The sequence below is a fragment of the Macaca nemestrina genome, chromosome 18 (genome assembly GCF_043159975.1).
Source record: "Macaca nemestrina isolate mMacNem1 chromosome 18, mMacNem.hap1, whole genome shotgun sequence".
NCBI classification, from domain to species: domain Eukaryota; kingdom Metazoa; phylum Chordata; class Mammalia; order Primates; family Cercopithecidae; genus Macaca; species Macaca nemestrina.
Genome location: NC_092142.1, coordinates 80,023,191 through 80,599,906, shown reverse-complemented (window position 1 = coordinate 80,599,906; position 576,716 = coordinate 80,023,191). Strand labels below are relative to the sequence as shown.

The 576,716-nt window shown below is 48.5% G+C and overlaps 5 protein-coding genes, 3 long non-coding RNA genes and 1 other non-coding gene across 25 annotated transcripts in view; 6 read left to right on the top strand and 3 right to left on the bottom strand.

Moving 5' to 3' along the window:
• The window catches only part of CMI (c-Maf inducing protein), a 267,857-nt gene extending 35,904 nt beyond the window's left edge, over window positions 1-231,953 (bottom strand). Inside the window, exons 1-9 of one of the 3 annotated variants that reach the window (XM_011757393.3) lie at window positions 231,379-231,953; window positions 70,427-70,552; window positions 55,712-55,762; window positions 23,852-24,013; window positions 18,408-18,449; window positions 15,229-15,291; window positions 11,788-11,868; window positions 5,966-6,069; window positions 4,159-4,263 (exon numbers count right to left, since the gene is read on the bottom strand). In XM_011757393.3, coding sequence (XP_011755695.1) covers window positions 4,159-4,263; window positions 5,966-6,069; window positions 11,788-11,868; window positions 15,229-15,291; window positions 18,408-18,449; window positions 23,852-24,013; window positions 55,712-55,762; window positions 70,427-70,552; window positions 231,379-231,678 — 1,034 coding nt within the window. In that variant the 5' untranslated portion in view covers window positions 231,679-231,953. Of the gene's footprint in view, window positions 1-4,158; window positions 4,264-5,965; window positions 6,070-11,787; window positions 11,869-15,228; window positions 15,292-18,407; window positions 18,450-23,851; window positions 24,014-24,832; window positions 24,957-55,711; window positions 55,763-67,296; window positions 67,320-70,426; window positions 70,553-231,378 lie in introns of those variants that run through there. The other 2 variants (XM_011757395.2, XM_011757396.2) reach the window with 2 other exon arrangements.
• On the top strand, window positions 13,938-15,479 carry LOC139359927 (uncharacterized). Of its 3 annotated transcripts, none has more exons than XR_011616617.1 (3): window positions 13,938-13,960; window positions 14,823-15,014; window positions 15,277-15,479. It is a non-coding gene; the product is annotated as an uncharacterized lncRNA (long non-coding RNA). The 3 variants fall into 3 exon arrangements; XR_011616615.1 differs by lacking the exon at window positions 13,938-13,960 and adding an exon at window positions 14,352-14,490; XR_011616616.1 differs by lacking the exon at window positions 13,938-13,960 and adding an exon at window positions 14,356-14,494.
• LOC112428283 (uncharacterized) lies at window positions 169,186-173,233 on the top strand. The gene is made up of 4 exons (XR_003020286.2): window positions 169,186-169,314; window positions 169,568-169,647; window positions 171,688-171,861; window positions 173,104-173,233. It is a non-coding gene; the product is annotated as an uncharacterized lncRNA (long non-coding RNA).
• Window positions 231,954-286,393: 54,440 nt separating the features above from the next.
• LOC105491209 (gigaxonin) lies at window positions 286,394-359,946 on the bottom strand. Of its 4 annotated transcripts, XR_011616610.1 has the most exons (13): window positions 359,780-359,946; window positions 322,243-322,357; window positions 319,453-319,803; window positions 317,196-317,413; window positions 316,857-316,978; window positions 312,154-312,266; window positions 310,510-310,659; window positions 310,099-310,235; window positions 309,745-309,873; window positions 297,152-297,261; window positions 293,022-297,065; window positions 290,645-291,520; window positions 286,394-290,373 (listed from the first exon to the last, which is right to left on the bottom strand). XR_011616610.1 is itself a non-coding variant. In XM_011757401.2 (11 exons), the coding sequence occupies exons 1-11, from the start codon at window positions 359,944-359,946 to the stop codon at window positions 296,884-296,886; spliced, it is 1,794 nt and encodes a 597-aa protein (XP_011755703.1). In that variant the 3' UTR covers window positions 292,706-296,883. The 4 variants fall into 4 exon arrangements, 1 of the variants encoding a protein (XP_011755703.1); XR_011616609.1 differs by having other exon boundaries at window positions 286,394-291,520; XR_011616611.1 differs by lacking the exon at window positions 290,645-291,520.
• Window positions 359,947-360,150: 204 nt separating this feature from the next.
• On the top strand, window positions 360,151-416,888 carry LOC139359926 (uncharacterized). 3 transcript variants are annotated; one of them, XR_011616613.1, is made up of 4 exons: window positions 360,151-360,278; window positions 409,843-413,373; window positions 415,047-415,381; window positions 415,645-416,888. It is a non-coding gene; the product is annotated as an uncharacterized lncRNA (long non-coding RNA). The 3 variants fall into 3 exon arrangements; XR_011616612.1 differs by having other exon boundaries at window positions 409,843-415,381; XR_011616614.1 differs by lacking the exon at window positions 360,151-360,278 and adding an exon at window positions 384,109-384,319 and having other exon boundaries at window positions 409,843-415,381.
• Window positions 384,896-436,367, bottom strand: LOC105491208 (beta-carotene oxygenase 1). 3 transcript variants are annotated; one of them, XM_011757399.3, is made up of 11 exons: window positions 436,253-436,367; window positions 429,170-429,298; window positions 414,723-414,852; window positions 412,531-412,678; window positions 410,021-410,168; window positions 406,581-406,804; window positions 404,298-404,555; window positions 394,768-394,873; window positions 390,247-390,341; window positions 388,523-388,634; window positions 384,896-385,682 (listed from the first exon to the last, which is right to left on the bottom strand). In XM_011757399.3, exons 1-11 carry the CDS (start codon window positions 436,314-436,316, stop codon window positions 385,453-385,455), a joined length of 1,644 nt encoding a protein of 547 aa, XP_011755701.2. In that variant the 5' UTR covers window positions 436,317-436,367; the 3' UTR covers window positions 384,896-385,452. The 3 variants fall into 3 exon arrangements, with proteins under 3 accessions (XP_011755701.2, XP_011755702.2, XP_070941104.1); XM_011757400.3 differs by lacking the exon at window positions 414,723-414,852 and having other exon boundaries at window positions 384,962-385,682; XM_071085003.1 differs by lacking the exons at window positions 414,723-414,852; window positions 436,253-436,367 and having other exon boundaries at window positions 384,962-385,682; window positions 429,170-429,400.
• A 121-nt stretch (window positions 436,368-436,488) lies between these two features.
• On the top strand, window positions 436,489-564,354 carry LOC105491535 (polycystin-1-like protein 2). Of its 6 annotated transcripts, none has more exons than XM_071085000.1 (44): window positions 436,489-436,593; window positions 436,695-436,893; window positions 460,216-460,377; window positions 461,376-461,561; window positions 469,372-469,482; window positions 470,351-470,498; window positions 475,256-475,485; window positions 478,960-479,364; window positions 482,662-482,739; window positions 486,724-486,773; window positions 488,798-488,915; window positions 489,842-490,049; window positions 494,014-494,134; window positions 495,513-495,654; window positions 497,322-497,498; window positions 499,548-499,693; window positions 500,369-500,563; window positions 503,271-503,402; window positions 506,528-506,710; window positions 508,319-508,443; window positions 509,518-509,644; window positions 510,563-510,694; window positions 513,441-513,663; window positions 514,537-514,730; window positions 517,271-517,501; window positions 520,357-520,458; window positions 520,556-520,734; window positions 522,792-522,938; window positions 524,847-525,046; window positions 526,977-527,194; window positions 527,807-528,023; window positions 531,806-532,034; window positions 533,651-533,855; window positions 535,817-535,913; window positions 539,162-539,299; window positions 542,272-542,457; window positions 545,377-545,704; window positions 547,699-547,832; window positions 550,439-550,566; window positions 552,223-552,383; window positions 553,456-553,666; window positions 556,629-556,730; window positions 557,230-557,361; window positions 563,945-564,354. In XM_071085000.1, the coding sequence occupies exons 2-44, from the start codon at window positions 436,848-436,850 to the stop codon at window positions 564,104-564,106; spliced, it is 7,146 nt and encodes a 2,381-aa protein (XP_070941101.1). In that variant the 5' UTR covers window positions 436,489-436,593; window positions 436,695-436,847; the 3' UTR covers window positions 564,107-564,354. The 6 variants fall into 6 exon arrangements, 5 of the variants coding, with proteins under 5 accessions (XP_070941101.1, XP_070941099.1, XP_070941100.1 ...); XR_011616608.1 differs by lacking the exons at window positions 436,489-436,593; window positions 436,695-436,893 and adding exons at window positions 454,872-456,547; window positions 557,605-557,996 and having other exon boundaries at window positions 563,945-564,021; XM_071084998.1 differs by lacking the exons at window positions 436,489-436,593; window positions 436,695-436,893 and adding an exon at window positions 454,872-456,547.
• LOC112428312 (U6 spliceosomal RNA) lies at window positions 559,706-559,811 on the top strand. The gene has a single exon (XR_011616725.1). It is a non-coding gene; the product is annotated as a U6 spliceosomal RNA (small nuclear RNA).
• A 5,134-nt stretch (window positions 564,355-569,488) lies between the features above and the next one.
• LOC105491210 (glycine cleavage system protein H) overlaps window positions 569,489-576,716 on the top strand; it is a 12,839-nt gene continuing 5,611 nt past the window's right edge. Inside the window, exons 1-2 of the mRNA XM_071084995.1 lie at window positions 569,489-569,715; window positions 573,977-574,056. Coding sequence (XP_070941096.1) covers window positions 569,568-569,715; window positions 573,977-574,056 — 228 coding nt within the window. The 5' untranslated portion in view covers window positions 569,489-569,567. The remainder of the gene's footprint in view (window positions 569,716-573,976; window positions 574,057-576,716) is intronic.

The following is a 576,716-nucleotide window of genomic DNA, read 5'->3' as shown; positions in this document are numbered from 1 at the left end:
TCAGCTGGAACCCAAGCTAACGTGGGCTCCGACGGGGCTCAGCATGGCTGAGCCAGGGTGGGCGGGAGGCAGCAGGCACTGTCTCACCCTCGCCAGCCTCCAACCTGGCATCTCCTTGCCACAGCCACCGAACAGTTCCCCAGGGTCACATCTGCTCCCTACTCCATCCTCCTCACAGCAGCAGCCAGAGGGGAATGGAACTGAAATCCCATCACGTCCCTTCTCCACTTACAACCCACTATGGACTCTCCAACGCTCCCAGGATAAAAGTTCTGCCACTGAAACCCAGGACAGCCCCGCTACTTACAGTGTGATCCCCAGCCCACAGCTTCGCCTGAGAGCTTGTGACACAAGCAGAGTCTCAGGTCCTGCCCCAGACCTGCTGAATCCGAATCTTCATTTTAATGCCAAGCCCTAGAGAGTCCCAGGCACTAGGAGGTGTGAGAAGCTGCCTACTCATGGCCCAGCGCTGCTTCTCTCTCCAACTCCATCTTTTGCTTCCCTTTCCTTCTCTCTGCTCCAGTCACACTGGATTTCCTTTGGCTCCTCCCCCGCAGGGACCTCCACATTCAGCGTGCAGCAGAATGACTTGTGCAGTTTGTTTAGAATGCAGACTCCTGGGCCATACCCCAGAAATACTGCAGCCAGGAATCTATTTTAAAGCAGTCCAGGTGATTCTGAGGTAGTGGTTCAAGGACCCATAGATACAAAAACATTGTAGATGGGCACGGTGGCTCACCCCTGTAATCCCAGCACTTTTGGAGGCTGAGGGGGGAATTTTACTTGAGGCCAGGAGTTTGACACTAGTCTGGCCAACATGGCAAAATCCCATCTCTACTAAAAATACAAATAAATAAATAAATAAAATAAAATAAAATAAAATAAAAATTAGCCAGGTGTGGTGGTGCACACCTGTAATCCCAGCTATTTGGGTGGCTGAGGCATGAAAATTGCTTCAACACAGGATGCAGAGGTTGCAGTGAGCAGAGATTGCGCCACTGCACTCCAGCTTGGGTGACAGAGTGAAACTGTTTCCAAAAAAATCCAAAAAACAAAAACAAAATCATTGTGACCAATGGCACCTTCACCCATCACTGCCAGGCCTTTGCCCGTGTGGTTCTCTCCCTGGGTCACCTTCTTCCTGCTTCTTACCTGGAGAACAGCCAGGAGGTATCAACGTAAATATCACCTCCCTGAGGCTCCTTCCAAAAACAGACGCCAGGGCCATCCTAATTAAATCAGAATGGCACTGGGAGGGTCCTGGGCACCCTTTTGTTTCTTTGTTTTTTTAAAAAAAACCTGAGATATAACCCAAGGTACGCTGGTAAATGTCTAACAACCAACTCTCCAAAGAAAGAAGCCCTGATTGGCCGGGGGCAGTGGCTCACGCCTGTAATTCCAGCACTTTGGGAAGCCGAGGCGGGCAGATCACTTGAGGTCAGGAGTTCGAGACCAGCCTAGCCAACAAAGTAAAACCCCATCTCTACCAAAAATACAAAGATTAGCCAGGTGTGGTGGCCCACACCTGTAATCCCAGCTACTCAGGAAGCTGAGGCAGGAGAATCGCTTGAACCCAGGAGGTGGAGGCTGCAGCGAGCCAAGATTGTGCCACTGCACTCCAGCCTGGGCGACAAGAGCGAAGCTCTGTCTCAAAAAAAGGAAGAAGCCCTGATCTGCAGTGCTTACCAATTTCTTTTGTGTAAATACTCCCACCACAGCTACTTCAAGCTACCGACATGATATCATTACAGAACTTGGAAGGGACGTGTTCCCAAAAGAAATGGGTGAGCTGGCTCCTGCACACTCTGGGCATAACTTAACTACTGTAGGCCAGGCGCAGTGGCTCACGCCTGTAATCCCAGCACTTTGGGAGGCCAAGGTGGGCAGATCACGAGGTCAGGAGATTGAGACCATCCTGGCTAACATGGTGAAACCCCGTCTCTACTAAAAATGTAAAAAGTGCAGGCCTGGCACTACCCTCTGGCTTCCGTTTTCTCCTCTTTTTGCCTCACCATGTTGTCAGCTCCAGAACAAGCCCTTGGGAATGAGCAGCCTCCCATCTCCACATTCTGGCCCCTGGAGTCCCTGCCCTTCTTTCTCATCAGGGAAGTGATTCAAGGTGGGACATGGTCCCCTTTGAACGTCGGGACCTGAGGCTGAAGGCATTAAAACAGCGACCCTCTCTCATGGCCTGCTGCAAGGAAGCAGCCCCCGATTTATCAAATGCCTTTTCCTACCCCTTCCCAAGATCTCAGCAGTATGGCATTTGTTTGCGAAGTGGCCCCTGCCAGGTTTTCAGCGACTCCGAATGCTCTACCGCCTTCGTTTTGAGAAAAGACTGAAATACCCTCCTGCCGTATCCCTAGCTCTGGCAGGGTCTGGACTCATGTTGGTCTCCTTAGAGTTGTGCAGTGTACCACCTGAACAACTGGGTGGCTGCAGCAGAGACCACTGCGTTCTGCATGTCACATCCCCTCCAATGACACCAGAGGTCACTGCAGAAAGTTCCCCATAAAGTAATGGCATCTGCATCAGTCTGCATCCTGGGAGCAGTTCTCAGCCAGCGAGGGATGGGAGCTGGTGAGTGACTCCCCCAGCACAGCCAGCCTCGGCTGAGCAATCTCAGCACAGCAATTCTCAGTGTGCTCCGCATGGCCTCCTGGGGCACAGTGGGAGTGCCTGCCAGCTGCCCGAAGTGGTCACCTGATTGCTTGCTTGCTTATTTATTTATTTATTTTTGAGAAGAAGTCTCACTCTGTTGCCCAGGCTGGAGTGCAGTGGTATGATCTTGGCTCACTGCAACCTCTGCCTCCCAGGTTCAAGCTATTCTCCTGCCTCAGCCTCCTGAGTAGCTGAGTACAGTCATGTGCCACCACGCCCGGCTAATTTTTGTATTTTTTTAGTAGAGACGGGGTTTCACCATGTTGGCCAGGCTGGACTCGAACTCCTGACCTCAAGTGATGTGCCTGCCTTGGCCTCCCAAAGTGCTGGGATTATAGGTGTGAGCCACCGCACCCAGCCACATCTGCTTATTAATTCATACTTTACTGCTGTCCTTCCTTCCCTGTCCCCCAGTGTTTCCTGGGACCATCTTCCTAGGAAGCCACTTCCACCCAAACGCTGGTCTTGGAGTTTCCTTTTGGAGGCTCCAAAGCCAGGCGGAGACCCTGCCTCACCTCTTCCGGTCACTTGCTACCCCACCACTTGGTTTTATTGCTCGCATGGTTTTTCTTACCCTCTGACATGATCTTGCACATTTACTTGTACATGATCTCTTCCTGGTAGAATGGAAGCCCCAAAAGAGCAGGGAATTTGTGATCTTGCTCGCTCTCTAGCACTGAAATTGTGTCAAGCACACGGCAGGCGCTCAAGAAAAACAGGTGCAGTGGCTCACGCCTGTAACCTCAGCATTCTGGGAGGTCCAAGTGGGAAGACTGCTTAAGCCCAGGAGTTTGAGGCCAGTCTGGGTAACAGAGCAAGATCCTGTCTTTACAAAAAAAATTTTAAATATTAGCCATGAGTGGTGGCATGTGCCTGTGATCCTAGCTACTTGGGAGGCTGAGGTGGGAGGACTGCTTGAGTCCAGGAGTTTGAGGCTGCAGTGAGCTATGACTGCACCGCTGTATTCCAGCACAGCCTAAGTGACAGAGTGAGACCCTGTATCGAAAAAATAAAACCATGCAAATCATGGGCAAAAGCCTGTGTTCTCAAAGGCAAGACCAGACAGGCTAAACCTTACTGTCAACCCTTGTCCCCAACAACGGGCACATATTCACACCTCCATGTGCACACACGTACACACAGTCACATGTATGTGTACAGTTCACACATGCATTTGTATACCCACGTGCACACATTCACACACACACCAGTGTGTCATACCTCTCTGGTGGCGAGAGATCTTCAGCATAAAACATCTGTCCCTAAAGCCAAGCAGCTCTAACAGCCTTGCAGTTGCGGTGCTGACTCAGTGCTTGCTTCTTCAGCAGCATCCCTGGGTTCTGGGCCCAGGGGAACTGGCAAATACACCATGAAGTCTGCCCAGTAAACAGCTACTCCACCTCTCCGGCCTGGTCAGTTCTTGGTGACTCTGCCCATGATGGGGATGACAGTTTGCCCCTCCCAAGCCCTCTGGGTGGCAGTGGTTCAGCAACTGACCTGTTGATGAACTCTTCATAGCAGGAGTAGATGGCAGCCAGGCACACGGCCACCAGGTTGGGCAGGACCCGGGGGTGGGGGCAATGCCCTGTGGGGCCGTGCATGCTGGAAAAAAGCAGAGGGCCGGGGTGAGAAGCCTGCAGGAGTGAGGCCCACAGACAGGGGAAAGGGGACAAGGGAGGGCCAGGTACAGGACTGCCCGCTCTGCCAGCACCGCTTGGGGGGCTCTGAGAGCCTTTGCTGTGCAATTGGTGGCACCAGGATTTGGGTCCCGTCTGTGCCACGTGCAGGCAGCAGAAGGCAAAGCTCCCGGCTGTGCACTCCAGATCCAGGGTTCCTGGGTTCAAACCCGAGTGGCCTTGGAAACCTCCTAAACTCTCCACCCTGTTTCTGCAGCTGTAAAATGAGGACAGCGGCCACCTCCTCGGGGGGTACAGTTAGGACCAGCTTTTCTAATTCACGGACAGACCTAGCAAATGGTGGCCATATGTCCTGGGACAGTCATGCTTACACCTGGTGGTTCAGGAATAATTATTCCTAACACCTCATTCTACTTTCAAACATGTCCTGCTTTGGAAGAAAAATGATGAGGGTCATTTCGGCTTAGCATACAGTCAGCGGCATAGTCAATAAGTCCTCAATAAGTGCCGCTAATTATTACTTGTCATGGCTATTTTTGTGGTCCTAAGGATAATAGCTGTACCATTTCTGGGAAGTTGCCATCAAGGCTGCTGTCACTAAGAATGGCCTAACCTGACAAGATGTTGCAAACCACAGCTGGGTGGTGTCACCAGGGCTCTGGCCTGAGGGCATGTCACAAAGCCACCCTCAAACGGCTTCGTGAGTTCCAGGTGAGCATATTTAGGAAATACGTAGTTTCAGAACTTTTTTAAATGGGTTATTGTGATTTTCTTAAAAGATGAGAAGAGTCTGGGGGCAGTGGCTCACGCCTGTAATCCCAGCACTTTGGGAGGCCGAAGTAGGTGGATCTCCTGAGGTCAGGAGTTCGAGACCAGCCTGGCCAACACGGTGAAACCCTGTCTCTACTAAAAATACAAAAATTAGCCAGGCATGCTAACATGTGCCTGCAATCCCAGCTACTTGGGAGGCTGAGGCAGGAGAATTGCTTGAACCCGGGAGCCGAAGGTTGCAGTGAGCCGAGATCGAGCCACTGCACTCCAGCCTGGGTGACAGAGCGAGACTCCATCTCAAAACAAACAAACAAGATGAGAAGAACAAGAATGATGGCAGCTTGGCCTGACACGAGACTTCTGCAGCGTTCTCTGTGTGTTGTGTCTACTAATCACTGGAGCATCGCACTAACTGGGTGATGGGTACTATGGTTCTTGTGTTACAGATGAGGAAACTGGAGCACGGAGAGAAAATTTAAAATTAAAAAAAAAGCAAAAACAAGCCTCCTCCAAAAAAAAAAAACCAAAACCAAAACACCAACCCCAAGTACCAAAAGTGAGTGAGGAGCAAGAATATTTGGCTTCCTGTGGGTTATGTTTTAGGGGTGATTGTTCAAGCGCCCGTCGATGCTCTGGGACCACCAGGGGTGGGCGTGAGTCCTAAACACATGGCGCCCACAGCCCGAGGGGTCGTGGGACCTGAGGAAACAGTAGTGTTGCTGAGGTCCACCGCCGTTTTCTGAGCTCCTATCGGGCACCGTGCAGTGGGCTAGGGGCTTCCTCATAGAGGGAGTCTTCATTTAATTACACAACAGCCCCCAGGGATATCTGAGGAAACAGGATCAGAGAAGAAAGTGGCTCCGAGGCTAAAGAGGGGCGTCGCGCTGAAGACCCACCTCTGAATGAACTTCTTCACCACTTCCATCCCCGCGTTGAGCTCGTTCAAGGCAAGGATATACTCCTGAGTAAACAGCCTCAGTCGCGGGCACTTCCCAAAGTCCTGCAGAGAGAGCAGAGGACAGGAGTCAGGGGATGGTGCCAGGCAGGGCAGAAGCCCGGGGCAGCCATGACACCGGAAGGAAGGGCAGGACCCGGCTCTGCCTGGAGCTGTCGATGGGGAAGGCAATGGGGAAACGCCAACCCTCTCGAAAGGACAGGTGGCGTCTACTTCAAAGAACGGCACCGTGACACCTGCACTTCCGCTCTGAAGGACCATCTGATGAGCAGGTGCTTTTGGCTGTAGAGAAAGCCACCCTCAAAACGCACGTGCGGGACAAATGAGATGAGAAAGACAAAAGAGAGCCAGAAAGGCTGGGGAGACAAGAGAGGGTGCTTCTGATGGGGATATGGAGTGTGGAAGGAGGTGTGTGAGACATGGGTGTGAAAGGAGGTGAGTGTGAGGTGGGTGTGGAAGGAGGTGAGTGTGAGGTGGGTGTGGAAGGAGGAGAGCATGAGGTGGGTGTGGAAGGAGGAGAGAGGTGGGTGTGGAAGGTGAGTGTGAGGTGGGTGTGGAAGGAGGAGAGAGGTGGGTGTGGAAGGTGAGTGTGAGGTGGGTGTGGAAGGTGAGTGTGAGGTGGGTGTGGAAGGAGGAGAGCATGAGGTGGGTGTGGAAGGAGGAGAGAGGTGGGTGTGGAAGGTGAGTGTGAGGTGGGTGTGGAAGGAGGTGAGAGAGGTGGGGGTGGAAGGAGGTGAGAGAGGTGGGGGTGGAAGGAGGTGAGTGTGAGGTGGATGTGGAAGGAGGTGAGTGTGATATGTGGGTGTGGAGGTGTGATAGGTGGGTATGGAGGTGTGAGGTGGATGTGGAAGGAGGTGAGAGAGGTGTGTGTGGAGGTGTGAGGTGGATGTGGAAGGAGGTGAGTGTGAGAGGTGGGTGTGGAAGGTGAGAGGTGGCTGTGGAAGGAGGTGAGAGAGGTGGGTGTACAAGGAGGAGAGTGTGAGAGCTGGGTGTGGAGGTGTGAGGTGGATGTGGAAGGAGGTGAGTGTGAGAGGTGGGTGTGGAAGGTGAGAGGCGAGTGTGGAAGGAGGTGAGAGAGGTGGGTGTAGAAGGAGGAGAGTGTGAGAGCTGGGTGTGGAAGTGTGAGGTGGGTGTGGAAGTGTGAGGTGGGTGTGGAAGGTGTGTGTGAGGTGGGTGTGGAAGGAGGAGAGTGTGAGGTGGGTGTGGAAGGAGGCGAGTGTGAGAGGTGGGTGTGGAAGGTGAGAGGTGGGTGTGGAAGGTGAGAGGTGGGTGTGGAAGGTGAGAGGTGAGTGTGGAAGGAGGTGAGAGAGGTGGGTGTAGAAGGAGGAGAGTGTGAAAGGTGGGTGTGGAAGTGTGAGGTGGGTGTGGAAGGTGAGAGGTGGGTGTGGAAGGAGGAGAGTGTGAGGTGGGTGTGGAAGTGTGAGGTGGGTGTGGAAGGCAGTGAGTGAGAGAGGTGGGTGTGAATGGATGTGTGTTTGTGAGAGGCTGGTGTAGACAGAGGCATGCATGTGCAATGAGGAGCCTAGGCGCGTGTGCATGCACCAGGCATTAGTGGCAGGAGAGGCACTGGCATGTGTCACTATCATAAGGGGACAGGGCGACGGCCCTGGTGGGAGGCCCCATCTGTGCCACACTAGGGAAAGCAGTGCCTGCGCGTCTCCATCCACCAGCCCCCCGGAACTAAAGGGTCCACTGTGGCGCTCTGTCGAGGGGCCAGGTCAAGGACACAGGGACCCTGCCTGTGCCGGCCGAGGGCCATAACTGGTGGCTGCTGTGCTCGGCCTCTTCCAGGTGTCAGGAAGACAGGGGCCACGCCACAGCGAGCTCTGCCAGGAGGCAGGAAGGCGGCACCCAGCCCAGTGGCGGGCTTGGGGCTTGCCAGGAGCAGAGGAGAGAGGCATGGGCTGGACAGGGGCCTGTGAATCTGGCTGCCACATTCATTTCCAGAGTTGTGGCTAGGGCTGGGGAGGTGCTGGGACTGCCAGCCCCTCGGGCTGTGTCCGGCCAGTCAGGAGCGGCACGGCCCTGCCCAGACCCTCCATAAAAGTGATGTGGCTGACCAGCAAGACACGGAGGGGAGCCTAGAGTCTCCAGACCTGTCCCTCTGTACCCATCTTAGTGGAACCTGTTTTTTAAAGAGAGCAGCCTGAATCAGGACTCTAAGCTGTAGAAAAGAAGTAGAGACCCCTTCAGGTCTAACTGACCCCGAAGCTGGCATGAAAGCTCTGAGTGGAACCCGTTCCTACCATGCCCTCCCGCGAGCTCCCAGGAGAGTTTCTAGAGCCACTGGAGGCTTCTTCACGTGGAGTCAAAGGGGCTGAACTGGGTCCTTAAGAGACAGTGGCGAGAGAGCTTTCACTCACCTGTCCCGCTACATAAAGAGGGAAGCAGAGACCCGGAGCCAGTTCATCTGCCTCACAAGTATTTCATCTGGCTTTGGGCTGCCACGCCCGTCTCTGGGCCTCACGGTCCCCACTATGGAATGAGGGTCCACAGAAGCGATCTCTAGCCCCTTCCACCATTAGGGTTTTATGATTCTATGAACTGCTTCAACAGAGACTTAGGTAACTGTCATCTTAGCTACTGGAGTTTTGAATAATCAAGGTCATTTCCATGGAAATAAACATTTACAGAGGGATCCAGCAGCCTCTGAAAAATATAATCCCCTTGGAAAACTGGAGGTCAGATTACCTGGTGGTCCACTGGGGACCACAGCCATGTCTTCTTGCCTCCTTTGCCACAAGAACACCCCGAGGGGCATGGGGGCACAGAGACACATGGCCGTTCTTCACAACGCAGTTTGGCGCTTTATTTGGATTGAATCTCCAGAGGAACACACTAAAGAACTGCTTCCTTTTGTTTCTACTTTTTATCTCGGTCTAGCAAGGAACGTTCTTTGAGACTCTCAAAGCTTCAGTTTGCTCATCCATGAAATGGGGCACATAACATATTTGCAAGAGATACACTCGGAACGGGGGAGCCCCCAAATCCCACAACAGCACTGTGGCTATGTTCCCCCGTTTCCTAAATATCTGAGAGCCTCCTTAAGGAAAAACATTGTATTTGGGGTGAAGAGAAGTCACTGTTCATGCTACCCCAACAGGCTCATGGCTTATGCTCCTTAGCCAGAGACTTGACCCCCACACCAGCTGAGAGCGCCAGCTCCAGAACGGTGCTGCTGACCCATGGCCACTCATTAAGCATCAGGGAGCATTCAATGAGTGAATGTCAAAGCTCTATCTCGCCCACCGCCTGTGTTGTCAGGATTCCACGAGATCAGGTCTTCCCGTGCCTGGCATGGCCATAATCACTGTTTAATACAGTCTGTTCTTCTACATGAGGGGCGGATCCTCCTCGGTTCTCCCTGCAGTTCTCCTCTGACGCCACCGCTCGTGGTGTGTAATTAGTAGGCGCCAAGAACAAGGTGGGATCTGGGTGTGTTAAAGCATCCCCAGACACCTGGGATCACTTAGGGGGTACTCGTTACAAATGAGGTGAGGACTCATGGCTGAGGGTCCCTACTCTCTGCCAGACCGCCACAGATACTATAAATTCTGGGTCTGCCGAGAGTTGTTCTGATTTTTATAGAGAAAAGTATTACATGGTCAACACTCCAGGCCCATAAAACTAACCAAATACAAGAGAGGCGTTGTATGGTGAAGCCCTGAGAGGCTGTCTGAATGCTGAATTTTTTCCCTTTGAAGTCAGATGTCCCCAAAGAACCCTTATGAAATGGTTTATTGACTAACATGGAATATGCAAAAATGTTTATGTGCCTCAAGAGGCATTCCCCTGCCAAGTATGTCCTGGGGGTATGGCTCTGCCATTGACAAGTTAAGGTCCTTTGCAAGAAAACCTGAAGAACCTTTGCTCTGAACTCCAACATGGCACGGCCCTCCCCATACACTACACCCGCAGTGATTTTAAAGTTAACGAGTAGGGCCCCTTTCCTCCCAGGTGGCCAAAGCCAGAAAGATCTCCCCCTTGAAACTATGAGCACCCAAATTAAGGCAGAAACCCCTTCCTATCCCCCAGTGGGGAAGTCTCCTTGTCCTGGAGAAAGAACTGCACAGGGTGTCCCTCTCCCCTGTGTTCTGAAAACAAGAAATGAATTTACCCCAAATCTAGGAGGGGCTCAGAAATCAGCAACAATTCAATTATGGTTTGCAATCGCTGAGGGTAGAGAATGGTACATAGTGTTCATTACGGTACTAACACGATTCAGTTGGTAGTGGTGGCCTGGAAAGCAGGAGGGGAAACAGTCTGATGCTATCTCTGGCTCTACAGGAAGAGTGCTGTAATTGATTAATGATGTCTGCCATGAGTATGGAAGGGGTAGAGGAGCACATGTATCATGCACTTCCACTCCTGACTGGGGAAGGGGCTGTAGGTGATACAGTATTCTTCAGGGCTATGATGTGGAGACAGGCAAGCTACATCACAAGCGAAATGATTTGTGGTTACCCTTTTTCAGTTGTTTTCACACGCTCCAGGAGGCTCTAAAGTCTAAGGTGGTGGCTGGCTCAGTACAACATGTGACTAGGAACCCTGGCCTCAGGCTGTCTGCTCCTTAGCTCCCCCCAGGAGCACCCACAGCTGCTCATCAGACCCTGCCTTTCCTGTCCTGCCTTTCTGGGTCCCAGATTCCTCCTGTGCACAGATGTCATGGGAAGGGCACGAGGGTTAATGACACAATACACTCAAAGAGCGTCACACTCTTGACTCTAAGAAAGTGTTCAATAAACATCTGCAAAAAGATGTTATTCTTATTCCTACCTGTGGCCCCTGTGGCCACTTAGTGGACCTAGCTAAGCCTCAGTTTCCTTGTGTCGTACAGGGCAAATAATGGCATTTGCTGCTGTCCCTGGAATGATGAGGGAACACCAAGGGGCCACACAGATTACAAGCACCCCACCCACTGTAAGTGTGCAAGTAAACCCTGCCTTTGTATTAAAAAAAAAAAAAAAATTAAAGGCCATGCTTTATTCAGATTTCCTCAGTTTTGCCTTCATGTCCCTCTTCGATTCTGGGACTCCATGGAGGGCCCCAAATGACATTTAGTCGTCATGCCCCGTAGACTCCTCTGAGCTGTGACAGTTTCCTAGAATCTCCTTGTTTTTGATGACCTTGACCGTGGGGAGGATTGGCCAGGTACTTTGTAGATTGTCCCGTTCTTGGGATTTGTCTGATGTTTTTCTCATGATTGCAATGGGGTGATGGGTTACTGGGAGGAAGACCATAGAGGTCAAATGTAGTTTTCATACATCATATCAAGGAGAAATTATGTCAAATTGGCTTATTGTTGTTGATGTTGACCTTGATCATCTGACTGAGTCTGGGTGTGTCTGTTTTCTCCACTGCAAGGCGACTCTTGCCCCCTTCCATATAGTGCTCTCTGGAAGGACCTCGCTGTGCACAGCCCACACTAAAGGAGTGAGAAGTTATGCTCTGGGTCCTTGAGGGCGAGGCATCTACAGACATTATTTGGGCCTATTCTCCCTGGGAGGCTTTCCTCTTCTCCTCCAGCCACGGTCTTTTTGTCATTCTTATGTACTGCAAAAAGATTCTTCCTGTTGCCATAATGGAGGACAAGCTGTACAAAACCCCCAAAACTCCTTAACCAGAATCTCAACCCCAGTTCCTGGCTGTCAGGCTGGGCCAATCCTATCCCCCAAATCTGTGCCAACACAAAAGGCCAGGTAGGTGCACGGGGCCTCATGCACTGGGCGCTGGGGTCTGGGTGTTGGGGCAGGGGGAACTCACCATGTTATGCTTGAGGATTCGCTGCACCACAGGGGTGAACACCTCGATGACTACCATGGACCGGGGCCGCTCTCTGCAGTGCTGGGGAGAGAGCAGGGTACAGTTACCGTGGGCCTAAGAATGTTCCGACCACAGCCCAGGGCTGCTAGCAGGGCTAGAGACAGTGAGCCCAGCTGTGGGTGCCTGGGTTCCCTTGATGAACACCGTTGCACCGTTTTCTAAAAATGAGATTATTTTGGAGGGGGGGCCAGCTCTAGGTTCAGAGCGGAATGGAGAGGAAGGTAGAGAGCTTTCCCAGACACCCCCTCCTCCGGCATGCACGGCCTCCCCAACTATCACTGCACATGTTCCTATTAAGGATGGGGTGGGGGTGTTCCAGGCCCAGAAACGTACCCTGGGCACTCAGGCCAGCGGGCATGTGGGGCACTGGAAAAAGAATCCTGGTGGAGAGACAGGGCCCAAGAGGACAACACAATCCTGTTTCCCTTTCCTGTCCCCTGATGCACACACAGAGGACTCCCTGGGCAGGGGGTAAAGTGCACCACGGTCCCCTTTCCTCCCAGGTGCCTGCGTTTCCACCTCACAAGCTGGTCTCATCGGTGGACATAGCCCACGCCTCCCCAAAGGACCGTGCAGTGTAACAAATGTAGCACGTACACCCTGTGGGGTATTTGTTACAATGGATAACCCCACACTGACACATCATTGTTACCCAGAGTCCACAGGTGACTTTAGGGTTCACTCTTGGTGCTGTGCGTTCTGGGTGTTTAGACAAATGTCTGATGTCCTGGAGCCACCATTGTAATATCATAGGAAGTCGTTTCACTCCCTAAAAATCCTCTGTCCTCAGCCAATTCATCCTTCCCTCTCCCCAACCCCTGGCAACCGCCAATCTTTTTACTGTCTGTATAATTTTGCTTTTCCCAGAATGTCCTGCAGTTGGAATCATGCAGTGTGCAGCCTCTTCAGATGGGCTCCTCTCACTTACTCACATGCATTTAAAATTCCCCCTTTCTCTTCGTGGTCTACTAGCTTGTTTCTTTTTAGCTGAGTAACACTCCATTGTCTGGGCATTCCACAGTTTATTTACCCATTCACCCACTGGAAGGCATCTTGGGTGCTTCCAGGTTCTCGCAGTCATGAATACAGCTGCTGTAACATCTACATGTAGATGTTTGTGTGGACAGGTGTGTTGAACTCATTTGAGGAAATACCTAGGAGTGCCATAGCCTTAAAAGTTTTTTCTTTTTTTGGAGTTAAAAAGGTAGATGAGATGAGAGCTTTTGTTTGCTTTTTGTTTGATTTTGACCTTAAAGCTTGAGACTGTTTCAGATGGTACACATAGGCGTCCTGACATGGTCCTTATTTAACATATAATGAGACTTTTGTAAAGCTAAGATTCTGCATGTGTGGTCTGAAAGACCTTGGAAATTGGGTATGATAATACCAGGGCTTTGGCATCTGAACACCAGGGTGTTGAAAATTCTGTGACTCCTCAGTTGGTGGCTTTAGCACTCGGGTGGCAGTCTGCAGGCCCAATTCATCACCAGCGTGGCGTTTTGTTTTTCAGATTGGAAAGGAAGCCCTTCACAGGCTGTGCAGACAAGGCCCGGCCCCTCCCTCGTGTCCTGCACACATTTATCACCCACCCGGCCCCTGGATGAGGATGCTGGACCTGGGGTAAGAGAAATCAGGGCTCCCCTGAGAAAGCAAGATGAATAAACTTTCCTCAGATCTCGGAATTTGGCAGGAGGTTGGCGGAGCAGACGCAGCGCGGGAGGCTTTGGTCCCCTCAAGCTCTCCTCTCTGGGCTCCAACTCCCAGAGGGAAAACAGCCAAAGCAGCATCCCACGTGGCTGGGACCCCCCCTCCAAAAGGCAGACGGCCCTCTTTGAAACACCCACACGGGATTATAGCAAAGAATGCCAAAAAGGATAACTTTATCTACCTCACCCTTTTCCAAACTGTGCTACCAGGAACGCTGAGGTAAGAAACACAGTGAGACAAGTGAAGCCTCAGGTAGGAAACACAGTGAGGCAAGTGTATCTTGTTCTACAACAAATATCCAGTGTTCTAGAACCAGAGTTTAGAATCATGAGATCTGGGAGAATTCCTAAGCTTGAGAGGCAAGCATGGGGCAGGTTTGGGTTAAACTGGACAGGAGATGGAGGAGGTGACCTTCGGTGACAGGCAGAGGAGCAGCTAGCTGTTCTCTCAGGATACTGGGTTATTTAACTCCACTCTGCTGGGGCATGATACCCATGAGGCCCAGGGGCAGAGAAGGCCCTTGTGTGCCCCGAGGAGCCCGGGGCCTGTGTGTATCCACACCTGTACACACACACACACGCTCGTGGGCATTCACTCCTTGAGCCCGAGGGCACACATTGCACATGCCGACATTAAGGATAGGGGTAGAGGTTGTTCCAGGCCCTGACAAGTACCCTGGGCACTCAGACCAGCAGGTGTGTGGGTCGCTAGAAAAGGAATCCTGATAGGGAGGCAGACTCCAGGAGGACAACAGAATCTTGTCTCCCTTTCAAAGCTCCTATCCCCTGACACACACACCCGGGGGCGGGCAAGGGAAATCAAGAGCACCACAGTCCCATTTCCTCCCAGGGGCCTGCTGTTCCACCCCACAGGCGGGTCCCACTGCTGTACACAGCCCACACCTCTCCAAAGGACAGCGGGTGACCTTGGCAGGAGGCAGGTAATGGGAGCGTGGAGGGATGAGGACCAGCTGAGCAGGGCAGCAGGGGTATGACAGGGGAGCGCTGAGAACATGTCTTTCCAACGACATACAATTATTACACTAAAAAAAACCACACACAGCAAAGAACAAAACAGGTTTGTGTGCTGGTTCGGCCTGAGCCGAGAAGATGTGCTCTGGGAATGAGAAATGTCTGCTCCCTGATGTGCCCTGGGCATGTCCTATGTGAAGCCCACTGCAAGGCTGGTGCCGGGTGCCTGACAGTGGATGCCCTGCTCCACGGCTCCTCTAAGCTAACCTGGAGCACCATGCTGCCTCCCATGTTCAGGGAAAGCCCCACAGCCGCACCCCACCGTGGGCCAGCCACTGCGCAGAGGAACCTTGGCTAATAATAACCCAGCTCTGACGTCAGGAGCCCAGGAAATCTGCAGCAACCTGTCTCCCAGGACAGCTGGGAAGTGATTCCAAGAAAAAGCAAGATGTTCCCCCTCTGACTGTTTGTCACCTGTCTGGCAGAGAGGTGGGTGTATCCCTAAGGATGGGTACCTGGCGCAGAGAGGTGGGTGTAACCCTAAGGATGGGTGCCTGGCATGCCCTCCGCCTGTGTCTGGGACCATGGCCCAAGACTGTGGGGCCCAGGTTTTCGGCCTTTCTGTGCAAACCCGATCCCCAGTGTGCACACACCGAGGGAGGTAGCCCCCTGTAGCCAGAGCCCCAGCTCAGCAATCCCGTACCTTGCAAAAGAATTCACAGAGATCTGGTGGTGGGTGGTTGTTTTCCAGCAAAGGAGCGATTGCCTGAAACACAACAAACAAGGATCAGGAACTGTGGGGTAGACAGCCACGAAAAGACTTCGAACAATCTCCAGGCCATATTGTGAAGAGAGAAAAATAAATCCAGGGCGACACACCGTGCATCACATCATTCATATTAAAAGCAAAAATAAAAATAAAAATAAACAACCCAAAACCCAAAAAATCCACAACCATATCTGTCTGTGTGGGTTTGTCACCACCTGAAAACAAGATGTTACTGAAGAGGGCACTGGGATGGGATGACATCCTCTTTTCCTGATGAAAACATACTCATACTCATGAAATACTTGCAAAATTGGCCAGGCACAGTGGCTCACGCCAGTAATCCCAGTACTTTGGGAGGCCATCATCCTCCCAGTACCCTTTGGGTAGATCTACTTTGGGTAGATCACTTGAGGTCAGGAATTTAAGACCACCCTGACCAACATGGTGAAACTCCATCTCTACCAAAAATACAAAAATTAGCCAGGCATGGTGGCGCACCCCTGTAATCCCAGCTACTCAGGAGGTTGAGGCAGGAGAATCACTTGAACTCAGGAGGTGGCGTTGCAGTGAGCCGAGATCGCATCACTGCACTCTAGCCTGGCGACAGAGAGACTCTGTCTCAAAAAAAAAAAAAAAAAAAAAAAAAAGAAAGAAAGAAAGAAAGAAAAGAAAAAAAGAAATACTTGCAAAATGATATTTTAAATAAAATTAAAAGTTCTATCACAGCTAGTATGGCTGGGGTCGGGGTCTGAACTTGATTCTAAACTTGAACCTAGATTCAGCTTTAAGCCCACGTTCTTCACCACCATGGTGAGAGCCTTCCATAGTGAGCCGGATCACAGCTGGGGTTTGGACTCCTGGTCCAAGACCAACAACAGTTACTATTGCCTGGCCAATGGAATGAATAAAACCAACTCAAGCTATGGTAGAAAAATTAGTGCATAAAAAAACTACCAAGCACATGGGAGAAGACTAATTGCCAGTAGGGCAAATAAGAGGATGTAACTGTTGGAATGAAAGGAGGCTCCAGAAGTCGTCACAATAATGACAACAGCAATAGTAATAAAAGAATGCTGGAAGGGGAGGCTGTAAAACGCAGGGGTGAGGGTCAGACCCTCAGATCAAATTCTTTCCTGTTCTCAGGCATTCCTGCTGAGCCGGGAAGCTCAACCCCACCCAACTAAGGGTTCAGTTCAGCCATATTAGCTGGATAAATGCAGCCTGGATTTCTCGGATCAAAATTTCTTTCCCAGGATTGTCCTGAATGCAAGCCCTTGTCCTCCATCCAGGGCTTCCAGGCACCCAGTGGGACCCACAGGTGTTGCTGGCAGGGAGAGGAAGCAGTACCTCCTTCCGGTTCTGCAGCAGTCCATCTTACCACTTTGCCTTTGCACATGGAAGTCCCCCTGCCTGGAACGCCTTCCCCAGCTTGCTCCGTTTACCTGACATTTTCCTATCTCTCCTTTAAGATTCAGCTTGGTCACCTCCTCCTGGAAGTCCTCCATCATCATCCTCCCAGTACCCTCCCTGACACAGGTTAAGTACCTATCCTCTGCACCCCCACTAACACCCAGAACAAACCTCAGCCCTTGGCTATGTTATTTTTGTATTATCTGTTGACTCGCCAGGTTCTCTCAGCACACATTCAATCCTCAATGCCGGCCTCATGTCTCGTCCAGCTCTCTATCTGTGGGACAGAGTTAGTGTCTGGCACATAGTTAAACTCACATGCTCAGCAAAGTACGTTAAATGAATGGATGAATTGATACTATGCTGGAAAAAGGTGGTGGTGAGTGACTGGGGGTGCCCAGGTTGACGTGTTCTCCTGTTCTGGCAAGAGAAGGCAAGGGATAGTCAGGGTGAGAGCATGGAGAAAACCTGTATACTGTTAGCAAACACCCACTGGGGGCCGACTATGTGCCAGACACTGGAGGTGACAGCAAAGGCAGAAGCTGCTGCCTTGACTCTCTACAATCAAAGGCCTGAGGTCCACCTCATTTTGTGCATACCATAACCAGCCTGGCTTGCCAGGGCCGACTGAGTGGGTCCCTTAAGGCCTCGATTCGGCTAAAGAAGTCTGAGGGGCCTAGTGACTGATGCTGCTCTTCTTCTGTACCTTGCACCCAGGAGACATCCCAGGCCGCTTAGTTCCAAGGTCCCCTCCTGGGCACAAAAGGCTCTGCCTCTTGCTTCTATTTCATCTCCCATCCGCCTGCTTCTCATTTCCTTATGCTTTATGCTCCAGAAATGCTGAAGCTTCCAGAACGCACCACGTTGCTTTAAATCTTTGTGCCCTTGCACATTGTTTATTCTCTCTGGGATGTTTTTATCCTGTTTTGCCACCTGGAAAACTCCTATTGATCCTTCAAAACCCAGCTCAGATATCACTACCTCCAGGAAGCTCTCTGGCTCCTTTCCCAGGGGAGTTTATCACTCTACTTACTCTCTGCACTCAATGTCTCTGTGTTTTGCGGTGATCACTTTTGTCTTCTTACAATAGATGACGAACTCCTTGGGGACTAGGTTATCTGAATTCAAATACACAGCACGGTGCTGACCATCTAGCAGGTGCGATTTCATTGCTTTCTTCTCTCAAGTGAGAGTTAGGTTTCGTAGCTAAAAGTCATCCAGGAAGATATTTTACCTCAAAAATGCTTACGTCCTGGTAGAGTCCCAGAAAATAGCATCTCACTTTATGTATCACAGGGAATTAAATCCAAGTTCTATTTGTGGATTAATTGGCAGACATGTCCTGGGGCAAGAAAGAGGACGTTTACCTTTCAGCTAATGGGGTGATGCCTCTGAATAAATTATACGGTCTCTGCCATCTCCTGCCTTCAACTCCCTAGGCAGACTCAGGAAGGAGGAGGCGATTATGATACATTTGCTACAAACCTCAAAGACAGATAATTACACTCCCTCTCCCATCAACTGGGGCTCTGAAATGTGCAAAGGCAGAGGGAGATGCGACCAGCTTGCTAGAAAAGACAAAACGGAGCAAGGCCAGATGCTGGTGGATTACGCAGGCGCCAGAATTACCCCAAACCAGGAAAAGGGTTGTAGGCTCCAGGAGGCGGAGGTGGGTGGAGGGTGCGTGTTCGAGAGGAACTTACCACAATGATGTTTTCATGCTCCTGGGTGGTCAAGTTTGTGTTCTAAAGGATTGAAGGGAGACAGCAGGAGGAAAAGAAAACAAAAGAAAATTGAGAAAACGAGCATTTGGATTTCAAGATCCACAGTTTTAAAACATCTTCAGCGTCACAGACCAACTGTCACCATCATTTTTTCTTAATTAAACAGATCTGAACACCCTCAGAGACAAGGTCGGGAAAGGGGAAAAAGTATGGTTTCGGGGCAGGGAGAACTGAGTTCTTGTCCCTGTTTCAGGGCTTGAGTTATGTGACCTTGAGTGAGTCGAGTCTGGGGGAGACTCAGTTTCTGCTTTGGTAAACGGGGTTTCCAGTAACCTCATTAGGCTGTTGGGAGAGGATCTGGTCCTTGTCAAAGTGAAACTGCTTAGAAGCCAGAGGGCAGGTTCATAATAAGTATGTAAAGAAACAGACCTTTTAAGAGTCCTAATGCTGTGGCAGGCAGCCTTTTAGGAGTAACACGTATATGATTTCAGTGTTTCTCAAACTCAGTTCCCAAGGAACACAAAGTTCTGTGAGTGGGCCTGAGATGTTTTAGCTGAATTCAAATTCTAGCAACTGACTTGCAAAAACGTAATTAGGTTGAATGGATTACATCTGCTGAAATTTTAGGGGTCCTGTTTCCTTCCCAATCTGGACTTTTCTTAAATAATTGGTAACCGTTACAGGTTGAACATCCCTTACTGAAATGCTTGGGAACATGTGTTTTGGATTTCCATTTTTAAAAAAATTTTGGAATATCTGCATTATACTTAACCAGTTGAGCATCCTAGTCTGAGAATCCAAAACCTGAAACTCTCCAACGAGCATTTCCTTTGAGTGTCATGTTGGTGCTCAGAAAGTTTTGGACTTTGGGCCAGGAATGGTGGTTCACAACTGTAATCCCAGCACTTTGGGAGGCCAAGGAGGGTGGATTGCTCGAGGCCAGCCAGGGGTTCAAGATCAGCTGGCCAACATGGCAAAACCCCGTCTCTACAAAAAATACAAAAATTATCTGGGCATGGTGGTGGGCACTTGTAATCCCTGCTACTCGGGAGGCCGAGGCAGAAGAAACATTTGAACCCAGAAGGCGGAGGCTGCAGTGAGCCGAGATTGTGCCACCACACTCCAGCCTGGGTGACAGAGCGAGACTGTCTCTAAAAAAGAAAGTTTTGGACTTTGGAGCTTTTCAGGTTTCGGGACTAGAGATGCTCGACCTGTGCCGTCATCTGTGAGTACGTGAACAAGGAAAGAGACGGATGTGCCATAAACAAGGAATCACGGGAAAACCCCAAGTGCTCGCCCTTCTTTCTTGCTAGTTTCATGGTGTGTTCGCTTTGCTTGTCTGTTTTGGTGGACACACAGTGGTGCCGATTCGTATTTCCTAACAGAGCCACATTGGCTGCTTGTAAAGAGACCCCTCATTTGAACAGTGTTGGCAAGATCGATTGTTCTGGTTCTAGACAGAGTCCCATGGCTCCCACCACTTAGACAGGCTTAAGGCATATGGGGGTGTCTAATGTGTTGACAGCAGCCAAGGCAAAAGAAAAGCTCGCGAGCTATGAATTGGCTTTTGCCCAATTAACTGGCTTCCCGAGGGCTGCGGGAGACCGTGAAGCCGGGTCAGCGTCTGAACAACACGAGTCTCTACAGGTCCCTATGAGACGTCCTGACCTAGGTGAGGCCAGACCCAAGACACCTAGACTCCAGGCATGTGAAAGGATGTTTTTTGGATTTGAACACCCTTTTTTCTCTAGTGGATATGAGTGGAGTTTGAGCAGCCTGTTTATGGAAGATTATTAGCTATCAGTCATTTTTCAGCCTGGGGGAGAAGCCTGGCCTTGGTCTCTCGTTATGACTGCTGATGAGCTCTCTATGCCTCAGGCACTGTGTAAGAGCTTTGTTTTGCTCATGCCACCAATTTCTTTTGATTATGACAGGTTCTCTACTATCCCATTGACTGATCAGCTGCCTGAGACTGACGGGATGCAGTGACTAGCAGGTGCAGGGTAATATGGGGTGGAGTGAGGATATGAACCCGTCTGTCCTGACTCCAAAGTCTATATTTCCTGCCACTGAGCTATAGTGCTCCACCACCCATTCAAGAGGCACTTCCTTATTTTGGGCTGCCAAGGGCAGCTCGACACATCCATCCCTCGCCCCCACCCACACACCTTTTCAGGAAGGCTTTGGTGACCATGGACACTACTTCCTTTGTCCCAGTCACAGGGCAGCCCATGCATTCTACAGGGAGCCTTCTCTCCACCAGGGCCATTTTACACCCCCGGTAGAGCATGTCCACTAATAGCCGCTGCATTAGAGGGAACACCTGACTCTCAAGCTAAGTGGCCACTCTACATATAACTCAACAGAGGCCTGGGAGGGTGGGGACAGCCAGCTTTGCTTTGCTGGTGGACAGACAGTTCTTTCTCAGAACTGTTTTGCATCCTTAACAGTTCCCTCCACGATGCCCCTCTGCCTGCTCCCTCTTGATCCTTCCACTTTCTAGTCGGTGTGGTGATGCCTGGAACCTCTCCAGAGGAGGCCTTGCAAACAACTTCAGTAAACAGAACAGAGAAAGAACCCAGCCCCAAAACAGGGCACGGAGGTCGAAGGCAGGTGTTTGTTTTTCCAGCTACTAGCTCCAGACACCTGGCTGAGGGCGCTTACGGGGTTCAGACCACAGCCATCCTTTATGACAGTGAAAAGGTGGCCCTGTATCAAAGGCCCTTGCACGTTAGGCACAGTGCCAAGCCCTTCATGTGGATGAGAGCATCTCATCCTCCGTCCTATGAAATGGGTACTCATCTCAGATCCAATTTACAGAAAACAACTGGGCACAGAGAGGCCTAGCAACTTGTCCAAGGTCACTCAGCTACTGAGCGCAGGACAAGGTCCTTCCGACCCCACAACACGCACTCTTAATCTACACAGTCACATACTTGCCAAAAAGTCTCTACCAACCCAGGTTTAGGACACATTTACGTGCAGGGGCATAAGCTTCACCATTGGGCAGACCCGGGTGAGGGTCCTGGCCTAACACTTATCTGAATGGCCCCGTGTAAGCTACTTAACCTCTCGGCACCCCTGGTTACTCCTCTATAGTATTTTAATACTTACCTTGCAGGGTCCTTGCGAGAAACTGGGGAGGTTTAAGGGTCATCAAACTAACCACTGCAGAGTATGCATGAGTGGATGCTGGGTCAGGCAGCCTGGGCTGGAGTCCCAGCTCTGTCCCTCATGAAATGTCAGCTCTCTTCAGTAACGTAGGGTGAGTAATGCTGACTCCTTGCCTGACACAGTAGCTTCAAAGCACATGGAAACTTCTTCCATTTTCCTACTTTAAATATCTTTATTCCTCCATCCTAGCACTTAGGGGTCAGCTGCCTTTGAGATTTTTACTTTGAAGCACCCTCAGCCAGGTGTCTGGAGCTAGGTGTGGTGGCTCAAGCCTATAATCCCAGCACTTTGGGAGGCCAAGGTGAGAGGATCGCTTGAGCCCAGGAGTATGAGACCAACCTGGGCAACACAGTGAGACCCCATTGGTAATTAAAAAAAAAAAAAAAAAAAGCCCAAGGAGGGATGTGAAGGCCAACAGGCATGCGGTCACCTGAAGCACATCTGAGAGGGGAAAAAAATCTTGCCCAAGGCAGGCAACATGGCACGTCTGCTGCCCTCATCACTGCCCTGATTTAAAAAGGGTGTGGTGGTGGTCGAGCCTGGTGGGGCTGAAGTGGTGGCCAAGTTGGTCTCAAAAGCACTTGGCAACTCTAAGGTGGAGCTTCTAGCTCCATTACAAACTTGCCATGTGAGTTGAGTAGGTCACTCAGTATCACTGGGCCTCAGTTTCCTCATCTGCAAAGTGAAGACAGAAAGGACCACCTTTCAGAGAGAATGAGTTTTAAAAGAGAAGCTGTCTCACTTTGGGAGGCCAAGGCAGATGGATCATTTGAGGTCAGGAGTTCAAGACCAGCCTGGTCAACATGGTGAAACCTTGTCGCTACTAAAAATACAAAAAATTAGCTGGGTATGGTGGCACACGCCTGTAATCTCAGCTACTTGGGAGGCTGTGGCAGAAGAACTGCTTGAACCCAGGAGGCGGAGGGTGCAGTGAGCTGTCACACCACCGCACTCTAGCTTGGGTGGCACCCAGCACCTGCCCGGCTTACTACAGGTGAGCAGGGACTCCTTCTCCAGATGAGAAGTCTGCAGTTAGGGCTGGACATCTGGCACCCGGCCTCAGAATTCCAGCCACTCTGTGATTCATTTCCCAGCCTGGGTTTTCACTCCTCTTGGAACGATGCTGGTCTCCCAAGTGAGGATACCACCTCTGACCTCTGTCTCTCTGCCTGAGACTGTCACTGCCACCTACTTTCTACCTCCCACGCTGCCTCCTCCCAGAATGAGGGGCCTTCTCTACTCCGCAGACACAGAGGGCTGGTGACAGGCTCCTGTCCCAGGGCAGTGGCCAGAGAGGGGAGGGCTCCAGGAAGCCGGGCACTTGCATGGGAGCTTGATGGGGGTGACTCAGGAACCGGGGGTGCCACTGTCAGGGGAGGGGGACAGAAGCATCACTCTGGTGGCCGTGCACAGTTTAAATCAGGAGTCATCAACTCCAGTGTTCCCAGAGGGCCAGGCGAGCAAATAAACGAGAGCAGTATTAATATTTGTAAAGCACCTAGAATAGCATCTGAAACAGAGACAACAGAAAGAAGCACATTTCCGAAGCGCCTTCTGCCTAACCAGCAGCGGGACAGACTCGCTGATGAGTTTTATTGTTCACTGCCTGTCTCCCCTGCCGGGACACAAGCTCCAGGGGGGTAGGGGCTTGTCTTTGCTTGAATTCCCAGATGGTGCCTGGCACAAAGTACACATTCAACATGCGGGGAGGCCAGCAAAGCAGATGGCACAGGAAGCCCAGCCGACAGGTAGCACCAGGTAGCGCCAGCTGCAAACCGCGGCTGGATTTTCTGATTGTTTTTAAAGAGAACCTGGAAATTCTCAGTGTATTGTGAAATATCCTAATTTTTAAAATGGTGTTTAAATTAAACAAAGCACATCTACAGGCTTTGCGGGGTGACGAGGGCAGAAAGCTAAGTCCCCCTGGACCCGTGAAGCTCATGTGGGCCACTGCTGGGGGAAGAGAGAGATGGAGCTGGGACTACCGGCCCCCACTGTACGGGGCAACACCTCCTCTTCCGTGCTACAATCCCCAGACAGCACAGCTGGAAGCAGCTGGGGCAAGCCTCCCTCACCAACTCCCACACATGGCTGGGTGGGCAACTGCTCACCTCCCTCGGCAGCAGCGTGACAACACAGCCCACATGGAGCTCTGCCTGCGCGTGCTGCTTGGCGGGGAGCCGGTGATCGGCGGTGATCGGCGGAGGGAAAGGCAAACAACGTAAAGGGGTCTGGAGGGAGGGGTTTACCTCTGAGAGCAGTTTCGAGACGATTTCCAGTGGGGCCTGGTTGATGGAGTCGTCCTGCAGGGGGGATGTCAGGGCCATGTCCACCAGGGTCCGGATCTCTTTCAACACAACTTCCCAGCGGCTTGGGTTACTCAGCACTTTCTTATATTTGTAAATCTTTTTCTGGTTGAAAGAGATAAAGAGACAGCAACATGTTACTCATGTCAGGAGGGCAGAAGATGGAAGACAATCAAAGAATCAGATGGGTTAGGGTGAAAAGGCCCTGAGAAACTGCCAACCTGGCCCGGTCCCCGTTTATAAGGAAACTGACACCCCGAGAGAGGAAGGGTCTCGTTCAAAGCCACAGGGTGCGTTTGCAGCCAGGCCTCCTGACACCAGAGACCCATTTCCCACACAGGCTCACTTCAGCCCGATGATAATCCTTGATAGATGACCTTTTTCTCTTTTCCTGTTTTTTGTTTTTGTTTTTGCCAAAAAGATGAGGAAACCGAGGTACACAAGAGGTTAGAAAATCTGCCCAAGACTCTAGAGTTAGCAGAGCTGAGACAGAAACATGTGTCCTGACTCTCAAGCCAGTACCCTCACCACCATACTATACTGTCTCCACACAGTTTCCAGTGACTTCAAGAACAAAATGGGGAGATTTCTCTTTTAGATCATATCTTTTGCCAAACTCATTCCCCAAGGATTCAAGTGCAGTAACAGTGGGAATGGTCAGTCCACAAAGGGGCTTTCTCTGAGTTGAAGGCACTGTTTCCGCCTACGCCATTCCCAAGAGGTTGCCTGAAGACAGGTAGTCAGCTAGGAAACATGACAGACAGGATTAAGGCTGGGAATTAAACTCCAGCCAGGTAGGGACTAAACCCAGAATGCTCCCCTGGAAACCCGGCGCTGCCCTCCGCATCCACCTGGCGAGGAAGACCTGGAAACCCGGCGCTGCCCTCGGCATCCACCTGGTGAGGAAGAGAAGAGTGCTCTCACCTTCGCTTGGGCTCTGTGTCGAAGCCAGAGAGTGGTTGGGGCAGGGGCTGCCGCCTCCCTGGATTTGAGGCAGGGTTAGTTCCGCCTCTCTGACATCATGGAAACGGAGGCCCTCGGAAGGCGGAGGTCTGGGCCAAGCGCTCCCTCCACCCCCGCCCTGGCTCCTGCCTTTGCAGCTGCCTGCCCCACTGCACCCGGCCTGCCTGAGAGACTTTCTAACTGGATGAACTCCTTCGTTAAGTGCTCTGCTCCTTAGAGAGAGCCTAATTTTAGTATCACCGTGCCAGCAGCCAGCTGGGGTGACATGTCACAATCTCTGAGCCAAAGTCAGAAAGAGGAGGGGGGAGAGGAGGGTCCCTTGCTGACCGCTAAGGCTCAAACAGAAACCTACAAGCTGCCAGAGCCTCCCTGACCGCTTAGTTTCTGAGCTAGGAATTATCAAGTGGTCTTGGGATGCACTGCTATCGAGGAAATATTTGGGGGACACATTCCATGCCAAGTTGAACAGTTACTTCTGTCGGTGAGGCACAGTGGTGGGACGGGAGGTGGACCTGAGTTGGAAAGATCTGGTTCTTCCTAGAAAACTTTCACCTTCTGAGCGTCAGGGTCCTGTTCTGTAAGTCAGGCTCGAAAATACCTGTATCTCTTTCAATCTGTAACCCTTACCCATCCTAGACCCATGTGGTCCACTCTATGGAGTCACATTCAAAAGTAAAGTCCAGCCAAAACAGCCAAGAGTAACAAAAAGGAACGCTGAGACTGCATCTGTCTCTTGAAAAACTGAAGGAGATGAAGTGTAAAACCTAGGCCAATACGGCATCCCATCTTCCTCCTCTCCATTATTTTCCCACACCCCATGATTTTCTGGGGCCTCTGATACACTCATTGCCACTAGTGTTGCCCCCATGAACTCACACCAAGGGCGGTTTTCAGTACCCCCCCATCACCCCAAGTCTTTCCTGTCATCTCTCCCTTCTCCTCTCTCTGCTCCTTTCTCCTTCTCTCTAGTTCTTTCATCTACCCACCTGCCTACCTTTTTCTCCTCCTTCCAGCACCCTGGTCTTACTGTTCTTTGCCCATTCACCCATTCCACATCAAGAATCAGAAAGAGATCAGCTCTTCTCATAGGCCCAGGAGGGCAAAGGAGGCCAAGGCAGCCCAGCATTCCCCAGGCAGCAGGAGGGGAAAGACCAGAAACATTCCCTTGCCAGCCACTGGAGACCCTAAAAGTACGGGAAGAAACATGACAAGCTGTCGGGGGTGAGCGTACAGTGAAGAGTAAACATGCTGTTGATATTGATGATGGCTGAACTTCATTAATGACAAGACGTACCCAGTCCACTGAGGTGTCTCTGGAACCATAACCAGCCTCCTTCCTAGTTACTGTCAACTGAAGGCGCCCTGTCCTAGTGCTGTGAGCAGGACGTGCTGCCTGAGCAGCACAACGAAATCTGTGCAAAACACAACATGTCTGAAGCAAGAACCCTGCCCGTTCCAGAGGATGAATGCTCCTTTGAGCCTTAGAGTCTGTGGTTTCAGTGTGTACCCAGAGAATTGTTTAATTTTTAAAAGACCATGAAATGATCACACAAAATCCACCATATATCAAGCCCCAAAGCAAACCACAGTGATCCACACCCGTGTCTTCCCACAGCAGACTGCAGATTTGCATGGAGTCTGGGCTCTAAGTGGACTCTTCTGATCAGCTGCACATTATTTACTTTTGAAAGATGAATGACTTCATTCTTTTGGTAAAGATGCATGCTCATTGCAAAAACTCTAAACCATACTGAAAAGCACAAAGAAGAGGATAAGTTTTAAAAGACCTCAAAAATCCCACAACCCAGAAATAGCCACCATTAATATTTGGTGAACATCATTCCAGCGAAGTCTCATTTAAACTTTGCAAAATACAACCAGCCCTGAGGTGGGTGGCTGTGAGTACAACCTCCTGTTCTCCACACACAGACGCCACTCAAGATGCAGAGGCGACCAGTCTGAGGCATAGCAGGGCCCAGTGGGCAATGCTGGCACCAACGCAGCTTCAGAGACGAGCCCTCGGGGTCGGTGCACCCAGCCTCAGCTCATCCACAGCTCCCCTTCTTCGAGCGGGGAGGACAACAGCTTTCCCGGGAGGGCCCAAGCCCTTGTTTCACAGGCATCCATGGGAGAGTCTGCAGAGGCTGTATTCAGAGCCAGAAGGTCCCAGGGCTTGTACCAAGGGCTAACATTTCATGAGGACATACCATGTGCCAGGCACAGTGCTAGCTCTTATGAGCTTTATCTCACTCAATCCTCACAGTATCCCATGAGCTGGGGCTTGTCATAGGGAAGACCCTGAGACAAGGGACTGAGTGCAAATGGCTTACTGATTTGAGAAGGAATGGCAGGAAATACTGGTGGGGTGAGTGGGGAAGTGAGACGGGTAAGAGAAGATGGTCAATAAACGGGGCACTGTCAAACACATGATATGGGCAAGGAGGGCTCACTCCTGCTAGGGGCTCTAGGGGACAGTGCAGATCACACTCAGAGCTGACGGCCCTAAAGAGTGAGGGAGCCGGCCATTTGTCCATCAGTTCCCTAAACTCTTCAGGGACATATATATATATATATATATATATATTTTTTTTTTTTTTTTTTTCTGAGACAGTCTTGCTCTGTCACTCAGGCTGGAGTGTAGTGGTGAGATCTCGGCTCACTGAAATCTCCACCTCCCGGGTTCAAGTGATTCTCCTGCCTCAGCCTCCCAAGTAACTGGGATTACAGGTGTGCACCACCATGACCAGCTAATTTTTGTATTTTTAGTAGAGATGGGGTTCACCATGTTGGCCAGGCTGGTCTTGAACTCCTGATCTCGTGACCCGCCCACCTCGGCCTCCCAAAGTGGTGGGATTACAGGCGAGAGCCACCACACCAGGCCAACTCTTCAGGCCTTCTGACTGCCCTGTGCCCAGGCCAGAGTGATCCCAGAGCCAGCAAAAAGCATGCGCTCGCGCAGGGTCCCAGGTGTTCATGGTGAGCAGCCTGCAGCCCTCACGTGATGCTGAGGGGGTGGCCAGCTGCAGCTTTTGCCAGAGGACTGTTGGTTTCTCTGTGCACAGAAGCCTATCATGGCCCCGAGAGGTCAAGCAACTTGCCCAGAGTCAAGCAGCTAGAAAGGGACAATCCAGGAGTGAAAACTGGCTCTGGCCACTGCAAAGCTCTTTCCATCACATCAGTGAGGGCCAGCGGGGTTAGGCGGAGAGGATATCAGACTTGCCAAGAGATCCTGAAGGAGGTGTCAAGAATGCTTGGTGGCATAGGGACAAGATCCAGAAACAAGCCCAAGAGGCTCTGAGAGTGGAGGCCAGGTAACCAGAAGGTGGTGGAAGTGGCAGGGAGAGGGTGGGCTACAGCGTTGTGGGTGCGGGCTGCAGGCAGGCCCCTGTTCCTAGAAGAGGCTCTGAGCCCCAGGTCAGGGTGGTCACAGGGATGAGGGAGACTTGTCCAGGATCCCTAGGTGACAAATTAGCACGCCTCATCCCAGGAACTCTGATGAGCTCATCAGGTGATGAATCATGGTGGAGCTGGGACAGGGACGCCTCCGGAATCCCCGCTCCAGGCTCCCTGGAGGCTGGCCCTCGGCTTTGCAATATGGTCTTCCTGCTGAGTGCACTTTGCCAGGTGGGGTGGGTGGCCTGGTGGTTTGTCTAGCATGGACCCCACAGGCCACTGGATTCCTCTGAAGTGGGAAGTACACAGGGGCCTTGGAACTGTTCTGTGGCTGGGCACGTGACCTGGTGTTTTCACTGAAAGGGGCTGACTTTAGAGCAGGGTTGGTGAACTACAGTATGTGGGTGAAACCCAGCCCCCTGCCTGTTTTTGTTCGATGAAACCAAGAATGCTCTCATAAACTGTAGGAGTTATGACGGAAAATAAACACAGAATATGCAACAGAAATCGAATGTGGCCCACAAAGCTCCAAATATTTGCTATCTGGCCCTTTACAGAAAAAAGTTTGCCAAGCTCTGGCTTTAAAAGTCAAACTCCAGCCTAGGAGTAAGCATGCAAAAAAAGACTCAACGTCATTAGGCCTCAGGAAAACGCAAGCTAAAACCATGAAGAGATACCACTTCGCCTTACGAGGACGGCTATAATAGAAAAAGACAGACAATGCCAAGTGTTGGCAAAGGTGTGGAGAAACTGGGAATCTTGTGTGTTGCTGGTGGGAAGGTAAACTGGTACAGCCACCGTGGAAAATCATTTGAAAGTGTCTTAAAACATTATACATAAATTTATCATATGACCCAGCACTTTTGTTCCTAGAAACCTACCCAAGAGAAAGAGAAACAAACTCCAAAGACATGCCCAAGAATGTCCATAGCAGCATTCTTAACAGAAACAACTTAAATTCATCAACTGATGAATGGATAAACAAAATGGGGTTTAGCCATTCAACCAAACAGTATTTGGCAATAAAAAGAATTGAATTACCCATATGCTACAAGATGGATGCACCTCATAACCACTACGCTAAGGGAAAGAAACCAGACACAAAAGACATATTGTATGATTTCTCTTATGTGAAATGTCTAGAAAAGGTAATTTTATAGAGACAGAAAGTGGAACATTCATTGCCTGGGGCACGGAACGGGAATGAGACTGCAAACAAGCATGAGGGCATCTTTTAAGATGGTGGAAATGTTCTAAAACTTAATTGTGGTGACAGTTGTACAACTTTAATAAATTTACTAAAATCACTGAAGTGTATACTCACAGTGGGTGAATTTTATGGTATGTAGATTCTATTTCAATAGAGCCTTTTAAAAAAAAATGCTATCCTAGGGAGGCAGTCATCAGATAAAACCAATGGTAGTATGGCTCAGTGGCAAAGAGTATAAGCTTCATGAGCAGTCTCCATATCAAATCTAAGCTCTACTTCATCCACCCACCCATCCATCATCCACCCACCCACCTACCGTTCACCCACACATCCATCCATCTGCCCAACCACCCATCCATCCATTCAGCCATCTATCTACCCACCCATCCATCCACTCACCATTCATCCATCCATCCATCTATCCATCCATCCATCCATCCAACCACCCACCCACCCACCCATGCACCCACCCACTAATCCATCCACTCATTCATTCATCCATCTACTTATCCATGCAACCATTCACCTACCCACCCAACGATCCACCCACCCAACTATCCACCCGCCCACCCATCCATCCTTCACCCACCTCACCATCCATTCATCACCCACCTCACCATCCATTCATCACCCATCTACCATCCATACTTCCATCACTCACTCATCCATCTATTCACCATTCCATCCAATCATCCATGAAGATCTACTATGATGTGCCAAGAACTATGTTAAGTACTAAGGATAACCGTGGTGAAGAAAGCAGACAAGCCCCAGTGCTCATGAAACTTAGAGTCTATTACTTGCATCAGTTTCCTTGTCTGCAAATCAGCGTAAGAATAACTACTGTCAAAGGCTTGCTGTGACTATTCCATGAGATAATATATAAAACACTTAGCTCAGTTCCTGGCTAAACAGCAGCTCTGATTGTTATCACCTACCAAGTTCTGTAAAGGAGTAGTCCGGGGAGGCAGAACTCAGGAGGACTCCCCACATCCGAGCCCAAGCCCCACCAGCCAGCAACAAGCAGAGACAGCAGGCAGAGCCTCCTGCTTTCCGTCTGGCAGAGTCAGCCACTCCAGCGCTGTCCTCACCCTCTCTGCTTGTCAAGGAAGGGACGTTACCTGGGCAACACTTGCCATCACTGTGGCAACTGTTCTCCCGGCAGAGGCAAGCACATACGCCAGGGCTCTCAGGCCAGGGAAAGCAGAGCCTGTTGCTCCTCCACGGGAGACAAGTCGTCAGCAGGAATGTGCCCCTTGCCAGGAGAGGAGTGACTAAGAATGCACTGGAAGCACGTCGCGCCAGCCAGGGGCTGCTGCTCTGCTGCTCTGCTGCTTGCCGCAGCCTCTGGGGCTCGCACGCATACACACACAAGCACGCATGCTCCCCACCACCTGTCGTGAAGGGAGGACGCTGCATGGGCGCACCCATGGAACTGCAGAGTGGAGGAGGACCCCACAGGGAAATATGAACCAGGGAGGAGCCAGCCCGGTTTTGAAAACTTTTTCCAGTGCAGGTCCTAGAGCTGAGCTGCCTAGTTCAGAAGCTGCAAGCCCCAGGTGGCTGCTCACACTGAACTTCATTAAAATGAAATACAACCACAAATCCAGCACCTCAATCGCATCGTAACATTACTCGATAATACTCATAACTGGACTCGGTAGCCAGCTGTGTCTAGTGGTGACTGTAATGGCGCAGATAGAGAACATTTTCATTGTTGCAGAATGCTCTGTTGGGCGGTGCTATCCTAAAGCCTTGGTGTCCCTGTCACCACGCCCCCCGGGGGGGCCCAGGAGCATGCGTGTTTGCCTCTTCCCATCATTGCTGAGGTCTAGTATGTGTGTGGCACTGCATTCGGCCAGAGGAAAGGGCCCCTGCCTACCTCCTCCCATGGGAGACACCCCTCTCCAAGCCCCCATCTCACTGGGACCCCACCTTGGAATTTTCTCAAAAGGTCTACCAATGTGCAATGTCCCCAATTGTGCCTTGCACACCCAGGGAGAATGACTGGCTGGTTATCTTCTCTGGCTTCCCTGATTCAAGACTCGCTATGGCTGCAGATGCTAAGCGTGTAGGAAATAATTTGCTATCTCCAGCAAGCCATGGCTTCCGGGAGGACTGGACACTTGCGAGGTAGCATTTTTGGCCTTCTCGAGTCCTCCAGAATAGCTTCCCTTCAATCCTGTGAGCATCAGAGACTGTCAGGTTACCTTCAGATATAATGCAGGCCTCATAAGTGTTACCCCCAAACTGCCCTTCTGGCCGCCAAGTCTTCACCATCACCTAAAACCAGCTCATAACCTCTCAGCTCCCTGCTGGTGCACCCCCCACAGAGACACCCTGGGTCAAACACAGCGCCCTGGCCTTACTCCCCATGCCTGCTAGCCCACACAATCCATGTCGCTAAATCAGCCTCGGCGCTTTGGCCACAATTTCCCAGGGAAGGAGGCAGCACTGTCCCAATTACCTGTGCACATTTCCAGTGAAACACATGGGCGCCAGGACCATGATGACTGGAGGGCATCTGTGATCTAATTGTGGAGTATAAAATGACAAGAAGATATTCCACTTCACTAGAAAGTGACACCCCCAAAATCTCATTCTTAAAGAAATACTGTAAATGCGTGTTTTGTTTGTTTTTGTTATAGGTCAGAGCTTTAGGGTCAACGGTGCTTCTGGGATTAGATTGAATACTATTTTTTTCCTCTCCGATTGGGATTCTTTTCTTGCCCCAGGCTTGGTAGGGACAACCCCAGTGCCCCTGGGAATCACACAGGGGCTTCACCAGTCACAGCCCATCACTCTGGCCTGAGAAACCAGGCTCTTTGAGGGACCAGGGGACTGCCATCACTATACACACATACATATAGATTTACTTCACTGAGGAAAAATTCACACACCATAAAATTAACCATTTACTTTATTTATTTTTTATTTATTTACTTTTTGAGATGGAATCTTGCTCTGTCACCCAGGCAGTGGCACGATCTCGGCTCACTGCCACCTCTGCCTCCTGGGTTCAAGTGATTCTCCTGCCTCAGCCTCCGGAGTAGCTGGGACTACAGGCGCCTGCCACCACACCCGGCTAATTTTTGTATTTTTAGTAGACGTGGGGTTTCACACCATGTTGGCCAGGCTGGTCTTGAACTCCTGACCTCAGATGATCCGCCACCTTGGCCTCCTAAAGTGCTGGGATCACAGGCATGAGCCACTGCACCCGGCCACCATTAACCCTTTTACAGTGAACAGTTGAGTGGCATTTAGCACAGTGTTGTGTAACCACCACCACTATTTCCAAACCTTTTCCATCACTTCCAAGGAAACCTTTTTAAGCTGTTACTTCCTATTATACTCTCCCCCATCCCCTGGGCAACCACCAATCCGCTTTCTGTCCCTGGATTCCCCTATTCCGAACATTGCATATATATGGAATCATACACTATGTGTCCTTTTGTGACCACGATGAGGCCTGGGAATCTGCATTAAGCAGCTTCCAGGTGAGACAGATGTCCCTGAGCCCTCTAAGCAGCAAGGTTCTCACCCATATGCCCCACTTCCTCTCCTCTACAAGGTGGACGTGTTACAGAGGAGAGGAGGGGTTCACACCTTGCGCACGTCACACAGCTGGTGGTGTGGGTGGAACCATGTCTGCCAAAACTGTTGTGGGTTAAAATGTGTCTTCCACTGCATATAAATCATACACGATGTGGCCTTTTGTCCACTTAGCATAACATCCTCAAGGTTCATCCGGCTGTGGCAGCTGTCAGGGCTTCACCCCTTTCCATGACTAACGGTCCACTGCATGGAGATGCTACAATTTATTTCTCTTCCTTCTTCTCTCTGTCTCTCTCTGTCTCTCTGTCTCTCTCTCTCTCTCTCTCTTTCTTTCTTTGTTTCTTGAGATGGAGTCTCGCTCTGTCACCCAGGCTGGAGTGCAGTGGCGCAATCTCAACTCACTGCAAACTGTGCCTCCCAGGCTCAAGCAATTCTCCTGCCTCAGCCTCCCGAGTAGCTGGGACTACAGGCACCTGCCACCACTCCTGGCTAATTTTTACATTTTTAGTAAAGACGGGGTTTCGCCACATTGGCCAGGCTGGTCTCGAACTCCTGACCTCAGGTGAGCCACCGTGCCCGGCGGATATACTGCAATTTCTTTGTCTGTTAATCCGCTGATGAACTCTTGGGTTGTCTCCACCGTAGGCTATCACGAAGAGTGCTGCTATGCACATATATTGTTGCTTTTTGCCCTGCCCCTGTGCCTCAACTGCACTGAATCAGTTTAAGTTTTGCCACAGGACAGCACAGCGTGTAAGGGGTCTTTTAGGGGACCCCGATTTACCCCACACAATTACTGAACTCTGTTACCTGCTGGTCCAACTAATTTACAGATGAATTAATCAATGCTTACCTTTCAGGACTCATGTTTTCAAGGTGGGTGGAGGGACGCCTACTCTGAGTGGGGCACTGTCTCTATGGAGGGGCGGGGAGTGGGGGAAATGATACAGAGATAAGACAAACCAGCCCCTGCACACTCCCCGTCTGGCTGAAGGGTGAGGCAGGGCACAGAACATTCTAACAAAACTACTCATTACAGTCATAATGGCTACTATGTATCCAGTGCTGACATTTTCCAAGAACCACCACCATACATACTGGGTTGTGATGAACGACAAGTGACGAGACAGCGGAAAAGCCATCGCTTCTGGAGGGCACTCCATAGGCCAGGTCCTGTGCTAAGCACTTTGTATAAATACATTTTAAATCATCCCAGCCACTCAATGAGGTGAGTGGTATAATGTAAGTCCCATTTTACAGATGAGAACATCGAGGCTGAGAGAGGTAAGTCATGCATTTACTAAGAGCCAGGCAGAATTGGGATCCAGGTCTAGCTCTGGATCCTGAGCACCTGACCATCATGCTACTCTGAGAGGCAAATCTGAGCACTTTCTAGGCCTTGATCAATGCTTCTGCTGCCTTTAAATCGGAGAGTTGAGCCTCACCTCCTCGGCTTCCCAGCGGCAGTTGCAGGCTGGTGCAGCTGGGTGCCAAGTGGACACCTGCCTGAAAAGCTGGCTCCTGGGGAGATGGGCAATTTGTTTGCAAGAGGGGAAAACGCCTGGGCACTCAGCCCCAAGTGCCCACCGGTGGTGGCCTCCGGTGGTCGATGCTGCTTCCAAGGAAACAAACAGTGGGAACTCAGGCAGGCGTCCTGCTCCACCGTCTCTGCGGCATCGGCTGGTTGCCTAGGTAACCACGTGCCTGGCTGTTGAGGAGATGAGCTGGCCTTGGTGCCAGGCTCCCAGCTGAGTACCACATCCTACCTGGCTCTTCAGGCCAGCTGCGCCGTGGGCAAAATCCAATCATCATGTGGATGTGTTTGAGCACATTAAAAAAAAAACTGTACGTAGCTGTTTTCCTCGCTGAGCTAGGAGCTCCTTAGGGGCAGGGATGACGTGTCACCTGTTCCTTCGATATGTTAGATGGTGACTGCAGCCACCCAGGGAAGGTGCTCTCGGTGTTTGTTGCAGGTAGAACGGGCAGTGGGGAGAATGAAAATTGGCACTGATGGCTAACATGCGTCAGGTGCTGCTTTAGGCCAGGCCCTGCACCAAATCCTTTCACCTACCCTGCAACTCTCAAACATTCATGTGGACAGGAATTGCCTACGGGTCTGGTTACCATGCAGATTCCAGCTCAGCAGAGCTGGGCAAGGCCTGGGAATCTGCATTCAAGCAGCTTCCAGGTGAGACAGATGTTTCTGAGCCCTCTAAGAAGCAAGGTTCTCACCTACATGCCTCATTTCACGGTGGACATGCTGCGGAGGAGAGGAGGGGCTCACACCTTGCCCAGGTCACACAGCTGGTGTTGTGGGTTGGACTGTGTCTGCCCAAAACATATGCCCAAGTCCTAAGCCCAGTATCTGTGACTATGACCTTCTTTGGAAATGGGGTCTTCGCAGATATAATCAAGTTAAGATGAGGTCACACTGGATTAGAGTTGGCCCTAAATCCAATGGCTGGCGTCGTTATAAAAAGGCCATGTGGACACACACAAACACACGCTCCAGAGAGACCTCCATGTATGGAGGCAGAGCCTGGATGCCAAGGCGCATCAAGGATTGCTGGACACCATCAGAAGCTGGGCGAGGCCAGGAAAAGACCCTCCCCTAGAGTCTCAGAAGCAACGTGGCCCTGCTGACACCTTGATTTTGGACATCTGGCCCCAGAATTGTATGAGAACAAATTTTTGTGGCTTTAAGCAACACAATTTATGAAAATTTGTCATAGCAGCTGTTGGAAGCCCAGACAGCTATAAGGAGCAAGCAAGGACTGACCCCAGGACGCCCGGTCCCAGTCACTCTGCCATCTTACTGCAGTGATTCGAGCTGAGCCATCCGGCACCTCATTTCACAGAGGGCAGCAGAGCCCTCTGCAACTGTGGTTGGGAAGGTGTGAGCTGTGTTTGGAATTGGTTGGGTTTTCTTTCCCTGGGGCATTGTGGGGGGCCTGACGTCTTCTGTTCTTGCTGTATCAGGGGACAGAAATGCTGACTTTTGCCCTAAGGCCTGCCCCCAGCCCATTACCCGATTGCATAAGCCCTGGCCCTGCCCTGTGTCAGAAACAGCACATCTGGGCACCTGCATCATCAGTGAGGTCAGAGGGAGCCACCTGGAGACCCAGGAGGCTACGGGAGGAACTTCCAAGAGAATTCAGGCAGGGACGTCAGCATGGGGCTCGCACAGGGTCCCTGGCAAGGAGGAGCTGTCGGGGAGGATTCCGGCCCCGAGCTGTCCTCTCACACAAAGTCACACATCAGCCGACACCAGCAGCCACCATCAGGCCAGCCAACAGCCCAGGGCTTCCTATATACTGGGCCCCGTGCTGATGTGTGCCCCAGATGACTCTGTCAGGCAGGGTTCTTGACCCTGGCTACACATTAAAACCACCCGAGGGGCTTAGAATTCCAAGAACGGAGTCCAACCCCAGGCCAGTCCCATCAGACTGGTGTTGGGTGTGGGTGGAACCTACGCATCAGGACTTTTTTGAGCGCCGGTATATTTAAAAGTACATTTGCACACCCATGTTCACAGCAGCGTCATTCACAACAGCCAAAAGGCAGAGGCAACCCAGGTCCACCAATAGATAAAGAGAGACATAAGGTGTGGTCTACCCATTCACTGCAGCATTATTCTGCCTTAAAAAGGAAGGAAATCCTGACGCACGCCACAGTCTGAATGAACCCTGGGACATGAGGCATTGAGATAAGGCAGCCACCAAAGGCCAAATCTTGTGTGATTCCATGCATATGGGGTCCCTAGAGTAGACAAATTCTTACGAGACAGAAAGCAGAATGGTGGATGCCAGGGGCTGGGGGAGGGGGTAATGGGGACAGAGTTTCCATCTGGGAAGAGGAGAAAGTTCTGGAGTCGGATGGTGGTGATGGCAGCACAGCAATGTGAATGAACCACTGAACTGCCACCTAATCATAGTTCAAATGATGCCTCATGCATATTTCACCGCACTAAACAAGAGAATATTTAAGATCTCCAGGTGATCTGAATGTGGCACAGCTAGGGGTCAACAGGTGGGACCCCCATGCTACAGACTCGAGGACCACAACACACAGAGGAAAAGGTAACCCACTCCAGGTCACAGCCGGCCCTGTAGGAACCAGGACTCTGGCTCAGGGTCACCCCCTGGTCCTGAGCTCTGGTCCTTGAAGGGACTGAGCCGCACACACAGGAACAATCCCGGACTTGCCCTTGGCATTCTGGAAAGGCTCTCTGGTCTGCACGTGGCCCTCACCCCAGCGGGGGCTGTTCCTCCAGGAAACCTGAGCGCAGTGGAAAAACAGCCTGCAAGGGTGGGCCAGTGTGGGGTGGGCCTGGCGAAGTGCATTTCCTCATGGACTAGAACAGACGCCCCTCTTTCAGAATTCTAAAACTCAGCACAGCCAGACCGCCCCTCCCGTCCTCCTGGGTTCCCTGCTCTGAGGCTGACCCGAGGCTGTGCAGGCAGGAGGCACCTCCCTCATTCCCACAGGAGGTTAAACCGGGGCAGGAGCCTCCCTCATTCCCACAGGAGGCTGAACCGGGGCAGGAGCTTCCCTCATTCCCACAGGAGGCTGAACCGGGGCAGGAGCACCCAGTTCAGCAGGTTTAAAGTTAAGATTCTGAACGGGCTATAGAAAGAGGGAAAGAGGGGAAAACATTCTCCGGTGCAGGCAGAAGCCACGGGTGTCCTCTCCAAGGAGGAGGGAGACGGGGGAGAGGAGGACAAGGGGAGGGATGAGAGGTGACAGAAGGGACAATAAGGAGAGTCACCTCGGGTGTGTTATGCTCTGGCTGTGATGAGGACAGGCCAGTTTCTCAGGGTTCCTTAATCAAATCCCAGGCACAGTCCCCTCGGAGAGTCCCGTGCCGGCGGGGGTGGGCCGAGAGCTGTGGGATTTTTTCCTGCCCGTGCATGTGTCAAGATGCTCTGGGGGGAGGGCTGTGCCCGGAGACACGTTCCCTAAGAGAGGGAAACTCCTGCCTGGGTCATGAGGTGACAGGTGGCCCCAAAGAAGTTATGTCCACAACAAACCCCTGCCATCTGTGAATGCCACATCCCAAGTTTGGGATCTTGAGATGGGCAGATCACGTTGGATTATCTGGTGGGTCCTGAATTCAGTGACAAGTGTCCCCAGAAAGGATACAAAGGACAGACAGAGGAGGCACAGGCCATGCGACCACACAGGCAGACACTGGAGTGAGGCGGCCACAAGCCAAGTCAAGTGCTCGGGTCTGAATGTTTGTATCTTCAAAAAATTCATTGTTGAAACCTAATCCCCACTGTGGGGGTGTTAGGACACGGGGCCTCAGGGAGGTGATTAGGTCATGAGGGTGCAGCCCTCACGAATGGGATCAGTGCCCTTAGAAAACAGGCCTGAGGGAGCTCCCTCGCCCCTCCCATGTGAGACACAGCGAGAAGGCACCCTCTGTGACGCAGGAAGCGAGCCCTCACCAATCTACCTTGATGGTGGACTTCCCGTCTTCCAGATCCGTGAGAAACGAATTTCTGTTGCTTGTAAGCCACCCAGTTTAGAGGGTATTTTGTTATAGCAGCCTGAACAGGCCTAGACACCAAGGAATCCCTGGAGCCACCAAAAGCTACAAGAGGTAAGACTTGGAAGGAACCCCCAGAGGGTGCATGGCCTTGTAGAACTGGAGAGAGAAGTGTGTGCTGTTTCATGGGAGCCCTGGGACACTGACCCCACCGGGAACACCATGGCAGGGAAATTCCAGGCTTCCTTGTCCACTCTGGCCTTTACCTCCACAATGGCCCAGCCCCAGCTGCTACCAAATGCCACCACCAGTGCCCCGGGGAGGGGCTGCACAGTCTCCCGCTCTGATCGCAGCTCTGCAGGGACACTGGCAGGTCCCAGCCCCATGCTCAGCATGCCAGCACTTACTCCCTCACCAGTCTCTGCTCACTCTACGACCTATAGGCCAGCTGCCTCCCCCACCAGCCTGCACACTCCTGGGAGCTCAGAGGCTCAAGCAAGGCGTGTTTTTGCTCGCAGACGTGTGCATCATCACAAATGGAGAGTCAGGCAGATCTACATTTAAATTTCTTTCCTGCTCCTTATGAGCTGTGCGGCCTTAGGCAAACTACATCACCTCTCTGAACCTTAGTTTCCTCATCTGTAAAATGGGGATAATAGTAGCATTTGCGTCCTGGAGCTGTTGGACGAATTAAATGTCACATTTCAGGCTTGATAAACGACACCTATTGAGTTCAGTAGGATAATGACTAAAGACAGTTAATGTCTTTAAAAAAATAAAGGTGACTAGCTGGGTGCAGTGGCTCACAACTGTAATCCCAGCACTTTGGGTGGCCGAGGCAGGCAGATCACCTGAGGTCAGCAGTTTGAGACCAGCCTGGCCAACATGATGAAACCCTGTCTCTACTAAAAATGCAAAAAAAATTAGCTGGGCATGGTGGCACGCACCTGTAATTGCAGCTACTTGGGAGGCTGAGGCAGAAGAATTGCTTGAACCCAGGAGGCAGAGGTTGCAGTGGGCCAAGATTGCGCCATTGCACTCCAGCCTGGGCAACAAGAGAGAAACTCCGTCTCAAAAAAAAAAAAAAAAAAAAAAAAAAAGGGTGACCAGAAACCCCCTCAATGTCCATCAAAAGAGAAGTGCTTACACTGTGGTCCCCACACTGCAACAACACACAGCAGTTAAAAAGAAGGAAGAAGGGTTACAAGATCTGCCATGGATTCCATTTGCACGACACGCTGTTAAGAACAGAAGCAAATACATACATAAATCTATGCTGACATGCACATATAGATGATCTAATTCACGGGGCTTCAGGGGGATAGGGGGTGGGGACCAAGTCCGGCTGGTGACAGCTGTCTTCTTTGGAGAAGGAAGTGGCTTGGGGAGGACCAACGGGTAGGGCTCAGCTTTATCTGCAATGTTTCAAATTATTGCAGGAAGCCATTCATGTGTTGTACATTCAATTAAAGAGAAATAAAGGAAAAAACTCTCCAAAGATTTCAGAAATTGGGATCATGGTAGTGGAATTATATGCTTCCCCAGAATTCTTAAATTGGTCAGAATCCCATATTCTTTTTTTTTTTTTGAGACAAAGTTTCACTCTGTCACCCAGGCTGGAATGCAGTGGCGCAATCTTGCCTCACTGCAACCTCCGCCCCCTGGGTTCAAGTGATTCTCATGCCTCAGCCTCCCTAGTAGCTGGGATTATAGGCGCCTGCCACCACGCCCAACTAATTTGTATTATTAGTAGAGATGGGGCTTCACCACATTGACCAGGCTGGTCTTGAACTCCTGACCTCAGGTGAGCCGCCTGCCTCAGCCTCCCAAAGTGCTGGGATTACAAGCATGAGCCACCACGCCCGGCCAGAATCCGATATTCTTAAAGAGAACTGGAAGGGATCTGAGATCTTACTACTTTTGACTTTTCAGTGGTCTAGTAGATGGATAATCTGATTTTTGAAATGCATGTTCTTTGAAAAATTCAGAATCATACAGAGGACAAGAACTAAAGCACGGAGAGCTCACGGCCCGCACACTTGTATCATGGTGCATGCGTGTGCACGCACAGACACCCACAACCCAGTTAAACACACACACACACACACACACACACACACACACACACACACACACACCCCCAGCCCAATGTAAAACTGCACGTAAGTTTCAGCTGCATCAGACATGCTGGCTTTCTTATTTTTAACCTCACCTCTGCCCTCCCTCCCGCCACCGCCTGAATCCATGCTAACTCCATGCTCACCATGTGAGCTCCAAAAATGTGAGACCATGTTATATATTGGGGTCCAGAAACCATTTTCCTAAGAGCCAGATAATAATAGTCTAGGCTCTGTGGGTCATGCCATCTCTGTTGCCGCCAGCGTAAAGCCACAGCAGGAATGGGCAGAGCTGTGTCCCCCTCCCCCAAAATGGGCAGAGCTGTCCCCGCCACCCCGAAAACCTCTTATTTATAAAAACAGGCGCTGGGCCAGACCATTTGTAGACCCTTGACGTCTATCATTTCATCTCTTTCTCCATGGTCACGTTTAATCAAATACAAATATATATTATCTATTTGTCTGGCAACAGACTTTCAATGGCAAAAACTGCAATGACTTTTGCACCAACCCAATACAGACAGGTTTTGTGGGGTCCTCATTTCATTTTACACAAATGGCATTGCACAATACTTATGTCTGCATCTGGCTTTTCCCTCCTCACACCTGGTGGGTGTTACTCCAGATCAATTTGTATCAATTTTCCCAGTCTGTGTGCTTTTCCCCACTTCAAGGGTCACTAAGCAGAGGTAGGATATACCTTTCAAAAAGTAAAATGAAGCCAACCAAATCCTTCCCCCTGACTCTGCTCTGTGTGCCGATCCTTCTCAGGGTCTTTCTGACACAGCCACCAGCTTGGCCTCCTGAACCTCAGTAACTGGCCCTCCCCTCTTGACCAAGGCCACCCAGAGGGAAAGAGGAATTTGCACCCAACATTAAAGACTACAGGGTGGGGGTGGGGAACACCTCTTATGAATCATTAATATAAGGTGGCATTTTCAGGGCATTGCAGAAAACAACCCTGATTAATTGCAACCCACAAAATAAATAAAAATTGCAAATACTGTACCAGAGCCTGCTCTTCCTCTGTGGTGTGAGGCGGGCAGCCCCAGGCGAGTCTCCTAACCCTTTTGAAATACAGTGAGGGGCGCGGTGGCTCAAGCCTGTAATCCCAGCACTTTGGGAGGCCGAGGCGGGCGGATCACAAGGTCAGGAGATCGAGACCACGGTGAAACCCCGTCTCTACTAAAAATACAAAAAAAAAAAAATTAGCCGGGCGCGGTTGTGGGCGCCTGTAGTCCCAGCTACTCGGGAGGCTGAGGCAGGAGAATGGCGTGAACCCGAGAGGCGGAGCTTGCAGTGAGCCGAGATCGCGCCACTGCACTCCAGCCTGGGCGACAGAGTGAGACTCCGTCTCAAAAAAAAAAAAAAAAAAAAAAAAAAAAAAAGAAATACAGTGAGGGACACCACAGGCTCTGTTTCCTTTGGGCCTGATAAAGGGAACTCTCTCTATCCCAAATAAGGATTTCCCTTGCCAGGCCTCAAGACGGTAGCATCTCCACAGGGGCCTCTGTTGTTTATTTTACTAAGAACTTTATCTAGTGCTTGCAGCACTTCAAAGGACATCTGATCTGTTCATGGCTTTGTTTGGAAGCCTCCATCCTTCCCGGCTGCCTCCTCTGGGTGGGAGTCACCGGCGCCTACTACAAAGGGCCTTAATTTATGAGAATCCTGGAGAAGGATCCTGTTCTTTAATAAATTAATGTTCAGTAAGTCTCTAATGTGAGTTTCAAGCCAGGTAATGCTGTCATGCTTGAATACAGGAGAAGGCGCACTTGTGCCTTCCCTGGGGAGGCGGCTCCTCAGACACTCATGCAGAGGACTCTACTCACCCACAGAAGCCCAACGTCCTAGGAGTGTGAGTTCGATGGTGTTCACCACAGTGAATTCTAAGTGTCCTGCACAAACGGAGGGGATTCTGGCAGAGTAACCCAAAAGCTATGGACACATTTAGTCATCCATGCTTGATCTCAGGCTGTGAGAAACCCAGTAAGAAGGTGAAATGGTTACAGAAGGAGGCTTCAGACTCTGGGTCTGAATTCCGGCTTGGATGCACGAGAAGGTTAATCTGAGAGTCAGACTCGTGTTCATACAATGGAGATATAAAACCCAGGGACACTGTGCAGCCTAAAGAAAATAATGAAGATAAAGCAGATGGAAAACAGTAGGCACTCAATAGAGATTTATTGTTCTTTCCCCTCTCTTCACACGACTGCAGTGGTTCTCAAACGCTGGAGTGCCTCACAGTCCCGCGGAGGATGTGCTAAAATAGTTTGCTGCTCTCATCCTGCCACCTCAGAGTTTGTGAAACTGAAGACTGGCATTTCTAGAGAGTTCCCAGGTGATGCAGATACTGCCGGTCTTGGGACTTCACTCTGAAAACCACTGAGCTACTGGTTCAAAATCCCCAGGTCTGCAGTGGCCAGGACACCTGGGATGATAAGGACCCTCTGGGATGGAAGACTGGTTGCAGACTTAAAGTCTCAAAAGTCAACAGACATGATGAATGGTCTGCCTGAGTCTGTTTCTGCACCCAGCCGGTGTCAGGCTGGCCCCTGATGTCTGGGGTGTGCTTTCTAAGGTCCCTGTACTCCTGGACAGAGGTCAGGTTCAGCCCAGTCTTCCAAATGGAATGGGCCAAGCCTGTGCCAGCTCCCGCTGGACACAAACCTCCTGGCCTTCTGCTGCCACGTGCCAGCAGGCTCCATTAGGAGTGACCTCAGTTTCTCCGAAAGGGGGTCTCTGTGCCTCTCAAGGGTTTCTGCAAAACAATCTGTTGGTTCTGAGAGTGCAGCAGGGTACTCCGGGGAGCAGAATGTGGGCAACAGCCCCCAGGGCCCTAGTTGTTCTGGCATCATCTCGCGGTCAATTAGCCTCTCTCCCAAACACCTTCCCTTCCAGACTTAGCCGGCTGTCCCACTGGGTATTTTCTGATCATCCCTCAGTGAAGCAAGGGCCTAATTCCTCTGTGGGGACAAGCTCTTTTTTGAGTCTCTGTTTGGCCTCATCTCTGAGCCAACAGGCCAGCAGGTGGGAGCCCTGGAGGCCAACAAAAGGACGGCAGGCCACCTCCCTCTTCCAGGGTGGACACCGTGTCCCACAAGTGCAGATTAGCAACCCAGCCCAGGGGCCTCCACTGCCCACCACTGGCGGCGAAAGAGACCCACTGCAGACGCCCGTGGAACAAAAGATCTTGCTCATCAAGACGCTACCTCCCATTTACGTTTTAAAAACTTGTCTTTAAAGGGCAAGAAAAAGAAAAACATAAAATTCTGCCTTAAAGGGCAAAAAACAAGTTCACCCACAAACCGTTTACATGAAAAACTTCCTTGTATGGCTCGATGACTCATCAGCCTCATCAAAGCCTGCGCTGCATGACACACGAACGCTCGGGTCCCCCCTTCCTTGCCCAGAAGAAACGATGACAACCCACAAACGCCACTTCTTCCTTGGCAGTTTGGGAAGCTGCTGTAGTGCGTCATTTCTGAGGCTCAGGAAAGACCTTTACACAGAAGGTGGGGGCGGGGGGGGTCTTGAATGTCCCAAAGCCCAAGGCTGGCCCTTATGTAGAGCGGAGGAAGCCCTGGCCAGGGACAGGAGAGTGCAAGGCAAGGCTGGGTGACCCAGGCACATGGTGCAAACCCCACACCTCCACTTCCCAGCTCTGCAGCCGGGGGCAGCTCACTCCACCCTGGTCCCTGGGGTGTGCTTCCGGGCTTCCGGGCTTCCGAGTTGGGGGGCAGTGAAGCCTGGGCAGCAAACCACCTTGTACTGCCTCTGGCCTGTGGATAGTAGATGCTCAATAAACCTCTCCTTCCCGTCAGAAACTCAGTCTCCCTTTGTGGATGACAGCATTTTCCTAAAGGATCTAAAGTTCCATCCACCTTAAACTCTGCCTGAAGGGAAGACTATGAAACTGGAAAAGAAAATGGCATGGATTTGTGTGCTACTGCAGGACACTGCTGCAACATATATTAAGGAGTATGGAATGGAACAGCGTGGATGATAAAATCTGTGTGGTGTTTACAAAGGAATATTCATAAGCACTTTCTGAGAAGCCCTGTGCAGCCGCTAACAGTGACTGCCTAGGGGAAAATGGACTTGAACGAGTGGAGGCCAACTTTTCATTTTATACCTTTCTATACTTTTCAGGAGTACCACCTATGCACGTGCATTTTATTTTTCTTAAATGTTCGCAGAGGATGTCTGGCAGGACAAGGAGCTGGCTGGAAAGGGGCGCGAGGAGATTTTCTGGGTGATAGAGATACAGGTGGTGGTTACTCAGGTGAATACAACAGTAGAACTACCTCACACTCAACAGTCAGGGCATTACATTTTGTTACATGTAGACAACAGCTTGATTTTTTAAAATGTAAAAGAGGTTAAGAGAGATTTATGGATAGTGGGAATTTTCTCAGTTCTCTTTGTCCTTTTTGGTATTCTAAAAAACTTAATAAATGCCAGTTTTTAAATGCCCTATGTCTTAGGGCTCTTGCACACTGCTGGTGCAAGTATACACTAGTGCAACCACTTTGCAAAACTGCAGGGCAGCGTCAATGAATGACAATTCAGTCCCCAAGCATATACTCAACAGGACCATGGACACACGCTCACCAAAAGATGTGCACTACAGCGTTTACAATGGCCTATTGGTAACAGCCCCAAGCTGGAAAGACCTACCCATAGAATGAACAAGTTAACAGAGTCTAAGCATACAACAGAACACCACCCAGCAAAGTGAATAGACAAATTGTTGCTACACACAACACAGATAAATCACAAGAAGCCAGTCTCAAAAGAGTTCAGAGTGTCTGAGTCCATTTAGATAAAGCTCAAGTATACGCAAAGCTCATCTACGCTGCTAGAAGTCAGGATAGCCGTGGCTGCCCATGGTGGGGAGGAGGGGCCGAGGTGAATGGCAACTCTTTTTGATTTGTACACTTTTCTAGATGTATTTTATCCTTCAATGAGAAGTTTATTTCAAAAACGACCTGTGTCTTTCAAAAACGACCTGTGTCTCTTCCAAAGACAACAGCTCCAGCTGGGCAAAGTGGCAGCTCTGTGGGCTCCAACGGAAGAGGACAAAAGACCCATCCTCCTGTCCCCTGGGTTCAATTCCCAGCCCTGCCTGTCTCTAGCTGTGTGATCCTGGACAGGCCTCTCTGCTTACTCAGCTCGTCCTTCAAGACAGGCTTAACCAAATTTTGAGAAGATTTCACAAGATAATACAAAGAAAAGCCCCCAGCAGAGCTCCTGACCCTAGTAGGTGCCTAATAATTGTTTTTCTCTCCCTCTACTGTAATGAAAGCCCTCAAGAGCATGGGCTCTCCTTCCCAAGGCTCTTGGCCCTCTGCCACTTGTTAGTTTCAATCCCTGAAGCAGCCCTGGTTACTAGTTATGGGGTCCCTGATGACCCACTGTGGGGCTTGGGCTGTGGCTGGGAGACGCTGGTGACTGTGGCCCTCGCAGGCTGCAGGGGACCGGCAGCCTGGCCCCAAAAGGTTTCCCCATTTGGATTGAACATGTGCATAAAGAGGCTGCTGGGCTGGACTCGCTTCCCCTCTGTAGGGGCCTTGAAGGCCTTTGCTTGCTCACCAGCTGTACCTCCCGCTGAGGGCCCCTCCTGCAGTCTTGGAGTGGGCTGGGCCCCCTGCCTCTGGGGAATGCCCCTCCTTTCACAGTTCCCCACTGAATCCCTTTGATCCCCTCTTAAGAGGTCACAAAGCCCTCTTTGACTGAGTGCCAGAAATTAATCTGGATAGAATTCCTGCCTTTTCAACCTGGACAAAGCAGGTAGGTGGTTGGGCCTGTAAGAGGACTGAGGCCGACTCCCGCCCATCCTTGCCCCCTCCCCGGTTCTGCTTCCTTCTCGGAGGGTAGGGCCCTCCAAGAACGGACCCACGGTGCCTGCCTGGAAGCTCCACAGAAGCTTCCATGAGAAAGTCCCACGGAGGCACAGTCAGAGCCAGTGGCACTGACCCGGCCTCCAGCAGCACTCGCCCCACAGGCCTGGGCGGTCACTCACATAGGATGAAGGACACTTTCACTGCCTCTGTCAGCTGGGTGGCCTGGCAGGGACTATGCTGAGAAGAGCTCTGCCTCAGGGCAAAGCATGTGGTAGCTGATGGGTGATGCCCGCCCTGGGCTCACGAGTTGGTGGCCTGTGTGCCACACATGTGCCTCCGTCTTCTGCAGCCCTGTCTCCTAGCACCCTCCGGCACCAAGAGCCTGTTTCCCTCTGGGTCCTTGTTCATTAGAGAAGAAGAATGAATGTTCTGAGTGGGTACCACATGGCGGTGCTATTCTAAATACTGAACAGCTATGAACCCATTTACTCCCCATAAGAACCCAGTGAGCTTGGTTTCATTTGACTCAAGAGGCCCAGAGATGAAAGTAACTAGTCCAGCGTCACACAGCCAGTAGGAGGTGGATCAGGGTTGGAACCTGGGCAGTCTGGCCCTGAAGCACTGTAGAAAGTATTATTTTGGGAGCAAAGAGGTAATAGGTGGTGAAAGCCACCCAAAAATACCCTTCTCTCTGGCCCAGTAGCCACTTCTAGAAATCTGCCCTAAACAAGTAATTCAAATAAAGTGAAAGCTGAGATACGCGACGGTCATGGCTGCATTATCTATAATTGAGGAAAGCTGGGAACGACCCAAATGGCGACCACAGAGGAGCCCTTTGGTAAACGGCACCAGCCTCTTCGTGGACGATTATGCAGCCATTAGGAAGCCTCCCCTGGGAGCTGTGGCACGGCACTGGGATGTCTGAGCTGCCATGACTTGGCGAGGCTCACAGGACTGTCTGTGTGCCTGGCCACAGCTGCCAAAATGGCCGCGTGAAGATGGATGCAGCCTCGGAGGAGAACTGCAAGGTCAGAACTGGCAGGAGCTGGGGGCACTGACCTTGATGTGATTGTAAAAACGGTAGAAAAGGACACAGAGAGGGAGGAAGGTGACCAAGACGGGGTTAGATGGGCAATACGGAGGTGGGGTGGGGTTCAAGGGCAACGTCTTCCCTCAAGACCAAGGGATGAGCTGGGCTAGAGGGGAGAGGCCCAGCCAGGAGCCACCTACGTGAGGGATGGTGTGGAGCAAGGGAGTCAGGTGCAAGGTCAGATGTGGGCTTCCAAATCTCAAGTTTAAAGTCAGGGGACACAGCGGCCAGTGTGTTTGGGGAAGATGTGGAAGCGGGTCAGTCCTGAGTTTGACACCAGGCCTGGGAGACATGGTCTGACAGTGGCTGCGCTGGGGTCACGCAAGACAGGATGAGGCAATCAGCTCTTCTCCACGAGAAACAGGGGTTTGCCCAGTCAGAGATCAATTCACATTATTCTTTTTTTTTTTTTTTTTTGAGCACAGTTTCATTCTGTCACCCAGGCTGGAGTGTAGTGGCACCATCTCGGCTCACTGCAACCTCTGCCTCCCAGGTCCAAGTGATTCTCATGCTTCAGCCTCCTGAGTAGCTGGGACTACAGGCCTGAGCCACCACGCCCGGCTAATTTTTGTATTTTTAGTAGAGACGGGGTTTCACCATGTTGGCCAGGCTTGTCTTGAACTCCTGACCTCAAGTATCTGCCTGCCTCATCCTCTCAAAGTGCTGGGATTATAGGTGTGAGCCACTGCACCTGGCCAATTCACATAATCCTAATGGTGATGGGAGAAGTAGGGAAAAATGGAAAGCTCTCATGCAAGCCTCAGGCACCAGAAACACCCAGGCTCTACCCAGATGTGCCACGAGAACAGGTGGGAGCTAGGGTGCTGCTCCCAAGTGCACATCAGGTGTGAGAAGTGTCTGGTGAGCGTGTGTCTGTGTACATGCGTGCAGGTGCAGTTGGGAGCCACACTCCCAGTGGCTAAAGTCCCAGGTTCTGGACTCACTCAGACGTCTGTTCAAATCCCAGGTAAGCCACTGAATAGCTGTGTGACCTTGAGTGAGTGATTTAACCTCAGCCTCAGTTTCCACATCTGTACAATGGGAGAACAGGAGAAACAGGCACCTCCTCAGGGCTGTGAGGATTTGCCAAGCTGAGTAAGTGAGGCACTGGCACACGCCCGGCACAGGAGTAAGTGTCCATCATGACTCGGGGACCAGCTGCAGCCTTGTGCTGAGGCCTTGGGGTGCAACTGGGGGCTTGGCTTGGGCTGGATGAAGACTTGGGGGATGTGAGCTTGGGAAGGGATTTGCAGCCTGGTGGAGAGAGCGCCTGGGGCCACATCTCTAGGACACTAGGAGTGGCTCTTCTCCAGGGAGGCTCCCATGACCAGGAGGTGACTCAGGGGAGGTGGGATCCGGGAGGAAGGTCAGAGCTGGGCGTGACAGCCCCCACTGGTGGCCTGGTCCGGAGCCTCAGGCTTTCCGCTTTCCTAGGGATCCCCCCATCTAGCATGGCCCTCGGTGAGGGGCCAGGGGAGGCATCAGCTCAACGGTCCTGTGTCATTCTGACCTGGTCCCCTGGGGCTTTCCCCTGCACGGGGATGTGGGTGACGGATCCCGCCCCGCTGAGGGCGCAGCAGGTGGGGAGGAGACGACCCAGGCCCTGCCCTCAGCTTCCGGCCAGGTGGGCTTTACCTCTCTGAGCCCCAGGCACTTTGCCTTGGTGCTGGGGACTTTGAGGGTGGTGGTTCCCCAGTGCCAGCTCCCAACACAGAACACGGAACAGACTCATTCCCAAGGCGCCGCAGCCACTCACGAGGTGGAAGCGAGATCGTGACCCTTGCTGGGAGGCATCTGGCTTTGGCACCGTCCTTTATCCCCTTGGACTCTCGGTCCCCTCTGCTATGAGATGGGGGAGGGATGTGGACCCCGCAGAACTGTTTCTGGGCTCAAAGGAGCACAGGGGCACATAGTGCTGGACACAGGGGATGCTCCATGGCCAGGCCCAGGCAGAGATGGTCCTGAGGGCGGGCTTCCCACCCACCCCAGCCCTCACAGGCCATGAGTCAGCCAGGACCACGAGCAGGGGCTGGAAGGGGCTGCCGGGGAGAGGGGCTGAGCCAGCTGCTCCCACCATGTCGGACCCACTCGGAGACACACTGATGATGGCGCATGAGAGGCTCCCACGCGTGGGCTCCTACCAGGATCCCTTCTGCCAGCTGCACAAACAACAGAGCCTTCGATCCTCACACGGCCCAGTAACGAGACGCCAGGATCATCCCCATTCCACAGAGGAGAAAACTGAGGCCCAAATAAACACACTCCAAACCAGCACACTCATAGTCTCCCCACAGGCCACACACACACTCACACACACATAAAACAGTCACCCCACATGCCACGTACACACACTCATAAAATAGTCACCTCATATGCCACACACACACATTTATAAAATAGTTACCCCATATGCCACACACACCACACACACACTCACAGTCACCCGCACACACCACACGCACACATACACAAACACACACACACATAAAATAGTCACCCCACAGGCCACACACACACACACACACACACACTCATAAAATAGTCACCCCATATGCCACACACAGTCACTCCCACACACCACACACACAAAAAATAGTCACCCCATAGGCCACAGTCACCCCCACACGCCACACACACACACACAAGCACATAGTCACCCCACATGCCACACATACACACACACTCATAGTCACCCCACACCCCACACACACTCATAAAATAGTCACCTCACACGTCACACACACACACTCATAACACAGTCACCCCACATGCCACACACATGCAGTCACCCACACGTGACACGCACTCATAGTGACCACACATGCCACATACACACACTCGTAGTCACCTCACACGCTACACACACACAACAGTCACCTCACCACACACACTCATAAAATAGTCACCCCACACAACACACAATCAGTCACTCTTGCTCTCACACACACTCTCACACATTCACTCTTACATTCACACACACACATTCTCACCCGCACACACACCCACTCTCACACTCACACACCCCACATTCTTTTCCACCCTTCTCCACAGAGGAGGGACAGAGGCCTGGGCTTGGATGGGGTGACTGAGGGGCTGTGGCCCCCCTGGGGGGCTGGGAAATCTGCCCAGCAAGAAGAAGACAGCGAGGCCAGGGCAGGCGGCCAGAAAGGATCCAAACCTGGGCTGGGATTTTCCCAGAGCCAAGGGCACTCCTCTGGCCCTGGCAGCCCTGGGACAGGAACATAGGCCAGCTTCTTATGACACACAGTCTGCTCCTTGAACCCCAGCTCTGGGGCTTGGCCCCTGGGGCTGTTCTGAGTGACCTCGCTTCCCCCAGGGAAAAACCATTTTGGTTTCCAGGACTTGTGTGCCTCGGCCTGAGGAACCCGTCTCAGGAAGCGAGAAGGTGGAGAGGTACCAGGAGCCCAGCTCCCACAGCAGGTGCATCCTGGCCTCTCAGGGCTCCTCTAGGAGCCTGCTGTGTGTCTCCTCACAGCCCGGTAGCCTGGACCTGTCACCTGGGCCTGTTCACATGGACAGACTTGTCCCTCACAGCTGTGCATACCTGGGTCTCTCACCTCGAAACCGTGGACACAGAAACAGGCCAATCTTCTCATTGCTTTGTAAACACACACGGTCTCCTCACAGCCTGAACACGCTCTTGGCCTTGCCCCACAAACTGGGCCTTCACGGCCTCGCATACACAGGCCTGTTCCCTCATAGCCTCGTGTGCAGACAGGCCTGTTGCCACAGGGCTTGGCCTCCGAGGGCCAGGGCGGGAGCCAGGAGGTGCATCTGAGTCAGAAATGAAGCCTCATTAACCCAGAATAACTGTTTAATGCTTCCACACCCCTGGGAATTAGCCTCAAGGGCTGAACCACCCAAACCAAACAGGACTGGCCTCCCCAGGGGCCCTCAGGACTGCAGGCTCTAGCGAATGCTGGGAGGCAGAGCAGCCCTGGGCCGGGAGATCCTGGCCCTCCTCCCGCAGGCTCCAGGCCTCCTCAGATCTCCCAGACCAACACGGCAGAGGCCAGGCCGGGAAGGCTGGGAGGAAGAGCAGAGCTGCTCGGACAAAGAGGCAAGGATGTTCAGGGTCTAATCCCGCTTGCCTTCTTGGTGGCCTTGGAACCTTGTGCGAATGACTTATACTCTCTACACTCAGATTTCCCCATCTGCAAATGTCGATAGGAACAGAACCTATTCAGTGAGAGGAAGTAATTCACAAAACGCAGCATCCAATGCTGAGTAAACTCCTCCAACACGGGGGCTACGACTGCGTGTGAACAGCTCAAAGTTCTGAGCGGAGGCCACAAAAACAGCACTGTTACCCAGATGGAAGAGCGTGAACAAGATGCTGGATATTTTACCCCCGCTCTGCCTTCTTCCACAAAACAATTTGAGGTCGATTCTATAGCAGCAGTTGTCAACCCTGTTTTCATGACTGTCCGCATAAAGAGCTCTAGTGTCTCCCCTATCTGTCCTCCCTTTGAAAGAAATACTCAAGAATACGATTTCGTTGAATAGGGTGGAGCTTTGGAGGGCCACAGACTATTGTAATCATTAAGATTTGTTTAAATCTCAAAGAACCAATTTTGGTCCCGTTAGGGGTGATGTGGCCCCTGTTGGGAATGCCGGTAGAGATGCAAGTCCAACTTGATAAAAACTAAGCAATGGGAACACAGTATTTAGGAGGTTGCATTCTTTTTTTTTTTTTTTTTTTAATTGAGACAGAGTCTTGCACTTTCCCCCAGGCTAGAGGTGGCATTCTTTACGTACAGAAGAATGTGTTCTGACTGTGTGTGCACTGCAGCCACAGGAAACAAATGTATACTGGTATAGGAGAGAAAACGACAAAAACATTTAGAAAGTTAAAAAATTCAAGCTGAGGTGGTGGAATTTCTAAAGGTCCTCAATTTTGATGTTCCACTGATTTTTTTTTTTCCAGTTAAAGACAGAGAAAAGAAGAGAAAAGAAACAAGGAAGGAAAAGAAAAGAAAAACCTCAAATAGGTGGTTGTAAATAAAGAGGGGAGAGAGTGGCCATATCAGCAGAAGCAGAGGGGTCAAGTCCTGGGAGGGCTGCGGAGTCCCAGTCTCAGAGAAAGGCACTGTTTGATTAAGGAGGAGGTAGGACAGCCGCCCAGATCTGGACTGAAATCTGCTGGGTAACTACGGGTAAATCACTTGCTCTCTCTGAGCCTTGGTTCTTTTACTTGCTTAACGACAACGAACCAGAAACGACCTGGCCAGTCCTGGCGTCTCATAGGTACTCACTAACGGTATCTGAATTAGGTGAACACGTTCTGGAATCTGTCCACAGAACCAGGGTTCAAATTCAGGTTTCCCAGCTCATTTTGCTAGCTGGCGGTACCTCCAAAACACCTGACGTTTCTTTGCCATTTTAAAAGGAAGGAGAGCATGCCTTCTCAAATATCACCAAAACTGGGTACAAAGAGCCACAGGAATTGAAATCAAGTTAAATATCACTGCCACCTGGTGGCAGCATACCTAAATTGTTGGGGGGCAATAGTCCAAGGGGAAAAACTGTCAGCATCTTAAGCATGCTGTAGACACAGCCAAAGCTTACACCCTGAGAATGAAGACCCCTTGATCGCCTGGCTAGTGGGCCGGCACGCAGCCAGGCATCTGCCAGTTCCTTGACATCCTGATTTAGGTTTTCTGAAATTTTTAAAAACTGGTTGATTAAATTTAGCAACCATAAATAAACCGGATGCCACCATAATTGAATGTAAACATCCAGGTCTTCATGAGAGCTGCTAGAAACAGTGATCCCAGTTCTAGACTTGCTCAATCAACTGTGTGAATCCCACATGCAATCCTTAACGTTTTGGGGGTGGGGCATGGCAGTCTCACTCTATCACTCAGGTTGGAGTGCAGTGGAGCGATCTCAGCTCACTACAACCTCCATCTCCCAGGCTCAAGTGATCCTCCCACCTCAGCCTCCCAAGTAGCTGGGACCACAAGGGCGCACCACTACGCCCGGCTAATTGTTTGTATTTTTGGTAGAGATGGGGTTTCGCCATGTTGCCCAGGCTGGTCTTGAACTCCTGAGTTTGGCTATCCGCCCGCCTTGGCCTCCCAAAGTGTTAGGATTACAGGCGTGAGCCACCACACCTGGCCAATCCTTGACATTTGAATGTTTCAAGCCCGAGCTTTTAAATCATCTTTCTAGTCAAAGCCTCCTGAAGTCCATTTCTGTGCCCATCATCTTGGTTGCCCCTTGCAGCTATGCAATACTCACAGATTTCACAAATGCTGCCTTCCAGGTGCACGTGGAAGTACTGTTGAAAATGCAGACCAGAGAAAGGCAGAAAACAGAGCCTTGTGCAATACTGCACCTGACAGCCTTCATTGATACTCATCTTGGCCTCCTTTTAAACAAGGCATTTTTCTCCCAACCTGTCAGGTAGGCAGTATGTCTCCAAGTACATTCTGCCCTGTCCTGAGCTAAGAGAAAATGCAAGGCTGTCACTTACTGAGGCCCCACAAGCAAAACACCACGGGGAAGGGAAGAGGTGGTACCCCCGTCACCACCACCGCTCAGTCCTCCCTCTCAACTGCTCTGGCATCTGACTCCCAGATGGTCCCCAGTAGGTACTGACGAACGCCCTGCCTGTCCTAAGACACACTCGTACCTGGGCACGTAGAGAGAATCAGGTATCAGAGATGTTCTCCCAGTGGAAACGGAGCTCTCAGCAGCATCTGCTGATCACACGAGCCAGTGAGCACCACCTTACCTGCTTGGCTGACATCTGTGTCTTCCCGCTCCACTACATTCAGAAATCTCCAGCACATACAGGTACTGGAAAGGTCGAGCTGAGCCATGCCTCAGCCCCTTCCTAACGACGGGAGCTTGGACTACAGTCTGAGCCTCACCTTTCCCATATGGAAATGGCAACAATGATAATCATCAACCTTATGCGGTTGTGGTGACGGTGAAATGGACATGATGAGTCTAGCAGAGCTCCTGGCACACAGCAGGAGCTCAAAACACGCTAGTCCTGGCACACAGTAGGAGCTCAGTAAACACTAGTTCTCCTTCCTTTTGCAGCCCCAACTTGGAGACTCAGCTCAGTTTCTGAGACTTGGCCCCACAGCACAAAGCAAGAGGACCAGCCGCTGACACGGGAAAGGAGGGGAGGGGCCCTCTCTGGGACCAGGAAAGTCATTTTCTGGGGTTGTCTTTCTGCCCCCAACCCTGGCAGTTGGGGGAGCCGCTCTGGAGCCATGAGAGGAATCCTGAGTGTTCCCTGGGTCCTCCCAACACGTGATACGGCACCCGGCTCTGCTCGGGGCCAGCTGTTCATCCCCTGCAGCTCCCCAGCTTACTGTGAGGATGACAACTTACGACACACTGGTCATTCCAGCCACACCCTGCTGGTGCTGTGGGGCCCGGGGCCTGTCAAAGCTTGTTCTAAACCAGAAGATCAGAAGACAAGGAAAGACAGGGAGGCAGGGCAGGAATGAGAAGCTGACTGTACGTGCTTCACGCCCTGGTCCTGACGTCAGGGTTTCTATCGCCTGAGCCATGGGGCAGAACTCGGGCTCCCCCTCGGGTGGCTGGGGGACCCTTCTTAGGAGATCCGCCCCTGGGTCTCCAAGATGAATTTCCCTTTACATGCCAGAAAGCTCTGAACCATCCTATGCAGAGCTAGAATCAGAAAATTAGGCCAGAGAATCTGACAACTGAAAAGCAGTGAAGACTACAGAAATAGGGCTCGGGAGTTTGAATCTCTGTTAAGTTTACACTTGGCACGGCCTTTAGAAGTTACTTTCAACTAAGCATCTTGAACCCTGAAGTCCAGCCTCCCCGGCTGGACTCCCCTCAGGGTCACCCTCACTCTGAGAGCAAGAAGTTCTATGATCCTTTTGAAGCAGGAAAACAGCTATAGGGCTTGAGAACACCAGGGCGAGAAGGCCATTTCAGCACTGCAGGGGATGGGAACAGCAGAGGACGAAGAGCCAGGGGCTCTTAGACAGGGGAGCAAAGTTCCTCAGCTGAGCCATCTGGAAGGCATGAGTTCTCCACTTTCATGCCTCTGGGTGACAGATTGCCTTTAAGCCATCACACCGCTGCCTGAGTCGCTTTAAACAAGCAACTGAGTCAGGACTTACCTTCCACTGCAGAGAATGGAACCACTGGTCTCGCAGGTAGCTGTTGGCAGCCTGTAACGACAAGAACAGGACAGCAATGTCCGGTCATCAGCTTGCGGCATCTCAGGGCATTTCAAGGCCAGCCATGTGAGCCCCCCAGGCTGCTCTGTGGACAGTGTCTGCCCTGTGACCCTAACGAGTCCGCTGAAAGATACGCTAAGCTGAGCCGTTGTGTGCAAAACCAAAACAGAAGGACCGGCCAGGGAGGATTTCCTCAAAACAAGACATCACTAGCACCATGTGCTTCCTTTGCTGGATATGAGTGACTTCAGACACTGCTGACTCGAGAGCTTTAACTGCGCACACAGCCGGACTTAGGGACACGGGAGGGGCTGGGATGAACTGGTTAGAGGCCCGAAGTGAGGATGGTGGGGGCTGGCTGGAGGCCTGTGCATGAGGACTGTTCTAGGAACTTGGCTTTTGTTATCCACATAGTCTATCCTTGGTCCTCACAGCAACCCTATGAGGTGGCACCTACCATTATGCCCATGTCACAGAGGGAAAAATCGAGACCCCAAGATCTCACAATGAAGTGCATTCAAACCCAGGGCAGCCTGGCTTCCAAGTCTGTGCATTTAACCATGACCTTCTCCTGCCAATGGCAGAAGGTCATAGTAGACGGCGTCCAGCAGACCTAGGCTAAACATGACAGTGGGGGAAAGAAAATCTTCTCTGATCTACCCTACAGTAGTTCTGAGTCTTTGGATATCTCAGCCTCAATTTTCCCATCTGTAAAATGGGGACAGTAACCCTGATTTTGCAGGGATGTTGTAAGGACCAGAAATTATTCTTGTAGAACATCTAGAACCATGCTTGGCATATGGCAGGTGGTCAAAAATGCACCCATTGTTATTATTATTGTTATCATTATCATTGCCATCATCAAGTCCTTTCCAACAAAATGCAGCCCAAGGCATCCCTCCCAGCCCTCATGAGTATCACTGCGGCTCTCACCTCCTTTCTCGATCTGCTAATAGAACAGTAAAACTATGGTGTTTCATGGACACCAGACACAGCTCTGAGTCCTAGGTGTGGACTGGCTCATTCAGTCCTTACAAGACAGCCCTGTGAAGTCGGTACTGTCAACAACTCATGGTACAAATGAGGAAACTGAGACTTCGGAAGTTAAAAACTTTCCTGAGGGTTCACAGACATGTGGTGCGGGGCCAGGAACTGAACCGAGGTGGTCTGACTCCTGCTGTAAACCACAACACCGGGCCATTCTGAGTTCCCCATTGGCTACCCCTCCACTCCACGCAGGGCCAAAATGCAGTGTGCGTTCCCCACCAGAATCCACAGCCCTCTCTCCAAAGTGGCCCTGCCTCTGACGGTTCAGGGGTCTGATGAAGGCTGGAGCCTCTCTTCAAGCACGAAAGTCCACCTTCTGCCTCGATGCACACAGACACACCACACAAACTCAAGCGTGTAGCCCCTTTGTTTCACCCTCGTTTGAGAAGATCCAGGTCACGCTACAGGTGACCACCTCTCGCTCCCCAAGTCATCTACGAAACATCAGCTGCTCTCCCAGGTCAGGGTCTGGAGCAATCTCTGGCCTTGGATAAATGATCCATTCCAGCAGCAAGTGTGGTGAGGAATCAGGCTCTCGTGGGTGAGTTCAGAGACTCAGGGTTTTGAATCCTGGACTAGACGAATCCACACCAGCCACCCCAAGGCTGGTGGAGCTTGAGTCTGCCCAAGTGCCAAGCAGACAGAAGGCAAGCCCTCCATGTGACACAGGAACTCCTACAAGGGCTGAGCCTCTTACAGGTGCAGGTTCAAGTCCCGGCTCTGCCATGTGTAGTGATGTGACCTGGAGCAAGTTGACTGATGACCCAAGCCTGTGCCCCCTGCCTGAAGCTGCGGAGGCCGAAGAGGAAAAACAGCCCCCTGGAGAGACTGTTGCTGAGCTCCTTCCCATCAGCACTGCCCAAGCTCTACTGGTCTTGTGACAATTCCTATTCATTAGGATGACAAAATACACCCCTGCTCGGGGAGAGCCGTGTGAAGATCCCAAACAATGAACTAATCCATGAAAAGTGCTTCCTCAGCATGGTGCCTGGCACGTGCAAACACTCCACAAACAGGGGCCAGCAGTGTCAGCAGCCATGGCCAGGGCCGTGCTGATAAATGCTTAACATCAGGCTCTCTGGAACAAAAAGCCCTGATCCCAGCGTGTGCGGATTTCCGTGTTGTGAACAATCCCATCTTGGCCAATTCCACACCTTCAAGAGGATGCCCCTGGGCCACAGCTGGGGAGAGACATGCACGATTGGCTCTGGTGGGCAGGTGCAAGCCGGAATGAGCTGGCTCCAGGGCATGCCTGGTCCATATCCATTCCTGTGCTTCTTCACACACCATGGGTGCCAGAGAGAGAAGGAGGTGGTAAGGAAAATAAGCCCCCCTAAACATGTTCCATCCTAAATCCCTGTGATTAAGTTATCCTATGTGGCAAAGGGACTCTGGACGTGAACAAGTTCAAGGTCTTGAGATGGGGAGATTATCCTGGATGATCTAGGTGGCCAATGAAATCACAAGGGTCCCCACAGGAAGGTCAGAGTCAGACTAAAGCAGACGTCAGAGTGATGTGGTCATGAGCCAAGGAAAGCGGGCAGCCTTTAGAAGCTGGAAACGAATTCTCCCTGAGACCCTCCAGAAGGAACATGGTCCTGACACTTTGTTTTTAGCCCCATGGGACCTGTGTTGGACTTCAGACCTCCAGAACCATAAGAGACTAAATCTGTGTTCTTTTAACCACAAAGTTAGGGGTAACCAGTCATAGCAGCAATAGTAAATAAAACCAGGAGGTACAACCAGGTTGGTATAACGCTGATGTGAGTTGTTCCACTGGCTCTGAGGGTCCACAGTGGACCCAGGCAGTGCCTGTAAGCTGCCACTGGCTGAACGGAATAGCCAAGCAAAGACAAAAAGAAGGAGGTGGAGGACATCCACACCCCTCCCTCTTCCGTGTCCACTGGCCCCGCCACAGTGCCCTGCATATATGTCTGACCCTAAGAGGGCAGGGGCCACGGATGCTCTACCCACCGCTGTATCCCAGGGCCTGGAGCACCAGGAGACCAACAGGTGTTTTCTGAAGGAACAAAGGAATGAATGGACTAGGAGTTCCTTGACGGCAGGGTCTTATTTCTGAATGCACAGCCAGATGAGCAGTGCCTAGCTGGGCCAGGGTTGGTTACAATGGAATGAATCAACACAGAGACAAAGGAAGAAACAGGAAAGCAACCCAGCTGTCACAGGTGGTAGAGCGACCAGAGGAGACTCCCTTCCCCAGCCTCTGTGGCGAAACCCAACATAGACCGTCCTCCACGATGGCTAGACCAGCCCTTCCCATCTGGGGCCTCCCCAGCTGGTAAGTCTTAGGGGGCCTTCCAGCCCTCCTCAGCAGTGTGTGAGTCGGTCCTCTGGCTGGCCAGGCAGAGGTTCTTGCCCAGGACTCTGGATCTTGGGCAAGTGCTATAGAGATGGGGCAGGGACAATTCACCTGGGAGGAGCTGGGTCCTGCCCTGCATCTTCCTGCACCGGTGGTGATGGGACTACCACCTGCATGCCCCTGACCCCACCTCCGGGCCATTCTCCAGGCTGCCATCATCCTTCTAGTACATTCCTTTCCTGCTTGGAATGGCCAGATCCCATTTCGGCTGCTGGCACATGAGAGCCCTGAGGGACCCGCAGGGCCTACTGGCTCTTGGCATCTTCTTCCTTCTCAAAGTGGACGTTCTGATGTGTTTGCCCCATAGGCGTTTTTTTTTGAGACAGAGTCTCGCTCTGTCACCCAGGCTGGAGTGCAGTGGCCAGATCTTGGCTCACTGTAAGCTCCGCCTCCCGGGTTCACGCCATTCTCCTGCCTCAGCCTCCCGAGTAGCTGGGACTACAGGCGCCACCATCACGCCCGGCTAGTTTTTTTTTTTTTTGTATTTTTAGTAGAGACGGGGTTTCACCGTGTTAGCCAGGATGGTCTCGATCTCCTGACCTCATGATCCGCCTGCCTCGGCCTCCCAAAGTGCTGGGATTACAGGCGTGAGCCACCGCGCCCGGCGCCCCATAGGCGTTTTTACAGAAGGAACCAGCATTTCTACAACTGTGGCTTCTCCTGGTCACACCGTCGGGGCTCCTGGCATCTCCTCTGCCCTGAGCTCACATCCAGGTGGTTCTGGCCCTGCCAGACTGGGTCCAGCCCACTGCTTAGCCGTTGGCAGGGATGGCTGCCAGATCTCCTCTCCTGGTCCCTGGCTGCCAGGCCTGGCCACACCCTCCGTGAGCTGAGCTGCATGAGCCTCCAGTCTTGGCTGGGTCCTCGGTAGCCTGCCTCTCACAGCAGCACTCGATGTCTAAAGGCGTGGGAGGGATTTCTTCAGAGCCACTGACCACAGACGCTGCTACACATCAGTCTCTTCTCAGCCCCATCCTTCCAGGCAGAGCCATCTGGGTTTCCAAGCCTTTCCTCCCATGGGAGGGTGTGACCCCCTTCCCCAGCCACACTTGGCTTTCTGGCCACTTCCGTTCCCTCTGGGATCCTCTCAACTCTTGGAGGTCGGTGTGGCATTCCAGGAAGAAGGCAGGTTTCAGTTCATCAGCAGTTTGCAGACCCCATCTAAACAGGTATGTGACACAGGCTGGCGAACTATGTGCGATGACGCATGTCACTACCAACCACAGACCACGTGTGCTTACTCGGTACCAGACACCACGAGAAATGCTCACACACACCTCCTCTCCTCCTCAATACACCCATCTTACAAAAGAGGAAGCCGAGGCTCGGAGCAGGCAGTGGGGTGCCTCTGCACACTCCGGCGACTGTCCCTGCCCTCCCCACACCTCGGCCAGGACCCCATCCCTCCTCCGCATTCCTGAAGCTTCTGGCGGCCGCTTCTTCAAACCCTCGGCCCACACCCTGAGGCCGGCTGGGTATTTATGTCCCACCCACAGGACTGGGAGAGGAGGCAGGATCCACGTAGGATTAACTGCGACTGCTCCAGTGAGCCTGGTGTTAAAAAAAAAAAAAAAAACAGCTGAATGAATTAATGACATGTAAGGCAAGGCATGGAGATGCCGGGCTGAGGACAGTCTCAATGCGGAACTCTCCTGCGCCTCCTTCCAGGGAGGCAGAGACGGCCAAGATCTCCCACCCACCATGCCCGGCTCCTTCTGCCCCAGTGCGACGAGAAGGAAAGCTGGCCACGGTCCCCTCCCCACCCCCGTTCGGGCTGGCTGCACTTTAGAAGAAGGCAGAGGCTTCAGCCATGTTTGTCCACTGTAACAATGAGCATCTCTCCATCAGAAGTCAAAGGGAGTTTAAAGACCAACTCGTCCAGGGGTTCTCAGTCTTTGGGGGTTTATAGATCCCTTTAAGAACCTAAAACAAGCTACGGACTCACACCCATGTAATGTCAACATGTATGCAGACATACTACACACACACACACAGACACACACACCACACAGACACAAACACCATACACACACACCAGTTACACATGCACACACGACACACACAGACACATACACCACACGCACCACACACAAAGACACATACACCACATACAGACACACACACACCATACACACACACCACAGTTACACATGCATACACACCACACACACACATACACCACACACAGACACACACCACAGTTACACATGCACACACACCACACACACAAAGACATATACACCACACACAGACACACACACACCACACAAAGACACATACACACCAGTTACACATGCACACACCACACACAAAAAGACACATACATCACACACACAGAGACCCAGACACACACCACACACACAAAGACACATACACCACACACAGACACCACATAAAGACACACCACACACACACCACACACAAAAAGACACATACACCACACACACAGACACACACACCACACACATACACACCATAGTTACACATGCACACACCACACACAAAAAGACACATACACCACACACACACACCATACACACAAAGACACATACACCACACACACAGACACACACATACCACATAAAGACACATATACCATACACACACACAACCAACCACATAAAGACACATATACCATACACACACACACACCACATAAAGACACATATACCATACACACACACAACCAACCACATAAAGACACATATACCATACACACACACACACCACATAAAGACACATATACCATACACACACACAACCAACCACATAAAGACACATACACCATACACACACACCACATAGGCACATAACACCCCACACACACACCACATAAAGACACATAACACCCCCCTACACACAACCAACCACATAAAGACACATACACCCTACACACAGACACACACACACACCACATAAAGACACATACACCACACACACACACAACCAACCACATAAAGACACACCCCACACATAGACACACACACCACATAAAGACACATACACCACACACACACACAACCAACCACATAAAGACACAACCCACACATAGACACACACACCACATAAAGACACATACACCACACACACACCATACACACACACACACCATACAGTTACACATGCACACACACCACAGAGCCACATACCACGTAGACACATACACCACACAGATCACACAGACACATACACCACACACACCACATACACAGACACACCACACACACACCATACACACACAAATACAGTTACACATGCACACACACCACACAGCCACATACCACGTAGACACATACACCACACAGATCACACAGACACATACACCACACACACACCACATACACACCACATACACAGACACACCACACACACAGACACACACCATACACAGACACACCAGTTACACATGCACACACACCACCCATACACATACCACAGACACATACACCACATACACACACATCACACAGACACACACACACACCACAGACACACAGCATACACACCTCATACACACACACACCTCAGACACACAGATACACATGCATGTACACCATATACACACAGAGACACACATCACATACATACACCACACACACCAGTCACATATCACACAGACACACCACACACACATGCACACACCACACACAGAGATACACACTATACACACCGCACACAGACACAGGACACACATGCACACACCACACACACATATGCACACACAGATACATGTGCATACACACCATATACACAGAGAGACACATACCACATATAGACACACACGCCAGGCACACACATGCACACACACCACACACACCAGACATATCCACCATAGACACACACACAGATAAACACTCAGAGACAGATGTGTACACGCACACATGCAGACATACTACACACACAGACACACATACCCCACAAAGACACACACATAAACCATACGGACACACATACACACACACCACACAGTCCCACCCGTAGGACTGTGCAGACAGTTTTGGAATCTACCATGGACCACACGTTAAGGACCCAGATCTAACCCAGCCTTTCCTCCGCTGCCACTTTTCCACTGGGGAAAGCAACGCAGACACCACACACACACCCAGACTTGCTGGGGTCGTCATTTGTGTCATTTCCAGCTCTCTTCCCTCCAGGCTCCTGGCAAGCACACAGGCCAACGCCAATGAGCTGATGTCATGCCGAAGTGACCGGTGGCCCGTGCATGGAAGCCCCTGAGAACCCATGCAGCGCCGGGCACACTCCCTTCCCCCACTGGCCCACGGTGGACACACAGCACAAGTGAGAAACAACGCCTTGCCGTTTCTAGCGACCTAGAATGCGTGGCCACTTGTGACTGTGGCAGCCTGCCCCGCTCTCAGACTGGCTTCCATGCAGCGTGCACTCCCACCAGGAACATTCTGCTGTCAACCCCTTCTCTCCGCTGCCCGCTGCACTCCTACTTACCCTTCAGGTCCCTGCTGAAATGCCACTTCTCCACAATGACTGTCTTGACGGTGTCTTCCTCTTCCCCTCCCCCACCAAACCAGGCCAGAATGCCTTGCCTAACGCATCACACTGTCCTGGAATCGCCTGTCTAGTTGTGCTGCTTCTGCAGGCTATGGGCTCTGGGAGGTCAGGAACCATGTCTGACTTATGCAGCACTGCGTCCATGAAACCCGGAGAAACATTTGTTGAATGAAAGACTGGCTGAAGTGTTGAATGAATGAATGAATGAATGAATGAATGAATGAATGAATGAATTGGATGGATGGAAAAACAGATAAGACAGATAGACAGTCTGATGGATAAACGGATGGGTGAGCAGATAGATGGATAGATGAATGGGGTATTCATATACTCATTCTGCTCAGTGAAGAAAGTTCACACGCAACAGACCTTCAAAAGAACCCTTCAGCTCTGATTCCCTCTCTTCCCTAAACCGCACTTGCCTAAGACTCTAAAAATGATCATGGCAGTGTTTTCTTAAACACCTACTATATACCAGGCACAGTGCTAATTACATGTAATATCTATGAGGCCTCACAATATCCAAGGAGATAAATATTAGGGTATGGTTCACAGATAAAGAAAATGAGGCCCAGAGAGGTTCTTCCTGTTGTCTAGGGTTCCACAGCTAGAATGTGGTAAAACTTAGGGTTCCAGGGCTGGTTAGAGCCTAGGGTTCGACAGCCAGTTAGAGTCTAAGGTTCTAGAAGTAGTGGCCAGGAGAGCTGGGCAGGAACTCAGTTCTGTCTGACGCTAAAGTCTTCCCTCCTTACGATCCAGCCCTGGAACATGAAGCAATGCATCTGAGTTCCTCTGGATTCTCAGGACTTGGGTTGGGACATCCGTGAGCATTATTTCTCCATGGTAGCTGCCCTACTGATGGAACAGGAGGAGGAAGGATGTGGCACGCAGGAGACCTCACCTTGAAACTAAGGGAAGGACCGGAACTTGCCTCTAGGAGAGCAGGCGGAGGCTGATGGAGCCACAGAGGCTGGGACAAGGCTGGACTGTAAACTGCTCGTTCCTTCGGCTTGTCTACTTTTGAGGAAGGATACAGGCTGCTAGGCAATGTCTTGAATCCCAGCACAGGCATCTCTAACGGGCTTCCAAGCAAAGGGAAAGTTGACCAGGCTGCTTTCCAGCCGGGGGAGGACGCACGCTTCTGTTCAGAGTCCCCACACTGTCCTGCTGGTGGCTGAGCCGAGAGAACCCAGCCCAGGGGGAACATAAGGCACGGCTGGAACCCCAAGGGTCACTCTGAGGAGAATCCATTCAGACCCGGGAGAGGTCCCCAAGCCCGACCCTGAGGGTCACTCAGAGGAGAATCCATTCAGATATGGGAGAGGTCCCCAGCCAGACCCCAAGTTCCCTGGAAGCCGGTGCAGCTGGTTCCAACTTCTGGTGTTAAATCTTTGGAATGCTGAAAAGGCCTGGTTCCAGGCAAACGCTGCCCAGTTTCCTCTCCCAAACCTGCCAAGTTCTTTCTCATTGTTGTATTGTCTCAAGAGGTGAGAAAAACAGCCCAGGGTGCGCTGTGAGCGACCTTTTCCAAGCTCCCTTCCCCGGCCCAGTTTCTTAGGGAAAAGCAGCTTCCTTTCTTACTGGAAGGTAGAGAGTGAGACCTTTCTGGTGCTTTCCAGACCGGAAAAGTCCTGCTCGCTACCTTCCAGTAAGAAAGGAACCCACCCTGTCCCTGCCCTGCTGCCAATGTTTGGGGTAAACAGTTGCCCTGCCTCCTGCAGGACTTTCCAGAACATTGGTGGAGAAGAGCGGAATCCCGGAACCCATCCCAGAAAGAGGCAGACACTCTCGGGAGGAGGGTCTCCCCGCTCTTACCTTGCCTGAAGCCTTGTTTGTGGAGCAGTGGCTCTGTCTGATTTTTGCTGATGGGCAGAAACTCAATTTTTAGGCAGAATCCCCCAAAAGACGATCTGCACCGTGTTGCTCTTTAATGCCCACTACCCCATCCCAGGGGCCAGTGAGGAGCACCCCAGGACGGTTTCATGACACTGTCTACGTACTTACGTACTTACATGGTTGGCCTCCCCACAATGAAATGCTAGCAGAAAGGGCATTAATGGAGGAAACAGGATAAATAGGTCCTTTCTGCAAGCAGGGATTCTAGTAACATGGCATTAAGGGAGCTCATGCTGAAAAACACGCATCCAAAACACACCAATGGGACCCATGCTGGAAGGCTGGGCGCCCCTGTCTGGCAACTCAACTTGCTGGTAGATTGCTCAGTCTCTGAGCTGGGGATGAGGGCCTGAATGCCCTCTCTGCCTTCCTTGAAGGATCAGGTCAGCTCCCTGAGGTCTGCAAGAGGCACTGATTCAAATTCTAACAAAGCAAGAGTTTTCCAAGGAGCCCCTCAGAAGACAGAGAGAGAGGAGGAGGAGGAAAAGAGAGAAGAGGGGAGAGACACACAGAGAGGACTGGGAGACAGGCTCGGAGGTAGTGAGAGTCCTGGAGGAAGGACCTGCAAGAGAAGCCCAGAGTGAACCACGGCAAGAACTAAAGAGAGAGAAAGAGGAGAGGCAGGAGGGGATGGAAGGGGAAGGAGGGGAGAGAGATGGAGAAAAGGCATCAGAGAGACAGAGGAAAACAGACACGCACAGATGCAAAGAACCTGAAAGAGACAGAGACGGAGAGAGATCAGGCACGCTGGGGTAGGGAAGGGGCACTGGTCCTCTTCGGGCCCTGCCATTCCCCTAGTCTGTAGAGAATGGCTGTGCTGTAATGCAGCAGGGTGCAGACTGTGTGACAGCACAGCCAGACTGCAGGACCGAAGAGCCCCCTGTGATCCGAGGCGATCTTCCCCAGGTGCCTGCAGCATGAGGTCAAAATGAAAAGGCCTTGAGGCCAGCACTGCTCCACAGAACTTCGTGTATCAATGGAAATGTTCTCTATCTGCGCTGTCCAACACAGCAGCTTTAGCCATGTGTGGCCCCCGGGCCCTGGAGGTGTAGCTAGGGGGCTGAGGAACTGTGTTATTAATTTGATTGAGTAAATTAAACCCATATGCGAGCTGCCATGCATGGCTGGTGGCGGCTGTGTCGGGTGGCACCGTTTAAGGCATTTCCACTTCTCTGCTGACTAGGAGCACTCAGGTGATGCTGTTCGGATGGGCCGTGGCCCAAGAGGGCACCTGGCTGTTTCTTGGTCCCCTCTCCCACGCTGGAGCAGGGAAGATCTGTCCCCAGGGCCAAAGGGGTTGTTCTCTGTGGCACCACGGCTCTGGGTTCTAATACAGTGTGTTGTATGTGAATCAAGACAAAGTAAAGGCTCTCAAAGCAGAGGGTCCTGCCACCTGTCACAAAAGGCACGGGAATACAACCAGGACTGAAGAAAGCCCTGGGCACCACACCGGGGGCCAAGTGCACTCTGCCCCAGCCTCCCTAGAACCACACAGACTCACTAGTCCTGTTTATAGAATGAGCCAGCTATATACCACCCATGCATCACGGTGGGCAGAGTGTGGGGGTGAGGACGAGAGGGAAGCAAGGGAGAAGCCGATCCAGGCCTACCTCTCCTGATGGAAATGGCAGCCAGTGAGAGAACCACAACCGCCAGGGGCAGGGGCTGCACCCACCTGGGTTCCCCTTGGGGGAAGGGTTGGGAGGCCGAGTCTGCTGCTCCCGCCCTAGCTCGGAATCCAGCTCTGTATCTGAGGAGCTGCAAGCCGCCGCCTCCTCCTCCTTTTCCTCTGCTTCCTCCTCTCCTGCTCCTGCCTCCGACTGCGCTGTCCACGGGAGCCGCGGGCAGTGAGTAAGTGGGATGCTGGAGCAGCCAGAGGCTCCCGCCCGCTCGGCTCCTCAGCGCCACAGGGCCAGCTCTGTCCTGAAGCCCTGCCGGACGCGGGGCCAGGCGAGTCATCACAGCTGGGCCCGCCGCCACGGCCAGGTTAAAGGGACATTCCAGGCACTGCCTCTCTGCTTTTCAGCCTCACTGCCCCTCCATCCATGGGACGAGTGATGCTCTGGCCTCCCTTGGGGGCCAGGGCTGCCCCTCCAGCCCCAGAAGGAATGAGGCCCCTTTGCTGGTGGAGGAGGAAGGCGAAGGCTCAGGGCCTCCTCTCCTCCGACTGGACTGTTTCAAGGGGCTCCCTCCTGCCTCTCTGTCACATACACATCTAGGCCCCTCTGCCCTGCCACCATACTGATTCCTCTAGTGTCCCTCTACTCCTTCAGAGCTTTCAGTGGCTCCCTACTGCCTTTGGAAAAGAGTCTGAGGCTTCTTCACTCAGCTGGCAAGGCCTGGGTGATCCGGCCATCGCCCAACAGATCTAGACACATCCGCAGCCCAAACTCCATCTCCCCATCTCCTCCAGCTACAGCAAGTACCCAGGTTGCCCACATTCATGCTTTGCACACACATCCCCTCTGCCTGGAGTGTGGGCCCCCCACCCCACCATCCTGGCACACTCCTACTCATCCCTCTACACCCAGTTCTAATGTTGCCGGTCTGGGGAGCCTGCTTTGGCCCGCCAGGCCAAATGAGTTTCTCCTTCCTCTGGGCTCCCAGTCCTCTGGGGTTGCCTCTGTCTTAGCCATTATATCAGTAATCATTTGTTTATGGTCCTGTCTCCCCAGTGGCTGAGGGGCTCTTCACACATGGGGCCTACTCCAGCAAAGGAGAGAGGCTGCCTCAAAGCTCTGTGATGGCAGGAAAGTCACTAGGGTGGGATATTCTCCGGCATCCCTACCTCTCTGTTGGCCACGGAACCCTGTGACTGCCCGCCCCATCTCCCACCCCGGAACCCTGTGACTGCCCGCCCCATCTCCCACCCCGGAACCCTGTGACTGCCCGCCCCATCTCCCACCCCGGAACCCTGTGACTGCCCGCCCCATCTCCCACCCCGGAACCCTGTGACTGCCCGCCCCATCTCCCACCCCGGAACCCTGTGACTGCCCGCCCCATCTCCCACCCCGGAACCCTGTGACTGCCCGCCCCATCTCCCACCCCGGAACCCTGTGACTGCCCGCCCCATCTCCCACCCCGGAACCCTGTGACTGCCTGCCCCATCTCCCACCCCGAGGGGGTTGGCACTGACCACCCCCTTCATGGACTCTGTGATGTAGCCATCGGATGGGCAAGAAGGAGTGAGTGAAGAGGCAAAGGAACTGGCAGGAGAAGTGTCTGGCAGGAGGATGACACTGACCTCTATCATAAAGACAAGAGGAGAGAAAGAAAGGAGAGGAAGGCTTTGCTGGCTGCGGTGGGAAGGCAGGGGAGGGACAGTGTGGGGGTGTGGGGACAGGGTTAAAAGAAAAGCGTAGAGGGCAGAGTGTGAGAGATTCACTAAGAAGAAAGCAGACTGGGGCAGACGTGGTTTCCGGAGTCCTCTGAGAGATGACAGTAAGAAACAGGACTTTTCTAACAATGCTAAGTTGTGATGGTCCGCCACTAAGCTCAGCATTCCTTGGAGCCCAAACTGGGTGACTCTTAGCCCAATCCTGTTACACAATCCAGTGGCCGCTAGATCGAAAATTGGTTTTTAGAGAGCATCTCTTTGGGCTAAGAGAAGATTTCCCTGGAGAAACAGGGTAGGAATAAAAAGATCCCAAAAGAAAAATGGAGGCAGATCTTCTTCCCACTGATAAGAGGGTAAATTTTCTCTACATGAGGGGTTTCGGACTCGGGGTTCCTCCTGGAAATTGGGCTGGCTCCCCGACGTGACGTAACCTGTCTTATGGATGTGTGATCGTGGTCGTGGTTTTTTGTCGGTCACTTCTCCACTCTTGGTGGACCCACCTCACCGCCTCTGTGTGGACCTGGTGGGGCTACCAATCCAAGACCTGGGCCTTGCCTGAGGTCAAGAGTGGGTGGGTAATCCGGGGAAGTGCCTTCCTGGGGGCTGAGTGGGAACACAGCAGAGTCGATCGGATCTTCCACGAGATTTTGTAAAAGGTACTGGAAACACAAAGGGCGCTCACTCATAAGGACTCTAACCTCCAAGGATGTGGCTTTGGGCTGCAGGTAGGTCCTCTTTCCTACCACATGGTGAGATTCTGCCAGTGAAGCCAATACACAGAAGCACAGCCAGGAGACGGAGAGAGAGACGCCCACTATTAATGATGTCATCTGACCCCTGGATCCAGCAATGCCTGAATTCCTCTCTAAGACTTCCCAGTTATTTTAATAGTTAACAGCTATTTTAATAGTTAACAGCATTAAACTCTCTTTTTGTCTCACTAGTTGGAATAATGTTCGTGTCATTTCCAACCAAACATCCTGACCAGTACATACAGAATGCACTTTTTTCCTGAAAAGACAAGTTATAATTCTATCAGTCTCAAAAGACTTAGATCAACCAGATGTCAGAAACCCCCTCACTCAAAGTAAAGCAAAAAGTTAGTATCTACTGCTCATCTGCTTTTCACAGCCTTCTTGGGCCTAATAACGCACCTGTGTGCCTCAGTTTCCTCATCTGTAAAATGGAGATAAAACTTATTTATCAGGTTTATTAAGGGAACTAAATGAGTAACCTGAAAAGTTCCTAGACTGCAGCAGGTGTGCAGGAGGAGCTCAGACCATGCACAGTCCTCTTCCTTTACTCCAGTCAGACCTGGTTTATAGCTTTCTTATACTTGGGGAATAACACCACCCAAAGTTAAACCTTTCCTCTTGATAGTTGGCTGGCTCCCTCCAAGGGAAATGAGGGGGGCGAGTGCATGAAGATGAGGGAGAAGAAACTGCTTGTTCATGTTTATTTCTCCTACCTGCAGTAAGACAGTTCCCCCAGGAATCGTGAGCTGTAAACAGTACTTCGGGGCATTCTCCCAGGACAGCAGCTGAACGTCTTCAATCGCGCTGTAGGAGACTGAGTTTTCCATGTACCCAGTTGGCTGCAGCAAAAAAAAAAAAAGGAAAAGAAGAGACATGCATTGGTTACAGGAGCAGGCATGACGTCCGCATCTCGGATGGTTCCTGGAAACATTGCCCCTGTAGCGACAGGCAAATGGAGCTGGCGCAGGAGCTCGGCACCTCTGGCGACCAAAGGAAGCCTCCCTGTCTCGGCTGGCCATATCCAGCTGCAAGGGGGTTCACTGTAAAACTCCACCCACACGTTTGGAGGTGCAGAGTTAGGAACAGAGTGGGAACAGCTGGAGGGCAAGGACTGAGGGACTGCTGCTCTTGGTATCCATGGGGCCAGCACAGGGCGTGGCCGGAAGCCCACCATCCCTCACCAGCAACGAGCCACCACCTTCTCCTGCCCAGAAAGCACCCATCTCCCTTCCTCCTCTCCCCAAGGATATGTATCCTCCACTCGGCCTCCAGAGCCACATTCCAAGACGGCAAACTCCATATCCCCACCCCGCTGCTCAACATTCTTCAGTGGCTCCCAATGGCCCAGCCACAAAATCCACACTCCCATCCACAATCGACAGACCCAGTGGGGTCTGCTCTCCCTGTGCCCCCAGCCCCGCCCCTAGGCGGCATCTCTATTCTGTGTCATTATTTGTTGGATGTCTGCCTCCTGGCCAGGCTGCGAGCTCCATGAAATCGGGGCCTAGGTCTGTCTTGGTTCCCACTCTTTCCCCAGTGCCTGGCCCATGGCAAGGGCTCAATAGCACGTGTTGAAAAGAATGAGAAAGGCTATTATTATCGGTCATCGTTGGGAGTAGGGGAAGGGCAAGAGAAATCCACAGTCACCCACCACTCTCTGAGTGAGTCTTGCTGTCCTGAGAAGGCACCAGGTGACCGAGGGATATAATGGCCACCAGGAGCCAGAGCAGGTGTCCTTGTCACTTTGGCTCCAGGAAGTCAGACTTCAGGAGAATCAGGTGAGTGCAGCACAGCTGAGAAGAGTAACAGCGAACACCTCCCTAGCTCTTGCACGCACCCTGGGCACGTTGCAATCATTGAATCCTCACACAGGTCTTGTGGAACAGGTATCAAGGTCATCCCATCATACAGACAAGGAAGCTGAGGCTCAGGAGGTCACGTGATTTGCCCAAGGTCATCCAGGTAGGAGTGGCATGGAAAGGACTGAACTCGGCCATCTGACTCCGGAATCAAGAGACCTGACCTCTATCCTGTGTTCCAAGAAACAGGCCAAGGCAATTCAAAGTCTAAGGCCAACAGGTTAATTCTACCATAAAGATGGGGGACCTCCGTTAGGTTTGTTAATTTCAGTATCTGTCTGCCAAAGGAGAGTCACGGTGATGGGGGTGGAGGTAGAGAGGGTTGATGGCTGAAGCTGCCTCAATTTCCCTGATGTGATCAATTGCTAGGCTCAAAAAGTACAAGGGATTGATCAATTCATTTTTCATTCATTCCTTCATTCATCCGATAGACATTTACTGAGCTTCTATTAGGTTCCAGGCGCCATGCTAGGTGCTGGAGATTTAGCAGTAAGAAAGACAGGAGCCCAGTGGGCAAACGGGCAACAAACAAAATATCTAAATAAATAAACTATTGGAGAGTGGCAAGTGCTGCACAAAGAATCACAATGGGGCGTGATGACAGGTGGCTGACAGCAGGAGTAAAGAGTGTCCCAGAGCCCAGGGCCAGTGCAAAGGCTCTGAGGTGGGAACAGCTGGGAGTGTTCGAGGAGGAGCAGAAGGACAGAGGGCTGGGCAAGCGATGCCTTGGAGAGAAGGGCAGGCCACTCCTGGGGAGGTTGGTAGGTCCACCTAGGGGCTCGGGGATTCCTCCCGGGGGTTGCAGGAGCTTTAGCCAAGGTTCACAGGGATTGCTGCTCAGAAAACAGACTTGAAAGGAGACAGTGGTGATGGGGACAGTCTGCAGGCTGCTGCAAAGGTCGAGATGAGCGACAAGGCTGCTTGGACCCCGTAACCTAGGGGAGGAGGCAGCCGCATTCATCCCGTCCTTTCCACCACTGCATCGCTCACCCCTCAGAGGACCCCCTGGCCACCAAACCCGGCGGCTGCCATGTGCCACCCAAGAGGGTTCTCTTTATACCACCATGCCTCAAAGTCACACTCCTGGGTCTGCCCTTCACCGTTCTGGCCTATTCCAGCAGCCCGTGCACTGTTCTGTTCTCACTATTCTGCAGTAAATGACTCAGCCCTAACAGCATGTCTTGTCCTGAGCACTGCCGGAGAAGCCAGGGCTTGGCGGTTGGTTCTACGCTTATTTTCCTCATTCACGTTCAAATACTTATTGTGTTGCTCACTGACTGTCTGTGTCCCCTGCTACTATTTAGGTACCATGGGAGCAGGAGGGTTCACCTGTTCTGTTTCATGTGCCTAAATGACGTCTGACATTTAAGAGGTGATTACTAATTTCCTAACAAATGAATGAACACCTTACGGAAAAAAAGGCAATGTCCATCCGTGTTTTAACTATAAGCATCACCCACAACACACTGGAGAGAGGCTTTGTGGGTCTACCTTTCACTTGCGCTGCCTTAGTTGTCTTAACGTGGCTTTGATCTGAAGTTGCAACCAAGGCTTTTTTGGGAAAGGTTGTGTATAAATAAATACATACTGTTTTGCGTTTTGTTTTGTTTTGTTTTAGACGGAGTCTTGCTCTGTTGCCCAGTTGCAGTGGCACGGTCTCAGCTCACTGCAACCTCTGCCTCCTGGGCAGAGCAATTCTCTAACTCGGCCTCCCAAAAAGCTGAGATTACAGGTGCCCGCCGCCACGCCTGGCTAATTTTTTTGTATTTTTAGTAGAGATGGGGTTTCACCATCTTAGCCAGGCTGGTCTTGAACTCCTGACCTTGTGATCCACCTGCCTCAGCCTCCCAAAGTGCTGAGATTACAGGCATAAACCACGGCACCCGGTCCTTTTCTTTTCTTTTTTTTTTTTTTGAGATGGAGTTTCACTCTTGTCACCCAGGCTGGAGTGCAATGGTGCGTTCTTGGCTCACTGCAACCTCCACCACTTGGGTTCAAGCGATTCTTCTGCCTCAGCCTCCCGAGTAGCTGGGATTACAGGCGCCCACCACCACGCCCAGCTAATTTTTCAGTATTTTTAGTAGAGATGGGGTTTCACCATGTTGGCCAGGCTGGTCTCGAACTCCTGACCTCAGGTGATCCTCCTCCCTCGGCCTCCCAAAGTGCTGGGATTACAGGCATAAGCCACCACACCCAGCCCATTCTATTTTTAAAAAGCAGACAAGCTGCTTGCCTCCTGTCTGAAGCAGGATTTGGCCAAAAGCAGACTTTTTAGGACCAAGGAGACCTGCGTTTGGGCCACTTACTGTGTGTCCTTAGGCAAGTTACTCCCCCTCTCTGAGCTCACCTTCTCTACTGGTTAAGATGAGAATTTATTTAATAGGCAGAATTCCTGGTAGCACTAAAGGAGATCCAGTTTATCAAGGACTCAGCACAGTACCTGGAACAAACTAAAGAATGCAATCAAATGAACTACTTTGAGAAAGAGGAATCTTTGCCTCTGGGGTCTTCCTTCCCAAACCCATAACCCAAGTCTAACCATCAGAAAAATATCAGACAAACCCTAACTGAGGGACCTTCCTCAAAACTCCTGACCAGTGCTCATTAAACACGAGGAAAGCCTGAGCAACTATCCCAGCCAAGGGAAGTTTCGGGAGACGTGACTACAGGTACTGTGGGGATCCTGGATGGGATCCTGGGACAGAAAAAGGACATCACGGAAAACCTAAGGAAATCTAATAAAATATGGACTTTGACAATCATGTATCAATACTGGTTCAAGAGAGCTGTGACAAACGCAGCACACAGACTAAGATGCTAGCAGCTGGAGAAGCAGACTGCAGATGTGTGAGAACTCGGAATATCCTCGTCGCTTTCCTATACATCTCAAACTGTCCTAAAAGAATATGTTTATTTAAAAACAAAAACAAAACTGCTGCTGCTGCTATAGTGCCATCACTGAGCAGGAACGCAGGAGGCCTGCAGGGCACACGGGCTGGATTGGGATGGAAAGCCTCTGAACACTGCTGCTCCTTGGGCTCAGATTTGAGCTAACTTAACTGCCCCGGCACCTCTGCCGTGCTGGGTACTTTCCTATTGCTGGGATGACTTTACAGATAACTGATAATTCCCTGGTAAGCTGAACATGATGACCAGAGCTCCAGGGGAGGAGATTCCCGTCTGGGGTAGGAGGCTGAATTGGGTAAGAGAAAACATTAAAATTCTCCTCCATTGAGGGATGGTAGGGAATCCTGCTCTAAGATGTACAGCTAAGAGAACAATAAGCAGATGAAAATTCTTTTTCCTAAACGTTAAGAGCAGTGCAAGGCATACTGTATGATTCCATTTATATGACATCCTGAAATAAAACTACAGGGGCTGAAATCACACCCGTGGCTGCCAGCCGCTGGGGCGGGCGAGGGGCAGGGGGACTCTTGGGGGGGACTCTGTATTGACTGTGGGGGCGATGTTACTTGGCTGTATACATTTGTCAGAACTCACAGATCTGCATGCTAAAAGCATGACTCTTACTGTATGTAAATTACAACGCAAACCTGACTAAAAAAGGCAATGTGTGAATACTGAAGGTAATTTGGAAGGTGATGAATAAAATCTTTCCCATAAAAATCCAATCAAGACCACTCATTAGCACTCTGGTGTATGACTTTCCTGATTATTTTAATACATAATTTTTTATAAAGCCCAAATCATACGGTACACAGAATTTTGTAACGTCTTTTTTTTTTCACATCATCGCACATATATTTCCCTGCTCTGAATGGCAAGCTCTAGAACTCTCACTGCAGCAGCTATAAAATATTCTGCCACCATCAGTTTCATCCCTGCTCTCACCCCCTCCCTCAGGGACAGTGCCACTGTCTCATTTTATGCTGCCGTGCGCAACTCCGCAGTGAACATCCTTGTGAAACATGTTTTTCTACCCTATATTTAGGATTATTTCCTTAGGCCAGATTCCCAGAAATGGAATTACTGGGACAAAGGGCAAGAGCATGTTTTACATTGTTGCCAAATTGCTCTCATTAAATGGATATTAAAGGGAACCGGGGAGCCCTGGCCAAGGCTGAGGGGCTTTTGTCCTGGGCCACTAGCTTGACAGGGCCATGTGAGAAGCAACGAGCGAACCCAGGTAGGTTCAGCGGGCCCGCTGGCTAATTGAATGCCTGCAAGGTGACAGCGCCCAGAGGGTACTGGAGATGCGGCAGCCCACAAGCTGGGGTTCGGGCCCCTGGGGACGCTGCCTTCCGTGGAAGCTGGAGAATGGGTCAGTGAACTCTGCCTTTGTCTTTTTGCTCTTAGAGACAGATATGGGGCTAGTTTTGAGGGGTCCTGAATTTGCCAGACCAGGAAGAGATACTTCGCCTCCGCCTGTTTCCAGGTAAGCCCCCTGTCCAGTGGCACGCAATGCTGGATCTGGGCTGGAAAAAGGAGGGCCTAAAGGGACCTCATGAGGGTCCCATGTGAACCCCCAGAGATCTTCAGAACTGCCATTCCAAACCAGATACCGCCTCAGACCTGCTCCCAGAGTGGGTGGGGAATGGGGTCAGCTGACCCCCCAAGAAAGAGCCCCCGTCACGCCCGCCCCGATGCTGGCAGAAGGCCCCTAGCCTTCGCCTTCTCTTGCCTTTCTGGGGAGCCAGCTCCCTCCTGCCCAAACCTGCCTGCTGGTTTCCATGGGGATTCCTCTCAAAGAGAATATGAATCATGACGTCCAGGCTGACTCAAAACATGTCCCAGGGAGGGGAGGGGAGGAGCTCCCGGACCCCAAAAGAAGAAGCCAGTCTGGAAAATCCTCCCATGAGCTTGTTCCCGAGGCCAGAGAAACCCTGCCCAGTCGGGGATGGGGCTGAAAACGGCAGGCTGTGTGTCACGGGGCATGTGTGGCCCTAACATCTGGCTGGAAGTGCTGGACTGGAGACAAGTCCCCTCTCTTCCTACATGGAAGTGGCTTCAGTCATCACACAGGGGACACCTATGCTGCACAGTCGGGTTCCACGTGGCATCACCCCACCGTAAGGAAGGATCTGCTGGCCCCGCACACACACCCTGGGGCGCCAAAGGACAAACAAGAAGTTGGATGGCAGCCCTGCTTAGACAGTCAACAGCAACAACAACAACAACAACAGTATCAGTGATGAGGCTGCCATCACAGTGGCAAACACAGTGCTGCTAAAAGTGCCTTGTGCTGGCAGAACGGGCTTCAGCCCCCACCTCCACTGGCTGCATTTCTAAAATTCAAAATAAAATTCACACAACGTAAAACTAACCATTAATCACTTAAGATGTACAATTCAGTGGCATTGAGTCCATTCCTGATGCTGTGTCACCATCATCTCTATCTAGTTCTGAGATGTTTTTACTCCCAAAGAAAGCCCCATACCATTAAGTTGTCACTCCCTGCTACCCCATCCCCAGGCGCCAGGCAGTCACTAGCCTGCTATCTATCTGTGGGACTTGCCTGTTCTGGACATGTCACATAAATGACATCACATACTTTGTGGCTCTTTGTGTCTGGCTCCTTTCACTTACTGTTTTTGAGGTTTATCTGTGCTATGGCATGAATCGGAATCGCATTCCTTTTTATGGCTGACTGACATTCCATTGTATGGGCAGGTCATATGTTTAGCCATTTGTCTGTTGATGGACACATGGATTGTCTCTAACTTTTGACTACAGTGAAGAGTCAGCTGTATATATCTTTTCTTTTCTTTTTTCTTTTTTTTTTTTGAGACGAAGTCTCGCTCTGTTGCCAGACTGCAATGCAGTGGTGCAATCTCGGCTCACTGCAACCTCCGCCTCCTGTCAAGTGATTCTCCTGCCTCAGCCTCCTAAGTAGCTGGGATTACAGTCACCCACCACCACTCTGGCTAATTTTTGTAATTTTAGTAGAGATAGGGTTTTACCATGTTGGTCAGGATGGTCTTGAACTCCTGACCTCATGATCCACCCACCTCTGCCACCCAAAGTGCTGGGATTATAGGCGTAAGCCACCACGCCCGGCATATATCTTTTTTTAATGACAGAAGGAAGGACACCTGCTATGCAGATGCTAGCCTCACTACAATACGGACATGCACACGTGCCCCTGGTTAACATTCATCAAGCAGTTACCATGTGGCCAGCACATGCTAACAGCTTTATATATATTCCCTCATTTAACCTGACAACAATGCTAAGGCGGGGAGGCTGTTTTTATTCCTGTTATCCACATGCTACAGAGGAAGAAACTGAGGCACGGAGTGGGGGAAGTCTCACAAAGGCCTCCTGCTCTTGTAAGACAGGCCCAGGATTCAATTTCATAACCCCCCAAGACAGCAACTTCCATCCCTCTGTTATGCCAAATTCCTCTGGCCAGAGGCAAACTCCAATTTGTGTACCTCTGTGCTCACACACCTCAAGTACATATTATGCAGAAAGGAGCTGGGACCAGAGCTGAAGCTATGGCTGGAACCAGCATGGCAGGGGTCTCAGGACCGGCCTTCTGTTACTGTCCCGCGCAGCAGGTCCCCAGACACCTGTAGTTCAACTTGGCATCACTCTCATGACACACCAGGAATGAACACTCCGAGCAGGTGCTCAACTTGACCAACCACACACAGTTGTGTGTGAGAGCTGGGAGGAAAACTAACATGTTTGGACTTCGTGCCCTGGCCTTTGTCTACAGGCAACTAGTAAATTAAAGACCAGACTGAGGTGGGCGGATCACAAGGTCAGATCGAGACCATCCTGGTTAACATGGTGAAAACCCATCTCTACTAAAAACACAAAAAATTAGCCGGGCGTGGTGGTGGGCGCCTGTAGTCCCAGCTACTAGGCAGGCTGAGGCAGGAGAATGGCGTGAACCGGGAGGCGGAGCTTGCAGTGAGCAGAGATAATGCCACTGCACTCCAGCCTCGGGGACAGAGCGAGACTCCATCTCAAAAAAAAAAAAAAAAAAAAGACCCGAGGGGTTACTAGAGTATGAGACCATCATACCAGCAGAATGGCTCAAATGGAAAAGATGAACAATGATAAGTGTTGGCATAGATACAGTGCAAACAGAATCCTAAATTGCTGGAGGGAGTTAGATTGTGAATCCACCTTGTGACAGCTCTGCTGAAGCTGAACATGAGTCCCCTAGAACCCAGCAATCCTCCTCCTCCACAGAAATGCCCACATTAGTGCTCCCAAAGATGTTTGCACAAGTGTTCCCTGAGCATTAGGTAGCCCAAAATGGAAACTACCCAAATGACCACCAAGAGAAGAATGAATAAAGAAATCCTGGTATATCTATTCAGGAGAAGCCTACATGATGAGAATGAATGATCTACAACCATGCACAGCACACAGACCTACACTAATTGAGCATGAAGCAAAAGCAGCTGGACAGAAGTACGTCATCAACGTACATCACCATGTGCTTCCATTCATACAAACTTCAGAAAGAGGTGCATCTGAGTCTGTGCCGTGAGAAGTCAAGGTACTGGCTATTGGGCGATCAACCGTCTGGTTTGCCTAGGACTAAAGGGTTTCTTGGAATGCTGAATGGTCATTACTCTATCAGGGGAAAATCCTGGGAAAACCAGGACATGTTGTTGATCCTACTGGTTACCCCATGGAGGGATGGTGCTGGAAGAAAGCAAGTGGGAGCTTCTGGGGAGGGCTAGCAGCATTCTAGGTCTGGATTTTGGCTGTTGGTGACACAGTGTGTTCACTTTGTTAAAGTTCATCAAGCAGTATACAATGTGTGTACTCTTCTGTGTGTATGCTGTGTCCCAATAGAAAAAAAAAAAAAAATTTTTTTTTTTTTTTTCCTGAGACAGGGCCTTGCTCTGTTGCCCAGGCTGGAGTGCAATAGCACGATCCTGGCTCACTGCACTCTCTGCCTCCTTGGGTTCAAGTAATTCTCCTCCCTCAGCCTCCCGAGTAGCTGGGACTACAGGCGTGCTCCACCATGCCCAGCTAATTTCTGTACTTTTAGTAGAGATGGGGTTTCATCATGTTGGCCAGGCTGGTCTTGAACTCCTGACCTCAAGTCATCTGCCCACCTTGGCTTCCCAAAGTGCTGGGATTACAGGCGTGAGCCACCGTGCCTGGCCGAAAGATTAAAATAAATAAATAAATAAATAAATAAATAAATAAATAAATAAATAAGATATTCTAGAGCTGAATCCAAACTCCGCAACTTGGCCTTAGGCAAGTCACTTGGTACGTCTGAGCCTCCACTTTCTCCCTGGTAAAAGTGAGATCAGACTCATACCCACTAGGATGGATAGAGAAAAACCAAATAAATAAAAGAACACAGACAAAAAAAAAAAAGTGTTGAAGAAGAGGTGGAGAAAGTGAAACCTGCTTACACTACTAGTGTGAATGTAAAATGGTGCAGGCAGCTTTCTGTGAAATAGTTTGGTAGTTCTTCAAAAAGTTAAGTATAACCTGGTAATTCCACTCCTAGATATACATCTAAGAGTTGTGAAAACACAGGTTCACACAAAAACATGCATACAAGTGTTCAAAGCAGCATTACTCATAAGAACCAAAACATGGAAACAGTATCCATCAACAGATGATGGATAAACAAATGTAGTCTATCCATCCAATGGAGTATTATGCAGCCATAAAAAAGACTGAGAGTCTAATTCACACTACTACACGGATGAACCTTGAAAGCAGTATGCAGGTTTGGGCATGGTGGCTCAAGCCTGTAATCTTGGCACTTTGGGAGGCCAAGGTGGGTGGATCACTTGAGGTCAGGAGTTTGAGACCAGCCTGGCCAACATGGTGAAACCGTGTCTCTACTAAAAACACAAAAATTAGCCAGTTGTGGTGGCATGCACCTGTAGTCTCAGCTACTCAAGAGGCTGAGGTGGAAGAACTGCAGTGAGCTGAGATTGTGCCACTGCACTCCAGCCTGGGTGACAGAGCAAGACTCTGTCTCAAAAAAAAAAAAAAAAGAAAAGAAAAACAAACAAACAACAAAAAAAGGGAAGTATTATGCAAAGCGAAAGAAGCCAGACACAAAAGACCACACACTGTATGATCCCAATTATATAAGACGTCCAGAATAGGCAAATCCATAGAGACAGACAGTGGGTTCATGGTTTCCAGCGCAGGGATGGGGAAATGAGGCATGATGCTAATGGGTATGGGGTTTCAATTTGGGGGGTGAAAATGTTCTAGAATTAGTGACTGCTGTACAACCTGGTGAATACAGCAGTCCTCCCTAATCTGAGATTTCACTTTCAGATGTTTCAGTTACCAGTGGTCAACTATGGTCTGAAAATATTAAGGTGTCTTGAGAAAGAGAGAAAGGAAAGACCACATCATATTACCTTTATTGTAGTATATCGTTCTAACTGTTCTATTTTTTAAATTGCTGCTGTTAATCTCTTACGTTTTCTAATTCATAAATTAAACTTTATCATAGATACATATGTTTAGGAAAACACATAGTGTATATAGGATTTAGTACTATTCTAGGTCTCAGGCATCCACTGGGGGCCTTGGAACATATCCCCCAGTGGAAAAGCGGGGACTGCTATACAGTGAAATCAACCCAACTGTACACTTTGCATTAGATGACAACTAAGAAAAAGGTAATGCTGGCCATGCACGGTGGCTCACACCTGTAATCCCAGCACTTTGGGAGGCCGAGGTAGGTGGATGGCTAAGACCAGCCTGGGCAACGTGGTGAAACTCCATCTCTACAAAAAATACAAAACTTAGCTAGGCATGATGGTACATGCCTGTAGTCCCAGCTACTTGGGAGGCTGAGGTGGGAGGATCACTTGAACCTGGGAGTTGGAGGTTGCAGTGAGCTGATACTGCATCAATGTGCTCCAGCCCACGCAACAGAGCCAGACCTTGTCTCAAAAAAGGGAGGAGGAGGAGGAAGAGGAGGAGAAGTGGGGGAGGAAGAGAGGGAGAGGAGGAGGGGAAGGGGGAGGGGGAGGAGGGGGACGAAGAGAAGGAGGGGGAAGGAGGAGGAAAGGTATGGTGGGGGAAGGTAAGGGTAGAGGGAAGAGGGAAGGGAAGGAATGCTGTACCTGCCTTAAGGGTGTTTGCAGAGAGCACCTGAATGGGCCAGGGTGTGTGGCGTGCTCAGTACAGGTGAGCATCTGATACAGGTAACTATGATTATGCTGCCCCCTCCCCCAGACTCCTCCAGAGGGTACTCGGGAGGGAGCGTAGCTGTGAGAAAGCGGCCAGGAGGGGATTCAGGCAGGCACCAGGTGAGGTGAGGATCCATTTGTGCCAGGGGCCAATGAGCTCAATGCCCAGACGCGCCAGGTGGTCGGCGGGCACTCACTGCACGAAAGCAATTACTTTCAAGCCTCAACAAGAAAAAGGAGCTTTGCTGAAATGCTTGCCAAGCTCCTCCATCATCCACGGATTATCTCAAAAAGAGCGGAGAGGAGAGCTCCGGCCTGGAGTCGGCCTGGTGCATGGGGTGACCGACCAGCTCCGCATGACGGATGGCAAGCAGGTTGCACCAGCTCTCGATGGCCTGGGGTCAGAGCCCCCGATGGCACCTGCGCATCGCAGGGCCGCACAGCAGACACTCCCCCCACCCTCCAACCCCCCAGGCTAGGCACAACACCTCCTCTCGCCAATCTCAACCAAGCCCACAAGACCCAACTCTCCTTGGGGACCCAGGAGGGGTCATGGGTTCATCAAGACGACAGAAAGACCCTCCAGGCACCCTTCTCTGCTGCCCAGACCTCAGCAGCACAGCCTGCAGCTGGGCCGGGAGGGCAGAGCTGGTGCCTGGGGCTCCGTGGAGACCATCAAGAGGCAGGATATAGGCTCATTAATCATGAAACCAGCTATGGCAGCCACCCCCTTTTATGGCCACAAGGCTCAAGGTTTAATAATAGAGCAAAGGACTGATATTTCCACATTCAAACCCCTCCAGCCACAGTCATCTTCGTGGGCATGAGAAGACGGATGAAAATCTGGGTCCCCAGGGTGCAGCCCTTGGCATCTGTGCCATTGGGCACCTTTGTCATTGGAACAGGTGATGGAAACAAAGATGCCCCAAACTCAGCGTCATTTCCAACCACCAAGTCACATGCATTTGGAAGGACCACAGCAGGCAGCCTGGAGCGGGCACATGCCACATGCCAGGTCCTCACCAAAGCAGCCTCCAAAGACCATCTTCATCTCATGGATATTTCCCAAGGATCCTGGGAAAGGGGTGCCGCTAAGACTCCCCAGTTCTATGGAGGAAGAAAAGGAGGTTCGGGTCCATTAGGCAGTGGGCCTCGGTCACAGCCGCTCAGTGGAAAGGCCACATGGAAGCCAGGACTGATATTTTGAGTACTGCCTTGCTTCTACCAGACAATGGCCTGGGAGCCCCAGCATAAGCAGGGTGAGCGGAGAGTGCAAAGTAATGGGGAGTGCAAAGTAACAACACCACAGTGCCAAAGGCACTGCAGGAGGAAGGAGGAAGGTCTGGTACAAAGGGCAAGGACAGGAGGGAGGGGCACCCTGGAACACTGGGGAGGGCTGCCCAGAGGCAGCCTTTGAGTCAGGTGTCAAGGTAAGCAGGGGAGTGCCAGGCATTCTTGGCCAAGGAAACAGAAAGCGCAAGGAGCCAGAGTTTGTGTGACTGTGGTCTGGGAATGAGAAGTTGTCAGAGGAGGCTGGGGTTCAACGATGTCTCAGGCAGGGGCCTGAGACAGGACACAGACCAGGAGATAGCCCTCGACTGCCCAAGCTTCTCCCATTTCTGAATCCGCTCTCTTATTCGTTTTCTCTTTCCATTCCTTTCTTTTATGAAAAATTAAGATGTAAACAGTAAAGTACATAAAAAATTAAAATAGAAACAGTGAACTGCAGCCAGGTGCAGTGGCTCATGCCTGTAATCCCAGCACTTTGGGAGGCCAAGGCAGGAGGATCACTTGAGCCCAGGAGTTTGAGACCAGCCTGGGCAACATGGCAAAACCCGGTCTCTACTAAAAACACAAAAACTAGCCATGCGTGGTGGCAGGTGCCTGTAATCCCAGCTACTCGGGAGGCTGAGGCAGAAGGATACTTGAGCCTGGGAGGTGGAGGTTGCAGTGAGCCAAGATCGTGTCACTGCACTCTAGCCTAGGCAACAGCATGAGACCCTGTCTCAAAAAAAAAAAAAAAAAGAAGAAGAAGAAGAAGAAAGAAAACCAATAAAATGCATAACGAGCAGAAGGACAGAAATCTTCAGTGGGTTCATTTTGACAATGCACACCCCTGTGCACCTGCCAACCAGGCCAAGATGGGGAGCATCTCCATGCCCTGGGGGCTCCCTTGCTCCCCTTCCCAGCCCAGAAGGTCCAGAGTGTTGACATCCATCTCTATGGATTAGCTCTGCTTGTTCCTCAACATGTATAAATGCAATCACACAGCAGATACGCGTTTGTGTCTGGCTTCTTTTGGCCAGTATGATGTCTGAGAGCTTCATCCATGTGGCCGTGTGCACCTGCAGCTCATTCGTCTTTGAATCGCTAAGTAGTGCTCCTCCCCAGGTGCCAGTATGGAAAGAAGGGCACTCTGCCTCTGGGTTCTCACAAGCCTGGGACACACCTCAACCCCAGTGCCTTCTATGCACTGTCTCCAGCTGTTTGTGTTGTGAGATCCTAAAAATAGGCACCCTACATCTCTACCTGGCACCTTAGCTGGTGACCAGAGTAATGTAACTTGATTAAAGACCTCATGTGTGCCGGATACTGGGTCAACTGCTCAAAGGCACCTCCCCACGAATGACCCAGGCCATGGGTACCATTATAATCCCATTTTATGGATGAGAAAACTGAGGCCCAGAGAATATTTTTTCCAAAGCCATACTGCTAGTTATTAATGAAGCCAGGATTTGAACCTGCTATAACTCTAAATCAGAGGTTAGCAAACATTTACTGTAAAGGGCCAGAGAGAAAATTATTTAGGCTTTGTGGGCCATATGCCCTGTGGCACAACTGTCAACAGTGCTGTTGTGGTGCGAAAGCAGACACAGACACTACACAAATGACCATGGTTGTGTTCCAATAAAACTTTATTTACAAAGACAAGTAGGGGTCCAACCCTGATCTAAACCATTCAAGAAGAAATAGCAATGTGATGGATGGATGGATGGATGGATGAGAGAAAGCGAGAATGTTTTCTCTCCTTGCTTTCTTTGCAGAGAACCAAAAGATGTTTCAGTTGGTATGAAGGTGAGTGGTTTAGTTTGTTATTTGTTGTGTACACCAGGACTGGGTCCTACTGAGACGTCCTAAGGCCCTCATCTCTGCAATGTCCCTCCTAGGAACTGGCCTTAACCCAATCCCTAAGTTCTATGGAAGCATCAGACAAGTTCTGCAGAAATTTCCCAGAGGACCAATTTGCCAAAAAATTCCTTGGGCCCATCCCTAAAAGAAAGCAGATGGCCCAGAAGCCGGGAGACACGGGTTTTCTCTCCCAGGGACACCCACGTCCACTTGAGGAAGTGAGGCTGCTGGACATGATCCAGAAGTGAGCTGCCAGGACCCCGGACAAGGTGACCCACATCTCTCCCTTGTTCCTGAAATCATGGGAATAAGCCAGCGTGAGTGAAGCCTCCTTTGGACACCCTCTGACAGTGTCAAGAAAGCTGGGGACAGTGCTTTCCAGCAACACAGCCTTCTAGAAAATACCAGGGAAAGAGGTCGAGAGGAAGGAATGGGAGGGAGGAAAAGAATGGGAGGGATGTTTTTGCCCAACGTGAAGAGGGAAACTGAGGCTCAGAGGGGCATGGTCATTCTCAGGGTCCCCAGCCAAGTGTCCAGGCTGGCAAACAGGGCCGCCTCTCTTCCACCTTTCAGGGGTCCTGCTGGTCTTTCCTGAGGCCCGGTGAGCTTCAGAAGCTCTGTGCCCTGAGGGCAGCCCCGGCAGTCAATCCCTGGGCCTCCAGCCTCTGGACACCCGCTGTCACCCCCTGCCCCATCAACCCATCCCGCAGAGGACTCTGAATGTCTTCTCTGAGATCTCCGAATGTCTTCTCTGAGATCTCGAGGGACCCAGGGCTGACGCTGGCCTGTCATTGCACACACCATTGCGGCACGCTTTGTCATTTTACTTATATTTTTCACTAAACGGATTCACTCAGCACCTTAAGTTTACCTGCTATGTCCATGACATGTTGAGAGAGGGAGGGAGGGATGGAGGGAAGGCTACTTTTTATGAAGCCTGAATATGTGTGCTTCTCTGTATGCATTTTATCTGGTTCAACAAAAAGTGTTCTTTGAAAATACTACATTGCGCTACATCGATGGTTATGTCTCTACGGACACAGACCATGGCAGGGGCTCAGGGGATTGCTTTGGGATTTTTCTTGCCACGCATGCCTGCGTCGTCCCACAGAGAGACCAGTGTGCCTGGCATGAGCCAGGCTGGGTGCCATGGGGTGTGAGACCTGGCCTTGCCCATAAGCACTTGCCATAGGGTGAAAAACAACAACAACAAAAAAAACCCCACACACGTCTGCATATACGTGTCTGCTGTGCTTCTAATATAGGTAGATACTATTGTCATGAATATAAATTTGTTGAAAAGCAAGACAAGGCCAGGTGTGATGGCTCATGCCTGTAATCCCAGCATTTTGGGAGGCCGAAAAGGGTGAATCACTTGACCCTAGGAGTTCGAGACCAGCCTGGATAACATGGAGAAACCCTGTCTCTACTAAAAACAGAAAAATTACCCAGGTGTGGTGGTGCACGCCTGTAGTCCTAGCTACTTGGGAAGCTGAGGCAGGAGAATCACTTGAATCAAGGAGACAGTGGTTGCAGTAAGCCGAGATCACGCCACTGCACTGCAGCAAGGAAGGAAGGAAAGAAGGGAGGGAGGAAGGGAGGGAGGGAGGGAGGGAGGAAGGAAGGAAGGAAGGAAGGAAGGAAGGAAGGAAGGAAGGAAGGAAGGAAGGAAGGAAGGAAGGAAGGAAGAAAAAAAAAAAGCAATACAATATTCTGAGCACCAGAATATGTTTATGGCCTTTCATACATTTTTCTCAAGTTGTAATGGTAAAGAACACAGCTTTGGGGACAGAAAACCTGACTTTATATCTCAGCTCTGCCTCTTGCAGGCTGTGGGACTCCCAGCTAGAGAGCCAGTTGGGCTTTAGGAACCTCAGTCTCCTCATCTGTGAAATGGGAGGGATAGAGCCCAGGAGACGCCCGGGCCACAGGAAGACGACAGGAGGTCCACTTCTGGCTCACAGTAAGGGCTCAACGAACATCAGCATGTGCAGCACAGAGGGCCCACTGTACCCCAGGACAAAACAGCACGCTGGCTTTCACAGGGTCTCCTGCATGGTGGTGGAGACAGACAGAAAAGACGAATAAGCGAAATACACAGGATGCTAAGTGATGACAAGCATAGGTGAAAAGCAAACCAAGCAGATAACAGAGAAAGAGGATGTTGGGTTTTGGCAATGACTGAAGGCATGGCCACGTCATCTCGGAAGAAGTAGGTAATGACTGAATCATCACACTGACAATGGTGGAGAAGCACTGGGGCTACTGCTCAGTGCCTCCCAAGGTAGAGCACCCCGCCTGGAAACGAGGTCACTGGACAGTGACACACCGGGACCACACCTGACAAGCAAGGCTCTGAATTTCAAGAGAAAACTTCTGCCGTCATAGAATCAACTGGAAGGGACAAGTCTCCCCGTATCTCTTAAAAAGGTTTAATCTTGGACTGGGGAAAAAGAAAGAGAGAGAGAAGAAAGGCATCTACTTTGAAAGACAGACATGGGTAATTTTTCTGGCCAAAAAACAAAAACTATGCAAGCTGTGTTTCCCTTTCTGCTACCTCAACAGAAAGCTCCGAGACGGCCAAACAAAGCTCAGGGCGGTGATCGGCCCAGCCCTGGGATCCGGAGAGTCTCGTTCTGTTTGATCCTAATTGCCTCCTTCCACAGTGTCTCATCTCTGAAAAGCCTCAGTCCTCTTGGAGGCAGGCAGGGTATAATCTTAACACAAATGCAGTAGTTCCTGGGGAAGCAAGAGCCGGCAGCCTTAGAGATGGCGTGTTTCAAGTGGGAAATCCCTGGCCGCTCCTGTCTCAGCTCTGGCCTGGGGGCTGCAGGCTTCCCTGGAGGGTTTCCAGGATATGTGACAAGGGAGCTCGACTCATGCATCCACATGCTGGCTGCCCACACACAGACTCAGCCACCTTTCTCCAGGAGGCTGGACAGTCAGGCCCAAAACCTCTGAGGCTCTCACTCACCCTCGGGAGGGGATCAACGTGTGCTCTTCTAAAATCCCCGTGAGAAATCTGCTCCCTGAAGACAGGGAAGGAGGGAGAGACAGATTTGGTCACTTCAGGAAGTCAGGAGCAGTGGAGGAAAGTTCTGGAATATGGAGGAGAGATGGCTGAGATCGCCACTCCAGTGCTATAGCTCACCCCTTGAGTGGCCTCTGGCGGCCACTTCACCTCCAGCAGCTTTGGTTTTGTCACGGGTAAAATGGGAATGAGAAGAACATCCACCTCAAAGCTTTACCACGATGGGGATGACGATCTGTGCGATCTGTGCAGCAGCTGGGGAAGCAAGGTCTTTGTGGAGGCTCTGGCTGAACAGAGGTGAAAACGGACCCCCACCGGGTCACAGGCCCCCAAGTACATATGGCACAGACACAGACTGACCACCTCATCGATTCTGCCCACAGCACTCCACCCTTCAAAATTCTGCCTACCAAACACACTCATCATATAATGAGCAGAGGTGATATTTAAAATGTTTAATAGCTGGTACAGCCCAGGAACGGGCGGCCCCATCAGAGTGGACCCCAGCTGTAAAGCTGGCTCCAGTGTCCAGTGCGTTCCCCTGGACCTTGCCCTGTGGTAGTGAGTCATGCTGGTTCCGTTTCTCCTGTATAAACGCCTCTAACTCCCTGCCCTGCTGCACTTCTGTTTCAAATCAACACCAGGTAACTGGTATTAGAGAATCAAACTAGATACACTGCATCAAAAAACAAAACCCAACCAACCACACAGATTTCATGGCATGTAGCCTGTTCTTTACTATTCGAAATTGGGAAAACAGCTCATGAGTCCCAACAGACTTAGGTGAATACCTAGAATTCCGGAACACCCCAGATTTGAATCCAGCAATCTCTCCTCTTTGAGTTCTCTACTTTCTTCTCTCCTTTACCTAACTTTAAGCACCCATGCAAATGCCTCCTTGGTTCACTTGTCCAGCATCCACAGTTGTGTGGGGAGTCGGATATCTATAGATTAGTAGAATTCCATGTGTATGTGTGCAGGTGTGGAGGCGGAGGAGCCCTAGGGAAAGTGGGACGAACACTTCGGAGAGTATGTGATGTTTGAGTCGGGCTCTGAAGGATGAATAGGAGTATTGGGCAGAGAGAGAGAAGTTGAAGGAGCTGAGTCATAAAAACTGGTTAAATCTCGATTACAGAGAGTCTTGTAATCTGGCAGGCTGCAGTGCTTGGAGTTTCACCAGATCACTGAGGAACGTGAGGGCTCACCCGGGATTTAATTCTCCTAGTGCGGGAGACACTACATAAATGTATGTGAACAGGCGTTGGGAAGAGGGACTCTTGGACCCCCAAGGATCACTGTTGCTACTGTCTCTGCAAACACAGGTAGGCAGTGAACAACCATCTCTTTCTACTATCACTGTTTCTACGATAACAGTAACCACAAGTTACCACCTCCAATGCAAGAAGAGACGCACCACGCCTCTAGTGGGTCCCTCTTTCGGAGACACAGGCCAAGGACTGATTTTTGCGACAACCATAAAAAGCATTTCTAAATGCAGTATTATCAAATAGTTAGCTGTGTTATCTGTGTTACTGTGAACACTGTAAGCTGTGTTATCAAAATAGTAGTAAAGTTGCTTTGTCCATTTCAGTATCCCATCAATAGGGTCCAAAATCCCATCTCCGAAAGAGCCTGGTAAGTAGGGTCTGAAGACAGAAGGTAGGTGTGGGGCGGGGCCATCTCTACAAGTAGCTGTTTAGACCCACCCCCACCCCAAATCCTTTCTGGAAAAAAAAAGACAGGAGCACAAACAGATGACAACATGACCAATCCCTGAAGCTAGAGGGAGCCATGGAGTCCCGGTGTGAGAATGCTGTGTGTTTGTTCACTGGACCACACGCTCACTCAACAGGCCTTTGCCAGGAGCGCTCTGGGCACCATGCTCCAGGAGCTCATGGAGAACGGGGGAGGTGATGAATGCTGGTGAGACAGGTGCTACGAGGGGGGCAGCGACTCTTACACAGCAGTAAAGGGGAAGACAGCCACTAACTCTGCTCACAGCTGAATCTTGAGAAGCGAGGAGGATTCTGCTGGGCCAGGGACATGGAAGGGCATTTGGAGCTGCAGGGTCAGGCCAGGTAGGGTTCTTCTCCAGCCCAATCCTCGAGCAGATGCAAAGGAATTTCTAAGGTCCAGGGAAATGGACTGGCCAAAAGGTCCTGTGTCATGTGGTGTCTGCCTCCAAATTTGTACTGACACACGCTACAACATGGACAAACCTTGAAAATGTGATCCTAAATCACAGAAGCCGGACACAAAGGGCTTCAGAATGGAATTAATCCACGTGTATGAAATGTCCAGAAGAGGCAAATCCATAGGACAGAAATCAGACGGGTGGCTGTCAAGGCCTGGCAGGAGGGGAGCCAGGCAGGGGGGGAGCCAGGCTGACTGCTGATGGGCATGGGTTTCCTTTTGAGGTGGTGAGAATATTCTGGAACTAGACAGAAATGGTAGTGATTGCACAACATTATAAATGTGCTAAATGCCACCAAACTGTACATTTATTTATTATTATTATTTTTTGGGACACAGTCTCGCTCTTTTGCCCAGGCTGGAGTACAATGGCGCGATCTCAGCTCACCGCAACCTCCACCTCCTGAGTTCAAACAATTCTCCTGCTTCAGCCTCCTGAGTAGCTGGGACTACAGGTGCCCGCCACCACACCCAGCTAATTTTTGTATTTTTAGTAGAGACAGAGTTTTGCCACATCAGCCAGGCTGGTCTCGAACACCTGACCTCAAGTGATCTGCCCACCACAGCCTCCCAAAGTGCTGGGATTATAGGCGTGAGCCACCATGCCTGGCTGAATTGTACATTTAAAAGTGGTTTTTACATTATGTGAATTTCACCTCAATGAAAAAGAAGTTCCAAACGAATGCAATGAATTCTAAGAATTTTCCAAACTTACGGGTGATATTAAAGTGGCCATTTCAAAGCCTCTGCTCTCCCTTCACAGGGGCCTGAAAAGTCGGAGTTGACTCATGGAGGCGTCCAGGCCCAGCAGGCTTCACCCATGGTCACCTGAACCCCTTCCTTGCAGAAGTGTTCCTTTACTGGAAGAGAGAGAATGAAGTACTAGGGTCTCAGGGGAGTCCTCCAGAGGCCAATTCAAGAACAGAAAGTCATTTCCTGGCATCTCACGATGTGTTGATAATTCGGATGATGGATGGCGCCGGGCCAGTTTGATGTTTATTTCCAAGAGCTTCAGTCTTCCTAGTAGGATGAACCAAGGCTCCTGTCATTGTGCGGGACTGCGGCTGATCTACGCTGGCACACTCTTAACAGACCCATTGGCCTTGGCCATTCTCACAGACAACTCTGACCACTCGAGGTAAAAACAGGGTCATTCTGACAAAAAGAAGGATGACTTTACACACATAAAACATATACACAAGCATGGCCTTACACTCAGCTTGAAACAAACAACCTAAAAACTGGATTAAGAGTCTCTTTCCAGCGCTTCAGACTCACAGTTTACTCGTTCATCAAATATTTACGGAGTGCGTGCTGGGGGACATCGAAGTACTTCCAGCATGTTCTAGGTGTTATGGACACATCGTTCAGCAGAACAGAAAAAGCTCCTTGCCTCCAAGGAGTTTTCCTTCTAGTAGGGGGCTTACACTCCAGTGATGGGAATGCGAGCTGAACCCACCACCTGGTTCTGGTGGGAGCTCGGGGCTGTCTTCCCAGGCCTGGCCTATGGCAACCATGTCTACTGCTCGGCCACACTCCAACTCCACTTCTCCCTTGGATTCAGCGCTCCCAGCCCTTGAATCTAGTGAGTCACCAGGGTCAGAGCCAGCTGCTTCTTGCCCTTCAATTCCTCCACACCTTCCTCTGCCCTCTATCCTAGCTCTGCCTCTTATTTTTTTTCTGGAATATTCCAAAGGCTTCCAATCTTTATTTCCTGCTTCCAATGGTTCCCTCTCTACCCAAAACATTGTCACCAGAGTTTTCTTCCCAAAACACAACTCAACCGTGTTGTTCCTCTGCTCAGTGACTTTGACTATTTCTGATTTGCCTACAGAGAAAAATCCAGCCCCCTTGGCCTTGTATTCGGTAGCCTCCATAAGGTTTTCAGATGCTCTCATCTTTCCCAGAACCCACTTGGGAAGGGGGTATCCGGAAGTGCCTCTGCAGAGACAGACAGAGGACTTTAGGTCCAAAGGAGAAACAAAGAACCCCCAATAAGCCTTGGCTGGGGCCCACAGCGAGAGGAAACACAGTGAGTGAGACAGTGGGTCTTCTCTTGGGACTTGGTCACTCCCTCCACGTCTGTGACCCGGCCGTGAGAAACTCTATTGACAAGCTTCATTGAGCGCTGGTCCCGCTCTCTGCCCAGGGTCAAGTATTCCCAATGACTTATTTTTAAAAAGCAAAATCGGACACTAACTGTGAAAGAATTCAGATTTAGCCTAGGACAGTTGCTCAACAAGTAACAAGAATAGATCAGTGGCCGATCCCACTGAGGGTTAAAGAACAGAGCCTCCTTTTCTACCATCGGGGCCACAGCTGTATGAGAGGCCCAGAACCCCGACCCTGGGGGGGTGAGTGCCAGTGACTGGGTGGGGACATGCACACAGACATGAGGCCCAGGACTTGCCCAACGCTGTCGCCGTCAATGGGGAGACAAAGGGGCCAGGCAGGCCAGATGTTGGCAGCAACTCCCTTGCAACCCCAGGAACAATTCCCTCTTTCACTGCCTGATCAGACGGCCAAGGTCAGAGGCAATGCCAGCCAGAGCTTACCCTCTGAGTGCCAAGGCCCTTTAGAGAAATTTAAATAATTTTAGATAGAAACACTCCTTCTTCCCTTGCTTTAAGCAGATGGTGGGGAGTAGCCTTTGCCCTTTCTTGCTGACGCAATTGTCCCTTGGAGCATCTGCTACCGCACACTGCCACCGTCAGGAGCTCCTGAAGCAGTGGAGAGCTGCTGGCCCCTGAACGGTGTCCCCAGCTACTGTGCACTCTTTATCTTCATTTTCTTTCTGTCATTTTCATTCCCCCGCCGACCTTGTGCTGTTGGGCATTCTGCTCGCAGTTCATGGAAGTGTTCTCCCTCCTGCTTCATCCCAATTTGCTGCTTCTAGTTTCATGGTCTTGGAAACGCAAGCAATATACTTGTCAGGACTGTGCCCTGCATGGGAGTGAGGCCCTGCTGGGAATGCAACCAAAGGGTCAGAGTGTGGCAGCCACCGTGACTTTGGTACACTTCTCTACCTGGATTCTGGGCTGGGTTCGCAGTGTTTGCTGGAAAGTGGTCTCTGAATAAGCAGGGCGTTCCTCTGTTTACTGTCAACAAGGTGCACAGATGACTCAAAGCTCAGAGGTGCTTGCAACGGAAAACCCACCCCACTGGACTCCAGGGAGCAATGAACAGCCACTCGCAGTCCTTTAGGGCAGACCTTTGCGGACCCTTCCCAGTCCCCACACATTCCTTCTCAAGCTCAGTCTGATAAGTGGCTTTTAGAAGCACCGCCTCAGCCCTTTCAGGCTCAAGGAGACTGGGGACACCCTGGCAAGTTGGCAAAACAAATATTCCAAGGAGGGGTTCCCAGAGGCACTGGGCTGAACATGTGGGGAAGAGACTTGATATGGTTTGGGTCTGTGTCCCCACCCCAATCTCACGTTCAATTGTAATCCCCAATGTTGGAGGCGGGGCCTGTAGGAGGTGATTGCATCATGGGGCAGTTTCCCAGGATTTCATACCATGCCTCTTGGTACTGCTGGCATGATAGTGAGTTCTCATGAGATCTGGTGGTTTAAAGTGTGTGGCACCTCTCCCCGCCAGCTCTCTTCCTCCTGCTCAAGCCATGTGATGTCCTGGCTCCCCCTTTGCCTTCCGCCATGACTGGAAGCTGCCTGAGGCCTCCCCAGAAGCTGATGCTGCCATGCTTTCTGCATAGCCTGCAGAACCGTGAGCCCATTAAACCTCTCTTCTCAAAATTACCCAGTCTTAGGTATTCTTTAGAGCAAGGCAAGAACTGATTAATATAAGGCCCCTTTGCAGAGAAGGAAAAGAGCAGGAACTAAAGGGTTCTGAGGACCAGACTCCCTGGGTCCCAACCCCAGCTCTGCCACCCCAGAGCTGTCCGTGTAAGGAAGTGGTTCCCTCGGCCTGTGCCTTGGTTTTCCCTCTGTAGCGACCTCAGGGTGTTATCGTGAGGATTAAGGATAGCACTGTTCCTAAAAGGCCAAGCTCGGCGATTCCCCTTCTAGGTGAATACCCCAAAGAACTGAAAATAGGGACTCAAACAAATACAACCAAGCACTGCACAACAACGTCTGGTCATGATGGACCGCATATATGACTGCGGTTCCATAAGATTATGATTCCATATTTTTACTGTGCCTTTTCTATGTTTAGATATGTTTATAGACACACAAATACTTACCAGTATGTTACAACTGCCCCCAGTACTCAGTAGAGTAACCTGCTGTACAGGTTTGTGGCCTAGGAACAATAAGCTGCACCGCACAGCCCAGGTGTGATGTAGGCTACGCCACTGAGGTTTCCGTGAGCACACTCCAGGACGTTCGTGCAGTGACTACATCACCTAACAACGCGCTTCTCAGAACGTATCCCCATCATGAAGCAATGCATGACTACACTTGTACAAGAATGCTCATGGTGGCTTATTCACGACAGCCAGAAAGGTGAAAACAACCCAAACGTCCATCAATAGATGGATGGATAAGAAAGAAAAATGATACATACAGGCAATGGAGTATCATTCTGCCATCAAGAGGAAGGCAGCGCTGACACAAGCTACAACATGGAAGAACCCTGACAACATGACGCTGAGGGAATAGAAGCCAGCTGAAAAAGACCATGTATTGTGTGATTCTATTTTCTATGCTGCCTTCTGTTTTAAGGGACTCTTAAAACTCTTTTCTATGAAAAGTTTTCTATGAGACTCTTTTCTATGAAAAGTCCAGAACAGGAAGGCCCAAAAAGACATAAATTGGTGGCTGTCAGGGGCTGGAAGAGGGGGAGAGAAGGGAATGGGGAAGGACTGCTAATGGTCATGAGATTTCGTGCTCGGGTGGAGAAGAGGCTTTGGAACTAGACAGAAGTGGCAGTTACACAACATCGCGAATTTGCTAAAGACTGCTGAACTATGCTCTTTTTTGTTTGTTTGTTTTTGAGACAGAGTCTCGCTCTGTTGCCCAGGCTGGAGTGCAGTGGCACGATCTCGGCTCACTGCAACCAGGAGCAGTGGCTCACGCCTGTAATCCCAGCACTTTGGGAGGCCGAGGCGGGCAGATCACTTGAGATCAGGAGTTTGAGACCAGCCTGGCCAACATGACAAAACCCTGTCTCTACTAAAAACACAAAAATTAGCTGGGTGTGGTGGCGGGCACCTGTAGTCCCAGCTACTCGGGAGTTTGAGGCACAAGAATTGCTTGAACCCAGGAGGCAGAGGCTGCAGTGAGCCGAGATCACACCACTGCACTCCAGCTTGGGTGACAGAGTGAGACTCCATCTCAAAAAAAAAAAAAAAAAAAAAAAGAAAGAAAGAAAAAAGAAGAGAAGAGAAGACAAACCCAAAATAAATTAAGTGGATAATTTCATATGACGTGAATTTATCTCCATTAAAAAAACAAAACTACCTTAGCTTAGTGCCCAGCGTGTAGCTCACCATGTCACAAACAGGCTCCAGAGCCGGGAGACAGTGGGCAACTTGCTTCTGACTCCCGTCTGTCCACTACAGGGTCTGATCATGGCCCTGCCCTCAAGGCCCTACATCACGGCTGCTGTAAAGCTGGAGATTAGGAATGGGAGCTGAGGGAGGGTCTCAAGGCAGCTAAGCAGGTTAGGAAATCCCTGCCACCATCCTAAGGGGAGAATGAACTCTTGGGAGCCCCAAGACATCAGTTCCATTTTACTGGAAATATCCGTTCTTCAGAAAGACAAGTTGAGCCACAGTTATCCTAGCTTCAAACTTTTTAAACCTGTCATATTATTTTTTTTTCTTTTTTTTGAGACGGAGTCTCACTCGGTTGCCCAGGCTGGCTGGAGTACAGTGGCTCAGTCTTGGCTCCCTGCCAGCTCCGCCTCCCGGGTTCACATCATTCTCCAGCCTCAGACTCCTGAGTAGCTGGGACTACAGGCGCCTGCCACCACGCCCAGCTAATTTTTTTGTATTTTTAGTAGAGACGGGGTTTCACCGGGTTAGCCAGGATGGTCTTGATCTCCTGACCTCGTGATCCATTTTTACACTAAGTGGCAGAACTCTTTTTTCAAATGAAATATTTGCCCAGAGTCCCTTAAAACAGAAGGCAGGTGACACTCAGGGGAAGGTGGTGCTTTCAGGGGAAGCAAGGCTGGGCCGCACCCCCTCTACCTCTTCCATACCTGCTGTGGTTCAGGGACAATCTCTCCAAGTCCATGTTTTCCCTCTTCCCAGTGAGACAACCAGGAAGAGGCCTGGCAGGGTTCTGCTGGTTTCCTTTAAGGAGGAGGCTCAAGGTGAACATGACACTAAGGGGCAGGATTGCTGTCCAGTTAGAAACTGGCTTCTGAGGTCTGGAGGACTGTTGTGGTGCATACAGGAAGGGGTTGGATTTGTGGTGGCTCGAGAGAGCAGAGCTGGGGCCAAAGAGTACCAGTCAGAGGGACAGAGGTGAATGCCTTCCACACCTGAGAGCTGCCCTGTGGAGGCCCCAGGAGGACCAGCTGCTGGCCTCTGTCTTGCGAGGACCCCCACCGCCCTTCACCTTCATCTTCCTCCTCATTAAAAAGTGACCCTTCATCATCCCTGCAATAGCCCTAGGAGGCAAGGGGTGCCATCCCCATGTCCCTGCATGGGAAACTGAGGCACAGAGAGGTGAGGGTGCTTGCCCTAGGTCAATTGGAATTCTTAGCTGAATCTGAGATTCTATGGAAGAAAAACAGACTCAGGAGAGGCAAATTGCTTTCTGGAGCTGAAGAAGCTGAGCTAGATCCGGAACTGTGTCTCCTGACTCTTAGTCCAGTGTTCCTTCTACTCTTTCCCACTGGCCAGCACAGAAAGGAGAAGGTGTGTCTGGGGTCACATGGCACCACCTTGGACCTCGCAGGCCAGGTCTCTGGGCAGTGAGCGGCTTCGGTGTGGAGGATTTCCTGCAATCGCACGGGCTTATCTGCCATGGAAGTTCTCTGATACCAGTGCAGGAATGGAGCAGGTGTCAGCTGCTTCCAGGCCATGGTTCCCAGAGAGGGACACAGAAGATGTATGCACAGCCTTTTGTGACATCTCCCAAGTGCAAAACAACAAAATGTCTTTGTCCAACTGGCTGAGAAGAACATCCTACACACCAGCCCATGCATGGAGATTTCATACTTTATGGACTGAAGGGACCAGAGGAAGGGGTGGGGAAATTCACAAGGACAGCTCTCTCAGATGTAAGTTCCGAGACTGGAGAAGGAAGGAGAGAGGTAGAGACAATACATCGCGTGAACTCTCTCTGTGTTCTTCCCCTCGCTCAGGTATACAATTCACAGTAACAAGACCCAGCACTCACATAGCTCAGGGCTGGGACTGCCATTGACCAGGGAGAGATTAAGGGACTCTGTACTTTTTTTTTTCCTTTGAGACGGAGTCTCGCTCTGTCGCCCAGGCTACAGTGCAGTGGCGCGATCTCAGCTCACTGCAAGCTCCGTCTCCCAGGTTCATACCATTCTGCCTCAGCCTCCCGAGTAGCTGGGACTACAGGCGCCCGCCACCATGCCCGGCTAATTTTTTGTATTTTTAATAGAGACAGGGTTTCACTGTGTGTGCCAGGATGGTCTCGATCTCTTGACCTCGTGATCCACCCATGTCGGCCTCCCAAAGTGCTGGGATTACAGGCATGAGCCACCACGCCCAGTCGGGACTCTGCACTCTTTATGACAAAGACCCCAGGAAGGGCAGGAAAGAGACCTTATGTGCAGTCTTTCACTTTTAGTTAAGTGATGATGATGGTGACAGTGGTGATGCTGTGACAGTGGTGACGAGGATGATGGTGGTGATGAAGGTGGTGGTTACGATGGTGGCGATGGTGATGATGATAATGATAATAATGTAGTGGTAACGGGGATGATGGTGGTGATGAAGATGGTGGTTACGATGGTGGTGATGGTGATGATGGTGATGGTGATGGTGATAATGATAATAATGTAGTGGTAATGGGGATGATGCTGGTGGTGATAAGAGTGGTGGTGGTGATGATAGTGACGATGCTGCTGCTGCTGATTGCGGTGGTGCTGACGATGTGATCAGAGCAGCCTCCACTATGGCCAAGTACTTCTCAAGCTTCACCAAATTTAATACCTGCTATGATGCGTCCATTTTACAGATGAGAACACCAAGGCTTAGAGAGGTACTGGGACATCTCAAAGCCACACAGCTAGTAAGTCATGGGAGTGGCACTCACACCTGGATCTGCCTAACTCTAGACCCTGTGCTCTTTAGCACTGTTCTGCACTAGGCTTAGGAGACATCATTCTGCAGCAAGCACACTGCAGTGGGTGATACACCACGCTCTAGTAACAGGGTGCTGACATTCAAGTCCTGGCTCTGCCTCTCACTGGCTATGTGTTGTTCCTGGGCAACCTACTGGACCTCTCTGTGCCTTGATTTCCTCATTGTAAAATGGACATGATACTGCGTTTCATTAATTGAGAGACGTACAACTGAACCTCCCTTAAAACTGATGTGATAGTAAGTCTCTGGGCATATTCTTTTCTTTTCTGTTATTTTTTTCCCCGTTTTCTGAGACAGCGTCTTGCTCTGTGACCCAGACTGGAGTTCAGTGTTGTGATCTCAGCTCACTGCAACCCCTGCCTCCCGGGTTCAAGCGATTCTCCTGTGTCAGCTTCCCGAGTAACCAGGATTACAGGTGTGCACCATCACACTTGGATAATTTTTGTATTTTTAGCAGAGACGAGGTTTCACCATGTTGGCCAGGGTAGTCTTGAACTCCTGACCTCAGGTGATCCGCCCACCTCAAGTGATCCGCCCGCCTCAGCCTCCCAAAATGCTGGGATTACAGGCGTGAGCCACCACGCCTAGCCACATTCTTTTCTTTCTTAGAGGTATGCAAGAAAATGGGGTATCTTACATGATATCTCAGATTTGATGATAAATGGTAGTATCTACCCTAGAGGGTTATTACAGAAAGTAGATGAGATAATACCTAGCGAGTGCTTAGCGCACCCAGGCACTAAGTAAGCAATTATAAGAACTACTCTTATTTTGAAAAGTCTTACAGTTTAGCCAGTCTACAAAATGTATCCAAGTGTTTGTTAAGGAATTAAAATGGCCACACTTTGAGCCAGAACCTGTGTCAGAAAAAGTTCTCTGCCCTTACAGACCTTCACTGACCCCTACTCACACACACATCATCAGACTCACGTGGCCAGGAAGGGCCACAGGCAGGACCTGAACTCGGAGCTCTTCACGGCCCAGCACACACCGCCCAAACATGCAAGGTTTACATGCTGGCGACTCGGGCTACGACGTCACTGCTGTCACATTGGCAGTAATTAGAGCATCCCCAGAGGAACCAAGGCGGTAACAATACAAGAGGGAGCAGGGAGTTGTCCTGGGGGTGTTGGCTGCAGCCTCCAGGGCCCTTGTGTTTACTGTGAGCTAATGGATGAAATCAGCCTATGTGTGGGACCTCCCTTACTGGGGCCTGGATCACTGCTCTAGATGATCTACAGACTCCACTCAGGACAATGTTTTCTGCTCCCTGTAGCCATGTGCCGCCCCTGCTCCGAGCCTGCTAGAAAAGGAGAGCCAGTGACAGCTTCGGAGGTGTCTCCACTGGCGGTGTGGGGAGAGAGGGGAAGGGGCCACCAGAAGGCCAATTCAGTCCACGTCCGCTTCTAGGAATGTTCTGAGCCTGGTAAAGCTCAGAGGAGGCCCGAGGCACCCCCATTCCATCACTGCGTGACTTGGGCCCAAGTGCATAACTTCTCTGTGCCTCAGTTTCCTCCTCCATAAAATGGGGATAATAATAGGTCTTTTGTACATTTGTTGTGAAGGTTGAATGAGATAATCTGGGTAACCCATTTAGCATATGGTTGGAATGAAGTAAGTACTCAGTTAGTTATTATATTACGAGGCAACTGTCTTTGAGTACGTTCAGGAAGCAGCAGGGCACACCTGTGTCCTTCAACGGGAGCAGTGAGTATCCATCCCCTCTCAGAGGATGAAATGAGGTAGGAATGAGCAAGAGCTCAGAACAAGAGAATGCCCTATGCAAATGTTCTTCCAGCAATCATTTCATGAGCAGCTACTGTGGCGGGTCCTAGGATACGCAGCGGACAATCCTGTCCTTGCCCACGTGATCTTGCAGTGTGGTCTGCTCTGACACTCAGCTGAAGTGTGAGCTGCATCTTCATGTGCCTGTTTCCCCTACTGGCCTGTGAGCCCCCCGGGAGCAGCGATGGTGACCGGTCCACAGAGGCCACCGCTGCATCCCCAGCACCAGCCCAGCATCTGGGACATCAAACCTACAAGCAAGTGGAAGAAAAAACTGAGCAAGGGTGAGGAACTGTATTTCAGGCCATACTCAAAGGCTCTGTCTTACAGAATCACCTACAACCTTTCTGTCCCTCTGTTTTTAGTGACTGAATTTTCCCATTTGTCCATTAGTAAAGCCTCCAACAGCTTTCCAGCTTTTGCCAAATCTCCACCTTTCCCTAATGGATTATGCCCTGAACCTGGGGCAGGGCTGTACCCAGCTGAGAACTCAGGCTTCGCCCGGTCCTGCTGAGAAAACAATGCCAGTTGCCAAGCCTGGCACCCCTGCCATGTCCTCCTGCCAGCCAACAGGACTCCTGGGGCTGTGAAGGTTGTTGGTGCCAGGCTACAGGCAGCCCCAGACGAGCTGAGAGGTGGCAGGGTAGCCAAGCAGTTGGAGGAGGGGGCCGTGCGGTTATCAAATTCACAGCCAGCAGGTGGAGGCTCCCTGGGCCCTCCGCTGGGCATCCCTCCAGACTAGCGTTGCCCAACAGAACGTACTACAATGCTGGAAATGTTCTGTATCTGCACTGGCCACAGGTGGCTACTGAGCGCTCAGAATGCGGCTAGTGTGACCGAGGATCTGAATTCTTAAGTTTAATTTAGCATAGAACAGGCACATGTGGCTAGTGACTACTAGATTGCAGTCCAGGTACAGGCTCAGGGGTCAAGCCTAGGATTTGGCGTTAAACGGTGCCCCCAGAAGTTGGCAGAGAATGGAGGGTAGGTGAAACGAAGCATGGCTGATTTCTGAGACACATTCACTGCTCAAGAGGGATCAGAACACTGACAGCTCACATTCCTGAACAACTGCCCCTGGGCCACGCATGAGTGAAGCACATTAACTCACTTAACTGGCACAAATACACATCGTACATTACACTGCCACCCGGGGAGGCAGGAATGACAACAAGGCCCATTTTACAGATGAGGAGACTGAGGTTTGGAAAACCCTTCTCTCAGCAACAGCCTGATGCTATGGGTGACGTCCCGCTGGCTAGACCTCCCCGTCTCCCTCCTCCCACCCTAGGGCCCCCAACCTACAAAGCTACTTTTAATAAGTAACAGATATATTGTACTTATTTTTTTTTTTGAGACGGAGTCTCACTCTGTCGCCCAGGCTGGAGTGCAGTGGCCGGATCTCAGCTCACTGCAAGCTCCGCCTCCCGGGTTTACGCCATTCTCCTGGAGAGTAGCTGGGACTACAGGCACCCGCCACCTCGCCCGGCTAGTTTTTTTGTATTTTTCAGTAGAGACGGGGTTTCACCGTGTTAGCCAGGATGGTCTCGATCTCCTGACCTCGTGATCCGCCTGTCTCGGCCTCCCAAAGTGCTGGGATTACAGGCTTGAGCCACCGGGCCCGGCCCCTGTACTTATTTTTAAAACAACACAAACACCCACTTTTCACTCATGAAATACAAGCCTCGATGTCCTCAGTCTCCCGCATCCCAGGTCAAAGGTGGAGTTCCTCTCCACTTCTTTCCAAAACCTTAAAAGAGGAATAGCAGGGTATACCTTTCCTTATTAAAAGGATTCCCACACTACTACTTCACTTCACATTCTGGCAGCTCCTCTTCGTGAGACGGAGTCTAGCTCTGTTGTCCAGGTTGGAGTGCAGTGACACCAAGTCTAGCTCTGTTGTCCAGGTTGGAGTGCAGTGACACCAAGTCTAGCTCTGTTGTCCAGGCTGGAGTGCAGTGACACCATCTCGGCTCACTGCAACCTCTACCTCCCCAGTTCAAGCGATTCTCTTGCCTCCACCTCCCGAGTAGCTGGGATTACAGGCACCCGCCACCACACCTGGCTAATGTTGGTATTTTTAGTAGTGATGGGGTTTCACCATGTTGGCCAGGCTGGTCTCGAACTCCTAACCTCAAGTGATCCGCCCGTCTCAGCCTCTCAAAGTAGTGGGATTACAGGAGTGAGCCACTGCGCCCGGTCTAAAGATGCATTTTTGTGATCTCACTATTATGGCTTTGATAATAGGGGCCAAAGGTCATTTCATTTTATTATTGGTTATCTATATTTCTCTCTCAGTCTGAAACTTGCTGATATTTGAAGAAACTGGGATGTGAGGCAGGGACCAATCATGGGGGTGTGTCCGGGACGCAGGGGGTTTCTGGGAGGCAGGACTGACACTGGTGCTAACGCTGTGGAAGTCCCAGGCAGGCTAGCAGGGTGGTCACCAGGCTCGATGTGAACCGCCATTACTCTGCACTCAAACTGATTTCACAACCAGCCTGAGGGACCTTGGCGCCACTGACTCTGGGACTGTGGGCCACCAGGCAAGCAGGGCCAGCGATCAAGGAGCCTGGACTTGAAGTAAGGCTAAATGGGATTTGAGACCCCAGCTCGACCATGTGCAGGCCGGGCACCCTGGGGAAGTCGCTTCTTGGAGCCCCAGTCTCCTCGTCTATAACATAAGGATGGCAAGGCCTACTCCCCGTCGGGGAAGGAAACAAAGAACTAACAGAGCAAGCACACAGTAGGTGCTCCAAGAACACTAGCCCTGTCCACTCGCTATTAAGGGTCAGATGCAGAGACGTACTGCTTAGGAATGATTGCAGGAAAGAACCCCAGGTCTCATTTAATCCAACCTCGCATGTCCCCACCCTACCCCAGCAAATCTGCAAGGTGGTGGGGGCTCTTTCCAAGAGTGACCCTGTTCACAGAAACACGGCAGGGACCGATCACTGCTCAGAGAATGTCTGGGCAAACCCGACAGCCCAACTCCAGGCTAGTTTTGTAGACAGAGACGAGAAACGGAGCCCGAGGCAGTTGCCAGAAATCACCACTCTTGAGATCCAAGAGAGAGATGGCCGCTTCAGACGTGGCGCTGAAGGTCTCTGAAGCCTTGGGAAGAACATGTAAAAGAGCCCCTGGGAGAGAGGAGGGAAATGGGCCCAAGGACACGCCAGAACACGACATCAAAGTCACCCTGGGTTGGTGCCAGGATCGGGGCCAAGGCTGTCCTGGTGAGTGAGTCCACCAAGGGTCTCATGATGCAACTCTTTCGAGACAACCTTCCTCCAGTGAGGCTGAAGGCTGAGGGCAGCTGGGCGGGGGAAGGGGGAAGGGCTGGAAGAGAGTTGGAGTGAACCAGGTACGAGGTAATTTAAGCATAGATCAGCGTTGTTAGTGCAAGAGGCTATTTTCCGTGGGCATCTAGAGAGAGGCTTCCAGCCTGGGAGGCAGGGCTCCCGGGCACAGTTGAGGCAGGGTATGAGCAGCCACGGTGCTGAATGGGACACACGCAAGGTGCACAATGTGCTCACTAAGCCATGTCCTACGCACTCCGAGGATGGGACCGCTTGCTCGTCTGTACCAGGACCCCTGTAAGCCGGCAACTCTTTGGATGGCTTCTTTTCCCTTTTCTTTTCTCTCTTTTTTAATTATTTTTTTTAATAGAGATCAGATCTCACTATGTTGCCCAAACTGGTCTCAAACTCCTGGCTCCCACCTGGGCCTCCCAAAGTGCTGGGATTACAGGTGTGAGCCACTGCGCCAGGCTTTTTCGTAAATGAGACAGGATCTCACTCTATTACCCAGGCTGGAATGTGGTGGCGTGATGGCAGCTCGCTGCACCCTCAAACTCCTGGGCTCAAGAGATCCTCTCACCTCAGCCTCCTGAGTAACTGGAACTATAGACACACATCACTGCATCTAGCTAATTTTTCAGGTTTGCTAGAGACAGGGTCTCACTATGTTGCCCATGCTGGTCTGGTCTCAAACTCCTGGCCTCAAGCAATCCTCCCACCTGAGTCTCACAAATGCTGGGATTGCAGGCATGAACCACTGCACCCGGCTGTCTTTTTTTCTTTAAGAGATTTTATTTTTGATAATAGCTTCAGATTTACAGAAAAACTGCAGAGTTAGTACCCAGAGTTCCCATAAACATACTCCACACCTCATTTCCCGACTATTTACATCTGACATTAGTGTGGTAAATTTGTTACAACTAATGAAATAATATTAAAACATTTTATTGCTAAAGTCCACACTTGATTCAGAGTACCTCAGTTTTTTCCCTAATGTCCCTTTTCTGTTTCACGATCCCATAGGACATTTCGTCATCACACGTCCGCAGGCTCCTCTGGGCTGTGATCATTTCTCAGCCTTGTCCCGGTCACGCACCTGGGACACAGGAGGGCTCCGGAAACGGAGGTCCTGATCACTGGTGGCCTTGGTGGAAGACTAACAACCCAAAGGCTTGGATTGGGAACGGAATGGGGACCTGGAACCAGGGATCGCTAGAGACAGAGCACCGGCGTCTCCTTTCAGCACATGTTAACAGAGAACCCAGTTCAAACAGGACAGCGTTTTTGCCAGGGAGAGCCTTTCCTCGGGCCGTCCCTCCCAGGGACCTGCTGGGACCTCCAGGAAGAAGGGGGCTTCTCTTGAGACGCTCAGTGTCCCACAGGGGTAGGGTGGGGCCCCCTGGCGTTTCCCCCTTGGCTCTTCAAAACTAGCCGTTCCAACACCTGCCAGGAGGCCAGTATTAGCACATTTTACAGATAAAAAAACTGAGGCTCAGAATGGAGCAGTGGTTTGCCCAAGGCAGTCCACTGAGAAGCAGCCAAGCCAGGTTCAACACCAGTGCCCTTCCCCTGCACAGCAGTGGCCCCATGACAGCCATCCCAGAAGTCTACTGCCAGTTCCCAGGCCACTGCCTCTGAACTGACAACACAGGGCGCTAGGATTGGCTTTTGGAAGGTACACGACCCCCAGAGGATGGGCCTTCTCCACCCCGTCCGTGGCTACACCAAGGGAGGTGGTCAAACAAGTGGAAATTTCTAAACAAGACAAAAAAACTATGGCTGCCCTTGGCTCAAATCACAGCAAACAACGATCGGGACAAGTCCTTCTGCAGAAGGGGTGAAGCCATCCCCCTTCCCTCGTTGATTCCCCAAGGGGAAGAGGGAAAAGGAAGATTCTAGCACAGGCCTGCTAGACAGTCAGCTTTGATGGACAGATGCTGGAGGGCTGAAGAAATCAGTGAAAACTGAATGAATGAATGAACGAATGAAAGTTAAGTGCACTTAATAATGAACGCTTAGCACCTACCACGATGCAGGCACTAGACACATTCACTCATTTAATCCTCACAACCAACCACCCTATGCAGCAAATACTGCTTCCATTTTACAGATGAGAAAACCGAGTCTCAAAGAGATTGACACCAGGTCAAAGTCACCCACCCGGGCAGTGGTGAAGCTATGGCTAAGCCAGCTCTTACCAGCTCCCAGAAGCCAACTGTGCCCATCTTTTCCAAACTCTGCATTTAAGCATCTCACTTTGGCCACAGTGGAAGTATTTACACAATAGGAACGGGCAAGCATTGCAAATCGGGACTTCCCCGGCACCCGGCAGAAAGATGCCGCCGCCTCTCTCTAGCCCGCTTGCCTCCTTGGCAGGACTGTCCTGTGGAATCAGTTCCTGCAGGTCTCGGCTGCTGGAAGGTAACACTGAATTCAAGAGAAACCAGGATCCCCTGAGGCCCAGCCAGTGCCATATCCCTCTGGGAGAGCCAGGGGCCAAACAGTGGTGGAAAAGAAGCAAAAAGAAAGAGAGCATGGGCCTGAGGCTGGCTACCCCTAAGTTCAGATGCTAGCTCCATTACCTACTGGGGGACCTCGCCCAAGTCATTTCATCATTCTGGGTCTCAGTTTTTGCCTCTGCAGAGTGGAGCAACGGAACCCCCAGAATGAGAAAGTATGTATAGAACGCATGCTACACAAGAGGTGCTCAGGAGCGGTCACTACTGATATTCTCAGGGGATACAGGATGATGGGGAGAGAGAACCAGGTGAGGTCACCCCAAGAGCATCCAGTTTAGAGGAGGGCAATGATGCACCCAGAAGGGAAAGCGTTCATAAGGGTGCTCCAGATGCCTTCCTAGTAAAACGCACGATCTTATTTAAACCTCTGAGTTCTCCAGGTGAGAAACTGCACCCCCTGTTCTAATTTACATCTCTTTCATTTTTGAGAGGCTGACAGTTTTTCACTGTATTTCTCTTTTGTTCTTTGCACCTTTTCCCCTCGAGGCAGTCACAGTTTCTCACTGATTCGCAGCTACTTTGGCTGATTAAGGTCATTTAACCCTTCATTTGTCAACCGGGGCCACAAGTGCGTTTTCCCAGGTCACCGCTCGCCTTTCGGACTGGTTTATGGCGAGGCTGGTTGCTGGTCTGCTTTTCTGGGCTCAAGGGTCACTTTGTTATGGAGCCAAATCCAGCTCTCCTTGCCTTTGTGGTTTCTGTCCCCTTCTCAAAGAGAATGAGCCAAGGTTTGAGGCTCCTGCTGATCTGTTAGGTTGATTCCTACACATCGGGCTGAAAGCAAGAAACAAATGTAAAAGTTTCCGCTCTCCTCCCCCAGCAAGCCAACGGCTGTCATGCCGGGTCCTCCTCCCCATCAGGCCTTCACTCTAGGGTCACCCCCAGTCCCTGGAGCTCCTGCCTGGCACAGAGAGAGAGTGACTCACTACCGAGGCACGGTGCCCTTGCCCTGGGCCCCAGCCGCACGGAGATGGGAGACACACGGCCCATGGACTATGGGGCTTCTGCTGAGCTGTCCCTCACATGGGGGTTGGGGGCACAGCTCCCTTCTGATGGCCCCACTTTCAGTGGGCAGAGGGCAGGCATGTAGGCAGTGGGGAGAAAGAGGTGAAAGTTAGAGGGAAAGGCAGACTCTACTGACCACACTGAGGTCAGAGCCCAGGGTGAGGCCAGAGGGTCCCTCTCCCACTGGAGTTGCAAGGAAAAGGCAGAAAGACAAGCCAAAGGACCTCAACATCAAGTCTGGGGATTCTCCCATCAAAGGTGCCCTATAAGGCAAGGCTCTGGTCCCTCTGGACCTTGGTCTCCTTATCTGCAAAATGGGCCTCTTTTCTGTATAGTTTCTTCCAGCTTCAAAAAAAACAAAAAACAAAAACATCACACACCGAACAGCTCACAGTCATCTAGCGTACAGCTCCCGGCATCCCTGGAAGAGGATACTGAGGCTTTCTGGCTTCAACTTCACTCAAAAGAAAGCCTGGAGAATGAAACATTAGGGGAAGCTTCTACCAGCTGCTAACAAGTCAAGGCCAAGTCAAGTCAACAACTGTTTATCAAGCACCTACTACGTGCCCAGGGCTGGAGATACACAGCAGTGAACAAAATAAACAGAACCTCTGCGCTTCGGGGAGCTGATAAGAAGCGGTGACGAAATAAGGTGAATGCCCTTTAGAAGGTGATCGGTTCTGTGGAAACGACACAGCAGGGGAGGGGCGGCGCGTGGAGAAGCAGAGCAGGAGGGCAGCATGGCACACAGCGAGAGGAAAAGGGAATTTCAGCCTAGCTCCTAGCAGAGCAAGGGGCTGACACTTCCCATGTGGTCTCTTGGGCGATCCTCACACCACCCCTGAAGGTGTGAAGTGGAAACTGAGGCCCAGAGACGTGGCATCCCTTGCCCAAAGTTGTGCAGCGAGGGGATTTCCAAAGTGAGTCTGCCTCCCTCCGTGCCACACTGCTTTCCTGAGGCCCAAATACTGCCTGACTCAGAGCTCCTGGGACTGGGGAAGGTAAGGATATGGCCAGGCCACCCCCTACACCTGCCACGGATGCCACATCCAAGAATGGAGAGAAGTGGATTCTGCCCTGTAGCAGTCGTGTCTCACTGCATGACATGCCTCTAGGACAAGCAAGTCCCTGCAAGGAAGTCTGCGGCTGCCCTGAGTGCAGCACAAGCTCCTGTGGTGCGGGGTTTCCGCTAGGCGGCAAAGCCTTGGACTTCGACAGGGGGATTCCTCCCAGCCTGGCACATGGCTCTGAAGACCCAGTGAGCATCCACAGAACCTGAATGGCTGAAGGATGCTTGTCTCTGGGTGCAGGAGGTACGAGAAGTCGCTCATACATACTGATGGCAAGCATATAGCCTGATAAATGCACATACTCATGTGACCACCACCCAGCACCCTAGAAGGCTCCCCACCACCCAGCACCCTAGAAGGCTCCCTCATGTCCCTTCTTGGCAATGCCCTCAAGAAGTAACTAACCATCATTCCAACCTCTATCACTACCGGGTAGTTTTGCCTGACCTTGAACTTCAGATAACTGGAATAATACACTATGTACTCCTTTTCTTTTCTTTTGCTCAACATAATGTCTGTGAGATTCTCCATGGTGTTTATTTTTCATTGCTGTGTATTACTCCATTGTATAACTAGGCCACAATTTGTTTATCTGTTCCACCGTTGATGGATACTTGGGTTGTTTCTACTTGGAGGCTACTATGACTAAGGCTGCTCTGAACATTCCTGTTTATGTCTGTTGGTAGACAGAAGCACTCAATTCTATTGGGAACAGAACTGGGATTAGAATCACTGGGTCTAGGAGAAGCAGGAATGAATGCATTAGACCCCTGCCAAGACCTGGTAGGCAGGCAATCTAGGAAGGCCTCCTTGCATAAGAAAAAACCGAGAGATCTAGTAATGTACCCAGAGTCACACAGCAAAGCTATGGTACCAAAACCCGTTGTACGTGGCTCCAGCTCCATGACCTCCTCACCCAGTCTGGCACGGGTGGGTACCATGAGCAGGACCTGCCTGAGAAAGAGCAGACAGGAAGAGTGTGAGGGAGGAATGCTCCTTCACTGTCTGAAAGAACAGCAAGGAACCCGATGTGTCCCCAGGAGGCTGGGAGACCAGGTACGGGGCCTGGTAGGCTGAGCAAACACAGAAGCATGAATAAGGCCTAAGTCCACCTAAACCCCAAGCACATAATTTTATCTGGAAGCCAACTCATCCAGCCACACCGGCGCGCCCTCCTTCTTGAGGAGAGGGCAGCCTCCAATCTGAAGCACCTTTGTCTCTCCTGGACTGTCCGAGACAGAGTGGCAGAAGCCTCGCTTGTCCAAACACACGATAGTCAACGTCTCCCAGGTCCGCCGCTGCCCAATTTCAGCCTCAAAGAACCAACTATTTGCCCCGGCCTCCCAAGTCTCTCGCCTGGAGTCTCTGGGCTAGTTATGAGTGTTTGGAAGACTCTCTGGCTCTGGTCCTGAAAGCTGAAGGAGGGCACAGGGGCATGTCCCCCCGTGACATTTGTGCCCGCTCCCCAAGTGCCAGTCTGACACAGGGCTGGGAAAAGCTGGGTGAGAGTTGGCACGTCCCAAAGGAGGCGGCGCTGTGCCCCAGAAGGAAGCAGATAGGAAAGCCAATCGGTGTGTGTTGAACGACAGCACGAATGAGTCAAACCTCTCCTGGGTGGGGGGCAGGTGGCAGACAGCCGCTGTCTTTGTGTCACTCCCTGCCCCTCTGAATCTCCCCTGCCCCGCTGCCATAAAGATGCCACAGTCACCACAGGAGGCTGCCATGTGTGTACCATGAGCCCACCTGGCAGCCACAGTTGACATGTCCGGAAGTCAGCATCTGCCTGAGCCCACCGACGTGGGGTTCCTTCTGAGGGATGGAGTGAGAAGGGCAGATGGTCTCCGTGGCAATGCTGAGCTGCAAAGTCTGCGCCAGGGGAAGCTGGCGGCCCTATGTTAGCAGGAGGGGAGGAGAGGAGCAGGAGAAGGACGCAGGAGTGCAGAGAGGAGCAGGGATGAAGGTGTCGCTGGCTCTGGCCCCTGCCCACCTGCTTGCCTACAATCCCTGGAGTTGGGCCGCTGGGATCTGCACCTGGAACAGGGAGAAAGGCTCCGCTTCTTGGAGAAAGCCCACTGCCACCCAGTGGGGCAAATCTTCCTTTGGAAGGTGGGCCATGGTACATGCCTCCTATCCATCTGGGCCCAGATCTTGGGCTGAAGCTCACGTACTGCCCTGTCCTTGGGGTTGGGGCATCCCTTGGCCGAAGGAGGGCTTTCTGTAATGCCATGGTCACCATGCCATTCCCCCAGTCCCTAAACTGATCCTGCCATCAGCTAAAATGTCTTAAGCCCCCTCTTGAAGGGTCTTAGTCCTTCACCAGGCACCCCCGAGCACTAACTCTTCATGAAACCCCCTCTGGAGACCCCTGCTCCATCCCATCCTGCCCTGCAATGCCCACCCCCCCGAAGGTTCATGCCTCCCACCTGCATACAATCGCCTGGGCACACACGCACTCATTTCGAGGATGCCTTCTTCCCCGCATGTTCTCCTTTGCGAATTCATTCGCTGTATGCTCGTCCATTAGCCTGCGCATGTTTTATTCAATCCCACATACATGCCTCCACTCATCAAATATTCATCAAACACCTATTCTGTGCCCGACTTGCATCTCCCCCTAGTCCCCAATTTCTAAACGTGCAGTCTGCAGGGTCATCAGCATCAGAATCACCCAGGTTTGCTTGTTTAAAATTTAGAGCAGCCTGACCCACTGCCCCACTGTCTCAAGAGCACACTCCTGGAACAGGCTCCCTGGCACTGAGGCGCAGCCTCGAGCTTGAGAACTCCTGGCTCCTGGCTGCTGGCACAGGCCAGCTTTGCTTCTTCTCATTCTCATATTCTCCCTCTTCCCCCCACATCAACCCTAGGGGATTCCAGGGAGGAGCTCAGAGGCACATTACATGGAAGACTAGATTCCTCTCTAATAGCTTTGTGGTTTTATTTCTGCTCTGAGAGCATTAAATGTGTAACACACACTCGTAAAGACACATATGTACTTTTAAATCAAGTCTCTGGAGGTCATCGTGAGCACATCTTAGACATCAGAGACTTCCCCAAGAAAGGCACCTTAAGTGGGGTTGGAAGTAGGGGTGATATGGAAGAAGGCCCCAGTGCAAAAATGTCTATTCTCAGCACCCCACCCCCGGGTGCCCAGCTTCCTTGCCTGGGTGAGAGGGCTGCGCACTTTTCTCCCCTGGCAGGTGTATCTGACCAACTAAAATCTGGGCTCCACTGTGATGTCACCATCTGCTTCTCTCCTACCCGCCCCAGTGGCTTTTCCAGACCATATATATCGATCTGTCCTAAAACTGCTAGGTAGAAGGAGAGGACGAAATGGGCGAATGGCTGGCCTACTGGCCCTGGGCTCAGGCTGTGCAGCTCTTTCCACCCCAGGAAGACGGGCCCTGAAGGCCAGACCCAGGCACCAGCTGTTGGAGACAGCTAGGCTGCAGCATGGGGTTGGCTCTTCAGCCTGTGGTCTGCGAGGGAAGGCTGGCTCTTCCAAGGCGCCATTAATGGCCCTGATAGTGCTGACCCTCCCTCAGCACAATCAGGGCTAAAAGGCAGAAGCCTTTCTAGATATCGATCTGTTTTCCAGGGCACCTCTGCACCATGAAGCCCCATAATAAAAGCTAAGAGTCTAGGAGAGACGGCCCAAGATTGCACAGCTCATGATAATAAGAGAACATGCCAACCAAGAAGTGTACCGATTGCCATGCAAGAGCATCATGCTCAATATGGAACCCGAACCACCTTGCTCAGTCCACACCAGTGCCTCAGCTTAATGTGCACATATATTGCCTGGGGGTTTTGTGAACATGCAGACTATAATGCGGTACGTGTCGGTGTGGCCCAAGATGCTGCATCTCTAACAAGCTCCCAGGTGAGGCCGACGCTGCTGGTCCGTAGACTACACCTTGGATGGAAAGAAGTGTTGCTATTATCATCACTCCCATTTTACCAAGAAGGAAACCGCAGCAGCTGGCAGAGTTTGTGACTTGCCTGGAGTCCACAAAGCAGAAAGAGGCAGAGCTGGGATTTGAACTCAGGACTTCTGGCTCCAAGGTATGAGCGCCAAGCCCTAAGCCAAGATGACCCTCTCAAGGCAAGCTTGAGGCTTTGCTGTATTCTCGTTGTTCCTCTGTGTCTGCCACCAGGTGCCAGCCAGGTTGTAGTTCGCCTGTAGACACCTTTTCAGGAACTGGAAGACAACGCCCCCTCTTGGCAGATGATGGGAGCCATGGCCAGCTAGCTAGGGGAGGCTCTGTGCAAAACAAGACGGTTTTTCCTTTGGGCAGGTCAGCGCCCTGCCAGGGCACATGAGACTCCAGCCCACCAGACCCCACACCATGATGAGGTCTAAAATCAAAACTGCGTAACCCTCGGCAGAAAGCTCTGCTCACCAGTTCTGCATCCTACTCAGCTCCAGGAGACGGCAGATACCAGCAGACGAGGGCAAGGGCTTTGGATTCCAACAGCCCTGAGTTCAAATCCTGCCTCTCCTACTTGGCTGCTGTGTGACTTTGAGCAAGTGACTGTACCCTTCTGAGCTTCAGTTTCCACATTTGAAAAAAGAAGGAAAATATTCACATCCCTCACTGGATGGGTATTTGGTAAGAACCTGGAGCCCTTCGATGCTGGCACAGAGTCAGCACTAGACAGATGAATGAACCACCCAGCATGGCGTAGAGAAGGTCCCCAGAAGAAATGTGCAATGCACCCATCTGGGGCCATCTGCCGGGCATGGGGGCAGACATGGCTAGGAAGGAAGGGAAAGGACACCCTGGCAGCCATGCTTTGCCACATGTCCTACTCTCATAGGCTCCAGCCCTGGGATCATCACCCTGGTCCAAGAGGCCTGCAGCTGGGTGCCTGCCAACACTGTCAGCACTACAAGTTAGCCTCAAATGGATTTGCTTGAGGGCAGAAGGATACAGCACCTTGCCAGTGGTTTCTGGGATGAGAGAATGCTGATGAGGCATTCCTTGTGAACAGGGCCCCCTTGTCAGGACTAAGAAGACCCAGATTTGAATCCTGGCTGCTTAGACCGTGAGTGGGGTAAGCCCGGGCAGGGGTGGCCCTCTGTGGAGGCTCAGTGTGCTCTGCTGCACAATGGGGGCCAAGGGTCCCAGGAGATCCAAGTTTGGCTCGGTACTTGGCACAGACCACAGCTCACTCAATGTAACTTAGAACTGTCGGCTGCATCCTCATCTCATAAATGACCTTTCTGGCCTTCCAATGGCTCTGTCCAACAACCACGGAACCCTCAGCTTCCCTCCCTCACACATTTACGTCTAACCCACGAATGTGTCCTGCCTTCTTTACCAGCAGATAGGTCCTGAGTCTGACCACTGTCACGTCCTCTGCCCAAGGTATTTATCAGCCTCCTCTCTCACCTGGATTACTACAACAGCCCCCAGCAGGCACCCCAGCTCCCACACTTGCCTGGATTTAGACCGCACCATCTAGGAAGAAGACTGGGATGGTGGAAATGTTCTGTATCCGGGCTGGGTACTGAGTACCCGAAATGTACCTACTGAAACTGAGGAACTGAATTTTCAACTTTATTGCTTCAATTAATTTAAATTCCAATGGCTACACACGCCCAGTGGCTACTAGACTGGAGGTTTAGAATACTGTCCACACAGCGGCTGAGGGATGCTTTTTAAAGCCAGAGTCAGATTTTATCCTCTGTCTGCTCCAAACCCTCCAAAGCTCTCCTCAATCCGAAGAAAACTCAAGGCCGGGGCAATTGTCTGCGAGGCCCTCTGTAATTGCTGGCTCTACCTCTCATGCCCCAGCTCCTGCCACCCTCTTTCCCTCACTCTGTAGTAGCCCCCACTGGCTTCCTTGAAGTTTCTAAACCCGACCAGCCCCACTCCTACTTCAGGCCCTCTGCACATACTCTGCCTACTCCCACTCCACCCTTCCCTCCACCACACATCTGCTAAATGTCTGCAGAGCTGGGTCCCTTAACTCACAGCTCTGTTCAATGTTGTCCCTGAACCCAGGAAAGGACACCCTAAGTCCTGTGCACCTGAGGTCCCCCTGCCTTATTTCTCTAAAGCACCGACGATCACCTAAAATATTAAGTGATCTATAGTCACGGCCAGGCACAGTGACTCACGCCTGCAATCCCAGCACTTTGGGAGCCAAGGCGGGTGAATCATTTGAGGTCAGGAGTTCGAGATCAGCCTGGTCAACACGGTGAAACCCTGTCTCTACAAAAATTAGCCAGGCGTGGTGGCATGTGCCTGTAATCCCAGCTACTTAGGAGGCTAAGGCATGAGAATTGCTTGAACCCAGAGGGCGAAGATTGCAGTGAAGCGAGATTGCGCCACTGCACTCTAGCCTGGGTGACGGAGTGAGACTGTCTCCAAAGAGAAAAAATAGTCATGCATTACTTAACAATGGGGATAGGTTCTGAGAAATGCGTTTTCAGAGATTATGCCATTGTGTAAACATCATAGAGTGTATTTACACAAACCTACATGGTATATAGCCTACTACACACCTATGGCTGGGCTACAAACCTGTACAGAATGTTACTGTCCTGAATACTGCAGGCAGCTGTAGCACAGTGGTATTTGTGTATCTAAACATATTTAAACACAGAAAAGGTACAGTGAAAATACGGCATAAATGATAAAAATGGTTTACTCGTATAGAGCATTTACCATGAACGGAGCCTATGGGACTGGAAGCTGTTCTGGGTGGCTGGGTGAGTGAGTGGTGAGTGAATGTGATGGCCTGAGACATTACCTTACACTACTGCAGACTTCGTAAACACTGTACACTTAGGCTACGCTACATTTGTAAATAACTATTTTTCTTTTTTTAAGACAGAGTCTCGCTCTGTCGCCCAGGCTGGAGTGCAGTGGCGTGGTCGTGGCCACTGCAACCTCTGCCTCCCTGGTTTAAGTAATTCTCCTGCCTCAGGCTCCCGAGTAGCTGGGATTACAGGTGCACACCACTATGCTCAGCTAATTTTTGTATTTTTGGTAGAGACGGTGTTTCACCATGTCGGCCGGGCTGGTCTCAAACTCCTGACCTCAGATGATCTACCTACCTCAGCCTCCCAAAGTGCTGGGATTACAGGCATGAGCCACCACGCCCGGCCCCACAATGCCTTTCTCTGTATACCACCTGAAAGACTTGCCTGAGGCTCTTTTTTAATACGTGGAAGGAGTACACCACAAAATAACAATAAAATGTACAGTACAGCGAATGCACAAGCCAGTAACTTAGTTGTTTGCTATCAAGTCTTATGCACTGTGCTACTGTAGGTGCTGTGCTTTTGCACAACTGGCAGTGCGAGAGGTTTACACCAGCACCACCACCAACACCCGAGCAATGCGTTGCACCATGACATCTCTACGGCTATGGCATCAGTAGGTGACAGGAATTTCTCAGCTCCATTATGATCTTACGGGACCACTATCACACACTGACCACGTCACTATGCAGTGCATGGCTGTTGTTTCCATGTTTCTCTTCTCTCCCCTTACCTGAACTTAGGAATATGAAAACAGATTTAACTACTGTGTTCGTTGCTCTATCTCCTGCACCTAGAACAGCTTGAGAAACACAACAGGCTTTCAATGAAGAGCAACAAAAGAACCACCAGGCTGGCCCAGCGTGAAATAAGTGACCACTGTTGCTGCTGTAATAATACATTTTCACCATCACTCCTACCCCAAGCCCACCTAGGCCATGTTCGGGGTCTGATGTCAAACTGTCTGGTTTGCTCAGCCAGGCTTGGTGTTCCCTTTTAAATAAAAACAAAAGAGCACCACCCTCTTCCTCTGCCCAGCACGCCCTGCCTGTGGAGGGCAAGAAGCTGGAAGCTGCACACAGAAGAAGGAAGTCCTGGTGGCTTCGGGCGGCAGGAGGGGCGCCCAGGCCTGGTTGCCAGGTAACCCCCGATCATTCACAAACACGGGGTAATGCGGATCCCACAAGGAGAGGGCTGTGTGTTTACTCAGACATCTTATCTGCTGGGCTCGCCTGCCAGTGGTTGCGCCTCGCTTTCAAAGGACAAAGTACCTGATGGCGGGGTGGGGGAGGTGACGCTGAAGGGAACAGAGTCAGGATGCCTGCAGGCGGGAGGAACAGCGGACCTACTGTGCGCAGCCACTCTCAACACACTTTCTGCCAAGCTCCTGGCATTGGGGGCTGAAATGAGACAATCCAAGAAAGGCTTCCTGGGGTGCCAAGCAGCAAATACTCACAGGTGCCTCGGCTGTGCTCATTCCAAGATGTGCTCAGGACAATTTTCCCAGCTGCCTGCCTGGCTGCCCTGCCTCCTCCCCACGCCTCCTGTCTTTCCTTCTGCCCCTCGCTCACTCCAACCCAGGCTGTCTCCACCTCGGCACTGTTGACAAATGGGGCTGGGTCATCTTTGCAGTGGGGGCTGTCCTGTGTGTGTGCAGGGCATTGAGCAGCATCCCTGGTCCCTAACTGCTGTTAGTGGAAATGTAAAATGTGGCAGCCACTATGGAAAATACTCTGGCAGGTCCTCAAAAACTTAACAAGAGAAGAGCTGTATCATCCAGCCATTCCATCCAAACCAGGTACAGACCCAAAAGATTTGGAAGCATGGTCTGGGTGTGGTATCTGTAAACCTACGTTCACTGCAGCACTATCTCTAACGGCCGAGAGGTGGAAGAAACCTCGTGTCCGCTGATGGACGGACAGATGGAGAAGCACAGTGCAGCATACACAGACAATGGAATATCAGCCATAAAAGAGAAAGAAATTCTGACACATGCTACAATATGAAAGAATCTTAAGGACATCATGTCTAGCGAAATAAGCCAACCACAAAGGATAAATATTGTGTGACTGCATTTGCATGAAGTACTTAGAGCAGTCAAATTCATACAGACAGAGAGTAGAATGGTAGGTGTCAGGGATTCGGGAAGAGGGAATGGGGAGTCAGTGTTGAACGGGGACAGAGTCTCTGTTTGGTAAGATGAAAAGAGTTCTGGAGATGGAGGGTAGTGATGGTTGCACAATGGGAATCTACTTAATGCCACAGAACTGTATGTTAAAAACACTTCCGATTTGGTGAATTTGATGTTATGTGTATTTCACCACGATTTTCTTGTTTTTTGAGACAGGTTCTTGGTCTGTCATTCAGGCTGGAGTGCAGTAGCACCATCATAGCTCACTGTAGCCTTGAACCAGGCGATCCTCCCGCCTTGGCCTCCTGAGTAGCTGGGACCACAGATGGGCACTAACATGCCTGGCTAATTAAAAATTGTTTTGCAGAAACGAGGTCTCACTGTGTTGCCTAATCCTCCCATTTTTATTTATTTTTATTTTATTTTTGGATTTGTTAGCGTGATTTAATCAATTATTCCACATTATAAACATATATTAAAACATCACATTGTACTCTATAAATATGTAATACTTACAACTATTATTTGTCAATTAGAAAAAAAGAACGAAAATGCTGCCAACAAGATGGTAAGTACACAGTAAGGAGTGAATTCAACCCATGTGAGTGAATTCAACATCAGTGAATTCAACCAACATGCATTTGGCATTGACGTGGCCTTGGCCTTCATGGAGCTTCATGATCTCGTGGGGGAGGTGGCTTCTCATTTTTAAATTAAACTTCTCATTTGAAAGTACTTTTGGATTTACCAAAAAGCTGAAAAGGCCGTAGAGAGGATTCTGGTAGCCCTCTCACCCAGCTTCCTTTGGTGTTGACACCTTTCAGACCATGGAACATTTTCGTCACAACCAAGAAACCAACATTGGTCTCTGATGCTGAACTAACCTGGACCCTTGATGTGAACTTCACCAGTTTTTCCCAAGCGTCCTTTTCCCATCCCTGGATCCCATCCAGGGCACCACATGACATTGAGTCATCGCGTCTCCTTGGCCTCCCTGGTCTGGGACAGTTTACGCTTTCCTCAGCCTTGAGGACCTGCACAGTTTTCAGGAGCGCCGCTCAGGCACTGTACAGAACGTCCCTTAAACTGGGCGTCTCCTATGTGGCACCTGCTTTTGTGTGTGTACACATGATGTACAATTGTGTGTATAAGTGATGTCCAATTTAGCCATTGTAACCATTTGTAAGAGTACAGTTCAGCGGCATTTGGTCCATCCACACTGCTGTGCAGCCATCGCCACTGTCCGCCTCCGAAGTTTTCTCATCTTCCCAAACTCAAACTCTGTCCCCGTCGAACACCAACTCCCGGCTCCCCTTCCTTCTACCTGTGTTACCATGATTCTATTTTCTGTCTCTAGAGATACTGCCTCACGCCCATTAGGATGGCCACTAACAAAACAATGGACAATAGTAAGTGCTGGCACAACGTGGAGAAATCAGAACCTTCATGCATTGTTGGCGCGAATATAAAAAGGTGCAGCCGAGTTACTGCATGATCCATCAGTTTTACTCCTAGCTATATATGCAGAAGAATTAAAAACAGGGACTTTTAAAACGGACACCAGCGCACCCGTGTTCAGAGAAGCATTACTCTAAGTAGCCAAAAGGTGGAGGCAACTCAGGCGCCCGCCCCCACCTCCTTCTGCAGCAGAAGGCATTCCCCCATAATAACCAGTTCAACATCTGCCTTCCAACCCACCAGGGCTAGAACAGGTTCCGTAACAGCAAAATGAGGTGACCTGCAGCCAGGTAAGTGGACTGTTCTACTCCTGAGATCTCTGGCCTCTGTTCCCAGGACTCAGAAACTCTGAGAGAACAAACAGCTCATCGCTGGGTCTGCATTCTTCAGGGAAAAAATGGCTTCAGACAGAGAAGACGGTGATTCTGTTTGGCTAGGACTGGACTCATATTCTAAGAAAAGTGAGTAACAGTCACAAAGGAGTTCCTATTAACTGGGCACTTCCTGTATACCAAGGTATACCACTTCCTGTATACCTCCTAGCTGTCACCCTCACAGCTCTCCCAGGGGTGGGTATTATTACTGATCCATTTTAGAGATGAGGACACCGACGTTCAGGGAGAAGAATCACTTGGCAGGAATCAGTCTCCCCCAATCAGGGCAGACCAGACACGCTCCAGTGGTAATAACCGGCCTGGAGAGGCTTCACCTACACTGGAGATCCCCCCAGGCTCAGGTGGGGATGTTTCTCCTTTCTGATTTAGCTTTGGGGAGCAGAGTATACCCTGCTGGGGACCCATGAAGATGGTGGCTTCAGAGACTTGGTCACATCACTGCCAGGCCGCCTAGGGAAATGGGGTCCTCTCTGATCTGTCTGGCCCCAAGTGCCCAAATGGCAAGGCCCTCTTGGACGGGGAGCGGACAGAGTGTGTGCTGAGCTGGGAATGACGCCTTGGGCCCTTTTGTGGCGCATACTGGGTCTGTGTGCATCCTGTAGGGGTGTTACCTGGGCAGGTGTACTTTCATTGTCCCCATCCCCCGGTGACAGCATGAATTCTTTTGTCTGTTTTGCCCATGGGTCCTGATTCCTCTCCTGCTTTCTGCTGCACCTGATGTCACTTGGGGACTCCCACAGTCTGGGGGGTTCTTGATTTCCCCAGATCTATGGTGACCCACTCAGGGGAAAAGGAACTGGAGGTATCTATCTCAGCACCACACCATCACGTTTCTCCTCCCGCGATGAGGCCTGCTGCTTATTATAACAATGACAACATCGGAAATGCTGCTTGTGGATTTCCACAAGAGAGGAGATGACAGGCTTTATTTGCCCTCCTGCTTTTTGTTGGATTCTGCAGACCTGAGATGAGGCCGTGCGTGTGTGGGGCAGTTCCCTGTGGCTGGGAAGACTAAAGGCACAGGTGAGGCACCACAGTGACAGGGGGTGCCCCTCCCACTGTAGGGGTGAGTTGAGGCAGGATCACCAGGGGAAAACCCCTGCTTCTGGGAGGCATCCCTGGGAGCTTCCAGCCCAATGACACCTGCTGCCAGGGCTTCAATTTGCTAAAGATTTAAGTGAAAACAAATATATTTTAAAGTTGCCATCACCTCTTCAGGGCCTGTTAGTTTCTAGCTGACACTATGCTGAGCACTCTATGCTTTCACTGGGCCCCACAGTCTTACCAGATATAACGATTATCTCCATTCTACAAAGAACCGAGGCCCAGAGAAGAATAAAGTTGCCTGCCCAGGGTCACACAGCCAGAGAAGTGGCTGCAGGAAGAAAGGCACCTGCTGACGGTGAATGAAGAAAATGAGAGAGTGAAATGACAGCTCTGAGCCAGAAAGTAGAAATCTGGAGGTAAACATGAATTCAATTATACACCCATATTTGCCAGTCTGGGATTCTGCAAACTTCTCAAGCACCTGGTAGTGGCCTCCTGGAGGTGTGTTGTGAACGGTTCTGCAGCTGCCTCTGGGCTCAACATGAAAGAGTGGTGATTGATTACTGATGTCTGCCAGGGCATAGTTCTGAGAAGTGGTAGAACGGATGCTACAGGAGTCTCCTGCCCAGCTCTCTGAAGCAGGATGTTTCTCTCAATCTTTCTGCTCCTTCACTTCTCCTTGCATTAAACGAGCTCAGATAGAGAATAATAGGTAAAAATGCCTTTTGAAGAGGAGAGTATTTGCTCTGAGTGCTAACTGCACATCCGGCATTTGTTATTTCAGAGATAAAACTCAGTTCTCACGGAAAGGTAGACTCCCCTCAACATACATTTATTAGGCACTGATTGTGTTACTGGGTCTCCGCCCTCGATGAGTTTGGCAAGGAAGACAATTAACTTAATGATTATTTAATAATTATTGTTGTGCTAAATGCCTTAAATGGAAAACAGAGGGCCACATCCCGCCCACCACAGGGCAGCCTCGCCTTCCTGTTGAGGATTTGATTCTGATGTGGAAAATTACTTTTCTGTTAACAGCCCACTGGAAATGCTTGCATGGTGGCTCCAGCGCCTAGGAGGGTGCTAGACCACCAAAGAATGTGGGCACGTGATATAAAAGGGCCGGGGGAGGGGGGGCCATGTGTCTGCACACAAAGCTGAGGGTGGTCCCTCTGCCAGCAATTTGTCTATCGTTGCTAATTAGAAGCTCATGCCTCCTTCTTTGATTTTTTCCCACCCCATAGAGGAATCTTGGACATGCTGCCTATAGCTTTTGGCAAGGGGCGAGGGCACGGGAAAGAGAAAACACAAATGGCATCTGGCCAAGGGAGGTGTGTGTGAAGCTGGCGGAGCGCGCCCAGCCTTCCTCTCCAGGCTGTGTTAGAGGTCTCTCTCTCTCCCCTTGGCCTGAGCACTCTCCCCACTGCTGGGTGAAGGGAGCCACAGGGTGCCACAGTTGCCTCCCCTGTTTGAAGCTGGCACCGGGACAGGCAGTGGGGTCTGTTTGGAATATATGCTCTTCATCAGACAACTCTGAAACAATCACCCTTTCTGGCCTGAGAGGAGGAAGGCACCTCTGAGGCCAGCGCTTCCCCCAGTGCAAACAGCGACCCAGCCTGCCCAGTCCGGCTTTCAACTTTGTTGCTTTTGCAAATACGGTCCTGCGTGCTATTTCCCACATCCCTGCAGCCAGGTCCAGCCTGCCTCCTGGGGGCACGGCCCGCTCCAGTGCCCAGGCCAGAATGGAGGAAGCCAGCCCCTCTATCTTCCAGAAAAGTAGTGAGTAGGAATGGAGATGAGCGATCAGGGAAACGGAGCAGGCCACAGTCAGGGTGGAAGAAAACGAGGGAAGACTGAGAAACAGTGGGGCTGAAACAAGTGGAGACTCAGGCCCTGGGTGCTGGGACCCACGCGGCCGAGCAACTGGTCTTCACATTTATCCCCACCTCACCTCCCTAACTCCTCCTCATTCCCCAGGCAGCAGCTGACAAGTCACATCTTTAGAGGAGACTTTCCTGTCCCCCAGGGAGGGGACTCCCAACTCCCCTGTGCTGGAAGTCTCTGCTGAAGGTCAGTCTTCCCCTTGGAAAGGACTGGCAGCTCCGTGAGGACAGGGCCCTCGTTCCTCTTGTGCACTCTGTCCCCAGCTACAGCAATGAAGGAACAAAACCAGAGAAAGAGAGAGAGGGAGGGAGGCAGGTAGCCTGGCTTCTCCCACTAAGGATGGACCCTGGTGGTGGGAACAAGAGCAGCTCCAAAGACGTCTGTCTTTGCCCTGAGCCCCGGAAACTGTGAATGTGCCACCTGACATGGCAGAAGAGACTTTGCCGATGTGGTTCCATTAAGGACCTTGAGATGGAAGATTCTCCCAGATTGTCGAGGTGGTCCCAGTGAAAGAGGAAGGCAGAGGGTCAGAGAAAGACTGGGAGATGGTACACAGGTGGCGCTGAAGATGGAGGAAGGGGCCAAGGAGCCAAGGAATGCAGGTGGCTTCTAGCAGCTGAAAAAGGCAAGGAAAGAGATTCTGTCCCCTAGAACCTCAGGACAAAACAGCCTAACATAGCCCATGGGGCTCAGTTTTGGATTTCTGACCTCCAGGACTGTAAGATGATTGATCTGTGCGGTTTTCAGCCACTGGGTTTGAGGGAACACATCACAGAGGCCACAGGAAACGAACATCCCCACTACACACACAACACCCTCAGGAACCACCAGCCAGCCCTTATCAGCCCGAGTGAGCCAATGTCAGAGACAGGCAGACAACAACCAATGAACACGGTGCTCTGGCTTCCTTCCACAGCCAGGTATGCGGAGGATTCCAACTGCTTGCCCCCTTGCAGCCAGGCCACCACTACACAACTGGGCCTGGCCAGGAAAATGTCAGAGGATGTCACACAAGTTCCTCCCAAAGCCAAAGGATGCAGCTGACAGCGCTGGGCTCCCCAGTCCTCCCTTCCCCTGTCGTGGAGGCCACAGAGCCACCAAGTGGAAGGACCCCACCAGCCAGGGCCCCCCTGCACACTGCCGGTGGGGAACAGGGTCCATGGTAACTGAGCAAGAAGAAAGTTGTTTCAAGTCCCTGGATTGGGGAGTCTTTGTCACAGCAGCAGAGCCTCACCCATCTGAGGATGCATGGGGAACCGTCTATGGGAGCAGGAGCTGTCACCCACATGCATCCGGGGGAACCGTCCACAACAGGGGCCTCAGCCACCTCTGGAAGCAGAGGCCACCTTGCACACAGATCCCTATGATGTCCCCAGGGCCCTGCGACAATTTCCACCTCGGATGGGGGAAGTTTGCCTTAGTCACCAACTGACTGAGATGAAATCACTTCTTCCAGACAGTGTGGAGGGAAAATGGAAGACAGAGCAGGTTCCCACAGCTCCCACATACTGCACATGGCCCCAGTGTGTCTTTGAGGCACACACCGCAGCTACCTACAGCCACAAGCTGACACGGCCGGCCCGACGTGGTCCTCTGTGCTTCCCTCCTCAGGACCCCAAATGTCTTTTTGTTTCTCTGCTACTCAGCCAGGTCCCATCTGTCATGTCTGTGGCTGGGATTCCAGGAAGCCGATGGATATTTCCAGAGCTTTATTGTCCCATTTGTCACTTGCTAATTAGCTAGAAGTGACTAATCAGAAAACAGTTGGGAGGCAGAGGAAATCCCCCCATTTTCCTGGCTTTTGGTTGCCCGTGGTTACTCAGAACCCTCTGGGTGTGTGTGATGGACTAAGGTGTGTGTGATGGAACTGGGGTGTATGTGATGGAACTGGGGTGTGTGTGATGGAACTGGGGTGTGTGTGATGAACTGGGGTGTGTGTGATGGAACTGGGGTGTGTGTGATGGAACTGAGGTGTGTATGATGAACTGGGGTGTATGGATGGAACTGGGGTGTGTGTGGTGGAACTGGGGTGTGTGTGATGGAACTGGGGTGTGAAGCAACTAAAGCCCTGCGACTCCCCTGCACCTCCATGGACAGGGCCCAGACCTTCCCGAAGCTGGGAGGGCATGCCATTCACCGACTGCCACCTAAGGCAGGCCCCAACCACACACACACCTATGACCCATGACCTTCACTGCAACTCCACACCAGTGCTGTTCCTTATTCTCCCATTTCACGGATGAGAAGACTGAGGCTCAGAGAACTTGCATGACCAGCCTCAGATCATGCAATGAGTAACTGGCAAAGCTGGGTATTAAATTCAGATCTCTCTCTATCCACCGTGGAACAGTAAGGAGAGAGGGAATGCTAACGGGGGCATGGGCAGGGTGCCCTACAGCCACAGGGGTGGGGTGAAATCACATCACATAGGCACACACACAGTAATTCTGACACCTAGGTAGATGTGCACACATTTGCCCATGCACATGGGTGAGTACATTTAAATATGCACACGGGCACTTGGACGGCACAGGCTTGTGTGCACATACACACACATGCAAATGCACATGCATGTACACACAGCACACTGTGCACACGCGCATTCAAACACACGTGTACAAACATACACACTCGCATATGCACGCGCACACACACACACATCTGCACGGTTTCACCACATGGGAAGAGAATGTGCAGTTGCCTTTAGAGGAAGCAGTCAGCACTCTGTGCCCTGCGGGGCACCCTGCCCTGCTCTGGGCTCGGTCTTCTCAGCTTGCCAGGTCTAGCAAAGGCCAGTCCTTGCTGCCTCTGTCCTTTAGAGGCGATTTCACCACAAATGGTGCAATTTCCAAAGAGGAACAAATAAAGAGGAGGTCTCAGCCCTACCTCTCAGGACCACTGGCATTTCACTCAGGCCGCTTCTTCAATATGCCCCGTCCCCTGCCCCCGCCACACACAGAGCCCAGCCATGAAAATCCCCTACGTGGGACAGTTTCCTGGGGCATGTACAGCACACCAAGGCTAGCAAGGAAAAGTGGCAGCTATCCGCCCAAGGAGAATTTCCCAGCGGTCCTCGGCTGCTGGCTCCTGACCTCATGGGTGACAAAGTCCAATGAAGAAACAGCAGATGTGAAACCAACGGCCCCCCATTTGCAAGCCCGGCATTTTCCAGGGCAAGGTTCTATCGAATGATTTACCAGCTCAGTCAGGTTAATCATTGCCTAAGAAATACAAATGGCTCCATCAGCCCTCAGGCTGGTCACCCAGGCTCCTGCAGGTTGAGCAGCTCCCTCCTCACCCTGCAACCTGTACTTAGGGTCTGGTTTGTTGACTGAATAAGCCAGTGACAAATCATCAGAAAAGCCCCTTTTCCTGACTATCTACTACACATCTGGCTTTGGGCCACACCCTTTCCATCTAAGCCTGCAGTGAAATAGATCCAGCAGCTGAGTACAGGGCCATGCAGACAGACCTGGGTTCAAATCTCAGCACCAATGGTTCAGCTGTGGTGCCAAGTCAATCCTTGTGTGTGAAATGGGTTGCTATGAGAATGAAGGAGTCAACGTGTAAAGCAGTGGGTCTCAACAGGGGGCACTTGGCAATGTCTAGACACAGCTTGCTTTATTTTTTGTTTTTTTTCAGAGCCAGAATCTTACTCTGTCACCCAGGCTGGAGTGCAGCAGCATGATCATAGCTCACTGTAGCCTTGAGCTCACGGCTTCAAGCAATCCTCCTGTCTCAGCCTCCCAAGTAGCTAGGACTACAGGCGCATGCCACCATACCTGGCTTTTTTTTTTTTTCCTGTAGAGGCAGGGTCTCCCTATGTTACTGAGGCTGGCCTCAAACTCCTAGCTTCGAGTGATCCTCCCATCTCAGCCTCCCAAGGAATTGGAATTACAGGTGCATGCCACCACACATGGCCTGGAGACATTTTTGGTTGTCACAGCTGGAGTGGAAGGGTGCTGTGGGCATCCAGTGAATGGAGGCCAGGGATGGTGCCAAACGCCCTACCATGCCCAGGACAGTGCCCGCAATAAAGACTGATCCAGCTGGCTGGTGCCTCACACTGTAATCCCAGCACTTTGGGAGGCAGGCGAGACAAGAGGACCGCGTCAGTCCAGGAGTTCGAGAACAGCCTGGACAACAAAACAAGACCTCATCTCTACAAAAACTTAAAAAATTAGCCAGGAGTGGTGGCATGTGCCTGTAGTCCTAGCTACTTAGGAGGCTGAGGGAGGAGAATCACTTGAGCCCAGGAAGTCGAGGCTGCAGTGCGCCATGATTGTGCCATTGCACTCTAGCCTGAGGGACAGAGGGAGACCCTGTCTCAAAAAAAAAGAAAAAAAAAAAAGTGATCCATCCTTAGATGTCAGCAGTGCTGAGGCTGAAAAATCATGATGTATATACTGCAATGCCTGGGTCAAGGTAAGCCCTAGATAAACGTCAGTGCTGTAATGATCTGGAAATTGTTCCAACAGCTTTACAGCATGACATGATTGCCATCGTGCTGCAGAGGAGGCTGGGATCAGAGGTTGCGAGTTGCTCGGGTGACAGGAAGAGCAAGTTGAAGAGGCCTGCCTGGCTCCCTAGGCATTCCTTTTTTGCCACAGCACCTGGCCCTGGGGCACAAGCTGGTCCCAGGCCCAGGATCCCAGTGTCCAATTTGGGTGTCTGCCAAATTCCCCCTTACTGCCCCACAGCCACGAGCCAGTCTCTCCAAGTCTTCTTCATCTTGCACTTCCTCAAAGGGAAAAGGAAGTGCAATTCAGCCTTAAGTGTTTTCTTGGGTACACTGAACTGACGGACACTCAGTCTGGACCCTGCAGGCCTCTGAGCAGATTCCTTCCTTCCTTCCTTCTTCTCCTCCTTCTTCTCCTCCTCCTCCTCCTCCTCCGACCCCGCAGGCCTCTGAGCAGATTCCTTCCTTCCTTCCTTCTTCTCCTCCTTCTTCTCCTCCTCCTCCTCCTCCTCTGACCCCGCAGGCCTCTGAGCAGATTCCTTCCCTTCCTTCCTTTCTTCTCCTCCTCCTCCTCCCCCTCCCCCCTCCTCCCCCCTTCCCACCCTCCACCTGCAAACCCTCACTTTTGTGGGAAACGGTAAGTTTGTCTCCAAGGCCCAGCTACCTCTCTGAGCAAGGTGTCCAGCCCTGGTCCTGCAAACCAGGCCCTCCTCTGACTTGGTTGTCACTGGCTTTGGGACCCTCTGCTCAGCGTGCCCACAGCCAGAGATGGTCTGCAAAGACCCTCTGACTGGAAGGGCCAGCAGGGAGCCTGGAGTGGGGGTCTTTCTGCAGAGGTGGCAGAGCCTGCTGTAGGAGCCTGGTCTGTGTCCCCCTCCAGAGTTGCCCTTGCTGCACACACCCCATGCCCTCGGCCACATAAACATGACATGGTCTATGACCCAGCCACACTGAACCCCTTCCGTCTCTCTTTCTAGAGGCCAGGACTGGACACATGTGCTTCCCTGTACCGGAGATGCTGTCCCTCTCCTCCTCTGCCCCAGATCCTCCTCACTTGATTAAAACGTCATTGAAACCTCTCTGCCTCCAGGAGCCCAGGCATGGCTCAGACATCCCACATCTGTGTGCCCACATCCCAGCCCAGACTGCCCTGTACTGCCACAGAATATGTGCCGGTCTTTAATACCGCAAGGCTGTGCACTCCCGGGGGAGGGTCCTCCACAGCCCAGCACCATCCAGCGGGCTCTCGCGATACTGGGAATGTTCTACATCGGCACTCTCCAGTACAAGAGCTACTCGCCATGCGTGGCTACAGAGCACTGGAAGTGTGGCCATGCGCCCGACGAGCTGAATTTTTGGTTTGGTCTAATTTTAATTGAATGTAAATAGCCACATCTGGCAGCAGCTACTCTTCCAGCCAGCACAGGTCTAGAGCGATGTCTAGCTCCATCCGGTGCTCCACGCCCCCGAGCGAGAGAATGACTGAATGATGAGGGAACTGCACTTGGTTCTCACCCTCCTTTCTCGCCCCGCACGATAATCATCTGATTTCAATCTTCTCCACGAGGCTGCAGCTCCCTGCGGGCAGGAGACACACAACTGTGCTTGCTCATTGCTGTAACCTGTGCTTTCTTCGGTTCCTGGGACAGAGACCCTTACTAAATGTAAGTTAGATGAATTAATAGGTGAATGAATGAACAGCCTGCAACTCAGACCCTCTTCCCCTTCCCCACCAAGCCTCAGGAAAACCGTCATGAAAAGGAAAACAGTCCCTCTGGGTGGACTCCTGAGTGCACCTCCCGCCCAGTTCATCCTCTTGCTAAAGGGACCGCCACCCTGCACGCTGGCTGTCCTGCCTGACATTGAGAGGGAGCTTCTGCCGCCAGCGAACGGGGTATCCTTCTCCGTGCCTTCTTCCCGCTCCCCCAGGACGCCATGGGAGAAGTAGGGCAAGGCTGTCTTCTCTTGACTGAGAGAAAAGGATCAGGATTCCTCATTTCCCTGGGCTGCCATTCCTGCCTCCTGGCCCCGGCAGCAGGATGCCCCCAGGAGGTTTCAGGAAACACGATAACTCATAAGAACCAGGGTGAATTTGAGAGTCTATTATAAATCAAATGCCTTTCATCCTCGACTGCTGGCTGTGATGTTCTCCAACACTGCTATTCACGGTGAGCGCCATTTGCGTTTCCCCCACCCACCGCCCCGTCCCACTTCCTTCTGATGTAGGTCACAGTGCATTCTCCCTGCGTTCACTAGATCTACCTGCAGTGAGGGGGTGATGCCGCTTGAAGCAAATTTAGCAATTCTCTTACAGGCACGTGGGAATCCTGTGCTCACTCATTCAGTCAAGAGTCAGACTTGTACTGTGTGTGGAAATCCTGTGCAAAGACCCTGGGGCCCATGGGAGGGCTGGCAGGAAGGCTTCTAAGCCCAGGTAAGCTGGGCATTTGGAGCTTGAATGCCACCATCAATTGGAAACGATGCCGAGGAGGGTTCGGATTCTAGAACAGAAGCAGATCAGTCAGGTAGTAACTTGCCCTAGTTTCACCGTGAGCACCGTAGGTCCGCCCCGTGGTGTGAGGTCTGGACCAAGTCACTTCTCTCCAGCCTCATGCTTCCATCTGTAGATGGGGGAGGATGCTGGAGCTCGCCACACAGAGCTGTGTGGATTAAATGTCATTCATAGAGTCCTGAGCACAGAGCCTCCGCACATAGGAGGCGCTCAATAAACAATGTTATTACTGATGTTGTCACTGTTGTTTGCACGGTCCCTTTTAGCTACACAATACAAGCATCATCTTAGTACAGAATCTAAGCTTCCGCTCCTTCACTGTGAGGCGCATCGAGCACCCACCCTCTTCCAGGTACCATGCGAGGCACTGGTGATACAAGGACGGGTTCGTCCGCAGGACTTCTCTAGTAGCGCAGCAAATCCTGGGGTAATGAACGCATTAAATCAAACACCACAGTACCTGTGGTCAGCCTGTCTCAAAGGATGGAAGAAGCTAAGGCACCCTGAGGGGAGGAGGGCAGGCCTGGGAGAGTTTCGCACCGTGTGAGCTGAGCAGGGAAAGCGAAAAAGGGGAACCCTGGCTGTGGGCCTGGCATCTTCTAGGAGTCTAGGAGTTCACAAGATCATGGGCTCTTTTGGGCAACAGCAAAAGGTCGTTTGTGGCTGGAGCACTGGAGCACAGAGTGTCTGGTAAGGAACTGGCAGGAGATGAAAATGAAAAGATTGAGTCTGGCCCCAATTCAGCCTTCTCTGCCAGAAAAATGAGGGGTTGAACTTTGTCCTGTGGACGACAGAAGGGTTTTAAGTACCACTCATAAAGTTACTCAACCCCAGAGACTGGAAGCACAGCCCTCCATGCACGCACACACATGGCATACACACATCACACACATACACCCTCTCCACACATACACATGCACACACACAACACTCCACACATACACAAATACACACACATGCACATATGCACACATTCCACAAACACATACACACATCTAAATACCCACACACCACACATATTCAAACATACACACACACAGGCACAGGCACACACGCACCCCTGTGGTAGTCCTGGCACCCTGCACCGCACCCAGAGCAGAAATGGGAGTCCTTAGGCTCCAAGATACAGCAATCAGGAGGTGGCCTGAGAGCCACACACAGAGGCTGGGAAGGTCAGCGGCAGGCTGTTTGGAGAAGGAAATATTTAAAAACAAGAGGTTTCCTGCACACACACATGCACATACACACACTTACCCCCTGACGATGAGGAGAGTCCCATGGGTAATTCTTTCAAAATAATGCCCTCACGTGTTCACGCCACACACAGAGCACCAAAGAGACTTCGTAATAAAAAAACTGAGTATCTTCCTCTTGTACGACTCTCCAGCCTCGGTCTCATTTGAGAGCTAAAGCCAGCCCCCTGCCCAGCACCCACACTGAACTTTTCAGTGGACGCATGCACATGACTTAAGAGTCTGTCTGCGTGAGTTGACACCCACTGTGCATGAGGTGCATGTGGAACCCCACAAATGATGAATAACTGGGGCGGGGGGACCCCTCCATGTCCAGCATTTGCCCTTCCTTCTCTCTCTCCTTTCCCCTCTTCTGGGCTGATGAACTATTTTCTAAGGGGAGTGGGTACCCCAAGGAGGCTCACAATGGAGATTTCTCATGCCAGGTGGATGCAATAAAAATGTGCTAAAGCTCCTTAAAATAACTGTGTTCTCCTAAGTAAGATAAACTTTTTCCCAACAATACGATTCAGACGTGCAATTAGCGCAGCAAACTCTCTTATTTAGACAGAAAGTAGAAGATGGAATGGAAGGGACTTCGGGGGTCATAGCCGGACTAGTGGAAGTTGATTTTTTAAACAATGACTCAAACTTAGTTATTTCCTTGGAAGGAAAGACTGCCTGAGCCAAATAAAAATTTCTCTTTGTTTCAGAAAATGAAATCCCCATCCTTTGTGCCTGATACGGAAGCCAGGCAGTGTTCTAAGATAGCAGCCTGTTTTATCCTCACCTTAACTCTAGGTGGGGAAACTGAGGAACGGGGGGGCGTGACTTGCCCAAGGTCATAGACAAAAGCCAGGAACTGAACCCAGGCTGTCTGGCTCCAAGGGTCAGACTCTTACCCCCACGACCCTGACCCCCTTCCTTTCAGCGCCCTCAGTCCTACTGCTGTGCTGGAAAAGGGAGGTCACAGGCTGGCCCAGGACGCGGCAGGGAGCCCTGGGTGGCCCTGAACTTCAACGCGGGGACACCGGCCAACGCAATGCCTTGGCAATAGCAGCACGAGAGGGGTGGGTACGATTGTTTCTGAATGTCCTCACGGGACCAGCGAAGAGCGCTCTCCAGCTGCCGTGTAGCACTGGACGTGATTGCGGAAGGCAGCAGAGGGTGTCGTTCTGCTTCCAGCCGGGAAGCTGGGCCACAGGTGTCACTTTGCCATCTCAGAACCACACAGTCTTGAGATTCCCAAAGCCAGACCCAGCCCACCTCTCAGATGCGCTCACCTGGAGCGAAGCAACTTCAAGGCCACACAGCAAGTCATCAGCAGAAAAGGAGTGACACACAGTGCCACCAGCCAGGCCTGGGTCCTTGCCACCTCATGGGCTCCAGCAGGCAGGGCTCAAATCAGTACCCTGTAGAACGGACTGGTTCTGAACTGGCCTCTCGCTAGGCCTGGCACAGAATTCACAAGCCCCCAGAGAGGGAAGCCGCAAGTCAAGCTACATACTGCCCCACTGTAAACCGTTCCTTCTCTCTGCTTTCCTGTGCTAGGGACGGTGCTATGGATCGAATGTTTGTGTCCCCCGGAAATTCCTATGTTGAAACCCTGAGCCCACAATGAGGAGGTGGGGCCTTTGGGAGGTGATTAGGGTTTGAGGAGGTCATGAAGTGGGGCCCCCATGACAGGATAAATGTCCTTAAAAGAAGAGAGGCCAGAGTGCTCTCTTTCTCTACCATGTGAGGACACAGTGAGAAGGCGGCTGTCTGCAAGCCAGAAGCGGGCCCTCACCCGAACCCAGCCAGGCCAGCACCTTGATCTGGAATGCCCAGCCTCTGAAACAATGAATATCTGTGGTTTAAGCCACCCAGTCTATGGTATGTTGTTATGGCAGCCCAATCTAACACAGACGAAGAATACGACCCTCAGACGAAGGTCTAGAAAAATACAGTCCTGCAACCGCATTGCCAGACACAGGTCAGTTTCACCTGCCTCTCAAGATCACGTACGCCATGCTCCGAATATCCCACCCTCGGTGCCTCACACAGCATACAGCTGGGACTCAAGAAATGCCTGCGCGACAAATACATCTAAGCACTGGTGGAGTATCTGAGCATTTAATAGCTGGCCCCATTTTAATTATCATTCACAGGTAAAAGACTTAGCCCCATTTTCACAGAGCTCCCTGCCTGGGAGTCTTCAACTTCAAAATCAACCAACTCCTGCTGCTTTTAAAATTTGGAATGCCACACCCAGCAAGTCTACCTCTCAGCATCTCCTTAGAGTCTCAGGTAAGACAGCTTGTTCCTGGGCTGTGTTTAACGTTTAAGAGTGAAAAATAAGAAAGGGCCTTCACATCCATCGACCCAGGGTGGGGCACTACCATTTTATGGAATTTGATGTAGCAGCTGAACAGAATGAGGTCAGTCTATGGTTATCAGAACCAGTGACTGAGTAGTGAACCCAAAGAAGTCCATTAAAGGAGAAAAACATTAAAACATGAAACAGACATTTCGTTTTTGCTGAAAGCATGTAAAGGTATATCTGCTCTCTGTCTTTTGTAGTAGAGATGAGGCCTTACCTTTGCAGAAGGCCTCTCTGTCGTTCTCACATAAACGCATGCCTGATGCCTGATTGACAAGGTGCAGCTTCTGTTTCTCTGAGGACCCCCTCAAGGCTGTCTGATTATCACGGCCTTTTCCCGTTCTTTTACAGTTCTCTCACCCACAACATCAGTTGTTGTGCAGGGACGCTCCACGCCACTGAGACTTTCTTAAGCATTCCATATTCAGCTTTCATAAAGACAGCCATTCTCTCTTCACGCTTGTATTTCATAAGTTTGCGGAACCTTCAAGCAAACTGTGTAAATCCAGTAACACCTCTCACCCGCATAACCAGGTTTGGTGAACAAACAGCTCAACTCACGGAAGAAGTGTGTGAGGGTCCCAAGAGCATCCTCCCAGCCTCGGGCATCGATCAGGGGCTGCAGTGCCTACACTGGCTGGGTCTACGAAATCACCGCCCTGTGCCACTGAAAGTTAGAGCACAGGTTACATGGCTCCACTGTGCACATCTCCAAAAAGTCTCACTGAGCGAAGAAGTAAACTGCAGAAAGATCTATACGATAGGATTCCTTTTATGTTTAAATAAAGAAACTCATATAAAATTATACCATACACTTTCTATAGGACCATCTGTTTGAATGAAAATATAAAGGAAAAAACCCTACAAGGATGGGATATAGGGTAGGAACAGGGTCGGTGGCGGAGGAAGGGGAACTTCAGACTTTTCTGTTAAGGCACTGCTTTTCACAAGAAGAACATACTTATATATATAGTATATAACTGAGTTGTGTTTATTTAGTCATCAAGACCTAACAGACGGGTTTAGCACCCAAAACAAATAAGCCCACAGCCTGATAAGTACGCAACTTAAAAACAAAAAAAAGACCGGGCACGGTGGCTCACGCCTGTAATCCCAGCACTTTGGGAGGCAGAGGGGGTGGATCATGAGGTCAGGAGATCAAGACCATCCTGCTAACACAGTGAAACCCCGTCTCTACTAAAAATGCAAAAAATTAGCTGGGCGTGGTGGCACATGTCTGAAGTCCTGGCTTCTCAGGAGGCTGAGGCAGGAGCATCGCTTGAACCCAGGAGGCAGAGGTTGCAGCAAGCCGAGATCACGCCACTGCACTTCAGCTTGCGTGACAGAGTGAGACTCTGTCTCAAAAAAAAAAAACAAACAAAAAAAACACTCAAAATAAGACAGAAGTAACTGGCTTCAAAGAAGAGGCCAGGCCAGGTGCAGTGGCTCACGCCTGTAATCCCAGTACTTTGGGAGGCCGAGGCAGGAGAGGATTACTTGAGCCCAGGAGTTCAAGCCCTTAGGCAAAAACCCATCTTTACAAAAAATAGAAAAATTAGCTGGGCGAGGTGGTTTGCGCCTGTAGCCTCAGCTACTCGGGAGGCTGAGGCAGGAGAATCACTTGAACCAGGGAGGTCAAGGCTGCAGTGAGCTGTGATTATGCCAGTGCACTCCAGCCTGGGCAACAGAGCGAGACCGAGCCAGGCTGAGCAAGCCCATCTCATGGCTCACAGGATGGAGCTCTCCAACAGGCAAGACCAAGGAAAGCCGGGGACTCATCACATCAGTGTGCTCTGACCAGACACAAAGGCCAGCGATGCTGGTCACTAAGCTGCCCTGGTGACCAAGTACTTCCGGCCCTTGCTCTGTTTTTCCGTTTGGATGGATGTGCTCCACGTCTTACAAATTCACAATGAAGTGACACTAAAAGCAACCTTTCAAGGTGGCTGAGATTACTGTGCAAATTAGAGAACTACTTTCGGCTTCGTTCACTGCCAGCGTTTGTTTCTGTCATTCATTCAGCAACAACATGGTGGTCCCTGCTACATCCAGGCCCAGTGCTCAGGGCTGGAGGCAGAGTTGTACACATGGAGCATACGAAGAGACACAAAGCAACAAATGGGCAGTTGGTTATTATTTCATGTAAATTGTGCTGTGAATCACAGGCCTTCATAAAGAGAATGACTGTCCTGTGGTGGGGGAACGGTCATGGAAGGTCCAGTGGAGGTGGCACTGAAGATGAGGAGGGAATTAGGAATGTGTGAGTGAAGGCAGGAGGGAAGCTTAGTCTTGCTCTAAGAAGGAACTGCAGGCCTCAAGTGGTAGGGAGGCGGCCCCAGCAGAGAAAAGGAAACAGGACTCTCAGGTAAGGAGCTCAAAGGTGCAGTAAGAGTGGGAGAGGCAGGGCCAGACAGAAACATACCTAGCCCTGTAGCCCTGATCAGAACGAGTGCTTCCTAAAAGCAACAGTGAAGCGGGAAGGATTCTTGAGCACAGACGCGGAATGCCCTTTTTTCATTCCCAGCAGAAAACAATGATTGAGCAGATCTGGGCTTCAAACGGCCCTGGTGTGCATCCATCCCCGCAGGGCCTGCAAACATTGCTTTCAAGCCCCCCTGAGCAGCCAGACATTGTGCAGCTGCCCTGGCCCATCATCCTCCACCCCCAAGGACGCCTGGTTAGAACCTTCTCACCATTCCACTCAAACCTTCAGACTGATGGGCTGATGGAAACATTCCCAAAATGTTTTTCTGTGCAATTGAGATGCCTGCCTGGAAAATCCCTGCTGCAAGCATTTCTTTCTCGCAGGAGGCTACACCCAACTGTTTTGCTGCAAGGTTCTGCGTCACAAAAGGGATATCCCCAGCTAATACGACATTCAAACGAATGGAGAATCTGAGCTGCTTGAATTCAGGGTAATCAGCCCATCGGTGTGTGCTCCTCCTCGGCACTATCTAATCGAATTTTCTGTGTGCATGAATATAAATACTGTTGTTTGACCCACAGTGAACTTGTAAATAGGCTGATTGTATCAACCTGAACAGATCAGGTTTCCACAAACAGATGGACACCGTTCATTTTATTTTAATTTAAAATGAACACAATTTCCACTGGATACAGATAAAATTAACGACCTTAGACGGAATCAACTTGCCTGTGAAAAAAAAACCTGATAATCATATTATTGCCCGAGGAGATCATAACACAGTCTTGGTTTGAGATATCACGTGCTATTTTGACCTTAATGCCTTTTTCTATTTCCCTGGAATGAGAATATCCGAACACATTCTTTGGGGTGGACTCAACATCAGTGTCACTTGGCTTAAATGGCAGGGGATAGATCACCACCCCAAAATTACTGAAACCAAGAGATCCACAGGATCAAGACCAGACCAAGAAAATCTTATAAAATGGTAATCAAATCAACTTCCTACCAAAACCAGGCTCTTCTTAAATTGCAGATATCAACTTACTCAGCTTATGAAGTAAGAACATGGAGACACAGGCTGGCCCCAAACAAATCCACTGAGAAAATAAAACAGCTAACCCACAGCACATTCACTAATGATGATGAAGCCGTTTTGGACCACATTTCAACTTTGTTCCAACAACCCCTTAGAGTGAAATTCGGCAGCCTTCTCTCAGTGTTTACGCGATTGGGCCACTGCAGGCAGGAGCCACCGCCGGGGGCTGCCTATGTCTTAAGTGTCTCTACTTTATGAGTTTCCAAGGGCAGGCTGCCCATGCTTATGGGTGTCGCTCTGAGAATGAGGCTGACCCAGGCCTTAGCCCCTCTTAACTCCCTACCACATACCTAATCTGGAGCAAGTCATTTCACCTGCCTGAGCCTCAGTTCCCCCATCTAAGAACGGGTACAATGATAGTAGCTACCTCACAGGGTTACGGGGGATGCAATGAGACTATGGTGTGTGTGTAATGGATCAGGCACAATGTCTTCTGCAGGGCAAGCCCCCGGCAAGTGGAAACTATGATTGTTACTGTTCTGTCCAGAACGCTGGGTCTCTTCCCAACAGCCTTGGCCTTACGGCCAAGACTCTGCAACCAGGGCTCTCTCCACCCTCTGTGAGTTCCCCAGCACCTTCACAGCTGACCCTTGCCCTGCACCCCACCCATGCAGCCCCCACCACCCCAATCTCTTGCTGCCACTTCATACCACAGGGTAGTTCCCTGCTCAAAGCGGGAGGCTCCTGAAATCCTCATGGCTAATCCTCCACTGAACTTTCACCAAACTCCCATTTGGGGCATTTCTTTTCTTTTTTTTTTTCCAACAGAGATTGGGGGGGGGGGGTCTCACTATATGGACCAGGCTGTTCTCGAACTCCTGGCCTTAAGCGATCCTCCCATCTCACCTTCTCAGAGTGCTGGGGTTACAGGCAAGAGCCACCGTGCCCAGCCTCTATTTGGGTTTTTTGGTTTGTTTTTGTTTTTGTTTTGGAGACTGAGTCTCTCTCTGTCACCCAAGCTGGAGTACGGTGGTGCAATCTTGGCTCACTGCAACCTCTGCCTTCCAGGTTCAAGCAATTCTCCTGCCTCGGCCTCCCGAGTGACTGCAACTACAAGTGCATGCCACCATGCCTGGCTAATTTTTGTATTTTTAGTAGAGACGGGATTTCACCATGTTGGCCAGCCTGGTCTCGAACTCCTGGCCTCAAGTGATCCGCCCACCTCGGCCTCCCAAAATGCTGGGATTACAGGTGTGAGCCACCGTGCCCAGCCTATTTGGGGTATTTCTATCCTACTTTATTTCTCAGTTTGCCCCGACACTCCAGACCAATGCAGGCTCACACGTGAACATTGTGACGGCCAGGATGGTGAGCAGGGGGGACCCTGCTCTGAGTCTGTAGCCCAGTTCTGCCATGACTGGTTCTGACGTTTCCAGAAACTTACTCTTAAAGTTACACAAGTATGTCATGGGAAAAACGCCAGTCAAAATCATACAGGCCAAACAACTGCAGAGATTCGGAGTTCAGAAGCGGGCAAAACCATTAGACACTGACAGAAGCCAGGAAAGCACTTACCCCTGGGGAGAGCAACGGTTGGCCCGAGGTGCAGGGCAGGGGGCAGGGGGGTGCTCAGTATGTCATCTCTTGATTTGGGTGCTGGTTACACGTGTGTGCTGAGTTGGCAAAAATTCACTGAGCTGTATGTGTGCATGTTTCTGGATGTATGTGATGCACGTATGTTTCTATAACAACATTTTACTGGAAAAAAAAAAGATAAGCAGTGCCTCAGTTTCCTCATCTGAAAAATGGGCAGTATTAACACCTACCACAAAGGCTGGTGCTGTTGTCCCTTGGCCTCCTGCTCTAAGTAAGTTCTACCCACTTCATCTAAAGGTCATGAACTAGGTGTCCATCCTGGAGTAGCCGACCCTAATTCTGCATTTATAGAAAGAAAGTTCTGGAGATGGGTTGTGCAACAATGTGAATATACTTAACACTACTGAACTGTACACTTAAAAATGGTTAAGACAGGATATTATGCTCTGTGTATCTTACCACAATTTTTTTAAAAAGATGAACTGTAAGAGAATATTCGTATCCTGATGATCAATTTATAATGCCCCCGAGGTAATGACAGGTGAGAGAAACACCAAATAGCAAGCACACAGGCCAACCTGGGTCCATCCAGGGCACAACCTCCCTGCGCGGTGCAAGGTAAGATGGAGACTTCCCATTTCCGCAGCAAGGCAAGGAGCACTCCCAAGTACCTTTGGTCATCCTCACAGCAAGTGCCAGGTCACCCTCAGCAAGCTGGAAGCCTTCACACCAACCAAGCCTCTCCTCGTGAAATTTTAGTAATTAACACTTATCTGATTTCAAAGGTTTTACAGGGAAATTCATCTTCACACTGGCTAGTTATGGCTGCTCTGCAAAGCCAGGGGTCGGGGGATGCTTCGGGTCCCTACTTATGAGTTTACACTGCAAATAGGGATCACATCAACCCGTAGCACACAGCAGATAAGAGGTCCCTTGTCACCAAGGTTCCCTGGGCCCTCAGGTGACATGACTCTCTCTGGGAGGAGATCCAAGATGCTCCGCCTTGAAGTCAGCATGGACGATTTTCTCAAAAGCCTGGAACATGTAAACTGACCTGGAGTCCCAGGAGCTTGCGGGAATGCTCAAGCGCAAAACTCTCCACCACTGTCATAGCTTGTCAGCCCGTTCAGAGTCTGGGGTGTCCTCGGTAATTTACGGTGGGAGGGGAAGGTGGGTAACAGGGTCCAACATCTGTAAATGAGGGTCTGAACACTCAGGGGCATCTGATTACCAAACTGACTGATGCTATTAAGTGAGGATGCACCTTACAAAAAGTCAACATCAATGGAAATAATAATAATAATTGTATTATTACTAATAGATTAAGGGCTTTTTCTATGCCAGGCACAGTACTACAAAATTCACGTGTCTGATCTTTCTTGCAAGTAACTTCATGCAGCTTTTTCTGACTAGCTCCTCTTAGAGAAAGAACTTACAACAGCTGTTTAAAAAAAAAAAAATAGCATTCCAGTCCTATACCACAAGCAGAAGTGACAGGAAAGAAGCACAGGGAAGCATCATGAGACATAGCCCATGAGAAGGTCAAATACACTGGATTTTTAGGGATGTGGGATTACCAGACAGCATTTGGCTGTGTGACCTTGGGCAGGTTGCTTGACCTCTCTGGTGCCTCAGTTCCTTCATCTTTAAAAGGAGAGGGCTCAATTTTAAAACACTATGGGCCGCACAGTGGCTCATGCCTATAATTCCAGCACTATGGGAGGCTGAGGCGGGCAGATCACGAGGTCAGGAGATCGAGACCATCCTGGCTAACACGGTGAAACCCTGTCTCTACTAAAAATACAAAAATTAGCCGGACGCGGTGGCGGTGCCTATAGTCTCAGCTACTCGGGAGGCTGAGGCAGGAGAATGGCGTGAACCCAGGAGGCAGAGCTTGCAGTAAGCTGAGATTGCGCCACTGCACTCCAGCCTGGGCGACAGTGCAAGATTCAGTCTCAAAAAACAAACAAACCAAAAAACCTATGAATCTGGAATAAAACAGCACAGTGGTAGAGCAAGGACAGTATATCAGTGGTAACTAACAGAAAGCCTAAAAGGAACCTTAGCCCACATTTGAAAACTTTAGTATCTGATAATAGCAATATTTTAAAGCAACGGGAAAAGGGCACATTATTGAGTGAATGATAATAGACAATTCGTTAACTATTTGGAGGGAAGGAATAGCATTATTCCCTGCCTCACACCTTATACCAAAAATTTATCCTGGGTGTAGATTCTTAGTTCTAGGTTAATTTTACAGTTCTAGAGTTTTTTAAAATGGGGAATGATTGCTCAATCTAAAAATTTGGAAGAACTCTCTAAGCCATGAAGACACTAATTAAGAGGTCACTAATTAAGACACTCAACTCTGACCACAGAAAAATATATAATTTCTACATATCAGTAAACACCTCAAACAAAATTAAGAGGCTAGAAAAACAAAAAAAGTTGGAGGGTAATAACTGCTACACAAATGATTTGAAAAAGGATGAATAGCTTTCTATATTTCAAAAGAAACCCTTACAATCTTGTTTTTAATGGCACGTGCCATAATTGAAAATAAAACACACAAAGAATATAAACGACTTGCAAAGCAAATGCAAACAGTCAACAAACCGATAAAATGAGGGGAGTGGATGAGGTTTAATGGAACAAATCCTGACTGAGGGTCACTGGGCAACATTCACACTTTTAAAGAGCTCAGAGTCCACTGCAATTGGGTACGTGTGGCCTTGCTGTGTGGTCAGAAGGGTGCATTCCTGAAAGTCCTGGCTTTGAGATGCAGTCTGGCCACAGGCTGCCCGGGACATGCCTGGGTGCAGGAACCAGTGTGGCCCAGCTCCAGCCTGGAGATGCTCCGACCCACTGGCAGCCGTAGTAGCTGTGAGCAGTGGCTCCCACAGGGCCCTCTCCTGCCCTGCTTGGAACCAGATGGTGGGGAGAAGAAAATGCTCATCTCTGGGCCCTTCCTTCCCATCTGCGGCCAACTCAGCTGCCCAGAAGATGCTCAAGGTGATGGAGATGGAAGGAAGGGGCAGGAGCAGTTCACTGCCTCCTTCTGACTAGTGCTCCCTGTGGCCCTGCATGGACTACACTCCGGTCATGCTCTGGGATCTGCCAGTGCAGCCCTTTGATTGTAAAAATAAAGCACAGAGGCCGGGCGCGGTGGCTTATGCCTGTAATCCCAGCACTTAGGGAGGCAGAGGCAGGTGGATTGCCTGAGCTCAGGAGTTCGCAACCAGCCTGGGCAACACAGTGAAACTCTGTCTTTACTAAAATACAAAAAATTAGCCGAGTGTGGTGGTGTGTGCATATAGTCCCAGCTACTCAGGAGGCTGAGGTAGGAGAACTGCTTGAACCCGGGAGGCAGAGGTTGCAGTGAGCCAAGATCACATCACTGCACGGCAGCCTGGGTGACAATGCGAGACTCCGTCTCAAAAAATAAAAATTTAAATTTAAATTAAAAAAATAAAGCACATAGTGATAATAACATAAAAAATCATGCACATAACCTTAGCTACCATGTACTGAGTGGCTACTAAGTACTTAACAGGCAGACTTTATTCCAATGGACAAAGTGAGGTGTTGCAAAGTTTGACTGACTGATGATTCATTCATTTGTTCTCTCAGTCAAAACTATGTACTGAGCACCTACCAGGTGCCAGGCCAGGTTCTACATGCTGGGGATACAGTCGTGGGGAAAAAACAAGCAAACCCCTGCCTTTCTAGCAGGATGAAATAATAAACGAAATAAGTAAGAAACATGTGGTTTGTCAGATGATAACATATGCTAAGGCAAAAAAAAAGTAAGTCAGGGAACGAGAAATAAAAAATTGTGGGAGTGGGTGCCAACTTTTTGGATGGATGGAATGATCAAGGGCAGCCCGAGAAAGTGACTTCTAAACGGAGACAGGAGGGAAGCGAGGGAGCATGTGGTGTTGGCGTTTAGGCAATGGGTATCCCAAGCAGAGGAAGCAGTCAGGCCAGAGTCCTCGAGGCACAGTGGGCTTGGTGTATCCAAGGAGGTGGCCCAGATCACACCATCAGTAAAGGAGGGAGGCTTCCACTTGCCACGCCTTCTGGGCAGACAGGCGCGGGAGGCAACATGGTGTGTCCAAGGTCACGTGATTAATCATTGCGAGACCAGTCAAGCATGGCACGCCGGGGACAGGGCACAGAGCTGCATCCCGGGGAGTCACACCCATCCACATCCCAGCACTCTGATGCCACACCTCCACCCTCCTTGGAGGCTCCTGGAGGAAAGACCCAGGTGACAGCTCTTCCCTGGCACCAGGTGGGTCCCCTGGCTTCGCCTCCCGCTTCCTCAGGCCCTGGGAAAGGTTCTCCTGACTCAGCTGCTAGGTGAGCTGAGGGCTCCTGTGGTGGCGAGATGGAGCGAGGGCAACAGCACTAGTCCCTGGGGAGGCTCAGGGCGACCCCAGGGATTCTAAAGGTACTTAAAGAGACTGCAAATAAGTTCAGGGATTTATCTGTTGGGCTCAATGTATTGGCTTGGCATGAGAGGTCATTCAGGAAATTTTTCAAAATTAGGGATAGTCAATCTGCTAAAAGACAATTATATCTGTGCGTATGCCTCCTGCACCAGCGTGTGGAACATACACACACATGCAGGTGCACACACTTCTACCAAACACACGTCTGAATGTGAACACTACTTGTTCAACTTCAACATCTAATGATGAGGTGATCTGTGGCCAGCATGAAAATACGCAGAAAGCATGGACTCCTGAGCCCCAGGACTGCAGTCTGAAAGCAGAAGAAACACTTCAGACCTGTGCACCTTGAGCATCTCGCTTCTTTAGCTGTCCTTGGCCTTGACTGCCTTATCTGTAGAGCGGAGCTCATTAGATTACTATAAGTACAGAATAAAGCGCTCAACTTAGTGCCCGACATCCAGAAGAAGTGCCATGAAATGGAAGCTATCAAATCGCAAGATGGTTTTGGAAGTATGTGCAGTGCAATCATTTCATTTAGGAGACAAACCAAACCCACGTAAGCAAAGTTATGAGCCATTTCTAAATACAAACGGCAATGGAGGTGAGATAATCAACAACCAGCCCCAACTAGTAATTTGCAACAGAAATGAATGTTTCTTAGTCAATCATCTTCTTTTTCCCCCTTCCTGGTGGTGACATGGTTTGAATCAGCCAGTCTGGGAAAAGCCATGACACATGGGTTGACCTCTTGAAAGCAGTTAACTTGGAAGGAAAAGGAATGATTCTTAAACCCAGTGAACCCAGTTCTCCAAGCAAAGGTCGGACGGCAGGCCCAGGCTTGCTCCTCAAGGTGTGGCCCCAGCCTCCTCAAGCCATGTGAGTACGTCACAGAGATGCCTCGAGTGTCCCAACTTCCTACTTAGTCAGCACTAACTATGTGGGTAGAGACGGCCCGGTGTGAAAAATGAAACACGGGTAGGGTCGTAGAATCGAGACTGGATTGGTGCATTAGTGTCCTAGGGCCTCCTGAACAAAAGACTGTAAACCAGGTGGTCTGCACATCAGCAATGTGTTTTCTTACAGGTCTGGCGGCTGGAGTCCTAAGTCAAGATGTCAACAGGGTTGGTTTCTTCCGGAGGCTCTGAGGAAGGTTCTGCTCCATGCCTCTCTCAGCCTCTGGGGCTGCCGAAACCCTTGGCGTTCCTTGGCTAGCAGCTGCATCTTTCTCTGCTGTCACATGGTGCTCATCCCTGTGTGTCTCTCTGTGTCCAAATTTCCCTCATTTTTTACAGATACAGTCACTGAATTTGGGCCCACCCTCCTCCAGCGTGACCTCCAGCATGATCTTAACTTGACGGCTTCTGCAAAGATCCTATTTCCAAAGAAGGTCACACTCACAGGTACAGAGGCTATAGCGTGAACATGCCTTCTGAAGGCTACAGTTCAACCCATAACAATGACCATCCCAGAAGACGTCAGAACAAGCTCAGGCTAGCTGGTGGTTACAGCCGAGAGTTCAGCAGGAGAAGGGCGGGTGGGCTGAGTACTCAGGCTTCCCTTTTCCAATTATTCACCCTGGATGGTAGAGAATTTTTTTTTATGCAGAAGGAGGTGAACTGATCGAAGATAACCTATGTAAAAGAGGGTACGTGCCTAGCACACAAATGCCACTTAGTGATGCCACCATGGATGGATCTGGAGGAGGCTCGAAGCTCTGACACTCGGTGACATTTCCACTACCCAGTGACACAGAAGCCTCAGAGGTAGCAGCCACGTGGGCCCCCGGCTAAGGGAGAGACGTGGGAGGGGGGCGGGAGAGGCTCTGCTCTGCCTTGGGAAACAGGGAGGAAAGCTGAATAAAGGCACAGGCTTTTGTGAGCAGAGGCAAGAGACTCGAGTGAACTGTCAGGAAAGTCAGCTGCCGGGGGTGCCGGGTGCGTCACTGACTCAGACGGGCTACACCGATCCCACAAAAGACACATCCTCCCACCAAGAGAAATCTGTTTGACTTTAGAAAAGTACAGGTTACAGTGATACTCACTACACACCCCACCTTCCTGCGCAACAGAGGGGAGACAGGAGGAACGGGAACTGCACCCAGGTCCCAGAGGGATCCACCTTTACTGGGATTTTATTTTCCCCAAAAGCAGGACTGTACTCAAATCACATTCGCCTGGGGTGGTACAGTATCAGAATCCTCTAGTAAGAAGGCTCCAGCCTCATAATATGTGGGACCCCCGTAGGAATGGATCAGATTCTGTGACCTTCCTTGATCCTGAATGAGCTTGATTTTCCCCCGGGCTTAACTGTAACAATTTATCTATAGAGATAAATTTATAACGGCCTGACTGAAAGATAGACTCTTTGAGAAGGTTTTCACGCAATGGTGATGGTCTTACTGTCCCAGCCAAAAGCCCTATCCTCTCACCCTTAATGCGGACCCTTGTACAAAGGTTTTCAGATGTCCCTGCACCTGCCCATGTATCAGGTTCCTAGATGCTAGAATGGTCACACACACAACGGCTTCTTCTCTTACAGTTCTTGAAGTCAGAGCCTAACACGGGCCTCACGAGGCTAAAATCAAGGTGTGGGCAGGGCTGGCTCCTTCTGGAGCCTCCAGAGGAGAAGGGGTTTCCTTGCCTGTTCTCCAAGGCTGCCTGCATTCCTGGGCTGGTGGCTCCTTCCTCCATCTTAAAGCCAGAAATCGCACGGCTGCTTTCTGCCTCCGCGCATCTCCTCCTCTGACTCAGCCTCTCCCACCTCCCTCTGTCCCTGGTGGGGACCCCTGTGATGACACTGGCGCCCCTGGATAATCCAGGGTAACCTCCCCATCCCAAGTTCCTTAACCCATTCTCCTCTGTGGAATCCCCTTCACCCTGCAGCCAGAGTATTCCATTTCTGGGGAGTAGGACGTGGGCATCTGTCCGCCACACAGATCTCAGTGCCCCACAGTTTCACAGCCCATCTCCTCGAAGACCAACAAGCCCCAACCAAACTGCTGACTGATCCAGAGTCATCTCTGCCACCCGGCCCCTCACACTGTGCCCACCCACACTTGCTGACTCCGGGCTCACTGAGTGTCCCAAGTATGGCTACTCTCTGTGTCATGTACCATCTGAGAAACCATGCACCAATCTCTCTCTTTACCCTCCCTCACGGGCCCATCCCAAGATATCCTCAAGATGCAGCAATAGCATCGTGACCTCCAGAAAGCTTTTCTTCATCCTCCCAATCCACCCTAGAGACCTCTCTCTTCTTCCCCCCTTATATCCGTGTCATGCTGCATTAGGAATAACTATTTAATCATTTGTCACAGTATGGGGGAATACTTCAAAGGCAAGGACCACAGCTCATTCATCTGTATCTAGCCAAGACCTGATTTATAATGGGTAAGTCCATCAGTAAGTGATGGATAAAGGGATGAAGGGACGGACGGAGGGATGGGTGCATAGATGGAGGGATGCCGGGGTGGATGGATGCGTGGGTTGTGTGGACTGGTAGGCAAACAAACTGAAGGAAAGCACAAAGGAAGGGAGGGAGCATGGGCGAGTGCCTAACAGAAAAATATCATGCTCACTAAATATTTGTTGAGTGAAAGTAAGTAGATAGCTGATGATGGCGGTAAAGGAGGGCGAGCAGGCATGAATTAGGACCACGCTCTATGACCCTAATTCTATGTTTCTTTCATTTACATTGAAAGAACTCAGCTGAGCAGTTAACAACATGAGGAAGAAACTCAAGACTTGGGCATCATTTGTGCTAAGTCAGAGAGGGAAGCCCCAGCAAGCAGGTAGCTGTGACCTCAAACCAATGACCGGGAGGATTCCAGGAATAGTTACACTGTCAACCAGAATTAGCAAAAACTCAATGAACTATTTTAATTTTCCAGGATGACTCAAAAATACATCTCTCTGGGACCAGCAAAAAGTGTACGAACTTCTACCAGGCCAGGAACCAGCTCCGAGCTCCACCTCTGGTCATGTCAACTCGATGCATGAGCACAGCTTCAAGGTACTCCCAACCTCACTCCAGGCCCCTGTCTCTGGCTACATTCAGCTTTTAAAAATGTATCCAGCAAGCCGGTGGACTGGGGAGCCACAAGGTCACAGGAGGTAGGCCCAGCCTCGGCGCTGTTTAGAATGAAAAAAAAAATCTTTACTGTAAGGCCAGACAAGTGCCAATTTCAACCACTTCCTTCCAAATCCTATATTTCTATGAAGTTGTCATGGATGTGAAGGATATTCTTCTCCAACATTTTATTATGAAAAATTTCAGACTTAAAGAAAAGTTGAATACTGTTATATACCCACCAAAATGGCTAAAATTAAAAAGACTCACGATAACAAGTGGGCATAGATGTGAAGCAACCAGAAATCTCCCATACTGCTCCTGGGAATGTAAACTGGTACAACCACTTTGGAAAACAGGTTGGTTTTCTCTACAAAAGCTGAATCTATGCAAAACCAGCGAATGGCAACTCATGCTTAACTATAAGCCAAGAGAATTTCATGCATATATTCCCAAAAAGGCATATGCAAGAGACTTCCTAGCAGTATTATTCATAAACGCCAAAGAAGGGAACAACGTGAATGCCCACCGTCAGTAGAATGGGATATTTTTAGGATAAAATGTGATCCAGCAATAAAAATAAATAACCTTCAGCTCTAAACAGAATGTAGATGAAGTTCACAAACACATGTGGAGCCAAAGAGGCCAGACATAAAAGAACACGCATAGATTTGCTTTCCGTAAAGTTGAAACTTATAAAAAACTAAACAAACACAGACACTGCGGTCAGGAGAGTTATCGCAGGGGAGGAGGATGAAGGGTGGTCTCTGGAAAGTGTTTGACGGTGCTTCCGGGGTAGAAACAAAATCCAACTGATAGCCTGGTGGCAGGTCCACGAGATGGGATAATTCATGGAGCTGTTCATTTGGTTGTGTACTTTTGGAAGAAAGTAATACTTCAAAAAAAAGAAAGAAGAAAAGAATGGATGAACCACCATACACCCACCACCTAGATTCTACAATGAACACGTCCCTGTTGGTGTTTTTTCTGGTATCTATTTATTCCTTTATCCATTCATCAGGCATTATCATTATTACTGATGATAAATGATATTTTTGGCACGCAGGCTGTGAAGCCAAAGGCTCTCACACACTCAGCCAGCCTCCCCCACCGTGGGCTCTCGGCCAAGCCAGGGTGGGTCTGCAAACCTCACTCTCCACCATCGCCTTGTTCCCCGGCACCCCCTTTCCTGACACACTTTGAGCCAACGAACTGGAAAGCTGAGAAATTCTGGAGCAGACAAAAACCAAGAAAACACATTCCTTTCAGGTCCAGGCCCGCCTGGCCCGCGCATGTTGTCTGAACTGCACCATCACCCTATTTGCAGCTTCTTCAGAAACCAGGCCCCAAACTGCCGAGCTCACGCCCTGTGTGCTCACTCCTGGGAATCCAAACAAACTCAAAACATGTCCAAAGCCATCCCAGGAACTGAGAGAAGACTCTTGCCAATTATAAAGCAAAATTTCTCTTCTTATATTAGAGTTGGTGGAGAGAGGCTCAGGGCCTTTCCAAAGGAAGTTGGGTCGCTTCCCACAGAGCTGCCCGGAAGCCAAACTGCAAACCTGCTCCTCTGGCGGGCTGGGGCCTGCGCTGTGACCCCTCCCAGGTGCTCCTCTACAAGGCAAGAGCGGGCCTCCTAAGCTTTTTTGTGCCTTGGACCCCCTTGGTAGTCTGGTGAAGCCTCTGGGCCCCTTCTTAGAGCAATCTTCTTAAAAGCATAAAATACATTCATAGGAAACTGCAAAGGAAAGGAAGCTGATCAAAATAGCCCTTAAAATTTCCAGTGTAGTAACAGATGCCCTCTTTATTAATCCATCGTATACCAAGACCTAGCTGTGGGCCTGATAACTACTGGAACATTGGGGTACTGATGAATGTAATGATATTCCAAGATATCCACAACATCAGGAATGAAATATGCAAACACCCGCGATTTCTATTGGTGACCAAGTCACAGGCACTGCTAACACCACTGTGGTTGGTACTGCCTACAGCCGTCATGGAAACAAATGCTAAATTTCAGTTACAGGTTGGTGACCATAAAGATGTCTTTTTTAAAATGTCACATCCAGGTTCACGGATCACTTGAATTCTATCCAAGGACCCAAGGTTGAGAATTCCTGGAAGTCAGGAGCTTTCTTTTGTACCCTTTGTTTTATTGCCCATGAGAAAATGCTCTCTGCACCTAGGTATAGATCCAAACAAACTGTAAGCAGGGATGCAAACAGATACTTGTATTCACAGCAGCACTATTCTCACAGCCAAAACGGAGATGCAACCGAAACACCAACTGATAAATGAATGGACGAATGCGTGCTCCCTCACACACACACACACACACACACACACACACACACACACACACACACTAGCCAGCCTTTTAAAAAAAGAAAGGATTGATACATGTTGCAGCATGGATGAACCTTGAGGGCATTACGCTAAGTAAAATAAGCCAGTCACAAAAAGACAAATCTCGTATGATTCCACTCATACGAGGTTCCTAGAGGAGTCAAATGCATACACGTAGAAAGCAGAAAAGTGATTGCCAGGGGTGGGGGGTAGGCGGAATGTGGAACTATCATTTAATGAGGACAGAGTTTCAGTTTGAGAAGATGAGAATGTTCTGGAGATGGACGATGGTGGATGGCTGCATGACAATGTGAATGTACTCAATGAACTTTAACATTTAAAAATGATTGGCTGGGCCAGTGGCACACATCTGTAGTCCCAGCTACTTGAGAGGCTGATGTAGGAGAACCATTTGAGCCCAGGAGTTCCTGGGCAACATAGCCATACTCTGTCTCTTAAAAAAATTTTTTTTAACATTTAAAATGGTAAATCTTATGTTACATATATTTGACCATATTTAAAAAAAATTTAAAGACATAAAAATAGGGGGCAGGCGTGGTGGCTCACACCTGTAATCCCAGTACTTTGGGAGGTCGACACGGGCAGATATCTGAGGTCGGGAGTTTAAGACCAGCCTGGTCAACATGGTGAAATCCTGTCTCTACTAAAATACAAAAATTAGCCGGGCATAATGGTGGGTGCCTGTAATCCCAGCTACTTGGGAGGCTGAGACGTGAACATTGCTTGGACCCAGGAGATGGTGGTTGCGGTGAGCCAAGATCGCGCCACTGCACTCCATCCTGGGCAGCTGAGCAAGACTCCATCTCAAGAAAAATCAATAAATAAAATAAAAATTAAAAACAAACAAATAATTTAAAGAAATAAAAATAGGGGCCAGGCGCAGTGGCCCAAACCTGTAATCCTAGCATTTTGGGAGGCCAAGGTGGGTGGATCACTGAAGGAGTTTGAGAACAGCCTGTCCAATATGGTGAAACCCCATCTCTACCAAAAATACAATAATTAGCCAGGCGTGATGTCACATGCCTGCAGTCCTAGCTACTCAGGAGGCTGAGGCAGGAGGATCGCTTGAACCTGGGAGGTGGAGGTTGCAGTGAGCCAAGATAGCGACACTGCACTCCAGCCTGGGCAAAGGAATGAGACTCCATCGAAAGAAAATAAAAGAAAAGGACCGGACAGGACAGGACAGGACAGGACAGGAAAGGAAAGGGAGAGAGAAAAGAAAAGAAAAGAAAAATGCTCCCTGCAGAACACGGGAAGGTGCAGTTACCATCAAGAATAGGAAGAGCCTCACTTGTGGCTGACGGCTGAGTCACCAGGTGGCCCTGAGCAGGGCCTGTGCCACCAAACCCACCAACGAGATGTGCCACCCTGGGCAAGTTACTTCACCTCTCTGACCTCAATTTCCGCATCTGCAAAATGAGGGCCATGATCGCTACAGCTGCCGTACCTTGGGCAATGATGGCATGCCTGGCTTGGAGATAAGCATTTTGCAGACACTGTCCCACAAACTTCCAGATAACCCTATGAGCTTAGTAGGTTGTGTCTAGCACGTTACAGATGACTTAGTTAACTTACCCAAAGTCACCTGTCTAGGACATAGCAGAGCCAGGCTGGCTGAAGAACTCAGACTTGTAATTCTCTCTGTATCTCTCTGTCACCTGTAGACGGTCTCTGTCCCTCTAAGCTCCGGTGGGACAGACATCGTCTCTGTTGCATGTGCCATGTTACCCCCAGAGCCCACCACAGAGGAGGTGCTCGATAAACACTTGCTGAGCAATTGAGAGAATCCAGCTCTGTCTGACCCCAATACTGGTTTCCTTTATAAGCGAGGGACCGTGGCATTACAGGATCCTGTCTTTCAGGTCTCCTAACAGACGCTGTGACAAGCCTAGCACATCACAGGTCAGAGGGTTCTGTAAGGAACCCCTGAAAGGGGCAGAGGCCAAGGGAACCAGTTTAAGAGACAGAAAAATAAGCCTACTCCAAGGAGTACAGAAACACTGCCCACACATGGGCACACGTACACACGTACATGCACGCCTGGCAGAAATACCTACAACTCAGGAGCCAGGAGCTGCAAATTTCTGCCAGTGTGCGGGAGCTGGTCTTTAGTTCAAGAGGCCTTGACGTTTGGAGGGAGCCGAGGGATGAGCTGGGTGTCACATCCAGGCTCCTGGCTAAAGGAAGCTGCGTCTGAGCGAGGTTGAGGGTTACCTGGTGGTGATCCAGCTCACCTTCCTCCCGGGGGAAGATGGAGGCTCCACCAGGGACTACGAGGTGGTTGGGGAACAGGAATAGTGTCTCCAGACAAAAGATGATGTCCTCTTGGTTCTTTTCCAGACTTCGTTCTAGGCCACCATGCCTTTTCGCGGGGAGGGGGCTTGGCTGGGATCTAAATGAGGCAACCACGGTTGGGCTGGGTGACTCGAGAACTTGAATTTGTCAGACTGGATGAGTCAGTTGCTTGGCCGGGGCCCAGGTGAGCTTGAGGTGTTGTGAGGGAAGCCCTGCTTCTGGAGTCCAACCAAAACGGGCTGGGAGGGTACCAGACCCACCTCGCGGCCATGTGACCGTGGGCCCCACATCCCTCTGTGTGACAGGGGGTGAGTCTGTCCCCCATTCAGGCCTGGCGCTCAGATGGAACAAGATGGCAAACAGGGAGTGACTCCACAGTAACCAAAAGAAATGAACTCGATGTTCAGGAATCAACAGAGAGATCTCCAACACATGAGCATCCTCGGATAGGGTAGAAAAAGGCAAGCTGCAAGAGAACTTTAAAAACATACACAAAGCAGGCCGGGCGCGGTGGCTCAAGCCTGTAATCCCAGCACTTTGGGAGGCTGAGACGGGCGGATCACAAGGTCAGGAGATCAAGACCATCCTGGCTAACACGGTGAAACCCCGTCTCTACTAAAAAATACAAAAATCTAGCCGGGTGAGGTGGCGGGCGACTGTAGTCCCAGCTACTCGGGAGGCTGAGGCACGAGAATGGCATAAACCCGGGAGGCGGAGCTTGCAGTGAGCTGAGATCCGGCCACTGCACTCCAGCCTGGGCGACAGAGGGAGACTCCGCCTCAAAAAAAAAAAACAAAAAAACAAAAAAACAAAAAAAAAAACAAAAAAACATACACAAAGCAAAGAGCAGTAGCTCACGCCTGTAATCCCAGCACTTTGGGAGGCCAAGGCGGGAGAATCACTTGAGCCCAGGAGTTCGAGGCCAGTCTGGGCAACATGGTGAAGTCCTGTCTCTACCAAAAAATTAGCCAGGCGTAGTGGTGCGTGCCTGTAGTCCCAGCTACTCAAGGGGCTGAGGTGGGAGGATCACTTGAGCCTTGGAGGTCAAGCCTGCAGTGAGCTGTGATCACACCGCTGTACTCCGGCCTGGGTGACAGAATGAGACACTGCCTCAAAAAAAGAAAAAATATATATACACACACACACAAAGAAATATTATATATTGTTTTAAGATTATGTGTGTGTCTGTAAAAATATTTTAAGTGTGAAGATGCACAAGAGACTTATAATAAGGGGGCACCTGGAAGTTGGTAGTAAATTAGAGGTGAATGTCAAGTAATTATACTTGACATTTCCAGTAATGTTTTATTTCTTTCACCTAAAAAAAAGGCAAAGCAAAGAGGACAAAATAGTAACAATGCTCTAGTCGGGGCGGTGGAAATGCGATTTTATGATACTAATCTTTGTGGTTTTTGCTTCCTGTTTGCTTGTTTATTTGTTAGTCAACCTGGAAGGCATCCTGACATTAGTAGGTGGTGAAGCCACATGTCCCACTGATTGGGTACGCGAAATTGTGTGTTTGTTCTTTTTAATTTTCCAAACTCAAAAATAAAGAAAAGTCTATCGCAGCATGGGGTGCTCACTAAATGGCACCCTTCTAACAAAAATCCTGGCCCAGGCACCCCTTGGCTCTGCTAAGACACCCCTCTGACCTCTGGCTACTTCAAGTGAGAAAGAGAACTCCACTGGGCGCTGCACAGGCCCTCGGGGAGCTCTGGGCGTCCTTCAGTGGACGGAGCAGCACTGAAGCTCTGCGTCCCTCCTGTGTCAATCCAGGTGTGGCCACCTGGCTTAGGGCTCTGATGACAGGGTCCAACCCACCAATCACACTCCAGGAAACCCAGTGACATCATCGATCGCCAATGGGAGCTCCTGATCATCATGGGCCAATCGGTGTTGCCACACTGGGTTGACAGGATTCCAGCTAGAAGCAAAGATGTCTGACATTCCCCTTGTCTTAGGCAGTGGCAGCCCTTATCAAGTGCAAATGGACACGCAGAAACCTCGTCCATCTGCACTTGGCTCCTAAATTTCAGATTTACTCTTAACTTGTAACGGCACCTCCGAAATCCTGCTTAGACGCTTTCCTTCTCACCTTCCTGGATAAAAAGAAAACAATATTCTGTACCCTACATTTCATTGTTTCAGACACTGGCCTTTCTTGGAGAAATTCTATCTGTAAGATTTGGGATGCCAAAAAGATAAGGAAACATTCAGGATACCTTTCTCCTTTCCCTAATCTCGGCCAAGCCCCAATTGAAGAAAAGTATCTTATGTTTGAAAACCCAACCGACCCCCTAAACTGGCCATTTTGAAATCTACAACATATCATAGGAGCTTTAAAAGCCACTTGGTTTCTCCTGTTAGTTCATCATCCCACATCTGCCTACAAATACGCAAGACTTAGGAGGAAAAGAAAATCCACTCCAGGGAGGGGCTTTTTGGAGAAGCTCCGCACAGACTCAGCCCGCTGGGTTCAGGGTTTGAATATAAGCACCCTCCCCTTAGCTGAAGTACCTTCGAGACACTCAGCCCCCTCCTCTTCTGGAAGCAGAAATGCTATTGTTGCAACCCAGTCCTTCCAAGAACCCGCAGTGGCATTTCAGGGAGGCGGCCGACCTTGGCGGTCACCGTTCCACAGAGCAGAACGACAGCGGGGGCAGCTCGTGTTTGCTATTTGGGGGGGTGGCAAATGCGAAGCCACCAGATAACTAAAACCTCTGCTGTCTTCCTGCCACTGCCGACCATCACCATAGGAACCACATCCTGCTGCTACCATGGCAACCGTGCAGTACCATCCGCTCAGCAAGCAATGATGCAGAGGCCACTCAGGAAGGCTTGCCGAAAGGCCTCGGGGCTGAAAGGGTCCTGTGGTCCACAATCACGGCGACCGGGCAGTGACAGAGAAAAGCATTCCAGAACAATACATTCTTTGGTTTAAAAGCCCTCCTCCTGTTCCTCAAGAATTTATCTCAAAATTAAATCCTGTATAAAGCACATTGCTATTCCTGGGCTGCAAAAAGCTCCAGGGCAAAATGCAACAGTGAAGAGCTCGGGGGTGGGGGGTCCTTTTTCTGATGCATGGCCACAGCTAAGTTAAAGAGGATGCGAAACCCAGGGAGTTCCCCACAATTCAGCCATACACTCACGACAGCAGCAGCTCCTACGGTAGACCCAGGCACCAGGGCTGGCCCTCTCAGGAGCAGCCTCTGATTTCCTCCTCCTAACCCTACTTGCAAACCTAATTCCTCACTTCCTACACACATTTCACAGAGGAATGAGGCTCAGAGAAGCGATTTGCCCAAGGTCACACAGCACAACGGGCAGACTGTCTGACTCTCCAGTCATGAGAAATTCTGATCAACTTAATTATATCCAATGCCAAGTTCCATGAATCAGGCCCTACTTATTCATCACAGCTCATCTTGATTTTCTTTCTTTCTGTCTTCTCTCTCTTTCTCTCCCTCTCTCTCTCTCTCTGTTTCTTTAAGAGATGGGGTCTCACTATGTTGCCCAAGCTGGTCTTGAACTCCTGGGCTCAAATGATCCTCCTACCTTGGCTTCCCAAAGTGCTGGGATTAAAGGTATGAGCCACTGCACCTGCCAATTTTTAATAAGCATTGTTTTAAGTAAGCAAACACTCTCTACACCATAGAAATTGCTTATTTGTTCTAGGCATTGTTCAAGAACTTTACAAGTGCGATCCTGTTTGTATCTCCCAGAGTCTCTGAGGTAGAAACCACTACAGATGAAGAGACCAAGGCAGACAGATGAAGTAACTTGGCTGAGTGCACACAGCAGGCAAGAGGCAGACCTGGGGATCAAACCCGGCCAGCAGGACTCCAGAGAATGGGCTCACAGCTGCTTTGCTATACAGCTTCCTGACTACCTGGGCAGCTGAAATGCAAATCTTAGGCCCCACCTGCTAAGTATAGTCTCCCAAGGCCTCCCACCCTTGAAACTGGGAAACGACCCCACCGGGCTACCTAGGTGCAGGCGCATCACCAGCCACTGCTGCACCCCTGCTGCAAAGCCAACATGACAGCTTTAAGGAACAGCCCCTAGAAGGCAGATGGGACCTTCCCAGGGAGCCACAACTACAATGCTTGTTCTTTCAGAGCCCACTTCCCATTCATTGCCATTCAGGATGACAAAGCCCTCAACACTGAGGGCTGGAGGAGAGGAAGGGAACATTACTGAGTCTACCATGTCCCAGCACCTCACTGAGGCATCTCCATGATGGACATACTTGAGTGAACCATGTCAAATTGCCATTCTGTAGATTAAAATAGTAAAATGCTGGCAATTTCATATGTTTTATCCTGTCTTATCATCATAACAACCCCACTTTACAGATGAGGAAACTGAGGCTCAATTTCCTCAAGTGAGGTTAAATGGTTGGCCAAATCACAGAGACAGGAAGTAGGAGACCCAAGATTCCAACCCTAGCTGGTCTCAGTCAATGTCCCTCCCCTCTACCATGCACACACTATTTTTCCTGGACTGCCCAGGGGCATGAGAGGCCAAGCAAGGGTATGCCTGAGTAGAGAACAGTCCAGAGAACCCAATTCCTCTGCTGACTGAGTTCTGAGTTAAGGGATCAAGACTTTCTTGGGCAGCCCACACTCTTGCTCTTAAATTGAAGCAGGCATAGTTTAGCAAGTACTAGCAAGACTATAATCACAGGGATTTTATTTTTTGTGTGTTTGTGTGCTTCGAAACAGGGTCTCACTCTGTCACCCAGGCTGGAGTGCAGTAGCGCGATCACAGCTCACTGTAGCCTCAACCTCCCAGTCTTAAGTGATCCTCCCACCTCAGCCTCCTGAGTAGCTGGGACTACAGGCATCACCACACCCTGCTACTTTTGTTAAAAAATACTTTGAGGCCGGGTGCGGTGGCTCACGCCTGTAATCCCAGCAGTTTGGGAGGCCGAGGTGGGTGGATCACAAAGTCAGAAGTTCAAGACCAGCCTGGCCAACATGGTGAAACCCCTTCTCTACTAAAAATACAAAAATTTTAGCTGGGTATGGTGGTGCGGGCGCCTGTAATCCCAGCTACTCGGGAGGCTGAGGCAGAGAAGTGCTTGAACCCGGGAGGCAGAGGTTGCAGTGAGCCGAGATGGCGCCACTGCACTCCAGCCTGGGCAACAGAGTGAGACTCTACCTCCAAAAAAAAAAAACCAAAACAAAACAAAACATATTTTATTTATTTATATATATATATAAATAAATATATATATATTAATAAATATAATATGTATATATAAATATAATATATATAATATATATTATATAATATAATATATATTATATATAATATATATTATATAATATAATATATATAATATAATATATATTATATAATATAATATATATAATATAATATATATTATATAATATAATATTATATATATATTATATTATATATATTATATATATTATATATTATATATAATATTTATAATAATATATATAATATATAATATATAATAATATAATATATGTAATATATATATTATATATTATATATTATATATATATTATATATATTATATATTATATTATATATATAATATATAATATAATATTATATTATATATATTATATATTATATATAATGTATATATAAATATAATAAATATATATAATATATATATAAATAAATATATATATATATATATATATAGTAGAGATGCAGGTCTCACTATGTTGCCCCAGGCTGGTCTTGAACTCCTGGGCTCAAGTGATCTTCCTGCCTGGGCCTCCCAAAGTGCTGGGATTACAGGCATGAGCCTGGCCTTTTATAGTTTTTTAATCAACACCAACAGACAAAGAACACAGGAAACAGGTAGACAGTTACTTAATCGGTTTGAGTCCCACCTGGCTAATGTGAACAGTAGGATGCTAACGCCAACTGACTAGGGCTGCTCAGAAATACACACAGCCTATAAGCCAAGGGCCCCACCCCGTGCTGGGCGCCCAGACGGTTCTCAGTGTACATCACTTCCCTTGCTGGTCCTTGGCTCTCTCGCCAAGCTGGAGGGGTATAGTCCAGCCTGGATTCCCGCAGGGACTTCAGTAGACAGCCTCTCCCAGGCCTAGCCTATGTTCTTTCCCAGATAGGTCAAGGTGTTGTCTGTATGCCATTCACCATGAAGTGGTGGCCACTGTTAATTCACGGTCCCGACATCTCTCTGCTTCCCAACTCTAGGCATCAACAAGCCTGGTGGGCCAGGATGACTCTTAGAGGATGACAGGTCCTACTTTCACAATTATGACAGATTTTCTGCGCTCGGCTATCTTTTGACCAATGTGAGAGCCAAATAGGAAACGCAGGAGTGAGATGATCCATAGGCTTTAGCCATGGGCATTTCAAAGCCGACTCAGGAAACTGCACCCCATTGACCGCAGCCTTCCAAAGAAGGGTGAGTCCTCAAACAGCTGCACCACCCACCGCCCTCCTCCACTTCCAGCACACACACAATTAACCACGGGGACATGAGGAGTGCAAAGGGACCCCATCACTTACTTTGTGAAAAAATTCCACACATCCACTGGTGCTCATTTTCCAAAAAAAATCCTTGAATCTCGTGGCTGTGGCAGGAGGTCCACATTGAAAAGAGATGTCTGCAGCCACTGCCAACTCTGCACCCTGGCTGCATCTCCTGAGCCTCCAGAGAACGTCGAACTCCAAAAACGGCATTCCCAAAGGATGGGATCATTTCCGAAACACGCCCAGAGAATCGCCTCTGCTCCACATTTCTTCGGGAAAAAATGTTTCCTGCCTCCCTAGTGTTTTCGGGGGAGACTCCAAGGACACACTGGCTCAGATGTGGGGCTTTGTCTTTCTCATAACGGCCTATTATTTATTTTGCAATTTCACAGCTAATATGTGAATACAGGGCTGGCATTAAAATTTGAATAATAGAGAAATGTGAAGTGTGAAAAGCAATAAAATCCCCTTTACCTGAATTCAAGCCCACTCTCTTGCCAGAGGAGGGTGTTTCCTTGGTCTCATTTTTCTATGCAATCATATACATATTAAAAAAATACCTTTGTGTTATGCATTTGTGTGATGAGTCTTAGACAGTAACATGTCTTGGATATCTTTCCACAGCCATGCATTTTAGAGTCACCTCATTCTTTTTCATTGCTGCATCATACTCCACAGAATCAATGTACTAAGACATACTGACCTATTCTTTCACTGATGACCTTGGAAGCTGTCTGGTTTTTCACTGATGACCTTGGAGGCCGTCTAGTTTTTCACTCGTGACCTTGGAGGCCGTCTGGGTTTTCACTCGTGACCTTGGAGGCCGTCTGATTTTTCACTGATGACCTTGGAGGCCGTCTGGTTTTTCACTGATGACCTTGGAGGCCGTCTGGGTTTTCACTCGTGACCTTGGAGGCCGTCTGATTTTTCACTGATGACCTTGGAGGCCGTCTGGTTTTTCACTGATGACCTTGGAGGCCATCTGGTTTTGCACTCGTGACCTTGGAGGCCGTCTGATTTTTCACTGTGCTACCTTACACATACTTTGGCATGTGTCTATGCATATATAAGAGAATTTCCTGAGGACAGATCCCTAGATGCTTCGATATCTATTGCCAGACACCCCAGACACAGTGGTGCACTAGACAGCCCTGGTCCCAGCCCCCAGGGAGCCCACAGTTTGGCTGCAGACAACTAAAGCTATCAGCCCAGAGCAAGCCAGTCCCCAGCAGTGGCGCCCAAGTGCCTGCACACTGACGAGACGCATCCAGGCTGGGAGGGCAGAGAAGGCTTCCTCTGATGGAGATGAGCTGAGTCCTAAAGGCAGAGCAGGCTGGCCAAGGGCAAGGGACAGTGCAGGAGAGTGTCCAGGCAGGGGAGGGGGGAGGGCTTCCGAGTCTGGAACATAGTACGTAGCTGCGGAAACCAAGGGCTTAACCAAAGTAGAGCTCGTTCAGGAAAAGAAAGCAGCTCAATATGATTGCAATCCCACTCAGGGGGATGAACGGACCCTGGGGAGCCAGAAGAATGTTTAAAACGGGGGAGAAGCGTGATTCCATGTATATTTTAGAAAATCCCCAGAGGAATCAGGAGTGAGAAAATGGGCTGCTGAAGTCAGGTGACTGGACTAGAAACCACCCCAAAGCTGGGGCCATGTCCCCTTCATTGATAGATCAGTCAGAGTCCAACCAGGAGATGGAAGCCATTTGGGCACTGGAACTGAGAAACTCTAACGCAAGGCACTGGGTACATAAGGAAGAAGATCCCAGAATCCAAACGGGGGCAATGGAGCAACCCAGAGATTAGCAACAGCAGAAAGCTGCCCCCAGCCACAGGCCAGAGAGGCAGAGAGGAGGCAGCAGGACTGAGGTCCGGGGCTGGAGGTGCCGACAGAGGATAGGCCATAGGGTCTGTCCAGTGGGAGCTGGAGCCACGGAGGAGTTGCAGGTGCCATCAGAGTGGCCTCTGGAGACTGAGGGAGGTAGAAACACTAGCTTCTCCCTTCCTCCTGCCTTCCAGCCTCCTAGCAGCTCCTCCCATGGGTTGAACCCAGTGACACAGGAACCTGGGACACAAGCACCTACAGAGATTGGCCCCTGACCACACCCAGCAGACCAGAGGAAGGAAAGGAATGGACCCCAAGGGCAAACAGGCCCAGAATGGCACAGCTACCAACCTCCAGTCCTTAGAATAGCACCCGATGCAGGATACACATTTGCTAAAAGAATAAACAAAGCCAGTGATGCTTCATTTGAGAGCCCCTCCAGCCCTGTGATTTCCTGATGGCCACCGATGATGCTCTTGGGCTGACGAAACGCGCCTCCCTTTATCCCCAGCCCTGGCCCTGTGCTCCCAAGCACTCAACAGTAAACCAATAGTGTGTTCTCTGAAACAGAAGCCCAGTGGTGCCCGCCCACCCAGCCCTCAAAGCCAAGATCGGCTGTGCCTCTCCTTACATCCCCAAACACATCAGTGCCCTCCAACACAGACCTTGTGTTTTTCCATCTAGAAGTGTGAGGGACCACAACGCTTCAAGGATGAGAATCAGAAGGCCAAGGTGTTCCTTTCAGTTGTGAGTCATTTTGAGACCTCGCTGACAGGTGAGAGGCCTCACCTGCCCGGTCAATCCGTCATCCCTACAGCCCAGAATAAAGCACAGCCCCCAGTAGGTTTCTCTCTGCTGAAATCATGCTTCTAGTTTAACTGGGAGAAGACAGCCTGGCATAGGAAAAAGGCTAAGAGCTTTGGGAGAGGGCACTCCTGCCAGGACTGGCCATGTGGCCACGGGTCACCTCCTGGCCTCAGTCTCTGGCTCTGGAACATGGGAAGGATATGACCTTCCTCCAGGGCTGTTGGGCCTGGCACACAGCAGGCCCTCGAACAACAATGCTCGGGGGAGTGTTGGTCGCATTTTCTGTGACTGGAGCCCAGGGCTCCACTCGGTCTGTAGGTAGCTCCTCTGACAGATGTTAGTATGAGTAACAGCTAGAGCCACCATGGCACGCACTGGCACAGCACACACACAGGCCAGGCAGCAGCCTAAGGATTGCGTATCTCTTAAGTGACTTAATCTTCACAACCACCCTGGGAAGCAGGAAATACTGTTCTTCCCACTTTACAGATAAGCAGACTGAGGCACGGAGAAGTCTGGAAACAAACCCACAGGGACCCAGGTTATAAGGGGTGAAGCCAGGACCTTCTCCAGCCCTTGGGCTCTCAGGCTCCAGAGCCACTGCGACTGACCGCAACACTAGATCTATCAGGGGTGCCCATGAGGTGCTGACAGCCATGCTAAAGTCCTACTTAACAGGCTGTCCCATCTAATCCTCACAGTACCCCCATTTTGCATATGAGGAACGGGGGATCGACGAGCACAAACCACTTGTCTAAGGTCATGGACTAGCCACTTGGGTTGGGACGTGGATGGTCTCACCACACTCCTGACCACTGTGCCCCAAGTTAGCCTTGTTCCTAAGGTCAAACTAGGCTGCTTCTTCCTCCCTCCTCATGCCTCTTCTGGAAGCGTCCCTCACCCTGATCCTCTGGAGGCGGCCACACGCCCCTGCAAAGGGGAAGCTTTCTCAGCCAGCCTCCTCCTCCCTGCCTGCCCCACCCCTCCAACTGCATGGGCTGGGACATCTGCCCTCTTCACCACAAAACCAGACGCAAATCCATTCCTCAAATAGACCGGAAGTGTCACCGGATTCTAGTCTCTTCTATAGTAAATACATGAAGTCAAGTCTCCATAAACAAATGCATTATTTTAGGGATGAAGATTCCCTGGACATCAACAAAGCTGGCGGCATTTTTGTTTTGTTTTGCTTTTGTTGTTTTTCTTTTAAACTAGCAGCAGCAACCACAACGGAAACCCCATGGTCTGCTTTGAGGCCAAAACACAAAGCCTTCCTCTAGCCCCAGGACTGCACTGGGCAGTGGGGGCAAGAATGCCCCACCCGGGCTGAGGGAAACGCAGCAAATACGGTTTGGGCAAAGACAACAGGGCGAAGGTTGCAAGTCAGTAGAATGAAAGCCAGCCTGGAGGATCCGAGAGCTGGAATCTTAAATATTCACACCAGGAAGTAATGGCACTAAGTCAGGAGCCAGCTTGGGCCATGCCTGTGTCCCTTGCAAAACGGCTTGGCCTGGAAACAGGAGGCGGCTCCACTCTGGGAAGTGACCCATCCGACCCTTGCCCCATTGCCTAGACCACGGGTCTGCACATCAACCAGGCCAGAAGGGACCGGGGGACTCCCAAGTCAGCACCCTCAGCACAGGCTAGAGGTTCAGTCCCAGCTCCACGCCGGCTCAGTCCCAGGAAGGTGTCCCCGACACGGCACAGAATCAAAGGCCAGCTCTATTTGAAAACTGGCCTCCTGGAGAATCCCGGGGTGGAAGGGAGCCCACTCCAGCCAGGTGGTGTGGCGGATCAGCTTGCAGTCCTGTCATTCACTCAACAGCCGTTTCCGGAACACCTACTATGCGTGGGGCCCGGGCCAGCCGCGCTGGCTGTCTCCTCAACCCCAGCCTCTTGCTGGGACCTTGGCAACCAGGCCAGAGAGAAAGGAGGTTCCTCTGAATAGCCTGTTGGCAGGAAGCCCCACATTCTGGGTCTGGTGAGCAGCAATGGATGCAGGCAGGCCCCGCTCTAAAAACCTCAATCTAGGGGGAAAATCTTCCAACCTACCAAGAAGAGGAAAGAACTCACGAGCTTCACCAGGGGCCCAGGAGTCAAAATCAAAACTCAAAGCTCCCACCAGCCAAAAATGGGCCAACCAGAGCATCCAAAAGAATAGTAACTGCAAGGAATTGAAATTCATCAAATAAGCCGGGCATGGTGGCTCACTCCTGTAATTCCAGCACTTTGGGAGGCCGAGGAGGGCAGACTGCTTGAGACCAGGAGTTTGAGACCAGCCTGGGCAACATGGCGAAATGCCATCTCTACAAAACATACAAAAAATTAGGTAGGTGTGGTGTTGTATACCTGTAATCCCAGCTACCAGGGAGGCTGAGGTGGGAGGATCATCTGAGCCTGGAAAGTTGAAGCTGCAGTGAGCCACAATCACGCAACTGTACTCCAGCCTGAGCAACAGAGTTAGACCTTGTCTAAAAAGAAACTAGGAATTCACAAGGTATGCAGGAAATCTACAGGAAATAAAGGGAACAGAGGAATGTGTTAAATGACACCATGAGGAAGCAATCCACAAAACTCAGAATATGGAAAATTCTACAGGGCAGATGACTAACTTATAGAGATTGTAAAACCCTCCGTAAGCAAACACAGGGTGTAGACCACGTCCGGAATCTTCACTGAGCAAACCAATTGTAAAAATCATTAATGAAACAACTAGGGAAATGTGAACACTGGACATTTGATATCAAGGAATTACTGTTAGTTTCTGAGGCATGAGGATGTTATTACATTTATATTTACTTGTTTAAAGATACTTTATTTTTCTAGCGATTCCTATTTAAGTCATTTCTAATGAAATAATAGCATGTCAGGGATTTGCATCTAAACAGTGGCTGGGAGAGAGGGAAGCACGTAGAGGTAGCTACACCCCAAGACTCATCATGTGCTGGGAACTGTTGAAGCTGATGATGAGTACATGGGGATTCGTTTTACTCCTCCATGCTCTCAGTATATGTTTAAAATTTTCCCAAAATTAGGCCGGGAGCAGTGGCTCATGCCTGTAATCCCAGCACTTTCGGAGGCCGAGGCGGGTGGATCACCTGAGGTCAGGAGTTCAAGACCAGTCTGACCAACGTGGTGAAACCCCGTCTCTACTGAAAATATTAAAGTTAGCTGGGCGTGGTGGCATGCACCTGTAGTCCCAGCTACTCGGGAAGCTGAGGCAGGAGAATTGCTTGAACCTGGGAGGCCGAGGGTGCAGTGAGCTGATATCTCACCACTGCACTCCAGCCTGGACAACAGGAAAGACTCTGTCTCACCAAAAAAAAAAAAAAAAAAGGAAAGAAAGAAACCCAAAACAAAGGTTTGTGATTTTTTTTTTTTTTTTTTAAATGAAGGGAAAAAAAAACACATTGATCTTAGAGTGGTCCAATACAGTATCTGAGAAAGGCGGTAGTGATGTGTAATTTTGAAAAGACCTGGAATCGCACCTCCAGGACTTAAATCCTGGCTCTGTGCCTAGCTGGTTATGTGACTTTGTGCATGTCCCTTTGCTTGCTAAACCTCAGTTTACTCACCTCCTAAACGGGGCTACTAACAATAGTGTTTCCTCATAAGTCTGTCAAAGGATTAAACTAATCCAAGCCAAGTGCTTAGGTGAGAGCACATAATATGCTAGGTGGGAATAATACTACCATTATTGACATTGTCATCATTATCATTAGAAAAAACATCAGAGATGAGGGCTGCCATCATGGTCCCACTTGGGTGACTCACATCCAGGGAAACAAGGGCCTTGACACCTGCTCCGTGGAGCTCCTGGGCAGCTATGAGAAGTGAACATCTCCTCGTCCCCAATCAGACCTTGAGAACTATAACACAAAGAGGATGGCAGTCCCGCAGCAGGATGCTGACAGCACTGTCGTCAATACCTTGATGGGGGCTCACAGAGGCAAAGTCAAAGCCAAAGTGAGCAGAGCTTTTGCCAAATACCCCATTAAAGATACAGGAAAAGCATCCTCATCTAAAATCCTAATGGAAATTGATCAGAAAATGCGGTTCAATTTGCCAGGCAGGTCTGATTCAGTCACAGTTCCTTTGGGGCAGAACTTCTCCATGGGAGCAGGATGCCCGGAGCTCCTGACGAAGGGGGCCCCCAGCCACTCACTGCATCAGATCCATCACACTTCCATGCTCCAGCCCACCAGGAGCCCCAGCTGTTCCCTTCCCTCTGGTTAGGGGAGACAGGAAGACAACAAGCTGAGGGGTCTGGGTCCCAGTTAAGACCCAGCCCCAGAGATGCGCAGCTGGGGCAGGTGGGCCTCAAGAGACATCTGTTGAGACCATGCCCTTGGGTTGTCCAGGCAGCATTCCTGAAACCAGGGTCGAAGCCCCCACCCCAACTCTAGGGTAGAGCTCTGCTTAGGGCCGCCCTAGCCCAGCCTGCTCAGGATGACCAGAAGGAGGCGGAAAGAGTGGGCAGAAAGGAAAGACAGCCAGACTCTGACCCCCTGAGCACCTGTACATCAGGCACCAACATGAAAGTCATTCCCATTTTCAGAGCTAAAAAACCAGAAGCTTAGAGAGGTGCCAGAGGCAGTACACACAGGAAGGAGGGAGCCCCAGTGTCAAACCCAAGGGCCTATCTCCAAAGCCAAGCTCCCACCAAAGTGTTATGCTGAGCCAGGTGACAGGAAGCAAGCCCCCAGACACACACACAGGCAGGGAATCGTGCAGGCTGAGGGCACGTCAGCATCATTCTGGTGGGCTCTTCAGCTGGGTGGTCCTGCCCATGCCACGTATCTCTGCGCCCGCTTGCCCATCTATAGGATGGAGCTAAAGAGAGCCCTGTAGGGCAATGACAGCCGAGGACACGGGAGGTCTGCCATGCGGGGAGCACCTGGTGTTGGTGACACCTGCAGATACCTGAATGAATCTGTTCTTCATGGGGACCTGCTGGTACTTCTCTCTCTGAAGAGTAGATCTTTATTTGAAAAAAGTAAAATGAATGATTCCCTTCCCATCACAAAAGCTGCTGCTCTTAAGGCTAAGTGAAAGGGAACCTGAATTGTATTCAAGAGTTCATTCCTGGGAGTGGTGGAGACTCCATGCTAAGCAAGAAGGGACCTCTGCTTTCCAAATACCGGATCCCAATGTGCCTCCTCCCAATGAATGCATCATGTGCTTAATTCGGCAAAGGAATGGCGGGCAAGGCCAAGGGAGAACCACTCCAGGCATGACACTTGCTCTCCTAAGCATTTCCCAACCCCAGTGCACAGCTGACAAAAGCATACATCAGAGGGGGCCCTGAGACACCATGAGGACCCCCATTCTGGGACCTCCTCGGGTCCCTCGTGCATGATCAGATCATTCTGCACACCGTCCCAGGCCTGCACGAGCTGTCCTGAGATCTGTCTCACGGAGCACCTTCTCAGTCTGATGGAGAGTATTGAAACTCCCAATGTAGTTTGCAAACACCTATCAATATTCCAGAGGTGCATAACCTTTGACTCAGACATTTCATTTCTAGGAATTTTTCCAAGACATTTTTGAATTTGTCTCAAAGATATATATACATGGATAATCACATGGCATTACTTGAAAGAGTAAAAGGCTGCAAACACAGCCATCAGTAAGAAAATGACTAAATAGAGCCATGGAGTGGAATGCTCTGTAACCACAAAAAGAGAACGGGGAAGCTTTCCTGATACACAACCATTCCTCACTACTGTTTAGTGAGAAAATACTACAGGAAAATGTGCACAGGATTCTATCATTTGTTTAAACAAACCAAAAAAAAAAAAAAAATGAAATAAAAATTTGTATGTATTTGCTTCCATGTACCTAATTATGTCCACAAAGGAGATGATCACAAACCAGGGATGCTGTGGCCTCTGGGGAGGAGATAAGGCAGCTGGGCCACAGGGCAAGAGGGACTTTTGACTGCATTTCCTCATAGATTTCCTGAGCTGTGCATCATATGAAAGTCCTATCTATTCAAAAATAAATGCACACATTTAATACTTCAAAATAATATAGAGGATGCAGCATTCACTTTGTCTCTAGAACAAGGTTGGGGGAGGAATACTCCTGCTTTGTTCCTCTCTGTTCAGTCATCTCTGAGTCCTCCATTAAGTATGGGTGGATGGGTTGGCATTGCCCAAGGGGGCTTTACTAAAAGCCTGGGAAAACCAAGTGGGAAATGAACCAAGAAAGGCAAAAATCACCTTATCAGCCCAGCCCCAGCAGGCTGGGCCAGTGTCGCAGGGAGCAACGGAACTCACACCCCAGGACTACCAAGCGCTACCCTCACAGCCCTTCCCCAGAACCCAGTCCTCTTGTTCCCCCAAGAACCCCAAATATAAAGCAGGGCAAACGCAAAGTGATCTGCAGACACCCCAACCAGGAGATTTCACTCCAGTCTCCTGGTTAATCTTAATAAGCCTCGTGAATTTGCATTCCACTCCACATCTGTGCACACTTTAACAGCAAAATAATATCTCCAATGACTCCCGAAGTAAATGGTTTAACCTTTTCTCCCTTCACCAAATTGTCTAAAGTGGATGTTCCCACAAAGGGGAGCCATGTTTTACATTACACACCAGTTAAATGACTTAACCTTTCCACCCCTCAAGGAAAATGCTCATTCCGAGAAGATGAGCCACGTTTGAAATTATATATTAAATTACTTAACCTTTTCCCTCTGAATCCACAAGTCAAGTGGGCACACATAGAAGATACACCCAATTTAGCCGATGGTTTCTCAAACTCCTGACACCCTCATAGGCTGCACGTATCCCAGTTTGAGAAACGTAGTTTTAGGCTAATCTTTATCATCTGCAGAGGGAGGGTACCCAAGACCCCCAGAAAGCCAAGGCTGGGCGGATAATCTTCCTTATTTCTTTTTTTTTCGAGACGGAGTCTCGCTCTGTCGCCCAGGCTGGAGTGCAGTGGCGCGATCTTGGCTCACTGCAAGTTCCGCCTCCCGGGTTCATGCCACTCTCCTGCTTCAGCCTCCCTAGTAGCTGGGACTACAGGCGCCCGCCACCTCACCCAGCTAATTTTTTTTTAGTAGAGGTGGGGTTTCACCATGTTATCCAGGATAGTCTCGATCTCCTGACCTTGTGATCCGTCCGCCTCAGCCTCCCAAAGTGCTGGGATTACAGGTGTGAGCTACCGCGCCCAGCCGATGATCTTTCTTTTTTTTTTTTTTTTTTTGACAGAGTCTCGCTCTGTCATCCAAGCTGCAGTGAAGTGGCATGATCTCAGCTCAATGCAACCTCCGCTTCCTGGGTTCAAGTGATTCTCCTGCCTCAGCCTCCCAAATAGCTGGGACTATAGGCACGTGACACTACACACGGCTAATTTTTAGTAGAGACAGGGTTTCACTATGCTGGCCAGGCTGGTCTCGAACTCTTTTTTTTTTTTTTTTTTTTTTGAGACGGAGTTTCGCTCTGTCGCCCAGGCTGGAGTGCAGTGGCCAGATCTCAGCTCACTGCAAGCTCCGCCTCCCGGGTTCACACCATTCTCCTGCCTCAGCCTCCCAAGTAGCTGGGACTACAGGCGCCCGCCACCTTGCCCGGCTAGTTTTTTGTACTTTTTAGTAGAGACGGGGTTTCACCATATTAACCAGGATGGTCTCGATCTCCTGACCTCGTGATCCGCCCGTCTCGGCCTCCCAAAGTGCTGGGATTACAGGCTTGAGCCACCGCGCCCGGCCTGTCTCGAACTCTTGACCTCATGATCTGCCCGCCTCAGCCTCCCAAAGTGCTGGGATTATAGACGTGAGTGAGCCATTTCAACCTCAAAGTTCCACTTTGTTTTTTTCCCACTTGATCATCCTTATATTCGGAAGACTTCTCCCCAATCAAGCTTCTGTTCTTAAGCCGTTACTGATTGTTATTTCCATTTCCCATTTTAATCTCCATTTTCCAATGTTATTTCCATAATACAAGGCCAGATTTTAAAAAATAAAAAATAAAAAAAAATAAATTGCAATAAAAGGAAGAATGGGCCGGGCGTGGTGGCTCACATCTGTAATCCCAGCACTTTGGGAGGCCGAGGCGGGCGGATCACAAGGTCAGGAGATTGAGACAATCCTGGCTAACATGGTAAAACCCCGTCTCTACCGAAAATACAAAAAATTAGCCGGGCGCAGTGGCGGGCACCTGTACTCCCAGCTACTTGGGAGGCTGAGGCAGGAGAACGGCGTGAACCCAGGAGGCAGATCTTGCAGGAAGCCGAGATCGTGCCACTGCACTCCAGCATGGGGGACAGAGCAAGACTCTGTCTCAAAAAAAAAAAAAAAAAAAAAAGGAAGAATGAGGTTTTCCTGTGTAATGAAATGGCTGAGCATAACTGAGGCAAGATCCACCTCTTAAGAACAGAGGTCAAGATCTCAGTAGGGCTTTGTGAAGGTCAGAAAATTTCTCTGGGGGCCCTTGCTCATTACTATCTTCTCAGACTCCCAATCAGCAAGTACTGGTCAAGATCAGAGTGGTCCCGAGTGTAGGCTCAGGATCACACAGGCGTAGATCAATCAGCTTTGCCAGTTTCTAACTGTGTGAGCTGCAGGAAGTTCCTTAACCTCTCTGAGCCTTGGTTTCCTCATCCATAAAATGAGGCTAAGAGGGGTTCCACCCGTTAGGGTTGCAGGAGGATGAATAGACACAACGTGTGTAAACCGCTCAGCAATGTGACCAGCATATAATAAGCACTCAATGAACGGCAGTTCTTATTGTTCCTGATTTATTTTATTTTATTTTGAGATGCAGTCTCGTTCTTGTCGCCCAGGCTGGAGTGCAATAGCACAATCTAAGCTCACCACAACCTCCACCTCCTGGGTTAAAGTGATTTTCCCACCTCAGTCTCCCAAGTAGCTGGGATTACAGGTGTGCGCCACCATGTCCGGCTAATTTTTTGTTTTGTATTAATAGAGACAGGGTTTTGCCATGTTGGTCAGGCTGGTCTCGAACTCCTGACCTCAGGTGATCCACCTGCCTTGGCCTCCCAAAGTGCTGGGATTACAGGCATGAGCCACCGCACCCAGCCTGTTCCTGGTTTAAAACAGCCACTCTTTCACTGAGAAGAGACTCAAAGAGAGACCCAGGGTCCAAGAGGGAAATGATCTTGGCCAAAATTTCTGTGCAGAGTTCCCTGACACTACTCGTAACTTTCTTCACACAGTCTCAGGGAAGTAGACAAGCCTTTCAGTTCCCAAACCAATAAAGCACTAAAGCTCCAAGAAGGACCAGAAACTCGGCCCAGCAGGTCCCAGCTGAGGCTCTGGGGCCCACAGACTCTGCTGCCTTTGAAAACCAGGGCGCAAATGGACAAAACAGACCAGATCAGCAGCTCTCCAGGCGTGGAGTCTGGAGGACCCAGCCCACATGGAAGCAAGAACAGGCAGAAGCGAAACAGCACCATGGCCTCCACACAGGCCCAGGTCCCTCCTTTTTCAGAACACGGGGGATTCCACTTTCCTTCCCTCTCCACCCACCCCTATAAGTTATAGGTGTGGTTATGTGACTTGCTCTGGCCAATGAATCATGAATAGTGATGCGTGTCCTGTACAAGTGGCCACACCCCTGTCCTGACTCCAGGACAGCAGAAGCACATGTTGAGACAGGCCCTCCATCGGCTGGGTTACTACTGCATGATCAGATGAGCAAGGCGCCCTACTGATGTGCCATGGACATTTGGCACGAAGGAGAAATAAACCTCAGGTGTGTGGAGCAGCTGTGTTGCCTGTTACCGCAGCAACAGCCCAGCCTCACTGGCAGATTCAAGGGGTCAAAAGAGCAGGGTCTAAGGCAGCACTTCCCAAACTGTCTGTGGGAAAAGACCCATTTTTATTTTATTTCCAATCCACTGTAGACCAGTATTTTTGAAAACTGTAATTAAAATTTCATTGGAATGTCAAAATGTTAAAAGGTTTCCACACCCTCACTCTTACTCTCCTCATTTCTATCCCTACAGGCTGGTTACGAGCTCTGCAGAGGGGCACAGACTGGGACCAACCACTCGTGGAATGGCACAGACCATGGACTACAGCACAGGTGGGCTCCAGGCCCTGCTGGCCACTTTTCCTTTTTTCTTTTTTTTTTTTTTTGAGACAGAGTCTCACTCTGTCGCCCACGCTGGAGTGCAATGGCGCAGTCTCGGCTCACTGCAACCTCTGCCTCCCGCGTTCAAGTGATTCTCCTACCTCAGCCTCCCTAGTAGCTGGGATTACTGGCACCCACTACCACACCCGGCTAATTTTTGTATTTTTAGTAGAGACAGGGTTTCACCATGTTGGCCAGGGCAGTCTCAAACTTTCGACCTCAAGTGATCCACCTGCCTCGGCCTCCCAAAGTGCTAAGATTACAGGTGTGAGCCATGGCACCCAGCTCTGCTGGCCATTTTCTATTTTCTTTTTTCCTTTTTTTGAGACAGAATCTCACTCTATCACCCAGGCTGAAGTGCAGTGGCACGATCTCAGCTCACTGCAACCTCTGCCTCCCAGGTTCAAGCAATTCTCCTGCCTCAGCCTCCCAAGTACCTAGGATTACTGGTGCCCACCACCGCACCAGGCTAATTTTTGTTTTTTTAGTAGAGATGGGGTTTCACCACATGGGCCAGGCTGGTCTCAAACTTCTGACCTCAAGTGATTTGCCTGCATCGGCCTTCCAAAGTGCTGAGATTACAGGTGTGAGCCATGGCGACCAGTCCCACTGATCTTTTTCTTCTAACACTGGTGAAATAACTGAACCTTCCCAAGCCTCACCTCTCCATTTATAAAATGAGAGTTTGCATGTGAGGATTTAAATATAAAGCCCATGGAGCACAGGGCCAGGTGTGAACAGGCCCTCATTCTATGTCAGCTACTCAGCCATATCCTGTTCTGTTCCCAGGTGACAACGTCTGTCGCCGACAGGCCTGGCGATCCGCTCAGGGATCTGGAGGGGGGCCATGGGATTCAGGCAACCTCAGAGCACGGCAGTGGGTTGAGATTCAGAATTCACTTCTAGACATCCACTATGAGATAAGGTGATCAGACTGGTACCTTGTCAAGGGGCAGAAGGCCAGGTGCGGTGGCTCACGTCCTATAATCCCAGCACCTTGGGAGGCCGGGGCAGGAGGATCGCTTGAGCTCAGGAGTTCAAGAGCAACCTGAGCAACACAGACCTGTCTCTACAAAAAAATTTAAAAATTAGCCAGGCACGGTGGCATGTATCTATGGTCCCACCTGCTCGGGAGGCTGAGGTGGGAGGATGCCTTGAGCCTGGGAGGGGTCAAGACTGCAGTAAGCCATAATTGTACCACTGCACTCCAGTCTGGGTGCAGCGAGACCCTGCCTCAAAAAATAAAAATTAGAATAAAGGGGGCAGAGGTATCTGGGGCTAGGCAGGCGACCCAGTGATCCACTGAGACCAGGGACAACATCGACTACTCACACCACGGGGAAAATCTTCACCATCAAGCACCCTGCTGTCACACGGCAGAGCCCCAGAGGGTGACCCAGGGCAGTGTTCCCTCCAGAGCAGGGTAACCATGTATCCCGGTTTTCCTGGGACTGAGGGATCTCCTGGAATTCAAGACTTTCAGCATAATGGGGACAGTATTGGGCAAATCGGAACAAACTGGTCACCGTACTAGAGGGCCTGTGTTCTTTAGCCGTAATATTTCGGATGTGCTGAACTAGGGCAGCTCTTTAATAAAACATCAACGAGGAGGCCAGAGTAGACCTCTGGCTGCTTAACAGACTGCCTGGGAAAGCCACATCCCACGGCATCACGCAAACATATCTAAGGACAGAGAGACAGGGCGTGATGGCTGCAGCATAAAAGATAAAGCGATTACCCGGCTTCGCAGGGACAGCAATGGCTCCGCACCGCCTGGGGACTGGCTCTGCCCTGAGGCCTGTTCAGGAATGGAAACTGCTAAATACCGGTCATATAACCAGAAGGCTTTTTCTTGCTTCTCTTTTTGTTTTATTTTTTTTGCATTCAAACAATAGGTAATCAGAATCTGCTTGGTTAACAGCCATATTGTCATAATTTGCCAAACAAAGCAATGGGAGTATGATGATAACGGTAACACTTTGCATTTCTCAGAAGGGCAGGTCTTGGAAGTGACTTAATTTCCCAGAGCCTGCTGCCTGTCTTCTGTCTGGGTCCTCCCCATCCTCGCCCGGCCATCAGCATGATGTCCAAATGCCTGGCGCACGTGACAGGCCCATGGATCGCTGCGTGAATGAGTTAATGAATGAGGACATCTCCGTTCTCCAGGTAACCCAGGCACCCCTAGGCGAGCCAGGCTGGGTGCTCTGTGGCCATGTCACCTCCCCCTCCATTGCTCACATGGAGGCAGTGCTACCATGTCCCCAGGACTGTCCTGAATACTCAATACATAAGCTGACCATGTAATCTATGAATGAAAAGAAGCATCACTGATCACTTTACTAGGACTGTAAACTGGGACTGTCCCAGGCAAAACAGGACAAGTGGTCACCTCACTGATGCAACATCTCACCTAATCCTTGTTACACTGAGAGTGCCAGGCCAGGTCCCAGGTCCAGACTCCATGGTCTGAAGCCCAGCCCTGCCTCCTAGCAGCTAGGTATGCTACTTAACCTCTCTGGGCCTCAGTTTCCCCATCTGAGCAAGGCAGTAGCTGCCCCTTAGGGCTGCTCTGCAGACTATTTAAAAGTTGCAACACTTAGAATAGGGCCTAGCATGTAGTAGGAGCCACACATGTGTTGACTGAATAAAAAAGTCCTCCCATCATCCCCAGGATTATTGCTATTCCATAAATTAGCCAAAGAAGGCACAAGGACTTAAGTGACTTGCCAGTTAGTAGCAGAATGGCTTACGCCTGCAATCCCAGCACTTTGGGAGGCTGAGGCAGGCGGATCACTTGAGGTCAGGAGTTCGAGACCAGCTTGGCCAACAGGGTGAAACCCCGTCTCTACTAAAAATACAAAAATTAGCTGAGCATGGTAGCATGCACCTGTAATCCCAGCTATTCGGGAGGCTGAGGCAGAAGAATCACTTGAACCTGGGAAGCAGAGGTTGCAGTGAACTAAGATCATGACACTGCACTCCAGCCTGGGTGACAGAACGAGACTCTGTCTCAAAAAAAAAAAAAAAAAAAGAACCAGTGTCAAACCTAAGCATCAACGCCCATGCCCCATCCATCCTGCAATCCTGCCCCCGACTCCACTCCACCCTCAGCTACCGCATTTTCTCTCCCCATTCAAGATTTTAGGGCTGTTCTACAGATGACGCTATTTAATAGCGTAACCTTACAAGTCGAGTAAGAAGGAGTGCAAGGAGTCCAATACAACGCGTGGCACAGGGCACTGCCAGAGCTCCCCCAGGGCCAAGGAGGGGCTTCGGGTCTCCTGAGGCTGTGTGGCACATGCAAAGCAGGAGGCACCAGTCCCAAAATAGGACGGGCATTTGCTGCCCGTGCGTCACAACCCAAACTTGTTCTCCTTTTTCTCTTCTTGCCAAATTACTCGATCTCAGAAATTCCTTAGCAAGACAAGACTGAAATGCAATCTCCAACCCCATCGGGCCCAGTGGAATTTCACCAACACAAATTGCTGCGTTCTCCAGGAAAACGGAGGACGCTGGCCTGAAGTTTCAGATTCTCAGTAGGTCTTAGAAAGCTCCGGCACTTGAGCAGCTCCTGGAAGTGGCAGGAAGTGGTTTGTCTTTGCTTATTTTCCAAAGGATAACCACCAGATTTGCTCGTAAAAACTTGCTAACCAATTGGCAGAGGGCACCTGCGCAATCCAATGATTTCTCATCTCCTGGGGTTTTCTTCTTTTGTTAGTTCAACTCGTGAGGCCTTCAAAGACGCAGACGCACAGGTTTTGCCTTGACCCATTCCAAGAAGGAAGGAAAGAAAGAAGGAAGGGAGGGAGGAAAGGAAGGGGAGTGGGGGAGGGAAGGAAAGGAAAGAAAACAGTGGGCGGGGGGCGGGCACAGCGGCTCATGCCTGTAATCCCAACACTTTGGAAAGCTGAGGAGGGCAGATCATTTGAGGTCAGGAGGTCACGACCAGCCTTGCCAATATGGTGAAACCCTCTACTAAAAATACAAAAATTAGCTGAATGTGGTGAAACATGCCTGTACGCCCAGCTACTCAGGAGGCTGAAGCAGGAGAATTGCTTGAAGCCAGGAGGCAGAGGTTGCCGTGAGCCAAGATCGCACCACTGCACTCCAGCCTGGTGACAGAGCGAGACCCTGTCTCAAAAAAAAAAAAAAGAAAAGAAAAGAAAAGAAAAGAAAGAAAAGGGGGAGGAAGGAGAGAAAGAGGGAGGGAAGAAGGGAGGGAAGAAGGGAGGGAAGAAGGGAGGGAGGGAGGGAGGGAGGAAGGGAGGAAGGAAGGAAGGAAGGGAAGAAGGAAGGAAGGGAGGAAGGAAGGAAAGAGGGAAGGAGGGAACGAAGGAAAAAAGGGAGGAAAAAGGGAGGAAGAAAGGAAATTTTGATAAAGAATCAAAATTCACCAAAAGAATCGTTAAGCCACAGCCCATGGCTTCATGTTCACCGATGCTCAGGCAGGACTGTGCACCAGCTCTAAAAGATGCCAGAGGCTGGGGCTAGCAGGACACTGAGGGAGGGAGGGAGGGAAAGAGGAGCAGAGCCCTAGGAGTGGCTGAAGGCCGACTGCCCCGGGGGGACTGGGTATGTTCTGCATCAGGAAAGAGAAGGAAGAAAGGGCTCCTCCAGAAGTGAGCCGCCCCAGCAAAGCAGAGAGCCAGGTGAAGCCAAGAGTGCGTGGGGAGACCCGGAAGGCAAGGGCAGAGGAGCTTGGATCCCTCCCATAGGGCCAAAATAGGAGAGTCTCGCCCGGGCTGACAAGCCCAGACTTGAATCTGAATGCCACAGGCAACAACTGCGAGTTGCTGGGCAGGACCGGAGCTGCCGCCCCCAAAACTGTTGCAGATTCAGAGGGCGCTGCTGGGGTGCAGTGGGGGTAAAGGACTGGAGGGGGAAGCATGAGTTTCCTCCACCACTTCTCAGGGAGCCTTTGGGGAGCCACCTCCGCTCCCTGGGCGGAGGCCACATGCCAGCCCAGTCTGCTATGGACATTCCCAGATTCTTGAAGGCTGGGATGGGGGCATGTGCCCTGGGCCAGCCCAGAAGATGGATGACAAGGAAGCTACATGGGAGCTGGGACAGGCGGATGCTAAGATGAGGAGACAGCTTGGCCAGGGCTGCCTCCCACCCAGAGGTCACCACCAGGTCCAGATATGTGCACTCACTTCCCTCCAGAACTGGGCACTTGGGAGAAATCAGAGAATATCCTAGAAGGGACTCTGAAAGGGAGCTGGAAATTGGGGCGAAGCTTGGGGCACATGTGTACATGAGTGTGCAAGTGGTGTGTGTGTGCAGAGACAAGTATGTTCTCAAGTATGTGTGCCGAGTGTCCTTCCATGCATAGGCGTGAGACATGTGCATCCATGACCTTGAGACTGAGTGCTCATGGCCATATGTGTATACCGCGAGGGGATGTGGCCATGCTGGGACACGTTCACAGTGTGAATGGTACATGCATGCGCCCACATCTTCAACAGGCAAACAGCATTGTGTCAGGGCCAAGAGCCTGGACTGGAGCCTTGAGCACACGATCTAACTTCTCTATACCGATCTAACTGGTCTATGCCTCAGTTTCCTTAACTGTGAAATGGGGCTAGTTAACAGAAACTACCTCCTAGTGTTGACAGGGGGATTAAATACATTCGAATTTGTAAAGCACTCAGATGTTTGTATCTGGTGTCCTACTAAATGATACGTACGTGTGTGTTAAAAAATAAATGCATACGTGTGGGTGAGTGGTCGCACAGCTGGGAACCTGTCTGTATGGAGAGGTGTGTGCCATGTAGACTAACTGGGACTGTGCGCACACACGGGGCAGGAAGATGTGGATTGGGTGTGCACGGATGTGCAAGAGGGAGGTGTGTCTGCCCATTTGCAAACGTGTGGACTGTGTGTATCCACAACGCCCGGGGGAGTGCATACAGGACATGTCTGCTCAAGAACCATGGGGCGTATGCATGCATCCATGTGTATGCACATGGCGTATGCAAGTGTGTGCAGCCACGTTCTGGGGCACATGTGTGTAGGCACCTGGGCAGGGGCATGGAGGGATGGGAGCGTGGGTCTGGTGGAAAGACCCTCTCAGAGTGAGGCATGGGGAGCAGAGGCCTGATAACCCCCGTGAGAAAGCAGGACCACTGGGCGAGGCAGAGTGGCCCCCTCAGAGCTGCTGAGCAGCCCCAGGGAGACTTGGTGCAGAGGTGAGGACCCAGACCAAAAAGGCTGGGGGACAAGGGCCACATCTCACTCAGGCCTGTGCCCAGCCCCTGGCACTGGACTGTGCTCAGGAAGCTGGAAAGGAAGGAAGGAGAGAGTGTGCCCAAGGGAGGGACACAGACCCCACCATGACAAGCACCACCCTCAGGTCACGTCCCGGGCTCCATATCCATCATTTCATTGAACCCTCTTGACTGTCCTAGAAGGAGCGTCATCCCCACGTTTTCAGACAAGGAAGCTGAGTTCTATGGTTGTTAAAACATCTGCCCAGAGGCCCAATGCTAGGGAGCAGCAGGTTCCAACCCGGCTGGGTCTGACCTCTGTCTTCAGAGCCACCATGCTACTCTGAGAATGAATGAATGAACCAACACATGCATGCATGAATGAATGAACAGACCAACAAACAACAATGAAAAGGAAACCGAAACTTAGTGCCCGGAAGAGGAATAAAATAAGGGAAGCACCGGAGAGTCGGCAGGCACTGCCTGGAGAAGCCTCTGGGGGGACTGCAGCTGGAGCAGCAGTCATGGTGGTCTGTAGTGACCCAGGAGCCCACGCTGCACAGGCAGAAGGAGCTTTCTTTGTAGCCCTTGAGGCTGCAGCAGCAGAGGAGACAGTGGGGCACCTGTGTGGGCCAAGGCTCCCAGAGCACAAGCCCCATGGCTTCACAGCAGGGCCAGGCCACTGAGCCTTCAGCACCAATTCAGAAAACTGGCATTCCGCACTCTATGCGAGTCCTGTGGGATTTGGGGTTAACAAGACCTTGGCTGCCAAGGCCCAGACACCCTCGGGGAGCCAGTCTGCCGAGGCCTGGACATCACTGGCAAGATGGGTTATTATAGTGACTTCTCCAAGCTGGCTGTGTCCTAAGGACCCACAGGGCTCAAGCTAATGAAACAATGAGACAGTCACCTTGCTTCCAGAGACCCTTCTGGATGCCACCAGCTGGGTTCAGGGGTTCTTTAGAAACAGTTCCTAGAGACCCCTACTTAGAATGAGCTCCAGCTCTAAGTGGCCTTGGAAAAGTGGTTCAACCTCACTGAGTCCCAAGTTGTTCCTACACAGTAAGAATTACTCACCCATGAGGGGTTATTGGTGGAGAGGACCAGTACAAGGTATGAAAAGCACATCTCAGAAGACAGGTAGCAGGTCCTTCCAAGTGACAGCTGTTCTCATAAATGGCAGCCATCGGAGGCCTGGGTCTGCCTGAGCAGAGGGGGTTTCCAAGCTACTGAGCCCCCCAGGCTATGCAAGGCTGTCAGGCAGGGGTTGGGGGAGGGTGGGCCATTGCATAGGCACCACCAGCTCCAGCTGCCCCATCACTGTGCCTGGGAGGCCCAGGGTCTACACCTCCCTCTCCACCTAGACATCCCCACAACCCGGACACCCCTTGTGAGGCCCAGCACCAGGGCATCTCTGCAATCCACTTTTATGGCCTCTTCCAACTGCTGAACTCCCCAGCCAGCCAGTAGTAAGCAAATGGCCTGGCTGCAAGGCTGTGGGTGGGTGTCCCGGGCACTGCCCTCCAAGCAGCACTGGCTTCTCCCTCTTCAACTTGTCCTTTGACCCCTTGGCACCCATTCAGTTTCACAGAATGTAAGACTCTGCTCATTTTAATTGGGAAGAAGCGCAAGAGATGGAGCGCCAGGTTTCAAACTGTGTTCCCAGGGCTTCAGGGTCCACAGGGGGCTGATCCTCGCCTCTACTGGGACAGGGTACCTTTACGAACCTTCTCTTCTTGCTGTTGGAGGAGAGAGCTGTGATACTAAATCCCTGGAAGCACGTGAACAAAAGCTTACCGAATTTAAAATTGAGCCCTCCCGCACCCCACTTTGCTACTGAGACATCTTCATCCATTCAAAGGGTTTTATCACTGGATGAAACAGCCATAAATCTGATTTGATCCTTGCTGAAAGGCTGAAATTTTAATTGGTCTTTGTCCTTCAAAGTCCTGCTCATTTTTCTTTTCACGTGTCAGGGTTGAAAAGCAGTTAACTCCCCTCCATCGTACAAACTCTAAATAGGTTTCACTTACTTTCTTGTTTCCCATTCATCGCCCCCAAGTAGGCGCGCCCTCATGAAGGGGGTTTGTTTGTTTTGTTCACTGCTGTACTCTCAGCACATAACAGGCACAACAAATGTTGATTTAATACTTATTTTAATTAACTAAATGTAGCAATTTATAACAGTAACCATAGCACCTACTACGGTCTAGTCCCTGTTTACATGTGACATGTGTTAACTCACCCACCACTCATATCCACCCTTAGAGATCAGTCCCATTATCCCCATTCTACAGATGAAAAAACAAAGGCACTGCTGCACTTGCTACCCTGGATTCATAGCATCTTCAAGGCCTCATCCTCAGTCCTTGGCTCACTTGCTCTCCCTTCCCTGGAATGAGGCCCTGCCTCCTCTGCAACCCTGCCAGCTTCATGGCCTCTTTCTCTGCTCCTGCAAGTCTCAGAGCTGGGGGAACTGGGGATTATTTCGCAAACTGCATTTTACAGATAAGGAGGCTGAGGACTGACAGCTTCCTGTCTAGTTGGGGGAATGATGTGGAAAGAAAATGACAGCCAACAGCCAAGTCATTGAGGGAGGCCAGCAGATGCCCCAGGACAGACTGGCCGTGGCTGACTACGGCAGGCAGGAGCTTCTAGGAGGAGGTGACAGCTCTCACAATGTCTCAAGTCCTCCAAATAGCAGCAGCCCACAGCTTTGGGGTCTCAGCCATTCCTCCCACAAACATAAAAAGAGAAGGGGCCCGGGGTCTCTCAGATAGGCAGACACAACTACCCACCCTCTGAGAAGTGGGCCTGTGAATTTGAAAGGCCTGTGGTCAGCAGTAGCAGGAGAGGTTTTAGGCACAGACCTCAAGCTGGACAGAGTCATTCCCCACACGGGACCGTACCCCAGCAGCCTGTCCCATCCTTCCCCGGACGCCAGGGCGAAGATCTAGAACTTCCCTCCTCGCAGGAAACAGAGGGGCAGCCCAGCCGGCTTGGTTTGTTGTTCTCACACGGCTGTGCCATGCACGCCCAGCCCATCCAAGGAGCCTGTGGGTCGCCTGGCTCCTGCTTATCACTGTACCAGCCTGCCCAGGGCCCCGCCCCAGAGGGTTCATCCTCTGCTTCCCCCAAGCTAACAGGTCCACTCTGACCATCAGTGTCTGTTCCGCTGAGAGACCCTATGCTACAGTAATGATGATGATGATGATGACAGCTAACACTGACTGCCAGGTACTTCACAGTCATTAATTCACATATGCAAGCCTATGCCACAGACAGCAGGATGAGACCCATTTTACAGAAGAGAAAACTGAAGTTCAGAGAGGTCACCTAATGTGCCCAAAGCCTTACAGTCCCTGAGTGTAAGGTTTTGTCATCAGAATTGTGTGTGGGTCCCAACTCCGACACCAGCTCTATGATCCATGGCTAGTTACATAGCTGCTCTGTACCTCAATGACCTCATCTGTAAAGTGGGATACTGGTGCCCAACTCATGGGCTTCCTGGGCAGGCTGAATGAGAAAGCAGTTGGCATCGAGGGGCTCTTGATAAATGGCAGTTATTATTATTTATTGTTATTAATAATATTCATGATGAAAAGAGATTCAGAGCTGTTTGGGAACAAGGGTATCAGGTACCCAGGGGCACATGGGCAGTGTCCATCCAGGAGTCAAAAGAGCACAGGCTTTGCAGTTGGCCTGACCTGAGTTTGAACCCAGCTCCCACGTTCTGCTGTGTGACCTTGAGCATCAGCGGAGGCGTCAGGGGGGTGGCCCCAGGGGTCCCTCACGCCCACAGGTGCCTCCCCAGAACGGGAGCCAGCTGGGGCTCCTCCTGACCCCCTCTGATACCGTGCTTCCGACAGGGAGTGTGTCATGTTCCGCTTCCAACCCAAGGAGGAAGGGGAGCTGCTTGGGCATCCCTGGAGAGTTCTAGAGAAGGCCCTTCCCAGGTCCAGGCTATAAGGAGACCCACCCTCTCCCAGCGCAGCCACGTGGCTTCCTTCCCACCCTCTACGTCAATAAAGGCCAGTTCTGGGGAAAGCTTCAGCCCTGCATCTGCTCTGTTCCCAGCACATGCCTGGAAACACCCGCAGCTGGCTGGGCTCTGCCCTGCGTCCCTCCAGCACCGGGCCGGCAACCGAGAGGGGAAGGATGAAAGATGAGTCTGAAATCACGGCTGGAGACCCAGGAAGAGGCAGCTCCCACAGTCTGAGGCCCCGGTGACTGCTCAGCAGGCAAGGACCATGCCTGGAGGGAAGCTTCCAGAACATTCTTCATCCAGGTGGACAGGGGTATTACCTTGGAGCCAGGGACTCTGGCTCTGACCTCCCCGATCACATGGTGAATCACATTTCCACATACTCACACTGGTTGTTTTTTTAATTACGAGATTTTTTAAAAACAGCTAATAAATAAGTCATCCTCCCTAAGACTCCCTGAGAAGCACCAGTGTACAGGCGAGGCCTGAAACATGAAACGGTAGGTGACAGGCCGTGTGAGTCACAGGGCAGGCCTGGGCCCTGGAGCCACGTGGGTCACCTGCAATCCCGGTCCCGGCTGCTGTGCGAGCCAGCAGGTGACTCGCCCCTTTCGCCTCTGATCTCCTCAGCTGTGGGTTCTGCGAAGCACATGTTGCTTCTTAGGCCCTCATATTCAGCAGTTTGTTGCTGCCATTGTTGTTACTGTTGGTGTTTATATTAACTGTGAAGCTCAGTTTTCCCAGGTGGCGAGTGGGAACGAGCAGACCTCATCTGCCACACTGCTGGAAGATTCAACAAGGCTGGGCCCGGGCAGCTCGCGCCACGCTGGCTGTTGTCCTAATGCCCTTGTCATCGTCACCATAAAGAGGAGAGCCCCTTGGGTCACAGAGTACACGATCCACACTACGTGCCCCACTCCAAGTGCTTTCTATTTCGTGCTTCTCGTTTAATCTTCACAAAGGCCCGAGGAAGTGGGAGGCACTCCCATCTGCACTTTCTGGTCTGGACGGCAGGTAAAGAGAGGGTGAGTGACCCCGGAGCTCCGGCCTGTGGGCCCGGGCACAATAACCCCTTGCACAGATGGCCACAGTCCAGCTCCCACTGCTGCCCTCAGACTGGACTCTGATGCTGTGGGAGGGCCCTGGAGGAGAATTCGGCGTGGTGGCTCCATCGCCCATGAAGTGCCCGTGTGCCGGGACCAGGATCACGGCCTGAGGTCCTCCGTGAGGACGTACAAGACTCTGGAGGGGCAGGAACCTGGGTCTCCCAGCTCCAACCTGCAGCTTCCCCTGACTCAAGCTTCCAGTGACCCCCGCCCACGGCTCCTCCCTGCACTCTGGTCCTTGCCAGCCCAGAGCCCCTTCCAGGGGTGCAGGGAGAGATGCCCTCCTACTAAAGGGGCATCTGTGCATCTTCTCGCTCACAGGCCCTCCTCCTAGGTTTCTCTCTTAGAGCTCTCTGTGTGTCTGTCTGTCTGGGTCTCTCTCTCCCATGTACCCCCACCCCACACCAGCTCCCCGTAACCCACTCTCCCTTGACTCCCCATTTCTCCCCCACCCTCCACTACAACTTCCGCTTCCCCTCCTCTTCCACATCCTGCCTCTTGTCCTCCTTATCCCGGCTGCCTGCCGTTTCTGTGGTCTATTTTTGCCAGCCTTTGTCTTTGTTTCTCTCCCTCCCTTTTTCTCCAGGGCCCTCCCTTCCCTCCCGTGTTTTGCCTCCTCCTCCCAAGGCGCCTTTGTCCCCAGACCCTCTCAAGGGCCTGCATAGCCTGGCCGGGCAAGCAAGGCCCAGTCCTGCTAGCAAAGCCCAGCCGGCCAGCACACTCGCTCCCAGCCACCGCGATGCCACTGAAACCCCTCCGTGCTCTGCAGCCAGAGGAGGAAGGGGGAGCCTGGACAGAACAGACACTTTTTCATCTTCGTTGCTAACAGCAGTGCTCATGGCTGAGTGGCCAGGGACAGAGGGACGAAGGACACAGCCAGGAGCTGAAGGCACTCAGGCATGTGTCTTGAAACCAGCAGTTGACTAATAACACTGAACACTGCACCATTTTCAACCCATGAATTTAAGAAAAAAATGAAAACCAATGACACCCAGAGCGGACATGGCAGTGTTAAAATAAAGACACTCGCGCCCTATGGATGGCGTTACGGATGGGCTGCACTCCGCGGGAAAGCAAGAGAGCCTCATCGATATCCAAAGCCATCAAAATGTTCATACCCCTGTGGCCAACTAATCTCCCTCCTGGGAATTTTTCCAAATGATCTTTCATCATCAAAAGGAAAGGATAAAAACGCTACAGGCACGCAGATATTCACTGTGGCACACTCTATTGAGGAAGAAAAGCAGCAAACGGCCTTGGTCTCTGACCAAAGGGAGATGGTTTCATGAAAAATGGTGCGACACAAAAGATGATCATGTGGCCACTAAAAAGCTTCCACGATGGCAAAGACTGGGTAAAACATCATCTCCGCTGATGACGGTAGAGGAGAAAATGGAAAGGAACCAGCATGTTCACTGTGCCTGTAATGACATAAAAATACATGTACAGATGGGCCAAGACCAAGAGGCATAAGTGGAAAATCGATACAAGTAATCCTCAGTAGCCAAATCCATCCAGCTCTCGAGTTGAGACGGGGAAGGGTGCCAAATGATCCAGATCCATTTGGTTCTGGAGTTGGGGACGTCAAGCGGCAAGAGTTCGCCGAGTGAGGAATTTATCTGAAAATACATCCAAACCCATTCAGCTGGCGTATACTTGGGTAGGGTAGGATTTCCATACTTGGGTGAACTGTATGAAGAGGCTTTTTTCGGCTTCTTTGAAATTATCTTCCATGTTCCACTGATACTGTTTTTGCAATTAAATAAAGGAAAATCAGAATTCTCGCGTCCAGGGCTTTGGAGCCGACAGAGGGCTTTCCCACACATAATCTTCCTTGAGCCTCCCAAGCAGGGCAGGGAGTTTTACTAACCCCATTTTTACCAAGAAAACGAGGAATCAGAAAGGGTATGACTTCCCCAGAGTCACACCGCCATGCAGTGACAGAGACGGGACTCAAAAGGCAAGGGCTGCCTCAGCCCTGTCCTCACCGGGCTCTTGTGAGGCCAACCCCAGACACTGGCACTCCAGCCCCCTAGACATCTCTGGAGCCGTCGCCCTGTGATGGGTGACACTGTTCCTGAGCCCTCACGAGGATAACACCTGCAAGGGCAATGGCCAGACCCAATGTTGGCTTCCCCACAAGGGTCAGGAACAGGAACCCACCACAAAACCTCTACCCCAGTCTCTCAGCTCAGCCCCCGCAGCCCAACGAGAGCCAAGGCTATGCAGACAAGCAGTCACCAGTTCAAGTCTCGACTTCTCCACTGTGTGCAGGCTGGATCCCTTGGAGCCTCCACACAGCCAGGAGAAAAACTGGAATTACACAAGGGAACCTCTTAGGGTCACTGGATAAAAGGAGAAGGTGTGTATCTGCACCCAGTTCGATGCCTGGTCCATTTCAAGTGCTCCCTATGCCGCCATGTCCTCCTTGGGGCTTATGCATTTGCTCTCCTGGTCTGGAATGTTCTACCCAGACACCCCAGGGTGGCTCCCTCCTTCACCCTCTTTCAAATTTCACATCAAGTGTTAGCCTGGTAGAGGACTGGCCATGCCACAAAAACCTGCTCCCCTTACCCTGTGAGGGTCTTGTCTTCTTCAGGGCCCTTATTCCCCTCAACATGCTAAGCATTTGGTTTTTCGTTTTTGAGAAAGTCTCCCTCTGTTGCCCAGGCTAGAGTGTGATGGCCTAATCCCAGCTCACTGCAACCTCTGCCTCCTGGGTTCAAGCAATTCTCCTCCCTCAGTCTCCCAAGTAGCTGGGATTACAGGCACACACAGCCACACCTGGCTAATTTTTGTATTTTTAGTAGAGACAGGGTTTCACCACGTTGGCCAGGCTGGTCTCAAACTCCTGAGCTCAAGCAGTCTTGAGCCTTGGCCTCCCAAAGTGCTGGGATTACAGGCGTGAGCCACCACGCCTGGTCCATGCTAGATTTGTATGCTGGTTTGTTACAGTAGCATCAGGCCTCTGCACTGGGCTCTCCTGACCATGAGAACAGAAAGATCATTCACTGTGGTGCTGTATTCCTTGCACACAGTAGGAGCACAGAAAACGAATGAATTAACTACTAATTGGTAGTGACGACTTTGTCAGAAAGGAACAGGAACCTTTAGCTACACCTAACCTCTTACAGTCCCTGAGGGATGTCAGGCTGCTTGGGACACTGCAGGCCTCTGGCCCAGGCATGTCCACAGGTCTCTTGCCCTCTCTCACTTCCCCTCTCACTCCCCAGGTACCCAAAGGGCACTAGTCCAAAGGCTGGTACTGAGAAGGTATCAATAATCCTGGTGACCGGAAACACACAAAAAACTTTCTGCAGCAGAAACTGCAGATTTTCAGGACATCACTGGATTCTGAACCCCTAAAAGAGGTCAAATTCCGGCCGGGCGCGGTGGCTCAAGCCTGTAATCCCAGCACTTTGGGAGGCTGAGGCGGGTGGATCACGAGGTCAGGAGATCGAGACTATCCTGGCTAACATGGTGAAACCCCGTCTCTACTAAAAATACAAAAAACTAGCCGGGCGTGGTGGCGGGCGCCTGTAGTCTCAGCTACTTGGGAGGCTGAGGCGGGAGAATGGCGTGAACCCGGGAGGCGGAGCTTGCAGTGAGCCGAGATCACGCCACTGCACTCCAGCCTGGGAGACACAGCGAGACTCCGTCTCAAAAAAAAAAAAAAAAAAAAAAAAAAAAGAGGTCAAATTCCTAGCACTGGAGAGCTGGGGAAGTTCCCGAGACTCGCCTTCCCCTGTGCCTCCTCCCGCCAGAGCTGGCATTTGCCAAAACCTCCCCTGCAGTGAAGGGCCCTTCGCTGGGCACTTCGCACACCTCGCAGATCAGCTCTCCCCCCCTCTGAACTAGCCTTGGCAGCGTCGTTTCACAGAGAAGGGAGGAGGGCTCCGCAAAACCAGAAGCAGGAGCCAAGGCCATCCCACGGCTGGGTCCTGGGAGAAGGTGGCCTCATGGGTTTGTTTGGTGACAGGTTGTGCTGGGTTCCCGCACTCTGCAAACTCACACACTTGAAAAGGCTTCCAGACCTCCGGGTACAGTGGCACTTTTGGAAAGAGGGACTCACAAAGGAGACCTCTCCTGCTGGTCTCTCATCCAAGCCCCTGCACCCAAGTGAGGTACCTGAATAACACTCTGACTACACGGCAGAGAAAAGCACCACTGTATTGTGGGTCTGGAAGCCCACTCCTTTCCTCAGGATCTGGAGCCTCTGCAGGTAAAGTCCCCCTCTGCAGAACAAGCACCACCTCCCCTCTACACCCACCAACTCCAGTTCCTCCTCTCCTGTGTACATAGAAGTCACCTCCTCCAAGAAGCCCTCCCTGACCCCTCGAGTCAACCTCTGAGTGCCCTATCAGCATCTGTATGGGCACGCCGTACCCCTCCTTGCCCGCCTTTCCTCATGCCGCCAGCTGGGGATGTGAGCTCCCCAAGGCCTTGGACAGGCTGGGCCTTCATGGCTGCATCTCCTGTGCCTGAGAGTGTGGCCAGGACATAGCAGACAACCAAACTGAAAAATGAATGAATAACAAAAGAATGAACGAACAGAATGAATGAAAGCAGACAGAACTGGAACAGACTGAATGAAAAAAAAAAAAAAAAAACAAATGAAAGAAAGAATGAAGCATGAATGAAACTCACAGGAAGGACTGAAAGGCCATCTCTCCCAGTGCCTGCCAGTCAGGAAGCAAAGTCCAGCATCAATGACAGTGGCTCACATCTCATTCTACAGTGGCAACTACATCGCTCTGCCAGAGATTATTCTCTCCACATCTTCCAGATCAAACTGGGCCTGTAGAACAACGAAGAGCCAGGAGCTGAGGGGAGAGTTTCCGAAGAGGAGTACAGAGGTTCTGTGCCCTCCCAAGGCTCTCCTGAAAATCACAGGAGCCTCCTGCGTGCTGGGGTAAAGCGAGGGAGCTGATGACTGCCCAGGAGCACCACCAAGGAGAAGGGGCACACAGAGAGGGGATGGGGGAAGCATCTGGCACGTCATCTTTACAGCAGTCCCAGGAGACGCATTTCTCCACTGTTTTGGGGAGAACCCGACACAGAGGAGGCCAACAATCAAAACTGGTAGATGGAATGAGTGGATGACTACAGTAATGATAGCTAACAGCACACTCCCTCTGTGCATCGGGCCCAGTTCTAAGCACTTCATACGTATTACTCATTTAATCCTCCCTGCAACCTGGTGAGGTGGACACTATTATGCCCAGTTTAGAGACTGGGAAACTGGGGCACAGAGACTGAGCAGGTTACCCAAGGTCACACAGCTAGGAAGTGGAGGAAGAGGAATTTAAAATCCATGCAGACTGGCTCTGGAATCTGAGCCCTTAACCCGCTATGGTCACAGTCTCTCGGCTTCAGTGTGCTACAGTCACGGAGCTAAGCAGAACCATACCGATAATAACAATGTACTCATCTTCAGTATGCTAAGGTCATGCAGACAATAAAAAATAATAATAATACTCTCAGCTTACTATGCAAACAGTATCTTGCCAACAATAATAAACAACAAAACAACAATAAATAAAAATAAAATAATTAAAGTAAGATGCGAGGCTGCCAGGGCATCCCAATGGCACCTCCAGATTGCAAAGAGCAGAAGCTGAGAGCAGTCATTCCATGCAAGAAGAGGCATTCGAAGATTGTCTAGTAACTGTGTTTGCAGAGCCGGAACATCCTTTCTGTTTGTTGATAGGGGATGGCTCTGAGATGCTGCAGGGCTAAGCCCCCTGAAGCTGCTCTCTGGCACCACAGCTCTGGAGACTTTACTCTGTGCCAGGCACCAGCCAAACACTTTGCATGGGTTTTCTCCTTTAAACCTCACACAGACCCTGTGAAAGTGGTGCAAAGAAGCCGCAGTTTGCAGATAAAGCAAGCTGAGGCTCAGAGAGGTTAAGTGACTTGCCCAGTGTCACAGAGCTAGGAAATGACATCTGAACTCAGCCGCTCTCTGACCGCAAAGCCCAGAGCCTTGCACTCTGGCTCTGGCTTCCTTCGCCTTGGGAGAGGAGGAGCTGCCTGGAAGCCACGTGGGCCACGCTGCCCAGCCTGCCCATTCCCGCCAAGCCAGCCCGCTTGGCAGGCCACAGGCCCAGAACCCCTCACTTCAAAGTGATTCACCCTCAAGGGCTGTGTGGTTTGGTCTGGGGCCTCGGGAGTGCAGCAGTCAGAGCCCTGCTTGGCCCTGACCACCCAGGTTTGAAGCGGGTTCCCCAGGACCTCAGGAATCCAGGTGCCAGCTCGCCGCGACCGCCCGGGATAGCCTTGCTTAGCAGAGGCCACCATTTCTCAGGAAGTCACGCTGAGGCTCCCAGGCAGAGCAGCAAGGCTCAGGAGGCACAGGAGGCTGGGGGGGACCCCAAAGTAGCCCCCATCCCCCTGGTTCACTAGAAGCCTCACCTCTGCAGGGCCTGTTCTGGTTCTCAGGGACCCCCGAGACCAGAGGCCAAGCACAGCCCGGCAGGCATCCCCTTCTGTTTCTCCGAGGCCTGGTGTCCAGAGAAACGAAGCTGCGCCAGCTGCCCCCACCCCAGTCCCACGCTCCCTCCAGAAGCTTCCCTTGCCGCGCCAACGTCCAGTGCGGTTATCGCCTGCCGTGCGCCTTTGAACCCCAGGAGGCCGGGGAGTATGGAATGTGCGATGCCTGAGGTCAGAGCTCCAGTTTGATTTGAGCTGGGTTGAGATGAGGGGAAAATGGCCAAGAACAACTCGCTCATTTACTTCATTTCCAGACTTGGCGGCTGTTGGGGCCAGGCTTCCAAACCAAGCTGGCTTTGGCCAAGACATCTGCAACAGCGCCGGCCACCAGGCACAGCTGGATTCGCTTAGGGAGTTAAGAGCCTTCAAGTTCTCTTAAGAAATTAGTTCCTGGGGAGTCCGGCTCTCTCTGGGGACCGGGCAATGGGCCGGCCCACTCCACCCTCACCTCCTGTGGCTGAGGACACCCGGAAACTCTGTGGACTGAAGGGACTTGGTGGTCTGCTTGGAGAGTCACTATGTGCACTCAAGTGCAAAGTGGCCCGGCCCTGAGCACCCCTCCTGAATGAATTCCAGCGAGGACCCGAAGTGCAATTTCCTAGTCTCAGGGCCTAGGATGTATGAGGTGAATAAGAAAAGAAACCCAAGAACAAATGGATGATCGTTGGTTTCTGCATCTGTCAAATGGGGGTGATCATCTCTACCTCCCAGGGCTGCTCTGAGGCCAAGCGGATGAAACAGATGCAAGGCCCTGAACACGGAGTGTGCACGCTTGTCTCTGAATTAAGTCCATCAACTCCAGATCTCATAGTCACCTCTTGGGAACCTGAATATCTCTGAGAAAGCCTGGCTGTGATGGAAAAGCCTCCCTTTCTTCCCCTAAGCCTATTTAAGTGAGTCTGACACACCAGCTCACTCTGACCAGCAGGCAATGAACGTGCAAACCAACACGCCAAGAACACAGTGATAGCCTTGAGTGTGGCCTTTGGGAGCCCCTCTCTGCCTGTCAGGCCAGGTGCCAGGCTCTCACGCCCAACCCCTCAACCCTCCGCAGTAGGTCTGGGAGCTTAGGATCACCGGCCCATGACACACTCACAGCGCCTGAGTGACTCATTCGGGGAAGTGGCAGAATCCAGGGGAGAGCTGGGTACTCCCACCTCTACAGTATGGTGGTCCAAGCCGGCCACGTGGTGCCACCCCAGCTCTATCATTCATTAGCAATACCACCTCCAGCAAGCTCTTTTGCCTCAGCTTCCCCTTCTGCATTTGGGAATAAGACGACTACTTATTTCACCAGGTTGCTCCCTGTCTGTGAAAAATTGTACTCACGTAATTAAATAACACCCAAAATTCTCAAAAAAGGATCTGGCATATTATAAGTGCTCAATGTTAACTCTTACTGTTATTTCCACAGGCTGCCTAAACATAGAGCCAAATAAATAGGCCATCAGTTCCCACTGAGTCGGGAGAGACATCAGAAGGGCTGTGGTTAGAAATTACCTCCAATCTTCCGAACGGGAGTTCTCCACCCAGGCCACACTGTAGAATCACCTGGGGAGTGTCTACAAACTAGGACGTCCAGCAGTCCACAGGCACAGCTGGTTTGCATTTTCATGAACCAGAACCACTTGCATTATCATCAGCTTTCCACAATTAGAGTTGTAAAATAGCTCAAAGACGATGAAAAGTAGAAACAGCTCAGATGGGTGAGCTAGACAACACACCAGGAATCTCTCTCTACCCATTTCAAAGTCGTTTGCAGTATTTCTTGACAGATACGAGCTCACAAGGAGATGGATGGAGAACATATTACAGTAGGAAAATTTAGGAACAACTTAAATGTCCATCAACAGGAAACTAGCTTAATCCATTCTGGTATACATAAGCAATAGAATACTCCGCAGCTATTCAAATAAATGATGTTGGAATAAAAAATAAGACACCTGGGCCCCACACACAGCAAATGAATCCCAACCTCTGAGAGTGGAGTCAGGCATCAGGACACTTTTTAAGCTCCTCAAGTAATTCCGATGAGCAGTTCAAGTTGGAAACTGCTGCTCTAAACTCGCTCATGAAAGCCTTGGACAGAAAAAAAAAAAAGGTTTTCAGGGGCAGGAGGAGGAAGGCAGGAGGGCAGGGAGGGAAAGAGGCAGGGAAGACAGTAAATCTGAGCACAGCCTACTCCTAGGAGGGGGACAAGGACAGAGGAATAAGGAAGCCGAGAGTTAAATGAATGAGGACACCTGGGCAGGCAAGGATCACAAGTAGAGTGAACCCCTTGGCCGGGTGCGGTGGCTCACGCCTGTAATCCCAGTACTTTGGGAGGCTGAGGTGGGTGGATCACGAGGTCAGGAGATGGAGACCATCCTAGCTAATACGGTGAAACCCCGTCTCTACTAAAAATACAAAAAATTAGCCGGGTGTGGTAGCAGACGGCTGTAGTCCCAGCTACTCAGGAGGCTGAGGCAGGAGAACCCGGGAGGCGGAGCTTGCAGTGAGCTGAGATCACGTCACAGCACTCCAGTCTGGGCGACAGAGCGAGACTCCGTCTCAAAAAAAAAAAGAAAAAAAGGTAGACTGAACCCCGCACTCGTTCCAGAAGCCCACCAGGCATCTTCCAGCCCCACCCAGAGCCTCCAAGTATTGGATGCGCACATTGTTTTTATCGCTTGGCATCTACAGGAGTCCCATCAATGGCCTTAAACTAGCCAGGTCTCCTGTGCACCAACTGCAGCAGAGAGCCGGAGATCATTACCCAATGACCCCACTACAAAAACCCACTCCTGCCTCAGGTTCCCCACTCTCGTGGCCCAAGGGGGAAGGCTTGGTTCTGCAGCCAGGTAATCGTTCTCCACTAGAGTCAAAACGGAGCCCAACCTGCAACACCCTTCGTTCGGCGTCGGGGAGGCAGATTGCCATGGCAGCCACACATCCCAAACCTCGGCCAGAGCCAGGGCTTGCTGAGCACACCAGGCCTCCTTCACAGGCAGTTTTGGCTTCCCATGCCTCCCAGAATCCTTCCTCAGTTGCTGTGGCCTTTTCACCAAATCTGACTTTGCCAGAAGGAATGGAAACGGGCGAGGTTCACCAGGGAAGCGCAACTTCCACCTGGTAGGTCCCGAGCTGACCAGGAGTTGGTGGAAGAAAATGATGGCCAAGGACACCTAAAACTATCTCGCTGACCTGGCAAAAACACTATCTGGTTTGTTCACCAATGAATCTCACATCTAGCAGAAACCCCAGGACATAGTAGGTGTTCAACAAATATTAACTAATTTATTAAGCTTGAAATGATGACATACAGGATTGAACTAAACTGGATGCCACCTTACACAAGTTCCCAGTTTATGACAAAATATGTTGGGTGGAAAACATAAAATGCAGAAAATTGCATCCCCTTAATCTCGGTCCTTTGATTTGGATAAAGATCGCCACTATTGGCCTGGACAGATAACATGCTGCAGGACGGGTTGCGAAATTCTAGAAGCAGAGTTTATAAACCACTGTGCTATATAAATAGCAAAAGCCATAAGTGACCAACCCTGAGGACAGCTGGAGGAGAGGACAGCCGAGAAAGGTCCCCAGACTGGATTGTGGGCAAGGCTGCTACGCCAGGCAGCAGGCCTCAATGGGCTCAATGAATCCCCACAAAACAGTGGGCAACTGGGGGAGGGTCAGGGAGAGGAAGAGGAAGAGGTGGGGGGAGGGAGAGAAGCAAGCCAGCAGGCACTTCGGTTTTCAGAGCTGCCACTTTCCTGAATGTACTAGAACAGACACAGCTCTCTCCTTTCCCTCAGAGTTAAGGCCAAAGTTCTTACAAGGCCCTACACCATCTGACCCCGCTAGTGACTCACAGAGCTCACCTCCTGCCACCCTCCTCAAGGCACATTCTGCTCCAACCACATTTACCTCCTTGCATTCCTAGAAAAAAAAAAAACAGGTAAATTCCTGCCCCGGGGCCTTTGCACATGCTGTGGATGGCTCCTTTACCTCCTTTAGTCCCTGCCCCACGGCCTTTGCACATGCACAGCTTCCTCATCTTTTTCAAACCCACTCAAATGTCACTTCTCAACCAGATTTTCTTGGGTCACCCTACTCCAAGTGCCACCACACACAGACGCCACAGCCTCCCCATTCATATCAATACTCCTGTCCTCCCTCGCCTGATGGTTTCCTCCACAGCACTTAGCAGCAGCAGACAAGATTCTATATTTCCGTGTTCATTTTCCTCTCCTCCAGTAGAATGGGGGCACCAAGTGGGCCAGGATGATGCCTGCTTTGTTCCGTGCCTGCAATGGTCCCTGGTGCACAGTGGATGCTCCACCGCCATCTGCTGAACGGATGAGCAAGCAGGCACGCCTCTGTGCACCAACAGCATCCCATGACTTGCCTCGCTGACCCCAGGGCTGACCCTGTGAGTCAGGCCCTATCTCACCCCCATTTTACGTTGGGAACAGGCTCAGCTTAGGATGTGGTGGAGCCTGGATTCAAACCCGGCCCCAGTGACTCCGAAGACTGAGTTTGTCACCTTCTCCAGCAATGGGAAGATGCAGCCTGCATTTCCTGCCCAAAGCACATTATGCTCCCAGCTCTCCCTCTTCCTGTCACTGTGAAAGGGAAGCTCCTAGGTCGGAGAGGGGCAGGGGCTTCCCCAACACACACCCTCCTCCTAGGACACACAAGTCCACCAGGCTCAAGTGGGAACAGAAGTCCTCTCTCCAGAAGCTACTTAGCAGGTGACCAACTCCCAGTTTGCCCCAAGGCTTAAAAGGCCCTCCGCTGTCTCACCTTCCCCTCCAGGAGCTCCTCCTCCAGGCACTCAGGAGCCCAGCACCCCTCCAAAGCCACGCAACCACTCACCTCCAGGCCTCAGACTCCCTGCCCACCAGCCCCAATATCCCCTGCTATGACAGGCACAATAATGGCCCTAATCGTCCTGCTCCTTCCAACCTGTGACTATGTAGCCTGACACAGCAAAGGGACCCTGCAGAGTTGCTTAAGATGAGGATCTTGAGATGGAAGGTGCCCCTGGATGATCTGGTGGGCCCAATGTAACCACAGGGTCCTTATAAGAGGGGCCGGGGACAGGCCCGGTGGCTCGTGTCTGTAATCCCAGCACTTTGGGAGGCCAAGGAGGGTGGATCACTTGAGGTCAGTAGTTCGAATCCACCCTGGCCAACATGGTGAAACCCTGTCTCTACTAAAAATACAAAAATTAGCTAGGTGTGGTGGCGCACACCTGTAATCCCAGCTACTCAGGAGGCTAAGGCACGAGAATCACTTGAACCCAGGAGGCTGAGGTTGCAATGAGCCAAGATTGTGCCACTGCACTCCAGCCTGGGTGACAGAGCGAGACTCCCTCTCAAAAAAAAAAAAGAGTGAGGCAGGAGGGCCAGAGCCAGAGAAGGAGAGGTGAAGACTGAAGCAGAGGTTGGAGTGATGCTGCCATGAGTGAAGGAATGCGAGCAGCCTCCAGACCCTTCCCTCAGGCTTCCAGAAAGACCAGAACACCTCGACTTTAGCCCGTACGAGTCTCACTTTGGACTTCTGACCTCCAGAACCGTAAGATGATAACTTTGTGTTGCTTTAAGCCACAAAGCCTGTGGTCATTTGTCATAGCAGCCACAGGAAACTAGTGTACCCATCCCCCGCAAGCCCTCAGCTGAAACAGCACCCTCCGGGAGCCGCTCTGGTCCTGGCATGGGCCCATCCCACGCAGATGCTCCCTAGACTTCCTCTTTCATAATTATCTGTCAGTGTTACTTAGTCGAGCTCTGAAGCCATCAGTTCACATTCAATTTCACTCTCCGCTTCTCACAAGCCGTGTAATGTTGGGAAAGCTTCTCAGCCTTCCTGAGCTGCCCTGTCCTCACCTGCTACACACAGTCACTCCAGGCCCTCACCTATACACCTGCCATGAGGCTGGAATGAGGGAGCCCAGGCAGAGACAGGGCCCAGCACGCTCAGACAAGAGTGACACTACAATCTGTACCATCTGCAAGACCATCAGGTCTGTGGACAATGGAGACTGTGCCAGTCTCATCACTGCATATCCCTAAGAGCCCCCCACGGTGCCTGGCTATCAGGTCTCAACAATATTTGTTGAATAAATGATGAGTCCCACAGCCATCAAAACTCTGAAACGCAAACATGAGGGACAAACTGTGTGCAGTTGAGGGAGACAGCTGGGCCAAAGCCCTGAGGTGTGCACGGCTTCCCCAGCTCCATTCAGGGGCCCCCAACTAGTTCAAACTGGACGCAGCAGGTCTCACCGGTGCCAAGGCCATCCTGCAAAAATGCCGCATCCAGCCTCAACTTTGGACCTCACCCTGACATCACACACAGTCTTCCCTCCCACTCTGCTTCAGCTGAGTCCCCACCAGGAGGGTAGAGGACAGACTTCCTTCATGATGAGTGAGGGAAACCGCCCGCATCCTTCCCCAACAATGTTGGGGAAACTGATGTCATCATAACAGTCCCCTTGCACAAGGCGGCTGTAAGGGTAAAATGAGAGAAGATGAATCAGTGCCTGGCATACAGCTGGTACCCCATAAATCCCAATTAGATAGTTTTTAATTATTTTATCCCATAGCAAACACGTAAGTAGCAACAGGGGCCCCTTCCAAAATCACCTGCAAAACAACAGAGAGACGGCGGAGCAGCAGAAAGGGTCAGGGCTTTGGACTCAGATGGAGATTTTATCATTATTTTTTAAGACAGTCTCACTCTGTCGCCCAGGCTGGAGTGCAGTGGCACAATCTCAGCTCACTGCAGTCTCCACCTCTCGGGTTCAAGCGATTCTCGTGTCTCAGCCTCCTGAGTAGCTAGTATTACAGGTGTATGTCACCATGCCCGGCCAATTTTTATATGTTTAGTAGAGATAGGATTTCACCACGTTGGCCAGGCTGGTCTCAAACTCCTGATCTCAGGTGATCTGCCCACCTCGGCCTCCCAAAGTGCTGGGATTACAGGCGTGAGCCATCACACCTGGCCTCAGATGGAGATTTAAAGCTGAGTGAGCTTGGGTAAGTTACCTGACCTCTCTGACCCTGTTTCCCTATCCATAAAATGGAGATAATACTACCTACCCCAAAGGAGTTACATGACCCAGTGAAATACTGCATACCGGTCATTCTCATGTTAGAATCGCTTGAGGAGCTGTTCGGAAAAGGCGATGGCCCAGACCTCTCCCAGACCAAAGCCATCAGCATCTCTGGGGTGAGGCCTGGGTTTTGGGGGTTACAAAGATCCCCAGGTGATCTCATCATGTGGCCAGGGCTGAGAACCATGGATGCTTATGTGGACGTGGCACAAAGTAGGCATTCAAGAAATACAAGTTTTCATCACTATTTCTCAGCTGGCCAGGATTTTCTTTCATTCATTCAGCACACATTTGTAGAGGGCCTAATATATGCAAATTCAAATCAAATTTAAAGTCATATGTTGGTTTTCAAGAGCTGAGGGGAGGGGGGAAGAGGACTGACTGTTAACAAGTACAGGGTTTCCTTCTGGGGTGACGATGTTTTGGAACTAGACAGAGGTGGCAGTGGCTAAGTATCACTGAATTCTTCACTTTAAAATGATTGATTTTATGTTATATAAATCTCACCTCAATTAAAAAAAGCAAAATAATAATAATAATAATCCAGACATGAAAAAGACAAATCCTCTATTATCCCATTCATATGCAGTCCCTAAAGGAGTCAAATTCACAGAAAAAAAAAAAAAGAGAAAGAGAGAGAATGGTGGCTACCAGGGGCTGGGGGAGGGGGACTAGGAGTTAACATTTAATGGGGACAGCTTCAGTTTGAGAAGATGAGAAAGTTCTGGAGATGGATGGGGGTGATGGTTGCACAACAATGTGAATGTACTCAATGAACTGCACACTTAAAAATGATGAAAATGGTCCATTTTAGGTTATGTGTATTTTATCACCATTTTAAAAAAGGTCACATGCTGACAGTCCCTCAAGACATTCATCGCCCACCTCAGCTGCCTGTAGCCCCCACCTCCTTGACACAGGAGATGACATCTTCCCAGTTTTTCCAGGCAAGCAACTTCGAGTAGCTGACCGCCCTCTTTACAAACAGGATGGAGGCTACGCATGTGTTTTCTCTGTGGGGCAAGGCCAGATTAAGCAAAGAAAACACAGCAGCTCCTTCCCCTCCCCCCAGGAAAAACCCTGTCCGGTCAATAGCAGAACTAAAGAGCTGGCGCGCACTTTCACTTCCCACTCGAGTGCCTGAGGGCCCGGCTTCTCCTGGGCGTCCAGCAAAGCCCAGACTCAAAGGTGGCAGGTGCTGCCCTCCCACCCTGCTCCCGGTGAGGCAATTTCTGGCTGGGAGGTGGGGAAGACGAAAGACCCAGAAGTGGGGCAGGGTGTGACAGAGGAACCTGAACCCCAGAGCCCTGAGTCTCCTGCTCCCTTCCCTGACTGCCTCTGGGTATGGCACCTCCAGGCTGGCCCTCAACGTCCACACCTATAGGAACAAGAGAACTGAATTCACGTGGGAAAGGCAAATGGGTTTATCTCAGGTGTCAACTTCTTCCCACCGGGAGGCTCTGGGGTGGCTGCAGCTCTGCAGGGCACCAGGAGGACCAGCAAGGGTTGGAGGGTGGAGGGGACCAAACGTGGTCTGTGCGTTCGCCATCCCTGCATGAGATCCCTTACGTAATTCCTTAATGGAATTTCACGAACGTGCTTTCTGGATCAAGAATGCACTCGGTGGCCTCCCCGACTGACACATGTCCATCTGACCTTTGCTTACAAACCTGCTTTCTTGGGGAGTTCACTGTCTCCTCTGGCAGCCTGCTCCTCTCCATACAGGAAGCCAAAATCTCTGCCCTACAACCTCTTCCCAGGAGCTGCCGACGCCATGCAGAACTGTCAGCTCTGTTCTATTCTACACCTTGCTGACACCTTTCTGCTCCCTCTGCCCCTGTAAAAGCCTTGCTTCCTTCCACTGTGCTACACGTGAGTGGCTTCCAAAGGATGGCCTGTTCTGGAAGCTTGAGGGAATGTCCACGCAATATGTCTCCCTGACCAGCCTTCGCCTTCTCAAGAGTGAAGTGGAGACTGGCCCTGGGACACTTTCTGGGGTGGGCGGGGAAGGGCAGTGGCAGAGATGGCTAGCGTGGCCCATGCCAACAGCCTATTCTGTCCTCCTCTCCCTTCTCAGTAATAAAATCCTGCTGTGGGGTGGGATTCACGGCTCGCACTTACATTTCTCAGATGCTCTTGCAGCCGGGGATGCCACACGACAGTCTGGCCAGTAAGGTGAAAACAGAAGTCTCCTTAATAGGGCAAAAGTCCTTCTCCACTCCCCTGCCACTCCCACTTTGTGCTATCTAGAATGCAAATGAAATGGTAAGATCCCATTTCCCACTAACTGGAATCTAGGCAAAATGGCAGGAACTTGAGCCTCTCTTGGCCCCTGACCCAAGGTGCTAAGAACGGAGGAGCAGCCAGATGGAGGGGTCCTAGGCCCTCAAAGCCACAGACCAGCCACGGCAATCGTAACACGACTTAGACCCTGGATTTCCTTTATATGAGAGAAAAAAACAAGCTTCTGCTGTGTTTAAGCTGCTGCATTTTTAAATATTATATGATCCCTGAGCCTTACATGCAGATCAAGGAGGTCTGAGTGCGGATGACGACAACCAAGCTGCCTTCACACAGGGAGGGCACCCACTGCCTTCAGTGGGAAAGGAGGGGACCTGGTCACCATGCCCTTTATCTACCCCTTAAGAATTCAGGCCAGGCGCGGTGGCTCACGCCTGTAATCCCAGCACTTTGGGAGGCCAAGGCAGGCAGATCAACTGAGGCCAGGAGTTCAAGACCAGCCTGACCAACATGGTGAAACCCTGTCTTTACTAAAAATATAAAAATTAGCCAGGCGTGGGTGTGGTGGTGTGAGCTTGTAATCCCAGCTACTCAGGAAGCTGGGGCAAGAGAATGACTTGAACCCAGGAGGCAGAGGCTGCAGTGAGCCGAAACCATGCCACTGCACTCCAGCGTGGGTAACAGAGCAAGATTCCATCTCAAAAAAAAAAAAAAAAAAAGAGTTCATGGCCAACATTTCCAAGCCTGATGTGCTTCTTCAAAATCAGAGGATAGACACAACCAGCTGCCATTTTTCAAGCACCAACCACACGCCCCAGGTGCTCGGCTCAAGGTGGAATGAATTAGCCCCGCGAGATAAAAATGGTTCTATTATAGATGAAGCCCAAAGAGGTCCACCAAGTTGAGGTTGAAACCCAGGAGTCCTGACCTCCAGGCTGCAGCTGAGGTCTTCTCATTCTTTTTCACTGTCTCCTAAAGATTCTTAGGGAGCCCAAGAAGCTGAACTTGGCTGAGGTCGGGAAGTAAAGACAAAAGGAAAGAAGGAGTGGGAAGGAGAAGAAATAAGAAATGGGAGAAACGCTTGGATTCCTGTAAAAGAAGATTATCTACGAAGATGTTCACTGTGGCATTGTTTATAGCAGCAAAAATCTAGAAACAATCTAAAAGGCCATCAACAGAATGCATAAATACGCCGCAGCTTCTCCATACAATGAATCTCATATACGCAATGTAAGCAAACTAAAAAGGTAAGTTGCACAAGAAGGCCCAAGTAATGATACTATTTATATGAAACTTTACAATCTAGGAAACATGGCCGCTCTGCAGACACTGGCACCGTTGGGAACCCTGTACTACCAACCATGGCCAACCCCACTGTGTTCTTCGACACCACGCCATCGGGAACCCTGTACTATCAGCCACGTCAGCGATGTTCTTCGACATTGCTGTCGACGACAAGCCCTTGGACCACATCTCCTTCGAGCTGTTTGCAGACAAGGTTCCAAAGACAGCAGAAAACTTTCCTGCTGTGAGCACTGGAGAGAAAGGATTTGGTTATAAGGGTTCCTGCTTTCTCAGAATTATTCCAGGGTTTATGTGTCAGGGTGGTGACTTCACACGCCATAATGGCACTGGTGGCAAGTCCATCTATGGGGAGAAATTTGATGATGAGAACTTCATCCTAAAGCATACAGGTCCCGGCATCTTGTCCATGGCAAATGCTGGACCCAACACAAACAGTTCCCAGTTTTTCATGTGCACTGCCAAGACGGAGTGGTTGGACGCAAGCATGTGGTCTGCGGCAAGGTGAAAGAAGGCATGAAGATTGTGGAGGCCATGGAGCGCTCTGGGTCCAGGAATGTCGACACCAGCAAGAAGATTACTATTGTTGACCGTGGACAACTCGCATAAGTTTGACTTGTGTTTTATCTTTTTTTTGAGAAGCAGTCTCCCTCAGTCGCCCAGGCTGGAATGCAGTGGCGCAATCTCGGCTCACTGCAAGCTCCGCCTCCCGGGTTTACGCCATTCTCCCGCCTCAGCCTCCTGAGTAGCTGGAACTATAGGCGCCTGCCACCACGCCTGGCTAATTTTTTTTGTATTTTTAGTAGAGACGGGGTTTCACCGTGTTAGCCAGGATGGTCTTGATCTGCCGATCTTGTGATCCGCCCACCTCGGCCTCCCAAAGTGCTGGGATTACAGGATTGAGACACTGTCCCCAGCGACCTGTGTTTTATGTTAACCACCAGACTGTTCCTTCTGTAGCTGAGGAGAGCGCCCCTCCACCCCATTTGCTCACAGTATCCTAGAATCTTTGTGCTCTCGCTGCAGTTTCCTTTGGGCTCCATGTTTTCCTTGTTCCCTTCCATGCCTAGCTGGATTGCAGAGTTAAGTTTATGACTGTGAAATAAAAGCTAAATAACAATAACAACAAAAAATCTCGGAAACATTATGGAGTGTCCTATAAGGGTATGTAGTTGTAAAAGTACAAAAATATGCATAAGAATAATCATCAAAGTCAGGACAGAGAAAAGGAAGGGTTTGAAATCAGAGAAAGGTGTATCAGGTACTGCAGCCGAAATGGTTTATTTCTTACGCTGAGTGGTTATATTGAAATGTTATTTTATACCCTGCTTTGTGTGGCTGAAACAGATGGTCATTTTAAAAACAAAGGGAGAATGTGCAGTTTACTGCATGTCAACTTTATCTGAAAGTAGTTTTTTTACGCACCTAGAAAGAGATAGAGAGAGAAAGAGACAGAAGGGAGGGAGGGAGAGAAGGGAGGAAAGGGTTAAGGCCTCCAGACACAGCATCGTCTCCTCATGGCCCACCCTCCTCTCCAGAGGGCCAGCCATGCTGACCACAGCAGTTCCATTCACGAAGCCACAAGGCCACGGTGAAGAGGGCCACTTAAACTCCATGTTGCTGAAGCCTCCTTAAGTAAGGGACACCCCAAACCTTCCAAAATGAGTTACCCTCAGGCCTGACCACCCCCAGAACCGCGTTCAGTCCACCAGTAGTTCTGCAAAGACAAGCACTGCTCGGCTCCCTCCCCTCCCATCCCCCATGGCTGGAGGTAAGGCAGCCAGGTTGGCAGGGCCTGGGCACAGACTGTCCTGGGTTGGCTCCCCTGGCACCAAGGAGGCAGGAAGGGCGTGCAGGAGAGGCAGGACCAGAGGAGAGGGAGCCCCAGGAGGAGGGCACCATGAGCACGGCCAACACTGACGCCCCTCCGCAGGCGGGCAATGGTTCCTCCACTTCCTCCATCGTGCCCCTTTCATAGAAGTGCAGTGACACAGAAGAGACCACAAAGTAAGAAGACACCAGGGGCTGGGGCTCCCCTGCTCCTCTGACCTGACTCAGTTCACCCCTGGGATCCTAATGCAGCACCTCCCACTAGAGGCGTGTCTGAAAGCAGGGAGAAGCTGGCACGAACCCCTCACATGAAGCAGAAGTGGTGTGCGACCCACCGACCCAGCGGCCCCCAGTAAGCACCAGATGAATGGGAGGAAGGGAGTGAAGGAAAGAGAGAGTGAAGAAAGGAAGGGGGGCAGGAAGGAGTGGAGGAAGTGGGAGAAAGAAGGGGGAAAGAAAAGGATAGAGACAGAAGGGAGAGAGGGAGGGAGGGTAAGTCAGTGACAGACGACTCAACTTAAGGAGCAGCAGCTGGACTCCCACAGCCACCTTGCCCTCTCCAAGCTTGGGGGTACACAGTCCACACCCACGAGCTCTGAGCAGGGGGAACCTGAATACAGTGGCCTGGGAGGCTGGGGGAGTGGAGAGGCCATGCCTGCCATGCCTGGCCCAAATGGGTGGCCACACAGGAACACGGGCACAACCAGGAGTGCCCGGCTGAAGGCCTGCCTCTGCTTATTTAGCTGGAGAATGGGGATGATCACAGGAAGCAGCACCTCGGAACTGTCTGGGGATCCCAGGAGCAAAGCGATGGGAGTCGTCTAGAGCTGAGCCAGGCCTGTGGCAGGTCACATGGAAGTGTTTGCTTCTGTTGTTGGTATTAGAAAGTGGAAATCCGGAACATCTTAGGGGAATGCTCCCAACTTTAAAGGCAGACAACATACTGAAGCTTTAAGAAAAAGAAAAAGAAAAAAAGAAAAAAAAAAAAAAAACCCACTGTGTGGGCCAAGTAAAACACGTCAGCAGACTGGACTTGGCCCACGGGTCACCCGCTTGCAGCCTCTGCTTGACGCGTCCCTGCGTCCCCCCAAAGGCAGGCCCGAGTCCTACAGGGGTCGAAAATCATTAGTGAGATTTGAGATCACCCCATTCCGACACAAGCGTCCAAGTCCATGAACCTCTTAATGGGAAATAAATATTTAAGTCAACCCCCGCCCAACTCCCACACCAAAAGGACAGGAACTGCTAATTCTTACCCACCACATCCAAGTCTCCAGTTTTATTTCATAGGATGGAAAAAAAAAAAAAAAAGACCTATTTTTAAAAGAAGAAGAAGAAGAAGAAAGGGAAAAAGAAAACCAACAAAGACAAATTCAAAAATGCACCACTGTTGACTTGGGCAACAGCCTTTGCCGGTCAAAGAGGAAAACAGCTCAGTCCTGAAATCCGTCCCAGACATGGAAATTACAGAGCAGCCCTGCTGACACCCCCTGCCCTTTCTGTGTCATTCCCTCATGAGGAATGCAATTATATGCCCCCCCCAACGACAAACACGAAGGAAGACACGTCAGTGACAGCCGCAGCCTGTTCACGTCGTCCTGCAGAGACAGAGGCCGACACAGGCACTCGCAGGCGGTGGCCACCAGCGCGGCAGGAGCTGAAGGCACTGACCTCAGAGGAGGCCAGGCAGGAGGCGTGGGCCACAGGCAGGCTGGTGCTGTGGCTGAAGGTCCTATATTCACGCCCATTTTATAGATCAGGATGCTGAGGGTCCGCAGAGGAAATGGGACCTATGTAACCTTGGCCCACTGAATGCAAGGCGAACAGGCTGTCCTCGCCACCTTCAGGGCAAGCAGTTAAACAGACCAGCCCCTCAGACACTCACTGGGCAGCTGTGGTGTGGCCAAGCCCTGAAAGGAACAGGACAAAGTACTGGGTGCAGGGTGCAGAACACCAGGGATGCCACCATGGGCCCCTGGATGTCCCTCCAGCCTCCACACCTCAGACACCCCAGGGCCTCTACACTTACCATCCCCACGGCCTCCCCACATCTACACAGGACCGGCTCTTGCCTCCAGGCCACCTCCTGAGGGGTCTCCGTCTCTCCACCCCTTCACCCTGCCCCTCTACTGTCCTAGCATCTGCCACCTCTGAAGGGGTCGGGTGATTCACCGACACATTTGCGGGTGCCACCCCCAGGGAACGCTCAGGTTCCTGACAGCAGGGACCATGTTGGGGCACCCTAGGACAGTGCATGGCATGTAGCTGACACTCAACGGTGTCAAGTGAGTGGCTGTGTTCACTGCCTACCAGACCCAGGGGCCCCCTGGGGAGATGGGCCACTCCTCCACGCATGGGGCACGCCACACACAGGATACCAGAACAGGCGGCCGGATGAGCCACCACGAAGGACACTGGAAATAAGGACAGCTCATCTTCATGAAGCACTTCTGGGGTTCTGAGCTTTGTTCTCAAGTTGGTTCATACATCATCTCACGGAATCCTGACCACAATCCCAGGTCATAAACACTGCTGCTAATCTCGTCTTACAGACGAGGAAACTGAGGCAGAAACGTCACACAACTTTTCCAAAGTTACATATACACCAGAAACACAAATGCAGTGAGTGAGATGTCAAAGATGGCCAGTGGAGATGTACCTGCGTGCATGTGCATACAGGTGTATACTGAGAGCACCTACGCATGTGAATGTGTGCGTACACGGCATATGCGTTGAGTGCACATGCATGTACATGTTCATGAATCTGTGTGTGCACCTGCAGCAGCGCCCCTTGACCTGCGGTTTCACTTTCCGCGGTTTCAGTGGCCCACAGTCAACCGCAGTCTAAAAAGATTAGATGGAAAATTCCAGACAACTCTTTAGTCTTCAATCCCACACTGTCCTGCTGCATCTTGCCCAGGACGTGAATCCTCTCTCTGTCCAGTTTGTCCACACTGCATGCCCTAGCTGCCCGTGAGTCACTCAGCAGCCCTCTCGGTAATCAATTCCACTGTCATGGTATCGTGGTGCTTGTGTTCCAGTCACCCTTATTTTACTTATAAACTTTAATCACCAGTATGTGTGCATAGGATGAAACAGTCTATGTAGGGTTCAGTACTCTCCACCATTTCAGCTATCTACTGGGAATCTTGAAACATATCCCCCAAGGATGAGGGGGGACTACTGTATAACTGTGTGCGCGTGTGTGTGTATGTGTATATGTGTGTGTGTGTGTGTACACTGGTATGTATATATGTATTACATGTCTGCATATGTATATATGTATGCCTATGTATCTGTGTGCATGTCTGTATGCATGTGTATATGTACATATGCACATACAAATGTATATGCTTATACATGTGTATGTGTATGTATGCATTTGTACATGTATATATACACACGTCTACACATGCATCTCTATGTACACGTGTGTATACCTATACGTGTGTATGTGTACATATGTACTCATGTAGGTATATTTATATGCATATATTGTGCCTGTGTGTACGTATGCACAAGCAAGTATGCATAGTATTTTTGTGTATGTGTGCATGTATGTATACATGTATGTGTGTGTGCATGTGGGTTTATTTATGTCCATGTATTGTGCCTGTGTGTACAGGTGCATATGCACATATGTATGCATGTATATGTGTATACGCACGTGTGTGTATATCTACATGCATTTATGTGTACCTGTGTGTGCATGTGGGTATATTTATATGCACGTATTGTGCCTGTGTACATGTGTGTATGCATATGTGTGTGCCTATGTGTATGTACACCAATCACAAAGCTCCCTTTTCCTTCCCAAGAAAGCATTTCTTTTTGTACTGATCTTAGGAGTTTCAGGGCTACAGCGAAGAGACAACATGTGGAAGTCAAGAACTGTATTTACTTACGAACTATATGGAACCAATATTTAATCATTTTCTACTTACAAAATCCCAATTTTGGCTGAGCACAGTGGCTCATGCCTGTAATCCCAGTAGTATGGGAGACCGAGATGGGAGGATCTCTTGAGCTCAAGAGTTTAAGACCAGCCTGGGCAAGATCTCGTTTATACTCTTTTTTAATAGTTTTTTAAAATCTCAATTTCCTATGGCTCCAGCCAGCATAACCCCAAGACTCCACCTTCATGGTGGACCCGAACCTCCAGGCGGCCTGTCAGCAGCGCCTGCTCAGCTCCAGCCTTATTTTTAGCACTTTCTCCAGACAACCCAAGGGAAAAGAAAGCTGTTTTGAGGTCAAACTTCTGAAACATCTGTCTCTGTGACCCGGCCTCTGTGCAAACGCCACTACTCCCAGGACATGAAAAGCACCCTGCAGATGCCCAGAACCCCAGCCACCACGGCCAGCAGGCTGCACGTGCAAAGAAGGCTCTGGACACAAGCCGCCTGGACGGGGCGCCTGGACGGGGCGCCTGGATGGCGCACCTCTTGAACCGCCGGGGCCCTCTCCCAGCATCCCCGAGGCACCTTCGTCTCAAACGTGGAAGCAGCAGAGAGCTGAGGCCAGGGGCTGCTTTATTTCCCTACTGCTTTCAACGTCTTTCTTTTCAAATGCTCTTTAAACTGAAACTGTCAAAAATTGTCTCTGATAAATCTGAAGGTTGTAGAGGAAGTGGTTTGTTCTTCCTCCTGCTCATGATTTCTGCAAAAGATAGTACACAGTACTTGGTGAACTGTTAGGCAAGGCAAGGGCTCCCAGCGAGGGCCGGAGGAAATGCAGGAGATCACTGAGGCCTGCTCTTTACCTGCTGCTGCTGTCAGACACCAGACAAGGTCAAGGGTGCAGCAGACAGGAGGAGCCCAAAGAAGGCCCTCCTCATCCCTCTCCATCCCACCCACCAAGACATTCAGGAAACTGTTCAAACAGACCTGGTCTGGTAGCTCTGATACTCCCACGGCAGCCTGGGTGTTGGGTGTTATTATCCCATTTTCCAGGTAGAGTTTAACTAAGGTAATCAGAAGGTAAGTAACATGCTCAACTTAATTTCAATAACTAACTTGTCCAATGTCACACACAGTGAGTTCTCTAAAGAACTGTGAATCCACAGTTCAGGCAAAGCCTGAACTTAAGAACATCTGACTCCAAAGCTTGACATCACCTGCCCTGGGAAGCCCTCTCTGGCCCCTTAGACCTCAGGTGTAGTCAGGTCCCCTCCTCTGTAATCTTGGTAACAGTAGCAATGACAGTGGTAACAGCAGTAATAAGAGCCCTCTCTTTTTCCTGTATACTTTCTCTGTGTCAGACACAAGGTTAACACCAGATGTGCATTATCTCACTGAATCCTTTGCAGAAGCCCATGAGTTGGCACTGCGATCTGCCCCATTGTACTGATGAAAAACAAAAGCTCAGAGAGGTGAAGTTACTTGACCGAGGTCACACAGCAGGCAAGTGGCAGAGGCCAAGGTACAACTTCCAACACGCTGTTTTGATTACTGGCCTGGGCTGATCCCAGTTTTCCTGTACATGACAATTCTTTGCATTATCCTGGGTCTAGATGCTTCTAGTCCAGAAAGACCACAAGGGCTGCCAGCCCCTTTGGGTTTCCCCACCAACGTCAAAGGTTGAGGGACAGAGGCCATTTCCCTGCTGGCGACGAAATGGCCCCACCTTCCTGATCAGCTCAGCCACTCCCAGGTTCTTGGGCCTAAGGTTGGTCCAAATCGGGGCAAAGAACTAGGTCCTCTCAAAGCGGAGGAGGAAAGAACAAGCCGTTCATGCGGCCTTCCTGGAATTCGGCTTCTGTGTTGAAGTCCAAAGTCCCAAGGCCAGCATGCAGGCAGCTCACTGGGCCCGCCCTCCACACTTCCACCCACCCCTAGCCCCCTCGATACACTTGAGGCCCATGGAGCATGTGCCAGGCCCCGCCAGGCCCCTCGGGCTTTCCGATGCTGTGTTCTGCCCGGAATGCTCCTCCCTGCTTTCTCCTCCTGGCCCGAGCGGGCCCATTCTTGGATCAGCAGCCTTCTCTCCAGGGACCCTGCCACTTCCCATGAGTGCCCACCCTGAGTCACCCTTGTTTGCGGGCACTGGAATCGATTGTCCATAACTCTCTCCTCCCAGGCTGCTATCTCCACACTCCTAACCCTTAGCATAATGCCTGGTACCCAGTAGGTGCCCCATAAGGGCATGCTTCAGACACGATGCCTAACGGCTAAATGAGAGAACACCCTGAAAGCACAGAGGGCACGGCACACACAGGCAACTGTGAGAGGTCTGGGGCGCATCTTCTCACTTCTCACTTCGTTCTCGCCCTACAATGTGCTGAAGGGTTCCATCCTTGGCCTCATTTTACCCGCAGGGAGGTGGAGGCTCATGCAGATGGGGCAGCAGAGCCGGAATTCCGGCCCCAGCCTCTCTCTGAGTTTGTGCTCTACTTCCAGAAAATGGACACATCACCTGGGGGTCTGAGTGGGCAGTGGGAGAATGAGCCCACTTTACAGTATATCTCGAAGACAAGATTGGGAGCCTGAGGTGAATGTGGAGAACCATGGCCCTCTGCCTCCCCAGCCCTCTGTCCCCTGCCCAGGAAGGCCCGCTCCTCATTATCTTGGGCTCCAAAAAGCTACCCAAAAGGTTGCCCCTGATCATGCATTTCAAAGTCTTGTTCACCTGGACAAGAGGACCACAGGAGCCCCACAATAGAAACAAAGGAGCAAGGGCTGGGCATGGTGGTGCACTCCCGTGATTCCAGCTACTGGGGAGGCTGGGACAGAAGGATCGCTTGAGTCTGGGAGGCTGAGACTGCAGTGAGCCGTGATTACATCACTGTACTCCAGCCTGGGCAATACAGCAAGACTGTGCCTCAAAACAAAAAAACAACAAACAAATGAAGGACAGGCACTGCGGCTCACACCTATAATCCCAGCACTTTGGGAGGCTGAGGCAGGTGAATTGCTTGAGTCCAGGAGTTCAAGACAAGCCTGGGCAAGATGGCGAAACCCCATTGCTAATAAAAATTTAAAAATTAGCCAGGCATGGTGGCACACGCCTGTAAACCCAGCTACTCAGGAGGCAGCGGCACAAGAATCGCTTGAACCTGGAAGGCAGAGGTTGCAGTGAGCCAAGATCATGCCACTGCATGGCATCCAGCCTGGGTGACAGAACGAGACTCCATCTCAAAAACAAATAAAGAAGAAAAAGAAAAAAATAAAGGAGCAAATGAGAAGAGGCCAGGAAAAGTAAAAACACTAAATTCCTCTTTTCTCCAGACCAAACTTGGGGTATAAATGGCATTTTATACCATGAGTCCTCTCATCTTCTCACAGCAAGCTTTAACAGGGGAAAGAGAAACTGGGGGCTATGTTAAGCCCCTGCCTCACTAAGCAGGCTTTGTTCCACCTTCCCAACGGGGCAGGAGGTTGTCAAGCACCTCATCTGTGATGGGGACACGAGGCCGGGGCATTCAGACCAGTTGTGGGATGTGCCCAAGTCCCAGCGTTGAGTGTTAGGGACCGGTGACAAATGCGGGTCCATGTCTAGCCCGAGGGCGTGGGCCTGCATCACACAACCTCTCCTAAGCCCCTTGCCTGGTGGGATGGAAACTCGCTCCACTAAAAAAACTGCTAGAGCCCAAGAAGATCCTTGTCCCTGCCCAGAGAGGATGGACAGCTTCAAAGCGCGGTTTAGGGGTTTCTGTTTATTTTCCTGTATGTTCTGGTCATCTCAATCATCTAACCAGAAGAACTGGCCCAAAATTAGGCACAAGAAAAAAGGAAAAAGTCTGGCCCTGCCACATAACTCCTGGAACTGGTTGCAGAAACCGAACTTTGGCTTTCTAAACTTGGTGAAGGAACAACAGCCTCTTTCAAGCAAGGCTCTTTTGTTCCTAGTTCCCAGGGAGGAGGCAGAACCTTTGGCCGAACAAATTCGGTTCAGCCAAAGTCTCCCAGGGAAATGGTGCTGTGCTAAGTCCCCCATGGTCAATGCATTAACTTGCTCCTATCCCGGGCAGATCACCAATCAATTGGATGGCACTGGTTTTGTAATTTCAAAACCATGTGGCCATCAGATTCATTACGCAATAATGGCCCATTCATAAGTAATACCAATAAGAAGTGCTTCCCGAGCAATATCTCGGTTATGCCTCACGATAACCCTGTGAGGTAGACACACCCCCATCTTTCATTACACAGACAAGGAAACTGAGGCTCGCCAAGCTCAAGACCATTGCCAAGATCATCACTAGTAAGTGGCGGAGCTAAGATTCAAACACAGTAACTGCACATCCCTGGCCTCCAATCAACCAAGAAACAGCCAAATGAAGTAATTTTTTTAAAAAGGGAAAGAGGCCGGGCGCGGTGGCTCAAGCCTGTAATTCCAGCATTTTGGGAGGCCGCGACGGGCGGATCATGAGGTCAGGAGATCGAGACCATCCTGGCTAACATGGTGAAACCCCATCTCTACTAAAAAAATACAAAAAACTAGCCGGGCGAGGTGGCGGGCGCCTGTAGTCCCAGCTACTCAGGAGGCTGAGGCAGGAGAATGGCATGAACCCGGGAGGCAGAGCTTGCAGTGAGCCGAGATCGGGCCACTGCACTCCAGCCTGGGCGACAGAGCTAGACTCCGTCTCAAAAAAAAAAGGGAAAGAGACCAGGCCCAGTGGCTCATGCCTGTAATCCCAACACTTTGGGAGGCCAAGGCAGGAGGATCACTTTATCTCAGGAATTCAAGACAAGCCTGGACAAGATGGCAAAACCCTGTCTCTACAAAAAAAGTAAAAATTAGCTGGGTGTGGTGGCACACAGCCGTAGTCCCAGTTACTCAAGAGGCTGCGGTGGGAGAATCACTTGAGCCCAGGAAGCTGAGGCTGCAGCGAGCTGTGACTGTGCCACTGCACTCTAGCCTAGGTGACAGGGCGAGACCCTGCCTCAAAAAAATTAGACAAAATAAACAGTAAAAAAAGAATGAAAAGAAGAGAGAAGAAAAGAAAAAGCAGAGGATAAGGATGTATTTTTCATCATTGACTTCTTGCTACCTGAAATTACCAGCTTCTTTTCCGCAAGGGTTGTCTCCCCCACGGGAATGAAGGTGTTCCAGTGCGACTGTGTTTGGTTCACCCCACAGCCCAGCCCTCAGCCAAGCACCTGACACCCAGAAGACCCTGAGCGAAGGTCTGGAGTGAGGGAACTCACAGGGCCCTGTTGTCTGAGCCACGGTCACAGACACAACCCCTGCCTTTCCCACAGGTGACAGCAAGGACAGCTCACCGTGCTGGGTCACTCTGCCCAGTCACCTCCACCAACACGCCTGCTGCAGGCTACAGGTGAAATGATCTAGCCAGAGAGGCCCTCTCATGGCTCAGCTGAGCCAGGTCCAAGGTCAGCTCACTCGGGAATTTCTCTCATTTGTTCATTCAATTGATCATTTCTTTTTTTTTCTTTTTTTTTTTTTTTTTGAGACAGAGTCTCGCTTAGTCGCCCAGGCTGGAGTGCAATGGCGCGATCTCGGCTCACTGCAAGCTCCGCCTCCCGGGTTCACGCCATTCTCCTGCCTCAGCCTCCCGAGTAGCTGGGACTACAGGCGCCCGCCGCCTCGCCCGGCTAATTTTTTGCATTTTTAGTAGAGATGGGGTTTCACCGTGTTAGCCAGGATGGTCTCGATCTCCTGACCTCGTGATCCACCCGCCTCGGCCTCCCAAAGTGCAGGGATTACAGGCGTGAGCCACCGCGCCCGGCCTCAATTGATCATTTCTTATTGGCTCATTCAACAAATACTTATTGAGCACTAATCATGACCAGGCACTGTGCGAGGCAGCCTTCTTGGGACAGTGAGTGTTAGGAACCGGTGAGAAACATACAGGGTCCAGTCTGGGGACAGAGAACAGGAAAAGGAAGCAAGCACAGCAGGACACAGCGTGAGACACAGCGTGAGACACGGCGTGCATCCTGCCCCATCAAGGACGCTTCCTGGCGGTAGTGAAAGTCCAGCTGGCATCCCCTCCCTCCACCGCAGGGCCTCCGGCCTCGTTTATATATTTCTAAATGAAGATCCAGCCCACACTACCAAAGACTGTCCAGGTACAGCATCATCAAGTACAGATGGAAAAAATGGCGCATGCAAATGAACGCCCTACAAAAATGTGAATTATTATCTCCGGGTGTCAGCATTCTACGTGGATTTTGTTTTCTTCTGTTTATTTGCGTTATCTAATGGTTCTACAATAAATCTGAGTTCTTTATGTAATGGGTAAGGGGAGTGAACATCTTTAAAAAATAAATGTCCACTCCTAGATGCATATCCAAAAGAATCAAAAGCAGGGACGATAACAAATGCTTGTACCAGCGTTCACAGCAGCACTACCCACAACAGCCAACAAGGGAACAACTCAAGTATCCGTCGACAGAAGAATGGACAAATCAAATGTGGTCTATCCAGTCAATGGAACATTATTTGGCCTTAAAAAGGAAGGAAATTCGGTCAGGTGCGGTGGCTCACGCCTGTAATCCCAGCACCTTGGGAGGCCGAGGCGGGTGGATCACCAGGTCAGGAGATCAAGACCATCCTGGCTAACACGGTGAAACCCCATCTCTATTAAAAATACAGAAAATTAGCCAGGCGTGGTGGCGGGCACCTGTAGTCCCAGCTACCCGGGAGGCTGAGGCAGGAGAATGGCGTGAACCCCGGAGGCGGAGTTTGCAGTGAGTGGAGATTGCACCACTGCACTCCAGCCTGGGCTACAGAGTGAGACTCCATCTCAAAAAAACAAAAAAAAAAAAAGGAAGGAAATTCCGGCATGTGCTACAACATGGGTGGAACGTAAAAACCTCACACTAAGGGACATCAGCCAGACACAGAAGGGCAAATACTGTGTGATTCCACTGAGCTCAGGTACTTCATAGGCAACGTCATAGAGAGAGCAAGTAGAATAGCAGTGACCAGGAGCTGAGACGAGAAGAGAACGGGTACAGAGTTTATGTTGGGGATGATTTCTGGGTGTAGATAGTGGTGACTGAATTTATTTAATGCCACTGAATTGTACACTTACAAATGGTTTAAATGATAAGTATTGTGATATGTATATTTTACCACAATAAAAAAAAGTTTAAAGAAACCTCAGAACTTCAACTGCCAAAACGAATGAATGAATAAATGAATGCATGAATGAATGAGACTTTCCCTCTTCCCTGATCAAGATTTTCTTGGTCGCACCATCAAGCAGACAAAGTGAGAAAACAGCACGCTGTACCGGGGTAGGGACAGCGACTGGGGCAGTCCGTCTTCCTGGGCCTCAGTTTCGCCAACCGTGAAATCCAGGCATCGGCCCCATGGGACCAGATGTGTGGCCTGTGACCAGATCTCATCTTTCCTCTCGTTAGCCTCAGAGCTAATTCTAGGAAGGTGCTGGCAGGTGACCCCTCACCCCCAGGTAGGGGGGCAGCGAGCCCCACTGGGAAGAGCTCTGGCTTAGCCGGCCACCTCTCACTGTGCCCACACCACTTCTCTTGGGAGCCTCCTTTTCTCATCTGCGAAATGGGGAGATTAATGACAAAGCTACTGTCTCTACCCCCACTTCCTTTACACACCGGCTGCGGCTCCCTCAGAAGATCACAAAGGTGAGGAGGATGGAGGCCTAGCTTCCTCCCTGAGCTGGCTGCCTGGAAAAAGCCACCCCAGCCAGGAACTCAAGGGACTAGGAAAATCCTGGCTGCACCCAAGCTTGGCAAGGACGCTGAGGAGCAGGAGAAATGAAGGAGAACTCTCCAAGGCCTGCCTTGTTGTCCAACCAACACCTACTTCATTTTTCCTTAGGTGGAACCATACAAGAGTGGGCATATAAAGGACATCTGGGAAGTCCCCTGGGGTCTCAGAAAAAGCAGTGGAGCCTAGGAAAAGACACACGAGCTCGAGTCGGCCTGACCTGGGTTTGCATCACGGCTCCACAACCCACAGCCACATGACGCTGGAGGCCAGGGATCTGGTGAACCTGTCCCCTCTCCTGTAACACAGGGACGCTGCCCACCCAGGGGGCTGAGTAAGTGCCTGGCACATCATAGGTGCCTGAGAAATGGCGGGTTCCATTATTTCACCCGGTCCAGCCCTGGCAATTGGCACCCAGCTGGGCAGACAGCCGGCTTGAATTGCCCTACAAAATCCTCAGGGAGGCGAGAGGACTCCACGCGCACAGCACACTTATCAAAACGAATCTAAGAAGAAAAACCACAACCGCCATCCCGCCAAACGCAGTGGGAGCAATGAAGCAAACAAAAGGGAAAGTTCAACTCCTTTTTTTGGCTTTAGAACATGCAAATGCAAAATTCAATGGCAAAGGAATTATCCCAGAAAAATTTCATATCTAAATCTAAAATGGCCCCATGGAACTCTGTCCCTCTCTAGTCACTTAAGTGACGTTTTGCTCTAGGGTGCGGCCGAAGATCAGGGCCAGCTAATGTGGGGAAAATCAAAGACAATGAGGAAACTCGTTTATTGGGGTCCTTAAAATGTTAACCACCAAGGAAAACTCTCAGCTTCTCTTAGTGGTGCTTGCTTACCCTTGCTGAAGGTGAAGTCCTTGGTATGCAGGAGGAGGAAGCCACTAGACCTGCACCCATCGTCCACTGCTCCGTTCACACCAGCTGAATTTGCCAGGTAGCCTCCATGATAGAGACTCAGTAAAGGACCCATACTTCCCCAACTCCAGGCGTTCAAATGCCAAGACTGCCCTGGCCTCTGTGGATACTCTCTGGGCGTATTTTCTCATGCTTAGTATTCTTCAATCGTTGGTCATCAAGGGTTTGTGGTCACTCTGTCCCTCCACTTTACAGGTCAGGGAGGTGAGGCCGCCCAAGGTCACACTGAGAGCCAGGGCAGAGCTGAGCAGTGAGCCACCACCTGCCTGATTCCAGCAGAACAGCATCGGACTCCACCACAATGCAGCTCCAGCGATGTGCTCCACCTTATCAAAGAGTGAAGAACTGCTCTAAATCTTAAAACAAACATTTTAGGGGCAAGAAGTGCCAACCTTGAAACTCCAGACTGGGATAAAAGAAAAAATATTTCACCATAACCAAGAAGACTAAACACAGCTCAAGCAAGTGCGGAAAATGCTGAAGGGATAAGCCCCACATTTCCCTGGCCAAAGGAGCAGAACTCTAAATAAAAACCTTGATCTTTCTACTTAATGAAAAATTTTTTTTTTTTTATCACTCACATGTTTATTTCCACACAAAGCTCCATTTCCTGCTGGGGAAGCGTCACTAGCCCCCTGGCCTGGTTTATTACCCTGGAGGGGGAGTGTCCACGAGTCCCAAAGAATGCCTATATTATGGATGTTAAAAAACACATAGTTGTGGCCGGGCGCGGTGGCTCAAGCCTGTAATCCCAGCACTTTGGGAGGCCGAGACGGGCGGATCACGAGGTCAGGAGATCGAGACTATCCTGGCTAACACGGTGAAACCCCGTCTCTACTAAAAAATACAAAAAAAAAAACTAGCCGGGTGATGTGGCGGACGCCTGTAGTCCCAGCTACTCGGGAGCCTGAGGCAGGAGAATGGCGTGAACACGGGAGGCGGAGCTTGCAGTGAGCTGAGATCCGGCCACTGCACTCCAGCCTGGGCGACAGAGCGAGACTCCGTCTCAAAAGAAAAAAAAACAAAAAACAAAAAAAAAAAACACATAGTTGCTAAGTTTTATAAGTCCTGCTCTGTCTTACCGTTTTGCCAGCCCAAGGATCCATAGCTTTCAGCACATTTTCAAAGGGAGTATATGTCACTCCCAAATCTAGACCCAGTATCCCAGAACATCCATTCAGTAGGGAATATTCCGTCATTTTGATTTTTTGTGACTGACAAAGGACTCACGGACCATCCACCCAGATATAAGAACGGAAATGACACCAGGAATGAAAGAAAAAATAAATCACTTCCCAAAGCAAGTTATGTGACGCATAAATGGACGAAAATTTAAGTGGATATGACAGAGAAGAAGTAAAAGATGACGACAACCCAGTTCCATGTGTTTCCAAGAAGGAAAGAGGAAGAAAACTATCCTCATCTTCATGAGGGCGGCCAGCTCCATGAGAGCTGCCTATGCAGCTCACCGCAACACTCAACGCCTAGAACGGTGCCCAGCACATAGTGCTGAATGTTGGATAAATATACCATGTCATTCATTCTCGCAGTCCTGGGACGTAGGGATCATAATTGCAGTTTCCAAGACGAGAGTCACAGAACTCATGTGATCTACCCAGAGTTATAAGCAATAAGAGGCATTGCTGGGATCTGAACCCAGAGCCAGGCACTGCTCTGCAAACCCAGGAGCTTTCCTCTATATCACACTTTGTTTAACCCAAAATCATCTCTTAAGAGCCAACACTCTGGTGTGGAGAAGGCTTCAAAATTCCACTGGCTCCCTTGAGGGTCATTTAACGACTCTAGGCCTTAAGTTTCTAATCTATGCAGTGAAAGAAGCTGGGTACATCAAGAATGGCAAACACAGTCCCCGATGCATGCCAACAACAATTGATTAATAGTGGCTGTCTCTGAGCTCACTGGAAAGACTGAGTACACTAGGGTTGATTAGCAATGTCTACCATGGTCAAGGCAATGAGGAGTGGCAGCACAAGTGTCACATATTTGCCATCCCAGAACTAGATGAACTGCAAGTTCTCTTCGGACTATGGCTGGCTCTGATTCTAATTATAAAAACAAAAAAAAGGGGGAAAGGGCAAACAGAGAAGGAAAAATCGACAAACATTTTCCAACATGGGCCATGGCTGAATTCAGTCACGTCAATACTGTCTGCCCAGCCAGCCCCTCACGCTCCATGCACACAGCCCTGCCAAATGGGAAGAAGTGGAAAACATCAGATCCACTGCCCACAAACTCAACAAGACACCCAATCCAAGCCAGAAGTTGCAAAACAATGGGTTTTGCCTGGCTTAGCCTTTGTTGTAAAACACCTCATCAGGAAGCCTGGTAACCTCGCAGGGAGCTGCATCTGGGTTCAAAGCTGGGCGGGACCTCTTGCCCAACCTGAGCCTTCACAAATTACTTCAACTCTCTAAACCTCAGTTTCCTTCATCATCGAAAAACCTCACGGGATTCTCATAATGATCACACACAACAGGGCATCAAAGTTCTTCACAACGAGCCCACAGTGAGTAGGCAAAAAAATGGCCACTACCATCATCATCATCACCATCATCACCATCATCATCATCATCACCATTACCATCATCATCACCATCATCATCACCACCATTTTTCTTTGCAGGGGGCAAATTTTCAGAAAAGAATTCAAGTGCAAGAGATTCTTTCGTTTCTCCCACGTTCAGCATGATGCCCGTTTGGTGGCTCTGAACTCTAAGAGGAGGCTCTGAACACCACTCCATCTCCTCAAGCTCCTGGTGTATCAGCCAGGGTCCTGGGAGGAAAGAGACGGCAGATGCAAAACGGTGCAAATTGAGGAAATGTTCACAAAAGGACAATATATTAAGGTGTGGGTGGCGTACAGGAGAAGCACAAAAGATGGTTTTTCTACCTAGGGTGACCAGCTGTCCAAGTGTGCCCAGGACTGAGGGGCTTCCTGGGCCACAGGACTTTCATTGCAAAAACATGGGATAGTCGGCCGGGCGCGGTGGCTCACGCCTGTAATCCCAGCACTTTGGAAGGCCGAGGCGGGCGGATCACAAGGTCAGGAGATCGAGACCATGGTGAAACCCCGTCTCTACTAAAAATAGAAAAAAATTAGCCGGGCGCGGTGGCGGGCACCTGTAGTCCCAGCTACTCAGGAGGCTGAGGCCGGAGAATGGCGTGAACCCGGGAGGCGGAGCTTGCAGTGAGCCGAGATTGCGCCACTGCACTCCAGCCTGGGTGACAGAGCGAGACTCCGTCTCAAAAAAAACAAACAAACAAAAAAAAAACAAACATGGGATAGTCCTGAGCAAACCAGGACAGCAGTCACTTCATTTCTCCCCCATGTATTTCTATCCCTGGGCCTGACAGTGCAGGGGAAGGAGCAGTTACAGAAAAACCTGGGTAGAGGGGGTGACATGAGACTGCAGGAGTGGCTGAGGGATACCACACACCCATGGCAAAACCGAAGGAAAAGGGAGGAAGGAATAAATACCCCACTCAACCTCCTCCCATCCTCCATCTCCCCCAGGCTCTCCACTGGCCAGACCCACCCAGAAGGCAGGGGAGACAGAAAAGAATGGAGGGTGGGGTTTCCAAGGCAGAGGCTGGAAAGAACAGAACATGGGCCCAGAGGCAAAGAAAGACACACAGGATCCTGTGTTGACTCTGGGGTGGCCAGGGGAGCCAGACCTCACCTCTCAGAGGCTCCATGGTGAGGCCTTGTGGGGACTCAGTGCCCCTAGTCCTCACACAACAAGAAGGAAAGGAACTTCCCTTCCCCACTGGAGGGGACACTGGGATGTGGCCAAAGACTCTTTGGTCCATGGGCTTGGTCTGTGGCATTCAAAGGTGAGCCCAGCAGGGCTGGGAGGAAGACGATCCCTTCAGCTGGCAGCTGGCAAGGCCACCTCCTAGGAGTGGGAAAAGCTGAGACAATTCCCTGAAGCAGCAGCAGCAGCAGCCTCCTGGGCTTGGTCTGAAGCACGTGCTCCGTCATTGCAGACCCAAGAGGGGGAATCAAAGGTGGGGCCTGCTCGGGGTGGAGGTCTATAAAATCCAGAGAGCACACCCCTGGAATTGCTATGCAGTTTCCCCCACGGGTGTGCTCAGACCGGAGGCCACCAGTCAGAAGCAGTGCATGCGTCAGGGGCAATATCGTTGAGAAAATAAAAGTGACTTTCAATTCTGTTTTTAAATCATATTTTCCGAGATCAAAATCTTATTTCCCAAGCACTGCTGCTGAAAGCTGAGGTGAAAACCACCAATAATATCTTAATCCTCCCAACGGCGGGTTTCCATCTTGCTTGGGTTGGGAACTTGGTGGCTGGGGTTAGGACAGGGGCTGAGAGCCCATTCCAAATAATGATGCCTGAGGTCATGGAGCGGGGTCACGGTGCGGGGTCACAGCGCAGGGTCACGGGCACACCCTACCAAGGTCACCAGAAGGTTTTTTTTTTGTTTTTTTTTTTTTTTGAGATGGAGTCTCGCTCTGTCCGCCAGGCTGGAGTGCAATGGCGCGATCTCGGCTCACTGCAAGCTCCGCCTCCCGGGTTCACGCCATTCTCCTGCCTCAGCTAATATTTTGCATTTTTAGTAGAGACGGGGTTTCACCGTGTTAACCAGGATGGTCTCAATCTCCTGACCTCGTGATCCGCCCGCCTCGGCCTCCCGAAGTGCTGGGATTACAGGCGTGAGCCACCACGCCCGGTGAGAAGGTTTCTAAGAAAACTGTGAGACTTTCCTGTCCCTTCACAGCCTGGGGTGCCAAGGTCTCCCACCATGCAACAACAGACACTCAAAGGCCTTTACTGACATCAGGTATTCCTGGAGAAATGGACCCAAACCCTGCCTTCAAGTTCACAGTCCTGCAGGAAGCAGGGGAAGGTATACAGGTGGGCAAACCCCACACAAGAGAAGCGGCAGCCACAATAATGAGGGTGATGGCGATGGTGACAGTGACAGTGATGGTAGTGATGGTGACAGAGGAGATGACAGTGATGGTAGTGATGGTGACAGAGGAGATGACAGTGATGGTAGTGATGATGACAGTGACAGTGATGGTAGTGACGGTGACAGCAGAGATGACAGTGATAGTAGGGGTCATGATGATGATGATGATGGTAGCAAACATCTGTTGAGCACATACTACATGTCCACACTCTACTAAGTACTTTCCATGTATTCTCTCCTTTATTCTCGGGACAACCTGGGGAGTGGCTACTCTTATATCCCCAGCTTTCAGATGAGGAAACTGAGAGCTGGATCACACCACTGGTTAAATGGCCTCATATGAAATGTCTGGATCAAAAAAGCCTGGCCAGCCCCTCCTAATCACTCTGCCCGATCAGTGTCCTGTTTTAGGGAAGGGCTGACCTGGGCAGGCAGGAGCTTTAACGCCTCCACCTCCCTGCAAGACATGATGGGGAAATGGTGTTCGGGTTTCAAAGTGGAGGCAGGGGCTTTCCTCCTCCCTGAGGGAGGACTCCTTCAAGCAAAGCTTCCCAGAATGGCTGAGCAAGGAGGGCCCTATGCAGGAGCACCCAGTGGAGGCCAGCAGGACTGAGATCAGCTGGGATCCCCTCGCTTAGTCATGCCCCCAGCCAGGGCTGTGCTGGCCCAGAGAGGGTGCCCTGGTTACCACTGGAGGCATCAGAAGAACCCCAGACTGTTTGTCTTTGCAGTGCTCCCTGACCCCTACCCCTTCACCAAGCCTGCGGGCAGAACCTGCATGCCAACTCCAGAATCTTGTTTTCTAATAGCTTTCCAGGTGATGGGGTTCAGCTACAAAAAGCAGAGGGACCCACTGCCCCGCCGTGGGTGGGTCTGGGGTCAAACAGATGAAGGCCTTTTTAGAAGAGGTGAGAATCCAGGGTACCTATCCCCTCTCCTCCCCACTCCCTAATCTCCCCCAGAAACCTGCCTCAATTCAGACACGGCACAAGACGCAGGTTTTGAAGTCATTTTTCCTTACACCAAAACTTTCTAATGCTAATTTCTCCCTCTCTCTCTCTTATTGGCATGATGTAATTCCCCTTTTCAACAACCCAGATCTCTGAAGTCCTGAGTCATCAGGGCGAAGGCAGGGACAGCGAGGGGGAGGTCAGTTGGGACGGATCAAAGGTAGGGGGGAGCTTGGCAACGCCCAGGCCAGCCGGGATTTCCTTCTGGGCGCCTGGGGTGTCGTGGCCCACCGGCTCTCGGCCCCACACCATGCCAGACACAGGGACAGGGTTCCTAAGGCCCCTGCATTGTTTTTCATACCTCCTCTGGGCCAGTTCTGAAGAGACAAGGTGACTGTGGGACAGTGCGGGGGTTCCCAGCTCTGTCACATGCCAGCCCGGGCAGCCCGTGCCTGCTCCAGAAAATGGGACCTCACGAGGTGGGTGTGATGATTAAATGAATGAACACAGCAGTTCTCAACCAGGGGCAATGTGGCCCCCAGGGGACATGTGGCAGAGCCTGCTTGTTACATGTCACGGGTTGTTACAACTGTGGGGAGCAGTGGGCCAGCATCTGGTAGGTGGAGGCCAAGCTAGAATAAAAGCTCCTCCTGCTCCCTGCGTACCCATGTCACAGGCACTCATCTAGGAGAAAGCGTAGATGGCTACACCCCACAAGGTTAATACGGGTGATTTCCAGGTGGCGGGATTCTGCGAGGATTTTTTTTCTTCTTGATTTTGTAAGATTGTCGTCATCCCTGTATGATGGCTTCAGTTTTGCTTTTACAAGAGAGGGGTGGTGAATGTGGAGTGGAGAAGGCAGAGAGGCAAAGGCGCCCTGGCTGCCCAGCTGGGCTGGTGCCGCGCCACAGGGGAGCAAGCCCTGGCTCCAACTGGGGAAGACAGCCCTGGAAAACCACTGATTGACCGCGGGGGGCGGGTCAGAGGGGGTTCCAAGCAGAAAGAAGACGCGTGCGTGAAAGGTCAGCGGCACGGGGAAGCTGAGGCCAGAAGCCAGGCAGGGCAGGAGGCTCGACCCACAGCGGACTTTGAACTTTGTGCTCTCTGTGGTCAAGTCCTCACCACCGGCTGTGACAGATCAGGCTGCAGGGTCAAGTGGTCTCAGGCGAGGAGGCTGAGGTGACTACCCCAGGTCCAATGAGGGCAGGTGAGAAGCGATCCTCTGCCGCGGCTCCTCCGGAGACAGGTCTGCAGGAAGTTGGCCCAGGGAGCTCCCGGAAGGGTCCCCAGTCCAGTCAGGGTGGACCCTTCCGCTCTGCCCACACACTCCCTCTTCTGCAAGGCCCTCCTCTCAGCTCACAGCCAGCCTGGCCACTTGGGGCCTTTCTCACATTCTGCTTTGCAGCCCAAAAACCCTGCTCACCAGCCACATGCAGTGATACTCTGGAGCCACATAGCCTGAGGCCAAATCCTGGCTCCACCATCACAACCTGGGTAAGTAGGGACCTCTCCTCTCTGGGCCTCAGTTTGCTCATCTGTAAAATGGGGACAACGACAGCACCACCCCACAAGGGCACTGTGAGGATTAGATGAGTGCTTATCTGCACAAAAGGCTCAGAGTAGTGCCTGGCATACAATAGGCGCTGGGTAAGTGTCCGCTGTCCTTACTGTTGCCTTGCTGGTGATTCGGTCCTTGCTGCCACAGTTCCTGTGCTCACACCAGCCAAGGACTCATTGTGACATGTGGAGGCCACTGGCTCTGGAGTTAGGCTGCCTGGGTTCCAGTTGTGTAACCTGAAACTCTCAAGGTCTCCGTTTCCCCTGCTAACGCCTCCTGGGGCTGAAGAGAGGATGCAATGCACACATGCCTAAAGGTCTGAGAATGACTGCATGAAATGATCATGATCACCCCGCGGCCCCCTCCACTCCACCTTGGACATGAATATCATCTGGCCCTGAGCTCTGGCCCTGCTGGGACTCCCCAAGCTCAGTCACCACCAGCCTGCTGGGACAGTTCGAGCTCTTTCATTTTCCCACCCTGAAGCAAGCCTCAGTCACAGGGCCATGAAACGTGAACCAACCAGAGCAACAAACAGATGTCAGCAAGTCATCGTTCCCCTTTCTAACGGGCAGCCCTGCCCCCGAAAACCACCAGCTGAGACCCCACTGCACTTCCCCCTCTGCAGACACGAAGCAGAGCGTCACCTAGAAGGTGCCCAACTGTGTCCCTGGCCCTCGGCTCCAGCCTGATGGGATCGCCTTCCAGACAGCACAGGCCCAGGCTGGACCTTCCCACCAGGCCTCCCTGAAGGGAAGGTTCAAGAAAGGGGCCCTGTGAGCCACAGCTCGGAGACCTCAGGCCTGGGATTTGGAGTAGCAGGGGCCTCTGGTAGAAAGCCCCCCAGGAGCTCACCAGGCTAAGCCCAGCAGCCTGACACCATTACCATCACTCTTCCTAGGCCACAGAGGTGGGCTCAGAATCCTAGGGCCTGTGTCCACACCAAGAAAGGCTGTGTGCACCATGGCTGGACCATGTGTTGGAGACACCACGCGTGCAATCCCTCGCACACCTTCCTTCAGTATGGACACAGCCCTGCAGCAGGGGAGTGGTACAATTCGCTCTTATGCAGAGGGCCAGAGGCCTGTGGGGTTACAAGTGGAGGGGTAGAGATCTGAGCTCGCTCCTCCCTCTCCGTGGGTCCCTCTCCTCCTCCAACAGGATGGACCTCCCAACTAGGCAAGCTGTTCATTCATTCATCCAAACAATGTCTGCTGAGGGGCAGTGCCTCAGCGTCCCCATCGGTAAAATGGAGAGAGTAACAGTATCTTGCTGGGTTGTAGGGATCACTAATAGAACCTGCAGAGCATAGCCCCTGGCAAGAGGAAACACACTAATCACATGAGTGGCCACTGCACGGTCACTACTGTGACTAACTGCCTGGCCCTGGCCACTCGGAGATCCCTGCACTCCTAAGCCTTCCAATCTGTGACATCCCGGGCTCCTGGATGGCCAGCCAGTCCTCAGTCTCTGCATCGTAAAGCACCACCTGCCCCAGGGTACACGGGTTTACCCAGCATTAATCACCCCACGCTGGTAGACTCTGCTCCAGAAGGCGAACCCACCTCTATCTTTAACTCCTATGCTGTCTTATGATGTCCACCCCATAAAAACCGCACAGACCCCCGGAGTGTGCCTGGCTGCTCTGGCCTGTCCCTTTGCTCACTGTTCCCTCTGCCCATTCCCACCTCCAACCTGCTACCCTCATCTCCATCAGTCTCCATCCTACCTCTCCGTCCAGATACCTGTCTCCTAAAAAGAAGTCCTTCTTGAAACTACCCACCCCTGTGATGGCGTCTCTTCCTCCGTCCAAACACAGGACAAGACGTAAACCTCTCTGAGCAATGTGCTGTGTTCTACGGTGTATCATAATTGTAATACCCCCATTTAACTATGAGTCCCTTGAGAGGGAAGAGTATGTCTGACTTTCCAAGTGCCATGCCTGAGAGCACTCACTATGCAAGCACAGCGCCCCAGAACACTCACTTTGCACAAATAATATCTGGTGTTCAAGTTATACACCTAATGCTTACCCTTTACGAATAGTTGGCATCCAACTTCCCACATCAGTTCCCTTAACTTTTCTGACAAAATCACAAAGGAATGTCCACCAACCTTGGCAAACACTAAATTGAGAAGCTCACTTATTTCTACCTAAGATGTTTCTGCAGGAGGCTGAAATAGTTCCGTGTGCATCCAACAGGTGCATATACATTGACGGACCCACACAGACATGGGGTCAGACCTGGCTTTGACACTAAACTCTACTTCCTTCCAGCTCTCTTTATCTGAGACTCCATGAGAGCATCTGTAAAAAAGGAATAAAAACCTATCCCGCAGGATTGTTATGAAAATTAAAAGAGCACTATGCCCAGCACACAGTAGGGATACAATAAACATCACTGCCAACCAGGTACATTAGGTCCATCTCCTACAACAGATTTGCTTACCCTACTTTATCCCCCACCAGAGAAGACTGCAAGCTTTGCCGACCTGCCACCAACCTCAAACCCAGGAACCAGATGAGACCACGGTCATGTGAATTTCCTTTCTAGGGAAGCCCCTCTGCTCTTGGTACCCTGGAGACCTCAAGGTCTGCTGCTGCATCCCAGGGATCCTGGGGTGGGAGTAGTCATCACTTCCATGCTCTCCTCTTCCTCCCGGACACACATGTAAACCATGTTCCCCAGTCTCCCCCTGCACTCTGTGTGACCGCGTGTCTGAGTTCTGACCAACCAAGCGGCCAGACCTACAAACGGGTTGGCTGTGGTGCTCACTCTCCCCATCCCCGCAACAATGAAGGACCTAGGGGAGGGCAGAACCATTTCACAAGAAAAAGAGGGGGCAGAACCCTCGGGAGACCCCTGCAGGACTACAAGAACTGGGCTGCACAAAGCCACCCAGATGCCAGGGCTGCATGTTACGGCAGCTAGCCTGCCTGGTGAACACACAGCCCCTTCCATACCTGTGCTCCCCTTCCCTGCGGAGCCTCACACCGATGTGTGTGGTGGTAAACAGGTCGCCTAGTCCACACAGGGAGCCAACATGGGAGGGAGGAGAGCCAGGCCTGGGTCTGCTCAGAAGACTGTGTACTCCAATTTTCAGATATTCTGGACCTCTAAGGAAGCTGGCACTGGCCCAGGATACCCAGAGAAGCTAGCAGAAGTCCCGGTGTGATCTTCCCTCTCCAAATAACCCCACCTGAGCTTGATGCAGCCAGCCCAGCCCAAGGGAAGCACCCAGATGCCTGATTCCATATACTCAATTCCTATATCCACCCAGGGACCGGATGATCCAGAGCACGTGCTTCCCTCCAAAGAGAGTTCGCCCAGTGCAATCAGTTCAGTTGCTCTGTCCACCCTACCATTTCTGACAGTAGCTTGAAAGCAGCAGAGCCATGAACAAAGGATGCCACGGGAAGGCAGGAGTCTGGGTTTGAATCCCAGGAGGGCTGCTCAGCCAGCTGCAAGGGTCCTTGGGCCACACACTTCCCCTCACCCCTTCCCAGCTGGCAAAACCAGAGGTGAATCAGACCACTAGTGTGTTCTAGATTCTAGGATCCTTACAATGTAGTTATGGACGAAGGGAGTTGGGTTTTAAAAGTTCTGCTGGGCTTTGTCATTTAAGAGTCTCTTAAAGCACTGCTACAGGGCTATTCTTCACTATTTATTGGGAGGTAGCCAGGTTTGCAAAAAAAAAACAAAAGAAAAAACAGACAACAGAAGCGATAGAATGGAAGCTTTACAGGGCAAGGAGCTGCCTGTGTGCCCGGCACCTCGCGCATTCTACATACTCATTAATTTTTTAAACAGATAATAACAGCTCCGGAGAGCAGAGGGAAGGAAACTGATAATCACAGAGCATGTACCAGGTGCAAGCCACTTTACTGGGTGATTTCTAAGTACCATCTCCTGCCTCAGGGCCTTTGTAATTGCTGTTCCCTCTACCTGGAATGCTCTTCCCCCTGGAAGTCCTATCACCCCCTTCCCTGACCACTATGTACAAAGCAGCCCACCACTCGCCCCACCCTGCTTGCTTTTCTCCACAATCCCAGTCATCGGATTTTATAATTACTTGCTCTTAACTTAGTTGTTTGTCTGTCACCCACTCCCACCAACACAGGCTCCACGAGGGCAGGCTCTTGTTTTCTTCTGAGTGCCTAGAACGGTGACACTTATCTGCTGAATGAAGGCATGAAAACACTGCCAGGCCTCACCTCACTTACCCTGACATCAATGCTAGGAGGAAGTCCCTCTGATCCTCGCTTTACAGATAAGGACACAGGCTAGGGGCCTGCCCAAGGTCACCACCTGGGACATTGCAGAGGCAGGATTTAAGCTCCCCTGTCCGATTTCAAAGTCCAGGTCCTCACTCCCCTACTCCACTGGGTCTGCCGTGTTCTCTTCCTGTGGCCTCGCTGCACACCCCAAATGCCAGGGCGAGTGCTGTGCACATGGGAGGGGTAAGGAAATGGCTACTGAAGTCAGGAACCAATTTCAGCACCAGAAATATTTTCTCTGCCATCTCCTTTGCCTCAATACACACAGCAAACACCTCCCCCACACACACATCTCATCACCCTTCGGTTAGGGCTCTGCTGATGTAAGCGAAGCTTCCTTTCAAAATGCGCACAATCTCCCTCGGTGCCTGTTGAATACACTGGGTGGTTCATCACCAGAGCCAGGAGCAAGGAAGAGAAATTCTCACTTCCTCTCTTTCTCCACCATGGGGCTGGGTGGCCTGGCTTCCATCCTGGGGAAAGCAGGAAGTCGGGGAACAAAAAGCAATGCCCTCAGGTGGAACTGCCCAGACCCTTGTCCTGCGGGTGGAGGTCAGCACGCGTCTTTGTTGGAGACCCTTGGTCACCTGTGTTCCTTCAGCTCCAGGGAAGACCAAGTGGCCAGACCCTCTGAGGGGGATCCCTGGTTGGTGACCTTTAGCCACACCAAAGCATGACTCCAGGTAGCAATAACTCCAGGCAACACTGCCCTTCCCTCTTCAAAAAGAAGCTCAGCTCCCCCATCCCAAAGAAGTAAGCAAAAGAAAATCCAAACTATCAAAATAGAGACAACTCCATTGAGTAAAAATAGAAAATGTTTTCTTTGAAGGAACAAGAGTGTATTCGTCCGTTTTCATGCTGCTGATAAAGACATACCTGAGACTGGGCAATTTACAAAATAAAGAGGTTTAATGGACTCACAGTTCCACGTGGCTGGGGAGACCTCACAACCACGGTGGAAGGTGAAAGGCACGTCTTACATGGTGGCAGACAAGAGGAGAATGAGGGAGCTAGGCAAAATGGTTTTCCCCTTATAAAACCATCAGATCTCGTGAGACTTATTCACTACCATGAGAACAGTATGGGGGAGAGCGCCCCCATGAGTCAATTATCTCCCACTAGGTCCCTCACACAACACAAGGGACTTATGGGAGCTACGACTCAAGATGAGATTTAAGTGGGAACACATCCAAACCATATCAAAGAGGCTGAGACTAACCTCAATGACCATCAATAGGTGAGGGTCAACCTACATTATTGTGATACACTTCTATGACAGAACACTATGCAGCAGTGAAAAAGAATAAGGCAGCTGCACACGCATGGAGGGTCTCCAAAATATTCTGTCCAGTGAAGAATAATGGTGGACAGCTAGCTGTGTGCATGCATGTCCAGATACACAAGAAACGAGCAGCAGCGTTTGCCTCCAAGGAGGGCCACTAGGGGCTGTGTGGGCATCCAGTAAGGGAAGCTTCATTTTTCATTACATGCCTTGTTATACTAATCAAATCTACCTGATGCATATAAGAGTATTTCAATTTTTGTAATTTATTTTAAGAAACTAGACTATGCCCCCCAAGGAATTTTTCTTAAACTGCTTACAACAATTTCATTGCCTTCCTACCTATGAGACCTGCTAAATACCCCTAACTTTCCCCAATGCACTATTCATCTCAGGGAACTCCCTGGAGGCCACCCATTTTTAGGTAACAATACTTCCTTCCATTTGCGCAGAAGTCATGAAGCTCTTTCAGGGCAATTAGCAAAACAGGAGTTGGAATCCTGGTCACTGCATGCTGACTATACTAGTAGGTGTTTATTTATCCTCTCCAATCCTTACAGCAACCCTAGACATGAGGTGCTCCTCCCTAAGGATGAAGAAAAAACAAGGCCCAGCAAGGGAAAGCAAAGCGCCAAAAGTTACACAGCCGGGAAACTGCACCCTCCAAATCCAGACCCAGCACCATGAGACCACAAAACCCAAATCTGTTCTGTCCCATAGCAGAGATGCCCCACGTCAGGCTGCCTCACTTAATCTCATGTATTCCTTCAATCAAAGGTATAAGCTGACCCCCTGCAATGTCCACGACAACAAAACACCAATCGGGTACCCTCAAGACAAGTCAGTACTGGCTGGCGGCAGTTGAGGCGCCCTGGGACAGCTTTGCCTTCTACCAGGTCCCCCTGAGCCCTGCCTACGACAATGCCCCAGAAGTGCCCTGTCTCACTGCCCGGTGAGACACTAAGGAGCAGGCAGGGCCGCGACACCAGTCAACCTCTGGGCCAAGCAGCCCAAGCCAGCAGCAACTGCCATCTCTGTCACCCACTTGCAGGAAAGCTCAGCCACACGCAGTGAAATTCCTTCTACCTGGACTGGCATGATGTTGCCATGGAAATAAAAGGCATCTCAGATTGCACCAGGCAAATGCCAGCATCAAAACTTACTCCTTCCTTGGCTGGGCACGGTGGCTCACAGCTGTAATCACAGCACTTTGGGAGGCTGAGGTGGGTGGATCACAAGGTCAGGAGATCGAGACCATCCTGGCTAACACGGTGAAACCCCGTCCCTACTAAAAATACAAAAAATTAGCCGAGCGTGGTGGCAGGCGCCTGTAGTCCCAGCTACTCGGGAGGCTGAGGCAGGAGAATGGCGTGAACCCAGGAGGCGGAGCTTGCAGTGAGCCGAGACTGCGCCACTGCACTCCAGCCTGGGCGAAAGAGCGAGACTCCGTTTCAAAAAAATAAAAAATAAAAAATAACTTACTCCTTCCTTAAAATGCACTTACTTATTACAGCCTGGGGAAGGCAGACCACGTTTAAAGTTTAGAGAGAATATTGACTTTTTATCCTCTCTGTCTCAGCCCCTCCCCTCCACCACCTCCAATCAGACAAGTTGTCTAGGAAACAATTTTGATACACTCCAAAATCCTCCTATGACAAATGGCATGGAAAGGGGGAAAAAAATTCTCTGTGTTTACTGCCACGAGAAACATCAAATAAATTAAAGGCAGGCTAGGCACAAGGTGGGGAGCGGGGGTATGTGACAAAAGTGAAAAAGCAATTAGCATGCGTACATGTGGACACAGATGAGTTCTCGTGGGATCTGTGACCACCCTGGAGGACACAGATTTTAATTCTCAAGTAAAAACCAAGCCATGTGGATGTGTAACTCTTAGCTCAGCAAGTGACACACAGTAGGTGTGCAGTAAGCCTGTGCTAAACAAAGTCCGAGTTCAGACAACAGCTGCTCCCCACCAAGAAAACACCAGACTAAAAAAACCACTGAGAATTAAGGTGGCTTCTCCTTTCCCATCCATAACGAGATGCCCAGAAACATTGCAATCAAACAGCAGAGTGGTGAAAATTTCAAAACAAGCCACTGATGAATTATGGCTTGAGAATAAAGAACACTACTATCACCTGTGCCCCGACCCCTGAATAAAGGACTTTCTGACTGGATCCACCATTGTGAAATACCGTGTGCCACACTGTCTTAAAAGTAAGATGAAATAAAAGGTAGGCAGCTTATTTGTACTTCTTTGGTGCAGAAGAAACAAAGCCTACAGACAAAGCCCTCTGCCCATGGACAAACATGTCTAGCAGGTGATCAAATTCAACCCAGAGACGAGAACAGCAAAATGGATTCTGGTCCTGCTGAATCCGGCTGCTTATGTAGAACCCCTGGCTGCCCTGGCTGTCATTTACAACCAACACAACCACCACCAGCCGTGAAGAGCCAGTGAGGCCCAGGGACTGGGAAGTTTGGGTACAAAGAGGGTATGGGGCACCACATTCAGGCCACAGTCTGGGCAGACGGGCCCTTCCCCACAAAGGTGCAGTCCTGGGTCCCCCAGGGAGGGGGCCCTGGCCTCCCCATCTCCCCTCCCAAGTCAGCTGTCGCCTGTCTGCTTCCTCCTTTGTTTACGAGCATTTCGGATCCAAAGTCTCCAAGCACAGGGTGCATCAGACCTGGCAGCTGTCACAAGCCACATTAGGCATGCTGTTGGCTCTGTAAGGATTTAATCAGTAACTGGCCCAGAAGACCAGGGCAGGGCAAGCTCTGACCTGATCCCACAGGAGGCAAAGTTTACAGGCAGGCCAGGTGGGTGAGGCTGCTGGCTCCTCTGGTAAGACAACCTGGAGGGCTGTCAGGTCCCTTGGACCCCAGACTAAAAGGTGTCCCTAGCTGGTGTCACCCAGCAGGTGGGACTGGGAGCCCCAGTATGCCTGCATCCCAGTCTGATGCAGATGTGCTCCTGGAAGCCTGGTCTTAAATCTCTCACGATTCAGTTAATTGGATCAACGGAGACAGACTGCAGAAGGTTTGGGTAAAAAAGAGTATTTGGTTTGTTTACTGGTTTTAATCCATATCAATCACTCTAGGTCTTGTTCCTGAAGCCCATACAATTAACCAGATATTTACCAGATGATTCTGAGTTGGGCTGTGTAGACGGCTTAAAATATGGATGATTGATATTTCAAGTAAGGATATGACTCTATAGGAAACACACTCGGAACATCAGGAGCTCAAGGCTGGGCATGGGGCTGCTGCGAAGCCACAGGACTGCAAAGGGTTTTTGTTGTAGGGAACTGCACTCAAATTCACCTTTGTTTCATTTGGGCTCATATTTCTCAATAGAGTGCTTAGGCTGCACTATAAAACGCAGACAGATTACATAATGTCCAGGCCTCAGGGAAACCCCACAGGGGCTCCTCTGCTTCCCCGAGAGCCTGGACACCAACCAGGTGTCTCATGATGGGACAAGAGCCCTGGTGGCAGTCCCAACCTCACCTCTGCCCCGGAGGCCAGCCCTCTAGCCAGGCCAGCCCTCACAGCCCCACCTCCAGACTCACAGGCCCTGAGGCAAGGCTCCCTGGAGTCCCCCAGAGGGCAAGGGCAAGACTTAAGGACACCCCCTGCCTGCAGTGCTTGGTGATGAAACGCAGCGGAAAGGGGATTTTGCCCGCCCATCGGACACTTCCTTATAGTTCCTCTTGCCACATTTCCTAACACCAGAGCATGGCTCTGCCAAGAGGAATCTTGCTCCGTGGATAAGCCTCAGTCCCCAGGACTAGACAGGTGCTCTCCAGAGAGGCCCACGCTACCGACGGTGCCACCCACTTGGGCTGGCCAAGGGGCCTCTGGCTATTCAGGTCTTTCTTCCTTCCCTCTCTCTCTCAGACAGACCTCTTGAGCAATTGGAGGTAAGTGGGGAGCCATTAGCCTCGAGAGCTGGCTTCCTGTAAACTGAGGGCGGCAGCAGCGGGACACTCGCTCCTGGCTTCTCCCATGGGGAGAAGGGGCTCCGCCTGGCCTTCCCACGGCAGGTCACTGTCCCTTCTAACCATTTTCGTACCCCCACCACCACTCCCCTTCATTTTGTGGAGTGTAAGAGAAAAAAAAAAAAAGCCAATAAAGTACCCCTGAGCCAGGTGAAAATTCTGAAGCCAGATCTGGGTCTCCAGATCCCAGGCAGGGGGCACCGCGGTCACCAGTTCCTCCCCACATCGGAAACACTCTTTACTGGCAAATTTTCAGAGGCTCTCTCCCCCTCCATCCATTGGAAAGCCAAATGCTGCGGCCTGTGGCTCGGGACAGGCTTGAGAACATGCACCAGCCTGACCGGGGACTGGGCCGCCTCCCCGCGACCAGCAATCCTCCCTGAGAAAGGAGTCTTTGCAGATATTGCACCAATGTGCCCACAGGAAAGAGAAAATAGGTGCTCTAAGCACGTCGGACCCCAAATTCAGAATAAAAGTCCTCGAGTACTGCAATGCTCTGGGGTGGGGGGTGGGGGACTGGATCAAGGAGTAGGATTCTTCAGCTAACTTTTCCCCTCTCCCCATTCCTTGGGGAATGTGTCATGGCCTGTGACACACCGCCAAGGGAACATGGATGCCAGGGAAATGTCTACACACGCTACACGTTTGTGACATGCCATGTAAGCGACACCCTGTTTCCTGGCTGGGTTTTCTTGGCACAGGTGTGGGCAGGCAGTGGATTCGGCCCCCTCCCACTGTGCTTAGTAAACAGGATCACGGTGGCCCCAGGGAGGAGTGTGCATTCTGGAGAAGACAAGTCACCCCTCCAAGGAGGATGGGACCCCCACGGCAAAGCTCAGGCCCCAGCCACAGCCGGTATTTGAAACTGTCCTTGTTTCAAAACACAAAGCATCCTGTTCAAGCTCCTACCCGCCACCCCCACTCTCCCCTCGACCCCACCACAGCTGTCTTTCTCCACGTACCAAGGCCACCATTTGCAGATCTGATTTCAGAAACAGATCAATGGTTTTTCCTCTCCGACTCATCCAGCTGACCCAGTCCTAGCCATGTATTTAAAAACAATAACAAAATTAAACCTCCAACAACAAAACACACACGTATACACACACTCTACAGACAATGCCGGACCAGGGCTCGACCAAGCAGCTTCCAGGCTAGAACTCGACCACCGCTGGGTCCTGAGATATTCCAGGACCACTGCCCCCTCCCCCTCCACTTCCAACCTCTCAATGTACGAATGAGATTTTCAGAAAGGGAAGCACCCGGTTCTGCCTGCCAGCCCTGGCAGGAAAGAGAATAAAGGACGGGTAAACCAAACAGAGGAACTGGCTTCTGGAAATTCTTTGGGTTTGGGGGTTTGGAGGTTTTGTTGTGTTGGTTTTTTTTTTATTTTGAGGGGTGGTATTTTGTTTTCCCCTCCCCCACCCCTCAGATCCAGATGGGCCAGGGGCTTCCAGAGAGAGAACCCCCACCACCATCAGGGCCCAGCGTCGGGTCCATCCTCGAGTCCCAGCCACCAGAAACACAAGAGCTGGGGGCAGAAGGTCCCCGGGCACCCAGCCTGGCGGTGGGCCCAGTCTCCAGAATTTTAAGGGTCTCTCCCGAGCCCGGTCGGCTGGTCTGGGCTTCAGACTCCAAAATTGAGCCCAGCGAGCAGGCCAGGAGCGGGGCGCCCTGGTTCTCCCCGTTCCCCCAGCACCCCCCACCGCCCCCCAGGCCCTGGGCTCTAGGTGCAGCGCCAGGGGGCAGCCAGGGAGGGCGCATCTCGGGCCCCGAGGGGAGGCTGGGGAGCAGCCGCGCAGAGCCACTCACCGTGGCGGACGCCAGGCTGTTGTCGGCCAGCGTTAGGTGGTGCGGCTCCCAGCGCCTCAGGAATTTCGAGGTGAGGATCTTGCTGAGAAAGGTCCGCGGGTGCCGGATGACACAGACCTGAATGTCGCCCTCCTGCAGCAGTTTGTACCTCATCCCGTTGCAAAGCAGAAGAGCCCGGCGGCAGGGCACTGCGCCCATCTTCGTGCCCTCGGGGGCCGACACGTCGCCCCCCAGCAGCGGCTTGGTCTCCTCGATCTGCCGGGGGTCGCCGCCGCCACCCGAGCTGCTGGTCACATCCATGGCCGCGCCGGGGGAGGGGGCTGGGGGCGGGGAGAGGGGGCTGTCCTGGGCTGCTGGGGCGGCGAGGCCCCCGGATCCGGCGGCCCGCACCCCCCCACCCCCCGGGAAGGTGGGGGGGTGTGGGGCTGGGGGCGCCCGCAGGGGAGGGGGCGCTGCCCGCGGGGGGCGGCGCGTGCGGCGGGCTGGGACGGCCTCGGCGCTTCCTGCGGTGCTCTGGGCTTCCTCCTAGCTCGTCGGGTGCATGCTCGCGGTGGCTGACCGGGCTCGGCGGGCGGCGGGGAGGGGCGGGGGAGGCCGAGGGCGGGCCGGGGCCAGGCGCGGAGGGCGGGCGCCGGGGTGGGGGCGGCGGGGTGGGGGCGGGCGTGTCTCGGGGCCCCGCGCCGCCGCGCGCGTGTGTACGGAGCGTGTGTCCGCGCGGCCGTCCGGGCGAGAGTGGCCGCGGGCGGGGCGGGCCGCGCACTGGGCTCGCGGAGCCCGGGGCGCCCGCGCGATTGGTCCCCGCGGGGTCATGTGCCCGCCCCTCTGACGTCAATGGCGGCAACGGCGGCGGCCGCGGCGGCTTCGGCCTCTCGCGGGCGGAGTCCGCGGTCCGGGCGGGGTCGCGGCCCACGATGGGGAGGCGCGGCCCGACGGGAGGGGAAGCCCCTGGGGAGGGGGCTGGGGCGGGCGAGCTCCGCAGGGCCCCGGCCCGCCCCGCCCGGAATGTGGGGAGGGGGCGGGGCGCGGGGGCGGGGCGCGTGACGTCACGCCAGCCGCGCCCCCGCGGGTGCCCGGGCGGGAGCCCAGCCCGGCGGCCCGAGAGAGGGGCCTGCGTCCCGCCCACCCCGCCGCCCCCGGGCTGGACTCGGACGGGGAAAGAAGGATACCCGAGGGCCGGGGGCTGGGAGGAGGGACCGGGGCTGGAACCCTCGACCGCCGACGCCCCCTCCGCGGTCCAGGCTGCCCAGCGGGCTGGCCAGATGGAGCCGTGGGACGCGGACGCCTCCCCGACTGAAAGTGTCCCCGCGGTGATCATGAGCCCACCCTGCCCTGTCTCTCACTGCGGGACCCGGCAGGCCTCGAACTCTTGGCCTTGGACGTCTGCTGGCTTTGGCCTTGGGGGTTCTCAAACCTTCTGGGGAAAGGGGACGGCCCCCCTATCCCCCTTTTTTCTTCTGCTCCTGGAGACAGAGCCTCTTCTAGGAACCCAGTTAAAGCCCCCACTACCTACACAGCCACCCGTCTTGTGCGCACCCCAGCAGCTCCCCCTACTTTACCTTCCCTGGGACCCCACCTGGTCATTTTATCTGAGTTCACAGGCCCAGCACCAGCCCACGAGAGAACCATATTCCATTCTCTTGTGACCCGGGGTATCAGGAACTGCAGCCTGGATGCAAAAAGCTTCCTTTCTGCCATCACAAGCAGCCGGCACCTAAGGCCACCTAGCAAATGCTCAGCTCCTCAGCCAGGTTTTCTTACCTCCACGTGCTCCTGCAGCTAATAACGTTAAAACCCCAGATTTTTGCCTTTTTAAGTGAAGGTGCCTCTGTAGTGAACACATGAATGTGTGCAGCGTGTTGAACTGCGTCGTGAACACTGCGGAATATCCACAGCATCTGTGCCGTTGGTGGAAATTATTCACACCCCCTCTCCCAAGAACAGGCAGCGTGAAGGTGCTGCCCAGAGGACCCTCTCCCCGAGCCTGGCCAGGGTTTCAGGAAGTGGGTGAAAGGCAGGTCCCAGGCTGCATCCCTCATCAAAGAAGACTCACATCCAGCCTGCCCAGGAGATGCCTCCTGGGGGAGGCACAATTAGATTAGAAATTTAGAAATTCATTAACTCCCCACAATTTGCTGCCATTTCCTTCAAGTTTTGAGCTCGAACAGCCTTGAGAAAACCACCACGCATGAAGGGGCAAGACCTAGATATGTAGGTACTAGGGGGTGGTTGTGGCCAAGAAACCCCCCAGTCCATTAAGGGGGTGGGAATAGATCCTTCGTTCAAATTTTTTTTAATTGAGTTCCTGCTGTATGCTGGTCACAGGCCAGGCACTAGGGTATTAATAGTAGTGACTATAATAACCACTGTGGCCAGAGACTTCCTATGTGCTAAGAATTTTGTATGCACACATCATTTTCTTCTCACACCCTATGACGTAGGTGCTGTCCTCATACTCAACCACAAAGCAAGGAGGTCAGAGTCCAGAACAATAACAGACATTGTGCTTGGTGCTCCAGGAACAGAAAGGGCGATGTCTAACCCAGTGTGGGGGACCAGGGTACTCTAAGAGTTCTTTAGGAATCAAGTAAAGAAGGGGACAGGTGCTCGAGGAAGAGGGAATGGCTCCTATCAAGGCAAAGAGATGAGAGGATGCTCAGCTTGTTCAGGAAACTGAACTCACTTGCCATGGAGTTCAAGGTCCCTGGAGGAGGTGGAACAGAGATGTAGGCGGTGAGCAAGCAGCGCCCTGAAATGCAAACTGAGGGACTAGAGCAGTGGGGAGACACCACATGGGCCATGCAAAGGAGTGACTTGTACACGGCATCTTCAAAAGGCTGCAGTGTGGCACAGATGAGCGTTGCAGAGGAGAAACCTACATGCAAGGAGGCTAGTGAGGAGACTTTCATCCCTACCTCCCCCCACAGAAGGAAGCAATAAGGGCGAGCACAAAGTCCCTGAGCAGAGTGGCCCAGTGGCAGGCAAAGCAGTTGCTGTCCACTTCAGGGACATCCGTGAACACGCCCTTACCCATACAGGGCATAAAACTCCAGTAGAAGGAGGAGATTTAGCAGGATGCAAATCCCTGATATATTCCAGGACCTTTCCAGACATCCTCAATGCAGTGCAGTAGAGTGGCTGATTTGTAAACATTAAGTAGGACATACCATGATAATGACCGGTACCCCAATGCCAGATACTATGCTGAAGGCCTTATATATTTGTTCTCATTTATTCCTCCTCACCAACCTAGGAAGTAGGAACTATTACCTTCCTCACTTAAGAGTGAGGAAGTTGAGGCTCAGACAGGGTCAGACAACTATGAGGATCCAGCTGAGTTTTGAACCTCAGATTCTGTTTGACCTCAAATTCCACGTGGTTCCCACTCCTCTGGGAATTTAGGAAGACATTACAAATGTCTATCTTTGTAATGTTGTCCTGAGCAGGCATTCAGGAAAAAAGTATTGAATTCAATCAATGTCATCTTTAAATAACAGTATTTCTTGAATATAGTTTCAAATCAGGGAAATGGAGCCCCCAAGACACTGCAAAGAAAGTTCCTAAGGGCAGGAGCCAGAATCGCGTGTCTGGCAACAGCACTAGCTCAGTGCCTGGACAGAGCTGGGGTACAGCAAATACACAGCGATGGATTGTCCAACACATACTCCTTGGTACTTAGCAAAGGTCCAGCCACAGGATCAGGTCAGTAAGTTGCGGGGGATGAGATGGGATGGCATTAGTACTCAGTCTGTGACAGTGTGACAGTCGAGTCCACAGCCTCCTAGACTGGGACTTGGGTAACTCATTGCAGGGCCCCTCCACCTTCCAGTATCCCAGATTCCCAACCTAGAAAGGAATCTTAATCCAGCCGTCAGACTCCATCAGAGCTGCATCCCTGGAGCTCCCCAAATTATAGGAGACACAAGTCCATCGAGCTCCTGTGAATGGACCAAGTCCCTGAGTCATGCTCAATGCCCCAGAACTCCCTCCAAAGAATGGTCTGAGCCCCTAAGAGTCTCGCCTTCTAACACTGAACTTGAGAAGCTTATGGAGTAGCAGGAAGGGCACGGTGGTTCATGCACCCTTCACTCCCCTTGGGCTCTCGCGGGCTCGTTCACTAACCAAAGGCCAGTTCACCAGACAAACCTGTCATTTTCTGCATTCTTTGCTGGCGGTGTCTCCTTGTGTGAGCCAGGTTCCAAAGGATGACGTCTGCCCTCACCTGAACTACCACTTTCGTTCAACAGCGCACTGTGGGGTCACCCCGGGCCACACTGGTGGAGGACTCACTCGGTCAAGCTCAGTGCTGGGAGCTGGGATGCCATACTGAACAGGCAATAAGGTGCCTTCGTGGGCACAGTCTCAACTCCAGTTCTCTGAGGTGTCCCCTGTAGCCAACTCAGAAGGGAAAGACACACCTGTTACCCAGGCTGCCATTAAGGAATTTGATGAGGTGGCAAAGTCCCTGTTGGGGAGGAGAGCAACGGAGCTGAGGTGCAGCCTAGGAGAGGTGGAGCTGAGGCGCCTTCCAGCAGCCGCACAAGTAAGTGGATGTTCCCCTGTTCCCGTGAGGGCAGCATTTTATGTGCTATGGATCTGTAGTACCCAACAAGGTCCCCGGCCCTCAAATAGGTGCTAATGGGTGCTAATAAACAGATATTTAATGGAATCAAATAAAAGAAAGAATGAATGAAGCAGGGCAAAGTAAATGCATCATGATTATCTGTTGAATGGCTAGATCTAGCTGCAATGCCAATGTCCTCACTCCGAGCTACATGACCCTGCTTCATTCATTCTTTCTTTCTTTTATTTGATTCCATTAAACACCTGGTTTATTAGCACCTATTTGAGAGCGGGGGATGGTGTTGGATACTACAGATCCATTGCACATAAAACGCTGCCCTCATGGGACCTCAGCAACTATTGTCCTGGGGGATCAGCAACTATAGTCAAGGGGCCAGATTCAGCCCATGGACTCCAAAGCCTAAAATATTCACTCTCTGACCCCTTTTCAGAAAAAGTTTGGCAACCCCTACAATAGACATAAATAACTTCAAGAAGAGAGATACAGCAAAATGTACTGAAATAATTAGGAAATGATGGGTTTTATTACCTTTTAAAACATATTATTCATTTAATTGTAACTTTACATAACTAAATATTTTTTTTTAACTGGCTGTTTAACAACCAGTGGTCTCCAATGAAGATCCACCCCAGCCGCTGTACAGCTCTCTCTCCTTGCCCCACCCCACCATGGAATGATGCACAAACCCCAGTGCACTGCACTGTACCCTCCAAGCGAGCAGGGTTCATTCTGGTTTTGCTCAACACTGTATCCAGTGTCGTGTTCAACAGTCAGCCTGCGGAAAAAAGAAAAGCCTGATCTATAAAGTTGGACAATTTCCCTGGTGCAGATACAACCACCGTAGCCAATTATTATACAAGCTATCAACATGTGCCCTTTGACATGGAGTTAGGAAGACATGCACCCCACAGCAGAGTTTTCACCACACAGATACAATACACCAGCAAGCGGCCAGATTCAGCCCATGGACTCCAAAGCCTAAAATATTCATTCTCTGGCCCCTTTACAGAAAAAGTCTGGCGACCCCTACAATCGACATAAATAACTTCAAGAAGAGAGATACCAGCAAAATGTAGTAAAATACTTAGGAAGTGATGAGTTGTATTACTTTTTAAGATATTTAATTGTAAGTTTACATAACTTAATTTTTTTTTTTTTTTTTTTTTTTTTTTTTTTTTTTTTTACTGGCTGTTTGGCAACCAGCTTGCAAAATTTCTGAAAAATTAACAATCAGCTGTCATGAGCCATTACAGGTCGGCTTCAGGACACCGCTGCTTGTTTCTCCAGGGCATTGCACAAAGTAAATGCACCATGATTATCTGTTGAATGGCTGGATCTAGCTGAGATGCCAATGTCCTAACTCCCAAACTACATTACCCTGCTTCGTTCTTTATTTCTTTTCTTTGATTCCATTAAACACCTGTTTATTAACACCGATTTGAGTGGCAGGGACTTTGCTGGGTATTACAGGTCCATCACACATATGATGCTGCCCTCATGGGAGCTCACAGTCATGTGGGAAAGCCAGACGCCCCCACAAAAAAATAATCACAACCGCCCCCCAAAAAAGTATGCCAAGAAAAAAACAAGCTCTCTGCTCTTTCGCTTACCAGCTGTATGTATCTTTGATTTATTTACTGTGAAGTGGAGTCGTCACAGTACCTTCCTCCCAGGTCGCAGAAATTCAATGAGATGATCAAGCCGAACCCAGAGTAAGCACTCGCAATAGTGTTAGCTATTTCACATCACCACTGTTATTTTAGAACCTGTGTTGTCACGACCCTTGCAATGGGCCCTCCATCTAGACCACTGTTCTGAGTCGTTCCCATTTGCCCAGCAAGTGGGTATAGACCCTCTAGACACAGCATCTCTGCAGGATTGGAAGCAGGGTTTCCAACTTGGGCCATATTCACATTTAGGATGGATGACACTTTGTGGCAGGCAGCTGTCCCGTGCACTCTGAGATGTTCTGCAGCATCCCTGGCCTCCACCTGTTGGATGCTAGTAGCATCCTCAAGTCATAACAACCAAACATTTCTCTGAACCTTGCCAAATGTCACCTAGGAGGCAAAATCACCCCTGGTTTCAAGGAATATGTTTACTTCTCCCTCTCAGCTGGCAGATGATGCTGTGGTGTTAGCCACCTCCTCATCAGTTGTCCTGTGGGTCACAGTCTCGGGGAGATTCTATTGTCCACACTCGTACCCTGACACGTTCCTCCTCAGATGCCACTTACAGGGTCTAGTAGCAAACTCATTCCCAGCCAACTTTATCAGACCATCAAGGAACATAGGGCCCCATAGGATGGAATGAGATGCAACTTGTATTAAGTCATGGTTTTGGAGTCCGTTTAATGGCGTGAGGCTGCGTGTGTAATAAAATGTTAAGCACCAAAAGCAGGCAACAAAATTGTTCCTAAGCAGTCCCAATTTCGTAGCTACCCATGATGCTATTGCTTTTGGGGGATTCTTCGGAAGTTTCGTCTGAAAATTCTGTCTCAAAATTACATCAGCCAGGAAAGCATTCCTGAGTCTCATTTATAACAGGCATCAGGTACTAGCATAAGAGAACAGACACTCCGTACTGATGGCATTTAATGTGCTGATCAAATAATAAAATGTGCTCATTCTCCCGGTGTAAAAAGAGGAGTCGTGTTTTGTGAAGTTGGTGAACATTCTCCTCCCTCTTCTGGGCTGATGTGAAGCCAGCCCATTCTCTAGCTCCAGCAGTGGGAAGGGAGGAGAGGGGAAGGTGATTCACATTCAGCCGCCTGTGATGCTGGGGAGCCGAATGATAGCTCCCCACCCTCTCTGCTTTTAGGAGACGAGGGAGGGCAACAAGGGAACATGAAGTGCCAGCCTCTCCCCCTTCCCTTCTCACTGTCACCAAATAATTAACTCTGGAGTTGCTGAGAAAGTACTACAGAGGACTCAGTGCTTTCCTAGAACTAATATTTCTTACAATCCGTTGATTCATTGCTTTGCCTACATACACCAAAATAATAGTAGTTATCTCCGGAGAGATGGGATTATGGGCAACATGTTGTCTATTTATTTATTTAGAGACAGAGTCTCGCTTGTTGTCCAGGCTGGAGTGCAGTGACGCGATCTCAACTCACTGCAACCTCCACCTCCCAGGTACAAGCAATTCTCCTGCCTCAGCCTCCTGAATAGCTGGGATTACAGACACTCGCCATCACACCCAGCTAGTTTTTGTATTTTTAGTAGAGATTAGGTTTCACCATGTTGACCAGACTGGTCTCAAACTCTTGACTTCAAATGATCTACCCCCCTTGGCCTCCCAAAGTGCTAGGATTACAGATAGATATAAGCCACTGTGCCCAGCCTCTTTTCCTTTTGAAATCAATGTTATTTTTGTTTGGTTTGTTTGTTTGTTTGTTTTTTTTGTTTGTTTTTTTTTTTTTTTTTTGAGACAGAGTCTCGCTCAGTCGCCCAGGCTGGAGTGCAGTGGCACGATCTCGGCTCACTGCAAGCTCCGCCTCCCGGGTTCACACTATTCTCCTGCCTCAGCCTCCCAAGTAGCTGGGACTACAGGCGGCGCCGCCACGCCCGGCTAATTTTTTGCATTTTTAGTAGAGACAGGGTTTCACCATGTTAGCCAGGATGGTCTCGTTCTCCTGACCTCGTGATCCGCCCACCTTGGCCTCCCAGAGTGCTGGGATTACAGGTGTGAGCCACCGTGCCGGCATTGGGGGATTTTTTTGAGACAGTCTTGCTATATTGCCCAGGCTGGTGATATAGCAAAACTCTTATCTGCAGTGGTGTGATCATGGCTCATTTCAGCCTCTACCTCCTGGGCCCAAGCAACCCTCCCACCTCAGCCTCCCAAAGTGCTGAGATTATAGGTGTGAGCCTACCACACCCAGTCAAATCGATGTTTGGAGTATACTTTGCATGTAACAAACTGCACCCATTTTGCCAGGCACAGTGGCTCCTGCCTATAATCCTAGCACTTTGGGAGGTTGAGGTAGGAAGATTGCTTGAGCCCAGGAGTTCATGACCAGCTTGGGCAATGTAGTGAGACCCTGTCTCTACCAAAAGACACAAAAAAACCCACCTCGTTTTAAAAGAACAGATTGACAAGTTTTGACACATATATACACACATGTGACCATCACCTCAATCAAGACATGAACCTGGAACTTTCCCACAGACTCAAAAAATGTCTTCCTGCTCCTTTGTAGTCAATCTCAGTCACCCACCGCCAGCCCCAGGCAATCCTCGATCTGCCCTCAGTCACTGTAGATAGTTTTACCTTTTATTGAACGTCACATACATAGAATCAAAAAGTATGCACTCCTTTTCTTCTGACTTCTTTGGCTCGGTAGAGAAGGATTTGAGATTTGTCCACATTGGTGCTTATATCGTTGTCTGTTCTGTTTTGTTGCTGACTAATATATCCATGACACAGATATCCCTCTTATGAGTAAGTTTTGCTTTCAATTCATTTTAATTTTTTTAATGCCATTTATTTTTTAAGGAAACTCACAGAGACTTTATGAAGAGTTCAAATGCCAGGCTGCCGTTGACTCGTGGACCTGGGGCTTGGCTACACAGAAGGGAAGGCCATGGATCATATTTTTAAAAATAAAAAACACTGGGGGGCTGGGCACAGTGGCTCACGCCTATAATCCCAGCACTTTGGGAGGCCAAGGTGAGATGATCACTTGTGTCTAGGAGTTTGAGACCAGCCTAGGCAACATAGGAAGACCCCATCTCTACTAAAAAGAAAAATTAGCCAGGCATGGTCACACACGCCTGAAATCCCAGCTACTCAGGAGGCTGAGGTACAAGAATCACTGCAACCCAGGAGGCAGAGGTTGCAGTGAGCCAAGATTGCATCACCGCACTCCAGCCCAGGCGACAGAGCGAGATCCTGTCTCAAAAAAAAAAAAAGAACAAAAATCCACTGTGTTTTTCAGATTAATTACATCTGTCTCCCACACCAGTTTTAGCAGTGAGACTGCTCAAATTTACCAATTTAAATGTGATTGCCTTTCTTTCCTCTCCATCATCTCTGAGTCAGTTGCCAAGAACCAATGAAAAGAAGGAACTAGGGAGGAGAAGTGGTTTACACTTGTGGAGCAGGTACTGATCTTCCAAAACTCACCCACACCCCCATTTGCATGGGTCAGTCTAGACAATCCTCAGATCGGGATGGGTGATGATATCACCCCATTTTGCAGATTAGGAAGCTGAGGCAAGGTCAAGGGTTCATCTAAAACCCCACAGCAAGAGCGGGGGGTTGGGGGGTGCCGGAAACTCCAACCAGGGACTCCAGGTAGAAAAGCAAAGACATCAAGAGGACAGACCATAGATTTGAAACCCAGGACTCCATTGTCTTCAGCTGGGTTCTGCCAACCAAATATCTTAATCTCTCTGAACCTCAGACTCCTATCTGTGAAGTAGAGATTGAATTGTGATACAATGAGCTAAGTAGGTAATGCATGAAGGTGCTCAGGACAAGATATAGGAAGAAGTCAGTTCTCAATATAATGGTAGGGGGAAATGGCTTCTCAACCCTTGGTCTCCTTTCTTGAACTACAGCATGAAGTCGGAACTGACTCCAGCCTGCCTGGGCTGAGGAAAAAGGAGTGGATATTTTCTTGTAGTTCCAGGGAGCAGAGCTTCACAGATGTAATGAAGCGAGGAGAAGGCAGGCCAAAGCCTCCAGACGTCTCTGTTGCAATAGTAACTAATCAGAGTGAACTAAAGAAAGAATAGACATGGGTTGTTAGGAGTCAAGGGCGCCTCCCAGGGCCCCAGTGGTGTGAAGATAGCCAGACCCAACAGGGGCCAAAGATCCAAGGACCCATGGACCTTCTCTGTACTTCATGTTTCTGCTTATCTCTAGGTTAGGCTGGCTTTATTTGCTATGTTACTTTTGCATGACAGGAGGTGGCCATTGGAGAGGGCATCCCAGATTGAATAGGATCTGTTCAGTCCAGTTCTGAGGGAAGGACTTGGCTTGGGCCAGATACTCCACCTCAGCCACTATCTGAGCCAACTTGGACAAATATGGTTGCTGGTGATCAACCCCTACAGGTGAACACGACAGTCAAGTGGGTCATTGTGAACTGGGCAGGGCATTTCTTCCTTTTATTAATAAAAATAATGGCCAGGTGGCCAGGCACAGTGGCTCACGCCCGTAATTCCCAGCACTTTGGGAGGCCAAGGCAGATGAATCACGAGGTCAGGAGATCGAGACCATCCTGGCTAACATGGTGAAACCCCGTCTCTACTAAAAATACAAAAAATTAGCCAGGCGTGGTGGCAGGTGCTGTAATTCCAGCTACTTGGGAGGCTGAGTCAGGAAAATGGCGTGAACCCGGGAGGCAGAGCTTGCAGTGAGCAGAGATCGCGCCACTGCACTCCAGCCTGAGCGACAGAATGAGACTCTGTCTCTAAAATAAAATAAAATAAAATAAAATAATAATAATAACAATGACCAGGCATGGTGGCTCACGTCTGTAATCCCAGCACTTTGGGAGGCTGAGGTGGCTGGATCACCTGAGGCCAGGAGTTCAAGACCAGCCTGGCCAACATGGTGAAACCCCGTCTCTACTAAAAATACAAACATTAACTGGGTGTGGTGATGCATGCCTGTAATTGCAGCTACTCAGGAGGCTGAGGCAGGAGAATCACTTGAATCCAGGAGGTGGAGGTTGCAGTGAGCCAAAATCATGCCACTGCACTCCAGCGTGGGCAACAAGAACAAAACTCTGTCTCAAAAAAGAAAAAAATAATAACAATAGCTAAGACCCATATAGGGCTCACCATGGGCCAGCCACTTTAGTAAGCACCTTGCATGTATTTAAATTAATCCTACAAAATGATTAACTTAATCATTTAAATTAATCCTTATAAAAACTTGATGAAGTTTATCATGTGCATTGTACAGATGAGGAAACTGAGGCACAGAGAGGTTAAATGACTGACCCAAAATCACACTTGAACTGGGCCAATCTGATACCAGGCCTGCTCTCTCAGCCACCATGCCATATTGCCTATTTTAGCCTCAGTCATATTTTTTACAATTCATCTGTTAGCCCATGTCTCTCAAAATAAAAAAACATGAGGAAGGGGAAGAATCTGAGATGTGACATTTCACCAAAGCATTTAACAGCCAACAACGGAACACAGAGGCACTTTGCTGGCCATCTCCCTGTTTTTATTTTTACGCAGAGTTGAGGGAGGAGGCACTGCCATGTTCTCAGGGCCTCTCAGGGTCTCCTGCAGCCCCGGGACACTCCCACTGGCCTGCGACCACCTGGGGCCGACCACCTGGGGCCGAGATCAGGAGCTGCTAGGCTGTTACCCTGCATCTGCATACAGCAGGCGCTAATGCTAATACCGTTTGTGGTTGCTGAGAAAATGTGTATCTCGCACTACAGTTTTCAAAGTTCTTCCAAAGACAGGGAAAGAGATCAGTTAAAATATCATCCCTATGAAACCTTCAAGAAGGTAATTGATGGAAGGAATTCACACTAGGGAGCCCCGCAAAAGCTGAATAACCAGGCCTCACCGGAGGAGGAACCGCGGAATCAGCGGACAGCCTCCTCTCTCCTGTATTTTTTCCTGCCCTCTCTGTGAGCCTGTCCAGCTCCTCGCCTTCCTGATGGGCTGCCTCTGCTTCTGTGTCTGGCCCTTGGCCCCAAACAGCCACTTCAGCCCAGTTGCCCAGGGTGAAATGGTCACCATCTGCTAGTTTTCCACCTCTAAGTGTCAGGGGTAAGGGGTCCGAAGGGCCTGTGATCTCTATACAGCCAGGCCTCCCCAGTCTCAGGTTCCCAACTCCAGGCTCAAAGAGGAAAGTCATTTGCCCAAAGTCTTCCAGGGAGACGGCCTCAAAGCCAGGTTTCTGAATCAGTTCCATGGAACTGCTGCCAACTAGGGGGGCTTTAAACAACTACAAGAAATGTATTTTCTCATAGTTCTGGGGGCCAGAAGTCCAAGATCAAGATGGTGGCAGGTTGGTTCCTTCTGCGGGCTGTGGGGGAAGTGTCTGTTCCATGCCTCTCTGTGCTGGGGATCTTTGGCACTCCTTGGCTTATAGACAGACACATCACCGCGATCTCTGCCTTCGTGTTCAAGGCGTTCTCCCTGTGTGTCTGTGTCCAAACTTCCCCTTTTTATAAGGACATAGTCATCGGATCAGGGCCCACCCTGCTCCAGTATGACCTCATCTTCACTTATTATATCTGTAAAAACCTTATTTCCAAAAAAGGTCACATGCTGAGGGGTAGGACTTGTATGTTGGGAGCACACGATCCAATCCACAGCAGAGCCCAAAGCCCACCACAGCAGTGCATGTGTTCTGCCCCTAGCCCAGCTTGTTTTCCCAAAGCACGCCCTGCTCACCGGGCCTCCATTCAGCCCCGAGGGCGTCGCTCACCCGATTTTATCTGGGACAGGCATGGACCCAAGTCTGCCCTACTGTCCTCCAGCTCACACTAGAACATTCACAGGGAGCAGTCATGATTTCTGAGGCTCCACGCCGGGTGCCATGGGCGGGACCTGACTTGACTCTGGGCTGAGCACTTAGGACGGCTTTGTTCAGACGGACCGACCATTGTCTGTTTCCCAACCACGCTCCAGTTTCATCAGGCAATTTTAGAGGCATTAAACCTGAACAGCTCACAATGGACTAATGAGTTTCATTCAGCGTGGATGACAATGACCCGTGAATCTAAGCTGGCCAGTGTCCCCTCTGCCCGAGTGGTTTCACAATAGCAGCGGTTGACAGGTGGCTGGGTCCTAGGCCAGGGATTCAGGCAAGTGGTTTATTTCTCTCCTCGTTAATTTTTTTTCTATTTTGTTTGGCTAAAAATCTTAAGCAGATTTTACTCAGGGGTTAACTAGGCGAATCTCTCTCAAAGGTTAGTTGCAGCTGAGAAACCCTGGATCTGTATGAAAGCGGGAAAGCTAACTCTCATTTCTTCGACCATGACAGACACCACCAATCAATCGTGGACTCAACCCTGAAGGCCACAGGGGACTGGAATCCATGCCTGTGTACATTAGATTCTCTGTTCATTTCATACCATGATTTGGTGACCTGCAGGATTTTTTTTTTTTTTTTTTTGAGACAGATTCTTGCTCTGTTGCCCAGGCTGGAGCGCAGTGGCACCATCTTGGCTCACAGCAGCCTCGGCCTCCCAGGTTCAAGCAATTCTCCTGCCTCAGCCTCCCAAGTAGCTGGGATTACAGAGGTGCACCACCACACCTGGCTAATTTTTGTATTTTTAGTAGAGACGGGGTTTCACTATGTTGGCCAGGCTGGTCTCGAACTCCTGAGCTCAAGTGATCCACCTGCCTCGGCCTCCCAAAGTGCTAGGATTAGAGGCGTGAGCCACGGTGCCCGGCCTTTGTTTCTTTCTTTTTTTTTTGAGACAGGGTCTCGCCCTGTTGCCCTGGCTGGAGTGCAGTGGTGCGATCATGGCTCACTGCAGCCTCAAACTCCCAAACTCGAGCAATCTTCCTGCCTTGGCCTCCCAAGTAGCTGAGACTATAGGCTTGCAGCACTAGTCTGGGCTAACATTTTTTGTTTGTCTAACAAACAAATGTTTTTTGTTTCTCTAACATTTTTTGTTTGTTTTTTAGTAGAGATGGAGCTTCACTGTGTTGCTCAGGCTGGTCTTAAACTCCTGGGCTCAAGAGATCCTCCTTGCTGGGTGCAGTGGCCTCCCCAATTTTTTTCCCAACAATTTGGGAGGCCGAAGCGGGTGGATTTCTCAAGGTCAGGAGTTCAAGACCAGCCTGGCCAACATGGTGAAACCCTGTCTCTACTAAAAATACAAAAAACCTAGCCAGGCATGGTGTCGGGTGCCTGTAATCCCAGCTACTCGGGAGGCTGAGGTGGGAGAACTGGTTGAACCCAGGAGGCGGAGGTTGCAGCATGCAGAGATCATGCCACGGCACTCCAGCCTAGGTGACAGAGTTAAACTCCATCTCAAAAAAAAAAAAAAGAGAGATCCCCCTGCCTCAGCCTCCCAGTGTGCTGGAATTATAGGTGGGAGCCACCATGCCTAGTCTGAGAACGGAGGCAACTTGCAGCTTTGAGTCTGTACTTGGTATTTACCTCCTTGGAAGGAGAAGCGCTAAAGGGGCCATCAATACATCCCAATCCCAGCAGCCATGTCAGTCTTACTCATCCCCAGCAAGAGATCAGAAAGCTAGAACAGTTTTCTTGCCAAGGCTAGAAAATTTTTTTTTTAAATCTATAGGGGTCTTCTGGCCCACCCCTATTTTTTTTTTTTTTTTAGATGGAGTCTCACTCTGTCGCCAGGCCAGAGTGCAGTGGCATAATCTCGGCTCATTGCAACCTCTGCCTCCCGGGTTCAAGTGATTCGCCTGCCTCAGCCTCCCGAATAGCTGAGACTACAGGCACCTGCCGCCATGCCCAGCTAATTTTTGTATTTTTAGTGGAGACAGGGTTTCACCATGTTGGCCACCATGGTCTCAATCTTTTGACCTCGTGATCCGCCCACTTCAGCTTCCCAAAGTGCTGGGATTACAGGCATGAGCCACTGTGCCCAGCCCCACCTTGCCTATTTTGCAGGTAGGGAGAACTGAGGCTCAGAGAAGGGAAGAAGCAGCCTTCCCCAAGACCACACAGGTGACAGATGGCAAAACCAGGTTCCACATTCCTGGCCCCCAGCTCAGACCTCCCCCAACCGATCTCCTCCTTTTTTCCTCTGGCCTCTTATGGAGCCTGCCAAAGTCCTGTGTATTTCTCACCCATCTGCTTATCATCCAAGTTCGTGGTGACAAGTCCCTGGGGAGGTTCATTTTCCTCCTGTTCCATCTGCCCCAGCCCCTTAAAACCCGCCTTGCTCCCTAATGATGTGTGCTGTTGCTTCCACCAGCTCTTGGGAGTTCTGCAGCTTTCCACACCTTTTCAGGTGCTTCCTCTGGGCCTCCCTGCTGGCGTCACCATCCTCAGCCCTAGAGAAGGCTCTGAGCCTTGCCCCTTGCCCTGGTTCCACCGCAGCCCCTCTGGCTCAGGTTCGCACTCCCTTCCCTCTTGCTCTGCCACCTTCAGCTGCCCGATGCTGGCAAACCTTCCCATGGGCCAATTGCCTGGGGCAAGCCCAGCAAAGAGTGCAGACAGATCCCCTGGTGGCCACAAACCAATGTGGCTGTGACAAGTCCAGGAACTCTTTAAAAAAAAAATTTTTTTTTTCAAATATGATATATTTTTGGCCAGGCTGTCACGCCTGTAACCCCAGCACTTTGGGGAGCCGAGGCAGGCACATCACTTGAGGTCAGGAGTTCAAGACCAGCCTGGACAACATGGACAAACCCTGTCTGTACTAAAAATACAGAAATTATCCAGGTGTGGTGGTGAGCGCCTATAATCCCAGCTACTCAGGAGGCTAAGGTAAGGGAATTGCTTGAACCCAGGAGTCAGAGATTGCAGTGAGCCGAGATGGTGCAACTGCACTCCAGCCTGGTGACAGAGCAAGATTCTGTCTCAACAAGAAAAAAGAGAGAGATATTTTTTTACTTGGAAAAATAAGAAGATACAGAAAAATTAAAAAGCCAATAATAATCAGTTAATGAATATTAATTAGGTACCTACTATAGTCGAAACACCAAGTACATACTAGCTTATTTGATCCTCAAAATAAGAGAAATTCTACAGGGCAATGACACAGTTTCTTCAACAAATAAATGACAAAGAAAAAAATGTGAGGGGGGGATAGTATTTTGGATGAAAAGAGAGTTACAAGGATTATGGACTGTAGAGAGACAGGTAGATGGATGGACAGGACAGAGCAGGTGCAGTAATGGGTTCATGGCTGCGTCTAGGGGCTTATTCAGATGCTCACTGTAGAATTCATTCCCGTTTGCTGTAGGTTGAAAATTGACCTAATAAAATGCTGGCGTTTGGAGGAGGATCTATCAGCCGAACATAATATGAGGGCTTTGTGGATCTTGACTGAAACAAATCACGTGTAAAAGGACATTTATGGGATAATGGAGGATGAATGAACAGTGATTAGATATTAGATGTTATTAGGAAATTGTTTAGAAAAATGATACGTGTATTAATGATATCATAGAAATTTTTAAATTTTTAACAGAGTCTCCAGGTTTGGGATTTGCTTGAAAATAACCAGCAGGGATGGGGCTGGGGAGGTAGAGACGAAACAAGATTGGCAATTCATTGATAATTGTTGAAGATGGGTGCTGGATAATGGAGGTTCATTAACTATTCCTTCTTCTTTTGTCAACAGCTGAAAATTCTGATAATAAAAAATTAAAAGCTGGGCAACATGGCAAAACCCTGTCTCTACAAAAAATACAAAAATTAGTGGGGCATGGTGGTGTGTGCCTGGAATCCCAGCTGCTCTGGGGGCTGCCGTGGGGGGATCACTTGAGCCTGGAAGGTAGAGGCTACAGTGAGTTGTCATCAAGCTATGATCATGCCACTATGCTCCAGTGACAGAATGAGACCCTGTCTCAAAAAAACAAACAACAACAACAACAACAAAAAACAACTATGAGGTAGGCGCTATTATTTTGCAGCCGAGGACACTGAAGAGGACACTGAAATGAGGTGTAGAGATGTCAAGTAATTTGCCCAAGAGTTCCCTAGTCACCACATCCCTGAATGTAGATTAAAAACAAAAAAAAATTCCTGCCTGTAATCCCACCACCTCCTCTTAACATCTTGATGGAGATCCTTCTAGATCTCTGCATATAAAAGGACTTTGAATGACTAAAAAATGTACATACAGCATGAGTCTATCCTTGTGCACCACCAATGACGCTAGTGTGTCCTTGAGCATAAATTTCTGATGTAGAGCTACGGAAAGGAAGTAACGCATGCGGAGCGCCTGTTCTGAGCTAAGCACTCTCACTGCATGACTTACAGGAGCCTCATTAATTCTCCAGCAACTCTGGCAGGTAAGCATCACGGTCCTCATTTTTACAGAGAAGGAAGCAAACTCAGAAAGGAGAACTGCCTTGCCAAGGTCACAGCGCTAATAACGGATGTAAAGTCAAGGGTTGGTGATGGGACTTGACTTTATTAAACACCTGCTTCCCCTCTTGACTGTAACCTTCAGGAAGGCGGCCATCTTGTCTGCTTTCTTGGGCCTGTTGTCCTGGAGACCGAACAGGATTAATAAAGATTCTTGGCTGGCCACGGTGGCTCACGCCTGTAATCCCAGCACTTTGGGAGACCGAGGCGGGGGATCACGCGGTCAGGAGATTGAGACCATCCTGGCTAACATGGTGAAACCCCGTCTCTACTAAAAATACAAAAAATTAGCCAGGCATGGTGGCGGCGCCTGTAGTCCCAGCAACTCGGGAGGCTGAGGCAGGAGAATGGTGTAAACCGGGGAGGCAGAGCTTGCAGTGAGCCCAGATCGGGCCACTGCACTCCAGCCTGGGCAAGAGAGCGAGACTATGTCTCAAAAAAAAAAAAAAAAAAGTTCTTTGAATGAACAAAGGAACTAAAAAAGAGCTATAGCTGGGATTTGAACATCCTTCCTCCTATCAGCTAGCATACTAGGTGTCCTTTCTAAAGAATTGCAGGAAAACACACATAAGAAAATGTACCATCTTGAGCATTTTAGGTGTAGGCTTCAGTGGTATTAGGTACATTCACACCGTCATGCAACCATAAGTACCTTCCATCTCCAGAACTTTCTCATCTTGTAAAACTGAAATTCCATGCCTGTGAAACAATAACTCTCCGTTAGCCCATCCTCTAGCCCCTGGCAACCACCATTCTACTTTCTGTCTCCATTAATTTTTTTTCTTAGGCCGGGCGCAGTGGCTCACGCTTGTAATCCCAGCACTTTGGGAGGCCGAGGCAGGTGGATCACCAGAGGTCGGGAGTTCAAGACCAGCCTGACCAACATGGAGAAACCCCGTCTCTACTAAAAATACAAAATTAGCCGGGGTGGTGGCACATGCCTGTAATCCCAGCTACTCGGGAGGCTGAGGCAGGAGAATTGCTTGAACCCAGGAGGCGGAGGTTGCGGTGAGCCGAGATCGCGCCATTGCACTCCAGCCTGGGCAAAAAGAGTGAAACTCTGTCTCAAAAAAAAAAAAAAAAAAAAAAATTTTTTTTTTTTTTTTTGAGGCGGAGTCTCGCTCTGTCGCCCAGGCTGGAGTGCAGTGGCCGGATCTCGGCTCACTGCAAGCTCCGCCTCCCGGATTTACGCCATTCTCCTGCCTCAGCCTCCTGAGTAGCTGGGACTACAGGCGCCCGCCACCTCGCCCGGCTAGTTTTTTTGTATTTTTTAGTAGAGACGGGGTTTCACTGTGTTAGCCAGGATGGTCACGATCTCCTGACCTCGTGATCCACCCGTCTCGGCCTCCCAAAGTGCTGGGATTACAGGCTTGAGCCACCGCGCCCGGCCAAAAATTTTTCTTTAAATAAGAGAGAGTTTCGCTCTGTCATCCAGGCTGGAGTGCAGTGACACAATCTCGGCTCAATGCAACCTCTGCCTCCCCGGTTCAAGCAATTCTCCTGCTTCGGCCTCCTGAGTAGCTGGGATTACAGGTGCCCTGGGATTACACCATGCCTGGCTAATTTTTTTTGTTTTGTTTTGTTTTTGAAATGGAGTCTTCCTCTGTCGTCCAGGCTGGAGTGCAGTGGTGCGATCTCAGCCCACTGCAACCTCTGCCTCCTGGGTTCAAGCAATTCTCTTGCCTCAGCCCCCTGAGTAGCTGGGGCTACAGGCACGTGTCACCACGCCTGGCTAATTTTTTGTATTTTTTTTTAGTAGAGATGGGTTTAACCATGTTAGCCAGGATGGTCTCAATCTCCTGACTTCGTGATCCGCCCGCATCGGTCTCCCAAAGTGCTGGGATTACAGGCGTGAGCTACCGCGCCTGGCCATAATTTTTATATTTTTAGTAGAGATGGGGTTTCACCATGTTAACCAGGCTGGTCTCGAACTCCTGACCTCCAGTGATCTACCCACCTCGGCCTCCCAAAGTGCTGGGATTGTGGGTGTGAGCCACTGCACCCAGCCTCCATGAATTTGATTACACTGCATACCTCATGTCAATGGAATCATACAGTACATACCTTTTTGCGATTGGCGTATTTCCCTTAGCACAATGTTCTCAAGATTCACTTGTGATGTAGCATGGGTCTGAATTTCCTTCCTTTTTATGGCTGCAGACTATCCCACTGTATGAATAGACCAGAATTTGTTTATCCATTTGTCCCTCAATGGATAGTTGGGTTGTTTTCACCTTTTGGCTTATTGCAAATGCTGCTGCTGTGAACATGGGTGTACAAATATGTCTTGGAGTCTCTGTTTGCAATTCTTGTTGTTATATATCCAGAAGGGGATTGCTGGATAATATGGCACTTCTATTTTTCTAGGCACTTCTTTGAATTAATTTTATTTTTTTGGGGGGGCTCTCATTCTGTCACCCAGGCTGAAGTACAGTGGCACAATCATGGCTCACTACAGCCTCGACCTCAAGTGATCCTCCCATTTCAGACCTTCAAGTGCCTGGGAGTACAGGTGTATACCACCACGCCCGGCTAGTTTTATTTTTATTTTTTGTAGAGGTGAGGTTGTTGCCTAAGCTGGTCTCAAACTCCTGGGCTCAAGTGATCTTCCTGCTTCAGTCTCCCAAAATGCTGCGATTACAGGCATGAGCCACCTCACCCAGCCTGAATTAATTTTTATTCTGTATTTTTTGCCTAACTATAGCTTCTCTGTTGCCATGTTTTTTGTCATTTTGACGACCACACATGGGTCTCAGGAGGTTGAATGGTTCCTGGAGTCTTTGTGGAAGCTGCCCTTTCTCTGGGAACCTCCTTCCTGTCTGTCCCTGGTGGTGAGTCCTGCTTCAGGGACTCAACTCATCCTTCATTACTCCAAGGACTAGCTGAGACTTCTGGGTAACACTTGGGATTCCCCTTCCTGCCCACTTCCTGATTGACATTACTCAATGGTTTGGGCCATCACATGTTGAATGTTCCCTTTCCAGGGAGGACAACAGCTTCTGTCCCCTGCCCCGCCCCTTTTTTTTTTTACTTTGTCATCTGGGCTGGAGTGCAGTGGTGTGATCATGGCTGATCGCAGCCTCAACCTCTCAAGCTCAAGTGATCCTCCCACCTCAGCCTCCCAAGCAGCTGGGATTATAGGTGTGTGCCACAATGCCCAGATAATTTGTAAATTTTTTTTTTGTAGAGACAGGGTCTCCCTATGTTGCCCAGGCTAGTCTTGAACTCCTGGCCTCAAGGAATCTTCCCACCTTGGCCTCCCAAAGTGTTGGCATTACAGACATGAGCCACCATGCTCAGCAACTTCTGTCTCTTGCTCTCTGTTCTCTCCTTCCCTGTCTATTTCACATTCTCTCACTAATGTTGCATGAATAAATGTCATCGAAGTAATTAAGTAATTACTTCCTCTCCTGGGAGTTGTTTCCAACTTCTTAATATAAGTAACAATGCAACAACAAAGAGAGGGAATTTTTTTCCCCTATACTGATGAATCATTTTCTTAAGACAAATTTCTGAGAGTGGGAGAACTCATCACTGCACTTGGGGGAGCAGGAGGAAATGAAAGAAAATGGCAGACTGGGCAAGATTTATCCAGTAAAGGAGCTGGAAGGAAGTGCATGGTGTCAAGGGAACGTGGCTGCTGATGGAGTGCTCTCCCACCATTGTCACCAGGAACTTTCCTTCCCATTTCACAAACAGTTCCTACAGTGGGTTGAATGTTGGTTTCCCCCTCAAAAGATATGTCCACTCAGAATCTGTTATTGTGACCTTGTTTGGGAACAGGGTCTGAGCAAGTGGAATTAAGTGAAGGACCTCAAGAAAAGATCATCTTTAGATAGACTCTAAATCTGATGACAAGTTCTTAGAAGAGCAGGGGTAACAACACCGAGACCCAGGGAAGAAGGCAAAGGAAGACAGAGGCAGAGCCAGGAGTGATGCGTCCACAGCCAAGGAATCCAAGGCCCCCAGAAGCTGTGAGAGAGGTGTTGAACGGCTTCTCCCTCAGTGCCTCCAGAAGAAACCAAACCTGCTGACAACTTTGTTTTTTCTTTTTAAAAAATGTTTTAGGCTGGGCGCGGTGGCTCAAGCCTGTAATCCCAGCACTTTGGGAGGCCGAGATAGGCGGATCGCAAGGTCAGGAGATTGAGACCATCCTGGCTAACCTGGTGAAACCCCGTCTCTACTAAAAAAAAATACAAAACACTAGCCGGGCGAGGTGGCGGGCGCCTGTAGTCCCAGCTACTCGGGAGGCTGAGGCAGGAGAATGGCATGAACCCGGGAGGCGGAGCTTGCAGTGAGCTGACATCCGGCCACTGCACTCCAGCCTGGGCGACAGAGCGAGACTCCGTCTCAAAAAAAAAAAAAAAAAAAAAAAAAAATGTTTTAAAGGCGCCCGCCACCTCGCCCGGCTAGTTTTTTGTATTTTTTTAGTAGATACGGGGTTTCACCGTGTTAGCCAGGATGGTCTCGATATCCTGACCTCATGATCCGCCGGTCTCGGCCTCCCAAAGTGCTGGGATTACAGGCTTGAGCCACCGCGCCCGGCCACATTTTTAAATTTTAAAAAATGTTTAGTTTTCATTTTTTTGGATACACTGTAGGCATATATATTTATGAGTTATATGAGATATTTTGATACAGGCATAAAATGTGTAATAATCGCATCAGGGTATTTTTCAATTTAAAGCTGTGCTATAGTGACTTTATGTGTATTTTTTCTATATAAGTATTTTTTAACTAATATTTATTTATTTTTAATTTTTTATTTCCAAAGGTTTTTGGGGAACAAGTGGTATTTGGTCTCATTAGCAAGTTCTTTACTGGTGATTTGTGAGATTTTGGTGCACCCAGCACTCGAGCAGTGTACACTGAACCCAATTTGTAGTCTTTTATCTCTCACCTCCCCCACCTTTTCCCCCAAGTCCCCAAAGTCCACTGTATTGTTCTCTTTTTTTTTTTTTTGAGATGAAGTCTCACTCTGTTGCTCTCAGGCTGGAGTGCAATGGCGCGATCTCGGCTCACTGCAAGCTCCGCCTCCCGGGTTCACGCCATTCTCCTGCCTCAGCCTCCCGAGGAGCTGGGACTACAGGCACCGCCACCGCGCCTGGCTAGTTTTTTTGTATTTTTAGTAGAGACGGGGTTTCACCCTGTTAGCCAGGATGGCCTCCATCTCCTGACCTCGTGATCCACCCGCCTCGGCCACCCAACGTGCTGGGATTACAGGTGTGAGCCACCACGCACTTTTTTTGTTTTGTTTTGTTTTTGAGACAGAGTCTCACTCTGTCAGCCAGACTGGAGTGCAGTGGCCTGATCTCAGCTCACTGCAAGCTCCGCCTCCCAAGTTCACGCCATTCTCCTGCCTCAGCCTCCCAAGTAGCTGGACTACAGGTGCCCGCCACCATACCCGGCTAATTTTTTCTATTTTTAATAGAGACGGGGTTTCACCGTGTTAGCCAGGATGGTCTTGATCTCCTGACTTCATGATCTGCCTCCCTTGGCCTCCCAAAGTGCTGGGATTACAGGCATGAGCCACCGTGCCAGGCCTATTTTTTTTTTTTTTTTTAAAAGAGATGAAGTCTTGCTGTGTAGCCCGGGCTGCCAGTCTGGAGGGCAGTGGCTATTCACAGGTGTGGTCATTGAGCTCTACAGCCTCGAATTCCTTGGCTCAAGCAATCTTCCCACCTCAACCTAACTGTGACTTTTAGCCAGTGAGTCTTTTTCTCAAAGTTTATTTATTTATTAATTTATTTATTATTTATTTATTTATTTAGTGAGACAGAGTCTCACTCTGTCCCCCTCGGCTGGAGTGCAGTGGTAGAATCAATCTCGGCCCGCTGCAACCTCCACTTCCTGCCTCAAGCCATCCTCCAGCCTCAGTCTCCCCAGGTAGCTGGGACCACAAGTGTGAGCCACCATGCCCAGTTCATTTCTGTATTTTTTTGTAGAGATGGGGTGTCACTATGTTGCCCAGGCTCGTCTCAAACTCCTGAGCTCAAGGCGATCAGCCCACCTCAGCCCTCCTAAGGATTACAGGTGTGAGTCACTGCACCAGGCCTTTTCTCAAACTTTAATATTCACACGCATCACCTGGGGGTCTTGTTAAAACACAGATTCTGTCAAAGCACTATTCATAATAGCATAGACATGGAATCAACCTAGATGCCCATCAACAGTGACTAAATAAAGAAAATGTGGGCTGGGCACGGTGGCTCATGCCTGTAATCCCAACACTTTAGAAGGCCGAGGCAGGCAGATCACCTGAGGTCGGGAGTTCAAGACCAGCTGGACCAACATGGAGAAACCTTGTCTCTGCTAAAAATACAAAATTAGCCAGGTGTGGTGGTACATGCCTGTAATCTCAGCTATTCTGGAGGCTGAGGCTGGAGAATTGCTTGAACCCAGGAGGCAGAGGTTGCAGTGAGCCGAGATGGTGCCATTGCACTCCAGCCTGGGCAACAAGAGTGAAACTCTGTCTCAGAAGAAAAAAAAAAAAGAAAGAAAAAGAAAATGTGGTGCACATACACCATGGAATACTATACAGCCATAAAAAAGAACAAAATCAGGCCGGGTCCAGTGGCTCACACCTGTAATCCCAGCACTTTGGGAGGCTGAGGCGGGCAGATCACGAGGTCAGGAGATTGAGATCATCCTGGCTAACGTGGTGAAACCCTGCCTCTACTAAAAATACAAACAATTAGCTGGGCATGGTGTTTGGCACCTGTAGTCCTAGCTGCTCCGGAGGGTGACGCAGGAGAATGATGTGAACGCGGGAGGTGGAGTTTGCAGTGAGCCGAGATCGCACCACTGCACTCCAGTCTGGGCGACAGAGTAAGACTCTGTCAAAAAAAAAAAAAAAAAAAGAACAAAATCATGTCCTTTACAGCAATGTGGATAGAGCTGGTGGCCATTATCCTAAGCGAATTAATACAGAAGTAGAAAATCAAATACTGTATGTTCTTACTTATAAGTGGGAGCTAAACATTGAGTACACATGGACATAAGGAAGGGAACAACAGACACCAGGGCCTACTTGAGGGTGGAAGGTGGAAGGAGGGTGAGGATTGAAAAACGACCTGTCACTTATTATGCTAATTACCTGGGTGACAAAAAGTTATCTCTACACCAAACCTCCAAGACACACAACTTACCCATGTAACAAACTCGCATGTGTACCCCTTGAATCTAAAATAAAAGTTGGAAAGAAGGCTGGGCTCGGTGGCTCAAGACTGTAATCCCAGCATGTTGGGAGGCTGAGGCCGGCAGATTACCTGCAGTCAGGAGTTCAAGATCAGCCTGATCAACATGGCAAAACCCTGTCTCTATTTAAAAATACAAAAATTAGCTGGGCGTAGAGGTGCACACCTGTAGTCCCAGGTACTCAGGAGGCTGAGGTAGGAGAATCCCTTGAACCTGGGAGGTGGAGGTTGCAGTGAGCCAAGATTGTACCACTGCACTCCAGCCTGGGCAACAGAGCAAGACTCCATCTCAAAAAAAAAAAAAAAAAAAAAAAAAGTTGGAAGGGAAAAAAGAAATAAACAAAATTCAGATTCTGGTCTGGAAGTTCTGAGCTCGGGCTAAGACTGGGTATTTCTCAAAAGCTCCTGGGACTTTTGCTGGTCTGAGAAATGCACTTGGAGGCACAAGGAACCAAGCCACCATCCTCCACCCAGCCCAGACTGCATGCTTGATGGAGGACTGTACCTGGGCCCTCCCGAAGCCTAATTAAATGAGACTCCCCAGGTTGGGGCCTGGGCTTTGGCATTTTTTAAAAGCTCTCAGAAGATTCTAAAGGGCTGCTGAGATTGGGAAGTAGTCTTAGAGCCGTGAGTCCCCTGGGAGGCCCTCAAAGCTCACAGGGGCTCGGGCACCTTGGGACATGGCCTTTGTCGTTTCACCTAGTTCCCAGATGAACCCATGCGCCCTCCCGCTGCCACGGCTTTTGAGAGCCACTCTAGTGCAGTGCTTCTCAAACTTGAGCTTCCGTCAGAATCCCCTGGAGGACCCCGGAAAACACAGATCGCCAGGCCCTGCCCCACACTGTCAGCAGGTCTGAGCTGGGGCCCAGAAATGTGCTTTGCTAACAAAATCCTAGCTGCTGTTGATGCTGCTGGCCCCTGGACCACACTCTGGGAACAAGCTCTAGGATGCCGCCTGAGTCAGGGCCCGAAGAGACTGTTTAAAACACTCACGGAAGCGTTTTTGAATGTTACAAAGTGAGGAATCATCCATTTGGCCATTATTTTGGGTTGAATGGTGTCCCACCCAACAAAAGACATGGAAGTCCTAAGCAACGTGTCTGTGAATGTGATCTTATTTGGAAATAGGGGGCTGGATGCAGTGGCTGCACTTGTAATCCCAGCACTTTGGGAGACCGAGGCAGGCAGATCACCTGATGTCAGGAGTTCAAGAAACACACAGTGCTAGGTGGTGAAACCCTCTCTCTATTAAAAAAAAAAATACAAAAAATTAGCCAGGTGTGCTGATGCGTGCCTGTAATCCCAGCTACCCAGGAGGCTGAGGCAGGAGAATTGCTGGAACCCAGGAGGTGGAGGCTGCAGTGAGTTGAAATCCCGCCACTGTGCTCCAGCTTGGGTGACAGAGGAAAACTCCATCTTAAAAAAAAAAAAAACACCAACAAAAAACAAAATTAGCCCAGTATGGTGGCAGGTGCCTGTAATTTCAGCTACTCAGAAGGCTGAGGTATGAGAATTGCTTGAACTCGGGAGGCGGAGCTTGTAGTGAGCCGAGACTGCACCACGGTACTCCAGCCTGGGCAACAGAGTGAAACTGTCTCAAAACAAAAATAAAAAAAATTAAAAAATAAAAAAGGCAATAGGGTCTTTGGAGGTGACCAAGTTGAGTCATTACGGTGGGCCCTGATTCCATATGCCTGGTGTCCTCATAAAAAGGGAAATTTTGGACAGAGAGACAGAAATGCATAGAAGGAAATGACTGACAGGCTCAGGGGGAATGCCGTTTCCAGGCCAAGGAATGACCGAGGCTACCTACTGGAACCCAGGGCGAGGCGTAAAACAGATCCTTTCTCGCTGCCCACAGAAAGAACCAATGCTGCCAACACCTGACTGCAGTCTTCAGCCTCCAGAACTGCGAGGCAGTACGCCGTTGTTGCTCGGGCCACCCAGTGTGTGGTAGGCTGTTACGGTTGCCCTGGGAAACCAACACAGCCATCTCCCAATGAATGGCTCGTTAATTATGGCACAACCCACCCCATGGAATACCCTAGGAGACTGGAAGTGACCCACAGAGGCAAGATGCAGGGTGACCCAGGCACGATGATACCACTTACATAATGCTCTATCTGGTTACTGCAAACATGAGTGAGTATTAACAATATGAAAACACGCACACAGGGAGGGGAACATCACACAGCAGGGCCTATCCGGGAGTGGGGGACTAGGGGAGGGAGAGCATTAGGAGAAATACCTAATGTAGATGACGGGGTTGATGGGTGCAGCAAACCACCATGGCACGTGTATACACCTATGTAACAAACCTGAACGTTCTGCACATGTACCTCAGAACTTAAAGTATAATAAAAATAAATAAATAAATAAACAAAAACCTGCATGGGAAGAGAAATGCCAGGTTTTATCTGGAGAGTGGTGACACATCCCTGGAGAGAGAAAACCTGGATGTAAAAGAACCCCCTGAATTCAGGGGTTTCAGCTGTATTCTATAATGTGTTTCTTGGAAAGGATTGAAAAGAATTAGAATTCATTTGATTAACAAATACTATCTGAGTGTTTACTGAGTCGGGGCAGGGCTTAGCCCCATGCACAACTGCATCCAAGAATCCAGGGTTTTGCTCTGTTGCCCAGGCTGGAGTGTAGTGATGTGATCACAGCTCACTGCAGCCTTGACACTCCCCTACCACTTTCCCACGCACCGCTCCCCCACCCTGCCACTTGCCTGCCTCCCCCTGCCCACCCTCCCCCCGGCCCATGGGGAGCACCTACTATGTGCCTACTAGACTCCTGGGTTCAAACGATCCTCCTGCCTGGGTCTCCCAAAATGCTGAGATGACAGGTATAAGCAACGGCGCCAGGCCAGCAAACGCTTCTCAATTCAAGGTCCCTCTTTGGGAACATACCACTGCCTTCTCCTCTCCAAACATTGTGTTTCTCCACACATAAGGTGAATTTCAGAAAATAGCAATCTACTTATGTTTGCGAACGCACACATACACACACACACACACTTCAAAAAGAACAACACAACAAAGCAATTTTCTTTCCTCACTTATTTTTTTTTTTTCCATAAAGAAGCAGACAATTCAGATCCCTCTTTCGCTTCGTGGTAATAGAAAAGAACAAAAACACACCAAAGAAAGAAGCTGACACCAAGACAACCAGGCCGTTTCCACCGGACAAGATATGCAAATCCTGGAACCTGCAGACCCTGAAGGCCCACGAGGAAATGCAAAGAATAAACAAATTCATGGGAAAACATTCAATGAGTGTGGCCAGGATCCCCACCCCAACATATACCAAGAGAACCAGGGCAGGGTTGCTTCTGGGGAGCTGAAGAGGGCTCTGGGGGTCCCTGCCTGAGCTGTCAGCTCAGAAAGGCAAGAAAGAGGGAAGCCCTGAGAAACTGCACTTGCTCTATGGAGCAGGTAACCGTCAGAGGCCAGGAGGCTGGGGTGTGGGTGTGAGACCAGGCAGAAGGAGTTCCCCAGGGGTTCCCTGTGGTGGTCTCAGACACAGACCATTTGTGACTGCCCAGCAATGAGGCGGTTGACTAGCAATGAAACTGAGATTTTATTCTCAGTTTCAAGCACCATTTTATTCCATTTGTTTTATTCTCAGTTTCAAGCACCATTGTATTCTATTTGTTTATATTTGTAATTTCTTTCTTTCTCTCTTCTCCCCTTCCCTCCCCTCCCCTTCCCTTTCTTTGAGACAGAGTCTTGCTCTGTCGCCCAGGCTGGGATGCCGTGGCACGATCTCGGCTCACTGCAAGCTCTGCCTCTCAGGTTCACGCCATTCTCCTGCCTCAGCCTCCCGAGTAGCTGGGACAACAGGTGCCTGCCACCACACCCGGCTAATATTTTTGTATTTTTAGTGGAGACAGGGTTTCACCATGTTAGCCAGGATGGTCTCGATCTCCTGACCTCGTGATCCACCTGCCTCAGCCTCCCAAAATGCTGTGATTACAGGCGTGAGTTTCTTTTTTTTCTTTTTTTTTTTTTTTAAAACAATCTCACTGTCACCGAGGCTCAAGTGCAGTGGCATGATCTCGGCTCACTGCAACCTCCACCTCCCAGGTTCAAGCGATTCTCCTGCTTCAGCCTCTGAAGTAGCTGGGACTACAGGCCTGCACCACCAGACCTGGTTAATTTTTTGTATTTTTTGTAGAGACAGGGTTTCACCATGTTGCCCAGACTGGTCTCAAACTCCTAAGCTCAAGCAATCTGCCTGCCTCGGCCTCCCAAATCTATTTGCAATTTTTTGAATAATACCCAAGGCTAGGAAGATGCAGTAGAACTGGACGATGAAAGTTTACATGCAAGCAGGAGCTAACCATCCTTTAATTCACTCAGCATCAGTTTAGTGAGCACCTACTATGTGCCAGCCCGATGCCAGGCATGAGGGAGCTGTGTGATGAAGGGCACACGTGGTGTCCATGTGCGGGGCGTCTGGGTCCCTGGTATTTGGCAGCCTCTGATTTGCCACTTGCTTTTAGCAGCCGTGGATACAAAGCAGGGGGCCGAGGGTCTGTGCAGCTGCCCTTTAATCCATTCGGCTCCTTTTCCACGCACAACAAGTCTGGGGAGAGGCAGCATTCTCTGCCTTTTACTAGGAAGACCAGCTCGTTCTGATTTGCCTGGGTCTTGCCTGGTTTTAGCACAGAAAGTCCCACATGCTGGGGACCCCCTTAACCTGAGAAAACAGGGACAGCTGGTCACTCTGCATTTTCCAGATGAGGAAACAAGGTTAGGGAGGTAAAGGGATTAGACCAAGGCTAACTTGCTGAGCAAGGGTTGCAAGCCAGGCCGTCGGGTTTTGTAGTGGCCTGGGAGGGGAAGATAGACAAATCGAAGACCATGCAGCCACCTCAAGGAAGCCCCCAGTGTGTTCTTTTTGATGAAAGTAGCTGATGATCAGTGCTGGTCAGGACTGCTGAGTGAGGCAGGACCAGGCAGCCCCTGTGTCAGTATCGAGCGGACTGTCTCCTTGGAAAAGCAATTTGGCAACTTGTATTAATGCTGTGAAATTGTTCATACTCTTTGGCTGAATAAGAGTATGCTTGGACACCAATTCTAATGAAATTATCCTTTTCTTTCTTCTCAAAAAGCTATCAGACGCCAGACATGATGGTTCACACCTGTAATCCCAGCACTTAGGGAGGCTGAGGCAGGCACATCACTTGAGGTTAGGATTCGAGACCAGCCTGGCCAACATGGTGAAACCCCATCTCCACTAAAAATATTAAAGAATTAGCCAGGCGTGGTAGTGTGTGCCTATCATCCCAGCTACTTGGGAGGCTGAGGCAGGAGGATCGCCTGAGCCCAGGAGGTAGAGGCTGCAGTGAGCCAAGATGGTGCCACTGCACTCCAGCCTGGGCAACGGAGTGAGACTCCATCTCAAAAAAAAAAAAAAAAAAAAAAGAAAAAAAAAGAAAAGAAATGTTGGCCGGGCGCGGTGGCTCAAGCCTGTAATCCCAGCACTTTGGGAGGCCAAGACGGGTGGATCACGAGGTCAGGAGATCGAGACCATCCTGGCTAACACGGTGAAACCCCGTCTCTACTAAAAAAAATACAAAAAAGAACTACCCAGGTGAGGTGGCGGGCACCTGTAGTCCCAGCTACTCGGGAGGCTGAGGCAGGAGAATGGCGTAAACCCAGGAGGCGGAGCTTGCAGTGAGCTGAGATCCGGCCACTGCACTCCAGCCTGGGTGACAGAGCGAGACTCCATCTCAAAAAAAAAAAAAAAAGAAAGAAATGTTAAGGGCCCATGTAGGGCAATGGCTCCATACCGCATGAGCCCTCTGCCTACATGGTTACACAGCTGTTGTGAAAATGTCACTTTGATGACTGTGTAGCCACATGGAACACTCTTAGGATAGAAGCAGTATCTTATGGAACAGAATAAGAATGATGTGTGCCTTGGGTGCCTGCATCTTTGCAAAATGCTTCTGATTGAAGGCGAGGCTGGAATGGATTATGCTGAATGGGAGGTGTCATGTGCATAAAGGAAGATTTTTAAAAGTTATAAGTAGTAGCTGGGCGCGGTGGCTCTCACCTTCCAGCACTTTGGGAGGCTGAGGCAGGAGGACTGTTTGAACTCAGAAGTTTGAGACCAGCCTGAGCAATATAGTGAGACCTCATCTCTACAAAATAACTTTAAAATTAGCGGATGTGGTCGTGCACACCTGTGGTACCAGGTGCACCCTGGAGGCTGAGGCAGGAGGATCGCAGTGAGCCATGATCATGCCACTGCACTCCAGCCTGGGCAACAGAGGGAGACTCCATCTGAAAAAAAAAAACAAAAAAAAAAAACAAAAAAAACCCCAAAGTTTTACAAATTAAAAATCAAACATTAAAAAATAACGGTGGGACAGCAGATTCCCCTACCAAGAGCTAGGGAAATCTCATTTTAAAAAATGCTTTGATGTGCAATGACCAAAAAAAGACTTTTGTGTTTAGCACAAAAAAAGCTGGTACACAGGAATTCCCAGGAACTTTCCAGCAGCAGTTGGGATTTTGGCAGGGATCACGCATGCCTGCCTGCCTGGCGGGGTTGGGGTGGGGATGGAGCATGCATCCTCCATGGCTGCCACAGGCACCAGCACTGACCCTGAACTTGGTTTGCTTTCGGCCTGTGCCACAATCTGCTGGGTCTGGAAGGAAGAGCAGGGATGGACCTGGCAGAGAGGAAGGGGAAGAGGAAAGGCTTTTCTAGGTGAAGGGAACCGCACGTGCACAGGCAGAGAAATATGGGGGAAAGGAGGTATAGAATATCCAGGGAGTTACTGGCTGTGGCTGGGAGGGTGGGATAGTGGCAGCTGAAGAATGTGAACATCATCCTGGCCACCTGCAGAGCCCTAGCCACCCACTCATCATCTGGGTGCTCTCCCCAATAAAAGGGATCTAAAAGACCACTACTGTGGTCTGCCTACAACCTCGAGCAGGTGCTCAGAAGCTCAAAAGAGATGACAGGAATGTCTTGTTAATTGCAACCCACTCCCAACAGTTTGTTTTTTTTTTGAGACAGAGTCTCGCTCTGTTGCCCAGGCTGGAGTGCAATGGTGCGATCTTGGCTCATGGCAACCTCTGCCTGCTGGGTTCAAGCAATTATTCTGCCTCAGCCTCCCGAGTAGCTGGGATTACAGGTGCACGCCACCACGCTCAGCTAATTTTTGTATTTTTAGTAGAGATGGGGTTTCCCCATGTTGGCCAGGCTGGTCTCAAACTCCTGACCTCAAGTGATCTACCTGCCTTGGCCTCCCAAAGTGCTGGAATTGCAGGTGTGAGCCACCAAGCTCAGCCTCAAAGTATTATTCTTGTTTGGTTTTTTTTCTTTTTTTTTTTTTTTTTTTTTGAGACGGAGTCTTGCTCTGTAGCCTGGGCTGGAGGGCAGTGACTGGATCTCAGCTCACTGCAAGCTCCGCCTCCCGGGTTTGCGCCATTCTCCTGCCTCAGCCTCTGGAATAGCTGGGACTACAGGCGCCCGCCACCTCACCCGGCTAGTTTTTTTTTTTGTATTTTTAGTAGAGACGGGGTTTCACCGTGTTAGCCAGGATGGTCTCCATCTCCTGACCTCGTGATCCGCCCGTCTCGGCCTCCCAAAGTGCTGGGATTACAGGCTTGAGCCACCGCGCCCGGCCTCTTGTTTGGTTTTTTAAGAGTTGGGGTCTCACTCTGTTGCCCAGCCTGAAGTGCAGTGGCTCAAGTGATCCTCCTGGCTTAGCCTCCTGAGTAGCTGGGACTACAGGTGTGTGCCACCAGGTCTGGCTAATTTTGTTGCTGTTGTTTGTTTGTTTTTGTAAAGACAGGTCTCACTGTGTTGCTCAGGCTGTCCTCGAACTCCTGGGCTCACTCAGTCTTCCTGTCTTGGCCTCCCAAAGTGCCGGAATTACAGGTGTAAGCCGCCATGCCTGGCCCAAAAGATTGTTTTTATTGTGATTGTTCTTGGAATCTTGTTGGGGTTTGATAAAGACACTGGATGTCATGGAGCTCATTTGATTCAAAAAACATTTCTTTTTTTTTCATTCACTCAACAAATATTTATTGAGCACCTACTATGTGCCAAGCCCTGCTCTACATGCTGGGTTAGAGCTCACAGAGACACACATCAAATCAAATAGATAAAATCACAAGTCTATTAGGTGTTGCTAAATACTAAGGAGAAAGCTTAAATGGAAATGGAGGATAGGGAGTGAGAGGTTGTCATCTGAGATTGGCTGGTTTCCATCATCCCCAAAGGCATCTCGCCTTTGAGGCACAAAGATGCTCAAAAACACGGTTGTTGGATGAATCTTAAAATATCAAAATCGCAGGAGACCTTGAAGATCATTTCCTTCCAAACGTTCAGTTTACAGGTGGGAAACTGAGGCTCAGAGAGGCTAAACTGTGGCTTGTAGCCATTGAGTGACCTGGGAAGGAGATGCCTGGGCCCCCTGCTTCTCCCAGTGCCCCCTCGTGATCCTCATCTGTGGCAACCAATGCAGGGCAACTCCAAATCTGCTTGGGGCTAGAAAGGAGCCGAAGTCAGACCCTGTCCTGGGTGAGCTGGACCAGGGCCAGCTCGGTGGTGGCCACTGGACATGGAGTCTCTTCTGGCCTCCAGCCCTACCAGATGCCCATGGCCTTGGCAGCAATGGCGAGGTGAGGAAGAAGAGGGTGGCCCGTGTGCACCTGAGCGCCCGCCTGCTCTCTGTTCCCTCCTCGCATCTGTAGTTGCTCGGCTCACACGGAGCGCAGCAAAGGTCGGGGGATCAGGCATGTGATCATGGGCTATAGGCCAGGCCCTGAGCTAGGTGCCCTAGGGAGGCAGTCAGGGGTGAGGAAGGCCTGAGCCCTGCCTGGGAGATGCTGATGTCAAAGGCTGGGACACAGGTTCAAACATCACAGCTTGCAGAGGGGACTGGGATGGGGAGAGTTGCACTGAGATAGGCCTTGCAGGACAGGTAAGCTAGAGACAGTGGGGGGAGGAGAGGCAAAGGCAGGGAGGCGGCTGTGCTCAGGAATCAGGGAGCAGGTCTGCGGAAGCCCAGAGGCTGCACATCCGAAAGGGCTGGATGATTGAAGAGGCTGGTGGTGGTGTTGGGGGAAGGTGTGCGGTTTGAGTCTTTTAAGGAAAGTTGCTGGGGGTGTTGAGTGGGGCAGTCACAGACTCTCTAGAGAATTTGAAGTGCTAGATTGGTATCTGTGTCCCGTCTGTGACCTTGGGCGTGTCACCTGACCTCTCTGAGCCTCAGTCTCCCCATCTGAAAAATGGGACTGAGAATAGTCCTAATTAATGGGATGCCTGTGAGAACGGAGTGAGCCCAGCACAGGAAGGGGAGCCACTGCTGGGATTCATGTACTTGACATTTATTGAGCACCTGCTGAATACCAGGCACTGAGGCTGAAGTGGGGGTTGATGGTGAAGGGTCAAGGCTCCTGGCTTCCCAGGGGCAGGTGTGAGTACAAAGATGACAAGGTAACTAGGTTCTCGGGTTCTGGAAGTAGGGTGAATGGGGCCGCGGTGGCAGGAAGGGATATTTCCCCAGCCTGCAGGGCTCAGGCCGGTTTTCTGGAAAAAGGAATAACACATAGAGACTTGAAGAAAGAGAAGCCTCCTGGATGAAAAAGAGAGGAAGGGTCCGGGCACCGTTGCTCACGCCTGTAATCCCAGCAATCTGGGGAGGCTGAGGCATGAGAATTGCTTGAACCCAGGAGGCAGAGGTTACAGTGAGCCGAGATCGTGCCATTGCACTCCAGCCTCGGCAACAAGAGTGAAACTCAAGAAAGAAAGAGAAAGAGAGAAGGGAGAGAGAGAAGGGGAGAGATGGAAGGAAGGAAGGAAGGAAGGAAGGCAGGAAGGAAGGAAGGAAGGAAAGAAGGAAGGAAGGAGGGAAGGAGGGAGGGATGGAGGCAGGGGAGGGAGGGAGGGACGGAGGCAGGGGAGGGAGGGAGGGGAGGGACGGAGGGAGGGGAGGGACGGAGGGAGGGGAGGGACGGAGGGAGGGGAGGGACGGAGGGAGGGAGGGAGGGACAGAGGGACGGAGGGAGGGAAGGAAGGAAAGAAGGAAGGAGGGAAGGAGGGAGGGAAGGAGGGAGGGACGGAGGGAGGGGAGGGACGGAGGGAGGGGAGGGACGGAGGGAGGGGAGGGAGGGAGGGAGGGAAAACCTGGCAGGGTGGGGGCAGGACCTGACCCACTAGCCGGGTTGCTCTCCTGGGGACGGGGTTGTCCCTACTGGGGCTGGAAATTTGTCTCCAAAACGTGAGTGTGGGAACTACTGGCATTTGGTGGTGGCAGCGGGCAGAAAGGCTAGATGGACAGCCCCCTATGACAAGAATGGGTCCTCATCCCCCAGGATGGGCTGCCGTCTCTCAGGACATTCACGTAGGCGAAAACCCTGCTTGAAATTATCTGTGTCTGGAATCTAACTTCACTTTACATAAAAAGGCCGTTTTTTCCTGCTCAGTTTTCATAGTCCCTGCATTTCCCAGGAGCACAACCACAGCGTAAATGGAGGCAAGGTTGTTCTTTGTTTCATTTGGACGTTAACCAAGAGTTGCTCACCATTTTGGAAAATCACGTCACCGAGAGCCTGCCGGCCTGTGATGTTTGAGTCACCCACAGGCACACCTGTGGCCGTCTGCGCTGTGGCTGTAGCCTTCCCGGGGATTCCTGAGCAGGAACAAGTGGCTCACTACTTCTTTATGTCTCTGGGGTAGAGGGGGGTCTAATGTCCCCACATACAATGTTATGTCAAATTAACTTCCTTTTAATCCTCCTTTATATTATAAATAGGGCATGATATTGATGTATCTGAAATCACACGAATAGCTAAATTGTATACCTGGGAATTCAACTTCAGGATAGAAAGAAACATTTGAAATATTAGTTTTGGCTAGGTGTGGGGGCTCACGCCTATAATCCCAGCACTTTGGAAGGCCAAGGTGGGAGGATGGCTTGAGGCCAGGAGTTTGAGACAAGCCTGGGCAACATAGCAAGGACCCATCTTGGTGAAAAATACAAAAATTAGCTGCATATGGTGACATGTGCCTGGAATCCCAGCTACTTGGGAGGTTGAGGCAGGAGAATTGCTTGAGCCTGGGAGTCTGAGGTTATAAGGAGAGCTGTGATCGTGCCACTGCACTGCAGCCTGGGTGACAGTAACAGATTAATTATATATATATATATATTTTTTGGAAAAATATATTTTGGCAGGATGGGGGCAGGATCTGACCCATATATATAAAATATATATATATTTTTGGCCAGGCGCGGTGGCTCACGCCTGTAATCCTAGCACTTTGGGAAGCCCAGGTGGGGGGATCATGAGGTCAGGAGATCAAGACTACCCTGGCTAACACGGTGAAATTCCGTCTCTACTAAAAATATAAAAAAAGACAGGCATGGTGGCGGGCGCCTGTAGTTCCAGCTACTCAGGAGGCTGAGGCAGGAGAATGGCATGAACCTGGGAGGAAGAGCTTGGAGTGAGCCAAGATTAAGCCACTGCACTCCAGCCTGGGCGACAGAGCGAGACTCCGTCTCAAAAAAAAAAAAATATATATATATATATATATATATATATATATACACACACACACATATATGTGTGTGTGTGTGTATTTATTTTTATTATATATTTATATATTATATATTTATATTTTATTATATATTTATATATAAAATAAATATATACACACACATATATACACACACATACATATATATATGTGTGTGTGTGTGTGTGTATGTGTTTATGCTAGAAGCATTGGGTCTGAACGCTCGCAAGGCCCTGCATCAGGAGCCCAGGAATGTGTTGTGTGAGCCAGGGCCGAGTGGAGCGCCCAGCTAGCCCAGCAGCAGCTGGGGGGATGGCCATAAGCAGTCCAGATTCTCTGGAAATGAATCAGTGACTTGGCGATGAATCAGGAGACGGGAATCGCAAGTCATACCACCTCCACCAGGTGGAAACTTAGCGAGCACCTTTGCCCAGCACCAACCCACCTGTATTCTCGTAAGAATGTCTGGCGGTGGAGACGCTGATCCTGAGAGGAACCTCAGGCACGCAGGTTCCAACCCAGAGTCAGGCTGGAAAAGTTGAGGCTCTTCAAAGAGACTAAGACTTTGAACCTGGGTCCACGTAAGCTCCAGTCATCCTTCAAGGAATGTGACTAACGTCATCCATGGATGAGGGCAGGAAAATGTCAGATAAAAGACATTTTCTGGTAAGTTAACAGGTTACTTTCATAGTATGCACGTTCGAAAGCCCTTGTTTTCACCCATAGAGAGGAATATCTTCTATGTTAATAATAAAAAGTAGTTTCCCTGTTTGATAAATGTGCAAATATTTAAGGCTGTGGAGAAATAGGAACGCTTTTATACTGTTGGTAGGAGTGTAAATTAGTTCAACCATTCTGGAAGACAATGGGGTGATTCCTCAAAGACCTAGAACCAGAAATACCATTTGACCCAGCAATCCCATTACTGGGTAGATGCTCAAAGGAATATCAATCATTCTGTTATAAAGATATATACACACGTTTGTTCACTGCAGCACTATTCACCATAGCACAGACATGGAATCAACCCAAATGTCTGTCAGTCACAGGCTGGATAAAGCAAATGTGGTACATATACAACATGGAATACTACGCAGCCATAAAAAAGGAAAGAGATCGCGTCCTTTGCAGGAACGTGGATGGAGTTGGATGCCATTATCCTCAGCACACTAGCACATGAACAGAAAACCAAACATACATGTTCTCGCTTATAAGCGGGAGCTGAACATTGAGAACACGTGGACACAGGGAGGGGAACGACACACACTGGGGCCTGTCAGCAGCGGGGTGTGAGGTGACGGAGAGAATCAGGATAAACAGCTAATGCATGTGGGGGGCTCAATACCTAGGTGACGGGTTGGTAAGTGCAGGAAACCACCACAGCATACGTTTACCTATGTAATAAACCTGAACATTCTACACATGTAGCCTCAAACTAAAAATATAATAAAATAAAATTTTTAAAAGTGGAATTTGGGGCTGTCAAAATTCCTGCCTGGGCCCCCCGTGGTTGGGCTCCGGCTGTCACTCAGAGGGATGAGGCTGGAGTGCCAGGCTCCAGTCAGATAAGGAAAGGCCTCAGAACAAACATTAAGAAGCTTGAATTTCATCCCGAGTTATTGGGAAATTGTTGATGGATGTTAAGTAGGAAGTAATGTGATCAGATTTGCATTTTAGAAAGATCAGTCTGGCTGCAGAGTGGATGGTGGACGGGAGGGGGCAAGGCTGGAGCCAGGGAGGCCAGTTAGGAGACTGCTGGGGCCATCAGGGCGTACGTGTGTGTTGGGGAGGGAGCAGTGGCAGTCTGAGTCATCCAGAGGGCATATTATGGTGGCATGGATCATTTGGGGGGTATGGTGATGGCTTGATTCATCTGGAATGGGGTGGGGTTTAGGGTGGCCCCCATCTTCTGTGGGGCTGGGGGAAGAAGTAACTATGACCTGGATTAATAACTGGGCAGTGGGGAAAATAGTCATGTACAACCCACCCTCTGTGGCCCGTGCCAGGCGCCACTCAGGTAACCCTCCTAGCAAACCTCTAGGGTAGCTCCACTGTGATTACAGTCAGCATTTTACAGGTAAGGGCACAGGTGAACAAAGAGCTAACCCTTGCCACGGTCACATCGGCGGGACCCCAGCCTCAGCAGCAGGACGCCAAAGTCTGAGCTCCGGCTCAGAGAGACGTCCCAGCGCTCTTTCAGAGGCAGCACTGTGGGGTCTCAGGGCTGGATTCCGGCTCGGGGACAGGGGAACTTGTGTCTGGGTGGACTGTTCAGGGGCTGCCCAACCTCACATGTGGACAAAGAACTCAGGTCCTTCTGTTCAGCCTGGAACCGCCACCTCAGACCTGCTCATGCTGCAAATGGAGGGAAGGTGGCCCTGAACTGGGTGGGTGCAGAGGCGGCGCAGCTTCTCAAGGCAGGCATGGACCAGACCTGCGAGCTCTGACGCTGAAGGTCATGGGCAGCCCTGAGTCAAGGCCATGAAGGGTGTAGGGGGCCCGGCCGGCCGTGCCTCTCCACCATCGCCGTGTCAGTGGTCCCTTCTGCACCGGACCTGCCTGGGATGGGAGAGGACAGCGGCCGCTACCTTCTTCCTCCCCGCGGCCCTCGTGGGTTTGGGGCGCCCTCTGCTGGACGCTTTCAGGGCCTGCGGTCTGACGCCAGGATGGCCTCAGGGGTTTGGTGCAGGGACTGGGAGGAAGTCACAGGGAGAAGGGGGCCGGCCGATCCCCTGCCGTGAGAAAGAAGACACAGGGCAGACGAACCTATGCTTTTCGTCTCCCAGTTTTTGTGCCCCTTTCAATAGGGGTCTACCCTGTCGGAACCCCTAAATCTCCCACCCCATCACCCACTACAGACTTTTAGTGCATTTTTTATTTAGGATTCATTGATCCCACAATAATCAATTCAAATAATATTATGTATTCAAATTATTCAAATATCATTCAAATTATTTTAATGGTTGGAAGTACTCCTCCCGCTTATGTATTGATATATTGACTAGTATTTGGATGGACAGAACTACTCCTGCTAACAGCTCCCCCTGGAGTGGCCATGGTATGCCCCATTCTGCATCACCCAGTTTAATCTTCACTTCTATTATTTTTATTTTTATTTTTGTTTGAGACAGAGTCTCGCGCTGTCGCCCAGGCTGGAGTGGAGGGGTATGATCTCAGCTCACTACAACCTATGCCTCCCGGGTTCAAGCGATTCTCTGTCTCAGCTGCCTGAGCAGCTGGGATTACAGACACCCACCACCATGCCTGACTAATTTTTTTATTTTTAGTAGAGATGGGGTTTCTCCATGTTGGCCAGTCTGGTCTTGAACTCCTGACTTCAAGTGAGCTGCCCGCCTCAGCCTCCCAAAGTGCTGGGATAACAAGTGTGAGCCACTGCACCCAGCCAAATCTATCATCAAACCCATTATTCAGATGAGAAAACTGAGGCCCTGGCAAAGATTAAGTCCCGTGTCCAAGGCCCTCGATCAACACTGGGCTAGATTCCGAGGCCAGTGCTCTCTTTTGCCTTGCCAGCCCTCCTGGCAAAGCTATAGTAGGCCCTGGCTAACACACAGGGACCCCCCCACTTGTGCCTGCTACACCTCAGTTTCCTCCTCTGTAAAATAAGATAATGATAACAGCACTTACCTCAGAGGGAGCATGTGAAGAGGAAAGGAACTAATATTTACATATATAACATTCTTGGCCAAGCATGGTGGCTCACGCCTGTAATCTCAGCACTTTGGGAGGCCAAGGTGGGAGGATCCATTGAGCCCAGGAGTTTCAGACCAGCGTGGGCAATGTAGTGAGGCCGTCTCTACAAACAATTTACAAATTAGCCAGGTGTGGTTGCATGCCCCTGTAGTCCTAGCTACTCAGGGAGCTGAGGAGGGAGGATTGCTGCCCAGGAGGTCAAGGCTGTAGTGAGCCATGATCGTGCCACTGCACTCCAGCCTGGGTGACACAGCAAGACCCTGTCTCAAAAGAAAAGAATAAGCATTAAAATACATATATAAAAATAAAATCCTTAAAGCCTAGCACAAGATGACTTATCAGCAAATGTGGGGGCTGGACACGGTGGCTCACGCCTGTAATCCTGGCACTTTGGGAGACTGAGGTGGGCAGACCACCTGAGGTCAGGAGTTAGAGACCAGCCTGGACAACATGGTGAAACCCTGTCTCTACTAAAAATACAAAAACTTAGCCAGCCATGGTGGCGGGCATCTGTAATCCCAGCTACTTGGGAGGCTGAGGCAGGAGAGTTGCTTGAACCTGGGAAGTGGAGGTTGCAGTGAGCTGAGATTGTGCCACTGCACTCCAGCCTGGGCGACAGAGCAAGCCTCTGTCTCAAAAAAAAAAAAAAAAATCAACCAACCAACCAAACAAAAATGTGGGATTTTACTACCTACCAGCCTAGTACTCTCAGCCCCGGCTGCAAATCCACCTGGAAGATTGATTTTAATTGACCAATTAGAGCAGGACCTCCTCTAATTGGTCTCAGGTGAAGCCTAAACACGGGTGTTTGTGGGAGCTCCCCAGGTGTTTCTCATGTTCAAGCAAAGGTGTGAAGTGCCAGGCCAGAGCCTCCACCACAGGGCTGGCGTCCTGGGTGCGCAGGACAGTGGGTGGCAGCTGGCAGGTGTCAGGAAATGCTGAAGGGCTGCTTTGTCGCCCTTGGTGTCTACATTGCTTGTTACTCAGCATCGAGAGTTTGGATCTCATCTCCCATCAGTTAGGAGGGAGGTCACCCACTCAGACCTAGGTCATCAGCCTTGAAATAAAGATGGGCTTTGTCCCATTCTGAAATTCCCTAATCCAAACATGAAGTCATCCCAGCCCTGCCTTTGGAAGTTCCACTCAAGGCTGAGCTGAGAAGGAGCCCGCCTGTTTCCTTCTAAAGTTGCAGGCTGCGGGGCTCTGGATTCCCAGGAAAACACCCGAAGGGGAAATTTGGGTCTAGCAAGGACATGGGGTTGAGCAGAGGTCATTGAGCTCCTGCCTGGGGCTTGGGTCCAGGCTCACCCGTGCCAAATTTCTCGAATCCCTCTCCCGGAAAGGATGATAAATGTGTCTTCATTTCCTCATCCGAAAATGCCCTGCAGGTTCAGGATTGGAATGATGACACGGGGCTGGGCTGCGTGGGGTGGGGCTACCACACAACAGTCATGCAGGCTGCTGTGTGAGCCTCCTGGCAGCTCTTCCAGGATCAGCCGGTCCCCACTTAAAGACAGCTGTGGCTTGGTGGGGTTAAGTGCTCCAGAATCCAAGCACAATTTGTTGGAGTGTGAAGGTATCCATACCTTTTCTAGTCTGTCTAGACTAGAAATATGGCAGAATAAGATGCGGCTGAAACATCAGCCAGGGGCCCAAGAGACGTTCTTAAGTTGTCTCTTTAAAAGAACATGATTTCCATCCTGGGCAACAAGGCAAAAACCCATCTCTACAAAATGTACAAAAATTATTACTAGCTAGGCACGTGCCTGTAGTCCCGGCTACTTGGGGTGCTGAGTGGGAAGAATCTCTTGAGCTTGAGAAGTCAAGGCTGCAGTGAGCCATATTCATGCCACTGCACTCCAACCCGGGTAACAAAGTGAGACCCTATCTCAAACAAACAAACAAAAAAACCATGACTGGCTAGGTGAGGTAGCTCATGCCAGTAATCCTAGCACTTTGAGAGGCCAAGATTGGAGGATCACTTGAGGCCAGGAGATCAACACCAGCCTGGGCAATAAAGCAACACCCTGTTTCTACAAATCATAAAAAATAAAGTAAAATAAAATAACATGATGGAAGATGAGGAACAAGTCTGGGAAGCTACGTGTTTCCTCATGGAGAGATTGGATCACCCTCATCTCCAGCTTGGTGTCTTGTGACAAGAGGTTGGCACTGGAAATGTTTATTGACCTAAGCATTTATTTATTCACTCTTCAGCAGATATGTATTGAGCGCCTACTGGGCATTGTATGAGCACTGGGAACTGGAAAAGAAACAAGACTGACAAGGTCCATGGGCTGATGGAGCTGACATTCCAGTGAGTGTGTGGGGAAAGGGGTGGGCAGGGAAGAGAGACAAAAAAGTAAACAAGTAAAGATGATGAAAGACCATAATAAGGGCTGAGTATCAGTTATCTATTGTTGTATAACAAACACCCAACAATTTGTCGCTTAACACAACCTCCATTTATTTCCTCACGATTCTGCAATGTGGGCTGGGCTCAGCTGGGTGGTTCTTTTGCTGGTCTTTTCTGAAGTCATTCATAGCCTCAGTTCTCTGTCATCAGGTGGCTTGAGAGGGACTAGTCTTAACAATTAGACTTACATTTTTTTTAAGTTGAATTAACTTTAAATGCAGAAACCAAAGCATTTCACATAAACCTCCAGCTTCTTTGGAAAAATCAGAAGGTGTGGCCATCCTGAGCCCACATTTCTGCATGGCAGCAGAGCATGTGCTGGGCAGTAGCTGTCCCCAGGAGATGGGGCATTGCTCCCCAGGTTCCCACAGCCCTGGCTTCTCTCTGCAGATTTCTAACTCTGAGCCTGTGCATCCACTGCCATTAAAATCCCTCAGTGATTGTTGTTCTGACTGTAGAGCCGAGAGGAAAGTGACACCTCTCTCCAACCCATGGCTCTAATCACAGCGGAAAGTGAAAATGGGCTGAGAAGAGCCTGCTTTTGATTATTTGTATTTGTTATTTCTCTCCACCTTTGCTTCACTTTTGTAACCACTTTGGCCTTTGCAGCATTTTAACCCTTCTGATACACAGTGGGAGGAGAGGGGCAGAGAAGTCTTCTGTAAACAGGTGACTTTGATGCTGTGCTCTGAAGGATGAGAAGTTGGTAGCTGAGAATAGTGTTAGGGGGAGATGCATTACCAATATCCTGAGAGAGCCCCGTGGCTGGAGCTGGAGGTAAGGGACTTCCTGCAGGGTCTTAGATGGCACGTGCAAAGCTTGGGTTTCATTCTCAATGCAGTGAGACAGCAGCAGAAGGTTAAATGGTGCAGCTGCCGTGGAAAACAGCTTGGTGGTTCCTCCTGTTAAACATGGAGTTACCCGGCCGGGCGCGGTGGCTCAAGCCTGTAATCCCAGCACTTTGGGAGGCTGAGACGGGTGGATCACGAGGTCAGGAGATCGAGACCATCCTGGTGAACACAGTGAAACCCCGTCTCTACTAAAAACTACAAAAAACTAGCCGGGCGAGGTGGCGGGCGCCTGTAGTCCCAGCTACTCGGGAGGCTGAGGCAGGAGAATGGCGTGAACCCGGGAGGCGGAGCTTGCAGTGAGCTGAGATCAGGCCACTGCACTCCAGCCTGGGCGACAGAGCGAGACTCTGTCTCCAAAAAAAAAAAAACATGGAGTTACCATATGATCCAGCAATTCCACCCCTGGGTGTATAGACCCAAGAGAAGTAAAAACAAGGACTCAAATACTTGTACTCAAATGCTCACAGCAATGCTATTCACATTAGCCAAAAGGGGAAGCAACCCAAATGTCCATCAATGAAGGAGGAATGGATAAACACAATGCGCTCTAGCCATACAATGGAATATTATTCAGCCATATGAAGGAATGGGGAGCTGGCCCAGGTGACAATAGGGATAAACCTGCAAAATACCGTGGGAAGTGAGAGAACACCGCGACAAAAGGCTACTTACTGCGTGGCTTCATTTATATAAGTGTCCAGAACTGGCAAATTCCTAGAGACAAACAGCAGGTTATTGGTTGCCAAAGGCTGGGGAGAGCGGGGAATGAGAGTGTACAGGGTTGCATGGGTACGGGGTTTCCCCTGAGGGTAACAAAAATGTTTCGGAATTCAATCGATGAATGTCCAACACCATGAATGTGCAAAATGTCACTGAATTGTTCTCTCTAGAATGGCTGACATTTGGGCAATTTTACCTCAATTTAAAAAAAGAAAAAATGAGGCCGGGTGCAGTGGCTCACGCCTGTAATCCCAGCACTTTGGGAGGCCGAGGCAGGCAGATCATTGAAAGTTGGGAGTTCGAGACCAGCCTGTCCAACATGGTGAAACCCTGTCTCTACTAAAAATACAAAAGAAAAATTAGCCAAGTGTGTCTGTAATCCCAGCTACACGGGAGGCTAAGGCAGGAGAATCACTTGAGGTGGAGGTTGCAGTGAGGTGGTATCATGCCACTGCACTTCAGCCGGGACAAAAAAGCAAGACTCTGTCTCAAAAAACAAAACAAAAAACAAACAAAAAAAGGAATAGAAAATAGGGAACAAATAAGACAAGCAATCAACACTCCACTAGCTACGTCGCTGGCAGTATTGAGGAAATGGGGAATCCATTTTCATGCCCAAAGTGGTGTTTCCCGTAGATGATCCAGGGGTGTGCAAGACTCTGGCTGGAGAGGGGTGGGTTAGCAGCATCATGAGGGGTCCACCCACGTGTGCACCTGCCAGCTTTCCTGGTTCCCCCCCAATCTTGCCCCAGCATCAGGGAACTGGAGGGAACCTGGTCAGGCAAGTCTCCTACAGCCCTTAAACCCACATTTCTGAATTGGATTCAATGGGAGGCAGCTTTCTAGTTAAAAGCCCAGGGCCTGGAGCTGGGGGGTGACAAGGTGGGCCTCCCAAAGACACTGATGACTGAGGAACAGACTGCAGAGGCAGGGGGCGGGATTGGGCGGGCAGTTTACAGAAGGTGAGCAGGATGAGCAGGAATTGCTGGTGAAGGCAGGAGGGTGCGTCTGTCGGGACTCCCCGCGCTCTCTGCTGTCTAACAAGAGAGCCTGGGTAAGGAGGGGCCTCCAGCAGCTCAAGTGGGCCCAGGGACTCCAGCTGTGGTGTCTGTGGAGCAGGACATTTGAGTGGCTCAGATCTAGGGAGAAGAGGACCAGCAGGCTCTGACCAAGGAAAGCTACGGCAATGTCCGGCCAACTCTGGCAGCAGATAGGTCATTTCCAAGATGTCCTGAGAAGGGTCCTATTCCGGGGTCCCTCCCCTCTGGACTCATCAGATTCTAACTTAGAGGGTGGGTTGTGTCGGTTTCCTGCAGCTGCTGTAACAAAGTCCCACACACGCAGTGGCCTAAAGCAACATGGATGTGTTATCTCACCGTCCAGGAGGTCTGGTGTCCAACGCTGGTCTCGCTGGACTCGAATTAAGGCGTCAGCAAGGCTGGTTCCTCCTGGAGGCTCTCGGGAGAATCTTTTCCTTGCTCTTTGCAGCTTCTGGCGCTGCCGCATCCTAGGCCTTCAGCCCTGTGCCCTGCTCCAGCCTCCGTGCTGGTTGTCACATCTCCTCTCTCTGGCCCTCCTGCCTCCTTGATAAGGACCTTTGTGATTGCAGTGGGCCCTGAGAGCGTGTGGATGTTTGTTCCTCCAAATCTCATGTTGAAATGTGATCCCCAGTGTTGGAGATGGGGCTGGTGGGAGGTGTTGGGGTCATGGAGGCAGATCCCTCATGAATGGCTTGGTGCCCTCTCCATGGTAGTGAGTTCACGCGAGAGTTGATTATTCAAAGAGCCTGGCACATAGCTGGGCATGGTGGCTCACACCTGTAATCCCAGCACTTTGGGAGGCCAAGTGGGGTGGATCACTTGAGGCCAGGAGTTTGAGATCAGCCTGGCCAACATAGTGAAACCCTGTTTCTACTAAAAATACAACAGGTACCTGGGCATGGTGGTGGGTGCCTGTAATCCCAGCTACTCAGGAGGCTGAGGCAGGAGAATCACTGGGAAGTGGAGGTTGTAGTCAGCTGAGATTCCATCATGAGGTCAAGAGGTCGAGACCATCCTGGCCAACATGGTGAGACCCCTGTCTCTACTGAAAATACAAAAATTAGCCAGGGTGGTTTGCACCTGTGGTCCCAGCTACTCAGGAGGCTGAGGCAGAAGAATTGCTTGAACCTGACAGACAGAGGTTGCAGTGAGCCGAGATCATGCCACGCACTCCAGCCTGGGCAACAGAGCAAGATTCCATCTTAAAAAAAAAAAAAAAGCCTGCACCTCCCACCTCCCCTCTCCCTCTCCTTGCTCCCTCTCTTGCCATGTGACGCCGTGTGATGCACCTGCTCCCCCTTCACCTCTCGCCATGACCACCAGCTCCCTGAGACTCTCGAGCCGATGCTGGTGCCATGCTTGTATGGCCTGCAGAACCGTGAGCCAAAAGATCTCTTTTCTGAGTACATTACTCAGTCGCAGGGATTCCTTTATAGCAATGCAAAACGGACTAATGCAGGCCCACTTTGAAAATCAAGAATAACTGCCTCATCTCAGAGTCCTTAATCACATCTGCAAAGCCCTTTTTGCCGTGTCAGGTGACATATTCACTGGCTCTAGGAGTAGGGTGTAGATGTAATTGGGTCGGGGGGGGGGGGTGGCAAAGATCAGGAATCTCAAGGTTTTTTTCCTGCAGAGGTGAGAACTCTGAAAGGGAGGCCCCTGAACGTGGCCAGGTTCTTCTGGCTGCATCTCTGGGGCCCGTTGGAGCAGAGGAAGATTTGTTGGTGCCAGCCTCATTGTACTGTGTATAATGACACAGAGATGGCACAAAGGACAAAGGACAGTCAGAGAGAGAATACAGGCCTGGGTATCACACAGATGTGGGTCCAAATCCTGGCTCTGCCTCAGACAAGCCATGAGACTTGGAGCAAGTTTGTTTTTCTTTTTATTTGAGGCAGAGTCTCACTCTGTTGTCCAGGCTGGAGTGCAGTGGTACGATCTCAGCTCAACAAGACCTCCATCCCCCGGGTTCGAGTGATTCTCCTGCCTCAGCCTCCCAAGCTGGGATTACAGGCATGTGCCACCATGCCTGGCTAATTTTTGTATTTTAGTAGAGATGGGGTTTCATCACGTTGGCCAGGCTGGTCTCGAACTCCTGACCTCAAGTGATCTGCCCACTTCGGCCTCCCAAAGTGCTGGGATTATAGGCACGAGCCACCGTACCCAGCCATGGAACAAGTTTCTTAATAGCTTCTGACCATCTCGTCTCATCTCAGGAATATTCTGAGTGTAATGACTAAGTTTAGCAACCCCTCCACGGGATCTGGTAGGGGAGGTGTTTGATGAATGCTGGCCCTAGACAATCGCTGGGGAGTGCAGAGGACGGGAGGGGAGGGAGGCCAAGGCAAGCTGCACTTCCCTCTTCCTCTTCCGCCCTGCCCCACAGCTGTGCTGGACACACACGGGGCGGCTGTGGCAACTGCTCTCTGGCCGTGCTGGAATTGTGAGTGTCTCCTTTCCTGGTCACAGCTGATAAGTATATCCTGCTTGATACAAATACATCCACCCTTATGGCAAGAGTCCCAGGCTGGGAAATCTGAGCACCCCACCTCTAACCCAAGGGAGTGTGCACTGCCTTTTCCCCATGAATAGTTCAGGAGTACACACTGTGGATGGGTGAGGAGTCTTCCCACCTCCAGGATCCATGTTCTGGGATGCAGCTGGGGAGATGTAGGCTGGGCTGGCAGTGGCGACCGTGCGGAAGTGGCGACTGTGCACAAGTGGGTAGTTTGTAGCTATCAGTATCGCTGGGGCTCAGCGCCCAAGGCTTAACGGCCAGCAGGAGGAGGTCTCGACTGCACCAGCCACTGTTCTCAGCACTACCACGCATTAACTCACCGAGTTCTGGCACAGCTCTGAGTCTGTGGGTCCTTGCCACTCACTGTCCCCAGGGAACTTGAGGCAGAGAGAGTAGGGACCCAGCTGACAAAACGAGTTAGTGCCGGAGAATGGATTTAAACCCAAGGTTAGCTCCAGGGCCTGAGCTTTTAACTGGAAGGTTGGCTCCTACGGAATTTGATTCAGAAATATGAGTTTAAAGGCTGTAGGAGACTTGCCTTCCCAGGTTCCTCCCAATTCCCTGATGCTGGGGCGAGATGGGGGATCACTGGGGAACACTGGTTGGTACACACGTGGGTGGGCTCCTCCGGGTGCTGTTAACCCACCTCTCTCCAGCCGGAGTCTGGGCCACCCCGGACCATCTACAGGAAACAGCACTTTGGGTATTAATATGGTGGGGCTCTGTGTCCCCACCAAATCTTATCTCAATTGTAATCTGAACTGTAATCCCCATATGTCAAGGGAGGGAGCCGGTGGGAGGTGGCTGGATCATGAGGGCGGTTTCCCAAGCTGCTTTCATGCTAGAGTCCCACAAGATCTGGTTGTCTGGTAAGTGTACGGCTCTTCCCCCTTCTCTCTCCTCTGCTGCCATGTAAGACATGCCTTACTTCTCCTTCTGTCCATGACTGTAAGTTTCCTGAGGCCTCCCCAGCCATGTGAACTTGAGCCAATTAAACTTCTTTTCTTTATAAATTACTCATTCTCAGGTAGTTCTTTATAGCGGTGTGAAAACGGACTAATGCAGGTATAAAAGTAGACTCCTGGCCTGGTGTGGTGGCTCACCCCTGTAATCCCAGCACTTTGGGAGGCTGAGGCGGGTAGATTGCTTGAGGTCAGGAGTTCAAGACCAGCCTGGTCTTGAACATGGTGAAACCCCATCTCTACTAAAAATACAAAAATTAGGTGGGTGTGGTGGTGCATGCCTGTGATCCCAGCTACATGGGAGGCTGAGGCATGAGAATCGCTTGAACTCAGGAGGTGAAGGTTGCAGTGAGTGGAGATCGCACCACGGCACTCCAGCCTAGGCAACAGAGCAAGATCTTCTCTCAAAAAATAAAAAAAAAAATAAAGACAGAAAAAAAAGAGTGGATTTCCATTTCCTCATATCACCAGCGATGCAGCTACTGGAATATTAATCACTTTTCTTATTTGCCCCCTATATTCTCTCTTTTTAAAAATTGGGGTAAAATTGACCAAATGTCAGTCATTTTTGAGAGAGCAATTCTGTGGCATTTAGCACACTCACCACGTTGGGCATTCATCTATTCAGTTTCAAAACATTTTCGTCACCCTCAAAGGAAACCCTGTGCCCATGAATAGTCACTCTCAATCCCCCCGTCTCCCCAGCCCTTGGCAGCCAGTAACCTGCGGTTCGTCTCTAGCAATCTGCCAGTTCTGGACACTTACATAAATGAAGCCATGCAGTAAGCGGCCTTTTGTGACGGTCTTCTCTCACCTCCCATGGTACGCTGCAGGTTTATTCCTATTGTAACATGGGTCAGCACCCCATTCCTTCATACGGCTGAATAATACTCCACTGAGTGGGCAGACTGCGTTCTGTTTACCCATTCATCCACTGATGCACATTCTGGTTGTGTGGGCACATTTGGCTTGTGAATAGCGCTGCTATGAGCATTCGAGACAAGTATTTATTTGAGTCTTCACTTCTCTTGGGTCTATAGGTCCAGGGGTGGAACTCCTGGGTCATATGGTAACGCCACCAAGCTGTTTTCCACAGTGGCTGCACCATTTACATTTCCACCAGCAGTGCACGAGGTCCCTGTTTCTCCATATCCTTGCCAACATCTATTTTCTGCTTTATTAAAATTTAAAAAAGTTATAGCCATGCTAGAGTAGAGAGTGTTTATTTTATTTATTTTTTTTTTTGACAGGGTCTTGCTCTACTGCCCAGGCTGAAATGCAGTGGTGTGATCACAGCTCTCTGTAGCCTTGACCTCCTGGCCTCAAGCAATCCTCCCACCTCAGCCTCACAGGTAGCTGGGACTACATGCATGTGCCACCACACCTGGCTAATTTTTAAATGTTTTGTACAGACTGGTGGAGGTTCGGGGGAGGTGCATGGTCACGTTCTGTTGCCTAGGCTGGTCTGGAACTCTTGGATTCGAGCGATCCTTCTGCCCCAGCCTTTCAAATGCTGGGATTTACAGCCGTGAGCCACTGTGTCTGGGCTTATCCCTCACTTTTAAAAGCAGAGCTAAGATACCACTTGGCCCCACCTCTGCATAGCCAGTTAAGGAAATGGGTTTGTCAAGTCCAGTGCCCTTGGTAGAGAAGGATCATTGGTGTCAATGGACTGGGGCCAGTGGAACCAGCTGACCCAATCTTCAGAGGAAACCCAATCTTCCCCTTGGCCCAGTAACCATGGAGACAACCCCAAGCATGACCTGCTCACACCCCAACTCCAGAGTGGGCAGAATTCATATGGATGGACTCCCTCAAGTTCTCCAGACACATACAGGTTTCTCTAAGAAGTCACTCAAACTTGGTATTAAAAAAAAAAATCTTTGCTTCCATCAGCTCCTATTCCAGCTGAAGGACAGTGGTCCTGACTCAGCCCCCAGCAGGATTTCCTGACCCCTTTACCACATACTGTCTGACTTTCCACCCATGGCTGTTCAACAACTGAGCCAGTTTCAAAAAAGGTCTGTCCCGTCTCCAGAGAGACAGGCCGGACTATGACATCATTCATTATGGGTGTGCACACTGGAACTGGCCTTGAATCCCAGCTCTGCCCTCCGCATGGGCCATGAGTTTGGCAAAGTGACTTCTCAATGCCTCAGTTTTCTGTGCTGTAAAATGGACACAATGATAGTGCCTTCTTCTTAGGGCTATTGCAAGGATGAAGTGAGTTAACACGTGAGGTGCTGAAGATGGGCTCCGTCATGTAGTTTTTCAATAGGAGATCTGTTATTACCATTGGGAGCAGTCAACACGGTTAAGGATGGTGACAGTCAACCCCTCACCTCTCCACTTGCAAAGTGCCTTCCTCCATAGACAGAGCGTCCCTCTGCCTCAGGCACTGGTTTTTGGTGGAGACTCTGTTAGCAACTCGCCCTCACCCCAAAGATAAAAGGGCTACAGGCCAGGGCACAGCGGCTCACGCCTGTAATCCCAGCACTTTGCGAAGCTGAGGCGAGCAGATCATTTGAGGCCAGGAGTTCAAGACCAGCCTGGCCAACACGGTGAAACCCCATTTCTACTAAAAATACAAAAATCAGCCAGGCGTGGTGGCATGTGCCAGTCATCCTAGCTACTTGGGAGGCTGAAGCAGGAGAATCACTCGAACTCAGGAGGTGAAGGTTGCAGTGAGCTGAGATCGCGCCGCTGCACTCCAGTCCGGGCAAGAGAGCCAGACCCTGTCTCAAAGTTAAATGAAAATTTAAAGGGCTACAGGCCACTGGACCACATGACCTTGTTATGAAAGGTGGAAAAAAATTTAAACCCACTTGCCACACCTACGCTCTGCCATGCTGTGGGACCAAAGATTAATATACTGCCTCTTTTCATGTGATTTCAGGGGGAGTCTGCAGGCGGCCTGTGCACTTGCCTGTCCTTACCTAACCTGGACGTTACGGCAGAGTTGCTAAGCTCTTTACCCCTTGCCCTCAGTGCAGATCTGTATTTGAATTATCTTTTTTTAAGTACTACCAGTCTTCGTAGGTTTATTGTCTCCGGACAGTGCAGGAAGAGGGAGCGACCGAGAATTCTGCTTTCTGCAGATGGAATTCTGCCTCATGTTACTAAGCCCTTAATATCAAGGTCCTCTAGTCCACTGAAATCTACTTTCTTTCTCTCTTCTGAGGAAAGCCAATTTGAAACCATTTTCCAGGGAAGACAGCAAGGAGATTTACGCTGACGGCGGTGGAGAGGCTCAGGCAGTCAGCGATGGAGGAGGCTCAGGCAGTGACTGGGGTGTGCTGCCAAGGGACGGATCTAACATCACAAGCCAGGGTCTAGGAGCTGACACCCACACCGTGTAAATGACAGAAACGACAACGTTCCATTCTTAAATCAAGCTGTATTGATAATGCTGATTTAGCAGGAACCACTCTAAAAATCAGAAACAATTAGAATGCCTTCCCCATCGAATGATTTTATTAGGTTAATTAAACAGCTTAAAGATGATTCATTTTGTGTGGTACCCTTCTAGAAAATATTTCAAGTTTTTAAATGAACTTCCAATACATAAAACAAAATTAGTTTAGCATATACACAAATTTCAGATCAAAATACAACACTCTGTTTCTGTTTTCTTACAGTTATAAAATCCAGTCAATACAAACTACATAAAAAAGATAAAACACTTTCACTGATCCTTGGTACAAGAGAACAGCATGATGGCAAAACGTTCCCCAAGCACAGGTCCTGGGTTCATGAAAAGGGACCAACCCCACAATATACTGAAGCATGGAAACAAAGTGCGTGCCACTTCAGTTAGGTTAACAAATGCTTTTTGCATCAGTATTACTTGTAAACCATAAAGCAACTTTTTAAAAGAAAGGTTATTAATTAAAAATTACTTCTGACTGCTAAATTTCTTACCAGCAAGTGAATAGAAAATTATTCCACAAAACAAACTAATACCTTTGGACCACAGGATGTGAGACGTGACATTTCAATGAAATCAACTTAGCACAATTTCTCTACTATCCTACTGAACTTGGGGAGTACAATTTTATAAGTCGCAGCCTTCTAGCACTTCCAGCATTTTGACCTTTCTAAACCTGCCTTCCATTTAGCTATTATTTTCATTGCAAATCCCTGTTTTTCAGGAGTAGGACTTTATTAAAGATAGGATAATATCACACACAATATAATCTTAACTGAATATCTGTCTAGGTAGACCTATTTGGAATTCTACTAGATAATCAAGTTGCAGGATTTAAAGGAAATACTATTCTGCAGGTCCCATGTCGGAAAACACAGATATGTCCAACAGGTTTGTGTTGAACAAGATGAGTTTTGGTGTGGTATTTATATGGTATTCATGGCATTTTCCTTATAGTATTCAAAGCATCAAAATGACAAACCACGACTGCTAAAACCAGTCTTGGACAAAGGTGACAGTCACATATTCGAGGGTCCAGCACAACACTGGCATGAGCCAACAGGAGCCATGCCAGCCACCTGCTGGGCCAGGGACCACTGCAAACAGCAGCCCTGAATTAGGGAGGGTCAAATTGAATTTACGAATCTTGTTTTCAGAATTTCCTTGACGGTTCTCTTTCATGGCAGAAGACCCACACCCGTGATGGAAAATGAAACAATGTACACACTTCTAGTGTGTCATGAATGGACTTCACTCGCAGATCGGTACAGACATCACCGTCACTAGTAACACAGCAGGGAGCCTGCCCGCGCCTACCTGAGGAGCATCTGCGATACCGTTTCTGATGAGGACGGGACTGTGCGGAGGTGGGCAGAGCGAGGGGTGCTTTTGTCAGCTCTGCTGATCACTTCCAGGCTGCTGGTACACACCCCAACAGTGGCTGCAAAGCTTGCTCAAAACTGCTGCTGAAGCCACAGTGATTACTGGATGGTTGTCACAATTCACAGAAGGTACGACACAAAAAACAAAGGGATATCACCATTATGTCGCCGGCGAACTGAAGGGGTACAAGATAGAGGAACTGAACAAAAGCTGAATTCAAAACGAAAAGAACCCCAATGGCAGAAAAAGCCACGAATTATTTAATTAAGCAAGTTGTGCTAATAAATAGCCTGTGCTTTTCTTAACTAAAGGCCACTTGATAAATCTCCCAACATACAATTTTTATTCAGATTATCTTTGTTCTCATGGAGAGCTTGAATTTTGAGGTACGATCTAGGAAAAAGATGTTATCACCCACACAAATGGAAGGCTTACTTCTTTTTTCTTAAGCTGATGATATCCTTTTGCCTGCCCCATGTACCAGATCCTACATGATTTTTTAAAATAAAACGTAAGTCAATTTCAATGAGCATATGCTAGACTAACAATACATTTATTTTCTGAAGTTTCTTTTGAAGCACAAATTCCTTTTAAAAAGAATATGAAAACGTGGTCTCTCTCATAAACAAGCAATTCTAGTTTCCGATCCCATCCACGATTTGGAACACAGTGTGTTTTAAAGTCAGAGCTGAAGAGGAGAGAAGGAAACAAGGGCCGCGCTCCGCTCTGGCAAATGCGAGCTGGAAAGGGACAGAGGAGAACCCACACGGAGGCTCCCCACATGGCTCTGCGAACGGACGTGGCAGAGGGCCTGTCACATAAGAGGCCACGCGGGTAGAGCACGTCTGGGAGCGCGGGGTTGCGCAGGGTGCTGAGGTAGTGAGTGCGGCCTCTGCCTGCCTGCTCTCCCAGCTTGGAGGGGAGCCCTGAGGGCCTCTGGGGCCGGCCTGGAAGGTGTCATTCTAGCCTACAGGTGCCTAAGGGGCTGGGATGTGTCCTTAGTGGTGCCTCCGAAGGGAGAGGCCCTGGGCCTGAGTTCTGACCTGGACCCTTGGGGACAGATCTGACTCTCACAGCCAGGGCCAGCTGGTTGTGGAAAGTGCTAGTATGAAGGTCTGCTTAGGGATCTCTGAGGCTCCTGCTTTGGGCATTATGTGGTCCGAGGAACCAGAAGAGCTACTCTTCTCACCCCCCGCAACCTGCCCCAACCACACCTTTCTTTTCCTTTTTATTTTGGTTACATAACTCAAGCAGTTAAAAAAGCAGGCTGGAAGAGGGTTGGGATAGAGAAGCAGAGGGCAGGGTGGGAAAGCTATCCCAAGAAGAGTGAGTAAAAGCAATGACTCCAAACACGGCCAAAGCACCCTTCCTCCACCTTGACGGCAATCCCTAAGCCGGCAGAGAAAGATGCGCTGACTGCGAAGTGCCTGTTTTCTCAGAGATTCCACCTAGCAGGGTCTGTGGGGAGCCACAGTGGAACATGGAGAGAAAAACCAACGCTGGTTCGAACGAAAGCTCATTCACCAGCGAAGGAAACGGGGAGAAGACACAGCCGGCAAGCTCTGAAGACGTGGCTTGCACCTCAGCCTATAAACCTCTTATGATCACGATCCCGTGTTTCCCCTATTTCTGAGCAGATCTGTTTTTTTTATTTTTTTTTAAATTTTTTATTTTTGTGAGACAGAGACCTCCTCTGTCGCTCAGGCTGGAGTGGAGTGGCACATTCCTGGCTTACTACAACCTCCACCTCCCGGGGTCAAGTGATTCTCCTCCCTCAACCTCCCAAGTAGCTGGGATTATAGGGGTCCACCACCACACTCAGCTAATTTTTGTATTCTTAGTAGAGACAGGGTTTCACCTTGTTGGCCAGGCTAGTCTCGAACTCCTACATCAAGAGATCCACCTGCCTTTGCCTCCCGAAGTGCTGGGATTACAGGCGTGAGCCACTGCACCCGGCATGAGCAGATCTTTTAGAAGGCAAGAGGGGTCAGGACCCACAGGCAGAGGCTCGTGCCCTCTCCTCCGGAGCCGAGAGTAAAACTGCAGTAGATTTTCACCAGAGAGGAGGACAAGACAAAACCATGACAACAATCTGGTCCCTTGGTGATGACGTGCCCCGTCAGCAAGGCTACCGATCTGGACAGTGGGAAGGTCGCTGCACCAACCTCCCCTAGGGCAGGAGAAACAGCTGGCTCACGTTCAAACGCTCAATATCCCACCCACCCCGCCACAACGTTTTCCTGAAATTTCATATAGCAATGTTCTTTCTTGAACCAAGACATAAGACTTTACATTTAGCCATTAGACTGTGACGAGTATTGCAGATCTAACACCCAACACGTCTCGCCCAGCACTCTTCTTTGCCTTCTATATTTTTATACAAGTTATGGATAAAAATGTCAAACAGGATGCTGCTAGAGTAGCTCACCTTAAGTGATCTTGCCAAAGATCCGTTCTTACCAACACTGTCTGAATATGGCTATTCAACCGACTTTTTGGTCCCTTGTTAAATCCTAGTTCTACTTCCTTTTCTTTTTTTTTTCTTTTGAGATGGAGCTTTGCCCTTGTTGCCAAGGCTGGAGTGCAATGGCACCATCTTGGTTCACCGCAACCTCCACCTCCTGGGTTCAAGAGATTATCCTGCCTCAGTCTCCCAAGTAGCTGGGATTATAGGCATGTGCCATCATGCCCGGCTAATCTCCATGTTGGTCAGGCTGGTCTCAAACTCCTGACCTCAGGTGATCTGCCCGCCTCGGCCTCCCAAAGTGCTGGGATTATAGGCGTGAGCCACCGCGCCCGGCTGTTCTACTTCCTTTTCATATTCAGAGATCAAGAATGACTTTATCAAATGTCTTATTGAAATCGAGACAAGCTGAGCACATCATATACTCCTACCTCTGCCAGTCTCATAACCTAACCAGGAAAAGATGTGTATGATATGATAGAATGATTAAGTAGTTCACTTTTTGTACGACTTTGTTAAATAACCTTCTTTATGCAAAGGTACCAAAGTTCCACACGCACAGACACATGCACACACACACATGCACTTACACACAAGTACTTGTAACACATATTTGTTTTTAAATTTCATGTCACATCCAAGTTAAGAAAGCATAGTTTAGGTCTACTGATCTAAAACAGAGATAGAGGAAATATCTAATTTCTTTGACCAATATAGATTACTACCTTTGCTATTTCAATGAAAAAAAGAAAAATTCAACTTAAAGAGTTTTAAGTATTACTGGAGAATTTCACTGGGCATAGTCTAAACAGAGGGTTATTTACAATTCTATGTATTCTAAACATGTATTTTGGGCTGTTTCAGCTATCCAGAATTGTCTTGAATTTAAGTATGAGAGATGTAGGAGAGAGGTGGCACGGGTCTAGAAAGTAAATCATTTTCTGGCTGGAAGCTCACACCTGTAATCCCAGCACTTTGGGAGGCTGGGGCAGGTGGACTGCCTGAGCTCAGGAGCTCGAGACCAGCCTGGGCAACATGGTGAAAACACATCTGTTAAAAAAATACAAAAAATCAGCTGGGCATAGTGGTGCGCACCTGTAGTCCCAGCTACTCGGGAGGCGGAGGCAGGAGGATCCCTTGAACTTGGGAGATCACGCCACTGCACTCCAGCCTGGGTAACAGAGCGAGACTCTGTTTCAAAAAAAAAATAATAATAAAAATAAGAAAGTATTTTATGAACACAAGCATATAATACATTTACTTGTATATCATGTGGCAGCAGATGTGAGAATGCAGAAAGCTATAAGGCCCGGGACACTCAGTGCAGGCAGCCTTGGCCTCACCCACAGGGCCTCCTACCACCCCATGTTGAGAGGTGACATAATCATGGTGGCAGCAACAGCGGTCACTGCATGCCAGGCGCTCTCCCAAGTGCTTACGGTCATCACCCAGTTAATCCTCCCAACGACCCACAGAGGTAAATCCTCCTGCTATTCTTCTTCCGCATAAGAAATACAGCCTTGGGGCCGGGCGCGGTGGCTCAAGCCTGTAATCCCAGCACTTTGGGAGGCCGAGGCGGGCGGATCACAAGGTCAGGAGATCGAGACCACGGTGAAACCCCGTCTCTACTAAAAATACAAAAAATTAGCCGGGCACGGTTGTGGGCGCCTGTAGTCCCAGCTACTCGGGAGGCTGAGGCAGGAGAATGGCGTGAACCCGGGAGGCGGAGCTTGCAGTGAGCCGAGATCGCGCCACTGCACTCCAGCCTGGGCGACAGAGCGAGACTCCGTCTCAAAAAAAAAAAAAAAAAAAAAAAGAAATACAGCCTTGGGGTTAAAGAGCTTCTCAAGTCACAGAGCAATAAGTGTGGCAGAAGCCCCCAACCCCAGATGCACCTGACACCAAGGCCTACGCTCTCAACCACTGGGTTTGCAAGGAAAGTATATAAAGATGATTGCCTGAAAATAATTAAAATAACAAAGTCTGGGTTAAGTTAAAGGAATAAGCCTTTGTTCTCATGGAAATCACTTCCAGGAAATGTCTCATGTCCTGAGCTAAGTCAGTCTCATGTCCTGAGCTAAGTCAACAGGGTGCTAACAGATTGTCATTGGAGGAGAAGCTTTGCCATTCTACTATTGAAAGCAAGCCCTTTACTCTGAAAAGCACAAACATAAAAATTAAATCTTATTAATGCTTAAGGACAGTTAAACTTGGCTATACGTGGTACAACTTAAGCACCAGGAAAAATATACCAAGTATGCCAGGCTTTTAGAAATGGGCATAACTCTTTCGGCCACGGCATCACTGAAGTCCTCCATTTAAGTAGGGCTGTGTACGACTGTGCCCTGAAACTGGGCATTACAAGATCTCCTGGGAGGAGGAGTCTTGCCTACCACTGGTGAGCCTCCTCAGTTCCCTCCTCCTGACTTGGGGACCAGGCAAGCTGACAGACAGTAGGGAGGATGGAGGCCACCACGTGCGGGGTGCAGACGGCGCATACTGGAGGAAGTTGAGGGATGTTCCATGGACACATGGAACAAATCACATCATTCATGATTTTAAGTATCATCCAACTCTATATAGTTCTGCCAACCTCAACTCTGCACTTAGGGAACACTTTGAGTGAGGAGGAACTTAGCAATGAGCAGATTTTCATCAAAATTAAAGATTTTTGGGAAGCAATAGCACCTTATAGAAAACGAAAAAAACAGTATCCTCAAGCACCCAAATCCCAAATACTGGGTCAGATGACAGATGGACACATTTTCTTGTCTGATGCTAACAAGAATGGAAATCGAGCCCTCTGTTCTACACAGCAGTGGCATTTAAATATACTACTTTTCTGCATTATGAAAACACAGCCTTTTAAAGACTCTTTAAAGTTCAAGTTGAGTTTCAAGTAATCATTTTGCAGCAACTCTAGGAGAATTATTGTTCCTCCTGGTTGTAAGTGCTTTTTTCTTTTTTTTTGTTTTTTTTTGTTTTTTGTTTTTTAAGTAGTAAAATGGAAAAGAGGCCTTAGAGAATTGTATTCCTCAAGGCCGCTGACTGCCTGCTTCCAAGCTTTTGTTAAAGAACAGAATGTGTTGAATTCTTCTAAGTTGGCAGGGGATCAAGCACAACACGACATAATGAGGTAGCTGAGAACAGAGTTTTTCCTACAAACACAAAGAACAAGTGAATGAGTGCATGTAATTCTCATCCAATTAAACAGGAAACATGATAAAGCAAGTTACTACAGTTGTATTTAAACCAAGTTCACTGGTATAACATGAAAAAATTTAACCCAAGGTTCTAAGGTATGCCTTATTCGTAACTGATGAGTAAAAACAATAAAAATAAGGTACCCAAACCTACTATTTGTACTGAAATGCTAAAAATAAGATCCTAATAAATATAATTCACCAACCAGAAGACAGAAGAACCTACGTTTGGGATGTGAATGATTTGAAATGGCCGCTCATTTACGTGGATCCTATTCAGTGTCTAATTGTTCACTTTATCTTAAGGCAGTGGGTCCCGCGGACTCTGTGGGTTGCCATCCTTTTCCACCTGTTCCTTCTCTAATTCAAATCACGAATGTACAATTTCTGGTTTTCTTTCAATGTCTGCAGGGAAGGAAGCTCAACAACTTTGTTGACCCAGGAAGAAATTAATATCAACATTTATAATCAGGCCAAACTTCAGTTGAGTAGTGACTTTAAAAGAATTAGTTTTAATCTCATCTCAAAACCAAAAAAAAAAAAAAAAAAAAAAAGAGGCTGGGCGAGGTGGCTCACACCTGTAATCCAGCATTTTGGGAGGCCGAGGTGGGCGGATCATGAGGTTTAGGAGATCGAGACCATCCTGGCTAACACGGTGAAACCCCATCTCTATTAAAAATACAAAAAATTCGCCAAGCGTGGTGATAAGCACCTGTAATCCCAGGTACTGGGGAGGCTGAGGCAGGAGAACTGCTTGAACCCAGGAGGCGGAGGCTGCAGTGAGCCGAGATCTCGCCATTGCACTCCAGCCTGGGCGACAGAGCGAGACTCCGTCTCAGAAAAAAAAAAAAAAAAAAAGAGAGGGCAACAGACATTTCTGACTAAATAATTATATAATGCAGTTTTATTTATTAGATGTTTAATTTCATGAGAAAGGGAAGGAGTTTAAAAATCCAATCACTTAGAGAATTTCAATGACAGAACTAAAAAAGAACAAACTTTCTACTGAGCATGGCGGCTCATGCCTGTAGTCCCAGCTAGGTCTCCACGTCTGAGGCCAAGAGTCTGAGATCAGCCCGGGCAACAGAGCAAAACCCTGTTTCTAAAAGAAATTAAAAATAAATAAATAAATAAAAAAGAACAAACTTTCCTAAACTGTATGCATTAGACCAAGTCATTTGGAAGTATGACTCAATTCCTTAGATGTCACATAAATGGAACTATTATAATGAGACAATATTGAACTATGTTTAAAATGGAAATAATAACAGGATTACTTCTGAAAAACACAAAACCTTAGCAAGTTTTACCAGCTAACTTGCAAAAAATATAGGAAATGCCTAGCAGTCAATACCATTGAGCCTTCACTGCCAGCAGGCACGACAGACACCCAATCCAAGTTCGTGTTCTCGAATATGGGCAAATGGGTCCCTTCTCATCCTAACACTATAAATCTCTGTAATTTCTACAAAACTACAGAAAGAGGAAAGAGTATTTCAAGAATTATTAAAAGCTAGCAATATATTTTCCTCAACATTCTAAGACATAGTTTATTTTCCCTTACTAATTACAAGGAATAAGAGAGGGAAGTATACATGCAGCTCTTTGAAATAAAAAAGTTTCTCTTTCAAACACATTTTCTTCTGTTCTTACGCCCTTAGTAAATTCTTAACCTTCCTACAGCTAACTAACAAAGAAAATCAAAGATCTTTCAGCTCATGCTTGTGCAACCAGCAAAGGACATGTTTGGGAGCTCAAATTGTATTAATACTAAAAATGATTATCCTATTATTAAAAACACTTGTATGCCTAGAAAAATCACGTTCTAGCCTCGCTGGCTGACTGGTAAGCTGATCATCCGAAGACCTGGCTTTTGCTTGTGGTTCTTGCTCCTCCCTAAAGTGAGAAATGAAGCCGTATCTATCAGGCCTCCAAGATTATCCTGGTACAACGGGGAGAGTGCCCTGCCTGTCCCAGAGGTGTGAGGATCAAAGGGGTATGTCCTGGAAAGATTTTGAGACCCACATAAAAAGAAGTCAATAAAGCCCAGTATTAAACATGATCAACATTACAAGCTGTGCTGAGTCTACAGAGGGTCTCAAAAACCTGCAGAACACACGGAGATCACAGGATTGTACATCATGTACGTGAGGCACGTGGCATTGTTTATGCTATCCTACTTTCGGCTCCGTATAGGAGGCTGGCCCATCCGGATATAAAGTTTCTCACTGAAAACCCAGTAAAATCAGTCACTCTTGGAGCGCCCTTTTCAACAGAAGAACATTACTTTGATCACAAGAATCTTCTATTTATTTGTCAAATGTTTACTGACTACCTACTCTGTGCAGGCACTGAAATTGGCAGATGACAAAGACAGGGCCCTTGCCCATCCTATAGTGGGTTTATGACCTTGAGTGGGAGGGTGGTGTGACATCTGTCTCACTGTTCAACTCCCAGGACGGCAAGCATAGTTTCTAGTGGGTGCTCATCAGACAGGTGTTGGCGGACCCCAGGCGGGTTTTGCTACACTCAGCTGGTCTCTTCTCACTGACTTCCTGGACTCCAGTGCTCAGTAAGCCGCCAGTGGAAAAGCGCCGCCTCACCTTTCCCTTCCACCAGGTGTTTTTCACGGGGTTCCGGCATCTTTAAATTGAAACAGTCAAAGCGCCACCTCACTCTTCCCCCATTTAACCAAAGGTCTTCATCTGACCACGGGAGGCCTCTTGAATCATGAATGCCAACATTCTGGAAGGGAATACTGCGGTGTTTCTAGAATTCCTTGGAAGGTTTTTGGAATTCCTGGTTTGGTACACTGAGGTAGGAATGTACCAAATGGAACTCTAATGGGCCACAGTAGCTAAGACATTTCTCTAGAAATGAAACTTAACTACCCATGAGTAGCTTAGGTGCCATAGCAAAGACAGTCCTCTCTTTACCATGTTTGTACAAAGGATGTATTTCCTATACATTGACTAGGGAATCCCCCCAACTCATAAATTATGAAAATGACACTTCCAAACCATCAATGAAGAAAGTATCATCATTAAAGTGGTAGTGCAATATAACAAAGTGTTTACAAACAAAACAACATCCAACATACCCCCAAGTGCTCTTTTTTGGTTGTTATACAGTTTGAAAAAAGCCTACGGTTAGCTATCAATTCCTTACAGCAATGAAATATTAAGCTAAACAATGAATTTAGAAAGTTCTTAGCCAAATCTTGACAGTATACCAACTACGAGTTGGTAACACTGTTTTTGATCCTTCTAAAGAAGAGAAATGCGAACACCAAGTAAAACTTATTATAAACTATAAATATTTCAATATTTACACTCAATATGAGTTTGACACCGTAGTATAAACTGAAGGTCAACAGGTTCAAGAATTTATCTGAAGCACCAGGAGACAGTAATATATGTAGTTTAGAACTACAATTCAAAAAGTAAACACATACCAATACATTTATCAGGTCAAATAGTATCACACACACACACGCACACTCACTCACTCCTCTCTCACACTTTTTCTTCTCACAGGATATAAGCACTATCAAAAACAAAACAAAAAACACTTTAAATTAAACACTTAAATCTTTGAAAAATCTAAATTTGGATGTGTTAAACAAAGAAAGAAACTACCTATTTTAGACTGCAGCCTAGGAGAGATTCTTTAAATATTCACTTATTCTAACCTGAGACAACTTTCCTTCCGAAAATAAATTGCACTTCCCCCAAAGATATTTGTATGTAAAATTTAAGACCTATCCTGAGCCACCAATCCCAACACACACCTGGTAAAAGTGACTTATCAAGAAAGAAGTATCAAAAAGTTATCAAGAAATGATGTTTCAAGGCATAAGTGGAATGTTAAAACACAAACCTGCATGAAATGAGTCAAAATTTATTTTACAATACTGAAATAACTATAATTTACAAAAGAGTCATGATTAATTTTGGAGCATAGTAAAATTAAATACAACCCTTTACTTCAACACAGTATTTGAATGCTGATATAGAGTAAAGTGACAGTTTGGCACTTAGCAGCTTTTGTTGGTTATTGCATCCCATATTATGTGGCAAATTTATTTTATAAAACATGATCTAATTTCTGCAGTTACAGTGTCAATGAACCGAAATTTAAAAAAAAACAACACTATTTTTATAAAATGAATTTACCAAGTCATGCAGGTACTGATAATATTGCAAGAGGAACACATTCACTCCTAAATAATGAACTGTCTCCTTGGAGAGGCCTGGCGTAGACTGGAAAAAAAACTTTAAATGTCAGAAATTAAAAAAAGAGAATTGCTGACGATCATGGCTTTAACTGCGTGTCAGTTACTGTTTTAATGTTCCCCAATTGCAGCTGCTGAATGCCAAGGTACTGTTTTGTACAGGATATTTCACCAAAGCAAATTTAGTTTTTCAGCTATTTGCTTCCTCTAAAACTAATGTCTAGTTGTAAAAAAGAAAAATCTTCCTTTCTTTGCAGAGGCCACATAGTTTGCTTTCATTAAAAGATCTCCACAGTGTCACTAAGAAAATGTGCAGACAACAGCTGACTGGTACACAAAACAATTCTGAACTTGGTTTTGACTGACACATTAAACATTATCGAATTACATGACTCTGCGGCACACCTGGCCTGGTGCCTCTGGTACATAAGATAAAAACCTTACACCTCCTCTTATCAGGTATCTTCTGGTTAAAATGGAGAGTTAATGTACCACACCCAGCACTCTTTAGAACCCCACAGGCATAGCATCTTTCAGCAACTTTTGTAGCATTATACTGACTTCCGGCAGGTATAAGAAAAAAAATCACAGTTAGGTCACCCTTTTTCATGTCTATGGGTGGGAGAACATAAGTCATGTTTTTCATATGCATGTTAATTGCATACAAATGTTCCATATAGGAAGTTTCTGGAAGAAATTCCTGTTCTCGATTTACAACCAAAGGATACCTTTATACATGTGTTAATAAGACAAAATGCTGCTTCTTACAGCCATATTCCAAGAGGAAAAAAAAAGCTGTAGAAAACAATTAAAAATGAAGTACTGTATAGTAAATTGATTAGAAATTTGACATTGCATAAAATTTAATTTAGGAAGTAATCAAGCACTTTGAAGTCCCCGATTTCACACTAGGGTGGTGTAATTCAAGTGGAAAACAAAATATCTTACAAGATACGTTCCACAAACAAAAGACGTTTTTCCCCCAATGAGAAGTGGGGTAAACTGAGTTGAGGTGGGAATGAGAGACAGGAAAGGAGGGAAGGAGGAAAAGATTAATTTGCTCTACTGTGAACAGAATGAAATTAAGTTGAGGTAGTTTATTCTACCAGCCAAACTTTACTCGTAACACAATTTATCTAAAACTCTCACTAGCGAATGCCACTGGGAAACTTCTATTACAAAGACTAGATTCTTAACACAGATTCGCATTCTAAGACAAGCTTTCAAACCCTAAACAGTAGTAAACAAGACTTTGTGTGCTTTCAGACAGGTTATGTGAAAAAGTTTTTGATCCCTATATATTTTGTCTGGAGAGCTTTTTTTGTTTGTGTTTTTTTAGCCATAGCAGACCTTTATTACTTGTCTGACTCAGGTCTTTCTTTTATAAAATCTCCTACTCACTAATATCCTCATACTTAGAAAATGGTTTTGTTCATTGAGAAGGCAGAATGGCACTGCAGGAGACCCTTCCCAGCGCCACAGGTACTACCCCAGAAAGGATGCGTGACGTGTCTTGATCTAAGTCAACACAGAAGTAAGCAACTTCTTTCAGTTCACATGAGGGCTGCAACCTGACTCATCAATTTACTGAAGCTTTACATTACTAAGATAAAGTTATAAAAGAGCAATTTTCTCTTCATTTCAATTCATTATGATATAGCTTTAAAAAGATTCTTAGGACAGAGTACTAGGAATAAATGGAGACTAACTGGCATACGGTCCGATCTAACATTTTAGGCACAAACCTTAATTTGTTGGGCAGGGTTAGGCATAATATATCCTTCCAAGTGCAGTGGAAAAGCAGTCTTGGCATGTTTGGATATGTTGATTTGCATATATGGATTTTGTTTGTTACCAAAGCTACGTATTTGAACACAGCAGTCAGACATGAGTTCCCTTCAGGGAAAATGCACCTTAGTATTTTAACTTTGATATTTTACATGATACCAATTCCCACTCCCTTTTCCTTTTGATATTTACTAGCCTCCATTGTCTACAGCCGCATCTAACTGGAGGAACTCACTCCTCCCAGGTAGTTTTTCAACAGTTACGTGTTCGCCCAAACAAGAGCTGAAGCTCAAGTTTGTAAGCATCATAAAGCCACCAAAGAGTTACCATACCAAAGCCCAGCACAGAGTGAGTTCAGCTGCCATCTCTGCTCTCCCTTTCGTAGCTATGTTATGGTGCCCTTGGGTCAGGATCTCGCTCTCTGCTCTGCTTCCTCATTCCCCTCACGGGGAATGAACACGAATACGGAATAAGCCTTGCTGAAGCTGCAGGCGGAAAAGCTTGCAATTCGCAATGCGTAAGGCTGCACACCCTGTGCGGCGAAGGTCGGATGGAAGGAGTGGTTTAGTGTGGTGCCAGGTTCCTGTGCTTCTTTTAAACTCACGCACGTAGTCATAATTGGTACCTAAGCCACGGAAATAAGCAAGGGTGAGAAAACGTACCCAGAATCACCAGGAAACAGTTCCAAGAAAATCACCGTAACACTCTTACCTGTATCAAGATCTCCAATAACATAAATACTGGCTCCTATAGGTACAGCTCCATAAACAAAAGAGGAACTGGCGGGGATGCATAAATTCTGGTCGTTAAGATAGATCCACCTGAAAACAAAGCCGATGCACAAAATTAAAGAAATCAAAAGGATGACAACAACGTCTTGGAAGACTGACACAGCAAACTTGGTGAGTCATCAGCAGTATCAGGCACTGTGCCAATCTCGACCCCATGTTCCACTGCCAGGTAATCGCCGACATGCTGCCAGTTGCTACAGATAGGAGTTTTGTCTGTGCTAGAATGAAGCATGTATTGAGTCATAAACAGCATGTGCTTTCCAACCTGCTTCTGCTCAGCACAAGGTTTCTGAGATTCATCCATGCTGTTGTTTACATCTGTCATTCATTTCTGTTTATTTCTAAGCAGTATTCCATCATACGGATGTACCAGAATTTGTTGGTTTTTCAGACAGGCTCTCCCTCTGTTGCCCCAGGCTGGAAAGCAGTGACGCAACTATGGTTCACTGCAGCCTCAACCTACCAGTTCAGGTGATCCTCCCACCCCAGCCTTCCAAGCAGCTGATATTACAGGTGTGCACCACCACACTCAGCTAATTCCTGTGTGTGTGTGTGTGTGTGTGTGTGTGTGTGTGTGTGTGTATGTATTCATAAAGATGGGATTTTGCCATGTTGCCCAGGCTGGTATCGAGCTCCTGGGCTCAGGTGATCTGCCCACCTCAGCCTCCCAAAATGCTGTATTACAGGCGTAAGCCACAGAGCCCAGCCCCAGACTTTCTTATTCATTCACCTGTTGATGTTCCAGTTTTTGGCTATTACGAATAAGGCTGTCAGGAACATTAGAAAGCCAAGTTTGTTTTTGTGGACTGATGAAATTGCTGTGCTATATGGTAAGGGTATTTTCTACTGGAAAAAAAAAAGTGCCCCACTGCTTTTCAACATGGTATGTCATAATTTTGCATTCCAATTAGCAATGTGTGAGAATTCCAACTGCTCAGTATTACTGTGAGATCTCAGTATTATATTTTTAATTTTAGCTATTTTAATGGCATACACTTCCCTGAAGACTAATGATGTTGAGCATTTTTGCATGTGCTTATTGGTCATTTTACAGATTTTTTTTTGAGACAGGGTCTCACTGTCACTCATCCAGGTTGGAGTGCTGTGGCGCAATCACAGCTCACTGCAGTCTCAACCTCTTGGGCTCTAGTGATCCTCTCACCCCACCCTCCCAAGTAGTTGGGACCATAGGTGCACACCACCACACCCAGCTAATGAAAACAATTTTTTTTTTTCACAGAGATGAGATCTCACCATGCTACCCAGGCTAATCTCAGGTTCCAGGCCTCAAGTGATCCTTCTGCCTTGGCCTCCTAAAGTGTTGGGATTGCAGGTGTGAGCCACCATACCCAGCCCTATGTTCTGTTATAAAATGTCTGTTAAAAGGTTTGCTCATTTTAAAACTGGGGGCCAGATGTGGTGGCTCATGTCTGTAATCCCAATACTTTGCGAGGCTGAGGCAGGTGGATCACTTGAGCCCAGGAGTTCAAGACCAGCTGGGCAACATGGTGAAACCTTGTCTTTACAAAAATTACAACAATTAGCCAAGTGTGGTGGCATCTGTCTGTAGTCCCAGCTACTCAGGCTGAGGTGGGAGGATCGCTTGAGTTAAGGAGGTCAAGGCCGCAATGAGTTGAGATCACATCACTGCACTCCAGCCTGGGCAAAAGTGAGACCCTGTCTCAAAACAAAGAAAAAGGACGTAGCAAGACTGTCTCTAAATTTTTTAAAAATTGGGTTTACTGTCTTCTTATTGAATTGTCAGATTCTTTATATCCTGTGGATACAGATACTTTGTTAGATACATGTATTATGAATCATTTTCCCAGCATGTAGGTTGCCTTTTCATTTTCCTAATGGAACCTTTTGAAGAACAGAAGTTTTTAACTTTGATGAATTCCAATATATCCTTTTCTTTTTTTTTTTTTGAGACGGAGTCTCGTTCTGTCGCTCAGGCTGGAGCGCAGTGGCCGGATCTCAGCTCACTGCAAGCTCCGCCTCCCGGGTTTACGCCATTCTCCTGCCTCAGCCTCCCGAGTAGCTGGGACTACAGGCGCCCGCCACCTCGCCCGGCTAGGTTTTTGTATTTTTTTTTAGTAGAGACGGGGTTTCATCGTGTTAGCCAGGATGGTCTCGATCTCCTGACCTCGTGATCCGCCTATCTCGGCCTCCCAAAGTGCTGGGATTACAGGCTTGAGCCACCGCGCCCGGCCTCCAATATATCCTTTTCTTCTTTTACAGTCACAGTTTCTGCGTCATTCTAAAAAATCTTTGCCTACCCCAATACGAAGATTTTTCTCCTATGCTCTCTTCTGGAAATTTTGCAGTTTTCTCTTTTACATTTAGGTCTATGATACATTTCAAGTTATTTTTTTGTGTCTGGCAAGAATCACAGTTCACTTTCTTCCATATAGATAGCTAGCTGTTCCAGTACCATTTGCTAAAGGCTTTTCTTTCCCCTACTACATTGTCTTGGCACCTCTGTTGAAAATCAATTTAATAACCACTAAAAAGATTTAAGGCTCTATGAAGAAGTTGGTCCCAGAGCTGAGGCAGAGAAAATATAAGAGGGGTCTGGGGCATCCTGTCGTGCCAGATAGGAAGTGCTTAAAAAAGGATGGGGGTGGCCGGGCGCGGTGGCTCAAGCCTGTAATCCCAGCACTTTGGGAGGCCGAGATGGGCGGATCACGAGGTCAGGAGATCGAGACCATCCTGGCTAACACGGTGAAACCCTGTCTCTACTAAAAAATACAAAAAATTAGCCGGGCGCGGTGGCGGGCGCCTGTAGTCCCAGCTACTCCGGAGGCTGAGGCAGGAGAATGGCGTGAACCCGGGAGGCGGAGCTTGCAGTGAGCTGAGATCCGGCCACTGCACTCCAGCCTGGGCGGCAGAGCGAGACTCCGTCTCAAAAAAAAAAAAAAAAAAAAAGGATGGGGGTGTGTCAAAGGACAAGGAAGCCACGGTGAAGCAGCTCCTGACAGCCGAGGCTGGAACTATGTGAGCATGAAAATCAGTAATGATGGTGCTGGATTTATAACTCAGGGAGTAAAATAAATATCCATGAATCCACATGCAATAAATAATTTGAAAACAGTAACAGGAAAAAGGGACAGGTTTCCTTTACTGAAAAATTCCAATTCATAAATGCAGAGGAGTGACGGAAACAAAACAAAACATCAGGCAAACACCACCGTAATGACTTCTGCAGGCCAGGTCTACCAGTGGATGCTCAAATGAGTGCTTGAGAGTTTCAGGAGAAAATGGTTTTGCAAATTCTCAGATTATCTCCACTAAGATATTTATTAATCACAACAAGAAAATCAGTTAACTTTCCAGTGGAGAACTTTAACACACACCACCTTAACCAAGTCATCAAGGTTAACGTCACCAGCAACAAAGCACATCAATGTGTTCTCCCTGATATGATGCAGAGAAGTGCATAATATGACTTCTGTGGTATTGCCAAACTGTATAACCTCAGTCTAATTGCAAGAAATCATTAGATCAATCCAAATTAAGAGATCCTATAAAAACAAAAAACAAAAAACAAAACACGAACCAATAACCTTCAAGAGGACGAAGGTCGTGAGACTCAAGGAAAGAATGAAGAACCTGCTGGGTGTGGTGGCTCACGTCTGTAATCCCAGCACTTTGGGAGGCTGAGGCGGGTGGATCACAAGGTCAAGAGATCGAGACCATCCTGGCCAACATGGTGAAACCTCGTCTCTCCTAAAAACACAAAAATTAGCTGGGAGTGGTGGCACGCACCTGTAGTCCCAGCTACTCGGGAGGCTGAGGCAGGAAAATCACTTGAATCCAGGAGGTAGAGGTTGCAGTGAGCTGAGATGGTGCCATTGCACTCCAGCCTGGCGACAGAGCAAGACTCCGTCTCAAAAATAAATAAATAAATAAATAAAATAAAAAAAATTAAAAAAAAGAATGAAGAACTATCACAGATTAAAGGAGTCTAAGCAAACATAGTATCTGAATGCAATGTAGAATCCTGGATTGGATCTGGAAACTGAGAAAAAAGACATTAAAGGACAAGCTGGTGAAACTCCAGTAAGTCTGTAGTTTACCTAATAATTCTGGACAATGTAAATATCCTGGTTTTGATGCTTGTACTACAGTCATGTAAGATGTTAACACTAGGAGAAGCTGAGTGAATGACTTATTGGAAATGAGAACTCTTTGACTTTACAACTTTTCTACAAGTGTATAATAGTATTCGAAAATAAAAGTTTTTTATTTCTTTTTTTTTTTTTTTTTGAGACGGAGTCTCGCTGTGTCTCCCAGGCTGGAGTGCAGTGGCGTGATCTCGGCTCACTGCAAGCTCCGCCTCCCGGGTTCACGCCATTCTCCCGCCTCAGCCTCCCAAGTAGCTGAGACTACAGGCGCCCACCACCACGCCCGGCTAGTTTTTTGTATTTTTAGTAGAGACGGGGTTTCACCATGTTAGCCAGGATAGTCTCGATCTCCTGACCTCGTGATCCACCCGCCTTGGCCTCCCAAAGTGCTGGGATTACAGGCTTGAGCCACCGCGCCCGGCTATTTCTTTTTCTCAAAGAGTAAATCTAGACCCTGCTAGGTAATAATAATGTTCTCTCAGGGAACAATCATCTGTTAACAGCTAAAAGGCATAGCTAGGTCACAGCGGACTTCAGTAGGACCTTGGGAACGCATCTAAATGGTCTTAAGAGTAACCAAGTTCCAGGCCTACCCTCACTGGAGGCCACAGTCATATGGTCATCACTCCATCATCTCTAACTCTATGCTGTGAAGCAGCCAGGGCATCTCAATGTCAAATAGAAATGTACAATTATTTCCCAAACAGCACTACTTTTATTTCAATGAACACTCTTCCTAGACTCTTCTACAGCAGGTAGCTTCCACATTTAGAATTCCAATAAACACAGAAGCCTAATGATCACAGAACAACTCAGAAACAAAGCTAAGCACCATGCTTCTAATGCCATTCATCTAATATTTGATTCAACTAACATGTGAATGTTGATAGGTGTCAGGTAGTTTGCTGGGACTGGGATATAGATTTTGACCCCTGCCTCCCAAATGCCTCCAATAAAATGGAAAAGGGAAAAAAATCTAAAAGCTTGTGCTGAAAGTGAAAATGGAGGCCCTGAACACAACTTTGAAAGAAAATGTTTGAAAAACATCAAACTACAATGCTGGTTTATTCACATTTCACGTCTTTAGGCGTAAACATAAATAACTACACCTCAGCATTTAAGTTCTTCCCAGATTCTGAATCAAACCAACTTAGTTCATCCCTGGAATGATTGTATTAAGCTAAAGAAACTGGATTACATAGATGATCTACCAGGTTTTCTCCCAAGCACATCAATGATTCAGTTCCTGGGTTTCAGAAAAATAAGCCTAGGTGATCTATTTTAGGTAAAGACGAGGCTTCAAATTAAACAGAAGTAATTTGAAAATTTAATTGAATTGCATCTTCAGGTGTGGCTGCTTATAAAACAGGTATAAAGGGCCATGAGGTTTTACATGCCACTCATCCTCTCACTGACCTGAACAGTTTAGCTGTCCCAGCCTGTCTCCTCATCTGTCCAGTGAGATACCAGATACCGTCACCAACCTCAAATGATTGTTGTGAGGATGAAATGAAATACCAATGTAAAGTATTTTGCATAGTTTCTAGTACTTAGAAGGTATCATTAAACGATAGTAATTTTTGCAATGAACAAGGCAATATCGTGTCTTCAGTTACAATGTTTTCAAACATGGGGTTGTCAGTACTTGGGGGCTATAATGATGCACCCTCTGGTAACTGAGAATTAAGACTGCTCTGAGACTGAAGCTTTAAAATACAGCATGGATTACAACAGTGAACTTCAGAGACAGGGAAGTAGAAGGGGAAATGACAGGAAAGGAGAGAGGAAGAGAGCTACAGAGGAAAAGAGGGCAATCAATTGAGGAGAAAGGAGAGGAGGAAAGAAAAAGAGAGCTATCGTGAGGCATCTGCTTCCAGTATGGCAGAAGAAACTCTTCAAATGGCTCCTCAGCTGCTGCAAGTGTCAGCTGTAAACTCTGGACAAAATACAACTACCTGAGCGCTCTGGAAACTGAAGAAAAGCAGGTAGATTCCGGAAAGCAATGGAAAGTTGATTGAGCAAGCAACCCGTATGGACTAAGTTCCCTGCTTCTTGGTAGCTTTCTCTGAAAGGCAGCCTCATGGGGGCAGCTCTGGGTAGCTAAACCCCTACAGAAAAGATAGCCATCTTTCTGGCTACAGGACTCAGCAATCAGGAAAAGGGGTCTTGGGGCAACCAGGATCTCCAAAGTGTGAGTGGAGAACCTGAGAAAGAAGAGAGGTAGAGAAGCACCCCTCAATTTGTGCGCATCCACTCATCTCAAGTCTTCAACTAACCCTGGAACCATGTATGCTTATGACTGAGGCTTCGAGAACTGGGTTGAGATTTCAGCTGCCACCCATGGCAGGTGGCACGGCTTGCAATTTATGTCTAACGAAGTCAACTGCTGACTAAAACTCAGAGCAACACTCTAAAGCAATATAAGAAAATTCAAGGCCTCAACAACATAATAGTAACCACATCCAGGATCCAGTCTAGAGTTTCTCAACAAAAGAAGGCCGGAAAAATGAGAACCCATTTCTCAAGGGAGCAAACAATCAATAGACACCAACTCTTGAGATGACTCAGATACTGGAATTAACAGGCAAGGACTTGAACACAACGACCACAATGATGCTCAATATGAGAAAGAAAAATATGCTTGTGATGGAAAGATAGGAAATTTCAGCACAGAAAATTCAGAAACCTAAAAACAAACTACACAAACATTTTAGAATTGCTAACATAATACTTGAAATAAAAAAATTCATTGGGTGGAGATAACAAAAGAAAGCAGCAGCAAACAAGACAGAGAAACAGAAACCATCCAATCTGAAGAAGGAAAAACGATACTGCAGACTGAATGGTCATGAAAATAAAACATATCAGTATGTCCAGCTAAAGTGTGCTCTGTGGAAAGCTGAAGGCTTTCACTGTTTGCCTTAGAAAAGCAAAAGATCTACCATAAGTAATCTAGAATTCTACCTGAAGAAGCTAGAAAAGAGTAAAAGAAACCCAAAGTAAAAGGATGGAAGTAATACAGTAGAAATCAATGAAACAGAAAATACTATGGAGAAATGAACCACGTGTAGAAGCTGGTCTTCTGTCCACAGAGGCTGCAGACTGCGGCAAGGCTGGGGGCGAAAGGGCCGCTCTGCCGCTGTCGGCTGCCCTCCTCTCACTCCTCCTGTGTGTGCTCCTACCAGCCTGCAGGAGACCAGGGATGCACACTCTCCAGCTTGTTTCTCTGGCCCCTGGCACCCTGGTGCTCTGCTCTCCAGTGGCCTCAGCACACACACTTCCAATGGGATGAATCTCGGCCCGGTGGGGTGGGGAAGATACTTTCTAATTTGTTCCCTCCTCAGGTGTTTTTCCTCTGCCCTAAAGGTAGCAGCTGTACTTCCTATGTTAGCTATTTCTGCGGTTTTCAGAGTCTTTTAGTAGCTGACTGTCTCTTACTAGTGATAATTACATATATTACATTTTCCCTATTCAAATGACTGGTGTGGTTTTTGCCTCTTGACTGGACCATGATTGAAATAGATGTGGTCAGGGTAGGGTTCATCTCTTATCCTCTAGTTCACAAGTCTTACTAAGGCATCTGAAAGTACCTGTTTCTTCCCAACCATCAGATACAAACAGCACAATGTGGTCAATGGGGTAGACCAATGAGATGTTTTGTGGAACATCATGATGATTAAACTATCTGTGGACTACTACACAGCAGACATTAGCCCATTATATATTAGTTGACACAGCCCCGAGGCAAGGCTGTGCAGGTGTACTGTTGCCCCTGACAAGTAAAAGCAAACTGCTTCTGGTGACCCTTGCAAATTGGTATGAAGAAAATACATTAGCTATGTCAAACGCTGCCATACTAAGGCTGGGAACTGTGCCTCATAAAGATACAACATTTGTGTGAGGATATTACGTCTGAGACAGAATCTGGGATCAGTATGATCACCTGATTAAGTTTATGAACGCTTTTGCTGTGTGCATTAAAAAAGCAAAAGATCTACCACGAGTAATCTAGAATTCTACCTGAAGAAGCTAGAAAAGAGTAAAAGAAACCCCAAGTAAAAGGAAAACCTAAAAACAAACTACACAAACATTTAAAAATTGATAACATACTGTTTGAAATAAAAAATTTCTAAGATTTTCCGAGATCCATTTTACTTTTCTACTTTTTCTAGGTGAATTAAGTGGGGATGTGATAGGCATCGCCTCTCCTGCATTTTCTAGTCTTTGATGGTGGCATAATGTTTGCAGATTCCCCCAGGATGCAGTATTGCTTCTGGTTTTCTATTTTGTCAGAGAAGGAAAGTTCCAGGGACTTCCACTTAGCCCTTGTTGTCACAGTGGCCCCCAATCCATGTGTCAGAGAACCAGTATGGTGATTCTGGCAGTTGTCAAGTATGTCTATTCTAGTTATATATTCAGGAATCAAAAGAGGAAACTGACAGACCTCAACTTCAAAGAACAGTTAATATAACTCATATACTGTAAAAAATGAAGTAGAGGGGCATCCAGGCTAAGCAAATGCATGGAGGCAGTAAAAGACAAGAGGGTTTAAAAAGTGAGCTGGAGTATAGGACATGTGACAGAAAGATACTAAAAAAGGGTGAAGCTTTTCCTTAACTTCAAATCATGGAGAACCCTGAGCAGGTGGCTAAGTACTATTATCTTTATTTGGTAAGCAATGGGAAACAGTCAAGAACTTTGAGAAGGGCAATCAAAAACTCTGAGCAAAAAGTTTTTGTCAGGTTCGTCTTTCAAAACCACAAATGAGTAACTGCACAGGCAAGGCTGGCCAGAGGCTAAAGACACTACACAGATGGAGTGACTGTGAGGAGCGCAGCGGGGCAGAGAAGGTGGGAAATGTGAAAAGTGCTACTGAGATTTAAAAAAGGACCAGACCTGGCAACTGATGAGTTGCAAAGTACAAGACAGAATTCAAGATGACTCCCTTTTTTGAGACAGGGTCTTGCTCTGGCACTCAGGTTGGAGTGTAGTGGCATGATCATGGTCCACTGCAGCTTTCACCACTTCCCAGGTTCAAGTGATCCTTCTGCCTCAGCCTCCCGAGTAGCTGGGACCATAGGCACGGACCACCATGCTCAGCTCATTTCTGCATCTTTTGTAGAGACAAGGTCTCACTATGTTACTTAGGGTTGTCTTGAACTCCTGGGCTCAAGGGATCCTCCCACCTGGGTCTCCCAGAGTTCTGGGATTATAGGTGTCAGTCACTGTGCCCGGCCAAGATGACCCTTTTTTGAACATGGATGACTGGGAGGATAGTAGTGTTACTAACAGAATAGGGACACAAGGAACAGAAATAGAGAACCTGTCATTCTGGGTATATGACGCTGTTGCTCTGACTTGGTAATGCTTTATGGCAGTTTCTTTGCTTCCCTTTCAAGCAGTTTTGCTTTTATTCAGAAAAACAGAAAAGAATAAGATATGGCCTTTTTTTCCCGGAAAGTTTTAACCTAAAAATAGGGAACAAAGACAGGAAAGACAAGAGATTACTTAAAAACAATCGACACGGTCTCCAATCGAATATGGACTGCTCATCCGGCAACTACAGTTTCCACGCTCTGCCAATGTAACACATCTGCATCTGATCTTTTAAGAAATAAACTACTCCTCCATGTTGTTTTGTTCTATCAATATAGGAAAGCCTACATTTTAAAGTCAACCTAGTGTGGTAGTTGAAAAGGTGGACTCTGGGGCCAGAATGCCTGAGTTCAGATCCCACCTCAGCTCCTTGCTCCTTGTTTGTCTGTGGGCACATCGCTCACCCTTTCTGTGCTGTGATTTCCTCATATGGAAAATAGGAATAGTAACAGTACCTACATACACTTCAGAGTACTGTTTTGAAGATTAAATAAATACATGGCATTTGGTGTTGTATGTGTGTTTAATGTTATCTAAACATGTTAGAATCTTACATTGATAAGATAAATTAACAGCTTTCTTTATTCTATTTACAAACATTGGAGAGCTTAGGAATAAGGAACCAAACATACATGAATTTTATTTGGAAGTGCTTTTATTTATTTATTTATTTATAGACAGGGTCTTACTTTGTTGCCCAGGCTAGAGTGCTGTGGCACAATCTCGACTCACTGCACCCTCCACCTCCTGGGTTCAACCAATTCTCATGCCTCAGCCTTCTGAGTAGCCAGGACTACAGGCGTGTGCCACTAGGCCTGGATAATTTTTTTTTTTTTTTTTGTACTTTTAGTTAGAGACAGGGTTTCACCATGTTGGCCAGGCTGGTTTTGAACTCCTGGCCTCAAGTGATCCGCCTGCCTAATCCCAGCACTTTGGGAGGCCGAGGCGGGCGGATCACAAGGTCAGGAGATCGAGACCACGGTGAAACCCCGTCTCTACTAAAAATACAAAAAATTAGCCGGGCGCGGTTGTGGGCGCCTGTAGTCCCAGCTACTCGGGAGGCTGAGGCAGGAGAATGGCGTGAACCCAGGAGGCGGAGCTTGCAGTGAGCCGAGATCGCACCACTGCACTCCAGCCTGGGCGACAGAGCGAGACTCCGTCTCAAAAAAAAAAAAAAAAAAAAAAAAAAAAAAAAAAAAAAAAGTGTTGGGAATATAGGCTTGAGCCACTGTGCCTGGCCTGGAAGTGCTTTTAAATAGCAAAGAAGGAACAACAGTCTTATGTTTCATTATTATGAACTTAAAGCAAATAATAGTTGTATTAAAAGCTTATCCACTACAAATATGTAACAACCTGATAGGCCAGGTGTGGTGGCTCGTGCCTGTAATCTCAGCACTTTGAGAGGCTGAGGCGGGCGGATTATGAGGTCAGGAGTTCGAGACCAACCTGGCCAACATAGTGAAACCCTGTCTCTACTGAAAACACAAAAATTAGCCGGGTATGGTGGTGCGTGCCTGTAGTCCCACCTACTCGGGAGGCCGAGGGGGAAGAATTGCTTGAACCTGGGAGGCGGAGCTTGCAGTACGCTGAGATCATGCCACTGCACTCTAGCCCGGGCGACAGAGCGAAACTCCGTCTCAAAAAAAAAAAAAAAAAAAAAAAAAGGCCTTCATCCCTTGGGCCGTCAGCCCTCCCAGTCATGTAACAAGGAAGGAAAAATGTAGAGAAGTCTGAAAATCGGCCCCACTACAGCAAGTATCCTCTAAACTGCTCTCTAATAAACTTTCCTAAGATAGTCTATTCCTATAATTAGAAAAAAAGGCTACGCAAATATCCTAAATTTAAAATACAAGTTAGGTAGCATTTACATGCATTTCCAGCATCTTTGTAACTGCTCACTGACTGCCTTAATCTAAAACAGCATGAAATTAAACATTATGTTATGGCACCCTCTTCTGGTAACATAACTGAACTACTCAAATAAAATTATGGTTAGCATACCCATTTCCCCTTAGGATTTAAACATATTACCGCAATAAAAATACTGTTCAGTGGTTACAACAATAAAATGCGTGAGGAAAGAGAGAAGACATCGAGAAGGATGTTATCGACTCTACAAGACATATGTGGCACTTTTCAGAGGTTTTAAGAATCTCGGACACCACGCTTTAGCCACTTAATCAACATTTTACTAAGTATCTGATACAAGCAGGTAGGATGTTGGAAGCCAGGATACAGAGCTGACGAAGGTGGACCTTGCCCTGAAGTTGCTTGCAGTTAACAGTTACAACCCCAGAGAGAGACCTGTCTGGAGTGCATGGGATCACAGATGAAGGGATTTAAATCAGAGTAGAAGGTGTGAGAAGGCTTTCTCCAGGTTTTGATAACTAAGCAGTTTTGAAAAAGGCCAAGCTAACTGGATGCTCAGCGGGAAGGAAGCTTTTAGGCAAGAAGCAGCATATGAATACAGAGCTGAGACAATCATACTTGATTTCGCAGGGGAAAGTGGCTCAGTGTAAAGTATCCAGGTTAGTAGCAGAAAAAGCAAAGGCCATATCACAAAAGGCCACATATGCTAAGTTAAGGAGTTTATTTATTTTTCTTTGGAGAACACAGGGTCTTGTTATGTGGCCCAGGCAAATCTCCAACTCCTGGGCTCAAGCAATCTTCAGTTTCTACTTCCCTAAATGTTGAGATTACGGGTGTGAGCCACCACGCCCAACAAGGTAAGGAGTTTTAAACTCTTTCCTAAAAGCTATAGGGAGCCAATAAATGATTTTAAGCAACTGTCAAGATCTGATCTACATATTAGAAACATTTTCTATTTAGAGACATTTTAAGTCACTAGCACTTGTGAAGTCACTGAATAAATACCTAGTATGCATTAGACATATCTCCTAAACCCATAATTTAATAAAGTGACTGAAAACAAAACTAAACAAAGCTAAAATACAACTTTGAAAGCACAAAGAAAAAGTTGCAGTAGCTACGTGAAACCATTCTTAGTTACCTTTTAAACTCGTCATGGTAGAACTCGGACTTGCAAGTTACCATCTCGCTACCCTGGGCGTCCTCACGACTTCGGACTCCCCCAAACACATACAGCTCCATAGCAACTCCACAGGCCACTGCTCCAAACCTGAAAGGCCACACACAGCGTATCAGGCACAAGCAGTAAAACGCGAGATCTCACTCCCTCGTTCCTCTTATGCTGGTTTAACTCTGCAGCATTACTATGTAGGCCTTCCTTTCTCAGGAAATGCCAAGTCAAAGAAAAGGTTACTCTGAAAGAAAAGAACAAAACCCAGGCAGGGTAAGGGTAAGGGCTCCAGACCCAGTGAAGAGTCCACCCACATCCGTGTACCTCCTCTCTTTCAGGGGACATATGGCAGTCCACTGCTGGGTCCTGGGATCATAACACTCCACAGACTCAAAAAGCTTTCCATAGGAGCCTCCACCCATGGCGTAGATTTTCTTTTTCATAGCTGCATAGCAGCCGATCTGAAAGTAGAAAACAATGGTGGGGGAGAGGCAACATTTCTCATTCAGGTCAGGTGGTGCCCACCACCAGGGTCAACTCTCACACACGCCCACCTTCCTATCTTGGTGTGTGGCTGATAACAGGGAAGGCAAACTACCAATAAAGGCAGACTTCTATAAAGTTAATTCTTTTAACACTATCAGTTATATTAAAGGTTTATTCAGGATATGAAGACACATTAAGTTTAAAATCCAATGTGTACACAAACTAGTTACCACAAAATGCGGTCCTCACCTTTCTGACCATGGTCAAATCAGGTTGCTTTGTCCAGGTTTTAGAATAAATATCGTAACACTCCATGGAAATCAGCTCCTTTTCACCATCCTCTCCTCCCAAAATGTACAGCATCCCATCTATCTCCACAATTCCGAAGTTATGTCTTGCCTGAAACGACATCAGCGATCTCTGAACACACAAGGCCAAGGATCATATTAAAAGCTAATATTCATATACTTAATAAAAATTAGAGAGACATAAAGATGGCAACAATAGACACTGGGGACTCCTAGAGCAGGGAGGCAGGGAGGGGAGCAAAGGCTGAAAAACTAACTATTGGGTACGATGCTCAGTACCTGGGAGACTGGATTAATCTTACTGCAAACCTCAGCATGATGCAATATACACACGTAACAAACCTACACATGTAGGTTTATACCTACCCCGAGTATAAAATAAAAGTTGGAATTATTTGTAAAAATTAGAGACATCTCTTTTTCCCAGTGTTCCAGCTGGAAGTAACACGTTCAAAACCATTTCTCCGGTAATGCTTCTTTTTTTTTTTTTTTTTTTTTTTGAGACGGAGTCTCGCTCTGTCACCCAGGCTGGAGTGCAGTGGCGTGATCTCGGCTCACTGCAAGCTCCGCTTCCCGCGTTCACGCCATTCTCCTGCCTCAGCCTCCTGAGTAGCTGGGACTACAGGCACTCGCCACCGCGCCCGGCTAATTTTTTGTATTTTTAGTAGAGACGGGGTTTCACCGTGGTCTCGATCTCCTGACCTTGTGATCCACCCGTCTCGGCCTCCCAAAGTGCTGGGATTACAGGCGTGAGCCACCGCGCCCCGCCCCGGTAATGCTTCTTAAAGATTTCTGGCTTCCCTAGCAGCCCCTCTTCCAGCACAGCAGCCAGAGAGGCCAAAGTCATTTCTCAAAACAAGGTTATGAAATACATGGTGAGTTCCTCAGAAAATCCTCACTTTTTAACCCATAATAGCTCACAAAAAGAAAATGAACTGTTACCTCTGGTTCAATACAATTATTTTTGCATAACAATGGGCAGTATTTTCAGGTTGACGTGAGAAAGGTTAGTATTGACCAGGGCAGAAAGGGCTGTGGAGGACAGGGTCAGGCCAAGGCTATTTGGGATCACAGAAGCCCTAGGTGTTTCATGTCCGTTTGTCAACGAATATTTACGTAGTGAACCCTATGTGCCAAGCACGATTCTAGCGCTGAAAATGAAACACTGACCAGAACACACATAATTCTCTGCCATCAAAGAGCTTATGTGAAAAACTTCAAAATGCCTGGTCCACGAGATGGTTAGACGTGGTATGAAGACAGGGACAGGAGAGCTAAGAGGCAGGAGGGAGGCCCGCTGAGAAGGTGCTGCGAGGAGGGGGCAGGCCACGCTGGCATCTGCACAGGGCAGGACAAACGGGAAGGCTGGCGCGAGAGCATTCCTGGAAGATTTCAGAAACCGAAGGAGGCCAGAATGAGTGAGGGCCAGGAAGGCGAGGAGAGACGGGCACTAGAAGGAGAGGTTGGAGCAAACGAGGCGGGGGCTTGGCAGGGCTGCTATTTCTTCCCTGAACTCAGACACAAAACAAACAGAAGTGCTAAGGGGAAAGAGAAACACATCAAACAAACCGAACCAGTGTTTTACCTCGTTCATGGGCGGCAATGCTGTCCAGGTATTTGCATCTGGATCATACTTTTCTCCCGAGCTAAGAGTCTGCTTATTTTCATCTTGGCCCCCGAATACAAACAAAAATCCTTCTGCAAAGATCAAAGAAAACACAAGAAATATGAAATGTGAGCCTTCAACACCCATAAATGCCATAGAATATATAGAAACAGCATCTGAAGAAACTCTCTGACGACAACAATGTTCTCTTTGGATTCAGGACTTTTATTACATCCCATTGGATCCTTGGTGATGGAGCCCAACCTGTGACTCACTTTGACCATTTCGCTTTACTCATTACTGTCTTTGAGTGGATTTTCACCACCCTATGATGAAAAAGGAAGCCTGACGTCACCCATTCAGTCACCAGCCAGCTCTGGGCCATGTCAGTTCATCTCTTCCACTCCCTCCCAGCCTCTGGGATTCTCATACAACGTCCGCACCACAGCGCACATCTGTTCATTCAAAACCCCAGGAATACCCAGATCTGAAGCACCTGTGTGCACTTTCTATTCAAAACAAGATCTAAGAGCAACTGAACTTCCGATTTCATGTAATGGTGTATTAGGTTATTCTTCCGCAAAAAACACTTAATTTGCTGGATAAAACATTTAAAAAATAATCTTAGCTGGGTGGTGGTGGCTCACATCTGTAATCTCAGCACTTTTGGAAGCCAAGGTACATGGACTGCTTGACCCCAGGAGGTTCAAGACCAGCCTGGGCAACACAGTAAGACCTCATCTCTACAAAAAGTAATGAAATTAGCCAGGCATTGTGGTATTTGCCTATAGTCTCAACTACTTAGGAGGCTGAAATGGGAGGACCACTTGAGCCCAGGAGTGTGAGGCTGAAGTGGGCCATGATCATGCCACTGCACTCCAGCCTGGGTAACAGAGTGAGATCTTGTCTCAAAAATAGTAACAATAATAATTTTCTTAGAAGAGGAGAAGCCAACAAAATAACAAGGCAAAACTGAGGGGAAAATTGGGACCTACAGAGGTTACCAAGCATGAAAACCATTTTACTCTGAGGGCATTTCCAATCTAGGAAAATCTAAATCTTTTGTCCTCGGGATGAAAAAGACAGACGTTTAAGCTCCAGGTCCACAGAAAATGTGGCTTCTGGCAGGAGATCCTCTCCAAAGTTCTACACTGTCAGGATGAAGGCCAACCAGAATTCGTATTCAGATTTAAACCTCCTTGCTATCTGGGAAATTATAAGCCTTGAATTTAATTTACAGTTAATACCAAATTAGTAATGTTTTCAGGCAACTGGCAGAGACAAATGCAAAGCTTCTGCAGAAGAAAGGACCTTAATCTAAGCCTTAGATTCTAACATCCCAGGACATCTAAGGCAGAAACTTACGGCTACAAATAATTTTTTTCGATTTTTTTTTTTTCAGACAGTCTCGCTCTGTTGCCCAGGCTGGAGGGCAGTGGTGTGATCACAGCTCACTGCAACTTCTGCCTCCAGGGTTCCTGAGTATCTGGGATTACAGGCACATGCCACCACACACCCAGCTACTTTTTGTACTTTTAGTAGAGATGGGGTTTCACCATGTTGGTCAGCTGATTTCAAACTCCTGACCTCAAGTGATCCACCCGCCTCAGCCTCCAAAAGTGCTGGGATTATAGGCGTGAGCTGCGCCCAGCTGCTACGTATAATGTTTAATAAAATGAGCAGCATCCAGCCACAGATATCGGACATAACAAATATTAGACTCTAAGAAAAGACCAGCAGAAGTAGATCATAGGAAATAGTCTTGCAAAGATTTCAAATATTATAGTAACCAGAAAGATGATTTTTTCAAGTTGGATGATGAAGAATAAAGTCTAATATTTATTTAAAAAAGAAAGATAATTTAAACAAATGCTTATCATGTTTAAAAAATAAAAATTAACTTGAAGATAACTCCAGTAACAGGAACTATAGAAATAAGAGTGGATTTGAAGGTAATTAAGTTATTCTCCTGTTAAAAAGACAAGAACTTGTAGAAATTTAAAAAAAAAAATCAATGGATAAATTTAATAGCAGATTCATCACAGTTAAGGAGAAAAGTCATTGAGTAGAAGATAATCAAAAGATAATAATGAAGAGAACAGCACAGTGAGACAAAAAGATGGAAAATAGTAAGAAAATTTTAAATACACACCAGAGAAAAGATTTTTTAGACTCGCCACTGACTTAACAACAATGGAAGCCAGAAGTCAGGGGAATGACTTCAATGTGCTGAAAAATAATAAATACCAAGCTGAAATGCTATACTCAGCAAAAATATTCTTTACGAATGAAGACAAAATAATGACATTTGCAGGCAATCAAATCTGAGTGTTGTCCACTAAAAGACCCATATTAAAGGAAATTCAAAATGATGAACTGCAGAGAGAAGGGAGATGATCCCAGGTGGAAAGTCTGAGGAGTTAAGAAGGAGGAACAAGGAAAGTGGCAAATCCAAATGAACACTATCTATCTAACTACCTGCCTGCCTTCCTATCTATCAATCAATCAATCATCTATCTACCTACCTGTCTGTCTGTCCATCCACCCATCCATCCATCCATCCATCCATCCATCCATCCATCCATCCATCCAACATATATCAAAAAAACACATATTGCGTATATAGTAGCTCCCCCTTATGTGAAGTTTTGGTTTCTGTGGTTTTATCACCCATGATCAACTCAGTCCGAAAATAGGTAAGTTCAGTAAAGTAAGACATTTTGAGAGAGAGACCACATTCACATAACTTTTATTACAGTAGACTGTTATCATTGTTTTATTATTAGTTATTGTTGTTAATCTTTTACTGTGCCGAACTTAAACTTTATCATGGGTATGTACAGTAAAAACACATAGTATGTACAGGGTTCAGCACTATCTATGGTCTCAGGCATCCACTGGGGGGGTCTTGGAACGCACCCCTCATGGATAAGGGCGATTTACTGTACATATTTATTAGTAATAATGTATTTTAATACTACAAGAGTGTAGAACATGGAAAATGAAGAAAAACTTCTGAAGAGAACACAGGTACTGACTAACTTTGGACTTTGCTAATTTAAGACAGGCTATAATTTCTAAGGTAATCTTCCTAAAGGGCTATCAACAAGAATGTAAACTTCAAACTGGTAGAGAAGAAAAACTGAATGACAAGAAACAGTCAAAATCAATTTTTAAAAGGCCAAAAAAAAAAAAAAAAAAAAAAAGAAACAATGCAGGCTGGACAAATGGGAGGACCTCTTCATTCACTCATTTCCGTTTCCGTCAATTCCACTGTACACAGTTGCTCCTTCCATTGCTGAGTTTCTGAAACACTAATCCCTCTGGGATACTTTCAAAAATTAGTGATATAGGAGCCTTTGTGATAGGTGTGTATGAGTGAAAATTAGGAATATGTGTATATATTTTGGAGGGAAATGTAAGGGAGCTAATTCTGAGATGATGCAACAGGGACACTAGACCTACATCCTGCAGGCTACTCTGTCCAGCTCTTCACTATTGACAATAACTTTAATAATTTCGGGACTCATAAAAAGACTCCACTTCTATACTATGGTAGAGCCTTGGCCATTTGTATGATACAGAATGGTAAAGTATAGCTTTAAAAATGTTATAGCCTGGGCAACATAGCAAGATCCCATCTCTAAAAAGAAAAATAAAAAATAAATTTTTAAAGATAATGTTGCTGGGGAAAGACAATTAAATAAAGACTGCAGGAGGGCTGCTGACCATAATTAGAATGATGTGAGATGACACTTCTCAGGTGGACAAGGGGGCAGGACCATGGCAAAAAGAAAGGCAGCCAGCAAAGGCAATGCCTCAATGGCTATCTTTTCTATCACCTCCTTAAGGGAGAGCTTTGGATATAAAGTACAGTTTTCAAACTTGTAAAGGTCAAGTAAAACATTTTCTGTAGTAAATAACTTTAAGCCATTGCCTATTTAAGTAGCATTTCCTAAAGTCTCATAACTTCTTTTTTTTTTTTTTTTTTTTTTGAGACAGGGTCTTATTCTATCACCCAGGCTAGAATGCAGTGGTGTGATCACAGCTCACAGCAGTCTCAATCTCCTGGGCTCAAGAGATTCTCCCACCTCAGCCTCCCAAGTAGTTGGGACCACAAGTGCATGGCCACCATTCCTGGCTAATTTTTTTGATTTTTATTAAGGACAGTTGTCTCTCCTACGTTGTCCAGGCTGGTCTTGAACTCCTGGGTTCAAGTGATCCTCTCACTTTAGCCTCCTAAACTGCTGGGATTACAGGTGTGAGCCACTGTGCCCGGCCTTATACAACATATTTCATATAATTACATATTGTAATTCTAAGCTGCATGAATTTCAAAGATGGGACTACCATGGTGCAAAGAAATGCTGTGTTCCAGGTGTGGCCCTCCAGCTACTTAGTGGTAAGCCTCACTGAAGTTTGCTCTCCTGACATTAAGTCATCAAGTAATTGCTCCTCCACTAGTTCTGAAAAGCAGCTATGTGCTGAAGATCTGTGGAAAATAAGGACTGACAGAAGATATGGTTTTCTTAACCACGGTCTCAAAAGCTAGAACTACACTAAAAATATCATGTAGAGATAATAAAGTTGTATCTTTAAAAGGCTCTGAGTCATTCTGTAAAACCTTGAGATTACACATTACTTGATCTGGTGTTTAAGGAAAATTTGCCACAGAACGGTACCTGCTGAGAGAACTCCATGGTTAATTCTCGGCATGCTTAAAGGGGCCAGTTCGATCCAAAGCTGCCTGTTAGGGTCATAGAGAGGGCACATGCATCGCATCGCTGCTGTGGGTTTCCGGGAACTAAGGAAGTAAATCATTGATCAGTAGTTAATATGCTTCATACAGTTCTTTTTATACGTAACCATCACTAGTTTTAGTGCACTAAAGAATATTTAACACATTTAAAAAACTGAATGTAATTATGCTTTAGATACTGAAAAACATTATGAATTCTTGTTTACATGGAACTACCTCTTCCCATATACCACTTTTCAAACAACTCCCACCTCATACTTACACCCTCTCTTCTCCACCAACAGTCACGATGCACTCGGAGTAGCCCCGGGGTTTGAAGTTGGCCAGCATCGCCTCTCCTTGCTGTGGCTGGCTGAGCGGTATATTGCTACACTCTTTGACAATTTCTCGTACTAAAGGTTCATTCAGCATCTGTTCCCGTAAATAACTGGAGTCCAACCCTGAAACCCACAGAGCTGACATAACATCCTTCATGTGGACCTGCAGAAGAGGGAAGAAAGATGGGGCGAAAACAATGGAAAATGCAACGCATCATTTTTAGAATCTACATTTTCCACCTCATGGAAAACAAACGGTTAACACTCAGGTTATTACCAGGTAAGTGAGACACATCGGTCCTGCTTGAACATCTTCTCCTGGCCCTGACTGTTTACTGCCCAGAGTCTTGATAAGTAAAAGTTTAATTTTTAAAAATCATCAGTTTGAGGTATCACTGTAAAGTTTCAAGCAGCTTCCTTTACACCTTAAAGAAGTCCCATTTCAATAGGAAAAGAGAGCGAAAATACCAGCTATAATTTGCTTTCTTTCACACATTTGGATATGCCATGAGTTAAATCATGTTTATACAAATATTATATACAGTAATAGCTCGATACAATATGGTAAACTTAGATAACATATCAACATTAATATTACAAGAAAAATATACAAAAGCTAAATTTAAAAAAATCCTGAGTACTATATAATCATTTCTGCAGTAATTACTATTCAAAAATATCTAACACGACTAATATGAATTATATCCTTTTACTGCTCAATCACTAAATTTGAACCAACCGACTAAAGTACTTTACAAATGTAAAATAAAACTATGAGTTTTAAAAATCAACTGTCTTTACAGCATGAAGTTTAAACTGACCAAAGGACAAAGAACTGCCTCATTTCCCCAGCAACCAGCCAACCTTAAGCATGTCCCTTGCTTTAAGGCAAGAAGAGGGCAGGACGGAAGCTGGTGAGGAGCAGCATGTCCCACTGTGATCTTGGTGAGTAGGAGCACAATGGAAATTTTTCTAATTTTTCTACCTCCTTTACCAATTTCCCCAACTCACATGGAGAACAGAACACTACCTGTCCTTACCTGTCCCAATTAAAACTAATACTACAAATATGGTTTCTAAATATACATACTTCCGGGCTTACAGAATTCAAAAAATTATGTTAATCATCATCAAAACTTAATAGTCGAGTTTTAACTTACAAGAACAATTAACAGTACAATTATACATTTTGAGATCCATTCTCTAACACCTAATATATTTCTTATTTTGAAAACAGTAATTGGAGCTACTGTCTTATTTATAATAATCAGACTTAACGTCCTGGCTGGGCATGGAGGCTCACACTTGTAATCCCAGCACTTCGGGAAGCTGGAGAGGGAGGATTGCTTGAGCACAGGAGTTTGAGACCAGCCTGGGCAACACAGCGAGACCCTGTCTCTACAAATATCAAACAATTAGCTAGGCATGGTGGCACACACCTATGGTCCTAGCTACTCGGAGGCTGAGGTGGGAAGATCGCTTCTGCCGGGAAGGTTGGGACTGCAGTGAGCTATGATCGTGCCACTCTGGCTGCTGTACTTCAGCCCGGGAGACAGACTGAGACTCTCTGCCCCCCAAAACCCTCAAGTCCTGTGATTTTGCTCCTTCCTCCAAGGTATTCACAATTTGGATCTAGCGGCTGATATTCTTTAAGACCCTCTTTCCAGGCTGTCACTCCCAGGACCTTCCCTCTCGAAACTGCACTGCCACACAAACTCCAGAGCTTGCCTGCTTTCTCCCGCGTGGTGTCAATCACACCTGAAGCTCCTCAGGCCCATGCCCCTCCACCCCTGCCAGCGCTCCACGTGTCACCCCCCTGCCTGCTGCAGGCACCTGAGGCCTGGCAGAGGTTAGCCTAGTGATGTAGTAGGTCAGGAAGCTGAGAGCCAGGGTGGGGATACTGCAATTCTATAATCTCCAGCTTGAGCTTGAAATGCATTTTCCCATTAAAAACAACATGCAAAGGATATTACACTCCTTACAAGGGTTAATATTTTCACTGATCTATTGTGTGGCATGGGCTTTTGCAGACTGGTCTCAAAAACCAACTGCTTTCATGATATAGGAAAACATGTTTTACAGGTATCTTTTAGATTGCTGCTTTGTAAGTCTTTCACGTTGAAGAAGAAAAATAAAACAACTATAACTGTAATTAAAAAGAAATAAAAAGGCAAATTTGACCATGTTATAAATGACAGGTACCTTTCTTATTTCTGTATCATGTGCTATCCATCGAATTACTGCTTCAAAGACGTATCTTTCATTGCCAACGTTTAACTTCTCAAGAGAAATCACTTCTTTAAGCTTTTGAGGACTCAGTTCTAAGAATTCTTCCGTGCTGCTGACATCTCGGAAATGAGTCTCCAGGTATTCTGTGGCAAGGTAATGAACGTGATGGAGGCAGTAATGTAGTGCAAAGTCACGGATACCGATACAGTTCTCAGCAGCAATGCAGCCTTCCAAAAACTCACAGCACAGGGTTTTAAGGTCTGTCAGTAGTAGCAGGTCTGCTGCCTGAACAACATCTTGGATTGTATCTTCATTTAGCCTGATCTAAAAAAGTAGCATAATTATCTTATATTTGAATGTGTACATTTAAAACCCAAACCACTCATCTATTAGTTTGGGCCACATGAAATTTCCATTTATTTTAGATCAAAGATAATCGAATATTGGCAGTTTCATATGGTTTAACCCAGCATTTTTTTTTTTTTCCCAAGAGTTGGAAGGCACCAACACAAGCAAATGTGTGCTTGGTTAACTTTTCCCAGCTCTGCCCTTGCTGTACCAATGTCAACCACCAATCACCCTTCTAGGGTAAACCGTCCATGTTGCTCACTTCTGTAATTCAGAGAAAAACCTTAATGACTCAAATGCTTGGGAAATGGAAAGTTCTACATTCTATGGTAAAGTCAATATGATTAAGTACCAGCATCAGAACTGATGAAAATCTTGCCTCCCAACCTATGAAGTTCACCATTCTGCTAAATGGCATGCTAACCTGAATGCTAATCCCTTGAAGGGAGAAGGGTTTACAGTGTTTCAGAAGCCTTATTCCACATCCCAAAACACTGTATGCAGTGCAATTTGGTTCACAGACAGATACATTTAGGCCTCAAAACTACTTTTTGGAATAAATCCCTAACACAAGGGTGTTTTCAGTTTTTTTTCTTCTCATTATGAACATCTACTTTTCCTTAATTTTCTTCAATTTTCTGACTAATGCTTCTTTCTCCACCCACTTCACAGTGTTCCAAAGCATCAGGAAAGAAACAGTTCTCCAAAATATTGCCACAGTCCTAAGTGGACGACCCCAAAGCATGGGCACTTCACCCACATTCGCAAATGCAAGGGAGACTTCATGAAGAGTACAGCAAGACACATTTTTATATTTTACACTTTTTGTACCACAGATTTCTTAAAAACTATAATTGCCAATCGTCTTAGAAACTGAACAACAAAAATGTGGAAAGTAGTATGTTGAGTAAGCCACAAGTAGGGGAAAATGTTCCATTTATATGACATTACATTTAGCCACAAGACAGCAGGCAGCTGTAGACTCTTCAAATATAGGCACGTGAAAAAAACACTGAATTGCATTTCAATAAAACAAAACTGCCAATTCAGGAGTTTGTTATAACTTACATTGCAACTATCATTTTAAATTTAAATTGGAAACAAATCACAGAAGTCAATCCGTAAATAAGGTTTCAAGTTTCAAATCCAAGCCTGAACATGAATAGGCTCTTACTGGCTTATAACTCGTTACACTAATAACTGCTGCTGGACTGACTTTACAAGTTGGACCAGAGGTTGGTCTTAGGCCTGGTTTTGTGATGCTACAGAGTATCTCCAGGCTGTCCCCAAATTAACTTAAATTCATTTACTTTTAACAATCATCCATGTACATACCCACCCCCTAGTGTTGAGAGAAGAGAGAAAGCATGAAATCAAACCAAAAGCTTCAAAAAGGATGAGAATCACTGCGTTTAACTCTGGACAGAATGAATATATTTAGACAAAGAAAGCAATACATTCAGAATACTTAGAAAATATGTAGGAGAAACAGCTCCTACAGAAAGGAAAACAAGAGGGATGAAGAAGGAATAAAGGAGAGAGTAGGGAACAAGATCTCAGAAAGAATAAAGATGAAATGCATTCTCACACAGCAAAGGTAAGATGCACTGACCTCTTCCTTCGGTTAAAAAAAAAAACCCAAAAACCAAAAGACAAAAAAAATAACTAGCCCTGATTCACATGGAAGATTTTTCTTGAGTCCTCATGCTATGCTTGAAATCACATCATGGGGAATGGGTAGTCGGAGGAGGGCAAAGGAAAAGAAAGAAGTCTGATCGCTTATCATTTTCCTCCCTGGGTATCACAAAGCCTCCAGAAGTTCATGTGGACATGGAGAGGAAAGGGACATCAGGAAGAGAGAATGAGGATGGGGCAGGGATGTGGGTACTACTGAGGCAACAGGACCAGGGCATCGTGAATAAGCTGCTTGTCGTTTCTGTCAGTCCTCTTTCTCTGGGAACGATCTACAAGGAACTCTCTGTCTCTACCAAATAATCCACAATGCCCCAGGAAGTTCCTATTTCCATGCTATGGAGACAAAACAAGTTTTGTATCCCCAGTCGTGTGGATACAAAGCAAGATTGGATTTGGGATTCCAAAGCAAAAACCAAAAAGACAGTAGTCAGGGCAGCATCCCATGTTCTTTAATATCTCATATGAGAAGGTGGAGCTCAGAATGGTAGCAACAAACTGGGATTTGGGTCTAAGATCTTACTTCATCTGCTTCTCTAGGAGCAGAGCCATGGAAGAACACACGTGGGATGCCATTACCAGTAGGAGATGTCAGTCAATGCACACAGTGACAGAAGATGAAGATGACAGTGCTACTTTGTCATATAATGGATGAAAGGAGACCCTCACCCTGAGCTTGAGAAGCCTCTACTTAGGTCTTCCTTCCTTTGTTTCTCATCATACCTGCCCACTGAAGATGTAATCCAGGATCTCTCTCATAACCATTACCGATATCCCTTCAAGTTCAATCTTATAAGTTGATCCATCATCTTTTGGAGGATTATAGTTTAACTTTGTCCTAAGAAAGGGAAAAAAATGTAAAATTTCTATGAAAGAACAGAAATAGCTATAAATATTTATGTACTCAATACTCTATAACGTATAAGATACTTATCAGTACATGCATCCCCACCTAGAAAATTTAGTTCGTTAACTTTAGGTCTATGTATTTTTATAACTTTCAACTACAAAACATTGGTCCCAGGATCCCAAATACTACTTCTTAAAAAACAAAAACAAAACAGATGAGCAAAGAACTAAGATCCACATGACCATTAATCTGTATTTCACCTTGGAAATCTCAGTCTCTTTAGGCTTATTTTCTAATGGACTGAATTACCTAATTAATCTTCAATAATGTAACAAGGACTCCAAAAACCTGCCATCCAAAACAAAAGCTAAGACCTTGTCAATAGCCCGCTTCTAACCAGATGGTCTTCCCCACCAATCCACTCCTCTGCTTCCACCATCGGAAGTAACCATTATCCTAAATCCTATGCTCAATTTTTCCTTGCTTTATTACTGCATCCATGAAATACATATTTTAAATTTTAAGGTGTTTTATAATTTATTAATCATCCATTTTTTATTGTTGTTTTATAAAGATGACTTAGTTTATAGAGGTATGCATATCACACTGGTTCTTCTGTTCTTTCTGCCGTGCAATACTCCACTTTCCTGTTAATGGGCATCTGGGGTTGTCTCCAGGTTTTTAATACTGTGAACCGTGATGCTTCGACTATTACTGCATATGACTCTTTTGTACTATGATAAATACTTTTTTGGCTGGGTGCAGTGGCTCACGCCTGTAATCCCAGCACTTTGGGAGGCTGAGGTGGGTGGATCACTTGAGGCCAGGAGATCGAGGCCAGCCTAGCCAACATGGTGAAATCCCATCTCTACTAAAAATGCAAAAATCGACTGGGAGCAGTGGTGGCACACGCCTGTAATCCCAGCTACTCAGGAGGCTGAGGCACGAGGATAGCTTGAACCTGGGAGTAGAGGTTGCAATAAACTGAGATAACGCCGCTGCACTCCAGCCTAGGTGACAGAGCAAGACTCTGCCTCAAAAAAAAAAAAAAAAAAAAAAAAAAAAAAAAAAAAAATGTCCCTTGGGTCTACTCCGGGGAGTAGAATTATGCTAACTTATTCTCTGTAGTAGGTGGCGCAGTTTACAGCCTCATATACTATGCATGTGTAAGAGCATCTGTTGATTCATAAACTCCACAACATTTGAGTCTGTCACACTTCTTAAGTTTTGTCAACTGAATAAGTGAAATATGGTATCTCACTGTGGTTGTCATCTGCATTCTCTTACTAGCCACGTGCTGAACATCTCTTTGTATGTTTGTGGCCACATGTTTCCCCTTCCGCAAAACATTCGTTCATGTCTCTTGTGTTCATTTTTTACTAACTGTCCTTCACATATTGAGGTGGAGGAGTTCTTTATGTATTTGTGATACTAATCGTTTAACAGATGAACTTTTTAAAAGGTGCCTTTCAAAAAACTTAAAAAAAGACTTCTTCCTTTTTTTTTTTTGAGACGGAGTCTCACTCTGTTGCCCAGGCTGGAGTGCAGTGGCGCAATCTCGGCTCACTACAAGCTCCGCCTCCTGGGTTCACGCCATTCTCCTGCCTCAGCCTCCCCAGTAGCTGGGACTACAGGCGCCCACCACCACATCCGGCTAATCTTTTGTATTTTTAGTAGAGACGGGGTTTCACCGTGTTAGCCGGGATGGTCTCGATCTCCTGACCTCGTGATCCGCCCGCCTCGGCCTCCCAAAGTGAAAAAAAGACTTCTTAAACAAAGTGATACAGAATTTGAAGAACAATTTTTCAGTCAATGCTTTTTGTGTTTTAAGAACTTATACCCAGATATTCTTGATATTTTACTAAGAAAATTTGAGGTTTTTAAAAAAAATTCAAGTGAAATTTAAAAATAGCTTTGAAACATGCTGTTGGCATGAAATATAACTCTGTTAAATCTCAGGATTGACACTGTGTTACCTGCTACCTAATAACCATGTTTTCTAAGAAAAGAAAAGTACACCTTCAAATACTGGTAATCCAAATAGTGAGTTACAGGGAGAACTTCTTAGAAACAAATATTTAAATTCATTATTTGCATTCAGACTTCTATAATAAAGTCAATAAAGAATCAGACTTTTGGTAGACTGAATACAAAGAGAATAGGAAATAATATTAACAAAATTTCATTTTTTTTTGTTTTTGAGACAGGGTCTCACTCTGTCACCCAGTCTGGAGTGCAGTGGCGCGATCATGGCTCACTGCAACCTCCTCTTCCCAGGTACAAGTGATTCTCCTGCCTCAGCCCCCCAAGTAGCTGGGACGACAGGCACCCACCACCACATCCAACTAATTTTTGTACTTTTTGTAGAGACAGCGTTTCGTCATCTTGCCCGGGCTAGTTTCGAACTCCTAAACTGATCTGCCTACCTCAGCCTCCCAAAGTGCTGCGATTACAGGAATGAGCCACCGCACCCGGTCACTGAAATTTCATATGCTAGAAAACAGACAAGGGTAACTGACTTGGAGTATCTGAGGAAGCTTAATCCTAATTTAGCAGTAAGCAAAGCTGAGATTCAACCTAAATTGGACTGAAGACTCCCGAAAGGCTCCAGGAACTGGTAATACAGGGTAGGTGACGACGGGGTTGGGGTGGGGCAGGGGGTAAAAGATAAGCTAAAAAGAGAACTATTAACAAAGTCTTAGGAAATAGCTGAATTTCCGGATTCTCCCTCCATGTGTATACACTTCTTCCTTTCAGAGCTTAGTAAGACTCTCCCTAGCTCCAGTGAAAAACAAATGACTTATATTTTGAATAATATACAACTGAGGGTCTCTGGACAGTGGAGCACCAGGCACATTTGAGGGTAGGTGTATTGTAACTGAGAGTTAACAGAATGTTTACATACTGAATGCTGGACCATTAGTCTTTTTCTCCCAACTCTGCTCCTAAAATACTGAAAGCCAGAACATATCTTCCAAGCAAGAGACAAAGACTTCTGGAGGACTTGATCTGCCCAAGGGTACAGACCCAAGGGCATGAACATCAATCTGCCCTAGGAAAATGACCCAGTTTGATCACACAATAGCGAAACCTGTGTTCAACAAGTCTTACCTATAGGACTCTGGTACTTCTAAAACTTTCTCATGTCACATTACACACAGAAAACGTAATATTACTCTGGGCTAAATAGAGGCGGCCTGTAGGCTCAGCCTCTGGATATGCTGCTCAGCTACTCTGAAGACTGACGCCATCAGTATCTTCACACACTTGCAACATATTTTTTGGGAACATGGGTTAAGAAACTGTTTTAGAGCACTGCTATTAAAATCGAGCAAACAGGACTCACTAGATATTTAACAAAGATAAAAGACAGGACCAAAACTGATAAGAAAAAAAGTAACTTAAAGGAAGTAAGGATTGTGCTAAAATGAAAAGTTCAAGAAAAAAGAAAAATTCATCTTAATCTTCCCAGAGGGAAAAGACAGGATATTGTGTACATAAAACAAGAATAGGATGATATAAAAAGGAACATTCATAAGCCAGCAAAACATGTTAATGATTGCAAAAAAAAGTTTTTTTTTTCTTTTAATGTAGGGTCAAGATAAAAAGTTGAGGAAATCTCCCAGAAAAGAGCAAAAAGACAAAGGCAGAAAATACAAGAGATGGCTGAACACATGGCTTACGCCTATAACCCCAGCGCTTTGGAAGGACGGCTTGAGCCCAGGTGTTCGAGACCAGACTGGACAACACAGCAAGACTTCACTCTATTTTTAAAAAATTTATTAAATAGTTTTTTAAAAAAGAAAATAGGAGAGGTAAGTTAAGAAAGCTGGAAGATCAGTCCAGAAGATTCAACATCTGAAAATAAGGAATGTCACCCCACCAAAAAAGATAAGACTACTAAGGAAGTACTCTCAACAACAGATGAAAACACACCCGCTCCAGAGCACATCATCATAATAATTCAGGACACTGGAAATAAAGAAAAAAGTCTTACAAGCTTTCAGAAAGAAAAATAGGCTATATGGAAAGGATCAAGAATCAGAATGGCTTCATACTTGTAAATGGAAGCTAAATAACAAAAAATAAATTACTTTAAAATTCTGAAAGAAAATTATTTCAGACCTAGATTTTTATAACCAGCCAAACTATCAATCAAGTAGCAGGAGGGAACAAAGACATTTTCAGCTATATGAAGTCACAAAACAATTTACTTCCCATGCAGCCTTTCTCGGGATGGTGTTAGAAAATGTGCCCCAACAAAACAAAGGAATGTATCAAGAAAGTGGAACATTCTGGATATTAACAAGATGTAATCCAAACAGGAAGGAAGTGAAAGGAATGCAGAGTAATGGTGAAGGATGATCCTGGGATGACAGCTATGTACCAGCAGAAGGAAGCCAGTCCATTCTGGTGACAGAAGGCCCTCGTAGGTCTTTAACACAGAATATGTAACGTGTATGACAGTATACAGAGGATATTTAGACAACTTTCTTTCCTCCCTGTATTTGCTATGTACTATTCCTGCCCATACAGTTTCTAGTGAACTAATGATTTTACTCAAAAGGTACTTCATTGCCACTGGCTGTCCTCTAGGTGTATCTATTTGCCTGATGCTTTTATTAAAAGTGAAGGAAAGAATCTGAGTCAATTCTCCATCAAGAGAGAAAACAGTGTAAGTGGTAAGAACAAAATACCGAAGTATCTGGCTTTGAAATGCATCATATAATCTTTTTGGTGGCAGACATGTCTTCACTTAGGATGTCATGACCATTTGTATTTCTCAGTCACTGAACTGATTATCAACATATATAGCTTCCCAGCTCCAAATTCACCCTTTTTTGCTTGCTTTGGAAAAATGGATCTGATCCTTTTAAATCATTTTCCTTTGTCAAATGGTATGATGCTCAGCTTCAGTTAAAGGCACTGGAGAGACACTGCAGGAAGTGAGAGTTTTGCTTGCTGGTTCTGGTGAAGAGACCTGCCTCCTGCCAGGCAGTCTTCTCCCCAGCACCAGGCTCCCACAGTGCACAGCTGCAACCACACCCTGAAGTTTTCCCCAGAGCCTCCTTCAAGCACCTTCCCATGAATAGCTTTCTCAGGCATCTTAGAGCAGCAGTCCCCAACCTTTCTGGCACCAGGGACTGCTTTCATGGAAGACAATTTTTCCACAGACGGGAGTTGTGGGGATAGTTTCAGGGTGAAACTGTTCCATCTCAAATCATCAGGCATTAGCTTCTCAAAAGGAATGTGCAACCTAGATCCCTCACATGCCCAGTTCACAATAGGGTTCACGCTCCTATGAGAATCTAATGCCACCGCTGATCTGACAGGAGCTCAGGCGGGAAAGCTCGATCACATACCTCCGTGTGGCCCAGTCCTAAGGACACGGACTGGTGCCTTAGAAGACAGATTTCCAGCAAGTTCCACAATGTGGCTTTTCTGCCACACAGTGAGCCATGGGTGTGTCCTAGTAAGTCAGCTCTGGGGTAGCAGATGCTCCATATATCTATTCCTGTATTTTTTAAGAGTTTTCTTTACTTCTTACTGGCCAATCCCTCATTACTCTAATCTCCTGTTGTAGTTAACTCTTTATATTAAAATTTCTTTGTTCAAACTGCTCTGTGGTTTCTCTCTCCTGACTAGACCCAGATGGACACTAACAGTCACTAACGAATTTAGAGGAGGTATCTCCAAAACATGTTTGGATAGAGGAGCTTCAGGCTAAAATTAGAGTTCTTATTTTAAAGTAACCCAGGTTCAAACAAGAGCTAGCTGTACTTGTTTGCGTCTGTGGCATTAGATTCTCATAGGAGCGCAAACCCTATTGTGAACTGGGCATGTGAGGGATCTAGGTTGCACGTTCCTTGTGAGAATCTAATGCCTGACGATCTGAGGTGGAACAGTGACACCCTGAAACCATCCCCAGAACTCCTGTTGGTGGAAAACTTGCATGTGTCTTGCAGACAGTACTAGGATGGGGGAAACTAGGCTATCAAGGAAAAGGTTACAAGAAGCCCCTTTTATTATTATTATTATTAAAGTTCTGGGTTACATGTGCAGAATGTGCAGTTTTGTTACATAGGTATACACGTGCCATGGTGGTTTGCTGAACCTATTAACCCGTCATCTATATTAGATATTTCTCCTAATGTTATCCTTCCCCTAGACCCCCACCCACAACAGGCCCTGGTGTGTGATGTTCCCCTCCCTATGTCCATGTGTTCTCATTGTTGAGCTCCCACTTATGAGTGAGAACATGTGTTGTTTGGTTTTCTGATCTTGTGATAGTTTGCTGAGAATGATGGTTTCCAGCTTCATCCATGTCCCTGCAAAAGACATGAACTCACCAATTTTTATGGCTGCATAGTATTCCATGGTGTATATGCACCACATTTTCTTAGTGTATCACTGATGGACATTTAGTTGGTTCCAAGTCTTTGCTATTGTGAATACTGCCACACTAAACATATGTGTATATGTGTCTTTATAGAATGATTTATAATCCTTCGTATATGCCCAGTAATGGGATTGCTGGGTCAAATGGTATTTCTAGTTCTAGATCCTCGAGGAATCACCACACTGTCTTCCACAATGGTTCAACTAATTTACACTCCCACCAACAGTGTAAAAGTGTTCTTACTTTTCCACAACTTCTCCAGCATCTGTTGTTTCCTGACTTTTTAATGACTGCCATTCTAACTGGTGTGAGATGGTATCTCATTGGGGTTCTGATTTGCATTTCTCTAATGACCAGTGACAATGGGCGTTTTTTCATATGTCTGCTGGCTGCATGAATGTCTTCTTTTGAAAAGTGTCTGTTCATACCCTTTGCCCATTTTTTGATAGGGTTGTTTGCTTTTTTCTTGTAAGTTTATTTAAGTTCTTTATAGATTCTGGATATTAGCCCCTTGTCTGATGGATACATTGCAAAAATTTTCTCCCATTCTGTAGGTTGCCTGTTCACTCTGATGATAGTTTATTTTGCAGTGCGGAATTTCTTTAATTAGATCCCATTTGTCAATTTTGGCTTTTGTTGCCATTGCTTTTGGTGTTTTAGACATGAAGTCTTTGCCCATGCCTATGTCCTGAATGGTACTGCCCAGGTTTTCTTCTAGGATTTTTATGGCCCTAGGTCTTACGTTTAAGTCTTCGATCCATCTTGAGTTGATCTGTGTATAAGATGTAAGGAGGTCCAGTTTCAGTTTTCTGCATACGGCTAGCCAGTTTTCCCAACACCACTTATTAAATAGGGAATCTGTTCCCTATTGCTTGTGTGTGTCAGGTTTGCCAAACATCAGATGGTGGTAGATGTGTGGTGTTATTTCTGAGGCCTCCGTTCTGTTCCATTGGTCTATGTATGTTTGGTACCAGTACCATGCTGTTTTGGTTACTGTAGCCTTGTGGTAAAGTTTGAAGTCAGGTAGCATGATGCCTCCTGACTTTGTTCTTTGTTCTTCTCGCCCAGGATTGTCTTGGCTATGCGGGCTCTTTTTTGGTTCCATATGAAGTTTAAAGTAGTTTTTCCCAATTCTGTGAAGAAAGTCAGTGGTAGCTTGATGGGGATAGCATTGAATCTATAAATTACTTTGGGCAGTAAGGCCATATTCACAATATTGATTCTTCCTATCCATGAGCATGGGATATTTTTCCATTGTTTGTGTCCTCTCTTATTTCCTTGAGCAGTGGTTTGTAGTTCTCCTCGAAGAGGTCCTTCACATCCCTTGTAAGTTGTATTCCTGTGTATTTTATTCTCTTAGTAGCAATTGTGAATGTGAGTTCACTCATGATTTGGCTGTTTGTCTGTTACTGGAATACAGGAATGCTTGTGATTTTTGTACATTGATTTTGTATCCTGAGACTTTGCTGGAGTTGCTTATCAGCTTAAGGAGATTCTGGGCTGAGATGATGGGGTTTTCTAAATATATAATCATGTCATCCGCAAATAGAGACAATTTGACTTCCTCTCTTTCTATTTGAATACCCTTTATTGCTTTCTCTTGCCTGATAGCCCTGGCCAGAACTTCCAATACTACGTTGAATAGGAGTGGTGACAGAGGGCATCCTTGTCTTGTGCCAGTTTTCAAAGGGAATACTTCCAATTTTTGCCCATTCAGGATGATATTGGCTCTGGGTTTGTCACGAATAGGTCTTACTATGTTGAGATACATTCCACTGATACCTAGTTTACTGAGAGTTTTTATCATGAAAGGCTGCTGAATTTTGTTGAAGGCCTTTTCTGCATCTATTGAGATAATCGTGGTTTTTGTCGCTGGTTCTGTTTATGTGATGGATTACATTTATTGATTTGCGTATGTTGAACCAGTCTTGCATCCCAGGGATGAAGCCAACTTGACTGTGGTGGATAAGCTTTTAGATGTGCTGTTGGATTTGGCTTGCCAGTATTTTATTGAGGATTTTCGCATTGATGAGGATTTTCACATCAGGGATATTGGCCCAAAATTATCTTTTTTTTTGTTGTGTTTCCACCAGGTTTTGGTATCAGGATGATGCTGGCTTCATAAAATGAGTTAGTGAGGATTCCCTCTTTTTCTATTGATGGGAATAGTTTCAGAAGGAACGGTGCCAGCTCCTCTTTGCAGAACTCGGCTGTGAATCCGTCTGGTCCTGGACTTTTTTTTGGTTGGTAGGCTATTAATTATTGCCTCAATTTCAGAACCTGTTATTGGCCTATTCAGAGATTCAACTTCTTCCTGGTTTAGTTTTGGGAGGCTCTATGTGTCCAGGAATTTATCCATTTCTTCTAGATGTTCTAGTTTACTTGAGTAGAGGTGTTTATAGTATTCTCTGATGGTAGTTTGTATTTCTGTGGAATCGGTAGTGATAACCCCTTTATCATTTTTTACTACATCTATTTGATTCTTCTCTCTTTTCTTCTTTATTAGTCTTGCAAGCAGTCTATCCATTTTGTTGATCTTTTCAAAAAACCACTTCCTGGATTCACTGACTTTTTGAAGAGTTTTTTGTGTCTCTATCTCCTTCAGTTCTGCTCTGATCTTAGTTATTTCTTGTCTTCTGCTAGCTTTTAAATTTGTTTAATCTTGCTTCTCTAGTTCTTTTAATTGTGATGTTAGGGTGTCGATTTTAGATCTCTCCTGCTTTCTCTTGTAGGCATTTAGTGCTATAAATTTCCCTCTACACACTGCTTTAAATGTGTCCCAAAGATTCTGGTACATTGTGTGTTTGTTCTCATTGGTTGCAAAGAACATCTTTATTTCTGCCTTCATTTCGTTATTTACCCAGTAATCATTCAGGAGCAGGTTGTTCAGCCTCCGCGTAGTTGTGCGATTTTAAGTAGGATTCTTAATCCTGAGTTCTAATTCGACTGCACTGTGGTCTGAGAGACAGTTTGTTGTGATTTCTGTTCTTTTACATTTGCTGAGAAGTGCTTTACTTCCAATTATGTGGTCAATTTTAGAATAAGTGCAATGTGGTGCTGAGAAGAATGTATATTCTGTTGATTTGGGGTGGAGAGTTCTGTAGATGTCTATTTGGTCCGCTTGGTCCAGAGCTGAGTTCAAGTCCTGCATAACCTTGTTAATTTCCTGTCTCATTGATCTGTCTAATATTGACAGTGGGGTGTTAAAGTCTCCCATTATTATTGTGTGGGAGTCTAACTCTCTTTGTAGGTCTCCAAGAACTTGCTTTATGAATCTGGGTGCTCCTGTATTGGATGCATATATATTTAGGATAGTTAGCTCCTCTTGTTGAATCCCTTTACCATTATGTAATGGCCTTCCTTGCCTCTTTTGATCTTTGTTGGTTTAAAGTCTGTTTTATCAGAGACCAGGATTGCAACCGCTGCTTTTTTTTGCTTTCCATTTGCTTGGTAGATCTTCCTCCATCCCTTTACTTTGAGCCTATATGTGCCTTTGCACATGAGATGGGTCTCCCAAATACAGCACACTGATGGGTCTTGACTCTATCCAATTTGCCAGTCTGTGTCTTTTAATCGGGGTATTCAGCCCATTTACATTTAAGGTTAATATTGTTATGTGTGAATTTGATCCTGTCATTATGATGCTAGCTGGTTATCTCGCCTGTTAATTGATGCAGTTTCTTCATAGCATCAATGGTCTTTACAATTTGGCATGTTTTTGCAGTGGCTGGTACCAGTTGTTCCTATCCATGTTTAGTGCTTCCTTCAGGAGCTCTCGTAAGGCAGGCCTGGTGGTGACAAAATCTCTCAGCATTTGTTTGTCTGTAAAGGATTTTATTTCTCCTTCACTTACGAAGCTTAGTTTGGCTGGATATGAAATTCTGGGTTGAAAATTCCTTTCTTTAAGAATGTTGAGGCCGGGCGCGGTGGCTCAAGCCTGTAATCCCAGCACTTTGGGAGGCCGAGACGGACGGATCACGAGGTCAGGAGATCGAGACCATCCTGGCTAACAGGGTGAAACCCCGTCTCTACTAAAAAAATACAAAAAACTAGCCGGGCGAGGTGACGGGCGCCTGTAGTCGCAGCTACTTGGGAGGCTGAGGCAGGAGAATGGCGTAAACCCGGGAGGCAGAGCTTGCAGTGAGCTGAGATCCGGCCACTGTACTCCAGCCCCGGCGACAAAAAAAAAAAAAAAAAAAAAGGAATGTTGAATATTGGCCCCCACTCTCTTTTGGCTTATAGGGTTTCTGCAGAGAGATCCACTGTTAGTCTGATGGGTTCCCTTTGTGGGTAACCCGACCTTTCTCTCTGGCTGCCCTTAATATTTTTTCCTTCATTTCAACCTTGGTGAATCTGAAAATTATGGGTCTTGGGGTTGCTCTTCTCAAGAAGTATCTTTGTGGTGTTCTCTGTGTTTCCTGAATTTGAATGCTGGCCTGCCTTGCTAGGTTGGGGAAGTTCTCCTGGATAATATCCTGAAAAGTGTTTTCTAAGTTGGTTCCATTCTCCCGGTCACTTTCAGGTACACCAATCAAACACAGATTTGGTCTTTTCACATAGTCCCATATTTCTTGGAGTTTTTGTTCATTTCCTTTCACTCTTTTTTTTTCTCTAATCTTGTCTTCTTGCTTTATTTCATTAATTTGATCTTTGATCACTGATATCCTTTCTTCCGCTTGATCAAATCAGCTACTGAAGCTTGTGTATGCTTCAAGAAGTTCTCATACTGTGGTTTTCAGCTCCATCAGGTCATTTAAGCTCTCCTCTACACTGGTCATTGTAGTTAGCCATTTGTCTAACCTCTTTTCAAGGTTTTTTGGTTCCTTGTGATGGGTTAGAACATGCTTCATTAGCTCGGAGAATTTTGTTGTTACTGACCTTCTGAAGCCTACTTCCATCAACTCGTCAAACTCATTCTCTGCCCAGGTTTGTTCCCTTGCTGGCGAGGAGTTGGGTTCCAAAGAATTTTCAGCCTTTCTGCTCTGGTTTCTCCCCATCTTTGTGGTTTTATCTACCTTTGGTCTTTGATGTTGGTGACCTACGAATGGGATTTTGGTTTGGATGTCCTTTTTGTTTATGTTGATGCTATTCCTTTCTGTTCGTTAGTTTTCCTTCTAACAGAGAGGCCCCTCAGCTGCAGGTCTGTTGGAGTTTGCCTGAGTTCCACTCCAGACCCTATCACCAGTGGAGGCTGCAGAACAGCAAATATTGCTGCCTGATCCCTCCTCTGAAAGCTTCATCCCAGAGTGGCACCTGCCTGTATGAGATGTCTGTCGGACAAGGAGCCCTTTTATTGTTTTCTATTATTTTTATTTTTGACTCATGTGACTGGATGGGTTTTATTATTATTATTTTTTAAAGATTATTCTACTGTCATATGTTTCCACAATGAAAGAGGATCATTTTTAAAGAGTACAGATTTTGGCTGGGCACAGTGGCTCATGCCTGTAATCCCGGGACTTTGTAAGGCTGAGGTGAGAGGACTGCTGGAGCCCAGGAGTTCAAGACCATTCTGGGCAATATAGTGAGACCTCATCTCTATTTAAAACAACAACAACAACAACAACAACAACAACAAAAAACGAACAAATATAAAGAATACAGGTTTTTCTCAGCAGGTGGCAGAGGATACACAATGGCTAAGAGGACAGAAAAAGAGACTTTCTGAAATATAAGCATGGACCATTTCAGACTTCCATAAAATGTGATCCTTTCCAAAGCCCATGAAAAAATGAATTGCTGTACAAAGTCTCCAAACATCTGAAGGTTAAATAACGAAACTTTAATTATGGTTTAAATTCAGATACTTACATCTGCCCCTGACACTTTCCCATCATCCTATCCTGCCCTTAACGTCCCTCAATACCATTTCTGCCTGCCCAATTCCTACCCGTCTTTGAAAGATCGGTTCTAATGCCAGCTGTCCTACAGGTTTTTCCTAGATCATTCCATCATGCCACAGGCTGCACCTCTGCCCTTACCTCTTTGCAGGTGAAAATAAATTCCTGTTATAAATTTCCCCAGCACTTTATCAGTAACTTTATTATGACATATGGGATATCAAGTTCTGGCCTACATTATGGTATTTCTGTATTTCCTTTACTAAACTCCAAGTTCCTTAAGGCTGGAGCCCTCTTTATCACTGTATGCTTACAATCAGCCCAGCAGTTTACAAAGTGAAGATGATGTTCAATGATCACATGTACAATAAACTTGGAGCTGACAGTGGTCTTTAAACACTCAAGTCTTTAAATGTGAAGCGCTGTCACATATGACTTTTTCTGAAGACCTCAGGTACGACAAAGCTGAACCAGACCAAAAATTAGGAAGAACTTTTAATAACTGTATCTGTACAACACTGAAAGGATTAAGGCCCAGTGCTTCTCAAACTTTGATGCTCATACAAATCAACTGGCGACTTGTCAAAACAAGGTTTTTCTGATTCAGAAGGTTGGCGATGTGGCCTGAGTGCCTGCCTTTGTAATGAGCTCTTGGGTGATGAGGATTCTGTCGGTCTTCAAACCACTCTTTGAGTAGCAAGGGGTTAATATGTGCTTCTCCAATTATCTGTGCTATGTTTTTTGTATTTCCAATTAATCCCAGATGAATATTTTGTAAAACATAATGACTTAATTCCTAGATAAATAGAATTCAACAGACATAAATTACTCTGTCAGACTGCTAACAGAGTCTCTAAACTCTTGTGCTTCTATGACCACGGGCAGGTAACAATTTGCAGACCATCACCAGCCTGCACATGACATCTTAGTAGCATCAGGCTGGATGATCATCTATCTGTCTGCCAAGAATGAAGTGAAAGTTGGAAATCAGGGCCTCTAAAAGCCCTTCCTTCCAGTCGTGGATTGTAAGAGTCACTCAAACCTACTGGGAAGCAGTCTTGCTCCACAGCCTTCTGCCATTCACAGCCATTTCTCTTCCGCATTTCTGGGACAGTCACCATTCCTTTCTAATTTTGTAACTACACAAACTTGTTCTTATTCTTACTGTCTTCACTTTTCCCCCAACTCCCCAACTTAAATCTCTATATACCTTTTGTTTTATTCCATTGTTTTGCATTTCTTTCCTTCCATATACTTTCATTTTTCTAATACCTACCAAAACATTTTCGCCTTAGATTTCCCTTTTTTATCTAGAATTTTCTCATCTTGCACTTTGTTTTTATCTCTGCCACATATAACTGAGAAGTCAATGAACTGTACTGAATGAGTAATGAATAATAATCATTTAAAAAGAGCTAAGCTAAAGGGTTAATAACTGATCATTTTTTCCTTGAGTGAGCCTACAAATCAACAGGCCTTTTCTATGTTCTCCGTCCCCATCTCAGAAGGCTACAGGATCAGACATGTAAATTTGTTGGAAGTCTTAATATTCTTTTATTATTACATGATTTCAATTTACAAACTCTCCTAGAAAATGCAGCAACCTTAAAATACCACCTTGACAATTTTACAACACTCTTAAAAAAATTAGAAACAATTGAGAGTATTATAAAAATGGATCTCAGGTGTTCAAATACAAATACCATGCATGACACATTGTTCCCAGCTTTCCGTTTCTAGGGGAAGACATTTCCCCTCTCTGCCCTGTTGCTCAACTGTAAACAGAAGAGATTAAGGTGATTTGCAGTCTCTTCCATCCCTGAACATTTCTTGACTGAGCTGCTGAAACGAGCTATATAGAATTACTGCAGAGACTCAGCCCCGAGACCTACCCTAGTAAGTCTTCGAGGCTTAACTCTGGCCAAATCAATCAGTACTCGAGGATTTATAATATACTTCTTGCACATCATGTGGTCCAAATTTATTTTTCTCCCAAGCACCCATCCTCTGTCCAAACTTTTAAAAAAAATTTTCTGTTCTATTACAGTAGAACAGAAAATAAAACAATATTCATTTTATTTTCTTGACAATATGGAAAAAAAGGACATAAGAAAAGTCACTGACTACCAGCTAAAAAAGAAGTTGGTATCCATGTTCCAGTGGATACCAAAAAAAAAAAATCCAAAGTTTTACATCCATGAAAGGGGTCTACAACTTGTAACTAACTAAAATTGAGCCAAAGTCATCCACTGGGTACATACAGTCCTCTTCTTGCTTCCAAACTGCTGGAAAAGTTCAATGTGTCTAAATGCCACAACAAACCACCCAGGTAATAGGCCTGGTCATTGTCTTCTAAGAATCATTTTAGACGTGACTGAATGGGGTATGACGTAACAGTGATAGAGAATAAGTCTTCGTGACTTTTCTTCCCCTCTGATGTAAAAGCTTGTCTCCAATAGAAGCAAAGAAACATATTTAAATAGAAAACAAGAGAATGTAATGTTGAAGAAGTCAAGATTTGCAGAAATTTGCGGGTGATTCATGGGCATTACTCATACAATTTCAAATGAATCATGTCATCATGTCACCTTGGATTGTGTCGCTACCAGGAACGGACTCTGAAATATTTGAAGAGGGGCCTGTGTAGCTTCTTCCTGTACCCACTTACGCCAAACTAATAATTCATATTCCCATGGGGAATTTGTTTCACAGATGCCTTCCAACTGCTTTTTTGTCTTCAGGAGCTCCTGAAAATAGACATTCAGGGAAGAGGATTTTTAGGGCAGTGAAACCACTCTGGGTGATACTGTAATAGTGGATCCGTGTCATGACACATTTGTCCAAACCCACAGAAGGCATACCACCAAGAGTGAACCCTCATGTCGACTACAATCTTTGAGTGACAACGATGTGCCAATGTAGGTTCAGGAATTGTAACAAATGTATACCACCCTCGTGTGGGATATTGATAATGGGGGAGGCTGTGCATGGGTAGGGATGGGGGTACATGGGATATATTTGTATCTTCCTCTCAGTTTTGCTGTGAACGTAAAGTTGCTCTGAAAAATAAAGCTTTTGGCATGGTGGCTCACACCTACCAATCCCAACACTTTTGGAGGTCAAAGTGGGAGAATTGCTTGAGCCCAGGAGTTTAAGACCAGCCTGGACAACAGAGTGAGACCTCCTCTCTACAAATAAAATAAAATAAAATAAATTAGCCAGTTGGGGTGGTGTGCACATCTGTGGTCCAAGCTACTTAAGAGGCTGAGGTAGGAGGATCACTTGAGCCCAGGAGGTCGACGCTGCAGTGAGCTGTGATCATGCCACTGCACTTCAGCCTGGGCAACAGAGTGAGACCCTATCTCAAAATAAATAAACACATAAAAATAAAAAAAGGATCTTTTTAGTACCCATTCAACTTAAACGAAATATCAATTTGCAGTTAATGTTTCCATTAACAGATGGCCTTGTCTCACACAAGCGTTGACAGCCCACTTTTGTGGGCGGGAAAGCATCAACCCCTCTATCTCACAGTTCCTGCCATCCCAGAATTCCACCTACATGGAAGAAGAGCATTTTCACAGATGTCTGAGACACAACCAGAGGTCTCAGAGGGAAACCCAAGGAAGCCCCTCATCAGGCAGTGGGGCGTGGACTGGGTGTCAGGGGCCTAGAGGTGAGCTGCCCTCTGTACAGCTCCATGAGCGACGCAGGCTAATACCAAGGTGCTCTCCCACTGGACAAAGCCACGTTAGTGGAGTGCTGAGGGGAGGAGAGAACACCACCACACAGGATGGTCTTGGTGACCTGCCTGGGAACCGCCATCAGCCTCACACTGGAGCACTGAGAGCAAAGGGGATAAGGCAGGGGAAGGGGAGGAAATGCAGGAACCTGCAGGGGGCACCTCCTCTCACTGAGCTCAGAGCTGGACTCTTTACTATTTCCTTTCATTTCCCTCTATTCATTTCTCTCTGCCACTAATTCTTTTTACCTAGATTATGGTTTTTACTCACCATAAACACTTTTTCCTCATACAGATCTTAGAATCATTTGAATGGACTTTTTTTTTTGAGACAGAGTCTCATTCTGTTGCCCAGGCTGGAGTGCAGTGGCGTGATCTTGGCTCACTGCAACCTCTGTCTCCCGGGTTCAAGCGATTCTCCTGCCTCAGCCTCATGAGTAGCTGGGATTGCAAGTGTGCACCACCACACCCAGCTAATTTTTGTATTTTTAGTAGAGAGGGGATTTCACCATGTCGGGCAGGCTCATCTCGAACTCTCGACCTCAAGTGATCCGCCCACCTGGGTCTCCCAAAGGGCTGGGATTACAGGGGTGAACTACCATGCCCGGCCACGTATTTTTAGTAGACACAAGATTTCACCATGTTGTCCAGGCTGGTCTTGAACTCCTGACCTCAGGTGATCTGCCTGACTCAGCCTCCGAAAGTGCTGGGATTACAGGCGTGAGCCACTGTGCCCGGCCATTTGAATGGATTTTAAGAGTAGTTCCCCAGTCTGCCTTCTCAGAATGTTCAGGAGAGCTTTACAAAAAAACAGATTCCTAGGTTCCAAACTAGGCCAATCAAATCCAGTCCAAGCATGTGCATGTTAAAAAAGTTCCCAGCTTGTCCTGACCTCCTCCATGCCTGGAACACCATCCCTCCACCCACCACCACCACCACCCCATAGTCACACAGTTTAATCCTTCCCTGGATCCAGGTCTCTGCTCCAATAATACCTCCAAAGAGCAGCCAAGGTACCCGCCATGTCTAAAACAACAAGCTTCCAACCCCCTTCCCTTGCTTTATTTTTCCATAGAATTTATCACCATCTAGTATGATGCATTTGTTTAATGTCAATATCCATGAAAATAGGGACTTTGTTTCCTGCTCTATCCCCATACCAAATAAAATGGTACTGAACGGGCACTTGATAAATATGAATTGACTTGATAAATGAGCACAGAGCCAGCTTAAAGAACCAGTAGATTTTAATATCGTGATGTTGGTGACTCTTCTCATGTGGCTCTGTAGTCAAATGGCCACACTGTTTAGAATGGCATCATGAACTGGCTGAGCGGTTGTGAGCTTTTCCACACTCCATCCCGCTGCTTTGTCCTCCATGAGAAGGGGATTCTTTCTCTCCATATCAACCCAGGGTGTGCTGGACAGTCAGCAGTTCAATTCAATGCTCAAATGTTCCACTATCCACAGCTGCCTGAATGTCCCCAGTGCAATAATCCGAATGGGAACTGGACTCTAGGGCTGGCTATAGGAGGAGGCTTTCATTTGGGAATAAAATAGTCGCACACCATCTCAGCCCGCTTCTCTGCTCTCTACTCAACATCACACATGCCCTGCCTGGGAAGATTCGGAGATGCAATGTAGTGAAAAGTCAGGAAAGGTTTCAGGAAAATCAAAGGTTTACTGTCCAGGTATCTTCATCCCACCAACCAACAACACAGTAACGAAGGTGACGGAGACCCACCTTCACAAGGGAGGTGCAGAAGCAACTCCCAGGAGGCCACAGCCACAGTCCTATCCTTCCCCGACAGCCTCCCTTCCCCCAACTATACAACACAGGCAGATCCACAGAAACCTTTCCATTCCCCTCTTGATATCACATCATCCACTTTGAAGAGGAAATATAATGTAGCATTTTGTATTTAGCTTTGCTCTGCGTAACCATGTCCAATTACATCTGTATCTGGAAGAAATATGAGAATAGCAATTATGTATCTTTGAGAGTCATGTGATTTGAAGAAAGGAGAAATTTATCTCAAGGAAGGTTATGTTTTCTGAAAAGAGAACATGGCAAGTGTGACTTACAAATGAAATGGGAAGACAGTGCAATGAAACTTCTGCAGAGTGTGCATGTGTTTGGGGGACAGGAAGCAGGAAGACAGCAGTCACAGAGCACCCCGGGACTGCAGACGTGCACAACTATAAGTCACAACTGGACCAGGGAGGAACGCAGCCACCCCTAGAGGGAGAGCTACAAAGTGTAACCAAACCAGTGAAAACTGGATTGGTGGATAGGTGGTTTGTTTTGTGTAGCTAGCCTCCTCACTGCACCAGGTGAGATATTAGGTACTAAGTATGGATTCGGAAATAAGATCTCAACTAGTTGGTAGTCTCCGCCCTTGAGGAGCTGACAAACTTTTACTTCTAACCATAGACTTAATGTCAACGAAATGAAATGCTATGAATCATTTCTGGTTTGGATTTTAATCCAGTCATGTAAGCCTCTAGCATTATGTTTCATGATATAAAGTATCCACTGTGTTCCATAAATCCTTTTCCCCCCAGGCTGCTCATAGCCTATTCCTCCCCAGTTGTCCCTAATTAGTAAATGGTACTATTTTCTACCCACCTGCTTAAGTCTAAAATTTCAGAGTCCACCTATTAAATACAGAAGGAATGACTGAGTTATAAAATAAAAGTGGATACTAAAACTGGTGAATGCAGGTTGGTGAAGAATGGGATATTTACATAATCTCAAAGTGTTGCTCCCACAAATTATTAATTACAAAAAGAAAAATAGATTAACCTAGTGGAGTCCTTTTTTTTGGCGGGGGGGGGGGGGGCGGATGGAGTCTTGCTCTGTTGCCCAGGCTGGAGTGGAGCAGAGTGGAGTGGAGTGTGATCTCGGCTCACTGCAATCTCTGCCTCTTGGGTTCAAGCGATTCTCCTACCTCAGCCTCCCAAGTAGCTGGGACTACAGGCACATGCCACCATGCCCGGCTTACTTTTTTTGTATTTTTGGTAGAGATGGGGTTTCACCGTGTTAGCCAGGATGACCTCGATCTTCTGACCTTGTGATCCGCCTGCCTCAGCCTCCCAAAGTGCTGGGATTACAGGAGTAAGCCACTGTGCTTGGCCCTAAACCTAGAGGATACCTCTTAAATCACGTGATCAAACTGAACAATACCCATGTTGGGACAAACGAACATCACGGGTCTCCTGATATGATGCACCGAAGAGGACATGGTATCAATTCCGTGGCGTTCTTGCCAAAAATGCACCCCTCCCACCCAACTTAATCATAAGAAACCAAGCAAACCCAAGACAAGGGATATTCTATAAAAAAACTGATCAGTACCCACCAGAAGAGCTATGGTCATGAAAGACAAGGAAAGACTGAGGAACCGCCACAGATTGGAGACCAAGGAGACAAGACAGTTGTAAGCACTGTGGAGCAGGCGTGTGCTATGTACAAGAGAGGGCAGAATCAGCTCTCGGGAGAGTGGTCACAGGAGGCTTCACAGAGATGGCACCCAACTCGGGTTGGCTGAGCACTTGCAGGCATACTTGGAGGGAGAGCAAGTACACCAAGGAAGGGGGACAGCAAAAGCATTAGAGTAAAAGACTACATCCCAGGTGTGAAAGTCGATCATACAAACTGGGGTCATTCTAGTCACACCCAATTAAATCTGAGTCAAGGACCAGGGTAAAAAGCATTTAGGGCACATAGCTCCTGCTCCAGGAACTAACTTTTCCACAAGACCAGCTGCTGAAACAGCCTGCTGCAACCCCACAGCCAGTCTGACCTGGTAGCTTGCTGAAATGACTTGCCACGTCTCCACCTGGTTTATCCACCACTGTTGCTTGCCAGTTCCTGAAAGCTTCTCTAGAGTTCATGAGTTTTCTTTTTTTTCTTTTTCTTTTGTCTTTTTTTTTTTTTTTTGGAGACAGATTTTCACTCTTGTTGCCCAGACTGAAGTGCAATGGCATGATCTTGGCTCACAGCAACCTCCGCCTCCCAGGTTCAAGAGATTCTTCTGCCTCAACCTTCCAAGTAGCTGAGATTACAGGCATGCGCCACCATGCCCGGCTAATTTTGTATTTTTAGCAGAGACAGGTTCCTCCATGTTGGTCAGGCTGGTCTCAAACTCCCGCCCTCAGGTGATCCACCCACCTTGACCTCCCAAAGTGCTCGGATTACAGGCATGAGCCACCGCGCTCAGCCTTCCAAGAGTTTTCTTTCAGAATATGTCCCAGTCTTCTCTTTGTTCTTCTGACATATTGAAGACCACCCAGTCTGGGCATATGTCCCAAAATGTAATTGTTGCTTCCCAAATAAACCGTTTTAAATTTAGAGATTTGCTCTATATTGTATACGACTTCAACAAAGGAATGAGAGAATGCAAGGAATTTGGCAAAGCTAGAAAGCGGAATGCAGCCATGTGTATGAGGGGACAGGGTGGGATATGGGGAAGAGCTGTTCCTGAAGGACTTCCCACAAACAAACTTGGACTTCGCCTTGAGGGAAATGGAGCCGCTCCTTCAGAATCTGGTTTTCTTTTTTTCACCTATTGATTTTGAAACAATTTTAGATTCTAAAAAAAGTTTTAAAAAATTGTGCTGAGTTCCTTCGCACCCTACAATTATCCAAACTCAGAAATAAATATTGTTACAGAACTACTAATTACACTATATGCTTTATTCGAGTATCACCACTTTCTCCCCCGCAGTGTCCTTTCTCTGTTCTGGGATCCAATCTAGTCCCAACCTGCAGTTAGCTGTCATGTCTCTAATTGGTGACAGTTTGTCCTTCCTTCCTTGTCTTTGATGACCTTAACACTTTGATGTGCACTGGTCAATTACTTCGCATCTCGTTCCTCAACTGGGATTTGTCTTTCTTCTTTTTTGGAGACATGGTCTCTGTTGCCCAGGGTAGAGTGCAGTGATACGAGCACAGCTCACTGCAGCCTCAAACTTTCAGGCTCAAGTGCTCCTCCTCCCTCAGCCTTCTGAGTAGCTGGGACTACAGGTATGCGCCACCATGCTTGACTAATTTTTAAAGTTTTTGTAAAGATGGGGTCTTGCTATGTTACCCAGGTTGGTCTAGACTCCTGGGCTTCAGCAATCCTCCTGCTTCAGCCACATACCTGCCAGGATTACAGGCTTGAGCCACCATGCTTGTTCTGTTTAACTTCTCATAATTCCACTGAGGTTATGCATTTTTAGCAGACACACTACAAAAATGACCTTGTATCCCTGTCTGTATCATATCAGGGAGAACATGATATTGCTATGTCTTGTTACTAGTGATGTTGAACTTTGTCACTTGGTTAAAGTGGTGCCTGTTGGGTTTCTCCACTGTTAAGTTATAATTTTTCCCTTTGTAATAAGTATACAAAAGGAGATAATTTGAGAATATATAAATATCTTTTTCTTCTCAAAATCTCACCCTTTTTGTAGCCATCAGTAGATCTTGTCTGCTACAATAACTGTGGTACTTCAATGATGATTTCTATCCTCTATTCCTTCTACACATACACATTGAAATTCTTTTATAAGAAAGACCCATCTCCTCTCCTCCATTTATTACTTTATTCATCCATTTATTCATTTATCCATGCACAGGCACATGGGTGTTTATCTTATTCTTTGGAGTAGAATGCAATGTTCTATTGTTATTTATTTTCTTGCTCACATTGCTGAAGCACTGGCCTCCGGGAGTCCCTTCCGGGTGGCTCCTGTGCCCTGCACAAAGCCTCTGTCTTCTGAGTTCCTCAGTGCTTTCTGGCACAAAATGCTCCAGCCTCTTTGTGTCTTTTTCCTGCCCCAGCACTGAATCAGCCACGTCTCTGGAGATTAGAGTTTTAAACATTATCCAATTACATTCTAGAAACACCACTCTGGCGGCAGCAGTGTGGAGACTGATGGGGGCTGAGCAGGGAGGCAGACGGACCAGTGAGAGGTCCTGCCACAAGTCAGAACTGATGGAAGCTGGCACTTGAGCATGGGCAGGGCCAGTGGCAATGGTGAAGAGGAGACAGATTCCAGAGATGTGAGAGGTAGAAACGAGAGGCATGGGCATCAATTAGATGCTGAGAGTGAGGGAGGTGGTGGTATCTCTGTTGCCTCCTAGATTTCTCCTGGGGAGTCTGGTAGTATATTAACCCACAAAGTCAATGGAGGACAGCCCACTGGCGGGGGAAGGGAGCTAGGCTGACTGGGTTTAAGGTGGCCATGTAGCGGGCTTGGTATCAGCGGGTGTGGAGCTCAGGAGAGAGGTCAAGGCAGTAGCATCTCTGGGGTGGATGAGATCACCATGGGAGAGTGCAGGGTGAGGATGGAATCTTATGCCTAATCAAGGAATAGGAACAGATGAGGAGGAGAGCTAGAAAAGCAAGCTGTGGGCAACATGGGACAAAAGGTGCCATAGAAGCCTTGGGAGACTGAGTATCAACAAAACGTATTAACAAAAAGATCTAACAGTGATAAATACAGCAGACAGGTCAAGATAAATACGTTTTCACTTGATTTGGCAATTATACATAGCAATTTTTTAAAGAACAGTTTTAATGGAGTCGTAAGACATAAGCCTAACTGCAGATTGAACAAAAACCAGGAACCGAGACTGTGCACAAGATAGAGATATTATTCTTTCAAGAAGCCTGGCTGCAAGCTCTGGGAAATTATGCACTTGTTAGAAGAGGATGTTTGCTTTTTTCTTTTTTTTCCAATATAAGTAGAGAGTTTATCTGGCCACATTTGAGGGCTGCAACCCAGGAACACCGATTCCAGTTGCCCTGAATGAATCTATGCTTCCTCTGTTTGCTTTTAACAGATGCGTTTGTTCAACATTTGCACATCTCCTACATGCCAGGCATTGGGAAAGATGAGCAGACTTTTCTGCTGGGGCAAAGAATCCAGGAGAGAAGGAAAAAATATAGAGGAGAAGGAAGAGAATAAACAACAGGAGAAAAAGGGTGGAGGAAGAGGAGATGAGAGAGTCAGGGAGGATAGGCCTTGACTATCAATCTTTGCTCTACATAAGACTGGCATATAATTCATCATTAGGTCTAATTAGCGTTTTAAACATGATCTTCAGAGTTACAAGATTTTATGCCCAGATTTTAAAAAATCTAATACTGTAGATGAAAGGGTGACAAATTACAACCTGCTGCCTGTTTAGCCATGGAGATAGAAATGGTTGTTATATTTTTAAAAGGATGTTAAAACAAAAACAAAGAAGAATATGTGACCAAGACCACGGGGCTTGCAAAGCACAAAATTATTTCTGACCCTTCAGAGAAAAAGTCTGCCAATCCCTGCTCTGAATGTTTTTACAATAGCAAACACACAACATTTAAAAATCCAGTCTAACAGAAATGTGAAATAACAATTTTTGAGAAATCATTTCCAAAAGTGATGAAGTAATGCTGATAGATCTTAAAAAATGGTGACAGATCTAAAAAAAAAAAACATAAGTAAGACACACACTGCTAGGGTCTTTATATGATAAGACAGTTTTCCTGGACAGTAACCTGGCTTCATGTAACAAACAACAAATCTGTTTCTATCTTCAGACCTGGGATATAGTCTCCAAAGTAGGTTTACCTGTACTCACAAAAAATACAAAAAGAACCCAAACTCTTTTTCTGATTTGTTTATGGTGTCATGATTCAGAAGGAAAAAACCCTACAAATTAAATGGCAAATGGAATGACATTTCTGAAGCATATAATATGAAACAGTAATATGACATAATAACAGCTATTAAAAATGACAACTATGGGCATTACACTGAGATACGAGACAGATGTAAAATGAATTCAAGTAAAAAGATGAACCGTAAATAATATGTAAATATAGATTTCAACTACTTCAACTGTAACTATACATTAAGTACACTGTTCAGAAATTGAGGGCAACATAAACTAAGCTCCAGTGTAATTTCCCATTTTTTTGTGTGTATAAAATAGATTTTTAAAATGTAAATCCAGTTCATGTAATTTTGAAAGTGAAGCAGTCAATAAAATTTTTCTCTTATAAGACAAGTTTTGAAAATGCATGTTAAAATTTTAAGAGTTCAAAGACGATTAAAATGATGATGCAGCAACTTGTGAAGCCAAGAAATTCTGCTTGAATGAAACAAGCCTGGTTCCTTGTTCTGGTCACACCCTGACCTTTTGGAAAGGTACATAAAAGAAAGGTATTCATGCCACAACCTGTCAAACAGTTCTAGATTTTCTACTTTGGTGTTCTATTTCAGAGGCTATTCAGAGGCTCTTTCTACCTAACCTTAAGACCCCATGCAAATGAGCATCTCAAGAACAAGCCCCTTCACTCTGGGGGGTACTCTTATAAGTCTCCCCTATCTAATTAAAAACAGGCTCATCTTTTTTTTTTTTTTTTTTTTTTTTTTTTTGCTACAGTACACAAGCAGCACTTTAGATACCATAAGAGCTCCATATTTCAGAAGTGAGTTCACGTTTCTACTCACTTTCCATTTTCTCTTGCCCAATGTAGAGAGTTACAAGGAAGATAAAATGTTGTGCCTTTTCGAAGAAAGTAGACCTCCTAAATGAATCCAAAAGGAAGGCAGGAATTCATGTGAATTTATCATTGTCTTTGTACTCGTCCTTTTTGTGTAGTTCAAACCGAGGCATTAAGTGAGTGTTAAGAGACTGCCTCCTTTTTCCTTTTTTAGAAAGCAGATAGTGGGCGTAGGGGAAACAAAAACTACAGCCCCCAACACACCCCTCCAGTTCCCTTTAATAAAAGAGAGGCAGCTCCAGGATGAACTTCCCGTTAGCATCTTTAAGCTCCGTCTGAAAACCACCTTTTTGCTTCTGGCGCCTCCTTAATTTATAATCCACTGCTATAACTTCTCCAAACAACTTGAAGCTGAAAATGCCTTCCAAAATGTTGTCAAGGAAATGAATGCTTCTCAATTAATTCTTTAGTCATGTTGAGACAAAACGCTCTCTCATCGGAGCTACTCTTTCTGAATAAAGAATTCGGTCTCTTCTTCTCTCAGCTTTCTTGGCATCAGAAATTGAAATCGTGGGAGCTGACCATGCCATCTAAAACAGTCCAGAATTAAGACTCTAAACTCTGTTGTAAAATGGTTTATTCTGTCCCTTTGCCCTACCCCACAAACGTATTCAGCTACATACTAAAATGTTATGGCAGAAAGTTCAACTTTACTTGGAAGTAGTATATTCAGCATCCTGAACTCTGACCTTTTACTTTTTTCGGCAGGACAGTCATGCACCATGTAATGACGTTTCAGTCCCTGATGGATAGCATATACAACAGTGGACCCGTAAGATTATCGTGCCGTATTTTTACTGTGGTTTTTCTATGTTTAGATACACAAAATATACTTACTGCTGTGTTAAAACTGCCTACAGTGTTCAGTACAGTCATATGCTGTATAGGTCTGTGGCCTGGGAGCAACAGACTACACCAGATAGTCCAGGCATGTAGTAGGCTATGCCCTCTAGGTTTGTACACTCTGTGATGTTCGAACAGTGACAAAATTGCCCCATGATGTATTTCTCAGAATGTATTGGTGCCATTAAGCAATGCTGACTGTACATACGTATCACAGACAACTCAATTATCTTTTTTTTTTTTTTTTGAGACGGAGTTTCACTCTTGTTGCCCAGGCTAGAATGCAACAGTGCGATCTCGGCTCACTGCAACCTCCGCCTCCCGGGTTCAAACACTTCTCCTGCCTCAGCCTCCCGAGTAGCTGGGATTACAGGCATGTGCCACCACGCCCGGCTAATTTCTTTTTTGTATTTTTAGTAGAGACGGTGTTTCTCCATGTTGGTCAGGCTGGTCTCGAACTCCTGACCTCAGGTGATCCGCCTGCCTTGGCCTCCCAAAGTGCTGGGATTATAGGCGTGAGCCACGGCGACCGGCCAACTCAATTATCTTACATATGAAAGTTCTGCTTACGGACTGAGTGCCCCAGGCCCTGGACATAAAAGATGATGGCTTGAAAATTACCCAGTCCATATGTCTACTGGTTTTCCACACTAAATGAAAGGCAATGATGCACGCCTTGCTGGAGGCACACACCATGAACTAAAGGAGCCTGCTGGAGGGAGTGATTATTTGGCAGAGTTGGAAAAATCTTACAGAGAAAGAGATACTTGAACTGGGCCTTGAAGGATGAATATGAAATTATCTGCCAAGCAAGAGTAGGAAGTCAAGGAAGGCAGAGAGACAAGAAACACATGCAGAAAGCAAAACACATTCACAGACAGGTGAAGTACTCTGCAGAGCTGTCAAGGACTAGAAGAATATAATTAAGGTGTTTAAACAGCAATGTTAACTCAAATTCAACACATCTAAGACAGACTGTTATCTCTGCGACTTTCCCTAGGCAGCCAGGCTCAAAACCTGTTCTCTCTTTTTTCTTCATTCTTAGTTCTCATGTTCAATCAGCATTCAGTTGATTTCCTCCCTAATTCTGGAGACCCACTGCCACCTTGGTGCCTAGGACACTGTCCCAGTGTGCTGCTCTCAATCGGTCTAGTAGCTCCATGTTCATCCCTTCCTGGTCCTGTAGATACACAGCAACTAAATACCTTCTTAAAGTAGGGCTTCAGCATAGTACTAGTCTTTCATGATCACCAACTGATGATAAAGTAAAAATCTAAACCAATAACCCGGCATGCTAGAATATGTCTTACCTTCCTCCCAGCCACTGTTTCTATTCACTACCCTGAACATGTGCCTGATGTTCCTACATTTATCCTTTGTTCTGCCTCAATGGCCCTGCTGTCCCCTTTCACCCACCCTACTCCTACTCATCCTCTCCAAGGCTGTGTTCAAATACCATTTCCTCCATATGTGATCGTCCAAGTAGTTCTTCCCTTCACAATTCCTACAGCTAGAAGTATCTGTATAATTAAAATAGCTTTTGTTCTATACTCTGTTTTTTCACAACTAAGCTGTAAAACTTGAGAGCAGACTCTGTATTTCACTAATCTTTCTACACTGTCCTGACTTTAATGCCCACAGTAAGTGTGATGAACATCATCTGTTGGTGACGATGAAGAAGGCGACAGCATGCCTGGGAGCCATCCTTGGCTGTGAGCCATCCCTGGTCTGCCCTTTTCCTCACCAACATGTCTTGGTGCCAAATGTCTGTAATCCAGCTGCTGTGTCCACCTCCACTGCCAAACCCTGGCCTAGGCCATCCCACTTTCCATCTGAACAACTGCAGTGCCCGCTGAAATGGCCACTGATTCCACTCTTGGCTTTTATAGAGCACACCCAGCAGCAATACATTGGAGTGACTTTAAAACAATGTACAAACAAGATGCTATATTCCTCTTTTAGAATACATCACTGCCCATCCATAGCCCCTGGATTTAGAAAAAGCCTAAATTCTCTATCAGACTCAACTATGCCATAAATTGCATTTTTGTCCCTTTCTTACACCCCACCACCTCCCCAGCCAGCTCCACGCGGCAGCAGAAGTTTCATCTTCTTTGGAAGCAGTCTAAATGCCAGCTCTAACTCAGGGACCACAGGCCTTCCCAGCCTCTCATCTGTGTCGATGCCATCCCACCCTTTCCTCACCACTCCCAGGTATGTGATGCTCTGTTCCCAGAGAGGCCTGACCTGGTCCTGGTGCCACCCCTGGTCCTGGTGCCTCCCCCTGCTCTTCTCGTGCCTAGGCCTCTTCCTTCCTCAGATCTCAGCTTCAATGGCACCACCTCGGAGCAGAGATCCCGTCACCCAGGCCACAGCGGCAGCCATGCCCATCCTCTGTGGACTTCCTTCAGTGCACTCATATGGCTTTGTAATTAGATCTCTTTACCACTCACCTTCCCAGGTAGCCCCCATGGATGCTGGCACCCCATCTAGAAAGGTCAATGAACAAACGAGCATATTAGAGAGGCTTAGCCAAGAACTGATGTTCTCTACTTAAAGAAAGTCGTTTCTGTAAATGTGATTAATTGCGGTAACTACTATAATAGTAAATGGTTAAATCAGCCAATTAAATTCTTTTAGGGCAGACTATCAGAAGTGTCTACTCTGATAAACACAGCAAATCTATTCTCTGCTCATTTTTGAGATTCTGAAACTACCCATAACACAGGGATGTTCTAAAAAAAAAATAAGTGCAATCGAACATAATCTTTAAATCTTTAGTTTTATGTTTATTTCCTTCTCCGGCCCCACAGAGATAGAAAAATAAATAGACTGACATAGGTCTCCACATACTGTGTTAGTTTTGATACTCTTTGTGGGAGATCACTGAATACATGCTCCAGTGGCAGGCAGTACAAGAGGATGGAATCCCGGAAGGCGCAATCCTCTGTAAGTGACTGAAATGGAGGCTCCAGGAGGGCAGTGGCCTTGCCAGTTGGTTGCTGCTATCTTGCTAGTACACAGCCACTGCTGAGATGTCTCCAGTTATCTCCTCTGCATGTGTTGAACTACTACACCTGTAATCAACTCCCTAAACAACACCCTAATTATATATAAGGCCCCTTTACTGTGAAGAAACAATGCACAGTATATCTCAGTAACCTTAGACAATGCTAATTCTTGAACTGTAATCTACTGTTGGTAAACACATCCCCACAGCATATGGGTTAAGGCACTGATGACATTTCTTAAGGATGTCCCAAGACCTGTGATGACGGTGAATATTTTCATAACCCCTTTTCTAATCACTATGAAAGAAGCCTGTAAATAAAGGAAATGGTAACTTATTTTGCTCACGCCCCCCACTCAGCGGGTGATAAAAATGAGATGTCCATTCCTTTCCTACCAACAGCTGGGGTTACAATTTTTAGGCGGGAAATAAAGTTGATAGCTTTGGTAGCACAAGACAGTAGCTGTTAAGGAGCCCAAGCAGAAGAACAAACCAACCCACCAAAAATCCCGAGAGAAGTCTCTCATCTGTTATAGTAAGTGTCAAATCCCTGTACCAACTTTCATGTAAGGAAGAGAAGCTAGAAGTTGTGGGAAACTATTCCCTTGACTAACCAAATGGAAGACTATATAATTAGCCAATGGGTCCTGCTGGCTTCCAGCTCCATCACTGAAGTAGACTAGGCGCTGTGGCATGGAGAGAAGAATGGCAAACACGAATATCAGGGGCCTTTCTAAGGATTTTCATCGTCCTTCAAAATCCCACTGTCCTTAAACTTCTGGCTTCACTTCTAGCAAATGTTCTCTGTGGGTCAGAAGACTCATATCAAACTCACAGCCTAAATGTGAGGTTTCAGTATGAAGTGTCTTACAATTCAGGGACTGATCAATATAAACAATTTAAGTAACAAAAGTGCAAATATTTTGAGCTCAGTAATTAAACAATTTAATATTATTCAGAGGTGTAGGCAGTTGTTACTGATGAATGCTAATATGACCATAAAACTACGTTTCAAAATATATCTACTCATATTAATATGTTACCATAAAAATCACAAGCATCAAATGGTCTTTAAAATTGTTCTTAAAAACAGAAACACTTTGTAGTTGAGAGAACCACAAAGTATCTACGAGCAAAAATATACATTTAAGTTTCTTTTTTTTTTTTTTTTGAGACGGAGTCTCACGCTGTTGCCCAGGCTGGAGTGCAGTGGCGCGATCTCGGCTCACTGCAAGCTCCGCCTCCTTCCGCCTCCTCGGTTCACGCCATTCTCCTGCCTCAGCCTCCTGAGTAGCTGGGACTACAGGCGCCCGCCACCGCGCCCGGCTAATTTTTTGTATTTTTAGTAGAGACGGGGTTTCACTGTGGTCTCGATCTCCTGACCTTGTGATCCGCCCGCCTCGGCCTCCCAAAGTGCTGGGATTACAGGCTTGAGCCACCGCGCCCGGCCTTACATTTAAGTTTCTATAAAAACTCAACTTCAAAAAAACCCCAAAGATATTTAATTGGTCTATATTCCATTATTCAACAGTCACCTTTTAAAAACTAGTCCTCCCATCTTCCATTTATGATATGCATTGGCATATCTAGGGCTTTACTGGCAGAAAGCCCTCTAGGCTTTACTCTACTGAAATGGAGGGCAGTGGCCTTGCCAGTTGGTTGCCATCATCTTGCTGGTACCTACCCGCTGCTGAGATGTCTTATCTCCTGTGTATGTGGTGAACACTGGAGATAACTAACAAAACATTTCGCCAATATCTTATTTTCCCTAAGTATCCCATTTTTCTAATTTATTTGAACAGAGGAAAAGTCCAAATCCCTTCACTATAATAGCAAATGGCAAAGCACTACGTATTTCTATTTCGCAGTATTTCTGTAACAATTTTATGAGAAATTAGGGCATTCACCATTTATTCCCAGAGAGAAATGGATGCAGCAAACATCTGACCATCATTCTATGGCTAAGTCACTCTCTGGCCCTAAGTACTTAGGAAGATGATTTAACTCTGCTTTTCCGAGCACCAGGATCAGGAACTCTGGCAGAGTGTCCAGGCATCTAGATGCACATAGAATCTTTATGCTCCACAGAGCCAGAGCTGCCACCTTTACCTGAGCCTTTGATTTTCTTCCTTCTTTGGATTCATTGTGGCTTAGGAGGCAGAGAACCCACGGGAAGCACTCAAATGCAAGGTCGCAACCATAGTCTGCCACTTGTCACACCCCACACCCCCGCATCTCCACCCTTAATCCAGAATTCAAACTCACAAATCATTCATTTATATTACAGCTTTAGTACACAAAATGATAGTCTTGTATCTTTCAGAAGGATGATGCAACCCTGTGAAGAACTTACTGCATGGCACTCATAGGCCAAAGGAACCCTTATTTGTCCTAATTATGTTTTCTTTACAAATTATAAATAGATTTTAAGTCCCACTTTGATATCATAAGAACTCGTTAACACTTTAAACAATGGATAAGGCGGTTTTATAAACTGGATGCTTAGTCTATATCATCCAAATATAAATCCTAAGGAACCAGAATTTCTTTTTTTTTTTTTTTTTGAGACGGAGTCTCGCTCTGCCGCCCAGGCTGGAGTGCAGTGGCCGGATCTCAGCTCACTGCAAGCTCCGCCTCCCGGGTTCACGCCATTCTCCTGCCTCAGCCTCCCCAGTAGCTGGGACTACAGGCGCCCGTCACCTCGCCCGGCTAGTTTTTTGTATTTTTTAGTAGAGACGGGGTTTCACCGTGTCAGCCAGGATGGTCTCGATCTCCTGACCTCGTGATCCGCCCGCCTCGGCCTCCCAAAGTGCTAGGATTACAGGCTTGAGCCACCACGCCCGGCCAGGAACCAGAATTTCTATGTGGAAGAGCATTTTACTTCAATCCTAAATTATATAACAAAAACTAATTTAAGAACATTGAAGGAGACGTCACAGGAGAAAATGCAAACTATAATAAGAGGCAGAAGTAAAAACAGTATAGGTAAACGAGTGAGGACTTACCCACTAGAGAAATTAACCAGAGCTAGGTTTACTTCTATTACATTACTATTACTCACAGTAACAATCCTCGGGAAAGTTCTATGATAAATCTGAACACCCCACACTTCCCTTTATGCTAGAGTCATTAGTCTAACAAGAATTTTATTGATTTGTTTCATCATTTGAAACCTTCCAAAAACCTCCCAGAATTAGAACATCTACTACTACCAATAGTGACAACCACTGTGTTATATAAAATAAACAAACATCTTTAAACTGACATGAGTAATCTGTGTTAAACTGAAATTTACAAGTGCTCAGTTTCCTTAGAAGCCTGGATAAAATATGTCTTTGATCTTCTGAAACTGAACATAGTTATTATCACTTTTGAAAAACTCAGTAAGAATAGGGTTTAATCAAACACGGTTGTGATTACAAAAAAGAAAAAAGGCAAAAAAGAAAAGGAAAATCATTGAGAACCATTTAACTATCAAGACCTTCTGGACAAATTTCATCTTCTGAGTAGTTGTTAGGAATGCCTTATAATAAGTAGATAAAAACGAAGTCTAGATCCCTTAAAAGAGACTCAGGCCCAGCTTATTTTCCATCACCATAAGAGTACAAGAAATAGGTAATGTCAATTTGATTTTAAGAGGGCTCAGGATTTGAAAAGAGACTCAGAAATTGGAGCTTCTAACCCCTGAGCACTAAGAAACTTCACAGGCTACAATCACTATTCAAGATCCTTATGACAATCATTCGGGAGCTGCTATGGAAGACTATCAACTCGAAGCACAAGCGGAGAAAAGATTATGAAAATATTGTAAAGTAAGCAAAACATTATTAACTGAGCATTACTGCGAAATCACTTTGCTTCACAGCCAGACTTTCATTACCAGGGAACGCTTAGTAGATGCTGCTGCCTCGGTAGTGTATTTTCAGCATTAACAGGGAAGCAAAGAATCTAAAAAGAGGCTGTGCAGTTATTCATATAAATTAATCAAGAAAAGTAAACTGGGAATGAAAAGCAGCCTCTGCACACACCACATAGTACTCATGGACTTTAGTGCCCATGTGACATTAAACTACAGTGTATGTTTCAGATATTCAAAATAATAATAATAATAATGTCCATGTTACTATGAAACTTGGACCTCCTACAGAGATCATATTGGTTTCCTTAAGTAGTTTCATCAGCATCATCTATGAGTCAAACTTCATATTTAAATGGCAAAACAGGCTCATCAATAATTAAGCCTTGGAACATACCCAGATTAACAGCATAAAACAAATGCTTGTTGCGATACAACTCTACAGGCCTGGATTTATACAACGGAATATCCAATAAAGTTCTATATGACAGGGGAAGAGAAATGCTTTAACATTAACATAAAACAAAACTTTAAATGATACAATAAAGCTATAAAAACAGAAACAGGTCCTCCTCCTCACAACACATACACGAGAGGCAAAACAAAAATAGCACAGAGCTACATAACTTAGACTTAAAGGGGATTTGCTGTCCATGTAGCCCAACTACCTCAATTGACAGATAAGGAAGCTAGAGCCCAGAAAATTTGCTCACGATGACCTAGGCTGGATTTGAGGCCCAACGTCTCACTCTATCCTCACTAGACCTCAAAAAATAAGAGGGGGAAAAAAAGCCATTTACATTCTTAGCTGACTCATCATAGGATCTAAAAATCTTAGGAATCTTTTTTTCTTTTTCTCTCCAGGACTGAAAGCTAAACAAACTTTTGTTGCAATAGGTTTCAAGAAAACCCTAAATTTTACAAGTGACCACAGGACTGGGAACCTGTACAGAGCCACCACAATGTCATAGCAGTACACTTTCAAATCCTTTTCACACACATTACTCCCCAAGAACCACAGCTCTGGAGAGAAATGGGTCTGAACTTTGCATCAGATCAATGGGACTGTGCCAGAATCGGAAGAGCCTCAGACATGAAGCAGAGCAAACTGTAATACTCAAAAGAAAAATAAATTTCCTGCAAGCGCCAGGGAGCTTTCCCCGGAAGGTCTCAGAGTTGCTGAGAAAGGAAAGACTCTGTGGGTGCTTATGACTACGAATTCAGTTTTGCCATTCTTATAAGGTTGTTAGCTACTTTTTTTTTTTTTTAACCTAAGAGACAGGGTCTCACTCTGTCGCCCAGACACGCTGCAGTGCAGTGGCAGTCATAACTCACTGCATCCTGGAACTCCTGGGGTCAAGGGATCCTCCTGCCTTAGCCTCCCAAAGTGCTGTAATTACAGCCATGAGCCACTGTGCCCAGCCTGTCAACTACTTTTGGTTTAGTTTCCCCAACAAACCAAAGAGAAAATCTCACCCAGGAACCAAAAGGAGGAAAAGCTTTGGGAAAGGAGCATGCTGGGAAAGGGGCATGCATGCCATTTACTGAGCTGAGGGACCCCAGGAGGTCCTGCCTCCTTCCTGGAGCAGCTGCACCCTAGGGCTGCATGACACATGCTCTCTACATAACCTGGGAATGCCAGTCCTCTGTGAGCTGATCATGAGGGTGTGCTGCCAAAGTTGAGTTTTCTGGGTTTTTCCTTTTATATTTAAAATCTTTCTAATATGGTATGATTGTTGAGGGAGTCAGCAGGAAAAACAAAAGCTAGATCAAAGATAAAGTAGAGTAAAAGATTAAACCAGTAAGTCAAAAGACTTTTCCATATTAAGTAGATAGTATGCCAAACAAAGTTACTTTAATTCCCAGTGTGACAGAGTTGGACTGGCTCCCTTCGTTGGGCACATAGTAAGCAACAGATAATACTGCTCCTATTTTTTTTATGTATATGATTTATTACTGTACACACTGGGTCTATGTTGCCCAGGCTAGTCTGGAACTCCTGGCCTCAAATGATCCTCCCACCTCCACCTCTCATAATGCTAGGATTACAGGTGTGAGCTACCATGCCAGGTCATAACATTGCTTCTAAACCATAGAATCACACCAGCACTTATGTCAGTTACCAACACTAGGCCAAACACAGACATTAAACAAAATCAGAATTTCATAAAACTTCAGAGATCACCGAACTTTTGAACATCCAATTCACAGATTAATGACATCACAGATCTAAATGCTTAAGTTTCAAAAGGGAAAGATAAGAAACATCAAGTTCTAGAATACATATATACATTTTGTTTCAATATAATTCTCTAAAGGGCTATTCAAACAAAACAAATACATTATAAAAGCCTAATATTACTGGTATTAAAATTACCAGTAAAAATAAAAAATTAACAAATTTATTTCTAGTCAGTAATACAGATTCATCAAATTACTTTGAAACAGCTTTGAAATTGGTAATTTTTTAAAAATCTCAAGACATTCTATCACTTCAAAAGCCAAATAAACTTTAAGCAATTAATCTGTCACTGATGAAACACGTATTGACTGATTCATGTTTACCTACAAAATGCAAAAAAAAAATCTGCCTTGCCTTTAAAGATGGTTGAAAATGGAAACCAAAATGAGACAGTATATAAAAGTGCTTGATAAGCATTTTAATTATAAGATACTGTAAGCCAGCTAACAGAGTTTACACAGAGAGAACAGTGAAATACAAGTGATGCTCTAACTTGGTAGGGTAAGAGTAGTTAGAAGGCTAGGTGCAATTAATTCGGAGTCTAATCCTAGTTCAACCATTAAGTACTAATAACCTCATAACACAAGTCACTAAAGTCCACTGAGCCCCTATTTTCTTATTTAGAAAGTGAAAGAACTGGACTAGAGATACTTCCTAATTCAATGGGTACTACCTTTGAAAACCTGGGAACAGACCTATGATATGTCAAAACACTATTACATATTTCTTCACAGGTGGGTCAGTGATTAAATGAGAAGACTCATTTTTATCCCTCACTCATCAGATTAGTGAGCTGAAGCCTTGTCATCTACCAGCAACTCACAGCTAACATGAGTAAAAGCTGGAAGCACAAAGCTGGTCTTCAAACTCTGAACCCAGTGCGTTTCTCAATTAGGTATAACTCAGTGTCTATCTACTATGAAAATGTAATGGAGTCAATTTGCTAATGTCCGAATTTGCTGTGGTAGAAAGAAAGGCAGTCATTCATTCAATACATTAACTGATAGGCACTGTTCTTTCTGGGTGCAAAGAGTAAAGCAGTGGATAAAAGAAAACACCGCCGGGTGCCATGGCTCACGCCTGTAATCCCAGCACTTTGGAAGGCCGAGGAGGGCAGATCACGAGGTCAGGAGTTCGAGACCAGACTGGCCAACATTGTAAAACCCCGTCTCTACTAAAAATACAAAAATTATCCGGGCGTGGTAGTGGGTGTTTATAATCCCAGCTACTTGGGAGGCTGAGGCAGGAGAATCGCGTGAAACTGGAAGGCGGAGGTTGCAGTGAGCCGAGATCACACCACTGCACTCCAGCCTGGGCGAAAGAATGAAACGCCGTTTCAAAAAACAAAACAAAACACCACGACCTCATAGAGCTCACACTGTGGTTGGGAAAGACCATCAACGTAAATGTGTAAAATACGGGGTACATCATAGTGGTAAGTGCTACGGAGAAAAATGAACAAGGATAGCAAGCAAGGACAAGGCGATTTGCAATGTACTTCTTTTAAGCCAAACGGATGCCATTTAAAGAACTGTAACAATAACGCATCTAAAGTAGTTTTCTTCAGCATTTTCCCAAACAGGGAAGATGGTCTGCTGATTCCAATTTGAGATTGGTTGCTCAAACCTCTGAACTGCCAGCTAGAAGCTGTCTGTCACATTAGCAATCCCAATTCTGTACTAACGATGATACCTCAGCCCCCACTCCCGCCCCCCCACCACTCCACACCCCTCACGGCCAAAGAGCGCAAATGGATTTATAAAACAAATCCAGGAGAAACCACAAGTTACAAGAGCGCTTGAACTGCTTCTAAGTTAGCACAAATGTCTCCCCAGTTCAAAGGTTAAAGTGCAGCGTTTGTGGTGGTTTTGCTGGGACAAAGCGCTAAGAATACACATCATTTTGCTTTTTCTGACCTGTCAATTGTAGTGATATTCTCTACCATTAGCCTATATTTAACCAGCTTACTGGGCAGTTTCTCCAGTTTTTAGCATTCCCCCCTTCCCTTTTATTAAAACAGCAACCTAGTTTGCAAGAAGGTTGCTAAAAGAAAAGATAGCCTTCTGCAAGATCTGATATACTTGTATAAGCACTGTCTTATCAACCTTTTAATTAACCTGGTTAGTTGAATTGGCAAATCAGGTTAAGTTTTGCTTTACTAAAGTATTAAAATGCCCTTAGTCGCAAGGCTCTCACGGTCCTCGGGTTGTAACAGCATCCTGAGAATTCGCCACAGTTTACTTCAACGTGTAACTCTTCTTTTAAACAGTTACCAGAAAGGAGCGGAAAAGACACGTTTGGCAAGGAGAAGAATTTCGCCCGGGGGATCTGACTACCAACCCAAGGAGAACTTCGAGAGGGTTTTCTCTGCCAGCACCCCGCGAGGCGCTGTCGGTCCGGCCTCCCAGCGGGCAGGGCGCTCCTGGCCGGGTTGGCGGCGCCGGCCCAGCCCCCGAGCGTGAATTCGGAGGCGACCGGCCGGCGAACTTCAGCTGGGACCGCGGGCCCGGCCAGGGCGAGGGGGCGACTCTTCCCCAGGGCGGCCTCGCCCAGCCCGCAGGTGCGGGTCCCGGCCGGCCCAGGACGGGATCCGGGGGCTTCCGGGTCTCCGAGGCCGGGCGCCCGCTGGCGCATTGGGAACCGGGAGGGACAGGGCGGGGGATCGCGGCCTGGGTCCGGGGACAACTCCGAGGGGCGCGGGGGTCCCATGGGGAGCGCGGGCCCGGAAGGCACAGAGGCCGCCCGGGGGACGCGGTCAGCGGAGCCGGGTTCCGGCGCGTGCCGGGAGGGAAGCCACGCCAACGGTGACGCGGGGACCCCTGCGCCGGGGACAGGAGACAGGGTCTGGGGGCCACGCCCGGCCCGGCCGCCCCGCCTCCGGCTCCGGGCAGCAACGCCGCACCCGCCCGCCCGCCGCGGCCCCCTCCCCACCTGATATAGGGACTGGCCGCCGCCAGGATGTTCTTCTGCACCGGGATCTCCTCCCCGTCGAGGACCAGGTGCGCGTCGCAGAAGCGGGACTCCTCACGGAAAGAGCTGAGCGCTCGCAGCAGACGCGCGGCGTGCTGAGGGTCAGACACGGCACTGCCCTCAGCCATCGCGGCGCCCGCTCCTCTGCCAGCGGGTCCGGCTCCCGACACCGCCCGGCCGGACCACTCGAGCCGCCGAGTCCCGCGCGCGCGCCCGCCCGGCCCGGCTCTCCGCGCTCTGAACAGAAGCTGGAGCCCCCGGAACGCGCCTGTGCCATCCGCGGCGCGCTGAGCCGGCGCCTTTAAGAAGCCGCGTCATGAAGTCATTTCTCCGCGACGCCCCCGCACCGTCGCTCCCCGCCCTCTCTCCCCTGCCGCTGGAGGCAGCCAATCAGAAGCCTCCTTCCTCCGCCCGCGTGACCAGCTCCGCCTGGGTGCAGCGGAAGGTGTAGAAGGATGAGGTAGGTCCCTGCGGCGGTGGAGGGATGTGCGGGCGGGCTAGGATTCTGTGGTTGAGCCTGCGGCCTCTGGGGCCGCGAGTTTGAATCCTGGTTGCAGCTCTTCCACTTACTAGCTGTGTGGCCATGGATAAGGTGCCCATCCTCAGTTTCTCCGTCTGCAAAATGAAAACGACTTTTTAGTGGTGTTGTGGACCCATGAGATGACGCATGGAAGCAAGGGTGCAGTCGCTGTAGCTTGCTTTATTTATGAGAGAAAAGGAGCTGCCCAGGTGAGAGCACAAAGACCCGAGAAAACAGACCCAGAAAAGATGGTTTTGGTTGCGGGCTAGGAAGGAGACGTGGCAGATGAAGCTGGAGAAGTCCGAAGGAGTCCTTAAGTTTTGTAGGGCCTCCTTGGTGTGGGAAGGAGGTTAGTTTCTGCAGGGGTGAAGAACCATGCAAGGGTATTTAGCAGAGGGTTTTGTGCAGATCACTCAGCTCCTGCGTGGAGAATAAGGCGGGGATGAATGTGCTAAAGGCGATCGATGTTTAGGTATTGCAGGACTTAAGAGAAGGGAATGGGCACCTGGATGAAAGGGTGATGGGAGGTGGACAATGGTGGATTGTTTTAAAAGAAATTATGAGGGAGAGGGAGTCAAGGATAAATATTCTGGTTGAGTAACTGCATGCATGTTTGTACCTTTCAGGGAGAGCTAGGAAATGCTGAAGGGGTGGGCAGTAGAGAAGCAGATGTTTAGATTCAGACAGGCTCCCAACCCAGTGAAGATCAAAGCTGTGACAGAAAGGATCTCTGGGCCAGCTCAGCTGGCAGGCCAAGCCCCACAGTATCTGAAGTTTCCCTGGAGGCTGCTCGGGGCACATGGGAGTGTGGAATGTAGCTACCATTTTGTGCAAACGTTAGGTACTCCATAAGCCTCTAAAAAATTAGCAATTTTATGAGGACTTCGGACCAGAAGAATGTGGCCAGCATTCCAGTCAAGACAGGATAGGATTTTCACTGAAGCAGCCCAGTCTTTTCCTTCAACCAACTGAGAGGCTCCAATAAAGTCTTGGGTATTTACCCAGACCAGCCAAGGCTTTGGAGTCACTGGCAGGAATCTGGGTATCTAACTGTTTTCAGAGCAGAAGAATAGGTGGGAAGGGAACGGCTGTGGAAGACACATGCATTTCCACTTCCTTCTGTAAATGCAGCTCAGTATTCCCGGATGCAATGATGTCTAGGATTTGCTTCAAAACACAACAAAGGGATGGGGAAGCGGATGGGAGTGTAGATGAGTCAAAAGTGGCCACAAGTTACTAATTGTTAAAGCCACGTAATGGGGATGTGGAGATTCGTCGTACTGTCTCTATATTTTTGTGGATGTTTAATGGGGATGTGGAGATTCATTGTACTGTTTCTATATTTTTGTGGATGTTTAAAAATATTTTCTTTTTCTTTTTTTTTTTTTGAGATGGAGTCTCGCTCTATTGCCCAGGCTGGAGTGCAGTGGCACAATCTCTGTTCACTGCAACCTCCGCCTCCCGGGTTCAAGTGATTCTCCTGCCTCAGCCTCCCAAGTAGCTGGGACTACAGGCGTGTGCCACCATGCCTGACTAATTTTTGTATTTTCAGTAGAGATGGGCTTTTACCATGTTGGCCAGGCTGGTCTTGAACTCCTGAGCTTGTGATCTGCTTGCCTCGGTCTCGGCCACCCAAAGTGCCGGAATTACAGGTGTGAGCCACGACACCCGGCCAAAAAATATATTTAAAAAGGTAAGAAACACACAAGACAAGCAGCTCGGACTTATCTTCTCCATGATACCTGCCCAGGAATGTCAGCTGCCCTGGGAGTCCTGCAATACCTCCCAGGGCAGCTGACATTCCTTTCTCCAAGCAGTTGCTGTATTTTGAACATTGCTCCAGCAAGAAACTTATTGTAATGGGTTTATTTATCCATGTCACCTGCTATATTATGTTTATCGTGGCTCAGCATGATTTCCAGGTGCCAAGCACAGTACTTGGTGTGTAACAGTGCTAACTCAATGTTGGATGGATGGAGGGATTAAAAAAAAAAGAAAAACACCTAAATACCAGACACTTAATAAATGTTTCTTGGGAGGCCAAGGTGGGCAGATCACAAGGTCAGAAGTTCAAGACCAGCCTGGCCAACACAGAAAAACCTCATCTCTCCTAAAAATACAAAATTAGCCAGGCGTGGTGGCGGGCACCTGTAATGCCAGCTGCTCAGGAGGCTGGGGCAGGAGAATCGCTTAAGCCTGGGAGGCAGAGGTTGCAGTGAGCTGATACCGCGACATTCCACTCCAGCCTGGGAGACAGAGCAAGACTCTGTCTCAAAAAAATAAAAAATAAAATAAATAAATGTTTTCTGAACTGTATTCTCTGTTGCTTCATAGTTAATTTGTGTTTGCCATTTTTAAGATAAAAAACCAAGGAGAGTTCTCTACACAATGTAGATATTTGATAAGTACTTATTAATTGCTTGGTGTGCTAGTCTATTCTTTAAATAACAGAGGTTCCAAAACAAAGAGCTTCAGTAATAGGATCACAGTCAGGTAACCAATTATCCGAGTAGGAAGGTTGCCTTAGTTGAAGTAACTGGAGGTGAATGGGGATTTGTCAGGCAGGCTCTTCCAGGTAGAGGTGAACCTCCCCTGTTGTTTTGACAGAAGGAGGAAATGGAATGACCATCAAGAGAAAGGTAGTTGCTGGCTTGAAAGGATCATCTGTGCAACAGGCAGCTAATCAGAAGAAGACCTTATAAATACTTTTGATACCACCCACACTGTTCCTATTATTCCCCGCCACTCCATCGGCCTAGTGAACTCTTCCTCATCCTTCAAAACCCAGCTTAAACATGACCTTCAGGAAATCTTCAGCTGGCTTCCCAGGACAGAGTGGGTCTGTCCTCTGCATGCTCCTGCTGCTGTGCTGTACTCACCACACTCTACTGTAATTTACTGGTTTATAAGTCAGTTCCGCTGCTGGGTTGTGAGCTCCTCCAAGGCAGGAGCTTGGCCATATCTACCTATGCTCCCAGGACTTACACAGTGCCTGATGTGTAGGAGGTACCCCCTGAATGTTTAATATAATTAGAAGGAGCATATCAGGTAAATTATCAAAGCAACCTATGGGATGCAGGATGTCAGACAATAGGGGTAGGTGGGCTTATGGGAGCTGAAGAGCACATGCGCCTCACCTTTAGTTGATTGCTCTGTGCGATAGGGGCCCAGTGGTGGTGGATCTAACAACTTTTTAAGAGATTCTGAAAATTCAGACTGACTTGAATATTCCAGATTTTCAACATTAGCAACTAATTCCATTTGGGGGAAAAAATGTAGCATGGGTCTGCAGATAAGATCTGGCTATAATTCATGTTCAGAGGTAATCAGGAAACGATTAGTTGACTGAAAATGTAGTTGACAATCAGATGGATGCTAGGTTGCCAATAAAACGTGTTGAGTGGAATTCACATGCCCCAGAAAGCTCGTCCTGGTGCTGTGGGCCAGGAAAAGGGCCCAAGTGTGGGAAGAAGGATTCAGGAGGCAGAGCCTACTCTCTCAGTGCTGCCGGAGCCACTCTTGCTTGAGCTGAAGTACTGTGGACTCTTTTGCAGCCTTTCCTGGTATTGCTCAAACTGAGCCACCCTTGATATTGTGCCTCTCAGAATGATGGATTAAATGTTATTGTTTCCTTGCATTCCATAGGCATCAGATATCAACTGTCATTGTGAAACATATTACAATGTAAGAGATTTGATATTGTCCTAACAGTGTTAGTCTCTGGTGGCTATACTGAGCTCTTCTGGTTTAGAGGTGAAACAACCCAGAGAAAGGATTTATTTATGTATTCATTTTTGGTCTGAAGACCAAAAAGGATGTTTACAAGATATTAACAGTAATAATTCATTCAGCAGCTGTTTTTAAAGCACCTGCTATATGATAACTGCTACAGATACAGTGATGGTGAAAGCACAGTTAGCTCAGTGTTATTTTAGAAGCTTTTACTTTGTGCTTCCTCGATTTATATTTTCTGTACTGATCGTGCATAATTTTTTACAATCATTAAAAAAACAAGAAAGCAATTTCTTTTTGCAAAAAAAGGAAAAAAAGAGCTTTCTTTTGCTTTGAAAAATGAGCCCTCAAAAGAGGAATCCACTTGGGGATTTGGGCTTTTATTTTCTAAAAACTACCTAAAGAGTCCAGTAAGAGAAATAATGCAAAGAAAATATTAACACTGAAAATTCTTTAGCAAATATCAAGTCCAACTGATTGATCTTATTGAAGAGAAAACCAAAGTACAGATGAGCAAATGACTCAGTCTAGGTCATAGGTGTGACCCAGTCAGGACAGAACAGACTGAGGTCTAGATCTTCTGCTTTCCAGCCCTGTAAGCTTTTCCATTACACCAAGTCGACTTGTCATAAACATTCATTTGTTTGAGACAGTCTCTTCTGATTCATTTGAAGGTAGTCTTCAGACATTTTATTGGGTAAATCTTTCATTTGTCCAAATCTATATATAGCTCTTTTCTTTCCAAAAAAAGTCTAGGCTCTTCCAAATTGCTGAGTCAGAGAACATCTCAGTATTTATAATGCTTGAGAGTTGGTTCTATATATTTACACAGTACTCAGAGATGTGTCTCAGAAACCAGTGAACTAATTAAATTGTAATGAAACTCCATGAAGGTAGTAACTGTTCCTATCCAAATTCATCGTGTACCCTACCCCAGCACCCAGTGCAGTGCCTGACACACAGTAGGTGCCCAGTAAATATTTGCTGAAGGAATGAATTCTAATAGAATTGAGATTTTTCTGTGTACAAGGGATTATTTCACATGTTGTTTTTCATATTTCCCCAATGAACTCAAAATGGAAATATTCACCAGCCTGCTTGACATTGCCATTTGAATAATAGAAACCTAGAATTTAACACCTCAGAAAGTAAGCTTCTACTTAAAAAAAATTAGCTGGGTGTGGTGACATCCACCTGTAGTCCCAGCAGGATCGGTTGAGCCCAAGAGGTCGAGGCTGCAGTGAGCCATGATCATGCCACCGCACTGCAGCCTGGGAGACAAAGTGAGGCCCTGTTTCAAAAAACAAACAAAACCAAAAGCTCCTGATTTTACCCCTAAACCTAATCATTTTCCAAGTAAATGGCAGCACCATTCATTTACCTAGGGGCAGAAACTTCGGGTCATTCTTGACCTCTGTCTCTCATACTCTTCATCCACTTCTCCAGTGAATCCTGCAGCTCTTCCTGCAGACTACATTTTTTTCTTTTTCTTTTATTTATTTATTTATTTTTTTGAGATGGAGTCTTGCTCTGTCGCCCAGACTGGAGTGTAGTGGCTTACTGCAACCTCCAACTCTGAGGTTCAAGTGATTCTCCTTCCTCAGGCTCCTGAGTAGCTGGGATTACAGGCGCCCACCACCACACCTGGCTAATTTTTGTATTTTTAGTAGAGATGGCATTTCACTATGTTGGTCAGGCTGGTCTCGAACTCCTGACCTCAGGTGATCCGCCCGCCTCGGCCTCCCAAAGTGGTGGGATTACAGGTGTGAGCCACCATGCCCGGCCCTGCAGACTAACTTCTGAATCCAGCCAGTTCTCCCCACCTCCTCCAAGACCACGCTGATCCAGGTACCATTCAGCTCTCCCGCAACAGCCTCCTAACTGCTCCCCTTGCTTTTTCTCTTGCCCCCTTATGAACTGTTTTCTCCTCCTAAGGTAATCAGATCAAGTCACTTCCCGGTTCAAAGCTCTCCCATGGCTTTCCTTCAAACTTAGGAAAAAAACCCAAAGCCCTTACGGTGGTCTAAAAAGCCCTGCGTGATCTGGCTCCCTCCATGGCCTCCTTTCCTGCCATTCCCCCCTCAGTGTGCACCAACCAAAATGGCCTTCTTTGCTCTTTCTTGAACAAGCCAAGTATATTCCCACCTCAGGGCTTTTGCACCGGCTAATTGCTCAGCCTGGAACTCTCTTTCCTCGGATTCTCATAGCTTGCTCTTTCATTCTTCTTACATCAGAGCTGCCATGTCAGCTCCTCATAAAGGCTTTGGCTCACACTCCTGTATAAATGCCTCCCCTTAACCGGCTTCATCTTTCTTCACTGCGTGTAATCACTACCTAAAATTATATATGTTTATTAGTGTATTATGTATCTCCTCTGATTATAAGGTTTCGTGAGGCCTGGCAAGGATTCTTATTTTATATATCAATGTATTCTTAACCTCTAAAGCAATGCCTGGCATATAGTATGTGCTCGATAAATATTTACTTATTGAATGAATGAATGAATGAATATTTTCCTGGACCTTTTCATCTCTTGCTGCCTAACCTGACATTGCCAACTTGGAGGAAGATGAATTATCAAGAGTGATTCAAAGGACCTGAAATAAAACTTGAAAAGCTTAGAAGTTCACAATATAGCAGCTCTGGGCATAGGTTGCCCTAATAACTTCTTTCAAGCTAGGTCCCATGCAAGAACCTTTATTCTCCCCTGTCAAGGTACACCACTTTGCACTTTTCACCCTTTAAATTTAGTTGTGTATTGTATGTAGTTTATACACCTGAAAGCATATAAGAGGTGCTGGTCTTCTCCCTAGAATTCTAGCCAGGGTACTGCTGGGTGTACGATGAGCTGGATTATTCTGCAGAATTTACATCGCATAAGTAATTTGCCTGTGCCTTAGATTTGTTTAAATATCTGTGAAGTCATTTAAATTCATTTAACTCAAGGGATTTCCTAACAACCTCCCTCTTGGTCTGTTCTCCCTGACTTAGAAGTTGCTTCTTCAATTTCTCCCTCTGTAAAATTGGGGTAATTGTAGCAGTCCTCACAGAGCGGTTATGAGGCTTAAATGAGACGGCAGTGATGAAGTGCTGACAAGAAGATCCAGCCTGTAGCAGGTGTTCAGTGAATGCTAAGAGCTGTTACATGTGTCATTACTGTCACCACCATCATGCCTGACGCCCAGCTCAAAAATGATTAGCTTCTAGTTGACTTTCAAGTCGAAATCTAGTCTCTTCACCTCCCAGTCAGGGCCCACCAGCGATACCGCCTCAAGTTCTGGTCGACAGTCTCACTGCTTGTTTTTCCCTAACATTAATGCTGGGTTTTTGGTGAATTTCATCTATTTTCTAACTCCACCTGATATCTTCATTTTCTACTCCAGGGCTTTAAACATCCCAGTCTACTGCTTTTATTGAAGTTCCTTGCCTTTAATTTATTTTTTTAATGTTTAAATCCATCCTTATGTTTTCTGAAATATGTCAGACCTCTTCTTTAACCAGTAAGTTTTGAAACTAATTAATACTTTAATACATTTAGCTTTTTAAAATGTCTTTATTGAGGTATAACACACAGTAAAGTGCACTAATCTTAAGCGTATGGCTGAATGAATGTTTCCGTGTGAAGTGGAAACATTTCACACATGTGAAATCCCCAGCCACATCAAAATATAGGACATTTCCAGCAACCCAGAGGCTCCCTCAGGCCCGTTTCCAGTCAGTACTATCCAAAAGAAACTGGCCAGGCGTGGTGGCTCACTTCTGTAATCCCAGCACTTTGGGAGGCCGAGGCGGGCGGATCACAAGGTCAGGAGTTCGAGGCCAGCCTGGCCAACATAGTGAAACCCCATCTCTACTAAAATACAAAAAAAATTAGCCAGGCCGGGTGGAGGGTTCCTGTAATCCCAGCTACTTGGGAGGCTGAAGCAGAAGAATCACTTGAAACCAGAAGCCGGAAGGCAGAGGTTTCAGTGAGCCGAGATCGCACCACTGCACTCCAGCCTGGGCAACAAGAGTGAAACTCCATCTCAAAAGAAAAAAAAAGAAAAAGAAAATGCTGTTATGGTTTCTATCACTATTGATTTGTTTTTCCTGTTCTTGAACTTTTGCATTTGGTTTCTTGCACTCAAATATGATGTCTTCAAAATTCTTTCGTTTTGTTGCTTGTAGCATAATAGTTGGTTCTTTATTGCTGTGAGTATATCATTGTGTGACTACTCCACAATATACTTATCCATTTTCCTATTGATGGATAGATAATTATTTCCACTTCAGGGCTATTGTAATAAAGCTGTTATGAACATTAAAAAATATATGGTTGGCACTTTCGGAGGCTGAGGTGGGCAGATCACTTGAGGCCAGGAGTTCGAGACCAGGCTAGCCAACATGGCGTCTCTCCTAAAAATACAAAAATTAGCCATGTGTGGTGGTGGGCATCTGTAATCCCAACTGCTTGGAAGGCTGAGGCAGGAAAAATCCCTTGAACCCGGAAGACAGAGGTTGCAATGAGCCGAGATTGCACCACTGCACTCCAGCCTGGGCAACAGAGCGAGGCTCAATCTCAAATAAATTAATTAATTAATTAATTAATCTCAAATAAATAAATAAAATAAAGCTATATGGTTGAATAGATGCACTTTTTTCCTCAGGCGGATATGGCGAAGAGTTCAGCTGCTGGGCTGTAGGGTAGGCACATATGTTCAGCTTGAGTAGATGCTGCCAAACAGTTTTCCAGAGTGGTTGTACCAAATTATACTCCCACAGTAATGTCTGAGAGTTCCAGTAGCTTCACATGCTCCAGTAATTGGTGGTCTTTTAATTATGCCTGTCCTGGTGGGAATATAGGTGGCCTGGTGGGCGTCTTATTTTAATTTGTATTTCTCTAATGAATAATGATGTTGAGTACCTTTCTATATGCATTTTGACCACTTGGTGACTTTTTGGGGTTAGGTGATTACTGAAGTTTTGTCTCATTTTTAATAGTTGGTTTTTTTTTTTTTTTGAGATGGAGTTTCACTCTTGTTTACCAGGCTGGAGTGCAGTGGCGCAGTTTCAGCTCACCACAGCCTTGGCTCACTGCAAACTCCACCTCCTGGGTTCAAGCAATTCTCCTGCCTCAGCCTCCCGAATAACTGGGATTGCAGGCATGCACCACCACGCCCGGCTAATTTTGTATTTTTAGTAGAGACAGGGTTTCGCCATGTTGGTCAGGCTGGTCTCGAACTCCCAACCTCAAGTGATCTGCCCGCCTCAGCCTCCTAAAGTGCTGGGATTACAGGCATGAGCCACTGCGCCCGGCCAACAGTTGGATTTTTAAGTTAATATTTAGGTGTTCTTTATTATGTATATATAATTATATATAAATAAAGACAGATTTCTTCTCCCAGTCTGTGGCTTGCCTTTCTACCCTGTAAATGGTACCTTTGATGAAGAGATGGTCTTAGTTTTCATGAAGTTCAGTGTATCAATATTTTCTTTTATGGCTGGTGCTTTTCATAATCTGTTTAAGAAATCTTGGCAATCGTGAGATTCTCCTTTGCTTTATTCTAGAAGCTTTTTTTGTTTTCCTTTTCACAATTAGGTCTATGCTCCACCTCAAATACATGCATTTTCTTGAATCCAGCTCAGAATTTATCTCTTTTCAGAGGCTCATAGACCTAAATGTAAATTCACTCTTGCTTTTAATCACTCATTCATTTAAAAAAAAAAAAAATTAAGCACCTACCTTACACCAGGCACTTAGGGGAAACCAAAGGCAATTAGAATCAACATTTGATTTAAGAAACATATTGGCTAGCAGGGGAGGGAGTGAGATTTGCACATGAACAATAACTGAAAAGTAGTCCTTTAGTTGGAAAATCTGATGTGCCCTGATCATTCAAATATGCTGCATGGAGTCACCTCCTTTATTAACATAGGCAGGTGGAATCCATTCCCTAAATGCCAGTGATCGTGTCTTCAACACCCTTTACTGGTACCCTTTACTCAGGTAAAAGTGCAGGTCTTTGTGCCTGGCGCTTGAGGTGTCCACCATCTGGCCCCTCTCTCCTTCCTCAACCTCATTTTCTGAATGTTCATTATCCTTCATCCAAACCCTCCACACGGACCCACCTGAATTCCTGAACAGAATCAGCTGATTCATCCTGCCAGCTCTTTGTCTCTGCTTTTCCCTCCTGCCTGAACTTCTCTGCTATGACTTTGATGCCTGAAAAACCTCTTGCCGCTCCTGCATTACCTCTGTGAAGCCTCTTCCGGCTTGCTTGCGCGTTGAAATCTACCTCAGGAGGCAGATTGCAAGATGCAAATCCAGCTTCTATCACTTCCCAGCTCTGCAACCCTGGGCATGTTACTTAAGCTGCCCAAGCCTCAGGTTCCTCACTGGGAATAATTGTAACTCCTGCTCTATATGGTTTTGCACAGAATGGACAAGTGTGGCTGGGTGTGGTGGCTCACACCTGTAGTCCCTGCACTTTGGGAGGCCGAGGCAGGCACATCACCTGAGGTCAGGAGTTTGAGACCAGCCTGGCCAATGTGGTGAAACCCCGTCTCTACTAAAAATACACAAATTAGCTGGGCATGGTGGCAGGTGCCTATAATCCCATCTACTTGGGAGGCTGAGGCAGGAGAATCATTTGAACCCAGGAGGCAGAGGTTGCAGTGAGCCAAGATTGCACCACTGCACTCCAGCCTGTGACAACAGAGTGAGACGCTGTCAAAAAAAAAAAAAAAAAAAAAAACGCGAACAAGTTTATCCAGATACAACTGGGTAGCACAGTGTCTGGCACGCAGTAAATTCTCAGTGTGTGTTAGTCTAAAAAAATGTCACACCCATCACACTAATGACATTTGTTAACATTTTGGTCCTTACACCAGACTGGGAGTTTCTTGTTTTTAACATTTAGTTATTATTTGTTTTTTAAATTCAAAATAGGATCTCACCATTTTTGCCCAGGCTGGACTCCTGGGCTCAAACAATCCTCCCACCTCAGCCTGGGAGTTTCTTGAAATCAGAGCTCTTTTTCTTAATTCTTCTAGGATGTCACTTCCCCTAGTACCCCTTTGGGAAGTTCTTATTCAGTGCAATTTCCTGTGCAGGGAGCTTTATGTTTATTACCCTCAATCCTTGCAACCACCTACAAGATAAGAATTAGGGTCTCCATGTTATGGTTTAAAAGATGGAGGCTTGCTGGGTATGGTGGTTCATACCTGTAATCCCAGCACTCTGGGAAGCCAAGGTGGGCAGATCACCAGAGGTTAGGAGTTTGAGACCAGCCTGGCTAACATGGTGAAAACCCATCTCTACTAAAATACAAAAATTAGCTAGGTGTGGTGGTGCACGCCTATAATCCCAGCTACTTGGGAGGCTGAGGCAGAAATGCTTGAACCCAGGAGGCAGAGGTTGTAGTGAGCCGAGATTGCACCACTGGACTGCAGCCTGAGTGACAGTGAGATTCTGTCTCAAAAACAAAAAGATGGAGGCTCAGAGACATGAACCCCTGTCCTGTGCTAACGTCCTCAACTAATTCATGGTATAGCCAGGGTTTTGAATCTTTGCTTCATTGCAAAGTATATGAGCCATTCATCATATATCGTTGTCCCTCTGTGCGTCCCCAGTGCCTACACAATGAACTCGGGAAATATTTGATGAATGGAATTCCATTTGATAAGCCCAGAGCCTACCCAGTGTTTCAAAATGTATCATGGGTTCAATGTGACCCTCCAAGCCTAATCAATCCAAGACTGAGAATCTCTGGCAAAGCAGATAGCATCTAGTGCAGCTGACTGTATTTTCAACTTTTCCCTCTTGGGAAACAATGGTTTCAACATCGTTAATTTGTACTTTGCGACTTCAAGGTGTGCTCTTTAATTGACACAATGCTGCATTTCCAGAGGAACAGGTTGTCACTTTTCACAAAATTTGTCCTATTTAATGGAACTTTGTCTGGTGTCTAATTACCTATCATTTCTTCTCTTGCTTTATGACAGTTCTACGCTTTTTTTTTTTTTTTTTTTTTTTGGACACAGAGCCTCGCTCGTTGCCCAGGCTGGAGTGCAGGCCGTTCTCCTGCCTCAGCCTCTTGAGTAGCTGGGACTACAGGTGCCCGCCACCATGCCTGGCTAATTTTTTGTATTTTTAGTAGAGACGAGGTGAAAAGCTAGGATGGTCTCGATCTCCTGACCCTGTGATCTGCCTGCCTCGGCCTCCCAAAGTGCTGGGATTACAGGCGTGAGCCACCGCGCCGGGCCGACAGTTCTAAGCTTTTTTTTTTTTTGGAGACGGAGTCTCACTCTGTCGCCCAGGCTGGAGTGCAGTGGCCGGATCTCAGCTCACTGCAAGGTCTGCCTCCCGGATTCACGCCATTCTCCTGCCTCAGCCTCCCGAGTAGCTGGGACTACAGGCGCCCGCCACCACGCCCGGCTAGTTTTTTTGTATTTTTTTGGTAGAGACGGGGTTTCACCATGTTAGCCAGGATGGTCTCAATCTCCTGACCTCGTGATCCGCCCGTCTCGGCCTCCCAAAGTGCTGGGATTACAGGCTTGAGCCACCGCGCCCGGCCAGTTCTAAGCTTTTAAAATGGTGTACCAAGAGTCTTGGGAAGACCGTTTTCATTAATGGAAGCTTGGCCTCTCTAGCTCAATTGTAAATGTCTTGAGAGCAGGGACCACGTTGTAACCATCTGTATCTCTCATGACACCTGACTCAGGCAGAGATGCAATAAGTCTTTGCCACATTCGTTATCTGTGTACTTGTTTCATGCTGGACACTGGGCTAGGTCTTGGGAAGGAGAAAGGAGGAATCAGATTGAGATCTTGTCCTCTAGGAGCCTCCAATCCAACAGGACGTAAGACTGAAACACCAAAGTCTGACATGGAAAAATGGTGTGTGTGGTGGGGAGTGTGACGGAGAGCTATGCTAGGCTACACCCATTCTCAAAAGCATCATTTGTACTTAAAGATTGGTGGGAAATTCTTTGATGTGAAAACAAGCGTGGGTCTAATATGGAGTACACTGCACCCCTGCATGCATTTTAAGGTAAAACACAGATTTGAAGATGCTATATTAAGACTTCTCCCTCCATTTCCCTCGTAGGTGACTTCCCTGTTCTTCACCATTAGGAGTATTTTGGTGGGTAATATTAACAGACATTGCCATTGGCATCAGATAGAATTAGATTTTCAGTTCAAGGTCTGCATAGTCACTTCCTGGCTGTTTTGTGTGACTGAACAAGTGGTCTGTGTTCTCTGAACCTCAGTCTAGTCATGATTTTTGTGAGAATAAGTGTTCTTTTTTAATTTTAATTTTAGAGATGGAGTCTCACTGTGTTGCCCAGACTGATCTTGAACTCCTGGCCTCAAGCAATTCTCCCACCTAAGCCTCCCAAAATGCTGGGATTACAGGGGCATGCCACTGTGCCCCGCCAGGATAAGTGTCGCATATAAAGCTTTGGTCACACACATGGTAGCTTTCATACTTACTGTGAGGAAATGAATGTTCACAGAGTGGATGGATGGACGGATGGAGTTGGGAACAAGACAGTCTGTTGCCACATAACAAAAAACGGCATATATTCCCTTTATGATTAATTATTTGCAATTCTATAGTATTCTGTACCCTCAAAGTACTTTTTTTTTTTTTTTTTTTTGAGACAGAGTCTCGCTTAGTCGCCCAGGCTGGAGTGCAATGGCGCGATCTCGGCTCACTGCAAGCTCCGCCTCCCGGGTTCACACCATTCTCCTGCCTCAGCCTCCCGAGTAGCTGGGACTACAGGCGCCCGCCGCCTCGCCCGGCTAATTTTTTGCATTTTTAATAGAGACGGGGTTTCACCGTGTTAGCCAGGATGGTCTCGATCTCCTGACCTCGTGATCCGCCCGCCTCGGCCTCCCAAAGTGCTGGGATTACAGGCGTGAGCCACCACGCCCGGCCAGTACTTTTATATTTACACAAAAAATAAAGAAATTAGCAGTATCTGTATTTCACCTATGAGAAAAATAGAGGCCTCAAGAAATGCCCACCGTCTTTTAAAAATGACATTAGTCCACTTGAGATTTGAACCAGCACCTGGTTTGGCATCTTTAGCACAATTGGTTAGTCTGGGCGTAGGAACAAGGAGAAGGTACACACCTTTCACATGACTGACTTTCATTTCTGAGCTGTGTGCGGCCTGTGAATTTCAGCTATAAATCCCCAGACACAGAACCACTGAATCCTCAGAGCTGGGGCAGTGCAGAAGTGCTTCACTTCCCTATTGAGAATCCGAGGCTAGCTGTGGATTCTACTCTCCTTGAGAACACGCATGCACACAGAAACTCACATGCAGTTTCAGGAAGCCAACGGGCACCCTGAAGCCCCTCCACCATACCTCTTCAGGTACTCATGACCCCTCTACAGTGAACAAACTGAGACTAACCAACCCCAGAAACCACAAACTCATTACCTGCAGGCACACTGGTGGAAACAGTAACACCCAACATCACAAATTCTGGCAACTTCAGCCAGGGACAACTCACTATCTCAACTCTGCAATCATTTTAATTCTAAAACATTTATCCTTCAAGAACTATTCAAAGCCAAATCATTCATTTCCCTCCCAGACTTTCGCAAGTCTTGGTGGAGATGAGAATTGAGGTTATCTGTGTTTTAGAGATCAAAATTGCCGGTGTGTTAATGGAACGGGGTGGAGCCCAGTAAACAGGATAATCCATAGGTTACTCAGCAATTGATTGGCTTCACAACAGGCCATGGCTTCATCGCCATGAAAGCCAAGATTGGCCACCGTAGATAAAGAACCAGATTTGCCGCTGAATGAGGCTTGGGGAGGCCATTCAGCTCACACGTTCATTCCACACACATGTACTGAGTACCTGCCATGTGCCAGACACTGTTCCAGATGCCTAGAATACATCTGAGACTAAAACATGGAAAACTCCTTGCCCCACGAAACATACATCCTAGTGAGAAAGGTGGACAAATACCAACAAACATCTTAAGTAAATTATACAATATATTAAATGACAAAAAGCTATGGGGAAGAAGAAAACTTAAGTAGGATAAGGGGATTGGGAGTGTGTGTGATGGAGGGGCAAGCTGTGATGTTAAATTATGGTCAGGAAATCCTCACTGAAGAGATTCGAACAAACTTGATGGAAGGGAGAACACACATTCCTGAAAGGACTGAGCCAAGAGACTGCCAACAACGATGCTAAACAGTTAAAATTCATTCATGCACTCAACAAATATTTATTGAGTGCATTAAGAACTGGGTGCTTGTGGTCATCTAAATAGTGACCCCCAAAGATACCCAGGTTCTAATCCCTGGAACCTGTGAATGCTGCTTTATAGGGCAAAAGGGACTTTGCAGATGTAGTCAAGGTAAGGATCTTGATATGGGAAGAGTCTCCTGAATTATCTGGGTGTGACCATGGAAGCAGGGGGAGAGAGGGTGAAGTAATGGGGCCACAAGCTAAAAACGGAGGAAGCTGGAAAAGTCAAGGAAATGGATTCACCTATAGAGGCTCCAGAAGAAATAGCCCTGCTAAGACCTGGGTTTTCATCCTTGTGAGACTCATTTTGGATTTCTGACCCCCAGAAGTGTAAGAAAATCAATTGATGTTGTTTTAAGGCATTACCAAGTTTGCAGTAATTTTTTGCATCAATAGGAGACTTGTGTTCATGTGTGAAGCGCTGAAGCATAGTGCTCAGGCCAGCATGAACTGTCAATAGACTTTAGCGGTTATTGGTGTTGTAATTATTATAATAAATAAGCTCAGTTCCTGCCCTTACCTAGAGAGGATGCACAAACAACATGGACATCGCTATCCCTCTTACACTAATTCCAATGGTAATGCAAAGAACTCTGAACTAGACCATGGCTTCTTGCTTTCCCCAACCAAATGGCAGACTGAAGACAAAGTCACAATGCCAAGGTGACCTTCAGGCAATCCAGGCCTTCCACCAATCCCAAAGCCACCCCCCAAGATTTCCCACCTACTCCAGGACATCAGTCCCCTTCAGTCCTTCTGGAACACAGTGGATGTACTCACCTAAAGAAAATACTGGTGAATCACGCCAGGACATGTGACTCTGAATGGAGCACAGATATGCTGGACTAACCTGAACCTCACCAGGACCCTGCGATGAAGACAGAGGAAGTCGTTTAAATCTCCACTGCAGAAAGAGCTGTGGGACCCACCACTGACGCATCCATCTGGGTTTTCTGGTCTTGAACTAAGCCTTGCTGGGGCCAGCAGAGAGCTGCCCTACAACTGCTTCTCTTGGAATGAAGGAAAAATCTAGGAAATGTAGGAGGGAAAGGGGCAACTTTTTTTTTGCCCTGTCTGGAAGATGTTTCAACCCCAAATGGCGACTTTTTTGTTGGCACAACTAGATATCCATGTATACAAGAACAAAGTTGGACCCCTACCTCACACTGCATACAAAGATTAACTCAAAATGGATCATAGACATAATTGTAAGTGCCAAAACTGTAAAATTATTTGAAGAAAACATAGGAGTAATTCTTTATGACCATTTCCTAGATGCGACACCGGAAGTGCAAGTGATCAAAGAAAAATTAGATAAATTGCACTTCATCAAAACTTAAAAACTTTCGTACTTCATCAAGAAAGTGAAAAGACTAGCTACAGAATGGGAGAAGATATATGAAAATCATATGTTTGATAGAAGGTTTACATATATCAGATATAAAGAACTCTTGCAACTCAACAATAAAATGACAAGTACCCTGATTAAAAAAGAATTTGAGGCCAGGCGGGGTGGCTCACACCTGTAATCCCAACACTTTGGGAGGGTGAGGCAGATGGATCAGTTGAGATCAGGAGTTCAAGACCAGCCTGGGCAACATGACAAAATCTCTACTAAAATACAAAAATTAGCCAGGAGTGGTGGCGCACGCCTGTAGTCCCAGCTACTCGGGAGGCTGAGGGAGGAGAATCACTTGAACTCAGGAGGTGGAGGTTGCAGTGAGCTGAGATCACACTACTGCACTATAGCCTGAGGGACAGAGCGAGACTCCATCTCAAAAAAAAAAAAAAAAAAAAAAGGATTTCAGTAGACATTTCTCCAAAGAAGATATACAATGGCCAATAAACACATGCAAAGATGCTCAACGTCATTAGTCATGAGGGAAGTGCAAATGAAAACCACAGTGAGGTGCCACTTCAGTCCCACTACGCTGGCTAAACTAGGAAAAGCAGACATTGCCAAATGTTAGGGAGAATGTGGACATACTGAACTGTCATACATTGCTGGTGGGATTGTAAAATGTCACAACCACCTTGTAAAACAGGCAGTTCATCAAAATGTTAAACTGAGAGTCACCATGTGACCCAGCAATTCCACTCCTAGGTATATACTCAAGAGAATGAAAACATGTCCACACAACAACTTCTTCATAAATGTTCATAGCAACACTGTTCATGACAGCCAAAAAGAAGAAGCAGCCGGGCATGGTGGCTCACACCTGTAATCCCAGCACTTTGGCAGGCTGAGATGGGAGGATCGCTTGAGACCAGGTGTTTGAGATCACCCTGGGCAACATAGTGAGACCCTGTCTCTACCAAAATAAAAAATTGGCTGGACGTGGTGGGCACCTGTAGTCCCAGCTACTTGGGAGGCTGAGTCAGGAGTATCCCAACAGATGGGGAGCGGAGGTTGCAGTGAGCCATGATTGTGCCTCTGCACTCCAGCCTGGGCGACAGAGTGAGACCCTGTCTCAAAAAAAAAAAAAAAAAAGGAAAAGAAAGAAAAGAAGAACCTAAATGCTTACCAATTGATAAATAAATGGATAAGCAAACTGTAGTATATTTGTGCAATGAATGTTATTCAGCAGTACAAAGTAGTCGCAATTCGTGCAACGACATAGATGAACCTTGAAACAGAATTAGTAAAAGGAGGGTCACAAAAAGCCCACATGTAATTCCATTTATATGAAATGTCCAGAATAAGCAAATCCACAGAAACAGAAGGTAGATTTGTGGTTGCCTAGGACTGGGGGGTGCAGAATGAGGAGTAATGCCAATGAATACAGGGAGTTTTTTTTGGAGTGATAAAAGTTCTAAAATTAGGTAGTAGCGATGGTTACACAACTCACAATATACTAAACTAAAATCATTGAGTTGTACATTATATATGTATGCCCGGCTGGTCTCGAACTTCTGGGCTCAAGCGATACTCCCAGCTTGGCCTCCCAAAGTGCTGGGATTACAAACATGAACCACCATGCCCTGCTGAGTTGTACATTTTAAGTGAGTGAGTTTTTTGGTATGTGACTTAGATCTCCAAAAAGCTATATATATATATATATATAAATGACTGTCAGTCCTTGATTGTCCTTGAAGCCACCTTTGGAAAATTCCCTTTAGTTAATGCCAGTTTCATTTCTGACCTGAGTGCAGATAAAGTGGGGGTCTGCTTGAGGCTGTCTTTTGCTGTGGCCCCCGCTTCTGCCCAACAGTTCAGGTTTTCAAGATTCTCATATGCTTCCCTGACTCCAGGGCCAGGCACACGCTCCTTTTAAAATTTGGATCACTTGGCCGGGCGCGGTGGCTCAAGCCTGTAATCCCAGCACTTTGGGAGGCCGAGACGGGCGGATCACGAGGTCAGGAGATCGAGACCATCCTGGCTGACACGGTGAAACCCCGTCTCTACTAAAAAATACAAAAAAACTAGCCAGGCGAGGTGGCGGGCGCCTGTAGTCCCAGCTACTCAGGAGGCGGAGGCAGGAGAATGGCGTGAACCCGGGAGGCGGAGCTTGCAGTGAGCTGAGATCCGGCCACTGCACTCCAGCCTGGGCGGCAGAGCGAGACTCTGTCTCAAAAAAAAAATAAAATAAAATAAAATAAAATAAAATTTGGATCACCTGTTTCACCTTGCCAACTGCTACCATCCTTCCCCTTGTGGCCATCCCTGGCTAAGGCTGCAGAGGGTACACCCATTTTTCACCTCCATTCCATTGTATTGTGTTGGTTTTTCACAAAGCCATACACTCCCTGAGCACACTGAGGCACTGGTTTTTTCCAGCACTATCTGTGAGCACAGTCTTATCACTGAATAAGTGAACGAATGTGTGAATGTATGCCTGAAAAAGAATGTGTATTTGTGGCCGGGCGCGGTGACTCACGCCTGTAATCCCAGGACTTTGGGAGGCCGAGGCAGGTGGATCACCTGAGGTCAGGAGTTGGAGATCAGCCTGGCCAACATGGTGAAATTCCATCTCTACTAAAAATACAGAAAAATTAGCCAGGCGTGGTGGCACATGCCTGTAGTCCCAGCTACTTGGGAGGCTGAGGCAGGAGAATCGCTTGAACCCGGGAGGTGGAGGTTGCAGTGAGCCGAGATCATGCCACTGCACTCCAGCCTGGGTGACAAAGTGAGACTCTGTCTCAAAAACCAACCAACCAAACAAAAACCATGCATTTGTATGGAGTGGAAGAATATGGAGAATTGGAAAGACTGTGGAAAAGGAAGGAGGGAGGATTTGAACTAAAATGATATTACCATGTACCCATGTTTTCTCAGTTTCCTCAGAGATGGGTTTTCTCAGTCCTGCCACCATTTTGACCATTTGAGCCTCAAATATCCAAAATTGTCTTCTCAGGTTCAGTCTTATGAATCAAGCCAAACCTTTGGCCTTTCAAGAAAACACCCATTACCTTGTTTTTCTCTCTTTGGCTCAGAAATTTTGAATCAGGAATCTAGCTGAAGAAAATAACAGTAACAGCCACTCAAATACAGGGTAGGGGATGAACTCTAGAATTTTATGCAGGACATTACTTATCAGGGCCTTATCTGTAATAGTCAAAAATTGGAAATAACCTAAATGTCCAACAGTAGGGTAGTCTACATTATGCCATGCCCCCAAGAAGGAATAATATGCACCCATTAAAAGAATTTAGTGACCTGGGAAAATGCTTGCATCATATGTTAAGTGAAAAGGAGTAGGTTATAAACTGGTGATCACTGATATGTAAACGCTGCCCCCACACACACACTCAAAAACACCTGGAGAAAAACATATCAAAATGATTTCAGTGGTTTCCTTTTGGTAATGTAACTGTGGTGTCTTTCTCATTTATTTCTTTATCCAGATGTGCTACAACGAACAGATAAGACTTAACACAGGAAAAACAAAAAACCCTAAGCCTGATTCTTTCCACTGCTCTTTCTTGGGAAAGACTCTCAGCACCTGCTTTGTTCAGGCAACCACGTCTGTCTCCAAATCCTTGCCCTGCACTCCCAGCCTGGCAGGACCAGCCCCTTGCCAGTTCCCTCTGGCCACTCAGGCAGGTCCTCAAGTCCCGGCCCATCAGGAAGCCTTTCTTTTTCTTTTCTTTTTTTTTTTTTTTTTTTTTTGTTTGAGACGTTGTCTTACTCTGTCGCCCAGCCTGGAGTACAGTGGCGTGATCTCAGCTCGCTGCAAGCTCTGCCTCCCAGAGTCACACCATTCTCCTGCCTCAGCCTCCTGAGTAGCTGGGACTACAGGCGCCCGCCACCATGCCCCCCAAAATTTATATTGTATAAAAAACACAATATAATTTTTTGTATTTTTAGTAGAGACGGGGTTTTACTGTGTTAGCCAGGATGGTCTCGATCTCCTGACCTCGTGATCTGCCCACCTCGTCCTCCCGATGTGCTGGGATTACAGGCGTGAGCCACCGCGCCCGGCCTTGGGAAAGCCTTTCTTAATTATGAGAAAGAAAGAAGCTGTCCTCTTCCCCACCCAGGCTGAATACAGTGCCGCCACATCTCTCTTTGCTGGTTGTGTCCAAGAAAATCTGCCTCTTAGCTGCGACTGGACCTCAAAGGATGCTTTTCGATGTGGCACAGGAGCTGGGGCAGTCGGCGCTGTTTTTCTGGGCAGGATCTCTGAGTCTAAACTCACTGGAAGAAGTTCAAGTACTGAGGCCACACATCTCATCATTGTTGGATGTTGAGAATGGTGGTGATGACTTTTTGGTCTGCATGTCCTGATTTGTCATGAGAAAGACATCTCCTGGCCATTTAAAAACCACCCAGTCTTTTAAACAGTTTTTAAGAAGCCATCAAAGGTGTTTATACTTAACCTGGACCAGCAACCTACTTAAAGGAGTCAGGCTGAACTTTGTTCTGGAGGAAGTGTTTGAGCAAATATTGTAGACGTCGCGCCAACACACTTAGATTTTTTGTGAGTTGATTGCCCAAGTGTCTATCCAGCTTATTCCAGAATTGGGATTAAATTAGAGAAAGCTTTGGTGGAAAAAGTTAGTGGGTCAGCAAACATTTGGGTTTCCTACTGTGTACCTGACGCTTGCAGCACAGAGCACTTGAGAAATGCTGTGGCTTTATCAAAGCAATAAAGAAATCCAGAGTGATTTTTCCTGCAGAACTTCCTGGTCATATATTCTACCCACATGAAACATAGCAAGAAAGGCTAAGAGGGTAAGATGGAGTGTCTTGTGGGTCCTTCAAGAATGGAGCATGCATCATAGCTCTTGTGGAGTTTTGAGCTAATTACCCTGGTCTGTATACGAAATGTGTCAGAATTAAGGACCCAGATAAATTGAATATCTTGGCATCAACCTTTGGTGTTTTTGAAACTGAGAAAGAAAGATTTGGCGTGCCAGCCTCCCTCATCAGTCTGGTATTCTACCTGTCATCTTCAACAAGATAAACAAACCACGGACATATTTTTCTTCCCCGCAGAACTGCACCCTTTTTCATGACTAGTTCTGGGTACTGTTAGGCAATAGGAATCTAGTAGAAAGGAGGTGGGGAAGCATTTTTTAATTCTACCCTCTTCTCAAATATTTAAAGTGGAAGAATGAGTGGGCGAGGGCTTGTCACATTTTTCAATTCTTTTCCATTCCTGCCACCCAAACGCAGCCCTTAATCAGGTTTTTCTCAGGTCACTAGAGTTGGCATTTCTCCTTTGTCCATTTTGTTTTGTTTTGTTTTATTTTATTTTATTTTATTTTATTTTATTTTATTTTATTTTATTTTATTTTATTATTTTGAGACAGAGTCTCACTCTGTCACCCAGGCTGGAGTGCAGTGGCACGATCTCAGCTCACTGCAACCTCCATCTCCTGTGTTCAAGTGATTCTCCTGCCTCAACCTCCCAAGTAGCTGAGATTACATGTGCCCACCACCATGCCCGGCTAATTTTTGTATTTTTAGTAGAGACAAGGTTTCACCATGTTGGCCAGACTGGTCTCAAACTCCTAACCTCGTGATCTGCCTGCACTGGCCTCCCAGCATTCTGGGATTACAGATGTGGGCCACCACGCCTGGTCCCCCTTTGTCCATTTTATCAATGCTGGAGGCACTGAGGTTCCCAAAGGCGATTCTGAGGAAGAGCAGATGGTCTTTGTCCTGCCATTTCCATGGCTTGCATTTTTGTTGAACAGGGTATGTAAGCTTAGGGCAAAAATGAAAATGCTGAGAATGATAGGAGGGGTTTTGCAGGACCAACAGGGAGGAGAGGAGAGAGGGGAGTGGTCAGGGACAACAGGAGGGAGGAACCTTAGCAGGGAACTGCGTGTGTTGTCATTGGGCTCCATGTGGATTTGCTTCCCCATCTCCCGGGAGCTCTCCTGTAAGACATCCATTTCTTGTTGACGCATTGACGAGTTGAATCTGTTGGGAGAACTGGTGCATTCGTTCATTCAACAAGTATGTGTCGAGTGCCTACATTACACGAGGCAGTGTTACAAGTGTTGAGGATAAAATAGTGAGTCAGACACACCCAATGCCTAATGACTTGGATGAATACCCACCATGACTGGATGAATCTTCAAAGAATTCTGCTGTGTGAGAAAAGCCAATCCCAAAAGGTTAATACCGCATTATGCCATTTAAATAACATTTTTGAAAGGACACCATTTTATGGTGGTTGCCAGGGGTTAGGGATGGGAGGCGAGGAGGGCGGGAGGTAGGTTTGGTGATAAAAAAGTGACATGAGGGATCCTCATGCTGACGTGCTATTTGGTATCTTGCCTGTGATGGTGGATGCAGTCTAGAATTTGTCTAGAACTATATACACATACACACAAATGAGTACAAGTAAAACTGGGAAATCTAAATAAGATTGGTGGATAATATCAATATCCTGGTTGTGATATTATACTATATAAATTAGCAAAATGTTACAAATGGGGGAGCTGGGTAAAGTCTACATGAGATCTTTCTGTATAATTTCTCAACACTGCATGTGCATGTACAATTATCTCAATAAAAATTTCAATGAAGGAAGAAAAAAAAAGGGCTTGGCTGGGCATGGTAGCTCACGCCTGTAATCCCAGCACTTTGGGAGGCTGAGGTGGCAGATCACCTGAGGTCAGGAGTTCAAGACCAGCCTGGCCAACATGGTGAAAACCCGTCTTTACTAAAAAAAAATACAAAGATTACTGGGCGTGGTGGCACGTGCTTGTATTACCAGCTACTAGGGAGACTGAGGCAGGAGAATAGCTTGAATCCCAGAGACGGAGGTTGCAGTGAATCGAGATTGTGCCACTGTACTCCAGCCTGGGTGACAGAGTGAGACTCTGTCTCAAAAAAAATTAAAAAAAAAAAAAAAGGAAAAAAGAAAAAAAAGACTGGGCAAGGTGGGACGTGCCTGTAATCCTAGCCCTTTGAAAGGCCAAGGCGGGAGGATCACTTGAGCCCAGGAGTTCGAGACTAGCCTGGGCAACATGATGAAACCCTGTCTCTACAAAAAATACAAAACTTAGCTGGATGTGGTGGGACATGGCTGTAGTCCCCACTACTCGGGAGGCTGAGGTGGGAGGGTCACTTAAGCCTGGGAGGTTGAGGCTACAGTGAGCCAAGATTGCACCATTGCATTCTAGCCGGGGTGACAGAGCAAGACCCTGTCTCAAAAGAAAGAAAGAAAGAAAGAAAGAAAGAAAGATAGAAAGAAAGAAGGAAGGAAGGGAGGGAGGGAGGGAGGGAGGGAGGGAGGGAGGGAGGGAGGGAGGGAGGGAGGGAGGGAGGGAGGGAGGGAGGGAGGGAGGGAGGGAGGGAGGGAGGGAGGGAGGGAAGTAAAAGCCTAACTCCCTGGCCTCATGGAGCCTACATTTTGGTAGAAGCTAAGTATGGCTTCATGGTGGTTGCAGGGCAAAAGCTAAGACCATCCTGAAGGGAGCTGCCCCTCTGGGGGATTCCATGCCGTGCCACTAGAGAGTCCTTCCCATCCTCCAGATATGTCATCGAATCCCCATTGGTGACTGAAGGAAATCCAGATTCAGGAGAGGAGGTAAGTGTGGAATAAGGCTGTGAAGCCCAGCTTCCCCGATCCCATGACCTGGGAATTATCCAGCCTGCCTGTTTCTTTACACCATGCATCAGGCACCCACTTGACTGTAGACTCAGATGACTCTGGGGCTCCCGGTAGTGGTGTGGTATCCCACTTGTCTTGTTCCCCACTTTCTCCATCCCCATCACTACCTGGCTCAGGGGCCTTCAGCCTCCTTCCACGCTGCCCCAAATGCCTGGTTTATCTCGGCAGCACGTACAAGCTTGGAGAAACTCCTTTTACCTATGCACATGGGCACGGCTCACTGCTCTAGTTCTCAGCAGTAGGGAAGAACTCTCATGCCAGCCCAGGCCCTGGGACTCAATCTTGGGTTCGAGCCCCTTGGCTGTGGCTAGTCAGGTCAATGTCCAGTACCTATTAATCCCCTCCTGCAAAGAGGAGTCCCACACCAAACTGTTAGTCCCATTGCCTGTACAATGAGGCATCGTGCTAGCTGTGAACCACCAAGCTCTGCAACTATTTTATTGCCTTAGAAGACCTTCAGGGGGAGAAGCCATGAAAAAATAAAAGTCTGAGTAAAGTTTTTATTATTTTCTATTATGCCATGACTTGCATGGAATGACCACAAAGTGGCATGCCTTCCTGGTCACATAACTTAACTCATCAGGCCTGGATAGAAAGCAAGAACTCCCAGATACACAATTTAATCCACTAGAAAGACGGGAGGGAGCAAAGGAAAGAGAAAGAGACAGAGGAAGGCACAATGATAAATAACTATCTGTCTCTTCTCTAACAGGTTAGTGGCTCATTCTAAAAATGATGATAATGTCATTGAATATAATTTCCGATTCATGGTCAAGGTCTTTATGTTAAAGGAAAGGAGCTTTCTTAGAAGAACTGGATCTAATCAATATATATTTGATCTTCAAATATTTGACTTTCAAACAAAATTTTTACGGCCAAAATAAAGTGAAAGAAATGATATTGACAAACTCTCTTGCCATGCCCTTGTGAAAGCACCCACAGAAAGAATAAGTACAAAAGGTAACCAAGGCCCTCCCCTCTATCCAAAGAAATGTATCCATGGAGTTCTGACAGCCAAGCTTCCCTCCCCTGTCCAAACCTCAACACCATCAGGTTGGAAGAGCCCCGTGGCAGTTGGAAGCCCTGTCCCGCTGTTCCTCAGAAGCGGCCTGCTTTTTTGCGTCCCCGTCCATGTCTGCGATGAATAATCCATGGAGATCCATGTGCATATCGACATCAACGGAGGCACGGGCCAATTCTGTAAAGCTTTTGGCATCCAGAATGAGCAGAAAAGGCGGCTTCTGGGGATCAGTAGAGACAATGGCTGATAGGATGACTCCTTTGGGGAAACAGAAAGAAACACTTTGTAAAAGTGCAGGCTTCAGTCGGAGGGATGAGTTTCTCAGCGTGTCTCTCCGCCCTCTTTAGACGTATGTATCTAACCAAAACAGGAGGGAAGTGAATTGGAGACACTGTAATAGAAGGGAAAGGCCTGGAAACTAGGAATCAGAAAATTTGGCTGTAGACCGGGCGCGGTGGCTCACGCCTGTAATCCCGGCACTTTGGGAGCAGAGGTGGGCAGATCACTTCCGATCAGGAGTTCGAGACCAGCCTGGCCAACATGGTGAAACCCCGTCTCTACTAAAAATACAAAAATTAGCTGGGTGTGGTGGTGGGTGCTTGTAATCTCAGCTACTCAGGAGACTGAAGCAGGAGAATCATGAGACTGAAGCAGAAGAATCACTTGAACCTGGGAGTGGAGTTTGCAGTGAGCTGAGATCGCACCATTGCACTCCAGCCTGGGTGACGGAGTGAAACACCATCTCAAAACAAACAAACAAAGAAACCAGAAAACCTGGTTCTAGCCCTGGCTGGGCCAGTCCCTTGACCTCTCGGAGCCTCAGTCTCTTCATCAGTAGAGGTGGGATAATCTCACCTACACTCACAGGGTTGCCGAGAGTATCTCCTGCATGATGGATTTTGAAAGCACACTAAATTATTGCAGGCATTGAAGAATGGCATTTGTTTTGTTTGTTTGTTTTGCTTTTTTGAGATGGGTTCTTACTCTGTTGCCCAGACTAGAGTGCAGTGGCGTGATCATAGCTCACTGCAATCTCGATCTCTTGGGCCCAAGCTATCCTCCCACCTCACCCCTCCAAGTAGCTGGGACTACAGGCACATGACATGACATCTGGCTTATTTTTGTATTTTTTGTCAGATGCGGTCTCCCTATATTGCCCATGCTGGTCTTGAACCCCTGGGCTCAAGCAATCTGCCCACCTTGACCTCCCGAGTGCTGGGATTACAGGCAGAAACCACTGCACCTGGCTCGAAGAATGGCATTTCAATGGTTAAACGAAATAATGCATATCAACTTCCTGCAAATACTCTCAATGCCCCCAGAGGGTCCCAGGTTGAAGAGCAGTGGAGCATCGTTGAAGTCAGATTGGCCTGGATTTACATCTTACCTCTGAATGTATGGGATGTGTGACCTTGGGCAACAAGGTCACTCTCTGAGCATCCCATTGGTAAAATGAAGATAATGATACTCCCTCCTCACAGAGAATGTAAAGGAAGTGTCCACACCGCTGAGTGGGAGAACGGCCTGAGCAGGAGGCAATGCCAGTGGTCCCCCGCCTCGGAGATGACAGTGACACAGGGTTGCTGGCCTGACGTGCCATACCATGATCAGTAGGAAGACAAGACCCAGGTGGAAAACCACTCCCTTGTCACCTGAGGGAAGAAGCTGGCAGGCTCAAGTGGGGCAGCCTGCCCTCCTTGCAGGTGTGGCAGCCCCATTGCCAGCGTGGCCAGGTGACATCCCCACCTATGGTTCTAGTTACCCTCCTTAGCCTCCTCAGGGCTGTGGGCAGGGCATTTCTGAAGCATTTCTGAGAATGAAAGGGGAAGGATCATTCAGTCAAGTGGAAACCTAGAAAATAGAGGTGGGCCACAAATACACATTTCCAGGGGCGCCGTGAAACATTTACGTGCTTATGCATTGTTAAAAATTTGGATCCAGGCCAGGTGCAGTGACTGACACCTGTAATCCCAGCACTTTGGGAGGCTAAGATGGGAGGACTGCTTGAGCCCAGGAGTTAGAGACCAGCCTGGGAAACACAGTGAGACCCTTTCTCTATAACAAATACAAAGAATGAGCTAGGCATGGTGGCGTGCCCCTGTAGCTCCAGCTACTTGGTAGGCTGAGGCAGGAGAATCACTTGAACCCAGGAGTTTGAGGCTGCAGTAAGCTACGATTATGCCACTACGCTCCAGCCTGGGCAACAGAGCAAGACTCCATTTCTTAAAAACATTTCTTTTGGATCTAGCCACGGTAATCAATTTTAAAACCAAGATTCTGCATTCTGAGAGAGCTTAGTGTCACTGACTGGAAAGGAGATGGACTTTGTGCAGTAAAAAACTTAAACTTGTCTAAAAAGGAGACTGGCTTTTGTCCTCAGTTTCTGGGAGGTCACCTCTATACTGGTGAAATGTCCTGCTTGGTACAAGTATCTTTGTATACATGGGGGCCTTGGGCCACACCAGGCAGTCTACCCTTACAGTGGGATTTATGGTGGGGCCTTGGGCCACATGGTATGAGCTTGATCTCCAGGAGGACTGAAGACTAAATAAAGGTCAGACACACAGGCGGGCAACCATGTTTACATGACTGAGCCCCAGTATAAACACTCCATACAGAGTCTCGGGGAGCTTCCTGGCTGGCAATAATATTCTGTGAGCACTATCACACAGCATTGTCAGGAGAAGTCAGTGCTATCTGTGACTCTTCTGGGAGAGTGCAGCTGGAAGCTCCTGTGGGTCCCTGCTGGGCTCTGTCTTGTGCACCTCTTCCCTTTGCTAATTTTAGTCTGTATCTTTTCACTGCTGCAAACCAGAACTGTGAGCATAAGCGCTTGCAGTGAGGTTGGTGATTCTAATGAATTATTGAAGCCGAAGGGTATCTTGGGGACCCTCAAACTTTGCAAATTGGTATAAGAAGTAAAGGTAGCCTTGGGGACTCCCTAACCTTTTAGCTTTGACCCAGACAGATGTAGACTTCAAAGCACCAGTCCACCCCCTTTATGAGCTGGGGGGTCAGCTGCCCCTAGATGGTGTCTCTGTGGGAAGGGGGATCATCAGCAGCATGCAGCAACTAGGCTTGGCTTCTTAGAGTCTTACCGTCATCCTCATCCTTGGCACCTGGTGCGGGCACAAACAGGGGTTCCGCTGGCCAGCAGTCGTCCTCTCTCCATTTCAAGGATGACTTTGTGAGAATGTCATATTTTATTATCTGTACATCCAACGAGGAGAAACACAGAAATGAAGCCCATCAGATATAGACTTTTGACATAATCACCCAATGACAGCTACCTCTGGTGAGCACAGCCAAGAAAGGACAGGAGCTAACTCTCCTCCCCAAGGTTTTTTTGTTGTTGTTTTTTGGGTTTTGGTTTTTTTTGAGATAGAGTTTCACTCTTGTCACCCAGGCTGGAGTGCAATGGCGTGATCTTGTCTCACTGCAACCTCCACCTCCTGGGTTCAAGCAATTCTCCTGCCTCGGCCTCTCGAGTACCTGGGATTACAGGCATGTACCACCACACCTGGCAAATTTTTTGTATTTTTAGTAGAGACGGGGTTTCACCATGGCCAGGTTGGTCTTGAACTCTTGACCTCAGGTGATCTGCCTGCCTCAGCCTCCCAGAATGCTGGAATTACAGGCATGAGCCACCGCACCCAGCCTCCGCCCCCAGTTTTAAACATGGGTCCTCCGGCCACCATGTAGCTGATACTGCATAAGGAATTCTTTTAAAAATTAAAATATTTTTAAATTTATTATTATTTTTTAATATAGAGACAGGGTCTTGCTATTGTTTACCAAGCTGGTCTCGAACTCCTGGCCTCAAGCAATCCTCAGCCCCCCAAAGTGCTAGGATTATAGGTGTGAGCCATCACACCCCGTCTAAAAATTAAAATATTGACTATATCTTATATTTGGCATTGCACTGCAATATTATATGAGTTAAATAAATGAATACATTCAATGCAAACATTTAAAGTATAATACAACCCCTTTGTTGCTTTAAGAGTGCAATTCCCTGAATCTCTCTTAATCTCCCAACAGGCCTATTTCCCTCTAGGTTTGGTATTAGTGGAGAGTGGCTTGGGGTATGGAGGGGTGGAGGCTTAATTTTTGGCTGTGGACATTTCTGCTCTGTTTGCAATAAAAAAAAGATTTTCCATTTTGTTATGAAAAATGAAGATGTTTTAAAAAAGTGATCCCTGCACAGCACTTAGCACAGTGACCAGCACACAGTAAGTGTTTCACAAATGGTAGCTTAAGAAGCACAATGGGCCAGGCATCGTGGCTCATGGCTGTAATCCAGCACTTTTGGTGGCTGACGCAGGAGGATCCCTCGAACCTAGGAGTTCAAGACCAGCATGGACAACACAATGAGACCCTGTCTCTTCTGCATATTTTTTTAAATGAAAAGGAAAAAACAAATCAAAACAAAAAAAAGAAGCAAAATAAATCCTCTAAGTTTCAGCTGCACCCTCTCTGCTGGAGAGGGTGAGTTCCTTAGGTCAGGGATTGGGCATCCCCCTGCTGACTTCCTTACCCTCAGTGCCTACCACGTTGTAGCCCATAGTTGGTGCTCAATAAATAAGTATTGAATAAAGAAATCAGTGAATAAACTCCAGCCATAACCTCTTACCCAAACCTTAGCCCATTAGGTGCCACTCCCTCTCCCAGCTTTCCATCCTTACTTCAAATTTATCTTATCCTACACTTACCTCCCTCTGACCTCCTCTTTTCTAATCAATGTCTCAGAACCTTAGAATTCAGCGTTGCATATAGACGCAATCACTGTAGGAAAAGCCTGTGAACACACAGAGACCAGTACCTTGGTTGGGATTGGACTCCATTGAACTCCTGCAGCAAAGACATACCGGTATCGCTTTCCATTGTAAGCATAATTGACCCGTGGAAGCTCTAAGCCTACAAGGAAATTAGAAGGCGGATGAAGCCCCCATCACTGGGGGCTGGGAGCATCCACCTTTCTTGTCAGACTGGGTAGCCTTTCCTCAGAATTCGTTCCCACACCAAGATCCCTGAGCTTGATTTAGAGCCTGGATTGGATCAAAGGTGGTCAAAGACAGGGGACGGAGCCTCTGATAATTACCCCAGCTCTATCAGAAAGGCCTGGAGCAACATACCACAGACCTAGGTTTTAAGTGTATAAACATCTTTAATTATCCAAGATAGAAATCAAAGAGAATTGCATGATTAAAATCAGAGGCTACTGCAATTTCTTAAAGCTCTTTTCAAAAAAGTGCTGATGTGTGTATGTGTGCATGCATGTGCATATGTGTGATGAGAAATGGGAAGCTGGCTGGGTGCAGTGGCTCATGCTTATAATCGCAGCACTTTGGGAGGCTGAGGCGGACAGATCATTTGAGGTCAGGAGTTTGAGACCAGGCTGGCCAACATGGCAAAACCCTCCCTCTACTGCAAGTACAAAGAAAATTAGCCAGGCATGGTGATGCATGCCTGTAATTCCAGCAACTCGGGAGGCTGAGGCAGGAGAATCACGTGAACCCAGGAGGCAGAGGTTGCAGTGAGCCGAGATCGTGCCACTGCGCTCCAGCCTGGGCCACAGAGTAAAACTCTGTCTAAAAAAAAAAAAAAAAAAAAGAAAGAAATAGGAAGCTGTGCCAGGCATAGTGGCTCATGCCTGTAATCCCAGCTCTTTGGGAAGCTGAGATGGGAGGATCGCTTGACGCCAGGAGTTCAAGACCAACCTGCTCAACATGGCAAGAACCCCATCTCTAAAATTAAAAACTAAAAACTAAAACAGAATGGGAAGCTGTGGAAAATGGTGTCAACGGAGAATAGTTAATTAAATCTGGTGAATTATATAATAACATTATGGAAAAATAACATTTAATAATGATTTTAATAACATGGGCAAGTGTCCATACCATAAGGTTAAGTGTAAAATGCTGACTATAGAATTACTGTATCTCCACTAGGTTACAAATGAAGAGAAAAAATTTGGAAGCATTGCTGGGGTTATAACTGCCTTATAGTTTACACTTTCTACGATAGAATCTAAGTTTCTCATTATGAGAAATTTTCATCATCTTATTTTTACATAATCAAAAATCTTATTTTTTTCTCTGTGTGTGTGTGTATATATATATATTTGGTTTTTTTTTTTGTCGTTGTTGTTTTTTGAGATGGAGTCTCGCTGTGTTGCCTGGACTAGAGTGCAGTGGCGCCATCTCAGCTCACTGCAACCGCCCTCTCCTGGGTTCAAGCAATTCTCCTGCCTCAGCCTCCTGAGTAGCTAGGACTACAGGTGCCTGCCACCACATCCGGCAAAATTTTTTTTTTTATTATTTTTTGTATTTTTAGCAGAGACAGGGTTTCACCGTGTTAGCCAGGATGGTCTCGGTCTCCTGACCTCATGATCCACCCCCTTGGCTTGCCAAAGTGCTGGGATTACAGACATGAGCCACCGCGCTTGGCCATACATGTGTATATATGTATATATGCCTACTGCATCAAATTGAATTTCTAAGTCTGAATACTGAAATGGATGTTCAACTCTTAGGAAATATTCCTGGTAGTTGCCACCAGCTGCTGGTGAAGATACAATGTCCAAGAGAAGAGGAAGTAGAGATACATCCACGGATAAATGCTGATTAGGTTCAGTGGGGCAGGAAGGGGCAAGAACTATTGAGGTGGGAAGGAGATGTCCAATCCCACATATGAGGAAGCGTGAAACTTCCAAGGGGACAGGCCCAGATGAAGGTGAGGCAGATGGAACACTCCCATACTTAAATAAGAAGAAGTTGTGTGCCCTTGACCTCAAAGTAGGCCTGAGATTTCCAAGATGTTCCTGGGCACCTCTCAAACCAGCGATTCTCCTGCCTCAGCCTCCCAAATAGCTAGGACTACAGGTGTGCCCCACTACCCCCTGCTAATTTTTGTATTTTTTAAAAAGTAGAAATGGGGTTTTGCCATGTTATCCAGGCTGGTCTCAAACTCTTGACCTCAGGTGCTCCACCCGCCTCAGCTTCCCAAAGTGCTGGCATTACAGGAATGAGTAATGCCTGTAATTGCCATTGTGCCTGGCACACAGTTACATGAAATTAAGGCTCGGCCTCCCAAAGTGCTGGGATTATAGGTGTGAGCCACCGTGCCTGGTCCTTAATAGCCATGTCCTTTGAAGAATCCTCAGGATGTGGGAAAATACTCAGGTTACATTCATTAAGTGCAAAAGGCAGCTTCAGAACATTCTAGATGATATGGAATGTATTTTGCAAAAGTACAAATACAGAGGCAATGGGCTTTGGGATAAGAGAAGGCTGGGGTCACAACCTGGCTCTGCTGCCTGCCTTTTGGCAAATTTTGCAATTGTCTGAACCTGCTTCTTAGGGCTGTTCTAATATTGCTGCCATTGGCCGGACTCTCCCTGTAGGCCAGACCCCACACTAAGGCCTTGATGTGCATGAACAAATCTAATGTCAACAATAACAGAATGACACTGCTGGGATGAAATGAGAGCAGTCTGAGAATTCGCCGGAAGGGACCCGGCCTATGTCACACAATCCACGCATGATGGGAGGACTGGATGGGTATCCCAAAGGGCTGTCACAGGTGCAGGGATTATGGGTAGTTTGTTTATTGTTACACTTTTTAGTGTGCACAATATTGCAACAATAAATAAGCATGATCTTCTCAGGAAAGAAAAAAAATGTGGTGTGGTGGGTGAGCAAGGATGGGGGTGGATGCCTTCAGACCTGGCATCACCTATTGATTCATTTCTAAAGACTCCAAGCGTATGAGTTCCCTCACAGAACTGGTTATGGGATGTATGGGATGCCTTTTACAGAAGTGGATTCTTAGGTCAAATCCAAGGGTCATCCTAAAAGAGTCCCCAAGTCGATGTGCTCTTCCAGATACCCAAACTTCCTCGCATGGGGCAGCTGATGGAACAAGGCTCTCAGTCTTTTTTTTTTTAGGCAAAGTCTCTGTTGCCCAGGCTGGAGTGCAGTGGCGAAATCTCAGTTTACTGCTCTGCCTTCAGGGTTCAAGCAATTCTCCTGCCTCAGCCTCCCGAGTAGCTGGGATTATGGATTACAGGCATGCACCACCACACCGGTTAATTTTTGTATTTGCGGTAGAGATGTGGTTTCGCCAGCTTGGCCAGGCTGGTCTCAAACTCCTGGCCTCAAGTGATCCGGCCACCTTGACCTCCCAAAGTGCTGGGATTACAGGCGCGAGCTACCGCACCCAGCCAATGCGCTCAGTTTAAATGCACACCGCGCCACTCTCTAGCTGAGTCTCCTTGGACAAGTCCATTCATTCTGTACTTTGACGTATTGAACACAGACCTCTGTATGCCAGCCTTTGTGTCATGTGCTGCTGATACCCTGTGAGCACAGCAACACAATCCTCACCTCATGGGTTTATATTCTGGGGCAGTGGTTCTCCATCATGGCAATGGTGCCCCCATGGGATGCTGGCAATGTCTGGAGACATGTTTGGCTGCTCCAATTCAGGATAGGGGTCCTCCGGGCTTCTAGTGGGTAGAAGCCAGGAATGTTGCTAAACATCTTACAATTCCCTGGACAGCACCCACTGCAAAGAATGACCCAGCCCCAGATGGCGACGGTGCCCAGACTGGGGAGCCCTGCTCCATGGGTGTGACTCCTGTTCTAGAGGGTCTGCGTTCTGTGTGTAGCTCCAGGTCTCTCAGGCCTAGTTTTCTCCTTCATATTATGCAGCTGATAACAGCTATTTTGCAGGATATTGTGGATGTTGAGAGGTAGAAATGGAAAGGTATTGTGCCTGTTCAATAAGCCCCTGTTCAGTAAGGGACAGCATTTGCAGAAGTCATCTGGCCCAGCAACCACCCACTGCCTTCCTATTTTTATTTTTATTTTTTTGAGACAGTGTCTTGCTCTGCTGCCCAGGCTGGAGTGCAATAGCACAATCTCAGCTTACTGCAATCTCTGCCTCCTGGGCTCAAGCGATTCTCATGCCTCAGCCTCTTGAGTAGCTGGGACTACAGGCATGTGCCACTATACCCAGCTCATTTTTGTATTTTTAGTAGAGATGGGGTTTCACCATGTTGCTCAGGCTGGTCTCGAACTCCTGGCCTCAAGTGATCTGCCTGCCTCAGCTTCCCAAAGTGCTGAGACTACAGGTATGAGCCACCATGGCTGGCCTTACCCATTGCTGAAGATAGAGGAAAGAGAAATGTCCCCAGATGCTTCTCATCGGGGCATCCCAAGAGCCTTTCCTTTTTGGCCCTTGTACGTGCACAGGAGGGAAGTATTATGTAAAGAGGCCTCTGGGGTCCCCACAAAAATCTGCCCCATTCCTAATCTCAGGACCAGAGGATGCATTTTACCTTCATAAAGAAATTCCGGCTGGCAGTAGACTTGGCCATCTTCTTCCTTCAGGGCCGTGGCTGTTGTAGATGCCACTTTGATTAAATTTGAGCCCACTTCTGCATTCTGAAAAAATTCAGTTTTCAAAGAGTAAAACAAAAACGTGTCATCTAGAGCAAACATTTGCTTTAGTGTATATATTTTTAAAAAATGCTTGAATACATGTCATCTTGGTTTAGCCTCACATTAATCATAGGAAGCAGCTCTTTTTCTGTTGTTATTCTTAGTCTCAGTTTAAAAAATGAGGATTGGCCATTTAAGGTGACTCCTCCAAGGTCACATACCTGGAAGGTGATAGGACTCCTTTCTCTTACTCTGAGCCTGCCTTATTCCTCACAGGGAAAATTAATGTGCTTCTAAGAGTAAGTTCTCACTTTTAAAGTACTAGATGATTCACCTATATAAAGCTGCAGCAGTCATTAAAAGAATGCTTCTGAAGACTTTACAACAACACGGGAAATGCTTATCACACAACACTGAGTAAAAGCAGCATCAGGACAAATTGCATATGCAGTCTGAGCTCAACTGCATTAAAAAAGTTACATTGAGAAGAGGCAGAGAAATATACTAAATATGTGTGTGTGTGTCTGTGTGTGTGTGAGTACAATTTTTTTTTTTTTTTTTTGAGATAGAGTCTTGCTCTGTTGCCCAGACCGGAGTCTGGAGTGCAGTGGTGTGATCTCGGCTCACTGCAACCTCTGCCTCCTGGGTTCAAGCGATTCACCTGCCTCAGCCTCCCAAGTAGCTGGGATTACAGGCACATGCCACCATGCCTGGCTAATTTTTGTATTTTTTAGTGGAGACGGGGTTTCATCATGTTGGCCAGGCTGGTCTCAAACTCCTGACCTCAAGTGATCCACCCCCATCAGCCTCCCAAAGTGCTGGGATTTCAGGCATGAGCCACCATGCCCGGCCTGAAATATACCAAATATTAAAAATACAACAGATGATGAGGATTATGGGGGACTTCAGTTCCTTTTTTGTATGCCTCTCTGTATTTTCAGTATTTTCTCCTAGGAAAAGTTACCACTGCAGAAATGAAAACAAACATGCAATAAAAATTATTCGGTGGAAAAACAACCTTCAAGGACATTTCTTGGTTTCAATTTACAATCAGATGTTGCTGTGTTCAGTATCTTGCTGTCATCAGTATAAGCGAGGAGAGGGATTTAGCATGATTAAATATTTATCGAGCATCTACTACTCCCTGTTTCCCTCATGTACTAACCATGGGACCTTGAGCAAGTCACGTGGCCTCTCTATAGTTCTGTTTCCTTATGTGTATATTAATAGCATATGCATCTTTGAGTTATTGTGCAGATTAAATGACATCATCTGTACAAATGATTCACAAGAATGCCTGCTTAACAGTAGGTGCTAGATAAATGTCAGCTGCTTCTGTTGATGACATTGTTGTTGTTATATTATTATTACTATCATTACCATACTACTACTACTATCACTTATTATTATTCTATAGCTGCCACCACTACTGGAGGTGAGTACAGGTTAGGCTCTAGAAGATACTGAGGAACGAGACAACGGAAAATTATTGTTATGGCTGACTTCTCATTTAAACTTTTCTCTACTTTCTGCATTTTCCAAGATGGCTTGTATTTTATTTTGGGACAGGGTCTTGCTCTGTCACCCAGGCTGAGTACAGTAGTGTGATTATAGCTCACTGTAGCCTTAAACTCCCAGGCTCAAGTGATCCTTCCATCTCAGCCTCCTGAGTAGCTGGAGGACTACAGGCATGCGTCACCATCCTTGGTTAATTGTTGTGTTTTTTGTAGAGACAGGGTCTCACTATGTTGCCCAACTTGGTCTGGAACTCCTGGGCTCAAGTGATCCCCCTCTCTTGATCTCCCGAAGTGCTGGGATTACAGGCATGAGCCAGTACACCTGGCTCAAAATGGCTTTTATAATTAAAACCAACCTATTTTAGGGATAGCAGCATTTGTGTTGGAGAGCATGAGAAGTTTACTGCAACTTAGCAGCTGAACCGCAAGGGTCCTCAGAAATTAGTTTAATTCAGTCTCGATTTGTAGAAGTAACTGAGGCCTAGAGAAGGAAAGGAACTGGTCCAAAGTCACAGGGAGAGAAGCAGAGCCTATGCCTGGGGCCTTTGTATTGATTCTTTGGCCCAGAAACAAGAGCATTGCTGGTAGAGGGTGAAGGCAGTGCAAAGGCCCTGAGGCTGACTCTTCCCCATCCCTGAAGGTCTAGGAAGAAACACCCCTTCCCTAACAACTCCATCGGAATCTGCAGTGTCTCCAAGGCACTGGCCCCGAGCTGTAATTATCTTCTTTATGAAACTCTTTTCCTTCTTTTAGCTTGTCTGCCCCAAGAAGCCAGGGACCAGATTTTGCTCAGTGCCTGGCACCTAGTGCCCAGGAAGTAATTGCTGAATTAATGAGTGAATGCACAACTCAGTCAGCTTTTCTTTGGGCTGTCAAGGGGCAAGACATGTGTTTTGCAGGGTGACTGTAAGCATCAAATGAGAGGAAATGCAGAGACAAAGGAGCCCAGCACCTGGCCCATTGGTGGCATCTTAGAAACATTTGGTTGAGCGCAGTGGCTCATGCCTGTAATCCCAGCACTTTGGGAGGCCGAGGTGGGTGGATCACCTGAGGTCAGGAGTTCGAGACCACCCTGGCTAACATGGTGAAACCCCATCTCTACTAAAAATATAAAAATTATCTGGGCGTGGTGGCACGTGCCTATAGTCTCAGCTACTCGGGAAACTGAGGCAGGAGAATCGCTTGAACTTGGGAGGCCGAGGTTGCAGTGAGCCGAGAACGCGTCACTGCACTCCAGCCTGGGCGACAGAGTGAGACTCTGTCTCAAACAAAACAAAACAAACCAAACAACAACAACAAAAACCAAACATTCAATGCCTCTACCTGCATGGCTCTGCAAGCTGGTGGGAGGCCCTTTCTGGTACCTTGCTAAGCATGTGACGGCAACAGTCCTCTGGGCACGTTCCAGCCTTAATTCTTAGGGAGTTGGTCTGCACAGACATCTTATAACTCCAGCCCCAAACTGGTCGGACTGGTTGAGGAATAAACCGTGAATTTTTCCATCCACAGCAATAACAAACATGACTTGGCTGCTTTCGGTGGCCAGCATGCTCGGTTTTAGGAAGACATCACTTTCCAGCCAGAATTCAGCACCACCTTGCAAGCTTGCACTGAAATCCCTACACTTAAGGGAAATCCCACGAGAAGCAGCCATCACCATCATCCCCTAGAATGCTGCCTGCCCTATGAAATTCAGCGCTGTGGTTTTCCATGCAGATTCGAGCAGACCTCTCTTCCTCAGAGCCAGCTTCTCCGTCTGTGTAAACTCGGGGGAGTGGTTCATATTTTAGAGTAGTGCTGGGTATAAGTGAGGTGGCTTCCACCTGCATCTGAGCATGATGTTAGGATTAAATTAAATAATGGTTGTGAAAAACAGGCTGATCCAGGGCCAGACACGTCGTGAGCCAGACGGGCATACATTCCAGTTGCAGCTCAAATCCCAGGAATAATTCTACAAAGTTGGGCAAGTTACTTTCTCATCCGTAGATGTGGGGGATCATAAATAACTTAGAACGTTGTGATGCAGATTAGCAAAGCGTTTAACAGCCCCTAAATTTCGCAGGAGCCAGAAGGAACGTACAAGTGGAGGCCCACCAACCTTCTGTCTAAATACACCAAGCAAATTAAGTCAAACACCATCTCTGTCCCTGTCTTGACACACAGCCCTTCATGATGGTGTGGAGCTGGCTGTCCCAAATGGCAACCGCTAGCCATATGTAGCGATTTAAATTAAATTAAATTTAATTTTACTTTTTTTTTCTGAGACTGAGTCTCGCTCTGTCATCCAGGCTGGAGTACAGTGGCACGATCTCGGCTCACTGCAACCTCTGCCTCCCGGGTTCAAGCAATTCCCCTGTCTCAGCCTCCTGAGTAGCTGAGATTACAGGCATGCGCTACAATGCCTGGCTAATTTTTGTATTTTTAGTAGAGATAGGGTTTCATCATGTTGGCCAAGCCGGTCTTGAACTCCTGACCTTAAGTGATCCACCGCCTGGCTTAGCCTCCCAAAGTGCTGGGATTATAGGCGTGAGCCACTGTGCCAAGCCTTAAATTTAATTTAAAAATAAGCTTAAGTAAAATTAAAAATTCAATTCCTTAGCTGCGCCAGCCACATTTCAAGTGTACAATAACAACTCGTGGTTAGTAGCTACTGTGCTGGATAGACAGAATGTTCCAGCAATGCACCGTGCTGGTCTGAAAGGATGACTGTGAATTGAGAACCCAGGACTCCTTAGAGTTCTGAGCTGGAATGAGGCAGTCTCTGGCCCCTGGCTCCTTCCTGCCTTATCCCAGGCTCCATCCCTCACTGCATGGGTACCCTAGCCAGCACAACCAAGGCAACAGTCAGCCTGGCCACCTCGTGGGCCTGTGGCAGTAACAGCAGAGTGGCACAGTCTGCCCTTCGGAAGATGGGTATTGGAAGCAAGGCTAGGACCTTCAGGGGCTTCTGGGATCCCAGGTGTCCAGCGTACGGTTGGGGTGGGGGTGGAGGCACCCCTCTGGGTAGGCAGAATGCCTTGGCCCTGTGAACTCACCCTGTGGAGTAGGGGTCCTGCTGGAGAAAGAAAGGCTGGCCCACAGACCTCCTAAGTGCCAAACCCAGAGCAGGGACCCCTCTTGCCAGGATCTAAGAGCAGAAAAGGCATTGAACACAGAGCCTGGCACCTAGGGAGTCCTCCACGAATGGTGGCTTCTCTTATTTCAGTGTCTGCATTTGTGCATTTGGAGATAGAAATCAAACCCACTGATCTAGTCGTCAAAGCTACCCCTTCCAGGTCCAAAGTGTTTCCTCGTGTCAATGCCCCTTAGGCGCGGGTGCACACGAACCTAGGGCCTCACACAGTGCTCTTCAGGACCAGGGCAGGGCCAAGGTCCAGACGACCCGCCCTGCCCACACCCCTCCCAGCCACTCCCCGTCACTGCTGAGCCCTGCCTCAGGCACCCCCACACCTCCCTGTGTAAACAGGCCCACGGTGCCCACAGGCCCTGCCGGCCCCACCTTCCTTTGACCCCAGCTGGCCCCAAAGCAAGAGAATCTGGGATATTCAGGACCTCCTGGCCTTTTAAATAGAATTTGCTATTGCCTGTTCTATGTGGGAAGTACTTTTCACTTGGGACGGGTTCCAAAGGCTAAAGGAAGATGCTGCGCCGTTTTGGAGACCTTGCTTCCCATTTTTCATGTATTCATCATTCATTCATTCATTTCAAGTATTTAAGAGCATCCTCGGAGTGCAGCAGATGAGCTGCTGATGAGACAGAGTCCCTGTCCTCCCAGAACTTAGGCTTGAACAGGAAGAGGGAAATGAACAAGTTACTTACACTTGACATAAATGTTGACAAAGAGCTACAAGGCGCAGTTAGAGGATACGGACTTACCTGCCGGGTCATGCTGCTGAGCCCTGACCTTGGAGGTTCTCTCCCATGGCTGCATGGCAGAACCGGGGATTTCTGAGAGCACACCCAGGCCTGGGCTTCCTTGGTCTGGGCCGAAGCCAAGGCCCAGACATGGGGGTCTCAGGGCTCTCCAGGGGAACCCAATGTGCAGCCAGCCAGGGAGAGCAGGAGTGTCAGCCCAGGAGGACAGAGTTGCAGACAGAGAGGACAGCAATGTCCTGCAAAGGCCTCAGGCCCAGAGGACATCTGAGTAAAGGCAGCATCTTCCTGAAGTTGCTTCTCCAATAAACCTTTGGATGGGATGGAGCCAGAGCCGCTGGATCAGAGCATGTAAGGCTCGGTCCACCTGCCTGACTTTCTGATTTCAATATGCAGGCGGAGCCACTTGAAAGTGCAATAAGAAGACATATTTAAGGGACAATAAGTAGCAATTAAAAAGCGTGGCAGGAGCTACCCATCCCGTGGCTTGCTTTCCTTTGCTAGTTTCAAAGCAGCAGATGGTTCACACGACAGCTTGTTTTTTTTTTTTTTTTTTGAGATGGAGTCTCACTCTGTCGCCCTGGCTGGAGTGCAGTGGTGGGATCTCAGCTCACTGCAGCCTCCACCTCCTGGATTCAAGTGATTCTCCTGCCTCAACCTCCCGAGTAGCTAAGATTATAGGCAGGGGCCACCACGCCGGGCTAATTTTTGCATTTTTAGCAGAGACAGGGTTTCACCTTGTTGGCCAGGCTGGTGTTAAACTCCTGACCTCAGGTGATCACCTGCCCGGGCCTCCCAAAGTGTTGGGATTACAGGCATGAGCCACTGTGCCTGACCACATGATGGCTTTTAAAGATACACAAGCTAACATTCTTAGCTTGGTTCCAAGGAAGCAAAGCACTCTCGAGTGTGATAAAAGGTTATAAAATCTTGCAGGGTGTGGCAGTGGGAGGGAGCGTGTTCCTCTCTGTGTACCATCCCTGGGCTGAGGTCAGCCTTGAGACTTACTAGCTTTGTGCCTTGTTATCCCTCAGTACTTCCTGGAACCGGGAGACAGTCTGAGGGGCTGCACTGTGCTGCTTCCGGGAGCAAGCGGTGCAGGGGTCCAGGGCTCATGTGCTGATTTCATGGGACATGGCTGTTCATCCAATAGCCCTGAGTCACATGGGGGAGAAAATCAATGCCATTTTCTCTTCCAGTCATTCTGACTAGGTCAAGGAGAGTCTCAATGAGGTGCCACGATGTCTTTAATGCCTAATACTTTTGAAACTTTGCTTTTTCACAGAGAGATCAGGTCTTGGCAAGCCACAGCCCTCTGGCTGGAGCTCAAGACCTCTGCTTTATTTCCATTATTTTATTCTCATGCTTGTCTTCTCTGTGCAGCAAGCATTGCCAGCTTTCTACTGGGTAGTGATGTGTTTCTTTTCAAATGAGTTAAGTAGAGAGTGAATTGATTGAAATGAAAAAAAAAAATGGATTTTTAAATGTTAAGTAGAGGTGATATAAAATATGACAAAAACCATGGTAGAGATACACAAATGGCTATGGGTGGGAAAACACTGGAGAGATGGGGGAGGACCCCAGCTCTGGAGTCAGACAAACCTAGGTTCAAATGCCAGCTCCCCTGCCTGCTGGCTGGGAGGGTGGCTGAATTCCTGCACTGAGAAACTGGGTTGTAAGGGTGGGAGAAGGCTCCCTGGATACTGTAGGACCATCTGCCAGGCCTGCAGAGCCCCAAGTATGCACCATCTAAGGCTCTTTCCTAGGAGTTAGAGCTACTGGGGAGAAGAGCAGAGTTCCTACTCCTTTGTAGTTACAAACAGGAGTTTAGGGCTGGCCATGGTGGCTCATGCCTGTAATCCCAGCACTTTGGAAGACCGAGGTGGGTGGATCACTTGAGGTCAGGAGTTCAAGACCAGCCTGGCCAACATGGTGAAACCTCATCTCTACTAAAAATACAAACAAACAAAAAATTAGCTGGGTGTGCTGGCACGTGCCTGTAATCCCAGCTTCTTGGGAAACTGAGACAGGAGAATCACTTGAACCCGGGAGGCGGAGGTTGCAGTGAGCCAAGATTAAACAACTGCACTCCAGCCTGGGTGACAGAGCGAGACTCCATCTCAAAAAAGAAAAGGGGGTTTAGAGACAGAGGGGGGCAGGTTCCAGTCTTGGCTCTGCCACTCTGGGCTGTGTGACCTTGCCCACATTTCTTAACTTCTCTGAGCCTCAGTTTGTCCATCGCCAAAATGAGGCTTCTACAGGAACGTTTCCCACAGGTTGTTTTGATCATAAGTGAGGTAAGAAAAACAAAATGCTTAGCAAAGTACCTGGCACATAATGTGTATTTAGTCAATGTAAGCCATCAACATTTAATTGAATTGAATTTGGTTTCATTTAAATTAATTAAGTCGTGAAGTCAGTGAGTTCTGGAGCCAGAGACTTTGTAAGTCTCTGTAAGTCAAGCCCAGAGCCTTGGCCACATCACCCTAATTGGGGATAATGTCTGGCCTGGTGGTCATTCTTAGCACAAGAACAGAGCTTTTCAACATCAGGGAATTGTGTAAGCAAATGGTGATGAATCCCTGCCATGAACAATTAGGCAAATGTTTAGAATGATGTTTCAAAGAATATTTAATGTCATGGAGAGATGTTTAGACACATAAATAGGTAGAAAAGCAGTCTGGGCCGGGCACGGTGGCTCACGCCTGTAATCCCAGCACTTTGGGAGACGGAGGCAGGCAGATTGCCTGAGCTCAGGAGTTCAAGACCAGCCTGGGCAACATGGCGAAACTTTATCTCTACTAAAAATACAAAAACATAGTCAAGCATGGTGGCAGCCACCTGTAATCCCAGCTACTTGGGAGGCTGAGGCACAAGAATTGCTTGAACCTCGGTGGCAGAGGTTGCAGTGAGCCGAGATTACACCACTGCACTCCAACCTGGGTGGCAGAGTGAGACTCTGTCTCAAAACAAGCAAAAACCACAACAACAACAAAAAGAAATGAAGCATTGATACGGACTCCAACACAGATGAGCCTTGACAACACTGTGCTATGTGAAAGAAGTCAGACACAAAACACCATGTATTCTAAGACTCCATTTATATGTGATGTCTAGAAAGGGCAAGTCCGCAGAGACAGAGAGGAGATGACAGGTTGCCTGGGACGGGGAGGGGAGGACTAGGAGGTGATGGCTAAGGGGTATGGGGTGTGTTTTGGAGGTGATGAAAATGTTCTAAAATTTATTGTGGTGGTGGATGCACAACTGTGAAAATATACCAAAGGCCGTCAAACAGTTTAAATGGGCAAATTAGGATGGGCACAGTGGCTCACGACTGTAATCTCAGCACTTTGGGAGGCCAAGGTGGGTGGATCACCTGAGGTCAGGAGTTCGAACCCAACCTGACCAACACGGTGAAACTCCATCTCTTCTAAAAATACAAAAATAGCTGGACGTGGTGGCAGGCACCTATGTAATCCCAGCTACTTGGGAGGCTGAGGCAAGAGAATTGCTTGAACCCCGAAGGTGGAGGTTGCAGTGAGCTTAGATCATGCCAGTGCACTGCAGCCTGGGCTACAGAGTGAGACCCTGTCTCAAAAAAAAAAAATAATAATAATAATAAATAAATAAAAGGACAAATAGTATGCTGTGTCGATTACATCTCAATAAAGCTGTTAAAAATTATGTACAATATGATTAAAAGGAAGAGTCATACACACACACACAGACACACACACACACACACACACACACAAAGACAGAGAGAGAGAGACTGGGAGACAAACATACATACCCACAATGATCATCTCAGGTGGTGGGTTTACAGGGATTTTTTTTTCCTTTTTACTTATCTATATTTTTTAAAGTTTTTATTATGAATCGGTACTACTTTGGGAAAAATAAGAAAACCTTTTTTTTTTCTTTTTCAAGAACAGTTCGTTTTCGATTTCAATGTCAATCAAATAAGGGCCAAAGTAACTTCCCACCTGGGCCCACATCTCTCTAGAAAGAAAAGGGACCTCCTTGGAAGCCATTACCTTGTCCGCGTGGAGGGGCACGGCAAACCTCCTGAGGGTGGGGACCGAGGTGAGCCTGGAGTTCTCCTTGAAGTCCTGGTTCAGGTTGGCCAGGTAGAAGAGCTGGTAGAGGCTGTTGTCCTCGTAGGCAATAACGTCAAACACGATGCAGCCGTCCTCTTCATACGCGTTGACGTGATGGAAGACCACCATGGCGTCTGTGTAAAACTTGGTCTGCACAGGCTGCCTGGTCCTTTGGTCGATGATGTGGATATAGGTCTGAAAAAGGACACACACCAAGGGCTCAGCTCACCCTCTCTCAGCCTGGCACTGTGGCATCTGGGGACTGAACAAAACCCAGCTCCACCAGGCACTAGGCTCGGGACGGTGTCCCCATTCTGCGTTCTGTGTCTACTCCACAACACCAGACAGGCAAAAGTGCCCCCCAAAATGAGAGCTGTTTATTGTATTTCCATGAGTGTATCTTTCACATGGAGAGAAGGGACGCTTTGCTGCCAGAGTCTTTGCAGTCACTAGGAGGACAGTGTTTGGAGAGACTCTCCAGTGTGCATGTCCCCTTGTTCCATTGTGCTGACATCCCAGCTCCCTGGCTATGACCAAGTTGGGGAGAATCTGCCAGGTGCCAGGTCCCATCTAAGACTGGAGCCTTGGCAGGGTACAGTGGCTCATGCTGTAATCCCAGCACTTTGGGAGGCTGTGCGGGCAGATCACTTGAGGCCAGGAGTTCGAGACTAGCCTGGCCAACATGGCAAAACCCCATCTCTACTAAAAACACAAAAAATTAGCCAGGCATGATGGCGCATGCCTGTAATCCCAGCTACTCAGGAGGCGGAGGCAGGAGAATCGCTAGAACCCAGGAGGTGGAGGGTGCAGTGAGCCAAGAATGTGCCACTGCACTCCAGCCTAGGCGACAAGAGCAGAACTCTGTCTCAAAAAAAAAAAAAAAAAAAATTTGCCAGACATTGTGGCGCATGCCTATAATCCCAACTACTCAGGAGGCTGAGAGAAGAGAAAAGCTTGAACCAGGAGGCGGAGGTTGCAGTGAACTGATACCGCACCATTGCACTCCAGCCTGGGTGACAGAGTGAGACTCTACCTCAAAAAAAAAAAAAAAAAAAAAAAAAAAAGAAAAGAAAAGAAAAACTAAAAGTGCACGCGAAGGCAGAGAAGGTGGAGTAACACTGTGCCAGTGGGTAGTGGTGGCTCCCTTCAGACATGGGGTGGACGGGAGGCAGGGTAGGGGGAAGTGAATTGGGGAGGATTTTATACATGGCTTTCTATACTTGTATATTCTTCGAATAGGTAACACTGAGAACTACTGGATATTTTACAAAAGTGAAGTGACAACAGCAAAAAAAAAAAAAAAAAAAAAAAGACCAGGTGCAATGGCTCACACATGTAATCCCAGCACTTTGGGAGGGGAAGGGAGGAGGATCACTTGAGCCCAGAGTTTGAGGCTAACCTGGGCAACATAGCAAGACCCCAATCTCTACAAATCAACAAAAAATTAGCCAGGCATAGAGACATGTGCCTCTGGTTCCAGCTACTTGGGGGACTGAGGTGGGAAGATTGCTTGAGCCCAGGAGGTTGAGGCTGCAGTGAGCTGTGATCGTACCACTGCACTCCAGCCTGGGTGACAGAGCAAGACTCTGTCTGAAAAACAACAACCCCCCCGAAAAAAATACCCAACAAATAAATAAATACTGGTAATACATACATACACACATGCATATATACATATATTCACACACACATGCACATACATGCACATATACATGTACACATATACATGCATACGTGCATATACAAGCATGCAATACATGCATACATACTTTGAGCACTCAGGTATACCTGAATGGAAGGAGAGGTTTCTATTGAACCGTCTGGTGGAACATACTGTCATTACAATGTCTAAACCTCTGGCAGCTACCACCCTAACGCTACAGCGGGGCGGAGGCTGGGAGGAGCCCAGTTCTCCATCAGGACTGAGGACTCACTCCTTTTGCTGCTGGGCATAGGGGGACTGCCACGGCTTCCACGTTTGCCCAAGGTGGCACCCCCTTGCCTGGACAGCCACATCAAAGACTCATCACCGTGGGGGTACAAAGGCCTGGGGGTCATTCTGAAGGACCATCCAGAACTCGCTGGAAGGTGGGTAGACGCCTCTGGCAGCCTCCTCCCTTTTCCATGCCACTTCCTCCCCTTAACCTTCACCCTCCTGCAGACCGGCCTCCCTCCACGGGCAGCCAGCACCCACTGGGCTAGAGTCCAGCCAGACCTCACCTTCTCCTCCCTGTGGAAAGCCAGGCAGGAGGCCCAGCTCATTCTCCGGATGTACGCGGTTGCCATCTTGAGAATATCCAACCTGAAAGGCTGCTCAAGGAAGATGACATAGTTCTCGGTGACTCCAAAGCTGTGGTAGTAGCTTGGGGAGAGCAGGGAGCGGGACGGGATGGAGCAGAACACCTCCGTGTGCTTCCAGGGGCTCTTCTCCTGCTTCTTGCCCTCTAGCAAGACAAAAAGCAAGCCTCAGGAATTGTGCAGGATATGGCTGGCCCCCTAAGACCACACCACCATCACCTACAAACTGACTTGATTGCTGAAAAGAACCTTTACATTAAACAGCAACACGTAGACAGATAGTGAGGTTGTTGCTGCGGCTGCTGCAGAGGGCCAGGCTGAGACCTTCCACTCAGCACCCATCCCATATACAATCTGAAAACCACCGAACCAAGAGGGAGCCCTCCAGGTCAGGGGTCTTCAACTATAGCTTGGGGGCTAAATCCTGCCTCCACCTGTTTGTTTGTTTTAGATAGAGTCTCCCTCTGTTGCCCAGACTGGAGTGCAGTGGCACAATCTCAGCTCAATTCAATCTCTGCCTCCCAGGTTCAAGTGATTCTCCTGCCTCAGCCTCCCGAATAGCTGGTATTACAGGCTCACGCCACCACGCTTCGCTAATTTTTGCATTTTTAGTACAGACGGGGTTTCGCCATGTTGGCCAGGCTGGTCTGGAACTCCTGACCTCAGGTGATCTGCCTGCCTTGGGGATTAGTGCTGGGATTACATGTGTGAGCCACTGCGCCCAGCCATGATTAGGGGTTTTATATAAATGCAGATAGTCAAGCTAGGCTGTAGGATGGCCATTTTATAGATGAGAAACTTAGGCTTAGTGGAATGGGCTGTCATTATGGTCAGAGTCACAGGGTTAAGCCAAGAAAACACAGCTCCCTTCGCCTTCCTCCTCTTTTATCAGGGATTATGACTCTCATAGAGTGAAGGTAGAAAACAGAATAAAATAAAGCACTCATCCATGTGCCTCACCCTGCACCCAAACACGGAAGGTGCTCAATACATGTTCAGTTTTCTTATTCCTCTGCAAGCATGAGTCACTCACTGGTCAAAAGGCCTCCCCACCCAGGCCTGCGGCTGGCTTATAATGAGTTATCTGCAAACTTCCCCACCTCTCTTGTGGCCACCTGTGCACCCTGTAAACAGCTGGCTGGTGGGAGGGATGCTGTGGGGTTGTGGGATAGTTATTTTCTTTATAAAACAAATGGAACACAGTGCAAACTGAAACGAAAAGCACTGTGGCCTGGGAGGAGCGGGTTACGGCGAGTCCCAGTGCCACCGCCAGCATGGAGCAGGTGCTCAGAGGATCTCTGCTTGCAGGATGTCAGTGGCTCCTGGGAGCTATGTGACTGGGGTGTCTCACCTGATCCCCTGAGCCTCACAGTCCTTCTCTGGAATACAAGGTGGCAATCGCAAATGCCTAGACAATCCCCAGGTATGGCATTCTAGGATTCTGAGCTTGACCCCTATATCCCTTTACTGGCTTAATTAATGAGAGTTCTATTTAACAAGTACACTCCATGTACCTTCTGACCTCGGAGGCTCACCTCTCCAGGCAGAGCCTGGTAATTTGCTCAGGGGGCTCTACAAGACTATGGGGGATGGGGGAGCAGCAAGGATCACAGGCAGAAACTAGTTTTTCCTAAACTAGAAGGTCAGAGGAAGCACTGTTGTAGTTCTGCACTGTCTCCTGAGTCCTGTCAGCTGTCTTCACAGGCCTAAGTCTCCTGGGTGTGGTTCCCAGGAGGGTCCTGGACAAACATGGGCTAAGAACCTCCGCCTCCTCCCCCTCAGGATCATGCAATCACAGTCAGTCTGGGCTTTGCTCCAAGATCCCAGCCCCACATGGAAGAGGTCCAGAAGGCCTGGAGAATAGGACAGGGATCTGGAGTGGATCCCAGCAGGGCTGAGCTCCCTAAACAGCCCTGGAACCCTGGCTGCAGGGGCTGGGAATGAAAGTAGGTAGCATAACCTTACCATAGAAAGGTTTGTCAGGAGACTGAAAAACTGAATGGATGGATGGATGAATGAATCGATAAGTGGGTAGGTGGGTGCATGAATGGGTGGATAGTAGATAGATGGATGGATGGTGGGTGGATGGATAGATGGTGGATGGAAGGATGGTGAGTGAATAGATGGGTAGATGCAGATGGTAGATGGATGTTGGGTGGGTGGATGGATAGATGGTGGATAGATAGATGGATGGATGGTGGGTGTATAGATAGTGGGTAGATGGGTGGCTAAATGGATGGATGGTGGGTAAGTGGATGGGTCGATGGATGGGAGAATGGGTAGATGGATAAATGGATTCATGATGGGTGGGTGAATGGGTGGGTAAATGGATGGTGGATGGATGGTGGGTGGATGGATGGATGGGTAGATGGTGTGTGGGTGGATGGATGAATGGATGGAGGGTGAATGGGTGGGTGGATGGATGGATGATGGATGGAAGGGTGGGTGGGTGGGTATCTCGATGGATGATGGATGGAAGGGTGGGTGGGTGGGTATCTCAATGGATGGATGGATGGTGGGTAAGTAGATGGGGGGATGGATTGGAGAATGGGTAGATGGATAAATGGATTCATGATAGGTGGGCGGATGGGTGGGTATATGGATGGTGGATGGCTGGTGGGTAGATGGATGGAGGGAGGGATAGCGTATGGGTGAATGGGTAGGTGGGTGGATGGATGGATGGTGGATGGGTGGGTGGATGGATGGATGATGGACGGAAGGGTGGGTGGGTGGGTAGCTCAATGGATGGATGGATGGTGGGTAAGTAGATGGGGGGATGGATGGGAGAATGGGTAGATGGATAAATGGATTCATGATGGGTGGGCAGATGGGTGGGTAGATGGATGGTGGGTGGATGGATGGACGGGTGGTGGATGGATGGATGGTGGGTGGCTGGCTAGGTAAGTGGTGAATGGGTGGGGTGGACAGATGGCGGATGGGTGATGTATAGGTGGATGAATGGTGGGTAGATGGGTGGATGGATAGTGAGTAGATGAATGAATGATGGATAGATGGATGGTGAGTAGATGCATGAATGGATGGATGGTAGATGAATGAATGATTAGATGGTAAGTAGACAATGGATGAATGGATGGATGGTAGATGGGTGGATAAACTAATAAAATAATAACCTGGAGCCTAAATAAAAGGAAATTAGAATAGTAAAGGGATTTATTTCTTCCAGGAGGAATCCCAGCAACTCCTCTTTTCTTCTAAAGGAAAGTACTGAGATCATGGTCATCTGAATAATCCATGGGAGAAAGTACCACACTGAGTCTTGTGTCATCAACGAAAAACAGAACTCTTCAGAAGGAGCCAGCCTTGGCTGTTTGTGTTTTATTCGATTCCCCAGAGTGGCCTACCTGGTACTGTGGCAGGGATCTTAAAAATCACATATTTTGTCTTCCCCTTTTCCACAATGGATGTGCCCATGTTGAGAACATTTCCAGCCTCATCATAATGGGGATGTGACGTTGCCAGATTTACCGCCACGTATTTACGATAATCGACCTGCAAGATATGACACCTCCTGTTTTTTTTTTAAGTATTTACGATAATCAATCTGCAAGATATGACATCAACTGGTTTTTCAAAGGAGAAAGGTTGAAATCCTGTGAAAACGTGACGATTCTAGCTTCAGAGAGATGAGGGATATTTTTGCACATCTGAAAACGTTACAGAATTTGCTTTTAAAGACTTTCACTCTCGTGACCTGACACGACTTCACATGGGGATTTGAGGGGCTCAGACAGTTAACAGGTTGCAGGGGAGTTAGGGAGCTGGTATGCTTCTGGGGCTATCATTGCAATCCTGCTGCTTGACCTTGCTGGAATCCTCAACATGGAAACAAGATTCCTCACTGCAGAAAGATCTGAGCAATGACCTGGGCAGAGAGGTAGCCTTCGAGCTAATCTTGGCCACAGCTCTGTCATTCTGGCTTAAATTCTGCCGTTTTGCATTGCATAGAAGCATAAATCTCTAGGCCTCTCTTAGAGGATTATTCTGGGAATGGAAAGGTTACAAAAACACTTGGTCAAAGTGAAGCTCGATGAACGAGCTGAATAATCACCCTCACTCTGCAATCCACAGCTGCAGAATGATGGAGCAGCCGCAGACCAACCGTCTGCCCTTCCTTCCCTAGAAATACACAACCTCCAGCCCAGAGTCAGATAACCCCATTCTCTTCCAGCATTTCCTCTCTGTAGCCTTGTGGAAAGTGTCATCAGTTGGACTGATGCCATCTAGCTTAAAAGCAGCTGGACATAATTTCACAGCTAAGAAAAGCCTCATCTCTTCAACAGATCGTTAAAACGTATTGCGGAGACATCGGACTTTTGAACAGCCAGTTGGAGAAAATTGAAAGTGGGTCTATTGATTTTCACCAAAATGTTCACTTGGTTCTTCCCAGGAAACATATGTGCTTGGGCACTTATTTTTGTGCCCTCGCTTTTTGCCTAATGCCTCCCTCTTCAGGTCAATAGAAGGTAGGATTTCGCTGAGAATTGCAGGTGTTTCAACAGAGTCGTTCATTCAAATTCTCACTGAACTCCCTCAGTACCAAGAATTATGAACACAGTTATGGGTTGAATTGTGTCTTGCAAAAAGACAGATTGAAGTCCTCACCCCAGGTATCTGCGAATGTGACCTTACTTGGAAATAAGGTCTTTATAGATGTCACTAAGTTAAGATGAGGTCATACTGCAGTGGGGTAGGCCCTAATGCAATGACTTGTGTCTCTGTAAAAGGCAGAACATGGTTGGGCACGGTGGCTCACACCTGTAATCCCAGCACTTTGGGAGGCCAAGGCGGGCTGATCATGAGGTAAGGAGATCAAGACCATCCTGGCTAACATGGTGAAACCCCGTGTCTACTAAAAATCCAAAAAATTAGCCGAGTGTGGTGGTGGGTGCCCGTAGTCCCAGCTACTCAGGAGGCTGAGGCAGGAGAATCACTTGAACCCGGGAGAAGGAGGGTGCAGTGAGCTGAGATCATGCCATTGCACTCCAGCCTGGGCAACAGAGCGAGACACACACAAAAAAAAAGAAAAAAAAAGAAAAGGCAGAACATTTGGACACATAGACCTGTAAGGAGAGGCAGTGTGAAGACTGAGGCAGAGGCTGGAGGGATGCATCTACAAGCTGAGGAACACCGGGGGTTGCTGGCAACCACTAGAAACCAGGAAGGGGCCAGGGAGAATCCTCCTCTACAGCCTTCACAGAGAGCATGGCCCTGCTGACACCTTGGTTTCAGACTTTTAGCCTTCAGAATTGTGGCACAGCAAATTTCTGGTTTTTTTTTTTTTTTTGGTTGTTGTTTTTTGTTTTTGTTTTGAGACAGTCCCACTAGGTCATGCAGGCTGGAGTGCAGTGGTGCAATCTGGGCTCACTGCATCCTCCGCCTCCCGAGTTCAAGCGATTCTCCTGCCTCAGCCTCAGAGTAGCTGGGATTACAGGCACATGCCACCACGCCTGTCTAATTTTTGTATTTTTGGTAGAGACGGAGTTTCACCATGTTGGCCAGGCTGGTCTTGAACTCCTGATCTCAGGTGATCCGCCCATTTTGGCCTCCCAAAGTGTTGGGATTACAGGTGTAGGTCACCATGCCCAGCCAATCTCTGTTGTTTAAAGCAAACTTTTTTGTAGGACTTGGTTACAGCAGCCCCAGGAAACTGAAACAGACACAAAGATAAAAACAACACAGTCCCTGCCTAGCACCTAGCACTAAGTGTGGCGCTAGGGCACGGGATCCAAACGTGTTAGAGGAGGGACCCCTCTGGTGAGCTCCTTGCAGGCTGAGCAGCTTCACCCTGGCCGTCCCCGACCCTCCCTTTCTTGAGTCAGGAAGTGATGCTGGGTTACTTATGTGTTGATACCTTCTCCAGGGTTTCCAGAGTCTGTGGGTTGATTTTCCTGATGTAATTGGTCTCTGAGGTCGCATAGAAGTCTTCTCCGCACTTCATGATGTTGATCAGGCAGTTGTCTGTGAAATCGGGGATGGTGTGAGACAAGTAGGTGAAAGCTCTGGGGAGAAAAGCAAATCAACAGAGTCAGTGGCTGTGTCCACCCAGCCGGAGGAGTCTGTCCTTGATGGCTTTCGTTTTCCTAAAACGTAAAAATGCTTTACTTCAACTAAGAAAGAAAAAGCAACTGGGTCCCAATGGGTCACTTGAAGAATCCTAAGAACTCAGATATCAAGTTCCCCAAAGACACCCCCAGGTTGAGTCAGCTAAGAAGTGAGTCAGCCAGAATGCCATGGTCACCCGCTGATCCCTCTCGGGTTCCCTAAAACCCAAAGGTCTCCGACATCAGAGCCAGCAAGACATACTGTTCCAAAGTATGTCAAGAAGTGCTACGGAAATCATACATGAACCCATAACGGCTCCCAAAGCCTAACAAGGCAGCTGATAACGGCTTTGCCAGGAACGTGAGTCCACACTGGTTATCTCGAATTTATCCAGGAAATTAGTTTTTAATTTAAAAAGAAAAACAAACTAATTATGAGTTAAGAACACATAGCTCATTTGCTTAGAAGGTACACTCGAAGCAAGAAGAAAGAAAAACCAGAGGGGTTTATCGGTGGTGAAATTGGCAAATCCTGGATCGTTTTACTGGGGAGTGCTCCTTCTACTGGCAAATACTGGAACAACAAGGAGGATTCATTCCAGGACCTCCAGGTCATGGTTTTAAATTCCTGATTATGGTATCTCCCCTACCAGGTAAGTATGGTTGTTTTAAATTCGTTTACTCCTTCCTCCTCCTTTCCCACTGGCTCCTGCCCCACACTTCCTATTTGCAAATGTGAATTCAGTGCTTGCTCTGAGCCAGCCCTAGAGCTGGATACTGGAATGGGAGAGTTGACTTCAGTTCTCAAAAAAGCAGAAGCAATCTTCCATCTCTGGGCCAGTCTACCCTTCAACTCTTTCATAACTCTTCTATGTCTAGAGAGTTTCAGAAAGAAGATACTGATGGCAGGCCTGATTCCCTGGCCAATAATTTAATTGTCAAATATGTAACACATTCTTATGGATCCTAACCCAGATTATTTAAAATGTATGCAGTGGCCAGGTGCAGTGGCTCATACCTGTAATCCCAGCACTTTGGGAGGCCAAGGTGGGTGGATCACCTAAGATCAGGAGTTCAAGAGCAGCCTGATCAACATGGTAAAACCCCATCTCTACTGAAAATATAAAAATTAGCCTGGCGTGGTGGTGGGTGCCTATAATCCCAGCTATTTGGAAGGCTGAGGCAGGAGAATCGCTTGAACCTGGGGGGGCGGAGGTGATGGTGAACTGAGATTGCACCATTGCACCCAGCTTGGACAACAAGAGTGAAACTCCATCTTAAATAAATAAATAAATGAATAAAATGAAATAAAATATATACAGCAAAAAATCTCTCCCTCTCCTCACCACCCATCTGCCCCACGTCCCCTACGCATCCTTTCGTAGTTTCTTTATGCATGTACAAGCAAAATTTAATCTAGATTTCTTCCTGCTTTTTCACACAAAATACGTCTTATAACGTGCTCTTTCTACACCTTCCTTTTTTTTTTTTTTTTTTTTTTCACTTAGTCTATCTTGGAAATGTTTCCGTAGAGCACAAAGAGAACGTTCCCCTTCCTTTTTATTTCTACATGGCATTTTCTTGTACAGTTTTACTGTTACGGATTTAACCACTCCTCTTTTAATGAACATTTGGGTTGTTTTCAGCTACTTGTTATAACAAAAGATGCAGCCATAAATGACAAATACCTGCTGCATGTGTCATTTTGTATGCAAGCAATAGATCTCTAGGCTGAAGGGAATGTGCCTTTGTAATTTTGACAGATGATTCCAAATTCCTTTCCCACCAGCCATGTGGGAGGGCTTCTAATAATCTGTCAAATGCTCTTAGCCTCTCTGGCAGTCAGTGATCAAGAACTGTGTAGCACCTCTGGTTAAAGGGCAGTCATGTGGCATTTCCGTACACCCTAACGAGAATTGTTAGAGGAGCAAATGCTGGTTATTTCAGCCATCAAGGAGAGCAAAAGGCATGAAATTTGCTCAGATTTAAAACAGGCAGTTACTTGGAAAATATGTTTTTGCAGGGGTCCGGATAGGCCATTGTTCCAAACTCAGACACCACAATCCTGTTTGCCTCAATATTGGCGTTGTAGGTATCGCTTCTCAGGTATTTGCTCCTGTAATAGATTTCACCTGCAAGAGAAGAACCAGCATACTCTCAGGCTGACAGCTTTACAGGGCTTTGAAATCAATGTCAGTTAGGGGTTTTATTGGGGGAAGGAGGTGGTTATTTCACCAGGTCAAGCTCACTTAGTACACAGGGCTGATACAATTAGCATTTGAAATATAATTTTATTTAATTTAATTATTATTATTATTTTTTTTAGTTTCGCTCTTGTCGTCCAGGCTGGAGTACAATAGTGCAATCTCGGCTCACTGCAACCTCCGCCTCCTGGGTTCAAGTGATTCTCCTGACTCAGCCTCCCAAGTAGTTGGGATTATAGGCACGTGCCACCACACCCAGCAAATTTTTGTATTTTTAGTAGAGATGGGGTTTCACCATGTTGGCCAGGTTAGTCTCGAACTCGTGACCTCAGGTGATCCGCCCACCTCAGCCTCCCAAAGTGCTGAGATTACAAGCATGAGCCACCGTGCCTGGCCTGGAATATAATTTTAGACATACATTTTCTCACTCCTGACTCACAACAGTATGGCCTGATAGGTAAGCGTTACGGTTTCGATGTTTTGTTCCTTCCAAATCTCATGTTGAAGCCTCTGATGTTGGAGGTGGGCCTAGGGGGAGGTGTTTGGGTGATGGGGTGGGTCCCTCATGAATGGCTTAGTGCTGTCGTGGTGATGAGTGAGTTCTCACTCTGTTAGTTCATGGAAGATCTGGTTGTTTAAAAGATCCCTCCCTCCTCTCTCTCTTTCTCTTTCACCATGTGATGTGCCTGCTCCCCCTTTGCCTTCCGCCATGAACCAAAGCTTCTTGAGGCCCTTGAGACCCTTGCCAGAAGCCAAACAGATGCTGGTGCCTTACTTCCTGTACAACCTGCAGAACTGCGAGCCAAATAAACCTCTTTCCTTTATAAATTACCCAGTCTCAGGTATTCCTTTATAGCAATGCAAAATGTGCTAATGCAAAATATACCTGTTCTTAGTTCCATTTTCCATAGGAGGGAACTGAGGCTCAGAAACATTCTATCGCCTTGCCCAGGGTCACCCGTCAGAGAGTGCTGACCAGGAATCATTCATCCCTTCCACCCTGTTTGTGTCCCTCCAGGGAAGGGGCAGAGCTGGAGGACTAATCTAGAAGGCTGCATATGTGGGGTGGGTTTCCTCAGGGCCCCATTCAGTCCTGGGAGCCCTGCCTCCAGAAGCCTAGTTGATCACTTCAGTCTCTCTGGAGTAACGTTTGATAGTGAAGGCAACCAGGAGGCGACCTAATGCCCAATCCTGCATACCAATAGAGGGTCAGACCTGTGTTCAATGTGTAATTCATCCAGATTCTTCAGAGAGTCTAACTCATGGCATAAATCTCTTGACCAGTCCATTGAGACCAATCTGAAAATATACCAGATGGTTCTAGACCTGTGTTAGTTTTCTGTTGCTACTGTAATGACTTACCCCTCACTTGGTGGCTTTACACAACACATATTCGTTATCTCAGAGTTTGGAAGAAAGTCTGAAATGAAAATTACAGAGCTAAAATCAAGATGTCCACAGGGCTAGTTCCTTCTCGAGGCTCCAGGAGAGGTCTGTTCCTCGCTTTTTCTAGCTTTGAGAAGCTGCTGCCTTCCCTGGCTCATGGCTGCATCACTGTGACCCCTGTCCCCTGTCCCAGTATCACATCTCCTCTGAGGCTGACCCTCCTGCTTCTCTCTTGGGATTACATTGGGTCCATCCCTAATGTCAGATCACCTCCCCCATCTCAAGATGTTTCACCTAATCACATCTGCAAAGTATCTCTCTCTCTTTTTTTTTTTTTTTTTTTTTGAGATGGAGTCTCACTCTGTTACCCAGGCTGGAGTGCAATGGTGGAATCTCGGCTCACTGCAAGCTCAGCTTCTCTGATTCAAGTGATTCTCCTGCCTCAGCCTCCCCGATTTGCTGCTGTTATAGGCGTGTGCCACCACGCCCAGCCAATTTAAAAAATATTTTTAGTAGAGACAGGGTTTTGCCATGTTGGTCAGGCTGGTCTCAAACTCCTGACCTCAGGTGACCCACCTGCCCGGCCTCCCAAAGTGCTGGGATTACAGGCGTTTGCCTGGCCTGCAAAGTTTCTTTTGCTATGTAAAATAACACATCTAGGCCGGGTGCGGTGGCTCACGCCTGTAATCCCACCACTGTAGGAGGCCGAGGCAGGTGGATCACCTGAGGTCAGGAGCTTGAGACCAGCCTGGCTAACATGGTGAAACCCCATCTCTACTATAAATGCAAAAATTAGCTGGGCATGGTGGCACACCCTTGTAATCCCAGCTACTCAGGAGGCTGAGGCAGGAGAATTACCTGAACCCAAGAGGCGGGGGCTGCAGTGAGCCGAGATTGCACCACTGCACTACAGCCTGGACAACAGAGAGAGACCCCGTCTCAACAACAACAACAACAACAAACCCACATCCATGGATTCCTCCTGGGGCAGGGGTGAGAGGAGGTCCTTCCCGGCTGGGAATCAGTCAGGAGAAGTTTCAGGGAGGAGGTGGTGCATTAAATAGCTCTTAAAGGATGAGAATTTGACTGCAGTATGCTGGGGCAGAGCTGTCCCGTTCACCCGCTAAGAGGTCCGTAAGCAAAGGCCCAGAGTTGGGAAAATGCAGACCCTTCTTGCAGGCACTGAGTCCAGCTGGGCTGGAACATTCGAGAGGGATTTGGAGGACACGAGTGAAATGAAATTGGGAAATGGGTTTGGGGGTCCTACTGGATTTGCAGGCCTGGTAACTTTTTTTTTTTCTTTTTTGAGATGAGTCACTCTGTTGCCCAGGCTGGAGTACAGTGGTATGATCTTGGCTCACCGTAACCTTCACCTCTCAGGTTCGAGCGATTCTGCTGCCTCAGCCTCCCGAGTAGCTGGGACGACAGGCATGTGCCACCATGCCCTACTAATTGTTATATTTTTAGTAGAGACAGGGTTTCACCCTGTTGGCCGGGCTGGTCTCGAACTCCTGAGCTCAGGTGAACTGCCCCCCTCGGCCTCCCATAGTGCTGAGATTACAGGCATGAACCACCGCACCAGCCCTGAGAACTTTATTTGGTGGGCAGTTTGAAACCTCAGGGTGGGGTCTAAAGGAGGCAGTGTTTTATTGTCTTTTGCTGTTAATTAGCAAATGACATTATGATTTTTTCCTTTTACAGAACACATTTCTTTCTCGTGGTACAATATGTGCTTCCAGTGTTGGTACAATTACAACACATGGAAAAGCCAAGCCTGGGACATAGTGACATTGCATTCCAATAAGCAAAAAGTTGACCTCAGAAATGCGCATCATATATGGACTGCCACGGGATGGGTTTAGACGAAACAACATGTTTCCAAGAAATTCTCGCTCAGTGCCTTTTGATATTTTAGGAAAAGGAAACTAGTACTAAGAGCCACCATTGGTTGAGCACCGGTATGCTAAACACTGCTGGGCACTCTATGTGTGTTATCTGGTTTCATACTCAACACTGGAAGCAAGTAGAATACTCCAACTAGAAATGCATTCACTGGGAAAAAAAAAATCGACCATGCGCAGTGCCTTATGCCAGTAATCCTAGCAATTTGGGAGGTAGAGGCAGGTGGATCACTTGAAGTCAGGAGTTCAAGACCAGCCTGGCCAACATGGGGAAACTCCGTCTCTACTGAAAATACAAAAAAAATTAGCTGGGGCAGTGGGCACCTGTGGTCCCAGCTACTCAGGAGGCTGAGGCAGGACAATGGCTTGAACCTGGGAGATGGAGTTTACAGTGAGCCAAGATCGTGCCACTGAACACCAGCCTGGGCAACAGAGTGAGACTCAATCTCAAAGATAAATAAATAAATAAATAAATAAATAAATAAATAAAGGCATGGTGGCTCAGCCTTTATTCGTTTATTTAATAAATCCTGTAATCCTAGCACTCTGGGAGTCTGAGGCAGGCAGATCACAAGGTCAGGAGTTCGAGACCAGCCTGGCCTATATGGTGAAACCCTGTCTCTACTAAAAATACAAAAATTAGCTGGGCATGGTGGCGGGCACCTGTAGTCCCAGCTACCAGCTACTTGGGAAGCTGAGGCAGGAGAATCGCTCAAACCCAGGAGGCAGAGGTTGCAGTGAGCTGAGATCACGCCACTGCACTCCAGCCTGGGCGACAGTGAGACTCCATCTTAAAAATAAATAAATAAATAAATAAAAATAAAATTAAATAAATAAATAACATAAAGTCATTTGTTAATTAGCAGCAAAATAAAGCAAGATCTAAACAGTGCTTACAGGTTCCAACTTTTTTACCAAATGAAGTACAAAGGGCTTGGGTACTCACAGCCCTGCAGACTCATTTCCCAGCTAATAAAATTGAGGCACAGAGAGGTTAAGCAGCTTGTCTTAAGCCACACAGCTAGCAAATGGTAATCTGGATTCGAAGGCCAGAAATGAGCATCTAAAGCTGGCCCTCTTAACCAAGATCCTAACACAGCAAGAACAATCAGTTTGACTATTCTGTCGGCACCTTGCAATTGAAATCACTCCTGCAGAAATGTGCAGCTCGATGAGGTCCAGCCTGCTTCTGTTTCATAAAAGGGACCTACCCACCCAAACTACATCCTGATCAAGAAACAGGACCTGGGGCCGGGTGCAGTGGCTCATGCCTGTAATCCCAGCAGTCTGAGAGGCCCGGGGGGAGGATCACTTGAGCCCAGGAGTTCAAGACTAACTTGGGCAGCATGGCGAGACCTCATCTCTACAAACAATACAAAAATCAGCTGGGCGTGGTAGTCCCAGCTGCTCAGGAGGCTGGGGCGGGAGGATCACTTAGCCTGGGAGGTCAAGGCTACAGTAAGCCAAGATTGCACCACTGTACTTCAGCCTGGGCAACAGGGCAAGACCCTGCCTCAAGAAAAGAAACAGGACCACAGCAGGCCCCTGAACGCTAGCCTCATATATCCACCTGGTCACTAACCTCTTCCCTCTCCAGGGTAACCGCTATCTTGACTTTAAAGAGTTTCAATTTGTTTTGTTCTTGGGGTTGTGTTTCCATGTCCACTGCCAAAGGATTTGAATGTACATTCCAGTGGCAATGACTCCCACCTGTGCACTCGGATGGACACAATGACAATAATAGTAACACTAATTATAAGAAAATTGAGGGGAGGCAGTGGTGGCTCAGGCCTGTTGTCCTGGCACATAAGAAGGTGAGGCTAGGTGTTCGAGACCAGCCTGGGCAATGTAGGAAGCCTTCATCTATTAAAAAAAAAAAATGCTGGGTGTAGTGGCTGATGCCTGTAATCCCAGCACTTTGGGAGGCAGAGACGGGCGGATTACCTGAAGTCAGGGGTTCGAGACCAGCCTGGTCAACATGGCGAAACCCTGTCTCTACTAAAAATACAAAAAAAAAGAAAAAATTAGCCGGATGTGGTGGCACGCACCTGTAGTCCCAGCTACTTGGGAGGCTGAGACAGGAGAATTGCTTGAACCCTGGAGGCAGAGGCTGCAGTGAGCCAAGATTGCACCATTGCACTACTGCCGGGGTGGCAGAGGGAGACTCCATCTCAAAGAAGGAAAAAAAAATACAATAAAATAAATTGAGGGACATCATGAAAGACCTGCTAGTTCCTCCTCCAGTCTTCAGGAGGTTATCTGTGTTCCTAAGAGACAGACAATCATCTACCCTTTATGCAAACATCTTTCCAGGGATAGTTACTGTGTGAATAATTGTTACTAAGATATTTCTTTCTTCTTTCTTTGTGAGACAGGGTCTTGCTCTGTCACCAGGCTAAGTGCAGTGGTACAATGACAGATCACTGTAGCCTCAATCTCCCAGGCTCGAGTGATCCTTCCACCTCAGTTTCCCAAGTAACTGGGACTGCAGGCACATGCTACCATGCCTGGCTAATTTTTAATTTTTTGCAGAGATGGGATCTTGCTATATTGCCCAGGCTGGTCTTGAACTCCTGGACTCAAGTGATCCTCTTGCCTTGGCATCCCGAAGTGCTGGGATTACAAGCGTAAGTCACCGTGCCCATCCTCTCTGAGATATTTCTGTAGGGGGAGATTTATTCCTGGGCAGCAGAAAGAAATATGGAGGAACGGTTAGGAACCTGAGCTTTGCGGCTGACTAGACCCTGAGTTCATGTTTTCAGCCATTACTTACTAAGTGCCCTGATGGGCCAGGAGTGAAAATATAACAATGAGCAGAACGGCCAGGATTCCTGCTGCTAAGGAGGCTCAGTCTCCACATGGATATGAATCCTGGCTTCATCAGGTACCAACCATGCACTTGACCTTGGTCAGAGTCAAGAATCTGTCCCCTCCACTGTGACATGAGGATCGTGACACGTTCCTTGCAGAGTCATGTGACATTTGAGGCTTGCAAAGCACTGTGCACAGAGTAGGTGCTCAAGAAAAGCTGTGGAGGGTATTGAGATGCAGTAGACAGAGTGATCAAGGCTTCGGCTCTACATTTCATCTCATCCAGGTTGGGTGACCTTGGACAAGTCTCTTAATCTCATTGAGCCTCAGTCTCCTTGGCTGGAAGTTGGGAATCACATAGTCCTCCCCTTCTAGATGGGCAGTTTTATCATTTTTATTTTTTATTTTTTAATTTTAATTTTAATTTTTATTTTTATTTTATTTATTTTTTTTGAGACGGAGTCTCGCTCTGTCGCCCAGGCTGGAGTGCAGTGGCCGGATCTCAGCTCACTGCAAGCTCCGCCTCCCGGGTTTACACCATTCTCCTGCCTCAGGCTCCTGAGTAGCTGGGACTACAGGCGCCCGCCACCTCGCCCGGCTAGTTTTTTGTATTTCTTAGTAGAGATGGGGTTTCACCGTGTTAGCCAGGATGGTCTCAATCTCCTGACCTCGTGATCCACCCGTCTCGGCCTCCCAAAGTGCTGGGATTACAGGCTTGAGCCACCGCGCCCGGCCAATTTTTTATTTTTGAGACGACATCTTGCTCCGTCACCCAGGCTGGAGTGCAGTAGTGCAATCTTGGCTCACTGCAACCTCTGCCTCCTGGGTTCAAGCAATTCTCCTGCTTCAGTATCCTGAGTAGCTGGGATTACAGGTGCCTGCTGCCATGCCTGCCTAATATTCGTATGTTTAGTAGAGACTGAGTTCCACCATGTTGGGCAGGAGGGTCTTGAACTCCTGACCTCAAGTGGTGAGGTGGGCAGTTTTAAATGAGATGAGGTGATGTAAGGTGTTCTGCGCATTGACTCACAGCATGCACTTGGTAAACAAAGGCTGTTGAAACTGCATTGTCCAAGAAAATCCGGGTGGCAGGCGGACTCATCTGCGGGTGAGCAAGGCCACACATACTTACTGGTCCTCAGCTACATGCTGCACGGAGACAGAGGCCCACTTAAGGACAGCCTAATCTTCCCCTTGAGCCAGCCTGCCTTTCACTGGTTACTCTTGCTGGGCGTCACCACCCACAAGGCATTGGCTAAGGTGCTTCACCCGAAATGTTGAATTCTGTTCACTTGAAATATTGACTGGGTGCTGTGGCTCACGCCTATAATCCCAGCACTTTAGGAGGCCGAGGCAGGTGGATCACCTGAGGTCAGGAGTTCAAGACCAGACTGACCAACATGGTGAAACCCCGTCTCTACTGAAAATATAAAAATTAGCTGGGCATGGTGGCGAACGTCTGCAATCCCAGCCGCTTGGGAGGCTGAGGCAGGAGAATTGAGCCTGGGAGGTAGAGGATGCAGTGAGCTGAGATCACACCACTGCAATCCAGCCTGGGTGACAGAGCGAGACTCCATCTCAAGAAAAAAAAAAAAAAGAAAGAAAGAAGGAAGGAAGGAAGGAGAAGAAAGAAGAAAGAAGAAGAAAGAGAAAAGCAAAGCAAAGCAAAGCACCCAGGCTGGTTGGTGGACAGGCTGCCCATTTCCTATCAACATCCAGCCCCAGGGCATGGAGTGCCTGGTGACCACAGGAAAATGTGTGTCTGGAATTACTCAAGGCTGACCCTGGACTTTGAGGCTGAGATTAAAGAAGGAGCCTGCATGCATTCCCCAGCAGCCTGCTTTCGGGAGAGCCCAATTAGCCACATTCCTTCTGAAGGGACATACACAAACAGACGTGTTCCTGCCTGGGATCTTCTAGAACTAGGTCAAGTTTGATATTTTGGGGAAGAAGGGAAGATATATATATACATACACACGCACACACACATGTGCGTATATATATAAAAGCAAACTTTCCAATGTTCCAATCCTGATGGGACAATTACTTTGCCCATTAATTTTATTGGAAAATTAACAAATATCATAAATGAGGGAGACTTGAAATCACTCTATGCCTGCTTTATAAATCTCTATGCCTGCTTTATAAGAACTTTTTTCTTTGAAATAATTTTAGATGTACAGAAAGCAGTGTTCTTGTACCCTTCACCCAGCTTCTCCCTCTGTACTCTGCTTTTTTGGTTCACATCTTTGATATTTTTAAAATGTTTTTATTTAAAATTCTTTTTTGGATAAGGTCTCACTCTGTCACCCAGGATGGAGTGCAGTGGTGTGATCTCAGCTCACTGCAGCCTCTGCCTCCAAGGCTTAAATGATCCTCCTGTCTCAGTCTCCTGAGATGCTGGGACTATAGGTGTGCACCGCCATGCCTGGCCAATTTTTTGATTTTTTGGTAGAGACCACGTCTCTATGTTACCCAGGCTTGTCTTGACCTCCTGGGCTCAAGGGATCCTCCCACCTCAGCCTCCCAAAGTGCTTGGATTATAGGCGTGAACCACAACCTCTGGTCCCCTCTTTGTTTTTAGAGCATTAACTTCTGGTGGCCTCTGCTGAAGGCCACAAGCGATTTTCTGTCTTTTTGTTTCTTGCTCCAAAGTCTTTTCTCTAAGTTAGAGGTTTGGTCTTAAGCACCTAAACCGCATCTACACTGGAATCACCTGGGTGCTTTAAAAAAATTACCGAAGGCTGTTCACTACCCATGGTTCTTCTGATTATGAGTATTAATAACATGGTCTTGGTTAGACCTGGGCAGCCAGGCTGGAGGCCCATTGTGGAGGGATTGTCAAACCTCAGAGGGCTTGGGGTCACCTGGGAAGAGTGTTACAAACACCAACACTGTCTCTATCTTTTAGGACTATGACGCACTCAAGCCCTGTGCAGCTTTCAGGATTCAAAGCTTTACTGAACGGTCCGGCGCGGTGGTTCACACTTGTCATCCCAGCACTTCGGAAGGCCCAGGCGAGTGGATCATCTGAGGTCAGGAGTTTGAGACCAACCTGGCCAACATGGCAAGACCCTATCTCTACTAAAAACACAAAAATTAGCCGGGCATGGTGGCTCATGCCTGTAATCCCAGCTACTCGGGAGGCTGAGGCATGAGAATCGCTTGAACCTGGGAGGCAGAGGCTGCAGTGAGCTGAGATTGCGCCACTGTACTCCAGCCTAGGCAACAGAGTGAGACTCCATCTCAAAAAAAAAAACAAAACAAAACAAAAGAAAAAAAAAGCTTCATTGAGAAAGGAGGCACACAAACCAACTTCTGAGATTTATTGGCTTTGTGTTTTCAGCATATCAGGGACCCCAGCTTCCCCATGTGTTCTCTTCTGAACCCGCTAGAATGGAACTGAACATTTCTGATGTATCTTCCCACTGTTAGATAATGGGGTGCCACGGACAGTCCTAGAGGAGAGGACAGATGAGGCCAGGCTGTGCCACACCAGCATTGGCAAGCTGGCAGCACTGAGAGGATTGGGCTGGAGAGGTGGGGAGGCAGGAGCTGGTGGGAAGGGGGAACAGGGCTGAATTGCACAAGGGTTAGGACTTGGGATTCTGAAGTTAGAGAGTATTGCGTTTATATCTGACCTTTACCAACTCTTAGCTGTGTGCTTCTGGGTAAGTGACTTGGCCTCTCTGGGACTTAGTTCCTCATCTGTAAAACTGTGGTAGTCCCCAGGCTGTCCTCCTCAGGAGTGATAGGGAGGGCTGAGTTGTGGATGGGCATGAAACACTTGGGGCAGGGCCCAGCAAACCCTCTTTGTAGTAAATATTGAAGAGTTTTATTGGGAAAGTATTGCCTCTGTCTACAGAAACAACGACTGCCTCGCTGTACCATCTCAGCTCCATATACAGTTTCTAAGTGCCCCTCTGGGCCAGGCCCCATGCTAGACGATGAAGATACAACAATTCAGGCAGGCTCCCCAGACTCTGGGCCTTCCCACCCTATGCCAGAGATTGGTAAAGTGATGCCTGCCAAGCAGAACGGGGCATGAACCCTCAGACGCCGGCCTAGGTCTAAGAGAAAGATGGAGGGAAAGCAAATCATTGGGCATAATTCCTGGGTTTCCTATTTTCCCAGCTAATTCCAGATTATTAATAAAACTGACTCGGCCTGGTACAGTGGTGACTCACGCCTGTAATTCCAGCACTTTGGGAGGCCCAGGCTGATGAATCACCTGAGGTTAGGAGTTCGAGACCAGCCTGGCCAACATGATGAAACTTCGTCTCTAGTAAAAATACAAAAAAACCTCGCTGGGGCCTGGTGCAGTGGCTCACGCCTGTAATCCCAGCACTTTGGGAGGCCAAGGCTGGCGGATCACAAGGTCGGGAGATCGAGACCATCCTGGCTAACGTGGTGAAAACCCATTTCTACTAAAAATACAAAAAAATTAGCTGGGTGTGGTGGTGGGTGCCTATAGTCCCAGCTACTCAGGAAGCTGAGGCAGGAGAATGGTGTGAACCTGGGAGGTGGAGGTTGCAGTGAGCCGAGATCCCGCCACTGCACTCCAGCCTGGGCGACGGAGCAAGACTCTGTCTCAAAAGAAAAAAAAAAAAGAAAGAAAGAAAGAAAGAAAGAAAGAGACCATGGAGGAGCTGGCAGCCTGGAGAAGCAATGTCTTATGGAAAGAAAGCCACTGGTGCTTTTTTTTTTGAGACGGAGTCTCATTGTGTCACCCGGTCTGGAGTGCAGTGGCGTGAACTCAGCTCATTGCAGCCTCTGCCTCCCAAGTTCAAACAATTATCCTGTCTCAGCCTCCCGAGCAGCTGGGATTACAGGTGCCTGCCACCACATCTGGCTAATTTTTATATTTTTAGTAGAGATAAGGTTTCACCATGTTGGCCAGGCCGGTCTTGAACTCCTGACTTCAGGTGATCTGCCCACCTCGGCCTCCCGAAGTGCTGGGATTCCAGGCGTGAGCCACCGCGCCCGGCCACCACTGGTGCATTTACCTTCTGTGTTCCTCATCCAGAACAGTATTTATTTCCAAGAATCATTGGGAACTTCTGTTTCGAAAAGAAAGGAATCGTTAAGGTTTAGTGCTGTCAGCAAAATATGGACCCACCCATTCTGTAGCTGAGTCACAGTAAAATCTGCAAGGTATTGCAAACTTGGAGCGCGCGCCTTTCATCCACGGTGTCTCTATTCATGTGTAAATGTTAGAGCAACTCACTGGCATAGAATACACATTCAAAAAATAATTGCTGACTAGCTCAAAAGAAATTAATAGTTATATAAATTTTTTTTTTTTTTTTTTTTTTTTTTTTTGAGAGGAAGCCTCACTCTTGTTGCCCAGGCTGGAGTGCAATGGCGCGATCTCAGCCCACTGCAACCTCTGCCTCCCGGGTTCAAGTGATTCTGCCGTCTCAGCCTCCCGAGTAGCTGGGATTACAGGTACTCACCACCACACTCAGCTAATTTTTTGTATTTTTAGTAGAGACGGGGTTTCACCATGTTGGCCAGGCTGGTCTCGAACTCCTGACCTCAGGTGATCCACCCGCCTCAGCCTCCCAAAGTGCTGGGAGTACAGGTATGAGCCATCGTGCCTGGCCAGTAGTTACATGAAATTAAGAGCAAATGCTTATTGAGCAGGTACTGTGTGCAAGACATAATACAGAGCTCTTTACACATTCATTTGGATCTCATAGCGACTCTATGAGGTATGCTACTGATATGTCCATTTTACAGAGGAGGAGACTGAGACACAGACAGGGTCAGTACCTTGGCCAAAGTTATACAGTTTAGATCCATGTTAGCTACGATGGTGGAGCTAGGATTCAAACCCGGAGATGGTGATGGTGGGTTTTATTTTTATGTTTAATCGATTATTCTTTTTTTTATAAATTAAAATAGAAATGGGATCGGACGGGTGCAGTGGCTCATGCCTGTAACCCCAGCACTTTGGGAGGCCAAGGTAGGCGGATCACCTGAGGTTGGAAGTTCGAGAACAGCCTGACCAACATGGAGAAACCCTGTCTACTAAAAATACAAAATTAGCTGGGTGTGGTGGCGCATCCCTGTAATCCTAGCTACTTGGGAGGCTTAGGCAGCAGAATTGCTTGAATCCAGGAGGTGGAGGCTGTGGTGAGCGGAGATTGCACCATTGCACACCAGCCTGGGCAACAAGAACAAAACTCTTGTCTCAAAAACATAAATAAAAATAAAAATAAAAAATAAAATAAAATAGAAATGGGGTCTCACTAGGTTGCGCAGATTGGCCTGGAACTCCTGGGCTCAAGTGACACTCCTGCCTCCGCCTCTCAAGGTGTTGGTATTACAGGCATGAGCCACTGTGCCTGTTCAATGGTGGTGTTTAATCTATTAAGCATCTACCAGGTGTCAGGCCCTTGCTAGAATGTCCAGTACTTCCAGTGATCCCAACAGTTCTCCAGGGAAGGATGAACAAGCTCATTTTACTGACGAAGAAACTGAGGCTGAAAAAACTTAACATGATCACAGTTTGCCCACATTAGAACACAGAAATTAAAGAAAAATTTTGCAAAGTCTGGACCGTTTGGACACAAATCTGTCCACTGTGTGACCCAGAGCCCTCTAAATCCATCCTGGACCTCTGTAAGAACTCAGTTCATGATTTTATGGCATAAACTGGCTCAATGGTCAACAGCAAAGAATTTACATTCCACCCATGAGCCAGACACCTGAACTCAGAATTTGCCTTATGTGATGCCCTATATTTAGCCATTTCCCTTTCCACTCAGGAAGACCCCTTGGCTTGTTGTATAAGTGGTCTGGCTCTCTCTTGCTTAATGGGCAGTATATGAAGCTTTGCTCTTTCCAGCTCTGTACTCTTCTTTTTTTTTTTTGAGACAAAGTCTGACTCTGTCTCCCAGGCTGGAGTGCAGTGGCACAATTTCAGCTCACTGCAACCTCTGCTTCCTGGGTTCCAGTGATTCTCGTGCCTCAGCCTCCCTAGTAGCTGGGATTACAGATGTGTGCCACTATGACCAGCTAATTTTTGTATTTTTAGTAGAGATGGGATTTCGCTATGTTGGCCTGGTTGGTCTCAAACTCCTGACCTTGAGTGATCTGGCTGCCTCAGCCTCCCAAAGTGCTGGAATTATAGGCATGAGCCACGGTGCTGGGCCACCAGCTCTGTCCATTTCCTGTTTCGACTTTAGGCATGTCTGATTCCTGTACTCTTTCACCTGCTCTTGCCTACCTGATTAAGGATGTATATTATTTTGCAAGATTAACTATTTGAAAAAGAACCTTGGCCTTCTTTTTAGGAAAGTCTGTGCTTGTGGTTGGCTGAATAATGTACCCATCACAAAGATCTCCACATCCAAATCCCTAGAACCTGTTGAATATGTGACTTGACATAGCAAAATGGACTCTGTAGATGTGATTAAGGATTTTGAGATGGGAGATTATCCTGGGATTATCTGAGTGGATTCAGTGTAATCACAAGGGTCCTTATAAGAGGGAGGAAGGAAAGTCAGTCAGAGGAGGAGGTGTGAGGGTGGAAGGAGTGAGAGAAATTGCAAGACAAGATGCTCTGCTGCTACTTGAAAGATAGAGATGGAGGCCGGGCGCAGTGGCTCACGCCTGTAATCCCAGCACTTTGGGAGGCTGAGGTGAGTGGATCATCGGATGTCAGGAGTTCGAGACCAGCCTGGCCAACATGGCGAAATCCCATCTCTACTAAAAATACAAAAACTAGCTGGGTGTGGTGGCACATGCCTGTAATCCCAGCTATTCAGGAGGCTGAGGCAGGAGAATCACTTGAACCCAGGAAACGGAGGTTGCAGTGAGTCGAGATTGTACCATTGCACTCCAGCTTGGGCAGCAAGAGGAAAACACCATCCCAGGAAGGAAAAAAAAAAAAAAAGAGAGATGGAGCCACAAGCCAAGGAATGCAGCTTCTAGAAGGTAGAAAAGGGAAGAACATGGATTTTTTTCCTAGAGCCTCCAGGACTGAATGTGGACCAGTGAACACCTTGATTTCAGTTCAGCGAGACCCGATTTAGACTTCTGACCTCCAATCCCTAAAAGAATAAATGTGTGCTGTTTTAAGGCACTGCATTTGCGGTCCTTTGCTGCAGCAGTGGCAGCACACTCCTGGTTATTCTCACCGTCTCTGATTGTGAAGCTGTGGAGGAGGGCAAGGCCGTCGAACCAATGGTTGTATCTGGACTCCCCCACCGTGTGCATCCCAGGCCCGTTGCGGAGCAGGGTTCCCTGCAGCCATGCTGGAATCTTGCCTGTGAAAAGAGAGAATGTTTAGTTTCCTATTTCCACCTGCAAACCAAAATGCTGGAAGAAATGTTCAAGGAAAGGAATTGGAGACTTGTAGTCCCAGTACCACTCCTTGCATCTGTTCATTTACTCTACAATCGTTTCCAGAAAATGTATAATATGTCGGGCAGATGGAGACACTGTCCCTGTCCTCAAATTGCCCACTGACCATTAAGGAGACAGATGAATAAACAGACACCCAAGATCCACTGTGGTCAAGGCAATGCTGGTTGTGCGTTGGCTCACACCTGTAATCCCTGCACCTTGGGAGGCTGAGATAGGAGTATCACTTGAAGCCAGGAGCTCAAGACTAGCCTGGGCAACAAAGTGAGACACTGTCTCTGCAAAAAATAAAAAATGTAGCTCAGAGTTGGATGCAGTGGCTCACGCCTGTAATCCCAGCACTTTGTGAGGCCTAGGTGGGTGGATCACCTGAGGTCAGGAGTTCAAGACCAGCCTGGCCAACATGATGAAATCCCACCTGTACTAAAAATACAAAAAATTAGCTAGTGGTCATGGTGGGTGCCTGTAATCCCAGCTACTCAGGAGGCTGAAGCAGGAGAATCACTTGAACCCGGGAGGCAGAGGTTGCAGCGAGATTGCGCCACTGCACTCCAACCTGGGCAACAAGAGTGAAACTCTATCTCAAAAAAAAAAAAAAACAAAAAATGCCCCCCTCCCCACACCAAAAAAAAAAAGAAAAATAAAAAACAACAAAAAAACATAGCTCATTGTGGTGGCATACGCCTGTAGTCCCAGCTGCTTGGGAGGTTGAGGTGGGAGGATCACTTGAGCCTGGGAGCTCGAGGCTGCAGTGATCACACCACTCCACTCCAGCCTGGACAACAGAGCAAGACCTCGTCTCAAAAAATTAAAAAAAAAAAAAAAAAAAAAAAAAGATAGCGGCAATGCTACAGACATAGCAAAAGGTTCTGTGTGAAACAGAATCCCACCCTGGGGTGGGCTAAGAGCAGGAGGGTGAGGTCAGCTTCCTGAAGGAGGCAACCTGGTTAAGTCTTGAGGGAGAGTAGGTATTTGCCTCACAAAGGCAAAAGGAAAGAACATTCTAGAGCTGTTCTGTCCAATATGGTATCTATCAGCACTTGAAATGTGGTTGGTCTGAAATGACATGTGCTATAAGAATGAAATATACACCAGATTTCTAAGACTTAGTATGAACAAAAGTGAACCATCTCATTAGCAATTTTTATTTTTATTTTTATTTTTTATTTTTTTTATTTTTGAGACGGAGTCTCGCTCTGTCGCCCAGGCTGGAGTGCAGTGGCGCAATCTCCACTCATTGCAATCTCTGCCTCCCGGGTTCACGTCATTCTCCTGCCTCAGCCTCCCGAGTAGCTGGGACTACAGGCGCCCACCACCGCACCCAGCTAATTTTTTGTATTTTTAGTAGAGACGGGGTTTCACCATGTTAGCCAGGATGGTCTCCATCTCCTGACCTCGTGATCCGCCCGTCTCGACCTCCCAAAATGCTGGGATTACAGGCGTGAGCCACCGCGCCTGGCCAGCAATTTTTAAAATACTGATTTCATGTTGAACTGATAATATCTTGGATTTGTTGTGTTAAATAAAATATACCATTGAAATAATTTCACCTGTTTCTTTTGACTTTTTCCAATGTTTCTACTAGAAAATTTTAAAGTGCGGGTGTGGCATGGGTTCTCTTTCTAGGGTACAGCCCTGCTCTAGAGACAGGGTGCTGCAGCTGAAGCTGTTGGTGCCTCCACCCAAGTCTCAGAATTCATCGCTTCCTGCAGGCGGCTTTCTGCCAATGCCTGCAGCTCCCTGCCTGCGTTCTTGGTTCTGACTGCGGGTGGGGCAGGCTGTGCTTACAGGCAGGAACAGTGGGAAGAACCTCGGAGAGGTAATGCCCCTGGAAGCTGCTCTCACCCGGTGATGGATGCAGAATTCGGGGACAAATCCCACCGTTGCCTTGCCCTCAGTTGGGAACACAAGAGGCGTGTTTTACACCATGCCCAGGGGATTTAGCTCCAATGGCCTCAGCAGCCAATGGCTCAACAATGCCCCATTTATTGGTTTCCTTCTCTCTTTTTCCCTGAGTTCCTCCTGATGTTTCTTGGGATCACGTGCCAAATAAACCACTTAGCCTTGAATTCTTGCCTCTGGAGGAACCCCGAACAAGAAGATGAAAACCAGGAGGCCGGACACTCTGAGGCATGCCTGTAATCCCAGTACTTTGGGAGGTTAGGCTGAGGTCAGGAACCCCGCCTACACCAAAAATACAAAAATTAGCCAGGTGTGATGACAGGTGCCTGTAATCCCAACCACTCTGGAGGCTGAGGCAGGAGAATTGCTTAAACGCGGAAGTGGAAGGTTGCAGTGAGCTGAGATCACGCCACTGCACTCCAGTCTGGGTGACAGAGCAAGCCTCCGTCTCATAAATAAACGAATGAATGAATGAATGAATGAATGATCAAGACCAGGAGACGGGCAAGCTGTTTAGTAAGACTGGACCATCATTTTCAAGCAAGAAAATTGTGAGCAATGAAACTGCAGAAATAACAGGGTCCAGAGGATGAAGGTCAACAGGATCACACTAAGGGTCCTGATCTAATCCTCAGAAGAATGGGGCACATTTGATGGTTATAATAGGCAAGGACAGGACCAGATTTTTTTCTGCAATTAAAAAAAAAATTGAGATAAAACTCATCATTTTAAAGTGTACAGCTCTGGGGGTTCTAGTGAATTCACAATGTTGTGCAACCATCACCTAATTCCAGAACATTCCATCACTCCAAAAAGACATCCCCCTTATGCATTAGCCTCTTCTCCCCTTACCCCCAGCCCCTGGCAGGCACCATCTATTTTCCTATGGATTTGTCTGTTCTGGATTCCATATAGATCAGTGGTCCCCAAACTTTTTGGCACCAGGGACTGGTTTTGTGGAAGGTAATTTTTCCATGGACAGTGGGGTTTAGGGGTCAATTCTCATATGGAGCGCACAACCTAGATCCCTCACATGCGCGTTCACAACCAGGTTCACGCTCACAGTAGGGTTTGCACTCCTATGAGCATCTAATGCCACCGATCTGAGAGGAGGCAGAACTCAGGCGGTAATGCTGTGCGGCCCGGTTCCTAACAGGCTACAGACTGATACTGGTCCACGGCTCGAGGGTCCGGGACCCCTGATATAAATGGAATAGGATCCTGGAGCTTCCAAAGTTCTCTCTGCACGTGGTGTGGACTGGGAAATCCTCTGAGAAAGGCAGGAAGACCAGAGAGAGGACCCGGGGATTCCACAGGGATGGAGAGAAATGGATGAACAAAGATACATGGAAGACACAGAACTGATGGGCCTCTATTTGATTAAATATGGGGGGATGTGGAGTGGAACACTGAAAAATGACAGCCGAGGCCAGCGCGGTGGCTCACGCCTATAATCCCAGCATGAGGAGAGGCCAAGGCGGGTGTATCACTTGAGGTCAGGAGTTTGAGACTAGCCTGGCCAACATGACGAAACCCCGTCTCTACCAAAAATACGAAAATTAGCTGGGCGTGGTGGTGGGCACCTGTAATCCCAACTACTTGGGAGGCTGAGGCAGAAGAATCGCTTGAACCCAAGAGGTGGAGATTGCAGTGAGCCGAGATTGCGCCATTGCACTCCAGCCTGGGTGACAAGAGTGAAACTCCGTCTCAAAAAAAAAAAAAAGACAGTCAAGTCTCTTGCCTTGGGCACCTACATAATCGTGGCGCCAGGCACAGGCACCCAGGGCACAGGGGAGGGGGCAGGCTTGAGACAGAGCAGGGAGAGAGGCATCTGAGAATATAATTAAAACCCTAGATAGGACAAGAAAATTTATGCACATTCACACACCAGCCACTGTGTTCTAGGCGGATTAAACTACTTAATGATTGCAGCAACGCTGTGTGGGAGGTGCCAGGCTACATTCATCAGACAGAAAAGAACACTGAGGCAGGAAATGCTTAAGTTGCCAAAGAGGTCTCAGGACACACGTGTGCTGGCACAGCCAGTTACAAAGCCAGAACCTTTGCATGTGTTCCCTGCATGGATGCGTCAACCCAGGCACAGGTTTTAGCTAGCTGCCTGCCCATGGATGTTACCAACTGATTAGGCTCAACCCAGGCCTGGATGGAGGGTGAGGAGGTCCGTTCTCTGCAGGCTGTCTGGCCTTGGCAAGTCACTGCTCTTCTGCCTCAGTTTCCCATCTGTCAATAGGGAGGCTTGATGTAGAGGAATGGTTCTCACCCTTGGAATCACCAGAGGGCTTGTGAACACACAGCTTGCTGAGCTCCACCCCCAGAGTGTCTGATGCCATGGGTCTGGGTGGGGCCCAAGGATGTTTATTTCTACCCAGTACCCAGGTGGTGCTTACGCTGCAGGTCCGGGGACACACCTTTCAGAACCGCTGCCGATCTTTGGGGTTCATTCAGCCTCTCATGTTCTAGAATTTGTGTTTTCTAACATTTCCAATGATTTCATGCAGTCATTAAACATGAGGTGTAAAGGGCACAAAATATTCATAACATTCCAGGGCAGGGAAAGGTAGGTATCATAGGTGCCTTTTTTTTTTTTTTTTTTTTTTTTGAGACAGAGTCTCACTCTCTCACCCAGGCTAGAGTGCAGTGGCGTGATCTTGGCTCACTGCAAACTCCGCCTCCTGGGTTCAAGCGATTCTTATGCCCAGTCTCCTGAGGAGCTGGGTTTATAGATATGCACCACCATGCCTGGCTAATTTTTGTGCTTTTATTTAAAACAAAATTTCAAATAAAATACATTGAAAGTAATGGCAAAAACCGTGATTATTTTTGCATCAACCAAATAGTAGAGACAGGGTTTCACCCGCTGGGGTGCCTGTTATTTACTTATTTATTTATTTTTATTTTTTTTTTGAGACAGGGTCTCACTCTGTTGCTAAGACCCTAGTGCTGTGGCACTATCTCAGCTCACTGCAACCTCTGCCTCTGGGGTTCAAGCAATTCTCCTGCCTCAGCCTCCTGAGTAGCTGGGACTACAGGTGCGTGCCACTATGCCTGGCTAATTTGTGTATTTTTAGTAGAGAGGGGTTTCGCCATATTAGCCAGGCTGGTCTCAAACTCCTGGTTTCAAGTGATCCACCCTCCTTGGCCTCCCAAAGTACTGGGACTACAGGCATGAGCCACAGGGCCTGGCCTTGGGTGTCCTTTTAAAAAATAAAAAATGCACAGATGAACAGTCAGATTGAGAAAAATAAATTTAACGGTATATATTTGCTTTTCCAAAAACTATTTACAAATATAGTAAAGTTATCTATTGATTCATCTACCTATGTTTTAAAAAGTTAAAGGAAATATACCCAAATATTAAGTGTTTAAGAGATTTGGAAATACAGCTGATTTTATTTCCTTCCATGTTTTCAATTGCACTCCTAATTAATTTATATATAATATACATACAGCTATATATGTATATACAGATTGATAGCTATAGATTGTGCCTTACCTTTGTAACCAGGAAAAAATATACATAAAAGCTATTTTTTTTTCTTTCAAAAGACTCCCAAGGCAATTGCTCAGTTGAAAAGCTTCAATCTGATGTTCTCACAAAAATCACTCACAGTTGTCCTCTTCTTATGAACAACTGAAGTCCATCTAGCAGATGAAAATGTCTGCGGGCCTGAGCTGACTCAGCTGTTCTTAAAACTGAGCGAAGGCCGGGCGCGGTGGCTCAAGCCTGTAATCCTAGCACTTTGGGAGGCCGAGACGGGCGGATCACGAGGTCAGGAGTTCGAGACCATCCTGGCTAACACGGTGAAACCCCGTCTCTACTAAAAAATACAAAAAACTAGCCGGGCGAGGTGGCGGGCGCCTGTAGTCCCGGCTACTCGGGAGGCTGAGGCAGGAGAATGGCATAAAAACCTGGGAGGCAGAGCTTGCAGTGAGCTGAGATCCGGCCACTGCACTCCAGCCTGGGCGACACAGCGAGACTCCGTCTCAAAAAAAAAAAAAAAAAAAAAAAAAAAAAAAAACTGAGCGAGTACCACTCCGGGAGTCCAGAACCAGGAACTGCCCTTTGGAGACCAAACAAGATGGTTCGAGGAAAGTGGCAACCCAAAAGAGGAGGAAAAAGCAAGAGATATAAAAGATGAAGTGAGCCACAGGGCCTCTAAAGGATAGAAAGTCCTACTCCTATAGGCTCTACAGGTGCTGACACCTGTGAGTTCTGACAGACAATCACATCAGACTGCAATCCCCTGCAAGTGTGCGTGGTGGATGTGCACGCGTGGGAGCTCATGCACGCCCCCTAAGCATTTTGAAACTAATTTAGAATGCATACGTTTGCACAAATACATCATGCATCTGAGACAGGCAGCAGTATGCAGATTAATCCCATTGTATGTGTACCCACTGGGGCATTCCGACACTTTTTTCCTGGGAACAGTGAGACTGACTCTCCTCCCTTTGGAAACGGAGTTATAATGTGTAAAAGAACACCATTTTCACAGAAAATGTGTCCCCTCTCTGTACTGTTCTCTGGACTTTCCAAAAGTAATTTACAATTAGTATTACTTATATAATCAGGAAAAAAAGTGTCCATCTAAACATAAGGAAGAAGCCAGGTGCAGTGGCTCACCCCTGTAATCCTAGCACTTTTGGAGGCGGAGGGAGGCGGATCACTTGAGGCTAGGAGCCAACATGCTGAAACCCCATCGCTACTAAAAATACACAGATTAGCCGGGCTTGGTGGTGGGCACTTGTGATCTCAGCTACTCGGGAGGCTGAGGTGGGAGGATGGTTTGAACCCAGGAGGCAGAGGTTGCAGTGCACCGAGACCACCCCACTGGACTCCAGCCTGGGCGACAGAGTGAGACTCCGCCTCAAAAAAATAATAAACAAAATAAAATAAACAGAAGAAAGAGCCGAGTGTTTATCAGAATGCTCACCTGTCACTTTGGCCCTCACAGGCTCCAGCTGTTCTTTCCTATTCCTGCCAAATATTATATCCATCGTTCAAGGTGCCGAGGGAGACTGATTTTAACAGCAAACAGATGCTCCTCTGTGTTCAAAGGAGCTGCTGCTCCCTCCTCCTGCGTTTCCTTCCTGCTCTCCTGCTCCTTCCCTCCTTCACATCTCTGTCTCTCCTGAAGCCGTTTCTGCCTTTGTTTTTTCCTTTTTGGCTGGCTGTGACTTCTCCCTCTCCGAGAGCCCAGGATCTCTTTACATTCACAGGAGAAGCTGCGCTGGCGTTATTTATAAGATGTTTGGTTAAAGGTTAATTTCCAAGGCATGTGTCATAGCTAATCTTTAATCCTCTTATTGTACCCTCAGCTTTCCCTCTCCAGTTTCACTTTTGGCTTAACCAAAAAAAATCTTGCTTTGGGCTAGGTTCTAAAAAGCAGAGAGAATTCAGTGCCTCCTGTTATGTTGCCCGATGTAATCCAAGAGCTGGAGATGTTTATGATCAGAAGAAGAAGAGAGGCAGTCGGGGCCATAAGAGATGCTGGGAATTAGGAGAGCTTTGAGGTGAGCTCTGTGATCATGCGAATGTCTGGTGCACAGCAGGGAACCCCTTCAGCAGAGACAGGTAAGGTTTTATGTTTTGTTTTGTTTTTAGTAAAGACCCTGATGCTCCCCTCTAATAATCATAAAGAGGAACTTAATTCATTATTTTCTTTTTGGAAGAAGGAGACATAAAATGTTTCATGTACCCATTTAAAAAATAATGAACGGGAACCAGAGACTTTTCTCAGAAACTATAAAGAATAGTAAAAAAGACGGGCCAGGAGCAGTGGCTCATGCCTGTAATCCCAGCACTTTGGGAGGCCATGGTGGGTGGATCACTTGAGGTCAGGAGTTCGAGACCAGCCTGGCCAACATGGCGAAATCCTGTCTCTACTAAAAATACAAAAATTATCCTGGCATGGTGGTGGATGCCTGCAATCCCAGATGTTCAGGAGGCTGAGGCAGGAGAATCTCTTGAACCCATGAGGCAGACATTGCAGTAGGCTGAGATGGCACCACTGCACTCCAGCCAGGCCACACAGTGAGACTCTGTCTCAAAAAATAAATAAGTAAACAGAATAAAAAAGAAACTTCATTTCAACTTCCTGGTCTATCAAGAGGGCAAAACGATGCCTGAATTTGATCTGAGCTTCCCTATTATTGGTGTATCTTGGCGTGTTGCCATTGCCTGAAATTCATATTCAACTTGCTATATGCACTGATTGAAGTTAATGAACTCATCTTAATGTATTTTGCTTAAAGAAAGAACCAGTCATTTGCTCTGTGGGTAGAGTAAGAAAAGGCAGTGGCATTGGCTTTTATGCAACCCAGCTGAGAATAATGATGTCTGGTCTGGGCTGAGACCACATGCCAGCACCTTGGGCCATTCATTCTGGACAGCTGTGTGTTCTGGCTGTGCTTCTGCCCTGGCACACATTGGAATCACCTGGTTGGTGGCACTAACTGTACCGGTGCTGGGCCTCACTCCAGACCCACTGACGCACAATCTCTGAAGGTGGATCTCAGCCATCAGTTTTTTTATATTGGCTGGGCATAGTGACTCACACCTGTAATCCTAGCACTTTCAGAGGCCAAGGCGGGAGGATCACTTGAGCCCAGGAATTTAAGACCAGCCTAGGCAACATAATGAGGCTCTGTCTCTACCAAAAAAAATAATAATAATAATAATTAGCTGGGCATGGTGGTGCACGCCTGTAGTCCCAACTACTTGGGAGGCTGAGGTGGAAGGATCACTTGAATCTGGGAGGTTGAGGCTGCAGTGAACTGTGATAGAAGCACTGAACTCTAGCCTGGGCAACAAAGCAAGCCCTTATCTCAAAAATAAAAAATAGGGAGGTTGAGGCGGGTGGATCACGAGGTCAGGAGATCAAGACCATCCTGGCTAACACCGTAAAATCCCGTCTCTACTAAAAATATAAAAAATTAGCCGGGCGTGGTGGCCGGAGCCTATAGTCCCAGCTACTCGGGAGGCTGAGGCAGGAGAATGGCGTGAACCCAGGAGGCAGAGCTTGCAGTGAGCTGAGATCTCGCCACTGCACTCCAGCCTGGGCGACAGAGCGAGACTCTGTCTCAAAAAAAAAAAAATAATAAGAAGAAGAAGAAGAAGAAGTGCCTACATGTGTGCAGCAGGAGTTGCAAAGACCTGACCCTGAGGAAAGATGCTACATGCCTGAGTTGAAACTAAATTCAAATTACAGCTCATTGGCTGGGCATGGTGGCTCATGCCTGTAATCCCAGCACTTTGGGAGGCCAAGGTGGGCAGATCACCTGAGGTCAGGAGTTCAAGACTAGCCTGGTCAACATGGTGAAACCTCGTTTCTACTAAAAATACAATACAAAAATTAGCCGGGCATGGTGATGAGCACCTGTAATTGCAGCTACTCGGGAGGCTGAGGCAGGAGAATCACTTGAACCTAGGAGGTGGAGGTTGCAGTAAGCCGAGATGATGCCACTGCACTCCAGCCTGGGTGACAGAGTGAGACTCCATCCCCCCGCCAAAAAAAAAATTACAGTTCATCCTTTTTTCTTTTCTTTTTTTTTTTTTTTGAGAGGGAGTCTCACTCTGTCGCTCAGGCTGGAGTGCAGTGGTGTGATCTTGGCTCACTGCAGCCTCTGCCTTCCGGGTTCAAGCGATTCTTCTGCCTTATCCTCCCGAGTAGCTGGGGTTACAGGTGCCCGCCACTACCCCCGGCTAATTTTTGTATTTTTAGTAGAGATGGGGTTTAACCATATTGGCCAGGCTGGTCTGAAACCCCTGACCTCAAGTGATCTGCCCCACTTGGCCTCCCAAAGTGCTGGGATTACAGGCGTGAGCCACCGTGCCTGGCCAGCTCGTCCATTTTCTGTGTGCCTGGGCCATTCTACCCTCTTTGAGCCTCTCTTTTTTCAACTATAAAGTGAGGCATAATGATATTAGCACCTCAAGCCTACTGTAAAGGGTCTAACGAAAGCACTTTGTCTCAGACAGTTACCAATCAATGCCTTTACCTTTTCCTCCCATTCTCTTACAGGGCATTTCCCTTTGATCCACCTTTCCGGTAAGACCTCCAATAACTTGCCAGTTTATCCCACTGTGTGGTCTAAACATGTGTATCCATGTCAGAGTTCTTTATTCCTAGCTTGTGAAAGCTGCGTTCTTGTGAGGATTACATGAGAATGTCTGGCATACACTAAAGTCTCAGGGAAAAAAACGACACCACCAGGGTGCAAGAAAGTGCTCAGGGCTTAGAGGTCAGAAGACCAGGGTAGGGACCTCAGCTCTGAGATTCAGCAACTCTGCAGCTATTGTCACGTGACCTCTCTGAACTTCGTTCAGCAAAATGGGGATGGCAGTATTTATGTCACAGGGCTTGTTAGAAGGGTTACAATAAAACCATATGAGTGAAAACATGCCAGGTGCGGTGGCTCAAGTCTGTAATCCCAGCACTTTGGGAGGCTGAGACGGGCAGATCACTTGAGGTCAGGAGTTTGAGACCAGCCTGGCAAATATGGTAAAACCCCTGTCTCTACTAAAAATACAAAAATTAGCCTGGTATGGTGGTGTGCACCTATAATCCCAGCCACTCGGAGGCTGAGGCAGGCGAATCGCTTGAACCCAGCAGGTGAAGGTTGCAGTGAGCTGAGATCCCACCACTGCACTCCAGCCTGGGCAACAGAGCAAGAATCTGTCTCCAAAAAAAAAAAAAAAAAAAAAAAATTATATGAGTCAAAACATGACTGTGCTCTCCCTTCTTGTCAATCTTTGCATATTCAGAAAAGCAACTGAGCAGTTTCCTGCACCGGTTCGCCCTGGCCTTACACAGTCCTATGAGATGTGTGTTCCTACAACCATTCTCAAGGTCAGAGAGCACAGGGAAGAGAACCGGCTTGCCCTCAATCTCACAGTGAGGAGCCAGTCAAATTAGGAGCACAGCCAGGCAGCCCGACTTCAAAGTACTTACCCTGACAATTCTACACAGCTCCAATGCACGATGGCTGTTTGCTGGATTTTTACTGAATGAAGTAAAGGGTGGATGTGTCAATGGGTGGATGGGCCCTGAGAGGGCCAGTCTTGGGTCTTGAGTTAGTGTCACTGCATTCTTATATAAGAGCAAGGGCAAGTTCTTTGATCCAGGTCCCAACTGCACCCAAGGGACAGATAATGAGATAAAGGTTTTTTAATTACGAATGGAGTCCACGCGCGGTGGCTCATGACTGTAATTCCAGCACTTTGGGAGGCTGAGGCTGGTGGATCACTTGAGGTCAGAAGTCTGAGACCAGCCTGGGCAACATGGCGAGACCTTGCCTCTATAAAAAATAGAAAAATTAGCTGGTCGTGGTGATGGTGGCAAACACCTGTGGTCCCAGCTATTTGGGAGGCTGAAGTGGGAGGGTCGCCTGAGCCCGGGGAGTTTGACCTTGCAGTGAGCCATGATTGCACCACTGCACTCTAGCCTGGATGACAGAGACCGTATCTCAAAAACAAACAAAGAAACAACAACAAAAAAACCCACAAAAAACCTAATGGTGGTAATAAATTAAGCATAACAACAGATATCTGTGTAAGTTTCCTAGGGCTACCATAACAAATGCCACAGACTAGATGACTTAAACAACAGAAATTTTTTTTTCTCACAGTTCTAGGGACTAGAAGTCTGAGATTAAGGTATCAGGTTTTCGCTGGGCACAGTGGCTCACACATGTAATCCCAGCACTTTGGGAGGCCTAGACGGAGGATCGCCTGAGGTCAGGAGTTCAAGACCAGCCTGGCCAACATGGTGAAACCCCATCTTTACTAAACATACAAAATTAGCCAGGCATGGTGGCATTAAAAAAAAAAGGGGGATCAGGTTCTTTGGACGATCAAGGTAGCGGGTTTGATTTTTTGCTGTGTCTTCATATAATCTTTCTCTGTGTGCACACATCCTTGCTGTCTCTTGGTGTGTCTAAATTTCCTCTTCTTTTATTTTTAAATTTTATTTATTTATTTAAGAGACAGGGTCTCACTCTGTTGCCCAGGCTGGAGTTCTGTGGTGCAATCATAGCTCACTGTAGTCTAACACTTGGGCTCAAGCGATGCTCCTGCCTCAGCCTCCTGAGTAGCTAGGACTGCAGGCACAAGCCACTGTAACCAATCAAATTTCCTCTTATAAGGAGACCAGTTAAATTGGATCAGGGGTCAACCTAATGGCCTCATTTTAATGTAATCACCTTTTTAACGACCCTGTTTCCAAATACAGTCACATTCTGCCATATGGGGTGTTAGGGCTTCAATGTATGAATTTTACAGAACACAATTCAACTCGTAACAATATCATTAAGTCACAATGAGTAAGGGAAGACACTTTGGCTGCAGGTAACAGAACATCTGCTGAAACTCTAAAGATGCTCATTTATTGCAGACATCAAGCCATCAAGAGGTGGCGTGCTGGGTGACTCAGAAGCTCGCCTGGTGAGAGCTTCCACACTTCCAGACTCAGAAGGTTGGCTTCTCATTCTTGGCTTGTTCAGTTCTGGTTATGAATGATTGCCATCACCCTGCAAATTATGGCCTCACATAGAGATATGCAAAAGCAGGAAGATAAGGTAGGGACAGAGGAAGCATTTTCTTTGTAGACCTCTCATTTTATGCTGGAGGGAAACCTTTCCCAGAATCCTCTGAGCAGATTTTCTCTTGTGCCTCATTGGCTGAATCAAACTGTGTCACATGACCACCCCTAACCAATCCCCGGCAAAGAGGAACAGGAACTCTTTAATTGCCTTCAACGAACCTTAATTTAATTTCCTCTGATGAACTTTAATTGCCTCCAATGAACTTTAATTTCCTCTGAGTCACCCCTGGAGTGGCATCATTGCCACCTGCATCTTGTCAAAATTCCATTAGCAAGGAAAAAGGAGGGAATGGCCTGGGGTAGGCAACTGACAGTGTCCGCTGCAGGCAGTGCATGCAACACTTTTTTTTGAGACAGGGTCTCTATTGGTTAGAGCCAATCACAGGGCCGGCAAAAATTCCATGAGGAGGAACCACTCAAGGTTGTGACTATAGGGTCTGGGCTATGTGGTCCCTTTGAGGCCATCTTTGGAAACTAGCTACCCCGACAATCACATTTGCATTTGGGTTTCAGTTCTTCTACTTACAAACTAAATGTCTGAACCACGTACTTAAATCTCAGACCCTCAGTTTCCTGATCTCTGAAATGGAAATGATAACATCTGCCTCACTGAGTGGCTACAAAGTTTAAATTAAACAATGTAAAACTGTGTATGTCACACAGTGCTTAAAATACAGTAGACACTTAGAGCATTCTTTCCCCCTTTCTTTTCTTGGGAAAGACAGAAAAACTGGAATGGCCAGTCAATATAATACTCAAACATACTAATTTTGAGTTACTTGCATGCAGTTGAAAAATAGACACCAGTACATAGGAACGTTGGAATTTAAGTCTCCTTTAGCCTGGCTGTGAAGTCATGTACACACACAGTAAGTAATAATTAGTTGCCTAGAATAGCTGTTCAACAAGAGGCACAGATAGGAAGTATCATAGGAGTTCTGAGGAAGGAAAGCTTGGTGATGCTGGGGAGGATTAGGAAAGAAGGCTTCCTGGAGGAGGGGGTGCACAGCTGAGCCCTTGAGAGTGGGAAGTATTTGGATGGGGACGGAGGAGGGTGTGGCCTCTCCAGGCAGGACGACCATTGACCATTTATTGAGAGCTTTGTATATGCCAGACCCTCTTCTAACTCTTTTACACATATGAATCCATGTCCTCCTCACAATAATCCTGAGTTTAGGTGATTTTGCCCCATTTTAAAAATAAGGAAAGTGAGGCACAGAGAAGCTAAGAAACTTGCTCAGTATCCCCGAGCTGGGCTTTGAATCACGGTAGCCTGGCTCTAGAATCTGTACTTGCAGCCATGTTCATCTCCACTACCTGGGGCTGGTAGGTGGTTTAAGGATTGCACTGTGCAGCGTTTCTAAGAATATGACCTTTATACTGCAGGCAATAGCATCCTAGGAGAAGATGTTCAATGAAGCTATTCATGTGACAGTTTAGCTGTGCTGTTCAACACAGTAGCTGCTAAGCACACTCGGCTATTTGCATTTAAATATACGTTAATTGCAATGAAGTTAAATGAAAAAGTGAGTTCCTCATTCACAGTAGCCACATTTCAAGGGCTCTGTGACCCTGTATGGTTGGTGGCTGTTATATTGGACAGTGCCATCACAGAACATTTCCATAATCACAGAAAGTTCTTCTGGCAGTGCTGAGTTACCAGAACTGCTAAGATGGCACTTATAGGTGACCAAGGGAGGCCGAGGCAGTTATGGCTGGATGGAAAGCTAGTTGAGAGGGTGCAATGTCAGGGAAGCCCATGGCTGACTATGGTAAAAATGTAAATTAGTCCATGCATCTTCATTCATCTGTTCCACAAATATGGAACACAGCATGCTTGGCAACAGAGGAAGGTATGGGACATCGTACAAGGCTGGAGGAGCGTAATGGAGAGTGGACATCACAGAAAGACTAATGTTTGCTCCAAGACCTGAAGGATTGGTAGGCATTGGCCATGTGGAGAAGACAAGAAGAGCATTCCTACTAGCAGGAACTGCTTGTGCCCAGACTCAAGATATCACATGGGGTGGCCGCTACACAAATTGCTCTGGATTGTGGGAGGGAGAGGTGTGCGTTGTGTAGGGCTGTGGTGGGAGAGAAGCAAGAAAGGTGAGAGCAGAAGAGAGAGGGAGGGAGGGAACAGGAAACTTTCCAACAGATTGGTGGGAGTGGAGGTGTGAGTTGCTGAGAGGAAACTGGGAAGAAAATTAGAGCATAGAGGGAGGAAGTCTGCACTGCACAGAGGCCTTGGGAAGAAACACAGAGCAAGGAGGTCTACGTTGCAAGGAGGTCTGCATTGCATGGAGGCCTTTACCAACAGACCCCTCCTGGCCTTGGTGTTGGGTTGGAGATCTCCTGGCTTCCTCACAAGGCACACATGTTTGCACAAGGTGACAGTGCTGCTTCTGTAGCAATCCAGAGATGGCAGAATTGGATTTGCATCAGGAGGGCAGAAGGCTGGGTGGTGAATCACACACAGTCAGCCCTTGGGAGGCTCTAAGATACTCTCAGAGGAAGCAGAATGCTTTCACCTCCTCCTTTTGGGGAGAAGAAGAACATGAACTTCGGGGCTGGAGAAGGAAGGGAGTTCACATAGAGTGTGCCCCCTTCTCTGCATTTTGCACCCATCGAATCTTCTAATCCTTGCACAGGCACTGTTTGGCAGGAGCCATTATTATCCCCATCTTATGGACGAAGCAGCAGAAGCTTGGTGAGGTGAGAGACCGCGTGATATGTGGCGAGGGTGGGAGATTTGACCATGGGATCCTCTTCCTTGAGTGATTTTGGGAAGGGGCAGGGAAGAGGTGTCTGTCCTTCCCTGAGGCCACTTGTCCCACCCACAGGATGGGTGGAGCCTATAGAACAGTCATAAGGTTAAGAAATAAAAGCTGAGTTCAAAAAGTTTTCATGCTATTAAAAACACAACAGCCTTATTTTGCAATTCTATATCTCTGGTTACAAAATGATTACCTAAAATTAGTTAATATTAACCTTTTGGAGATAATATTATCATATTTAAATTACTTTGCAATTATCCAATTAAGTTCACTTCTAAATGGTGCCTCTAATTAGCCAGGGTGATAAGTTGACCAGATAACACTGAGATCTTTGAAATCTTAGGTAGCAGTGTCCATAGTGACAGCCAAAGTCCCCACAAAGGTGGCAGCTGCTGTCCCCACAAAGGGAAAACAGTACGGAGAACCAGACAGCCTTCCTCAGGCTCCTGGAGGAAAAACTTCATTGGGTGCAGCGGCTCACGCCTGTAATCCCAGCACTTTGGGAGGGTGAGACAGGCAGATCACCTGAGGTCAGGAGTTCGAGACCAGCCTGGATAACATGGTGAAACCCTGTATCTACTAAAAATACAAAAATTAGCTGGGTGTGGTGGCGGGCACCTGTAATCTCAGCTACTTGGGAGGCTGAGGCAGGATAATTGCTTGAACCTGGGAGGCAGAGGTTGTAGTGAGCCAAGATCTTGCCATTGCACTCCAGCCTGGGCGACAAGAGCAAAACTCCATCTCAACCAACAATAACAACAAACAACAACAACAACAACAACAACAACAAAACCTTCACCACCTAACAAAAGACCACAAATTATGCCATCAATATTTAAGAAGATTCATTAATTGTGCAATTCTACAGAGCAGTTAACACTAGTGTCATGTGGAGTATTAAAGACAGAAAACTGGAGAATCTTATCTCCTGACCTCAGTGAGTTCAAAGTCTAACAAGGAAGATAAGAAGGCAAATAACAATTATAAGTGCTATAACTTATATGACACTAATATCCCATGGGTAGGAGGAAGAATTGATAAGATTGAAATACAGAAGGCATTGCTGATAAATAAATAAATACATAAAAATAAGTTATCCTGATGTGTGAGCTGGAAAACCAAATTTCCACCATGTATGTAATTAGGGTTCAATCAAGGATGCTTGACAAAAATTCAATTTAAAAAATAACTATCGAGGCTGGGTGCAGTCACTCACAGCTTTAATCCCAGCACTCTGTGAGGCAGAGACAAGAGGATTGCTTGAGCCCAGGAGTTCAAGATCAGCCTGAGCAATACACCAAGACCTCCATTTCTACAAAAACTTAAAAAAAAATATTGGCTGGGGCTGGCTGGGCGTGGTGGCTCACACCTGTAATCCCAGCACTTTGGGAGGCCGAGACAGGCAGATCATGAGGTCAGGAGATTGAGAACATCCTGGCTAACATGGTGAAACTCTATCTCTACTAAAACTACACAAAATTAGCCGGGTGTGGTGGCGGGCACCTGTAGTCCCAGCTACTTAGGAGATTGAGGCAGGAGAATGGCATGAACCCGGGAGGCGGAGCACCACTGCACTCCAGCCTGGGCGACAGAGTGACTCTGTCTCAAAAAAAAAAAAAGAAAAAAAAAATTAGCTGGGTCTGGTGTGGTGGCTCATGCCTGTAGTCCCAGCACTTTGGGAGGCAGAAGTGGACAGATCACTTGAGGCCAGGAGTTTGAGACCAGCCTGGCCAACATGGTGAAACCCCGCCTCTTTAAAAAATGCAAAAATTAACCAGGCGTGGTAGTATGCACCTATAGTCCCAGCTACTTGGGAGACTGAGTCAGAGAATTGCTTGAACCTGGGAGGTGGAGGATGCAGTCAGACAAGATCATGCCATTGCACTCCAGCCTGGGCAACAGAGTGAGACCGTCTCAAAAAAAAAAAAAAAAATTAGCTGGGTATGGTGACATATGCCTGTAGTCCCTGCTACTTGGGAGGCGGAGGTGGGAGGATTGTTTGAGCCCAGGAGTTTGAGGCTGCAGTGAGCTGTGATCACACCACTGCACTCCACGTTTGCTCTGGGCAACAGAGCAAAACCCTATCTCAAAACGAAACAAAACAAAACAGAAAACCAAACTATCAGGTCCTGATATTTCTACCTCCTAAATAATCTTTCAGATTGGTCCACTCTCCTCCAGCCACCAGCCACTGTCATTATTTTTAACCTCCGGGAACAGGCCTGTGAGGCTCCCTACCTCCAGTCTCCTCCAATCCACCTTTGCTGCTACTAGGTGACCTGGCTAAAATTGGAACCTGATCATGTCATTTTCCTGTTGAAATCCAGATTAGCATAGTGCCTTTCAGAGAATAGATGTTTAACAAATATTTATGGAATGAATAAGTGAACAAAGGCATGGCATGTGGCTTCATTGTGCTACCCAGGCAGGGCATTCATGTGCTAGGGCTGCCATAGCAAAGTACTGCTGGGTCCTGGGTCCTCTGAGGTTTCGAGGGGAGGATCCTTCCTTGCCTCTTCCAGTTTCTTGTGGCTGCCACTCGACTTGGAGCCATGTCCCTTGACTTGCTTATCACTCCAACCTTTGTCTCCATCTTCACATAACATCCCCTGCTGCCCCCTGTTCTCTGTGTCCAGATTTTCCTCTTCCTGTAAGGACACCAGACACTGCGTTAGGGCCCACCCTAATGAACTCGTCTTAACTTGGTTGTTTCTGCAAAGACCCTATTTCCAAATGAAGTCACATTCAAAGGTACCAGGGATTAGGACTTTAATGTGTCTTTCTGAGATTAATGTTAAACCAATTGTCATCAAGCAACATACTTTTGAAATGGGAACAGAAAAGGCTAGAAGTGAATTTATTTTTACAGCCAAGTTCTTATCATTTCTCTTGTACTCTCTGTGACTTGCTTTTTTTTAAAGCTTGCTGTCACCTTTAAATGGTACTAAAATGGAAGTACATTAAACTGCTATTAGGGCACAGAAGACGTGGCAATTAACTGCAGTAAGACAGGAGAAGCCTTCAAAGAATCCTACTTCTCAAACCCAAGCTGGAGGGCAGTGGCATGATCACAGCACACTGCAGCCTCAAACTCCTGGACTCAAGTGACCCTTCTGCCTCAGCCTCCTGAGTAGCTGGGACTACAGGCATGTGCCACCACACCGAGCTAATTTCAAAAAATTTATTTTTTAGAGACGGGAGTCTCACTGTGTTGCCCAGGCTGGTTTCAAACTCCTGGGCTCAAGCGATCCTCCCAGCACTGGGATTCCAGGGGTGAGGCACCACGCCTGGCCCTTCTCTTGATTTTTCAAAACATGTGTGTAGATGAACCCTACAGGTTAGCTCACGTATATTTCTTCATTTATTTTAATTTTTAATTTTTGTGGGCACATAGTAGGTGTGTATATTTATGGGGTACATGAGACGTTTTGATAGGGCATGCAATGTGAAATAAGCACATCATAGTGAATGGTGTATCCGTCCCAAGCATTTATCATGTGAATTACAAACAATCCGATTATACCCTTTTATTTTAAGATGTACAGTTAAGTCATTTCATGTATGTTAGTTGGTTGCTTTCATAGGGTGGCTGAAATAACTTAACTGTACATCTTAAAATAAAAGGGTATAATTGGATTGTTTGTAATTGCATGCCCTATCAAAACATCACACATGTGATCACCGCAGTGTGCTATGATCATGCCACTGCCCTCCAGCTTGGGTGTGAGTGTGAGAACCCATCTCTACAAAAATAAAAACAAAATGACATTTAAAAGTAATAAAAATAAATCAATAAATAATCAAGAATTCATCATTCCAACAACTGAGGTTGTTATCAGTTGCTCAAAGATGGTCTCCAAGTACAGAATTGAAGCCATCAGGACAGCAGCCAGGACCCCAGGACCCCATTTGGCTGTGCGAGGGTACGTCCTAGGATTTCATCTACCAGTCTTAGTCTTCAGGAGGGATCGGTCACATGAGCAATGGAAAGATAATTACTTTGGTTTAAATAGGGCATTGAGTCTACAACAAGAATCATGAAGACATTCACCCCTGTGGTCCAGGTGCCCTCGTCCTGGAAGTATGTCTGTCTAGGCCTGGGTTCCCCCAGAAGTAGGATTCAAGCACAAGAAGTTTATTTGGGAGGTTGTAATGGTTAATTTTACATGTCAACTTGACTGGGCTAAGGGATTCTCCAGAGAGCTGCTAAAACAGTATGTCTGGATGTGTCTGTGAGGAAGTTTCCAGAAAAGATTGGCATTTGGATCAGTGGACTGAGAAAGGCAGACCCACCCTCCCCAATGTGGGTGGGCATCATGGAACAAAAAATGAGCTGGGACATCTGTTTCTCCTGCCTTCGGACATCAGAGCTCCTGGTTCCTGGGCCTTGAGACTTGGAGGGGGAGTTAGATCAGTGGCTTTTCTGGTTCTCCAGGTTGCAGACAGCAGATTGTGGGATCATAATCACGTGAGCCAATTCCCATCATAAATCTCCTCATGTATCTATCATCTATCTATCTATCTATCTATCTATCTATCTATCTATCTATCTATCTATCTGTCTATCTATCATATATTTACTTTTTAAATTTCTTTTTGTTGTTTATTGTTTTAATTTTTTCTTTTATTACTATATCTATGATCTATCTTTTTTCTTTTTGTTGTTGTTATTATTGTTGTTTTTAATTAATTAATTAATTTTTTGAGACAGAGTCTCATCTGTCACTCAGGCTGGAGTGCAATGGTGCGATCTTGGCTCACTGCAGTGAATGGGTGGCCTGCCCCTCCACACCTGTGGGCGTTTCTCATCAGGTGGAACGAGAGACTTGAGAAAAGAAATGAGACACAGAGACAAAGTATAGAGAAAGAAAAAGCTCAGCATACAGAGGACCCACGCCCTACGGGTCTCTGAGTTCCCTCAGTATTTATTGATCATTATCTTTACCATCTTAGAAAAAGGGAACTGGCAGGATAACAGGATTATCATAGGGAGAAGGTCAGCAGTAACACATGTGAATAAAGATCTCTGTGACATAAGTTTAAGGAAAAGTGCTGTGCCTTGATATGCATATGCAAACATCTCCATAAACCTTTTTAGTGCATAAAGAGCAGCTTGCGCTAGCAAATCCCACCTTCAGCCCTAAGGCAGTTTTCTCCTTTCTCAGTAAACAGAACATACAATCGGGTTTTACACCAAAACACCGAGATGTTCCATTGCCCAGGGACGGGCAGGAGACAGATGCTTTTCTCTATCTCAACTGCCAAAAGGCCTTCTTTCTCTTATACTAATCCTCCTCAGCACAGACCCTTCACGGGTGTCAGGCTGGGGGACAATCAGGTCTTTCCCTTCCCACGAGGCCATATTTCAGACTATCACATGGGGAGAAACCTTGGACAATACCTAGCTTTCCTAGGCAGAGGTCCCTGTGACCTTTGGCAGTGTACCTGTCCCTGGGTACTTGAGATTAAAAGAATGGTGATGACTTTTAACCAGCATACCGCCTTCAGGCACTTGTTTAACAAAGCACACCCTGCACAGCCCGAAATCCTTTAAACTTTGAGTCACCACAGCACATGTCTCTTGCAAGGACAAGGTTGGGAGTAGGGTCATAGATTAACAGCATCTCAAATACGAACAAAATGGAGTCTCTTATGTCTACTTCTTTCTATATAGACGCAGTAACAGTCTGATCTTTCTTTTCCCCACACTGCAGCCTCTGCCTCCTGGGTTCAAGCAATTCTCCTGCCTCAGCCCCCCAAGTAGCTGGGATTACAGGGGCGCACAGCCACACTCAACTAATTTTTTTATTTTTAGTAGAGAAGGGATTTCCTATGTAGACCAGGATGGTCTTGAACTCCTGGTCTCAAGTGATCCACCTGACTCGGCCTCCCAAAGTACTGGGATTACAGGTGTGAGCCAATGTGCCCGGCCCTGTTTTTTTTTTTTTTCTTTCTTTTCTTTTTTTATTATTATAATATCCATCTATCTATTCATCTATGTGTCTGTCTGCGTATCTATGCATCTATCTATCTATCTGTGTCTGTTGATCTATCTGTCTCCTGTTGATCCTGTCTCTCTGGAGAAACCTAAGATTTGAACCTAGGAAATAATAGCAGGGGAATGGGGACGTAAGACAAGGGAGGAGAGAAGATGTTAACAATACATTCTCAAGCCTATCACCATCATGAGCAACTGAAACTCAGTCTGGCTGGGGGTCTCCTGGAGCTGGTGGGAACACGTCTCAGAGTTATCTTCAGGAGTCGGGGTATTGATTCACCAATTCTTCTCAGTCACAGTTGAGAGTTTCTCCTGGCAGATGCTAACTTCCAGGCTCTTCCATCCTGTCCCACATATGCAGAGGGAGGCAGAGCCACAGGTGCCTGCATGGCAGGTTTGTGGGTTAGGGCGAGCACTGACAGTGTCTGCTACAGTCCTCAAAAGATGACTCAGCCCAGGCTAAAGCATGCATGCAAGAAGATGTTCAAAGTTGTGTTGACTAGCATAGCAAAACCAAACACATAAGAAACAGATGACTAAAAACCACATGTGTCCAGCAAGATGGGAATGATTTAGCAATGTCCAGTCAGTCAAAGGAGGCTCTGCCACCACTGTGTCAATTTCAAAGCCCATTAGCAACATGGAAAAGCCTTCCTGTCTAATGCTAAGCAGGAAATGCTTATGAACTAATCACAGACACTACAGTTGTGCCTGGGAAAACACCTGTCTTCAAGGGAACAAGGTGTATGAAGGAACCCTGAAGAAATAAAAATGTGTTGGGGTAATGGAACCATGAGAATTCTTTTGCTATGTCCTCTTTACGATCTAAGGGAGAACCAAGATTAAATATGATTGATAAAGCTGCCAATTCCTACAGAGAAATATACTCCCCTTCTCCTGCCAGGGCTTCCCGGATTCCGTCCCAAATAGACTCCTTGAGGCCAAGCATGATGGCTCACACCTGTAATCCCAGCACTTTGGGGGACTGAGGCAGGCAGATCATTTGAGGCCAGGAGTTCAAGACCGGCCTAGTTAACATGGCGAAACTCCATCTCTACTAAAAATACAAAAATTAGCCGGACGTGGTGGCGTGTGCCTGTAATCCCAGCTACTCAGGAGGTTGAGGCAGGATAATTGCTTGAACCCAGGAGATGGAGGCTGTAATAAGCCAAGTTGGTGACACTGCAATCCAGTCTGGGTGACAGAGTGAGACTGTCTCAAAAACAAACAAACAAACAAAACCCAAAAACAAATGCACTGCTTGCTCTTAATCTTGGTCTCAGTTGGCTTCTGAGGGACCCAAAGTAAGATGGGACTGTTCCCCAGATTGGAATGTCTGGGCCGCAAGGCATAATTATCTTTATGGTTCTTTTGATGGACTCAGTGCCTTATTTTTATTTTTTTATTTTTTGACACGGAGTTTTGCTCTTGTTGCCCAGGCTGGAGTGCAATGGTGCGATCTTGGTTTACTGCAACCTCCACCTCCCAGTTCAAGCAATTCTCCTGCCTCAGCCTTCCGAGTAGCTGGGATTACAGGCGTCCGCCACCATGCCTGGCTAATTTTGTATTTTTAGTAGAGATGGGGTTTCTCCACGTTGGTCAGGCTGAGTCTCAAACTCCTGATCTCAGGTGATCCGCCCGCCTTGGCCTCCCAAAGTGCTGGGATTACAGGCGTGAGCCACCGCGCCCGGCCTCAATGCCTTATTTAAACCAAACTTGCTGTCTTTCTGTTTTCATGTTGTTGATCCCACTTGGAGGCTCAGGCAGCTGGATCAGATCATTGGAAATATGCTCACAGGGTCCAGCCATGTCTTGACTACTTTCAGTGGAGCTTCATGCCCACAGAGGTTAAGGGACATTGAGAGCTGACATCAACAAGAACACTTGCCCGGGAGCCTGCAATTTATCAGAATGTAAAGAATGTGAACATGGAATTTAGCCTGCAGATTTGCATTTGTTATCAAAGGTCCCCAAGCAAGTTCCATTAGGGACATAAATTAAGCCTTTACCCTTTACATTATCACTGCGTGTGACTTTCCACATAGTTTTCGAAGGAAAGTTATTAGAAGGTTGACCTCTAGAGATAACAGGCCTGTTCTGCTCAGCCTGTGTTCCAGCCTGACTCAGCAATAATCCTGCCTCCCATCCCGGGCTCTAGCTCTTCACCATTATCTGTCTGGCAGGTCACTCCAGAAGGATTGCGTGGTTTCTAGGAAAACGACAGAGGCAAACGACAGAGGAAAACGACAGAGGTCCCAGGGTAATCTCCAGGGACCTGGGAGATGGGGCCAGGTTGGCAAATGTTCCTTGAGTCTTATTATGAGCCAGACATGCAATAGACAGAGATTAAGAGATGTCCTTTCTCTAAGAAATTCACGGAGTAGCCGGGCGCGGTGGCTCACGCCTGTAATCCCAGCACTTTGGGAGGCCGAGGCAGGCGGATCACAAGGTCAGGAGATCGAGACCACGGTGAAACCCCGTCTCTACTAAAAATACAAAAAATTAGCCGGGCGCGGTTGTGGGCGCCTGTAGTCCCAGCTACTCGGGAGGCTGAGGCAGGAGAATGGCGTGAACCCGGGAGGCGGAGCTTGCAGTGAGCCGAGATCGTGCCACTGCACTCCAGCCTGGGCGACAGAGCGAGACTCCGTCTCAAAAAAAAAAAAAAAAAAAAAAAAAAGAAATTCACAGAGTAAAACAACCCAAATGTCTATCAACTGATGATAGATAAAATGTGGTTTATCCATAGGATGGGATATAATTCAGCCATAAAAGGAGTGAAGTACATGCTACAACGTGGATGAACCTTGAAAACATGATGCTAAGTGCAAGTAGCCAAACACAAAAGTCCACGTATTGTATGACTCTATTTAGGTGAAACGTCCAGAATAGGCAAATCCATAGAGTCAGAAAATAGATTAGAGATACAAAAACTAGCCAGGCGTGGTGGCACGCACCTGTAATCTCAGCTACTTGGGAGGCTGAGGCTCGAGAATCACTTGAATCCAGGAGGTGGAGGTTGCAGTGAACCGAGATCGAGCCACTGCACTCCAACCTGGATGACAGAGCAAGACTCTGCCTCAAAAAAAAAAAAAAAAAAGATTAGAGGTTAGAAGTAGTCAGGGGATAGAGGAGGGACAATGGGGAGAAAGAAATAGTGACTTATGTCAGAGCCGGTTAACAACTTAAAGCCAAATATTAGACAACTGCATTCTCTAACATCTCTGGCTGGAGGAATGATATACCTGACACCTTTTCTGAACACTCCAGGGTCTCCCCACATTGTAAGGCTCCCTCTGTAACCTCAGATTACTAATTTCTTATGCAGACCACAACTCTGGGCTTTTTTTTTTTTCTTTTTTTTTCTTTTTTTGACAAAAAAACCTGTCACCCAGGTTGGAGTTCAGTGGCGTGATCTCGGCTCACTGCAACCTCCACCTCCCAGGTTCAAGCGATTCTCCTGCCTCAGCCTCCCTAGTAGCTGGGATCACAGGCACATGCAACCATGCCTAGTTAATTTTTTGTATTTTTAGTAGAGATGGGATTTCGCCATGTTGGCCAGGCTGGTCTTGAACTCCTGACCTCAGGGTGATCCACCTGTCTTGGCCTCCTAGGGTGTTGGGATTATAGGTGTGAGTCATCTCGCCAAGCTCTTGTATAAAATGTGGTTTTTTTTTTTTTTTTCTGGCTGTTGTTGTTGTTTTGTTTTTGTTTTGTTTTTTTGAGATGGAGTTTCACTCTTGTTGCCCAGGCTGGAGTGCAATGGCGTGATCTCAGCTCACTGCAACCTCCGCCTCCCAGGTTCAAACAATTCTCCTGCCTCAGCTGCCCAAGTAGTTGGCATTACAGGCATGCACAACCATGCCCAACTAATTTTTTGTGTTTTGAGTAGAGACCAGTTTTCACCATGTTGGCCAGGCTGGTTTTGAACTCCTGAGCTCAAGTGATCCGTCCGCCTCGGCCTCCCAAAGTGCTGGGATCGCAGGCGTGAGCCACTGCGCCCAGCCTCTTATGTGATTTTTATGAGCTACATTATACGCATACAAATAAATTTTAGATATGTTTTCATGCAAATGGGATTGAACTATATACAATATCTCATACTTTGCTTTTAATATTAACAAAAATCTCTCCAGGTGCAGTGGCTCATGCCTGTAATCCTAGCACTTTGGGAGGCCGAGGTGGGTGGATTACCTTAGTTCAGGAGTTCAAGGCTATCCTGGGCAACTTGGTGAAACCCCATCTCTACTAAAATACAAAAAATTAGCAGGGGTTGGTGGTGCGCATCTGTCATCCCAGCTACCCGGGAGGCTGAGGCACGAGAATTGCTTGAACCCAGGAGGCAGAGGTTGCAGTGAGCCGAGATTGCACTATTGTACTCCAGCCTGGGCAACAGAGCGAGATCTCTGTCTCAAAACAAACAAACAAACATCTTAGGGGTCCTTCCAAATTTGTAGAGGAAGAATTTGTTCATTTTGAAAGTGGTTATATATGATAGACCATGTTTTGTGAACCCATTTCCTATCAATGGACTTCTAGATTGCTTCTAATTTTTCCTGTTTATCAAATTCTGCCAAGAATAACCTTATTCACAGGACATTTCACACATGTATGAATTTACCTGTTGGTATAATTCCTAGATGTGCCACTGCTACATTATAGAGTTTGTGCTTTTAAATTTTTTCTAGATATTATCACATTGCCCACAATAGAGATGGTACCAATTTACCATCAGCAAGCAGAGAGAAAGCCTGTTTCCCCACATTGGGGGGGATGTGTTTGGAAATACTCTCAGAGGCCAGACCATACTAAGCCTTGTATACAAAGTTAAGAAATTTGAACTTGATCCGTGGAAACCCACGGGAGGGTGTAAGTACTGGATAAGGATGGTCAGTTCTGAGCTTTGAGTGAAAGCTGATTTTCGTGATGACATCCAATAAATTTTTTAGGGGATTTTTATTCTCCAGAAGGCATGCGTGATGAATAGTGTGATGAATCAGGGAGGGGACCAGATATCCATTAGGATTTCAGCCATGCTGGGGAGAGAATGGGTATCATTTGGGCACAGCTGCCACTCGGCACAATGGGCTTGGATATAAAAGCAACTTGGTTTCTTTACCATCTTCCTGCCTTCCTGCCATTCTCTAACCTTCCTGCCATTTTTCTTTTATCACACACTTTCCACATGCTGATGGCTTTGCACGAAACATACAGCCCTCAGGGTAATGACATAAAACCAATAGCGAGGACTTTTTATCCACCGCTAACAGTTGACTGAAAGATAAGCAGACAGGTGATATAGCAACTTTATCTTTCCTGAGAAGACCATTTGACAAATTAATAGGCATTGGAGCAGGCGTTGAACAAAGAGCTGGGTGACGCAAAACTGTAGACACTGTCACGCTGAGCCTTTTGTTTCTTCAACAAAAGGTAGCTGCCGTTATTTGATGCACAGACAGAAGGGAAGACGGATGATGGGTGGATGTGAGGGCACTCGCATATGAAAGTCCCAAGAACGAGCTCCATCCAGAGGCCCCAGCAGTGGTTCAAGCATGAGTGCAGTGGGCTTGGTACTCCTGGTGCTTGCTTTGAGGCTTAGGGTCGCCACTGCTAAGCCAGAGGAGGGCAGCTTTTGCTCTAAGAGCCAGGTGGCCTTCAGAGATGCTTGCTATGAATTTGTGCCAATTGGACGCACCTTCCGTGATGCCCAGAGCTGGTGCGAGGGGCAAGGAGGCCATTTGGTCTTCATTCGGGATGAAGACATCCAGCGGTTTCTGCAGAAGCACATCTCCCAGGACAGGGAATGGTGGATTGGACTCATGTGGAACTTGGCACGGAATGGAACCATGGAAGGTAGGTGCCGTGATCGCTGTGTTTTATGAGAAACTTGTGCTTGCAATTCTTGCCATCACTTCTCACCTAAAGCAACATGGAACAAATTAATATGTCCTAATTCTTATGGTATGGATACCCTTGCCTTTGGTTGTGTTGTGGATTAAATAAAATAATTCATGTCTAATGCCGCCTAGCACAGAATCTGGCATATCACTGACGCTCTACAAATGCTCACTTCTTTGCCTGTTCCTAATAATAATACTCTGACTGCTTTGGTTCTTTCTAGAATAGTGCCAGGCACTATCCTGAGTGCTTCATGGTCACTATCATGTTGAATTCTTACAATAACAATGAGAAAAATTATTATGTCTCTACTTTTTTTTTCTTTTTGGCAGAGTCTCTCTCTGTTTCCCAGGCTGGAGTGCAGTGGCGCAATCTCGGCTCACTGCAACCTCCGCCTCCCAGGTTCAAGTGATTCTTCTGCTTCAGCCTCCCAAGTATCTGGGATTACAGGCACATGCCACTATGCTTGGCTAATTTTTTGTATTTTTAATAGAGAAGGGGTTTCACCATGTTAGCCAGGATGGTCTCGATCTCCTGAGCTTGTGATCCACCTGCCTCAGCCTCCCAAAGTGCTGGGATTACAGGTGGGAGCCATTGCGCCTGGCCTTATGTCCCCATTTTACAGATGAGAAAACTGAGTCTCAGAAAATAATGACTAAGCTATTTTTTAGTGTCCCACCTGTCTTTCCTCACTTTCTGTGAGACTAAAGCAGACCAAGTGCTTAGCATAGTTCCATTAACAGTCTAATTTTAATGGTCCTGAAAGTCTTTGTCCTCCTTTATTCTCTGAAGGCTCCTTCCCCCACCCAGTGCAGTCAGGTGAGTCATTCTCTATGAATCTGCAGAGCCCTGTTCACAATTCCAAGGCAGTGCTTTTGGTGTGGCTTAAATGGCTTAGTTGTCTGTCTCCCGCCTATACCATCAGCCCTTCAAAGAAAGAACCATACTCTGGACATTTTTGTTTTCCCAGTACCTAGACACAATTGAGAATGGAAAAGGAGGCTGGGCGCAGTGGCTCACGCCTGTAATCCCAGCACTTTGGGAGGCCGAGGCAGGTGGATCACTTGAGGTTAGGAGTTCGAGACCAGACTGGCCAACATGGTGAAATCTCATCTCTACTAAACATACAAAAATTAGCTGGGCGTGGTAGCACACATTTGTGATCCCAGCTACTCAGGAGGCTGAGGCAGGAGAATCCCTTGAACCCAGGAGACAGAGGTTCCAGTGAGCCAAGATTGTGCCATTGCACTCCAGCCTGGAAAACACAGTGAGACACTATCTCAAAAAAAAAAAAAAAAAAAAAAAAAAAAAAAGAAAGAAAGAAAGAAAGAAAGAGAGAGAAAGAAAGAGAGAATGGACAAGAAAACATTTGCATTCAAGCCTCACATGCTCACATGGACCCCACGAGGTAAGCGTAGCTGCTCTCCTTTCACGGAGGAGGAAAATGAAGTCTGGAGAGAAAAGATGTGCTCAGTATGACACAGCTGGTGGCGCACAGTGGGGTCTCTACCAGTCAGAGCAATGCTAAGCCTGACTTTCCTACTGGGCACCTTGGTACCCAGAGGTTCTCTTTGCCCCTGTATAAGCTCCTGGGTTTGAGAAATGTGACATGGTACGTGCTGAACAGCCACAGAACAACGCCAGAGTGGATGGAAGTGTTTTAATAAAGGAGCCACTGGGAAGCTCATTTAAGAAAAGCCACAGCCAAGGGGATTTGAATTCTTAAGACGCCCCTGCAGGCAGTGTCTCCTGAATGGTTTTGTGAGCTGTAGATGCAACAGTTGCCGAGTTCTGTGTATTGAACATCCATTCACATCCAGCTAGAGGAGCTGTGCCTATTAAAACCTCTCAAGGGATACTGTGTGGTTATTGCAGAAAATGTAGTTCTAACTAGGCTGATAGGTAACAACCTCCAATATTTAATGTCGTTTAAGAAACAAGGGCCAGACACTGTGTGCAATCAGATGGCATTTGTGTAAATAGATTTCAGGCACTAGTAAATGCTGATGTGTGGATACAATTCAATTCAGCCTGGAACGATTTATGAGAAACATAACAATGATGGAGAAGCCCATAGGTTAGAGGGGGAAGATACTTTCATTTTATACCCTTTGTGCCATTTGGATTTTTAAAAACCATTTCATTTGCATGAATTTCTTTCAATAGATTAATAATTATATTTTTGAGTACCCATAATAAATTTTTGTTTTTTGAGACAGAGTCTCACTCTGTTTCCCAGGCTGGAGTGCAGTGGCACCATCTTGGCTCACTGCAACCTCTGCCTCCCAGGTTCAAGCGATTCCCCTGCCTCAGCCTCCCTAGTAGCTGGAATTATGGCTAATTTTTGTACTTTTAATAGAGACAGGGTTTTACCATGTTGGCCAGGCTGGTCTTGAACTCCTGGCTTCAAGTGATCCATCCACTTTGACCTCCCAAAGTGCTGGGATTCCAGGTATGAGCCTCCACGCCCAACCCACAGTAAATTTTTATATTTAGTGTTTTCTAGCTCTCTGGTGTCCTCAGCATGGTTCTGTTTTACACACACACACACACACACACACACACACACACACACACACACACTCCTCTTCAAGAGTTACATCAGTATTTTCAAGGATCTGAAGAGGCCCAAAGTAACAATAACTGCTTATGTTTTAACTCAGCACTGCCCAGGTATACTTGGCTTATGAAGAAGATGATATGTTAAAACATCCCATGGCCCACTTCTGAACTGTATTATTATTATTATTTTGAGACAGGGTCTTGCTCTGTCTCCCAGGCTGGAGTATAGGGGCATGATCATGGCTCACTGTAGCCCCAACCTCAGCTCAAGCAGTCCTCCCAACTCAGCCTCCGGAGTAGCTAGGACCACAGGCACCATGCGTGACTGAAATTTTTTTTTTTTTTTTTTTTTTGTAGAGACAAGGTCTCTCTAGGTTGCCCAGGCTGGTCTTAAACTCCTGGGTGCAAGCGATCCTCCCACCTCTGGGATGTTGGGATTACAGGCGTGAGCCACCGGGCCTGGCCCCTGGCTCTTCCTTAGACTGTGGTCAGGGCCAGGTGCGGTGGCTCATGCCTGTAATCCCAGAACTTTGGGAGGCCGAGGCAGATGGAGTTTGAGTTTAGGAGCTGGAGGCCAGCCTGGGAAACATGGCAAAATCCCTGTCTCTACCAGAAATACAAAAAAATCAGCCAGTCATAGTGGCTTGCACCTGTGGTCTCAGCTACTCAGGAGGCTAAGTTGGGAGGATCACTTGAGCCTGGGAGGCGGAAGTTGCAGTGAGCTGAAATGCACCACTGCGCTCCAACCTGGGTGACAGAGCAAGACCCCATCTCAAAATAAATAAATTATCAATTATGGTTAGACGGAGCTGGCAGCCTCATTTATTTAATCAAAACACCTTCTGCAAGCTCTCCGATTTGGTGTTCCAGTTCTTCTATTGAGTGTTTGAAGATGACAGTGAGGAAGAGACTTTTACTGCTCCTGGAGAGAGATCTCCAGCCCATCAGCATTAACTGCTCACCTGCTGCACACCAGCGGCAGAGCAGGGGTGAGCCCTGCATTTGTATAAATGGAATTTGAAGACAGTTGCTGAGGCCTGGTGGTTGTGTTGTCCTTCCAGGACCGGGGATTTGGTTGGACACCTCCAATGTGACCTACAGCAACTGGCGCGGGGGGCAGGCCACCGCTGCCCCTGACACCTGCGGCCACATCGGGAGAGGCCCTTCCTCCGAGTGGGTGGCCTCGGACTGCGCCCAGACCTTCGCCTTCGTGTGCGAGTTCCGTGAGTGGCCCCTGCCCCGGAGTCCCCACCTCCCACCCTGTCTCCCTGCCCACCTGTGGGCCTCTCTCCGGGCTCCCCTATCCCTCCTGTTTCTGCCTCCATCTCTCTGACCCTCTCTTTCTCTTGCCCCCTCCTCTGTCTCAGTTTTCTCTGGGTCTTTCTTCCCCTTCTCTTTTTCTCCAACTCTTTCTGTTTCTCTCCCTTGGTCTCTGACTTTCTTCCTGCCTCTGTGTTCTCTCCATCTCCCTCTGGCTCTTCAGGGCCTGCCGGTGTCTGTCTCTGTCTCCCTGCTGAAGTGCTGACCTGTATGTGTTTTTCTGAGCTCACCTCTGTCTGCGGCTTTCTCTCCCTGTCTCTATGCATCTCTCTCTGGCCACGTGATGCTCCGTCGCCCATCCCTGCCGTCTCCCCATCCACCTGCCCGCCGTCCTGCCTGCCTACCTGTCATGTCTCTGTTTCTGTCTTTCCCACTCTCTTTTTTTTTTTTTTGAGATGGAGTCTTGCTCTGTCACCCAGGCTGGAGTGCAGTGGTGTGATCTTGGCTCGCTGCAACCTCCGCTTCCTGGGTTCATGTGATTCTCCTGCCTCAACCTCCCGAGTAGCTGGGATTACATTGCGAGCCACCGCCCCTGGATAATTTTTGTATTATTTTAGACCTCAAGTGATCTGCCTGTCTTAGCCTCCTAAAGTGCCAAGATTACAGTGGTGAGCCACGGAGCCTGGCTTGCATGAGGTTTAGTATTACAGTGGGGGCACAGAGAAGCTAACTAACTTGCTGAAGGTCACACAGCAGTGTGTGGCTGGGCTGGATCTGATCCCAGGGAACCTGGCTCAGCACAATGCTGCCAACAACCATATTCTGTTTCTTACCCCTGCCAAACAGCTCCTGAGTTCTTGCATCTCAGCCTAACCCTCGGGACTGTCCCCTTCCCGTGACCCAGCACTTGCCTGTCTGTAACCGTGAGCCCCCCTAATGTCTTGCCTTCCCTTTGCCACAGGACTTGGCCAGAGCCTGGCCTGCAAGGGACTCAATGCCACCATGCACTGCGGCTCGGGGCAGGTCATCCAGGTCCAGGATGCCGTCTACGGACGCCAGAACCCCTATTTCTGCACCCAGGATGCCGGGCATCCCTCAGATCTGGAGCAGGGATGCAGCTGGGCCAATGTCAAGGATGAGGTGGCAGGTAGGGCCCAAGGGCTCTGCAGCTCTGGTTGCCAGCAGAGGGCAGTTGCTGGTATTCTGTGCTCAGCAAAGGGTTCCAGAAGCCTCTGATAATCTTCATCTCTGACCGTGGGCCTCCAACATGTGGGAAAACTGGCCAGTCCCTGCCCATGGCACGGAGCAGGGAAGCAGAGGGCTGTGACCCACCCACCCCGACTTCAAACCCTGTCATGGATCTGGTGGGCACGGTGTGCCTCAATCCCTGCTGGGTGCAGGAAACACCACTTTTTTAACTTAATTTTTAAATTTTTGAAATACTCCAAACGTATAGACAAGAATAGAAAATACTGTAATGAACTCCCACAAATCTGCTACCCACCTTTATCAGATCTGAACACCATGCCGCATTTGCTTAAGAATCCCTCATTAGAAAAATGAATACAGTTGGGCATGGTGGCTCACACCTGTAATCTCAGCACTTTGGGAGGCCGAGGCGGGTGGATCACCTGAGGTCAGGAGTTCAAGACCAGCCTGGCCAACATGGTGAAACCCCCATCTCTACTGAATATACAAAAATTAGCCAGGCTGGTGGTACACGCCTGTAATCCCAGGTATTTGGGAGGCTGAGGCAGGAGAATTACTTGAGCCCTGGAGGCGGAAGTTTCAGTGAGCCGAGATCAGGCCATCACATTCCAGCCTGGGTGATGGAGCCAGACTCTGTCTCAAAAAAAAAGAAAAGAAAAAAGAAAAGGAAAAATGAATACAACACTAGGAGACTTCTGTGGATCCCTCCACAGTCCTGTTCCTGTTACGAATTCAGTGTTTCTTAATCACATGCATGCTTCGTGCTTCTCTAGTTTCTTTCTTTTTTTGAGACAGAGTCTCTCTCTCTTGCCCAGGCTAGAGTGCTGTGGCCCAATCTTAGCTCACTGCAATCTCTGCTTCCTGGGTTCAAGCGATTCTCCTGCCTCAGCCTCCCGAGTAGCTGGGATTACAGGCGTGTGCCACCACTCCTGGCTAATTTTTGTATTCTTTTTTTTTTTTTTTTTTTTTTTTGAGACGGAGTCTCGCTCTGTCGCCCAGGCTGGAGTGCAGTGGCCGGATCTCAGCTCACTGCAAGCTCCGCCTCCTGGGTTCACGCCATTCTCCTGCCTCAGCCTCCCGAGTAGCTGGGACTATAGGCGCCCGCCACCTCGCCCGGCTAGTTTTTTGTATTTTTTAGTAGAGACGGGGTTTCACCGTGTTAGCCAGGATGGTCTCGATCTCCTGACCTCGTGATCCGCCCGTCTCGGCCTCCCAAAGTGCTGGGATTACAGGCTTGAGCCACCGCGCCCGGCCAATTTTTGTATTCTTAATAGAGATGGGGTTTCACCGTGTTGACCAGGCTGATCTCGAACTCCTGAGCTTAGGCAATCTGCCTGCCCTGGCCTCCCAAAATGCTGGGATTACGGGCGTAAGCCACTACGCCTACTTTATTTCCACCTTCTATGCACGTATTCCTAAACACTACAGAGTGTTGCTTTTGCAGGGCTTTTTAAAAAACTAATTTATTTATTTATTTATTTATTTAGAGACAGAATCTCGCTTTGTCACCCAGGCTGGTATTCAGTGGCACAATTTCTTCTTACTGCCACCTCTGCCTCCTGGGTTCAAGCGATTCTTGTGCCTCAGCCTCCCAAGTAGCTGGGACTACAGGTGTGCGCCACCACACCCAGTTAATTTTTTATATTTTTAGTAGAGACGGCGTTTCACCGTGTTTGCCAGGCTGGTCTCAAACTCCTGACCTCAGGCGATCCGCCCACCTCAGCCTCCCTGGGATTACAAGCGTGAGCCACTGTGCCCGGCCGCTTTGCAGGGTTTTAATGTTTATATTAATGGTACCATATTTGCAGGGTCTTAACGTTTACGTAAATGATATCATATTGTGTGTCATTCTACAGAATGCGTTTTTCTTTTTGTTTTGGTGCTTGCGTTTTGCTCAACATCATGTTTTTGAGATGTATTATCCATCTTGATACATGTCGTGCTGCTTTATTTGCTTCATCGATTGTGTAACTGTGCCGTCATTTGTCTCTTCTCCTGTTGAGAAAGGTTGGTTCTTAATCTTTGTGACTGTGAATGACGCTGAAGCCGAGCTCCCGATGGACGGTATCTCTCGTTCACATGGGAGAGTTACTCTAGGGCTTTGTTTTTCTAAATCGGATTAAATCTCCTTCTGAGCTGCGCTCACCCAGTGACCAGGATTCAATTTCCGGGATTATGGGGGTTTCTTGCACCCTGCCGGGAGGTGAAAACTCCTCAGAGGCCTCCCTGGTCCAGGATATCTGGGAACCCTCTTCTTTCTGCTGCAGTCACCACTCTCCCCGCTGGAGGGTCCAGGAAGGCAGGTGTTCTGCTGCTTCTTGGCTAAGTGAGGACACAGCCCCCTGTGGCCAGGCTGCGAGCCCTGGGTCCTGGGAGTCAGCCTTCCCAGTTGTGCCTCTTGGCAGTCTCCTCTGAACCTCTGCTTCTGCCCAAAGACCCTTTGAAGATTCAGGGAGGGATGCCAGTACTCCCGGAACTTCCTCCTGCCTGGGGGAAATGAGAATGGCTCCTCTGACCTCCTGCCTTTTGCAGCAGGCATGGGGAAGGGAAATGCTAAAAATCGGCTGGCTGGTTTTCACTGACTCTTCTTACTCCGGCGTTCCTGAGGCTGTGGCCCCTGCAAGGAGAAAGGGCCCCGGACAGGAGGATGGATGTACCTCCCTCACCAAGGCACTGCTGGGGCTTGGTGGGCTGTTTCCTCAAAGGCTCAGCTGCAGGTTCCTGAAATGTGGCACCCACAGCTCAGAGAGCACGTTAGAGGGGAGCCCTGCACCCTGTTGAGGGAGTCAGAGGAGGAGCGCAGGGAGGATCCCACGGGGTCTGTATCTAAGCGCCCTGGTCCCTCATTCATTCAGTTAGCCAATAAACACTTGTTTTTTCTTTTTTGAGACAGAGTCTTGCTCTGTTCCCCAGGCTGGAGTGCAGTGGCACAGTCTTGGCTCACTGCAACCTCTACCTCCTGGGCTTGAGCGATTCTCCTGCCTCAGCCTCCCAAGTAGCTGGAATTATAGGTGAGCACCACCACACCCAGCTAATTTTTGTATTTTTTGTAGAGACAGGGTTTCACCATGTTGCTCAGGCTTGGCTTTAACTGCTGGCCTCCAGTGATCCGCCCACCTTGGCCTCCCAAAGTGCTGGGAATATAGGCATGAGCTACTGCGCCTGACCCAAACTCTGTTTTTCTTTTTTTTTTTTTTTTTTGAGACAGAGTCTCGCTCTGTCGCCCAGGCTGGAGTGCAGTGGCGCAATCTCGGCTCACTGCAAGCTCCGCCTCCCGGGTTCACGCCATTCTCCTGCCTCAGCCTCCTGAGTAGCTGGGACTACAGGCGCCCGCCACCGCGCCCGGCTAATTTTTTGTATTTTTAGTAGAAACGGGATTTCACCGTGGTCTCGATCTCCTGACCTTGTGATCCGCCCGCCTCGGCCTCCCAAAGTGCTGGGATTACAGGCGTGAGCCACCGCGCCCGGCCCAAACTCTGTTTTTCAAAGAGCTCGCAACGCAGTGGGGAGACAGTAATACACAGGCAATTAACTAATGCTGTGATAAATGCTGCAACCCAGAAGAGCAAACACTCTCTATTTAGTCATGCCAAACTTATTTTGTACCTACTATGTGCCAGGTACTGTTCTATGTGCTGGAGATGTAGCAGTGAGCCAAAAAATTTTAAAAACCTCCCAATTAATTTCAAACTCGCTTCCAAGTGATGCCACTTAGGATCCCAAGTGTCTTTGGGCCACATTCTGAGCCGCAAGGCATCTGGGGACCTGAAGGGGTTTTAAAGTTTGTCTGCAAGGTGTGCTAAATCCTGGAATTAGATCAGATTTAGTTTACTTTTTTCTTTTTTTTTTTTTACGTGGATTTTATGTGGCTACGAAGAGTCAGAAAAAACTCTGTCCTCAGGTTCTGGAATTAGACCTCTCTTTGAGTCTATTTAATCTGAGAACAGAGATGTGGTGGTGGCTTGTGTTCCCGTTTGATCACAGGGGTTCCCTGGATCACGGGGTGGAGGTGGGGCTCAGGAAAGCTTTACGGGGGCAGCGTCAGGAGCCTGGCTGTGAAGGAAGTGCAGAATCCGGCCAGGAGAAAGGCTGGGGGACAAGGTGGTGAGGACATGAGGTGGCAGGCTCAGGTGTGGACTGCAGTATGAACGGTGATGTTGGAGAGAGAGCCCAGGATGGTTTCGCTGGATAACAACAGTGTTAGAAAAAAACCTCAGCAGGGACGTGGCCTCTGCGTCTTAAGGCAGTTTACCCATTCCAAGTGGATATTGAATATTTTGTGAGCTGGAAGGTGAGCCCTGCTGCAGACTGCTTAGATCAAGTCCAAGGATGGGGCAGAACCCCCTGGGATGTGGGCAGCAGGGTACATGGCAAGAGGGTGGCAAGTTGGGGTTCAAATTCCAGCTCAGCCCCTGCTGCCTAGGCAAGTTGCAGAATCTGTTTCATGGGGCTCCTGTGAGGGTCAGGAGAACCTGGGGGAACAGTGTAGCACCTTGTACGCACTCTGCAAGTGGAGTGGACATTCCTGCAGGCTCTGTTCCAGCTGGCTCTGAGCCAGCAGTAGCGGGATCAGCATCCCCTGGGAGCTTGTTAGACACGCACACTGTCCAGCTGCACCCCATACCGACTGAATCAGAATCCTGGGGGGCGGGGTCTGAATCTAGTTAAATGCTGACAGCTGCCTGTTAATCGGAGCTTCCATTGGGGGAACTGCTGGGGCAGGGGAGAAGAGATGCTTAAAAAAAACAAAGACGCTGGGCACAGTGGCTCACGCCTGTAATCCCGGCGTTTTGGGAGGCCAAGGTGGGCAGATCACGTGATATCAGGTGTTCAAGACCAGCCTGGCCAACATGGTGAAACTCCATCTCTACCAAAAATACAAAAATTAGCAAGGTGTGGTGGCATGTGCCTGTAATCCCTGCTACTTGGGATGCTGAGGCAGGAGAATCGCTTGAACCCAGAGGCAGAGGTTGCAGTGAGCCGAGATCATGTCACTGCACTCCAGCCTGGGCAACACAGCCAGACCCTGTCTCAAAAAACAAAAAACAAATAAAACAAGAAGAAAATGAACCCTCACACTCTTTTGGAGATTATAGTTCAGTGCTGTGGATACACATAATGGGAGTAACTCAAATTGAGGGGAGCATCCAACTAGGTCTTTCAATAGAAGGAATTTAATGCAGGGAATTGGTTTCCCAAGTCATGAATGTGCTGAGGAGCCAAACAAAGGATGCTGCTGCAGACCTGAGATTGGCAGCCATGGAAAGCTGCTGCCACCCCTAAAGGCTGGCAGGATAACTGGAAGGGATGTTTTTACCAAAATCGGAAGTCAGGATCATCCAGTAGATACTAGAGCCATGGCAGAGCTTGCCGGTAGGAGATAGGACCGTGTGCAGAGGGCCCGTCCAGAGGGAGCTGGAGCTACAGGGGAGCTGCTGTGAGAGGCAGGATGAGAAGTACACTGGCTTCCAACCTCTTTCTGTCTGGCATAGGCAAAATTATGGCCCTCATGATTTCTCATCCTAATCCATGGAGCTGTGGGTATGATGAGACACCATGCCTGCGGCTATGTTAACATCTGTAACAAGAGATACTTTGTAGATATAATTATGGTTGCTAATCAGTTGGTTTTAGGATACAAAGATTATGCTGGAATATGCAATTGTGCACAGTCTAAATACATAAGCCCTTAAAAGCAGAGAACTTTCTCTGGCTAGAAGCAGAAGATAGATATGGGAAAAGGAGAAGTCAGAGAGATTCCAGGTGTTTGACAGGTTTGATGCCCTGTTGCTGGCTCTGAGATGCAGTGGTCACATGGAAGGACAGAAGAGAGGCCTCTAGGAATTAAGGGCTGAATTCTGCCAACAAGAATGAGATTGGCAGCAGATCCTTCCCTAGAGCCTCCAGAAAGAAACACAGCCAGCTGGGCATGGTGGCTCACGCCTGTAATCCCAGCACTTTGGGAGACTGAGGTGGGTGGATCACCTGAGGTCAGAAGTTCCAAACCAGCCTGGCTAACATGGCGAAACTTCGTCTCTCCTAAAAAATACAAAACTTAGCTGGGTGTGGTGGTGCGCACCTGTAGTCCCAGCTACTCAGGAGGCTGAGGCAGGAGAATCGCTTGAATCCGAGAGGGAGAGGTTGCAGTGAGCCAAGATTCCACCACTGTACTCCAGCCTGGGTGACATGGTGAGACTCTGTCTCAAAAAAAAAAAAAAAAAAAAGGCCAGGAGCAGTGGCTCACACCTGTAATCTCAGCACTTTGGGAGGCTGAGGCAGGTGGATCACCTGAGGTCAGGAGTTCGAGACCAGGCTGACCAACACGCAGAAAACCCATCTCTACTAAAAATACAAAATTAGCCAGATGTGGTGGCACATGCCTGTAATCCCAGCTACTCAGTAGGCTGAGGCAGAAGAATTACTTGAACCTGGCAGGCAGAGATTGCAGTGAGCCGAGATCACACCACTACACTCCAGCCTGGGCAACAAGAGTGAAACTCCATCAAAAAAAAAAAAAAAAAAAAAAAAGGAAAGCAATAAAAACACAGCCCTGACACCTTGGTGTCAGCCCTGTGATATGAGCAGAGGCCAGCTGAGCCCACCCAGACTTCTGACCTCCACACAGAATTGTGAGATTTAAAAATCTGTGCAGTTTTATTTTTTTTAATTTATTTTATTTTTGAGACAAAGTCTCGCTCTGGTGACCAGGCTGGAGTGCAGTGGTGCAATCTCAGCTCACTGCAACCTCCACCCCCCTGGTTCAAGTGATTCTCCTGCCTCAGCCTCCTAAGTAGCTGGGACTACAGGCACATGCCACCACACCCGGCTAATTTTTGTATTTTTGGTAGACACAGAGTTTCCTCATTTTGGCCAGGCTGGCCTCACACTTCTGACTTCAAGTGATCCACCTGACTCAATCTTTCACCAGTACCGGCCATTGGCCAAGCCTCCCTGGGAGCCAGTGGCCAAGGGAGTTTGGAAAGTGTAGGTCCCTGTGACACAAGCAGGGCAGGGTGAGAGGGTGGCTCTGTGGGCCCAGGTCCAACTGCCCGGAAGAAGTGGGACCTAGCAGGTAACTGGGAAAAGCACAGGTGGGTGTTCTGGACCTGTTTCTTTCTCCCAGGCTTCCCCGCGGGCATCTAACACATCTCACTGGGCAGGAGGGAGAGGTGCTGGATGATCCTGAAGTTTCTGGAATGGGCTGTCCCTGCTCCTCCTTCTGTGGGCACATGGCACCCTGATTGGCACAGGATTCCTAACCTTGCCCCCTCTGCTGTTTCTCTGGGTGTGGATTTCTATTTGGGGCCATCTGACTAGATGCTACTGGACCAGTGGTTCTCCACATGGGGTCCCTGGGCTAGCAGTGTCAGGATCAGCATCCCATAGGAGCTGGTTCGAAATGCATATTCTCCAGCTGTACTCCGTACCTACTGAATCAGAATCGCTGAGGGTGAGGTCTGGAATGAGGTGTCTTCACAGGACCCACAGGGGGATCTGGCGCAAGCTGAAGTTTGAGACCAGGATGCTAGACTCTGAACTACTTGAGGACAGAAATCCTACTTCTCTGTCCCCTGAGTACCTAGCCCAGTGCTGGTCTTCAGGAGATATCAAAAGCTATTTGTTGGGCGGGTGGTGGGTAAACGGATGAGTGGATGAGAGGCCATGCATCTCTGCGCATCTCTGTTGAGTGTATCCTCTTTTGTCTTGCACTCCATTCCTGCTTCCGTTGGGATGTGGGTGCTTCCCAGGCCAGTGCCAGGGGCTACAGGCATGCCAGGTGGCAGCAGATGAGACCTACTTTGGAAACCTGTGTCCGACTCAGGGCAGCTACCTGTGGGTGCAGTACCAGTGCTGGGAAGGTGAGTCCCCAACTTGCTTAAGCTTAGAAATTTCCCTCTATTTCACGGCATGTCCAGCTTCCCCTGAAAACAGAGACAGCAGCCACCCACGTGGGCTCATCTCTGTGTTCTAAGAGACTCCCTCATTCAAAATTGCTCCCCTTGGCTGGGCACGGTGGCTTACACCTGTAATCCCAGCACTTTGGGAGGCAGGAGGATAGTCTGAGCCCAGGAGTTGGAGACCAGCCTGCGCAATACGGAGAAACCCCGTCTCCACAAAAAATATAAAAATTAGGCTGCGTGTGGTGGCTCACGCCTGTAATCCCAGCACTTTGGGAGGCTGAGGGGGGTGGATCACTTGAAGTCAGCAGTTCGAAACCAGTGGCCGACATGGTGAAACCCTGTCTCTACCAAAAAAATACAAAAATTAGCCAGCCGTAGTGGCATACACCTGTAGTCTCAGCTACTTGGGAGGCTGAGGTGGGAGAAATGCTTGAACCTACAAGGCAGAGGTTGCAGTGAGCAGAGATCACGCTACTGCCCTCCAGCCTGGGTGACAGAGTGAAACCCTGTCTCAAAAAATAAAAATAAAAATTAGCGGGTGTAGTAGTACATGCCTTTGTCCCAGCTACTCAGCCTCTACTGAGGTGGGAGGATCATCTGAGCCTGGGGAGGTCGAGGCTGCAGTGAGCCATGACTGCACCACTGCATTCCAGCCTGGGTGAAAGAGCAACACCCTGTGAGAAAAAAAAAAAAAAAAAAAAAAAAAAAAAAAAAAAAAGACCCACATAAAAATACTGGACAGGTAGCCAGAAGAGAGTCAGTTATAAACAGAAATGTGCAATTGTGCTTCACAAGGGCATGCAGCATTTTGTGTTTTAATCCACAGCCCTGCAGCTGATGGTGTCCAGTGAGAGTTTCATCTTTGACAATGTCACCATCTCCCTGACGTGGCTTCTCTCACCCTACATAGGAAACCTGTCCTGTATAATTAGTACAGGAGACGGCCACATTTTCGATCCCTACAACCCGCCGAGGTAAGAGAAATCTCTGAGCCTTGAGCCAGGTTGTATGTATCATCAGTTTTCTGCCTCATAACAAACCAACCCAAAACTTGGTGGCTTAAAACAATAGTTACCATTTCTTACGGTTCTTTGGAGAGCTGGGTGGCTTTTCTTGTCTGAGTGGAGTCGGCTGGGGTGGGCTGTCTAGGTAGACCTCACTCACTCACATGCCTAGTGGTCAGCCGGATGTCAGCTAGAAGCATGTGCTGTTCATCACCCAACAGGTTAGCCTGGGCTCATTCACACGGTGGCAAAGAGTTCCTAGCAGCAGAGCCTGATGCGCAAATGTTTTTTCAAATCTCTGCTTGTGTTACATTTTCTAAGATACCGTTGGCCAAAGCATGTTCCATGGCCAAGACCAGATTGAAGAGGTGGAGGAGTAGACCCCACCTGATAGAAGGAGCTGGAGCCGCACTGCAAGGCGCTGCCATACAGGGATGGGAGGAAGTGTTGCTGCTCCTTTTGCAATCACTCTACCTCATAGATTTTCTTTTTTCTTTTCTTTTTTTTTTTTTTTTTTTTTTGAGACAGGGTCTTGCTCCATCGCCAGGCTGGAGTGCAGTGGCTCAATATCGGCTCACTGCAACCTCCACCTCCCGGGTTCAAGCGATTCTCCTGCCTCAGCCTCCCAAGTAGCTAGAACTACAAGCATGTGCCACCATGCCTGGCTAATATTTGTAGTTTTAGTAGGTTCAGGGTTTTCAACATGTTGGCTAGGTTGGTCTCGAACCTCTAACCACAGGTGATCTACCTGCCTTGGCCTCCCAAAGTGCTGGTAGTACAGGTGTGAGCCACCGCAGCCAGCCCCCTGTCACATTTATGTTCGTGGCTGCCTTGAATGTTTTGTGGTGTCAAATGACAAACCATACACAGTGATGCTTTGGGGGCAAATGTCTGGGTGATACAAATACCTATGCCATTGTTCTGTGGGTTTCTTCCTGATTGCTACGAGTTTACAAAGAAAACAACAGATTGTAAGTTACACAGTCTTTCAGTCCCTAAATCTTGTACAACTTGAATTTAGCATAAGTCAAAATTGCCTACATGCAGCCCCACTATGACTCACAGCTACATAGGACTTTTCAGTGATAAATAGTGGCTTAGAACAGAAGCAAATGGGACCAAATGTGAAAGTTCGTTAAGTCTGGATGGAGAATCCATGGATGGTTGTTGTATTACTCTCTGGAAGTTTTTGTGCGATTAAAATCTAAGACACAATGAGCACTGTTTTACATTTGCAATCTCTCTGGGCATTAACTCTAAGCAAGAATCACTGGCATTTTTTTCTCTTTCAAAGGAAATAGATGGTGGCATCCCCTCCACCATTGCCCCACCAAAATAGTCCATTTTCCTTTACATTAAAGATTAATTGGACCTTGAAACTACCCACCCACTTTTTTTGGGGGGCAGGTGGGCGGAGTCTCGCTCTGTCACCCAGGCTGGAGTGCAGTGGGATGATCTCGGCTCACTGCAACCTCCGCCTCCCAGGTTCAAGCGATTCTCCTGCCTCAGCCTCCCAAGTAGCTAGGACAACAGGCACATACCACCACGCCCAGCTAATTTTTTGTATTTTTAGTAGAGACGGGATTTTGCCATGTTGTCCAGGCTGGTCTTGAACTCCTGACCTCAGGTGATCTGCCCACCTTGGCTTTTGAAAGTGCTGGGATTACAGGCATGACCCACTGCGCCTAGTCATCACCCACCTTTTAAAAATCATTTTTATAAACACTGGGAAATGCCTGTCTGACGCCTTCTTATCAATACTAGCAGCCACAGAACTCAGTTTATGATATGGAAAATAGCACGAATTTTGATTTTTGAATATACAGAAGCCTCATTTTTTGGTGTAAATATCACTGTGCTTTTCTCTTATGTGTTAGTACGGCCTCCTACTTTTTCTTAACTCCTCAGTAGTCTAAGAGGTGAGATTTTAAAATCAAACCTTTCGTATGCATTGTAGATAAATAATAAGAGCTTCTGGGAAGAATTGCATTGTATAGAAGTCAAAAGACTTCTCTCTTAGAAGCTCCTTTTCACCTTGCCTTATATTCGTTTGCATGGAGGGCTTTTTTGTTTCTCTGTTTGTCATGGAAACTTTTCCACATCTCTGAAATTGTAATATAGGCCTTACAGAACAATTTGCATGTGGTGAAATCTGTGCGAATCCAGCGTTTGTTAGCTAAGCGCCACCTACTGGCAAATCTAGGGATTGACATTGTTCTTCCGTTATTAATCGGCCGCTTCTGCACACAGCTGATGTTGGGAGTGCAGAGATTTGTGGGAAACCAATAATCCACAAAACAACACAAGCCTTAGAATGACCTAGAGCTAATGTCCTCTCTGGGGGAACCAGAATGATAAGACAGGAGCAATGGATCTAGAGAAGAGAGAGTAGCACGGACCCGAAAGCGTGTGGCATATTCAAATAACTGCAAGCACCTCGCCATGCCTGGAGTTCAGGGCTCTGTGGAAAAATGAAAGATGCTGAAAAACTCAGCAGGAGCCGGGTCCTGAAGAGCTGTTGATGCTAGACAGTCTAACGTAGGTGGGGTCTGTCAACTAAAGAAAACTAAAGAAAAATCAAGCTTTTAAAATAAAGTTAGTTTTATTCAGAAGTCTTACTGAGGACCATAGACTGAGGACTGCAGCCCAGGAGGAGTCTTTCAAAGAGGTTCTGCCAGACTGCTCCAAAACGGTGTTTCAGTTCACGACTTCTGTATGGGTTGTGGAGGTTCAGTCCACAGAAAATCACATCAAAGTTTGGGTGCAAGAGTACATCTGCCTCTAGATGACTAAAGTGTATCTTGTTGGCCGGCTTCAGTGGCTCATGCCTGTAATCCCAGCAGTTTGGGAGGCCAAGGTGAGTGGATCACTTGGGGTCAGGAGTTCAAGACCAGCCCGGTCAACATGGTGAAACCCCATCTCTACTTAAAAAAAAAAAAAAAAAAATAGCTGGACGTGGTGGTGCATGCCTGTATTCCCAGCTATGCAGGAGGCTGATGGAGGAGAATCGCTTGAACCTGGGAGGCGGTGGTTGCAGTGAGCCGAGATCGTTTCACTGTTCTCCAGCCTAGGCAACAGAGGAAGACTGTCTAAAAAAAAAAAAAAAAAAAAGAAAGAAAGAAGAAGAAACTTGTTGTAGATTGCAGAAGCATAATCACTAGCCATCTCAGACATTACCTTTTTGTTTTTGTTTTTGTTTTTGTTTTGAGACAGGGTTTCACTCTGTCACCCAGGCTGGAGTGCAGTGGCACGATATTGGCTCACTGCAAGCTCCGCCTCCCAGGTTCACGCCATTCTCCTGCCACAGTCTCCCGAATAGCTGGGACTACAGCCACCTGCCACCATGCTCGGCTAATTTTTACTTTGTTTTATTTTGGATTTTTAGTAGAGACGGGGTTTCACCGTGTTAGCCAGGATGGTCTCGATCTCCTGACCTCGTGATCCTCCCGCCTCAGCCTCCCAAAGTGCTGGGATTACAGGCGTGAGCCACTCCGCCCAGCCAGACAATATCTTATATGTAAGAAAAGGACCAGTCATTTATCTTTTTAGGGATATAGTGACTCAGGCTAGAGACGTGGAAGCAGAGCACTCTATTTTGTTTTGTCCTCAAAGTGTTCTGGAGGGCTGCCTGTCACTGCAAAGTCAAGAGCTTCCTGTGATGATGCTGGCAAACAGAAATAGCACAGGTGTCTCCTTGAGTTTGCTACTTTGTCTCACAGGAACCAGGAAATAGACTCTGATGTGGAGCACGGGAAGGGAGTAGTAAGATGGGCAAGAGGGGAGTTGGACTGGGATGCAGGGGCCACAGAGGCCTTGCTAATCCTGCAGAAACCTCTGAGCTGGCATGGCCCTCAGAGTTGTTTCCAATTGAGGCCAGAGAGCCAGACCATTATAATCGGCATTGAGTACTCATTGGGTGCAGGATGTCCGTGGGATGGGAGGTAGGCTTGAGCGAGGCAGCTCCCTTTGGCTAAAAGGGACTCCTGTACATGGATTCAGCTGTGAGCCCTCAGCCACAGCTCACAGGTGTACTGGGGGATGCATGCCTCAGGCTTGAAGGGTGGAATCTGGAGGATTCCCGACAGCACCCACTACAGAGGATAACAGGAGGGATTTCAGGTCAGGAACTACATGGTCTAAGTTGTTACCATCACTGCTAGTACTCACTGGATTTTTTTTTTTTTTCTTTTTGAGACAGGGTCTTACTCTGTCGCCCAGGCTGGAATGCAGTGGTGCGATCTCAGCTCACTGCAACCTCCACCTTCTGGGTTCAAGCAATCCTCCTGCCTCAGCCTCCCTAGTACCTGGGATTACAGGTGTGCACCACCACACCTTGTGTTTTTAGTAGAGATGGGGTTTCGCCATGTTGGCCAGGCTGGTCTGAAACTGCTGACGTCAAGCGATCTACCCTCCTCAGCCTCCTGAAGTGCTGGGATTACAGGCGTGAGCCACCACGCCCGGCCAGCCATGCACTTTTAAACAACCAGATCTTGTGAGAACCCACTCACTACCAAGAGAGCAGCACCAGGGGGATGGTGCCAAGCCATTCATGAGAAAACGCCCCTATGAGCCAATCACCTTCCACCAGGCCCCACCTCCAACACTGGGGATTACAATTCAACGTGAGATTTGGGCAGGAGCACAGATCTAAACCCTGTCAGTGCATGTGTAAATGCGTGTCTTTGTGTTTCCCCAACGCTGGTCACGTCCCTGACTGTGGCCGGCAGTGTGTCCAGCAATGTGACCCACCAGTTCACATCTCCTGGGGAATTCACCGTGTTTGCTGAATGCACAACCAGTGAGTGGCATGTGACAGCCCACAGGCAAGTGACCGTGCGAGACAAGATGGAGAGGCTCAGTGTGACTGCATGCTCCGGCCTGTCCCAGTCTGGAGCCGGCCCCCTCTGCCAGGCTGTCTTTGGGGATCCTCTGTGGATTCAGGTGGAGCTTGATGGAGGTGAGTCTGCAGAACTGGGCACATCAAGGCAAGTTATAAAATCACTGATTTCCTCCAAATCTGTCCAACTCCCAGGCCTTAATAAGTAGTGGGCCAGGTGCAGTGGCTCAAACCTGTAATTCCAACACTTTGGGAGGCTGAGGCGGGCGAACTGCTTGAGCCCAGAAGTTCAGAACCAGCCTGGGCAACAGGGTGAGATCCCATTTCTATAAAAAGTACAAAAATTAGTCAGGTTTGGTCGCACATGACTGTAGCACCAGCTACTTGGGTGGCTCAGGTGGGAGGATGGCTTGAATCCGGGAGGTCGAGGCTGCAGTGAGCTGAGATCATGCCACTGCACGCCAGCCAGGACATCAGAGTGAGACCCTGTTTAAAAAAAATTAAAGAGTAACAAGGATCACCTACTGAGTTCTTTTTTTTGAGGAGTTTTGCTCTTATTGCCCAGGTGGAGTGCAATGGCGCAATCTCAGCTCACTGCAACCTCCACCTCCTGGGTTCAAGTGATTCCCCTGCCTCAGCCTCTCAAGTAGCTGGGATTACAAGCATGCGCCACCACACCTGGCTAATTTTTTGTATTTACTAGAGACGGGGTTTCACCATGTTGGTCAGGCTGATCTCAAACTCCTGACCTCAGATGATCCACCTGCCTTGGCCTCCCAAGGTGCTGGGATTATAGGCGTGAACCACTATGCCTGGCCGAGTTCATTTTTAAACTAGCATTTATTCATTTATTTAGCACCTAGTGTGTGCCAGGCACTGTTCTCAGTGCTTTGCATAAACTTGCCTACTCATTACATACTAGTATTATCTTCATTTTACAGATGAAGAAATGAAGACACAGAAAGGTTAAAACATTTGCCCAGAGTCGGAAGGCTAGTAAGCTAGTGAGCGCTCCCAGCCTTCCAAAGGCCCTTCTTTGCATCCCTGTAGAACCGAACTTCCAAGTCACTTCCTGTTGGGCATTTGATTAGGATGAGGTGGCACTGGGACTACTACCAACTGGGCCTGAGCCCATCTCGGTGCAGCCAGCATCGACTAGCTGGGCACACAATCAAGTTGCCCCTGGCCAAGGCCAGTATTCAGCTGCACCCACTGGTATAGCCATGCCAGCTGTTATGGCTGGGGTCCATTCTGACTGGTCACAGTGTGTTTTTTGATTGGTCACAGAGACTGCTCTAATTGATTGTCATGTCCATTCTGATTGGTCACAGTGTCTATTTTTTTTTTTTTTTTTTTGAGATAGAGTCTTGCTCTGTCATCCAGGCTGGAGTGCAGTGGTGTGATCTCGGCTCACTGCAACTTCCACCACCCAGGTTGAAGTGACTCAGCCTCCTGGGTAGCTGGGACTACAGGTGTGTGCCACCATGCCTAGTTATTTTATTTTATTTTTTTGTACTTTTTTTGTATTTTAGTAGAGATGGGATTTCGCATATTGGCCAGGCTGGTCTCGAACTCCTGACCTGAGTTAAGTTGCCCTCATCTGCCTCCCAAAAGGTTAGAATTGCAGGCGTGAGCCACTGCGCCTGGCCACAGTGGTTTTTTTTGTTGTTGTTGTTGTTGTCGTTTGGTTTTTGTTTTGTTTTGTTTGTTTGTTTTTTGTTTTGAGATGGAGTCTCGCTGTGTCCCAGGCTGGAGTGCAGGGGCATGATCTTAGCTCAATGCAACCTCCGCCTCCCGGATTCAAGTGATTCTCCTGCCTCAGTCTCCCTAGTAGCTGGGATTACAGGCACCCACCACCACACCCAGCTAATTTTTGTATTTTTAGTAGAGACAGGGTTTCACCATATTGGCCAAGCTGATCTGGAACTCCTGACCTCATGATCCACCTGCCTTGGCCTCCCAAAGTGCTGGGATTACAGGAATGAGCCACGGCGCCCGGCCTGTGTTTTCTGATTGGTCACAGAGACGGCTGTGATTGGTTGTCATGTCTATTTTGATTGGTCAAGGTGTCCATTCTGATTGGTCACAGTGTCTATTCTGATTGGTCATGGCATCTATTTGTTGGTCGCAGTGTCTATTCTGATTTATCAGAGCATCCATTCTAATTGGTTGGCACCTATGCAGTGTTGGTTGTTAAATATTTTAAATTATCACCCCTTCTCTCAATAGAGATCCTCTTGGCTAAGACTCATCCTCACCCAAGGCAGCATTTTTCCTGAAGCCCAGGCCCAATTTGAGATCAGAATAGAGGCCTGTTGATGTAAACACGGCAGCACAGAGCTAGTGCAGTGAGCACGTGGCTCGGTTTGACCTCACATCCCACCTGGAGCCCTGTCATAGCAATAGCTATGGAAGCCAAAAATGGAGCTTTAACACAGCGCTCAGGAAACCCCTTCAGTTCTTGTGTGCTTATTGGATGAAGACGGCTCATATGTGCACCTGAGGAAACAAAATAATCTTTCATTTATTTACTCATCCTACTAATATAATTGAGTGCCTACTCTGCCGGGTGTGGGGGAGGCAGCAGTAAATATGAAAGTCAGGGTTCCCATTCTCATAGGGCTTACGTCGTAGTCATCATCATCATCATCATCCAGACAAGAACTATGCTAGCTTGGTTTTCACTGGAAAGAATCCTCATTTGTTGATTTAAGTCAGATTTTAAGAGTCAACCACAATATTTAGCATCCAGTAGAACAACCATCTGCAAACTGCAAGGGAGCCCCCATCTTGCCGTGAATGGGCTGAGTTCTCATGTTGGTGTGCAGGGTTCCGGGCAGTTACCAGTGTAGGTTGAAGGAATGGCTTCACTTGCTCCTGCTTAAAACAAGACCCAAAGCTAATTCTTATGTGTAAAAATTAGCCCCCACTCCCTTTTAGTCCTCCTCCTCCCCCGACCAGGACATCTCTGGCAACTAAATGTGGTAATTTTTTAATTACAAATATTTAGGTTCTCGGGTAAGACATGCGTAGTATAAATAAGTTAGAATATGCAGATGAACAGAGAGGACCCCCAAATGACAAAATCATGGCTGGGCGTGGTGACTCACGCCTGTAATCCTGGTACTTTGGGAGGCTGAGGTGGGCAAATCACGAGGTCAGGAGTTTGAGACCATCCTGGCAACATGGTGAAATCCCATCTCTACTAAATATGCAAAAAATTAGCTGGATGTGGTGGCAGGTGCCTGTAATCCTAGCTACTCGAGAAGCTGAGGCAGGAGAATCGCTTGAACCCAGGAGGCAGAGGTTGCAGTAAGCCAAGACCGCACCACTGCACTTCAGCCCAGGCAACGGTGCCAGACTCTGTCTTTAAAAAAAAAAAAAAAAAGACAAAATCAGTTATTAACCTAATACTCAGGGATAATCACCATTAATATTTGAAGAAAGTGGCACATCCTTACATATTGCTTTGTATCTGTGTCTGTATCCATGTCTATATCAGAATCAGGCTTCAGAGACTGAGTCTGAGCTGCCATAGTATTATCAACTGCATGGTTGTTACCAACATTCTTAAATTTTTCTTACCCCACCTAGGAACAGGAGTGACTTACACTGTGCTTTCGGGTGACATAACCCTGGCCGAGTCCACCGCCCAAAGGGGCTCGCTACCATACAATCTGACCCTGGACACAGAAACCCAGAAACTGATGGGCCCTGGGAGGCACCGCCTGGAGATCCAAGCCACCAGCAGCACCACCTCCTCCGCACTCTCTGGGAACATCACAGTCCACTTGGTGGAGCTGCTGTCAGGGCTGCAAGCCTCCTGGGCTTCTGACCATTTGGAACTTGGACAGGACCTATTGATCAACATCTCAGTGGCTCAGGGCACCCCAGAAGAGCTGACCTTTGAGGTGGCAGGACTCAATGCAACCTTCTCCCACGAGCAAGTGAGCTTTGGAGAGCCATTTGGGATTTACCGCTTGGCTATTCCAGTTGAAGGTACATGGGGTTAGTGGCTCGCCTTCTGGTGCCCCTCCTCTTCCCTTTCTGACTTGGTGCCCAGGGTCCTGCCAGCCAGTTTTCCAGTGTGTCCTGGACATAGATGTAGCTCACAGCACCCTGCCTGGGTCACAAGATAAGGAACAGCCAGGTGTAATCTGCCATCATCGAGTTATCGGTTCTCAACTTTGGCACTTCTGACATTTGGGGCTGGATCATTCCTTGTTACAGTTGGGGGCTGGTACTGAAGGAGTTTTGGCAGCATCCCTGGCTTTTGTTCACTAGATGCTAGTAGCACCAGCACCCCAAGTCATGATGATAAAAATGTCAGACATTGCCAAATGTCCCCTGGGGGAAAAATCACCCCCATTTAGGGCCCCTGTAAGAGACCAGGCATATTCAGATTTCCTCAAACATCTCTAGAGCAGAGTGTGGTTTGGGGAACTGCAGGTGATGCCCTGGGGGAAAGAGGTAAAAATCAGAATGGCAGAGACGGGGATGGAGAGAGGAAGTGTTGCCGACCGCAGGGTCTTAGGCTCTGATGTACTGAAACGCTCACGGACGAGGCTGTGTTCAAACATAAAGGAGGCAGCACTGGAGTGGAGGTTCAGGGGTTGACTCTGCAGAGAGTCCGGAAGGCATTCTTTTTTTTTTTTTGGAGACGGCGTCTTGCTCTGTCTCCCAGGCTGGAGTGTAGTCAGTGGCTCAATCTTGACTCGCTGCAACCTCCGCCTCCTGGGTTCAAGCAATTCTCATGCCTCAGCCTCCCAAGCAGCTGGGATTACAGACGTGCACCACCATGCCCAGATAATTTTTTTTTGTATTTTTAGTAGAGAGGAGTTTCACCATGTTGGCCAGGCTGGTCTCGAACTCCCAACCTCAGGTGATCCACCCGCCTTGGCCTCCCAAAGTGCTGGGATTACAGGCGTGAGCCCTTGCGCCCAGCCTATCCTTTTTTTTTAAATGGAGTCTCTCTCTGTCACCCAGGCTGGAGTGCAGTGGCTTGATCTCAGCTCACTGCAACCTTCACCTCCCAGGTTCAAGAGATTCTCCTGCCTCAGCCTCCCCAGTAGCTGAGACTACAGGCATGTACCACCATGCCTGACTAATTATTTTATTTTTAGTGGATATGGGGTTTAACCAAGTTGGCCAGGCTGGTCTTGAACTCCTGACCTCACATGATCTGCCTGCCTCAACCTCCCAAAGTGCTGGGATTACAAGCGTGAGCCACCGCGCCTGGCATTCTTAAAGGAGGTGGGGTGGGAAAAGGGTGACATTTAAGCATGTGGAGGTGGGGAATGTTCAGCGCCTGTGCAGTCTGGTCACATGCTTCTTGATGTGTGGTATATCTCATTAGCATGTTAAAGCTCTGCCCTGGGCATGATTTTTAGTATTATAAGGAGGCAAAGGGTAAAATTGGTCATTTTTCTAGACTTCAGTGCATGCAGGCTATAGGGTTAACTCCCTTGAGTAAGATTTAAGGTGGGAGCTGTTTATTTTCGTTTCCTCGAGGTCTGCAATCAGTGGGCAAGGTACCTTGAGCAAGATTTACGGTGCAACCTCTGGATGATCTGACTGGGGTCTGTGCCTGCCGTGGGCCACTCTCCCCAACCAGCTTGAAGTAGAGTCCTCCATGAGGCAGGGCAGGGGTCCAAGTCCCATCTCTGGTCTATCTCAGAAGTATTTGCAATGATGCTGATGGGAGGACAGACTGGCTGGCACCAGCCAGGGGAGGTGGCCACAGCACCCATTTGCATTTAATCTGTAAGGAACAGAGAGTCCTTGAGGGCCCTGATGAGATCAGCAGGCAGAAATGTGATGAGAATGGCAGAGTCTCCAGCCCATCCAGGACCTGCCCGCAGCTCCCCCTGGATCTCAGAGGTGCGCTAGAAAACAGGTGACACTATGGGGTTACAACGCCCTCCGCAAGCAACTCCACAAACCAGATAGCAGAAGGGACCATAGCTTTGAGAAGAAAACCACCGGGGCTTTGCCAGATACCAAGGGTCCAACTTGGAAGAGGGAAAATCTAGAGGCTGCTGCAGCTGGAAAATCACACCATGCATGGGTTATAAGCCAGATGCAGATTTTGCTTTGTCACCTATAAAAATTACTCCTCCCCTGAAAGTCACGGCTGTAAAGGTCGCTTTGCAGGGGAAGTTGATCTCGGTCTGATAAAATCTCCGCATGCCTTGTGACTTTCCCTCTCTGTTAGATGATGAACAGACTTCTCCTGCCCCTGAGGCCAACAGATTTGGATGACTCCAGGGCTGGCGGTGGGTGGAAGGATGGAAGGGGAACAGGACAGGGCAGGGACATTTGCACTTGGTGGTGCCGGCCTGGTTCTTGAGGTTGAGCAAATGTTTGAAGCTGCCTTTTTCTTGAGGAGCTTCTCTGGGTTCTTGGGGCCCCCAGCTGGGCCTTATAGGCCTTTGCTCCTCGGGTGGTGGGGGATGCCTCCCCGTTAGCTGGCCACATGCCCTGGCTCCTTCTCCTTGGCCACCTCCCCTCTCTGTTGGACTCTCCTCATTCTCCCTGCCCTCGTCAGCACCCCTCTCCCCAAGGCACACATCTGGTCCACAGAACATTCTGACCCATTTCTTGGCTGACTCCCAGCCAGATGCAGTTCTTTCCCAGATGTAGAAATGCAGCCCCTTCCTCCTGACGCCTTCCACCCCATGCGTGGTGGCATGCGCCTGTAATCCCAGCTACTCGGGAGGCTGAGGCGGGAGAATTACTTGAGCCTGGGAGGTAGGTGGAGGTTGTGGTGAGCTGAGATCGTGCCACTGCACTCTAGTCTGGATGACAGAGTAAGATCCTGTCTCAAAAATAAAATAAAATAAAATAAAAAATTCCTTCTCCACTCTCTCCACCCTTCTCACAATACTGCTATGTCTCTCCCTCTTGGGAATCCCCAGTCTTATCTATTGAAAACCTACTTCTCCTTTGGAATTTAGCTCCAGCCTTGGCTCCATCCTGTGAACCATTTCTTTCTCTCCTGAGGTTGAAGCGGCCCCACCCACTGCCCACAGTGCCCCATGCCGATTCCTCCCATGGTTTGGCGTTCACTGTCCTATGTGTCTACACATCATAAGGCCCCTGAGGACAAGAGCCAAGCTCCTTCATCTCTGTGTCCCCAGAGGCTTGCACCGTGCCTGACATACAGCAGGGATTCGTTAAATGCTCAGAGGTGAAATATTTCGTTAGAGGCATCAGTGGACTAGGGAAGCAAGCTGGGAGAGTTTTCTTGGTCAAATTCATGACGACGGCTGTGACTCTGGGTCCTTTGTATTGCAGGTACCTTTCTGGTCACCATGCTGGTGAAGAATGCCTTCTCCAACCTGAGTTTGGAAATCGGGAACATCACTATCACAGGCAAGGTGTTTCTGCAAGGGGGCATAAAACCTTTTACCAGGAGTCCAGGGCATTGCAACTGCTTAGGCTCTAGTGAGGGGCCTTTCCAAACACGGCTCTGAATATGTATCTTGTTCTACAGATGGTTAGAATCCTCTAGTTATTCTAAGGAGGCAATGATGTTTTCAGTAAAACATTTAACCACTGATACAGAATTCTAAAACGAGAGTTTGCATTCATTATGATGCTTTATGCTGCAAGTAACAGAAAGTCCAACCTAAGTAGCTTCAGATTCAGGGCTTTCTCATCTCACATAAGAAGTTGGAGGTAAGCACTTCCAGGGTTGGTTCGGTGGCTCAGCGATGCCAGCAAGAAACCAGGCTCAGTCTATCTTTCTCCTCTGCCATCCTTAGAGCTTTGGGGCTGCCTTAGGCTTGCTGCTCAGGGAATCAAAGTGACTGCTGCAGTTCCAGATATTGCGTGTCAACCCAGCATTATCCAGCAGCGGGAGAAGGGGTTTCCTTGTGTGTACTTCTTTTTATTAGGGGAAAAATCTTTCCCACTCTACATAATCATCACCTCAGATACCATGACCAAAGTAGGGTCATGTCTGCAGCTATAAAGTGCACTGGAAAAGCAGATACCCAGCGTTTTCAGGTTCTGTGGGAGAAGGTGGATTCTGGCTGCCAGGAGGAAGGCTGGGGTAATGGCTGTCGGGGAACTAGCTGACAGTAGCCATCACAGAGGTAGAGATCACTTGAATGTGTTTGCTAGGACAGTTCAAGTAGCAAGGGACAGAAAAGAAGCTCGAACTGGCTTGAGTCAAAAGGAAATTTTATCAGCTCAGAAAATGAAAAGCTGGCTGGTCACCGTGGCTCGTGCCTACAATCCCAGCACTTTGGGAGGCCGAGGTGGTGGATCACTTGAGATCAGAAGTTCGAGACCAGCCTGGCCAATGTGACGAAAACCTGTCTCCACTAAAAATATGAAAATTAGCTGGGCGTGGCGGCACACACCTGTAGTCCCAGCTACTGGGGAGGCTGAGGCAAGGAGAATCGTTTGAGCCTAGGAGGCAGAGGTTGCAGTGAGCCAAGATCATGCCACTGCACTCCAGCCTGGGTGACAATGTGAGATGGTGTCCCCCCCGAAAAGAAAAAAGAAAATGAAAATGAAAAGCCCAGGGAGTGGACCTGTTCTTTTTTTTTTTTTTTTTTTTTTGAGACGGAGTCTCACTCTGTCGCCCGGGCTGGAGTGCAGTGGCCGGATCTCAGCTCACTGCAAGCTCCGCCTCCCGGGTTCGGGCCATTCTCCTGTCTCAGCCTCCTGAGTAGCTGGGACTACAGGCGCCCGCCACCTCGCCCGGCTAGTTTTTTTTTTGTATTTTTTAGTAGAGACGGGGTTTCACCGTGTTAGCCAGGATGGTCTCTATCTCCTGACCTAGTGATCCGCCCGTCTCGGCCTCCCAAAGTGCTGGGATTACAGGCTTGAGCCACCGCGCCCGGCCAAGTGGACCTGTTCTTAAACACAGCTGGATGCGTTGCTCAGACAATGTTTTCAGAAACCTGCCTCTCTCTCTCTCTGGTTCAGCGATGGCTTCTTTTGGATTCTCTCTTTCTGGCAGTAGTAAGATGGCCCCAGGCTTTGATCCTTAACCCCAGAGGAGAAAGAGCACCTCTTGATGGAGATTTCTAGTAGAAGTCCTGAGGCTGCGTCTTGCTGGCTGAAGCTCAGTTCATGGTTTCTCCTGGACCAGCTGCTGAGACCAGGGGAAGTGGCAGTCAGTTTGGCAGGTCACAGTCTCATGCCCACACTGGAGTACAATGTAGGGTCGGCTTCACCCAAACCAAGGCCTGAGAGTTGGGGAGGGATGGTTCTTAGGGAAAATATCACCCAAGATGCTGCTACCAAGGGAGCGAGGCATAGATGCCTGGAAATTCGACAGCCAGATACGGGATTTGAGGCCCAGAAAGTTTAATTTGACTTTGCAGAAGTCACACGGCTGATTCATGGCAGGATCAAAGGCAGCAAATATTTCTCCTAATTTTTTCATTCGGGGTGATTGGACTGCCTTCCTTCTTAAGGTTAAGAAAGCCCCCTTTATCTGGCATCTTAGCCTTGATTTGTATAGTTTTACATGCCTGTGGAATTATAGTTGTGTGAATGAGAATTCACTGGGAGAGACTTTTTTAAAGATCAGTGCTACTGATCTTTATATATATCCTTATATATATATCCAGGGCCTTAGTGAATCACACAAAATAACTGTAAGTTCCTATCTTAATCACTATACTTTAATTAGACATTAATCATTAATATTTCAATATTTTCAGTAGGCCGGGCACAGTGGCTCACGCCTGTAATCCCAACACTTTGGGAGGTCGAAGCGGGTGGATCACTGGGGGTCAGAGGTTCAAGATCAACCTGGGCAACATGGTGAAACCCTGTCTCTACTAAAAATACAAAAATTAGTTGGGTATGGTGGTGCACACCTATAATCCCAGCCACTTAGCAGGCTGAGGCAGGAGAATCGCTTGAACCCGGGAGGTGCAGGTTGCAGTGAACCAAGATCATGCCACTACACTACAGCCTGGGCAACAGAGCTAGACTCCATCTCAAAAATATATATTTTTTCAGAGACATCAATTGATTGTACCTTTTTCCATTGTTTAAACTTGACATGCTAGCATTCTTTCTAGATGTATAGTTTACAAAGTAATTCTATAAACAGCACTACATTCAGTCTTCCTGGAGCCCTAAGAAAAAGGGATGGCCTCCAGGCATTTTTACAAATGAGGAAACCAAGACTCAGAGAGGATGACTCACCTGCCCAGTTCACATAGCCAATAGGAGGCCAGTAAGAGAATCTGACAGCAGCATAGTGTGTGGTGCCGACTCCACCCACTTGCCAGAGGTGAGCGTGCCCATCTCTCCTCACTCCATATTCAGTAGCATCAGGTTTATAGCTTGGTGGGAATATTTATACCATGGAAATTGACAAACGCTACAAATCAGGGCTCCTCACTCCCACCTCCTTTACTGGTAGTTAAACATTAGCAGTGCAGGCTGGGCCCAGTGGATCATGCCTCTAATCCCAGCACTTTGGGAGATCGAGATGAGCGGATCACCTGAGGTCAGGAGTTTAAGCCCAGCCTGGCCAACAAGGTGAAATGCTGTCTTTACCAAAAATACAAAAAATTAGCTGGGTGTGGTGGCGGGCACCTGTAATCCCAGCTACTCAGGAGGCTGAGGCAGGAGAATGGCTTGAACCCGGGAGACAGAGGTTGCAGTGAGCCAAGATCATGCCACTGCACTCCAGCCTGAGAGAGAGAGGGAGACTGTGTCTTGAAAACAACAACAACAACAACAACAACAACAACAACAACAACACATTAGCAGTGTATAACTGCATCTGTCTGACTCTAAATCTTGTGTTTTATCTGCCCTGGCAGCTGCCTCTTTCTCAACTATCAAAGAGGTGTCTTCAGTCCAGCGGTGGACATGACGGCTCACTTTTAATCCATTTCCCTATGACCTGAACATTTGCTATGTTCCCTTAAACCATTTTCTTTTTCTTTTTTTTTTTTTTTGAGGCGGGGTCTCGCTCTGTCGCCCAGGCTGGAGTGCTGTGGCCGGATCTCAGCTCACTGCAAGCTCCGCCTCCCGGGTTCCCGCCATTCTCCTGCCTCAGCCTCCCGAGTAGCTGGGACTACAGGCGCCCGCCACCTCGCCCGGCTAGTTTTTTTTGTATTTTTTAGTAGAGACGGGGTTTCACCGTGTTAGCCAGGATGGTCTCGATCTCCTGACCTCGTGATCCGCCCGTCTCGGCCTCCCAAAGTGCTGGGATTACAGGCTTGAGCCACCGCGCCCGGCCTCCTTAAACCATTTTCAAAGACAGGCTGATGCTCCTGGTGGCATTTTCCACATGACTCTCTGACTCTTATCTTTTGGCAACCTTTTATACGGTTTCCAACCAAAGCTTGATACCCCTTCCCACTGTGTTCACAGCCCCTTCCAGTCTCCAAGAACCATCTGGGATGAATGCTGAAGGAAAGAATGTGAGTACTGTCTTCAAAAAACATTTAACCTGGCCAGGCGCGGTGGCTTACACCTGTAATCCCAGCACTTGGGGAGGCCGAGGCGGGCAGATCACGAGGTCAAGAGATTGAGACCATCCTGGCTAACACAGTGAAACCCCATCTCTACTAAAAATACAAAAAATTAGCCAGGCGTTGTGGCGGGAGCCTGTAGTCCCAGCTAGTCAGGAAGCTGAGGCAGGAGAATGGCGGGAACCTGGGAGGAGGAGCTTGCTGTGAGCCGAGATCGCGCCACTACACTCCAGCCTTGGCAACACGGCAAGACTCGGTCTCAGAAAACAAAAGAAAAAAAAGAAAAAAAAAAGTTTAACCTCACAAGGAAAAGATGTCCAAGCACTCTGTTTTCGTTTTGAGTTTTGGTGTGTTGGTACCAATGGCCAGAGCACTAGGAATCCCTGAGGCGTCTTCCATTTGAAAAGAGGCCTAAAATGACTGAATTCAAACAAAGCAAGTTGTCTAATCACAACAGAGTTAGGTTGTAAATCGATAATAAGCTATCTAGGATATGTAGATATCTGTTAGATATCTTGGCAATTAAACAGCACACTTGTAAAAAAATCAATAGCTCAAGAAGAAATCACAAGGGAAATTAGAAAGTATATCTAACTACATGATAATGACAGCACGACCTATGCAAATTTGTGGAATACAGCTAAAGCAGTGCTCAGAGGGAAATTTATCACTTTTAATGCTTATATTAGAAAGCAGGACAAAAAAGAAAACTGGCCCAAGCTCTTTAGTTTTTATAACAAAGACTGAGTTCAACTCCTTGCTGTTGACGTTGTTCAGGCATGCATTTATTCTATAATGAAGATTTATTGTGCATCTACAGCGTTCAAGGCTAGGTATTAGGGGCTGGAAATGCAATAGTGAATAAGCACATATAGTCCCCGCCTTCATGAAGCTTACTGAGTAATACTAATGAATATATTGGCCAGGTACGGTGACTCATGCCTGTAATCCCAGCACTTTGGGAGGCCCAGATGGGAGGATCACTTGAGCCCAGGAGTTCGAACAACAAAGTGAGACCCTCATCTCTCAAAAAAAAAAAAAAAATTAAAAATTAGCCAGTCATTAAGGTGCATGCCTGTGGTCCCAGCTACTTGGGAGGCTGAGGTGGGAGGATAGTTTGGGCCTGAGAGGTTGAGGCCGCAGTGAGCCATGGCTGTGCCACTGCACTCCAGCCTGGGTAATAGAGTAAGACCCTGTCTCAAAAAAAAAACCAAAAAAAAAAAACCAAAACCCCCCCCCCAAAAAAAAACTCCAGCAAACAAATTATCATAGAATTAGGAATTGTGATAAGTACCGAATAAGAACCAATAGGGTGCAGTGATAGCAATGTACAGTGTGGTCTGGCTGATGTGGTCAGACACGGCCTCTCCAGAGGTGACGTGTAAGTGGACACGTGAAGATCAGCCAGCCAGCCATGCTGGAAAGCAGAACAAGAGCTTTCTGAGCGGGCAGATCTCAGAGGCAGGCGATGGCCTGAAGCCAGCATGGCTGGAGCCTGGTGGAGGAGAGGGATGTAGGAGATTATGGACACAGAGGCCAGATCACGCGGAGCCTTAGGTGCCAAGGCAAGAAGTTTGGATTTTATTCTCAGGCCATGGGAGGCCACTGGGTGTGGAGTTCCACTGTAGCCCCGTGTTATTTCAGGTCAGGACTTCGAGGCTTGAGCAAGAAGCTCTACAGCCTGAGCTGTTTAACAAGTCCCACCAGAACTTACTCCAGGAACACCCCGTGTTTCTGGAGCCCACACTCAGAATCACATTACTTAGCCAGGGATCCTGAGCAACTGATTCCATGCCCCATGAGGGGAAGGAAGCCGGGGGATTGGCCAGGGTCTGTCTCCACTCCACGCCTTACACTGAGGCTGCTTTTGGTGCAGACTGCTCTGGGGTGAAAGGGGGATGCCAACAGCAGCCCACAGTGAGCCTGAGCTAACTGTAGTGGGAGTCTCACCAGCTGGCTGCATTTTTTTGCAGAAAGATAAAGGCGATATGGAGGTGTCTATCCAACCTGGTCCATACGTGGATCCTTTCACGACAGTGACCCTGGACTGGCCGGACAATGACAAGGAATTACGCTTCCAATGGTCATGTGGTAGGTGATGATAGAGTTCTTTTTTTTTTTTTTTTGAGACAGAGTTTCGCTGCCCAGCCTGGAGTGCAATGGCGCGATCTCGGCTCACTGCAACCTCCACCTCCTGGGTTCAAGCCATTCTCCTGCCTCAGCCTCCTGAGTAGCTGGGATTATAGGTGCCCACCACCACACCCAGCTAATTTTTGTATTTTTAGTAGAGATAGGGTTTCACTATGTTGGCCGGGCTGATCTCGAACTCCTGACCTCAGGCGATCCACCTGCCTTGGCCTCCCAAAGTGCTGGAATTACAGACATAAGCCACCGCGCACTGCCGACGATAGATTTCTTGAATTGTCCTGTTTCATTAAGAAGTGGTGAGCAGCGGTCAGACTTTGCTGTTCTTTTTCTTAGTCTTCACACCAGCTTTTCCTATGGCCGACATTTTGTGTAACTTGTACATGCCAGACCTTGCAAATTCCATGGAAATAGCAGGTGGGACTGAGCCTAGTTGCTCGTGCCTGTAATCCCAGCACTTTGGGAGGCTGAGGCAGGTGGATCACTGGAGGTCAGGAGTTCAAGACCAGCCTGGTCAACTTGGTGAAACCCCATCTCTACTAAAAATAGAAAAATTAGCCAGGTGTGGTGTTGCATGCCTGTAATCCTAGCTACTCTGGAGGCTGAGGCAGGAGAATCGTTTGAACCCGGGAGGCAGAGGTTGCAGTGAGCCAAGATTGCGCCATCGCCCTCCAGTCTCAGCAACAAGGGCGAAACTCCATCTCAAATAAATAAATAAATAAATAAATAAATAAATAAATAATAAAAGTGACGTTAAAAAAAATTAAAATGTTTATTTAGAGCTGATGTTATTATTCATGACCCCTTTCAAAACCAGTCTGTGCCACGTTCGGGGCCCCTGATGGATAACGGTGTCTGTCCATTTCTCTCAGGGCGTTGCTGGGCTCAGTGGAGCGGCTGTGTTGAGAGGCAGCTGCTGCACACAGACCAGAGGGAGCTGGTGGTTCCCGCATCCTGCCTGCCGCCGCCTGACTCTGCTGTCACCCTGCGCCTGGCTGTTCTGAGAGGTCAGGAGCTGGAGAACAGGGCAGAGCGGTGCCTCTACGTGTCTGCGCCCTGGGAACTCAGGCCTCGAGTCAGGTGGGGCGCGTGGGCAGTTCCTCCAGGGTCCTGATTCATTCGTTCAGCCGACACTCACCGAGGACCCACTAAGGCTGGGGCTGCCTTGGGGCAGGGCTGGCTGTGGGGGTCTCTGTTCTCTTAGGGGTTAGCTACCACCTGGTGATCAGCACTGCTGGCGTGAATGAAGAAGGGAGACAGCGCACGTCTATGAACACTGCCCTGACTGGGGATCAGAGAGGCTTCTCTCAGGAACTGAAGCTCAGCAGAGATGTTCAGGAGAAACTCACAGGGCAGGGAAGGGGCAGCTGGAGCAGGAACAGAGAGGGCACAGGGAGGGAGCAGAGAATCATCAGGGAGTGAAAGAGGCCGGTGTCCTGAGGATGGAGAAGAGAAGGGTGGGAAGGAGCTGGTAGTGTAGGCAGGGCTCAAGTGGGGCCTTGCCGGTCATATCAAGATTTTACCCTTTTTCCTAAGAGTGATACAGAGAAATCACCCGAGAGTTCTTTATTTCTATTTTTATTTTTATTTTTATTTTTTTGAAATGGAGTCTCGCTCTGTCACCCAGGGTGGAGTGCAGTGGCGCCACTGCAGCTCACTGCAGCCTCCGCCTCCCAGGTTCAAGCCTTTCTCCTGCCTCAGACCCCCGAGTAGCTGGGATTACAGGCACGCGTGCTACCGTGCCCAGCTAATTTTTATGTTTTTTGTAGAAGCGGGGTTTCACCACGTTGGATAGGCTGGTCTCGAACTCCTGACCTTAGGTGATCCACCTGCCTCGGCCTCCCAGATTGCTGGGATTACAGGAAATGAGCCACCGTGCCCAGCCAAGCATCCAAGAGTTCTAAGCATGTTACTTCAATATGCTCTGGCGGCTCGGTGGAGAATGACTTGGAAGAGGGCCAGGGAAGACTCAGGGAGATTGCCCAGGCTCTTGCAGGAGTCAAAGTAGAAGGTCAAGGTTACTTGGCCTATCAGCCAGTCCCTGCAGGAAGCAATGGCTCAGCCAAACCAGGAATAAATGGAAGAGAGCTGGATGAAGGGACCGTTTGCAGGTAAGGGCAGGGATAAGAGAATGAACCAGGGGCAACAAGGCAAGAATACAACCAAGGGAAGCCATTATCACCCCCAGGAATGCAGAGGTAAGATAACGGGATGGCATTACTAGAAGTCCTGGGAGCTGTCGCTGTGGGAGAGGGACCTCCTAATGGGAGATGTGGCTTTAGTTGGAGAAGCACAGCCTCTCCCACCTGCAGCCCATCGGGGAAAAGAGCAGGGAAAGCCATGAATAAATTCCCCAAACTCTCTCCTCTTACCCTCCAGTCCTCTGTCAATGCTTCCCATTGGCTGGACCCAGTCAGAAGCTGGAGGGTGTGGCAGCTTGGGTGATGCAGTCACCCAAGTCTAGAAAGCTCAGTCTCCCAGGTCAGAGCCGCAAGTAGGAGGAGACTGGAACAGAGAGGCAGATAGAGGATGTCCCGCACACTTGGACTAGGACAGACATGAGGAAAGAAGCAGGAAGATTCAAGAGCTATCGTCAAGTTCAGACCAAAGGGGAAACTGGGAGACCGTCCTGTGGAGGGCAGGTCTATGCAAACTTTCCCCCAAAGTCTGAGGAAGCAGAGAGGCCGAAGAAAGAAGCTGACATGTTTAGTTTCTCAGAAAGGAACATTTAATTGAGACTTGTGAACAGAAACCATGATGTCCAGGGTGGCTGCAAGACAAGATGGTGAATGCTGGCACCATTACCCCCCAGAACCAGGGCTTATATACCACAGGGAAGGAATGTGTAGGACAGTTGTAGGGAAAGGCAAGAATACTATGTGAATCCCTTTAAGGGCAGTACTCACAGTAAGTACATGCTCTTACACAAAGAACTGTAGAGAGAATAGAAATCTTAGAGGGATTCCTGGAATTGGAATTAATCAGTAGTCAACATGGCAGATTAGCATCCAAGATGGAGTTGCTTTGGCCTTCATAGAGACTTTATAGAGAAGACCAAGAGTTTGGATCCAGACACAATGGTTCAGGTTCTATCTGCCCACTTAGAAGTTACATGGCATAAGCTTTCGGGACCTGGTTTGCTCATCTGTGATGTGGGGATGCTAATATGTCACTCATAGGGCTATTGTGAGCATTGGACAAGCTAAAGACAATGGGAGTAACGTGTGCATGGCAGGCACACTGTCAAACCACAGCATTAGTTTACTATTGTCAGAACTAAAAAGAATCACAGAAATTATCTGGGCTATCCCCTCATTTTGCAGGTGAGGAAACTGAGACTTAGAGAGTTTAAGTGATTTGGCCAGGCGTGGTGGCTCATACCTGTAATCCCAGCACTTTGGGAGGTCGAGGAGGGTGGATCACCTGAGGTCAGGAGTTTGAGACCAGCCTGGCCAACATGGTGAAACCCTGTCTCTACTAAAAAAATACAAACATTAGCTGGGTGTGTTGGTGAGCGCCTGTAATCCCAGCTACTTGGGAGTCTGAGGCAGGAGAATTGCTTGCACCAGGAGGCAGAGGTTGCAGTGAGCCGAGATTGCACCACTGTACTCCAGCCTGGGCGATAGAGTCTCAGTCTCAAAAAAAAAAAAAAAAAAAAAGAGTTTAAGTGATGCACACAAGGTAACCATTCATAAGCGACAAGGACGGGATTAGAACCCAGGTCCTGTCTCAGCCTCATTCACCTTCCATATCATTACGCTGTGCAGTGAATGAAATGGGAATTCAGTCAGGCCATGGCTCGGTCCATCTTCACAACCAAGGCTATGTCCCGGCATTGGTTGGGGCAGGGACGGCTTTTATTCCGTCTTTAATTTGAAAAAGGGCCATTCCCTACCCTCTCAAAGGACTTGAGAAGAACTGGACAAAAAACCCGGCCAGTGGTCACAATACCTGTCTGAGTCCATTTTGCACTGTTATAAAGGAATATCTGAGGCTAGGTAATTTATAAAGAAAAAAGGTTGGCCGGGCGCAGTGGCTCATGCCTGTAATCCCAGCACTTTGGGAGGTTGAGGCGGGTGGATCACTTGAGGCCAAGAGTTTGAGACCAGCCAGGCCAACAGAGCAAAATGCTGTCTCTACTGAAAATACAAATTAGCTGGGTATGGTGGTTCATGCCTGTAATCCCAGCTATTCGGGAGGCTGAGACAGGAGAATCGCTTGAATCTGGGAGGCAGAGGTTGCAGTGAGCCAAGATCATGCCACTGCACTCCAGGCTGGGTGACAGAGCCAGACTCTGTCTCAAAAAAAAAGAAAAAAGAAAAAAAAAAGAAAAAGAAAGAAAGAAAGAAAGAAAGGAAAAAGAAAAGAAAGAAGAAAAAAGGTTCATTTGGCTCATGATTCTTACGGTTGGAAAATCCAAGACTGGACATCTGTATCTGATGAGGACCTCAGGCTGCTTCCATTTGCCGTGGAAGATGAAGGGGACCTGGTGTGTGCAGAGAAGGGAGGGAGGGCTCTTTTTTTTTTTTTTTGGAGATGGAGTGTCAATCTGTCACCCAGGTTGGTGTGCAGTGGTGTGATCTTGGCTCACTGCAACCTCCACCTCCCTGGTTCAAGTGATTCTCCTGCCTCAGACTCCCGAGTAGCTGGGACTACGGGCACCCACCACCGTGCCGGCTAATTTTTGTATTTTTAGTAGAGATGGGGTTTCACCATGTTGGCTAGGCTGCTCTCAAACTCCTGACCTCAGTTGATCCGCCCTCCTTGGCCTCTCAAAGTGCTGGGATTACAGGTGTGAGCCACCACGCCTGGCCGTCTTTTTAACAACCAGCTCTGGGGGTGACTAATAGAGCGAGAACTCGCTCCCCAGGGAGGGCATTCATCCATTCATGAGGAATCTGCCCCCATGACCCAAACACCTCCCATTAAGCCCCACCTCCAACATTGGGGATCACATTTCAACATGAGGTTTCGGGGGACAAACATCCAGATGATAGCAACGCCTGGGGGAGCTTCCTCACTCTGTCCTCTGTCTGCCTTTCAGCTGTGAGAGAAACTGCAGGCCAGTTAATGCCAGTGAAGACATTCTGCTCAGGGTCACCATGGGGGAGGACTCCCCAGTGGCTATGTTCAGCTGGTATTTGGACAACACCTCAGCAGAGCAGGTGAGCACAGTGACAATCACTCCAGAGTGGAAATCTCCCTTGTACTTTCAGGACACCCGTGTCACATGGCCAGTACTGGGCCAGGGTTGGGTCAACTCCATTCAGAGCGTGTGGTGTGGGACTCAGGGTATTGGGCTGGGGAGAAAATCAGAGAATTGACAGCAGGGCAAATGGGCACAAGGGAAAAAAGCTCTGGAGAAACTTTGCAGCAGTGCTCTTGGCATCTCAGCAAAGTCCCGCTTGCCAGACGGAGAATCCTAACTCCAGCTTTCGTGGACTGGCCATTGGTCAACAATTGATGGATGGAGGGTCTAATAGACCAGCCTGTCTGTCCCCAGGTAGGGTGATTTCACTTCAGGGCTCTCCGTGCGACCAGGCTGAGGCTGGACGCCTCCAGTAACTCTTTTTTGCCTTGTTTTGTTCTCTGCTGTTTCTCTCTCTCCACTGCTTTTCCCTGGGAACCCTCCTTCAATAAATAACCTGCACACAAGGCTGGATATGGTGCTCACGCCTGTAATCCCAGCACTTTGGGAGGCCGAGGCAGGCAGATCACCTGAGGTCAGCGGTTTGAGACCGGCCTGGCCAACATGGTGAAACCCTGTCTCTACTAAAAATACAAAAACATTAGCGGAGTATGGTGATGCGCGCCTGTAATTCTACCTACTCGGGAGGCTGAGGCAGGAGAATCACTTGAACCCGGGAGGCAGAGGTTGCAGTGAGTTGAGATCATCCACTGCACTCTAGCCTGGGCAGCAGAGTAAGACTCTGTCTCAAAAATATTTTCTTTTTCTTTATCTTTTTTTTTTTTTTTTTTGAGATAGAGTCTCACTCTGTCACCCAGGCTGGAGTACAGTGGCACGATCTCAGCTCACTGCAACCTCTGCCTCCTGGGTACAAGTGATTCTCCTGCCTCAGCCTCACAAGTAGCTAGGATTACAGGCGCATACCACCATGCCCAGCTAATTCTTGTATTTTTAGTAGAGACACAGTTTCATTAAACTACAGAGTTTAGTAGAGACAGAGTTCGGCCAGGCTGGTCTCGAACTCCTGAGCTCAGGTAATCCTCCCACTTCGGCCTCCCAAAGTGCTGGGATTACAGGTGTGAGCCACTGTGCCTGGCTCAAAAATAAATAAATAAATAACCTGCACACAAATCCCCATCTGAGGCTCTGCTTCTGGGGAGCCCAACCTGAGACAAACACCCCAATGAGGCTGGAAAGTGGATATTCCAGGTGATTTCTTGGGGAGCTAGGGCTGCCTGCCCTCCATGCATCAGTAATAGATCTGAAAGGCTGTCTAGCACCCAGAAGCCGCTGTCCTGCTGCAGTGCAGGGGCCTGGCTACAGCGTCAGGAGCCCTGGGCGATCCTCTCTTTCAGGCCGAGCCGCTCCCGGATGCCTGCGGACTCAGAGGATTTTGGCCAAGTTCCTTAACCCTCCTCCAAAGCAACACCTCCACGTTGTTGCTGAACAGCTCCTTTCTGCAGTCCCGGGGAGAGGCCATCCGAATCAGAGCCACAGGTGCGAAGCCTCCCTTTTGTCTCCTCAGGGAACCCAGATAAACCCAGAAACACTCAGATATTGGGCATGAGTTTATTTTTCTTTTCTCTTTTAAATACGGAAATAGAGAGATGGGATCTCACTATGTTGCCCAGGCTGGTCTTGAACTCCTGGGGTCAAACGATCCTCCTGCCTCAGCCTCCTAAAGTGCCGGGATGGCAGGTGTGAATCACCACACCCAGCCAGGGCATCAGCTTAGCGCAGAGGCCACAGCGCAGGCTCTGGTGTGAATCGCACCACTGCCGCTTTCTACATGCGAGACTCTAGGCAGAGGATTTCACCTTTCTGTGCCTCAGTTTCCTCACATGTAAACTGGGGTAATCGAAATGCCTGCCTCAGAATGGTTATTTTGCAGGATGAATGAGATAACCCCAATGTTACAAGCAGGTCATTCTGGGGTCATGCAACCTGCGTGCCCTGCCGGGATTGTTCAGGGCTTTTTGTTTAAAACAAGCCCAGTGTGGGAAACAGATTCTCAAACACACAAACAATGGAGGTGATGATTCTTTCTAGGATCGCTTTGCTTCCGTATTTCCCGAAGTGGCCACAGACCATGCACATCAGGAGAAACTAGATTATTAGTTAAAAATGCATGCTTTTGGGTCCACCCCAAACTTTCTGAATTGGGTCTAGGCCAAAGCATGAGTTTTTATGGGTTAAAATTCTCTTTACGCCCAGCTCTTCCAGGCATGCACTCTCTGAAAACCTAGGTGGCTACTCCAGGTGATGTGGGATGTGACTGCAGGTCCACTCGTGGCTCTTTACAGCGATCTGGGGGCCTGGGAAGAGTGTGGGCTTCGGGGTGGGCTCAGCCTGTTTCCGGATCCTGGTTCTGGTTTTTCCTGGCTCTGTGATCTTGAGCATTTTCCCAGCATACTCCTACCTCGTGAGGTCTCTGTGGGGAAGCCGTCATCATCAGCCCACTCTACAGATTCCTACAGAGGAACTGACTCTCAAAAAGGTCAGGTTCTCAGCCCGGGTCTGGTGGCTCATGCCTGTAATCCCAGCACTTTGGGAGGCTGAGGCGGGAGGATCCCTTGAGGCCAGGAGTTCAAGACCAGCCCTGGCAACAGAGCGAGACCCTGTCTCTACAAAAATTAGAAAGTTAGCCAGCCATGATGGTGCACTCTTGTGGCTCTAGCTGACTCAAGAGGCTAAGGCAGTAGAATCACTGAAGCCTAGGAGTTCAAGGCTACAGTAAGCTATGATTGTACCACTGGACTCTAGCCTAGACAACAGAGCCAGACCCTCTCGCTAAAAAGAAAAAAAAATAGGAAAACAAAATTGGAAAAGAAAAGGTCAAGTCCAGGATCACTTGGTTAGCAAATGGCAGAACTAAAATTCAAGCTCAGGTCTGTCTGATGATCTTCCCTATCTCTGCTCAGTTTCTCAAAGTGAGGCCCTGCGATCTCTTGCATCAGGGAGAGTTGTTTGGGGGTTTAATTGTTGAGTTGTTATATATGTACATTTCTGGGCTCTCCCCAGAATCTCCAGAGGCATCCGAGGTTCTGGGTTTGAAGTAGGGCCCAGGAATCTTTGTGTTAATGAGCTCACAGGGAGATCTAACGGCAGGATGGAGTTTGTGGGCCCCATATGGCCGCCTGAGCATGATGTGTCCTCACTCTCAGCACTGACCAGGCACGCCTATGGGGAGGACACCTACGTGATCAGCGCTCTGCCTCCCGCCGAGGTGCCTGCCTGCACTGTTGCCCCGGAGGAGGGTACTGTTCTGACAAGCTTCGCCATCTTCTGCAACGCCTCCACAGCCCTGGGACCCTTGGAGTTCTGCTTCTGTCTGGAATCAGGTACCGGCTGAGGACTGTGCTCTTCCCTCAGCTCCTGGGCTCATCTTCTTGCAGAACAGGGGCCTGTTCTCTATGGAAGCTGCAAAGAATGTGTTCTGTGTGTGAAAGAGGTTGCCAGGATGAGGGCTTCCCTAAAGCTTAACCCCTAGCCCCAAAACACTGACCCAGCCATCATTCCACCGAGACATGAGAAGAAGGTCTCATCAGTACCTCCTCCACAACTAGAAGCCAAAATGCATTGTCCTCGCATGGAGGACATTGATGGAGTGAAATGAACAAGGATACCCAAAACTATGACCATGTAGGGTGGCCACCAAGACACCATCCCCCAAGCCCCGCTCACCACACACACAGACACACACACACACATGCACACACACACTCGGAGTAGCTGAGACTCCAAGAAACCTGGAGCTATTCAAGAAGACAGAGATGGGTCTGGTTAACAGAATCTTCAACAATTTTATTGATGCTGCTTTGCAGGCAGCCCCAGGGAATGGGTGATACTGCAGGACGAGCTGAGCTGAAAGAACGTTTTTGCAAAGGTATACAGGTGACAAACATGGAAGACCCCATCCACAAGGCATAAAACCCTGCACAGTCTCCCTGCTGTCACCCTAACCACCCACATCCAGGGACAGCCACAGGGCATTAGCAGGAGAGATGGGGGAGCCACTCGCATTGCATTTATTCTTCCGTTTGGGGAGTGATTGGTCCTTGGAGGGCTCATCTGAGCCCTTATCTCCACCTGGTGGGCTTTGGCTTCTTTTTTTAGTTCGTCTTTTTTTTTTTTTTTGAGACAGTTTTGCTCTTGTTGCCCAGGCTGGAGTGCAGTGGCACAATCTTGGCTCACTGCAATCTCTGCCTCCCGGGTTCAAGCGATTCTCTTGCCTCATCCTCCCGAGCAGCTGAGATTACAGGTGCCTGCCACCACACCCAGCTAATTTTTGTATTTTTAGTAGAGATGGAGTTTCACTACGTTGGCCAGGCTGGTCTCAAACTCCTGACCTCAGGTGATCCATCCGCCTCAGCCTCCCAAAGTGCTGGGATTACAGATGTAAGCCATGTGCCCAGGAGGGCTTTGGCATTTTGTGCTCTGAAAATGCTCTAGTCAGGTTGTAATTTTCCTCCAAAGTCAGGTACCAGGAGTGTTGCCAGGATGCTCCCCCAAATCCAGTGTCAAACATCACAATGGCATAAACATTGCACCTTGATTAGGGAAAGGGCACATCAGCTACTGTAACACCCAAGGGAGTGTAGTTTTCACAGTGCCCTGTCTCATAGATGTGGAAACACACCGCTGTTAAGAGGGCTGTGAATGGGGCTGAGTCTGAAAGAAAAAAGTTCAAGCAAGGTAAGTGGATTTTATTTCAAACCTGCGTCCTGCCAGAGCGAAAGGCCAGGACAGCTGCTCTAATTCCAATAGGCTATTCCGCTGTAGTACCTCTCCCGCCTCATCCAAGTGAGCACGGAGGCAGGAAAGTGTGGCTACAGAAAAACGAGTCCTAGGCCAGGCATCGTGGCTCATGCCCATAATCCCAGCACTTCGGGAGGCCAAGGTGGCTGGATCACCTGAGGTCAGGAGTTCGAGACCTAATTTTTACATTTTTTTTTTTTTGTAGAAACAAGGTCTTCCTAAGTTGCCCAGGCTGGTCTTGAACTCCTCACCCCTGAGCTAATTTTAAGTTGTCATTGTTGCTCCTCCTCCCCCTCCTCCTTCTTTTTCTTCCTCTTATAATTTGGTTTACCACCTTGACTTAAAAAAACAAAACAAAACAAAAAATACCTGTAAATGGGATATTTTTCCTGCAATTTTTATGGATTTTAGTAAAATTATTCCAAAGTTACAGCAACCTGCAGTTGCTTAGAGAAGACAGCAAATCAGCATATGTGACTGTCTCTTACATGAAAGTGTGGAATCCCAAGAGCCTACTATGCCTTCAAGAGCTGTGACTTTTGTGTCCCTGTGATCAGGCTCTCCCTGAGTGGGTTGCAGTCTACCTGGGGCTTAGAGATGCCCCCTCATTGGTCAATTTCTGGTCTTGCCAGGTTCCTGCCTACACTGTGGCCCTGAACCTGTCCTCCCATCAGTGTATCTGCCACTTGGAAAGGAGAACAATGACTTCGTGCTGACAGTAGTTATTTCTGCCACCAATCGTGCAGGGGACACACAGCAGACCCAGGCTGTGGCTAAGGTGGGTGGTGGCAGTGGCCACTGTTTCTTTACTGAGAAAAATTCTCCACCCTTATGAACCTCACCAAAAGGATGGCTGGATGGAAGATAGCCAGGGGCATAGCCAGATGAGTCACTGTTTCATCCATTCCTTCCACAAATATTTACAGAGCATCTACCATGGGCCATGTCCTGGGGGTACAGCCAGGGACACAACAGACATGGTCTCTACCTTTGTAGATCTTATGATTTAGTGGCTAGAATTGGGGGAGGGTCCTGGGAGCTGGTGGGTGAGGGGGGTTGGAGAATGCCTCTGGCATGAGTTAGGCCAGCACCTTCAAAGGGCTCAGAGGAAGTAGGACCAAAATTAGCCAACAAGGACTCAAGGAAGGGCCTGGATAAGATCCCAAGATTTCAAGCATCATAGGCCAGGTGGAGTTGGAAGAGGTTGAGACCAAGAGGAGGAGGGTAGCCAGTGGTAGAGCAATGACTTGCGCCAGCCTGGAGCTGACCAAGGCTTGGTTTGGGTGGCTGTCAGCTGCCTGGTGCAAGCAGGTCTGGGTGCCCTCTAGCCTCAGGAAGTGCCCAAGGACTCCCAGGTGAGGCCAAAGGCGTCCAAGCCTGCTCTGGCCCCATGTGACTTCAGAGGCCAGGTTCTTCCTAGCAGGTTCTGAGCACATTTCTGATTTCCCAACAGGTGGCACTCGGAGACACATGGGTTGAGGATGTAGCATTCCAGGCTGCAGTGTCAGAGAAAATCTCCACATCTCTGCAAGGCGAGGGTGGCCCCAAGCAGCTCCTCCAGCTGGCCAAGGCCGTGTCCTCCGTGCTGAACCAAGAGCACAAAAGCCAGGGCTCAGGACAGCCACTGAGCATGGACGTCAGACAGAAGGTGCCCGTGGGAAGAGGGGGGGCTCCTTTCATTCCCTTTCTCTGGGGCCCCAGGGTCTGCGTGTGGCCATTTGGGCTGTGCATCAAGGTTCATGGATCAGGGAGAAGCCTGTGGTGTCTCCCAAGCGGCTGACACCACCTCCCTCTCTCTTCTTTTGGGTGAGTGACATAAAGCGAAGAAAATGCCTTCTTCCTTGGTAACCTGCTTTCTCGGCTGGCCCTCATGGAGGCACAGGCCTCTGGGATGGGGAGAGTTTAGAACCCATCACCCTCTCCCTTCATGTTTCAGATGACAAGGCAGAGCCCCAGAGGAGAAAGGGGACTGCCCTCGGTCACATGGGTAGTGGTTTGGGGTTGGACCTCAGATGGTGTCCCAGCTTTGTCACTTACCATTTGCATTGTCACAGGCCAGGGACAGTTTCAGTTTATAAGCCTCAGTTTCCCCATATGGAAAAGAGGAATAAGAATACTAGTCTCCTCATACAATTGTGGAAAGAGTTAAATAAGAATTACAATCCCTGCAACTAAAAAACTAGATAAGATCGCCAACATTCAGCCAGTTTTAATCCATAAAAATGGCCGGTCCATGTTACAACCTAGTATGATAAACTATTGCAGAACCTACGATTGTGTCCACTCCCAGCGCGTGCCACATGAGTTTGCATGTGTGTGTGCATGCAAACACACACACACACACACACACTCCTGTGGGCATGGAGAAGAGAAGAAAGACTTCTTTTGGCCCCCTGAAATGTTTGCAGGAAAGTACTGAGTGTGGTGCTGGAGGCCCAGTAGGTACTTAATACAGAAAGCAGGATTGTCATTGTGATCGCTTACACAGAGAAACTAACATGTATCAAGCACCTGCTATGAGCTGCCAGGCTCTGACTGAGGGCCTCATGGATCTGTAATCCCCACTACAACCCTGGGAGGTAAATGGTGAGGCCTCCATCTGTGTTACAGCTGAGGAAACAGAGGGTAAGAGAATCAGAGGTGCCTCCCTGGGTCCCCATGTCTGGTAAGTGGTGAAGCCGGGGTTCAAACCCAGGTTAGAGGATCCCCCTCCACCTCCAGCCCTCTTACCCCAGACCTTTGTTCCACATTCCCTACCCCATCCCCTCTGCCACATACATACACGTTAACTCTCACACATACATACACACACTTTCACACACACTCTTATGCGCACACACACACGCACTCACATATGCTCACACACACATACACTGACACACATGCTCACACACTCATACACACATACATGCACTCATATTGACACAGGCTCACACTCACAAACTCATACACACTGACAGGGGCTCACACACGGTCACACTCACATACACACACACATACATATGCACATACAAACTCACATACATGCTCACACACATACACTGACACACTCACACATTCATACACACACATACACCTACACACATGCTCTCACACACATACACACACTCACACTCACACACTTTCACACACACACAGCTGTCATTCCTGGTCACATTCACTCTGAGAAGTACCAATGGCAAACTTCCCCTGGACATCCTGTGGTCCCCAAGCACGCAGACCACACAGCCTAACCCACGGTCTCTCCATGCAATGCCCGGGGCCTGGCACAAGACAGATGTCAAACTCTCACTGGGCAGCTGAGAAGATGTTAACAAGGGCTCTGTTGAGAGAGGTGTGCGCAGGGCTTAGGGAACAAACTAGACAGCATGGAGGACCCCATGGGCCCGGCCTGCTGTGAGCAGGATCCACTGGGCCAAAATTAAGGCGTTGGCAGAGCTACAAACCTGGAGGCTCCAGGGGAGAAGGCATTCCTTGCCTTTTCCGGGTTCTAGAGGCCACCTGCACTCCTTGACTCCTACCTTCAAAGCCAGCCACACAGCATCTCCAAAGCCCTCTCCTTTCCCTCTCTCTCTCCCCACCCTTCCCTCATCCTCTTTCCCTCTCTTTGTCTTCCCACTACCCCTACCTCCATCACCCATCTCCTTTTCTGATTAACGCTCCTGCCTTCCTCTTAGAAGGATTGTGTGATGATGTTGGTCCCACCTGTTTATCTGGGATAATCTCTCCATCTCAGAATCTCCATCTCAGACTTAATTGCATCTCCAAAATGACTTAGCCAAAGTGCCTTTTGCCACACGCAGTAACATATTCACAGGTTTCATGGATTTGAATGTGGGCATCTTGAGAGGGCTGTTATCTGCCTAATCACACATCATACAAGGCAGACAGAGGTCTGCAGGGCTTTAGAACCCCCCCAGGTGTTCTAAAGGCCAGGTGTGGTGATTTACACCTGTAATCCCTGCACTTTGGGAGGCTGAGGCAGGCGGATCACTTGAGGTCAGAAGTTCAAGACCAGCCTGGCCAACATGGCAAAATCCTGTCTCTACTAAAAACACAAAAAATTAGCTGGGCGTGGTGGTGTGCACCTGTAATCTCAGCTACTCAGGAGGCTGAGGTCCGAGAATCGCTTGAACCCAGGAGGACGAGGTTGCAGTGAGTCAAGATCATGCCACTGTACTCCAGCCTGGGTGACAGAGTGAGACTCTGACTCAAAAAAAAAAAAAGAAGAAGAAAAGAAAAGAAAAAGAACCTCCTCATAAGCCTGGTCACTCCTGACCCTGCATCTTCCTGACACTACTTCATGGAGCCATGGAATTACATTTCCTCTCCCTGCCTTTCTCCCGCATGCCAAGGTCAGGGAGCACGTGCTGGGGTCGCTGTCTGCAGTCACCACCAGCTTGGAGGACATGCAGAGGGTGCAGGAGCTGGCCGAGGTGCTGAGAGAGGTGACCCGCTGGAGTAGGGAACTCACACCCTCGGCCCAGGTGAGTAGCTTCCACCTACTGAGGCTACCGTGGGACACGCTCCTCCATGGCAGATGGGTGATCAGCATAGGTTGAAGGGGTCCCTTGGTCACAGGGCTCTCCTGGGGCTGCCAAGACCTCTGCCATCTTCTTTCCAGGGGTCCTGCATGGGTGATTCATGGGAAGGTGCCCCTCCTGCAGCCCATGTATCTCACGCTGGGTGAGAGGGCCTGTTTGCCCAGACTCTCACTCCTCCATCTGCTGGTGAGCAACTTGAGGGAGTAACTGAATCTCATTAATATTTGGGTGGCCAAGTGTGAGTCCAGTCACTGCTACTGACTGCTCATGTTCTCAACTTCAGTGCATGCCAACCTGACATCTGGCTGCCAGCTCCTGCCTTTCCTTATCCTTCTGGGGGTCTTCTCTGACCCTCAGAGCCTACTCTACCTGCCCATATGGCTGCGAATTCATGCAGTGTTCAGCAACTAATAGAGCTGGTGTATAAATACCCCAGCTCCCTCACCCCTCTTGATGGATAATCCCAAGCAGGAGTGAATCCCAGGTAATGGGCTTGATCACACTTCTGTACTGGCTTCCACCCTTCCCTGTGTCACACCTCCTACTCCCCACAAATGTTTCTTGGGATTATCTCCAAATAAATGACTTGCTCTCAAATCCTTGCTCCGGGATCTGCTTCTTGGAGAACTCAAATTAAAACACCATGTTCCCAGGGTTCTGACAGCCACTAGAAACCATAGGCCAGGTGTGGTGGCTGATGCCTGTAATTCCAGCATTTTGGGAGGCAGAGGCAGGAGGATCGCTTGAGGCCAGGAATTTGAGACCAGTCTGAGCAACATAGTGAGACCTCATCCCTTCAAAAACAAAACAAAGGCCAGGCACGGTGGCTCATGCCTGTAATCCCAGCACTTTGGGAGGCCGAGGCAGGTGGATTGCCTGAGGTCAGGAGTTTGAGACCAGCCTGGCCAACATGGTGAAACCCCATTTCTTTTTTTTTTTTTTTTTTTTTTTTTTTTTTGAGACGGAGTCTCGCTCTGTCGCCCAGGCTGGAGTGCAGTGGCCAGATCTCAGCTCACTGCAAGCTCCGCCTCCCGGGTTCACGCCATTCTCCTGCCTCAGCCTCCCCAGTAGCTGGGACTACAGGCACCCGCCACCTCGCCCGGCTAGTTTTTTGTATTTTTTAGTAGAGACGGGGTTTCACCGGGTTAGCCAGGATGGTCTCGATCTCCTGACCTTGTGATCCGCCCGTCTCGGCCTCCCAAAGTGCTGGGATTACAGGCTTGAGCCACCGCGCCCGGCCGTGAAACCCCATTTCTATTAAAAATACAAAAATTAGCTGGGCGTGGTGGTATGCACCTGTAGTCCCAGCTACTTGGGAGGTTGAGGCAGGAGTATCGCTTCAACCCGGGAGGTGGAGGTTGCAGTGAGCTGAGATCGTGCCACTGCACTCCAGCCTGGGTGATAGAGACTCAGTCTCAAAAAACAAACAAACAAAAACAAAGCAAAACAAAATTGGTTGGGCATCATGGTGCACACCTGTAGTCCTAGATACTCGGGAGGTTGAGGTGGGAGGATCAATTGAGCCCAGAAGGTCAAGGCTGCAGTGAGCTGCGATTGTGCCACTGCACTCCAACATGGGTGACAAAGCAAAACTCTATGAAAAAAATAACAATAAAAAGAAGCCCTAAAAACAGGGCAAAGTGGGTCAGCACTTAGGGAGCCTGAGGCAGTGGGATCACTTGATCCCTAGAGTTCAGGCCCAGTCTGTGCAACATAAGGAAACCACATCTCTACCAAAAAAAGAAAAAAAAAAAAAAAAAAAAAAAAAAAGCCTAAATACTAGCATATACCTGTAGTCCCAGCTACTCAGGAGGCTGAGGCATAAGGATCACTTGAGCCCAGGAGTTTGAGGTTACAGTGAGCCATGCTTGCGTTACTGCACTCCAGCATGGGCAACAGAGTAAGACTCTGCCTCAAAAACAAACCAACAAAAAAAAAACAGAAGAGGAGAGAACTGTCCTGGCTTTGACCCACCCACTCTGGTGGGAGGTTGTGCCCCTAAAATCTTCCAGCCTGAAGCTAACAAGGCTGGTCTTGATTCTGGGGCTTATTCATGATATGACACTTTCCATTTACACATCCATTTGCTAATCCATCTATTTGCATGCATATACACTGTATACACATGTACCTGTACACATCCTCCACTCTATCCTTCTATCCATTCATGCATGCATTAATTTCATCATTCATTTAACAAATGCTTCCTGAATGTCAAGTATGTGCCAGGTAGTGTGCAACTCGTTGAGAATTCAGCAGCAAATCATGTAGACATGGCATCTGCCATTATGGTCCTTTCAGACTACTGAGACAGCCAGACATTAGACAAATAACTTCACAAATACATATAAAACTACAAAATTTGAATATGTACTGCATCCATCCACCCACCCACCCACACAACCATCCACCTATTCATTCATCTACCATCAACCCATCTATTCATCCATCATTCATCCATCCTTCATCCATTTATCTTCCACCCATTCATCCATCCACCTATCATCCATCCATCTATCCACCCACCCACTTATCCATCCTCCATTCTCCATCCATCCATCCGTCCACCTACCACTCATCCATCCACCCACCATCCACCCATCCATCCATCTACCATCCATCCACCCACCCATCCATCTGTCCATTCATCACCCATTCATCCTCTATCCATCCATTCATTCATCCTCCATCCATCCATTTTCCACCCATCCACCTATCATCCATACATCCATTTATCCAACTGCCTATCCATTCTTCATTTATCCATCCATCCATCCATCCCCTAGTCATTGAATGTTCCTGAAGACCTAATATGTGCTGGGCACTGTGCAGGGCACCCTGGGAAGGATTCAGAGGCAGACCAGGCTACTCTCCTGAAGGATCTTAGAGGACTGTAAGGTGGGAGGACCTGGTCTCAAACCAGAGATACAGGGAGCTTGTATGCCAGGTCTAGCCCAGCTCTTTCCTGGCTTGTTCCCTTCCTTGCTTCCCTTGTCCCTTGAATGACACAGGAATGGTTTATCTTAAGCGGGGGCTCATACTGCTTTTCCTTATTTGGGTGAACCCAGTGGGAGGCCAGCTGGGCTCTACAGCATGCCAGTGAGTCCCTGTTGACAGTGAGTGCCAAGGCCCGCCCTGAGGACCAGAGGCGCCAGGCAGCCACCAGGGACCTGTTTCAGGCTGTGGGCAGTGTGCTGGAAGCTTCCCTGAGCAACAGACCAGAAGAACTTGCCGAGGCCAGCGGCAGCCAGGTGGGTGTCCAGGCCAGATGCAGACCTCACACACACTGAATGCTTAGCTTACATCAGCTTTTCTAGGTAGAGCTTTTCTCCCCATCTTGCAGATGAGGAAACTGAGGCACAGAGGTTAAGGTGTTGCCCTGAAAGCTGTAAGAAACTTTCCAGAGAGCAGGGCTTCCGGGAAGCAGTGTGGAGTGGTGGGCAAATCACAGGCTCTGGAATGAGACAGCCTGAGTTTGAATCCTGCCTCTGTCACTTAGGAGGCTTGTGACCTGGGCAAGATACAGAGTTTACCTAAGCCTCTTTTCCTCATGTGTAAATCAAGGCACTCTGCTTCATCCCAAATAAGCTGCCAAATGGAGAGATCATATGGACCCCCTAGGAGGTCTGGGTAAACCCCTGGCTCATTTTACCAAGAACACAGAAGAGAGGCAGCTGCCAGAGTAAGAACAGGTTGTAGCACTGTCTCACGTGGCCCGAGCATCCTGGTGGGGACATAGCCTCCTAGATGGCATAATGACAGAGCCACAAAACCCATTTCTTGCTGTTGCACAGTTCTTTGTCACATGGGGCCATCACCTCTATTCAGGAAGAAGTGAAAGACACACAACACACAAAGATGCTTGGACGCACACACACACATACTCAGACACACTCAATCTCCACAAACACACTCACACACAAAAACAGGGACCACACTCACACTCACGTGCAAGCTCACACGCACACTGAGAGGCCTCACACTCTCACATAGCCTGAAGAACACACTTTTGCACACAGGTGCACATTTACACGCACACATCTTCACACAGGGCCATGCAGTCACATGTACTCACATACTCACAGACTGCCACATATGGTTGCACGCTCCATAATCATGCAATCACCTATGCACACTCAAACACCGTACGCACATACACGCTCAGGACCACGCTCACATTCACGCAGACATACACATGCTCAAACACTGCCATTCACATGCAGTGACATCACCCTCACACTTGTGTGTTCATGTGCGTGCACACATGCACACACACGATTTGTGCCCCAATAGGGATTCTGTGCAAACATCCCGCCCTTCCTGGGTCCCCGCACCAGCCGTGGTGTCAGGATGCACCTCATCTGGGAGTTGGGATGGGTGGGGAGCAGATTTGAAGCCCAGGAGACCTGGTGAAATGGCCTCGCTCTCAGCTGTCCATTTCCCCTGGAACAAGCCATAGGGTGCTGGCAGATGTCAGCAGCCCAGGCAGCCACATTGCCTGATGGCTCAGCTCACAGGCTCTGTAGCCATATGCTTCGCCGTGAGTCCCAGCTCTTCCCCTTATCAGTGTGTGACCTCCCACAGTCTCCTGTCCTCTCTGTGCCTCCATCCCCCTTCTGTCCAATGGAGCTAGTGAAGCCCCTGCCACACCAAGTTGCCGTGAGGACGGAATGGGCTCACAGAAGCCAGTCTGGAAACTTTATGAGTGCTGCTTTTGGGCCACCTCCGAGGCTGTCTTTCTCCCTCCTCTCTGTCCTCTCCCAATCCCTCCTGAAGGTGCCACATTGGCCTGGTGACAGTAACCAAAGATGGCATATGGGAGCAGGTCCGTAGCAATATCCTCCTGCCTCCTTTTCCAGAGTGCCACAGTGCTGCGGCTGCTTGGAGTCGTGGAGCATGTGCAGACCGCCCTCCTGCTGGGAAAACTGCCGGGGGGCCTTCCAGCCTTGCTGGCCACCCCCTCCATCTCTGTGTACACAAACAGGTACAAACCAGCTACACCATGGGTCCCCAAGAAAGCTCATCCCCTAACCTGGCTCATTCCACACCCGCACTCCAAAACCTTGTGCTAGGCAGAGCTCAGGAGACCAGACTTGGAGAAGGAGAAGTGATGGGACCTAGAGCTGGGAAGGGCTTTCCACCGAGAGAAGGTCCCCTTGTCACCATGTTGAGTGTTTGCACAGCACAGGAAGGGAGGCATGGAGTTGCCTCCATGCCTGGGGCCAAGCCCAGTGTTAGATCCACCTGAAGGAGTCCTGAGAGATGGTCACATGGCAGCTGTGCAGGCGAGGGGACTGAATGAATAGGACCAGTCTTCTGTTAACCATGCCCTGCGTGTGTCTGGCCAGCCGCTGCTCCTTGGGCCTGTAGGAATTCAAGATCCACTTACCTTGGGCTTGTACACACACACACACACACACACACACACAGGGCTCATCGAGCACTGACGCCATACCTGGGATGCTCCACACCATCCATTCCTCCACCTGACAAGCAGGAGCTGGACAATGCTGCTGGCAACACTGGGACCCCGTGCCCCAAGCCTCGGTTCCTCCTGCCAGGGTTTCCCTCTTAGATCTCAGAGACAGTTTCCCGAAGCAGTATCCTGATTAGAGGAACGATCTGAAATGGGGTCCCCAACACGATCAGAAAGGGGCAAAGTCAAAGACCAGAAAAGATGGGGCTGGGTCAAGACATGGCATCAGAGGTCAAGGTAGGAAGGGAAGATAACCCTGGAGAAAAATCTGCGTCCAAGCTCATTTATTCATTCAATGAAAATATTGATGGACTACCTGTTATATGCCAGGCGCTGCTGTAGACATTGGAGGTATAGCAGTAAACAAGGCTGGCAAAGCCCCACTCTCAAGGAGCCTCCAGTCTAGCTGCCTCTTGTGCTGCTTCTGCTGAAACAAACATGCTGAACCACCTATAGGGATCCAAACACACCCCCACTCTGATGGTGAAGCTGGGCTCCCAGTTGTGCAGGAGGTGTGGGGTCTTCCTCGACACTGACTTTCTCCTCCCTCCCCTGCCACTTCTGTTCTCACCTTGTGGCCAGAATACAACCCTGGAGTTGGCAAGGCTCCTCCCTGCGCACGGATACTGCAGACTCTGCAACCTTCATGCTGCCCACTGCCTCCTTGCTCGGCTCTCTGGAGGACGGCCAGGAGCCTGTGGATATAAAGGTAACAACAGCAGTAGCGTCCTTGGGGACAGCCTTTACAGTTTGCAGAGCACTTTCACAGGCATTTGCTCATTTGTGTTGAGTATGATGGTGCCCACTGTGCCGGTGAGCTTCAATGATTTTCGCAAAGCCACAAGTAAGTGGCTCTGCCGGGCTTCAGACCCAGACCTCTGGGCTCCCAGATTCATCCTCTTTCCATTGTGTTGCAAAATTCTCCAACAGCCTTGATTCAGGTAGTCACTGGAAATAAAGCTCTTCCAGCTTAGTGCCATAACTTGGAAATGGCCAACCCAGGCTCTTTTCCATCCGCAAATTAAAGCACATCTGACCGTGTACTCCCTGAGCCCTAATGAAAGCAAATGTGTTTCTCTTAAAGACTTACTGGCTTTTGGGGAAGAAAGACTGGGATGGGGAGGCTGAGGAGGGCGGATCACCTGAGGTCAGGAGTTCGAGACCAGCCTAGTCAACATGATGAAACCCCATCTCTACTAAAAATACAAAATTAGCCGGGTGTGGTGGTGCACACCTATAATCCCAGCTAGTCAGGAGGCTGAGGCAGGGGAATCACTTGAACCCGGAAGGCGGAGGTTGCAGTGAGCAGAGATTGTGCCATTACACTCCAGCCAGGGTGACAGAGCGAGACTCTGTGTAAAAAAGAAAAAAAAAAAAAAAAAGACTTGGATGGTTTTACAGTCCAGTCATTGCTCAGCCAAAGCAAATCTGATCTGGGTCCTCTAGGGCAGGCTCTCTGCGGCCTCAGCCCTGACGCTGGAAACATGCCAGGGGAAGCAGCGGCAGCGGAAGGTAGGCCCCATCTGCCCCACACGCCAGGGCTACTGCTCCTTGAGTCTGAGGACCTTGCCTTTCACCCGCCAGCTTCTCAGGGGCCTTGGCCAACACTCCTTGCTCTCGGTTTCAGATGATGAGTTTCCCAAAGAGCCCCTTTCCAGCCCGAAGCCACTTCGATGTCAGCGGGACTGTCGGTGGCCTCCGTGTGACCAGCCCTAGCGGTCAGCTCATACCTATGAAGAATCTGTCGGAGAATATCGAGGTAGAAGTTTGGGGTGTCGTCAGAAGTCAGGTGGGAGTTCAGTGGAGTTCAGTGGCATGATCTCAGCTCACCGAAACCTCTGCCTCCAGGGCATAAATGATCCTTCCAACTTAGCCTCCCAAGTAGCTGGGACAACAGGTGCAAGCCACCACACCCAGCTGATTTTTTTTTTAAAGTTTTGGTAGCGACAAGGTCTCACTATATTGCCCAGGCTGGTCTTCAACTCTTGGGCTCAAGCAATCCTCCCTCCTTGGCTTCCCAAAGTGCCAGGATTACAGGCATGAGCCACTGCGCCTGGCCGCATTTCTGTCTTCTTCTTTTTTTTTTTTTTTTTTTTTGTTTTTGAGGTGGAGTTTTGCTCTCGTTGCCCAGATTAGAGTGCAATGGCGAGATCTCAGCTCACTGCAACCTCTGCCTCCTGGGTTCAAGTGATTCTTCTGCCTCAGCCTCCCAAGTAGCTGGATTATAGGCACTTGCCACGACGCCAGGCTAATTTTTTGTATTTTTAGTAGGGACGGGGATTCACCATGTTGGTCAGACTGGTCTTGAACTCCTGACCTCAGGTGATCCACCTGCCTCGGCCTCCCAGAGTGCTGGGATTACAGGCGTGAGCCACCATGCCCGGCCTCTGTCTTCTTTTTCAACTTGGTTGAAATTGAAAGTTGGCCAATTATTTTTTTAAAAAATGGTTAAAGAAGAGAATCATTCAAAATGATCCTTACCAGCCAGTCATGGTAGTTCACACCTGTAATCCCAGCACTTTGAGAGGTCAAGGTGGGAGAATCACTAGAGGCCAGGAGTTCAAGACCAGCCTCAGCAACAATGTGAGATACCATCTGTACAAAGAACACAAAAATTAGTCAGGTGTGGTGGCATGCATCTGTGGTCCCAGCTACTCAGGAGGATGAGGCAGAAGGATTGCTTATGCCCAGGAGGTTGAGGCTGCAGTGAACCAAGATTGGTTTAAAAAATAACAGCACCAGGCCGGGCGCGCTGGTGCATGCCTGTAATCCCAGCACTTTGGGAGGCTGAGGCGGGTGGATCATGAGGTCAGAAGAGCAAGACTGTCCTGACCAATGTGGTGAAATGCCGTCTCTATTAAAAATAATACAAAAATTAGCTGAATGTGGTGGCGTGTGCCTGTAATCTCAGCTACTTGGGAGGCTGAGGCAGGAGAATGGCTTGAACCCGGGAGGCAGAGCTTGCAGTTATCATGCCACCGCACTCCAGCCTGCCAGCCTGGTGACAGAACAAGACACCATCTCAAAAACAAAACAAAACAAAACAAACAAACAAACAAAACAAAACAAAACAAAAAACAGCAAACAAAAAAAGGTCCTTACCCTAGCTTAATCATTGTACTTAACTTAAAACTATAAATGTATGTTCATTCACCAATCCTTGGATAACCAGAGTTTTCCTGGTTATATATACCTGTTGTTTGGAATTTTAGTTATCTTCATTCCAGAAACCACTCCCATTACACAGCCTCTAAAATGTCCAGTTAGGCTGGGCGCGAGGGCTCACACCTGCAATGCCAACACTTTGGGAGGCCAAGGCGAGTGGATCACCTGAGATCAGGAGTTTGAGACCAGTCTGGCCAACAGTAAAACAGTTTGCAGAGCACTTTGACATGCATTAGCTCATTTCTGTTTAGTAAAACTCCGTCTCTACTAAAAATACAAAAAGCTGGGCGTGCTGGCGGGCGCCTGTAGTCCCAGCTACTCAGGAGGCTGAGGCTGGAGAATCACTTAAACTTGGGAGGCAGAGGTTGCAGTGAGCCGAGATTGCACCACTGCACTCTAGCCTGGGCAACAGAGCAAGACTCCATCTCAAAAAAAAATAATAATAAATAAATAATAAAATAAAATATCCAGTTAGATTTTCTTTAAAGTTAAACAAAAACATAAACATGCCATGTTACAATATAAGTTCATGTTTTTCAAAATTTTAATGATTTTATTCTAGTCTTCTACAATTTTCTCATCAATGCCTAATTCAATAACAATTTTTAATGATCTCTATGTTATCATCCCTGGAACCTGTGGATATGTCACCTTAAATGCAAAAGGAAGGTCAGGTGCGGTAGCTCACACCTGTAATCCCAGGACTTTGGGAGGCTAAAGTGGGAGGATCACTTGAGTCCAGGAGTTCAAGGTTATAGTGAGCTGTGGTCATGCCATTGCCCTCCAGCCTGGGCAACAGAGCCAGGCCCTGTCTAAAAACAAAAACAAAACAAAACTGCCGAAGGGATTTTGCAGATGTGCTTGAGTCTTGCCCATCCTCAGATGGGGAGATTATCCTGGGTTATCCGGTGGGTTCCGTGTCATCCCAAGGGTCCTTATAAAAGGGAGGCAGAAAGGGAGGTGACTCCAGAAGACAAAAAAGTGACTTGATGACAGAAGCAAGAGGCTGGAGTGATGCGAGGAAGGGGCTGTGAGCTAAGGAATGCAGGCAGCCACCAGAAGCCGTAAAAGGCAGGGAAGCAGGTTCTCCCCTAGCCCTGGGAAACTGATTTTGCACTTCCAGCCTTTAGAACTCTAAGATAACAACTGTGTGTTGTCTTAAGCTTCCCACAATGGTCATTTGTGATAGCAGCCATAGGAAACTAATACAATGAGCAAAGCCCGGCCTGGATTTCGGTTCCCAGGTGCTCAGGCCACACAGCTCTGCACAGCAGCCCTGATGCCCATGGGCTGGCATTGCCTTCCTGGCATCCCTTCAATAGGATTGTTTCTGAGCACAGATCCTGCTGCCCCGGCATTCACAAGGACACAGCCAGCCAACCGTGTTGAACCTGACCAGTCCTGAAGCTTTGTGGGTGAACGTGACTTCAGGGGAGGCAACCTTGGGGATTCAGCTGCACTGGAGACCGGACATCGCGCTCACGCTCAGCCTAGGCTACGGCTACCACCCCAACAAGAGCAGCTACGATGCCCAAACTTACCTCGTACCAACGGCGGCTTCAGGTAGGCCTGTGACCATTTCCTGAGCTGCTGCCTGGGGTATGATCAGCTTCACTTGGGAATCAGAAGCCATAGCAAGAAAAGCAAAGAAAAAAAACCACCCCACACATTCAGTGGCTTATTTTTTGTTGGTGTTACTATTTGCCAACATTAGGTGAGCACTTACTATATGCCCCGAGGAAGTTTACAAGCTCATATGGAACTGACCTCATTGCAATCCTCATGACAACCCTTGGGAGAGGGAATTATTGAAATTTCCACTTTCAGCAAGGTGTGGTGGCTCACGCCTATAATCCTAGCACTTTGGGAGGCCGAGCCAGGCAGATCACTTGAGGTCAGGAGTTCAGGACCAGCCTGGCCAACATGGCGAAACCCCGTATCTACTGCAAATACAAAAAGTAGCTGGGTAAGGTGGCGTACACCTGTAATCCCAGGTACGTGGGAGGCTGAGGCACAAGAATAGCTTGAACCCAGGAGGCAAAGTTTACAGTGAGCTGAGATCATGCCACTGCACTCCAGCCTGGATGACAAAGCAAGACTCTGTCTGAAAACAAAACAAAACAAAACAAAAACTCTACTTCCAGATAAGAACAAAGAGGTTAAGGAAAAGGAACTGGTCTGAGATCATACAGCCAGGAGGAGCAGAATCTGTGTTTGAGCCGTTGTCTGTCTGAGTCAGCCATGCACCCCGATTGGGGAGTGCCCCTTCTTCTATGCTCCTGGTCTCAGGAGGAGAAAGTGCTCCTAGGACATTGAGGGTGGGGCAAAACCAGCCGGGTCTGCTTTCCTGCCAAGTGGCTTCAGTCACCCTCTCCCATGATCTTAACACCCATCTCAAGGAGGCTTCAGGCTGATCTGGAACCCCCTGTCCTACAGATGAGCTGCCCACGTGGATCCTGAGCCCACAGGACCTGCGTTTTGGAGAAGGGGTCTACTATTTGACTGTGGTCCCTGAGTCTGACCTGGAGCCAGTCCCCGGCAGGGACCTCACAGTGGGCATCACCACCTTCCTGTCTCACTGTGTGTTCTGGGATGAGGTCCAGGAGGCTTGGGACGACTCAGGGTGCCAGGTAAGGAGAGAGAAGTGAAGGAGATGGGGCGGCTTGGTGGGCTGTGCCCAGCTCATGCAGGGTCCCCTTTTGCCGCCTCTGGCGCAGCATCTTGTGCCTCTCCATGGGGCCTTTGCTGTTCCTGGTGCCTGGGATACCTGCCTCATCCTTGCTTCAGCCTAAGCATTGTTTCCTGGAGAAAACTGTTCTTAACTCCCTGAGTCTGATTTCCTATTGTGAACCCCAGAGCACACACATCCATAGCATCTAATCCCAGTGCTTTTCATCCATAGCACTTAACAGAGAGGTCATTTCACCTCTACGCATGAGATCATTTAAATGACGTCTGTCTCCCTCCGTCCACTGGGAGCCCCCAGTGCGACAGAAACAATGTGCTTTGTTCACTACTGAGAACAAATGGTCACTGACCCAGGCGATGAATGACTCAGGACTCCCTGCTGCCTCTAGGTTGTTAAGGGAGGCCGGGGTGTCATTTCCGAGGGAATGAACTCATAGCTCAGCCCTTAGTTCTGTGCCAGGTGCAGGGCTCCATGCTTTGCTTGCATCGGCTCATCAAATCTGCACAATCATCTGCAAGATAGTTGTGACTCTCATTTTACAGGGGACAAAACAAAGGCTCAGGAAACTCAACTGACTAGTCCCAAATCTTACATCTAGGGCCAGGTGCAGTGGCTCAAGCCTATAATCCCAGTACTTTGGGGGGCTGAGGCAGGCAGATCGCCTGAGGTCAGGAGTTTAAGAGCAGCCTGGCCAACGTGGTGAAACCCCATTTCTACTAAAGATACAGAAGTTAGCCAGGTGTGTTGGTGGGCACCTGTAGTCCCAGCTACTCAGGAGGCTGAGGCAGGAGACTTGCTTGAACCCAGGAGGCAGAGGTTGCAGTGAGCCTAGATAATGCCACTGCACTCCAGCCTGGGCGACAGAGCAAGACTGTCACAAACAAACAAACCAAACATCTTCTTTACCCACCAGATGCCCCTAGGGGGTGATTGTGAGCTCCCGGGGGATTGGGGGTGGCCACGTGGGTGTGAAGCATGGGCACAGATGGCAGCCCCTGCCCTGGTTCACTCCCATCCTCTTCCTGCCCGGCCATGTTGTCTGGCACCACCTGCCCAAGTGTCATCACACCTTCCTGGTGCCGAGATGCCAGCTTAGGACTCAAACCTGCATCCTTCTCTTTCTCTTCCTGTGGTTCCGCCAGGTTATTTTGCTTTTCGGCATAAGCTGACCAACGGTCCCAGCTTGCCCAGGACTGCAGGAGCTCCTGGGACTCAGGACTTTCCATGTGAAAAACGGGAAAGGCCCTGGCAAACTGGATGAGTTAGTCACACCAGTGTCCTCTCAGCAGCTAGCCTGTTGCTGGACGTAGAATTAGCACCCCACAAATATTTGTCCTGTGAATGAGCATCAGGTAGACCATAGGGGTGAATGCCAAATTTGTGATCATGGTTGCCTATAGGGGATGAGGGACAAAGGTGATCTCAAATTTACTTGCAATATGTATGTATTTTTTTGAGACACGGTCTCACTCTGTCGCCCAGGCTGGAGTGCAGTGGTGTGATCTCAGCTCATTGCAACCTTTGCCTCTGGGGTTCAAGCAATTCTTGTGCTTCAGCCTCCCAAGAAGCTCGTATTGCAGATGTGAACCGCGCTGTGGTGCAAGCCTGCAATCCCAGCACTTTGGGAGGCGGAGGCAGGCAGATCACTTGAGATCAGGAGATTGAGACCATCCTGACCAACATGGCGAAACCCCATCTCTACTAAAAATACCAAAATTAACCAGGTGTGGTGGTGCATGCCTGCAATCTCAGCTTTTTGGGAGGCTGAGGCATGAGAATTGCTTGAAGCCAGGAGGCAGAGGTTGCAGCAGTGAGCCGAGATTGTGTCATTGCACTCCAGGCTGGGCGACAGAATGAGATACTGTCTTAGAAGAAGAAGAAGAAAAAAAAGGCAAAGCAGACTGGCAGCATATACACAGTTGTCCACTGAGAATGATAGATACAAAAATATTATAAATAATATTATTTGCATATTTTAATTAAACAGAAAATATTGTCCAGGCACGGTGGCTCACTCCTGTAATCCCAGCACTTTAGGAGGCTGAGGCAGGCAGATCACGGGATCAGGAGATTGAGACCATCCTGGCTAACATGGTGAAACCCCGTCTCTACTAAAAATAAGAAAAAAATTAGCTGGGTGTGGTGGTGCATGCCTGTAATCCCAGCTACTTGGGAGGCTAAGGCAGGAGAATTGCTTCAACCCAGGAGGCAGAAATTGCAGTGAGCCAAGATCTCTCCACTACACTCCAGCCTGGCGACAGAGTGAGACCTGTCTCAAAAAAAAAAAAAAAAAGAAAAGAAAAGAAAAAGAAAAAAAAAGATCAAAAGAGGCTTTTGAAGCTGGTCTCCCAGCGGTCTTCCCACTCCACACACCAATATAGTGTGCACCCTTCAAAGGGAATACCGTTCTCCCTTGAGCTCCAGCAAGCCGGGGTTGAGCTTCCCGAGTGTCTCCACTGATGGCCCCTTTATGGGTTGCAGGTGGGGCCTCGGACCAGCTCCTACCAGACACACTGCCTCTGCAACCACCTCACCTTCTTCGGAAGCACATTCCTGGTGATGCCCAATGCCATCGACATCCACCAGACTGCTGAGCTCTTTGCCACCTTCGAGGACAACCCTGTGATCGTGACCACTGTGGGCTGCCTGTGCCTGGTCTACGTGCTGGTGGTGATCTGGGCGAGGAGGAAGGACGCTCAGGATCAGGCCAAGGTGAGGCTGGGAACCACTGGTGCTGTGTACACCATCCTGGGGAAAACTCCATTGTTTTCAAATAATATTAGGCGTCACGGGAAGAGTGTATTTGTCTACTTAAGATTTTTTCCAGCCGGGCGTGGTGGCTTACACCTATAATCCCAGCACTTTGGGAGGCCAAGGCAGACAGATCATCTGTGGTCAGGCGTTCAAGACCAGGCTGGCCAACATGGTGAAACCCCATCTCTACTAAAAATACAAAAATTAGTCGGGCGTGGTAGTGGGCACCTGTAGTCCCAGCTACTCAGGAGGCTGAGGCAGGAGAATTGCTTGAAACCGGGAGGTGGAGGTTGCAGTGAGCCGAGATTATGCTACTGCACTCCAGTCTGGACAACAGAACAAGACTTCATCTCAAAAAAAAAAAAAAAATTCCAATATATGCAGTATGCCTGACACATACATAGTAGGACTTCAGCCAATATTTATGACTATCTGAAGAAGAGGTAATGAATGAATGCAAGGTTGCATTGTCACAGAGCTCTGAAAGTCTCTCCGTTCCCACCCCTTCCCGTGAAGCAACATCACTCAGAATTTCATGTGGGTTAAATTTAATAAGATAATAGTTTCAGCATTGATACTGCTGTCTTTGATTCACCCAAGGGATTAAGCATTAATACTTGAAGTGCCTCTGCTGTAGGTTGGTTCCCGGGAAGCAGACTCCGAGTCAAAGTTGAGCATGCAGAGTGTGCAGGGTGTGTAGTAAGGGGGCTTGGGACCTGCACCTGGGAAGGGAGGGAAGGAGGCAGCATGGGTAGAGAAAGAAGCTGAGCTGTGATGCAGCCCAGTGACAGTGCGGCCCAGCTCCTGGGGAGCACCAGAGCTGTCCCAAGTCGAGTTGAGATGCCCAGGTCTTGACCACACCCAGACACTCTGCCAATTGGTCATTGGGTGCTGGCTGCCCCAAGGGGGCACAATCTCAACAGAGGTAGCTGTTGCATTTTTGACCCCATCAACTGAGGCAGTGAACCCTCCGTGGGAGGGGATCTGGACAGCGAATCTTAGAGTTGACTATAGCCTCTGGCCAACTCTGGCTAATTTCTTTTTATTTTCTTTTTGCCAAATTCTTAAAAAATTTTTTTTAATTCTTATGGGTACATGGTAGGCATATATATATGTATGAGGTATATGGGACATTTTGATACAGGCATGCACTGTGTCATAATCACATTGGGGTAATTGGGGTGTCCATGTCCTTGAGCATTTATCCTTTGTGTTACAAACAACCCAATTATACTCTTTTAGTTATTTTTAAATGTACAGTTATTATTGACTGCAGTCACCCTGTTGTGCTATCAAATACTAGATCTTATTCATCTTATTCATTCTTTTTTTTTTTTTTTTTTTTTTTTTTCTGAGAGGGAGTCTTGCTCTGTCACCTAGGCTGGAGTGCAGTGGCGTGATCTCTGCTCACTGCAACTTCCGCCTCCCGGATTCAAGCAATTTCCTGCCTCAGCCTCCCGAGTAGCTGGGACTACAGGCACCAGTCACCATGTCCAGCTAATTTTTGTGTTTTTGGTAGAGACAGGGTTTCACCACATTGGTCAGGCTGGTCTCTAACTCCTAACCTCAAGTGATCCACCTGCCTCAGCCTCCCAAAGTGCTGGGATTACAAGCATAAGCCACTGCACCTGGCCTACATCGTATTCATTCTTTCTAATTTTTGTACCCATTAACCACCTCGTCTTTCCCCTGATTCCAGCCCCCGCTACCTTTCCCAGCCTCTGGTGACCATCATTCTACTCTCTATCTCCATGAGTTCATTTTTTTTTTTTAATTTAATTTTATTTTTTTTTGAGACGGAGTCTCGCTCTGTCGCCCAGGCTGGAGTGCAGTGGCCGGATCTCAGCTCACTGCAAGCTCCGCCTCCCGGGTTCGGGCCATTCTCCTGTCTCAGCCTCCTGAGTAGCTGGGACTACAGGCGCCCGCCACCTCGCCCGGCTAGTTTTTTGTATTTTTTAGTAGAGACGGGGTTTCACCGTGTTAGCCAGGGTGGTCTCGATCTCCTGACCTAGTGATCCACCCGTCTCGGCCTCCCAAAGTGCTGGGATTACAGGCTTGAGCCACCGCGCCCGGCCTCCATGAGTTCATTTGTTGCTAAACTATCTTAACGTTTCATTTCTTTAAAATTCCCTCAGAAACACCACCTGGTTACAAATGTTATGAGAAATCATACATTGTGTACAGAGTTTGTACGGTTCACCAGGTCAAACATTCAATATTCTCAGCTTATCAAGTTCATTTCCAATTTAACTACATGGGGGTCATATCTTATAAAGAATGTACTTTGGGGCCGGACGTGGTGGCTCACGCCTGTAATCCCAGCACTTTGGGAGGCTTAGGCAGGCGGATCACTTGAGGTCAGAAGTTTCAGACCAGCCTGGCCAACATGGTGAAACCTGTCTCTAACTACAATACAAAAATTAGCCAGGCATGGTGGCGCACGCCTGTAGTTCCAGCTACTCTGGAGGCTGAGGCAGGAGAATCACTTGAACCTGGGAGCCGGAGGTTGCAGTGACTAAGATCATGCCACTGTACTCCAGCCTGGGCAACATAGTGAGATGCTGTCTCAAAACAAAACAAAACAAAACAGGAGGAAGAAAAGAATGTACTTCACGTTTTTATTTTCCCAGTGTTTTGCACTTGAAACCCTGCATTTATGAAGAACAGTTCTCACCCGAGGGGATGAATAAATGGCACATGTAATTTTGCTTTGCCCAACTCATGATTGTCACGAATCGTCAGCTCCTTCTTGGCTGGTGGGTGATGCAGGAACCCACTGAGCAAGGCCTTCCTAATGCTGCCCTTCTCTTCAGGTGAAGGTCACAGTGCTGGAAGACAATGATCCCTTTGCTCAGTACCACTACCTGGTGACAGTCTACACAGGACACCGACGAGGGGCAGCCACGTCCTCAAAGGTACCTGCCCATGCAAGATCCACTGATTGATCAGCACGTCCCACCCAGCCCTGCTATGCCACTGTGGAGTTGCCCACTCCTGGTCTCTGGATTTCAGGTGACTGTCACCCTGTATGGCCTGGATGGAGAGAGTGAACCCCACCACCTGTCTGATCCCGACACTCCAGTTTTTGAGCGAGGAGCAGTGGATACCTTCCTTCTCTCCACCCTGTTCCCCCTGGGGGAACTGCGGAGCCTCCGGCTGTGGCATGACAACTCAGGGGACCGGCCATCCTGGTGAGTTGGGGGCAGACAAACCATGAGAACCTACCAAGTGCCAGGCCCAGGGCTGAGCACTGGACATTTGCCTCCTTCCTTATCTTCACAAGCCTCTGCAAGACACATAGAATGATCTCTGTTTCATAGACAAGGAAACCCAGGGTCAGAAAAGCCCACTGGTTCATGGTCCACACAAACTGGATCAGTAGCTAGGAGAAGGACTGGAAGCTACAGCCAGCCTCACCTTCAGTGCTAGCCCCACCCTTGTCCCTTTTGCAGCATCAACCTGTGACTTGCCCAAGGTCACACAGCTGGCAAGTTTGGAGCAAGGTTCTCCCCATTCTGAGGCCAAAATGAGAGACCCAGATGAGTGGTGTCCAGTCTGACCACCCGTCAGTAGCTGGCGGCTTTAGAAAAACAATAGCACTTGAATTCACCTACGGGACTAAGCATTAATATCTTAAGTGCGGCCGCTGTAGGTTGCTCCCGGGAAGTAGGCTCTGAGATGGAGTTGCATATGCAGGGTATTTATTACAGGGCCCTGGGACCAGCACCTGGGAAAGGAGGGAAGGAGGCAGAATGGCAGAAAAGTCGAGCTGTGATGCAGCCCAACAGCAGTGCGGTCCGCCACTGGGCAGCTCTGGGGCTGTCCCACCCTGGGTTGGAACACCCAGGTCTTCATCTCTGTAGGTACTGCATCACTGGATGCCAGCTGCCACAGAAGAGCCTGTGACCTTGACAGAGGTGGCTTTTGCATTCTTACAGGGCTGCCCTTCCTGAAATGAGAAAATGCATGTCTAGAGCATCTTAGCATAGCCCCCACTATATAGTAAATGCTCAGTGAAGAGTGGCTGTTGCTATCATTATAGTTTTGTTTTGTTTTGTTTTGTTTTGAGGCAGAGTCTCACTCTGTCATCCAGGCTGGTAGTAGAGTGGCACAATCTCCGCTCACCACAGCCTCTGCTTCCTGGGTTCAAGTGATTCTCCTGTCTCTGCCTCCCGAGTAGCTGGGATTACAGGCATGCGCCACCACGCCCAGCTAATTTTTATTTATTTATTTTTTGTATTTTTAGTAGACATGAGGTTTCCCCATGTTGGCCAGGCTGGTTTCGAACTCTTGACCTCAAGTGATCAGCCCGCCTTGGCCTCCCAGAGTACTGGGATGACAGACGTGAGTCACTACGCCCAGCCATCATTGCTGTTCTTGTTGGCTATGTAGCAACAGGGAAAACCGCTGCTCGATCTGACATCACAGGACAGGCAAGATAATTTCAATTCTTCCCCATACCTCAAAGACCTAAATCAGGTTAGATACCCACAAAGTCCTCAGCCCAAGATAGATGGTGGTTCTTTGGTTAGAAACGCAAGAGAGGAGGCTGGGCACGGTGGCTCATGCCTGTAATCCCAGCACTTTGGGAGGCCGAGGTGAGTGGATCACCTGAGGTCAGGAGTTTTACACCAGCATGACCATCATGGAGAAACCCCATCTCTAATAAAAATACAAAATTAGCCGGGTGTGGTGGTGTATAACTGTAATCCCAGCTATCCGGGAGGCTGAGGCAGGAGAATCACTTGAACCTGGGAGGTGGAAGTTATGGTGAGCCGAAATCACTGCATTGCACTCCAGCCTGGGTGACAGAGCCAGATTCTGCCTAAAATTTAAAAAAAGAAAGAAAGAAACGCCAGAGAGGACCATGTTCTGAGTACTCCAGCCTGCACCTGCCTGAACACATACATACATACACTTTAGACAATTTGGCTTTACTTGCTCATGCCTGGATGCTGGCCCTGAGCTTGGTGCCATGTGTACAGGTTAATGGTCTCCAAATGCACCCTTTTGCAGCATCTTTGTGGAAACATGGCACCTTCCCAGAGTTGACTCTCTACAGTAGCTGAACTCCTCAGGTGAGGCCAATTTTGATTAAGGCACCAAGAACAAAGAAAAATATGGTTTCTTTTTTTGAGGAGCTCTTGTTCTTTGGGTTCATGTTTGCAAAGCTGTTACCTTGGTGATGTCCAAGGAAGCCTCCTCCCCTGCTCCACCTTATCCTAAAAACCATGGGTCCCTTATCCAGGTATGTGAGCCGGGTGCTGGTCTATGACCTGGCGATGGACCGGAAGTGGTATTTCCTCTGCAACTCCTGGCTGTCCATCAATGTTGGAGATTGTGTCCTCGACAAGGTGTTTCCTGTGGCCACGGAGCAAGACAGAAAACAATTCAGGTACTTTATTTTTCTTTATTTTTATTTTCTTTATTTTTGAGATAAGGTCTCGTTCCGCCACCCAGGCTGGAGTGCAGTGGCACGATCACAGCTCACTGCAACCTCGACCCCCCTGGATCAAGCGATCCTCTCACCTCAGCCTCTCGAGCAGCTGGGACTACAGGCATGCACCACGGTGCCTTGCTTTTTTTTTTTTAAGTAGAGACAAGTCCTTGCTATGTTGCCTAGGCTGGTCTCGGCCTTCTGGGCTCAAGAGATCCCCCCACCTCAGCCTCCTGAATAGCTGAAACTATAGAAATACACCACCATGCCCAACTGTTTTTGTAGAGATGGGGTTTCACCATATTGCCCAGACTGGTCTCAAACTCCTGGGCTCAAGGGATCCTCCTGTATCAGCCTCCCAAACTTTTGGGGTTACAGTCGTGAGCCACTGTGCTTGGCTGTGCCTGGGATATATCTATCTATCTATCTATCTATCTATCTATCTATCTATCTATCTATCTATCTATCTATATATTTTTTTTTTTAGCAGAGTCTTACTCTGTCACCCAGGCTGGAGTACAGTGGCACAATATTGGCTCACTGTGATCTCTGCCTCCTAAGTTCAAGCGATTCTCCTGCTTCAGTCACTCAAGTAGCTGAGATTACAGGCACATGCCACCACGCCTAGCTAATTTTTGTACTTTTATTAGAGATGGTTTCACCACATTGGCCAGGCTATTCTCAAACTCCTGACCACAAACAACCCTCTCTCCTTGCCCTGCTAAAGTCCTGGGATTACAGACATGAGCCACTGCACTCTGTCATGCCTGGGACTTTTAACCACTGTACTCCAATGATCTAACTGTAACAAAACTAATAGTATTTTAGCTATATTATTATATTAAAATTATAGCAAAAATAACAATGCTAACACTGATTGAACGCTTTACAAAATTATCACTTTTAATCCTTTCAACAATCCAGTGAGGTAGCTTCTGTTATTACTTGCCCTAATTTATAGACAAGTCATCTAAGGTAGGAAAAACAAAGTAACTTGCCCGAGGTCACACAGCTGGGAAGAGGGCTGTCTGGGATTCTAATCTAACTTCCAGAGCCTTCCTTGTTAACTCTAAGTGATGCTGCTATGGTGCTGTGTTTCTTCTACTAAAAAAAAAACCAGGGGGCCAGGGTCAGTGGCACATGCCTGTAATACCAGGACTTTGGGAGGCCGAGGTGGGCGGATCATGAGGTCAAGAGATCAAGACCTTCCTGGCCAACATAGTAGTAGGTACCCTGTCTCTACTAAAAATACAAAAAATAAATAAATAAATAAATTAGCTGGGTATGGTGACACACACCTGTAGTCCCAGATACTCGGGAGGATGAGGCAGGAGAATTGCTTGAACCCCAGAGGCGGAGGTTGCAGTGAGCCAAGACCGTGCCACTGCACTCCTGCCTGGCAACAGAGCAAGATTCCATCTAAAAAAAATGTGGCCAGGCGTGGTGGCTCACACCTGTAATCCCAGCACTTTGGGAGGCCAAGGCAGGCAGATCACTTAAGGTCAGGAGTGCGAGACCAGTCTGACCAATATGGAGAAATCCCGTCTCTACTAAAAATACAAAAATTAGCCAGGCGTGGTGGTGGACACCTGTAATCCCAGCTACCTGGGAGGCTGAGGCAGGAGAATCACTTGAATCTGGGAGGCAGAGGTTGCAGTGAGCCGAGACCGCGCCATTGCACTCCAGCCTGGGTGACAGAGCAAGACAGCATCTCAAAAAAAAAAAAAAAAAAAAAAGTGTGAATAATCTTAGAAACAAATCTCTGCCTCTCTTCCTCCTTCTCATCCCACGAATGAGCCACAGAGACCGGTTTCCCCCATTCCTATCTCCCTAAACGCCTGTCCCTCTCTCCCTGCCTGCCTGCAGCCACCTGTTTTTCATGAACACTTCCGCGGGCTTCCAGGATGGACACATCTGGTATTCCATCTTCAGCTGCTGTGCTCGCAGCAGCTTCACCCGCGTCCAGAGGGTGTCCTGCTGCTTCTCCCTGCTGCTGTGCACCATGCTGACCAGCATCATGTTCTGGGGGGTCCCCAAGGACCCGGCTGAGCAAAAGATGGACTTGGGTAATTCCCAGTGTCACGGAGGTCAGGGCTAGTGGCTGGTGGACCTGAGCCTTCACTGCTCCAGCAATGCCACTGCCATTCCAGAGTCCCCAGGACCACCCTCCAGTTCAGTGATCCACTAGCAGGACTCACAGAACCCATCGTCCTTATAGTTATGGTTTACTGGACAGGCAGCGAAACGATACAGCTGGGTGCAGTAGCTCTCGCCTGTAATCCCAGCACTCTGGGAGGCCAAGGCAGGTGAATCAACTGAGGTCAGGAGTTTGAGACCAGCCTGGCCAACATGGTGAAACCCCGTCTCCACTAAAAATACAAAATTAGCCAGGTGTGGTGGCGCACACCTGTGGTTCCAGCTGTTCAGGAGGCCGAGGCAGGAAAATCACTTAAACCTGGGAGGCAGAGATTGCAGTGAGCTGAGAGCTCGCCATTGCCCTCCAGCCTTGGCAAAGAAATGCAAAACTCTATCTCAAAAACAAAACAAAACAAACAAACAAACAAAAAAGCACAGAAAGGATACAGATTAAAACCAGCAAAGGGAAGGGACACATGGAACAGGGGCCAGGAGAGACCAGGCACAGAACTTCCAGCATCCTCTCCCAGTGGTGTTGTGGATGGTGCTGACTTCTCCTGACGATGTGTGACAGTGCACATGGAGTATTGCCAACCAGGGGGACTCACTCCAGCCTTGCGATTCAGAATTTTTTTTTTTTTTGAGACAGAGTTTTGCTCTTATCATCCAAGCTGGAATGAGGTGGTACAATCTCGGCTCACTGCAACCTCCGCCTCCCGAGTTCAAGCAATTCTCCTGCCTCAGCCTCCCGAGTATCTGGGATTACAGGAGCCCACCACCATGCCCAGCTAATTTTTTTTTTTTTGAGACGGAGTCTCGTTCTGCCGCCTGGGCTGGAGTGCAGTGGCCGGATCTCAGCTTACTGCAAGCTCCGCCTCCCAGATTTACGCCATTCTCTTGCCTCAGCTTCCCGAGTAGCTGGGACTACAGGTGCCCGCAACCTCGCCCGGGTACTTTTTTGTATTTTTTAGTAGAGACGGGGTTTCACTGTGTTAGCCAGGATGGTCTCGATCTCCTGACCTAGTGATCCGCCCATCTCGGCCTCCCAAAGTGCTGGGATTACAAGCTTGAGCCACCGTGCCTGGCCAATTTTTGTATTTTTGTATTTTTTTTTTTTTGAGACGGAGTCTCACGCTGTTGCCCAGGCTGGAGTGCAGTGGCGCGATCTCGGCTCACTGCAAGCTCCGCCTCCCGGGTTCCCGCCATTCTCCTGCCTCAGCCTCCCGAGTAGCTGGGACTACAGGCGCCCGCCACCGCGCCCGGCTAATTTTTTTGTATTTTTAGTAGAGACGGGGTTTCACTGTGGTCTCGATCTCCTGACCTTGTGATCCGCCCGCCTCGGCCTCCCAAAGTGCTGGGATTACAGGCTTGAGCCACCGCGCCCGGCAATTTTTGTATTTTTAATAGAGACGGGATTTCACCATGTTGGCCAGGCTGGTCTCAAACTCCTGCCCTCAGTTAATCCACCCACCCCGGACTCCCAAAGTGCTGGGATTACAGGCATGAGCCGCCGTGCCCAGCCACTATTCGGAACTTTTACTGGGGCTCCAACATATAGGCATGACTGACACCCACATGGCTGGCCTCTACCTCCAGCCCCTCTAGAGGTCAAGCTGACACCATATGGTCTAGGCCCCCACCATAAATCTCATCGTTAGCACAGACCATCCGGTGTGTCCCAAGACCCCAGGGAAACAAAGACATTCTTAGCAGTCAGGACCTTCCAAGGGCTGAGCGGTGACCTCCCTGGCGTTGGGCAGGGTTAACCCTTCACTGTACAGCCACCTTCCACAAAGGGCAGACGGGACTGGGCTCTGGGTGGTGGCCTCTCCCTTTGACCTGTTCCTTCCCGTTCCCCAGGTAAAATTGAATTCACCTGGCAGGAGGTGATGATTGGCCTGGAGAGCTCTATCCTCATGTTCCCCATCAACCTCCTGATTGTTCAGATCTTTCGGAACGCCCGTCCCCGGGTCACTAAGGAGCAGAACACTGAGAAACGGGACCAGGGGTCCCCCAACCTGACTCCCTCCCCACAGCCCGTGGAGGACGGCCTTCTGACACCTGAGGCAGTGACCAAGGCAGGTCCTCAACCTCAGCTAGTGTGGGGGGTGCTCTAGCCTCAGCAGAAGTCGGGGTGAGGCCTGGGGCTTGAGGCCCAGCAGCAGCCCTGTGTTGCCCGGCAGCATGAGATGCCAAAATTCATCAACTGAAAACACACATACACATGCAACATGCATGCACCCGTGCATCTGTACACACATGCACACACAAACACACAGGGGCACATATGCATACATGCACACACACACAGACACACAGACACGTACATACACATGTGCACACACGCATACACACACACTTTTTGAGTATCTACTATGTGCAAAGAATTATGCCTTCATGGTAGACTCCCAGGCTGGAAGCCCATGGACAGAACTCCCTGCTCTGCATTCATGCATTCAATAAGCTTTCATTGAGCACCTAATGTCTGCCCCGCTTTGGAGTACAGCCTGGAATGAGTTCAAACTGTAGAAGGGGGATTTAAGAGCTGACAAATGGAAGCTCAGGGAGGTCACTCTCACATCTCAGTGGGCAGAGCAGGGCTCCCTACACAGGTTGCCAGGCCCAGGGCGTGTGCTCTTGACTCCTGTGCTGCACCCCTCACCTTGGCTCGTGACCCCTTTCCCCACCAGGATGTGTCAAGGATTGTCAGCTCCCTCTTCAAAGCCCTCAAGCTGCCATCCCCCTCCTCGGGCTGGGACTCAGTGAACTTGATGGACATCAACAGTCTCCTGGCCTTGGTGGAAGATGTCATTTGTCCACAGAACACATCAGGGCAGGTGTTCTGGGAGGAAGCCAAAATGAGAGAGGACCCCGTAACACTCACTGTGGGGTCATCACAAATGAAAGGTAAGCCCTGGACATGTCTGTGCCAAGAGAAGCCGCATTTTAGAGCTGGGTAGAGACACAGCAAAGGGGCCACTAGCCGGTTGTGTGGCCATGGACAGGTGACCTCCGTTCTTGACACCTCGGTGCCTTCTTCTGTAGAGTGCTGGGGTGCAAAGCTGAACTCGATCCTTGCCTGAATGTGTGGGGCAGGACACAAGACCACGGACGGGGCAGCAAAAACCATTAAAGAACATGGAATTGCAGACTGGAAAAGTTATTCCTTTCTCTATTCGTTTTCAGTCCTCCTAATTAAATCAAGGGCTGGGAGCACTGGCTCATGCCTCTGATCCCAGCACTTTAGGAGGCTGAGGCGGGCATATTGCTTGAGGCCAGGAATTTGAGACCGGCCTTGGCAACATAGGGAGACGTGTCTCTACAAAAAGTTTAAAAATTAACCAGGTGTTAGCCAAGCATGGTGGCTCACGCCTGTATTCCCAGCACTTTGGGAGACCAAGGTGGGCAGATCACTTGAGGTCAGGAGTTCGAGACCAGCCTGCCCAACATGGTGAAACCTCATCGCTACTAAAAATACAAAAATTAGCTGGGCGTGATGGTGCACGTTTGTAATCCTAGCTACTTGGAAGGTTGAGGCAGAAGAATCACTTGAACCCAGGAGGTGGAGGTTGCAGTGAGCCAAGATCGCAGCATTGCATTCCAGCCTGGGCAACAGAGCAAGACTCCATCTCAATGGGCACCTGTAGTCCCAGCTATTTGGAAGGCTGAGGTAGGAGGATCCCTTGATCCCAGGAGTTGGAGGTTACAGCGAGCTGGTTTGAGGTTACAAGTGTCACTGCACCCCAGCTTGGGTGACAGAGCAAGACCCTAGCTCTAAAAAATGGGAGAAAGTCTCAGTTTTGTGTGACTGTGTCTTTAATGCCTCTCTAACACTCCTTAGTCTGTTTGGCAGAGATAACAGATCTCAAATTCAGAGCTTTTGGCAACAATATCCAGCTAGAACCCAGTAACATTGTTTTGTTTTCACTAAACAAATGTATGCATGGCATATTATTCCAGTTTCAATTAGTCTCCTTGTTCCCTCCCTGCCTCTTTCCTGTCCATCCTCCCATTTAGACCAGTGCCATACGACAGAACTTTCTACACTGATGGAAATGTTCTCTGGAACATGGAGGATAGTTGTGCCGGTTTAGAATGCTACCATTTTTAATACACAAGGGTGGCCACTATCTAAACCTTGTTTAGAACACAAAAGTGTGGCTTATAGAAGAAGCAATTTGAATTCATAATTCTTGGCCCCACCCCGATAGAGTGACATGCACCTGTAGTCCCAGCTACTCGAGAGGCTGAGGCAGAGAATCACTTGAACCTGGGAGGTGTAGGCAACAGTGAGCTGAGATCGCATCACTGCACCCCAGCCTGGGTGACAGAGCAAGACTCTATCTCAAAAAAAAAAAAAAAAAAAGAATTTGCCCCAGAGAGCTGGGTTTGGGCTGCTTATGGAGGTCATCCCTGCAGGACTCTACTTCCACTAGATGCCTGACCTTGAGTTTGGGGGTTTTGACATTCACAGCTGGACACACTGGACCTTAAGAACGTGAACTTTGGAGTCGGCCAGAACCTTGGGATCTCCCAGCTGCGGTAGCAGCAGTGCAACTTTAAACAAGTTGCTCAACCTCTCTGAGACTTCATTTCTTCCCTTAGAAAATAGGAGTGTTGGCCGGGTGCGGTGGCTCACGCCAGTAATCCCAGCACTTTGGGAGGCTGAGGTGAGCAGATCACCTGGGGTCAGGAGTTCAAGACCAGCCTGGTCAACATGACAAAACCCCATCTCTACTAAAAATACAAAAATTAGCTGGGTGTGGTGGCACATGCTGGTAGTCCCAGCTACTTGGGAGGCTGAGGCAGGAGAATCACTTGAACCTGGGAGGTGGAGGTTACAGTGATCTGAGATTGCACCACTGCACTCTAGCCTGGGCAACAGAGCAAGACTCCTATCTCAAAAAAAAAAAAAAAAATTAAAAAAAAAAAAAGGAGGGAGTGTTAAAAATTAGCTGGGCATGGTGGCACATGCCTGTAATTCTAGCTACTTGGGAGGCTGAGATGGGAGGATTGCCTGAGCCTGGGAGGCAGAGGTTGCAGTAAGCCAGTGTCGCACCACTGCATTCCAGCCTGGGTAGACAGAGTGAGATCGTGTCTCAAAGTAAAAAAAATAAAAAATAAAATAGGGGTATTGATCCACCTAGCTCGTTGGCTTATTGTGAGGGCTGAGTAAGATCATAAGACATGTAAACTGTTTAGATCCCAGCCTGACACGAAGCAGGTATTCAGTAAGTGGTGTTATGATTGGCAGTGATGTTGTCTTTCAGAAACATTAGCAGAAGCCTTGCAAAATAAAGTGTTGACTTGGAATCTTCAGCTGAGGCTTCAGTGAGGGAGCCCCAGGTCAGAAGGGTGAGAGAGGAGGCTGTGAGTCAGAGGAAGGTAGGAGTTGACCTCACCATAGCCATTTACCCAATACCCCAACCTAATCTGAGTCAGTGCTGGAGATGCATATACCCGACTGTAACGAAAATGCAGTTTTAGCTGCTTGCCACTTGCAGAGTCCAATTAATCAGAGTGAGATCTGATATTTAAAAAGTGACTTTTTTAGCTGGGTGTAGTGGTGGGTGCCTGTAATCCCAGTTACTCGGGAGGCCGAGTCAGGAGAATCACTGGAACCTAGGAGGCGGAGGTTGCAGTGAGCTGAGATTGTGCCACTGCACTCCAGCCTGTGCGACAAGAGCAAAACTCCATCTCAACAACAACAACAACAACAACAGGACAGGATTACACTATATTTGGCACTAGACAAAACAGGGTTTACATTCAAGTCTTACCATATTAAAGTATTTGCTTTAAAATGCTCTGGGCCAGGGGGTGGGGGAGTGGAGGGGTAAGGGCGGGCACTGTGGATCACGCCTGTAATCCCAGCACTTTGGGAGGCTGGGGCGGGCGGATCACCTGAGGTCAGAAATTTAGAACCAACCTGGGAAATGTGGTGAAACCCCATCTCTACTAAAAATACAAAAATTAGCCAGGTGTGGTGGCAGGCACCTGTAGTCCCAGCTACTCAGGAGGCTGAGGCAAGAGAATTGCCTCTTGAAGCCGGGAAGCGGAGGTTGCAGTGAGCTGAGATAACACTGCCGCACTCCAGCTGGGGAGACAGAGTGAGACTTCATTGCAAAAAAAAAAAAAAAAAAAAAACCCAGGGGAAGAAAAGAGATGACCAAGATTGGCCAAATGTTGGTCATTGTGGTAGCTGGAGTGATGAGTGTGGGATTCTCCTCTGTTCTCTTGATGTGTAGGAAAATTTTCAGAATGTCTCTGATAAAAAATCTAAAAGAGAAACATCAAATCCTAACTGGCTGTGTGACCCTAAAACCTTACTCTGTCTCTTTGAACCTCAGATTTCTCAGGGCTTGGCACATAGCAAGTCTTTCATACTCAGAAGCTGGTACTATTACTGTTGCGTTTTGTGGCGGGAGGTGTGTTTGTTTTGTTGAGAGGCAGGGTCTGGCTTTGTTGCACAGGCTGGAGTGAAGTGGTGCCATCATAGCTCACTTTTTTTTTTTACTACCATTTTTAATACACAGCCTCGACCTCCTGGGCTCCAGCGATCCTCCTGCCTCAGCCTCCTGAGTAGCCGGGCCCACCTGCACATGCTGCCACACCTAGCTGTTGTTTGTATTACAGCTGGTTTGCTCTTGACTCAGCACGAGCTGATTGCTTTCTCCTTTGTCCTCCAGAGAAAACGCAGTGTCCCAAGCCCAAGGCGGCATGGAGTGGCCCCTGGAACGACAGCGCCTACAGGCAGTATCTGTACCTTCAGCTGGAACACGTGGAGCAAGGGCTGCAGCTGGTGGGGCCCCGAGGCTTCCCTCAGCACCACAGCCATGCCCGGGCCCTCAGGCAGCTGCAGACCCTGAAGGGCTGCCTGGGGGTACAGCCGGGCACCTGGACCCCTGCACATGCCAGGTAATCCACTTCCCTGGGTGACGAGTGGGTGCCTGCCTGCCCCAGCCTGGGGCCCTCTGGAAAGGGCATTCGGAACAACCTTGGAAGGATGTCCACCCAGACGTCCCCAGGCAGAAACAATGCAGGATTCCTGCACACATTCAGGGAGGCCGGGTTTGAACAGGGCTATTTGCTGGAAGGCACTCAGGGCCCTTTGTACCACACTTCACAGTTACAACAGTGTTCATATGGGCTATTTCCTATCTGTGCACTTCACTCTTGGACCAGCTCCTCAACTTCTCAGACTTAGTTTCCTCATCTGTAAAATGGGAATGATAATGCCTATCTCTTGATTCAAACTTAAAATGCATTTTTTAAGATAACCAGTGAACTTTGAATACAGACAGGTTACTAGATGACATTTAAAAATTACTGTTAATTTTGTTGTGTGAAAACAGTATCATAATTCAGTAAGAAAAATGGCTTCTTTTTTTTTTTTTTTTTTTTTTTTTTTTGAGACAGAGTCTTGCTCTGTCACCCAGGCTGGAATGCAACGGCGTGATCTCGGCTCACTGCAACCTCTGCCCCCCGGGTTCAAGCGATTCTCCTGCCTCAGCCTCCCTGAGTACCTGGGATTACGGGTGCACACCACCATGCCCAACTAAAGTTTGTACTTTTAGTACAGATGGGGTTTCACTGCTTTGGCCAGGCTGGTCTCGAACTCCTGACCTCAAGTGATCCACCTGCCTCAGCCTCCCAAAGTGCTGGGATTACAGGCGTGAGCCACCACGCCTGGCAAAAATGCCACTTTTGAGATGCATTCTGAAGTGATTAGGAATTATTTTGTATTATGTCTGGAATTTATGTTGAAATTTTCCAGCCAAAAACAAAAACAAAACAGGGCTGGGGGCAGATGAAATAAGTATGACAAGGGGTGATGGTGGTTGCCAGCTAATAAGCACCTGGATGTTTACTGTGCTCACTAATTTTTGTATGATGAGAAAATTTTTTTTCTTTCTTTCTTTCTTTTTTTTTTTTTTTTGAGACAGAGTCTTGCTCTTGTCACCCGGACTGGATTACAATGGCAAGATCTCAGCTCACTGCAACCTCTGCCTCCCGGGCTCAAGCAATTCTCCTGCCTCAGCCTCCCAAGTAGCTGGGATTACAGGTGCCCACCACCACGCCCAGCTAATTTTTGTATTTTTAGTAGAGACGGGGTTTTGCCATGTTGGCCAGGCTGGTCTTGAACTCCTGACCTTGTGATCCGCCCTACTTGGCCTCCCAACGTGCTGGGATTACAAACATGAGCCACTGCGCCCAGCCGAGAAATTTTCTTAATAAAAACTTAAAACAAAATTATATGGTTAGGCTTGCCCTGAGCAATAACAGAGCAAATCTGTGTATAGCCTTTAGTGCGGGGACTTGCCCCTACTAAGCACTGAATAAATGTAACTGCTTTTACTCCATAGACTATGGCATAGCCCTTTGAGATAGGTATAGATTAGAGAAGGAAACAGAGGGTCTGAGAGGTCCAGGAACTTGGCCAAGGTCATGCTGATGGGGGTAGTGTGGGGTGTGACCTTGAGTTTGCCTGGGGGTGTGGCCACCCTAACTATGTACGTCCACCTCCTTTGCAGCGCTCTACGGGTGAGCAAACCCCCTCAAGGCCTGCCCTGGTGGTGCATCCTGGTGGGCTGGCTCTTGGTGGCGGCCACCAGTGGCGTGGCAGCCTTCTTCACCATGCTGTATGGCCTGCACTACGGGAGGGCCAGCTCCCTCAGGTGGCTCATCTCCATAGCCGTCTCCTTCGTGGAGAGCGTGTTCGTCACCCAGCCCCTGAAGGTAAGGACCCTGCCCCAGGCACCTGCCCTCCTCCTCTTCCCCCATCCTTTGCCTTCCACCAGCAGTCTTGTCCCTGGGCTTCCATTCCTGTATTTATATATTCAACAAATGAACCTGGAGCACCCCCTCTGTGCAGGCCCAGGGCAGGAAAAATAACCCTTTCATATTACCCTAGGCTACACTTGCCCTAGACCACATGTATACATATAAATAAGACCCTATTTCCTCAATGTTAAGATCCATTTGATCTTGAGACAAGACAACAACAATTTATGTAGTTAGTTATTCATTTTTTTTTTTCTCTTTCTTTTTCTGACTCTGCTTGCAAGGAAAAGACAGCAATTTAAAGGAACTTTCCCTTTGGAAAAAACACCAAGTCATTATATATGTGCCTCAGTTAGAAGCTACACTCCTATTCCTGAGATGTAAAATTAGACAAAAGAACATGTTAGAGTTGAAGAAATTCTGGCTCGGCATGGTGGTTCAACACCTGTAATCCTAGTACTTTGGGAGGCTGAGGTGGTAGGATCGCTTGAGGCCAGGAGTTTCAGGCTGCAGTGAGCTGTGATTGCGCCACTGAACTCCAGCCTGGGCGACAGAGCAAGACCCTGTTTCAAAAAAAAAAAAAAAAAAGAAAAAAGAAAAAAAAAAATCCTTGGTCAGGCAACTCCCATGAGACCAGCTCCTGGCGATCTGTCAGCCTGGTATGGTGGAAAGAAAAAAGAAAGAAAGAAAGAAATCCTAAATCCAGGCATGGAGCAGAGGAGGCCAGGGGCACGGTTTCCCTTGGAAGGAGTGGGGCAGTGGGCAATCCCTGGGGAACCCCGAGGGGGAAGAGATACTGGGTTGGGGTGTGGGGAAGCCACAGAAAGGAGGAGATACTTAAAACGAATCTTGGTCGGGCGCGGTGGCTCATGCCTGCAATCCCAGCACTTTGGGAGGCCGAGGTGGGTGGATCACCTGAGGTCAGGAGTTCAAGACCAACCTGACCAACATGGAGAAACCCCGTCTGTACTAAAAATACAAAGCTAGCCAGGTGTGGTGGTGCATGCCTGTAATCCCAGCTACTCGGGAGGCTGAGGCAGGAGAATCACTTGAACCTGGGAGGCAGAGGTTGCAGTGAGCTGAGATCGCACCATTGCACTCCAGTCTGGGCAACAAGAGCGAAACTCCATCTCAAAAAAAAAAAAAGAAAGAAAGAAAGAAATTACAAAATTAGTCAAGCATGGTGGTGGGTGCCTGTAATCCCAACCACTAGGGAGGCTGAGGCAGGAGAATCGCTTATACCCGGGAGGTGGAGGTTGCAGTGAGCCATTGCACTCCAGCCGGGGCAGCAGAGCGAGACTCCATCTCAAAAAAAAAAAAAAAAGTTAATCTCTACCCCTTTGGGACGTTGCCAAATCCCTGCTGGTCCCCCATTCTTCCCTGAACAGCCTTTATCATAAGACTCAAAAACGTCTGATACCTACCCTCAGCACTAGGTTCGCAGGCTGCTAAAAACAGGGGTGCATCCTGAGCCTTTCTGTTCCCCAACCGAACCACAGGATCCTCCTGTGTTTGCGCAGAGCAGATGCAGAGATCACGTGGCTGAGGCCTTGCAGCTGAGACCATGCACCTGAGCACATTACTTAATATTGGAGGAAAGGGAAGGAGCAGGTGAAGCCCAGGGGGAGAGCAATTCTCCTTGCAGAGAGATCAGAGACCCCTCGGGCAGGTGAGCAGCAGCAGGTGGGAAGGCTCAGGGGAGTTCTAGGACTGACCAGTCCCCTGTCTGGTCTGGGAGCCAAGGCCTTGCGCTCCAGCTTCATGATCATCTCCCGTCTCTGGAGAAGGGAGCTGCACTCCCCCAAAGTGCAGGGCCCTCCCCGACACACAAACATGGCCCCAAGCCCTGCGCCCTTGCAGATGAGGGGTTGAGAGTTACCAGTGTGGGCTTGAGGATCTCCCTGGGTATTTTTCAGGTGCTGGGATTTGCTGCTTTCTTTGCACTGGTCTTGAAGAGAGTGGACGACGAGGAGGATACTGTGGCCCTGCTGCCAGGACATCTGTTGGGCCCAGGTAACGTGCCTCAGTGGCTGGAGGCAGGGTCTGGCTAGCTGTGGCCCTGATGAGGCTCAGCGAGCCCTGCAAATTGCAGCCTGTCGGGGGTCCTGGGCCTTGGGCCAGCTCACCAGACCTTTGTTCCCCATCAGCCTTTCACCCCCAGTTTGTGAGTCATCCCCAAAAGAGCCAGGAAAAAAGTGACTCCATTGTCTCCTGAGTATCTTTGTTTCTTCCTTCCCTGGCATTTCTCCCTGACACCCAAGTATGACCTGCCACCTAGAATACGTGCCTCAGGGACAAAGCTGGACACATGGGCGGTCCTTCTCTGTGTAATTCCAAGCAAGCAGCTTTCTTCTCCGAGACTCAGGGCCCTGAGCTTTAGAACAAAAACTAAAACAAGAATCGGTTTACAGATGGGCTGCAGAAAGTAGCCGTAAATTAAGAATTTTAGGACAAAACTCTGCAAACTGCAGCCAGCGGGGCATATCTCACCTGCTGCCTGTTTTTGTAAATAGAGGTTTGTTGGAATACAGACACTGACCCCTGCTCTAGGAGGCCACTGGCCAGTCCCCAACCTCCCAGCCTGACTTCTCACTTCTGAACCAAATTTCCCAAGGGTGGTGACAATAATTACAAAACAAACATGCAAATAAAACTGAATCAGTGTGGAATCATTGAGGCAATGGTCTTGACTTTCAGGGAAAATAAAATAGAAACAAACAAACCAAATGCCATGCAGGTGCCTCACAGTGCAGTGCGGCTGCCTCTTCAGGGCCAATATTGTTCCATTCCAGGACAGCGTTTTAGATTTGCAGATCCAAGAGGTCCATTAAAATCTTCTCAATTCTCCACAGAGATGCCAGGCTCCAGACCATTAAATATTCATTCAGTCAACCCTTTGGCAAGTCCTCAGGAGCACTGGCTGCTGGCCAGGCCTTGTGATGGCTTGGGAATATAATTTACATAAAATTCACCCAATGTAAGGGCACAATTTGTTGATTTCAGTAAATGTATAGGGTTATGTAACCATCACTGCAATTCACATTTAGAACAGCTTTGTCACCCCAAAAGGTTCTTTCTTGCCCATTTAAAGTCAATCCCCACTTCCAACCCCAGTCCCTGCCAACACAGCAGTGATTGCAGGGGACAGGTTGCTGCCTTTGGAATGAACAGGCCATTTGGGGAGACGGCATCAACCACGTAAATGCACAAGTAGACATATAAGTGTGAATTATGGGGAGACGGAGGGCTGGGGAATATTAAGAGAGGGCAGGCCTCTCTGCTGCAGTGGTGCCTAGCCTCTCTGCTGAGAATGGGGGAAGGGAAGGACTGCACACTGAGCACCTGCGAAGGCCCTGAGGTGGGACAGTGGTGTCATTTTATTGCAATCATTTTATAACAACCATTGACAGTGTGTCTGGAGCATGTTGAGTTGGGGGTGGGGGAGAATGGTTAGAGATGAGGGTAGAGGAGGTTGGCAGCAGGTTGACAGGGCCTTATAGGAGCTGGGGCAAGGCTGGGATGTGGGAGGGCTTTACATAGGAGAATGATGATCTGTTTTATGATGTGTGTGTGTGTGTGTGTGTGTGTGTGTGTGTGTAATGGAGTCTCGCTCTGTTGCCCAGGCTGGAGTGCAATGACGTGATCTCAGCTCACTACAACCTCCACTTCCCGGGTTCAAGCGATTTTCCTGCCTCAGCCTCCCGAGTAGCTGGGCTTACAGGCACCCACCGCCATGCCTGGCTATTTTTTGTAGTTTTAATAAAGACGGGGTTTTGCCATGTTGGCCAGGCTGGTCTCAAACTTCTGACCTCAAGTGATCCTCCCGCCTCGGCCTCCCAAAGTGCTGAGATTACAGACATGAGCCACTGTGCCCAGCCTGTTTCGAAAGAACAGGAGGCAAGGCCCAGGGACTCATGCCTATAATCCCAGCACTTCGGGAGACTGACGTGGGCAGATTACTCGAATTCAGGAGTTTGAGACTAGCCTGGGCAACATGAGGAAACCCCTTCTCTACAAAAAATACAAAAAATAGCCAGACATGGTGGTGCATGCCTGCAATCCCAGCTACTCAAGAGGCTGATGTGGGAGGATTGCCTGAGCCCGAGGAGGTCAAGGCTGCAGTGAGCTGTGATTGCACCACTGTGCTCCAGCCTGGGCCAAACAGCAAGACCCTGTCTCTACAAAAAAAGTAAAATGAAAAACATTTTATTTTTATTTTTTAAATTTACTTTATTTTATTTTTTATTTTTTGAGACAGAGTCTCGCTCTGTTACCCAGGCTGGAGTGCAGTGGTATGTATGGTCTCAGCTCCCTGCAACCTCCACCTCCTGGGTTAAAATGATTCTCCTGTCTCAGCCTCCTGGGTAGCTGGGATTACAGGTGTGCACCACCACATCTGGCTAATTTTTGTATTTTTAGGAGAGATGGGGTTTCACCGTGTTGGTGAGGCTGGTCTCAAACTCCTGACCTCAGGTGATCCGCCTGCCTTAGCCTCCCAAAACGCTGGGATTACAGACTTGAGTGGCCATGCCTGGCCTTAAAATGAAAAATAAATAAAAATTTAAAAATTTAATTTAAATTGATGAGGCTGGACACGGTGGCTCATGCCTGTAATCACAGCACTTTGGGAGGCTGAGGCAGGCAGATCACTTGAGATCAGAAGTTCGAGACCAGACTGGTAAACATGCCAAAACCCCATCTCTACTAAAAATACAAAAATTAGCCATGCATGATGGCACGTACCTGTAATCCCAGCTACTCGGCAGGCTGGGGCAGGAGAATTGTTTGAACCTGGGAGGTGGAGGTTGCAGTGAGCCGAGATTGTGCCCCTGCACTCCAGCCTGGGCAACAGAGTGAAAATGTGTCTCAAAAAAAAAAAAAAATTAAAATTAAAATTAAATTTTAAAAAATGGAGATACTAGGTAACAGACATGACAGGACTTTGAGATATTTGTCACCCTCATCCTCGAATCCATCAATTTTGGAGTGTCGCGGAAGGCAGTGCAGGGGCCAGAAAGATTTCAGGGCGGGGAAGACGCCTCCGTGCTCTCCCTGTGGAGAATCCTCCAGACGGAGGAGGCGTGGGACGCTAGGCCCTGGGGAAGCCTGGACGGAGGTGTGGAGGGTAGGCTGGGAAACGACTCCGGAGGAAGAGGAATGCGGAGCCCATTGCCGTGGGTGAGAGACGGGCCTTATGGTTGCGAACGCAGAGCCTGTCCTCTGCCCACCTGGGGGCTGTCCTGGTGTCCTTCCCTCCACAGACCCCTATGCCTTGTTCCGAGCACGAAGAAACAGCAGCAGGGACGTCTACCAGCCACCTCTCACCGCTGCCGTTGAGAAGAGGAAAACCACCCACCTCAAGGAACAGAAAGCATTTGCCCTCATCAGAGAAATCCTGGGTAGGCAACCTTCCAACTCGCTGGCTCTCAGCACAGCCTGAAACAGACAGACACCGTTACGGTGCTATTTTTGATAAGTCCCGCTCGTCTTTTGGGCCTCAGTTTCCCTGGAAATCTGCACACTCCAGCTTCTCCCCTACTCTTAAAATCCTTCAGTGGCCCCTCATGACCCTTAGGACAAAACCCAAACCCCCTCCTGTGGCTCTACCCGCTTCAAGTGCCTGCTGCCGGCTCCAGCGCCCCACGTTGTCCTCACATTGGCTTCTGTAGCACCTGCGACCTGCACCCCGTCCTCGCCCCAGGCTTCTGCCTAGGCAGTTCCATCTCATCAGCCTGGAGTCTGCTCACTCCTCCTCCCCAGCTTTTCTTCTGGCTAATTCCTTTTATTCTTCTTATTTATTTATTTATTGGAGACAGTGTTTCACTCTGTCACCTAGGCTGGAGGGCAGTGGCACAATCTCGGCTCACTGCAACCTCTGCCTCCGGGGTTCAAGCCATTCTCTCACTTCAGCCTCCTGAGCAGCTGGGATTACAAGTGTGCGCCACCACACCCAGCTAAATTTTGTGTTTTTAATAGAGACAGGGTTTTACCATGTTGGCCAGGCTGGTCTCGAACTCCTGACCTCAGGTGATCTGCCCGCCTTGACCTCCCAAAATGCTGGGATTACAGGTGTGAGCCACCATGTTCAGCCTTTTTAAAGATTTTTAAATTTTGTTTGTTTTGTTTTGTTTGTTTTGAGACGGAGTTTCTCTCTTGTTACAATGCAATGTAACAAGTGCAATGTTACATTGCACTTGTTACATTGAGTGCAATGGCGTGATCTCAGCTCACCGCAACCTCCGCCTTCTGGGTTCAGGCAATTCTCCTGCCTCAGCCTCCCAAGTAGCTGGGAGTACAGGCATGCACCACCATGCCCAGCTAATTTTGTATTTTGTATTTTTTTTTTAGTAGAGACGGGGTTTCTCCATGTTGGTCAGGCCAGTTTCAAACTCCCGACCTCAGGTGATCCACTCGCCTCCCCCTCCCAAAGTGCTGGAATTACTGGCGTGAGCCACCGCACCCGGCCTAAGATTTTTAAATTTTTCATTTAATTTTTAATTTTATTTTTTGTGATACAGTTTTACTCTGTCATTCAGACTTGAGTGCAGTGCCACAATCCTGGCTCACTGTAACCTCCGCCTCCCAGGTTCAAGCGATTCTCCTGCCTCAGCCTCCCGAGCAGCTGGGATCACAAACGCACACCACCATGCCCGGATAATTTTGGTTTTTTTGGTAGAGATGGGGTTTTGCCATGATGGTCAGGCTGATCTTGAACTCCTGACCTCAAGTGATCTGCCCTCCTTGGCCTCCCAAAGTGCTGGGATTACATGTGTGAGCCACCGCACCTGGCCTAATTCCTCGTATTCTTTAAATCTCAGCCTAAGCACTGTGTCTGCAGCGTGGCTTCCCCGGCCCCTCTGGTCAAAAGCCTTCACACCTCAGGGAGCCTCTGAGTCTGGATTTCCCAGAGCAGATTTGGGTGCAAGTAGCTGAATTGGGAGGTGGTCCTGGAAAGCACTGGTTGGAGGAGAGAGGGCAGTGGAGAGGGAAGGAAGCCGACAGGGTGCCTGACAGGTGGGTTTTAGGTGGGCCGCTGGGATTCAGTCCCACTGTGGACCTTGGAGAGAGCGTGTAGTGCATGCCCCTACGGTGTCCTACTCATTGGTGTCCATTCAAGTCTTCTGAGACAGTTGGAGTAAAGGGGGAGGGTCTTGGAATGCAGATTCCCAGGCCTGGGAACCAGAGGTTCTGGTTCACTAGGAACCTGATCCCTCATGTGATTGTGATGTCCAGCCTCCCACGCTAAATATTTGCACCTAAAAGATCCTCTACGTCACACTCACCTGTCTCCAACAAGACAGGTGAGCACCGTGAGGGGCAGGAATGTGTTTGTCTTCACCATCATACCTTTAGCCATGCAAAGTGGCAAGTGCCCCATTTTAAAAAATGCTATTTAAGAAATAATGTAGCAAACACTGTTTTTTTTGTGTGTGTGTGTGTGGTTTTTTTGAGACGGAGTCTTGCTCTGTCGCCCAGGCTGGAGTGCAATGGCGCGATCTCAGCTCACTGCAACCTCTGCCTCCTGGGTTCGAGCAATTCTCCTGACTCAGCCTCCCAGGTAGCTGAGACTACAGGCGTGTGCCACCATACCCAGCTAATTTTTACATTTTTGGTAGAGATGGGGTTTCACCATGTTGGCCAGGCTGGTCACGAACTTCTGACCTCAGGTGATCTACCAGTCTCGGCCTTCCAAAGTGCTGGGATTACAGGCATGAGCCACAGTGCCCGGCCTGCAGACACAGCTTTATGTGCCTTCTATTTTTTTTTCTTTTTTCTGAGATGGAGTCTTGTTCTGCCACCCAGGCTGGAGTGCCGTGGCGTGATCTCAGCTCACTGCAACAACTGCCTCCCAGGTTCAAGCGATTCTTCTGCCTCAGCCTCCTGAGTAGCTGGAATTACAGGCATGTACCACAATGCCCAGCTCATTTTTGTATTTTTAGTAGAAACAGGGTTTCACCATGTTGGCCAGGCTGGTCTTGAACTCCTGGCCTCAAGTGATCCACCCGCCTGGGCCTACCAAAGTGCTGGGATTACAGGCACAAGCGACCACACCGGCCAGTGCTTTCTAATAGTAACTGATCCCCTCATCACAGAATTGTTATTCCCATTTCATAGATGGGGAGAGCGAGGCATGGAGGGGTAGAGTCACTTGTGAAGGGCACCTGGATGAGATGTGGCAGAGCTGGGATTTGGACCCAGGCAGGAGATCCCATGGTCTGTGACTTTACTCCTCTCTGCTGCCTCTATAAAGATTGGTTCCATTGTCACCACAGGGGCAAGGGGCTGGTCTAGGAAGCCTTTCCACTTCTTGAACTGGACTGGGTGGGAGTTGTGGATCCTGCCTGACCAGGGGCTGTGCCTCCCTCCCCAGCATACCTGGGCTTCCTGTGGATGCTACTGCTCGTGGCCTATGGGCAGAGGGACCCCAGCGCCTACCACCTCAACAGGCACCTCGAGCACAGCTTCACCAGGGGCTTCTCAGGTGTGCTGGGCTTCCGAGAGTTCTTTGAGTGGGCCAACACCACCTTCGTGAGCAACCTGTATGGTCACCCCCCAGGTAAGTCCTGCAGCCCTGGGGCTGTGTCAGCCTCCTTGTGCCTTCTCCCGGCTAGGAACAGACGTAGAGCACTGTCAGCATCAGCGTCGTAAGAAAACCAGGCCGAGTGTGGTGGCTCACACCTGTAATCCCAGCCCTTTGGGAGGCTGAGGCGGGAGGATTGCTTGAGGCCAGGAATTCCAGACCAGCCTGGCAACATGGCGAGACCCTACCTCTACGAAAAATATAAAAATTAGCCGCATGTGGCCGGGCGCGGTGGCTCAAGCCTGTAATCCCAGCACTTTGGGAGGCCGAGACGGGCGGATCACAAGGTCAGGAGATCGAGACCATCCTGGTTAACACGATGAAACCCCGTCTCTACTAAAAATTACAATAAACTAGCCGGGCGAGGTGGCGGGCGCCTGTAGTCCCAGCTACTCGGGAGGCTGAGGCAGGAGAATGGCGTAAACCCGGGAGGCGGAGCTTGCAGTGAGCTGAGATCTGGCCACTGCACTCCAGCCTGGGCTACAGAGCGAGACTCTGTCTCAAAAAAAAAAAAAAAAAAAATTAGCCGCGTGTGATGCCTCATGTCTGTAATCCCAGCAACTCAGGAGGCTGAGGTGGAAGGATTGCTTAAGCCCAGGAGGCAGAGCCTGCAGTGAGCCAAAACTGCGCCACTGCACTCCAGCCAGGGAGACACAGCAAGACTCTGTCTTAAAAAACAACAACAACAACAACAACAAAAAACAGAGAGAGAGAGAGAGGCTGGGCGCAGTGGCTCACGCCTGTAATCCCAGCACTTGGGAGGCCGAGGTGGGCAGATCACTTGAGGTCGGGAGTTTGAGACCAGCCTGGCCAACCTGGTGAAACCCCGTCTCTACTAAAAATACAAAAATTAGCCGGGTGTGTTGTCGCGTATCTATAGTCTCAGCTACTTGAGCGACTGGGGCAGGAAAATTGCTTGAACCTGGGAGGCAGGGGTTGCAGTGAGCTGAGATCATGACATTGCACTCCAGCCTGGATGAAGAAGTGAGACTCCGTCTTAAACAAACAAACAAACAAACAAAGATAGGAAGGAAGGAGGGAGGGAGGGAGGGAGGGAGGGGAGGGAGGGAGGGAGGGAGGGAGGGAGGGAAGGAAGGAAGGAAGGAAGGAAGGAAGGAAGGAAGGAAGGAAGGAAGGAAGGAAGGAAGGAAGGAAGGAGAAAAGAAAAGAAAACCTAAACACCGCAGGAGGAATGGCTTACAACTGTAATCCCAGCACTTTGGGAAGCCGAGACAGGTGGATCATTTGAGGTCAGGAGTTTCAGACCAGCCTGACTAACATGGTGAAACCCCATCTCTACTAAAAATACAAAATTAGCTGGGTGTGTTTGTGCACGCCTGTAGTCCCAGCTACTCAGGAGGTTGAGGCAGGAGAATCGTTTAAACCTGGGAAGCAGAGATTGTAGTGAGTTGACATTGTGCCCTTGCATTCCAGCCTGGGTGACAAGAGTGAAACTCTGTCAAGAAAGAGAGACACAGAGAGAGAGAGAGAGAGAGAGAGAGAGAGAGAGAGAGAGAGAGAAACAGGAAGGAAGGAAAGGAGGAGAGAGGGAGAGAAGGAAGGAAGAAGAAAGAAAAAGAAAGAGAGAGAGAGAGAAAGAAAGAAGGAAGGAAAAGCAGAAGATGGAGGAGGAGGAGAAGAAGAAGAGGAGGAGGAGGGAGGAGAAGAAGAAGGAAGGAAGGAAGCAAGGAAGGAAGGAAGCAAGGAAGGAAGGAAGGAAGGAAACCAATCAATAACCACAGTATCAGATGCTATGAAGGAGAGACTCTCAGAAGGCTGGGTGTACACAAGCAGGGACTCTCCACCTCCCTTCCTCCGATGAAGAGTGGAGAACCTCCTAAGTGAGTAATAACAGAGCTTGAACCAGCTAGGCAAAAACAGTGTGCCAGGCAGAATGAACAACATGAGAAAAGCTCAGCCTCTCACGCCATGGGATACACGTTCTTGGAACCGCAGCGTGTTGTGACTCTCGTGTAGGGTGTGAGTTAAGGATCAGTGAGAAGCAAACCAGGAGAGATGAACAGGCCACATCGTGAAGGATCTCAGGAGTGAGTATCTCATCCTCGAGGAAATGAGGCGCCGTTGAATTTCTACATGAAACTGTGGCATAAATCTGTGGTATAGAAGGATCACTCTGGAAGCATCTGGAAGTTGGAATAAAGGGTGGGCAAGTTGGCTGGGCACAGTGGCTCACACATGTAATCCCAGCACTTTGGGAGGCCGAGGTGGGTGGATCACCTGAGGTCAAGAGTTTGAGACCAGCCTGGTCAACATGGAGAAACCTCATTTCTACTAAAAATACAAAAAATTAGCCAGGTGTGGTGGCATGTGCCTGTAATCCCAGCTACTTGGGAGGTGGAGGCAGGAGAGTCGCTTGAACCCAGAAGGCGAAGGTTGCAGTGAGCCAAGGTCGCGCCATTGTACTCTAGCCTGGGCAACAAGAGTGAAACTCTGTCTCAAAAAAAAAAAAAGGTGGGGGGAGGGGGTGGGCCAGTTAGGATGCTGAGAACACAGGATGAGGGCTGGTGTAGGGACTAGGGACAGTGGTGATGGAGAGAAAGGGATGGGTACATAAGACATGGAAACAGTAGGATGGATAGGATGTAGTAACCACGGGGTAGAGGATTGAGGAGAAAGGGCACAGGCATGTCCAGACTGATGATGGGGTGGTGGGGTTCCATTCCCTAAGAGAAGTTGCGCAGGACGCACAGTAGTTTCCAGTTGGAGAGATGGTGAGGTTATTTGGATAAATGTAGCCTATAGTTGGCCATAAACTTCTCTCGGCTGTCTCTATAATGGGTATGCTGAAGTTCACATTAGCCTCGGGCCAGGGAGCTTGGAATGTGTTAAGATTATTTTGACTGCTAGATTTACCCACCTGGTTTTTCTTTTTAGGCTTTATCACTGATGGGAACTCCAAGTTGGTCGGCAGTGCCCAAATTCGTCAAGTGAGGGTCCGGGAAAGCTCTTGCCCTCTTGCCCAGCAGCTGCAGGCATCTCTCAACGGATGCCGTGCGCCATATTCCCTGGATGCTGAAGACCTGGCAGATTACGGGGAAGGCTGGAATGCCACCGCCCTCGGTAATGGCAGTAGCTTTCCCCACGCTTGGCAGTACCAGAGCCAGGACCAACGTCGAGGGTATCCCATCTGGGGAAAACTCACTGTGTATCGGGGAGGAGGCTACGTGGTCCCCTTGGGGACTGATCGCCAAAGCACGTCAAGGTAAGGTTGACTTGATTCATTTGTAGCTGAGTAAAGTCTTTTGCTAGAGTCCACATCTGCTTGGGGAATGTAGTCTTCAAAACAGGGCTGGACCAAGTTCATTCAGGTCCTTGTGGGAGGGCCTGGTGAATTCAGAATCATGCAGGTTGTATTTTCAGGTACCTGGGAACTGAGCCATCTCAGAATTGGAAGGAAAGTCTCTCTCTAGCATTCACAGCCTGGTTGCCTCTGCTAGAGCCAGTCCAGAGATGGGGAGCTCACTACCACTCAAAGCAGTCCGCCCTTAGGCAAGAGGGAAGTAGTTAAGGATCTGTCAAGAATTCTGCAAAGTCTGAGGTTTTACCCTAGTTGTAAGCCAACAAGCTAACCTGTTAACTGTTTCATGGATGCTGGCAGAAGACACAAGATTCCCGGGTCAGAGACAAAGGATTTTGTTACAGCAAAAGTCATAGCAGAACATTACATTGGTTTGAGTCAGTTCGCAACAAAGGGCCGTGAAAGATGCCTGCTTGTGCCTGCAATACTGAGCCTGGGGCATTTGATGCTTTTGCAGCAGCAGAAAGAAGCCTGCTCTTTGTCCAAAGGAAGGCATCACCTCATCCCACAAGGTTGCACACTGCAAATACAGCCCTAAGAAGCGACTTGGCTAAAGCACAAGCACAGTCTTGCATTCCAAGAATACCCAGTAAGAACGTGCAGGGATGCTCAGGGTCCATGCAGTCTGACTCAACATGCCCTTGACACAAGAGACCTAGATTTGAAACCCTGGCACTGCTGGATTACAAGCGTGGGCCATCGTGCCCGGCCTTCTTTTTTTCTTGTTTTTTTTTTTTTTTTTTTTTTTTTTTGAGACAGAGTCTTGCTCTGTTGCCTGGGCTGGAGTGCATTGGCGTGATCTCGGCTTACTGCAACCTCCACTTCTCAGGTTCAAGCAATTCTCCTGCCCCAGCCTCCTGAGTAGCTGGGATTACAGGCACGTGCCACCACGCCTGGCTAAATTTTTTGTATTTTTAGTAGAGACAGAGTTTTACCAAGTTGGCCAGGCTGGTCTCAAACTCCTGACCTCAGGTGATCTGCCTACCTCAGCCTCCCAAAGTGATGAGATTATAGGCATGAGCCACCATGCCTGGCCCTTTATTTCTTTTTTTGAGATAGTCTCACACTGTCACCCAGGCTGGAGTGCAGTGGCATGATCTTGACACACTGCAACCTCTGCCTCCTGGGTTCAAGCAATTCCCATCTCAGCCTCCTGAGAAGCTGGAATGACAGGCATGCGCCACCATGCCCAGCGAATTTTTGTATTTTTAGTAGAGATGGGGTTTCACCATGTTGGTCAGGCTGGTCTCGAACTCCTGACCTCAGATAATCCACCCACCTCGGCCTCCCAAAGTGCTGAGATTACAGGCGTGAGCCACCGCACCTGGCCATGCCTGGCTAATTTTTGTATTTTTGTGTCTTTAGCGGAGACGGGGTTTCACCATGTTGGCCAGGCTGGTTTCAAACTCCTGACCTCAGGGGATCCACCCACCTTGGCCTCCCAAAGTGCTGAGATTACAGACATGAGCCACTGCACCTGAACTATGTTTCTTCTAACACCATGGCTCTCAAACCATAAAAAGCATCTGAATGCTGGCGGGCTCATCAAAACACGCATTCTGGGCTCCCCTGAGAGTTTCTGACTCAGCAGGTCTAGGGCGGGCCTGAGAATCTGTATTTCCAACAAGTTCCCAGGTGATGCTGATGCTGTTGGTGTGGGGACCACACTTCGAGAATCTCTGCTCTCATGGACAGGAGATGAGGGGTGCCACCACATCACAGCATGGGCTACAAAATGTGACCACTCCCAGGAGCAGCCCTGGTGGCCTGGTGGCCCAGGGAGCAGAGCAGAAGCAGAGGGAGAAGTTGAGACAGGAAGCTCTGGCCTCGGTCAAGGGGCTGCGGGAACATGGAGCCCCTGCAGGGTAGAAGTGCCGCAATGCCACTCTTTTCCGCAGAATTCTCCGCTATCTCTTTGACAACACCTGGCTGGACGCCCTGACCAGAGCTGTGTTTGTGGAGTTCACTGTCTACAACGCCAACGTCAACCTGTTCTGCATTGTCACGCTGACGCTAGAGACCAGCGCCCTGGGTGGGCAGCCTCGCCTGGGAACCCTCTGCGGGGCTCCAGAAGACAGACACTCCTTCCCCTGGGCTGGGGTTCCTGACCTACCTGGGTGCAGCCACCCCAGGGCCACAGCTCCAGAGCAAATAGTTGTTTAGTGAATCTAGGTGTGGGTCTTGGTTATCCTTGCAGCCATGAGTCCTGGGGTCCCCGAAGGCAAAGCATTAGGGTCCTCCACCCTAATTCTCCCCATCTTTCTGGCCTGTTGCCCAAGTTATCCTAAAAGAGCTTATTGAGAGTCCAAAGGCAGCTTATCCATTGCCTAATCCCGAGCTTCCCAGTCTGCTGGGGTTGGCGGTGGCGAGCTGGCAGTGATGGGCAAGGGAGAATGTGACCTGGTAACAGATCATATCAACTGCCGGGCGCGATGGCTCAAGCCTGTAATCCCAGCACTTTGGGAGGCCGAGACGGGCGGATCACGAGGTCAGGAGATCGAGAGACGATCCCGGCTAACACGGTGAAACCCCGTCTCTACTAAAAAAATACAAAAAAATAGTCGGGCGAGGTGGCGGGCGCCTGTAGTCCCAGCTACTCGGGAGGCTGAGGCAGGAGAATGGCGTAAACCCGGGAGGCAGAGCTTGCAGTGAGCTGAGATCCGGCCACTGCACTCCAGCCTGGGTGACAGAGCAAGACTCCGTCTCAAACAAAACAAAACAAAACAGATCATATCAACTAATATAATATTTCACCATACATCAGCACACAGCACAAAGTACATTTTACATCATAATCCAGCACACATGCAACCAAGATGAAATGTTCACAAATAACATGTACTTTAACTCCATGAGGCCGGGCGTGGTGGCTCGCACCCATGATCCCAGCACTTTGGGAGGTCAAGGTGGGAGGACTCCTTGAGCCCAGGAGTCCAAGACCAGCCTGGGCAACATGGTGAGACCTGGTCTCTACAAAATTTAAAAAACAAAAAACTACATGTGATGGGCTCTCATATTTTGTCTTCTATTCTATTTATTCTTCTTCATGCCTCCTTTCCCCCTTTAAAATGCTGATCACAATCTACTAAAAACCAATTTATAGTCTGTTCAGCTAATGGTCGATTTACCTAACAGCCAACCTCCTCTCCATTGAATACCAAACTTTAAGAAAATATTAGATTACACTTTTAATTATGAAAGTAATATAGGCTGGGAGTGGTGGCTCATGCCTGTAATCCCAGCACTTTGGGAGGCCATTGCCGGTGGAGGGAAGGGGGCAGATCACCAGGTTAGGAGTTCAAGACCAGCCTGGCCAACATGGCGAAACCCCGTCTCTACTAAAAATACAAAAATTAGCTGGGCATGCTGGTGGGCACCTGTAATCCCAGCTACTCGGGAGGCTGAGGCAGGAGAATTATGTGAACCCAGGAGGTGGAGGTTGCAGTGAGCCGAGATCATGCTATTGCACTGCAGCCCGGGTGACAAGAGTAAGACTGCATCTCAAAAAAAAAAAAAAAGGAATATATATTTGTGTGTCTGTGTGTATGTGTGTTTTTTTTTTTTTTAAAATTCAGAACTGTGAAAAGTGAAGGGCATTCAATTTCTGTTGTCATTCCCCATTGCTAATAGTTTCTTCCAAATCCTTTTTGGGTTTATTTGTGTATCTTTTTAAAAATTTTATTATTATTATTATTATTTTTTTTTTTGGAGATGCAGTCCTTCTCTGTCACCTAGGCTAGAGTGCAATGGCATGATCTCAACTCACTGCAGCCTCCACCTCCTGGGTTCAAGAGATTCTGTTGCCTCAGCTTCCCGAGTAGCTGGGATTACAGGGATTCGCCACCATGCCCGGCTAAGTTTTATATTTTTAGTAGAGACGGGGTTTCTCCATGTTGGTCAGGCTGGTCTCAAACTGCTAACCTCAGGTTATCTGCACGCTTTGGCCTCCCAAAGTGCTGGCATTATAGGCATAAGCCACCACGCCTGGCTTTTTTTTTTTTTTTTTTTTTTTTTTAGATGGTGTCTCACTCTGTCGCCCAGGCTGGAGTGCAGTGGCGCAATCTCGGCTCACTGCAACCTCCGCCTCCTGGGTTCAGGCGGTTCTCCTGCCTCAGCCTCCCGAGTAGCTGGGACTACAGGTGCCCGCCACCATGCCCGGCTAATTTTTTGTATTTTTAGTAGAGACAGGTTTCACCACGTTAGCCAGGATGGTCTCAATCTCTGGACCTTATGATCTGCCCACCTCAGCCTCCCAAAGTGCTGGGATTACAGGCATGAGCCACTAGGCCCGGCCCAAAATGGCTTTAAATGAACCAAGTGGGAGTCAATCGTCATTATATGGGCGGATGTGCTTTATCTAGAGGTGTCTGTGCCCAAAGGCCAACACCAAATGCCGAGGGGAGGGGAGGACCTTCCACTGCAGCCCCTCCGCCCCTTCTGGTGCATCCGCTGTCTTTGGTGTCTACCACGTGTCCACGTTCAGTCCTTTGGGTCTGAAATAACTTCGGTTTTTCCTTGGCCCCAGCCAGCCCTCAAGGGGTTGAGCTTGAGTCATCTGACCTGATGGCTCCTGGTCAGAAGCCATGGCTCTGAGAGAGCAGGTGGCCCCGAGTGAGCAGAACGCACTTTGCTCCCCAGGCACCTTCTTTACGCACACGGCCCTGCAGAGCCTCCGCCTGTACCCCTTCACCGACGGCTGGCACCCCTTCGTGGTGGCGGCAGAGCTCATCTACTTCCTCTTCCTCCTCTACTACATGGTGGTGCAGGTAAGGAGCATGCTCATAGCTCATGAGCAGGGTTTGGGGTGCAGGGATGCCTGGTGCCTCACCAACACCTCTCCCCTTCCTTGCAAGTGGGATAGGAAAGGGATTTTTTCTTTCTTTTTTTTTTTGAGACAGATTCTAACTCTGTCACCAGACTGGAATGCAATGGCACAGTCTTGGCTCACTGCAGCCTCCACCTCCTGGGTTCAAATGATGCTCCTGCCTCAGCGTCTTGAGTAGCTGGGACTACAGGTATGCACCACCATGCCCTGCTAATTTTTGTGTTTTTAGTAGAGATGGGGTTTCACCATGTTGGCCAGGCTGGTCTCAAACTCCTGACCTCAAGTGATCTGTCTGTCTTGGTCTCCCAAAGTACTGAGATTACAGGCGTGAGCCACTGTGCCCGGCCTGTTTTCGTGATTTTGCCCAGGCTGTCTCGAACTCCTGGGCTCAAGTGATTGTCACTCCTCAGCCTCCCAAAGTGTTGTGGAGTTGTGAGCCACCACGCTCAGCAATTTTAAAAATTATTTATATATATTTTTATTATTTTATTTTATTATTTTTTGACACAGAGTCTTGCTCTGTCGCCAGGTTGGAGTGCAGTAGTACGATCTCAGCTCACTGCAACCTCCGCCTCCCAGATTCATGCCATTCTCCTGCCTCAGCCTCCTGAGTAGCTGGGACTACAGGCACCCGCCACCACTAATTTTTATATTTTTAGTAGAGACGGAGTTTCGCCATGTTGGCCAGAATGGTCTGGATCTCTTGACCTTGTGATCCTCCAGCTACAGCCTCCCAAGTGCTGGGATTACAGGCATGAGCCACTGTGCCCAGCCTAAATTATTTAGTTTTAATTGTGGGAAATAACATAAAATTTACCATTTTAACCACTTTTAAGTGTTTAGTGGCATTAGGTCCACTCACATCATTGTGCAACTGTCACTACCGTCAGTCTCCAGAAGGATGAACTCTTTTCATGTTGCAAAACTGCAGCCAGCCCGGTGTAGTGGCTCACACTTGTAATCCCAGCACTTTGGGAAGCAGAGGCGGGCAGATCACCTGAGGTCAGGAGTTCGAGACCAGCGTGGCCAACAAAGTGAAACCCCATCTCTGCTGAAAATACAAAAAGTAGCTGGATGTGGTGGCATACGTCTGTAATCCCAGCTACTCAGGGGGCTGAAGCAGGAGAATCGCTTGAACCCGGGAGGCAGAGGTTACATTGAGCTGAGATGGGGCCCACTGCACTCCAGCCTGGGCAGCAGAGTGAGATTCCATCTCAAAAAAAAAAAAAAGAATTTCCTGGGGTTTAAATACCTTCTAGAGGTTTCCATTGGTTAGTCGGTGTACGTCCTATGTAAATGAAGAGGTTAAAGTGGAGTTACAAAGTCATTTACTCGGGGTACACCCTATGTAAATGAAGAGGATATTTCCTGTCACAGCTGAAGTGTTTCCATTTGATTTTGTTCTTATGTTCCCTGCCTCCAGGCCCTATTATCCAACCTCAGTGGGTCTGTGCACAAGGTTGGGGAGAGGCCCGGGCACTCTGTGCATGGGGGCCAGAGCTGGGGGAGCCTCCCGCCAGAGGGCCCTCTGGGGTGGGGAGGGAGCAGCCCTGGGGATGGGGGCAGTCATGGCCACAACCTCACGTTCCTTTTCCAGGGCAAGCGCATGAGAAAGCAGACGTGGAGCTATTTCCGCAGCAAGTGGAACCTTCTGGAGCTGGCCATCATCCTGGCCAGCTGGAGTGCCCTGGCGGTGTTTGTGAAGAGGGCTGTCCTGGCTGAAAGGGATCTCCAGCGCTGCCGGAACCACAGGGAGGAGTAAGTGGCTGTCTCCTCAGCCCCCGGCTCCCCATACTGGCCCCTCTTCCTACAGCTCTGTTTGAGGCCCGGGGTCAGAAGGAGGTTTTGGGATGCTGTGGACGCTCAGGGGATAACGGGGCACGCCTAGCAGGCATAACTCTAGCTGCCACCTAGATTCAGGTGTGGGGCCAGCTGCAAGTGAGTACGATTGGAGATGACTCAGACAAAATAGAACATCTTGTGCAAATCTTCCCAAAACATAGGGCCATGTGGCATCCTGCTTAGGCTCCTCTTGGCCTCTGGGGGAGGCCCTTTGCAAGTATTAGGGCCCCAGTAAGCTCACCTGTAATCCCAGCACTTTGGGAGGCCAAGGTGGGTGGATCACGAGGTCAGGAGTTTGAGACCAGCCTGGCCAACATAGTGAAACCCCGTCTGTACAAAAAATACAAAAATTAGCTGGGTGTGGTGGTGTGCACCTGTAATCCCAGCTACTGGGGAGGCTGAGGCAGGAGAATGACTTGAACCAAGGAGGCAGAGGTTGCAGTGAGCTGAGATCATGCAAGCCTAGATCAGCCCTAGGACCAATGGAAGGACACTAAATGTCCACTATGTGGTAGGCAGGATGTATGCACCTGAGGAAGCATCATCAGAATTGATGAAGGTCAGTGTTATCATCGCCTCATTTAACAAAGACATTGAGGGCAGGCACTTAGGGTGTTTTGTTTTCAGAGTCTGGCTTTGTCATCCAGGCTGGAGTGCAGTGGCGTGATCTCAGCTCACTGTAAACTTTGCCTCCTGGGTTCAAGCTATTCTTGTGCCTCAGCCTCCCGAGTACCTGGGATTACAGGTGTACACCGTAATTCCCAGCATCCTCCTCCTCCTCCTCCTTCTCATCATCATCATCACCGCCCTGGGGGAACTGGGACGCCTCTCTTTCCCAGACCTGTTTCTGGAACTGATAGCCTATGAGATGATGATAAAACTAATCCCACCTCCTGAAATGCCGATCAGTGTAATCTGGCATCCAGATGAGTTCCAGCTGAACTGCTCAAGGTCTCTGAGACGCAGCCATCCCATTTTGATCCCACAGAGCCGTCAGCTTCAGTGAGACAGCAGCAGCCGATGCCGCCCTTGGCTACATCATCGCCTTCCTGGTACTCCTGTCCACAGGGAAGCTTTGGCATCTGCTCAGGTTGAATCCCAAAATGAACATGATCACGGCAGCCCTAGGCCGTGCCTGGGGCGACATTTCAGGCTTTATCATTGTCATTGTTACCATGCTCCTGGCTTATTCCATCGCGGTAAGTATCTGCTTTGGGACAAGCTTGGGGCGGGTCTCTGCAGAAGCCAAGGCTAATTGGTGGTGGGAAGTGGACAGTTAGGGTTAGGGAGACCCTGGGAACCCAAGGAAGGTGGTGGCTCTTCTGAGTACAGGGGCTCTTCGCTGTGAGCTCATGCACCAGTCATCTCAAATGGCAAAGGCTGGAGAGCTCAGGTGGGTAGGGTGAGGAGGCATAGATAGGCTCTAGTGCTGAAATGCTCCAGGTTCAGGAAGAATTCCTTTGTGCTTCTAGACCCCTCCTGAATGTGCCAGTTCTCCTGGCTTCCCAGCTGGTCAGAAGGCACAGGGCTAACTCCTAGACACACACAGAGCACTGCTGCCATGCTGGGGGATGGATGGGGCCACCACGTCCTTGAGTTGGGTCAGAGGTGGGACGTGAAGGTAGATACATCCACAGGCCATGCCAGTGCTTGTTGTTCAAGACGTGACTCGTGAACTTGGGAGGGCCGATGCCACTTCACTCAGCACTTTAACAGTGAGAGCACATTGACAAGCATGGCCCTGTGTGACCAGAAAAACATAAATGAAAACATGACATTGTTTTGTTTTATTTTGTTTTTTTGAGACGGATTCTTGTTCTGCTGCCCAGGTTGGAGTGCAGTGGCACGATCTAGGCTCACTGTAACCTCTACCTTCCAGGTTCAAGCGATTCTCTTGCCTCAGCCTCCTGAGTAGCTAGGATTACAGGTGTGCACCACCACGCCTGGCTAATTTTGTATTTTTAGTAGAGGCAGGGTTTCACCAAGTTGGTCAGGCTGGTCTCGAACTCCTGACTTCAGGTGATCCACCCACCTTGGCCTCCCAAAGTGCTGGGATTACAGGCATGAGCGACTGTGCCTGGCATTTTATTTATTTTTATTTATTTATTTTTTTGAGACAAAGTCTCACTCTGTTGCCCAGGCTGGAGTGCAGTGTCACGATCTCGGCTCACTGCAACCTCTGCCTCCCAGGTTCAAGTGATTCTCCTGCTTCAGCCTCCCGAGTAGCTGGGGCTGCAGGCATGTGCCACGACACCCAGCCAATGTTTGTATTTTTGGTAGAAACAGTGTTTTACCATGTTGGCCAAGCTGGTCTCAAACTCCTGACCTCAGGTAATCTGCCCACCTCAGCCACCCAAAGTGCTGGGATTACAGGCGTGAACCACCGTGCCCAGCCAAAAACATTAAATTTTCAATTCTTTTTTATGATAATGTGAGAAACAAAGACCCTCTTACATCCTGGCCTCCACCACCTCCTGATGTCCTTCTAAATATGCCCCGTACTGCCCACCGTGTTCCCATGCGAGCCCCGGCCTTCCACTCATCTCTGGCCTTTAGCACAATCCTGGCCCACACCCTACCCCAGGGCCTTCCCCATTCTCACCCTGGCTCCATCCCGTCTCTTGCCTTCCACTCCTTCCCAATCATCCCATCCACCAGCCCATCACATCCTAGTCCCCACTCCACCCCAACCCTCACTCAGCTCTGCCTCTCTGTCACCTCAGCCCTGACCGCCTTCCATCCCCGGCGCCGCCCCATCTTCCTCTCCCACCCTCGGAAACAGGTGGGGTGCGCTGAGGGAGTGATGCGGGTCTGCTCTGGAAAGCTGGAGTCTGTGATTTTGGTGAAAGCTCCCGTCTAAACCCTATTGTGGATTTCTTTAGCCCTCCATGCAGTGTCTGGGCTGCAGGGACAGTGCAGTGTCCCATGGGACCAAAAGTCACCAACTCAGAGCCAGAGCCAAGGGCTGCTGGGCCTCCCTCTGACACCGCAGCCCTGGGAAAGTCTTGGGAGTGGGGAGTTGTGGTGAGGGAAAATGTGGTGAGGGGAGGGCCTCCCCCAGGCAGAAGCCCATCATCCGTTCATCCCAGTTCCCCAGAGTGAAGACTTTGGAGCCACAGAGTGCCCAGTTTCATTGCCAGGTATTTGGGCCACATCTGGAGAACACAGCCAGGTGGCTTAGCAGGTGCCTGCGTGAGTCCCAGAGGCACCCTGGGCACTCCCTCATCCTGATGCACACAAAGATGGGCATCATCAACAGGCCGTGGACACAGCAAAGGTTCTGGACAAGGTCATCCAGGCAGCACTTCCAGAAACATGACACACACATGCACACACATGCACATAGATGCACACGCATGCACATGTGCACACATACACACGCACACGTATACACATACACATGTATGTGCACAGGCGTGCACATATATACACACATGCACACGCACACATAAACACATACATACAAATATACACACATACATATGCGCACAAACACTACACATGGATACACACATACACATATACACATGCATATGCACACACATACACATATATACACATACATACACACAAGTGCATATGTGTAGATATTGATGGTCACAGGCATATACATGTACACTCTCACACAGACACATGTGTGGCCTTGCACGCACAGACCCACAGAGAGAAACACATGCATGCCATATAGAACCAGTTGTGGACCAGGTGCGGTGGCTCACGCCCATAATCCTAGCACTTTGGGAGGCCAAGGCGGGTGGATCACCTGAGGTCCTGAGTTCGAGGCCAGCCTGACCAACGTGGAGAAACCCTGTCTCTATGAAAAATATAAAAATTAGCCAGACGTGGTGGTGTGTGCCTGTAGTCCTAGCTACTTGTGAGGCTGAGGCAGGAGAATCGCTTGAACCCACGAGGCGGAGGCTGCAGTGAGCTGAGATCGAACCATTGTACTCCAGCCTGGGTGACAGAGCAAGACTCCGTCTCACAAACAAACAAAAACCAGTTGTGTATGCACACCCACTTGCACACCCCTTTAGGTACAGTAGCTTGACCAGCCCGGCCAGGGCTGTGGCTGACACAGACTACCCACCCCACTGTGAAACAGCAGGTTTTGTGCTCCTTGGCAGCCTCCTTCCCTGTTCATGAGAATTCTTTCCATGACAGTCGAACTTAATGTTTGGTTGGAAACTCCGTTCCTACAAAACCCTCTTTGATGCGGCAGAGACGATGATCAGCCTTCAGCTGGGAATCTTCAACTACGAGGAGGTAATGGGGTGAGGGCACAGGTGCTGCCATCTACACTGAGCCTCTATGAAGATGAGAAAAAGCACTCCCTGCCCACCCCACCCCGTGCCATCACTTGGGCCCATGACCTGGCAAGCATCGGGCAAGTTTGGACAAACAGAAATGCTTTCCCTCCCCTAGGTGGACACCCCTGCTAGAGCCCTCAGCTTGCCTTTGGGACCCCTGCTCACAGAGGAACATCGGGCACTGGCTACTCAGGGGAGGGCTGTAGAGGGGTCTCCCAAAGGAAACACCCCCTACCCTGGGCAGAAAGGGCAGCATCTTTGGAGGTGGCAGCGGTGGAAAGTGAAGGGCTGCCCATTCCCTCCTTGCCCAGCTCTCTCAGCCTCAAGCAGAGGGGACCTTCCTGGCTCCAGGCTCTGCCTAGCTCTGAGGACCGTTTTCCCTCTGAGGGTTTCCAGTAGGGGAAGTGGCTGCTGGGACCCAGGACACTCGATGACCCTGGCTTTCTTTCTGACAGGTCCTGGACCATAGCCCAGTGCTTGGCTCCTTTCTCATTGGGTCCTGCATCGTTTTTATGACATTTGTGGTGCTGAACCTGTTTGTCTCTGTCATCCTGGTGGCCTTCAGTGAGGAGCAAAAATACTATCAGGTGAGTCGCTTTGTCCTATTCCTGATCAGCCATTGATGCTGAACTATGAAGAGGCTGGAGCGGCATTAGACTTTAGAGGACTTGAGAGATCATTGTAGCTCAGAGCCCTCATTTCACAGGAGGGGAAACTGAGGCATAGACGGAGGACATTAATTCTCCAAAATCACAAGCAAGTGAGGGCCAGGGCTGGTGTCAGAGCCAGGCCTCCTGATTCCCAGTTTGGGACTCTGTTCACAACACCAGCGACCTCCACCCTGAGTGCACCTTAGAATCACCTGGGGCCTTTTGGAAACAACGGCTGCCCCACCAGAGACCAACACCAACAGAGACCAACACCAACAGAGGAGACCAATACCAACAGAGACCAACACCAACAGAGACCAACACCAACAGAGGAGACCAATACCAACAGAGACCAACACCAACAGAGACCAATACCAACAGAGACCAACACCAACAGAGACCAACACCAACCAAGGCTAATAGCAACAGAGACCAACACCAGCAGAGACCAACACCAACAGAGGAGACCAATACCAACAGAGACCAATACCAACTGAGACCAACACCAACAGAGACCAACACCAACAGAGACCAATACCAACAGAACCTCTGGGGTAATGAGCCAGCCCTTGGTATGTTTGAAGTCTCTTTGGGAATTTTTTTTTTTTTTTTTTTTTTGAGATGGAGTTTTTGCTCTTGTTGTCCAGGCTGGAGTGCAATGGCACAATCTTGGCTCACTGCAACCTCCACCTCCTGGGTTCAAGCAATTCTCTTGCCTCAGCCTCCCAAGTAGCTGGGATTACAGGCACCTGCCACCACACTCAGCTAATTTTTTTGTATTTAGTAGAAACAGGGTTTTACCACGTTGGTTAGGCTGGTCTTGAACTCCTGACCTCAGGTGATCCACCAACCTCGGCTTCCCTAAGTGCTGGAATTACAGGCGTGAGCCACCACACCCAGTCCTCTCTTTGGGTAATTTTAATGTTAATGAACAGCCAAGGTTGAGAACGTATACTGCACTCCAAAACCTCAACCCACGTCTTCATGGCTCAGAGGGCAGCAAGCTGGGCACTCATGGTCAACCTCACATCCATTTTTTTTTTCACAGAAAAAAAAATACAAATTTTTATTTCTACTAAACTCTCTAACACAGAACACTTTCTGACCAAATATGTGGAGATTTTCACCAAGCAATTCTCCAGTTGGCCTGCTGAACTCCCTGCAGGAAGAGGGATATGAGCACATAGACTGCAGATTAATAACAGCCACCAGCACCACCCACAGAGCACTCTCTTCACAATGGAAGTTGTGCTGAAGGCTTTGCACATTTTATTTAATCCTCACAACAGCTCTGTGAAGTAGGTATAATTATTCACGACTTACAGAGAAGGAAACCAAGGCTCACAGAGTTGAAATCATTTACCTAGAACCACAGAGCTAGAAAGTAGGAAAGGTGGAATTTCAACCTGGGTCTGTCTGACTTGGATGTATGGTTTTGTTTTGTTTTTTTCCTGCCCTTCTGGAGGTATAGCTGTGTGAAGGGTGACATATTATGCAGCTCACCCTTCCTATCCCAGTTGAAAGGTTCTTTCAATCTGTATGCCTAAGCCAGGTGTGGTGGCACACACCTGCAGTCCTAGCTACACAGGAGGCTGAGGTGCGAGGATCACCTGAGCCCAGGAGGTGGAGGCTGCAGTGAGCTGTGATCATGCCACTGCACTCCAGCCTGGGTGACAAAGCAAGATCCTGTCTCAAAAGAAAAAAAAGGAAAAATCTGCATGTCTAACAAAGAAACCCTTAAGACACTCTTCTTTGAATTTTTCCATTTCTATACAAGAGCAGCAATTTGGTATTGTTGTTGTTTTTCTAAATTGCAAAAGATTTCTTAAAGGTGACATACTCCATCATGTTAAAGGATCATTTTAAAGAGTTATTTTTCCTGGAAACCAGGAAATTATTGCCCACAGGATTCAAGAATGCTAAGAATGCTGCCCCTCCTCTGTTGCTAAATGGTCTCTGGTACACTTGTAATGTGTGTCCCCGATCTGTGTTTGGAAAGGAAACACAAATTTTTACTTCTATTAAACTCTCACTAAACACAGAACACTTCTGTGACCAAATGTGTGGAGATTTTCCCCACACACCAAGCAATTCTCCAGCAGACACCAACTGAGTATCTTATACCGATTGGGCATCCCTAATCCAAAAATCAGAAATCCAGAATGCTCCAAAATCCAAAGTTGTATGCATGCTCACATGAGGTGACACGTGGAAAATTCCACACATAACTACTTAATACAAACTTTGTTTCGTGCACAAAATTATTGAAAATACTGAGCCAGTGTTCACTCAGCAGCACATATGCTAAAATTGGAATGCTACAGAGAAGATCAGTGTGACCCCTACGCAAGGAGGTCATGCAAATTTATGAAGTGTTTCATATTTTAAATTTTAAAATAAAAAAAATATATACTGGGCTGGGCCCAGTGGCTCACGCCTGCAATCCCAGCACTTTGGGAAGCTGAGACAGGAGAATCACTTGAGGCCAGGAGTTCAAGACCAGCCTGGGCAATATAGCAAGACCCTATCTGTACAAAAAATACAAAAATTTGCTGGGCCTGATGGCATGTCCCTCTTGTTCTAGCTACTGGGGAGGACAGCTTGAGCCCAGGATGCAGTAAGCCATGATCACACCACTGCTCTCTAGCCTGCATGACACAGCAAGACCCTATCTTTAAAAAATAAACAAATAAGAATTAAAAATACACATTGTATAAAATGACCTCCAGGCTATGTGTATAAGGTGTATATAAACATAAATAAATTTCCTCTTTAGTCTTAGGTCCTATTCCCAAGATACCTCATTATGTAAATTCCAAAATCTGAAAAAAGTCTGAAACACAAAACACTTGTCATCCCAAGCATTTTGGATAAGGGATACTCAACCTGTATAACAACTATTTACATAGCATTTACGTTGTGTTAAGTATTATAAGTACTTAATGGTACTTATAGATGATGACTTAAAGTACACAGGAGAATGTGTGTGGGTTATATGTAAATATTATGGCTTTTTTTTTTTTTTTTTTTTTTTTTATCAGAGACTTGACCATCTGAGAATTTTCTTGTGACCTGCCCCTTCCTGAAGCTATCTAGGGGCCTGCCCTAAGTCACTCATTAGCAAAAACTCAGGTGTCATGAAAGAGGGCTCATTATGAATAGCAAAAGATACTCCTGTTAGTAAATTCTAAGGGTTTCAGGAGCTCTGTGACAGGAACCAAGGTCAAAGACCAAATATGGTTCATATTATACCACAATGCCTTTGTCCTGCAAAAAGATTTGATATATCAAAAACAATTTTGTGGCATTGGGGAAATATCCATTTTAGCAAGGAAGCAGAGAGCATTGCTAGGTCTGATGCCCAGGTACTCCAACTGTACCTTAATTTGGAGATGCAATTAGGTAGCCAGAGTGGGTTCCTTCTACCAGAAGACTCAACTCATCCATTGTAAATAAATTATATTTTTAACAATGAAGATATATTTCACATGCCATAAAATTAACCATTTTAAATCATACAATTAAATGTTTTTTAGTATATTCACAGAGTTGTGCAAACATCATCACTAATTCCAGAATATTTTCTTTTCTTTTTTTTTTTTTTTTTGAGACAGAGTCTTGTTCTGTCACCCAGGCTGGAGTGCAGTCGCGTGATCTTGGCTCACTGCAACCTCTGCCTCCCGAGTTCAGGTGATTCTTCTACCTCAGCCTCCCGAGTAGCTGGGATTATAGGTGCCCACCACCACACCCAGCTAATTTTTTGTATTTTTAGTAGAGACGGGTCTTACCATGTTGGCCAAGGTGGTCTCGAACTCCTTATCTCAGGCAATCTGCTAACCTCGGCCTCCCAAAGTGCTGGGATTACAGGTGTGAGCCACCACAGCTGGGCCCAGAACATTTTCAATACCACAAAGAAGCCCCCTACCTATTAATAATCACCTTCCATATCCATGCCTCCAGCCCCTGGCAACCACTAAACTACGTTCTATTTCTTTGGATTTGCCTATTCTGGAAATTCATATTCATATAAATGGGCTCGTACAATACGTGGCCTTTTGTGTCTGGCTTATTTCATTTAGCATCATGTTTTCAAGATTCATCTATGCCGTAGCATGCATCCACATGTCATTCCTTTTTACGGCTGAGTCATATTCCTTTGTGTGGATATAACAACAATGTGCTTATCCGTTCCTCAGCTGATGGGTATTTGGGTTGTTTCTGTATTTTGGCTTTTATAAACAATGCTGCTATGAACATTTGTGGTCAGGATTTCCTATGGACATATGTTTCCACTTCTCTTGGGCATATACCTAGAAGTGACATTTTTGGGTTACACAGTAACTCTTTAATTGTTTGAAGACCTGCCACACTGTTTTCTGAAGCAGCTGTACCATTTTAGATTCCCAGCAGCAATGCGCAGGACCTGTGTACATAAATTCTTCTGTTTGTTTGCTCGCTTGCTTTTGAGAAAGGGGCTTGCTCTCTCACCCAGGCTGGAGTGCGGTGGTGCAATCTCGGCCCACTGGAATGTCGGCCTCCCGGGCTCAAGCCATCCTCCCACCTCAGCCTTCCCAGTAGCTGGGACTGCACCACGCCTTTTTTTTTTTTTTTTTTTTTTTTTGGTAGAGTTGGGGTTTCCCCGTGTTGGCTGGCCTGGTCTCAAATTCCTGGGCACAAGCGACCCGCCTGCCTCAGCCTCCCACAGTGCTGGAATTACAGGTGTGAATCATCACACTGGCCTGATGTTTAAACTTTTTTTTTTTTTTCTTGAGATGGAATTTTGCTCTTGTTGCCAGGCTGGAGTGCAATGGCACAATCTCGGCTCACTGCAACCTCTGCCTCCTAGATTCAAGCAATTCTTCTGCCTCAGCCTCCCAAGTAGCTGGGATTACAGGCATGTGCCCAGCACGCCCGGCTAATTTTGTATTTTTAGTAGAGACGGTGTTTCACCATGTTGGTCAGGTTGATCTTGAACTCCTGACCTCAGGTGATCCACCCACCTCAGCCTCCCAAAATGCTGGGATTACAGGTTGTGAGCCATCATGCCTGGCTGTGATTTAAAAAATTATTTGTAGAGGTGGGGTCTCACTATATTGCCCAGGATGGACTCAGATTCCTAGAATCAAGTAATCTTCTCATCTTGGCCTCCCAAAATCCTGGGATTACAGATATAAGCCCCCGTGCTCAGCCTGTACATAAATTCCACCCCAGCCTCTGTTGGCGTGGTAGAGGGCATTTTCTGACCAGTTTACTGAACATGCCTGTTTGGCACCTACATCCCTTATGTGAAGTCTGCCATTCCTGTTTCCTAAAATTTGTTCTTTCTTTGCTTTAAGTCACTCTTAAATATGTATATATGGTTGAGAAGTGTCCGGAGAGAAACACCTATTGAGTTTTTCATTCCCAGAACTTCCTCCCATACCAAGCCAGGCCAGAGGATAAACACAGCAAGCAGAAGGAATAATAATAAGGAACTAAAGGGCCGGGCGTGGTGGCTCACACCTATAATCCTAGCACTTTGGGAGGGAGGTGGGTGGATCACCTGAGGTCAGGAGTTTGAGACCAGCTCCATCAACATGGTGAAACCTTGTCTCCACCAAAAATACAAAAATTAGCTGGGCATGTTGGTGGGTGCCTATAATCCCAGCTACTCGGGAGGCTGAGGCAGGAGAATCGCTGGAATCCGGGAGGCAGAGGCTGCAGTGAGCTGAGATTGAACAACTGCACTCCAGCCTGGGTGACAGAGCCAGACTCTGTATCAAAAAAAAAGAAAAAAGAAAAAAAGAATGAAAGGAGCCATCACCAACACTCTGACCTACAGGAAAAGGGGAGACGCTCATCTCAGAAGGGGGCCCACGTGCTGTTTAACTTCAGGGTCAGCCGCCCAGCCGAGGCTTACTCTGCGCTGGCTTGGGAATTTGAAATGTTGCCGTGAAAACCCAGTCATCCTCAACAGAGAGGAGGAGGGACCCCCTGAGGATAAAGGATGGAGCACACACCCTTGGGATTCCTAGAGGGAGGACTTCCCACCCTAAAAAAGCTCTGAACAGTGAAGGGACCTAGGTTGGGACCAAACTGGACAATAAAACTGATTTGAGCTGGGCACGATGCAATGGCTCAAGCCTGTCATCATCCCAGCACTTTGGGAGGCTGAGGCAGGCGGATCACTTGACGTCAGGAGTTTGAGACCTGCCTGGCCAACATGGTAAAACTCTCTCTCTACTAAAAATATAAAAATTAGCCTGGCTTGCTGGCAGGCGCCTGTAGTCCCAGCTACTCAGGAGGCTGAAGCAGGAGAATCGCTTGAACCCGGGAGACAGAGGTTGCAGTGAGCCAGATTGCGCTACTGCACTCCAGCCTGGGTGACAGAGCCAGACTCTGTCTCAAACAAAAATAAAAATACATAAATAAACAAACAAACAAATAAATAAATAAATAAAAACTGTGATTTCCCCTTAGACAGAAAAACCCCCAAAGAAGATGGTTCTGTGTACATTGCTTGGTTCTTTCTCTCTTGCAGCTATCGGAGGAAGGGGAGATCGTAGATCTGCTGCTGATGAAAATATTCAGTTTCCTGGGCATTAAGTGTAAGAGAGAGGAGCCTGAAAGCAGCAGGGAGCAGCCTGGGTCCCTGTCCCAGACTCGCCGCTCTCAACCAGCACAAGCTTTGCCCAAGGTCTAAGCTGTTCGTTCACACGCCACCGTCTATGAATGGGGACGCCCAGGGCCTCGGACCTGCACTTACCAGTAACTCTGTAGTCTCTCTAGGTCATAGCTTTTGTGTCCATTGAAGAATTACCAAGCCCAGCAAGTAAAAAAAATTAGAATAACAGAGACATATATAAAATTGCCAATACTATGAGAGCTTCTTTGTTCAAATGTATTTCCTCTTATTAGGAATAAAACAAATATTACCTGGAGTTTGGGAAAACAATTTCCTCCACAGACTAATTATTTCGTCTTTTTGGTCCACTGGGGATTGCTTTTGAATGATTCTAGTTCAGGGCTTCTCAAACTGTCCGAGAGATGCTAATGGATGCTGTATTAGTTTCCCAGAACAAAGTGTCACAAACTGAGTAGCTTAAAACAACAGAAATGTATTCTGTGCCGGCTCTGGAGCCTGGAAGTCTGCAATCAAGATGTTAGCAGTGGCCGGGCGCCGTGGCTCACGCCTATAATCCCAGCACTTTAGGAGGCTGAGGCGTGCGGATCACTTGAGGCCAGGAGTTTGAGAGCAGCCTGGCCAACATGGTGAAACCCTGTCTCTACTAAAAATACAAAAATTAGCCAGGTGTGGTGGTAGACACCTGTAGTCCCAGCTACTCAGGAGGCTGAGGCAGGAAAATCACTTGAACCTGGGAGGCGGAGGTTGCAGTGAGTCTAGGTGGCACCGCTGTACTCCAGCCCGGGTGACAGAGCAAGACTCTGTCTCACAAAAAAAGAAAAAAAAAAAAAAAGAGAGAAAGAAAAGAAGGAAAAAAGATGTTGGCAGTGCCATGCTCCCTCTGAGGGCTGTAGGGAAGAATCCTTCTTGCCTCTTCCAGCTTTTGGTGTTGGCCAGCAAGCCTTGGTATCCCCCGGCTTCTAGATGCATCACTCCCAGATGGGAAGAAGCTTGCTGAGAGCCTGTGTTCCTTCTCCTCTTCTCAGGACAATAGCCATATTGGATTAGGGGCCCATCCTAGTCAAGGGTGACCTCATCTGAACTAACTATAATACATCTGCAGGGATCCTGTTCTCCAATATGGTCACATCTGAAGAACTGGGACTTAGGACTTTGGCATATCTCTTTAGGAGCCACAATTCAATCCAGAACAGGTGTCATTCCTCCAAAAATATCTCTGGGTCAAATAAATATGGGGAATACTGGGTTATAAAAGTTTTCTGTTTTTGTTTGTTCGTTTAAGATAGGGTCTCATAGGCCGGGCGCGGTGGCTCAAGCCTGTAATCCCAGCACTTTGGGAGGCCAAGGCGGGCAGATCACGAGGTCAGGAGATCGAGACCATCCTGGCTAACACGGTGAAACCCCGTCTCTACTAAAAATACAAAAAACTAGCCGGGCGCGGTGGCGGGCGCCTGTAGTCCCAGCTACTCGGGAGGCTGAGGCAGGAGAATGGCGTAAACCTGGGAGGCGGAGCTTGCAGTGAGCTGAGATCCGGCCACTGCACTCTAGCCTGGGTGACAGAGCAAGACTCCGTCTCAAAAAAAAAAAAAAAAAAAAAAGATAGGGTCTCACTCTGTTGCCCAGGCTGAAATGCAGTGGCATGATTTCAGCTCACTGCAACCTCTGCCTCCCGGGATCAAGTGATTCTTGTGCCTCAGCCTTCCCAGCATCTGGGACTACAGGCACACAAAACCATGTCTGGGTAATTTTTGCATTTTTTTGTAGAGACGGGGTTTCACCATGTTAACCAGGCTGGTCTTGAACTCCTGGCCTCACCTGATCTGCCCACTAGGTCTCCCACAGTGCTGGGATTACAGGCGTGAGCAATTGCACCCAGTCTATCATATTGTTATAAGAGGAAAAGATGTCTATCAGCTCAAAGAGATGAATGAGCCCTTCTCAAAACAGCTGGAAGAAAAAAACCACCTGCAATTTTCCGGTGCTTATACTAAATGGGCAATGAGATGACCTTTAAAATCTCAAACCAGGAGGTTACAAAGATTATTAGGTTGAAACAGAAAAAAAAATTTGACTGTCTTCAATGCTTCTTACCAAAAAAAAGCACACCTCGTATTTTTTGGTGGAAGGGCCTGTTTGTAGCCCATATGTTGATGTTGATGTGTGATCTTTTTCTTTCCATCATGAGTTAGTGGAGCTGAGAAAAAATATGTTAGGGTGTAAGTGGCTTGATGCTGCACTGGCTTGTAATGAAACAACAATAGAAAACAAAATCTTGACATTAGAGAAGATAGCCAAGATCTGTAGGGCAGCGTAGACCAGTGTGATCCAGTCAATGAAGGCAAGTGGAGCAGAGCTTAAGAGCAGTTGCTGGCCGGGCACAGTGGCTCATGTCTGTAATCCCAGCACTTTGGGAGGCCAAGGGGGCAGATCGCTTGAATACAGGAGTTCAAGACCACACTGGGCAACACAGCAAGACCCTGTCTCTACAAAGTTTTTTTTAAAAAAATTAGCTGAGCATGGTGCTGCACTCCTGTAGTTCCAGCTACTCAGGAGGCTAATGTGGGAGAATCATCTGAGCCTGAGAGGTAGAGGCTGCAGTGAGCCGTGATATTGTCACTGCCCTCCAGCCTGGGCAACAGAACGAGACCTCATCTCAAAAAATAAAAAAAAAGGCCAGGCGCAGTGGGTCACGCCTGTAATCCCAGCACTTTGGGAGGCTGAGGCAGGCGGTTCATGAGGTCAGGAGTTTGAGAACAGCCTGGCCAACATAGTAAAACCCTGTCTCTACTAAAAATACAAAAATTAGTCGGGCATGGTGGCGCGTGCCTGTAGTCCCAGCCACTCAGGAGGCTGAGGCAGGAGAATCGCTTGAACCTGGGAGGCAGAGGTTGCAGTGAGCCAAGATCACGCCACTGCACAGAGCTAGACTTCGTCTCAAAAAAACAAAAAAGAGAACAATTGCTTTCTAATCAGCGTAGAGGCCAAGGTCTACTACTGCTACCTAGGAGCTACTTAAGCCACAAAACGCCTCCGTGATCCCACCGCTGGGAAGTGCCTTAACCTCTGAGTCTCATCTATGAAATAAGCATAACATCTGCCAGAAAGAGGTTTGGAGAGGATTAAAAAGATGTTTGCATAGTGCCAAGCGCATAGCAAAGCCTCAATAGACGGGAATGATTTGCTCAAAGAAAAGTGGGCATGACGGCCCTTGCAAGCCACTGCATAGATGTGGTGGCAACCCTAAGTTCATAGCAGGGCAGAAGCTCAGTGCAACAACATATGGCTCCCCAAACACACACACACACACACACACACTCCATGGTGTGCACCCTGTGGTACTGTTTGAGGTGTTTGAACAAGAACAACTCCATCTTGAATATGGGCTGGGCAAAATGAGGTTGAGACCTGGTGGGCTGCATTCCCAGGAGGTTAGGCATTCTTTTTCTTTTTCTTTTTTTTCTGAAGAAGAGTCTCGCTCTGTCACCCAATCTGGAGTGCAGTGGTGTGATCTCAGCTCACTGCAACCTCTGCCTCCCAGGCTCAAGTGATTCTCGTGCCTCAGCCTCCTGAGTAGCTGGGATTACAGGCACCTGCCACCACGCCTGGCTAAATTTTGGATTTGTAGTAGAGACGGGGTCTCTTCTTGTTGGCCAGGTTGGTCTCAAACTCCTGATCACAAGTGATTCACCTGCCTCGCTTAGTCACAGGATGAGCTAGGGTTGGCACAAGATACAGGTCATAAAGGCCCTGCTGATAAAATAGGATGCCGTAAAGAAGTTGGCCAAAACTCACCAAAACCAAGATGGCGACCTCTGGTAGGCCTCACTGCTCAGTATATGCTAATTATAATACATTAGCATGTTAAAACAACACTCCCACCAGCATACAGTTTACAAATGCCATGGCAACGTCCAGAAGTTACCGTATAGTCTAAAAAGTGGAAGAAGCCTTAGTTCTAGGAAATCCCTGCCCCTTTTCTGGAGAATTCTTGAATAATCCACCCCTTGTTTAGCATAAAATCAAGAAATAACTATTAAGTATACTCAGTTGAGCAGCCATACTGCTGCTCTGTCTATGGAGAAGCCATTCTTTTTTTTCTTTACTTCTCTAATAAACGTGCTTTCGCTTTATAGACTCGCCCCAAATTCTTTCTTGCATGAGGTCCCAGAGCCCTCTCTTGGGGTCTGGGTTGGGAGCCCTTTCTGGTAACAGTACTTAAAGGTGTGTGTGGAGCTTAAGGTGTTTTTCACAACAGTATTTATTTGCTGACTCATGGCCACTCTATAAAATCTGTGTTAAAGGTGAGGTCTTTCCCAGAACCTAATTTTTTTCTGACTTCTTGGATTGGGATGATGACTTCGGTTTTTCTCGGAAGGCTTTGGTCACACGGCTGGCTGATGAAACAAGGAGTTGTGCACACTGGGTCTCAGCTCTCTGCGTTTTGAACATTTTTGCATTAGTGACTGGCTTGGGTCCAGTCTCCACCAAGAAGCCACTTCTGACCCTTGGACAAGTCTTTATTCCTCTTTAAGTAAGCTGCTGGATTCTGCCGGTCCTGTTTGGGGTCCCTGGGACTCTTTGAGACAGGAACGATACAGAGTGGTTGCAGGAGAATAGAAACTTCCAGGCTGCAGTTCTACCTAACAAAAGGAAACTGTTGAAATAGCTACACAAGCTATGGGCTGATAAGACCCTGAAAAACCAGGGTGTGGCCTAGCTGGCTAAAACCAACTGGACCCAACGTGGCGCTGGCTTTGACCTAGGCTTCACCTGGTACTCATTAACATACTAAGTCACACACCCACTGGCACCATGACAATTCCGGGAACACCCATATTTGGTGTAAAAAAAGGTGGTACCACAGTTCTGAGAAGTCTCCACCTTATTCCAGAAACCTTCGTGCATATCCATTTCTTAAACGCATAAAGATGGAAACCCCAAGCCCCGTTGTGTGGCCCTCTCTTGAGTCCGCCCGTTCTTGAGTGTGTACTTTCCAGTAAATCTCTGTACTTTCACGATTTTCCGACTTGTTCTTGAATTCCTTCGTGTGGTGGTGAAACTACCTTTGCAAAATTATGCCTGAGACAGTGAAACAGATCCACATGTGGAAAGGAAACCACGCCTGGGGCTAGGCCCCGCCCCCTCCTCCGGGGAGCCCAATCATACCCGGGCCCGCCGCGCTAGTCCCCGCCCCTCAGTGCTGCCTCTTCCGGGCCTCAGGTTATTCCCCCATATCCACGCCCCTCTTACGCCCCTCTTGCGCGTCGCCGTATCCGAGGTCGCGCCAGGCCCTGGAGTCTCCGGCCTCCGCGTGCTGGCCAATCAGACCTTGCCTCGCCCCCTCGCCTGGGAGTCTCCGCCCTCCGCGCTCTGCCCAATCAGGCTCTGTCCCACCCCCACGGCACCGCCTCCGCGCCTCTGTCCAGCCGGCTTGCTCCGGCCGCGAACTGCCCCTCCCCGCCCCGCCTCCCGGCGCGGGTGGCCGAGGCGTAGCGCTGCGACCCCCGTCCCTGCGAACATGGCGCTGCGAGTGGTGCGGAGCGTGCGGGACCTGCTCTGCACCCTGCGCGCGGTCCGGTCACCCGCCGCGCCCTGCCCGCTGAGGCCCTGGCAGTTGGGGGCGGGCGCCGTCCGGACACTGCGCACGCGACCCGCTCTGCTCTCGGGTAAGCGCGGCGGACAAGTGGGCGGCTGCTCCCTCCCCGCCTGGGCTGCTTGTCCCGGGCCCAGCTGGACTCGGAGGACGCCTGGGCCCCGCTCCTGAGCCACCGGTGCGGAGCGAGCATGGACCCTGCCCTTTTCTTCTGTTGGGATCCCCGGCTCTGCGGCCGCTTCTCCCTCTTAAGTAGCGGGAGGTCCCGCGAGCAGCCTTTGCCCTAGGGGTTGCCTGCCCCCGGGAGGGGAGGCCTGCGGGACGCCGAAGCTGGGGTGGCCCGGCCGGTCCCGCGGGCGGGTCGGCCGCTTGCTGCAGAAGCCAGGCACGTGTCGCTTAAGCGTCTCAGTGGCCTTAGTTTATCTCCTATCTGCGTGCATCGTTGAGACCCCAAATGGGGAGGCCTTTAATTTACTAAATGGACCGTTACTGAGAACTCCGAAGTAAAATTAAAGCAGAAGCGCTTATTAAAATTAAAGCACCAGGCCGGGCGCGATGCCTCACGCCTGTAATCCCAGCACTTTGGGAGACCGCGGCGGGCGGATCACGAGGTCAGGAGATCGAGACCATCCTGGCTAACAGGGTGAAACCCCATCTCTACTAAAAATACAAAAAATTAGCCGGGCGTGGTGGCATGTGCTTGTAATCCCAGCTACTTGAGGCCGAATCACTTGAACCCGGGAGGCGGGGGTTGCAGTGAGCCGAGATCGCGCCACTGCACTCCAGCCTGGGCGACAGAGTGAGACTCTGTCTCAAAAAAAGAAAGTAATTATTTACCTAATCTATCCACTTCTTTCTGTCGGGCCAAGGGTTAAAGGAGAATTGTACTAATCATTATCTTTAGCCTAAACAGCATGCTTATTAAAATAAAGACTTAGGACTTTGAATCACTGCAACTTCTGCCTCCCAGGTTCAAGTGATTCTCCTGCCTCAGCCTCCCGAGTAGCTGGGATTACAGGTGCCCGCCACCATACTTGGCCAATTTTTGTATTTTTAGTAGAAACGGGGTTTCACCATGTTGGCCAGGTTGCTCTTGAACACCTGATCTCAGGTGATCTGCCCGCCTCGGCCTCCCAAAGTGCTGGAATTACAGGCGAGAGCCACTGCGCCTGGCCAGGACTGAGGGGTATTGAGCTTAGTAATGTTGCTGTCTCCCTCTAAACTTGGGGTTGCTCGGTTGCTAAAATGAGTGTCACAGCAGCCTTAATCCTAAAATTATCTTCACAGGTGGGCAAGATGGCAAGGTCAAAGATGGTAGTCTCAGGTAATATTTATAGTGGTCTGGCACTTACTTTGAAAAGGTGTATTAGCTTCAGACTGCTCATAATTGGCATACAACTGGCGAGTTCTAGACTTGTAACAGAGAGAATTAAGTGTTATAGACAACTGTATACCATCTATTTTGCTCAGAATCCTCTTAATAAACTTTAAAAGATCATTTTATTCTGCAGCATGATTTTTTTTTTTTTTTTTTTTTTTTTTTTGAGACGAAGTTTTGCTCATCGTCCGGGCTGGAGTGCAGTGGTGCAATCTCAGCTCACTGCAACCTCCGCCTCCCAGGTTCAAGTGATTCTCCTGCCTCAGCCTCCCAAGTAGCTGGGATTATAGGCATGAACCACTACACCCAGCTGATTTTTGTATTTTTAATAGAGACGTGGTTTCACCATGCTGGCCAGGCTGGTCTCGAACTCCTGACCTCAGGTAATCTGCCCGCCTCGGCCTCCCAAAGTGCTGGGATTACAGGCATGAGCCACTGTGCCTGACCTGCAACATGATAATTTAAGGGGAAAAAAAATTATTTTTCTCCCAAAGTGTTGGCATTACAGGCGTGAGCCACCATGCCCAGCGATTTTTTTTTTTTTTTTTTGAGACCGAGTCTTGCTCTGTTGCTCAGGCTGGAGTGCAATGGCGTGATCTTGGCTGCAACCTCTGCCTCCTGGGTTCAAGCAATTCTCGTGCCTCAGCCTCCCAAGTAGCTGGGATTACAGGCATGTGCCACCACAGCTGGCTAATTTTTGTATTTTTTTAGTAGAGATGGGGTTTCATCATGCTGGCCAGGCTGGGCTCAAACTCCCGACCTCAGGTGATCTGCCCGCCTCGGCCTCCCAAAGTGCTGGGATTACACGCATGAGTCACTGTGCCTGGCCTGCAACATGATAATTTAAGGGAAAACAAATTATTTCATTCCCTCAGCTTTTGAGTGCTTGCTATGTGGCAAGCACTGTATTTAGAATTGGGAAAACAAATGAAAATAGGATAAACCCTGCTGTTTCTTGCTCGGTACACAGTCTACTGCCTGGGGAGACTGACAGATGAACTCTCTAGCATGTTCAGCACTGTGAGTGTGGTGGGGAATAGTGGTGTAAGGTACCGTGAGAGCATGCTGACTGGCTCAGGAACCCAGGCTTGGTTAGACAAGCCTTTGGGCAGGAACGGGCTTCCAAATCTAGACCTGAAGTAGTTAGTAAAGGTGGTAGGGAGAGTCTTTCAGTCAGAACACAGTGTACACGTCTTAAACTTTCTTACCTGAACATCAGATTGACCTGAAACATTCAGTTCTTTGAAGTGGAATGAAACAAAGTAAATTTCTTAGTGACACCTTTTTTGACTTCTTCCACTGAAGGGTATGAACTTTAAATAAAGTTTCATAATTAGGGGGAAAAGAAAGCAATATTAAATTACATACTTGGCCAGGTACGGTGGCTCACACACTTTGAGAGGTTGAGGTGGGAGGATTACTCAGCCCAGTATTTGAGACCGGTCTGGACAACATAGACCACCCCCCATCTCTACAAAAATAAAAAATAAAAATAATAATTATACACTCTACTTATGTTGTGCTGCATATCAAAGCTGTAACCAAAGCAACTGAATGCTGTTTTGAGTACAACTATCTTTTGGGTAAGGGGTAAAATGAGCCAGTGAGGCCTTTTTAAAACAGTATTTGAGTTAACCATTTTCCTATGAACTTATGTCACGTTGTTTTTGGAAAAATACTTGGTGTCAGAATATGAAATATATTTAATATAGCATATGCTTTTAAAAAAATATCCTCTAAGGCAAGTACTTTGAACTTTATATCCTAAATAACTCTTTTTACATCTCTTGAACATTAGGCAGCCTTTCTTTTTTTTTTTTTTTTTTAAATTTTATTTTTGAGACGGAGTCTCGCACTGTCACCCGGGGTGGAGTGCAGTGGCGCAATCTTGGCTCACTGCAACCTCCGCCTCCCAGGTTCAAGCGATTCTCCTGCCTCAGTCTCCCAAGTGCTGGGATTACCGCTACTCAGTCTGCCTCAGTAGCTGGGATTACAGGTGCCCACCACCACACCCAGCTAATTTTTTTGTATTTTTAGTAGAGACGGGGTTTCACCATGTTGGCCAGGCTGGTCTCGAACTGCTGACCTTGTGATTTGCCTGCCTCAGCCTCCCAAAGTGCTGGGATTACAGGTGTGAGCCACCATGCCCGGCCTGGGCGGCCTCTCTTTCAGGATTCCCTGAATCGTTTGACCATATCTTTAGAGAAGTGCTCAGTAAGTGAAGTGCTGAACCTGTCCAGTGAATGATGAGCAGAGCTTCACTTTCCACCAACTCATGGCTTAGCTCTGAGGAGACTGTTGAGTTCTGATGTTAGTTTTCTTCTTTAAGTGATGGTAGTACTGTCTTCAAGGTCAGGCTTGAATTTGATTAAAGTAGAATTTTAAGAACTTAGTCATATTATAGTTGTTTCAGGAGGTCAGTTTCATTCCTATAAAATTTTACTTTATAACCCAGGCTGCAGTGAAGGCCTCTTAGGTCAACTCTGCCTAAAGAGGCACCTTATTATTGTTTTTATTTCTTAGGTTAAATAGATTCTTATATGAGCCATCTTTATGCTGTCTCCCTAAACCTCATCACCCCAAATCTGTCTTCAGAGGGACAGAATTTTTTTTTTTTTTCTGAAAGACAGACCAGTAATAGTTAAGTATACATTTGAAATATGCTCCAAAATTTTCTTTTGTGATTTAGGCTAAGTAATGTTAAAGCAAATAATCCAGTCTCCAAAAGATGCACACGGCGTTCAGATCAAGCCATCTTTGCTTAAATGGTACTGCTGTTTCAATGCGTCAGATCTATACACGATCTTCGTTCTTTCCTGGGCCATGTACTATTTAAAGGTAGTGTCAACAGGTCAGACACAAATTCTGGGAAAGTCTTTTGAAAGGAATGATAATGAAAAGTGCTTCTTAAGAAGTAATGCTGCTGGTTTTCTGAAATATTGGTCTTCTGTTTTAGTGCGTAAATTCACAGAGAAACATGAATGGATAACAACAGAAAATGGTATTGGAACAGTGGGAATCAGCAATTTTGCACAGGTATTGGATTATATTGAAATATTTGTGACAGTATGCTCTTGCATAATTTGCTTTATCTCTGTGTTTAAAAAAGTGTTTAGGCCGCGTGAGGTGGCTCAGGCCTGTAATCCTAACACTTTGGGAGGCTTAGGCAGGAGGATTGCTTGAGGCCAGGAGTGCAAGACCAGCCTAGTCAACATAGTAAGACCCCATCTCTACCAAAAGTTAAAAAACAATTAGCCTGGCATGGTGGCTCATGCCTGTGGTCCCAGCTACTCAGGAGGCTAAGGCAAGAGGATTGCTGGAGCCCAGGAGGTTGAGGCTGCAGTGAACCATGATCATGTCACTGCAAATTACAAAAATTAGCTGGTCCTGGTGGTGCACACCTGTAATCCCAGCCACTCAGGAGGCTGAGACAGGAGAATCACTTGAACCTGGGAGGCAGAAGTTGCAGTGTGCCGAGATCACACTACTGCACTCTAGCCCGGGTGACAGAGTGAGACTCCATCTCAGAAAAAAAAAAAAAAAAGAAAACCAACCAGAGTTGAATTAAGTAAAACGTAGTTAGGGCATTATGTGGTATTTTAAGAGATGTTGCAAGCTTAACACTAAAAGTAGGAAACATCTTATTCAAGAAGGAAATGTGTGTGTTTTGTGCTGGGCATTTAGGGAAAGAAGAAAAAGAAGAGCAGGGTGTTACCAGCATTTTGTGGGTCCAGTGACACACACATGACCAGCGGGATGGGAAGACAGAAAACCTCAATAGGCACAGGTTACACAAAGGGAAGGCTTTTATTTAGCCCATCTTTTCTCTGTAAGTTCCCCTCAATTCCATATGGCGATAATGTTTAAGAGAAAATGAGAAGCCAGATACTAGCGTGGTCAGTGATTTTCAACTGGATGTATGTATTGGGTGAGGCGGGGAAGGGGGATGTTAACTGATGGGAGTATAGTCATGTGTCACTTAATGATGGAGCTGTGTTCTGAGAAATGCCTCCTAGGGGATTTCGTCCTTGTGTGAGCCTCCTGGGTGCCCTTACACACACCTAGATGGTACAGCCTATTACACACCTTGGCTGTATGGTACAGCCTTTGCTCCTGGGCTACAAACCTGTATAGCATGTTACCGTACTGAATACTGTAGTCAATTGTAACACAATTGTCTATCAAAACATAGAAAAGATGCAGTAAAAATATGGTACAGGTTGAGCATCTTTAATCCCTGAAATAATCCAAAAATCTGAAACTTTTTTTTTTTTTTTTTGAGACGGAGTCTCACGCTGTTGCCCAGGCTGGAGTGCAGTGGCGCGATCTCGGCTCACTGCAAGCTCCGCCTCCCGGGTTCACGCCATTCTCCTGCCTCAGCCTCCTGAGTAGCTAGGACTATAGGCGCCCGCCACCGCGCCCGGCTAATTTTTTGTATTTTTAGTAGAGACGGGGTTTCACTGTGGTCTCGATCTCCTGACCTTGTGATCCGCCTGCCTCGGCCTCCCAAAGTGCTGGGATTACAGGCTTGAGCCACCGCGCCTGGCCAAATCTGAAACTTTTTGAGCACCAACATGACTCTCAAAGAAAATGCTCATTGGAGCATTTTGGAATCCAGAATCTTGGATGAGGAGTGCTCATCTGTTAAGTATAATGCAAGGATTCCAAAATCTGAAATCCAAAACACTTCTGGTCCCAAGCATTTTGGATAAGTGATACTAACTATATTATAATTTCATGGGACCACTGTCGTGTATGTGGTCTGTTGTTGACCAAAACGCCATTAGGCGGCATGTGACTGTACAAAATTCCTCAGACATGTAAGATTCTTCTGTGTTGAGAATCACTGACAATTCTGTCTTCCTTGGCATCTCTGTATACCTACTGTGAGGCTCCGTATTGGGTATTTTTTGAGATGTTGTGTAAGATGTCGTCCTTACCTCCTAGAGTGTATTTGTGAGGGGCATTACCTCCATGGGAATGACTTGCGCACATTCCATGGTGACATCGGAACGGTGGGCTTGTAATTTACCTACCTCCACGGGAATGACTTGCACACATTACATGATGGCGTCGGAACGGTGGGCTTGTAATTTACCTACCTCCACGGGAATGACTTGCACACATTACATGATGGCGTCGGAACGGTGGGCTTGTAATTTACCTACCTCCACGGGAATAACTTGCACACATTACATGATGGCGTCGGAACGGTGGGCTTGTAATTTACCTACCTGATGGAGAGACCACTTCTTTCTGGAGTCAAGGACTTCAGGGAGTACAAGGCGTGAGGACTGTGATTTGTAGAATCAGTGAGCAGGATTTCAGCAAATGCATCGGGGGCAATGGTGTACATAAAACTGCAGAGGTGGAAGAACACCAAATATGTTCATGCTCAGAAGAGCTTGTAGTGTTTGCCGGGTGCAGTGGCTCACACCTGTAATCCTAGCATTTGGAAGGGAGGCAAGTGGATCATCTGAGTCAGAAGTTCAAGACCTGCCTGGCCAACATGGTGAAACTGCGTCTCTAGCAAAAAATTTTAAAAAATTAGTTGGGCATGGTGGCGGGCACCTGTAATCCCAGCTACTTGGGAGACTGAGGCAGGAGAATCACTTGAACCTGGGAGACAGAGGTTGCAGTGAGCTGAGATCAGGCCACTGCACTCCAGCCTGGGCAAAAAGAGAGAAACTTTGTCT

What these genes read in the sequence shown, in the direction of transcription:
- LOC105491209 (XM_011757401.2), bottom strand. Translation starts at nt 359,946, where the DNA reads ATGGCTGAGGGCAGTGCCGTGTCTGACCCTCAGCACGCCGCGCGTCTG. An exon ending in ATTTGACCATGGTCAGAAAG is followed by an intron (nt 310,236 to 310,509) that starts GTGAGGACCGCA and finishes TTCTACTTTCAG; the next exon opens with ATCGGCTGCTATGCAGCTAT. An exon ending in TATTGGAGATCTTGATACAG is followed by an intron (nt 297,066 to 297,151) that starts GTAAGAGTGTTA and finishes TCCGTGGCTTAG; the next exon opens with GTACCAATTATGACTACGTG.
- LOC105491208 (XM_011757399.3), bottom strand. Translation starts at nt 436,316, where the DNA reads ATGGATATAATATTTGGCAGGAATAGGAAAGAACAGCTGGAGCCTGTG. An exon ending in CAGCTTCACAATCAGAGACG is followed by an intron (nt 414,853 to 429,169) that starts GTGAGAATAACC and finishes CTTCTCTTGCAG; the next exon opens with GTGAAATCTATTACAGGAGC. An exon ending in GATCCCTGCCACAGTACCAG is followed by an intron (nt 406,805 to 410,020) that starts GTAGGCCACTCT and finishes TTGTCTTGCTAG; the next exon opens with AGGGCAAGAAGCAGGAGAAG.
- LOC105491535 (XM_071084998.1), top strand. Translation starts at nt 456,247, where the DNA reads ATGAGTGCAGTGGGCTTGGTACTCCTGGTGCTTGCTTTGAGGCTTAGG. An exon ending in CACCTGAGGCAGTGACCAAG is followed by an intron (nt 527,195 to 527,806) that starts GCAGGTCCTCAA and finishes TTTCCCCACCAG; the next exon opens with GATGTGTCAAGGATTGTCAG. An exon ending in AGGACATCTGTTGGGCCCAG is followed by an intron (nt 535,914 to 539,161) that starts GTAACGTGCCTC and finishes TTCCCTCCACAG; the next exon opens with ACCCCTATGCCTTGTTCCGA.